Source organism: Xenopus laevis, chromosome 6S (assembly GCF_017654675.1).
Source record: "Xenopus laevis strain J_2021 chromosome 6S, Xenopus_laevis_v10.1, whole genome shotgun sequence".
Taxonomy (NCBI): Eukaryota; Metazoa; Chordata; class Amphibia; order Anura; family Pipidae; genus Xenopus; species Xenopus laevis.
The window spans coordinates 64,999,494-65,576,209 of record NC_054382.1 but is presented as its reverse complement, the minus strand read 5'-3'; the positions used below and the strand labels follow the sequence as shown (position 1 = coordinate 65,576,209).

Here is a 576,716-nt window from a genome sequence, read left to right as displayed (position 1 = left end):
CATTCAATTCATTGGGTGTTTTTTTCTTATGGCGACATTTTCGTCTCAACGACAATGTTGTCTTGGAAACTTTTTTGTCATGACAGTTTCGTGAAAAAATTTGCAGGTGGTGAAGTGTGGAATTTGGTCGTGAATTCAAGCCTGGCAAATAAATTCTCTCATTATTAACATCAAGCATATACAGTAGCTTTGCTTGTAACATCTACAATATTGATATCTTACTGAGATGTCTGGTTGTTAGGGTACATTTTACTATAGCAAGCAGCCTATTTGAATGAGAGAGCGCAATGTGAATTGGAGAGAGTGTTATAGAAGGAAGATGTTGATAATGTTTCAGTAGAAAAGTTAGAACAGCACCAAACTCGACTCTGTATAAAAGCCTTTATTGGTGCATGGATATTACAGCAACGTTTCAGGCCGTGTGGCCTTTTATCAAGCTTGATAAACTCTTAACTCTTCTACGAGGATTGCCAGTGGAAAGTGGCCATTGGAAAACGTGCACCAACAAAAGGAAAAAGGGGATTGTCGTGCTGACTACTTGCTTGCTTATAATGTTTCAATAAACAGCAAAGAGTAATTTTATTTAAGCGGCTTCCGTTTATTGTGACTTACGCTGAAGTGTTGGACCTGGGGTTTTTACACCCAGGTCACAGTCATTACAGGATGAGAAAGGTTTTAGCAAAATAAATTTTGCATGAGCGCTTTTTTGAGTCGTTGATACTTAACACCCGATGAACATTCAATTGTTTAACTAATGTAGGACTGTGCAGCTTTAATTATTTGTTAATTTAAACAGCAAAGAGTACCCTCACATCTTCTCATAAAAATCTATTTTGTGTGGTGAAGACACTAAGAAATATTTAAACGCATATATTGGGCAAATTACACTTGTCTAAAAAATAGACAGGTCCAACAATATAATAACAATGATCCTGATTGAAAATAAAAAGAGTGTACAGTGTGATATAAACCATATCAAATGAAAATTAGCCTGTTGATAGAGGTAGCAGGCACATTTGTAAGATAAACAGCTAATTTTTAATTAACGTACAAGAGAAGTGTCCACAAATAGTGATGAGCGAAATTTTTTGCAGAGTTTCGCCACAAAAATTACTCCAATAAGCTCCAATATGTCGCATTGTGTGACAAAAAAAATTGATGCCCATAGAATTCAATGCATTTTGGAGAATTTTCACCATTTAGCGAATTTTTGGCAAAGTGAAAAGGGTCAGATTCACCCATCACAATCCACAAATGATTTGCTGCTGGACTTGGTTCCCACAATGGCCTGCATCTTTCAGGATGAACAGGAGGATCTTCAGCTTGCTCATCACCTTGAATAGTTTTGGGAAATTGTAGATCCTCCGATAGCTGATTGTCCACTGCAATATTATGTAAAATGCAGGTTGCTAAAATTATATTGCACACTTTACTATGGGAATAATGCAGAACACCCCCTGAATGGTCCAAACAGCAGAAGCACATCTTGAGTAAGCCAACTGCACACTCAAAAACTTGTCTGGCCCTTTGATGAGCTGTATTGTACCTTTCTTCACCAGGTGTGGCTGGATTAGCAATTGGAGTCAGCAGTCAGGGTTGACACCCATAACCAGCATCTCCTATATGCTTAAATAATATAGTAAGTTTTAACATTCTACATAGATTAACCTGAAAAAATTTACACTTTACATTATTGTTTTGACAACTTTAATTCTGTCTCCAATTGCATTTTAGTCTTTGTAGTAGGGAGGGGGGGCAACTGAAGTGAAGAGAAAAAGCTGGGTCTTAAAAACAATGTTGAAACTGAGTTTACCAACTTGCAAATATGAAAAGTTAACCATTATGTGCAAACAATTTGATATGATTAAATGATTTACACACTGGATTAGTGGGATACATTGAAAGGGAAATGATTAAGAATGATTTGTTATGCCAATTGTTGAAAGATATTAAAATGTTTAACTTATATGGATAACTTTGATAACATTTGTCTTAAAGATTTAGAATGTGAGCAATAATCCAGAACACAAAATAAATTGAAGTGTGAGGTTAAACATTCTAGTGTTATTCACAGCTGAATACAAATTGGAGGTTATTTCAGGCCCTTTCCAATACTGGATGTTTACTAGGTTTCCAAAAAAGTTATGTAGTACTAGTCAGGTGTTAAGCACACTTATTTATAAATTAAGACATGAATAAGACAAATAGGTCATATATTTGGAATTAATGTATTTTTTTTTTTAATTGGAACATTTGAAAGTACTTTTGTAAATGAAATATACATTGGTTTACCTGTTAGTGGCTTGAATAGACAAAAAGACAGACTATGTTTTGAAAAGATTTAACTTACTAGGGGCAAGGTGCGCTATGCTGCTCCCGCACAACTATATGTATATTCTATAAGTGCACCCAAGCACAAACTGGCCATCAAGGTTGGGGGCAGGCTGGGTAGATCTGCGTTGGAGATGGGCTGGGACACTGCATGGTTTGGGACAGGTTTGGGCAACCGTAGGTGGTGGCAGGCTGGGGCAATCATGGTCAAGGGCAGGCTTGGGCAATCATGGCTGAGGGTTTACTGGGTCAATCAAAGTTGGAGGAAGGCTGGGGTTTTTGCACTTATCCCCGGTGCTGCCCTGCCCAATGGGTGCAGAGTCCAATCAGCCTAAGGCCGGCCATGTATACAGTATGTACCTAAGTGACTAGTAAGGGTACGTTTTAATAGTAGTGAATTAGTGGGGTTATTAAAATGCATAGGGTTGTTCTATGTTGGACTTTATACAACAACTGTCAGTCTGCTGAACAATATTCAAATGTCTGATTTGGTTTCTGTTTTAGCTGTTAAATCAATATACAGTTCACATTAAAACACTTCTATTCACAAGGAAAATTTTGACTTACAGGTATGGAACCTGTTATCCAGAATGCTTGGGACCTAGGATTTTCTGAATAACAGATCTTTGCATAATTTGGATCTCCATACCCTTACGTCTACTAAAAAATCGTTTAAATATTAAATAAACCCAATTATCTGGTTTTGCTTCCAATAAGGATTCATTATATCTGTGGAACATATACCCAGTACAGTTTTATGATTACAGAGAAAAAGGATATAATTTTTAAACATTTGGATTATTTGATTATAATGGAGCCTATCAGAGACAACCTTTCTGTAATTCAGAGCTTTCTGAATAACAGGTTTCTGGATAACACGTCATACCTGTATAATTTTTTTCAGAATTTTAGTTTTAGCAAGATTATATTTTGCTGACTGTAGACTGTAGATCATACATATTCATTCCTTTTGTTTTAGAATAAAAATTAATTCTTGCAGATAAATATAGCTAATACATTTTATATATTTTTATAATGCCTTGTACAAAAAGTGACCTCAAGGTTATGATAGTAGAGATTTGTAGCAATTGTTACTTGTTGGACACTTCATATAGTTACAGCTGACCTGTCTTTTTCTCCTTTTGATCGTAGAAAGATTCTGCCATCAATAAAATTGGGTTATCTTTCAGTGACAATTTTGTCAACTAGAGACACTAATAATAACACTTGACAAATGGAGGAATAATACTTCTAAGACCTTTTGCTCTTCTCTGTGCTCAATAATTAAGTAATAGAATTCTGCCACTTCACTGACTTTCTGAGCAGAACACCCATTTGTTTTTCCAATTAGGATTGCTGTTCAGAAATTAGAACATGGACCTTTATTTTAGGATACTGAAAATTCAATTATAATGACATTGACACAAAAAAAAGTGCCAAACTGACAATATCAGTGTTATTTGACTTTTTCTATTTTTTTGCAAGTGCTGTATTTTGTCTTTTTGTGGAGTTCTGATTAATTTGATGATATTTTTGAGCTTGTAACCGTCCTTTTGGAGAGACAGTTACTATACTAAAGGTTTTCAAATAAATGTATCAATTGAGGAATTACAGAGTGAAATACATAGTAGCTTCTGTATAACTCCTGCAATCCTCCAGTTAACTAGTTCAGGTGCTGTAGTATTTAGTTACTTAAAACTCAACTTTAATTAGTCTCACTAAAACATTTTTTACCACAAAAACACATCATTGGGAATCCTCCTCAATGAAGCTGGACCATGTCCATAAAAATACACACAACTTAAAAACACATAAGTGGACAAATAGGGGAAATAGTGAGCTGATATACATTCAGCCACTATCTATACAGGTATAGTCAATTGTGGGGTATACATGAATTGCCCCCTTATTCGTGTCTATATATAGACAAATAGTAAGACGCTCAGTATTAGTTCTGATAGTTGTTAATTAACTCTAGAATGCCACAAATCAATGGCTCTACTTAGTAGCAAAAACAATTGTGCCTTATTGTAACCAAACGTGAAGGTTTTACACCAAAGATTACACTACCCAGTAAGTAGTCAGGCCTATAGCTCAGACCGCCCACCCAGACCACCCTTCTGTTAGTTTCCCAGAGTGAATCTGCCTAGCTACGTAGGGAGCAGAAAGGAGCTAGTCCCCCACTGTCCACCTATGCCTCCCAACGCGTTTCACCGGAAAACCGGCTTCTTCAGGGGCATAAGTGGACAGTGGGGGACTAGCTCCTTTTCTGCTCCCTACGTAGCTAGGCAGATTCACTCTTTATTGTGATACAGATACTGGAATTGTTCAAGCAATTAGTGGCTAGTTTTCTGTAAATGCATGTGTAAAATCAGCCCTAATTTATTCTCATGTTTCAGAACATGTATTTGGCCTATGATTTCATCTGTTTTAGTGTAATTCAAAATGCAATAAATAAAAGTAAAATAAAAATCTTTGTAAACCAGTTCAGTTAGATAGTGTTCAAACTGTCCATGATAATATTGCAGATAGGACATGACATTCTGAGATAAAGACACTTTCTTGCCTCCAGAAGTTGCCTTTTGTTCCTAGCTATGACCTGTTTTTGTCATCTTGTTTTCTATTCAGCAGACTTTTTCTGGGGGCATAAAAAAGCAAATCGAGCTAAATAACCCATACACTAATTAGAATTAGAATATTGCCTCTTAGCAAAATTAAACAGAATACTCCTCCCTATAAACCATGTCATGTAAAATACATCATTACTTTAAAGTTCGGTAATTTATTTTACTAATTTAATAATCTTAGTTTAGAAACTGTACCTTTATGGGTACACCAATATCAAATACATTATGCACAATATTTTGTGTTTTTCTTTCATTTTGACTCACTTGTTTCAGGGGGAAAATCTTAGGTAGGGATGTAGCGAACTGTTCGCCCGCGAACTAGTTCGCGCAAACTTCGACCGCTCGCGTCCGCCGAATGTTCGCGAACGTTTGGGAACGTTCGCATTTTGAGTTCGCGTTCGATCGTTCGACCATTCGACCTTTCGAATTCCTTCGACCGCTAAAAATCGAACGATTTCCATTCGTTCGAACGATTGTAAGCATTCGATGGCTTCGATCGTTCGATTCGAATGAAAATCCTTTGATCGAACGATTAAAATCCTTCGATCGTTCGAATCAAACGATTTTAGCGGGTGTTCGAAGTTCGCGAACTGTTCGCGAACGTTCGCACTTTTTGCCGGTGTTCGCGAACGGCGTTCGCCAACACCAAATCGGCAGTTCGCTACATCCCTAATCATAGGCCCTATCTGAATCACACTGAGAATATGTGTTATTGCTGCAAAAGGGGGCGCAAAAAGTGCAATCAAATGGATAGATAAAAAGAATATTTTGTGTTGTTTCATTTTAATTTTTCAGATACTTGTACTTTACATTAGACAGAAAATGAACAAGAAATGTGTAAGATTACTGAAGCTCTACCTATACATATTTCTAAGGTGATGAGCTTAACTCTACAATCTACTTACACTTATAAATGGAAGGCGGACTATATTTCGTATCTCGGCACTAAAATTACTCCTCGGTCTGAAGATCTCTTTAAACAAAATTTTGTCCCACTTGCTCGGGTGATTAAAGGGAACCTACAGAAATGGTCAAATATGGCTATTTCCTGGTTTGGTAAAATAGCCTCAATCAAGATGACTGTACTCCCTAAATTTCTTTATCTTTTTGAAACTTTGCCAATAGACATCCCCATTTCTTTTTTCCGAGATTTGCAAACTGCTTTCCATAAATTTGTATGGGGCGGTAAGTCTCATAGGATTAATAAACATACTTTGGGAACGTCAACGCGCCAGGGAGGGCTAGGTTTGCCTATATTGCAGAAATACTATGAGGCAGCCCAGTTACGACAAGTGTTAGCGTGGACATTCTGGTCCTCGGACCTTATTTGGGTGAAAGTGGGGAGTGCTTTGTTTCAACCATACCATCCCAATGCTTGGTTCTGGGCACCTTTAAAAATTCCGAAACTGGAGATACCGATGCTTAATGCAACACGATTGACGTTAGCAATTTGGAATAGAATGAAGTTGAAATTTAAACTACATGCTAAGCGTAGTGTGACATGTACCAAGCAGAAGGAGAATATCTATAAAATATTGATGCATTGGTACTTAACCCCAGTGCGGTTGCACAAAACATTTCCTGGGGTTTCTAATTTGTGCTGGAGATGTGGCGAAGCCCCGGGAGATGTTTATCATATATTTTGGAACTGTGCACTGATCCAACCGTTTTGGGATGACATCTTAGGCCTTGTGAGACGGTTCACGCATGAGAACATACAGAAGGATGCTTTTACATTTTTGCTGGACAAACCGGTTTTAGGGCTTACTATAGCTCAACAAAAACTGCTCAATCATGTGCTTATGGTAGCTAGGATTTCTATTGCAGCTAAATGGAAAACACCCAATCTTCCTTCCCTACGTGAAATCTGTCAGAAAGTAAATAGTAATAAAGATTTTGAATATAGGATTGCATGCATTAAGAACACGATTCCCAGTTTTCTGAAAATCTGGTCGGCCTGGGTGTTAATTTCCACTGATTGGGTCTAACTGTAGGGTTGCTAAGGGTACTCACATTGATATTGATGACAATGATGCTGCCGTTTTACAGTTAAGGATCTGTATGGTTACGACTATTATTTATTATTTACTATTTTCTTTTGTTTTATTTTCTTTTGCTTTGTTTCGTTTTATTTTATTTTGTTGTTATTGTTCATGGTCACTGCGTTGACCTTACTGGTTGGCTTATTTGTAAGCAATAGTATATAATGTTCTCACTTGTGCCTTCACTCACTACTTCTGATAAACATTTTGGTCGTGACTCTGCCTGCAACGTCATGAATGTTCTTTGCTATTCTTGTTCTGGCACTTGGGCTGAGAAGCTCTTAAATTTCAATTAAGTCCTAATTGGTACATGTTGTTTGGGAGGAGTCACGTGGGGCAAGTAAAGTGCGGCATATATTGTTTGGTGCTCCTTTCATTACAGTATGTCTTATTGACGTTGTATAGATGTATGCTTGCACTTTATCCATTCTTTGACATGTGTCTCCTTCACTGTGATTGTATTTCTTTTTCTTTTGAGAAAATAAATAAAAATATAAGTTACAAAAAAAAAAAGGAATGTGTAAGATTGTTACATACTTATTTTTTTAAGTTTTTAGAATGACAATGAAGAAAGCTTTATGAGGCAGATTTACTAAAGGGGAAAGTGACTAACGCTGGCGAAGATTCACCATTTTCAGGGACTTTGCCAATTTACTTAGGGGCGCAGGCGTCACTTCGCTAGTGAAGGAAATCGATGCTAGAGTTGATTCACACTCTATCGTCAGGCAAATTTTCGCTCTGGCGAATGGACTTGATGTGGATTTTACTGAATGTTACCTCTTTCGCCAGACTTGCCTTCTCCAGCTGTAAGACACGCCAGGAGATTTTGGCATTCTCTTATGCACTTCCAGGCCTTACTTCGTCTTTGATGCGGAGCATCACGGCACCAATCGTTGGGACGTCACAAATAGGTGCCGGATTAGAATTTGGTACCAAATCAGCTTTAAAGGTCCAGTCCTCCATTTTGTGAGTGCCCAAGCTAGGCTTCAGTTCTGTTACTGCTTAAGCATATTTCCTACTCTGATTATCTGGTTTTTGACTCCTGCCTGACTCTCGTTTATGATTCCTGCCACCAGCCCTTGATTCTTCTCCTGTTTGACTACGTCTTTTCTAAATCCTTGCCGGTACCTAGTTTACAGACTTGTTTCTAAAGCCCTTGTTGGTTTTCCGCAGCAGAAAGCCCGGGGCCCCAAAAGGGTGTCGGTGAATCACGGAGACCACAGGGTTAACCTGTGCAACTGAGTGTACCCATCACTGCACTAGGTTCTGATAATGAGATTGTTACACCAGCTCAGACCAGTAGGGATGTAGCGAACTGCCGATTTGGTGTTCGCGAACGCCGTTCGCGAACACCGGCAAAAAATGCGAACGTTCGCGAACAGTTTGCGAACTTCGAACACCCGCTAAAATCGTTCGAATCGAACGATCGAAGGATTTTAATCGTTCGATCGAACGATTTTCATTCGAATCGAACGATCGAAGCATTCGATCGAATGCTTTTCATTCATTCGAATGCTTACAATCGTTCGAACGAATGGAAATCGTTAGATTTTTAGAGGTCGAAGGAATTTGAATGGTCGAATGGTCGAACGATTTGTATTCGAATCGAACGCGAACTCAAAATGCGAACGTCGCGCGACGTTCGCGAACATTCGGTGGACGCGAACGGTCGAAGTTCGCGAGAACAAGTTCGCCGGCGAACAGTTCGCTACATCCCTACAGACCAGGCAAAGCGCACTGTAGTGCATAGATCTTCCTCATTCTTCTGTTACTTACATCATACATTTTCTAACATATGGAACATTAACTAAACAGTGGGCTCATGTGTAGGGCGTTATACCATCTTTATTTTCTTTATTAAGGTTCCCTGGAAATGTGTAATGCAATGTATTTGCTGCAACATATACATCCATCCAACTTTAAATTTCCCCCTGTATGCAAATTAGCTTAAGCAAAGACCGCTAACGAAGTTGCTCTAGGCAGAATTGAACACTAGCGCATCTTCGCTTTGATCTGCTAACATTGCCGAAGTAATGCTAGTGAAAAATCACCAGCATTTGGCACCCTGGAGGCAACTCTGCATTTTAGTAAATTAGCGATGTATGAGCGAATTTTCGCCTGGCGAAGTGTTGCGATGGCTGCGAAGCCGTCGCTGGCAAATTTTTGCCGCTTAGTAAATTTACCCCTATGAGTCTGACCACACTGAGAGGAATTATTCGGCATCGGATGCCTGACCTGAAGGAATGCCAAAAGGGTATCTCAGTCACAATGAACTTGTGCCATGGATCTATACTGTCTTATCTTAGTGGGGGTCCTTAACCAACCTTTTCAATGATATCATCAATATCATTATACAGATGCAGGATAGAATTAACTTTACAAAACTTTTACTGTTACTTTATATTTTTTTGGGCAGAAATCTCAATTAAGTACTCTTTCATTTTGATCTCCAACTTATATCTATTATATCTTATATCTATTCACTTATTGCACTTAAATTTAGTTGTACAAATAGGCTGTTTGCAGTCATCTTAATATATTATGTATGAAAATTTCATGAAATGTTCTAAAGGTAGTCTATTATTCACTCTCGATGTTGACCTCTTTTATTAATTACGCTGTATTCATATGCAAAGATTTGCAGTTTGGATGCTACTTTAAACATTACTGTTTTGTGTGATTGTGTGGGCTAGCGGGCAGATGTGATAAAACTTCTTACTGAAAAAGTTGTTATGTTTGCTCCAAAAGATTGACACCTTCAAGCACTTCTTAAAAGTGAGCAATACAATTATGGGCACATTTACAAAGCTCGAGTGAAGGATTCGACTTAAAAAAACTTCGAATTTCGAAGTGTTTTTTGGGCTACTTCGACCATCGAATGGGCTACTTCGACCTTCGACTACTACTTCGACTTCGAATCGAACGATTCGAACTAAAAATCGTTTGACTATTCGACCATTCGATATTCGAAGTACTGTCTCTTTAAGAAAAACTTCGACCCCCTACTTCGGCAGCTAAAAGCTACCGAAGTCAATGTTAGCCTATGGGGAAGGTCCCCATAGGCTTGCCTGAGATTTTTTGATCGAAGGATATTCCTTCGATCGTTGTATTAAAATCCTTCGAATCGTTCGATTCGAAGGATTTAATCGTTCGATCGAACGAATAATCCTTCGATCGCAGGATTTGCGCTAAATCGTTCGACTTCGATATTCGAAGTCGAACGATTTTAGTTCCTAGTCGAATATCGAGGGTTAATTAACCCTCGATATTCGACCCTATGTAAATCTGCCCCTGTAAATTTGTAATCCCAAAGTAAAATGTGCAATGCAATACGAGTTTCAGGAAGAATATTACATTATGAAATGTGAATTTTCATTCTTATTTGTGCAAATTGTTTTACTATTTGCAACTTTTATTACATTCCCCCACTAGACCATTTGGTCTAATTTCTAGCTTCTATGCTTTTATAACTGTCGCTTTACTTCTTATAGATCATAGTGTTTGTGATGCTTGCAGTCATGTATTTGACTGCCAAGCTCAGCAGATTCAATGTTTCTAGGTTTTAAAATAATTTGTGCATCAGTTACTGTCAGAAAGGCTAGTTGAACTTTTGTTTGAAAACAGCCTATGTGCTGTTTAACTTTTAACAGACATATTAAAGGTTGACACAGGATGCAACTAAAAATTAAGAACATAATATGTGTTCTTAACAAGGTCTAAGCTAGTGACAGGGAAACAAAGTCTAACTCCAATCAATTGTCTAGGCTGGCGTCAGACAAAAAAGGCCATGCTACAGGAAGAAGGTTGGTGAAGGTGGCAGACATGTTGGAATATGAATTCTAGGCTAGGGGTCAAAGTAAGTATATGAGGAACAAGGACAGGGCAGGAATGGGCTTATAGGGACTCAAGGGGCTCAAGCTAGCAAAAATTTGCAATTGGATCCGAATGGCTTCAGGTGTCAACTGGGTAAAAGAGGAAAAAGTTAATAGCATAAACTGCCAGGCCAAAACCACACAAACTAACTGTGGTCCATCCTGGAGGAGCAGTACAAACCAGGTCCCTTATTCTAGATGAGAAAACTAGTGACAGTTGCAGCTGGCAAAAAGTTGAGTGCATTTACTCTAACATATAACAGCCATGCCATACTACCTTAAGATCAGTCAGTTAATTTCAAACAAATATTACAATATTTCCAATTGCCCCAAAACAATTCCAAAATATGTCATTATTCCACATAGTTTGTGGCCAATGAAAAATATAATGAACCACTTCATTGATTGGTGTGGGCTTCACATACTCCTTTCCACTGATGTTAAAGATATTTACTCTTATAAGGTCATTCCAACCTTGACCCAATGATATATTGCATATACAAGCACACTGATGTCATTCTAAGAATGCATGTTTTCTCTTGTGACACCTGTGCTCAAGTCCTTACTTCCAGGTTGTGCCAACTGAGCAGTAGCAGCTCACTCTAACACAGTATTGTCTCTCCTCCTTCAAATAACAAGTTGGTCACTACTGCCTTAAAGCATTTACATGTCTTCTGCCTTTAAAAAAATATACATTCTCGTTATTTGTTAAAAAGCTTGGCAGTAGATGACTACCTGTGGCCCAGACTCAAAGGTGAAGGAGGCTAAGAGTGAGCTCTACGAGCAGACAAAATATTCTGCAGTTTCGCATATTTTTCTTTGAAGCAAAACAGGACAGATTCGCTCATTGCTATGTTCTGTAAATGGGCTGCAGATATTTTCCCTCAGGTTTTGCTACAAAAATCACCCATAGACTCCAGTGGGTGAAAAAATGTGTGTCAAAAAAAAATTATTTAAATATTTGTTTTGCCCATAGACTAAAATGCATTTGACTAATTTTTGGTGCAGTGAAATGGGTCAGATTTGCCCATCACTTGCTGCAGATAGTTACTGATCTTTGACTTTTCTTTTTTGTGAGTTTGTTTGGACATTTAATTGGCAATACTGCCAAACCCTCTAGAAATAAATTTACCTCTTCCATTTTACCTAGGATCACAGGCAATTCAGGGACTTCTATAATAATTTTCAAAGTTATACCTTGTGGTTTCTCTTTAGTCTGGTGAACCTTAGATCTGGGTACATCTTCTCCTTGAGCTACAAAGTACACTTTTGAATGAACCCCAGGCTTCTGTAGAGGCTGTGGCAGTTCTACATGATATTCCAAATAGAACTGATAATGAGGGGGGGTGTGGTTAACCGCCGAGCATGGCAGTCGCATAAGACCGGAGCTCCGCTACACAGACCCGGTGTCTCGCCTGCAGTGGATTTGAATCATGGGCAAACATGGTAAAGCTAAAGACTATGATGGAGAGGAATGCAGGAGCGTTAAAGCGAAAGACTCACAGAGCTTATTGAAACAGTTCTTCACATCGACAGACTCTGAACAGTGTCGTCAGGGATCCAAGATGGCGCCACGGCGTGCTCGCAGTCCCGCTGATGAATCCGACAGCGAATCTGTAAGTTCTGAACAGATTACAATTGCGCATTTAAAATCGCTTCCTACTAAATCGGACTTAGCTAACATGATTACACATTTTAAAAGCACGCTTAAGGAGGAAATAGCTGGCATAAAAACGGAGATGGCCTCTCTACACTCACGTGTTATGGAAATTGAAACTAGAAATGACTGTGTGGAAACCACCGTGGAGGCCCTGACTGCTGCTAATACGCACTATACAAAAGTCATTGCTACAATGCAGAGGAGATTGGATGATTTGGACAATAGAGGGAGACGCAATAATCTCCGTCTCAGGGGAATCCCGGAACAGCCTGAGGGGGAAAACCTTATGGACATTGTGTCGCAACTATTTCGGCAAGTGCTAGACAAACCAACTTCATTTGATATTGATTTGGAGAGAGCACACAGAGCACTCAAACCCAGGGGTACCCCCAAGGATAAACCCAGAGATGTTATCTGTTGTATTACCAGATTTGGTCTGAAGGAGGAAATTCTAGCTAAAGCTAGGAAATTGAGATCCGTTTCGTTCATGAACTCGGAGGTTATTATCCTGCAGGACCTCTCCTGGTACACATTACAGCAACGCAGATCTATCCAACCACTCCTTCTGAAGCTGAAAGACAAGGGGCTTCTATATCGCTGGACATATCCCTTTGGTATACAAGTATCCAATGAAGGAAGAACGGCATCGCTCTCAAATCCTGATGACGTATCCCAATTTTGCAAAATATGTGGCATTGAGGAACCAGACCTGTCAGAATGGGAAAAACTTACATTGACTCCTGCTATCCCGGAACTGCCCGATAAAGAAAGCTGGACTGACGTATCCACACCTAAAAGTAAGAAGAAAAAGAACAAAATGACACCAGAAAAGTGCCACAAACCAGACGGCTGACAAGAACAATGGACATTCTCTATTCTCAGCCACCCTAACCAGGGTTATGGTATTCTTTTTTCATGTCTTTATTTTTTTTTCTGAAAAGTTCCTTATAGTTCATGTGACTGCTATGATATGTGAGTGATTTTACTTAACGTTGAGATTCTTTTACAGTTTTTGCAGCATATTATGGAGACCTGCTTTAGTCATAATCTAGCAGTTCACGTTAGGCCATGCTTACACTTTTTATTGATTTGTACACCGGGTGTGGCGACAGCGAGCCCACACAGCCATGGTTATGGTGCTTACCACCCCCCCCAGGGGTTTCCGACAGACCTTTTCTGTCGATTCCTAGCCACTCGTGTAGAAGGCTACTATTACCCCAATACTATTTTGATTTGTTTACGTTACCTAAGTTTAATAGATGTTTATTTTTCGGTTCTACTACCATTGTACCAAACAGTGCTGCAACGACTAATTTGGTATTTGACTACTTTCAGACCATACTTTTTGCTAGATTGCGGAAACTTTTTTCACATGCTAAGTTTCATACTTACCTGATTACCAATGGCTGAGGTCAATGTAATATCTTTGAATATCAATGGGCTGAACATTCCTGAAAAAAGGAGTAAACTGTTTAGGGAAATGTATAAGCAAAAAGCACACATATTAATGTTACAAGAAACCCATCTTAGAGGACAAGATAATGTATTAGAGAAATTTAGTAATTACTCTCAATGGTTTTTAAGCAACAATCCCGACACTAAAACTAAAGGTGTGGCGATAGGTATACATAAGCATATTACCTACCACAGTACTGCTACTATCAAGGATGAGGAAGGTCGATATGTATTTACTAAGGGCACTTTATTCAATACCAAATGCACATTAGGAAGTGTCTACCTTCCTAATACACACCAGGCTGCTTATTTACTCAAATTGCTACAGACTTTAGAAGCCTTTGCTGAAGGCCTAATTTTGATAGGAGGTGACCTGAACATGGTCTTTAATCCTTTGTTGGATAATTCAAAAGGCATTTCGCCATTACCGTTTGCTATTTTGAACAAGGTAAAGAGAACTCTCAGTTGTGCTAGATTAGTAGATACATGGAGATGCTTTCATGAAAATGAAAAAGATTATACTTTTTTCTCTAATGCTAGACAAACTTATTCTAGGATAGACTATATTCTGATGTCGCAACAGTATCTTGATTGGATTTCCTTCTCAAAAATACATAGCATTATTTGGTCTGACCATGCCGCAGTACAATTAAAATTGCGGATACCCCACAAACCATGTACTCCTTGGAGGTGGAAATTGAATGAATCACTACTGGATGATATAGATTGTATTACGGAACTCCAGGATACTTTATCGACTTATAGAGAAGCCCTACAGACTGATCCAGCATCATTACATTCCAAATGGCAGGCATTAAAGTGCTTGGCAAGGGGAATTTTGATTAAACATGGGTCCAGGTTGAAAAAGGCGAGACAGGAGCAGACACAAAAATTGATGGATCAGATTTTACATTTAGAGGAGAAGCACAAAATTACTCAGTCTACTGATTTACTGCACCAACTGACATTGGCTAGATTAGAATTACATAAATTACTTAATGATCAAATTAAACATGTCCTATCTAGAGTTAGACAAAAAATACTTCGAACATGGCAATAAAACGGGTAGACTCTTGGCTAAAGCACTAAAAAATAAACAAATTCAGGCCAACGTTAGACAGATTAGACACTCGGCAGGGAATTTACAATGGACCCCCAACAAAATAGCAGAAACTTTTAAAGAGTATTATGAACGCCTGTATAATCTCAACACACTCTCCGTAAAAGGGAAGGCTACCTTAAGAGAAACTATTAAAATTTATTTGGATTCAAATGCACTCCCTCGCATACCAGACAACTATAAACTAACCCTTGCAGATCCTATTACGGGACCTGAGATACAGGACGCTATTAAAAAACTGAAACTAAACAAAGCACCTGGTCCAGACGGCTATACTGCTAAATTTTATAAATTATGTGAGTCAAATATTATACCGGTCTTACTCCCTTTTTTTAATGCTGTTTCCAAGGAATCTCCATTGAACTCCGACTTTTTGCTAGCCCATATATCACTTATTCCAAAACCGGATAAAGACCACTCAGTTTGTGGAAACTATAGGCCAATTTCACTCTTAAATTTAGATCTTAAAATTTTTACTAAAACGATTGAAACCGATTCTCCCACACTGCATACACAGAGATCAAGTGGGTTTCGTACAAGGGAGAGAGGCAAAAGAAAATACAATTAGGGTAATTAATGGAATGATTTGGAACAGCAATAAGAAAACGCCATCCTTATTACTCTCTACGGATGCGGAGAAGGCGTTTGACCGTGTTGGTTGGGACTTTTTAGAGCTAGCATTGGAAACACTGGAATTACCTAAATTATTTATAGAAAAATTATGTCTCTTTACACTATACCTTCAGCACAAGTTAGGGTTAATGGAATTTTGTCTGCACCCTTCAATATCTGAAATGGCACCCGCCAAGGATGCCCACTGTCCCCATTGCTTTATGTGATCTGTATGGAGTACTTATTAGTGGCACTACGAAAAAATTTGGATATTTCAGGTTTGCAATCTCCTCTTCAGCATCATAAAGCAGCGGTTTTTGCGGATGACTTGTTGTTATTGGTTTCTAATCCAGTTGTTTCCTTACCTAATATTTTAAAGGAGCTTCATTTATATGGGAGGTTATCCAATTACAAAATCAATATGGGGAAATCTGAAGCTTTATCGATAAATCTCACCCCAGCCCTTCAAAAACAACTTCGAGATTCCTTTCCGTTCAAATGGCAAGACAAAATGATTAAATATCTAGGAGTATACATTTCAGCAGACCCTAAAGATCTTTTTGACTTGAATTATGTACCACTTCTCAAAGAAACTAAACTTACTCTTATGCGATGGGGGAAGAAAAATCTTACTTGGAAGGGCAGAATTAATAGTATTAAAATGAGTGTTCTACCCAAATTTATTTATTTGTTTTCAACTCTTCCTATAGCAGTTTCTAAAACATTTTTTAAAGATTTGAATGGTATGATATTTTCTTATATTTGGCAATCCAATAGGGGGAGACTGAACAGGAGAACCCTATACCAACCTAAACGGAAGGGAGGTCTTGCTGTTCCAGATTTTGAATCCTACTATCAGGCAGCGATCCTTTCTCTAATATTGGAATATACTAAACCAGATTCGCCGATTCAATGGCGTACCATAGACAATGTATGGACAGGCCATACCTTGGCTAGCCTACCATGGATAAGTAAAGATCACAACGCTCCAGCGGCGAAGACGCAAGTTTTTCTTAATAACAGTTTAACAGTTTGGCATAGGCTTAATAGTAAATACCAGCTAGCACCCTACCCTTCCCCTCTGACACCTTTAGCTAATAATGTAGAGTTTCCGCCTGGTTGTTTGGATGCAGGATATGATAATGCTTTTGGCATGTCTAACCCTCTGGTTAAGCATCTCCTGTGCCTCCTAGGTCCAGGTGAGGGAATAAAAGATAACTGGCATAAGAGAGATGAATGGAGATGTTACCAAGTAAAACATTTTCTACAATCGCTTCAATCTAAAGGGTCTTTAATTAGACCTTTAACTGATTTTGAACAATTATGCATAATTTCAGCCCCCCTGAAACATGGGCTATCATTATTGTATCGATTGATTCTTAATAGGAAATACCCAGATTACCCTGTTTTTACCAAGAAATGGGAGGAAGACCTTCATATTACATTGACTGATGGTGAATGGGATAGAATTATTTTGAATGTCAATAAATGCTCCATTAGTAATAGATTGCAAGAATCCTCTTATAAACTACTATCCAGATGGTATAGGACGCCAGTAGCTCTTAAAAAAATGGGCTTGATAGACAATGACTTATGCTGGAGGTGTAAGGTAGAACCTGGTACAATGGAACACTTATGGTTCAAATGTTCTTTACTACATTCGTACTGGAATACTGTATTTGCGGTTTGTTCTAACATTATTGGGGAACCGGTTAACTGGGATGTTCCAGCTATCCTACTTTTTCACAATTTTGAACCTGTGAACTCTTCCAAACGAGATCTATTGAGACAGTTATTAATAGCAGCCAAATCTCAAATACCCTTGTTATGGCGGACTACTACTCTTCCTTGTAAGGATAAATGGTTTCAAATAGTTAATGATATCTGTCTCATGGAGGAGTTGACAGCTTCTTTGAATAATAAATATAATGCTTATATGGCCATTTGGCTTCCTTGGAGAGAGTATATTGCGCAGATAGACTAACAAGCATTAGGCTGACAGGAGGGATATGTCTTTTCAGTTACTTTCATTTGTTCTACAAATGTTCAAATTTACGGTATTATAACTTACCTTTATGGATATGGCTGGATCATGCACCTATTTATGGGGGAAACAACAAAAAGTTGATCTTGCTTGTTTATATGGTTCTGAGGGTGATGTCGATAAAGCAGCATTGAAGGAATGTTTGGTGAAAATCTAGTCAAATACGTACTATCAATGGTTAGTAATTTTTTTTTGATTTGTTGTTATTTGTGATGTATACGAGAACACTATTTGTACACTACTTGATCGTATTTCTTGATTAATGTACTCTGTATGCTTCATCCATGTTATTTTCTACATTTGTTCAATAAACAAACTTTGATTACAAAAAAAAAAAAAAAAGATAAAGCAATAACAAAAAAAAAAAAAAAAGAACTGATAATGAGACATTTGAGCAAAGTTAGACACCTCATCGAGGATTAGGTCACAAAAGTTTTGAAATTTGCAGCTGACATTGCTTTGAGATATCAGTTTTGCATTGGTCCTTTGGGCATGTTCAAAGTCCATGTGGGCATTCCTGACTCAATACCCCCATTAATTTAGTGATACAAATAAATCATTATGTGAGAATGAGACTCTAAGAAAGGTTAGTACAAGAGAGGTCTAGTATGTTTTAGTCTATTTGGCTTCTACCAAAATATCCATATCCAACCATACCTTCTTCTGCACAACTTCTCCTCCTCACTATCTTTAGAAGAATAGCTCAAGAGACCCAATTTGAACCTATGCCTCTTTGGCAAAGCATAGGATTATTTTCTTCACTTTTTCCTAGTTAGTAGTGATGAGCATACTACCCCATTCAACTTCCTAAAACTCAGGAAAACACATGTGGAATTTGAAATGGCAAAATCTTGCAAATCAGCAATAAAATAATAACAACTAATAATCATTTTTCTGGTACAAAAGAACTCTTTTTGAAACAAAATCAATACCAAAACTGTAATACTGCAACTGGTATTTTTAAAAAAACACAGATTTGTGAAAAACTGAAATTCAGGTACCAGTTAGTGCCCCTTTTACTGTACTCCGTAGTGCTGGGGCTATTTAAGGACTGTAAACTTTATTTTTCAGTGCCCTGGAGGAACTCTCAAGGCCCCAGTCTTAACACATGTAGAAGTTTGTGGATGTTTTATAGATCAAGGCTCTGCTTCTTGCCAGCATTTACTTCAAATACATAAATTTAATTTGTTGATAATTAAGCAAGTTTCCCAAGGAACTATACCCCCTTACAATACAGATTAAATTTCAGCCTGAGCTTTTTTTTCTCTGCCTGTAGTTTATTTTCGTGTTTACCCATTAATCCTTGATTTCCCTTAGTTTATTTCCCCCTATCGTTTTGCCAGCATAACTTTATAGACATAAATTTAATCTGTTGATAATTGAGCAAGTTTTCCAAGAAACTATACACCCTTAAAATACAGATTAAATATCATCCTGAGCTTTTTATCTGCCTGTGGTTTCTGTTTCCTGTGTACCCAGTAATCCTTGATTTCCCCAACTTAAATCCCACAATTCACTATTGAGTGGTGTATGTGTCTGATTACCTCTGTATTTTTGTTCTTCTCATCATCTAGCCAGTAAAGATTCAATGTCTTCCACAAGAAGGGATACAAAAAAAATCCTCCTTATTAAATCCACAATTGATCTATTGATCTTCTATCTGGGACAGCCTTTGGAAAAATGTATCAAATCTGAACCTAAACCTTGACTTGCACATGTGCATGCTAAATGAATAAGGTCACAGGATCCTTACATTGGGGACTGGCAACATCCTGTTGTTAAAAAGCTAAACTTTTGATGCCTACATCAAATTCTTACATAAAATTCTTAAGTAAAATGAAATGGTCTCTCCTTTGTTTTTGCCTCCCATTTCTATGATCATTTGGAAAGACTTAATCCGTTAATCTGAACTAATTTGTTTCCAACATATTTCTATTGGTGATTTTAAAAACAATAAAAAATGGTGAAAAAGAATATTTTTTGTAAAGAAGACCAAAAAGAAAAAAAAAATTGAGAAGATACAGTTTAGCAAAACACAGCTCCCTTTGTGTACATTAATCTCGGTTACCAGTGAAAGTTGGATGGTTAGATTTAGAGGATGGTTAATTTGAGAAAACTGAGCGGCACATTGCCTCTTGAAGTAAAAAATACTATTTATTAAACCTATAAAAAGTGAAGTAGCTGAAGTGCATAGGATGCCTAACACGTTTTGGGAACACCCCTTAATCATAGGAGGAAGGGGAGTGTGGGCGAGTCTGTACCCTGTTATCATGCACAATTAGAGGATGGTTAACACAGAGTAGGAAGATAGACATGTAGGAACAATATATCTATTATTATTATTAACATTTATTTATAAAGTGCCAGCATATTTTACCGTGACTATCCAAGCTAACTTGTTAGGTCTACTGTGAGACATCACATTGTATTTGTGCAACTATCATAAACTCAGGGATTCACTTCCATATTGCTCCTAAATCTGTCCCATTTTGCCCCAAAATTTGTGAAACAGTAGTGATGGGCGAATTCGTTTTTGACGCCGGTGCCTGTTTTTGACGCCGGCGCCCGTTTTTTGACGCCGGCGCCCGTTTTTTGACGCCGGCGCCCGTTTTTTGACGTGACGTCTGTTTTAACGAAAAAAAAACATTTGACGCCAGCGAATTTTTGCAGCGAATTTTCACATGCGTTTCGCAAATTTATTCGCGGGCAGCGAATCGCGCAAATTTGCCGCAAATTCGCGCCTGGCGATTAAATTCGCCCATCACTATGAAACAGCAAACATGTGTGAAATGAGCAAAAATGTGTGAAATGCATTGACAGTGGGCAGTTTTTTGCACAACTTTTTCCAAGCCACACATTTTTTTAACAATAAATTGAAGTCTATGGCCAATTTTTGTGGCAAAACCTCACTTGTCACCACTTCTAGTGGATTATGATGTATATTATCCATTCAACTGGACATGGGCATAAATACAGGGGAAGCAGATCCTGCTGTTGCACAGGGGCCCAGTATTGCAAAGGCCCCTGTGAGGCTCTAATTAATTAGCAATTTCAATATAGAAATTTGTTGTTTAATTCCAATATTTTGAGGCCCTAAATTACATTTTCTGTGGAGCCCAGTAACATCTCATTATGCCACTGCACCTGGTGCAACATCTCTTTTCTCACCCAATCACTCCACAGATTTTCTTTCTACATGGCAGATGGCTCTTTATCTATTTGGCACATTCTCCAATGGGCATGCATATTCTTTAATGGACATACTGCCATAACTCTGTATTCCTAGCAAGCAATTATTTTCTTTTTCAAAAATTAAACCATCACTAAAGATTTGGGAACTTGCCTGTATTTAATATTATTTAGACATAATATCCAAGACACAGACTGAGACTCATACAAATACATATGGCAATTTAAAACTACAGTGGGAAAATTGGAGGCTTTAGTGAGCTTGTTTTAAGCAAATTTATGTTAGTTTTCTATTCAAAAGAGCAATGCATATGCTTTTTATTTTGACAGCTCATTAGAACATCTATTTAGCAAAAACTAGGGATGTATGTGTATGAGTTATTTATAATTTGTATTCATATGCCACATGCTTGGGTAAACCTATACATATTATATATAAAACTGTTCAGAGGACCCCAGGTTTCATATTTGTGGTGATTTATCTTCATACCTAAAGTATGTGGGAGATAAGATGCTGCAGGGTGGAAGTTTTGAAGTGATTTTTAAAAATGTCAGCAAAATTGCCAAATTTAGGAAAGGTTTGCGGCTAGGTGCTTTGGAATAGAAAGACATGCATACCTAATTTAAATTCAGGGGAATGTGTAATTTCCAAAAATATATGGTTTTCTGGGATGAACATACTTTTTTGAAATTGATGTAAATGTGTTGATTTTGCAGTATCTGGAATTAAAGAACTTATGACTTGAATGGGGTGTCTACATTTTGAGACCTCTATATGCCACATACTTTGGTAAACATATACATGTTACACATAAAACTGTTCAGCTGACCCCAGGCTTTCATATTTGGGGTGATTTGTCTTGATACCCAATAGTATGTGGGAGATAAGATGCTGCAGGGTGGAAGTTTTGAGGTGATTTTTGGAAATGTGACAAAAATCACCAAATTTAGGAAAGGTTTGTGGCGTGGTGCTTTGAAAAGACATGCATACCCAATTTGGATTCGGGGGAACGTGTACTTTATGAAAATATATAGTCTTCTGGGGTGAACATACTTTTTTGACCTTTGCCTCCCCCCCCCAAATTAATGTAAATGTGTTGATTTTGCAGTGCCTGAAATGACAGACCATGTGAGGGGTCTTTATTTTGGGGCCCCTATATGCCACATGCTTAGGTAAACTTATACATATTGGACACAAACTGCTCAGACGACCCCAGGCTTTCATATTTGGGGTGATGTATCTTGATACCTAATAGTATGAGGGAAATAAGATGCTGCAGGGTGGAAATTTTGAGGTGATTTTTAGAAATGTCACCAAAATCGCCAAATTTAGGAAAGGTTTGCAGCTTGGTGCTTTGGTGTAGAAAAGACATACATACCCAATTTGGATTTGGGGAATGTTTACTTTCCGAAAATATATGGTCTTCTGCGGTAAACTTACTTTTTTTTCTTCCTTTGCCCATCTCAAAAATGATGTAAATGTATTGATTTTGCTATATCTGAAATAACAGAACTGATAGCTCGAATGGGGTGCCTAAATGCCACATGCTAAAGTAAACCTATACATATTGGGCATCAAACTGTTCAGTGGATTCCTAGCAATCATATTTAGGGTGTTTTACATTGGTACCTAATGATGTGTGTGAGATACAATGCTGTAGATTGGAAGCTTTGAGGTACTTTCTCAAAAAATTCACCAATTTCTATAAATAATTATATATTTAGTAAAGAATTGCTACTTGGTAGTTTGGAGTACATAGATATATTTACACATCTTTGATTTGCCTGAATCTGCTCTTTCTTATAATGCGTAGTTTAAATTTTTCGAGATTTATTATGCTCTGAAGCTACTAAAAATTTGAATCCAAAAATAATCCAGCAAAAACCTTTTATAATGTAAAAGTCAAAGGCAGATGGGCCCTTTAAGCTTTGGAACATGCATTTTACCTTCAGGATTCTTAAAGGGATACTGTCATGGGGAAAAAAAATTTTTTCAAAATGAATCAGTTAATATTGCTGCTCCAGCAGAATTATGCGCTGAAATCCATTTCTCAAAAGAGCAAACAGATTTTTTTATATTCAGTTTTGAAATCTGACATGGGGCTAGACATTTTGTCACTTCCCCAGCTGACCCTTGTCATGTGACTTGTGCCTGCACTTTAGGAGAGAAATGCTTTCTGTCAGGCTACTGTTTTTCCTTCTCAATGTAACTGAATGTGTATCAGTGAGACATGGGTGTTTACTATTGAGTGTTGTTCTTAGATCTACCAGGCAGCTGTTATCTTGTGTTAGGGAGCTGCTATCTGGTTACCTTCCCATTGTTCTTTTGTTTAGCTGCTGGGGGGGGGGAAAGGGAGGGGGTGATATCAGTCCAACTTGCAGTACAGCAGTAAAGAGTGATTGAAGTTTATCAGAGCACAAGTCACATGACTTGGGGCAGCTGGGAAATTGACAATATGTCTAGCCCCATGTCAGATTTCAAAATTGAATATAAAAAAATCTGTTTGCTCTTTTGAGAAATGGATTTCAGTGCAGAATTTTGCTGGAGTAGCACTATTATCTGATGTGTTTTGAAAAAAAAACATATTTTCCGATGACAGGATCCCTTTAAGAGTCTCAGGCTGTCTGCACTTGTTTTCATTCAATAATTCGATAAATTCGAGTATTAAATTTGAGTTTAATAAAATAGAGTTTTCAGAGTGTCAATTCTTAAAAGTTGAATTGACACTCTATTTTGTCTCAACATTTTTTGCAGCAAATTTTATTTGCTTTATTAATAAATACAGGGGATTAGGGTTTGGGAGTTTGGTAGAATTTCTTTTTTTGTAAAGCAGTTTTAGTAAATAACCCCCTAGATGTTAGGTATTTGTATTAATGATAGATTACTGTACAGTACTCAAAAATAACAAAAAACATATATTATTTTTCTAAATGTAATTTTGTGTAATTTTTTCATTGCTTTTTTGCACTTGCTTTTCAGAAAAATAAATGCTTCCACTATGATTTCAAAACATTAAAGTGCAATTAACATACAACAGTAATAGCTTTTCTGTATGAATTCATGTGGGGAATAGTTTAAGTGCTGAATATGATGTGAGCATTTATTATGCTGTAATGAAAGCAATAACACAGAAAAGCATGGTAATGTGTTTATAGCCAAAGACTGTGGAAGCAGATCAGGGCTTGCTAGTGTAGTTGTCTGTATTACTTTCTGCAGTTGTCAGCTACATATCACTGAAATCTAATATGGGTAATGGGACATTTAAGGGTCAGGTAATGGCTTATAGCAACACCTTAAGAAGGGAGGAAATAATTTGTTTGATAACTGTTCTCTATTAAGTTCAGAAACTGCAGTAAATGTCAAGGAGATAAACAACCACACACATATGGTTGTATTGCCCATGCTTTTTCCTGAATGCTAGAATATTGCATTGCTGTGCCATCCTTCTGCTTTTTGCGAATTCGCATTGCGAATACATTTTCGCACATTTTTTTTCTTAAAGAGTGCACCCACTGTGCGAAGTAGTTGTGCCAGAAAATTGTGCTGACTTAAATTTGCAATTTGCAAATATTTTCTCCACCACCAAAGTTGTGGCGTAATTCAAACAATTTGCAACTTTTTGCTTTAAAAAAGCTCTCATGGACATTTGCAGTGCGAAAAAAAATTCACAATTCTGTTTGCACACTCTTAATCAGCTTTTTTAAATAAAACCATGTGCAGTGCAGAATATATTCACTGTGTGAACCAATCTGCCCTGCGTGAAGTTTATAAATGAGCCCCACTATGTCTTATAATAAACATACTACTTTGCTAAACAAAATGGCTACAAACAAATAATCCTAAACAATACATACAATGAACAAAGTCTATTACAGTAAATTAAACAGTTAAACACCTACTGTATACTTTGCTTCAGTTAGGAAGGGAAGTTAAAGCAGAAGAGCTACAGTATTTGCAAGAAAGTAGAATCTCAGGGCCCATGGTTTGACCACCTTCTGTAAGGCGTCCTTGGCGCGTCCAAGATGGCGGCGCCCAGAAGAGGCCATGCGGCCGTCAGACGCCAGCGTGACGCAGCGTATTGACGCTGGCGCGTCCTTTAGACGCTGGCGTCCAAAAACGTGCAGATGCTGGCGCATATTCTGGCGCACATCCTGTGACATCATCTAGCGCGTTTTGGGCGAAAATCCACCTATTTAAAGTCGCCAGAAGGTTCTCTCAGTGCCCGAGTATAGGTTCTTCTATCCTGAGTTCCTAGGTGCTTACTATTATTGATTCCTTGATCTTTGACCTTTGCCTGAAACCTCGACTTTGATATCTTGCTGCCTGGACCGACCTCTGCCTGGAATATTGACCACGTTATCTTGCTGCCTGGACCGACCTTTGCCTGAACTGACGATTCTTCTGCCTAAACCCTTTGTACCACGAACTGTATTTGCCTAGTTGCTTCCTCCTTGGTCCGCACTCCAAACTGCGCCTTCGGGCCCTGACACCTTCCATGCAAGATTACTTGTCCAGGCACATCAACGTATTTTGTGAGATTCTCCTGAGCCATCTTGTTCAAGCTCATTTCTTAAGTGTCCTGAACCAATCAAACCACAACCTAAGTGGGCTAACTCCACCAGTACATAGGGATCTGAAAAAACTGATGATCTCTTCCATATTTCCCATACTCCTAGTGAAATTTCCCCACTCAGATAAAGGGAGAAAATTTTCATAAAACAGGTTTGGGTTTGTATACTGCTGTATACTAAATGCCACCATGTTGGGTGTGATGACATCTAGGCCGAGGTCTTTTGTAAATAGCCAGTCAGCCATGAGCTGTTGTCCACTGTTTACTGTAACACACATAGGGGCAAATCTACTTACCTCCGAAGATCCGCCATCGTTGTCTTCGCCACACTTAGGCAGCCGTAGATTCGTCAGGACATCGCAAATTCATGAAGATCCGAAGTTCCGCACAAGTTACCAATCGTTTCCGAATTTGCGCTAGCAAAGTTACGATGAGCGGTCCGAAGTTGCGCTAGCGAAGGCTAATTTACATACGGCGCCAAATTTGAATTTCAATGGATGTGTATGCAGCAGCGCATACAAAACACTACACAAGCCCAGGGAAACTTAATAAAAGTTTTAGGCGTTCTAATGCCCTACACATGTGCCCACAGTATAGTTAAGGTTCCCCAAATGTAGGGGGAAGGTGGGCACCCCAAAAATTTTTTTTGATCTTTATCAGCCTATCACCCAAAAAACGCCAGCGTTTTTTGGGACTTAGAAAAAATTTCAACTATTTTGGGACTTAGAAAAGTTGCAAAATGACTTCACGCTGGCAAACTTTCGCCAGCGTTAGTCACTTCACCCTTTAGTAAATTTGCCCCATAGTCTACTCTCTGTTGATTTTTTAAATTAATCCCTGTATGCTTCTATTTGACTGGTGCTAAAGTATACATTTTTGAGTCTTAATGTGCGTTAAAGCCTTCTTTTGCAGCATTAATTTCATTCCAGAAAATCATATTTCCATTGCACTGCCATAAAATATATCCTTTTTCAATTATTAATAAAAAATATACCATGCTAAATACCTTAACAAACAGAGGGCACATTATAAAATTATGCAAATGTTCTTTAACTCTGTTAGAGCAATGTAATTTAGAAAATTATTATAGTAATCAAAAAAAAAGAGTATGTGCATGATCAGTGGTAAAGCATTTGCTTTTTACATTATTAATGTAGGAAAGTGAAGTATCACATTTTACACATAAAATACAATTTTATATGTAAAACTATACTACAAAGTTCTTCAAATATCTATTATGTATTTAAAAATATTTGATGTTCATTTGTAATAGAGGTATCAGAAAATACAGTAGCTATATTTTTCAAGCCAGAAAAGTTATTTACTATATACAGGTAAGGGACCTGTAATCCATAATGCTTGGGACCTGGGGTTTTCCTGGCGTGAAGTTTTGCCACTTTCCATTAATTTCTATGGGATTTGGAAAGGCATATTTATCAAAGGGTGAATTTTCACTTTCACTTGTTGATAAGTACTCCCATAGAAATAAATGGAGTGGTGGAATTTCACCAGCAGACTGTGGCGATCACTAAGTTCACTCTTTGAAAAATACACCCCAATCTTTGCACAATTGTGGTTAGGTTATTATGTCAGTGCATTACCAAACATTAAGGGGAAAATTCATCAAGGGTCAAATATCGAGGGTTAATTAACCCTCGATATTCGACTGGGAATGAAAATCCTTCAACTTCGAATATCGAAGTCGAAGGATTTTGCGCAAATACTTTGGATCGAACGATCGGACGATTAAATCCTTCGAATTGAACGATTCGGAGGATTTTAATCCAATGATCGAAGGATTATCCTTCGACCAAAAAAACTTAGCCAAGCCTATGGGGACCTTCCCCATAGGCTAACATTGGGTTCGGTAGCTTTTAGGTGGCAAACTAGGGGTCGAAGTTTTTTCTTAAAGAGACAGTACTTCAACTATCGAATGGTTGAATAGTCGAACGATTTTTAGTTCGAATCCTTCGATTCGAAGTCGTAGTTGAAGGTCGAAATAGCCTATTCGATGGTCGAAGTAGCCAAAAAAACACTTCGAAATTCGAAGTATTTTTTCTTCTATCCCTTCACTCGAAGTTAATGAATTGGCCCCTAACAAAAACAATACAGTGAACAAGTCTTTGAGTGGGAGGATCCAGTTGCCTATTCTTATGATAATTTCTTATACAATGGTTTTTCTATCACATGGGAAGTTAATTACTAAAATCTGAAATTTTCTCATTATTTTAGTAAAGTAACTTCTACCAAACTTCCATGCTCAATTTAACCTTTTTTATCAATAAAATAATTAAGAAAAATTCAGTGCAGGAAAAGACTCTATACACTTTCTATAAAGTTGTTCAAAATTTTGAATTGTATGATTTTTTTCAGATTTGACACCCAAAAATTATATTATTGATCGAAAAACCACATATTTTTTGTGTTCCCTTTAAAACTATGACCAGAACAAAATTGGACTTTAGTGAATAACTTTATTAGACAGTGTTTGTCTATTTAAATGTTGCATGATAGTACATAGGTTACTTATATCAAATATCAGGGTTAGTTTTAATGTGTTTTTACATATACAAATTCTGAAAAGCTTTGGGTTTGAACAAGCAGCAGTATAGTAAATATCATCAGTAATTACTGTTTTTGATACATAGACAACTGATCTGACTGAACAGAAAATGAACTATAGTCCTGTTCATGCTAAATCCAAACCAATTTTGTAATTGAAGTATAGCTTACATAAAATATAAAATATTTGAAATTACCTAAATGAAAATGAAAAGGGTTCATTTAATTTAATTTGATTTATAAAAATACTACTTCCAAATAACTATAACTATTGAAAATTATATGTATATTGTAATGTTGGTTAGAATTAATATTCTTTCAGTGTGCAAAAAACTGCTTTTGGGTGGTGTATCCCTTATGCCACAAACTGTATCACTAAATGCCCCAATTTTGTTCTCTAAAGCAGATAAAGGATGTATTAATAATATGGATGTATTCATAGTATTGGGCAATTAGAATACTGCTTAGCAGCACTGTCAGTCATTTTGATGAAATATTTGTGTAATTTTGCCTAATATCGCACGGTAATCACATATCAGAAGGGGATACTTATTGCTATTTCATGGTTTGTTGCCTACATATCAAGTTGCACTTGCAGGAACAAAGAATGCAGATCCAGATTTACATAGATTAGATACAATTCCCATTGGAGGATTCAAAAGTTTTCAAGCGATAGTGATTGAAGAATACAACTTTGGTGTTGCTGGACTACAGCTCCCAGCATGCCTTTACCCTTAATTATGAATGCTCAAATTTATAATTTAGCAACAAATGAGTAAAGAAGGTTAAACAGCAATGTTAAGATGCTATTAAACTGTAATGCAGAAGCCCTGCTTATCTTCACTGCCAGATTCATCTTCATTATTGAAACACATTTAAACTGAATTACATTGATCACTACCATTCAGTATCACTATCTTGCCTTATCTTTTTTATTTGACTTAGGGATTCAGAGAAATGCCCCTACTACACAGGTTATCTATTTCAAGGCTAAAGGGCAGACATGTTTAAAGATTATAAAAGAAATTGTGATAAAGGGCTTAATTCAATTAGCTAACAGTTGGTACAGAAGAATCACTTTGCAAGACATACTGTATTTTACAAGTGTTATGCAAGTGTTTATATTGATGTCAGAGAAAGGGGAACTTTTATTCTCATCTAATAAAAATACAGTACATATGAATACATTGCTGGAGAGAATAAACATGAATCATGTCCGGGACAGTATTTTCACATAATTCAGTTTTGCATCAATATTGACATCAAATTGTCATTTTTAAAGCACCATTTTGAGCATGGAAAAAATGTCCGGTAAAATGTCTGGCTTCCTTACCTCTATATCCTTGGTATAGGTGCATTTACCATTTTAGCAACCTTCAAAAATGCGTGTTTCATTTTATTATAATTTTAATATTAATGTTTTATTAGGTGAATAAAACTTTGAAAGCTTTATATACTATACTTCTTTATACTGCATTCTCTAGGCAAGGCACAATTTAATGTGTTAAATGCTTTCTGAAACAAATCATGTATGATATTACAGCTTTCATGGAACATATTGAGTCATGCCAGGTTTAATCAAGGTCATTTAACTACATTCTTTCTTTGATATCCATTCATACTTTGTTGGATATAATTCACCAGCAATTTTCCACTGGTGGAGAAAAAGCTGATTCAGTCCCATATTATCAGCATTGGCAAAAGTTGTAATTCACCTGTCTGAGCACACAGGGTGGATTTTTGTCAAAAAATGCACTACAATCTGAAACCTGAGCCATACATGGGCTGACTTAAGAGCTACTAACCCGCAAACATGGTACCAAGTAATTTTTTCACTTGACATAGATGAAGCCCAGCCTATTTTGAAAATGACACACATTTTACGCTCTTATTATCAAAGTTATAGAAAAAGTTGTGTTCATCCACATTGCTGGAAATCAAGACTAATGGTAGGGTTGTTTAACATTAAACCATGTTTACTGGTATACTTCCACATAAAACACAAGGATTTGTTAAATGTATTATTTATGGGAGATCTTAAATATAGAAAGCAGATACTAGTATTACAATACAAATAGTAGAAGGTAGAAAAAGTAGCTTAACTGTTCTACTAGCTGATGCCGAGGAACAGGAAATGCATCAAATACATTATGCTGCATTTGTTATCTGTGACACAAATGAAGGCAGCAGTCCAGTAAGAAGGAATTTCATATTTATATGGTAGGCAGCTATAATAGCATGGTATAGGTGGGTCATCTTCTATTGACCTATATAAAGGTAAGATTTGGCCTTTGATGGAAATTATTTTGGAAGCTTATGGTTGCATTTAGAAATTAGAACATACACACACACACACACACATATATATATATACACACATATTGTGGTGGAGTGACTAGGAAAATGAGGGAAAAGGTCACTCTAGCCTTTAATTTCTCCCCATGGAGATATGCTCCAGGAAGGGAGTTGTTAAACAGAGAATCTGTTCTCTGTTTAAAGACATTAGTAGCCAAGTACTCCATTCAACAGATCCAGTCCGTACATTGCAGCTTACTTTCCACAGGTAAGCTGTCCTGTGGAGAAGATATTTAAACTCAATTAGAGTATTGGAGTCAGCAGGGCACAGCAGGTAGGAGATCTGGCTGTGTAAAGAACTTCCAGCGGAGCTGGACGTGCTGCCTGTGTCTGCCTAAAGCAGAAGGTGACCAAGGCCATGAGTTGGTTGAGCTTATGAGTCTGGGCTAGGAGAGTGAGGAAAGCAAGAAAGCTGAACTCTAACAGCAAAGAGTCCTGTGAGTACAGAGGTGAGCTAAACTATATTGTTTGGTCGTCCACAAGAGGCCCAGTCTAGCCAGGGACTGCTTTAAAAGTGTGAAGGTAGTGCCCAGTGGGCAAGGTTTTTATTCTATGATTTATGTTTGTTTGCTACATTGATCACTCCTGTGTATACTGACTGTTTATGTTTAAAAGTAGGCAAATAAACATGTGTTGAGCCTTGTGTGTCAGTCTTCCTGCTCCTTTGTCTTATGCTGCCTGCCTAGCATTGACTAACTCCCCAAAAGTTAAATATACAAGCAGCAAGCTTGTCACAATATATTTACTGACAAGCATGGAATCAGACTGCTACTGCACACATGGGGAGGACTTTTGTGCAGAAACACAAAGGGGCATATTTATCAAGGGTCAAATTGAAAATTTAAATTTTCACTTTTTTATGGTCAAAACTGTCAAATTCGACCAGGGAGTTATTCAAATTTGCTTCCAATTTTTTAAAAAAAGTCAAATTTCGATTTTTGAGATTTATCATACTCTGGCCCTAGAAGAACTCAAATTTGACTATTTCTTTATATCCTACGACAGCACACACATTGGGTAAAACCTCAGGTCCAACCCTGGTAGGACAGAAAGCAACACCCATCAACAAAAAAACACGTACAAATAGAAGCAGGCAGCCCAGGTAGGTGTAAAGATTCAGATGAAAATATCCAGGCTCCTGAAGAGGTAAAGGTAAAGGGAAGTCCCCTTAGGCGGTGTGTGGTATATTCTGGCTCAGTATAAGCCCTGCCGCTGGTGGGGTTCTTTGCCCTTGCTGTCCTGTACTGCATGTGCTGCCAGGTTGCTGGGTATACTGTGGGCTGTTAAAGCTTTGTATAGCCTTTTCCCCCACTGGTCCTTGAAATATATATATATATATATATATATATATATATATATATATATATATATATATATATATATATATATATATATATATATATATATATATATATATATATATATATATATATATATATATATATATATAACAAACAAGGGAAAGTTGTGCTCACCACTAGTTTTTAAAATCATTAGGCGGGGGTGCAGTGAGGGTGTGACCACAAAATACATATAGACAAATACAAGATTCCTCTGCACTCAACCCATTATCAATATATTTAAGACAGAGACATTTTGTGCACACTGCCACTGAAAAATGCCTTACCCTTTAAACAAAACAGGGATTGTTTGTCCATATATTGCAATATATTTAAGATGGCCAACTACGTCAAAGTCATCCCATATCTGGCCAGTCCTATGCTCAATTTTCATTTGATTCATTAAGAATTCTATGGTTTCATTATACATTTTATAAAAGGGACGAATACGTTTTACCTGCAACTTACTAGCTGCTTTCAAAGTAAAACTCCCAAACTTGGCTGCCCTTTTATTAGACACCAGTGGGATCACCTGACTATAGTTGGAGGGGGTGGGAGCTACAACATGGAGCTGGTCACTGCTCTTGTAGAACTATAACAAACAAGGGAAAGTTGTGCTCACCACTAGTTTTTAAAATCATTAGGCGGGGGTGCAATGAGGGTGTGACCACAAAATACATATAGACAAATACAAGATTCCTCTGCACTCAACCCATTATCAATATATTTAAGACAGAGACATTTTGTGCACACTGCCACTGAAAAATGCCTTACCCTTTAAACAAAACAGGGATTGTTTGTCCATATATTGCAATATATTTAAGCTGGCCAACTACGTCAAAGTCATCCCATATCTGGCCAGTCCTATGCTCAATTTTCATTTGATTCATTAAGAATTCTATGGTTTCATTATACATTTTATAAAAGGGACGAATACGTTTTACCTGCAACTTACTAGCTGCTTTCAAAGTAAAACTCCCAAACTTGGCTGCCCTTTTATTAGACACCAGTGGGATCACCTGACTATAGTTGGAGGGGGTGGGAGCTACAACATGGAGCTGGTCACTGCTCTTGTAGAACTATAACAAACAAGGGAAAGTTGTGCTCACCACTAGTTTTTAAAATCATTAGGCGGGGGTGCAATGAGGGTGTGACCACAAAATACATATAGACAAATACAAGATTCCTCTGCACTCAACCCATTATCAATATATTTAAGACAGAGACATTTTGTGCACACTGCCACTGAAAAATGCCTTACCCTTTAAACAAAACAGGGATTGTTTGTCCATATATTGCAATATATTTAAGCTGGCCAACTACGTCAAAGTCATCCCATATCTGGCCAGTCCTATGCTCAATTTTCATTTGATTCATTAAGAATTCTATGGTTTCATTATACATTTTATAAAAGGGACGAATACGTTTTACCTGCAACTTACTAGCTGCTTTCAAAGTAAAACTCCCAAACTTGGCTGCCCTTTTATTAGACACCAGTGGGATCACCTGACTATAGTTGGAGGGGGTGGGAGCTACAACATGGAGCTGGTCACTGCTCTTGTAGAACTATAACAAACAAGGGAAAGTTGTGCTCACCACTAGTTTTTAAAATCATTAGGCGGGGGTGCAATGAGGGTGTGACCACAAAATACATATAGACAAATACAAGATTCCTCTGCACTCAACCCATTATCAATATATTTAAGACAGAGACATTTTGTGCACACTGCCACTGAAAAATGCCTTACCCTTTAAACAAAACAGGGATTGTTTGTCCATATATTGCAATATATTTAAGCTGGCCAACTACGTCAAAGTCATCCCATATCTGGCCAGTCCTATGCTCAATTTTCATTTGATTCATGAATCAAATGAAAATTGAGCATAGGACTGGCCAGATATGGGATGACTTTGACGTAGTTGGCCAGCTTAAATATATTGCAATATATGGACAAACAATCCCTGTTTTGTTTAAAGGGTAAGGCATTTTTCAGTGGCAGTGTGCACAAAATGTCTCTGTCTTAAATATATTGATAATGGGTTGAGTGCAGAGGAATCTTGTATTTGTCTATATATATGAATATATATATATATATGAATATACATTTACTGTGATTGTTCCCTTTTATTCCCAGATGTCCCCATTGGGTAAGCGGAAGAGGAAATCCACACATAATATACTGTATGTTATGGTTGTGACCAGCTTCTGCCCGAAGATATTACGGAATCCTTTTGTGCCTCTTGCTCCCATGATTCGGGTTCATCTAATAACTCTGAAGACTTTATGGTCTGGTTTAGAGATATGTTATCAAAAGCCTCAATGGAGTAAAATCTTCTGCTGTTCTGGGCCCCTCTACTGGTGCTACAACAAAGTTGTAGTGTCTCAACCTCTACCGCCTCTTCATCTCCTCAAAAATCCAAGGAAGAATTATTTTTCTTTCCAGTAGAGAAAATTAATAGATTAATAAATGAGGTTAGGATGGTTATAGCCATTACAAATTCTGCCCCAGCTGCAGAAAAGAAGTCTGCTGAATTTTCTATACATCCATCTGATAAGCATTTGATGGAGTTAGAATGAGAAAGCCCGTGGAAAAATCCAGAAGGTTCAAAACCACGTTTCATCTGGATAAGCAGGAGCTGCAGAAATAGGAAGAGCCTCTGAAGGTTGATATTCCAGTGGCTAGACTAGCTAGGTGCACTATTCCAGTGGAGGAATCGGCAATTAATGATCAGATGGACCACAGGGCAGAGTGTGCCCTAAGTAGGTCATATATTACAGGCTCTAATATTTGTAAACCGTTGGCAGCTGTGTCAGTTTCCAGGTCACTAAAGTTCTGGCTAAACTCGTTGGAGGATGAGATTGATGCTGGTTCTTCTACAGATGATCTGTTGTATATTCTATATCCAGTCAAACTTGGTACAGATTTTCTGTGTGAACTATAGCCTTGTCTACTGCAGGAAGGAGAGCTATGTGGCTAAAAGTGTGGTCTGCAGATCTGACTTCAAAAAATGCACTGATTTCTATGCCCTTTGAGCCAGGCAGATTTTTTGGCTTCACTTTGGACAAGCTGATTGATAGCCTGCTTCTGGGAAAGGGAAGACTCTTCCGCAAGATAAACCAAAAGTTCAGAAGAGACATTTTTTTCATCCCTACATAAGGAAATCTCCTTCTCAGTCCAGCTCTTTCAAATGATCTTTCAGGGACAGGGACTGAGATAGATATAGAGGTTTTAGGAGCGGGAGGTTTGGTGGTAGAATCCCCACTATTGGAAGCAGTCAAAAGAAGGATGTCTCCCTCTCCAAGTTCTGACGCCAGAGGCCAGGAAGAAGTAGGCAGTGTAATGGAAATGGAAGTCACTCAAATCCAAGATGGCGACGGCGTCCAAAATGGCGACCCCTTGCCTCTCCATGTGGATCCTGTTGGTCGCAGCGATATGACGCCAGCGTCTTCCCGCCTGCCGATTGGTCGCCGGCAACGGAATGGTCAACGGCATCAGAACGCGCGCCGGTGCATAAACGCCATCAGAACGTGCGCCGGCGTCTAAACGCCAGCATCAGGACGCCAGCGTCAGCGTCATAACGACATTGCGCCCAAACTTTGGCACCAATCCTGCCCTATATAAAGCCTTCTGGACACTGCAGACATTGCCCAAGTATAGGTTTAACTTCGTGTATTCCTGGGTGTGTTATTATTGATTGACTCCTGTGTACCAACCTTGCCTGTTATTTCGGATTGACCCTTCCCTGCCTGGATTGAACTTTTGCCTGGACTTTGACTATTCTCTTGCCTCATCCTTCTGTTACCACGAACTTTGGTCACTACCTGCCTCCTCCTAGGTCCACACTCCAACTGTGCCTTCGGGCCCTTACATTATACTTGGGCCATGGACCCTTCTGAGGAGGCCTCAGCCCAGCCTGACTTCGGAAGAGCTTTCCGTGGAATAGCCTCACGCATGGAGGCCTATGAAGCTCGGCAGACTCACTTTGGCCAAGCGCTTGAAGCTATTTTGGAAAAATTGTCTGCCCTACGGTCCAGGTTCCTGCCTCTGCTTCGGCCACTATTCCTGTGGCGCCGGTTCATGTTTCCGAGCCTCGTATTCCAGCACCTCCACTCTTCAGTGGTGATTCTGTGGCTTGTAGAGGGTTCATTAACCAATGTGAGATCCAGTTCACACTGCTTCCCCATCAGTATGTCTCGGAACGAGCCAAGGTGGGGTACATCATTACTCGCCTGACTGGTAAAGCCTTGGAATGGGCATCACCTCTGTGGGAGAAAGAGGATCCCTTAATCGATGACTCCAAGGCCTTTATCCGAGATCTGCGCACTGTGTTTGATGCTCCCGGCCGGGCAGCATCCACCTCTTCACACCTGTTCCAGATTCGTCAGGGAACGCGTTCAGTGCCTGAATACGCTATTGAATTCCGCACAATGGTTGCCGAGACTGGCTGGAACAATGACAGCTACCATGCTGCTTTCTACAACGGGCTCTCTATGCGCCTTAAGGATGATCTGGTCTCCCGTGAGTTGCCTACACGCTGGGAGGATCTTATTGCCCTGGCAGTCAAGGTGGATACTCGACAAAGAGAGCATTTTGCCCATGAGTGCCCTGTGAAGTCGGGAAACGCCAATGCCTAGGTAAGTTTGGGGAAACTTACCTGGGTGGAATTGATCATCTTCCCCAATCCTCTGCTCATCGTTTTCTTCTTCCGGTACAGATCCAGCTTGCATCCAAGACCATTTCTACTCAAGCCTTCCTTGACTCCGGCGCAACTGGAAACTTCTTGGACAAAGCATTTGCGGAATGTCATTCCATTCCTCTACAAAGCTTGGCTATACCACTCTGAGTCCAAGCCATAGATGACCGGCCACTTTCTTCTGCCTTCATCTTCAAGTCATCGCAAGAATTATCTTTCAAAGTGGGCACCTTGCATACTGAAAGACTTTCATTTCTGCTGATTGATTGCCCGTCAACTCCAGTAGTCCTAGGACTTCCTTGGTTGCGCATCCATAATCCTGTCATTGACTGGTCAGCAACTCAAATTTCTCGCTGGAGTTTCTTCTGTCAACAGAACTGCCTTCCGGCCCAGCCCCTCGTCAAGATATCTTCCGTTGTTCCTAATCCCTCCATACCTCCTGCCTATCAAGATTTCTCTGATGTCTTCAACAAAAAATCTGCTGAAAATCTTCCTCCTCATCGGTCCTACGATTGCCCTATCGAGCTTCTTCCTGGTACTATGCCTCCTCGAGGACGTACTTATCCGCTCTCTCCATCTGAAACTGCAGCGATGAAAGAGTACATCCAGGAAAATCTCCTAAGAGGCTTCATTCATCCTTCTTCTTCTCCTGCTGGTGCGGGGTTCTTCTTTGTTGAAAAAAAGGATGGCAGTCTACAACCTTGCATCGATTACCGTGGCTTAAACAAAATAACTGTGAAAAACTGCTACCCTCTACCCCTCATTTCCGAGTTATTTGATCAGCTCAAGGGTGCCAGCATTTTCACCAAGCTAGATCTTGGTGGGGCCTATAATCTCATCAGAGAGGGGGATGAATGGAAAACCGCGTTTAATACTTGTGATGGGCACTACGAGTATCTCGTGATGCCTTTTGGACTTTGTAACGCTCCTGCAGTTTTTCAAGAACTAGTTAACGACATCTTCCGGGACTTGCTAGGCCTAAGTGTAGTCGTTTACTTGGACGACATTCTAATTTTTTCCTCAAACCTCATTGAACACCGGATTCAGGTGCGGGAAGTCTTATCTCGTCTGAGGAAGAATAATCTTTTTGCCAAACTGAAAAAATGCTCCTTCGAAGTTTCTTCTATTCCCTTTCTGGGGTATATTATTTCCCAACAAGGCTTCAAGATGGACCCAGCAAAAGTTTTGGCGATCCAGGATTGGCCCCTCCCCACCAGCACCAAAGCTATCCAGAGGTTTATTGGTTTTGCCAATTATTACAGACAGTTCATCAAAGGCTTCTCGTCTAAGATTTCTCCTATCCTGTCCCTCATCCGGAAAGGTGGGAGACCTCAATGCTGGTCCCCTCAAGCTTTAGAAGCCTTCAAAACCCTCAAAGATTTGTTTTCTTCGGCTCCAATCCTTAGACACCCTGACCCTCTTCTACCATTCTTCATTGAGGTGGATGCCTCTGATGTCGGGGCTGGAGCTGTATTGTCCCAAAGGTCATCGAATGATGGGAAATTGCATCCTTGTGCTTTCTTTTCTAAAAAGTTTTCTTCTCCTGAGCAGAACTATGACGTGGGAAACCGTGAGCTGTTGGCTGTCAAATTAGCGCTAGAAGAGTGGAGACATCTGTTGGAAGGTTCCTCTGTGCCCGTGTCTATCTTCACTGATCACAAAAACCTCGAATACATCCAGTCTCTTAAACGCCTTAATCCCAGGCAAGCTAGGTGGGCACTCTTCTTCTCAAAATTCAACTTTATTATCACGTTCCATCCTGGGTCCAGAAACAAGAAGGCAGACGCTCTTTCTAGAAGCTTCATTCCTGAAGATACTTGTTCTGAGGATCCTGAACCCATTGTGCCTCCTATCAAGATTATTGCTGCCTTATTTCCCACCATGGCCTCCCAGTTGCTATCTGCACAATCTTCTGCTCCTGGCGATACTCCTTTGGGAGTCGCATTCGTTCCTCCAGATCTTCGTCACTCCATCCTATCTCAGTCCCATAACTCCAGACAGGCCGGCTATCCTGGAATTAAGAAGACTACCGAACTTCTATCTCACCTGGTGTGGTGGCCTTCACTCCGGAAGGACGTCAAGAACTTTGTTTCTTCTTGTTCCATTTGTGCTGCCTCTAAGTCTGGTCACTCCCCTCCTAAGGGACTGCTTCTGCCTTTACCCATTCCCTCCCGACCATGGACTCATTTGGCGATGGATTTCATTGTGGATTTACCTGTCTCCCTTGGGCATACGGTCATCTGGGTCGTGATTGACAGGTTCAGCAAGATGGCCCATTGCATTCCTCTGCGCAAGTTGCCTTCTGCTCAAGAACTTTCTAAATTGTTTATTCAGCATATCTTTCGCCTTCATGGATTCCCGGCTGAAGTTGTGTCCGACAGAGGTTCCCAATTCGTTTCCAAATTTTCTCTCCAGTTTTCCTCTGCCTACCACCCTCAATCCAATGGAGCTGCAGAGAGAGTCAACCAAGCATTAGAGCAATTTCTTCGTTGCCATGTGTCTTTATGCCAGGATGACTGGGCAGATCTACTCCCCTGGGCTGAATTTGCTCACAACAATGCTATGCACGCTTCTTCCGAGAGGTCCCCATTCTTTTGTGTCTACGGGCAGAATCCTCTAGCGTTCCCTCAAGATCTTCTTCTCACAAACGTTCCAGCTGCCAATGATCAAGCCTCTCACATGCTCGCTATCTGGCTCGCTACTAAAGCCAATTTGGAAAAGAGTTCTCTTTCTCAAAAGAAATTTGCCGACAAGAGAAGAATTTCTTCCCCTCAATATAATCTCAGTGACAAAGTCTGGTTATCTACACAAAACATCCGTCTCAGAGTGCCTACTCCCAAACTCGGTCCCAAATTCATCGGTCCTTTTCCAATTGTTGAGATTATTAATCCAGAAATGCGGGTTCCTAATGTCTTCCATGTGTCTCTTCTCAAGCCTGCAATAAACTCTTCTTCTTCATCATCCTCTCCCACTCCTGTTCTTGTTGATGGGCACCAGGAGTTTGAAGTCAAGAGAATTCTGGACTCCCGGATTTCCAGGGGTGTGTTGCAGTACCTGATTGAGTGGAAGGGGTTCGGTCCCGAGGAGTGCTCCTGGGTGAGAGATTCTGACGTCGATGCTCCCCTTCTTATCCGAAGATTCCACAAACAGTTTCCTTCCAGTCCCAGTCATGGTGGTCCTGAGGCCCCCCCTAAGGAAGGGGGTACTGTAATGGAAATGGAAGTCACTCACATCCAAGATGGCGACGGCGTCCAAAATGGCGACCCCTTGCCTCTCCATGTGGATCCTGTTGGTCGCAGCGATATGACGCCAGCGTCTTATGCGCCGACGTCAGAATGTGCGCCGGCGCATAAACACCAACGGCAGAACGTGCGCCGGCGTCTAAATGCCAGCATCAGGACGCCAGCGTCAGCGTCATGACGCCATTGCGCCCAAACTTTGGCGCCAATCCTGCCCTATATAAAGCCTTCTGGACACTGCAGACATTGCCCAAGTATAGGTTTAACTTTGTGTATTCCTGGGTGTGTTATTATTGATTGATTCCTGTGTACCAACCTTGCCTGTTATTTCGGATTGACCCTTCGCTGCCTGGATTGAACTTTTGCCTGGACTTTGACTATTCTCTTGCCTCATCCTTCTGTTACCACGAACTTTGGTCACTACCTGCCTCCTCCTTGGTCCGCACTCCAACTGTGCCTCCGGGCCCTTACAGGCAGAAGGCTGTCCTTCTGCCTACTTGTGTGGCAAGATACAACAAAAGAATCTTGGGTCTTAAGTATCATAAGAGACAGATAAGAGATTTTGTGTCAACCAAATCCTTCAAACCCCAGTGAAACATAGAGCCTATAGAAGCAGCAATTTTGGAGTTTGTGCAGAAGAAGGTAGTAAAACCAGTTCCCTCTTTGGAGTTTCGGAGGAGTGTCTATTCTCGGATATTTCTAGATCCCTTTGGGATCTCTTTTGCCCCAAGGGTATTTACCAAAGTCATTGTGGTGATATTGGCTTTCCTCAGACAACAGGGACTGTTCATCATCCCATACTTGGACGACTGGCTTCTCAAAGCCCCCTCACTTGCTGTTATGAGTTTGCATCGAGAGCTAGCAATCTCGGCTTTGACGAATCATGGTTGGATTATAAACAGAGAAAAGTCCAATTTGCTTCCTGCTACCTCTGTAAAGTTCTTGGGGCTCAGATTGAATTCAGTGGAGATGAAAGTTTTCCTTCCACAGGAGAAGAAGCCAGCCCTATTAGCAGAGATAAAGAAACTCAAGCAGAGTCAGAGGGTGTCTCTTTGTCAGGCTATGAGGGTCTTGGGTCTGACAACAGCAGCATAGTGGTGCTTCCATGGATGAAGACTCATATGCACCCTCTGAAACAGGATCTCCTTCTTCAGTGGGACAGAGATGTAAACACTTAAAACAAAGTCAAGTCTCCATCAGTCTAAGGAGGAATCTGAACCAATGGTTGCGGCCCCAAGCCCTCTCTCAGGAACTATGTTCTATGGAAGCTTCAGCCTGGGGATGAAGGGCTCATCTGTTAGATCGAGTCATCCAAGGCCAACGGTCTTATTGGGAGAAAAGTCAGTGCTCCAATCTTTGGGAGCTGAGGGCAGTTAATTTGGATCTCATAAAATTCAAGCACTCGTTAAGGAACTGGGAGGGGATGGTAAAGAAGTACAATGTGGCCACAGTAACTTATCTGAACCATCAGGGGGAAGGAATGCCAAAGGATTATGTTCTCAGCAGAGAAAAATCTGCTTCTTTGGAGGGTGGTGCATTTCAAGGGAGTGAACAACACCCTGAAGGATGCTTTGAGCAGGGATTCCTTGGACCAGGGGGAGTTGGAGTTACATCCTCAGGTCTTCAAGCAGTTAGTACAAAGGTGGAGCTTGCTGCAATTAGATTTAATGGCTACCCGTTGGAACAGGAAGGTTCCAAAGTTTTGTTCCCTGAGGAGGTCTGACGCCCCTCTTATCTGGATGTCATGTCGATCCCTTGTTCATTTGCGCTGGGGTACATTTTCCTCCTCTGCCGATGATCCAGAGGGTTTTGCAGAAGGTGAGGTAGGAGAGGGCATCGTGATCATTATTGCTCCATTCTGGCTGAGGAGAAATTGTCTCAGATCTCATGGAATTGTCCTGGGGTCGGTTCTGGAAACTCCCTCTCAGAGAAGATCTTCTCCTTCAGGATCTGTGGAAGTATTTGAATCCATTGCAGTGGAATCTTACAGCCTGGTTACTGACAAGGAATTTTTGATTGGTCAGGGGGTGTCTGTAGAGGTGGTTCAGACGCTTCAGTTCCTACAAGAAGTTTTTGACAAAGGATTAAGTCCTAGTACACTTAAGGTGAATGTTTTATCCTTTTTAGCAATGTTGCACAAAAATGTGTCTTCTCTTCTTTGGTCAGATGTTTTTTCAAAGCTTCTCTGAAGGATAGACCACAAATGTCAGCTCTAGTTTTTCCATGAAATTAGTTTTATTGGTACTCTGTGAATATGCTTTTGAGCCCACATCCTCGATTCCAATTAAATTGTTGTCATGAAAGACCTAATTTTTGGTAGCCATTACATCAGCCAGAAGGGTTAGGTAGATACCGGTTCAAAGTCCTAGTATGCTTAAGGTGAATGTTTTAGCCTTTTTAGCAATGTTGCACAAAATTTTGTCTTCTCTTCTTTGGCCAGATGTTTTTTCAAATCTTCTCTGAAGGATAGACCATGAATGTCAGTTCTAGTTCTTCCATGGAATATGAATACAGTTTTATTGGTACTCTGTTAAGATCCTTTTGAGCCCATATCTTCGATTTCAATTAAATTGTTGTCATGAAAGACCTCATTTTTGGTAGCCATTACATCAGCCAGAAGGGTTAGGGAGTTACCGGCTCTATTGACTCATCCTCTTTATACAATCTTTTTGCGAGAGAATTTTATTATAAATATGTTGCCCTTTTTTTTCTCCAAAAGTACCATCCTGGAAGAATGTGAACTCTCAGATTATACTTCCCACTTTTTGTAAGGCTCCAGGGGATGAGCGGGAACTTTTCACATAGATGTCTCTCTTTGTGCATTAAAAGAACTAAGCCAGTGTGGCAGTCAGAGAACCTCGTTGTGGCATGTGTGGGAAGAGAGAAAGATTAAAGGCATCCAAGGTTACAATAGCAGTTTGGGTGAATAGGGCTGTCTCAATGTCTTATGAGTTAGCTGGGAAGGATCTTCCTCAAGGTTTGAGGGCACACTCTATGAGAACAGTTTCCATCTCTTGGGCAGAGAGCTCTCTGGTGGATGTGGCAGAAATATGCAAAGCAGCTATACGGTCTGACCTCCACACCTTTGCAAGGTGGATGTGTCAGCCTCTCAGAATTCAGCTTTTGGCAGCAGAATCCTGATTCAGCTATTAGGTATAAGTCCCACCCCTTTTTTTGTTTTGGTTGGCATTAGCTAGCTAAATCCCAATGCATGTACTAGAACATAAAGAAAAACAAAAATGTTGTCTTACCTGAAATTTTCATTTTCTTTAGTCCGGAGGCAGTACATGTATTCCCTCCCTAAATAAAATTCTTGAAGCATTATAGGTTCATTGTTTTTTTGGGGGGGGGGTAGCTTGAACAATAGCACAGAGGGGGGGGCAGGCTGCCTGCTTCTATTTGTACGTGTTTTTTTGTTGATGGGTGTTGCTTTCTGTCCTACCAGGGTTGGATCTGAGGTTTTAAACATGTGTGTGCTGCTTCCAGACTAAAGAAAAAAATTTCAGGTAAGACAACATTTTTGTTTTTGCCAACTAAAACCTGCCAAATTGAGAGAAGTCGAGGGGTCAATTTTGAATTGTTTGAAGCCTTCCTAAACTTGCCTTTAGAAAAAAAATTTGAATCAAATTTTTAAAATTGGAATCGAATTCAGGAGAGAGCAGAATCTTTGGTGCTCCTGTGGTCCCTTCAATAAAAAGAAGAAAGGGAAGGTCCCACTGTACTGCACAACACCCACAGAGCAGCCTTATATAACTGGAGAGACCTGCTACACCTGGGCGAGTGAGCCATTGAGCCATTTTTTTCTCTCCCAGCCCAAACTTCACTGCCACACACCATTTAGGGCAAGTTGTCACCACTTCTTTACTAGCTAGTTGAACTGTGGAAACTTCCTGACGCTGCATTAAGAGCAACAGACCTCCTACACTCATACAGGCTGCAAGGTTAATTGGGACCACAGATTGCCTACACTCATACTGACTGTAATCCCACCTGAACTGTGGCAACACAAAATTGATAAGCCAGTGAATGTCCTTTGTGAGATAAGGGGACTCAAGATGGATCTTTGAGCAGTTTTTCCTTCATGAACCATGTTGATATCTTCAGTTTCCCATCCACAGACACCCTAAACTACCACAAACAATGCTGAACCCATTGCCACCCCCCTCTTCCGCAAAGATGGGGAAGCATTCACAGCAGGCACGCTAGATCGGTTCACTAACATGCAACAACAGCCCACAGAAGATGATGTCTCCTCACAACCACCCTCATCTACTCTACAACTTTCCCAACCAGATCCCACACCAGAGCCTTTAACTTTCTCCAATGGACCTGGACACTCCAGAGACCCCTCTGCAAGCACATTTCCTGATTAATCGTCCACTTGGTAAGAGGACCCCGAGAACTTTTAGCAGCTTAGACGCTTTCACATCTGATGTGAAGTGCATTCCCCTCTTTCATTACAGGTCCCTTGGCTCTACCCAACCGGTGGGCCTTGAACCTTGGTGCACACAAGCGTATGTCAAATACTTACTTGGTTTCTATCCCCTTACTCATGAAAAACAAAATGTTTGGTGGGTGGGTAGGGAGGGTATTGGGAAGTTTGGAAAAGTTATTGTTTGACATTTTTCATGCTATTTAAGTACCTGTACATTCCTATATATACAACAGGAATATGTACAGGAGAGCACTCACCCACTCATTCGCTAGGAAACAACCGGAATCCCTGTGCTGATACATGAGCATGCCTGAACCACGCTGACATCTGTAGCAACTTGTAATTGCAGCTTCGGGTAATAAAAGCTTGAGTTTTTTTGTTACATTTTAATAAATCAAACATCCTCAGTAGTAAAACAGGATACAGTCCCACTAACCATCCATAAATAGTGAAAAAACCCCGCCTATTAAAAACATTTAACCCTTAGTACTGATATTGTCAATGTACTAACTTTACAAATAAAAAGGTACTAACTTAACTTCTATACAACAATTATTTTATTGTTACACTAGTATAAAAAGAGAACTCAGTTAAAGGGGTTTCGGGACTTCATCTACAAGAAGACGTTTCGTGAAGAACCTTGCCTGATTGATTTGGCTTTGAGAGTTCACTGTACTTGGCCTGGGTCCCCCAGCTGATGTTCCTCTCAAAAGTCTACCAAGGGATGGATAGATGTTGTATTGTATTCAATCAGTGATGTATTAATTTTCTAACAATATGTTATTCTTATCTAATATTGATCAGTGTGTGTGTGTTTTATGTCTATCCCGGCACGTCATAAGTCTGCCAAGACATGTGGCAAGACATTTTAGCACCAGGAGTGGGGTGAGGAATTAAGACAAAATGTTTAAGAGAAAGAATAATAATATTGTGGGGAAAGCTGTAAATATTGCAGAAATCCCAGTTTGGGATGATACTTCATGTAAAATTATCGTCACTGAGTGGTCTAAAGGTGCAGGGTTGTGTGAGGATTGGGTGCATCAATTGAAAGATGCCAGTCCCATTGATGTTGTAACATCTTTAGAGACAGTACCTTGTGAAAAAGGAAAAAAGGTGTTACAGTTGATTGTTAAAACAGGAAATGATTGGGGTCCCAAGGATACTTTTCGGTTTCAAGCTTATTGATTTAAAAAGGGATCAGGTCCAAATTCAGTAATAGGGCAAACAGAATGTGATTAAATTTACCTGATGGTACATATCAAGTTGATGTTTATGGTTGCAAATATATAAATACTATTGTAGTTGGATAGCTAAAATGCTTCTTGTAAAACTACTTCCAGTTATTAAAATAATCCAATGTGGTCAGCTGGAGAATTTGGAAGCTGAAGAAAATATATCTCATTATTAATAAGTAACAGTAGTACAGCGAGTGGATATATCACATGCAGTATTATCCACAAGCTGCTGGACTAATATAAAGAATGAATGGCTTGCTAAAAGAACAATTAGGGTCATGGGACTTATAAATACTTATTGAAGAGATCATTTAAAGGGTTATTTGCAAATATTAAATAACAGACCAATTGCAGAGAATAAGACTTCTCTAATGCGTATGTTAACTACACATTTGCAAATAAAGCCATTACAAGTTCATGCCATTTTAAGTTATTGGGAAATTAAAGAAGGAGCATTGGCACCTTACAGAGCAAGTTGCAGAGAGGGCTGCAGTACAATGTGCCAAATATAAGTACAAGAAATGGAAGGGGAAAATTAAATCAAGTTCCAAAAATTTAATAGCTCTTTAAAAGGAATACATATTCAGTATGAAATGTACAGTTTGTAACTGTAAATTTGTAAATACTGTTGTAGTTGGACAGTTAAACATGTCTTGCGAGTCAATGTGTGTATTGGCTGTGTTTTTGTATTGGCCGTGTTTTTGTATTGACTTTGTCTTGTCTTGTGCTGTCGCTGGTGTGCTATTTCCATTCTGTGTGCTGTGTATATTTGTGTCATGTCACATCATAATGTAGTGTCAAGTTTGTAGCAGTATTAGGAATTTAGATACCTCCAGAATATTTAAGGTTAGTTTGTGATAGTTCAGGACTAGTAATTTAAGGTATTCAAGTATTGGGAGGAGTTATTGATGCAGATTATCAAGGAGAGATCAAAGTAATTCTATTGAACTCTGGAGAGCATGATTTAATTATATAAGCTGATGATGATCACATTGCTCAAATAGTAACTATGCCAGTGTATTATGGGCAAATAACTAAAAAAAATCCTCCAGCAGTAGTAACTGTAAGAGGTGATACAGGTTTTGGAGCAACAGGGATTCAAAGTGGTGCAAGTGCTGGTGATGAGACCAAAACAGGAAAAATGGGATTATGTCCCAACAGAGAAATGTTATTTGCAAGAATAATGAAATTTGTTTCTTTATAGATCAAACCCCACATGATATGCCTTCTGATAATGTGGTTTGCCGGTGTGAGGATAATGGACTCCTTTTGGATGCATTCACCACTGGAATACTTGTTAACACCATGCTAGGATTGGAAGTGCAATTGGGATGGAAGAGCAGTACAAATAATAGAATGCAAGGCAGTTTTACTTGTGAATCAAATAAACAATGTATGCATACCAACTTTACCATCATTAGGCTTCAGGTGTGGAGAACAGTCCGACGATACCCTCGTATTATGTATTAAAAACTGATAATGATATTTTACTGCAAAATCAAACGGAAATTAAATGTTGTAATTTACCAGTAAGTTTAGTTCATCAAAGAGCCGAAGATTGTTATGATGCATGTCTTAACGATACTAATGATATTTACTCAGAGACTAAGATTTTAACATATAATTGAACAATATTTTGGTGTCAGAATAATACTGAAATTAGTGAAAGAGGTAAATGGGCTGAATATATTTTCTAATTTTCTTTATGTTCTACAGGCAGCACCAAATGAAGGGTTAATAGGCGGACCCTCCCCCTGGTAGGAAACTTATCAAAAACGTATAAATATTTCGCAATTTCCCCACACCCTCAGTGTTTTTTTGTCCTCCCAAGGTAGCCATGAGCCACGGTGTCATAAATGGATGAAGATCCAGACTCTAAGGAGTCTGATGGCCATTGGCTAACTGCTTGAGAGTGGGTTGGTCAGGGGGAAAGAATGTACCCTAGGCAAAGGAAAGGTGGCTTACACTCTGCGGGATGATGCTCGGCAGGTAGAAAATCATTGTGGGTGCAGTGCCACTTCTGCCTTTATTCCAGCGTCTCTCTGGTGCAGTCAGGGAGAGAACACAGATTGATGCTGATGAAATCATTAGGGACACAATGCACAGATCATGCGCAAGACCAGGAAGGAGCACAGCTTTGATTTTTTCTCTGCAAGATGCAAATTGAATGGTATTTAAAGATTTTTTTTGGAGATTTCTGGTGCCTCTGTTTGCTTACATGCTGGCACGCTGCTGGGCTGTAGTCACATTGTTTGGCTGCTAAGGTAAGGGCCTGTAGCTAGCCTACTTCCTCAATCAGGTTATGTAAGTGAGGATATTGTTCTCTTAGTGATTGTTTCTCTTGCAGATGGATTCGTCTGGAAAGAGAAAGAGGAAGACAAAACACCTTGTATGTTCTGAGTGTGACCAATTGCTTCTGGATAACTGGGATGGCAATAAGTGTACTACATGCTCACAATCTCCTGATCCTGGGTCTAATGACACAAGCCAATTTATGCACTGGTTTAAATATTTTAAGGTAAAAGCCATAGATGCATTTAAAGCTTCTCCAATTCCTTTCTAACAGGTTGTCTCTCGAAATAAAGATTCTGGTTCTGATGGGGAATCATTGGGGGAAATTTTATCCAGTTCTTCATATTCCTCTGACCCACATACTTCACAAAAAGAAGATTTGTTTTCTCTTTCCCTTGGAGAAAATGCCCAGACTCATTAAAGAGGTCTGTAAGGTCATATCATATAAGGGTACCAAACAGGTGGTATCTGAAACCCAGGATTTCCCTTTTCTTACTCAAAAAAGGCATCCATTTATACTGTTCACCCTTCTGTTAAAAATATTATTGATCAGGAGTGGAAGGATCCAGGGAAGAAACCAGAATCATCTGTACATTTCAAAATTATGTTTTCTTTTGAGGCTAAGGATGTTGAAGAATGGGAGAATCCTCCTAAAGTAGATATTCCAGTAGCAAGGTTGTCTAAAAGAACAACTATTCCTATGGAAGAAGCAGCCATTAAGGATCAGATGGACCGTAGAGCACAGTGTGCACTGCATAGATCGTATATTGCAGGTGTATCAGTTTGTAAACCATCACTGGCTGTGGTCTCAGTGTCCAGGTCTTTAAAACATTAGATCAACACATTAAAAGAGGATATTGATTCTGGAACCTTTAGGTATACTCTTCTGGCCATGCTATATCCAATTAAGTTGGCAGTGGACTTCTTATGTGATGTGGCAGTAGACATGTTAAAACTTGGAGCCAGGACTATGGCTCCCTTGACAGCTGGTAGAAGAGCCTTATGGCTTAAAGCATGGGCAGCAGACTCAGCAAGTAAAAACAGTCTGATTTATATGCCTTTTAAACCTGGGAGACTTTTTGATCAGCCTTGGATAACTTACTTCCTTTTGTCCATCCTCTAGAATATCTTCCCCCAAGTCCAACACTTTCAGAAGAAATTCTGTCAGAGATGGAAGCAGATATGTTAACAGGGGTTTCAGATCAAGGCCTTTTAGACCTCAGATGTCCAGAAACTCTAATGAAAAGAAAGACCCAGCTTCAAAAAAGAGTTCTGACGCCAGAAGTCAGGGAGTGGTGAGAGCAAGATTATCCCATTTTCTCTCAGTATGGAAAACCCTCAGATGTTTGGGTTCTGAGTAACATAATATCAGGTTATTTCATAAAGTTCCTAAGAAGACCATTTCCAAAATTCTGCATAAACTTAAACAAAGCAGATTTTATGAAAGAATTGGCCATAGAGAGAGCAGTAACAGATTTACTGGGGTCTAGGGGGCTGGCGGGGATGCCCGCCACGCCATCGGCGGGGACACCCACCACGCTGCTCCTCTTCAGTATAATGCCGGTTCCTTAGGGCATCTCCTCCTTTTATTAATGTTGGCATCATGTCATCAGAGCACAATGGAGCGAAGTTCAAATAATATTTAAAGGGACTTGGCGTTTGACTCTTTGCCCATTATAGGTTCTATTCTGTGAGTTCCTAGTGCTAATCATGTACAAATCTGTTCATCTGATTCCTGTTTTGACCCCTGACTGCCTGACTACTCTTACGTCTGTGATCCTGACCCTGGCCTGATATCTGACTATTCTGAACTCTGTTATCTGAACTGTGCCTGTCTGAACCTTCTGATTGATCCTCCGGTTTTGACCTTTGCCTGCCTGACTTCGCTTGAATTCTGCCTGCACTGACCTGGTCTGTTTGACTACGGTCACGTTTGTTCCTTAAACTGTGATCTTCGGCCCAAAAGACTTTACCGTACGTTCGTGCCCCTCTGCTGGTCCATACCCATCGCTTGGCTCCTCTCTTTTTAAGACCTGGAGGCATCCGATTAGCCGAGGGCTCCTCCCTAGGTGAAAGATAGTTGTTAAAGCCGGAAGCAAGAGCCGAGAACAGGGAGCCTAGCATTGATCCTGGATTTTGGGTGCCGATCGTGACAATTTCCTAGAGATGGAAGTCCTGGAACCAGTTCCCCAAGTGGAGAAGGTGAAGGGAATATATTCACAAATGTTTCTTGTTCCCAGGAGAGACAGCAGATTCAGACTTATCATAGATCTAAAGAACCTGAAAAATTCAGAATGGAAACCATAAGATCAGCAATAGGAATTCTTCAGAAAGGAGAGCTGATGGTTACCTTGGATCAGAAGGATGCATATCTTCAAGTTCCGATTCACCTAGCCAGCAGGAAGTTTCTTCGATTAGCGGTTGTTCGGAAGGAGGAAGTTCTCCATCTCTAATTCAGATCTCTTCCATTCGGGATTACCTCTGCTCCAAGAATTTTTACAACTGATCAGAGTCCTGGCAGCCTTTTTAAGACAACAGGAAGTTTTTGTGATTCCCTATCTGGACGACTGGCTGATCAAAGCTTCATCAACATCATATGAATCTGACAATGAAAGTGTTAGAGACACATGGCTGGTTAATAAACAAAGAAATACCAAATCTTCAGCCTTCAACCTCAATCACTTTTCTGGGTCTCCAGGTGGACACTTGCCAAATGAAAGTACTAATTCCAATCGAGAAGATTTAATCCCTCAAAGCTGCAGAAAAATCCCTATTTCTCTTGAGGTCAGTGACTATTCTTCAGGCAATGAGAGTCCTGGGACTCATCACATCATCTCTGGAAGCAGTCCCTTGGGCCAGAGCTCACATGAGGTCACTTCAAGAAGTGATCCACAAGAATTGGGACAGTATTCTTCAAACTTTGGACAAGTATTTTTATGTGAACCTTCAATTGAAGAGAGACCTGAAGTGGTGGTTGTCCATTTACAATCTAACTTCGGGGGAAATCTTTTCAGACACCAGAATATCTTTTTTTAACAAAGTATGCATCAGCATCAGGTTGGGGTGCTCACCTTGGCGAGCAGGTAGTCCAAGGAAAATGGTCTTATTGGGAAAGGATTCAATCTTCCAATTTCAGAGGATTGTGAGCAGTTCATCTGGCACTTCAGGAGTTCAAGAGCAAGCTCAGAAATCATCAAGTCCTTGTTCAATCAGACAACAGTTTCATACATGCACGAGAGCAACCCTATTGATGAGGGAATGCAGAAAACTGATGTTTTGGGCCGAGAATCATCTGAGTCTGATCAGAGCAGTACACATAAGAGGTGAAGAGAATATTTTAGCGGACAGACTCAGCAGGCAATCTCTGAATCAGAGCGAGTGGGAACTCAATTGTTCTCAAGTGTTCCAAGAGATTGTGCTGAAATGGGGCTATCCATCGAAAGATTTGATGGCATCCAGGACCAACAGGAAGGTTCCTCAATTTAGCTCTCTACAAAAGCCTGAATTATCTGGATGCAATGACAATTCCGTGGAAATTTTGTCTTTGTTACATATTTCCTCCTCTCCCTATAATTCCAAAGGTGATTCTGAAAATAAAGAAGGACAGAGCAGTAGTGATATTAATTGTCCATTTTTGGCCGAGGAGAGTCAAGTTTACAGATCTGCTTCACCTGAGCAAGGGGGTTTTCTGGAAATTGCCAGTAAGACCAGATCTTCAAATGCTTCATCTGAATCCAGACAGGTTATCTCTGACAGCCTGGAATTTGATAGGGACAGTTTGAGTGTTCAAGGACTTTTAGAGAAGGTGGTCAAGGAGGATTTCAGGAGGGTTCAGGAGGGTTTTCCAAAGATGGGCTCTGGAGACGAAACTTCTCCCCAAAAAATTTTCAATTCCAGATATTCTACAGTTTCTGCAACATGATTTTGATAAGGGACTTAAACCAAACACCTTGAAAGTACATGTCTTGGCTCTTTCAGCTATGCTTTCAGTAAATTTGGCAAATAATCCTCTAATAAAAAGATTTTTGAAGGCGATATCAAGACTGAGGCCCAGGATTAAAGAAGTTTTAGCTGCATGGGACTTAAACCTTGTATTGTCGTCGCTTGGTCAAAGACCGTTTGAGCCTGTACAAGACAAGTCTTAAACACCTGACATGGAAAATAGCTTTTCTTATTGACGTTACCTCAGCAAGAAGAGTTGGTGAACTGCAAGCATTGGCAGTTGGACCTCCATACACTCAAATTTTTCCTGACAAAGTTATACTAAAAACTCTACCATTTTTCCATCCTAAGGTTTCTTCGTCAAATAATCTAAATTCCCAGATTGTATTACCATCTTTCTCATCAGAGTCAAATTTGCAGATCTTGGATGTACGCAGGTGTCTGTTGTCATACATCGATAAGACAAAAGAATTCAGGAAGTCAGAACATTCATTTATTCTTTTTGCTGGAAAAAGGAAGGGACATAAAGCCTCAAAACCAACAATATCTTCCTCGGTAAAAAATGTTGGGTTCCTATGTATCAGCTGGGAAGGAACCCCCTTCTCAAATAAAAGCTCATTCTACCGGTTCAATCTCTGCTTCTTGGAAAATCCTCCATTGATGTGGAGGAGATCCGCAAAGCGGTCACATGGTCTAACATCCACACATTCACCAGACACTACAGACTTGACTTAGCAGCCAAGCATGACACAGCCTAAAGCAGTTTGGTGTTGGAATCCGAATTTATGAGGCATTAACCCCCCCACCCTAATAAGCTTGCTATATCCTTCATTTGGTGCTGCCTGTAGGACATAAAGCAAAGAGAAAATTTGTGCTTACCTGAAATTTTAATTTTCTTGAGTCCGAAAGGCAGCACATATATCCCTGCCCTAATAAAATATGTTGCATCAGATGTGGTGGTCTCTTATTCTTATTCTTTATAAAACACTGAGGGTGTGGAGGAATCGAGAAGTAGTTATTAGTTTTTGATTGGTTATTCTGTTCTCCTGTCCTAGCAGGGGGAGGGTTGGACTATTAACCCTTCATTTGGTGCTGCATTTCGGACTCAAGAAAATAAAAATTTCAGGTAAGTGCAAATTTTCTCTATTTTTTAGTAATAGACCAAATATTACTAATAAACATGAGAATTCCATCAACATGTCAAAAAGTAGGAACTCAAACTAAAAGAATGGTAATATGATTTTCAGTTAAATTCTTTAGTACAAATAAAAATTGTACAGTCAGGAAAAAATAATAGAGCATGCTATGAGACTGTATTAGGACATGTAGGAACAGGTAGCAGAATATTAAATTGCATTTATTTAGCAGTTATGAAGAATAAATTAGGTTCCATTGAAAAAGATATGAATGATATAGAACATGTTCAAGCAAAATAGTTACCCACTATATACACTCTTCTAGAAATTGGAGCAGGGATACATACTAAGACAATACAAATCAAAGTGTTATTCAGCAATTGCAACTAGGAATTTATGTTTACTAATTGGACCGTGTGTACCTTACTAACAATGTATGAGCAAATGCAAGAAAATAATATGCAGACCTAATTAATGATAGGAAATGAAAATATTTTAAGGCAAATGTTTAACAAAACTATTAATGAGAAACATTGCATATAATTTGAAGTTTCTAAACTTGTGATGACATTTCATGCCAAGGTATATTTGATGTGATGATAGTTCATGTTAAGGTATATTTGTGTTATAAAATTACCCATAGTGAACGAATGTGTAAATTTATCATCTTACCTTTAGTATTCTACTCATCAGCAATATTGGTTTCCAAAGATTCATGGTGAATATATTTATAAAACAAATCACTCTCATTGTCTATCAACTTGTAGTGATACATATAATGGGAAAAATATTTAAGTTAACCTTCAAGGTATATGAAGCATATTTGGCTCAAATACTTTAAATGTATGCAAATGGAGGACGATTATGCTATTAACATATGAAATGTTTATAGAAATATTGACATTATGTTTTGATCTGTAACTTCTCATATACAGTTACCCTTTAGTGGATGTATAACAAATATTACTAATTTTAAATGGTATAATGATACATCTGTATTATATGATGATGTGTATCAAAATATTAGTCAGTTATTGAATTATAATCCTTTAGAGGTATTAGGGAAAGTATTAACCTTTGACGAATTGTACAACATACTGATTCAATCTAATGAAGTGCAAAAGCAATAAAACGTTTACTCAGCATAAGATATATACTGTATGTATACTACCATAGTTAAACATAAAATAGTTAAGTTAGGAAATAAATTGATGTGTTTACGGGATGGTCCCAATCAGCTGAAAAGATGATGAATTGGTTGGTACATCTAATATTGATATTGTTAATTTTCACATGTGTTGTGAAATGGTTGTGAAAAGCTTTGTTATTTAAAAGTTAAAACTGTCTTGGTGGGTTTTTTTTTCGTTGCAAAGAAAAATTTTTTTTAAAAAAAAAAAAATTATGTTACAGATCCTTTAACATTAGCTGGAGAACAGGGAACAGTAGGAGTTGAGGTAATTAACTCATAAACATATAAACGTTTATCAGGAAGGAAGCTTGTATCTTATTCACATGGTTATCATTTTAGGTAAACATGGCCACAGTTCTGGGCATATGGCCATTATTTTGGAATATGTTCACAATTAGGATTTAGACCAAATTCTGTTATTATTGATTATTTTATTGTCACACTAGTATAAAAAGAGAACTCAGTTAAGGGGGCTTTGGGACTTCATCTACAAGCAGATGTGTTGTGTTGAACCTCTGCCAATCGATTTGGCTTTGGGAGTTAGCTGTACTTGGCCCGGCGTCCCACAGCTCAAAAGTCTACCAAGGGATGGATAGACATTACGTTGTATTCAATCGGTGATGTAGTAATTGTCTTACAGTATATTATTTTTATCTAATATTGATCAGTGTGTGTGTGTGTGTGTGTGTTTTATTTTCTATCCCTGCACATGATAAGTCTGCCAAGGCATGTTTGTAAGAAAGACACAAACCATCTGTCCCATGGCTAATCCACCTCTCAAAAGCACCATCACTGTGATCTCCTGGAACATCTGGGGCATTAACTTTAAATATGAACATAACCTCCTGTTAAACGGAAGCCCTGTGACATTCTTATGCTTGAGGAGACCCACTTGACTAGACAACAAGTCCTGGCTTTGCAGAGACCCTGGGTGGGTTGGTCTTACCATTACACCCACTCTCCCCACACCCATGGAGTCTCCCTTTTAGTGAGGGAAAAGTCTCTCTTTTGAACTCACTAATGTGGTGACAGATCAATTTGTACCTACTATATTTATCCAGACATTGACGGGGTTGCCAAGACAGAAAAAGCTAGTAGGTCTTTAAATATGCTGAATATTTCAAGAAAACTAGGAATAACTCTCTTTTGGATCTTGTAATAACTAATAATACTGAACTCATCTCTAGCATTTGTGTGGGTGAGCATTTAGGGAATAGTGATCATAACATGGTCTCCTTTGAGATTCTGTTGCAGAAGCGATTCTATAAGGGAGTAACTAAGACACTGCATTTCAGACGTGCAAACTTTGACAGTATAAGGGCATCTCTGCAACATATAATTAGTAAAAAAAATGAAACAGGAAGGGGTGGGACCTTTTATATCAGAGGGGGCTCAGCTGGCTGATGAAAAAAAAAAAAGGGTCAGATTATAAACTCATATTTTTCGTCTGTCTACACAAATAAGGAACCAGTTAATGAAGGTTTCCTTCTTGATAGTCCCACATCTAGTAATACAATGGTGCATGGTTGACACATGGGGAAATTCAAAAGAGACTAGAACATGTTAAGATAAACAAAGGTCAGGGGCCAGATGGTATTCATCCCAGGATACTTAGCGAGCTTAGCTCTGTTATTGCCAAACCTTAATTTTTCAGGTTTCTTTGAGGTCTGGCATAGTGCCCAGAGACTGGCGAATTGCTAATGTGGTGCTGTTATTCAAAAAGGGATCCCGTTCTCAGCCTCAAAACTTTAGGCCAGTTAGTATGACGTCAGTGGTAGAAAAGCTTTTTAAAGGGTTAATAAAGGATAAGATACTGGACTTCATAGCAAATCATAATACTATGGGACAAAGTGACTAACACTGTTGAAAATTCGCCAGCGTGACGTCATTTCAGAACTTCACCGATTTACTAACAGGCGCTGTCGTAAATTCGCGCTACTTCACACTCTAACGCCAGGCGAATGGTGAATGGACGTAACTATGCAAATTCACTAAGATGCGGATTTTACTGAATGTTACCTCTTGCGCAGACTTGCCTTCATCACCTCTGACCTGGCGAGGTGCAATAGAGTAGATAGGAGTTCTTAAAAAAAAAGTTTTAAATTTTTCTAAGTCCCTAAAAACGCTGGAGTCATTTAATTTTACAGGGTAATAGGCTGAAAAATTTGGCTCCTAAACTATACAGTGGGCACATGTGTAGGGCAATATAACACCTCTATTTTATTTTATTAAGGTTCCCTGGCCTTGTTTAGTGTAATGTAGTTACTGCAACATCCATTGTACTTTAACTTCACGCCGTATGCTAATTAGGCATCGCTAACGTAACTGCGAACTGCGTATCGTATTATCGCTAGCGCAACTTCGCAAGCATTCGGAACCCTGGACGCAACTTTCAATTTTCGTGAATTAGCGTTGTTTTGGCGAATCTACGCCTGGCGAAGTGTTGCAATGTCAGCGAAGCCGTCGCTGGTGCAATTTCAGAGGTAAGTAAATTTGCCCCTATGAGTTTGTGCCAGCATAGTTTTATGCATAATAGATTTTGCCAGACCAATTTAATTTATTTTTATGAGAAGGTAAGTAGGGACCTCGATTCTGGGATGGCAGTGGATGAGATTTACTTAATTTACTTTGCTAAAGCATTTGATACAGTGTCACACAGAAGGTTACTGGTTACATTAAGGAATGTTGGCCTAGAACATAGTATTTGAACCTGGATAGAGAACTAGCTAAAATATAGACTACAAAGAGTGTTGGTAAATGGAACATATTTTAAATGGACCAGTGTAGTTAGTGAAGTACTGCAGAGCTCTGTACTAGGTCCCTTGCTTTTCAACTTATTTATTAATGACCTGGAGGTAGGCATTGAAAGTACTGTTTCTATTTTTACAGATGATACTAAATTGTGCAGAACTTAAATGAGAAAGATCTTGGGGTCTTTGTAGATAACAAGTTGTCTAATTCTGGGCAGTGTCATTCTGTGGCTGCTAAAGCAAAAAAAGTTCTGTCTTGCATAAAAAAGGTCATTAACTCAAGGGATGAAAACATAATTATGCCTCTTTATAGGTCCTTGGTAAGGCCTCATCTGGAGTATGCAGTGCAGTTTTGGACTCCAGTCCTTAAAGGGATACTGTCATGGAAAAACATGTTTTTTACAAAATGTATCAGTTAATAGTGCTACTACAGCAGAATCCTGCATTGAAATCCGTTTTTCAAAACAAGAAATGGATTTTTAATTATTTTAAAATTTGCTATGGGGCTAGACATTTTGACATTTCCCAGCTGCCCTTAGGTCATGTGTCTTGTGCTCTGATAAACTTCAGTCACACTTTACTGCTGCACTGCAAGTTGGAGTGATGTCATTACCCCTACATCTTACAAGCTGCTGTAATGTAAATAGAGCCTTGTCAGCTGAGCCTGTCAATTGAACAATAGGCAGGAATCAAGATAAGCTCTCACTGACACCACTTCAGATGGACTGAAATAAGATAGTCCTGTGATCACTGTCCCCACTTACATTTCAAAAATAAATATTTACATATATATATATATATATATATATATACACACACAATTCATTTTGGGCACTGGAAAAAATATTTTATATAGATAGTTTATTATATTTGTTTACACAAAAATGAATGGCAGAAACACAGGAGTACACTCCCAGGACTGATGACAGGGAATAGAAAAAAAGGATAAAATAAGGACATACTTGAAAACCAGGAAAACTTAGGAGGAAGTCTAGGAAGGGTTAAAATAGCTCAGGAGAAAGGAGGCAGTAAGTAGTTAATGTAAAAAGTATTGCAGGCAGGGATGGGCGAATTTGACGCCTTCTTCAATGTTTGTTCACTCATTGTTCCATTTCTGGACTTCTGAACAGTGTCTGGAACTTGTAAATAGTTGGGTTCATGAGACAAAGACTGCTGAGCCCCCACCACTAACTCTTCTACCTCTAACTACTCACTGAGTAGCACCTTTATTCTTTGCCTTACTACTCCCCAAGTGACTCTCAGAAACTTTGGACACTTGGGTAGGGGGGGGGGTGCTATGGAATAAAGCTTTTGGTTATGGTGGGGTCCTGTAACTCAACTACAATGAAAATGAGTGTACATGTGTGAAAAGAAATCTATGCTAATTTTTCTTTTCAGCCAAGCCTGTGCCTGGACCTCCTGATACACTATGGATGGTTCAAGTGTCGTAAGTTAAGTGCCTGAGTGTTCCTATAAGGACCTCATGAATGTAATAAAGTTATGCAACTGATGTTATTTGCACTGAAACTTATTCAATACAGTATTGCACTTTTGCTTTTTACTGTTCTTTTCTCCACAGTACCCATCGTTACCAGGTATTCCTCAGGAGAGGATTCCAGAAGAGTGATGTTCAATGGTATTGTTGGTTTGCACTTATATATTCACTTTGTTACTATTGTGTCTATATCATTTCACCATTGTCGGGATGAAATGGATTTTTCCCCCGGGTGTAAGTAGGGACCTATAGGATATCCTATCCCTATAGAGTTAATCCCCTATTTTTGTATGTAGTTCTCTTTTCCCTTGTTATTGGGCCAAGCCCTTGTAACTGGTAAAGTGTAACACCCACACCTATTGGACAAAGAGTGTAATGACACTCCCCTGCCACACTGCTATACAGTGCTGTGCAGGGAGTGTCCTCTTCCTCTTTGGCTCCTGGTGCTGCTGCTAGGTGAATCCCCATTGAGCCTGGGATCACCATAGGCCCCAGTAAGCATTTACCCCAGAGGGACCTGACACCTTTGGTGCTAAGTCAGGGACCAGGTAACCCCGTGAACGAGGACCAGCTAAGATAGTAAGATCTTGTTATAGTCTCTCTAGGAGAGAAAGACAGAGAGGTGTAGCAGAAAGAGCAGCTGTCGCTCCAACGAGGATTGTAGGAGGAAGTAGATTCCCACAAGGCCTGTTTGCCTTTAGAGCAGGGAACTCAGTTGATAGGCATCTAGGTGAGCAAAGGACTACCTGTACCCTACTTGATCGATCCCGATCCCCTCACTGTGCAACGTCGGTTGAACTGGGAATTGATGTACACCTATCTACAATATCCTTTGGGAATCGCACCTGTTTGACTGTGAACCTTGTACTGTCCAAAGTGATTCCACCTGCTGTGTCCTCAATATATTTGTAAGTAAACCTGTGGTCATTTGCCTCTGGCATAATAAATCTGTGCTCCTGTTTTACCTTTTTAAAGAACCTCCTGGCGTCCATTATTCTATTTTGCACTTATATGCCTGTGAGTTGTAGTTTAACTACAGTTTAAAGGGGAAGCTTCCATTTGGCGAAGGCTCTGCCCTGGGTGAAGATTCGCAATGTAACCAATGCTCACTACCTAGCTGGTCACCCTTAACTCCTAATTGGCAGAATAGGCCAAGAAAGCGTTACATTAGTATAGATATGGGTATATATAATTTATGTGAAAGTATGGAGGGGTGTGTGTATGGATGCTGGGTTATATTTGTAGGGGTTGAACTTGATGTCTTTTTTCAACCCAATTTAACTATGTAACTATGTACAAGCATTGTCATACCACTCCCCCGTCAAATATCCATCCAATGGCTCCCCCAGGCAACCCATTATATGTTAACACTTTTAACCATTTGAAGCGCATGCCACATTTGTTTTGGTTTAGTTTTGTTTTATTATTAAGACAATAGAGGATCTCTTTTGTCTTTATTTTGCTTTCTAGGACATTTTTAATAAGTGGTCACTTATAAAAATTCACCAACATCACTTATAGTAGTAGTTGCCATATTAAATTGACATAAATGTAAGTAAGTTTCGCTAGGAAGAAACTAGAGAAAATTTGCTAAGCTTTCCAAAGTGAAAATTCTGACCTCAGTAAATTTGCCCCTATGGGAGATGGCCTTTCCATAATTCAGAGCTTTCTGGATAATGCTTTTCCAAATAAGGGAACCCATACCTGTACACACTTTGTTCCTAACTGTGGTTTTACTATGGGGTATCTGACCCCTGTATTGGGCACTATTGCTCTCTCTCTTTTAAAGCATGCTCCACTTCTACACAATTTTTACATCCATGTTCAGAACTACTGATGGTCACTTAGACACAATGGGGCAGATTTATCAAGGTTCAAATTGAAAATTCCAATTTTGAGTTTTTTTATGGTGAAAATTAGACTAGGGAATTGTTAAAATTTGATTTGAGTTTTTTTAGAAATTTAAAGATTTATCATACTCTGCCTCTTTAAGAACTCAAATTCCACTATTTGCCACTTACAACCAGCCAAATTGTTGTTTTAGTCAATGGGTGACATCCTGGGATCAATTTGTTTGCAGCCTTCCTGCTATTTGAGGTTTTTTTTCGAATCGAGTTTTTTTAAATTCAAATCAATTTGATTTGAATTTGAGTTTTCGGGTCAGTCCTATTCACCCGAGTTTAGAAAATTTGATTTTCTTAATACATTTCGATTGGTTGAATTTCGAGTTCATGAGAGCTTTTGGGAGTTTAAAGAAACTCCCATAAATTGTAAATTCAACCATTGATAAATCTTCCCAAATATGTGTCCCTGCTATCTTGTCCTTCGAGGTTTGCTTTATTTTTTATGTTCCACCAACTTTGTTTGATGATGCTTCAATGGATTCCTGACTGAACTGGAGGATACAAACTGAACTTGACACTGAGGGGTCAATTTACTAGACTGGACCTTTTTAATCAATTCAGACTTTTAGAGATTTTCTGATGGGGTTTTTTTTTTACTAATTGCCTGAAAAACTAAAATCTTTAGAGGATAAAAGTTTTTTTTTTAGTGCATTGCTCCACATTTTTTTTATTCCTACATTTTATATTTATATATTTTAATATCTGTAATGGCATTCATGGTTTTAGAGAAATATATTTTAATTGTGTTTTCAAAAATTTCATTTCTTTTTTAGGTTTGTCCAATAATCTTACAGTGTTTTCTTAACTGTTTCAGAGAATGAAGACTGGACTTGACTCAGGGAGCTCTATTTCCCTACAGATTACTAAAAATTTGAAAAAATATAGTACTCACAATTGCAGGTCCATGTTCAGAACTTCTCAATGTCACACTGATATCACACACATTTTATCCCTGTTGTTTTGTGTCTCACTTTGTCCAATGATACTACAGTGCTTTCCTGGCTGTATTGGAGTTTGCAGACTAAGCTTCCTTCTGCTACTTTCTCTGGAGGTACTGGATTGTTAATGATAAGCTCCCCTTATTTGGGTAATTTATTTACAGGGGAGCAACAATATGGGAGGCAGATCATGACACTGCTTGGAGAGATCAGTTATACAGAGAGCTCCATGGGACAATTACTTTTGCAATTTCAATATATATTTATTTATAAAATAGTTTTCAGCTTTCTATAAAGATTTTATTGAGGGGGGAATACATGTGTTGTAAACCACTGCTTGTAGTCCAGAGTAATGGTTAGATTGAAAAATTAATGAATTAATGAAAAAGCATGAAAAATATAAATCTCAACTATATACTCTCTAAATTGATGCAAAGTGGAAACGATCTTTGATAAGCTGCTTCTTTTCAGTAATGTAATAGTCTCTTTGGAACACATTTACACAATTACTTGTAAAATGAAGGATAAGCAGGGTTTATAGTTAATTAAAATTTTATTCTTTGAAGCAGGTGTTTGGCTAATGCAACTAGGCAACCCAGTGGAATGCACAAGGAAGTTAATTGAATGTTGGTTTAAACATAAGAAAATCATCCTATAGCAACAAAATCCCCTATAACCTACCTTTCCAATCCCCCATATGCCATACAAATGATAATGGTGACCATAGTTACAAAATAATCAACTTAATGCAAAACTATGGTAATACCAAAGAGCGTGCATTGTCTAAAATTAAGTAAACAGGGCTTAAGATAAACCTATATTGAACTTGTAATCTCTGTGGTTCACATTATACCCAAGTTCTATAGAAAATCTAATCTTCAAAGTGCAATGATGATACATATGTGCACGCAACAATAAGGAGCAGATTTAAAAATTGAAAATTCAAATTTTTGAGTTTTTTATAGCCAAAACTGTCAAATTCGACTAGGGAGTTATTCAAATTTGATTAGAGTTTTTTTTTAATTATTTTAATTTTTAAAATGTATCTTACCCTGGCCCTTTAAGAACTCAAATTCAACTATTCGTTACCTTAAATCTGCCGAATTGCTGTTTAAGTCAATGGAGAATTTGGAGTAGTTTGCCGCCTTTCTGACATTCTAGTTTTTTTCGAGAAAAAAACTTGAATTGAGTTTTTTAAATTGGAATCAATTTGATTTGAATTCGAGATTTTGGGGTTGATTCTATTCATCCGACTTTTAAAAATTTGATTATATTAATACATTTCATTTGGTCAACTTTCAAGTTTATGGAGTTTTAAGAAAAAAAAAAGAGTATAAAAATTCGACCCTTGATAAATGTACCTCTAAAGGTCAGAAATACACTTTAGAATATTGTTTGAAAATTTGAAGAGTTGCAATTTATCAAAGAAAAAACTTTAGCAGTATAGATGTCAATGGAAAGTGTCTCAAACAACTTTATTTTTCAGTTTCATTTGAGATTTTAAATATCAGTAGCTATTAATGGAACAATTTAATTTAACAAGAGCAAAGACCAAGTAAGTAAAAGCTGGCAAGTTTCTATAGATGTCAATGAGAAGTGTCTCAAACAACTTTAATTTTTAGTTTCATTTCAGATTTTAAATATTGTTGAATATTAATATAATAATTTCATTTTTCCTTGTGTGCAAAATACTACTACTACTATTAGTACTACTACTACTACTACTACTGCTACTACTACTACTACTACTACTACTAATAATAATAATAATAATAATAATAATAATAATAATATTCTGTCACAAATATGTAAATTATGACCTTATTCTTTAAACATGCAGTAGTGGAAATGCGTGCTTTACCACTGAAATACCAGATTTTGTCATGTAAACCAACTGTTAATTTCATGTCATTGAGGTATTCATAATTATGTCCTTCTACTGATAAATGATGCATTTTTCCACTGTGCCATGATTTTCTCTGAGACACACCTATATTATTATTGGAGTCAAATCATTTCCATTGGTTGGGCTGGACCAGTTAGAAGGGTGATGAGGACGTACATTTCTTTCCTGGATATTTTCATCCATTGCCATTTACAACAGTTAGTGGCATATTTATCAAGGGTCGAATTTAGAGTTTATGGGAGTTTATAAAGTTTATCGACCCTTGATAAATCTGCCCCATAATCAAAGGATCCAAAAGAATCAAACATTGCAATGAGTGAGATGATAACATTGATATTGTTAAATTATTATGATCTATCATGATCTATACAATGGAAATATAGTATCATAGATATGGCTTTACCACATTCTTCCTAGCATATTGCCACTACATTTATGAAATGTAGAAACACAGTTGTTTAAATTTCCACTTACAATTCAGTAGTTCAAGATTGCTGTTACTGCAAACTCATTTGTCATTTTTGATGGCTTATAAACTTTGAATAGTTTTTGTATTTTATATTTATATATAAATCCTCATTAAAAAACAATTTTAAGGAATATTGTTTTTCAAGGATTATAGTCAATTTAGGAGCCTGAAGGGAAAATAATGTACTAGAATGTACTACTGCAACACTGGAAAAGATAATTTGACATATAGGAGGCCTAATTTATTGATGGAGGAGGAGCCTTCACACCTATTGCAGACACCTTGAGTGCTGTCCATAGTGGCACAAGAATATGCTGTCATAATAGTAGAAATTAGAACCTGGAAGTATTAAATCTACAGTGCTCGTAACATGGTATCCTTAGGCCATAGATTTTACAATCTATTACATTTATAGAATAAGGAAAGCATTCCCTCGGGTATGGCAAAATGTGAAAGAGAAAGAAAGGAGGAGAAAGGAAAGATAGAGCTGGGTATTAACATTTTGGCAGCCCTTAGTGAATGTCCTTTAAAGGACCAGTAATTTCAACATTTTTTCTGATGACGATCCATCATGCGGTGCTCAATTTCTCCTCCATGCCTTCTATAGGATAAAGCCAGGGAGGAGAAATCGAGTGCCACAACCTGTCGCCTTTTCTGAAGAGGAGCGCAAGCAGAGTTTTGGTAAGTTATTTTTTTTTAAAAAAATTTTGACGTTACTGGTCCTTTAAAGAAGAACTAAAGCTTAACTAAAGCTTAACTGAAGAAATATTGTACTTTATGTTTTGGGCTTCTGTACCAGCCCAAGGCAAGTACATCCCTTTAGCAGTAAAGGTCTGTGCCTCTGAAAATACCCCCAGTAGCTCCCCATCTTCTTTTCTGCTAACCCACTGCATATACTCTGTGCCAATGCAAAATATACAGTACACATAAAGTAAGGGGGAATGTAATATGTTTAGCGCAAAAAAGTTTGCAACTATGTTTGCACAATTTTTGACTGATTAAAGACTTCAACGACTTCTTCGCAAAGTTTGCAACCAAATTGCTTTTGTGAATGTTTGCAGTGTATGTAATTAACAAACCATTTTTTGCAACAAAATATTTAACAAACTGCAGAGAAGGTGTTAAATGTTTGCAATGTGTAGTTAAGATTCTTAATGTAATAAAAACCTAACAGAATATTACATTGAGACAGGCAAATGTTTATTTTCAAAGTTTTACTCTTTGCAAATTATATTACATTTCCCCCATAGAATATTAGGGGGTTATTTATCAAAGTTTGTTTTTATCTCAGCGTTTTCTGCTACAAACTCTGATCAAATTAGATCAGGCTTTTTACGCTTATTTATTATTACATTTCCCAAAAATTTGCTTTGCAGGGAAAAAAATCTGATTTTCACAATTTCTTATGCTTTTTCACCTGAAAACTCAGAAAACTTCGGTGTATTGCACGAAACCCAGCGCACATGAAAAAATTATTGGGACTTCTCCCATTGATATATGCAATCTTAACAGGTTATTTTCTGATTCAGACTTTCCCATCCTCAGGAGTTAATAGATTCTGAAAATTTTGTGATTTTTGAAAAGTCCGATTTTGTAAAGAAAATCACTGATTTTTCGGGATTCTTGCATTTGGAGTTTAGTAAATAATCCCATTCTAAATGTCACAATATAAGGTTGATTAGTAATGAATACAGATAATTACTACATGGCAGCACAGAAAACAGTGAAAATAGTATCGGAATTTAATAATCAGTCTTGTAGCATCAGCTTATATTACTGGCAAACCTTATCTTCTGCTTGATAATTTGTGACAACCCCTAAGCTCAGCTTCTCAGAGCCCATCGAGCATATGACTGTTGCAGAGTCTTTCCAAGATGGTGACACCCTGTGACAAGTCCTGGTTTATTGCTGCTATGGACAGGGGCGATCCTGGCCCCTCCACCGCCTGAAACAGCAGCAGTTGCTGCTGCCCCCCCCTCTCCCGGAAATTTGCTCTTAAAGTACCAGGAGCAGCATTTTTGCTGCCCCTGGTACCTAGTGGGTGCTGCTGCCTGAGGCAACAGCCTCAACTCGCCTCATTGGCGAAGCACCCCTGGCTATGGAGCAGCTAAAACTATGGTGCACTATATTCACTATATATAATATGACATTTTTAGCCATATTCATTTTTAGGGTTTAATTCTCCATTAATGTTTTAAACATTGGATGTAAATTCAGCCTACCCAGAGATGGCAAAGAGAGATTCATGTAATAACTGGCCTACTCAAATAGCATCTAACTAGAGGATTTTAATTTGACACTGGCATTGCATCTTAAAAAAACAAGGAAAGGTTGAACAGTTGAAACATTTGTGTATAATATATATATATATATATATATATCTATTAGAAATCAATATTTATAGAAACAATGTATTTATTTTATTAGATGCATAAAAGGTTATTTATTTTTTACTTGCCAAACATCTTGGTAAAACAATTATGACTGAAAAAAATGAATGTAATGAAGAGGCCCCTTAGAGACTCTCTCTTTGCATGAGCATCACAGTAGCTATTAGGTTTTCCCACGGTACCGCATCAGCAACATCTCCTGCTATGTTCTTGCTTGTTGCATAAAGTTAACATGCATTAGTAATAAATGTAGATATAATGAGGGTATACTGTATCTTCACATTGCTTGATCTTAGTGTCTTCAGGCAATAGTAAATTTCAAACATTTGATGTGTTTTGCTAGAGGCCTTATCAAGGCATAATTTAATTTGTCTTTTCATGTAATAACTTCATTTTATTCCTCTCATTCCTCATTTCTTATTTATCTCAAATTGCTCAGTCCACAATTTAAATCTAAACTTTGCTTTCATTTCAATATACAGTACATGGACATTTACCCACAGTTAATACAATAAATTAAAAAAGAGCTATAAATAATACATAAAATTAAAAAATATGAAGTTAGAAAAGTGGTTTGTTAGCTTACAATATTTATAGAAATAATACATGTGTAATTTCTTCTTTGAGGTTATAGAAGAAATTGTGCTTACATTAAAATGCATAATGCAGTCCAAACAAGATCAAATCAATGCCTTTACATGGGTAATGTGTCATCTGTTCCTTCTCTAGAGCTGCCTGCCATCTTATTGTGGAGCTGAGCTTTGTTTGCCCTGCTATCACCTATAGAACTACTGTATGCTGGCTGGAGCTTAGCTCCTGGTAGGCCACCCTACCCAGGTAGGTTGATCAAATCAATACCTTTACAAGGGTAGTGTGTCATCTGTTTCTTCTCAAAAGCTGCCATCTTATTGTGGTGCTGAGCTTTGTTTGCCCTGCTATCACTTGGAAAACTACTGTATGCTGGCTGGAGGTTAGCTCCTGGATGGTCACCCTAGCTAGGTAGGTTGAAGGGCAGGAGCCAAACCAAAGGAGCCAAGTCAAAGTGCAGCTTTACAAGGGGGAAGATTTTATCAGCAGCTTTAGTAGGCTTTAAAGGCAAATCCCTAGGGTAGATAAAACCCCCAAATCAATGGCTAAAAACGTTGCCAAGAAAAAATGTATTGTACCAAAGCCAACTAATGAGAGATGTCTAACGGAAAATTGGAAACCAAGCAACTTAAAGGAAAATGAGATTGGTTCCTGGCAAAATGAAATATTTTAAGCCACTACAAATCAGGAGCATTAATAAATTTAAATAAGATGAGTACAGCTGCATTACAAGAAATTAATGTTGAGATTCCAACATTATAGATTTGTAATTTGTAGAATTGTAGAATTTGTAATTTATGAAAGAATGTGCACAATAAAAAGCAAGGCCTCAATATTTAATTTAACTTGATCTGTGCACATGCACCAAATGAAGAAGCAAATGATGAAAGCAAAGATTCTTTCTACGAAAAACTTAAATAAACAATTGAAAAAAGCCAATTAATGTTAAAATCCTTTTGAGAGAAATGTTTACATAGATCGACAGTGAACATGAATATATGCAAATAATTGTCACTGAAAGTGTTCATGAAGTAGAAAATGCTAAAGACAATAAACTGATAGATTTTGCAATATGAAAGAATATGAGAGTGAGTAGTACTAATTTTCTCAAATAAATAAAATAAATAAAAATTGATGAACTAACATTAAGATCACCAGGCAACAGAATAGAGAACCAAATCAATCACTTCTTAATAGATAGATGTCATGGAATTGGCATTATTGATGTCAATATTTTCCATGAAGCTGATTTGAATCATTACCTTGTAAGGGTAAAGTATAGACAAAAAATGTGCCCTTGCTAAGAAAAAAGTTGGGGGAAAAAACAGAAGCAAGTGAGGAGACTAGAAATAGATATCAAACCATGATTGAAAACAAACTGGAAAAAGTAGAGGAGAGTCCATCAGAGGATATTAATGAAAAATTTAATTTGCTGAAAAATTATATTTAGTACTGCTGTGAAACTATGAAACATATAAAGGTGGAAAGGAAGATAGAGTGGTGGGATAATGAATGGCAAAATACACTAGAAGAAATTACCAAGCAAGAGCAAAAATTATTCAAATGATTCAGAATAACAAAATATAGCATAAAGAAATATTTAAGCAAAGGAATAGAAGCAAACCAAATACTAAGAAGGAAGAAAGAAGCCCTGGGATAGGAAAGATTGTGGAAGAAATGCAAGAATTGAGTAAAGAAAGCGATAACAGAAATATATATCTAAGAATCAGAGGGTTAAAGAAAGGTTTACAACCAATAACAAGTGCTTGTAAAGACAAAAATGGTATGTAAATTCGAGATGAAAGTAAGATTTTAGAAAGACGAGCTAAATGTTTTGTGGAGCTTCTTAATAGGAATATGGGTAATAGTGATGAGCAAAATTTTTCACCAGGTTTCATTGTGTAAAAAATGCCTATTGTATATTCTCCAATGGGTAAAAAAAATTGCTGCACATCAAAAAAAAATTGTTGTGCGTCAAAAAAATTGTCGCCCATTGACTTGCATTAGGCAAATTTTTCTGGTCAGATTTGCCCATCACTAGTGTATACTGACTGATTGTAGTAACTACAGAGTTATGGCATTATTGAATTTTGCATACAAAGGTTTTTCCAAGGTAGTGGAAATGAAGATGGGAAATTATGTAGAAGTAAATGTTGGAGATAGGGATGGGTGAATTTGACCCGTTTAGTTTTTCCAAAAATTTGCCGTCGTCTAAATGTCGCCAATGCCCATTAAAGTCTATGGGCATCCAAAAATTTTTGACGCAGGTTTTTTTTTTTTTTGATGCTTGACGCCATATAAGTCTATGGGCGTCATTTCCGCAGCAAACAAGGCAAAAAAATTAGCCCATCCCTAGTTGGAGATTATCAAGCTCGGTTTAGAAAAGATGGATCCACCACTTTTCTCATCAAGAATTAAACATTGCACAAGTATAGTATAACTTTTCATAATTTTTTGTAGATTACAAACAGGTCTTTGATAGAGTGGATAGATGGAGTATTAAAATTATTCTGCAAGACTTTTAAATACCGAAACAGTTAAGAGACCTAACAGCTATGATACTACAAGAGACCAAACGTAAAGTATGTATACAAGGACAGCTGTCCAAGGGGATGTTTTGTCAGCAATTTTGTTTATTTTATTATTAGAGTTTGTAGTGAGGAAATATAAATCCAGGTGGACATATCTACAATAGAATGTGACAATTTTTATCTCATTCTGATGACGTTGTTCTAATTGCTAACGATCAAAATGTCTAATAAGGAAAGCTAGAGTCCTTGACTAATAGTACAAAGAATATGGTAAGATTTTGTGAAGACTCACACTAGTGGGCCGGCGGGGACACCCACTGTGGTGATGTCTCCCCTTCTGTGGCGCCTATGGACCGCCTGTAGCACTTCTGGGTTTTTTCGTGTCGCTAGCATCATGACATCATCACATGAACTTTGAATATTTAAAGGGGGCTTTGTGCTGGAAATAATTGCCTGTTGTTAAGTCTAACTTGTTTAGTTTCTGGGAAGTGATTTGTCTGTTTGTATTCCAGTTTTGGTCCCTGCCTGTTTCTTCTGAATTCTGCCAATCCTGACTTTTGCCTGTCTGACCATTCTGTGAACTCTGCCTGTACTGACCTCGGCCTGCCTGACTATTCTTGAACTCTGCCTGTACTGACCCCGGCCTGCCTGACTATTCTTGAACTCTGCCTCTACAGACCCCAGCCTGCCTGACTATGCTTTATCATTTCATTTGTGAGAACCTGCTGTTGCCTTCCATCCTAAACCTTGCCCCTTTGTTCGTTCAGAACACTTGTTTTGCTACTCTCAAAATTAAGACCCGGCGGCATCTGAGTAGCTGAGGGCTCCTCCTGAGGCCAAAGGCGGTGCTACAGGCAGACAGATTTAGTGATGTGGATAAATTGAGTTGTAGTAATAAGGAATTTGAGAGGGTATATGAATTTAAAATATTTAGGAGGAATTTACAATGCAAATCATGAAATACATATTAAAATTAAAAGTAAGGTTAGCTGTAGTTAATAAAAACTATTATGCTTCACTACTACTGCAATTCAGGAAATTAAAGTATGGAGCAGAAAACGGAACATTAACAAAAGAATGAAGAAAACTTCAAAGCTGCAAACCCGGGAAAGAAAAGTTTTATATGGGCTTGTAAATGAAGATGGTATATGGAAAATAAGGACTAATGCTAAGGTCATGAAGCTATATAACATATTGCAAAGGAAGTGAAAATTTGTAGACTTCAGTGGCTAGGACATATAGAAAGGATGGAGAGCAGTAGCAGGACCCTGAAAAAACTAAAACATAGCATACCCACAAGGTAGTAGAAGTGTTGAATGACCAAGAATGTGATGGCTGGATGAAGTAGGAGGCTGATCTGAGGAAACTCAAAGTAAGAAGATTAAGAAACAAGGCACAACAATAATGGGGCAGAATCCTTAAGGAGGCCAAATCTTTTGCACCATTGGGTAACTGTTACATTGTTACCTTTTACCAAAGTCATTTGACAACCTGTTTCTGAGATTCTTATTAACAAATATTCATGTGTTCTAACACCACTATTGGAAATACTCCAATATATTCCCTTTAAATCTTATACAAAATCCAAGACACTTCCCCAGCTTTATAGGTCATCTTGTCCTATCTTAAATCTCTCTGCATTGATGAAGCAATAGGTTTTAGGTATGGTAATTTAAGTCTTAGAGAAAAATTTAAACTCTGGTCTCCCCTTTTTAAAATTATGAAGTTTGAAGATAGAATTTTCATAGAAAAATTTATGTATAATTCAGATGAAAACTCCTCTTCTAAATTGGCTCATTGTCATTCTAAGACTGATTGAAGATGTGATAATTTTTTTTTATATTTGGGTAAATATTTTATGTTTGTTGATAGAGAGGAAGACCTTATTTTATTTTATTTTATTCTATATAATTTTGTTTTGTTTTTGTCATATTTGATGTTTTGTTAACAATGAATTGCTGCACAATATTTCTTTTTAGTATGTAATTGACAATTGTTATGCTAAGCTATTGCTTTGCTGCTCTTTGTTCTTTCTGGTTTTAAATATGCTAATAAAAATAATTGAAAAGAAAATCTTATACAAATTAAGTACAGTACCTTTAAAATATGCTTTACTTTTGTGCTCAGTTCAACAATGTTCGAATTAAGAAATCCTATAGTAGTCAACTGGTATTCATTGCTGCCTGATGCCTTATGTAGAGATATATTGCACCATTTAAAAGATCCTGCTTTATCAATAAAAGGGCAAGGAAACATTTCCAGTTTAAAAACTGTACATTTATCAAGACACCTGAAGGATGCCAGAGTCATAAACTAAACTGTACATGCATAGTTAATGCTGTAGAACACAGTACGGCTAGTGATAAGCAAAAAATTGCCAGGTATTATTTAGTGGTGAATTTCCAAATTTCTTTAGAGGTTGTTTTGAAAAAAATCATATACATCATATTCCACATCAATCAGTGAGATTTGAGCCATCCCACTTTCTGTATAAGGAGGTACACAGACAACCATTTCTTTATGCATTGTAGTTAGTTATTAAAGCAGGAACTAGGAGCATTTGTGACAAACTAGTGACATAATTTTGTCAGAATATTGTATCCTGTGCCACCTAATTATTGCTCAGAAGATTATTTACAGTTGCTGTTTATATGTTTTTCTATCAATTACTGTTGTGACCTTTTTCTATGAAGAACAGTTGTAGTATAATGGAAATGAGCTTATCTAACAAGGTAGCAAAATACCACAAAATCACCCATCACTTAGTATGATATGTAAGGTATTGTATGGTTGCATAAATTACCACAGTGCCTTTGTTTCTTTCACAATAAAAACGTCAAGTTGAATACTGATAATGAATTTAAATAATCTTTGGTAAATATACCTCTGCTTATGTTAGTTATTACTTTAATCTGTTTGAAAGTATATAAAGTAGAAAATATCTATTAGGCTTCCCAACAGAAGAAAACTCTCTTTCAAAATGTAATCTATTCTTACTAATCCTATGTAATCCTATGTACTGTATTTGATCAAATATCAATGAGCAAATGTTTTGAATCTAAATAGCAAATATATGTCATAGGATAGTATGCTTTACAATCTAGAACACTAAATATGACTTACAGAGTGTTATGGATTATTCATACAGATATGTGATCTCACAGATATTTTTATTTTAATATGACCTACCTTGTGCTATCTATCCTTCATTCAAACTTGTAGCACTGGCAAAATTCACTCAAAGTAGAGATAACAAACAGCTGACACTTTAATTTTGTTTCAAAGTGCTTGGTAAGGTCTTCTAGGGTTATCTGTATTACATTTTGAATGAACAAGACACACATATTGTAATGTCTTTTAAGTGGATTACTGTATATATACTTAGTTGAATTGTGTATGGGAATATATTTTATGAAGCCCCTCTTTCTGCTGTTGTATCTTGTTAAAGCGATACTGACATGTTCCTATGAAACTTCTAACACTGCTATGCTGGGGGCTTTTTGGGTATACTTTCTAAAAAGAAATGTGCCAATTCTATATAGTACTGCTGAGCCATTCATAGGAAACTGTCAGTGTTGTTGTTTTTTATTATTTCATGGAGGATCAGTGGTATTTATTTGAGATTCTGGGACCCCTAGGTCCTCCTTAAAATATAATAAAACCATACTCTATATAGATTTGTGTATCATAAGTTCTATAACATTTTTAATGTACAGTATGTAACAGGCATAATTAAACAGTATATTTTGAATTCTTAAGGTGAACAGTGCCTTTATTTATATTGTACTAACATGTTGCACAATGATAATTGACAATAAACCTGCCTGAACTATTTTGTATGTTTTTGGAGCGTGGGAGCTAAGCCCTGAGAGTGTATAAAAAGCATAAAAACAGCTCATACCTATATGCTAGTGTTGCTTGTCAAAATTAAGTTTAATGATGGGCGAATTTGACCAGTTTCGTTTCGCCAAAAATTCGCCGCCATTAAAGTCTATGGGCGTCAAAAATTTTTTTTTTGACGTGGGTCTTTTTATTTTGAAGCACAACACCATACAGGTCTATGGGCATCATTTTTTAGGCGGAAAAAAATCGCCCATCCCTATTTATGACCATTAGTATCTGACCTCTGAAATATCCTAACTCTTGGAGGCCCATTTGTTAAAGGTCGAATTTTAGTGGTTTTGAAAACCCTGGTTAAAAATTATGAATGCCATGAAAGTTATTAAAAAAACAAATATTAAAAGTATGAATGACAACATAAATTAATTGAAAATACACTAAAAGATAGAAAAGTTTTTTGGACAATCACTAGTGAGATTTAGAAAACCTCTAAAAGTCTGAATTGTTTAAACATGGTCCAATAGGTTCAGCACAGCTCCCATTGACTTCTATAGGCCTCTGACAGTTTTTATCTGGCGAATTTAAGTTTCTTGTGGTTTTTATACTTAATAAATCTAACAATTTTAGAGTTTTAATAAAATACAGAAAAAAACTAAAAAAATTTAGAGATTTGTGGAAAAAAATAGAATTTTATTAAATAGGCACAATAGTGCCTATTGTCAATACTTGTACACATTTGACAGTCATGGATAACAATGGAACAATTAACGTAGCAACATGAGAGACATGCAGAGCTATGTAAACCAAATGTCTAGATAAAGTTTACTTCATCAGCAGATTGTTTTGAAGTAGTGTTCTATATGGCAAGTTATAATCCCTTCCTTAACAAGTACAAAAAGTATTATAAGAAAACGAGCAATTACATTGGATGTTTCATAGATTTGCATATGGCACTGAAATAAAAATTAAAGTCTTATAAAACACCACCCACTGTAGATGAAGGAATAGAACAATAAAGCATGACCTTTTTATCAAACAATTTGAAAGACACAGAAGTTATGAAGCTTTGATCATGAATAGGTATAGGTCTAAATGAGGTATTTCACAGTACTAAACTTCAAAGGAACATTTTGGGTTGTGTGAATAACTGTAGTAGAAATACAGATCACTGAATAGGTTTTATAACATAAATTAAGACTTCTTAATGTAGATTTTTAAATGACTATTAAAATGACTATTCAAATTCAGAAAAATAATATGACCAATTAGAACACATCTGCACATTCACATAATATTGGCTGGTATATATTGAACATTTTATAGCACCATAAATAAGGTATTTTAAATGCTCATTTGAATCTATTTGAAGGCATCTGAGATGTGACCTTTTTAGCTGTTTAATTCCTTTCTAATTTCACATCTTTAATTCCTAGTCTATAATATTTCACAAAATGTATATTAAATAGAATATAATTTTACCAAAAAAAAAACTTTATTCACTTTTTTAAACATAGTGCTATTATTTTGATTGCAACTGTACTGCACAGGTTTCCAATTAACCTAGCTGTTGTGTTTTTTAAAAAAAATGGGCATCTAGCTTACTGGACTGCCTGTAATATGCTCTAATGCTCTGCTCTAATATAAGCCACACTGTACTGAAAAGTGAATACATTTGTTGTGTTTTGTAAAGCACCTCAGGATCAGAATAGCTGCAGTTAGAAAGGCAAAAACTGTATGTCTAGTTAGCCTCCGGACAGGAGTTGGATTTTATTTTGTGTTTTATTGTCTTTTTTGTAAGCTTTAAGGATGGGCATGGGCAGCTTGTTGTTTGATATACAATCTGCAATTAAAGGCAAAACTGCACTTTCTGTTGCCAGACCTGCTGTCTGGCTCCTTCACTGCCAATCAGTGACATGTGGTATCAGAAGTGTGGTATGCTGATTGTGCTTGTGATGACTGTGGGGAACCAAGATGCACTTCTGCAATGCGGTGTTTGTGCAGCAAGAAATGAATGCTCAGGCTACCTAGACTAACCGTCTGTTGGCTGTTAAGGTGGGTGCTATTGAGGAAGTGCAAAAGGACGTGCAGAGGAAGTGCAAAAAGCTCCTCACTTGTGTAGTCCAGAGTATCTCTGATAGTAGCAATGGTACATAGTTATATTGTTACATAGTTAACTAGTTAAATCTGGTTGAAAGTCCAACCCCTCCATTTAAAACCCAGAATCCATACATATACACACACACTGACACTGACCCCTCCGTACATTTACATAAACGACTGTATATATACCCATATATCTACTAACTATAGATTTTAGTATCACCTTAGCCTTGGATATTATGCTTGTCCAAGAAATCATCCAAGCCACTCATAAAAATATTAACACAATTGGCCATCACAACATCATTTGGCAATGCATTCTACAACCTCACTGTCCTCACTGTGAAGAACCACCTATACTGCTTCAAATGAAAGTTATTTTCCTTTAGTCTGAAGGGGTGGCCTCTGGTGTGGTGATCCTCTTTAAGGGGTAAAAAGGTCCCATGCTATTTGTCTATAATGTCATCCAATGTACTTGTAAATGTCCCCTCGCAAGCGTCTTTTTTTTTTTCCAGAGAAAACAACCTCAAGTCTTCTATACCTCTAGCCAGTTTTGTTGCACATCGCTGCACTTTCTCCAGCTCATTTATATCCCTCTTAAAGACTGGACCCCAAAACTTTACCTCATACTTCAGGTGAGGCCTTACCAGGGACCTATAAAGGTTTTCATCCCTTGAGAAACTCTGAGAAAGTGCCGAGTACAGAGGCACGAAATGCGTAACTTTTTGCACACCCACTGTCAAATTTTTCTCGTATTGTGTGTTACAATAAAGCCGTATTATTATTAATATTAGCGTCTTCAGTATGTATGTGATGGTCAGCGCTCACTGTGAGTATTTGTTTTTGAACGTGAAGTTGCCAAAATCTCGAGAGAGCAGCGACCGGCCATGAGATGCTACATGCCTGGATGAGCTCCACCATTACCGCTTCTTTACATTTGCCGGGATCCCTGTAGTTTATGCCCTTTTTTATGCAGACAGAACTTTATTTGCTTTAGTCGCCACAAAACGGCACTGCCCGGAATTAGACAACCTGTTATCTACAAAAAACCCTAGATCCTTTTCAGTTAAGAAAACTCCCAATACACTGCCATTTAGTGTATAACTTTATTTATTAGCATTTATATTATTTTTGCCATTAGTGCAGAACCTTGCATTTATCAACACTGAACCTCATTTTCCAGTTTGCTGCCCAGTTTTCCAACTTGGTCAAATCACTCTGCAAAGTGGCAGCATCATTCATGGAACCCAAAGTTCTGCACAACTTTGTATCATCAGCAAAAATAAATATATTTTTAATGCCCTCCTCCATTAATAAAGTTGAAAAGCAAAGGACTAAGAACAGAGCCCTGCAATACTCCACTAACAACACTGTTTCAATTAAAGAAATTTCAATTTACCACCACTCTTTGTAATCTACTTTTAGCCAGTTATCTATGCAAGTACAAATATTATGTATGGGTAGAGCTCATGGGATATACAGATGAAGCCACTTGGATTTGTGAGATAAATGCGTCATGACTCATGGTTAATTGAAGAAACTGCGTTATCTAAAGTCATCTTAACTCATTTAATGCATTTAACCTTTCCATTAGCATACCAAAGCACCATTGTGAACAATGGTGAATGCTTTAATTAGATGGGATGTTGTGACGCAGTTTTCTGTGTTAAATGAGATAAATGGGATATCTGTGTTTAGTTATTCTGTGTCAAACAGACAAACCAAAGTGGCTGCATCTGTAAATGGATCTTACTTAAACTTAAATGAGAACTAAAGCTTATCTAAAGAAGCAGGCTGGTTTCAGCCCAATGCAACCACAGCCCTTTAGCAGTAAAGATCTGTGCCTCTGAAGATGCCCCAGTAGCTCCCTATTTTCTATTCTGCTGATTCACAGCACATGCTCTGTGCTGCTGTGTATTATTGAGCTTAGGGGCCGAATCTTAAGTAAAGGTAGAATATAAATGTCATAATTTGAGGTTGATTTGTAATTAAGGAGTGATGATTCTAAATCTCCTTTCAAACTAATTTCTTATGAACAGGATACAGAAGATAGACATTCAATGATTAAAGGCATGGTTAACAACAAAAAATTAACAATTTCAAAGATATATGCTCCTAATACAGGTCACTTTTCTATGGGAAACTATTACAGAATTAGAATCATTTGCCAAAGGCCTTGGTCTTGTGGGGAGAGACTTCAACCTAGCTCTTAACCCAGTATGGAATTTGTCTAGAAAGAAATTCAACGTCTCATATTAAAGACTTAAATAGGCAAGAGATCTCTTCTTAAACTGCATTTATTAGATACTATTAGGAATTATGAATCCACAAGCAAGAGATTACACCAACTACTCCAAATCTTTTAATAACTACTGTATAATAGAATAGACTATATCTTTATTAACCAAAATTGACTCCACTTGATTACTAAAGCTTATATATGAGAAACAATACTTTCTGATCACTCAAATGACAGTAGAACAAATTCAACAAAGCCAGACTACAATTGGAAACAAAGCAATTATCTACATATGACAAAATAACAAAAGCTCCTAACAACAAAAATAAATTTACATTCCAATGGACCAATGAACCAATAAAGTACCTAAGAGTTCTCATTTCATTTGACTTGTCTAAACTCTACAGAGATAGCTCCAAACCACTTTTGACAAGCATTCTGAAACTGCTGAGCAATTGGAAACACCTTTGCCTATCATGAACTGGAAGAATAAAGGCAATACAAATAATTGCAATCCCAAAATACTATATACCCTTTCATGCCGCCCCATTAAATGTTACTGATGCCTTCTTCAAAAAATTGAAAACGATATTCGCATATGTTATCTTTACCTTATTCATTGCTCAGTCTCCCAAAATCTGAATGTGTTCTCTTAGTTCCTGACACTTACCTTTGCTATAAAGCGATTCATCTCTTATATATAGACTGTAAGTATATGATGTTATGTTATATGGATAATTAAATGCTTACACTCTCTGTTTCCCCTCCTCTTTACCTTTTTATACCTCACCCCCTGTTAAATCAAATACTATAAATAAAGAATTTAAAAAAATGTGCAACTACATGGAGCAGCTTTAGACACAATACTTTTAAAGAATGTTGCCAATTGGCACAACATCTGCACCCACCTTTCTGTGATAAATGCAGTGTGCTTCACATATATAATTTCAACCAGAAATGCAGTCCGTTGCACCATATATGTCATTATTATAAACCTCTGGCCTTCTAAATAAACCAATGAGATTAAAGGCCTTTGAAATGCTCCCGTGTCTAAGGAGATGTTTAATGTGGCATGTTTGTATGGGAACAATTTGTTTCTATGATAGTTGTAGCATAGTGGAAAATCGGTTCTCTGACAATTTAGGATAATGCATATGCCATTGCAGTGCTAAAAATACCTTAACAATGTAATTTTGCCTTCACATTGACTGCAATGCATTTCGGCAAAAAGAAACACTACAGGTTCATATATCACTACCAGTCATGTAACTGTATAAAATTAAAAGCACTCTATATGCTGCAAATGAGCTCTTGTTATGTTGTAATATTTTCATTTAATCATTGGTCACTCCTTGGTCACTTTTAAGCTCTATAACATTTCTTTGTATAGAAACAGAATTTGTCATCAAAGAATGAACTTCATGTTTTAATAGAAATACAACTGGGTTTTGTACAGGTATTTAAATATTAGAAGATTGTACATTCATTTTTTATTTAAACAACATGTTCCACATTAGGTAAAATCCTAAATAATACAGTGAATTGTAAGTATACAACATGGTTTACCTCAGGTGTTATCTGAAGTATGATAAAATATTTGTATTTTACTCTGATTCACAATATAAGTGTGAAGTTATTTCTAAAACTTTCATACACATGAATAAGAAGCTATTTCTCAGAGCTTACCAAAAGTAGGGCAGGAAACTTAATTGGTCTTGCTGTTGGTTAATCTCTTCCATAGAGCTCTATTGATTGCTTTTTTTGGTTCAGGATTCCACAGTTCTTAATTTTTCTTATTAGAAACTGTCAAACTGTAAGTACCTTGTAAAATGCATGTATGTTTAAGACCTTTAAGATTCATTATGAGCTTGGAAAGCTACTTTCCTAAAGCCTTTTATCCTCCTTTTTAATTAGAATATATATTTGGGGGAAAGGGGTTTAATTATTTTAATGGAACACAGGGCTATGAAGCAGCTATGTAGGCTTGACATCTAACTTGTTCATTTGCCAGTTTTACTATTTATTTAAGTAAAGAAATAACCAATGACATTTTCATTCTGCTACAGAAATTATATTCTGTTTAATCAAATTCATTGCTTAAAAAACGAGATACATTGCAAATCAGTGATAAGGTGCAGGGAAATGTATAGCGTTAATTAACACTATTGCAGTACTGCATACACATTGCAATACAGGCATGCACCCCTTACCTTGGTCAGAAAATTATATTTTGATACTGAAGATCAATTCTTTGACTTCTAGAAATAAAGGTTTTTTTCTGTTCATTGCAAGTTTAGTAGTGGTTTTTATTGAGGACTCTTGCTAGCTCTGTAGAGTGATTAAGATGGCTCATACACATAAGTAAATAAACATGGGAAATGTATTGATACTTAGCACAGTCACATACATATAATATTTTGACTAAGCACCCACAAGTGAAAGAGTGCATATACACTTCCCCCATACAGAATGCAAGAAGAATATATTATATCAGTTAGCATACTATGGGCCCAATTCAATGCAATGCTCTAATTGTGCATTAAAGAAAATATGTATTTACCTGTGACAAAGAATGCATTATTGTACCATATTCAATTAATTGCAATATGGAATTTAGTGAATGCGAGAATCCTTCAATTATAAGTTTCCATCTTGAGGGTATATTTATTAAAGAGTGAAGTTAGAGATCATCAGAGTCCACTAGTGTCAAATTCCGCTACTCTCCATTAATTTCTAAGGGATTTTTACAGGCATATTTATCAAATGGTGAACTTTCACTCATTGATAAATACTTGATACATTGATAGTGGCAGAATATCACACTAGTGGACTGTGGTGATCTCTAACTTCACTGTTTGATAAATATACCCCTTGAACTCCCGTTTTCTGCAGAAATAGTAATTGCTTTTTTCTGCAAATCATGCCACAATGAACATGCACATTTGTACCTCCATCTACAATTGCATTAATACAACATATGTCAAGGTCATAACTTTTACATGCAGAAAATAACTTCCTGTTACCCTCTAAAGCTCTACATTGCCTAAGCTTTCTATCAACATCTTCTATTGGATCATCTCAACCAATCAAAGGTTATTACTTCAACACCAAACCCAGACATGAATTGTTGCTGTTCTGGAAAACTAATGGGACTGCCTTTGCCCTCCGTGCTGCAGGTGCTTGCATGATCCAAGTCTGCTATTCTGCTATTGGCCTTGCTAAACATACACCCATGTGCATTCTAACAACCCACAAGCCAACCATGTTCACTACACTGTGTACAAAAACAACTTCAGCCTCACATTTTATTGAAGGACTTTTCAAAATGTAGACTTGCACTGTAAACCATATTTCAAATGTTAACATGAATAAAAACATTGCTCATGATTTGTACCTATATTTAGAATCCTCAGAGAGTTTTTTCTTGAGGACCATTTTTATATCTTGGTATCTTTTATTACAATGCTGCACAGTCACGAGAAATACACCAATACTGTTGACATGGTCAGCTATTTCCTTTGAATATCTACTTTTCCTGGAAGTAGCAGTCACCTCTATCATGCCCAGTCATTCCAAGCCTACCCTGCTAGCATGGTGTTGCATTATTATTATTATTTTGTTTCCGCCACTTTCACCAGAATCAGTACTGCCTCTCCTCTCACTACGTACAGCAAGGGGAGGCTGTGTTGCCAGTAGTGATTGTGCACTTGGTCTCTCTGTATTCTCCATCTTGTGAACAAGATCAGAAATGGTGTTGTGGAAGGTGGTTGAAGTTATGTGACCTGCAACATGTAACAATTATTTGTGTAATACTGCATAATAATGTTTGCTATAAAATAACACGTTACAAAATTGTATGGGTTAAAAAAACCACACCAAAAATCGCATGCTATAAAATACCACACACAGAACACCATAAATTAACGAAAAATAAATTGATTCTTAAGTCAGACAAGAAAACTTTTAGTGAATCGAGCGTTAATTCTAAAAGTATAAGAAGTGATACCATTTTACAGCTTGCTATAAATAACATTCACTTTATTGACCTTTTGTGAATCGGCCCCACATAGATTAACTGCAACATCTACATTATACACATTTTTTGTATATATATGAATATATATCCAAACATATTGGTAGCCACAACTACAACTCGAAACATAAATGAGATTCATTTGATTACTTCATTACTTTGTGTGATCACTATCACTGATCCTTCTTGCATAAAGGCTTCCCACAGTATTTGCTGCCCTTTCTTCCTTCAACTACAATCCCGACATGTCTAGTTCTAAAGCTAGGGGCAACTATATATTTAATGGTAGATGCTCTGGAGAAAGCATGCGGCCCAGCTTGAAACACTCAGTTCCCAAGGAACCGTCATAATAATATAATAATAAGTCTATTTGATATCCAGGTGTCCCATATTCCAGTGTATAGCTCCATCTGGTTATTCAACTGGCATTGTAGTTATTTTCTGTGTATTTTCTTTACCTTTACAAATCAAAAGTGTTTGTGTATTTCATGTGTGGCCCCAGACAATTTTTCTTTTTCCAATGTGGCCCAGGGAAGCCAAAAGGACACCCCTGATTTAGTTTATTAGTAAAATCTGGCCTAAAACTGGATCAGCTGACCAGATCTGACAGTGTTTCTCTAATGTACCCTTAATCTCCCTATTAGCTGTATTAAATCGGGTTACAAATGAAACTAGTCATTTGACTTTTTCTTTGGTTTCACTCTTAAAAAAGAGGCTCTGTCTCTAGTGATGAGTTACATTTTTCACCAGGTTTCGCCATGAAAAAGACACTTATAGGGGCAAATTTACTTAAGGTTGAATATCGAGGGTTAATTACCCCTCGACATTCGACTGTCAAAGTTAAATCCTTCGACTTCGAATATCGAAGTCGAAAGATTTAGCGATATTCGTTCGATCGAACAATTAAATCCAAAAAAAGATAGCCAAGCCTATGGGGACCTTACCCATAGGCTAACATTGACTTCGGTAGCTTTTAGGTGGCGAACTAGGGGGTCGAAGTTTTTTCTTAAAGAGACAGTACTTTGACTATCGAATGGTCGAATAGTTGAACGATTTTTAGTTCGAATCGAAGTCGAAGGTCGAAGTAGCCCATTCGATGGTTGAAGTAGCCAAAAAAAACATTAGAAATTCAAAGTATTTTTCCTCTATTCCTTCACTCGAGCTAAGTAAATGGGCCCCATAGACTCTAATGGGTTAAAAAAATTATTGTGAGTCAAAAAATAGTTTGCCACCCTTAGATTTCAATGAGTTTGGTGAATTTTTGGCAAAGCATATTTGCCCATGACTGTCTCTCTTTATCATTTTTTCATAAGCTGTATTAAGGACTTTTTTTATTGTACCTCTTTTCCTGAAAACTCTCTCAAATTACTGCCGACTGTCTTAAAGGAGCAGTACTACTAAAAATGTTTGTATTAAAAAATCCATTTCCCCCCAATAATAATAGGTATACCCTGCATAAAGTTTATTAAAATCAATGCTTTATTAAAAAAATACTGTTTGAAAACACTACTTCCTGTGTACTGCAAAACGGCAATAGGGCAACTCACTTTGCAGCTCTGCACTCTGCATCTTCCCCATAACCCAACTTCTACCAAAACCGGAAGCTAAGCGCTACAACTGTGACAGCAGCCCATTCTTTTGCACATCATACAAGCCGGATTTTGTGGGTAGTGGCAGTGACCCCTTTTTTTCTCCCAGCTTATCTCGTAGTGGCAGGACTGTGAAACATTGAGCATTGCCCCAGTGCTCTCTCCCATGCTAGCAGGCAGGTAATGACAAGCCCGTGGTACATGAGGAAAATAAGAAGTCAGCACCATGGCCCGCACCCAGAGTCCGCAGCAACTCCTACCCCAGCTCCGACAAGAGCAATCAAAGCCCCTGGCAGCGAAGATCCAGACGAACCTAAAGTCGTGGAGGAACAGAAGACCCGGGATTGCTGGCAACATCGCCTGCTCTTTACAGTTAGAGACACAAAAATACAACAGAGCCTGACGCATCAGAAGAAAAAAGCAGAACCAGAGCCGGCCTTTGCCGCACCACACAACCTGAATAGCCACTGTTCGCGACACTTCAGCATCCTCAGCTGCCCAACATGCTGGAGCAAAGTCGCTCAACAGGCAGTAAAATGGACACTTGCACTTGCACATGGAGGCTGGATCGCAGCTGTGAGTCGCTGCATCCTCTCTGGAGGATGTTGAAGTGTCATGTCTGCGCTGGCTTTGCGAGGTTGTGGCGGTTATGCGGTGCGGAAATGGCCGTATCTGGTTCTGCTTTTTTTCTTTTCCGGTGGGTAAGGGGGGGAGGTGGCACTGTTGAATTATTTGGATTATCGTGCAGAAGATAATGTCTCACTTATCTGGCACTAAAGTGTATAGATCTCTGGCAGGCAACCCAGTGCAGTTTAAGTCACAGTGAAAGAAACTTGGGGTAATCAAAATCCAGATTAAGGATTACTTGACACTTGACTTTCCCAAATGTCCTATACTATATGTATCACCCAAAGTTCATTAAAGTTTAACTTCACCCCCTGGATGCACCATAGTATCGTGCCATGACTCGTTATTACATCCTGTAGGTAAATATTTGGATTCTGTTCTTCAACTAGTGGTGCAGAACATTCTAGCATATTTAAAGGACATTTAAGGATATTTAAAGGACACAAAAACACTGTATCCAAAAGGATGTGAGGATCTCCAAAAATAAAGAAACAAATGTAAAAAGTAGAAAAATGTATTAGGACATGAAGACCTAACGTGTTTCGTGCCTATTGGGGCACTTACTCATAGGCTGTAAGCCTATACAGTGTTTTTAGATACAGTGTTTTTGGTCTTTGCACCTTGGGACTGAGGTGAACTGTGAGTGTATTCTCCTTTATTATTTCTACCATATTTTCGTATTTTTATTTAATACTTATTTGTTGAGTGGTACCATAGATATTTGCTGTCATGTGGCAGTAGCACACACCTAAGCGTTTTCTATTTAAAGGACACTCCACATTAATTTCAATGTGGTTTATTACGGTTATTATGGTGTAAGCTTGCCTAATAAGGAATCAGTTGTAATTGCGAGCATGGATATTGTGAGTCTTTACATTAAAATACCTCATAATAAGGGTATTAACACAGTGAAATGGTCATTGGAGTCAATTGATATCTGCAGAGGCCCCCCTTTTGTTCTGTAACTTTTACAGCTAACTTTTGAGTTTGAATTATATTAATTTTGAATATGATTATTTTTTACAGATATCAGGGACAAAAATGGGGGCAGTCATGGCACTAGCATATTCCAATCTTTACATGCATCAATTTGAATCATGATACCTCCTTATAACATTTTTAGACGTTCCATTGATGATATACTCATTATTTTGCTCGAGACTGTGGGTGAGTTTACTATGATGGTATAATACCTGAACTCTTTACCTCTCCTAGTGAAGTTCACATTCAGTGAACATGAGGAGACTGTGAAATTTCTAAATGTGGAGATTTTTAGGAAAGGTTCCTGTTTGGGTTATACTGTCTCACAATTCTGTATTGTGTTAAATTGGCAAGGGAGAGAGTGAGTTCAAAAGTGAGGACCCCTAAGGTGAAGCCAAATATTATTTTCAGTACTGTGTATAATGACTTTTCTCAAGAGGTTTGTAAAAGTATTACCAAAAATTGAAATATCATAAAAGCATAGGTGTTTAGGTTTGAAGATTAGTGATAAACAATTTTTGTCACCAGGCACGGATTCAAGGCGCAATTCTGAACTTTGCTATCTGTAAATGTTTTTGCAAACCTGCAGAAAAAAATGATCTATGAAAAATTTTGCCGCAACAAAAATGTCACTGTGACAAAATTGTCACCTAGACAAAAAAGTCACCATAAGAAAGAATCCCCATTGACTTTAATGCATTTGGACAAAAAAAGTCGCACAGACCAAAAAGTTGCCACAAGAAAAATGGCCATTGACTTTAATGCATTTGTTGCGCACGTAAAAAATTGTCACGCAGAAAATTGTTTTTCCGCGTGAAACGGCACAGATTCGATCATCACTATTTTAAATTCCTGAACCTTCTTTAATGGGTTTCAAAAGGGGTGCCAGTTGATCCAGAGGAAGGCAAAAAAAAAAAAAAACCCATCTGAAGCCTCTCCAATTTGCCTCAGAGGGGGGGGAAAAGTCCTTCCTGCCTCCAAAATGGCAATCGGACTAGTCCCTGGATCAACTTGTACTATGAGCTATCTTCCATAACCCTGTATTCCTTCACTTGCTAAAAAGCCATCCAACCCCTTCTTAAAGCTATCTAATGTATCAGCCAGTACAACTGATTCAGGGAGAGCATTCCACACCTTCACAGCTCTCACTATAAAAAAAACCCTTCCAAATATTTAGGCGGAACCTCTTTACTTCTAAACGGAATGGGTGACCTTGTGTCAGCTGGAAAGACCTAATTGTAAATAAAGCATTAGATAGATTATTATATGATCCCCTTATATATTTATACATAGTTATCATATCACCCCTTAAGCGCCTCTTCTCCAGCGTGAACATCTCCAATTTGGCCAGTCTTTCCTCATAGCTAAGATTTTCCTACCTTTAACCAGCTTAGTTGCCCTTCTCTGCACCCTCTCTAATACAATAATGTCCTGTTTGAGTGATGGGGACTAGGGATGGGCGAATTTTTTCGCCTCGTTTCGCCGAAAAAATGACGCCCATAGACACGTATGGCAGCGTGCGTAAAAAAAAAAAACAGTTTTGCCGCGCGACAAAAATTTTTTGACGCCCATAGACTTTAATGGGCGTCTGCGACATTTCGCCGGCGGCAAATTTTTGGCGAAGCGAAACGGGTCAAATTCGCCCATCCCTGATGGGGACCAAAACTGTGTGGCATATTCTAGATGGGGCTTTACCAGTGCTATATAAAGTGGAAGAATGACCCCTCCTCCTGTGAATCTATGCCCCTTTTAATACAGCTCAAGACCTTATTTGCCCTTGATGCTGCTGACTGGCATTGATTGCTACAGCCAAGTTTATCATCTATAATGACTCAAAGGTCCGTTTGCATTATGGATTTACCTAGTGCAGTCCCATTAAGTGTATAAGTGGCTTGGATATTTTTACATCACAGGTGCATGACTTTATCAACATTGAATCTAATTTGCCACTTAGCTGCCCAGATTGCCAGTTTGTCAAGATTCTGTTGCAGGAATGACACATTCTGGATGGAATTTATTGGGCTGGATAGTTTTGTGTCATCTGCAAACACTGATACATTACTTACAATACCCTCCCCATAGTCATTAATGAACAAGTTAAAAGTGGACCCAATACTGAGCCCTGAGGGACCCCACTAAGAACATTACTCCAAGCAGAGACTGCAACATTAACAACCACCCTCTGTACCCGATCCTGTAGCCAGTTTCCTATCCATATGCAAACGGATTCATTAAGACCAACAGACCTTATTTTAAAAAGCAGTAGTTTGTGGGGCACGGTATCAAAAGCTTTGGCAAAATCCAAATAGATCACAGAATACATTTAATGTATAAATACCCCCAGACTAATAGCTGAATGGCACAGAATAAATGTGTTGATGTGGTCCCGCAATCCGACCACCCGTATTGCCTCCATTCTGATCCGGTTATTGGGCCCTAGGGCCCACGATCGGATCACCTCAATGTGGGCATATGAGGGAGAGATTCACTCGTTTGGTGACATCGCCAAACAAGAGGATCTCCCTGTGTATGGCCAACTTTAACCAGCATAATTTTACATTGTCATCACAAAAAAGGCCTAATGTATACTGGAGAAGGACATGATGTGGGCACCCTATCTAGGGTCATGTTCTGTGTTGCGGCATCACTGATTTACTGGGCACCCTATAATTTTTTATGCTGGGCAATTTAATTCATTAACCATTTTAATTTAATAATTTAACATTTAATTCAAAACCATTAATTCATTTCACATTTAATTATAAGTCATAAACATAATACAGCCTGATTTAATAAAAGTATATATGTTAAAAATATAGATGTTAAGAAATTATGTTTGCATAAAACATTAGCATTCACCTAACGTATGGAAATAAGACGATGCGGCAATGAGGCTATCTCCACGCTGTTGTACATGCATTACTGTTTACGTTTTGTTGCTTAACGAAGGAGCTTGATGCGGTTCAATCTAATGGGGGAAAAAGCTTTCGGGCATGCACAATATGTGGGACACGCGAGTGGAAGTGACGTCAGTAGCGCAGAAATGATGCCCGCAATATAGTGAAGAAAGGACTTACTTTCAAATCCACATACAGGATAAATAATGCACATTGAGCTGAACCGCTATAGTGGTTTGGGAGGCAGTAAAATGGCAATTATATTATAGGGTTTTTCATTAAAAAAATTGCCTGCAGCTTACAAAACCGAGGGTGGAAATACTGGGGGGGCTATAGACCCTGGCCCCCCGGTTCCGACGCCTATGCTCCTCTATTGTATACACTGAAGAAAAGAACTGATTTAGCACATTTGCCTTTTCTGTATCTGTTACAACCATACTGGTACCATTATTTAATAGAGCAACACTCTTAACCTGCATCTTTTTATTTTTAATATATTTAAAAAACTTCTTGTGGTTAGTCTTAGCCTCTGCCGCAATGCACTCTTCATTTCCTTTCTTTGCCATCCAGATTGCTGATTTACAACATTTATTATAGTGTTTATATTCATTAAATGTAGCTTCTGTCCCAACAGATTTGTAGTTTTTAAATGCCTTTCTCTTCTTTCTTATTAACTTCTATATTAAGCCACATAGGGTGATTCTTAGAACTTCTATTTACTCCATAAGGGAATAAATTGAGAACAGTGATGATCTAATAACACTTTATGCATTTTATTCTAATATTGCAAAGGGCTGCAACTCCGCATTTTGGCATCTCAAATTTTTTTTGTGAATCTGCAGCAAAAATCCGCTGTAAAAAATTTACTCACAACAAAAAGTATCTGCGACAAAATTGTCACAGAGACAAAAAAGTCACCATAAGAAAAATCACTCATTGACTTTAATGCATTTGGAGTGAGAAAAAATGGTTGTGCGGAAAATTTTTTTGATGCCTATTGACTTCAATTTTTTTCACAGTTTTGCAAATTTTCTATCAATTTTGCAAATTTGCAGTGAAGTGAAATGGGACAGATTCGCTCATCACTATTGAAGATTCCTGGTACCCTGAGTACATTGCTATAGACCGCATACCTCCCTGTGAATGGGTGGCGAACGTTCTATACTATTATTACAAACCAGCTATAAGTATCTTGATACTTTTGCCATGTTGTAACTATTTTGTAATTTTAGATGGATAATGTGATACATTGTATTTAATCCTCTGGTATTTCTAAAATGATGGTGAAGGGATTTCCCTCATTTGTAAATTGGAGGGGTGTGTTTCCTATGATGTAATTTTTTCAGAGTGAGGCTGTAAACTGATTGGTGAGCACAAGTTCTATTAAGCTATTGATTGCGATTTTACTATGAGAATGGTCTCTTGATAAAGGACTGAGAAGGGGACCAAAATATTGGCTTGTTTATATTTAATATGATGCAATAAACTATTTTTCAAAGAAATATTTTAATATTTTCTTTGGAAGTCCCAGTGTGCATCTATTTTCTGGATACACATATACAGTATATATGTCTAGTGTTTTTTAAATCATTAATTATAATCACATCTATACATGTATGTACTGTATATCACATTTTTTTAACAATGAAAGGTTCTGATAGTAGAATTTAGAATGTGCTCCTTTTCACAGATCTTCTGCCAGTTTTAGAAAAGTGACAAGAAATGTAATGTATGAGCGAGGGTAAAAAGTAAACTCTTACTTTATGAGGAACTCATGAAACTTTAATGAGATCTTTGGACAGGAAACCAAGAGATCAGGTCTTATAAAAGGTTCTATTTTTGTACTACAATCATGTATTTCTAAAAGTTTTACAGCACAAGATAATGCATTCAGACCTTTTGAAATCAAGAAAAGAGATTTATACTGGATTATCAGCATTAGTTTTCATTAAAGCTTTGAAATATGTTCTGTTAGCTACATATAGCAGTAGCTACCACAGTAGCTAACATATAGCAGTGTTTTTAAAATTTTTCTACAGGGGCCCAGTTTAATTTGGGAAATCAGCTTCCAAGACCTGGGTTAGAATTAGCTATGTAACTAGTTGCTTCTATCTATTGTTGGAAAAAATGTCACTATACATTTTTAAAGGACATCAATGAAATTCTGACTGGGAACCCATTTTTTGGTACAAACCAATAAAGTAAAAGTTCCTGATAAATGAAAATGTCTATATATTTATATATGTATTCATTTATTTTTTTTATTTTTTATTTTTTTTATCAATTCTTTATTTTTGGAATTATCAGTAAAAGAGAGGGAGGAGGGGATACAGAAAAAAAGAAGGGAGGGGGGGAGGGTAACAAAAATTGCACATTAAACTCACATCTTGTACAAGAATTACAAGAAACAACAAGTTCTTACGCACAACAGGTCATATAATCACTCGTATGTACTTATCAACTTTTCACAATAAATCCTAAAGAGGAAAAGTAATGTTTAGTCATTCCGAAATGGTATAGGCATCCTAGAATATGCGTTCATAAGTAAGGCAAAATATCCAACAATACTTCTCACATAGGATGTTATAAGGACTTCAAGAACTCTACCCAGGGGTTCCATATTTTCCAATATTTGGGAGTCTGGTTATGTATTAAACATGTAATTTCTTCCATTTGTCTTACTTCCTCAACCTTAGATAACCATTCCCTCCATGAGGGAGCTTCTATTGACTTCCATTTTAAGGGGATTAATGCCTTAGCAGCTTGTAGAAGATGTAAAGTGAGAGGGTCTTTTATTACATTCCCAGTGTCGAAGTGCCTGTTTAATATGATTGTTTCAGGTTCATTTATTTTTTTTAGATTTACAGTAAAAATGTTTCTGTACAATTGGAAACCCTACTAGCTGTGAATTTATAATGGAAAATGAGCAAAAACATTTGTTTTTTGTGAAAGAGCCCTGTTTTCATTATACGGTAATGATTATTTTCTGGACAACTGCTATTTACAGTATACTTGCATGACAAAGCAGTAACCAGAAGAGGTGTAAAGCTTGTTGATTAGCAAAACAACTATTTTACAAAACTGACATTTTGCTACATTTGCTTTGTGTATTTTTATAAACAAAGCTTATTTCCCTCACTAGTAATCACATCCGTGTTTTATTCAGCCTCCCATTCCACACCTGTTGCCAAAGAGTTTATGACCGTTATGACAGTATGTTGCTAAATAGTTTAAAAGCTCAGAAAAGCTCAAGCGTAAAGTGTCACTAACCTGGAACTGAAAGATCTGTTGATGCCACACATACATGACATCATCCTCTGGACCTCTACAACATGGTTCAGAGGCCTCAGAAATGAACTCCTTAATCTCACTCTTTATATTAAAGGTACAAAAAGAAGGGATACCCTGTACACTAAAATGTAAGAATGAGAGATTTGGGAATGTACGACAAGATGCCGACTTGTACAACATATTTTTAAATAGACTCTTATACAGTCAATATTTATAACAAGGCAATGCTGTGGCTAAAAACTTCATTTAGAACAAAGTGGCACAAACTAAGACAGTTGTTGGCAACTGTACTTTGTATTTATTTGTATTTTTTCTGTATTGACCCCTCTTCTTCTATTAATTCATTATTCTGTTGTACAGTGTTGCATACATAAATAGCCCTGTATAAATAAAAATATACATAAGTACATACATACAACAGTGTCTGCAGCAGGGCTGATTCTTGTTAGTCATAATTTTAACTCAGTAAAAACTATTGTCTTGCACAGCAGGGCTTATTTAGATTGTGCGTGCAAAGTCTTGACAAAAAAAAATTCTCAGAATCCCAGCATCATTGCTGGTGCCCACAAAGTAGTGCCCTCCACAATTTGTGATGGTAATTATGTGTTATCTATGTGTATGTCAATAACATGGATACATGGAAGCTCATTTTGATTTTGGAAACATTACAGGGAATCTCATTAGGGGGAGTAGAACTGTGTCTCACCATTTAAACAAATAACATGTGAATATTCCACAATTAGCAAAATCTCTAACAAAAATCTTTGACAAAAAATGTGATTTGCAGGAGGCATATGGCCAAAATGTATGTATCCTGTTGGTAAGTATTTCAAAATAAAGCAAACTATTATTTTAATATAAGAAGATGAAATTAATTGAGAAAGAGAACAGTGCACTAGAGGGTCTATCTGCAGACATCATGCTGCAAATGGCATACTCGTTAAATTTTTATGTTTACAGAAGATACAACTCTACTGCTCTACATTTCAGAGGGGTGGTGACTCCCTCTCTGCAGTTTAGTGCCTCAGGCAACAACCCTGCCTGCCTTCTTAATCCCTTCTCTCAACGTGTATACAGTAACTTGTCTGCACTGCACTTATAATGTACTGGTATGAGCTACTACTCAGACCTCTAAGCCTCCAGTCTGGCTAAATACATTATATTTTTTTAATGCAAGCTCAGATATGAACACTAGGGTACCATATTGTGCATCTTCTGAATATCCTCTGTTGTCTGTCCTCTCTGAGTCAAAGTACCCTAAAGGTATCCATACATAGACCAACTCATCAAAGTAAAGTGAAAAGAGGCTACATCTTCTTTTTCTTTAGTATCACAAAAAGATTTTCACATTAAAGAGACCAATAATATGCTTTGTAACAAATAGCCCCTTAAAGTGCTATAAAGGCTCAGCCAGTCAGACTGTAAATTTAATCTGCCAAACTGACTTTGATGACATACCTCTCTGATGACTTTAGAAGTGTTTGTGAGCTATACCAATAAGAAACAACATTAGTACTATCACCCTAAGCTAGGAAAACTTGATCTTTATATAAGATGTGTTTGTTAATTATACATATGGCTACAGTAGAATAGGCACAGTGTTTGTTAAATCCCTTTTTTTAATTTAAAATTGTCTACATATTGTTACAATATAATTAATCATGTATCATTTATATAAACCGACAAAATAAAAGGAAACAGAAAAGAAACCTTTTCTAACCTATGTAATGTTGATGTTGCTTTTATTTGATGTCTTACTCCACGCTTTTTACAGATTGATTTGACATTGTTTGGGCCATTAATATTCAACTTATTATTTTGACTGTGCCACTTTTCTTGGTTTTAATGACAATAATTAACACCTTTACTAAATGTACTTTTATTCAGGTTAGCAATGAAAGTATTTGTCACTGCTTCAAACTGATTGTTTCTGTTGACAACAAATAATTTGCCATTGTTTGCTTTTTAGTGGAAATGAAAATGATCACAATTTAACACTGATTGTCTCTATTAGCAACAAAAGTAACTGTCACCCATCTGTGCAAATTTTTTTAGGTGGCAGCTCTTTCATGTAAATGATGGCAGCTCTTAAATGTAGATCTCTTTATACACTGAGCTATTTTTGTATATATTTGAAATTAAAATATTACAAATGACATTTCAACAATGGGGTATGCAGGTTTTCATGTTGTGATTGTAAGGAAATGAACTGATAATCTAGGTTGAAATTTTCTAGGATGCACCATTTTATATGTCTGCATTGGAACTTCAACAGTTTACTTCTGAATGTCATTTTCTTTAGTGTCCAACATTTTTATAAAGAATAAACATTTTAGAGGTATTCTGCATTGTTAGGATCCATTAATGCATGGTGATGTCAGAGAAGCAATTGCAGTCCACTTACCAACATTTTGAATAGAGAGGAGCATAATTTTTGTCTTATATGACAAAAGTCTCAAAGATTAATATGAGAGTATTAAATAGCCCATGTACATTACCTGGAGAGCCACTGTTTTTCTATTATGCTAAATCATTCAGCAAATAAAGCAATGAAAGGCTCTAAATACAATCATTTAAAAATTGTATTTAGTTTGTCAAAGTTCACTGTCTTTTCTCTGTATACCTGTTCTGAGATCCACCCCCTGATGCCTCTGTACAGCTCTGTGTCAGAGTCAAATATAGATCATTGACAGATGTGCCTCTGTTTGATTGGGAGTTGAGCTGTCACTTAAAACTTATGTTGATAGACTGATTTTATATTTTATCTATTTTTCCAGTCTGTCTTCTTCCACCTGCATGAAGAACAGTCCATCTGTCTGCCAAATTGGTTGCCATTATTTAACAGTTGATTAGGCATGTTTATGTACATGAGGTTGATGTGCCAGCCAGTCAGCTTCATAAGGAGGAGAGGGGAGTCAGTGAATTTAGGGCAAGAGCACTCCCATGATGAAATAAGTATCATACCTGGGTCCTCTGACAGGAGCAGGGAATGATTGGCGATCTTTACTTGCAAAGTCAAGGTAATAGGAGGTGATTATAGGATGGGCATTTTCAATTCAAATTCAGTAGCTGAACAGTGTTGGGCTATGCAGAACAAACAGCTATTATAATATGTAAATAGTAAAATATTAATCAGGAAGGGGTGGGACCCTTAATATCAGTGGGGGTCAGTTGGTCAATGATTCTGTTATTTCTGTCTACACAACTGAGGAACCAAATAATGAAGGATTTCTTGTTAATGCTCCCAACACTAGTAATACAACTACATATCCATGGTCCAGGCAAGTGGAAATTCAAAAGAGACTAGAACATGTGAAGATAAACAAAGGTCCAGGCCTGAATGGCATTCATCCCAGGGTACTAAACATGCTTAGCTCTGTGATTGCCAAACCTCTTTACTTAATTGTTCAGTATTTATTGTGGTATGGCATGGTGCTGATAGACTGGTAAATTGCTAATGTGGTGTATTCAAAAATGGATCCCATTCTCAGTTTCAAAACTATAGGCCAGTTAATTTGACTTTAGTGGTAGAAAAACCTTTTGATGCAGTATTAAGTGCAGTATTAAGTTATACGATATTTGATTTAATAGTCCTCCTTTAGACTAGAGGAAAAAAACTTTTATTAAGTAATGTAGGTTGTTCTTCACAATGAAGGCAGTGGAATGCCCTGCTGGATGATGTTGTCATGGCTGATTCTGTTAATGCTTAATGCGGGGCTTGGATTATTTCTTGGCAAGAATCGTATTCAAGATTATAGTGACACCAACATCTACAATTAATATATATATATATATATATATATATATATATATATATATATATATATATATATATATATATATATATACCTGTATATACTGTAGTTTATGTGAGTGTATGGAGGGGTCAGTGAGTATGTATATGCTATAGGTTTCATTTGGAGAAGTTGAACTTGATGGACTTTGGTCTTTTTTTCAACCCAATTTATCCATGTAATTTGTGCAACTTACATATCAAGTATTGGCAGAGTAGTGTGACTGGGCAGGAGGGTAAGTTTAAACTTAGTGCAAACTCCACTGACCCCAGAATGAATTGACTGTCTCATTAGAAATGAATTAATGGAACTATTTATATGAACTATGAACTTAATTATATGAGCTATCACTTACATGTACTTTTTAGCAATGGTACAATAAGTTATTTGGCCCCAAAGTAACTGTAACTGTAAAACAAGGCATTTTACATTAGGATATATTGCAGCTGTTTATCAGTGACAGAAACACTGGGCAAACTAAAGGTGAATTCAGCATTAAAGTAAGCAATGAGTTGTCTGCTTGGATAGCACAGCGCTTGAATAGAACAGTAGAAGCAAGTTTTTGAGTATTCAAACTACTGTAGGTATCAAGTTTAAGTTATGGTAACATCTACAAAGATGGGGTCCACCCCGCTTCACTTGCTGTTGAGTGTCTGGTGAATCTTTCGTCTCAACATCTACAAAGAAACATGTGAGTGTAAGGGCCCAAAGGCTCAAACTGGAGTAGCGGACCAAAGAGGAAGCTGAAGTCCAGCACAGTTGGAGGTACAATAGGATTAGGCAAAAGAATGGTCAAGGTCCAGGCAAATAGGTCAGTTCAGGCGGCAAGAGTTCAATAACGATAAACAGGCAATGGGTCAAGATCAAGAACAGGAATCAATACACACTAACACACCCAGGAACACACGAAGTAGAACCTATAATTGGGCGATGTTTGCAGACCTTTAGGCTCCTTAAATAGGCCTCCTTTGGCGCCAAAAGATGGACATGATGACGTCACTGCGCTGGCGTTATTGTGTAGGCGTTCCGACGCTGGCGTCCATTCAGGCGCTGGCGTCCATTCTGACGCCGGCGAAAATGCGCTGGCGTCACAGCGCCGCGCTCGGGAAGAACCTTGTGGAAGGACTGGGCGCCGCCATCTTGAATAACAGAGCAGCGTTGGCGTGGATGCAGAAGGTAATTCTCCTTACAGTGAGGAACATTAAAGGGTGTTTTGATACAAGAGTATAAAAAGGACCAGAAAATCCAAGTGGCTGAAACCTGCAAATACAAAGAACCAAGCAAGGTGATTATGGCAGGTACTTACTGTACGTTTTAAATCACTTCAATTTTTTTTCAGAGGTTTTCAGGGTTTTTTTTGCTAGAAATTGCCTGAAAAGAAAAAAATTTTTAGGGGTTTTCGAGGTATTCATATTTCTTAGCACATTGTTCAGTATAATTTTATGTTCAGACTTTTTTATTGAGATTTTTTAATACTTGTGGTTTTAGAGTTAGTGAGTTTAGTCATGGTTTCAAAAACCTCTAAAACCACTAAAATCTGACCTTTGATAAATAGGTCTCCAAGTATCAGGTAAGTGATTTGCTGACAATGAAAGAGTGTAGGGATGGGTGAATTTGACCCGTTTCGTTTCTCCAAAAATTCGCCACCAGCGAAATGTTGCCGACGCCCATTAAAGTATATGGGCATCAAAAAAATTTTGACACGCGCAATTTTTTTTTTTTTTTTTCGTGCGCGTCATTTTTTTTTTTTTTGCTGCACAACACCATACAAGTCTATGGCCGTCATTTCTGTGACTAAACAAGGCGAAAAAATGTGCCCATCCCTAGAGACCTGCAGTCTGCAACTTGCTAGATAGAGGGGAAAGGGATGCAGAAGGAATGGCTGAACTACATATCATTACAGGTTTAAAGAAAAATTTTAGTATGTTATAGAATGTCCTATTCCTAGCACTTTTGCAATCAGTCATCAGTATATATAGTTTTTGAATCATTTGCCTTCCTTTTTTACATCTTTCCAGCTTTCAAATGCAGCAGCCAAAAATCTGCTACTCTATGAGGTTGTTATTGTTACTTTTTATTCCTTAACTTTCTATTCAGCCCTTCTCCTATCCATAGTTTAGTGTTGTATTCAGTTTACTGCCTGGTTGCAATGCAAGCCCTTAGCAACCAGATACTGTAGCTGCTGAAATTCCCAAATGGAGAGCTTTTGAACAAAATAGAATTAAATGAAGAACCACAAAAAATAGAAAATAAAAACAGATTACAAATTGTCTCAGAATATTAATGTCTATATCATGTTAACAGTAATTTAAAGGTGAACAACCCTTTTAAGGAAACAGAAATCAGACACGGTATGAGATACAAAATAAAGACAATACCAATGTATTATTCACAGAAAAGGGGTAAACAAGATAGTTGCTAGATAAAAGTAGCACATCTAACAAAAAATGCATTTTTATACTTTCAGCATGCTTTTCTGTATTAAAAAATATGTGTGTGAAAAGCCTAAAGAAGTACAGACCCTAGTGAACATTATAGGGGCCGATTCACTAAGCTCGAGTGAAGGATTCGAATGAAAAAAATTCGAATTTCGAAGTATTTTTTTGGTACTTCGACCATCGAATTGGTTAAATTCGTTCGAATACGAACGAAATCGAACGAATCGAACGAAAAATCGTTCGACTATTCGACCATTCGATAGTCGAAGTACTTTCCCTTTAAAAAAAACTTCGACCCCCTAGTTCGGCAGGTAAAACCTACCGAAGTCAATGTTAGCCTATGGGGAAGGTCCCCATAGGTTTGCTAACCTTTTTTTGATCGAAGGATTTTCCTTCGATCGTTGGATTAAAATCCTTCGAATCGTTCGATTCGAAGGATTTAATCGTTCGATCGAACGAAAAATCCTTCGATCGATCGAATGAACGTTTAGCGCTAAATCCTTCGACTTCGATATTCGAAGTCGAAGGATTTCAATTCGAGGGTCGAATTTCGAAGTATTTTTTACTTCGAAATTCGACCCTTAGTGAATCTGCCCCCAAATATATTATATACACATTGGAACAATTTTCCAGCAAAAACTTTAATTACCTGTGCACTGGTGCAAACTATAAAATGTGCAATCTTTCTTCCATTGTTTGGAGTAGTCACTAAACACTTCCCAATGTTCACAAAAGCTATATTCAATTTCAGAAAGGCATTTTCGAATTGCGGATATTTTTTTCATTGCTGACTTTTAATACTTTCCCCCATAACTGTCTGTAATACTATTTAGTTTTATTTTTAAAAGTAAGCTTTTATATATTTGAGAATATTAATATTTTTAATTTATAAATCCATTTGGATAATTAGATTTTCATGATGGTTCCCCTTTACAGATCTTCTATTTTCACCCAGAATTGTAATAGACATGTTTATGGCTGGATTCTTTTAATTCAAATCTTCTTTAGACTATAGAGGCACATTTCCAGTCCTCTCTTCACAAACTTTTCTTAGCACCAAGGATTATTACAAGAAGCAAACACATTTACTTTTATATTTTTTCAAATCACTGGCAAGGTTCCTACCTTAAACAGAGACAGTAGGTTTTACATTTCAATCATTTATGCACACTTGCAGACATTTTGCTTAAATTGGTGCACTTGCTTTTTCTTATAGTTGATATCTAAGAAATGGTATTCCTAAATAGGGATGTAGCGAACTGTTCGCCCGCGAACTAGTTCGCGCGAACTTCGACCGTTCGCGTCCGCCGAATGTTCGCGAACGTTTGGGAACGTTCGCATTTTGAGTTCGCGTTCGATCGTTCGACCATTCGACCATTCGAATTCCTTCGACCGCTAAAAATCGAACGATTTCCATTCGTTCGAACGATTGTAAGCATTAGTTCGAACGATTGTAAGCATTTGATCGAATGAAAAGCATTCGATCGAATGGCTTCGATCGTTCGATTCGAATGAAAATCCTTCGATCGAACGATTAAAATCCTTCGATCGTTCGAATCGAACGATTTTAGCGGTGTTCGAAGTTCGCGAACTGTTCGCGAACGTTCGCATTTTTTGCCGGTGTTCGCGAACGGCGTTCGCGAACACCAAATCGGCAGTTCGCTACATCCCTATTCCTAAATACTGTATACTAAAATACACTTCTAGAGGAATTGTGAGTTAAAAAGTTTATTACTTGTAAACTAAAACTGACAGAACTACTTTATAGGTCTTTTTATTTATGCACAAAGGGGTGAGAAATGTAAGTTGTATCCAAGGCATAATAATGTGCACTGTTATTGCAATCAATTCTATGATATGATGCAGTTACAGGGCTTAAAGGGTAATTCACCTTTGATATAACTTTTAGTATGTTATAGACATTCTGAGACAATTTACAATTGGTCCTCATTTTCTTATTTTTTTGTGTTATCTGTTATTTAACCTTTTGTTTAGTAGCTCTTAAGTTTGTAATTTTAGCCTAGCAAGTTTGGAGAAGAAAGTGGAACATGAAAAGGAGAGGGACTGAATAGGAATATAACTAATTAAAAAGTCACAATTACAATAAAATTGGGAACGCAACTATTTGAAATCCTGAAGAAAAGAAATGAAATAATTTAAAAACTACAACAAATAAATAATGAAGACCAACTGTAAAGTTGCTGAAATGGGCCATTCTATAACAAACTAAAAGTTAATGTAAAAATGACCCGCCCATTTATATCACATGGAGTTGCATTGGTGTACTTTTCAGTGACCATCAGGAAACAGAACAACTATGTAGCATTTGGGCCCCTTGCTATTTTAATGGCTTAGTGATGACCAAGGAGGAGCCTGAGCACAGTTAACAGGCACCCTTTATCACAGCACAGGCAGGGTTAATCTATTCCCCCAAATGATGTGGAAAAATCAAGCCAGAAAGGAAATGACCCCTCACAAAAGACAACCTATTTCTTAGACTGAGCTGGCAAAGCTATCTGCGTAGAAAAATTCTGACCAACACATCCAACATCATCATCTTGGTGCAGACCAATTTGCAGAGCATCAGAAAACCTCTGATCAGATGAGTGATGCCAATGAAGAGAGGGATTTACAAGCTTACCTGAACAACTTACTTGCTGTAACAAAAAAGGGTTAGGGAGAACCAAAGAATCATGCTGAAATGGGACTCTGTCCTGTACCTGCTGATGTTGTTTTCTGCACCGTGCAACAGGTTTTATATTCATTAAGAGGTACAGATTACAGCCAGACTGGCTGAATCAGCTCATTAAAAATAAAAAATCTTTGCATACTCAGCAACAAGTACAAAATAATTGAAGTGTTGCCTTTCAATATAATATTAATAGAATGTATGTAATATGAATTAATATTTTCAAAACAGGTATACCCCTTCTGTACTTTAAAAGTTACTGGCTTAACAACAGAACCTACTGCCAATCTGGAAATTGATTTTTCCCACAGATGAATGGACAGCAGTTGATACCCCCAAAGAAGACTCCACACACTCCCAAATAAGAGAACTTGAATTCAGAGTGAAAAAAAACTGCAAAATGCCTTTTGCACATTGCTTTTGGGTGTGTGCAAATATCCACAGGCTACATTTGGGTGCAATGTGCCTTGAATAGAAGAGAGGTAGTTTGGGGGAGCCAGGTGGGAAAAGGCACTGCCCCCTACCAGCCCCCTACCAATCCTACCTTGCCATTTATTCAGAGGTACAAGGAATGTAGGGGCAGAATACACACCTCACATGGAGGCACTGTCCTTACCATCTGGTGCTGCTCACTGCACTAAGCACCATATTTTTCATCTGACACAGAGCATAGCAGGCAGGGGTGTGCAAGTGCTCAGCAAATGAGCACTACGGGGTGCTTGTGTCCCTTGTATTTTAAAATACCCCTAAAATATTCTAAACATTGCTTCACATCCAGCCATTATCCTAATAATTAATCTCTGCATAAGAATAAGTCAATGGGACTGTGATGAGTATATTTGTTCTCTGTCAACTGAATTTTACTAAAAACAGCTATGAATAGCAAAGTCTCTTTTTCATACTGGGCATTCCCTCTAATGTGGAATCCTGCTCATCAACCAACCAGCATTCATATGTTATGTTTATATGTTCTGTCTATTTTGATAATTTATTGCCACATAGAATATGAGGAATTGTTCATAATGGTTGGTCTATGCAAAGTAGATAACTAGATTCCTGCAAGCTAAAAAGGTTGCAAAATATGCAAGGGTTTCAATGTTGGAAATATAAATTTCTTCCTTGCAAGGATCAAACATAGAATAGCATGAATTTCCCTGATTGCCCTATTCATCTTAATAAATAATAAACAACATAGATTTCTTGTGATTAAAAATAAGCAAAATGTATGTTCAGCATGAACCCTATTCATTGAACTTATTTAAAAAAAGGGTTATACAGCCCTGTAAATGATTGCTCATCTATGTTGTTTAGAAGTATTTCAAAACAGTGCAGCAGGTATGGAATATTAAATCACTAATTACATTAAGGGTGTTATTTACCAAGATCTACAGGTTCCAAAATCTAAAAGTTACTTGCCGACTTTACAGAAGATTTTTAGCCTGCATTCTTCTCCCCTTTGGTTAGCATTATTTATTTCCCTAAAAGCTGCGAGCAGAAAAGGAGCGAGAGTGAGCGCACTGACTTTGTAGGGGTTTTATTTGGTGTTTGACAGATTTATGGCTGACCTGTCTGCCGCCTTCATTACTCACAGCTCTTAGAAAAATACCAGTCATGCACACTCTCATGCCAAGAATGTAAAAAAAGGGAGACGAAGGCAGGCTGAAAATCATCTGTAAATTCGGCAAGTAACCGCTTTTAAAAAGGAAGTCGGCTAGAAGGAGATTGGAGCGCTCACGTAATCGCCACATTGCCTTTTTTGTAACTTAGATTTTTATTAATAATCACAATGTTACTTGACAGTATAAAATACAAATATACTATTACGTGTGTAGCGTGATACACAAAGTTTACGCCAAGGGCATAATTCAATAGAATCATAGATACATCAAGAAAAAAGTGTAACGATAATAAGTGTAAAAAAAGTAAAGCAATCATGTGGGAGAAAGACAAAAGGCATGTAAAACAAAAAAACAAAACAAATAAACAAAACAAATACAAAGCATTGTTACATTCAATTAAAATCCAGTCATCAGAATTTAATAACACCCAGGGAGACCATATTGCTAAGGATTGGGGAACCTGATTGTGTAATATTGCAATGCCTTGTTCAAATATTTTGTTAGTTTCCACCCTCTTCTTTAACTCTATTAAGGATGGGGGAATAGCAGATTCTCCACATTGCCTTTTAAAACACTGTGCACAACCAGAAGAGAGATGTTATTGCAATTTTTATGTATTAAAAAGTTAACTTTGTCAAGGATTAATGGAGGGGGGAGGAATTGATTTTTTACTTATACATTTTTAGTGTTACTTGCCCTTTAAGCAACCAGTTAATTCAGTTTTTCTTTTTATTCCCAATTCCAGTAATATTACTCTTAATGGGTTATGCAAGAGGGAAATCAAAAGAGACTAGAACGGATAAAGGTAAACAATGGTCAATACCCAGATGGTATTCATTATAGGGTACTAAACAAGCTTAGCTCTATAACTGGCAAACCTTTTACTAAATTTTTAGGATTCATTGAGGTCTAGGGTGGAATGCCCTGCCAGGTGGTGTAATGGCAGATTCTTTTTGTTATGCATTTAAGAGCTATTGTGATGCTAAAATATTGATATATAAAGTTGTATGAGAGTGTGTATGTATGTTCATTTGGAGGGGTTTTTTGAAGGTTTTTTTTTAACCTAACTCAACTGAGTAACTATGAAGACAGTAAATCCAGTAATTCTGGAAGATGTAAATAAAAATAAGATTATTCATATATCTTCCAAACTATAATCTAAAACAAACTATTTTGCTTACCCTGCCACATCTAAAGTTATAGATACTTAGAAAACGACTCTATCAAATACTTTATTTTCCTCCGCCTGTAAGCTAAGGAACACTCTAAATTACAGATCTGGACTCGCAGCACAGATGCTCATTTTTGACATAAATAAAATATATGTATTTCAAAGCAAAATTATGTTAAAATGTTTTTATTGACTAAAAATAGCACAAATGCTATTGTATCATAAATGTTATTGTAATGAAAATATATCTGAGCACTGAGATCAATAATAATGCATTTAGTTTATGTACGATATATCTTGCTGACATTCAGAATCCCAGAATTCAATTTACATGTTTGTAGGGAAGCCAATAAAATCTTTGCAGCTTGGCTAAATGTCATATGCAGAACAGTGATTGTCAAGAAAATGTTTTACAATCAATGGTAAGTAAAGGTGAAATGAAGAATTTTTATCTCACTGCTTTTTCAAATTTAAAAAAGGGCAACTGTGTTGTCAAATGTATGAAATGGTAACAAGTTATGTTACATTTACTTGTTTTAAACTTAAAATACAGTAACTGTCACATTTTTTTAAAGAGAACACATTTCTGGGCATCACTTGATTTATGCAGTAACTCTTTATTTTCAGAGAACTGCAATAAAATAAGCATAAAGAATGTAACCAGCTTTAGCTGAATTTTGGGATAACCTTGATCTTCTTAGGTTGCTCGGGTACTTGTGAGTAACGTTTGTGGAATATTGCCCACCAGGAAGTCAGGGGCATTTCTGGGCTCCATAGCCTTTCTGATGACGCCCCCCCCCTTGCACCCGATGCATACCATTTAGAGCACCAGATTGGGTGTAGGGGGGTGGTACAATTTTGCTCTCTGTGCTAGCAGACCTGAAATTCCAAACAAATTATACAGTGTGACAAAATGGGAGATCTTGATGGCTTTATCTGCACTGGGTCTATTTATTAAACCTCTAATTTTTATAGTTTTTAAAGGGGAAAAATTTTTCAAGATTTATTATGCTCCAAAGCTGCTGATAATCCAAATCCAAAAATACTCCAGCTAAAATGTCATGGCAGATGCCCCTTGAACAATTTGAAGATGTTTCTTGACTTCATCATCTTCAAGGGTTTTGGTAGAGCTTTCTTGTGACAACTCGAAAAAGTCACAGGATTTGAGCATCAAATTGAAAAGAAGTTAATTCAGATTTATTGGTAATCTAAGGGTATTCAGGTTTGGGACTAGTTTTAGTAAATACCCCCCTACGTGTGGATAATAATTTGGCACTGTGACCCGAGTTATTCATACTGAACATATGAATTATATGTTGGCAATGTAAAGACCCAGGACATTGTTGGTAACAATACATACAGGTCAGATCATACATTATATGGAGGATTTATTTGTAAGTTCATCCTTTTTGGAGATTCTGTCCTTTGTGACATTTAAGATGTTTTTTAGTTTATTTACTAAAATGTGAATTTTTATCCCCTTTATTTATCAATAACTTTTCTAAAAACAATCAGTGTGAAATAACATTGTGAAAAAGCCGAGCATCAATTCGAATCGTGAAACTTAAATAATTCAGATTATCGAACAGTAACTAGTACAAACAGGCCAAAACATTTGAGAACCATGAAGGCACAAAACATGTTCCCAAGGTAAAAGGGACCATCTGCGATTGACTTTTACATGATTTCAACAGGTTTTAGCTGGAGTATTTTCGGGTTCAAATTGTTAGCAGCTTTGGGGTATAATAAATCTTAAAAAAAACTATTTTTTTTTCTCTAAAAATTCAAGTTTTTTCCCCTTTAAAACTCGCCTACAAAATTTTTTGTAAATTACCCCCTGATTGTGACATTATAGACTAATAGAATTATAATAGAATCGTATTCCAGCAGTTACCAATATCAAAAAATACAATTTACAAAGGTCATGTGCAAAATAGTTATTTACACATTTTTACAAAAGTTTTAAAAAAATCTGAACATAATTGGATGGATGAATTTAGATTTGTTGGTCATTTTTGAATTTTATTATATTCGTTGGTTCTGTTATCATTTGAATGGTAAAATATGCTCTGTATGGCTGAAGTTAAGTTAAAAGGCACACTCTAGTGGCATATTCATGTGAATTCTTTTTAAGTCAATACAATTTCAATAATCATAGTCATCCATTTGAGACCAAAAAATCAACAAGGTTCAGTCTCTATTTCCATTGGCATGAAGTGGTTTCAAACATGAATCATTTTAAGCCTACTAACTGTAATAAACTCTTTCCTTATTCCATTAACCATCCTGTGATACACATGGGGCCTATTTACTCTTTTTTAAAGAGGAAAATTTCAAATTATTAGAAAAAAAAATTGAATTTTTTTGAGATTTACTATGCTTTGGAGCTGCTTAAAATTAGAAGCCAAAAATATTTCAGCTAAAACCTGTTAAAATCATGTAAAAGTCAATGGCAGATGGTCCCAATAACAAGTGGAACATGTTTCATACCTACAGGATTCCCAATAGTTGCGGGCTGTTTGTGGTAGTTTTTGTTCATTCTGATAAATTCAAGTTTCAGGGCAACAATTTGATAAAGTCTAGGTTACAGAGCGACAATATGTTGTACTGATTTTTTCAAGAAGGTTTATTGGTAAATTAAAGGGATACTGTCATGGAAAAAACATGTTGTTTTCAAGCAAAATTCTGCAGTGAAATCGGTTTAATTTAATTTTGAAATCTGACATGGGGCTAGACATACAGTATTGCCAGTTTCACAGCTGCCCCCAGTCATGTGACTTGTGCTCTGATAAACTTCAGTTACTCTTTACTGCTGTACTGAAAGTTGGAGTGCTATCACCCTCTCCCTTTCCCCCCAGCAGCCTAACAAAAGAGCAATGGGAAGGTAACCAGATAACAGCTCCCTAACACAAGATAACAGCTCCCTGGTAGACCTAAAACCAGCACTCAATAGTAAAAGCCAGGTCCCACTGTGACACATTCAGTTACATTGAGTAGGAGAAACAACAGCCTGCCAGACATCAGTTCCATCCTAAAGTGCTGGCACTTTCTGAAAGCACATGACTGGTCAAAATGAACTGAGATGGCTGCCTACACACCAATATTATAAATTAAAAAATACACTTGTAGAGTGAATTATTTGCAATGTAAACAGTGTCAATTAGAAATAAAAACGACACCCTAAAAATCGTGACAGAATACATTTAATGAGATTTGGGTTAGGGAGTTTGGTTGAATTTAGGAATGGGTGAATTTTTTCGACTTGTTTCACCATGGAAATTATGCCCATAGACTTGTATGGTGTCGTGCGAAAAAAAAAGACGTGCATCAAAACTTTTTTGATGCCCATAGACTTTAATGGGCGTCAGCGACATTTTGCCGGCGGAAAATTTTTGGCGAAAGGAAACAGGTCAAATTCGCCCATCCCTAGTTGAATTTATTTTTAATAAATTGATAAAAGTTGTGTTTTAGTATAAAAAGATGCCCATAGACTCCAATGAGTGAAAAAGATTGTTGCATATCAAAAAGTTTGCCGCATGTGAAAAACAATTGTTATGCCGACAGACCTCAATGCATTTGATGAATTTGCTGTAGCAAATTTTTTGCGGAAAAAGGTCAGATTTGCCCATCACTACTACTAACAGATGCCAGTAGGTTATTTGATCAAAAATACAGGCATAATGGTTGTGAATGTAAGGACACAACATTCCCACACTCTTGAGCCATCAATATGAAGTTTGTGTCAGGTTTGTATTCAAGATGGTGGCACCCACGGAAGTGCATATCATGGCTGGAGGCGGTTTTGTCATCCCACCACATTTCAGCATGACAATTCAAAATAAAAGGAAGCCAAGGACAAGGATTAAATGCCATTCCTGATTCCCTGTTTTGACTATAACCTTGCTACTCTCACCTGCCCTGATCTTTTGCCTGAAAATTGACTACAAACTTGTTTAATCCTTCAGACACCATGAATCAGACTTTTCTATATATAGCTTCCTCCTTGGTCTCTACTCCAACCTTCCTGAGTCATTACGGATGACAGTCTGTGATAAAGCTTGGGATTTTGCTGAGGAAATGTTTGGGGTTTTAAAGGAAATTGCTCAGAAAAGATTCATTAACTTGGTGGCCTGAGGAGGGTTATTATGTTATTGAATTTATTCTCACAGACACAAGATTAAGTGAGTTGTCTAGCATTAGGGAAAATCTGTGTTTCTTTGTTAAAAGTTATATTGTTGTTTTTATGGAAGACAGTTAATAGGGTAGTTAGCTCTATGAAGAGTGCATAAGCTTTACTAGGATAATTTTTATTCTGTGTCAGAATTATTGCAGATTCAAGGACAAGTATTATTTATGGCTTAAGAGTTCTTCAATGGGGTCTGATTCGCCCCTTCATATGCAAATTCACAGGAGGGAGAACACATCTTTAGCTAGGTATCATTCACCAAACACTACTTGGTGTGCTATGTGTTTGTGATATGGAGGGGAGACATTGATTCTCATATGCAGTTTGCACAATAAATTAATGAAGTGCATCCAAATATTTCATATACATTACATATGGATACTGAGTCTATTAAATATTTGGATGTAAAAGTGACTAGACAAAAAGGTGGTTTTGTTACGGAATTATATTATAATCACATAGAGATAAATTGCTACATTACCATTAATCAAACATCAAGAACTCTATCCTTATAAGCCAATTTTCTTGGGTAGAGAGGTTGGTAAGCCAGAAAGACAACAATTGAAGGACATGTATGATAAGTTTTTGGCATCTGGATATCCCAGATATGTTCTAGATAAAGCAAAGGCACGGGTGTGAAGACCTAAATCTAGACATAAGGAAAATGATCCATGTATGCGAGACCACGTTACAGATAAAGACATAGTTCTACTATTAGGAAGGGTAATTTAAACTACATACAAGTCTCAAGACATTTTGTGGAAACAGATAATTCTAATATGGATTTGATGTATCCACCCCTAGGCAAGGAGGTGATAGGGAATTGATATTGAGAAAAGAGAGGTGTGGTGCACACACAACCTAAATACATTGGCCCCATGGCCTTAACAGAGATTATGATTTATATCTGTTTTTATGATAAAGCATTATTTTCACAGTTTTTTCTCTTCTAGCTATTTTGTGGCCCTGTGGTGTCTTCAGTGCTCACCTGTGGCTATATTTGTTGTGAGTATAGTTGTCAGGATGTCACATAGGCTGCTCATGAAAGACACACAGGCTACATTTTAGAAGGTGGATCTGGTAAGATTTAAGTCTTAATAGTTACTGGGTTTTTTTTAATATCGTGGATGGCAGATATGTATCCCCTGTTTTTAGGTTCTGAGCCATCCAGTTAAGAGTGATTTAAGAAACACCAGAGCCATGAGAGGTCACTTTCAAAGGGAAAGATTTTGGAAATTCACTCCCGTTGCCATTTCGTAACCGTTCTCCAACCACTTAAGCAATTCCGTTCCGGAATACAGCAAACTGGACAACCGCACTAGCGTCTGGAAAGACTGATAAGCGCCTTTTATCTGGTTTTATGTGAGTGTAACTTTTAAAAATTTTCTATGTATATTAAAGCGATTTTACACTATTAGAAGCGCATCTCTCCTAGTTAATCTGGAGTGGAATCTGGACAATATTAATTGCTGATATGCTCCAATCTATTTAGAAGTACCCAACTAGTTTTGGTGGCTGATCACAGAAGGATAAAAAACGAGTGTCACTTGCTGAATGAAAGAGCTGGGTATTCACGTGAATGTATAGATAAAGCAATTTCACACAGAAGGGTGGTGAAAAGCAAACTAACCTACTACACTATATTGGAAAACTATTCTTTTTCCTCCATCTCATTTTTCTCTTGCCTATCCCTGAGCTTCTTTGAGAAGCAAAGAGAGGTGTTTAGGGGAGTGAGCAGCAGATGTGAGCAGGAGCTGAATAGGAGAGCTGCCCTGTATTGGTTTTCACCAGCTGAACTTTCAGAGATCTGGGGGGGCTGATAACCCATTGGATATTTTGCGGGTGTTTTTTCCTCAAAGACCAAGCCTGGTTAGTAGTGATGGGCGAATTTATTCGAATAAATTCACAAAACTGCTGCGAACATTCAGCGGCGTCAAAAGAAAAATGGCGCCATTTCACAATTTTTTTGCTGTTTCGCAAATTTTGCGGGAAATTCACTAATTTTTGGCCGCAGCAAAACGCCCCAATTTTGCCCATTACTACTGGTTAGTATTTTGGGGTACTGAAGGCTAAGGCTGAAGTAAGCTATTTTGTTTATTGCTGAACTTTATGTTGCTGACTGAAGCTGCTTTTTGTTTTCAAAATAAACAGACTGTTTTTCCTTTCATGTTAGAGTTGCTTGCATTTATAGTGAAAAATCCCGTTGGGATCCCCCTAAACTTCCCAGTATGATTGTCAGGATGTCACATAGGCTGCTCATGAAAGACAAGTAGGCCATATTTTAGAAGGTGGATTAGGTAGGTCTCAATAGTTAGTTGTTTTTTTTTAATTGGCTTATTGGTCTCCCACTGTAAGACATCAAGATACCCTACCCCTAAATATACAACTACACACATTAGATTACAGATTTGTGTAAACCTATAGTTCTATACAGTCATGCTAGTGCAAGGGTCTTTATAACCAGTACATTTTTTGTTTGGCCAAAGTATTTTCTGCCATAGCTATACCACTTTCCTTATCCAATTTTCCCTTACAATTGCCTGCAAACATGGATGCTCGGGGATTATCTATTATGTTGATTTCAATCTCTTTCAAGAATTGTGCACTTTGCTGGCAACTATTATATGCACTTGACTATGGCAAGGACAATTATCAGCCCTTACCCTTTTCCAAAACTGCCTTAAAAGCTGCTCCCACAACTTTTTAAACTTAACCTAACAGAACTGTTGTTTAATATAAATTAACATCAATATAACTTCTATATATAAAAATACATATAACAATACATAATTTCAAATTGACCAAGAGTCCCTGGCAGTGGCTAATATTATATCTATCATAACCATAACAGGCCACCAGCCATTCTAATTCCTTCAGCATGTTAGGTAGATATGGTTACTGTATGTTATGTATTATGCTATTTTGACCAACTTACCACCTCCTAGACACTTTTCCTCTTACGGTGGTGTTTACATTTATCTACAAATACCAACTGGTTTGCAATCATCTGTCTTGTGTGTGGTCAGTTTAGATGTTTAATTAAATGATTTAAATAAATTATTTCATTGTATTATTATTTGATCCAGATACATACAAATGTAGAAGGGATAATGTCCCCCTGTGTACAGTGTAAGGATATAAAAGTAGGGTGTTTAGTAATCATTAACAGTAAAAGTTATGTTTTTAGTATGCCTGTTGCCATTGCATGATGCAAGTATTAGTACTATCTGAGTGTATTATAAAAATGCAAATAAAAAAGCTCATGTAAAAGGCTTCTGAATCTCTGAAATTGTACCCAACATTTCCCATCTCGATGTTTTCACAATATCCCAAACTACTTGCTACCATTGAATCATGTATGTAAAAGGGCCCTAGGGCCACAATCAAATCAACACAATATCACCCATTCCAGCGTGAGATCTGTTTGTTTCTGATGAGTGGATCTTTGCATCTATGGCCACCTTTACACAGTTCACAGCAGATCTTTGATGTGCATAATTTTATAATGTCTGCAAACTACAAATATTTTTTTTTGTTCCTTTTTTAATTTTATCTTAGATTATAAACATAAAATGTTCTGAATGGAATTATGCTGTCTAAATGCAAAATATATTGATGGCTATATAGGCAGCTATTTTAGATAACTGAGAATGGAAATGTTTACTATATATTCATATAGTCTGTGTGGAGAGTCTTATTTGTGGTCCAGAAATGACATTTCCACAGGTGATGAAGGCTTTCAAGGAGGAACAGCTAGTGCCCCTAATCCAAGGTTCACTGTAGCATAAGGCATCTTTTATGTGCTTCCACCAGCCAGAGAGATAATTGGGTCTACTTATAGTAAAAGCAAGTTCAGCATTTCAGACAGCTCTACTAAGTTTATCTTGACAGACTTGAGGCAGATGAAATGACACAGAATGTGCAAGATCTCACTAAGCACGTTTATAAAAAGGAAAGAGGATTTATTTAGAGAAATATTAAAAAAGAAAAATATAGAAAAAGAAAAAATCAATTACATGCTTTATAGAAAGTTTTGCGGATCATTTTGAAAATGCAGCATTACAAAGCAAGGAAACTAAGAAAAAAAATACGCTAGATACTATATTAAAAAATGAAGTGCGGCATACACTGGTTAGTTGGCATACAAAATTAAAATAAGTAAATAAACTTGTATTGTAATAAATAATTGTATTGACCTTTTATGAAATCTTACAACTTAGTAAAATAACCATGTAGCAATTAAGGCCCTCTGTGGCTACATGCAATGTTGCAATTGCATCAGCTTGACCCCCAAAAAACAGTTCAGCTTATGAACACATTAAGAATGTTAAAATATAAGCTTTAATTTAAATTACTTAAAAGATATGCTGCCCTATAAACATATACTTCACTACAGTCAGCCTTTGTGAGTAGTGTTGGACAATGTCCATAAAAAACACACAGTAAGGGCTCTTACTGACGAGCGGTTGTAGCCCCTGCATTTCATTTTTCTGCATTCAGCCGCTGGGGCTGTACTCACACAGGTGCGTGTAGGTGCCGAACGCAGGTTGAGACGCAACATGCTGCATTTTTTCCTGCGTTCGGCGCCTACACGCGCCTGTGTGAGTACAGCCCCACTGGAAAAAACGTAATGCGTCTATACCTGCGCTCCCCTGCGGCTGAACACAGAAAAATGGAACGCAGGGGAGCGCCGCTGCAACCGCTCGTCAGTAAGAGCCCTCAAAAGCACATAGAGTGGACAGGTGGTGTAATTAGTCTTTAACAGCTAGCCACAATTAAGTTGTTAAAAAGTAGCTAGATAGTAACACTGATTACTGGAGGGTGTTGGACTATAACTCTCCCAGCCGCATGTTCAGTAGTAGTATCTCAACAATGGCTTAGACAGGCAACATAGGAGTAAATAAAGGTTATATTTTAACATACTTAATGTGTTCATAAGCTGAACTGGTTATCTGGGGGTCAATCTGAAACTGATGCATTGGCAACATTGCATGTAGCCACAGAGGGCCTTAATTGCTACATGGTTGTTACATTAACCTGCGGCTTCTGACACAGTAACAGAATTCTTATGCTCTTTTGTTGTTGATTAACATAGTAAAATACTCTTAAATTTGTTTGGCAGTGTAGAATATCCCAGCAGTCTAGAAGCTATGCCCAGTGAGTTGAATGCAGGCACTTAGTTGTGGATTCCAATTGCAGGTAGGGTGCAGTCTGACTTTCAGATGGGACACATCTGGTTTAGCATTCTTGTCTTTCTTTTCTAAATCTGGAGCTATTTATTCCCTATATCAAGTTCATTCTCACGCCTCTTATTCATGATGATTATATCCATGTTCTCTACTGGAAAATGGTCAAACTGCTTCTCAAACTGCTAGTGAAAGAGTTATGGAATTAGTGCAGATTGTGAGCAAATCCACCCGTTTCTGGTCTAATGAATGAGACCCAATATGGTCTCTATTTTGTAAGACATGAGAAGTGCCATTTATGAATGCAGTTGCAAAGGTGTTTCACTCTTATAAAAATTTGTGAAACATCAAAAATTCACAAAATTCATTGAAAATTCATTGAAGTCAGTGAGCGCTTTTTGCAAGACACTACTTGTTAGTTAACTCTCAACTTGGCTTTTACTGTATGTGCTTCAGTTTCTGTTATTGTTATGTAAGGCTTCTGTTTGGGCACTTCTATAATGGTTTGCATCTGCAGGAGGGTAACATTTCACAAACATTTAGTTCAGTTTTCCCCGGACAGTTTTGGCCAGCTAGAGATGGACCTGTATTAAAGTTGGGAGGGGAACTGATCCCAGTGGTAATTCAGTGGCCATGGGGTGTCAGCATTGCAAAGGTTATAAAAAAGGTAATCCTGCATGTAATGGCTCATTCTAGTAGTGAAAGCCAGGATCAGGGTAGTTAGCAGAGCAGCCAGAAGATCCTTAATGGAGATTTGTATTTTGTACCCTGCAGTGAAAAGGGCACCAGTGTAGGGACTCAAGCAATTAGGCTAAGCCAGGAGTGCCAATACTTTTCTAATACCAGGTCTTATTTAAGTGATGTTGTCCCATTATGATCTACATCCGTAAAACATTGTTAACATTCTCTTCCATGGAAAATATGTCTTAAATATTGATTTATGTGAGAAAATATATATATTGCCATATTTAATAAACAGCTATTTCTTATCTAACCTTAATGTATGTATGTTTATGTATGTATAACTTTATTTGTAAAGTGCTGTTAAGGAGCTGCAGTGCTGTACAGTGCATAAAAGTACAATATATATAAAAGTATACATGGAATGTATATATGTCTGAATGAAAAGGATGAAACAGGAGGATGAGATAGACAAGCTGATTGTTGACAGTGTCTTGAAATCAACTAATCACCAAGTTCTACTGATAGATCCCAATCTACCTTTTGGACTTCCCTGGGTTCAGGGATAGAGAGATTCTTGGAGTGTGAGACCACTGTGAGCTTTGCATAGTACTATGGATTGATTCAACAAGACAGTTAGTACTACTGAAGTGTTGTGAACACTACAACTGAAATTATCTGAGTAACAACTGATGTGATAAGTACTGGAAGCATTTACTGATTTATGGTCTTGTAGCATTTAAGTCAGCACCAGCAAGAGTTTGTTTTTAAAGGACCACTGGTGCCCAAGTTACCGAAGAATCTAGTTGATGTGTAGATCCAGTATAGTTAATCCTCAATTAAGGGCTTGTCTGAAAGAGAACAGTCCTAGGTAGCACACACCTACAGCTACAAATTTGCATTAAAATAATTAAACAGTAAGATTGTCACTTCATGAAATCAAGACAAAACTACCTCTGTATTAATGTAGCATAGTCTTACTAAACCTCAACAATAAAAAATTAAATGAAAAATAATTACACAACTTGATTAATACACAATTTTAGACTAGTTCATACTAATAGTTAAATGTGTTTACATGAACTGCTTTCCTTGTTCAGGTTTAGTTCTTTATGACACTTATGTTATGTATATGCTGTATGTTATGCAGAATTGCTTGCTAAGATCCTTACTGTACCTCCTTGATGTTCATTTGTTTTCCCCTCCCATTTTCCTTTCTGTACCCCCTTGATTAACTTACTTTTTCAAAAAAGAAAAGAAAATAAAGGAGACTTTGAATTGAAAAAAATAATTGTTTGCTAAGACAATTTGCTTATTGTGTTCTATTGAAGTGTAATATATATATTTACCTTTTAGGCATAATTGTGGCATTTGTTTTCCTGCTGATCAGCGTCCCTGATACCCTTGGTATTAGGAGTAAAGAAAGTGGTGGTGCTGAAGTAATTTATCTTTATTATTTGTTTAAGATACAACTATTTCTGAAACAATTTCTTCCATACAATTTCTTCCATCCTTCCTCTTTTCTGTTCTTTCTGTACTGTGCTATAACCACGAATACATTAATGTTACATATAACAATTATCTCACTCATATAAGAATGTACAGTGAGGCTGAATTGTTTATTCTAGAATAGAGTGAAATTTAATTTAAAACTGGAAATACCGTTTGTTCGCAACACAAGGTTATCTAGTACCAGACAGGTACAAGTGTTCATTGTGCCAATTAAAGAGGCATCCACATCAATTTGATACTGGGACATCTAATTAAGATTGATTATGCTCTTTGGCACAAGTAATCTTTAAGGAAACCTTGAGTGAGTTTCCTACTTACGCTGGATTTTAAGTTGGCAGCTTTTAGGTTGTTCCAAAACACAGCTTGGGTTAGGAAACTCACATGGGGTTCAAAGAATGCTTGTGCTAAATAAAAAAAACAATCAATAATAAATAGGCCCCTTAATGTTAGCATATTTGGCACAAGATAAGGACACTAGTATATAATTTACAGTGAGACACAATTATTTGCACTTGACATTGGCAAGGTGAATTGAGGGCAAGAATGGAAGTTTTGCATTTATTATTTTTTGTACCTTGCCTTCCCCATCATAAATTAACTTGCTGGGGCTCATTCATAAACACTGGGCAAATTTGAACCTGAGCAATAACCATAACCATAACAACCAATCAGTCATTGCAAGTTGGTTGCCATAGGTTAATGCCCAGGTGCAAATTTGGCCAGTGTTAGTGTGTCTTACAGGTGTAAAAGGGCAGCATACATGTAGGTGGATCGTGTGGTAACTAGCCCTCTCCAGTTCGAACATGCGCAGGTAGAAATGAATGGCTCCCAGTGAAGGGAAAGGGTTGGATGACTGGATATTAATCACTTAAGCATTGCAAACAACAATTGTCCACTATAGCAGTTTGTAAGTTTTGTTAAGGGTATTTCTTGCACCATACCATAGTGGTAGGCATAGTGATGATTCTTTTGAGCCATAGTAAATGGGTGGTTTTAATAGCAAGTAATAAAAAATAAAAGTTAAGTTAAAATGTATGTTTTAATTCTAGCGAATACTAGTCTATAACATGAGGGGTGCAACAATGCAGCATCTGAAAATACTCCAGCTAAAATCTGTTGAAATCATGAAGAAGTCAATGGCAGATCTTTATGGAAGATCTTTCTTTGATTCCTGATTTTAGAGGTTTTTGGATGTTTTCAACGCTGGCTTTTGTGTGACAATACAGAAAAGTCAAAATTATTGTTTGATAAGTCAAACAAGTTGTGGTTTTCATTACTTTTCCACAGTTTTTTTCAATTGTGCTTTTTCAGTTTGGATATTTTAATAAATTGCAGGAGATTCGTGGTTTTGGAGAAAGTGAGTTTCAAAATCCTCTAAAACCAGTAAAATGAGACTGTTGATAAAAAGGTCACTATGTCTTCTAACCTGGCGGTTACTATTGCTATTTATGTATTAATGGTATAAAAGTGAGCACTTTTCACTGGCCCACCCACACTAACAACACCTATACACAAAAATAAAAAAGAAAAAGATTGGGACGTTCACCTCCATTCTCAAGACAGTTTAGAAAAAGTGGAAATGTGTTTAATTGAAAGAATGCAAATGTTTTTATCCTGAAAAAACATCACTGAGAGCATTATTCAAATTCCTAATCCTTTTCAAGACTATTGAACTTTGTTGTATTTCATTTAGGAGAAACATGTATATTGCATGTATTAGGGTAAATAGATCTCCACTAGTGATGGGTGAATTTATTCACCAAGTGAAAATTCGCAGACGTCAAAAAAATGGACACCGGTGCATTTTCGGCAGCGATTTTGCGCCGGCATCAAAAACACAGACACTAGCGTCAAAAAATGGATGCCAGCATCAAAAATGGACGTCTGCGCCGTTTCATGAATTTTTTGACGTTTCGCAAATTTTGGGGGAAATTCAAGAATTTTTCGACGAAACGCCCCAAATTCGCCCATCACTAATCTCCACATTACAACATGTGGCGTTTCAAACTCCTCATGGTATATAATGTGAATCAATCCTGCTGTTATGTTTCATTTGTAATACAACAAATAGAAGATACATACAGGTATGTGATCCATTATCCAGAAACCTGTTATCCAGAAAGCTCTGAATCACATAATATTCATGTCCCATAGACTCCATTTTATCCAAATAATCCAAATTTTTTTGATTTCCATTTTCTCTGTAGCCTCTCTAATTCCATGATGTCCTGTTTGAGTGCTGGAGACCAAAACTGTATGGTATATTCTAGATGGGGCCTTACCAGCGACCAGTGAAAGAATAACTGCCTCCTCCTGTGAATCTATGCCCCTTTTAATACAGCTCAAGACCTTACTTGCACTTGATGCTGCTGACTGGCATTGCTTCCTACAGCCAAGTTCATTATCTACAAGGACTCCAAGGTCCTTTTCCATTATGGATTTGCCTAGTTCAGTCCCATTAAGGGTAAAAGTGGCTTGGATATTTTTTACATCCCAGATGTACTGTAGATCACATCCCCCACTCCCCACTGTCCAGCATCTTACTTAACTCATCATAAAAAGCAATTAAATTTGTCTGACATGACCTATCCTTCATAAAGCCATTCCAATCCATAGGTACAATACCAGATCAAAGTGAATCTGAGAAAATAAGAGATAGAGGCAGGTCTAAAACTGAACTAAGCTCACTTAGAACCTGGGGTGTATGTAGAACCAGGGAGTGTATGCCATCTGGCCCTTGCACCTTGTTCACATTAATTTTCACTAAAGCTTTATGAACCATGTTCTGAGTCAGTCACTGATTGATTGAGCTGAGCCAACAGTGCAGCTATGAGGTGGGTTTGGGATTGGGAACTATGACTCCTCTATTGTGTACATTGAAGAAAATAACTGATTTAGCACATTTGCCTTTTCTGTATCTTTTTTACTAGTAACTTATTAATACTTTTTGAGGTTAGTCTTAGCCTCTGCCACAATGCAATCTTCATTTACTATCTTTGCCTTCCGGATTGCAGTTTTACAACATTTATTATAGTGTTTACTGTATTCATTAAATGGTTTTAAATGCCTTTCTCTTCTTTCCTATTACTTTCTTTACTTTTATATTAAGCCACATTGATTCTTGGTGCTTCTTCATTTAATTCTTAAAGGAATAAATTGAGAACAGTAATAATTTAATATCATTTAAAATGACAATCACTTCTGTTCTGTGTTTTTAGATGAAACCTTACTGCCCCCAATCTATGCATTGAAGGGCGGCTGTTAGCTGTTCTGAAATTCAGGGTTTTTGCTGCCCCAGTATATATTTGTTTTGCCCCAAACATTAAATGATATCACATTATGGTCACTAATACCTAGGGACTTAATTGCTTGCTATTCTGGGTCATTAGAGATCACTTAATCCAGTATAGCTTTTTTCTGGTTGGCTCCTCAACAACTTATGCCATAAAATTGTCATGCAACAAGTTTATAAACCCATTAGCTGTCCTGGTTGTACTGTTGATCCAGTCAATATCTAGGTAATTAAAATCACCCATTAGCATTACATTCCTCAAACTAGCAGCCTTTTCTATTTGCATCAGGAGCTTTGCCTCCTTCTCCTCACTTACATTAGGGGACCTATAGCATACTCCTACAATTAAATTGCTGTACTCTTACATTTAGTGAAGAGCACCACCCATAAGACTTTAGCCCTCGTTTTTCACCTTCTCCTTTGTGTTAACTTTTAAAACCTGCCTAACAAACAGACAAATTCCTCCTCATTTTCTATTTTTTATTGCCTCTGTCCATTCAAATTATTTCAGTGTGAGAACTGTATGCAACCACTGCCAGACCGTAAGGTATAACTGTCTGGGCAAAGGTCCTGTTATTTTAAAGCTTCTTTAATGACCTTTTTATTGAGTTGAGTGTCAAGTTAATGAAACATAAAGTCTTTTATGTATTACCATTTTTAGTCCATCTGTGCTTGTAATTATATAGTTTGCAGAATTGCAAAAAATGAATGTAAATATCAGGGAATGTTATATAGCGATGTATACTTCTTGCTGAAGTTGGAAATACATAATTTTTTGCTGTTTTTTGTAATACTCAATAGACAGTGAATCTGAACATGCCACTTAGCTCTTCTTCTAGGTCACAAAAATAATTAGTGACTTTAAGAATATAGCACTGTGCATGGGAAATCACTTTGTCAGAAATAAGGTCCTTCTGCTCTTTTGAGCTTTTCATTTGTCATATCATTTTGCTGAACTGCAGTAAATATCTAAATGACCTTGTCTTTTGCAGTTTAATTAAATGGCAATGTCAAAGTAAAACATTATTTTATTAGCTTTGTTAGGTGGAAATTCAGTGTATTGTATTGCAGCTGTAACCTTCCTAATCACATAATTAATGACATTCTCATGGTGAACAACCACTCAGGGACCTTTTCTATCTAACTTAATGTTTCGTGATCTATAGTCTGCATTTCCATTGCCATTTTACAAATTATGGCACTTAAAAAACAAAGAATTTTGTCTTTTTCAATCAACCACTGTGATGTATAAAGTGCATATTATATACTTCTAACCTTTTATTTTTTGAATAACACTTGGCATGTTGTTGCTAACTATTACAAGATCAATAATACCTGAGGGTGTATGTAAAATAATTGTTGCAGATTTCAATGAAAGAGCCCATCGAAATTCAGACATTGGAGGTTATTTATATCTGGGAATAATATTTCTGCATTATATTATTTATAAAATTACATCAGATATTATGTTTTTTTTAACATATGTGAACCTTCATGTGATGTACTGCATTCATAGCACCCTTTTCCTCAATAGTATTTCGACTTTACAGATCACCAACTACATAACCAGTGGATGTTTGTTGTGGGTTGGTGTTTACCTCTGCAAAAGATTGCTCTCCTGATGACTGCCAGAAGCTCTTTTAAATACTGCAAGAAACTGCAATTAACTGGGAAGTCTGTAGATAAAATGTAAAATTAATTATAACAGTGAACTAAGGACTTGATCAAATAAATGATGTTCACTGAATCAGAAAACCCTGCAGAATTATCCTATTTAAAACTAGATATCTTTTGGCTGGTGAAGGGATGGGCATATTCGCTAAACCTTTGTACAGTAAATACCAAAATACTTTGTGCTTGCAGATACTTGCAAAAGTGTATTAGGCAATATTAGTGAAGGTATATGTTTATGCTGTTCAGTTCCATAGAACAAAGTAGTTTAGTTGGGCTAACACTTAGCTTGTTGTCACTATTAAATAGCCTGTTTGTCTAAAGTATATGCAGCTGAAAATGTTAGTGTTTCTAAATGATTTATACTTGTGGAGGCCTATACATCAACAATCTCAACTTAGTGGTTTTAGAGGTTTTTGAAACTACAACTAAACTCACTGGGGGTCATTTATAAAGTTTGTGCTATGCATATCTTTTCAGAAATGGTTGTATTGCTAATGTTTTTTCCTGAGCACTAAAATATTGCACTGCTATGCCTGTCTTTCTGTTTTTTTCTGTTCATTTTGATAAATAACCCCCTAAAAGTATTTTGATTCCTTTTTTTTAAGTGTATTGAGATAATTGAGTAATATGTGAACTACAACCCTCTTAACCCCAGACAGTTAATGCCTCATTCTCCCAAGAGTGCAATCAATTTTTTGCACACCTGATTGAGCTCTCAATACTATATTTCCCTTACCTTTAGCAAATACAGTATAAGGAAGTTGGAACCAAATACTGTATACATTTTATCCTGTTCTATGTTCAGATGAGGATACAATGAACACAGCACATGTTATACTGATATTATCATATCAATTCTTTTGAAGATTTTGAGCCTATATCTGCTCAATGTATTTACACATAAGACAACGTCAGGCCTGTAAATGAAGCTATGAGTGGTATATGCGTAAGAGCAGATTCACTTTCCTCCGCTTATATAAAATATGCCTTTAAAGTGGACAACTTTCTGTGTCTTTGGCTAAACATCTCTGAGATATTTGTCTTATCTAAATGCAGTGCAAATAGCATTACCCCATGAAATTCGATGTTACAAAATTAGGCTTCAGAAGGCCAACGTGCCTGTCGGTGCAATGACACGGAGAAGCACAAGGGAGTTCCAGGGCACAGTTTAGAGTGCCATAATCCTAAAGGAAGGTTTTCCACAACCACTCCAAAATTCTTGTCTTCTCCCTTGGAAACTCCTGTACACTGGTATGTATTGCATAGCTAGCGATTGGTCACAGCTGGTATTGCATGTTGGTAACTGCAATAAAAGTGACGAGGCAACTCAAGATATGACACTAACTGCTGCTTATCTACATGTATCATTACAGCCCGTTAAACTCACTAAAGAAAGTGACTCCATCTGTAAGCTTCTAAAAATCCAATTCCAAAAATACTCCAGCTGAAACCTGTTGAAATCATGTTGAAGTCAATGGCAGATGGAACAAGTTTTTAACTGCCATGATTCTCAATCGTTTCGGGCTGTTTGCACTGGTCTTCGTTCAATAATATGAAAAATTTGTGTACATAAAATTGAGTAAACAAAATGAAAAAGTCACACATTTCACATTTCGATTTTTTAACAAGAATAATTATTGGTAAATGAAGGGCATTTGGATTTGGGAGTTTGGTTAAATTATTCTTTTAAAAAAGTGAGAAAAAGTTGAGTTTTAGTAAATAACCCCTATACTGTAAATGAGGGTATGGTGATCCAAATTACTGAAATATCCCTTATCTGGAGAACCCCAGGTCCCAAGCATTCCAGATAATACATTCTATAATTGTACCTACTGTTAATAACAATGTTCATATTGCCTGTAACTTTCAAAATTAATATAGGCATGCTATTTCCATTCTTCTATAAGTTTCCCTATATTTCTGTTGTTTACTTTTCATCCTTACTTTCCTTTTGTTTTTAAGTCTTCATCTAATTCTACTTTTGGTCCTGACTTTTTTTTCCCTTGTATTTCCCTTATAGGGTGTATTGTTCCCCTTGATAGAAAAATAAAGTTAAAAATGCAATTAAAACTATGCAAGAATTAATTAACTCAATATAAGATGCAATAGCTTACAAATAAACTAGAAAAGATTTATTTGTTGCACATAATTGCTTCTACAAAATGGCTCACAATTCGACAATTAGTTGACTCATAAACAGGTTGCAAGCTGAATATACAATTGGTAAATAACATTGGCTGAGGAATATTTGCCATCCGGGCACCATACCAAGAGTTTAATACAAGTCTAAGATTGTGATCAGGGTATTAACAGGAATATTAATATTTAGAATTTTATATTTTTAACGACTACAGTGAAAGTTCTTAATATGTTTTCTTTATAGTCATGAGGTTTGGCATATGTTACAAAAATGTTTTTGCTATAGTAGGTACATAAATGTATTCAAGGTCACACAATATTTTACATTTATTTAGATATGGATATACCTTAATCTTCAAATAAATTGCACAAATCTGAGCAAATTTTTAAGGTGAACCTAATATCTGTGAACATTGAGCACTATCATGTACCTCTTTGAAAGCTATGTGATGGTACAGGATGATACAGGGTACATCTGATATAAATAATTTAAACATTAAATGAAGCCAAAAACATTGTACAAGGTACAGTTTTATAAAAAAAAAAAAAAAAAAAGGGAAAATAACATTAGAATTATTTGCTTGAAATGGACTCTATTGGAGATGATTTTGCTGTACTTTTTGGATAATTAGGCATCTAAATAACATATTCCATACCTATAATGTGCTACAGGTATGGGACCTGTTACTCAGAATGCTCGAATCTTGGGTTTTCCAGATAATGGATCTTTCCATAATTTGGATCTTCATACCTTACTGTAAGTCTACTAGAAAAGCATGTAAACATTAAATAAATCCAATGGGTTGGTTCTGCTTCCAATAAGTTTGCTTCCAATCTCAGTTTGGATCAAGTACAAGGTACCCTTTTATTATTACAGAGAAAAAGGATATTGTATTTAAAAGTTTGTATTATTTGGATAAAGTGGAGTCTATGGGAGATGGTCTTTCCATAATTCAGAGCTTTCTGGATAACGGGTTTCCGGGTAACGGATGCCATACCTGTTCTGACTTTTTTTTATATATCTGTTCTAAAAATCAGGGTTCTACTTTAATCTTTCAGTCACATACACACCCTTTTTCCTGCTTTTAGTCAAGCTGCTACCAGAAAAAGTATGTGATTCAGGAAAGGGAATTAGTATAGCCTGTATTATATGTAAATGCATCTTGGTTGGGTCAGGGCTTTGACAGCAATTATAAATTATGATGAAAGCAGTACTTGCTGTTGTTGTGTATATAACAGCTAATGTGTGGACTAATGTAAAATATTTGTTTTCGCTTAAAGCATTTATGACTAAATAAGTAGAGAGAGTAGATCAGCCTTTTTGTGATTTATAAATCACCACCTTTATATTATGTGTACATAACATTTCTGAACAATAACCAGGTGTTTCAGTATTGTTCTTAAACAAACAACATACCTTTGTGTATGTCATATACTCTGCTCTGCAATAGTTGATCCTTCTTATTTACTCACTTATCCTGCAAATATTGAATCTCACAGTGTAGAATAATGTGTGTTTTATGTAAGAAATGATAAGACATTCGTTATGGAGTTCAGATGGAAACCACCATTTTCTTTTCACCCTGCCTCATACTAAGGACCCACAGGTGCTGCATTTTAGAAAGCAAATACCTGCACTTCTGTATTCATGAGTGAATGGGAGGGCATGAAACATAGCTGGCCCCTTAGATGCACCCTAGTATGTATGCATTCAGAGGCAGAAGCTAAGGAGTGCCAGTGGACACAAGATGCAGTTGGGCCACTTTGTAATTGGCTGGAACTACAGACCTGTATTGTCCACATAGCTATACTTTGTATGTTGTACCACTGTGAAAGTAGTCTTGGTACATACCAGAATTACAGATTCTTAAACAATGAATGATAACAGGGCATTATTGATTCCCCATGATTCATTGGCCCCTAAAGTTGCTTCTGGCTGGTGCAACTATTCTACCACCCTAAATGGAACACAAAGTGCTTTTCCATTTATCCATACTTCCAGCCCTGCATGCATCCTCATGCAAGTCGCTTTCCATTGCTTCTTTCCTTACAAGGAGGAACACAACGAGCAGCGTGCTCTGTGTCTTGAACAAAATTTTCATACCTTTTAAGTTACATATCACAGCTAACACCTCTTTATGAGTGTATCCTCTTCACAGTGAGGACAGTGAGGTTGTGGAATGCTTTGCCGGGTGATGTTGTGATGGCTGATTCTTTTGATGCTTTTAAGAGTGGTTTGGATGTTTTCTTGGACAAGCATAATATTATAGGATATTGTGATACTAAAATATACAATTAGTATTGATATTGGTATGTGCAGTTTATGTGAGTATATTGAGGGTCAGTGTGAGTGTATGTGTGTGTGTGAGTGTAGGTATGGACACTGGGTTTCATTTGGAGGGGTTGAACTTGATGACCTTTAGTCTTTTTTCAATACAACTTAACTATGTAACTATGTATGTGCTTTAAGGGGTGAAATTTAGCACATCTAAATTACACCACTACCCATAATAAAGTAAGCCAATAATCTGTAAGTGCTGTTATCATTTCTACTTATTATATAGTGTTTATTTTAATAAATAAATAAAATGTGAACCTCAAGTTATCTTCTAAAGGTGCAAGCTCAAACTATAGTAGAATTGAGACCTGGCCAGTCTCCCCTAAAATGTGCATTTATAGAGATGACACAGTATAGTAGGCTGAAACAAAATATCCTCATGAATTTATGAGCTCCTGGTCTTTTTAGGCAAAACCATTTATATGAGAAGACATAAAAAGTATAAATATTAGATAAAACACGAAAAAAATTATCAAATTAGATATTTTTTTTATTTTATATTGTAAGCTCTCTTTACCTCCTAGCCTTTGAAAATAATGGGGAACTCACTGCCTAACTAGCAGTGATTTTCCAAACCAAAATGTTCCCAAGTGGTGCCAATCTCTCATTATCACCATTTAAATAATGTAGTCAAGTGCCACATATGCCACATAATTTAGATATTTCCTCTACTCATTTTTGATATTAATTCTGTGTCTTTAAGTTACAGTATCTCTGCCTTGAGATGCCTACACCAAACTCCACATAGCTGATTCTTTAAGGACCAATTTATGAAAATTCATAGACTGTCCCTTTTTTCCAAATCACATTTTTCATAGAAAAAAAACTACATTTTTTTCATAGCTTATCAAGTGTAAAGACTATAAAATCTACAAATACAAAAGTACAGCATGTAAAAGCTGTTGAAGTTGTGTAGATCTTTTCTGGCAAAAATCAGCTTTTCGTTTGTGATTCGTTTTTGAACATAAAAAAGTTCATTGTAGTAGACATTTTTCATTTGTTCATGAAAATTCATGGTTTTCAGATTTTTTCAGTGGCTATTTTTGTTTGTTCTTTTTGTGTTCAGATCTAAATTTCATGGCATTCATAATTTTAGACAAATAGAGTTTAATTGTGATTCGCAGATTGCTTAAGTTTGAGAGGTGCCTGGGTTATAGGTGATTTTGTGTTATAGTTATCATTTATACAAATCACAACACTTCAACTGTTTCACTTACCCTTAAAAAGAGAATACAGCTTGGCATTACACAACCTTTGCTGGCGTTACCAGATTAGGCACAAGCCGATTGGCAAAAGACCTGGGCACTGGTATCACAATACCTTTTTTGATTAAATAGATACCTAGAGTTGCAATAACTCATTCAAAATCTGAAACGATGAGGAAATATATGTCTATCATGAAGCAGCTTGCCCTCCTAGGGCAACAGTGAAACCATTTTTATTTAATTAAGAACCTGATGTATCAAATATTTAACCAGCAGTGATAATCGAATAAATTCGACGGGTGAATTCTCAGCGAATTTCCGCGTTTTGCCGCTTGCGAATTAATTCGGGAAACTCCAGAATAAATTTTTATGCACGTCGGATAAGTTTCTTGTGTCAAAACTGCCACGCGTCAACACTATTCTGACACCCATTGATTTTATTGGCAGAGTCAAAATTGACAAGGGCGTTCATTTCCAAGTTTCGTGAATTTTCTGCCGTTTCGTGAATTTCATGGGAAATTCAAAATTTTTCGGTGAATCGAAATGGGAGAAATCTGCCCATCACTATTAACTAGCATATCATGAAAGATTCCCAGCAGTTTGACATTTTTCAATTTAGCAAAAATGTTCAGCCTGTAGGGAACATGTTTCTGACAATCAGGAAAATGTTCAACAGATACCTGTGTCAGTTTATCCAGAACCGTCTAGTCTAGAACCACAAAAATGCTATTTAATGGCTGCTGCACCTCCTTTGTGAGCCACAGGATGCCTCATGCTTTTGATGCTGCATTCAGAATGAATGACTTTTCCCCCTGTCCATTTTCCCTGACTGACGCCACCAACAGTATGAACCGACTGAAGTCAACAGCCCAATTAAGGGTCTATTTAAGCCTGTCTCTTGATATAACCTATGCTGGGTAATTTCCTGAGTTTCTATTCTGAGTTCCTGAGATCCATCCAATCGTTTCCTTCTCTGCTCTCAATCCTTCATATTCTGGCAATCTGGTTTTTGACCCCTGGTTTTGGATATCAATTTGGATGCTGCCTGCCCTGACCTTGGGCCTGAAATTTAATGATTTGCTTGCTGCCTGCTGAGACCAGTTTTTAATGCAGGTCCAAAATCAAAATTTCAATCTTTGCTTAAACATATAAAATGAGCCTAGCCATGAACAACTATTTTCCCCATTTGTTAATCTCCAATATTTAGGGTTGATTTAGGGCTTATATATGTAAAAGTGCACAAGAGTTACCCATAACTGCCAGATGTGATGTTTGATTTTAATATTCATATTCTAACTTATAACAGACAAACTATTTGATGATATAAACAAATGCAACAGTACCATAAATCAGATAGGTTGATTGAGCTCCATGTTAATTGAGCTCCAAGTGTTTTGCTCAAATTATGGCCTCACTTACATATGGTCATAATACTAATTCAGTAAGCATTAAGCTGTGCCCAGAGCATACATGCAGATGTTAGGAATAGGGTGCCATAGTGCAAACAACTTTGCACCTGTTTTTGCACTTTGCACCCTTTCCTGCACTTCATAAATTACTCCTAAAATGTATTCAATTCACCTAGCATCTGGCTGTTATATGGCCTTTTTAACAGTTAATAATAATTTCAAACACTGACAATTATTCTTATTTTTTTTTACAGGTATATATCCAGAAAGCTGTTATCCAGAATGCTCTGAATTACCAAAGAGGCCATCTTCCACAGACTCCATTTCATCAAAATAATTCAAATTTTGTCTCTGTAATAATAAAACAGTACTTTGTACTTGACCCCAACTAAGAAATAATTTATCTGTATTGGAAGTAAACCCAAGCTATTGGGATTATTTAATGTTTACATGATTTTCTAGTAGACTTAAATTATGAAGATCCAAATTATGGTAAGATCTGCGATCTGGAAAGCCCCATGTTCCAAGCATTCTGGATAACTGGTCCCATATCTGCACATGACATATACAGATCCCATTCAATTAAGTCATTCCTTCTTTCTGCTCAAACTATATCTTCAGCAAGCCTTAAAAGAAAGCATGCAAAATATTGAAATTTAAACGCATTGTATATCTGCATTTTATCTCCTTTCTTGAAGAAGTCATTTATTTATATTGTGTTTTCCCATGATGAATCTATTTAGAATATAAATTCAGTATGACAGTTAGGAGAACTATGTGTGTTTGCATTTTTGGACAACACATTTCTTGTGCAGTACTCATTATTAGAATAAAGCAACAGTTACATGACGTAACTTTAGGCATCATTTCTCCATCAGCAATTCAACCATTAAATAGCACCATTTGACAATGTGTGTCATATAACAATGGATATATGTCAGTTCTGTCTATTCTTCTCAATATCGCCTTTGCCAGAAAATAATTCAAGATGACAGCTAATGCTAGGAGTAGGTCTTCTTGATGTTTACAAGAACAGGCAATTGATGAGCACACAAAAATATTATTTCATTGTACATGAATATAATTTTTTAGACACTTTTATACTATGAATCTAGATAAAATACAAATGTCAGTTAATAATGTGCAAAGACAAATCAGTCCATATATAAACAGCATGTACTGTATTTGTATATTTAAATATATATATTTTGGCACAGTAATTGGAAAAACAATGTAGGAAAGGTATAACTCTAACAGAGGGGCATGGGAGAAAGACAAAAATCAACTTTTTTATTAATCAACTTTATTATTCGACTTTATTAGTGGAGGAAGCACTATGAAAGAGCAGGTTTCTGATGTATTCATGTTGGTTTGCTCTGGTTTCAGGAGAATGAGCTGTTATTTGTTTGTTTGCATATTTTGTGGGTGGCATTGTATGGATGTATATGTAATATATTAAGTACCATTTGTTCACACAGTGCTGTACAGTAGAACATTAACAGAGCAAGAGGGTATATAACCTAATTAAATAAAAAGATGAATGTTACTTATACTTGAATTCATATATTACTGATAATAATAATTAATAAATGCAAATGTTTACTGAAACTAGAAACTGTACCTTTTTGATACAACTGACAGGCATGTTGCACAGTTTCTTCTTATTCTGCCTTTTATGTTGTCTCTTCTTATCATCCAAGTTGAATGTTATATTTATTTATTTTTTTCTTAATTCGTAAGCTTTGTGTATCTCTTAGCAACTAATGACCACATGTTCTAGAAATATATTTATACTTGTGAGAACAAAGGCTGGCCTGTAGCAACATTTATAAATAGGGACAGTTTATTACAGTAATGAGAATCCTTAGGTAAAAATACATTTCTTTATATTCCTATAAATTGGACATACATTGTTGCAATTCACTTATTAAGATTGGCCGTAACCAAGTACCCAATTTATCATAAAATACAATGTTAGTAAGTGGAAAATGGGATAGGTTATTTAGCCACAGGGTTATAGATGATTAGTTTGTATGTCATCCACTAAACTCCTTAAGTGAGGATTAAAGTCTGGCTTTATGGTAAAGCCAGGCATGGATTTGCAGAAAAAAAAATCATAATTTTGTTATTTTTTCAAAGAAGCAAAACGAGAGAGATTTGCTTATCATTACTTTAGGGTAATGCTATCTGAGCAGCAAGATGCATATGAGGGTTTGAACCAAGTAATTTTCGGCTTCTTGATGATCTTTCTTAACAGGAAGGGGACCCTGGAAAATGAAGCCAAAGGGTTAAGTGGAATGGTCATGACTGACGGGACGAATAGGGCCCTGTAGGAGTGGTGTTGGATTATGGGGATTGTAGTAGAAAGTTAGGGTAAAGGTGGGACCAAAAGAAGGGGCAGACATTTTACCTGGAAGGTGGAGACAGCCCCTACCACACACAGCGGTTATGGGGAACAAGGGGATGGAGGGGACATTGATGGTTGTGTTGTCGCAGCAATATTAAGGGTCATGGTGGGCTGCACTATGGGTAGCCAAAAGGGAAAGAAAATGAAAGGGGGGTAGTTCAAGTATGAGAGATAGGTCTTAGGGGCTAGGCCTGGTTAGGTGCCACAGTACAGTATGTGGGTGTGTTGGGAACTAGCCTCAGGTTGGAACTTAGATGTTACATGAAGATGTTACACTTTATGTGGTTATATGCAGCCAGCAATGGTTTATGTATTGGTTTAAGAATATCATTATGGGTGATTAATAATTTGTATGTTTATGAGGGTTGTTTTTCACAGTAAAATGTATAATAAACAAAGCTGTGGCCTTTCCACCCAGATATATTGGTGTCAGTGTTAGTTATTGCGGAAGAAGGAAGGGCCCAGGTATTGAGGATCCACAAGTTATTATCTTCTATAACCATTATTATTATTGTTGAGCTAGAAAGGCAATCATTTGTGTCCTTCTAAATATAGGGTTATAATTGTATTCCCATATATTTATACAAAACCAATATATTCCATAGTAGAAGGATATATACATCAAACATTTATATTACAAACAAACTGACTGATACAGGAGGTAAAGAGGGTCCAGTTATGGGATATGATAACATCCATTAGCCTCCTTAGTCAATTAAGACCAGCCAATCAGGGCTGATATACCACAATTTTAAAAGTCATTAAGGCAACAATATTTTTATAGGCTAAATATATTTAGGGGCCGATTCACTAACTTCGAGTGAAGGATTCGAAGTAAAAAAACTTCAAATTTCGAAGTGTTTGTGGGCTACTTCGACCATCAAATGGGCTACTACGACCTACGACTACGACTTCAAATCGAACTATTCGAACTAAAAATCGTTTGACCATTCAACCATTCGATAGTTGAAGTACTGTCTCTTTAAGAAAAAACTTCGACCCCCTAGTTCGCCATCTAAAAGCTACCGAACTCAATGTTAGCCTATGGGGAAGGTCCCCATAGGCTTTCCTAAAATTATATTCAAAGTCGAAGGATTTTAATTCCCAGTCGAATATCGAGGGTTAATTAACCCTCGATATTCGACCCTTTGTGAATCGGTCCCATAGTGTTTATGCGATGATCATTAAAACTGCCTCATACAACTGGCTTGTCACTTTTGTCATACTATTAGATATACTTACAAGCAATCCAATTACAAGCCTATCTGTCTGCTTCCAGTAATGCAGCAGTCTTGCTGTAACACTTTTTTTGTATGGCTTCCATTTCTGTGGACTCTAAGCAAAAATCATGAAAAATTTGTGAATTTTAAAAAATCATTGAGGATGGAAAGTCCGAATCTAAAAATCCAGCATCTCCGACCTGTCGAGGTTGCATATAAGTTAATGGGAGAAGTCCCAATGATTTTTTGGTGTGCGCTGGGTTTCGTGCAATACCCCAAAGTTTTCAGAGTTTTTGGGTGAAAATTCCGAAAAAAAATTGAAAAACCTGAAATTGAATGAAAAAGTCAGAAAAAAAAAACCTGAAAATTTTCAGGGGAAATGTAATAATAAATAAGCATAACAAACCCGAGCGGATTTGATCTTAATCCTGTGCAGTTTTTTACTTTGCCCACCAAGTCATGCCCAGTACTATAGCTAATGTACCTATACATATGCGGGCTTTAGATTGTGTGTATCTGCCAATACAACTCTTTTCTATGTGCTTAGATATGGTTCAGTACCGTATATACTCGAGTATAAGCCGATCCGAGTATAAGCCGAGGTACCTAATTTTACCTACGAAAACTGGGAAAACTTATTGACTCTAGTATAAGCCTAGACACAACTACAGCCCTGTCTCCCAGCAGCGCACCTTCCGCCAAAGAGACTCCCCCAGCGATCGACCGGACTTCTTTGCAAAGTTGATGGTGAAAGAGAATTGTGCAGAGAGTGCTGTGTGTCATAAAACCATCACTGATCTTTCGTATAACCAACAGATGGCGCTGTGTGATATTGCCATCACTGTTAATCCTTTATTCAACCAACAGATGGCGCTGTGTGATATTGCAGTTACTGTTATTCTTTGATATAACCAACAGAGGGCACTGTGTGATATTGCAGTCACTGTTATTCTTTCATACAACCAACAGATGGTGCTGTGTGATATTGCAGTCACTGTTATTCTTTGATACAACCAACAGATGGCGCTGTGTGATATTGCAGTCACTGTTATTCTTTGATACAACCAACAGATGGCGCTGTGTGATATTGCAGTCACTGTTATTCTTTGATACAACCAACAGATGGCGCTGTGTGATATTGCAGTCACTGTTATTCTTTGATATAACCAACAGAGGGCACACTGTTATTCTTTCATAAAACCAACAGAGGGCATTGTGGGATATTGCAGTCTCTCCCCAAGTGTACTGTTGGTATAGGAATGATTAAAAGTGACTGCAATCTCGGCTATTGCCCGCTGACCCGAGTATAAGCCGAGGTAGACTTTTTCAGCACATTTTGGATGCTGAAAAACTCGGCTTATACTCGAGTATATACGGTATGTTTTTTCTTTGCTGGTTGTCTTGGTGCCTGAAAATATTATTTCAAATTTTAAAAAAAGTTTTTCTGTTTTTAGTTATTTTTCATCTGTTATCCATAGGCCAGTATCCTTGTCAGTGATGAGCATGGACAATCAATTCTTGTAGGCTGAAAAGCAACCAACAAAAGGAACATTTCAGAAATACACAGAAAAACAATATTTTTCAATATGAGGCACTTATTTAAGAACACATGCAAAACTGAACACAGGTGCTAATGCAATTATGGACACCGAAAGTTATACAATTATCTATTATCAGGAATGCTTGGTGCCCAAAGTTTTCTGGATAAGGGATCTGTCAGTATGTTTAATCAACATACCTTAAAAGGGTTGTTCACATTCTTGTTCCTGTGAAAACTTAGGGGAGATTTATCAAAGGTTGAAGTGAACATTTGAATGTTCGAATTTGAATTTAGAATTTTTTTAGTTTTTTTATGGCCAAAACTGTCAAATTCAACTAGCCAATTCAAATTAGATTTTTGAAATTCATCATAAATTTGATTTTGACTGTTTGCCACCTTAAGCATGCCAAATTGCTGTTTTAGCCTATGCAGTATGTCCTGGAATCAATTTGTAGTTGTTTGCAGCCTTGCTGAATTGAGTTTGCAGGTCGATCCTATTCATCCGAGTTCAAAAAATTAGAATTCTTCAATAAATTGCAGTTGGTCGAATTTTCGAGTTCATGGGACCTCGAAACTCGACACTTGATAAACCTGCCCCTTAGTGTCTTTTATTATGTAACCCCTTAAGATACCAGAAACAGGAACATTAAACTTTAAATTCAATTTTGGAAAAACGGTCATTAATAAAATGTGAAAAATAATTGGAAAAATTCTTTATTTCTGTTGCATCTGAAAACAACTGAACTGAAATAAGCGTGACCAACCCTTTTAAATCTGATAAAAAACATCATTCAAAAATGATGCTAATTTGCATCCACATTTGTGAATTTAGTGCTTGGTATAGATTAAGATATGTAGAGGAAACCTGCAGGGAGTCTGGAAATCTAGGGAAAAATGCTGTATTATGTTAAAAACAATAGGTCTGTAAGCACACTTTTACCTTTTTTATATATAAACCTGTTGGTCTTTTCTAATATTAATATCTTTGTAAAGAACAGACATCTACCTACAACATATACTCCAAATCCCAAATCCCCCTATTGTCTACTGTATGTTAATTCTGAAAGACTATCAGTTTTATTTCTGTAATATTTCATCCAATGAATTTAGGTCAGTTATAAATAAATGCCTGGTAGAAGGGATGAAAGTATTCCTTCAGTAAGCAGCCCTGTGGTATGCCTTTTTCATAGATGAAGAGCTTTAAATGGATTGTCTGATTACCTTAATTTATAGCATAAAGCAAATGCCTTCCTTAAAATCCTGCATACATATAAAAACAAATGCAGCATAAAAACGCTACTGTCACGATTGAAAGAAAATAGTGTGTTCTGGTTAAATGAAAACTCCCACACTTGGCAGCCACCTCTGTATTTTATAACGGTTTTCTAAACATTAGCAAGTTATTTCCCAGAGGACAGGAAATATTCAGTATGCATTGTATGTGTATATATAAAATAAAAAGCTGCAATTGCAGTTTTGATGCAGCATTTATTTCCAGCTGAAAGAATTAGAACCAGTCTGCTGACTTCAAAGAGATTTGTCTTTATACATAATTTTGAAAGTTTGCAAACTTTTTTTTGCCACTAAAGCATTATATAAAGCAGAACAGAACACAGAGTATTTCTATAAATACATTTTAAATATGTCTCCCTTTTAAAAAATAACAGTTGTACTTTTCAGCTAGTTTTGTGGACAAGCCACTTTCTTGGCAAAATAATTATAGTTTTTTTTTCTAAACGGAAGTTTTTTAGACACCTATTTTGTATATTTAAAAAAGTGTTATTACTAAGTACTAATGGGGAAAGTCATTGGCTAATGTTTTCAGTTGACACCTTTTCTGGAAATAATCCATACTTTTAGGATTCTTCCCTATTAGTAATGCCCTCTGGCAGCTTCTGTAAAGAGACTTGGAGAATACAGAATGAGGATAGGTGCAAGAAAGTGTATTATATTTTATATATACTCTGTATAAACAGCAGAGAGAAAGATAGAAAGAGTCAACAGAACATCATACTGTACAAATTGCATTCAAGGAAACTTATTATAGTGACATGAAGGGTAATTTACTAAGTACAGATGAAGCCACTTGAATTTGTGAGTTAAATATCTCATGACACAGGATTAACTAAAGAAACTGTTATCTAAAGTCCTCTTAACTCAGTTAATGCATTTAACCTTTTCATTAGCATACCAAAGCACCATTGTTCACAATGGTGAATGCTTTAATTAGAAGGGATGCTGTGATGCAATTTTCTGTGTTAAATGGGATAAGTGGGATATCTGGGTTTAGTTATTCTGTGTCAAAGAAAAGTGGTTTCAGCATATAGAGTACAACATGCAAAACAATCTGCAGTGTTTTTTTATATACTGCAGGTTGAAATGTAGAGCAGATATAATAATAATATAATAATAATAATAATGCAGATACCTGCATGCCAAAGCAGAAACAAGGTACCAAGGAAAAAGGCCATATACGCTAAAGTAGTTTGGTATAAAAATGACACACAATACCGTTTCACCGATTTTTCCATGTTTCGCAAATTTTACCACATTTTTTGGTGAAGCGGAATGGGACAGATTTGCTCTTCACTAGTTGTATACAATCAGGCAAGGAGGACACCTAACATTGAACAAAGAAACAGTAATGTGCATAAACTCTACCTATGTGAGTTTATGAGTTTCAGTTTCATGTATGTTTTGTATTTGCTGCTTCACTGATTCTTAATTGCTATTGGTTTCAGGACTTACACCTGTTACATAAAATGTACATGGAAATTGTAGGATGTGCACATTTTGTCAGGCTCAAACCAGGCATACTGGGCTTGGAGGCATTTAGGCTGGTAAAACACTAAACTAAGGATGGCAGACATGGCAAATAGAGTGGAAATTTACAGTATTACACAGACAGGAATTATTTTGAAACAAGCCTTTATTTGACATAGGGCATGAAGAGGATAGGAAACTGAGCTGGTAAGGGCACATAAAATAACAAAAACTAATTAGTATATTGTGCCAATGCACACTGGTAGGTAACACAAAGATTTGCAGGCACAGAGCAGCACAGCATGGAGGGCTGGCATTGTCACAATATTTGTTGCCACAGTTCCGTGTGAATTGTTATTGTCAAGTAAGTAATTAACACATTTTTGCCTTTAATTAGCAGGAAACAACTCTCTGGCCTGAGAAACACTAAAAAGGAGAATTGGAGCAGCAATAGGAGGAGAGTCACAAACAAGAACAGATCATGGTGAGAGACAATCGGATCATATTAGGATTAGAATTTTCCTGTCAGAAGGTTAGACAAAAGCTACATCAGGAGTAAAACAGAAGAGCTAAAACTCTAACTAAAATCAGTTCAGAAATAGAGGGTGCTTTCTAGGAGGATTGGTTTTAATCTTTAAAATTTGATTGATTTATTATGAACTGATCATGTGATTTACTAATTTCAGCAGTTTCAGAAATAAGAACCATTGCATGTCATGTTATTAATAGATCACAATTTATCAATCAGTACTAATCAATTGTAGACCTCGCCCATATTATTATAAAAGGGCATTAGAAAACTTTAAAATGTATAGTTTTTGTATTTTTTCTTTCAGGTTAAAATGCATATTTTGTTTGTAAGACAAACATGAGCCGGTGGCAAAAATACCCACCAGAGTATAATTTAAACTACAATAGATGAATAAAAGCCAATATATTTTCTAGAATATCATCAGCAGTTTGTTTTTTACTTCACTCTGAACATTTTTTAGTGCTTCAGAACAGATACACTCATTTTTATTATAGAGCACATTTTAAAATTATTTTGCATCAGATAATAGGTATTTCTGAGATCCCTGAACTAATTAAAACACTTCCCAGCATATGTGAAATACCCAGCTATTCTTGTAGTCAGAACAAGACTTTCTTGCATTAATAAACAATGATATGCACATATCAGTATTAAAACACATTCACAAAGGGGGATTCACAAAGTAATTCACTGAGGAGTGCTGTCAGGTGCAGAGAAAGTTTTAGGAAGCATTTAATTAAATAAAAGAATAGAAAACCCCACACAATGTACACCGAGCTGATGTTTTTTTACAGAATAATTTAAATGATATTCACATTGCTTATGAAGGATGTTCTAGAAAACAGACCCTTATTTGCTAAGTAGAGTGTGCTTTGTTTGCTGTATCTTTATTACCCACTGTAATTATTAAAACAATAGAAAGAAGTGCAAACTAAAAGGTCAGCACTTTCATTACATTTCCTGTTAGATCATTCCCCGTCTTTGCTATCTATATATTGACTCATTAAAAATGGATGTTTCTGGGAGATCAAGTTGAATGTAATTTATTCATAACTGTTTTAGTTTATACTCTTTGTGGAAGCATATAGTGTAATTTCATACAGGGTCTGTATTCTATAAATCATTTATATGAGTACAATGACATGATGAAACTACAATCTGAAGCATTAATTTGAATCTTAAATATCATTATGAATATTCATTGTAATCTGCAAGGACACAAGAAAAAAAAAAAACTCAATCTACCATCGGTGCATTGTATTAATTGCCCCTCGACCATTGCATTGGATATCTAAAACTGATCTTAAGGCAGTAACCCCACAAAAAAGTTGTCTTGAGAAATGCCTAAGTGACATTTTTTTGGGATTTTTTTGGATTACAATGTCACAAGAGTCACTTATGCCCTAAGGATACAGTTTAGAAATTGTTTGCAATGATAATTTTCTTGATATTTTACTTGAGATTTACTTGAGATACATATAAAGAGTGGTAATACTTCTAAGTAGTGATGGGCGAATTTATTCGCCAGGTGCGAATTTGCGGCGACTTTGTGCGATTTGCCGCTGGCGAATAAATTCGTGAAACAGCCGCGAAAATTTGCTTGTGAAAGTTCTCTGGTGTCAAAAAAAATTGTTGCGAGAAAAACGGTCGTTGGCGTCAAAAAACGGGCGTCGGCGTCAAAAACGAGACGCTGGTGCAGTTTTGCGAATTATTCGCCGTTTCGCGAATTTCGCAGGAAATTCGCAAATTTTTTGGCAAAGTGAAACGGCGCAAATTCGCCCATCACTACTTCTAAGAATTACAGGTTTGTCAAATGGCACAACTGACAAATTAGACAACATTGTAAACAACATAATTTGTTGTTGATTTAGGTCTTTATAGCATGACATTATTACAAATAGTTAACATTTCTTTCCAGTCTGTTGATTATTTCAGCCAGTTGTCAGTGCAATTTACAAATCCCTGGCAATGCAGCTACATACATTGTGTACACAATCTGGCAAAATAAATATACTGTAGCTATGAACAGTAGTATTTGTACAAATGCAGACACTAATTCTGACATGATAGATGAAAGTGGTGATATAGTGGTATTGGTTTATTTGTAATTGGGTCTGTGTGTTCCTTTAATCTTTCATCTCTTAGAAACATCTTAGAAATTCACTGTTAAGAGGGAATATAAGAGAAGAATTGTCTTTCTCAATTGTTATATAGAATTGTACTTCTGGGCTTTTGGCACAACAGAATTAATTCTTTTTTTAAATCGACTTTATTAATGCTTTTATCACAGTCACTGAGACACAGTACATACTGTAGTTGTGTTCTGTTGCAACTCGAAAGGGGCTTATTTACGGTATTAACATTGTGCATATTTCCCCTTTCAGCTATTTATAGCAGCCAATTAAGTGTCTGCTTTCAGCATTCTACCTTAAAAATTGATCAAAGTTAATTATTGGATAGATGCTATAGGTTACTCTGCCAGGCCATTTTTGGTGTATAAATGATCCCCTGTGCCTTTTCTACATGATACAGAATGGTTAGCAATGTTATTTAACAAAAATTTGTTTAGCATCCAGCGAAAAAGGTTATTAATAATGGCAGTTTGCTGCCTGGTATACTAGCAAAGATTTAAGCTTTTCCTCCATTTTTACTATATATAGTTGTGAGCTAAAAAACAAAAAAAACAAAGGGCATTATTTTATGTAATTTTTTTTCTGTGGGGACATTTTCCTCACAAAATGCTTTGGACGTCTATGGACTATCCTTTCCTTTCAAAATAAATTGTTGCATGTGCGACATGCTCAGTGTTCTTTGAGCAGCTATTGAGAAGCAAAGTTTAAGGTTCATTGTAAATCAACAAGCAAATTATGAAGTTTACCTAAAAAAAGAAAATGGAGGGAACTACAGGGTAATTTCTTGAGGCACAGAGTTTATTGCTAAAGGGCTGTGGTTGCTTTGGGTCAGTGTACAAGCCCAAAAAACAATTGAAAACATTTCTGTTCTACTTTTTTAGTTAAGCATTAGCTTTCCATTAAACAAAACAGAGATGGGTTGTCCATATATTTCAATATATTCAAGCCAGCCGATTATGTCAAAATCATTTTTGGTTTGCCCAGTCCTACACTAACTTTCATCTGATACGTTGAGAATTCCACTGATTCATTATACATTTTACACATGGAAGTTTTACATGCATGTGTTTGCTTTCAAAGTAAACACTCCTAAATGGTTGCTCATTTATTGGCCACACCATGGGGATCACCTGACTGTAGTTGGAAAGGGTGGGAGCAACAACATGGGTCTGGCCACTGGTACAGTATAAACAAAAGTAATAAAGGGACATTGTGTGCAGTAAGCTACTAAAATGCACTCCCAATTTAAACAAAACATGGATTGTTTACCCATACAGTATATTGCAATATATTCAAGCTGGCTAACTATCAACCATTTGAGAGTTTTATCCTTGAAAGACAGTAAGGTAAAACTTAGTCCCTGTATAAAATGAATAATGAAGCAGTACAATTCTTAATGAATTAGGTGAAATTGAGTGTAGGACTGGTCAAACCAGGGATGATTTTGATGTAGTTGGCCATCTTGAACAGTGGTCACTACAAGAGGTGTGGATGAGTGTCAGACTTACCGAACCAGGTGGAACCACAGATGAGGAGGAGCTGGGAACTGGCGTGGTAAGAAGGCAACCCTTACGGCTCCCCCACTAATACACCCTTGGCTGGGGACTAGGGAGACCAATGGGGGTGTAGTATGGGAGCCTGTGGCTTGTGAAGTGGAGAGTCTTGTGCCTGGATGTACTGTGAGCGAAGATGCAGGATACCACAGTACGTTGATAGTGGCACAAGCGATTGAGTGTTAATGCCACAGGAGTTGGTATTTTCCGGCTAGCGAAGTGAAGACAATAGTAGAATTGCCAGCGAGTAATGCAGATTCGATTTGGTCAGATTTAACACAACTTTAGTTATAGGCAGGCAGAGGTTCAAAAACAACAGTCAATCAAGGGTTAACACAGACCGTAATCAGAGACAGGCAAGGGTTTGGCAACAGGAATCCAGTTCAGCGAGGCACCGAGGTTCAAGCAGAGGCGTAGTCAAACGAGGAGCAGAAGTCGGCAACAGGGAGTCAGAAGATCCAGCGAAGTTCCAAGGGTTGTCACAGAAGAGGAGTCGAAAACAGTAGCAGGGTCAAAACCAGTATTTCAAGTAGAATAATTCAAAGGCTTTCTTAACAACAGCTAGAGCGATGTCCGAGCACTGAGAGGAATTCAGTGCGGAAAGAAATACCAGCGCCAGCGTCAGACGCTGCGCACGTTTGGCGCGCTTGCCTGCGTCATTACGCCGCGACGGACGCGCACCCGCGTTGATGCACGTCCTCCATGATGACGCTGGGACGCACGCTGGAACGCAAGGGCTTGCGCAAACGGTAAGGGCCTGACATTGCCCCCCCCCCTTAGGAGCGGCCTCTGGACGTGAACTTGAGAGGGCTTGGCTGGAAATTTTCGATGGAAATCTTTTACAAGGTCAGCAGCATGAAGATGTGAAGCGGGTTCCCATGAATTTTCTTCTAGCCCATACCCTTTCCATTTAATTAGGTATTGAAGCCTCTTGCCTCTAACCCTGGAGTCCAGAATGGATTCAACTTCATATTCCTCGTGATCTGAAATGACAACAGGATCAGGAGCAAAAGATCTTCTCCCCACAAACTGGTTCGGAACCACAGGTTTTAGTAATGCTGTATGAAACACTGGGTGAACCTTTAAGGATTCTGGAAGAGAAAGTTTAAAAGCAACAGCATTAATTTTTTGAATGATCTTGAAAGGCCCAATGAAACGTTGGGCCAGTTTCCTAGAGGGACAACTAATCTTGAGGTTATTAGTTGAAAGCCAAACCTTGTCCCCGACCTTAAATTCTGGATCCGGAGCTCTCTTTTTGTCAGCGAAGAACTTATAGTTTGACTGAGCCTTTTGCAGATTTTGGCGAATGGTCTCAATGTTAGATGATATAAACTGAAGTCTCTCTTGAGCCGCCAGAACTGAAACCGTCTGACAAATCCCAGGAATCATCGTTGGGTGAAACCCAAAATTGGCAAAGAAAGGAGATTGTTTGGTGGAGGAGTGTATGGAATTATTGTAGGCAAATTCTGCTAGAGGAAGGAGTGAGAACCAATCATCCTGAAGAAAAGACGAAAAACATCGCAGGTATTGTTCCAGCGTCTGATTCGTCCTTTCTGTCTGTCCATTCGTTTGGGGATGATAACCAGAAGAAAAGGACAGGTCAATGCGTAAACCTTCACATAATGCTCGCCAAAATCTTGAAGTAAATTGCACCCCTCTATCTGAGACGATGTTCTCCGGAATTCCATGCAAGCGAACGATCTCTTGAATAAACGTTTTGGCTAATACAGAAGCTGAAGGAATGCTAGAGAGAGGAACAAAATGAGCCATCTTGGACAGTCTATCAACGACTACAAATATAACAGAACAACCTTCAGAATGTGGAAGATCCGTGATAAAATCCATTGAAATTGAGCTCCAAGGACGATCTGGCACTGGTAGGGGATGAAGGAGACCTAAAGGTTTGGAGGAGACTCCTTTGCATCTAGCACAGATCTCACAGGAGCGTACAAATCTTGCACAATCGCTTCCCAACGTGGGCCACCAGAAATGACGTCGTGACAAATCAAGAGTTTTACGAAACCCAGAATTTCCTGCAAGTGGAAGATCATGAACCAAACTTAAAGCTTCCACCCTGAGTGTCAATGGCACAAAAAGTCTGTTCTTGAAATAAAAAAAACCATCTTGGGCTATTAATATCGGGTTACTGGGAATAGAATTCGGAGTACAACATTCTCTCACCCTTTGAAGAAAAGAATTCCGCAGTAAAAGAAAAAATTTTGGCTGAAGAACTGGGTCAGCTTCCAAAGACTGGGAGGAATCTTGCGAAAACATCCGAGACAGTGCATCAGCTTTAATGTTCTTTGATCCCGGACGATAAGTTATGTGGAGCTGAAAACGTGAAAAAAAAAGTGCCCAACGAGCTTGCCTAGGTCTGAGTCTTTTGGCGGAGCGTAAGTACTCTAAATTCTTATGGTCGGTAAGAACCAAAACTGGATGCGCCGCACCTTCCAGAAAGTGCCTCCATTCTTCTAAAGCCCACTTGATCGACAATAATTCTCTGTCGGCCACATCATAGTTTTGTTCCGTTCCTGACAATTTCCTCGAAAAGAAGGCTACTGGATGTAACGACCCTTGTGGAATAGATCTTTGAGATAGGACAGCTCCAACTGCTACTTCTGACGCATCCACTTCCACAATGAAAGGAAGAGATGGTTCCGGATGAACGAGAATTGGAGCTGAGGTGAACGCTTCTTTCAGGCGATCAAAGGCTGATTGGGCCGCCACCGACCACTGAAACTTAATCTTTTGTTTGGTAAGGTCAGTAAGAGGTTTGATGATACCAGAAAAATTTCGTATGAACTTACGATAAAAGTTGGAAAACCCAATGAATCTCTGAACTGCTTTGCGATCCTTTGGAATTGGCCAATCCAGGATAGCTGAAACCTTCTTTGCATCCATGACCACACCACCAGTAGAGATGACAAAGCCAAGGAATTCAATTTGTTCTTTCTCAAATACACATTTTACTGCTTTAACCACTAGAGAGTGTGCACGAAGACGAAGAAAAACCTCCCACATATGTCTGCGGTGTTCTTCTAAAGAGGATGAATAAATCAAAATGTCATCTAAATATGCCACAACAAAAGAGTCCAAAATGTCCCGAAAAATGTCATTAATGAAGTGTTGGAACGTTGCGGGCGCGTTACACAACCCAAACGGCATAACCAGATACTCGTAGTGTCCGTATCGAGTTCGGAAAGCAGTCTTCCATTCATCCCCTTCTCTTACACGAATCAAGTTGTAGGCCCCCTTTAAATCTAGCTTCGAAAAAATAGTTGCAGAACGTAATCTATGAAAAAGTTCATGAATAAGGGGAAGCGGGTACCTGTTCTTGATGGTGACCTTATTCAGTTCCCGATAATCGATGCAGGGACGCAACGACTGGTCTTTTTTCTCCACAAAAAAAATTCCTGCCCCAGCTGGAGAAGTAGAGGGTCTGATAAATCCCTTTTCGAGGTTTGCATCAATGTTTTCTTGTAATACCTTAAGCTCAGGTTCTGAAAGGGGAAAAATGCGACCAAATGGAATGGGTGAACCAGGCAGCAAGTCAATAGGGCAATCGTAAGGCCGGTGAGGAGGAAGAATGTCAGCTTGTTCTTCATTAAAAACATCTAGGAATTCATGATAAGCTGCTGGAATCAAAGTTAATATTTCTTGATTATCTTTAGTCACACAAACTAAGGCTTGCTGAGGAGGGGATGACTTCACTTGGACACAATTCTTAAAACAAAAGGAAGAAGATAAAGATAACTTTCCAGAGCCCCAGTCAATAAATGGGTTATGAACCCTTAACCACGGTAACCCAATAATAACTGGAAACAGAGGCGAAGGAACCACGTCAAAACTAATGATTTCATGATGTGACCCGTTTATTGAAACATTTAAAGGTTCAGTCTCTAAAGAAACAGGTCCAGAACTGAGGGGTGAGCCGTCCGCCATCCGAACCATCACTAATCTAGATTTAGGGCGCAAAGGAATGTCATGCGTGCGGGCAAAGGTAGAATCGATAAAGCAACCACTAGCCCCAGAATCAATGATCGCCGAGACTTGCACTCGTCTTCTTGACCACTGCAGAGAGAGCAAAAGAGAGATGTGTGCATTTTTAGACTGAACAGAAACTTTAGTACCACAGTCTGTAGAAAAAATGTTACCATCAGGACGAAGGGGACAAGTCCGCAGCAAATGTCCAGCAGCACCACAATAAAGACACAAATTCAGGCGTCTTCTCTTCAACCTTTCCTCAGGAGTCAAGCTGGGACGAGTCAAACCTAGTTGCATTGGCTCGGCTGCTGAAACAGAGGGAGGAGCAACCGAGGTACCCAGAAGGGGTGCCCTAGGGACCATCCAGGACACAGGGGATACAGGTGAAGGAGACTTCTCAGCACTTCTTTCTCTTAGGCGTCTATCAAGTTGAATGGTGAGTAGAATTAGTTCATCTAAAGCAATCGGGACACCTACTCGAGCCAGCTCATCCTTTAACTGAGTTGAGAGCCCCACTCGGTAATGGTGTCTGAGGGCAGACTCATTCCAAGTCGTGTCGACCGCCCATCTTCGGAATTCAGCAGCATAGTCTTCCACTGGACGTTTCCCCTGTGTAAGGGCATGTAAGGCAGCTTCTGCGGTCTCTGGACGCTGTGGATCATCATATAAGGATGCCATTGTGGCAAAAAAAGTCTCTACATCTTTCAGGAGGGGACTATTCAACTCCAGAAGGCGATGAGCCCAAGTTTGGGGTTCACCTTGCAGAAAAGAAATGACTGCTCCCACCTTGACTTTTTCATCGGGATAGGTTCTAGGTTTCATAGCGAACAACAATTTGCAGCTATTTAAAAAGGACCGAAATTGCTTGCGATCCCCACCAAATCTCTCTGGTAAACAAATCTTCGGCTCCAGACGCCCGGAAGAGGATGCCCCAGCCTCATCAGCAGGAAGATCGGTTAGGCGGGCACGAAGGTCCTGGTAACCACCTTGCAAATCTTGTACAGCTCTGGTCAAAACCGACATCTGCTGGGACAAAGTCTCTAGAATGCCAGCTTCCTCCAGTGGTTCGTGTTGATATGGCTCGGACATACTGTCAGACTTACCGAACCAGGTGGAACCACAGATGAGGAGGAGCTGGGAACTAGCGTGGTAAGAAGGCAACCCTTACGGCTCCCCCACTAATACACCCTTGGCTGGGGACTAGGGAGACCAATGGGGGTGTAGTATGGGAGCCTGTGGCTTGTGAAGTGGAGAGTCTTGTGCCTGGATGTACTGTGAGCGAAGATGCAGGATACCACAGTACGTTGATAGTGGCACAAGCGATTGAGTGTTAATGCCACAGGAGTTGGTATTTTCCGGCTAGCGAAGTGAAGACAATAGTAGAATTGCCAGCGAGTAATGCAGATTCGATTTGGTCAGATTTAACACAACTTTAGTTATAGGCAGGCAGAGGTTCAAAAACAACAGTCAATCAAGGGTTAACACAGACCGTAATCAGAGACAGGCAAGGGTTTGGCAACAGGAATCCAGTTCAGCGAGACACCAAGGTTCAAGCAGAGGCGTAGTCAAACGAGGAGCAGAAGTCGGCAACAGGGAGTCAGAAGATCCAGCGAAGTTCCAAGGGTTGTCACAGAAGAGGAGTCGAAAACAGTAGCAGGGTCAAAACCAGTATTTCAAGTAGAATAATTCAAAGGCTTTCTTAACAACAGCTAGAGCGATGTCCGAGCACTGAGAGGAATTCAGTGCGGAAAGAAATACCAGCGCCAGCGTCAGACACTGCGCACGTTTGGCGCGCTTGCGTCTGCGTCATTACACCGCGACGGACGCACACCCGCGTCGACGCGCGTCCTCCATGATGACGCTGGAACGCACGCTGGAACGCAAGGGCTTGCGCAAACGGTAAGGGCCTGACAATGAGTATTGGCCCAGATTAAATTCATTTGAGAAGAACAGACATGGGGCCGATTCACTAAGCTCGAGTGAAGGATTCGAATGAAAAATACTTCGAATTTCGAAGTATTTTTTGGGTACTTCGACCATCGAATGGGCTACTTCGACCTTCGACTACGACCTTCGACTTCGATTCGAACGATTCGAACGAAAAATCGTTCGACTATTCGACCATTCGATAGTCGAAGTACTTTCCCTTTAAAAAAAAACTTCGACCCCCTACTTCGGCAGATAAAACCTACCGAAGTCAATGTTAGCCTATGGGGAAGGATTTTCCTTCAATCGTTGGATTAAAATCCTTCGAATCGTTCGATTCGAAGGATTTAATCGTTCGATCGAACGAAAAATCCTTCGATCGATCGAACGAACGTTTAGCGCTAAATCCTTCGACTTCGATATTCGAAGTCGAAGGATTTCAATTCGAGGGTCGAATTTCGAAGTATTTTTAACTTCGAAATTCGACCCTTAGTGAATCTGCCCCATGGTGTGGGCAAAAAGCAAGATAATTTGTACGGCCTTAATGTAGAAGAACCCCAAGCTTAGATAGGAGTAGGAGCATTGGCAAACAGACTTTTGAAGCCTGTAAACCTTAGAATGTTTCCAGGTGAAGATCTCACTTCCAAAAGCAGGAAGACAAGACCCTTATTGGAGGAGTAGCAGATAGGATGGTTTTCACTCTGGCCATTTATGAAAACTTATTGCAACTCATCACACACTGAATATGGAGAAGTGCTAATCTTTATTAATTTAAGAATTTTTAGTTTCATTCCATCCCACCCAAAAGCCCTGTACTGTTCACACCTGAGACCCAGACTAAAACTGCCCACATTGTTCACCTGTTCACAGACTGCTGAAGGAGCACCAGCACTGTGTCACTGTATGTAATACATCTTAGAGTGGTCTTTATAGGTTTCTCTGTCTCTTGCTCTGTTCTGTCTGCCCTATGCTCCCTGTGTGTGCCACACTTTGCCTGTCCTACTCTGCTTGTGTGTGCCATACTCTGTCTGTCCCATGATGCCTGTGTTTGCCATACTCTGCCTGACCCATTCTCCCTGTGTGTGCCATACTCTGCCCATTCTATGCTCCCAGGGTATGACATACTGTGCCCACCCTATGCAGTGTGCCATACTCTGCCTGTGTGTGCCATACTCTGGTTTTTATTCTGGGGGTTTGTTAGCATTGGAAAAATATTGTTAGGGGCCCCTAAGGTGTTTACTCGTGGGCTGGGTGATCCTGGGGAGGAGGAGGTATATTGATTTAAGGGTTTGTCTTAATATGAAAACTTTTTTTCACATATGAGTAATAAGTGATATCCATGCAGTGAGCACCAACCATTTGATTTTTTGGTGTGCTACCAATATTAATGTGGACACGGTCTTGTGGTAACATTGGTGTGTTTTAAAGTGGTGTACCACAGAAGTTGGACAGCTCTGATTTAGATTAAAACAGCCATCCCTAAAGAAACTTCTACAATCAGATAAAATTGTGTTATTTACCTCGAGCATGGACACTTTCTGGGACCATATATTAATCAACTGAATAATATATTAATGACTCGTTTTACTCTAAAGAAATTAGATCTTGGTTTTAGACTTTGAGGCTTTTAGGCTTCTTTCTGGTACATCATTTCTAGTTCATGCAGTTGAACTATAATGACTAGTGCTTTGGGATGCAGGATGATCTTTTGATGTGCCTTTAACCATTGAAATCCTTGTAAGTGCACTTTTAGGGGCAAATTCACTAACCTGCGGAGTTGCGCTAGCACAGGCTTTCCTGCGAAGTAGCGCTAGAGTAGGTCCACTTCGCTAGCAAATTTACGCCAGTGCCCGTTAGTAAATTGGCGAAGTAACGAAATGACATGACGCTGGCGAATTTGCGCTAACATTAGGTTCTTTGCGCTTTAGTGAATTTGCCCCTTAGAATCTTGTAAATAAATGTTGAATGGTACTCACCATTGAGATGGTACTCAACTGAATACTTCCACTTTACTCCATTTGACTATATTACAAAGCGGGACCTCCTTCAAAAATACTTGATTCCCCAGATGTAGAAAATAATTACATCCCCCTGGAAAATGCATTCCTCTTTTTTTGTGTTTTGTATCACAGCCCTTAGTTGGCACCCCAGTGACTTTACTCCTGCTTGTGTTGCTCACTAACTATTTTTACAATTGAATTTGGCTCACGGTTAAAAAAAAGGTTGGGGGCCCCTGGCTTATATAGTTTAAATATGTCACAACTACAACACTTCTGGGATGAGATGCATTTTTGTTAAAACAAAAATACCTGTAAAAATGCTTTGCTTTTCTCCTAGGTAAAATCCTAGGTAAAATCAAAATATACTGTAATACAATTGCAATGGCTGTTAGACTGGCTATTGCTGATAAGATAATGTAATTATGTCAGATGTGAAAAAGGGCTTATGGGGCTTATAGCTTATAGAATTTATAGTAGGATCTTAAAAACGTATATCAGTGTTTCTTTTTCAGCAGTGAACCACTAAACACATTCAGTTCAATTAATACCAATAACTTTTTAAGCATTAGATGAAACATTGATTGGTATCTATGGTTATCCTAAGCCAAATCATGACAGCTATTTAATACCTCTTTTAGCAATTAGCTATTTATCTGATATGAATAGCAAGGAGCACATCTTCCTATTACAGAGGCATGAGTTCTAATCATGCTAACCTCTCACTGGAGACAACATTGAATATTGCACTTTTTTTTTTAAACAAAATAATTTTATTATATGATAATATGTGCAATTAACTTGATAGCAGACTACAACTTGAAGAATGTGAGAACATTTTCAGTCCAGCTATTTATAAATCAACGCTTACAATTAGTAAGATTAGCTGCATTAGCTGCATTAGCTATGTAAATTGTGCATCAATATTCAAAGTGTATAAGTGTAAAACACCAAGCAAAGACAAAATGACAATCTGTCAAACAAATTTTCTCCATATTCAAAATGAATAAGTTATTGTGAGGTGCATAATTCAAAAAATGCAAGCAGTGAGTCAGTTTGATATACAAAGATACCAACACAACATAATTATAGAATGTGTCTAAGGAGCCATTGACTTAAAAGAAGGCAGCATGTAAAGATTTTTTGCACTTCGCACAGTGCCTTTTTTATTGGTCCTGAATCTCTGCAGTTGCCCCGATGAAAATAGTAATACCTGTACTAGGCAGTAAAATATTCATGAAGGGCGGGTGGGGCAGGCACATAAGTGTTTTCCTTCTAGCCCCTGACAGTCCCCTAATCTAAGAGTCATTAATAGGTACAACTGAAGGATGGTAGAGGACATTCCTGCCCTATGATATTGCAGTCTGAACTTTCTGCTGGATTTTTTAATCTGAAGTAAGGTGCAGACAGCAGACAGAAGTTATTATTAGTTTACAAGACTTGCCATTAAGTATGCTCCATACCCAGCCTTTAAGTGAAGAGCCTTGCTTGGTGCAAAGAAGCAGGCAGTTGAATGAAAAGAGGCACAGAGACAAATGCATAGCTGCACGAGTAGGGTCTGATGTCAAACTGGAGGACTCTTCCTAGCCTCACTGGAACCAGCAGCATGGGCGAATTTTTTAGGCTTGTTTTATCGAAGAAATTATGCCAATAGACTTGTATGGCGTTGTGCGTCAAAACAAAATGATGCACGCCATAAAAATTTTGCCACGTGACAACAGTTTTTTAGACGCCCGTAGACTTTAATGGGCATCGGCCACATTTTGCTGGTGGCAAATTTTTGGCGGAATTAAACTGGTCAAATTCGCCCATCCCTAGCATCCTGCCGTCTCTCCTCTATTTTCAATTGTCTGTTTAATCAATTTCCATGGAAGGAATGCTTGCAAAGGAGGGCCCAAGATCTTGTGGTGAAATGGGGGCAAGCCAGTGGTGATAATGTTGTTGGAACTCTCCAGGGTTTTTTTTTTTCAGGTTAAAATGTACAGTTATATTTACTTCAAACAGTTAATTTTGTGTTAAAATATTACTTCATTTGTAATAAAGCTGTGGCCCTTTCTATTCCAAAAATCCTAAGTGTTTCTTTAAGGAGTTGCAAAGGGGAAGTGGTCAATATAATTAGAAGGTTGGAGGGTTCACTGGGGGCTTGATGTTGCACCAGGCATGTTAAAATACATAACTCTAATAAAAAAAAAGCCTCACGTATCCCAAAATTACAGCCACTAAAAAATTTCATTTATTATAGGTATGTATGCCTAAACATTGTGCACATTGCGCACATTTGCAGTTGTGAACTGTGAAGCACACTAATACTTATTCTAAGGCAGGAGATCAAATATCATGGGGCACTAAGACTCCTCTCTATGTTTGTATATATTGACTTTTATGCACCCAATAAAAGTTTGTATGTTGCACTTTTGTACTTTATACTGTCCTCTTAACATCTGCTTAAAGAATAGGGCTTGAGTTGAGGGTAAGCTGATAAAGCTAATATCCAGTCTACTGAGAAGCCATCTGAAAATGAGCTGTTAAAAGTCTGCAGCTTAGTAAAGGGAGGGGTTTGCTTGTTCAAAGGCAACTACTCCTCTGTTTATAATGGGAAGGGGGGTAGATGTTCAATCAAATTAGTTCTCTATAATGTCGGACTTTCAAATAAATGAATAATTAATTATAAGCATATTTAGGTTCAATAATAACATAATTGTTTCTATTTTATATAATATAACCTTCTATTATTTTATGTATACATGATTTATATATTATGCATGTTTGATCTATCATGTAGTAATGAGGAATACGTGTTTTATTTTATTTTATACAAATTAATGTTGGATGGTAAAGATCCATGACCAGACTGCTGACCCAGGTATTTCACAACTTTAAGCTTAAGCAAATTTCAAAGGTTGTATAATCCTTGGTGTCTGTTTGAGTATAAGATGGGAACATCTTAAAGAATTTTAAAAGACCAGACCAATTTTGAACTGCTAGTGTGTTCACAAGTATATTGTATGTACCAAAGGTATTAAGGAATCATAAAGCATTGTTCCTGTCTGAGGCAATGTCGACATTAATGTTTAACACCAGACTAAGGAGGTCAAAGGCTATTTTGTATTTTTTGGATATTTTTAGGCCATGATGTTTGAGGCAATAATGCCATCTACAGGTAGTGTAGGACATCACGCCCAGGGGTCAATAATTTACATTTTACAAAATATTTAGATTATTGGTGATAGTTTAACTCTGACTTCAATTCCAGTTGTTTATCTGATTAATCCCAGGGGTTGAGTTTTAGACAGAAATGAGGGATAAATTAGGGGACACTGGAAAAGAGAGAGGAAGGAAGGAAAAGAGAGGGGGCTAAAAAGAAAGAGGAAAGAAGGAAAGACTAAGAAAGGAAAGAACTGAAAAAGAGGACTGGAAAGAGAAAAACAGACTTTTAAACTACAAGCTAAATAAAAGAAAAGGATCAGATGTCTTAAAGATCCAGGAAGAGAGATCAGGGTGACATCACAGCCCAGTGAGAATTTACAACTGGTAAATATAAATTTTAGTTATATTTAATGCCAATTAAGTTGTCTGCTTGTATATTAGTTATTCCTATATATTGTATAGTTATACCCTAAACATCGACTTACCCAGCATTGCAAACTGGGAATAATCTGTTTAATTTGGGTTTATTTTCCCTTTTATTAGTACATATATATTATGATGTCCAAGCTAGTGACTTAATGGGAAAGTAAAAGATTGAGGGTAGAATTCCTTAAACAGACCAGATCAGTCACATATTCCTCCTTTGATTCCAAGTTAGATAATACCTTGTTATTAGTAAAAGTGTATATTGTCTTGTGGATGCTTGCTGTGTTGATGATTTTGGTCTTATCGATTAATATCTGGTGGTAAATTTTAGTTTGAGTTTGTACTGAGTGGATATCAAGAAGTATTTGGTGGATTTTGTAAGAAATAATAATTTGATTTGTTATTATTATATATAAATAAATTAATTATTTTGTTAAATAGTTGTCCTGATTTTTCACCCTTTGTACCAATTGATTGGGAAGTCTCGATATCAAATTCAGAGTTGGGCATATATTATTTAAGACTCCTCCTGTTTATTACTTATAAGGAGCCTTAAATTCTTTTATGTGATTTTATCAAATATAAGTTTAAATAGCCTGACAATAATGGTATAAAAAATAAATGGAAACTTTATTTAATTAAAAGAATAGGCAGAATACATGTCTGATACCATGCCCCACAAAGTTTGATACCGTGCCCCACAAACAACTGCTTTCTAAACTAAGATCTGTTGGACTTAATGAAGTGGTTTGCACATGGATAGGGAACTGGCTACAGGATCGGGTACAGATGATGCTGGTTAATATTACATTCTCTACCTGGAGTAAGTTTCTTAGTAGCAACACATCTAAATTCAGTTTTTGGTGTACCAATATGGCCCCCAAAAAGAGTCAAGGTTGTAACCTTTATCTACACACATTGAAACTGAATAGTGATTGGTATACCTGGGTAAAGTTTTGGGATTGGTTTATTAGTTAACTGGTGTATTGTTTTGATTGGTGCACTTGTGTTTAAATATTTGAGGCATGGCTCTGTAAAGATAGCCTATAACTAAGTCTTTATGACACTAAACGTGTAACAATAAACTCTCTTCACTCTGAACTAATTGCCTGATGGAAGTTTGCCTTCATTGAGTGCCTGCTCCAAAGGTCTTTCGGTTTGTCCACTCCCCGTGCTGAGGGCTCAGGGCAGTGCACCTGGGCCTCTTCCTTTTTGTGGTGAGTTATCACTTTATATTTGGATACCCTAATATTTCAGACTTATCATTAAGTTTCTTAGTAGGGTCCCTCAGGGCTTGGTATTGTATCCACTTTTATTTATCTTGTTCATTAATGTCTTAGGGCAGGATATTATAAGTAATGTATCAGTGTTTGCAGTTGACACAAAACTATTCAGCCCAATTAATTATATCTAGGATGCAGCATTCTTGCAACAGGTTTTTGACAAACTGGCAATCTGGGCAGCTAAGTGGCAAATTAGATTCAATGTTGAAAAATGTAAAGTAATGCACCTGGAATGTAAAAATATCCAAGCCACTTGTACCCTTAATGGGACTTCACTAGGCAAATCCATAATGGAAAAGGACCTTGGAGTACTTGTAGATAATAAACGTGGTTGTAGCACGCAATGCCAGTCAGCAGCATCAAGGGCAAATAAGGTATTGAGCTGTATTAAAAGCTGTATTATATTAATTCATGGGAGGAGGGGGTCATTCTTTCACTGTATAGAGCACTAGTAAGGCCCCATTTAGAATACAGTATGTCATACAGTTTTGGTCTCCAGTGCTCAAATGGGACATTATTGAATTAGAGAGGGTACAGAGAAGGGCAACTAAGCTGGTAAAATGTATGGAAAATCTAAAGACTGGCCAAATTGGGGTTGTTCACACTGGAGAAGAGGTGCTTAAGGAGTGGTATGATAACTACAGATGAAGCCACTTGTATTTGTGAGTTAAATGCGTCATGACTCAGAGTTAATTGAATAAACTGTGTTATCTAAAGTCATCTTAACCCATTTAATGCATTTAACCTTTTCATTAGCATACCAAAGCACCATTGTTCACAATGGTGAATGCTTTAATTAGATGGGATGTTGTGACGCAGTTTTCTGTGTTAAATGAGATAAATGGGATATCTGTGTTTAGTTATTCTGTGTCAAACAGAGAAACCAAAGTGGCTGCATCTGTATGTATACATATATAAGGGGATCATATAATAATCTATATAATGCTTTACCAGTAGGTAAATAATAATGCTTTACCAGTAGCTCTTTCAAGCTGACGTGAGGTCACCCATTCCGATTAGAAGAAAAGAGGTTCGTCCTAAATATTCTGAAGAAGTTTTTTACAGTGAGATCTGTGGAGATGTGGAATTCTCTCCCTGAATCAGTTGTACAGTCTAATACATTGGATAACTTTAAGAAGGGGTTGGATGGCTTTTTAGCAAATGCAGAAATACAGGGTTATGGAAGATACAGTAGCTCATAGTTAAAGTTGATCCAGGGACTAGTCATTTTGGATTCAGGATGGAATTTTTCCCATTATGAGGCAAATTGGAGAGGCTTCCTCTGGATCAAGTAGCAGTAAGGCAGGTTAAAATTGAGTTAAAAGGTTGAACTTTTTTGAACCTAACTTACTGTTACTATGTAACATAAGTTCTATTTATTATGATCTTTCTTAGCAAAGGTGTTTTAGATGTATTACTGTAGGTGTATACTATTCCCTTAAGTTGAAGGATGGCACTTGAAAGAGTAATTAGTGCTGTGTGGTGTTCCAAAATACTTTGGAAATACTACTGGATCAGTTAGTATTGTAGAGAACTTTAATGAGGAGTGAGTTATCTATCAGTTATGAGAAAACTGTTGCAAATAGAATCTTGGCAGTTGCAGAGTCCTGTGAATTAGAAGGAGAAACCTGATCTCTGGAAATGCAGAGAATGCAGGTAATGGCTGTGGAGTAAATCTAAGCAAGGGTCCAGGTCCAAAAACATTCAGATGAACAAAATTTGGGCAGTATAGATACAAGTCAAGACATTCTAGAGATGCAATTGGCAGACAATCCAATGAAATGAAGGCAGGAATGACACTACTGATCTTCTCTCTTCAGCCCAGTCTTCTATTGAAGTACAGTGTGAGTTAATATGTGAATCCATGAGTTCTGAGATGCCCAAACTTTTTTCCATCTTATACATAATAGACTACCTGAATCTTCTTAGATAATGTATTAATGAATGTGTCCTTCACTCAGAGGCAGGCCAGAGCAGCCAGATGCCCTAGGCATCCCAGCCGGTAGAGGTGTTTATGCATAAGCCTTGTCAGGTCAGGTCTAGGGGCAGGCAGAAGACGTACCTGCCCAGCACCCCCCAATTGTTGCGCCCTAGGCAGCTGCCTCATTTTCCTATACCCTAGTTCCAGCCCTGCCTTCAGCTGTACAGGTATGGAACCTATTATCCAGAATGCTTGGGACCAGAGGTTTTTGGAAGAGATATTAGAGTACTTTGGATCTCCATACTTGAAATCTATTAGAAAATAATTTAAACATAAATTAAACCCAATAGGATTGTTTGGCCTCCAAGAATGATTATGTCTTATTTGGGATCAAGTATAAGGTACACTGCTCTTATGGAGTCTATGGGAGATGGCCTTTCTGTAATTCTGGGTTTACGAATACTGGATCCTATACTAGTACACTGTTAAGTATCCCTCTGTTGTTCTATATACCATTTGAATGGCACAAACCACTAGCATCAGATCTAATTCAAATCAAATACAGTATCTGTAGAAAAAAGTTGCTTTTGTAAGCCTGTCAACTAGAGTCTATCGACGTGTTCCAAAATACACATTTGCAGTTGTCTTTTGCATTATTACTTATTTCAAAAGACATCATGGTCTCTGTTTTTTGAATTTCATTAAAATGGATATTTCAGGAGCAATACTGTATATTGTAAAAAGTTATTCGACAGACAGAAAACAAATACATGCCATTAAATTGCATGCTTGTAAGAAGGCTATTAGAGCCATTTGCATCCATACCAATGACAGATCATTTCTTCACTGTTATCACCTGGTCATTGATATATTTTTAGATCTTGCTTTTCCCCTAATAAATACAAATTGTACACATATAAAGCTTTAATTTTTTTCATCTACTCATAAAATTGTGGGACATAAAGTAGCATTTTTGTGCAGAACATTAACTTGACAGATGGGTACAGAAGTACCTTTTTTTTCTCATATTTTTATATATTAATACATTCGAGTCATTTTAGCTAGACATTGCTGTGGTACTTTTTATTGCACACAACTCTATGCAAGATATGTTTCAGAGGGGTGATCAGTCTGAAGGTCACCTGTCTGAAAGAAAATATAGTTTCTATAGGTTACCTTACCTGGTGCTATTTTTCCTGCATAAGCCCAAGATTCTCTGTAGCTTAAATAAATGTTTGGTGTATGAGAAAATTATGGGCATGTAAGTGGTATTCTGCTAGTAGAAAGTCAACAAAAGAGGTACATGCAAGTAAGTCAAAACATGATGTATTTCTCCCTCCAACTTTCTGCAGTTTATATTTGTGCCCATATTCATGCATAATGTACATACAAGAGTGGTAAACAAAAAATACCCTGTTAATCTCTCCAACTGGTGTTTTTAACACCATAGCCTTTAATCATCAAAAAAAGAATTCTTGAAGGTATACCTCTCTTTTATCAGGTTGAATTTGAAGTGTAAACCTAAGGCTAACTCAGTATAGATTCTTCTTGCTCATTATCAGTATAAGCATGTCACCTTGTTTGTAAGTGAACTATTCGGGCATATTATCTCCAAATTAGGGTAGGAGGGAACACTACCTGGACCCAGAACAATATGCAGTGGAAAACTGAGGTTTATATGTCCCTATACAGATAGTCTCCCTAAAAGTCTAGTTTCATTGTTATTTAAGCCAATGGTAAATAGTAATTTATATAAAGTAATGAGTAATTGGGAAAATTATTTGATATCCTATAATTGTTCAGATAGGGTCTCAAAGTATTGTATGCTTAAATATAGGAGTGTGCAGTATATGATAAATATATTTCTGTGTGGTGATAAGAACAGAAGCGCATGCATGTTCATTGGATAGAAATGTGTTTAGAGGAGTATGTTTGCCTAAATCTGGAAATACATGAGAGAGAAACAATATATTTTCTTAGAGTGCCTAATAATACAACTTAAAATATATGAGCTAAATGAGATGTTTTTTTGTTTTAGCAAGGAGAAAGGTGAGTGTATGAACTAGTGTGAGCAAGCAAAGCTGTTTCGTGTCTGAGAAAGAGTTTAAAGAAGATGCATGAAATGATCACAGTTGTCCACTTTTTATGCACATGTATGTTTGAGTGGGGGTCAGTGTTTAAGTATGCATAATTGTGTGGATGTTTCTTTTTAAATGTTAAAACACATAATAAGAGTAATACACCTGACAGTGTTAAAATAATTATATCGTTGAGCCCCAATAACAGGGTAAATTACTGTGTTTATGTGTGCCAGTAAATATTACAGTAAGATTATCATTAAACTGATCATTTAACTGATTATGGACAAAGTATATATATGTAGGTGAAACAATTATAAACCAAAAGAAAAACATTTTTTTGTAAAAACCAAAGAATGTGTCCAAAGTTTCTGGAACTTCCCCTTTAATCCGACCCAAAGACTCATTCTCCTTGAGTATAATATTCAACCAGAAAAAGCACAACAGACTGTAGTGGTCAGCGCTGAAAAGCTAGGGGAAAAAAATATATATAGCAAATAGGGAATATATAGTGTAGTATGTTTTTTGAGAGTTGTAGTTCAACACCTTCACCCACTTGTGTATTGGTGACGCATCTCCTATCTCATTTGCATTCATTCTTTCTTTCATGCGTCCCATAACTATGCGCTTCGCTAAAAGTGTTCCACGTCTCCATATTTAAGATCTTCTGTCATTTCACACACATATACATATATTGGAAAAATCTGAGAGGAATACAGTATGTACAGCATTATGGATTTTTTTATCTTATTTGGAAATTATTTTTTTTTGGAAACATTTTTTGGGGGCTATACTAGAATCAACTTCAAATATTTTTCATTAATATTCTTCCATTAATATTTTTATGTTTTTCAACATACAGTATATGTATCCATTTTATTACGTATATATGTCCATCAGATTTTTCCTATGAGAATATTCACAATTTTTAAACGATTTACTCCCCACAACATGAATTCAAATATCTCATCCTAAAACACATATTAATTGGTCGGATACTGCCAGTAAATGTTTCTTATAGAAAAGACCTCAAGTTAAAATCTATATTCAACCCATTGGTGTGTAATTTTCCCATCTTATAGATCCATCTACTCTCACATCTTAGGGTGTCCTGTATAATGTTTCCCTCTCTGCATTTCTTACTTAGGGTTTCTATCCCCCAAAACAACAAGCCCTTAGAGTTACTACCATGTATTGCCTTGAAATGTTTAGAGACACTATGGGATTCTACACCTTTTTCTATATTTAACAGGTGTTCTCTAATCTTGTCCCGCAGTTTCCTGTTTGTTTTTTCTATGTACTGTAGGTTACAAGGACATTGTATGCAATTAATTACATTTTCAATTGTGCATTTAATACTTTCCTTTATCTTGTGTTTTTCCTTTGTCACTGTTGAGAAAAATGATTTCTTTTTTAGTCCGTATCTACATGCCTTACAGCAGGCACAAGGATGAAAACCTGCCCACTCTTTCACTGGATGCTTCTTTTTTATTCTCTCTGTTTCAATATAGCTATGAGTTAATATTTGCATAAGATTGTTAGCTCGTTTTAACACTATTGTTCGGTGTTGGGGTATTGTTTGCTTTAAATCATCATCATAGCATAGAACGTCCCAATGTTTGTTTATTATTTTCTACACCTCATTTGCTAAGGGGTTGTATGTTGTAGAGAACACTATTGTGTCATTTGTCTCTGGGTTCCTTTTTTTCAGTTCTAACAGTTTTCGTCTTTCTATTTTTTGGACCTTTTTTTGTGACTTTTTTATTAACTCTTCCCTATAGCCTCTAGTTTTAAAATGGTTACTAATAAAATCTATTTGTTTTGAAAAGTCGGCTTCTTCTGTGCAGTTCTTTTTTATCCTACACATTTATTTGAATCCACTTTCTTAAAAAAAGTCTTTACATTAATTTCCATATCTTTTATATATATTTCTAGATCCAGGAATTCAATGGATTTGTTGCTATAGATGAGAGAAAATTCCAAATTTAAGCCATTTTGATTTTCTATAAACTGCAAGAGTTTTTGTACTGGTCCCTTCAATATAATTATAATATTGTCTATGAAGCGCCGCCACAGGGATAGGTCACCACCCAGTTCTGTATGGGGGAGTACATGGTGTTTTTCCCAATAGCCCATATGTAGGTTGGCATAGCTGGGTGCGAACTGAGTCCCCATGGTGGAGCCAGATGTCTGAAGTTAGAACCTATCCTCATACCAGAAGAAGTTATGTTCTGGGATAAATTCTATCCCTTTTAAGATGAACTCTTTTTGTTCATTAGGTATATTCCCATCATTATATAGCCTTTAATCCTTGGTTATGTCTAATGGAAGTATAAAGCAACTTCACGTCTAAAGTCACTAGAATCATGTTCGGTTTAGAATTTAGAAGTACCATTCTGGGTCCCATAGATATAGAACAAAACACTTCCCACAATATATATATATATATATATATATATATATATATATATATATATATATATATATATATATATATATATATATATATATATATATATATATATATATTATATCTATATAATATTGCTTTTCTGGGCCATAGCTCTCATTTTGTCAGGGGCATTTTTTTTTAAAAATAAACTATTGCATATTGATATTGCAACATCAGTGGAAACCAATAGTTGAATTACAATGTTCAATATATTCCTACAACAATGATAAAATATTTTTTATTATATTCAATTTGGTCGCTAATTGGATGCATTATTACATGTTTTTGTTAATTAAGATTATAATTGTATTTTATATGGTTTTATCTAGCAGTTAAGACAGCAATACTTGTAGAGTGATAACTGTATCAAATACTGTATTAAGACTACTATTAAGATCAAGCTAGACTTACTATTACAGCATTTTGACACAAATGGCAAATAGAAATAGAAGTAGCACACTGGCTAGGTTTTATTGAGTTTAGTGTCAGAGGTGAAGGAGAAAAGATTTACAGCAATCTAAATAAAATGCCACTAAATTTGTAACCTTGCAACACTAGGTATTGAAGACTTTCTTATAAACAGTTCAAATTTATTGTGGTGACTTTTTAAAAACAGATAAATTGCAGCACAATCCTTTCTCCTCACATTTCCTTGACATAGACTTCTGGCCCATGCTCTATCACTGCAAAAATGGCCACTGTATTTCCTGTTCCTGTTTGTTTATTCGCCTTTCACTACCAACAACTTTATACTTTACAGTTTAAATTAGAATTCACTGCCACCTAGTGGCCAAACTAATCATACATTTAACAATTCTCATTTTGCACCCTTACAAACTGGCTGCAGTAAATTCGGGAGATTTTATAAATTCTCTTTTCTTGTAATTGTTAAACACACCCAGGCTTCTTACACTGCTTAAGATTGATGGTTCTTTGTCAGCTACTCACTGACATTTTGGGTGAAATTTTTTTAATGTGATGATTCATTTAATCCAGAAAATTATTTTACATGTCAAAATAAGAAATAGGAAAGTGTATGAAAGGAGCCACTGTGGGGTGAATGGGTAATTTGATCCAATTTCTGTATATTTGAGTATATTCTCTAAAAGGCAAGTAATATGCTAGGATGAACCATTCATTATTGTGGAGGAAATTGGAAGTCAGGCAGTCCTGTTTTTATTCTGATAAGTACAATACAGATGTATTAGTTATCTTTGTTAAAAGAGAAAAAACAACTACCAGATTTGCATTTGGAAGTGTGTTCCAAAAGTTTAAAACATAAAAATATGTTTTATCTATAATGCGGCTTGGGGAATAATAAATCACTATATATACCTCAGCTGGATTGGCGATATCTGAAGACTGAAAAATGTTTAACGTGGACTGACTATTTAATGCACAGTTCTTATTTGCTTGAGAGAAATTGTGATCATCTCATGCTACATGGTAAAATGAATGTACAGTGCTGACTGTTAGGAATGTGCCAAAATGTATTGCATATAATTAGCTGAAAATGTTTATTTACTACATTGAAATATATTGCATTCATCTGTCATCCTCCTCAAAATTGTTTTAGTCTGATTCATACTACATACCATTTAGCCTTTAGCCATGTCATTTATTTCTTGCCAGTTCTTGGGTGATTCATTCTGCTTTAATCCATGCTCTCATAATTGTTTCATAAGTCTCTAATTTTGGTGTATATTTTGTATAAATGGTTTGCATTTTTTTTCAATAAATGTTTATTGTGTTTCAATTTCTTTTTTTCAAAGCCTCTTACAAATATCAGTATCGAACTGTAACATATTTCAACCTTGTGGCTGGCATATACATCTGCATTTTGGGTATACTGTTGTGTGTACTGAAATACTAATTTGCATAACAATATGTAATAGTAAACAAATTGTCTCTAACAAAAATCCTTCAATGATAGTAGGGTGGAAGGAAATATATTGCCATCTATAGGTGATCCAGGGTTGCCAAGTTTTCTTGAACTTGGCGTGTTTATCTCTTGGTTTCTCATTTACCATTATACAGTTGACTTTTGTTTAAAGTTTGAAAAACTAATAATCCTTTGTTTCCAGGATTTCGTCAATATCTGACGGGCAGCCAACAATATTAATTTGACAAGTTATAACTGGGTTTTAGTGAGGGTTTCCGGGACTGCTCCAATAGAGCTTCATTTCGGTTCCTCATGTTAAAACCAAATAATCAGGGAGCATGGTGCAGGCAGAGTATGGAACACACAGGGAGCATAGGGCAGGTAGAGTATGGCACACACAAGGTGCATAGGAAAGGCAGCATATGGCACACACAAGGAGCTTAGAGCAGGCAAAGTATGGCACACACAGGGAACATAGGGTAGGTAGAGTATGGCATATACAGGGAGCATAGAACAGGCAAAGTATGGCACACACAGGAAGCATAGGGCAGGCAGAGTATGGCACACCCAAGGAGCAAAGGGCAGGCAGAATATGGCACACACAGGGAGCAAAGGGCAGGCAGAATATGGCTCACAGGGAGCATAGGGCGGGCAGATTATGGCACACACAGGGAGAATAAGTAAGGCAGAACAGAGAAGGACACAGGGAAATCTAGCAGGACCACTCTAAGGGCAGAGACACACGTTGCTATTCCGGGAGATTTGTCATCCAGCGACAAATTGCTTCTTCTTCAGGTGACTAATCCCCCTAAACTGCCTTCCCATCAGCTAGAATGTAAATCGTCATGGCTGAATGTTGCCTCACGAAGAAACTTGGGGCGACTTTGGAAAATGAAGCAATCCAAGTTCCATCCCGCACATACAGTGACACAATGCTGGTGGCCCTTCAGCAGTTTGTATGGGTGTGAACAGGTGAAAATGTGGGCAGTTTCAGTCTAGGATTTAGGTGTGAACAGTGGGGTGTGAACAATAGAGGTGATACAAACATGAACAATGCAGGGGGGATTAAATGTGTGAACAATGCAGGATTTTATAGTTTGAGGTTTAAACAATGCAGGGGCCAGTTAATCTCTGTAGTGATACCTTTTAAATCTTACATATTGCAAACAGAAACAGCATAGACTTTTGCTCAATTTTTTTCTTATCTAGAAGAGGGTTGTCCTCTGCTTTGCCTACACTGGGATCATTCTCTCTTTGAAGTTCTATAAGATTTAAAATGCTACACATTTCTTGAAAGCTATTTCGATTGTTGGTAATACATTTATTTGTCTACTCATTCTCCATATTTGGAGTGACATCAAGTGAAGAAGAAGACGGTGAAAGAGAAATAATAATTTCTATAATAATAATTTTCTTACAAAGCTGTTTACATCAGTGTGTGAAATAACTCAAACGTTTGTGTGTGGCAAAGTGATAAACCTAGCTGTAATAACTTAATTTCAGTGTCAGTTAGTGTCCGTGAAGATAAATTCAATAAAGTCTGCTCCTGTGCCAATCTCTAAGAGTATATTTCTGTATGGGTCTTGTATTGTTGTCCACTTAACCGTCACTCTGCAATCTCCTTTGGTGAAATTTCCTTGTTCTGCAGTGTATGGTTAGTCTTTGTTGTTTTTTGGATCTTTCTTTTTGGTTCATCTCGAGTGAAGACATCAAGGGCTAGTAATTCTCTCGATTGCTGTCGCGAAACAGAAGGAAAAGAGCCAGCTACCATATCCACATCATAATTGTCATCAGATGATTCTAAACTTGTCAAACTAACACGATTCTTCTTAGTTTTTAGAAAATAACATAGGGGTACTACTGAAACTAGATGCAAGAGATGTCTAGGTGGGCCCTTATGGTTATGGCAAGTGGTTCTATTGCCAGATCGAACAAGAGTGGGGAAAGAGAATAGCAGGCCTGGGCCTACTGAAGATCCCACTCGCGTGCGCACAGGGGTTTCTCATCTTTAGGAGCCTGCGCTAGGACTATTGTAGCTACAAACTGCACATACTATTTGTCTACAGTTGGTAGAGATAGACCACAAGGCATGCACCATTCGTAAACCGATAAGATTGGGAAACATATATTCCAGAAACTGTGCACTTGCCCTGTTACCAGAAGTGTATTTTACCATTTATGGAAATCATTGTACCCTTTTTCTTATGGTAAATGCCCTGTCAAAGGTATAAAAGTTTGTACCAATATGTGCGGCTTTGGAAGCCCTTGTGTCATACCACAGTTCCACACTGCTTTTTGTGTTTCTGCGGCAGCTTCCAAGGAAAACTCTTGGCTTATTCTTGTCTAATAAACTACCATCTTTTGGAGTTTTGTTTTGTAATAAGGTTATAGTAAGTAAAGTACCACCAGCATACCACCTTCATACTGATATATAATATAATATATAAGGATGTTGCTTAAAATACTATACTTTTCAGCATATGCATGTACATTTTTTTGAGGGTTTTGTGCTGTCAGTTTCTGTAGCTACCAACTTAAAGCTAAACCAGGGCATCTGTAAAAAAACCTGTGTACTGCACCTAAAATACTAAAGTTTCCAATGAACCCAATGGACTGTGACCTGTGACTTATGTAAATATATATATATATAAATATATATATATATATATATATATATATATATATATATATATATATATATATATATATATATATATATATATATATATATATATATATATATATATATATATATATATATATATATATAGCTCCAAAGGTTGCCAGCACTCTCGAAAAAAGGAATTAAATTGCCTGGGTGCAGAACAACAAATAAAAAATATCTCCAACAACTGTAGAAAGATCCGTATTCACAGGTCTTATAGAGAAAAATAAATAATTTTATTAGTTACACAGGACTGACGTTTCGGCCTACCCAAGGCCTTTCTCAAAGTGCCAAATGATTCACAGTCATGCCTTATATTCACTCACTGGCGGGAAACATCAGCTATAACAAAACTCATATAATCATGGTCGCAGACAAAATCAATTAAATAATTAAATTCATTCACCATATATCAGCAAGGTATAACATATGTTCAAAAATACACAGCAAGTTAAAAACAAGTTACCAAACCCCTAGTTAAAAACAAGACACAATGTAGCATTATATTACTCAATCCATCTAGGCATGCTACATATTGTTATTAATATTACAAATGTGTCGCTTATTGAGAAACAATTCGGTATCAAACACAATAAATATCAATCCCCCATTTTTCCACTGGATTAACCATTTCATATCTTATACTGCTCTGTCGGCGTATGTGCTGATGAGAGTGAATATAAGGCATGACTGTGAATCATTTGGCACTTTGAGAAAGGCCTTGGGTAGGCCAAAACATCAGTCCTGTGTAACTAAAAAATTATATATATCTATATATATATATATATAAACCAAAAGTAAATAAACCGCACTCACAGGACTTGTATCAGTGCAAAATAGTGGTTTTATTCCGACATTTTGGCTCCTACACTTGAGCCTTCTTCAGGAAGTTCACCCACATATAAAGTTGTCAGCTGCCTGGGTGCTGGTTATATAATGATATAAACCAAAAGCAAATAAACCACACTCACAGGAATTGTATTAATGCAAAATAGTGGTTTTATTCCGACGTTTCAGCTCCTACACTCGAACCTTTTTCAGGAAATTCCTGAAGAAGGCTCAGTGGATGCTCCAGATCGAATGTGTTTGTGTATATATATATATATATATATATATATATATATATATATATATATATATATTTATATATATTATAAAAATAAATGTCACAGAGAAAGTAATTTATGTCTAGAACAGGACAAACAAATAAACTAAAAAAATAGATGATTTAACCTTCAGTTAAACATATTTATACATCATCATCATAAAAGTTGCTGCCTTGTGGGTTTATGTAATGTTTGCTACAGATCTATGGCTCAAAAAACCATCACCAATTAGATTTGCACAGTCACTTAAAAGTTGAAAAAAAGTCAAAAGTAAAAATCTGATTGGTTGCAATGTTGCAAATGTCGCCCATAGACTTCAATGCAACTGGTCAGATTTGCCCATCACTAGGCATAGTTTGCATTGGTGACTTAGTGCCAATTTTCAAACAGACAACATTTTAAATTTAGAGATAGGGTGAAGCCGAACAAAAAAGCTAATATATATATTGCAAATATATCCTATAACCTGTAAACTCATTACTTTGAGCAACTGGCATATATCTGCTCCTACTGAAGGTAAAGCTTACAGTATTTGTTATTTCTAAAAACAACCTTTTCCATTAAAATTTTAGGACAACTTTTAACAACATTCTGCTATCTTTCAATTGTCTTCCATGGCAAAATTTATTACATGTCTTTTTATAGAAGTTAATCAAATAAGTTTTGCCTCATTGGTCCTCCATAAAAATCCTCCCACTCCCTATAATGAATTTATTTTGTATAATGAATGCCTGAGTAGCATCACTTAATATACCTTGAGAAGATTCATTTCTGCTTTATGTTAGTCTTGTAGTTCTGACCCTGATAACATTGAATTCAATAACATTAGAAAAAGTCTTCTGTCTTTCCATAAAAAAACTCTTTAGCAATAGTGTATGAGAGTCATTTGGGACAACTTTAACTATGTAAATGAATAAGAGCTACACATTTGATATCAATACCAACCAGCTCTTTTTTTGTTAACATTAGTTTGTTTTGGAGGGAGTCTGTTATGCTTTTTATGGTGTATTTTTATTACTAAATTACACTGTGCGCATTGCAAATAATTCATTCAACCATTCAAAATGTTACTTGTGAATAACTGTATTTAATGTAGTTGGAGCTAAAATTCCCACTAACTGTCACTGTATTTTATATATATATATATATATATATATATATATATATATATATATATATAATTCAATTTAGGAATGAAACATCCCAGGACCAGCACTTCCCTTTGTGAAATTCTTCAACTTTTATTTAAATACAAATATTCGTGTCCAACGTTTCGGTCCTTGTTAGGACCTTTATCAAGGATAACATCAAATAAGCCTTAAATAAAATTCTATATATATATATATATATACAATATCAAACAGAGGGGTTGTGGGAGCACTCTAAAGGCTTTAAAAGTATATATATATAAGTATAATAAATGCTATTGCATATGTACCCAAATAGGGGTTATTTTGTTACAAAGTTATGATCATAAAATTGATAAGCCACCATACCACGTCAAGGTAAACCCCGAATGGCGGTCCCTAACTTGTTTTATTTTTTATGTGCATTCTAGCATTACCTGTAATCAATTGTCCATTGAACGCTGTTTTTTGCACCCCATACCCCCCCTTTAAACTAGTGGTGATCCTATGCTTTTAAAATTGGGCGTTTGTTTTGGGAATATCTCTCCTTTAAAAGCCTGATTGCTGGCTGGGGAGGATTTAGCCCTCAGTGAAAAAACAGCGTTCAATGGACATTGATTTCAGGTAATGCTAGAATGCACATAAAAAATAAAACAAGTTAGGGACCGCCATTCGGGGTTTACCTTGACGTGGTATGGTGGCTTATCAATTTTATGATCATAACTTTGTAACAAAATAACCCCTATTTGGGTACATATGCAATAGCATTTATTATACTTATATATATATACTTTTAAAGCCTTTAGAGTGCTCCCACATCCCCCCTGTTTGATATTGTATATTTAGCCGGAAGCTGTGGCATAGCTTCAGTGGTTGTAGCACCCCATACCCCCCCTTTAAACTAGTGGTGATCCTATGCTTTTAAAATTGGGCGTTTGTTTGGGAATATCTCTCCTTTAAAAGCCTGATTGCTGGCTGGGGAGGATTTAGCCCTCAGTGAAAAAACAGCGTTCAATGGACATTGATTTCAGGTAATGCTAGAATGCACATAAAAAATAAAACAAGTTAGGGACCGCCATTCGGGGTTTACCTTGACATGGTATGGTGGCTTATCAATTTTATGATCATAACTTTGTAACAAAATAACCCCTATTTGGGTACATATGCAATAGCATTTATTATACTTATATATATATACTTTTAAAGCCTTTAGAGTGCTCCCACATCCCCCCTGTTTGATATTGTATATTTAGCCGGAAGCTGTGGCATAGCTTCAGTGGTTGTAGCACCCCATACCCCCCCTTTAAACTAGTGGTGATCCTATGCTTTTAAAATTGGGCGTTTGTTTTGGGAATATCTCTCCTTTAAAAGCCTGATTGCTGGCTGGGGAGGATTTAGCCCTCAGTGAAAAAACAGCGTTCAATGGACATTGATTACAGGTAATGCTAGAATGCACATAAAAAATAAAACAAGTTAGGGACCGCCATTCGGGGTTTACCTTGATGTGGTATGGTGGCTTATCAATTTTATGATCATAACTTTGTAACAAAATAACCCCTATTTGGGTACATATGCAATAGCATTTATTATACTTATATATATATATACTTTTAAAGCCTTTAGAGTGCTCCCACAACCCCCCTGTTTGATATTGTATATATATATATATATATATATATATATATATATATATATATATATATATATATATATATATATATATATACACTCCTCAAAGAAATGGTGCACACCTGGATTTGTTATAGAAAAATTATCATAATTTTATTTAATACATTAAAAAACAGACATGTGTACCTATTGAGGAGTTACAAAGTGGAATACATCATGACATTTGTATCCACTGTGCAGTGCTCCAGTTAACTAGTTCAGGTGCTGTGGTAGTTTAGCAGCATAAAACATAACTTTTATTGATCACACATAAAAAAAATGAATGTTTAACTGTGCACTGTTACTTTGTATTACTTTTCTGTTACTCTAATAGTTAGGGTACATTAAAAAACAGCCAACATTTCAGTCTCCATCTAAGACCTTTATCAAGACCATAATGCTGTTAAAATCACACATTTAAATATGTAAAAGACAAAGCACTCACCCAATTACGTGTATTCACACCGAACATATGACCCTTAGGGGAACCCTGCACCAAGGAAACGGAATCACCTGGGCTATAGAGTATACATATTAAGAAGGAACACATTGATAAAAGCAAGTTACAATGACTTACTGAAACAATGTAGCAAAACATATGGCCATACTACATAAAGTGATACAAAAGTAACAACTTAAATTGGTAATCATATATAATCATCTTTGATTCAGAAAGCATGCATATATTTATATATATATATATATATATATATATATATATATATATATATATATATATAATATATATATATATATATATATATATATATATATATATATATATATATATAGTAAATATGCTGTATGTACCAATATCTGACTAGCTGTATGTCAAGGCTTGAGCCCTTGTCTTTGTGTTATGGACATTTCCCTGCTAAGCCACCAGAAGTTTTTGGAAATGACTGCTGCTTGTAATATACATAACCATATCCTTCTCCCACTGGTGTCTAGGGATGTAGCGAACGGCGGAAAAATGTTGCGAACATATTCGCGAACTTGCGTCAAAAATGCGAACGGTTTGCGAACGTCGCGAACCCCATAGACTTCAATGGGAAGGCGAATTTTAAAAGCTAGAAAAGACATTTCTGGCCAGAAAAATGATTTTAAAGTTGTTTAAAGGGTGCAACGACCTGGACAGTGGCATGCCAGAGGGGGATCAAGGGCAAAAATGTATCTGAAAAATACATTGTTGACACAGCGCTGCGTTTTGTGCTGTAAAGGGCAGAAATCACACTACATTTCTAAACTTGTGTAATAAACTGCTTTAAAACGTCCGGCGTCTACATGCCAATCAAGTCGTGTAAAGGTTACAGCCTGTTCACACGCAAAGACAAAACGCGGCGCTTACTGCAACGCAAAAAAACGCAAAGAGCTTTCATGAATGATACCGTCAAGTGAGCAAATAATAGTTTTTAATTACTAGTTGCTTGTCACCTCCAGGATGTTCGTCCTGTTGGTGGCAATATTTCTGTAGTGGTGTGTTTAGCAGTCACCATGCTTGTTCGCACGTGCACGGTCAGGCAGAGGTAATTCATTGTACAGTGAAGTGAACCAAAAAACACTGATTCTGCAGTGTGGGCCCAGTTTTGGTCTACTTTATTGATCACCTGCGGTGACCATAAAAGATGCGATTTTGCCACTGTTGCAGAACCCTGAAAAATTAGACATGTGTACTTTCCTGAAAAATTATGTTTTTTTTGTCGCAGCCACTGAAGCACAGAGGCCAGAAAAAATATGCAATATGAATGCTAAAAATATAAAAAAAATTTGTCGCAGCCACTGAAGCACAGAGGCCAGAAAAAATATGCCATATGAATGCTAAAAATATAAAAAAATTTTGTCGCAGCCACTGAAGCACAGAGGCCAGAAAAAATATGCCATATAAATGCTGAAAATATGATTTTTTTTTTGTCGCAGCCACTGAAGCACAGAGGCCAGAAAAAATATGCCATATGAATGCTAAAAATATAAAAAAAAATTGTCGCAGCCACTGAAGCACAGAGGCCAGAAAAAATATGCCATATGAATGCTAAAAATATAATTTTTTTTTGTCGCAGCCACTGAAGCACAGAGGCCAGAAAAAATATGCCATATAAATGCTAAAAATATAAAAAAAAATTTGTCACAGCCACTGAAGCACAGAGGCCAGAAAAAATATGCCCTATAAATGCTGAAAATATGATTTTTTTTTTGTCGCAGCCACTGAAGCACAGAGGCCAGAAAAAATATGCCATATGAATGCTAAAAATATAAAAAAAAATTTGTCGCAGCCACTGAAGCACAGAGGCCAGAAAAAATATGCCATATAAATGCTGAAAATATGAATTTTTTTTGTCGCAGCCACTGAAGCACAGAGGCCAGAAAAAATATGCCATATAAATGCTGAAAATATGAAATTTTTTTTGTCGCAGCCACTGAAGCACAGAGGCCAGAAAAAATATGCCATATAAATGCTGAAAATATGATTTTTTTTGTCGCAGCCACTGAAGCACAGAGGCCAGAAAAAATATGCCATATAAATGCTGAAAATATGAATTTTTTTGGTTGCAGCCACTGAAGCACAGAGGCCAGAAAAACTCAGGATTTACCTGTCCAAAAAGTTTTGATTAAAATGAAACCAGTAGGGTTTGCACCCTAGTTTGTAACAGTGGCGGAGGGAGGAGGACGCTAAAGGACAGCTGTGTGTGGAGTCATGCGGCGTGCAGAGAAAGACAGCTGCATGGGGAGTCAGAACAAGTCTTCCGTGCAGTAACCCTCCGAGATCCATGCCTCGTTCATTTTAATAAAGGTCAGGTAATCCACACTTTTGTGACCTAGGCAAGTTCTCTTCTCAGTTACAATCCCTCCTGCTGCACTGAAGGTCCTTTCTGAGAGGACACTTGAGGCGGGGCAAGACAAGAGGTTCATGGCAAATTGTGACAGCTCTGGCCACAGATCAAGCCTGCGCACCCAGTAGTCCAGGGGTTCATCGCTCCTCAGAGTGTCGATATCTGCAGTTAATGCCAGGTAGTCCGCTACCTGCCGGTCGAGGCGTTCTTTGAGGGTGGATCCAGAAGGGTTCTGGCGCTGCCTTGGACTGAAAAACCTTTGCATGTCTGACGTTACAGAGTGGCCAAAGTGCATTGTCCTTGCAGGTGCGCTTGTGGCAGGATTACTGGCACCTCTGCCCCTGGAATGTTGATGAGTTCCTGAAGTGACATCACCCTTAAAGGACCAGTAACATCAAAAAATATTTTTTAAAAATTCGTTAGAAAACAACGAAAAAAAACACCAAGACAAATTAAAATTTCAAAATTGCAAAGCCTTTATTAAGAAATAACTTACTGAAACTCCACTTCCTGTCCTCTTCTGAAACGGCGATATGGCGACCATCCATAGTGCGGTGCTGGATTTGTCCTCCCTGGCTAGCTCCCATAGGCTTCTGACAGCAGGAAGACGGTGCTGGAAAGCAGACGGCTGGATGAAGAGCTGAAGTGCCCGGTGTGCTCCCGGAACATCCTTGTGCAGAGCAGCGCGCCTCTGGGGAGATCTTGCACGGACTCCTACTAATCCAGCCCTGCAGCAGCAGGCGATTCTTAGCGAGTGCCCCAGGCGGGTGGCAGGGCACACAGACATAGCAGACATCCCCTCTGGGCGCATCTATCAGCACAGGAGCGTTACATCGCAGGAGCGTTACAAGCAGTGTGCGGCTGGTGCCGGCCGGTGTCTGTGTGAGGCGCAAGAGTGAGCGCACACTGACAGCCGCACACTTTTTTCACAGGCAGCAGCAGCACTCGGCCATTCTCATGCACGGATTGCATCGTGCCGCTGCTCGGAAGCCTCCTTAGTCCCGCTCTGGAGAGATGCTGCTGGGATTGTACCGGTTCCAAGTCGGAGCGATAGAGGCTGTCAGTGTGCGCTTACTCTTGCGCCTCACACAGACACCGGCCGGCACCAGCCGCACACTGCTTGTAACGCTCCTGCGATGTAACGCTCCTGTGCTGATAGATGCGCCCAGAGGGGATGTCTGCGATGTCTGTGTGCCCTGCCACCCGCCTGGGGCACTCGCTAAGAATCGCCTGCTGCTGCAGGGCTGGATTAGTAGGAGGCTGAGTCCGTGCAAGATCTCCCCAGAGGCGCGCTGCTCTGCACAAGGATGTTCCGGGAGCACACCGGGCACTTCAGCTCTTCATCCAGCCGTCTGCTTTCCAGCACCGTCTTCCTGCTGTCAGAAGCCTATGGGAGCTAGCCAGGGAGGACAAATCCAGCACCGCACTATGGATGGTCGCCATATCGCCGTTTCAGAAGAGGACAGGAAGTGGAGTTTCAGTAAGTTATTTCTTAATAAAGGCTTTGCAATTTTGAAATTTTAATTTGTCTTGGTGTTTTTTTTCGTTGTTTTCTAACGAATTTTTAAAAAATATTTTTTGATGTTACTGGTCCTTTAAAAGCATTGTACAACATGTTTTGCAGGCTGGTTTGTAAATGCAGCATCCTTTCGGACTTGTGGTACGTTGGTAACATTTCTGCCACTTTATGCTTGTACCGAGGGTCTAGTAGCGTTGCGACCCAGTACAGGTCCTTCTCCTTAAGCCTCTTGATACGGGGGTCCTTCAACAGGCATGACAGCATGAAAGACCCCATTCTCACAAGGTTGGATGCAGAGGTATCCATCTCCGCTTCCTCGTTATCAAGGACTATATCATCCACGGTCTCCTCCCCCCAGCCACGTACAAGACCAGGGGTCCCCAAAAGGTCACCACAAGCCCCCTGGGAAGCCTGCTCCTGTTGGTCCTCCTCCTCCACAAAGCCACCTTCCTCCTCTGACTCCACTTCTGACACCTCTCCCTGCGTTGCAGCAGGTGCCTGGGCTCGTTCTGGTGATTCCGACCAGAAATCATGCGCTTCCTGCTCCTCGTCACGCTGGTCTACAGCCTCATCTGTCACTCGTCGCACGGCACGCTCCAGGAAGAAAGCAAAGGGTATTAGGTCGCTGATGGTGCCTTCGGTGCGACTGACCATGTTTGTAACCTCTTCAAAAGGGCGCATGAGCCTGCAGGCATCGCGCATAAGCACCCAGTAACGGGGGAAAAAAATCCCCAGCTCTGCAGATCCAGTCCTACCACCCAGTTCAAACAGGTATTCATTGACGGCTCTTTGTTGTTGCAGCAGACGTTCAAACATGAGGAGCGTTGAATTCCAGCGAGTCTGGCTGTCGCAAATTAAACGCCTGACTGGCATGTTGTACCGCTGCTGAATGTCAGCAAGGCGTGCCATGGCTGTGTAGGAACGTCTGAAATGGGCCGACACCTTCCTGGACTGCCTGAGAATGTCCTGGAATCCTGGGTACTTCGAGACAAAACGTTGGACTATTAAATTCAGAACATGTGCCATGCAGGGCACATGTGTTAAATTGCCCAGTCTCAGTGCTGCCAACAGATTGCTTCCGTTGTCACACACCACTTTTCCGATCTTCAGTTGGTGTGGGGTCAGCCACCGATCGGACTGTGACTGCAGAGATGACAGGAGTACAGATCCGGTATGGTTTCTGCTTTCCAGGCACGTCATCCCCAAGACAGCATGACAACGGCGTACCTGGCACGTCGAATAGCCTAGGGGGAGCTGGGGGTGCACAGGTGTGGAGGAGGAGGACCCAGCAGCAGAGGAGGAGGAAGCAGAGGAAGAAGACGAGGTAGAGAGCGAAGGAGGAGTAGAGGTGGTGGCAGAACCGCGTGCAATCCGTGGCGGTGACACCAACTCCACTGTTGTTGTTGAGCCACGCATTCCCTGCTTCCCAGCCATAAGCAAGTTCACCCAGTGGGCAGTGTAGGTGACATACCTGCCCTGACCATGCTTGGAGGACCATGCGTCAGTAGTCATATGGACCTTTGCCCCAACACTAAGTGACAGAGATGCGGTGACTTGGCTCTGCACATGGTGGTACAGGTGTGGTATTCCCTTCTTGGAAAAAAAATTGCGGCCGGGTACCTTCCACTGCGGTGTCCCAATTGCTACAAATTTGCGGAAGGCCTCAGAGTCCACCAGCTGGTATGGTAAAAGCTGGCGGGCTAAGAGTGCAGACAAGCCAGCTGTCAGACGCCGGGCAAGGGGGTGACTCGCAGACATTAGCTTCTTATGCTCAAACATGGCCCTCACAGAAACTTGGCTGGGGGCAGATGACTGGGAACTGGTGGTCAAGGTGGAAGGCGGAGTGGAGGGTGGTTCAGACGGGTCAAGGACAGCAGAGGTAGAGCAGTAAGATGCTGGACCAGAAGGAGGGTGGCTTTTAGTTTGTCTGCTGCCTTTGAGGTGTTGCTCCCATAGTGCTTTGTGCTTGCCGTTCATGTGCCTTCGCATAGAAGTTGTACCTATGTGGGTGTTGGGCTTCCCAAGACTCAGTTTCTGACTGCACTCATTGCAAATTACAACGCTTTTGTCAGAGGCACACACATTAAAAAAATCCCACACTGCTGACCTATTTGAAGCTGGCAATCTGGCGGTAACAGTAGAAGTTGGCGGCAATGGCGGGTGCGTTGGCCGGCTGACCACAGGTGCCGATACATGTTGTTGCCCTACTGTTCCCTGCGAGCTGTCCTCACTGCTTCTTCTAAGTCTTATTCTCCTCCTGCCTCTCTGACTCTCCGTCTCTCCATCTGAACTATCCTGCTCTTGCTCTCTTCTACTGGGCACCCACAAAACATCAATCTCCTCATCATCATTCTCCTCAGATGCATCAATTTCTTCTAACAGCTCACAGAAGGAAGCAGCAGCGGGGACCTCCTCATCACTCATTATGTCCATCTCTGTTGTGTTGTCTGCCAGAATTATATCTGGTGTAACGTCCTCATCTCCTTCATCTTCTGCCAATAATGGTTGCGCATCACTCAGTTCAAGAAACTCATGTGTAAATAACTCCTCTGACTCCAGTGAAGAAGGGGCGCCGGTGGTGGAGGAAGTGTTACGTGGGGTGCCCATAGCAGAGGAGGATGAGGATGTTGTGGCAAAGTTAGAAACGGTAGAGGATGGGGTGTGCTGTGTAAGCCAGTCAACTACCTCTTCAGCATTTTGGGAGTTCAGGGTAATTGCCTTTGTAAAACTGGGCAATTTCCTAGGGCCACAGGATAGCATAGCAGCACGGCCCCTAGTGCCTCTGCGTGGCGGCCTGCCTTTGCCTGGCATTTTTTTTAAAACAACAACTCAGGTGGTGTTTCTGGAGACGGTATTATTATTGATATTTAGACAGAATGTGAACAAGCTCACACAGCTAGGTGACAGTTGTTTGAAGAACACACTGGGCAAACAATGCCTGCAAGGTCAACGTATACACTACAGCAGTGGATACGGAATATATTATTGCTGCTTGGAAAACGTCACTCAGGTTGTGTTTCTGGAGACGGTATTATTATTGATATTTAGACAGAATGTGAACAAGCTCACACAGCTAGGTGGCAGTTGTTTGAAGAACACACTGGGCAAACAATGCCTGCAAGGTCAACGTATACACTACAGCAGTGGATACAGAATATATTATTGCTGCTTGAAAAACGTCACTCAGGTGGTGTTTCTGGAGACGGTATTATTATTGATATTTAGACAGAATGTGAAAAAGCTCACACAGCTAGGCGGCATTTGTTTGAAGAACACACTGGGCAAACAATGCCTGCAAGGTCAACGTATACACTACAGCAGTGGATACGGAATATATTATTGCTGCTTGGAAAACGTCACTCAGGTGGTGTTTCTGGAGACGGTATTATTATTGATATTTAGACAGAATGTGAACAAGCTCACACAGCTAGGCGGCAGTTGTTTGAAGAACACACTGGGCAAACAATGCCTGCAAGGTCAACGTATACACTACAGCAGTGGATACGGAATATATTATTGCTGCTTGAAAAACGTCACTCAGGTGGTGTTTCTGGAGACGGTATTATTATTGATATTTAGACAGAATGTGAAAAAGCTCACACAGCTAGGCGGCAGTTGTTTGAAGAACACACTGGGCAAACAATGCCTACAAGGTCAACGTATACACTACAGCAGTGGATACGGAATATATTATTGCTGCTTGAAAAACGTCACTCAGGTGGTGTTTCTGGAGACGGTATTATTATTGATATTTAGACAGAATGTGAAAAAGCTCACACAGCTAGGCGGCAGTTGTTTGAAGAACAGACTGGGCAAACAATGCCTGCAAGGTCAACGTATACACTACAGCAGTGGATACGGAATATATTATTGCTGCTTGAAAAACGTCACTCAGGTGGTGTTTCTGGAGACGGTATTATTATTGATATTTAGACAGAATGTGAAAAAGCTCACACAGCTAGGCGGCAGTTGTTTGAAGAACACACTGGGCAAACAATGCCTGCAAGGTCAACGTATACACTACAGCAGTGGATACGGAATATATTATTGCTGCTTGAAAAACGTCACTCAGGTGGTGTTTCTGGAGACGGTATTATTATTGATATTTAGACAGAATGTGAAAAAGCTCACACAGCTAGGCGGCAGTTGTTTGAAGAACAGACTGGGCAAGGTCAACGTATACACTACAGCAGTGGATACGGAATATATTATTGCTGCTTGAAAAACGTCACTCAGGTGGTGTTTCTGGAGACGGTATTATTATTGATATTTAGACAGAATGTGAAAAAGCTCACACAGCTAGGCGGCAGTTGTTTGAAGAACACACTGGGCAAACAATGCCTGCAAGGTCAACGTATACACTACAGCAGTGGATACGGAATATATTATTGCTGCTTGGAAAACGTCACTCAGGTGGTGTTTCTGGAGACGGTATTATTATTGATATTTAGACAGAATGTGAACAAGCTCACACAGCTAGGTGGCAGTTGTTTGAAGAACACACTGGGCAAACAATGCCTGCAAGGTCAACGTATACACTACAGCAGTGGATACGGAATATATTATTGCTGCTTGAAAAACGCCACTCAGGTGGTGTTTCTGGAGACGGTATTATTATTGATATTTAGACAGAATGTGAAAAAGCTCACACAGCTAGGCGGCAGTTGTTTGAAGAACACACTGGGCAAACAATGCCTGCAAGGTCAACGTATACACTACAGCAGTGGATACGGAATATATTATTGCTGCTTGAAAAACGTCACTCAGGTGGTGTTTCTGGAGACGGTATTATTATTGATATTTAGACAGAATGTGAAAAAGCTCACACAGCTAGGCGGCAGTTGTTTGAAGAACAGACTGGGCAAACAATGCCTGCAAGGTCAACGTATACACTACAGCAGTGGATACGGAATATATTATTGCTGCTTGAAAAACGTCACTCAGGTGGTGTTTCTGGAGACGGTATTATTATTGATATTTAGACAGAATGTGAAAAAGCTCACACAGCTAGGCGGCAGTTGTTTGAAGAACACACTGGGCAAACAATGCCTGCAAGGTCAACGTATACACTACAGCAGTGGATACGGAATATATTATTGCTGCTTGAAAAACGTCACTCAGGTGGTGTTTCTGGAGACGGTATTATTATTGATATTTAGACAGAATGTGAAAAAGCTCACACAGCTAGGCGGCAGTTGTTTGAAGAACAGACTGGGCAAGGTCAACGTATACACTACAGCAGTGGATACGGAATATATTATTGCTGCTTGAAAAACGTCACTCAGGTGGTGTTTCTGGAGACGGTATTATTATTGATATTTAGACAGAATGTGAAAAAGCTCACACAGCTAGGCGGCAGTTGTTTGAAGAACACACTGGGCAAACAATGCCTGCAAGGTCAACGTATACACTACAGCAGTGGATACGGAATATATTATTGCTGCTTGGAAAACGTCACTCAGGTGGTGTTTCTGGAGACGGTATTATTATTGATATTTAGACAGAATGTGAACAAGCTCACACAGCTAGGTGGCAGTTGTTTGAAGAACACACTGGGCAAACAATGCCTGCAAGGTCAACGTATACACTACAGCAGTGGATACGGAATATATTATTGCTGCTTGAAAAACGCCACTCAGGTGGTGTTTCTGGAGACGGTATTATTATTGATATTTAGACAGAATGTGAAAAAGCTCACACAGCTAGGCGGCAGTTGTTTGAAGAACACACTGGGCAAACAATGCCTGCAAGGTCAACGTATACACTACAGCAGTGGATACGGAATATATTATTGCTGCTTGAAAAACGTCACTCAGGTGGTGTTTCTGGAGACGGTATTATTATTGATATTTAGACAGAATGTGAAAAAGCTCACACAGCTAGGTGGCAGTTGTTTGAAGAACAGACTGGGCAAACATTGCCTGCAAGGTCAACGTATACACTACAGCAGTGGATACGGAATATATTATTGCTGCTTGAAAAACGTCACTCAGGTGGTGTTTCTGGAGACGGTATTATTATTGATATTTAGACAGAATGTGAAAAAGCTCACACAGCTAGGCGGCATTTGTTTGAAGAACACACTGGGCAAACAATGCCTGCAAGGTCAACGTATACACTACAGCAGTGGATACGGAATATATTATTGCTGCTTGGAAAACGTCACTCAGGTGGTGTTTCTGGAGACGGTATTATTATTGATATTTAGACAGAATGTGAACAAGCTCACACAGCTAGGCGGCAGTTGTTTGAAGAACACACTGGGCAAACAATGCCTGCAAGTGCACTACTATTGGTGCACTACTATGAAGAACAGCAAACAGCACTGGACATGTTAAAGAACAGTAAGATAAGTAAAATAAAAAAATATATATATGTATATTAAAAAAAAAATACTCTGGTTGGTGCTGAACTACTAGGAGCAGCACACCAGTCCCACTCCCCAACACAGCTAGACTAATAGCACTGGGCTCTTATAGTAGCAAAGTAAAAAAACAAAAAAGAAAATAAAAGCAGTCCTTACAAGGACTATTGGGTTACAGGCAGCAGTCAGCAGATGAGAGATCAGCAGCAGGACAGCTGCCCACAGCAGCTACATACAGAGCACTGTAGTAGAAGGTAGATTACTAGCCAGCAAAGCTACCTAACCTAAAATGTCCCTCAAATCCCTGCAGAGTTCTGTCCCTACAATACAGAGCAGTATCAAGTAGATTACTAGCCAGCAAAGTTACTATCAACTGTCCCTCAAATCACTCAACAGCTCTCTCCCTACACTAGCTCTTCCAAGCACACACAGGCAGAATGAAAAAACGCTGCAGGGCTTCAGTTTATATATGCAAGGGGAGTGGTCCAGGGGGTGTGGGGGTGGTCCAGGAGGGAGAGCTTCCTGATTGGCTGCCATGTATCTGCTGGTCTGGGTTGAGAGGTCAAAAATAAGCGCCAGCTAAGGCGAACCCAAACTGGCGAACGTCGCGCGACGTTCGTGAACATTCGGCGGACGCAAACAGTCGATGTTCGCGCGAATTCGTTCGCAGGCGAACAGTCCGCGACATCCCTACTGGTGTCCACCTCCAATTTCATTAAGGCCAGGTGCCAACAATTATGTTATTATTTAATGCAGTCACTTCTTGCTTAGCCTCCTTCTGCCTGATTTCCTGGTAACTTTTTTCCTGCTTGACCTGAGTTCCTGAGTCTCTGCCTTGTACTCAACCAATATTCTTCTATTTAAACTCACTAAATCAATTCTGGTACACAGTTATGTATTCCTGGTTCCTCTCTAACCACCTAACATTACCAAAACACTGCTTTAACAAGTACATAAGCCCCTGCCAGTCTCACACCTATGGTCATACCTGTCACTTTTTTACCTGTCAGATTTTAATATCGCACTCACACTAGCCTTGGATATTATGCTTGTTCTCCAAGCCACTCTCGAAGGCATTAATAGAATATGACGTCACAGAATCACCTGGCAGCACATTCCACAACCTCATTGCCCTCACTGTGAAGAACCAACTACGCTGTTTCAAATGAAAGTTCAGTTCCTCTAAAAGGGTGGTATAATGCACTTGTAAAAATCATGTCTCCTTGCAAGAACATTTCCTCCTGAGAAAACAACCCCAACCATGACATTCTACCCTAATAATTACATTTTCAATCCCCTTTTCCTGTTTATCACATGTTTATGCACTCTCGCTTGTGCAATAACAAGGCCTAATAGTAAGACCTTACCAGGGATCTAAACGAGAGGCAAAATTATATTTTCATCCCTCAAATTACTGTATATGCAAGCCAGTGCTTTATTTTTTTAGGAGCAACTAAATGACACTGCTTTACTGCTTGTACTCTGCTTCTTATCCACAAATATATGAAGTGCCTTTTCAGTTAAAGGCATATCCCAATACCATTTAGGGGCAAATTTATCAAGGGTCAAATTTCAAAGTAATGTTAATTTTTTTCGAACTCCCATAATTTCGAAATTCAAATAAAAAAAGACCAACGAAATTTTTTGCGGGTGAATAGGCTGTATTTGATCGTTCGAATTGAAGTAAGATCGAATTCGATCTAATTTGATTCAAAGTATTTAAAAAAATGCACCGATTTTTCAAAGTCCAACAATTGACTCCAAATAGGTTCTAGGAGGTCCCCCATAGGCTAGAACAGTAATTCAGCAGGTTTTAGAAGGCGAATGGTCAGGGTCAAACTTTCAAAGAGACAATACATGATAAATTTTGATATTCAATTTTTTAAATTTTTTTTCAAATTCGAATCAAATTTGGACTATTCCATAGTGGAAGTACACAAAAATAGCTCAAAATTTGAATTTCTTTAAATCGAATTTTCAATTCGACCCTTGATAAATCTGCCTCTTAGTTTATAGCTTACATTTGTTATTGCTACTAATGTGCATAACCTTGAATCTCGTTTGGCACTTTGCTGAACAGTTTTACAGTTTAGTCAAATTACTCTTCTAAAGCTGCATCCTCCTCAAAACTGAATTCTCAATGCCCACCTCCAAGTCGTTAAACAGGGTAAAAAGCAAAGGGCCACTGACAGACCCTTGTAGTACTCTACTAATAACACTGGTTCATTTAGAAAATTTGCATTAGCCACCACTCTCTGAAAAAAAATACAAATATTATTTTCCAGGCCAATGCTCCCTAATCTAATCAGTAACTTTTTGGTGCATATTTATTATGCTGTGTAACTAATTTGTTCTTAGAGTAACTTCCGCTGGAAGCAATGTAAAATAATGGTGTCAAAAATGCCATTCGCATGGTGTAAAATTATACACACCTTGATAAATTTGCCATGTATTTTACACAGCTTTTTACGTTGTTTTTTCATCGAATTTAATTTAACACAGCATAATAAATATACCCCTTTGTGAGGTACTGTATTATATGCTTTAGCAATATCTAAGTAGATCACATCCTCTTCCATGGCAGAGTCTAGGTTTCTGCTAACCACCTTGTAAAAGGCAATTACAATTTTCTGGCAACATCTATTACGTATACAACAATGCTGGCACAAACGCATTGTATTGTGATTTTAAATATATTCGAATACCTTATCCTTTATTATGCCTTCTAAATTACTACCACTGGTGTCATACTAGCAGGAGAATCTACCATGTATTTAGCGCTCCTTTTAAAAATGTGATATCAGAACCTTTATCTTCCAGAGCATTTTAGAAACTCTGCACAATAATGTGGAGACTGTCTGTATAAAAGCAAGCATAGCACTAGGAATATTTTGTCCAGTCTTAATGAAATAACAAGTACAGCTATTTTTATATAAACACTTTCTGAAGAGTTAAGATGCAGAAAGTATGATAATAACTATTGTGCTAAAAGTCTTATAGAAACCAAAATATAACCCTCTTTTTACTGTATACAATTAATAATCATAAAGCAAAACCAATTAAACAAATTAGAATGTCAGAACCCACTAAAAGAATTAAGATTAAACTAAAAAAAACCACGAATTAATGTGATACAATTAATTGTATGAACTATGAGTGATAAAATTATAACTATGAAGTTGATGAAGTGCAAGTACTAAATAAATTCTTTTTACAGTGGAATAAAGATGTGTAAAGTGCAGTCATTTAAAGACTGACAAAAAAATAATTATATATATAGGGGCAAATTTACTTAAGGTCGAATATTAATATTAATTAACCCTCGATATTCGACTGCCGAATTGAAATCCTTCGACTTCGAATATCGTTCGATTCGAAGGATTTTAATCCATCGATCGAACGATTTTTCTTCAAGCTATAAAAGATAGCAAAGCCTATGGGGACCTTCCCCATAGGCTAACATTGACTTCGGTAGCTTTTAGGTGGCGAACTAGGGGGTCGAAGTTTTTTCTTAAAGAGACAGTACTTTGACTATCGAATAGTCGAACGATTTTTAGTTTGAATTGTTCGATTCGAAGTCGAAGACGTGGTTGAAGGTCGAAGTAACCCATTCGATGTTCAAAGTAACCCATTCGATGGTCGAAGTAGCCAAAAAAACATTCGAAATTCGAAGTTTTTTTTCCTCTATTTCTTCACTCGAGCTAAGTAAATGGGCCCCCACAATGTATATAATATATAATTTAAGTACAATACATCTGCATTACACATGCAAACGTGAATTGGCATGTGATGAAAATACATGATATCACAATATCCACTTGTCATTTAAAATATGTCTGTTAATGTAATTTAGTAACATTTTATGTGAAGAAATTCACCATTTTAAATAAAAAAAATGTAACCTGTGCACAGTGCAATTAACATCAAAACATACAGGTTAGTTGGCCGCTGATACAAAATAAAAATGCTCATAGTGTGTATAAAAGTTATAGGGGCCTTAGATTGTAAACTCCATTGGAACAGGGACTGATGTGAATGATGCATACTCACTTTAAAGCACTGCTGAATATGCCGATGCTATATAAATAACAGGTAACTACAGTATGGTAGATACTGTGATTGACTAGACCTTGGGCAGTGCAGCTTTTCTTTTAACCCAGAAATACTTCAAGTATTCAGAAAAAGAATACCCCAGAGAACTGAAATATATGTACATTTGTGTAAAAAAATCATAAATATTAATGCCACACTGATTGTGTTTTATTCATTGCAAACCTACCCATGGGTATATTCATATTTTAAAAAAACAGATGTTTAAAACATATTTTTCGTTTTACAAATTCCAGAAATAGACAATACTTTTATGAAGACAAATCATCAAATATTTATTTGATTAACTATACTATGTGAACTGTGGAGACCCCCAAAATATAACTAGGCCTTTACATTGTTTTTTTGAATGATGCTTCATTCATCACAAATATTTGTAATAGCAAGGTAAACCTTATTTGACACAATTAAGTCCTCCAATTAAGTCAATCATAGTCTTTTTACCCTAAATGCAAGTTTATACCCAGAATTCCAGCATAAAAGTTGTTATATGTGACAAAACTTTCAAATAATGCAGAATTTAATTGGTATCAGTGTTGGTAAATCATGCAAAGGTTGCAGTAACAATTCAGTTGCATGTGTAGGTGAAACAAGTGAGCCCTAGATGTAATACCTGCTTATGAAAGTTGTTGATTTAAGGGCTCCATTGCATTTGTGAAAGCTGTATTTTTCACTTACTGCAGAATCCATCACAGCAGGCTGAGTGGTCAAATAGTAATACTAGTAAACGAGTATTGTTCAGTGATGGGACATTCCCTCCACCTTAGGGCTTGTGCAGACGAGCGGTTGTGCTGCGCTCCCTTGTATTTAGTTTTAATGTGTTCCACCGCAAGGGGAGTACAGGATGAAATACAGTCAATTAATTTAAACCAGACTGTACTCCCACACATTCAAAGGAAAAGATAATGATTTTGGATATTCACTCCCATTGCCGTTTCGTAACCGTTCTCCAACCGGGAGAAATTTACGAATAAATACAAAAACCTGTGAAACAGCACTTTTCAAAGAAGCTCAGGGATAGACAAGAGAAAAATGAGATGGAGGGAAAAGAATAGTTTTCCAATATAGTGTAGTAGGTTAGTTTGCTTTTCATCACCCTTCTGTGTGAAATTGCTTTTATCTACACATTCATGTGAATAGCCAGCTCTTTCATTCAGCAAGACCCAGTGACACCCGTTTTTTATCCTTCTGTGATCCGCCACCAAAACTAATTGGGTACTTACAGACGTTCTAAATAGATTGGAGAATATCAGCCATTAATATCATCCAGATTCCACTCTGGATTAACTAGGAGAGATGTGCTTCTAATAGTGTAAAATTGCTTTAATATACATAGAATTTTTTTTTTTAAGTTACACTCACATAAAACCAGATAAAAGGTGCTTATCAGTCTTTCCAGACGCTAGTGTGGTTGTCAGGGTCGGACTGGGGGGTCCGGGGCCCACCGGGACTTCTGGTCCAGGGCCCCCCTCCAGCCCCCCTGGCCCCCTACTGTGATGGGCCAAGCTTGGCGTTACTGTGTTAGGGCGCCGCTCAGTGCGCATGCATGAATGGCGCAATGCGCATGTGCGAGCTGCTGCGCTCAGCGCGCATGTGAAAAAAAAATTTCCCCCAAAATTTAGATATCAGGAGAGGGGGTAAGGCCCCTATTTCCTGGTGTCCCGCCTGGCCAGTCCGACACTGGTGGTTGTCCAGTTTGCTTAAGCCGGTATCTCACGATTCACACAGCGTATCTCTTCCTGGATGCACTCTGGATGACGTCACTCCGCCCCGCCTGACGAAACGCGTCAGTGACAAAATGCGTCAGGCAGGGCTATTAGAAGCGCATCTCTCCTAGTTAATCCGGAGTGGAATCTGGATGATATTAATGTCTTATATGCTCCAATCTATTTAGAAAGTCTGTAAGTACCCAACTCGTTTTAGTGGTGGATCACAGAAGGATAAAAAATGAGTGTCACTGGGGGGCACATTTAATTAGCTCGAGTGAAGGATTAGAATAAAAAAAAAATATTATTATTAAGTATTTTTTTGCTACTTCGACCATCGAGTTGGCTACTTCAACCTTCGACTACGACTTCGAATCGAACGAATTGAACTAAAAATCGTAGTACTGTCTCTTTAAAAAAAAACGTCAACCACCTACTTCGCCACCTAAAACCTACCGAACATCAATGTTAGCCTATGGGGAAGGTCCCCATAGGCTTTCTAGCCAATTTGAGATCGAAGGAAAATCGTTCGATCGATGGATTAAAATCCTTCGAATCATTCGATTCTAAGGATTTAATCGTTCGATCAAAAGATTTTTCCTTCGATCACTCGATCGTACTAAATGCGGTAAATCATTTGTAGGATTTTACTTTGATGGTCGAATATCGAGGTTAACCCTCGATATTCGACCCTAAGTAAATGTGCCCCTGGGTCTTGCTGAATGAAAGAGCTGGCTATTCACGTGAATGTATAGATAAAGCAATTCCATACAGAAGGGTGGTGAAAAGCAAACTAACCTACTACACTATATTGGAAAACTATTCTTTTCCCTCCATCTCATTTTTCTCTTGTCTATCCCTGAGCTTTTTGTTTTAGCATTTATTTGTACTCACACATATGTTAGCACTGAACGTAGGTGGAACAAACACAGCAGGTTGCATTCCACCTGCATACATCCATGCTACATCCATAATTTGGATCACCATGCCATAAATCTACAAAAAAAATATTTAAATATTAAACCCAATAGGATTGTTTTACAACCAATATAAATTTAGTTTAGCTATCAGTTTAGTACAGGGCGCTGCTTTATTACAAAAATAATAAACAATATTAAAATGGGAAATTGCCTTCTTGCAATTTACAGCTTTCTGGATATTGTTTTTCTAGATAAGGGATCTCATACATATACAAGGAAGGGAGTTCCCTTAGTGATCTGCGTTAAATAACAAAATTATATCAGGACAAGCATCTCTGTTTATAAGATTGGCCTAGCATCTACCTCAGATGAAAAATAAAAAATAATTGAAAATTCTGTGCTTTAACTAAATTATAAAGCTGTTGAAGTAAAAAGAATGAATTGTCCACACTTTGGTTGGTTTATGAACATCAGAAAAAGGTTTGACTGCATTCAATTTGTCCTCGAAGCAACAAGCACCCTGCCTTTGACTCATTACCTATAGGGTTAACAACTATTTTTGTGGACATATTGAAGTTATATTTTATATTGTGTGTTACTCAGAGGGTTACAGACACTGATCAGTATGCAGGCAAACCTGTCACTGATGTTCCTTACCCTACCAAAGTATGAAAAATTCATTATTTTAACCCAGCAACTCCATAATTTACTCACAGTACAAACATTGATTTACACTGAATTTTCAATTATTTTTTCTTCAGACGCCATTATCTATCTGTTTTTCATCTAAGGCTGATGTTAGACAAATCTTGCAAATGAATATGCTTGCACTATGATTATGATTTTTATTATGATTTTCTGCAATTTGATTTATCCTATGTTTAAAATTTGACATATTTTTCTTGGTACAAAATGAATGTGTATTCATTTACCTAGAAATAGTAGATGGACAGTCTATACAACAGCTGGAAATTTACTGATATTAACATTCTTACTCCGTTATGTTATTTTTCCATTCTCTTTCCAAACAGCATTATTTTGTTGTGATCGCTTAAAATTGCATTAATAGGCAGTCAAGCTGTGAGAATGGTTCATATTCATAACATTTTTTAAACAATGGTAGCATTCTATAGTTTTATGCTGCTTTATGGTTTCTTCCCCCTGCTATTAGAACTGTGCTCTGCAGTAAAGCAATATTATGGAATAGAATCATATAGAATGTTAAGTGTATTTAGTGACACTTGCATTTTATCTGCAATACAATTGATATTACTTGTTTTTAAAGACACAGCTACAACACTATAGTAATTTACATGAAAAGCTTTAATGGGATAGTGCTACTTAGTCCAATCATTTTATGCAGGGTAAAGCCTGTCTTTATTTTCATAAATTAGATATTTTGTGTTATATGTATAACCTTACCTACACTGCTGTAATCATTTAGATTTACACAACTTTCCAACCGAGAAGCATTTATACACTGACTTTTCTGCTCCACTAAGGGGCACATTTACTAAGCTCGAGTGAAAGATTTGAATGAAAAAAATTTAAAATTTCGAAGTATTTTTTTGGGTACCATCGACCATCGAATAGGCTACTACGACCTTCGACTTTGATTCGAACGATTCAAAGTAAAAATCGTTCGACTATTCTACCTTTCGATAGTTGTAGTACTGTCTCTTTAAAAAAAACTTCAACTACATACTTCGGCAGTTTAAACCTACCGAGGTACAATGTTAGCCTATGGGGACCTTGCCCATCACTTTTCTAAGCTTTTTCTGATCTAAGTAAAAATCCTTCGATCGATCGATTTAAATCGTTCGAATCGTTGGATTCAAACGATTTTTACTTTGATCGATCAATCGTAGGATTTGCACTAAATCCTTAGAATTCGATATTCAAATTCAAAGGATTTAAATTTGAGGGTTGAATTTGAGGGTTTATTAACCCTCGATATTCGACCCTTAGTAAATGTGCTCCTAAATTTCAATTTTTTTTCAGTTTTGAACAGTCTTCCAGCTGTTGCAAAACTACTTTTTCCAATGTTAATTTATCCTCCCAGTGATAACAGCTACTTGTGCCACTGCAATGTAATGTATCCCAATACGTATAAGTATACTACATATACAAATACATATATGTGCAATATTATGACAAGCTTAGCATCAAGGCTGAAGGTTCTACCATACTTACATAGCCAAACCAATTGTTTCCCACTTAGCCCTGTAAAGAAAATAAGGAAATATGCGCACCATAAATAACCCAAACCCTGTGAGGCTCAGTTTACTTTCAACAAAAGTAACAGTTTTGTATTAATATGTTTTAATACGGTTTTGTAATAACTAATCATATAAAAATAAAATGTTCAAACCAGGGAATTAATGGTGGACCAAAGGTTGATCTGTGAGTAGTGTGGAGCTGTCAAATATAAGTAAGACGGTATCACAGGTCGAGATAGGAAAGTGATACAGAGTAGATTTCAAACAAGTGTTAGCTACAGTGGTATAACTCTGTCAACCTAAAGGCCAACTACCATTTTATTGGCTTAGATAGCCTAAGAGATACTTACCCATACAGACAACTGGCATGCAGACACATAGGTATTCTTGCTCAGTTTATTTACTGTATCTATGGCATTGAGTGGTTTCTGTAATTTTTAGCCCAAAGGGAGAGGCCCAGCTGAGGGCATTGTAATGAGTCAAAGGCATGGCATATTAGTACTATCTACTTCTAGTCTGTGTATACACTGGCCTCTTAAATTTATGGTCCAAACGGCAGAAATAATCCCACATATACGTTATAATTAGATGACTTCACCACAGGGGTTAGGTCCCCATTATGTCTGCTGTCTTTGAACATACCCGATTTAAGATTAGAAGATACTTAAGAAGATTAGTACATTATAATACCTACTGTTCACTTTTCCCTTTATTGCAATTATAATGTTGTACAAATCATATTTTTACAATACATAAATGTCTAGCCTTTATGTTGAAAAAGCTTCTTATGATCAATGGATAAAAGAATAAAAAGACATTGATATCACTTGAGTATTATTTGAAATAATGAAGTATTTTTGTTCCAACATAGAAAAGCTATACATTAATAATAATAATAATAATAATAATTAACATTTATTTGAACGAAAAGCAATTTTGTTGAATAATGTTTATAGTTACCTTTTTTTGGTTTTGCTTACAGAAATCTATAAACAATTTAAAATCAATTTAAATAATATTAGAACCATATCAACCTCATAATGTTAGTAATGGGTTATGTGTTCCAAATCAAAATGCTGTTAGGGTGCAATTATGTGAATTATTGCACAAAAATGTCACATATTCATATTTACAGTCTCTTTGGTATCATCAAATTATTGAAATTATTTCGAAAGAAAACCATGCATACTAATATACTAATATTTAATTGAAACAATTTGTGCAAATAGCTTTAAATATAATAATTGCTAGGTACTTCAATAATGTGTAATCATGCTGTTAATATACGATAGTGAATGTCACAGATATGTAAATTGCTACATCACGACTAATATCAGAATTTTGGGTATTATGATCACAGCCCTGTTAATTGATGCTAAAGGGGTAAATATTCCCCCACCCCACCACCATACTCACACAAACACAGATATAAAGCACTCAGAATATTCTTGAACTGCAGCTAACTGAGCTGCATTTGAGTTGTAAAGTTACATTGTCTGTGGTGCATGCAGCAAAGGAATTTATTAAATCTGACTTATACGGAATTGTATAGGTTGGAATCAATAAAGGTGTTACTTGTAGTATGGTAACTTCTTGTTACAGATGCCACAACAGATTGAATTGAATCAGGCCCAATGTAAAAAAAAAAAAAACTACATTGAGAGTAATACTGAAGAGCTCAGTATTTAAACTCCCAGGTAATTACCACATTTGGACACACGGATAATGCTCAAACTCAGGAGATAAGATTTATTGAAAGGTGCACCAAACTGCAGATTAACAAAAAAACAATCACACAGGTCCAGGCAGTACCCCTGGCCTTTTTACACGGTGTTATACAATTTTAAACCAAGATAAAAAAACCGTCTGCTTGAATGAAGAATCACCTGCGCTAATGCACTTGCGGTGCTTCGATTTCTGAAGTTGCCCGAAGTTGCCTCACGAGCAAACTTCGGGCAACTTCAGAAATCGAAGCGCAGCGAGTGCATTAGTTAAATCTTCCCGAATCTGCACGTCTGCCCCAACCCTAAAGATATTTAAAAAAACTCAAGAAATTGCAGACATAATACTGTATACTTGAGACACTGAGCTGTTTTCATTTGTGTTTCAATATCCTTGATAGTTTCATGACTTCTTGATAAGAACCACATGCCACAGCAAACACTTTCTGTTCCTATTTCCAAATTAATGCAATACCCTAATTCAGCAGTATTAAGATTTAACTCTATATTAGCATGCATACTCACCGATCCTCGGTTTGGCGCAATGCGTTCCAGTGACGTCACGGTGCACACGTCGTGAAGCCAACGCAGGGGATTCGCTGGGCAACCTTATTTCTTTCAGCACACTGATGACTCCAGTGCTCGGACATCGTTTTTTCCTAGCTACACTGAGTAAGTGATTCTCTACTATAGCTTTACTTTGGTTTTTGACCCTGCTACTGTTTATTTGACTACGCTCCTGTTTAACCCTTTTGGTACTTCGCTTGATATTGACTACCTGTTGCTGAACTCTGCTTGCCTGTCTGATCACGCTACTGTATTTAACCCTTTGGAACTCCGCTTGGTATTGAACTCCTGTTGCCAAAACTCTGCTTGCCTGTCTGATTACGCTTCTGTGTTTAACCCTTTGGAACTCCGCTTGATATTTGACTACCTGTTGCCGAACTTTGCTTGCTTTTGGTTTACGCTTCCCTGCCTTGACCACTGTTACTTGGTTGAACTTCTGATTACTGCTGCCGACCAGTTTTGCCTTTCCTGCTACCTTCATCCTGTGAACAACTACTATCAACTAGACGCTACCTGACCCACCAGTGTTACGGAGTGAAGCGGCTAATTTCATCACCTGCGCTAACCGTCATATCTGCTGATTATTCTTCAAAATCTTCCTGCAGCTGACGCTAAGGTGACTGCCATGCTAGTATCCTGTGACGTCTTCTTTGCCCTCAACTACTTCCACAGCTGACGCCACATCTTCCTGTATTTACAGCCACAAGACCCGCTCCACCACAGGCCGGCGCATCCTGCTAGTAATCACAGGCTCCCATACTACGCCTTCATTAGTATCCCTTGTATCCAGTCGAGGGTGCACTGGTGGGGGAGCTGTAGGGGTTGTCTTCCTCAGCATCCCTGGTTCCTCCCGGTTCGGTATGTCTGACACATAAGCAGCTTGACCTGTCTTTGAGGTCTGTTGCGTACTTTTTTTTTACCTTAACAATACTTATGTGACGATCATGCTGTATCAGTAGCAGAAGAATATAACTGCCACAGAGCATAGTATATCCAAACAGAACATGAGACAGATTGTATTTTTAAAATGAAATTAATTCTTTGCCAAGGTCTCACTATTAAAAATGTAAGTGACAAATTGTCTTTACCTTAAAAAACTTTTGCAAAACAGCCAAAATTAGCAAAATTAATATAAATCAATACGCACTTTTGAATGCATCGTTTTCCAAGCTGCAATTTTTTTTTTTTACATTTTTTACTATGGATTTTTTTTTGTGTGAAACATGGCAAACAAATTTGCTCATGATTAATCAATATGCCATTTCATCAGCATTTATGAAACTGCTTTGAGGAAATGTAAATAAGAGGGTGATTATGCTGTCATGGCAATGGCTAGGGCATTGGCGCATAAAGTCATATGTTGTAGGTTTCCTTGCTGAACTCCTTAGGGGAAGCAAGGCCAAAAACAAGAAGAACTTAAGTCCCTGAGCTTACTGCTTTTCACATAGAGCCCTGGATCAAAAATCTGGCACTCCATGCAAAGAGCAGCACCAGGATGTGTACCACAACCGTGACCAGATTTATTATACCTCGACCCTGGAAGTAACTTGAATTTGATAGGTTGCCACTTAACCTTTGATAAATCTGCCCCTAGAACTCTCCACAGAAAAACTCACACACTTTCTATTCATTTGTATGGGATTTTTAAAACCATATTTATCAAGTAGTGAACTCCATTGATAAATATGATTCTAAAAATCCCATAGGAATGAATGGAAAGTGAGTGAGTTTTTGATACAAGAGATGCAGCCAGTTGGGAGGGGGGGGTTGACAAAGGCATCCACTGGTACACCCCTTCCTTTCAACATATTCATAATGGGAAAAGCGAGAATTCCAGTATATTTAAGGCACACTAGCATAACGTAATGCTTTTTCGGAGAAGGAAGAAAGAAAATGTATTTTTCTATATTAAAAATGTTTTGAATTGAAAATTCAACTCGACCTTTGATAAATCTGCCCCTTTGTAACACGTTATTCTGAAAGCAAAAAAGTAAAATTCACAGCTTTTAGACAATTTTTTTTTAAGTTTTCATATGTGAATTTTTTACCAATATTGTCTTCCCAAATAAATATAAATCTCCAGTAGGAAACATTTTTTTATGTTTTCTAAATTACCTTGCTTGGCGAGCTATATACTTACTGCAGACGAAGGAGATTTATGTGCGATGTACTATTGCTAGCAATTTACTATAGACATTGCCATAGCTTTTCCTTTCTTTTATTAGTATCACTGTGCAAAAAATCTGTCCTTGCTAGATATACCAGCTGTTGTTTATGACCTCTTATTTGTTCATTAGGTGATGCTTGAGCAGGTCTTGTTTATTTTGCATCATAATCTGTTTACACAGCACATTTGTGACAATTTTCTTTTGCAAAGCAGAAAAAACGTATTTGAACAATAACCATATGTTCTACTTTGAATATTTTTTTTCTATTCATCCTCTATTTCTTCCATATTTTTCTGCTAATTTTTCTGAAGGACTTTCTTTTGACACCTTGTAGTTTTGATATAGTATATTATTATTATTGTAAATTCACTCCTGGGGCAATCACTGAATTCTGGGAAAATGATGAAAGATTTAAGTGTTTTTGTCAAATTTAGATTTAGAGCTGAAAAAAGGCCATCATTCTTTATATGCACTCAAACTTCAAGAGATGCATGCTTACACTGTGAGAAAGCACTGGTTGAGCTAAAATGTTTCATAGTAGATAAGGTCAAGGGCACTGGCGAAGAAAAATCAAACTGAAAGGAAAAACAATACCAGGAGACGGATAGAAGAATCCAGTGCCCAGGGTAATGGCCGATACAACTCTGGTCATGTGGTTAACCCAATATAAACATCAAAGGCGCACTTCCAGCCTTCCATCACGGCACAATTCATGAAGACGACTGTATATATTTAAAACGTCCAGTTTATCGAAGCATCAAATTAAAATCAAGACATGAACATACATGGATGATGCAAGCAGGGGGAGCATGGCTTGACGCGTTTTGTGACTATGCTAATCACTTCATCAGAAGTCAAGGGCATTCCCTGGCCAACTTCTTGTCAGTACTGACTGGATAAAACCCCACCAAACTTCCACCAATGAAGGACCCTCCCAAAAGCTTTACAATATTAACCCCACCCCCTAGCCTTTGGAAAGTATTAGGTCTATACAAGTAGATTTGGTTCTCAGGATCTTTAATTATTGTCCCAGTACATTACTTCACTGGCCTGCCTACAAGGCAGCAATGGTGTATGTAGCCTCTGCACCACTATTTGTTGTAACCTAGTTAAAGAATTGTCAGCAGGCCCAATGTAAATTTTAGTGTTTATGTTCAGTTCATGTACTTTTATGTAATTCCTCTGCATATCAAAGTGAAGTTATTTACCATTAATGAACTAATTAATTCATTCATTCATTCACACTACTGTAGTAAGGATATTACTAGATTATAATTAGAAACTTTGGGCCCTATACAAGTTCAAAGCTATTGACGCTTACTGTAATTTTCTGTGAATGGTCTTTTAATAACGACGAAAAACTGAAGAAACATTTGGAAGCTTTTAGGTGCCAATGTTTTTCTTGGCACCTGTAGATAACATTTTGGTCCCAAAACCCCACTTTAGTTAGGAAACGTTTGAAGGTTTTCTTAAAGCCTTTGTTGGTGTAATCAATCTGTTGTACTGTAATTGAAATTGAACTGGGGACCTAGTGTTTCTGTGCAGTCTGCATTACTGCTGCTCTATGTTAGCAGATGGCTAAGGCCCTGGTTCACTCCTATGGCTATGTTTGTAACTGCAAGTAAGCATGGATTGTTGCACCTGTTGCCAATCTGGCCATGGGTGATCTGTGTCATTAGTCTGGCTATAAAACCCCCTTACTCTGCTCTGACTCATTGCCCAAGATAGGTCTATGTTTCACAGTTCCTGGGTGCGTTATCTTGTCTGACCCTGTTATTTGACCCCTGCCTGTCCTTGACCCTTTCTGTTCCACTGCCTGTACCAACCTCTGTCTGTTCTTCTACTGTTCTATTGGATATCATTACTGTACCGCAAATATGTATGGTTTGACCATGGCCTGTGACTACGATTCTGCTTCCTGATTTGGTACTGTATCATCTGTTTGGTATTGACCCGGCCTGTCCCTTTATCCCGCTCCTTGTTTCCCGACCTTTCTGTATATGTTATGGTTCTCTTGCCTGCCCAGAGCTTCCTCCTTGGCCCTCTCACATTAAGTCCTGGTAGCATCTAAGTAGTAGAGGGCTACTCCCGAAGCCAAAAACGACTGCTATAGACAGAAATGTGAGCCAAGACCGGGACTTTGGGATTTGCTCTGGATTTTGGGATACCATACATTACATTATCTTTGGCCAGACATGGATGCTGACAGTGTTCTTCCCAGTCAAAAGTTGACATATATGGCAAGAGGCTGCCCAGGAAAATTTGGGAAGATATGGCATGCCTGGTTGGGGGTGGGCCAGAATGTTTGAAAGGCATCTACTTTTTCTCTACTAAAGGCAACATGGGAAATGTGACCGAGGCCTATCGATATATACAGACAGAAACTGACTTATGCACTTTTGCCCATAGTGGGATGCCTAGTTAAGCATGCCCACATTGGCAACACTTTGAGCCGAACATGGAAGACCCATCCCTTCTTTACTCTTTCCTTTTCCTCGGTTTACCCCGAGGTTCTATCTCTCTTGACTCTTTCTCTTTCTTTTTCTTTGTAACTGGATGTTTAAAATGCAATGAAGAAAATCTGTTAAAAAAAAAAATAAGACATGGATGCTGAGGGAACAGCTGCTTCCCCTGCTAGCAAGAAAGCAACACTGGCAAAACTCCTCCAGCATATTGGGGAACAAGAATCAAAACAAGAACAAGTTGTTCAATGTCACCAACAATTGACTCAAGGCTGGATGTTATTCAGCAGCAACCGGCTTCTTCCACTTCAGCTCCAGGCTCACCAGGCAGATGTCTAACAGAACCTCTGGATAAATATGCTGTGGAACATGAGATTCCATTCACCCAAAAGTTCACGGGGGATTGTAGTAGGTTTTTCAACTTTCAGGAGGCATGCAAACTTTATTTTGGGTTCCAACCCCACTCTTTACCTACTGAGGACTCCCAGGTGAATTTTGTTATCACCCTGGTCCAAGGGGATCTTCAGCTGTGGGCAATCAGTCTGTCCCTAGCCGATTCAGCCCGTCTCTCTCTTTAGGGGCCTTTTTCAAGGCAATAGCGATTATTTATGATGTTCCTGACCATGCTGCTAATGCCGATGCAGCAATTCGTAACCTCAGGCATGGCAAAAGGCGGGTTTAGGATTATTATATGGAGTTCTGCAGTTGGGCAGATCAGAACAGGCTGGAATGATACTGTCTTACGTAGTCAATTCAGAGTGGGGCTTTCATATGCTTTCAAAGATAGCCTAGTTAATGTTCCTTCTTCATCCTCTATTGATTCCCTAAGGCATATTCAAATTGATAGGAAGTATAGGGAGAGGCACCAGGAGAGAACACTCTTTTCTACCACTCATGATAACCCCTTAGAATTAGCACCCATACCTGAAGTCTTAGCCCCTAGGCCTTCAGAAGAATCAATGCAATTGTGCTCTACCCATGTGTCCTCTGCAGCAAAAGGGTTGTAGGTGGGCTAATGGTTGTGCTTATATTGTGATGGTAAGGGGCTTTTCCGTGTTACCTGTGCCTAGAGACTAGGGAACATGGCAAAACCTAATCAGCTCTGGGGAGTTTTGTTTAGGTCCTGCTGTTTCTTTAAAGTACTTTTCCTAGTCATCTTAGAGTGGGATAAGGGTTACATAGAAGGTTCTGCCTTCTTAGATTCTGGGGCAGCAGGGAACTTATTTTTGCTTAAAGACACTGTATATTCACACTACACCTGGTCCCATTGGTCCAAGTATTGGGTACTGATGGAAGCTCTGTGTTAAATGTCAGAGTAAAGGCAATTATAACTGCTACTAAACAATGTTGCCAATCTCAATGAGTGTTAGCAACAATTGTTGTCCTTTTCAAGGACTCAGCCAAGCAGTTCTGTTTTTCCCCCAGCAAATTCAGTCTGCCAAAACCGGGACCTTGGGGTTTGTTCTGGGTTTTGGGATACCATATGTTACAAATACACATTGAAAATGTATACAGATATATGGATCTCCATACCTTGTGGGGCAGATTTATCAAGGGTCGAATTTCAAGGGTCAAAAAACCCTCGAATTCGACCCTCAAAGTAAAATCCTTTGAATTCAAATATCAAATTCGAAGGATTTTAGCCCAAAAGGTTCGATCGAACGATGGAATGAAAATTGTTCGATCGAACGATGGAATCTACAACATTCAACAACATCTAACATTCAATTCGGTAGCTTTGATTTGGCAAAGTATGGAGTTGAAGTATTTTTTAAAGAGTAAGTACTTCGATTATCGAATGGTCGATCGATTTTTACTTCGAATCATTCGAATCATTCGATTCGATCGAAATCAATCGAATTTGACCAATTCGATGGTCGAAGTACCCAAAAAATTACTTCGAAATTCGAATATTTTTGGATTCAAACTATTCACTCTGCCCCTGTGTGTGCTAAAAAAGAATCATTTAAACATTGAATAAACTCAATTAGGATTGTTTTGCCTCTAATAAGGATTAATTATATCTCAGTTGGGATCATGTACAAGTCACTAATTTATTATTACTAAAAAGAAAAATTAAAAAAAAAACATTGATTTATTTCATTAAATGGAACTATGGGACATGGACTACCTATCATTTTTAAGTTTTTTTATTAATGGATCTTATGCTAAACCTGTCATGTTTTGCCAAGAAAATATATTTGTAAACAGTGATAATATAAATAATAATATAAATAACTAACATTGAAAATAAACAGTATGCTGTGGTATATCATTTTTTTAGAGCAATTTGTAGAGTTCTGGAATTGTGTAACTAGACTATACTAAAACATTATACCTTTTATTTACAATTTCTTTGTTTGCTATTATACTGGAAAAAGGGCATGACATTCTATTGCATCTAAGAAATAAGGTCCTAAAAACTGATACAATGTACTATACTGTGCAACACAACATTTATGGTACTGCAGCAAGTCTTACTGTTATGGTGCTTGTTTTCTTAATAAAATTTGATCTGGTGTTCAAAGTTGAAATATATCACAGAATAATAGGTTTAGAAACTGTCCAAAAAATCTTGAGGGTTAAAACTCTTTGAAACATAAACAATAGTTATTATCTTTTGGAAACAACACAACATAAAAGAATAGTCAATACCAGGATATAAAAGTAGGATTCACAAGGAATAAGTACCCAGGAACTAATCAAGTTCGACCTAACAACAGGCAACTAACTAAAATCTGAAAACCCTTTAAACCACCTTTGAATTTCACGCCAAGCACGATGACGTAATACAACATTTACACTGGAATCTATGCTAATAGCTGAAGTATTTTATTGATGTATATAGGAGAAAACAGAAGCAAATCTAGTAAACATGCATAACAACCTTTGTAATTAATAATGTTGTGTTAAAACAACATTGCTTGACATGGGCCATGGAAATGTTTACTTATTGCTTTGCAAATGTTTCTTGCTTAATACATTTCTTGCATTCCGTGCAGGGATATGCTTTGTGAAAAATGACATAGAAAAGTGCACTTCTATGCTGCTCTTTGCACAGTGAAAATATAAATGTCTTAATTCCATCAGACTTTCTCTTAGTTTGGGCTTTCAAGTTATCTTTTAGAGCAGCTTTTAAAGAGAGAGGTTTGCCCTCATTTAGACTCACTCCTAATCACTTCAAATTTTAAACAATAAGGGGCAGATTCACTAAGGGTCGAATTTCGAAGTAAAAAATACTTCGAAATTCGACCCTCGAATTGAAATCCTTCGACTTCGAATATCGAAGTCGAAGGATTTAGCGCTAAACGTTCGTTCGATCGATCGAAGGATTTTTCGGTCGATCGAACGATTAAATCCTTCGAATCGAACGATTCGAAGGATTTTAATCCAACGATCGAAGGAAAATCCTTCTATCAAAAAAAGTTTAGCAAGCCTATGGGGACCTTCCCCATAGGCTAACATTGACTTCGGTAGGTTTTATCTGCCGAAGTAGGGGGTCGAAGTTTTTTTTAAAGGGAAAGTACTTCGACTATCGAATGGTCGAATAGTCGAACGATTTTTCGTTCGAATCGTTCGAATCGAAGTCGAAGGTCGAAGTAGCCCATTCGATGGTCGAAGTACCCAAAAAATACTTCGAAATTCGAAGTATTTTTCATTCGAATCCTTCACTCGACCTTAGTGAATCGGCCCCTTACTGTTCCAAATTGTGTGAAGAAGATGAGAGTGTGAACTTTGGATTGGCAGTTCTAGATAGGGCTGACCAGCCAGGAGGCCAGTTTCTCTAGTAGAGATGGGGAGGAGAGCAGAGCCAGGCCTAAACAGATTGTGGTTGTAGGGGATTCAATTATTAGAAAAATTGATAGGGTAATCTGTCATCCGGATCGATACAAGCGAACAGTTAGCTGTCTTCCTTGTGCCCAGATTTGGCATGTGGTTAATCGGGTAGAAAAATTATTGGGTGGGGCTGTATTAGTACATATTGGTACTAAAGACACAATTAATGGTAGATGGAAGACCTTAAAGGGTGAGTTTAGGGATCTAGGCTCTAAGATGAAGGGAAGGTCTTCCAATGCCATTTTTTCCTGAAATTTTGGCTGTGCCATGTGCAAATTGAGGAAGACAATGGGAGCTTAGAGAGCTAAATGTGTGGCTCAAGTTGGGGGTTATTTATCAAAATCCAATTTTTTTTCGCTATTTTCTGAAAACTGCTCCGACCAAATCCACACTGACTTTTCTCCCTTTTTCATCAATAAATTTTCATGAAAATTTCGTGTGCGGGAAAAGACTTGCAAAAAAAATGTAAAAAATCCAAATTGTACAATTTTTTTGGATTTGTTGCTGAATACTGCAACTTTTTTTTGATTTGATGCCAGAAATCACAAAATCTTTGGATTATTGACCAAACCCCAGTGCAGATCAGAATATTTTCAAATATTTTCAAATAACAGGACCATTGACTTCTACATGAACCTGGTAGGTCTAAGTTGGAGTACTTTTTTTTAACACCATCAGGGTTTACTAAATCTCGAAAAATTTTACCTTTTTTTATCTATGAAAAAATTGTGTTTTTTCCCTTCGAAAAGTCGGACCAGAAAAATCTGACTTTAATAAATAACCCCCTTAGTATAGGAAGGAAGGGTTTGGATTCCTAGAGCACTGGGCTGATTTTTCCTTGTGGTACAACCTATTTAGTAGTGATGGCTTGCACCTCAATGGAAGGTGGTCCACTGTGCTTGAGAAAGAATAGCTAAGAAGTTTCAGGAGTGTTTAAAGTAGGCAAGGAGGGGAGGTGAGATAAAGAATTATGGGGAAGCTAGAGAAAAAAAGGTTAATACTAACTTATGATATAATTCTCCTGTCACATCTGGTAACCCAAAACCCAGAGCAAACCTAAAGGTCCCGGTCTTGGCTCACAGTTCTGCCTTTGGCAGCCGCCTTTGTCTTTGGGAGGAGCCCTCTGCTACGCAGATGCTGCCAGGCCTTAATGTAAGAGGGGAAGCTCTGGGCAGGCAAGGGGACCATAACATATACAGAAAGGATGGAGAACAGGGAGCATGGTCAAGGGACAGGCCAGGTCAAACCAAACATACTATATGGTACCAAATCAGGAAACAAAAGTGTAGTCGGAGTCACAGGCCATGGTCAAATACAGATCAGAAGTGCAGCACCAAATCAGGATCCAAAGAATAGTCAAACAAAGGTAGGGGTCAGTTCAGGCAGCAGAACAGCAAGGGTCAAGGTTAGGCAGTGGCCAATAACAAGATCATTAAAGATATCACACCCAGGAACTATGGAACATAGACCTATACTGGGCAATGAGACAGAGTAGAATAGGGTGTGGCCAAATTGGCAACAGGTGAAACAAGCCATGCTTACTAGCAATTACCAAGCATAGGCATAGGAGTGAGCCAGGGCCTTAGCTGTCTGCTTGCATAGATCGTGTGGTAAATTACCACTGCTCTATCCAAGCAGACAGCTGGTAATACATACAGCACAATAACACCAGGTCTCTGGTTTAACTCCAGGAAGGTTATCATATCTCCATTAAAGGGCATGTAAAGGCAAAAAAAATGCTTCATTACTTTCTTTAAAGGAAAACTATACCCCAAACAATGTAGGTCTCTATAAAAAGATATCACATATATATAAAACCCTGCTTCATGTAAATAAAACATTTTCATAATAATATACGTCACTAGTAGTATGTGCTATTGGGTAATAACATCCATACTAGAAACAGGTGGAAATCTCAGTGAATCAATTAGTATAATTAACCTGATTGGAGGTGTCCACAAAACAATACTATGTACTAATAAACCAAACAAAAAAAAAAAATGGTTACAACATATGGCAACATGGAAAAGTTACATTTTAGTTGACATCATTGTATTCAATTGAACATGATAATATCGCTATTGTGGAAGTTAGACGTCTGGATCATGTGACCAATGGAATAAAACGATGCTACATCCGGTTCTTCGACCTCTTGACAAAGCCACGGTCGGTGGCGAAACAGCTGTCGAGGCTCAGTGTCTGCATGGAGTGAGGTGGGATTCCGCTGTGCATGTGGTGACCTGTGGTACGCAAGCAATCCGTTTGGAAAACACAGTACGATCCGTGTAGAGAGTGTGACAAGACCCGGTGTAAGGATAACAGAACACTGCATATGGTCTGTATGAACAATTTTTTTGGGGTTTGAATGACAACCGGGACCTCAGGACCACTGCTTGGCATTTATTGGTGACTATTGCAAGTTTGCAACTGCCCAAGCGGCTATTATAATTAGTCGCTCCTGTCACTCAAATTGGGCGCTGTACTGCAGTCAACTGGGTCCATACCAGAATCCCGACCCTTTACACACCGGTTCCGCTCTTGGTCCATACCTATAGGACCCACGGCTTTTGTCTATACCTAAGCACAGGATTCACCCACTTCATTCACTGGAATAATTACAAATAGACTTGCGCACACCTGTCCCCTTGATTACCGGACTCCAGGACTTACAGGGTTACATATCGTATGTATAAAGGCTGACGAGCCATTTCATACAAATATATTTTGTTACGACATTGATATCCCGGAGCCTCACAAAATTTGGATATTTAGACGGTAGGGATCCCTACACCCCATGCAGCGCTGCTACTTTAGTATGTTTTAAATGTTTTTAATTGCTTTTGGCGTGGTGGTTAATAAACATTGCCTTTTATCTTAAATAACTTTCTCACATGGTTACATACTTTATCCCAATCTATGGGAGCCTAGTATTGGAGGAGAAGTCCCTTTTTTTTGTTTGGTTTATTAGTACATGCTATTGGGTAATCATAAATAGAAAATTGCCATTTTAAAAAATAGGGGCCGCCCCCTGGGATCGTAGGATTCACGGTGCACACAAACATACCAACAAACCATACTTGTTAGGTCACAAGAGCCAATTAACAGACAGAGTTATGTCTTTTGTTTCAACATTTCTTCCTGTTACAGTTAGAGCTGCAGTATTTCTGGTCAGGTGATCTCTGAGGCAGCACACCATGAGCCACCATCATGAAATGGTGGCTCAAGGCAAGAGATGTAAAAAGGCAAGATTTACTTAAATCTATAGACCAGTTTGGTAAGATTCTTTAATATGCCACTTAATATGATATAAACTATCTGTTGCTTCAGTGTTCATTTCGGGGGTATAGTTTTCCTTTAATGAAAAAGAAATCAATATACATTAATTAAAAAATTGGTACAGTTTTTATAAGAAACCTGTATTGTATGCAGTGAAATTCTCCCTTCGTTTACTGCTGTGGAAAGAAATTGTCAAATGATCCCTAACTGCTGGGCAGGGAAACAATCATACTTATGAGCAGCAGGAGGAGCCCCCGCCTTACTTCCCAGCCATGCAGAACTCAAGCAGCTTTGTTTATGATGATCCCGAAGCAGCCCAGACCACACTGAGCATGTGCACAGTCTTAGTCTTGCAAAGATGTTTAACAAAGTTACAAGATGGTGACCCCCTGTAGCCAACTTTGAAAGCATAAATTATTTGTTTGATTAGGCTTGTGGTGCAGTAAGTTCATGTTTATATTTAGTATACAAAATACAGAATTTCTAGCCTTATTCTATTTTAGACTTTACATGCCCTTTAAGTAATGTAAATTACAAAAGCAAAAGTAGTAACCTCTGCTATATACTGGCAAATGCACAGAGTTTGTCAGGGAAAATGGGAGAGTGATATAATTGGTATCACTGAAACATGTGACTGGGCTGTGAATTGAAATGTTTACACCCTTTTTAGTAGGAACAGAGGCATTAAACAAGGGTGAAGGAGTGTGTTTGTATGTAAAGTCTAAATTAAAACCATGCACAAAAGAAATAACCATTGATAGCGTTGAGGGAGGATGTGGAGTTCTTCTGAGTAGAGATTTCTACTGGGCAAAAAAAAAGAAAATAATCATTGGTATATGCTACAAACGAGAATGAAGCCCAGCTACTTTTACAAATAGAAGCGGCTTTGCAACTAGGTAAAGTTATTATTATGGGTGATTTCAATTGTGCAGAATTAACTGGGCTAATGGGGTTTCCAAGACAGAAAAAGCTTGCAGGTTTGTAAATCTGCTGAATGACAACTTTTTATTTCAATATTTTCATAAACCTACTAGGAATTACTCTCTTTTGGATGCTGTAATAACTAATAATATCAAACTCACTCTAGCATTGGCATATTTAGCATTTGAGTATTTAGGCAAAAGTGATCATAACATTGTCTCCCTTGAGATTATGTCGCAGAGGCAACTTTATAAAGGAGCAACTAAACACTTTTAGATGTGCAAACTTTGACAGTATAAGGGCATCTCTGCAACATATTAAGTGGGAAATGCTTTTCACAGCATTAAACACAGAACAAAAAAACAAAAAAGTCTTTAAAATGCTGCTTAATAAATATACAGGTTAGTATATTCCCTTTGTAAACAAGGAACGTTTTTGCAAAACTAAACCTTTGTGGTTCAATAGAAGTATTGGTGTTTAGGGTGGGTAAGAAAAAACTTGCTATTAAGGATTTCAAGTTAGCTGGGACAGGCAAAATGATTATCAGGTAGAAGGAGGCAGTGTTGGACTGGGATGTGGGAGGCCACCAAAAAACCTTAGACCATGGGCCTGTTTTCCAAACTATTATTCCTTCTCTCCTCACTGAACCTCTTTATTCTCCAAGTCTTTTATATCTACTTACTTTATTCTTCCATTATTAAGCATTTTTCCCCATAAAGAAATAGGGAATGACCATAAAATAGGCTAAATGGTTAGAAGCAAGAGGGCCCACCGACACGTAGGCCCACCGGGGGTATTCCTGGTTTCCCAGTGGGCCAGTCCTACACCAAAAGAAGGCAAATATATCATGCAAAAAAGCTACCATACAAGATAAACCCGATATGGAAAAGGGTATTGCAGCAAGCAGAAATCCCAAAAAAAAATGAATCAGGAAGGTGTGGGTCCCTTAATATCAAGGTCAGCTGGTTGAGGACAAAAGAAAAAAGTAGAGATTCTGAACTGCTATTTTTCATCTACACAAATGAGGAACCAGTTAATGAATATTTCAGTTAATGAATATTTCCTTCTTAATAGTTCCAATTCAAGTAATACATCTAATGATACATGGTTCACGCACATGGAAATTCAAAAGAGACTAGAACATGTTAAGATAAACAAAGGTCCAGGACAGGATGGTATTCATCCAAGGGTATTTAGCAAGCTATGCTCTGTGATTGCCAAACCTCTTTATGAGTATTCAAAAAGGGATCCCTTTCTCAGCCTCAAAACTATAGGCTGGTTAATCTGACATCCGTGCTAGGAAAGCTTTTTATGAGAAGGTGAGCATGGACCTCTGGGATGGCAAGGGATGTGATCTACTTAGACTTTGCTAAAGCATTTGATACAGTGCCACACAGAAGGTTACTGGTTATATTAAGGAATCTTGGCCTGGAACATAGTATTTGTACTTGGATAGAGAACTAGCTAAAAGCTAGATTACGAAGAGTGGTGGTAAATGGAGGCAGTGTTGTTAGTGGAGTACCACAGGGCTCTGTACTTGGTTCTTTGCTTTTCAAATACTTTATTAATGACCTGAAGGTGAGTGTTGAAAGTACTGTTTCTATTTTTGCTTATGATAGAAAATTGTGCAGAACTATAGGTTCTATGCAGGATGCTGCCACTTTGCAGAGTGATTTGACTAAATTGGAAAACTGGGCAGCAAAACTAGAAAATGAGGTTCAATGTTGATAACTGTAAGGTTATGCACTTTGGCAAAAATAATATAAATGCAAGTTATACACTAAATGGCAGTGTGTTGGGAGTTTCCTTAACTGAGATCTAGGTTTTTGTAGATAGCAAGTTGTCTATTTCTTGGCAGTGTCATTCTGTGTCCACTAAAGCAAATAAAGCAATATCTTACATAAAAATGGCATTAACTAAAATTTTGCATCTTCAAAGGTCCCTGGTAAGGCCTCAACTGTAGTATGCACTGCAGTTTTGGGGTTCCAGTTCTTAATATAAATGAGCTGGAGAGAAATGAGCAGAAACGTGCAACTAAACTGGTTAGAGGGGGTGGAAGAGGGTATACTGTCATTTTTGAGGTAGCTTTTTCTGGAAAAAAGACACTTAGAGGACATTATAGACAAAGAGCAGGGGACATTTTTACCCATAAAGAGAGTCACCGCACCAGAGGAAAATAACTTTTGTTTGAAGCAGCGTAGGTGGTACTTCACAATGAGAACAATGAGGCTGTGGATTGGCTTGGATGATTTCTTGAACAAGAATAATATCCAATGCAGTATACATATGGGTGTATATAGTTTATGTGAGTGTATGGAGGGGTTAGTGTGAGTGTGCGCATGTATGGGTGTTGGATGGATGGATGTTTTATTTGGAGGTGTTTAACTTGATGGACTTTGGTCTTTTATCAACCCAATTTAACTATGTAACTATGTAAATTAATGTGTATTTGATTGTGTGGATAGGGGGATTATAGAGTCATTTAAAAACAACAAATTAAGTCATTACAGAGTAAGAGACATGAAAACTGAGAAATATATGCCTTACAGCAGGAAATTTTGCACATTAAATATTTTTCTTATGTCAAATAACTTTGTGTTATACCTTTGGTAGAGAAAGGGGTTTAGTGCCCAGAGCGGTAGAACAGAAAGTGATAACTAGCTAATAGTGATGGGCGAATTTATTCGCCTGGCGAGAATTCGAGGTGAATTTGCGCGATTCACCACCAGCGAATATATTCGCGAAACGCCCGCGAAAATTCGCACGAAAAAAATTTGCCGGCCCCGAAAATTTTTTTCAAAAACGGCCGCCGGCGTCAAAAAAACAGGCGCCGCCGTCAAAAACGGGCGCCGGCATCAAAAACGAGACGCCGGCACGGTTTCGCTAATTTTTCTGTGAAGCGGCGCAAATTCGCCCATCACTACTAGCTACTATATCTTATTCTGGTACACCACCAATTTAATACACAACTACGTATCTCTTGCTTAAACCTTTTGGCCAACCTTTTATCTATACTGCAAAACAAAGTTTGTTAATATGGACCCAACAGCATTTATTACACTTCAGCAACCCAGCATCCCCTAGCCGTTTTTATATGTGTGTGTCATGAAAAGAAAGAGCTAAAGGTAGAAAATGTAGGGAAAAGCAAAAAAATCTACAGAGAAAGTGAAGGAAAATGATTGGGAAAAAATAGAGCAAAATTGAATATTGTACAGTTAGCTGACATCAAGAGTGCACCAAAACAGAAAAAAAGAAACCATTTCTGGTAGAGTTTGTCAAGCTGTATTGCAGACCAGGGATCAGAGAAAAATTACAAAAGAAATATCACACTGTAATTCCATGAGATACCAGTTAATTGAATGTCAGTTAATCGCAGAATAATGTCAGATCAATTGTGATTGGTCTAAGTACAAAATAGAAAATCTAGCTTAGTTGGAACATTAAGACGCAAGGGCATCAAGGGAACAATTGCAGCAAAACAGACTTCATTTTTTCTGTCATATGAATTAAAAGATAATTGAAGTTGAGTTTTACTCTCTCTGGTCACACATGAATATAAATGAAAGAAACATCCATGTTTTTTCAGGGAGTAGTGATTTAATTTCTTATGGAAAAACGTCTATGTCATTGAATTATTATTATTATTATTATTGTTATCAGTAGAAGTAGTAATAATAATAATAATACAACTATAATAATAATAATTCTTGACAAGGGGACTCCTCAATTTGACCCTTCACCTTGAGCTATACCACTGGACCCCATTATTACATACCTTAATGAAACCAGTAGACAGAGATGGGTGTAAAATGGCTACAGCATTTATTCACATTTTATCAAATAAATATGACCTTGCCAGCTTAACCCAAGGAAATATTCTAAAGCCAGAATTTAACAAGAGATAGCTACTATGCTGTGCCTCCAACATGAGAGAAGCTCAGCAGTCTGCTGTCGGACCTGCATGTGCAATGTGTCGATGATAGGAAATCCAAGCAGGATGCCCCCTAGCATAAGCAGTAGTAGCGCCTGTATTAATCAATCCACCGTGCAGTCACAGGAGAGAAACTCCTTTCTCCCTCTTCTAAACTTACCTGTGCAGTACTCTGGCAAGGCCCTACCGCTACAACGAGCTTGCCCCACAGTACCTTAACATTAATTTTTTAATAAATAATATCATAGAAAATGAATTAAAAACACAAATAATCATAAAACATACAAACAATGTTGATTTATCAAACAAACTGTACCACAGGATGGAATAAAATTGGTTAATGGCCTGATATATATATTCTTAATATTCTATGTGCATAAAACAAATAGATTCCTTTTTTAAATACTTTAAATAATAATGACTGTGTGCAACTGCCTGCAAAGCCAGACACCCTCCTTTGGATGTATTTTGCTTAGGCAAGTTAAAGCCATGCAAACTTACTAGTAGGTTGCCTGTCATGCTGGACCACACAGTTCATTGTTAAAGATTTGTAAAAGTATGAAAAGCCAAAGCCACTAAAACATTACACTGGCAAGGAGACTTGACCTAGGAAATTGTAGTATTATCTTGCTACAAATTACCATTTACTCTGCCCCATGTGTTAGACTAGGATGTTTACACAGGCAATTTTATTTCATCCTAGATACCAAATGTACTTTCTTATTAATAATGGAGTGATGGTCAACCTGCCCCACCTGCTCCAGAGGCCCTAAGCTTCATGTGCCCAGCTCAGAGGGTAACGTCACTCAACTACCTTGCCATGTTGCTTCCCTAGAAGTCCCTCCAATAAGTAGTTGCTTCCCCCAGCCACAAGTGTCCAGCACAGAGGGCCCAGCATTAGAGGGTAAGGTCACCCAACCCCTATCCCATGCTACTACCTTAGGCCCTAAGCTGCATGTGCCTAGTTCAGAGGGTAAAGTCATTCAACCACCTTGCCATGCTTCTTCCCTAGAATACCCTCCACTAAGTATTGGTCTCCCCCCAGCCACAAGTGTCCAGTTAAGAGGGCCCAGCTTAGAGGGTAAGGTCTCCCAACCAATTTGCCTAAAGGCTTGATATTATGGTCACTGTAGTGGCAATTAATCATAAAGAATACAGATAACCCTGTCATGACTGGGATGGGGGCTAATAATTTCTCGCTTGCGTGTACTCTTCTTCGCCCCTCATATAACCCGAGCTTTTCCAGTACCCGAGCTTTTTCCAGTATCCAGTACAAAAGGAAGCAGCAATAGCAGGACTGTATGATATAATATTGGGGGCTGGTAATTCTATATACTTGCCCCGATATGTGAAGTTGCCTCTTACCCCCAACTGTTATGTTAGCTGAGTGGAGTGAAACTGCAAGCGAATTTGTGCTAAGTGTACAGTAGTATTATTATTGTTTTTTGCAGGCGCTATTGATTTCATGCAAACTTAACGCATGAAGAGAAACTACCACTTTTCCCAGAGAGAATGCTTGTCAATAATCAAACCAAAATCTGCTGTCCTGGACTACTTGACTCATGCTGGCCACCCAACCGCTAGGGGTAAGATGGGCAAGTGTAACCAAGCAGCCACTTCTCCCTACTACTACAGGACCCCACCCATCAAGAGTCTGTCTCACTACTAGTTGGCTATTCAGCCCAATCAACTCTGGCTGTAGCCCTCCAAGGCAAGCATCCTGGCATTGTTCTAGTTGCAAGCCACAGGCACTGCAAGACCTATTGTATGTTGGAGTTGTCTGCTATTACTATCATACTGTATATGCGCACACCCTTAAATACAGTAATCTACATTTGGTCCATGCTACAATAAGCAGTGGCTGCTCTGAGCACAAGCCGAAATCAGTAACTCAATAAAGCCCAGTATAATAGAGGTCAGAACCTGATTAAAGGCTGCTGACTCATGTAACAATACAGATGCAGCCACTTTGGTTTGTCTGTTTGACACAGAATAACTAAACACAGATATCCCATTTATCTCATTTAACACAGAAAACTGTGTCACAACATCCCATCTAATTAAAGCATTCACCATTGTGAACAATGGTGCTTTGGTATGCTAATGAAAAGGTTAAATGCATTAAATGAGTTAAGATAACTTTAGATAACACAGTTTCTTCAATTAACTCTGAGTCATGACGCATTTAACTCACAAATCCATGTGGCTTCATCTGTATCTATACTGACTAAACCCTACCACCATCTCTGTATACTACAACTACAGCTCTCTGATCCTTTCATTAGTTGCCAAAGCAGCAGGTCAGTGTCACAGCCAGGATTTCTATAAAATACAGAGAGTACCGCGTTTGGGCCCCAGGCTGACTTCCATGCTGCTCGAGTGACTACAGTGTGATTGACTACTGTACAACAGCAAATAACAGTGAATATGTGTATACTGCAGCTAATAACTTTATGTAGAAGTGAGAGCTCTGCCACATGTTCCATGATAAACTTACAGGGGGAACTGTCTGAACACATTAGAACTACTTTGCCCTATGTACCCAGCATGAGTGACATTGTTCAGCCTCTATAGAGTATGATGACAGGGCAGCTGGAATGTTGTCCAAATAAATATATGGCTAGCCTACAGGCTTTAAATTTTATATATATATATATATATATATATATATAGATGATATCTGTAACTTAATAAAGCCCAGTAAAATTAGGTGAGATTCTGCAGACAGACTGCTGAATATTTATAGAAATACAGTGCAATATGCAGACTTTTAATAAAGCAAAGCCCAAAAAAAAAGTCTGTATTCAGGCTGCTCTACTCCCAACTGAGCCCCAACACCCTCTCTATATAGTCCAATTACAGCTCTCTGTATATTTGAATGAGTTGCAGCAGCTCAGTGTCACAGGCTGGATTTCTATATAATACAGAGGGTGCCTGTTGGGCCCAGGCTGACTTCCATGCTGTCTCAGTGACAACAGCGAGATTAACTACTGTTAAACAGCAAATAAACAGCAAGAGACTAACAAAAAGCTGACCAAATAGTTCTACCCCAAAGCCAGTAGTTTACTAAGGAGTTATACTATATACTGCAGTTAATAACATTATATTACAGAGAGAGCTCTGCCTCATGTTTTTACCTGCTCAGAAGATAAGGAAATGAACTGCTTCTTCCCCTGACATCAAATCCCTCTTTTACTCCACCCCTGGGCCTGGACATCTCCTGATTTGACTCATTCCTTCTCACTTAAACACAGCTACATGTGATTCTGCACTTTTTTGACCTAGACCAGTATAATTTGGCTGCTGGTCATTTGGATCCCTTGCCATACAGCCCCTGCGCTTATACTATAGCTCTAGGGCTTTCCTGGAACACAGTTCCACCACAATTAGGAAAAAGGTGATGTGAAGAGGTTAAGGCTGAGCAATCCAAATATTGACTGGGGCAATGCCATTATAGTTAATAAAAAGTTGTTTTTTTTTTGCATGTTTCATACATTACAGTTTTCATGCAACAAAAAACTCAGATTTACTGTGCTTTTGAAAGAAAACCAGCATCAAACTCCCCATATTTGTGAAGGTTAAAAACATCTTCAAATGGTTATAAGCACAGCTGCCATTGATTTTTAGATTAAGACTTTTAGCAGCTACGGGGCATAATAAATCTCAAAACAAATATTTTTTCTCAAAAAATTCGAGTTTTTCCACTCAAAAACGCTCGACTAGAAAAAATTTGTTTTAATAAATAACCATCTTAATGTTTGCTTTGAAAAACAATCACAGGCTGGGGTATCAAAAGCAAGCTTTAGTATATGTGCATTACTTCAATGCATCGATTGGATATAAGGTTTTCAGTGAAAAACACAGAACAGAAATGGTTTTAATTTCAAATGATATGAAATCATTGATGTTTGCAATGTATTCGCTCAAGAAAGAAATTGGCTTAAGATGTAAGGAAGTTAATGAAGAGGAAATAGGTCAGAGTGGACATATGTTTCTAGTAGGGTGTTTGAATACTGCAATGTGTGTTATAAAGCAGAAATCAGCAAAAACAGAAAATTTAAAACCAATGGCTTCACATTCATAGACTAATCCCTTATTTTTTTTTAAATAAATCCTTTGGTTAAAAAGCCACATAAGAAGCAAATATACATAATCAGTTGTTAAGTGTATACAATAGAGTGTATACAATAGAGGAATCAGAGTTTCATGGGTTTATTTATCAAAAATAGAATTTGTGGGATTTGTGAGGTTTTTTTCTACTCACTCATTTATGAAAAAATCCAAATGTAAAAAACTTGACTTAATACAATCTTGAAAAAAAACTTGAATGCCTTTGAATACCTTATAGCTTAAAACTCAAAATTTTAAGTTTACATGTGTTGTTTTTTCAGTTTTTAAAAAAACACGAAAGCCTTTCATGCCAAGTAAAGGTTGTTGTGGTGTTATACAAGTCAATGGGAGGAGTTCTGATCCTACTGCAACATTTTCAAACCAATCAGAATGTTAGAGGTTTTCAGATTTTTTTTCACTACAAATTCTTTCATTTGTACTTTTTTTTATGTGGAACTTCAATAACATTCAATGAAATTCAATGACAATAGTGGTTTTAAATATGGGCGTTGGTTTGGGCAATCTCTCTCTCTCAAAAGCCTTAACTGGCGGGGGAGGATCTAGGCTCCAGAGTGAAACCAATGTTCCACAAACACTGAATACAGGTAATGCTATTATGCAGAGAATTGTCTTTTTATATTATGACCTGAGAATAAACAAGTTAGGGACCGCCATATGGGGTTTACCTTGACGTGGTATGGTGGCTTTTCAACTTTATGATCATAACTTTGTAACTAAAAAACCCCTGTTTTTGTAAACACATGCTCTTGCATTTATATTGAATTACTTATGAGACAGGGGCCCAGGGAAGTGCATTGTAAGTAGCACTTCCATTATACTTAAATATACTTTGATTTAGCCTTAGGAGTGCTTCCACAACCCCCCAATTTTGTAAATAGTGGTTTTAGAGTTTGATTTTAGTCATGGTTTCAAAAACCTCTAAAACTACATTTGACTAGTGATGGGCGAATTTATTCGCCAGGCGCGAATTCGCGGCGAATTTGCGTGTTTCGCCGCCAGCGAATAAATTCGGGAAACGCCCGCGAAAGTTCGCGGCAAAAACGGGCGCCGGCTCCGTTTCGCAAATTTTTCGCCGTTTCGCGAATTCCGCGTGAAATTCGCGAATTTTTCGGCGAAGCGAAACGGCGCAAATTCGCCCATCACTACATTTGACCTTTAATAAATATACCTCTCTGTTTTAAACTGTCTAACAAACAACAATTTATCGTTCAAATCTGCCGTACCAAAGCTTAATGCTTAATTATTTAATAATTAATTATTTAAGTTGGATGCCCCAGCAAAACAAATACAGTAAATATTTTTCAGAGATCTTTAAAAAATATACCATATTGATATGTGCTGACATATCACAGTTACGGATTTTCATTATTAAAAGAGAAGTCGTTTTCATTTAAATACATCATTAAAATTTAACACATGATTATTGTGTAGTAAAGAACTGCAATTTAATTTCAGAAGCTAACTTATTGAACCCGCCAGCTCTTTTCTTATTACAGCAATATGGACCATAAAACATCAACTAATTATTCTTTGTTGTGTTCGTGAAATGGTTTAATGTTTAAAGGGTGTATATGTACAGTATACAGTAATTTATGCAAGTTACAAAATCAACTTAATAAATCAAATAAATCCAAGAAAGTACCACAGACCATGGATTATTTATTACTCTGATATGACAATACACACTCTTTTTGTTTTATGGGAGTGTTCAGGTAAAAAAAAAATACTCATTCCCATGTTACCACAAATAATGCATAACTTATTTTCCAGCTGACCAATTATATATGGAAAACATAAAGTCTTGAAAAATGTTGTATTCTTCATGTTTTTTACCAGGCAACAAGTACAGATCTAGAGCATTCCACTAGGCACAGCAATGTTGGACATTAAGACCGATAATTTTATTTGAAAAAAGCCTTTATTGCACATATGTAGTAATTTAACATTGTCCCAAATACAAAATAGTCATATATTTCTTTTAGAGAATTTGCAAGGTGTAAAAGAAAGAGAAAAGATACAGAACCAAACATAGGCTTATTATGAAAATCATAGCATTCTTTTCATGCGGTATGCATATGTGTGGAGTGTCAGGACATGTATGTGATGATTTTACGGCACAGTGAACATTCCTGCGCATGCACATTGATGTCACTCCAGGAATGCCATTTTGGTCAAGGGCAGAGACACACCAAACAGTACATCCCTTATAAATATTGTGAAGTCCCTTTCACACAAATATTCTTTTTTTTGTTCAGTCACTATTAATTTAATTTACAGAGGAGCATTACGTCACAACATCATTATAATTGCAATAAATGCAATGTTAAAAAACTGTATTCCAGGCACCAAATATTTGTCCAAAATGCTTTTGATTTAATGCAATAGACCCTGTAGAGAAAAGAGACCTTGGATAAAAAGTAATTTTGGGCACTTAAGGGCAATATTGAATACATTTTGTTGTTACAGTGCCATAGATTATGTGTGATAGTTTTTTTGTCTTTTGAATGGCAGCTGCCTCTCATTTGGAATCGTAATCATCTCTGTAGAAGTTACAGTAGAGATTGGATTGAAACACTGCACATACAGAATGTTCCCATCTATATAAGCAGCACAAGTTAACTGGCCATAAATCTTCTGTAACTGATGTGTCCAGAACCTAAAATAAATTGCCAACAACCTGTAGGTTACTTCAGCCAACATTAGTCTCTCTTTCAATACGTGCAAACAGTTCATAGATCCAGTTAAATGTTCAGTGTCAAATCATAATAAGTCACAATCACATTATCCATTAATCCTGTTGTGGTATATCTTAACAACGATTATTCACCATGAGCAAATGTGTCAGCTGTAAAATCAGTACAAGGGTTTTTTCTATAAAAAAAAGATTTGTATAAGAAGAATATTTTTCTGTATCGACATCAGACTTTTTCTGAAATACAGTTATGATATCAAATATTTGGAATACTTGGGTATATGGATTTCTAGATAGGAGTTCTTTCTGTAATATGGACAACTATGACAAGGTAAAACAGAGGTAAAAAAGTAGCATTTTTTAATGATCATCGTGGAAATATTTTAGAAAGCATCAAGTACAACATGTAGTAAACAGTGTTCACAGAAAAAATATTTACAATGCAAACTATTTTTCCTCTGCACAAATAGTTTTTCCTTTGCATACATGACATTTTTATAATTCCCAAATAATTGATTGTTAAAATAAAATACCATGGCCACGTTAATAGAAGAAACATTTTTAGTTCTATTACCATTTAAAGATAATCCAACAAGTGCACTTTGTTAGTTTGGAATATCAATCAAGACAACCATGTCAGAATGTGCAATATATTTTTAGGGATCAACTTATGAAACATAAAACACAGGCAGATGTGGAAGCAAAGAAAAAATATATTGGATTTTTTATGGGGCCAATTTACTTAGTTCGAGTGAAGGAATAGAATAAAAAAAACTTCCAATTTCGAATGTTTTTTTGGCTACTTCGACCATCGAATTGGCTACTTTGACCTTCGACTACGACTTCGAATCAAACTAAAAATCGTTTGAATATTCGACCATTAGATAGTCAAAGTACTGTCTCTTTAAAAAAAACATTGACCCCCTACTTCGCCACCTAAAACCTACCGAAGTTCAATGTTAGCCTATGGTGAAGGTCCCCATAGGCTTTCTAATGTTTTTTTGGTTGAAGAAAAATCGTTTGAACGATGGATTAAAATCCTTCGAAACGAATGATTAGAAGAATTTAATCGTACGATCGAACGATTTTTCATTCGATCATTCGATCTAACTATTTGCGGTAAATCGAAGTCAAAGGATTTACATTCGACAGTCAAATATTGAGGGTTAATTAACCCTCGATATTTGACCCTAGGTAAATCTGCCCCTATATGTTATTTAGTTTTATATTTCTATGCACTGGGTGTCAAATTATTCAGAAGACCCCTGCACTTATTTTTGTTGATTTTTAGAAATATACAGTTTGTTAGTAAGGACTACTTCTGTGCATATATATATATAAGAATGTTGAATTTTTCAGTGTATGATTTTTAAAACATACAATAACGTGACTTTTTTAGATATAAACAAATCGAATGAAACCAACAACAGTTTTTTGTCCTTATTCAGGCACAATGATTTGTTAAATAATTTGGCAAGCATTAAAGTATAGTATCAGCATTATTAAAGATTCAGAGATAGTTAGTTTCTATATACTGCCACTGTGTGTTTCCCCAGGGTGAGGACAGGTCTTGCTTGTGTAACTGTTACGTGGAAGCGGCTACTAACACCAAAGGGAAAGGTACCTTGAGTCAAATAGCGCTACCTGGGGACAGAAGAGCTCTTGGTGAAGGAACATTAAACTGACCCAAGTTATTCTGCATTTATCCACCTGGAGTAGAGTGTGGGACTGTGGCATTGAGAGAGGGGTTGATAGTCCACACAGGTTCCCCAGAGCAAAGTTGTACTGTGTGATTTGCATTTACAGTTATTGCATACAGTTTTACATAAAGTTTATATTTTTTTTAATGCAAACTATTGTTTGGTGAACCACGTGACCAGAGTGGAAAGGCTGCAGACTATGCACATGAGGATCTCTGCTCCCTCCCTCCCTGATCTTCCCTTCGGCGCTTTTGTTTCAATTACTGCAAACGTAGGGGCAGATTTACTAAGCTCAAGTGAATAATTTGAATGCAAAAATATTAGAATTTTGAAGTATTTTTGGGTACTTTGACCATCGAATTGGTCAAATACGATCGAAACGAGTGATTCGAACGATTCAAAGTAAAAATGGTTCGACTATTCGATAATCGAAGTACTGTCTCTTTAAAAAATACTTTGACTTCATACTTTGCCACTTTAAACCTACCGAGGTGCAATGTTCACCTATGGGGACCTTCCCCAGCACTTTTCTAAGTTTTTTAGGTTGAATAAAAATCCTTAGATCGATCACTTAACATCTGTCGATTCGAACGATTTTTATTCGATTGTTCGATCAAAGATTTTGCACTAATATCCTTCGATTTTCGATATTCAAATTCAAAGGATTTTACTTTGAGGGTCGAATTTGAGGGTTTTTTAACCCTCAAAATTTGACCCTTGATAAATCTGCCCCTATGTGTTTTATTTTTCCTAGTGGAAACCCCCCTGAGGCATGCTCCTCAGTGTTCCCTAGGTGGAGGCACTGCACTGTAAATCCCAGTTCCCAGTACTTTTCATATGCAAAAGGGATTCAGGACCCTGGATTGCGAAGGGTTAATTGCTATTTAAAGCGACAGTAACCAAATTAGAATTTTACTTGACAAATGATTCAATACGGAATGTAGAAATGTTTATATAAATATTACTGGTGGCAAGATACAAAGGTATATCTATAATGTGTATATTAATCATGATAGTATCAAAAAGATTTATAGCGCAATACTATTAAAAAAATGTGTAAATAACTGGATTTGTGTTTAGACTTTTAACTATTAACTTCTACCATGTAACTAATAAATGCTTTCCATGAATCACTTAACAAAGATTGAACATTGTGTTTTGCAGTTTGATATTTAGTTCAACATTTAATAGGTATAAAAGTGCATTTTAACTTTAGTTGTTTTCTTGATTATACATGCTATCATTAAAAAGATCTACCTATCAGATAATATCTTCAATGTTTTATAATGAAATGTAAACAATTCTTTTAATGCAGTGCTTAATAACTGATTTATGATGCAAGTGCTACTGAGCAATATCATAAAGTGAAGACTTGCAAGACAAAATTCCATTTATCAGTATTTCATAAGGCAAATACAGGGTATTCTCTCTCTTATATCAAAGTAATTTGATGTAGCATCACATAAAATTTTTACAGCTTTCTTTATTTGGTACATTATTTTTTATGCTGTTATGCAATATTGTAAAGAACAGTATCCTTCAAACTAGCATTTTCATTTGTTTTCAAGCATGAAGTTCAAATGCACAATTATGGCATTTCAGATTTACTTTTAATATTTAATATTTAATAACTATTCTATGTAATTTTGTTTTTCCTTCAGATAGAAAGATAGATAGATAGCTTACTGCAGTCCAAACTAACCCTATAGTTCTGTGAATTTCAGATCACAACAAACATATAACACTTTAAAATAGTTGTGTTTGTCGCAAAACTATAGACATGAGTAATTACTATAAACCTTGAAATACATTGGAAAATGGCCTCATATTGCACAAAACGTGGATTCTTACATATATCTAGTTACATACATTTAGGGGCCCATTTACTTAGTTCAAGAGAAGGAATAGAATAAAAAAACTTCGACCATCGACTACAACTTTGACTTTGAATCGAATGGGGAAGGTCCCCATAGGCTTTGCAATCTTTTTTTGGTCGAAGAAAAATCGTTCGATCGATGGATTAAAATACTTCGAATCGAACGATTTTTCCTTCGATCATCCGATCAAACTATTTGCGGTAAATCCTTTGACTTCGATATTCGAAGTCGAAGGATTTACATTCGACAGTCGAATATCGAGGTTTAATTAACCCTCGATATTCGACCCTAGGTAAATCTGCCCCCTAATCTAATAAATTAGTTATAACAAAAATCTTTCTTTTTTTCCCTCAACAAAGGCCAATAACATATTAAAATAAGTCATACAAAGGTTATATGAGTATTTAAAATGTTACCAATTGCTTCTATTCTATTAATTGTTGTAATAATTTGACAAACAATACTGTAATCTTTAATTTAACTATATTACAGGTATGGAGTCCCTTATCCAAAAAAATCGAAGGAGCATCCCCCTGTCTATTTAAACCTGCACTATTTTTGGCGCCCAACACAGCCTTTGATAAAGCTTGTAATTTGACAAGCGAAACGCGCGTCAGGCGCATCTAATTTTAAAACTGTTAGGCAGGGACGATTACTTGCTGGGACGGGCGGCTCTGTGGAAGGGAGGAAGGGCGGAAGGGCTGGAGAAGGGCACCTTAAATTCGCCGATATCTACTTTAAAGGCAATCTGCCGATCGGCTACTCGCGTCCTAAACCGTGGACTGATCACAAAGGAAGGGTGGTGTGGGAGGATACGAGGGCTCTCGATATCGGAAGTTTGCTTCCGCCTCCAATTGTTTCACTACCTCTTCCATGAGACAAGGGGCGAGGTGCAAGCACCCCCCGCAGTTGACACGGGGACTCTTAGGTGGAAGCTGCCAATTACGGCATCTGAGTTTAATGGGATGGTGCAATGACATGGGACACACTTTTCCTTCTTGTACTTCAATTCTATATGTCATGTGACCCTGCACACCATTAATTTGCTATCTCTCTATCAATGGGAGGTGCTACCTATTACCTTTGCTGCAACTCCTTATCCAGAAAACCATTATCTAGAAAGCTTCAAATTATGGGAAGGCTATTTTAATACAAATCTGAATTTTTAAAAATGTTAAAAAAAAAAATTCTCTGTAATGGTAAAACAGTACCTTCTACTTGATCTTAACTAAACTGCATAAATCCATATTGGTGGCAAAGTAATTCTATTGGGTTTAGTTCATGTTTAAATACATTTTTAGTAAACTTAAAGCATGGTAATTAAAATTATGGAATAACACCTTATTCCAAAAACCCCAGGTTCTGAGCGTTCTGGATAACAGGTTCTAAATAATCACTCTCTGATTCTTATTAGTAATATTACTAAATAATACTTGGTTTTATCTTTTTTAAATTCACCAAAAAATATATTAACAAGTAATTGAGGTTAAAAAGACAAGATTATGTCCATCAACTTGTTCTACCTTTTTTCCCAATTAATATACCTAACTTCCATTTCATCCAGAGGAATATGAAAACCCCCCAATCTGAAGCCTTCTCCAATTCGGCTCACAATGGGTACATTCTTTCCTGAATCTAAAACAACTATTGCACCACTGCATGGATCAGTACTGTATTACCAATAAACTTTAAATCACTGCATTGCCTAAAAAATGTACATATTTTAAGAGATTTAAATATTATTACAAAGTTAATTATGTTAAGCTGCTTGCTTAATTCAACTACTTAGAAATGATATCAAGATAAAGGACAAATTAATACACAATAATAATCAGTTTCAGTACTGATACTTTAATTTCCATATTATACACAAGTTTTTTAAAGGCTTTCCCCTTTACAAAAATCCTGACTAAAAAAAAGTAAGTATACTCTACCTGTAATTTTTTTCCAACAAATTCTGTAACTAGTTTCTTTCTCTTTCATGTATTGCTTCTATAAATGATTCAAATGTAATGTTCGCAAAATGTATTTTCCAGTTAAAAAGTATTAATGTATTTAATCTGAATAATGTTGTAGGATAGTAGGCTTTATATTATGTATATCTTGGAGATTAATCTGTTTTAATTAACAAACCCAATATGTGATTTGACAGCTTAATATAGGCAAAGTGTTCCTTTCATTAAAAAGGATTAGAAATAAATATCCGCAGTCTCGATTTTACCTTTTATTTTTTTATTAATGATTTAATTTGGTCTTGGAAGTTTAAAATGAACAGCTGCTCACTGATCAAAATTTTCATTTCATATGTGTGCTTTATTGCCATGATAAATTTACTTATAGGAGCCAATGTGTAGTCAAGTGTCATTTTTCTAGCTGCTTAAGAGGGTTAAGTTAATTGGGCAGCATGGAAATTTGCACTTGTTCACATCTATAAAAATAATAATAATAATTAGATACTGTAAGCATATTCAGCAAATAATAGTTTAGGGGGCAGATTTACATAGGGTCGAATATCGAGGGTTAATTAACCCTCGATATTCGACTGTTGAAGTTAAATCCTTCAACTTCGAATATCGAAGTCGAAGGATTTAGCGCTATTCGTTTGATCGAAGGATTTTAATCAATCGATCGAACAAACGATTTTTGTTAGACCAAAAAATGCTTAGGAAGCCTATGGGTACCTCAGTAGCTTTTAGGTGGCGAACTAGGGTTCAAAGTTTTTTCTTAAAGAGACAGTACTTCGACTATCGAATCGTTCGAAGTCAAAGGTCGAAGTAGCCCATTCGATGGTCGAAGTAGCCAAAAAAAAACATTTGAAATTCGATGTTTTTTTCCCTCTATTCCTTCAATCGAGCTAAGTAAATGGGCCCCCAAATGTAAGAACAGTTGTATAAAATTACTTTCAGTTTTATAATATTATAATGTATAAAAATAATGCACAAAATATAAGTACATTTTATAGTTGTTTTCAAAGTATGACTTAGATGTTGATGTGTTATTTTTGCAAATTCCATTTTCCTCAATATTTTTTTATGAATGATGCTTATTTTAGGGCATAGATTTTGTGGAGACACTATAAAGTTTGTCATGTGCAAATAGTACTCTTCTTAAGTAAGGTTAACAGCTCAACAAAACTGCCCCTGGAACAATTATTGGATCACATAGGGATCATATGTAGGATCATATGTAGGAAAGGGGCACCTACTGTATACAACCAAATGAGACTCTCACCCAATGGGATGATCAAACCTGTCCAATATGAGCACCAATTAGTTGTTCATCTAGAAGGTCAGCATTTTGATCTCATACATGGATTAGTAGATTACTGGGTTGGTAAGCAGCCACTATCATTAAGACCAGCTTTACTCAATCAGCCTGTAACTGTTTGTCAGTATTCAAAATGGTTAAGACCTAGGATAAAGGCTATTTAGTTGCCTAATGTTTTAGAGCTAAACTACATGGAAATTGTGATCAATTTTTTTGGTCAAACTTTGAGCCATATTTAATTCAGTGAGAAAAAGATTAATTACATGAAAAGTCATGGACAAGATTAAATTTGAGATTTAATTCAGAAAAACATCTCATGGTTTATCGCATGAAAACTCAATTGAAGTCTACAGGAAAAAAATGGGAACTGAATTAGAAGAAAAGTTTTTTCTCCTCAAATTGAATTTCGTCCATATTTCGTTATATGTGATAAACCTTGAGATATATTTCTCCCTTAATTGAATCTGGCCCTTTATCTGACACACAACAACATGAAATTTTGTAGGACATTTAAACACACCGTTGTAAAGTGCTTTGCCCTCAAGGAGCGCTTTACAAATAAAAATATACATACATACATGCATACAAGTTGGGTCAGATAATGTTGGACGGTTGTTACTGCATCTTCATCCAACAGTCAATATACAGTATTTCAATGAGAACAAAGATCAGTCACAAGACACCATCCGATTTTATCTTGCTAAATGCAGGCGCAGGATGCAGTGTTCCCTTGCGACAGGCATGTCATATTGGTGGCAAATATTCCATGTAGTTTACATATAAGATAATAGGATCACTTTCATTATATTTTGACCTGTGCAACTACATCAGACTTGAAGGATGCAATCTGCCAATCTTGTGCCATCCTACAAAATCTCCTGTGCAGTTTAGAAAAAAGTTCAGGATATTGCGTGCTGCAAAAAAACGTCAGCATCAAATCGCATGTGACGAAAATAAGGTAATTAATCGAAATGTTGGATGAAGTTGCAGCGTTGATCTGACACGACGCGACTGTCGGATGCAGACGCAGTGTGCAGTGTCTGCATCCTACAGTCGTGTCGCATTGGATCAACGATGCGACACCATCCGACATTGCATTCACTTACCTTATTTCCGTGGCATGCGATATTTACGCCGGCATTTTGTTGAAGCGCGTCGGATCATGCTGAAAACGTCCATGAAGTCCTACCCTGATACTCTCAAAAACAAGTTTTAAAGGAGTACTTAATTTCCAGAGTTTGATTCAAGCCTTTGTGCTTTTATTGGGTATCTTTATATTGCTTCTGAATAAAATGATACAACAAACACCCATCTTCTACAAGAACCTGTTATACATATATTTGAGTTATCTTTTAAGCTCCAGGTTTCCAATTTTTACCTTCAGTAATGATCTCAATACTTTATTTGCACTAGTTTGGACGAAATGAGGAAAACTGTAGACAATTTCACTGTGATTTCACTGAATGTAGTGATTTATGCAGTATAGTACACTTCAGGCCTTTTTTAAAGAATGTAAATGGTTTCATAAGTATTCTTTATTACTAATATTCTTCCCAAACCTCACAGTATACTATTATTATGATTAAGAACACTAGTGAGTATAACATTGTGGCTTGCAGGAATGTTGATCTATTTGCATAGCTCAGATGTAATGGCCTTTGGTAGTTCGGACCAGCTTGTAGTTTGACTTCCTGTGGATCAAATGATCTATTGCTTGTTTTCTTGCCCACCTGCAGAGACTGTGTGTATTTTTTTATCAGAACATTGAATATCAGCAGCTACAGTAAATTGACTACTAATTTTATCATCTCCACTTCACAGTAACCTTTCCAAAATCTTCTAAGGGGCTGCTTTTTTTTTTTTTTACTAATATAGATTTATATAGTCTGATGATGTGGTTTATTTATCCAGGTATTCATTCTGTTGCAAATACTATGCGCTGTTCTTGATTCTGTAAGTACTACTGGGAAAAATATGAAGCCACTTGACTGAAAAAATTTAATTAAAAATGAATCTTTACAGGCTAGCTTATTTCTTTAATTTTACCTTTTTTTGTGTTGAATCTTTTTAGAAATACTTCGTTTTTATGTGAAAAAAATAAGGTGAAAAAAAATCATTACAATATTGTATGATGATATATATATATATATATATATATATATATATATATATATATATATATATATATATATATATATATATATATATATATATATATATATATATTGGGTGAACTGCTCGTAGCAGTGGGTAGGGGTCAGGCAAAACAGTTCTGACAGGAGGCTCAAGTTGGCAATAAAATTTAACAGGCTCCTGCCTGTGGTTTATTTTCACAGCAAGCCAAAATAAACAAAGCACAAGTTTTGTGCTAAAGCAGTAAACAATAAATCAAAGTCTCACCAGATTGGAGTTTTCAAAAAATAGAAAACAAAAGTCCTCTCTGCCATCACAAGGCAGGCAGTCTTTCTCTGGAGTCCCAGTGTCAGAGAGAGTTTGTTTTAAAATACAGCTTCTCCAGTCTACTGATCCAAGGTCTCAGCCTGGGTGCTCTATACCGGCCATCAAATACACAATTTCCACTGGGAAAAACCTCTTTGTCAGTGTGTGTGTGTGTGAGTGTGTGTGTGTGTGTGAGTGTGAGTGTAAGTGTGTGTGTGTGTGTGTGTGTATATAAAGTGATTGCACTCACAGGATTTGAACAAAAACAGGCAAAAAAGGATAAAAAGAAAAACGGTCTATTCGTCCAACGTTTTGGTCCCATGCAACGTTTAATTTTTACCATAATTAATCCATATTATTAAAATGTATTTCCTTTTTCTCTGTAATGATAAAACAATAAATTGTTCTTGATCCAAACTAAGATATAATTAATCCTTATTGGAAGTAGAACCAGCCTATTGGTTTTATTTAATGTTTTTATGATTTTCTAGAAGTCTTAAGGTATGAAGATCAAAATTATGGAAAGATCTGTTATTTGGAAACGCCAGGTCCCGAGCATTCTGAATGTAAACGAAATGCTATTACAGGTATGGGATACATTATCCGGAAACCCGTTATCCAGAAAGTTCCAAATTACGGAATGACTGCAATTTAAAATTTTTAAAAATTATTCCCTTTTCTCTGTAATAATAAAACAGTACTTTGTACTTGATCCAAACTGAGATATAAATATATAAATAATTATTATTGGAGGCAAAACAAGCTTGCTGGGTTTATTTAATGTTTTCAAAATCTTTTAGTAGACTTAAGGTATGAAGGTCCAAACTACGGAAAAATCCATTATCTGGAAAACCCCAGGTCCCAAGCATTCTGGGTAACAGGTTCCATACCTGTATAAGGGAGATATTAAACTTTAAAAACCAAATGATTGTATATGTTTGCTCATTATTGAAAATATAACTTCACCACAAATGTGCCCACGCACTCTTGTTAATATAGACTAATCATATTAACATTACTTTGCTTTAAATAATGTGCAATATTTTGCAACATTTTCTACGTTTTCAACAATGCAACATCAAATTATTGCATTACAGGTATGGGACCTGTTATCCAGAATGCTTGAGATTTGAGGTTTTCCAGATTAACTGTTTTTTCGTAATTTTCATCTTCATAATTTAAGTCTACTAATAAAATAATTTAAAGATTAATGAAACCCAATAGGATAGCTACGCCTTCAATAATGATTAATTATATATTAGTAAGGCTCAGATACAAGGTGCTGATTTATTATACTAGAGAAAAAGGGAAGTGTTCCAGCACCCATTTTAAGTTCTTAATGGTATACATCGGAAAGCAAAGAAAGGTAGGGATTGAGCTATATTGTAGTTCAGTTTTTCGTCCAAGCAACAATTTGTTTTGCTCAAAATGGCCCTTGCGCTTGATGGCATGGATTCATATGGACTTGTAAGGCTAACCCCCCTATGTATTAAATGGTGTTAGTAGGAAAAATATTCGCATTGCAGATATTTTCTGTTCGTAAATAATTTTTCCGATGCACAGAGCTAAACCATACTTTGCAAACTTAATTACACCAACTTAAAGCTGGTGTTAACAGTTTGCAACACGCAAATACAGTTTGCAGTGTATTCAACTGCATAATAAACATTATTAAGGAAAACATTTTTTTTCTTATTTTGAGACATCTTCAGTTTATACCTTTAGTGTTACACTGCATGTTCTTATACGTTTACACTTTGTTATATTTTTGAGAACGGAGTCTTGTAACCCTAAACATGTGCTGTAATTGAGTGTTATTTTGTTTGATGTGCCCTTCTCCATTACCCCGTGCTTAGAGATATAAACTGAGGATAGGAAAACACAATATATAGACAGGTGTGAATGATAAGGAGAGGATGAGATAGAGGCAAAGGTCAAAGACCAGAGGACTTATAATAGATCCTTCCTATTTCCAAAAGATAGTGCTGATGAAGACCTTAGCCTCAGTAAGAGGTAATTAAGCTGGCAGCAAAAGCCCTTTGAAAAATATGATTTTAACAAAATGATTTATTTGAGGCTATGCTGCACCTATCCTGCTGGATACAGTCAATATTATCTTGACATTTTCAAAGCATTTCATAGTATGGAAAAATAATTCATAGACTGGATGAAGTCTCCCAACAAAACCTGTGACAATTTTCAAAATTATATTCCAAGTCTATATTATTTTGTAAGGAATTGTTCATCAAACTTAACTTTTGTAGGAGCTCATTCCTGCTGTTTCTCTTTACATGTGGCACTTCTTAAAGAATGAAATTCTAAAATATGATAGAAATCTGTACTAATAACAAAAAAAATTAAGTTGCAGTAAATAAAGACAAACATATGTACACACAGTATAAACAGTCGATTAACACTATATATGAGCCATGAATTTATAGTAAAGGTTTAAAGTTTGTTTTATTCATTTTGATTAGCTTACCTATGTAACTGATATTCATTATTTTCAAGTTAGAATATCAAAAAATATTGTCACTTTCTAGAGTTTGAATGCATTTTAAATTCATGGTCCTTTTAATACATAATACTTTCTTTCTACTTAGTTTTTCTTCACTCTCCTTACAGATCTTCTATATTTGGTGACAAGTTGACATATTTTCAGTACGGGTCTAGACCTCTTAAATCTCTCTGTCTAGTGTTCCATGCATTATTTCATTCTGTTGCCATATAAACCGAACAAGTTCAGATGAATGGTTTAACAAGATATCCCATTTTGATTTAAAATCCATGTCATCTAAAATAGGGACAAGGTCTTGTAAACTCGGAACACTTTCTTTTTCTTTTTAAACATTTAATTCCCTAATGTAATATATTTTGAACCCTTATATTCTATTAAACTGTTCCAATTATTATTGTATTGTTGTGTACATTTACACACATTAAGAAGAGTAAAATATTTGTTAATTTTTTTTTTTTGTAAATTCTTTATTTATGAATTTTCTTAGGAGAAGGGGGAGGGATACAGAAAGAAAAAAAGGGTAGCATAAAAAAAACATTTACATAGCAAAACATTTTAACTTCCAGTAATTAATTTATACGTTTTTATCACAAACGCTTAATTAGATCTTCATGGTTCCTTCTCGCTTTAATGATTTATTTTTGTGTATCAGATATGACTTAGAGTTTGAATGCTTCCTTATAGAGTTAAAATGATTGTCTATTGATTAACATTATATACTTTTTTTTTTTTTTTTGCAAATCTTTGTTTATTAATTTTCAGATTTAAAACATTGGAGGGGGTACAGAAGGAAGGGGTGGGTAGGGTATATAGATGCATAACCAGGTACAAAATATGCTTTTCAGGGTTAACAACAAGTTGTTCCTGTACAATAAACATAGTGTAACAAGGTAGTATAAGTTATAAAATTTGTAACGGACATCTTGATACTCGCCTAAACCTTATCATACATATTGAGTTAATTAAGCCAAGGTTTCCAAGTGTGATTGATAGTGGGTTAGGTTATTGTGCAGTAAGCAGTTAATTTCCTCTAGTTTCTTAGTCTCTTCCACTAAGTTTATCCATTCAATTTCTAATGGAGACTTTGGTGATTTCTACCTTTTCGGGAGATGCAGAGTTAGGCTATCAGTCAACATAGAATTACTATTACTGTCAATGTGGAATAGTAAGAGTGGAATGTCTGAGTGGTGGCATTTTCTTCCTGCTATTTTATTGATACCTTGGCAGATTATTGAAGTAATCACCTATAATTGGGCAGGGTTTCAGTGTCCAGGGTGCCCTTTTATTACAAAATCCCAGCACCAGTGATGACGTCATCATGCAGCGACGCAGCACCCATGTGTTCAGCATCCATCTTGGATTTTCATTGCGACTGCCGGGAAGGTAAGTATCGTTGTCGGGTGCTTCTGGCAGTCCTGACAGTGTATCACTGTTATGTGGTGGGAGATCATTGCCCTTGTCAATGAAGTTGAAATATCGTCGCATAAAGGGGGTTAGATCAGCAAAGAATACTTTGTAGTAAAGTGAGTTGTACCCGTCAGGGCCCGGGCTTTTATTGGTTGGTATTGAATTTAAAGTATCCATCGCTGGCGTTGAGCCTGGGTAATGTTAGAGAGGTTAGCCTCCTGAATAAACTTCTCTATCTCTGGTTGCATAGTAGAGGGGGTAGATGAATCACCTAATCCATATAGTAACTGATAAAACTGTTGGAAGCATTGCAGCACTGTGGGGTTGAATAGCATGTTTGTTGTTTTTTCCCTTTAATGGAGGGGATCTTCGAGCTAGGTTGCAATTTCTTTAATATACTAGCGAAATGTTTGGTGCTTTTATACCTTATCTGGTATGTCTTTTGCTTACATCTTAAGTAGGCTCTATAGGAATATTGATCAAATATAGATTTCAATTGGAGCCTTTTTTCTTCCAGCACGGTCAGTGTGTCTGTGGCTATAGTTTGTTTATGGGCTTGATACAGTTTCGCATTTTCTTTTAATAGCGACGGTCTGACTATTCCTTTCCCTTTCTATCTTAATTTTAGAGCACAATGCAATCAACTGACCCCGGATAACACATTTGTGGGATTCCCACAACTTTGCAGGGTTAGTTCCAGTAAAGTTATTATCTAGAAAAAGTTATTTAGCATATTACGTATTTGTTCTTTTGTTATTTAGCAGTAATGTACTATTTAATTTAGAGTTAAATTAAGATTTAGTGGTGTTTGGAAATTTTAAACTGACCACAACTGGTGAGTGGTCAGAGAATGCACTGTGTAATTCTATCATTCTGGCAATGGTATAGCCATTTGTGAGATGTGACTATATAATGTATTCTGGCGTAGCATGTGTGAGTTTTCAAATAATGCAAAAGTCGATGTTATGCATGTTAAGGCATCTCCAGATGTTCACCAGTTGCAGATCAATGAAGTATTTTTTCACATTTTTCAGACCTTTATACGATATATTGCATTTCTTGTTAGATGTATCAGTCAATGGGTTGAGTGGGATATTTAAATCCCACCTAAATATATAATGCCCTCTGCAAACGAAGCTAGAGTGGAAAGGAATTTACACAGGAATTTCACTTGGTCTGAGATAGGGGCGTACACATAGCAATTGTGACTTTGGAGTCTGCCACTTTACCTTTCAATATCAGGAATCTGCCTTCTGTGTCTTTTTTTTGGTCATTTACTATAAAGGGCATATCCTTGTGAAATTCATCACCCCAGTACTTTTTTTGGCTGGATTATTACTTATGGCCACCATTGTATAATACTTGAATTTGAGCTGGGGTAGTTTATTTTCTTTAAAATGAGTTTCTTGGAGTAGGACTATCTTGGCCCCTAATTTCTTGCATTCATTCAATATATGGGATTGTTTAGCTGGTTCATTAATGCCATTGACATTGTATCTTACATTTCTTAGATTCAATTTTGTTTAATGGTATCGTAACCTTGTGATGCAGCACTCCCTATTACGCTTTTCAGGCTGATTCACATTATATCTTTTCAGTTTTAGATAATTTAGCCAGGTTGTCCACATTTGCCAATATTTTGCGCTTGTGTTGTGTATAATTTCTGTAATCTCTTCCATCTTCCTTATTTCTTCTATGTAGCATATTCATTCCTGACATATTGGTGGTGTCCTTAAAACTTTTTTGCCGTTTGTTACATGTACAATAGTAATCTGTTTGTTATTATTTTTTCAGAGTCTTGATCATAGTGCAGTATCAGCTTTGGTAAGAAGTTTACAGCTATTTTACTCTCTTGTAAAATTTTCCATAATCATTGTTTCTTTCCAGAATGTTTCAACTTGCTGCAGTTGTACCAAATGTACTAAATATGTACATTCTTGTTTATTGCATCTCCAACATGTGTTTTGAGCATTAAACATTTTTTTCAGTCTGGATGGAGTATAGTACCATCTTAGTATTAATTTGTAGACACATTCCAGTGACTTGAATGCAGTGAATGATTTATATATTGAAGTTTATATTTGTTTCCATTGGACCTGAGCTGTAAATTCAATTTCTTTACACATTTGATCTGATGAATCGGTTTCAGTGTTTGGTATATAGTGAAGAGAGGTTTAGCCAGTTTGGTATGTGTAGCAATAATAGCTTCCCACCATGTGTATTTTCTTTTTGTATTGTCGATTTGAGCAGTAGCACTATAAAGATGAATTTGGATATAGTTCCATGAATCACGTTGGTCTGTTATGATAAAAACCCCACCTGAAGAACATATTTTTCTTGACTTGGTGGGAAATCCATGTTAAACATTAGGGGGCATATTTATCAAGGGTCGAATTTCGAATTGAAAAAAACTTTGAAATTTGAAATCAAAAAGACCTACCGAAATTAAGTAAGTAGTGATGGCCGAATTTGTGCCATTTCGCTTTGCCGAAAAATTAGCGAATTTTGTGTGAAATTCGTGAAACGGCAAAAAATTTGCGAAACGGTGCCGGCGTTTTGTTATTGACGCCAGCATCCGTTTTTCTGGCGAAAATGCGTCGGCATCCAAAGAATTCGCCGCAAATTCGCGCCTGCCAAATAAATCTGCCCATCACTATAAGTATGTTTTTTTTTTGTCAAATAGGTCAGTTTTCAATCGAATAGGTCTGTATTCGATCGAATTTGATTCGAAGATTTACCAAAAAAAACTTTGATTTTTCAAGGTCCACCAATTGACTCCAAATAGGTTCTAGGAGCTCCCCAATAGGCTAAAACAGCAAATCTCTTTCCTCCAACTAACACCAGTAACATCCCGGAAGTATCCATCTGTAACGGTTGGCACCCAGAACCGATGCCAAGCACCCTGGTCTTGGCTCGTGCTTCTGCCTGTAGCAGCCACCTTTGGCCTCAGGAGGAGCCCTCAGCTACTCAGATGCCGCCAGGTCTTATAACGAGAGGTGCAAGGCAAGGGGTTCTGGGCAAGCAGAGGGGCACAACCGGATAGTCTCTGGGCAGAAGGTCACAGTACAAGGCGTGAAACAGAATCATAGTCAGAACAGGCCGGGTCGGGGCAGGCGGAGTACACAACGTAGTCAGGCAGGCAAAGGTCAAACCGGGTGATCAATCAGAAGGGATTTAGCAGACAAGGTAGTCGGAATTCAGGCAAGGGTCAGGATACAAGAGTTCAGAATAGTCAATAGCAAGGCAGGGGTCAAAACAGGATACAGACCAAGATACAAAATAGCTCAAAGCTCAAAACACCACGAGGTAACAAAACCTATAACAGACAAGAACTGAAAGTCTGAACGAGCCTTTAAAGAGTTAAATTTTCACGCCATTGTGTGCTGGCGTCATCATGCCAGCGCGCCTTTAATTTGCAAAGAGGCGCGCGCCCTAAGGAACTGGCGCTGGCACAGGACAGGAGCGGCGTGGCTGGCGTCCCTGGTGCACAACTGGACCACCAGGGTGAGAAACTTTTATTACACCATTATAGCTAACAATTCCACTAACACCCGCTCTCCCCAGGCCCGGTGCCTTGGGGTTATCCTAGATTCTGCCCTGTCATTTACTCCTCATATCCAGCCGCTTATTAAATCCTGTCACTTCCACCTAAAGAACATATCCAAAATACGATCATTTATCACCCAAGATGCTGCCAAAATTCTTATTCACTCTCTCTTCATATCACGTCTAGACTACTGTAGCTCTCTTTTAATTGGCCTTCCCCTCCAGAGACTGTCACCTCTCCAGTCCATAATGAACACTGCTGCGAGGCTCATAACCTCAGCAACCGCTCCTCCTCTGCCACGCCATTCTGTCAATTCCTGCAATGGCTTCCGATACCTTTCAGAATCAAATTCAAATTAATGACCCTGACATTCAAAGCACTTCATAACTCTGCTCCACCCTACATCTCTGAACTCATCTCTATATACTCACCCAACTGCTTACTACACTCCTCTACTGACCTGCTAATCAACTCTTCTCTCATTACAGCCTCACATGCTGGCATTCAAGACTTTGCAAGGGCTGCAACCCTCCTCTGGAACTCTCTCCCATGGTCTGTCCGACTTTCTCCAAACCTTTCTGCTTTCAAGAAATCTCTTAAAACACACTTCTTTTGAGAAACCTACCCTCACTCTGCTTAACTACCAAATGCAACACCACATACAGAACCACATTTCTCACCCACTTAATTCGAACTTGCCCACTCCCTCACCTTGTGTATTACTCCCTTCCCTTTAGAGTGTATGCTCTTTCTGCATAGGGCCTTCCTCACCTTTGGTACTGGTATTGATTGTGATGTATGTAATTCCGTATGTTCTATGTATGCAATTCATGTGATTTAGTTGTATAATCACAATTACTTTATAGTGCTATGCAATATGTTGGCGCTATATAAAAACATGTTAATAATAATAATAATAATAATGTCAAATTTTTAAAGAGACAGTACATGATAAATTTCGATGTTCGAATTTTCTATTTTTTTTCAAATTCAAATCAAATTTGGACTATGTACTATGAAGTACACAAAAATAGCTTGACATTCAAATGTTTTTTCATTAGAAAATTCACCTCGACCTTTGATAAATAAGTTGCAATAGAAATGGAGAGCTTGCTCGTTATGCTTCTTGAAATTTTTATGTCAAACACTATTTGTGTACCTCAAATTGTAGGATGTAATATATTCTTTGTAATATTCAGTTTGTTTATGCAAATCAAGTTGATCAAAGGTATTTTAGTCACTTATAGTGGTGGGTGAATAAATTTGCCAGACATGAATTTACAGAGAATTTCCACATTTCGCCACAAGTGAATTGATTTGCGAAACTGTGAGGACAATTCGCTGGTGAAAAATCTGCTGCGTCAAAAAAAAAATTGTTGCACGCCAAAATTATTTATTGTTTTTTGACAAAGAGAAATGGCACATATTCGCCCATCACTGGTCACTGATTGTTCTGATTCCAACCAAAGTTTCTCTTATCATTGCAGGTTCCATTGTATTGCTCGTGAAAGATGAATCGCTTTATAACACAGGGAAGTATCAGGGACTGAAAGGCCCCCTTCTCATTTTAGTAGGTTAAGCATAGAATAAGATATTCTGGGATTTTTATTGGCCCAAATAAAGTTTGAGAATATAGTTTTCAGTTTTTTAAAAAAGACTACAGGTATATTTATCGGGAGGCTTAGAAGAAAATATAGTAATTTAGGGAGGGTAATCATTTTGATTACTTGGACTCTACCAGTGATAAGCAAATGTGTTTCCAATTGTTCAGCATTTTTTAATATTTTAATATTTTTTTAATCTAAGGCAAGAAGTAAACATTTCCCAAAACGTTAGACCTTGTCATGAAGCTGATTTACTTTTCACAGACCTGAACATTTCTCTAGGAATATGTTCCCTAAACCTCTTTTGTTTTATACATTAGCCTAAAAGTGGGCACTGTGCAGCCAACACAGAGGGAATAAATGTTGGATTCTGAAATTAAATGTTAGTGGCTGTTTTCCTGACATAATTCTCAGAAACTGGATATTTTCCAGTTTTCTATCAAGTTGTTATGCGTATATTTTCACATAAGCACGTTTTTTGTGTTTTCCCATTATTTTAGTGATATTCTAAAAGATATATTTTAATATATTTCCACTAGCCATATGGGCAAGATCAGGGGTCAGCAAACTGTATATGATGAATGAATGCTGGGGAGAACAAAAATATTTTAATCAATTGTTTAAAGTCGAAAAGATTGGAGGATGTGTGATAGGACATGAATTTTTGAATGCATGTTTGGGACTTTTCTTTAATTCAAAATAAGAAACATTATATTATCAATTGTATTACAGGGGTCCCCAACCTTTTTTACCCGTGAGTCACATTAAAAAATAAAAAGAGTCGGGGAGTAGAGATGTCGCGAACTGTTCGCCGGCGAACTTGTTCGCGCGAACATCGGGTGTTCGCGCTCGCCGGAAGTTCGCGAACGTCGCGCGACGTTCGCCATTTTGGGTTCGCCATTGTTGGCGCTTTTTTTTGCCCTCTCACCCCAGACCAGCAGGTACATGGCAGCCAATCAGGAAGCTCTCCCCTGGACCACTCCCCTTCCCTATAAAAACCGAAGCCCTGCAGCGTTTTTTCACTCTGCCTGTGTGTGCTGAAGAGATAGTGTAGGGAGAGAGCTGCTGCCTGTTAGTGATTTCAGGGACAGTTGAAAGTTTGCTGGCTAGTAATCGTTTTGATACTGCTCTGTTATTGGAGGGACAGAAGTCTGCAGGGGTTTGAGGGACATTTAAGCTTAGGTAGCTTTGCTGGCTAGTAATCTACCTTCTACTGCAGTGCTCTGTATGTAGCTGCAGTGGGCAGCTGTCCTGCTTCTGATCTCATCTGCTGACTGCTGCAATAACAGTAGTCCTTGTAAGGACTGCTTTTATTTATTTTTTTGTTGTTTTACTACTACTACTACTACTACTATAAGAGCCCAGTGCTATTAGTCTAGCAGTGTTGGGGAGTGGGACTGGTGTGCTAATCTGCTGCTCCTAGTAGTTCAGCAGCACCAACTTTAATTTTTTTTTTTTAATATTCATTTTTTTTTATTTTACTTTTTTTTATTTTACTACCGCTGTAGTAGTGTATAAGTTGACCTTTTAGGCATTATTTGCCCTGTAGGCATTATTTGCACACTGTTTTCTTCAACCCGCCATCTAGCTGTGTGACCTTGTTCACATTCTGTCTAAATATCCATAATATTACCGTCTCCAGAAAAAACACCGGAGTGACTTTTTTCAAGCAGCCATAATATATTTTACGTAATCCGTATCCACCGCTGTAGTAGTGTATACGTTGACCTTGTAGGCATTATTTGCACAGTGTTTTCTTCAACCCGCCATCTAGCTGTGTGAGCTTGTTCACATTTTGTCTAAATATTGATAATATTATCGTCTCTAGAAAAACCACTTGAGTTACTTTTTTTCAAGCAGCATTCATATATTTTACGTAATCCGTATCCACCGCTGTAGTAGTGTATACGTTGACCTTGTAGGCATTATTTGCACACTGTTTTCTTCAACCCGCCATCTAGCTGTGTGACCTTGTTCACATTCTGTCTAAATATCCATAATATTACCGTCTCCAGAAAAAACACCGGAGTGACTTTTTTCAAGCAGCCATAATATATTTTACGTAATCCGTATCCACCGCTGTAGTAGTGTATACGTTGACCTTGTAGGCATTATTTGCCCAGTTTTTTTGGCCGCAGCCACTGAAGCACAGAGGCCAGAAAAAATATGCCATATAAATGCTGAAAATAGTAATTTTTTGCCATACGTTGACTCAACGTATATGGCAAAAAATGACTATTTTCAGCATTTATATGGCATATTTTTTCTGGCAACTGTGCTTCAGTGGCTGCGACCAAAAAAACTGGGCAAACAATGCCTACAAGGTCAACGTATGGCAAAAAATGACTATTTTCAGCATTTATATGGCATATTTTTTCTGGCAACTGTGCTTCAGTGGCTGCAACCAAAAAAACTGGGCAAACAATGTCTACAAGGTCAACGTATGGCGAAAAATGACTATTTTCAGCATTTATATGGCATATTTTTTCTGGCAACTGTGCTTCAGTGGCTGCAACCAAAAAAACTGGGCAAACAATGTCTACAAGGTCAACGTATGGCGAAAAATGACTATTTTCAGCATTTATATGGCATATTTTTTATGGCAACTGTGCTTCAGTGGCTGCGTCCAAAAAAACTGGGCAAACAATGCCTACAAGGTCAACGTATGGCAGTTGTTTAAAGAGAACAGTAGATTACTAGCCAGCAAAGCTACCTAAGCTAAAATGTCCCTCAAATCCCTGCAGACTTCTGTCCCTCCAATACAGAGCAGTATCAAGCAGATTACTAGCCAGCAAACTTACTATCATCTGTCCCTGAAATCACTAACAGCTCTCCCCCTACACTATCTCTTCCAAGCACACACAGGCAGATTTTTCAGATACATTTTTGCCCTTGATCCCCCTCTGGCATGCCACTGTCCAGGTCGTTGCACCCTTTAAACAACTTTAAAATCATTTTTCTGGCCAGAAATGTCTTTTCTAGATGTTAAAGTTCGCCTTCCCATTGAAGTCTATGGGGTTCGCGAACCGTTCGCGAACCGCTCGCGTTTTTGCGCAAGTTCGCGAATATGTTCGCGAACTTTTTTTCCGACGTTCGCTACATCCCTATCGGGGAGCAACACAAGCATGCAAAGACTTCCTGATGTTCCAAATAAGGGCATTAATTGGCTACTTGGTGGGCCCTATGTGGACTGACAGCCTACAGGAGGTTCTGTTTGGCAGTACACCTGGTTTTTAATGCAACCAAAACTTGCCTCCTAGCATGGAATTCAAAAATAAGCACCTGCTTTGAGGACACTGGGAGCAACATCCAAGGGGTTGGTGAGCAACATGTTGCTCGCGAGCTACTGGTTGGGGATCACTGTGTTACATCTTGCAAAATTATATTAACCCCCTAAGTGTTATTAATCATAGAAACTAAGGTTAAGTCTGTCTCAGATTATGAGAGAAGCTTCAAATCCAGCTAATGCATGTCCAAGCAAGCTAAATAAAAGAAGTTCACAGTGGTGTAACTATTGCAAGAGCCCGACACATAAAGAGGCATTTTGCAGACCCAAGGGGCAGGACAATGTAATGCAAGCAACTGATGACACAGAGCATACATTTGCCTTCAAAATAGGTGAGGGGCAGTCAAACAGTTTAAAACCAAAGGGACTAATAGTAGATACAGGAGCAACATCACATACAATTACAAACATTAAAACGTTTAAAATATTTAATGAGGCATTCAAGCCAGAGAACCACTACATGCAGTTGGCTGACGGTAAAAAGACTTCTGGTGTAGTGCTGAGGAGAGGTGACGCAGAAGTGTGCCTGACTGACAGCAAGGGGAACAGAGTAAAGACAACATTACTAAATGCACTGTATATCCCCACATATCCACAGGACAAGCAACAATGCATCTGTTAAATTTAAATGTAAAAATTAAAGCAAACTGTTCCATAAGAACGGTACTAAATTCACCATCAACAAATACAGTATAATCGACTTTATTATCTGAACACTGCTACTATGATTCACAACAGGTGTTTTAACAATTGTTTAAGGCAGACCCTATTTAACATGCTAACTGGGAGAATGCCTTATCTATCAAAGATAGAAACTTTTGGGTCATAATGTTTTGCATACCAGTATGACAGAAAGAAACTAGACTAAAAGTGTAAAAGGGGAATTTTTGTAGGATATGACAAAAATAGTCTCTCATTCCTGGTGTATTAGCTAAGCACTGGAAAGGTATTTAAACACAGGCTAGTAACATTCATTACAAAAAGTGTGACTGAGAGACAAACCGATGTGTTAGATGCTGATAACATTTATATGGTAAGGTGTGTACGCCCTATAATAAACCCAAATACAGGGGAGGTCCCAGTATCTAAAGTTGAGAGTGCAGAAGGCAATGATAATGGCCAAATACATGACAGCCAGTGTACAAGATCCCCAAAAGGGACAGAAAAGCCACTCAGTACTTAGATGACTATGTACTAAAGTTAGAGTGTAATGATCAGATACTGAAAAACATTGACTATTGTTACAGAGCACATTATGTACCACAAACTTTTAGAGAAGCCATAAATTCACCCCCGTCACAGATATGGCTTAATGCAATGAAAAATTAAATAGAAAAGAAAATTATATGTTCATACTGACCACTCGACCAGAAGGTAAAAATTCAGTGGGGTGTAGATGGGTCTATGTTATAAAAAACAATGCAGATGGATCTGAAACATACAAAGCAAGATATGTTGCTAAAGGATTCAGTCAAATAAAGGGAATTAATTACATGGAGACTTTGTCTCCACTGTGAATTTTACTTCTATTCGCATTTTGATGCAAATGGAAGTACAGTACGATTTTGTTGTTCATCAAATGGATGTGAAAACATCTTATTTACATGCCCCAATTGATTGTGAGATTTATATGGACCAACCAGAGGGATTAGAGACCAAAACTGAAATAGGTGAAAGGTTAGTTCTCAAACTGAATAAATCATGTTAGGTCTGAAACAATCAGCTAGAAACTGGAACAAAATGCTACACAACTACCTATACAAATATGGATTTGTACAAAATTCAGTACAATTCAGTCAATTGTGTATGCATAAGGCAATATGGAAATGAGAGAGTAATACAATTGATATGGGTTGATGATCTTAGTATTGCTGCCTGTAATATAACACTACTCAATGATGTGAAAACAATGTTTACTACAAGGTTCAAAATCAAAGATCTTGGGAAGCTCAAATATTTTCTAGGCATCAATTTTGAACAAACTGGTTAAGTGATAAAAATAAATCAAAAGACACTAAAAGGTATCGGGAGCTAGTAGGCAGTTTCATTTACATGATGACATGTACAAGACCAGATTTGAGCTGGTTAATAAGTAAACTGTCTCAAGACTGCAGAGCTAAATTAACAACATTGGACTATTGCTAAACATGTGACATGTAATACTTGAAAGGTACAATTGATTTTGATTAAAGCTAAAGAAAATGTAAGGAGAACTTAAAATTTGAGGCATATAGTGATGCTAGTTGGGCCTCAGACCTAAATTACAGAAGAAGCACAACAGGATATTGTTTTCTGTGAGGTTGAATATATAGCATTGGCTGCTACCACACAGGAGAGTTTATACCTTGTGCAGTTAACACTTGTTACAGTGACAGTGAATGTCAATATGAGACAGTAAAATGTTTTGATGATGATCAAGGTGCAATAGCTCTTGCATAGAACCCGGTTTGCTATCAAAGATGTAAACATGTTGATATCAAGTATCAGTTTCTTAGATTTGTACTAAGCGAGGGAAAGATAACTCTTGAGTATTGTTCCACAAACAAAATGGTAGCAAATATTATGACTAAGCCAGTAACAAAGTCTAAACCGGGAGAATTGTTACATTACATATTTGGAGTATAAACCAGAGTATAAACCAGAGTACTACTAACACGGCTTCATGCGACATGATTTTTGTCTGCTACTGCAGAAGTGTTAATAAAGTTATGTCTTCTTGAAGCAAGAGAAGCATGGTGGCTGTGTGCAATTTCTCTTCTGTCTAAAAGAAAGCTGCAGGCTCATGTGAGATTGAGCTACCGGTTATCCAATTTCTTAAGCAGAATGGCAACAGTTTACAGCATCTCTGAGTCAAGGCTTGGGGTATCTCAGTGCCTACTTTTTAGAATATTTTACTACCCACACCAGCCAAGCCTTGGGAAGTGTTCAGAGTTACTTATATTTAAATGTTCTTTATAACATAGGTATTTCTCAAATGAATTTGAAATGTTTTTGACTGACTCCCCAGAAATTTTATAATATAGCATCTTTTCAACAATTTGATCATTCTGATATGTAATCTGAGAACATTTTTTCTTTTCTTTGTATATGCTGACATTGTTAGAAAAGGAGATGGCAAAGTAATTTTCTTTTCATGTAGTATAAAACTACCATAAAATTCAGTTTTATATGAGAAGAATATACAACCAAAAAGCGTTAGTTTCTAAATCTGACTCATACAGTAAAAAGTCATGTTAAAATTATAAATATATTTAGTGACTCTTTGTACAGTGGATTCAACAACCCAACATAATAATTTAAAGCACACAGCATTAAGGGATAATATAGTCCACAATAATCTCATGCACAATATAAATATTGTCTAAAATAAATATCACTTTACCCTGCAGCGATTGTCACTTTGCCAGTCCAAAATAAATGCTTCTGTTTAGTTGAAAGCCTGATACACCTAATTAACAGCTTTACCTTTGATATGCCTCTCTCCAAATCCCTAAATTGGCTTTTGTTATCATTCAGGATAAAATTCACACTAATGACATTTATGCACAAAGAAGTTAACAATTCTGCCCCTCCCTGCATCTCTGAATTTATTTCAAAGTAGTCCCAACATTGCTCACTATGATCTACTCCTCAAAATGCTCAACTTTTTACCAACAGTTCTTTTTAACACAGAATATTACACCCCGCTGCACATATGAAAAAATTAATTCCACGGTTTTATAATTATGGGTGATTTTATATGGGTACTTTAATGGAGCTTTTTGGTATATTTCAGTGCTATTTTTTATTGATAAATATGCCCTAGGAATAAAACATATAATAATCAAAAGAATCAAATGGTAATCATGTTTCCAGTTACCAGAGAGCTAAAAAAAACAATCACATATCATTGCATATGTTGAAATTTTACATTTAGGATCACCCTTAAGTATAGCTGGGGAAATTCTCTTTGAAATTGAATTGTAAATCTTTACTTTTGAAAAATAACTTATAAAAAGAATGTAATGAGTTCTTCTAGGCTGTGCAGCACAACAAACTCATTCATTTTATGACCACTCGACTTAAAGAAGAACATTTTTATTCCATTTGTTTTGAAATGAGTAATGGCTTTTAGCCGATCATTATTTTATGTGTCGATTTCACAAGATCTACAAAAAAATTACTTTCCCTGAAACATTTATTGCGGCAGTCAATTAAGAGGCATGTTCCTTGAGGCAATATAAGATCAATATCTCCAAGGAGTCAGCTGTGTAGAGATAGCTACATCAAACAATTTGTTATATCTATGTGCATCTCATACAAAAAAACAGAAAACATACCCTAGAAGGAGCACATCACCTTTGCTAAAGAGCTCTGTATATAGCCTATGGTGCAAAGTATATACAACAGATATATGTGCTATACACCTGTCGGAGGGAATGACTTTAAAACTTGTTACAGCTGCCCAACTCCAGGGTCCTATATTCCCAATTCCTCTGTGTTATAAGGAATAACTCCAACAGAGAAAGAACTTTAACACCAGTTTTGGATTGGGGATGGGGTCTGGGGCCACCGGGCTGCAGCATCAGTGCCCACACACCCCTACCCTATTTGGCAGTTTGCCACCAACTGTATTTTCATTCAATAAGCACAACACCCAAAATGTACATTTCTAAAAGAGGAGCTAAAATTTATTGTTAATTCTTTATGTTAAAGTGATACTGAAGTTAAGAACTGTACATTTTAGTATATAAACACTCATCATATTCACCATAACACAAACATATCGAAGTGGAGAGTAAATTCAGCCATTTCGTTTATGACAAGTTTGCCACTGGGATAGACTGCCTGTCCTTTCTGCCAACTCTGACTCGCCAGTAGTGATCATACCTGTGGCAGCCCACTTAACAGAAAACCACTTGACCACATCTCATGCACTGGAGAAGATACTATCAGGGAGCATTTCGGGCACATGTAGATGGCCAGCACACGCAGACAGGCCAGCCATCAGTGTAAAGATGACGTGTTCCATGGCTGTGCCGGCCTTGGGGAATCGGACCTGTTGGCTGCTTCTATGTACTAGTGTACTCACTTCATGAACGATGTCTGCTCACTTGTACCAATATCGGAAGAGGACCTAGAATCCTTGGGGCCCACCAAGGCTTGGGTCCACCGAGTTTATAACCGGTCCACTGGCAGGCCAGTCTGGCCCTTTTCTGACAACAATCTCTTGTGAATCAAAAGGCGTAGATGTTTCTGGTCTTTTGACACAGTAAAGAAATCTGGTTTTGAGGAGCTGTTAGTGCTTTCTTTTCTTCTATTTCTTTTATTTTTTGAGTGCCGGTTTCTTCTGTGTTCTTCAGTATATATATATATATATATATATGTTATATAACTGTAATTTACAAGGTTCAGCAGTTGAAGGCTAAGTTCGTTATATAACACATCTATCAAAGTAAATATCATTATATCAATAGGCATACACCCACAAATGAAAGTGTAAAATAAATGTAGAACATATTACTTATGCAAATTGAGCTTTGCGGTTTATGAGTTAGTTGCCCTTGTGACTTATATTGAGGAAATCATTGGACCATTACATTTGAGCTATAACGAACAAAAACAGCATATCAGTAAAGGTCATTATACTTCTTTTCCAAGGAATTTTCTATAAATTTACATTGATATACAGCTTCAAACATATAAATATGCCATTCTTGTACAGCTATATTTTAGAAGGTACATATGGGCCAATATAATAGGCAGGTAGGATGTAGAGGCAAATCTATAAAATTAATAGGAAATACGAATTTAACTAGTAAGACACAGTAGAGATTTTGACAATAATTGATTGAACTAGTTGGGGCACCAGGTCAACTGCATACCATTCAAACACACACAGCCAATACTGTGGGCCAGTGAGAAATGCAGCTAACCTCAGGATACAGTATTGGTATAGTGCAAGACTCTAATGACTCTATGTAATATACCTGCTCTGTGCATCTTACTAAAGACTTGCACTAACTCAAGACAAAAACATGGTGTTGCTAAAAATAGTTAATAGCTAACAATAAGCCGAAATTGTAATTAAAATACTATGCCCTGACTGAACTAAAGGGTTGGAATAATTTATGAAAAGTGTAATAAATACTGCTTATCACCATCATAGGCAGTGATGGGCAAATTTGTCCCGTTTCCTGTGAAATTCGCGAAACAGCGAAAAATTAGCAAAAAAATGTTGATGCCGGTGAATTTTCAAATGTCGAAATTCACAGTGATTTAGAGCCGAAATCATAGGTCATAGGTTTTGTTTAACAACTGTATGTTCTATTGTCCAGTTCAGTGTGCACTTTTTAGTACTAAGCATCCCCCTTCAATATGCCCATATAGACATTCTTCCTTCTAGTACTTTGTTACAATTTTTTTGGGATATTTACAAGCTTCAAATTAAAAATTCACATACATGTCATGTGAGACCAAGAACTGGCATATACACACCCACGCACATGCATGCATACACACAAACACATCACAATTCTGGATCCCCAAATATATCATACTTTGTCATTTAAGTTCCACACAAAATCCACTTACATTTCCTTGATCATTTGATAGGGTTAACAGAATTTCATCAATTACTAGGTTTTTAGATATATATAACTCCCATTCAGTCAATATACTTGAATTATCAAGTATTAACTTACTTATTAATTTTTTATTGTAAAGTTGTGTTTAATTGTAAAAGGTATGGCTTTAATGTCCACTGGAATTAACTCTTCTGTAGTTTAAGCTGCAAAAAAGCAGAAATATATATTTTGTCTTAAAATAGTTTAAAGTAAACACAAGCAAATCTAAAGCCTTTGTTACAAATTTTAGAGTTCAACAAAAATGTGAATGTATTCCTCTAAGGCATTGCTGTCCAACTGGCAAACCCAATTTGTGTGGCTCCCCACACGAAAGTCTGCCTGCTGTAACTTACTGATATTAACTGGCCTCTGCATTGTTTACACCTCAACTTCAGACAGTAGGACCCTGCATTGTTCACATCCCCCCTGTATTGTTCACACCTGTAACACCTCTATTGTGCAATCCCTAAAACCCTGCACTGCTCACACCTCAGATCCAGACTGAAAGTATCCACATTGCTTACATGTTCCCACTTCATACAAACTGCTGAAGGGCCACCAGCATTGTGTCAATGTATATAATACAGTGTGAGCTGTTCATCTTAGATTGGTCCCGGTTTTTCTGTCTCCTGGTTTATTCTGCCATCCCTATGCTCCTTGTGTGTACCATACTCTGAATGCCCTATGCTCCCTGTTTGTGCCATACTCTGCTTGCCTATGCTCCCTGGGTTTGCCATACTCTTCCTGCCCTATGCTCGCTGTGTATACCATAATCGGCCTATGTGTGCCCTTCTCTGCCTGCCCTATGCTACCTATAGGATGTGAGCTTGGTAGGGTTTGTTCTGGGGGTTTGTTAGCATTTGGAAATTTTTGTTTGGGCCCCTAACAAAATCATGTGCTATGTTATCCACAAAGGAGGAGGAGGCATATGTATTTAAGGTTATGTTTTAATATAAATTAAATTTTACACATATGAGTGATGATAGATATCCCTGCAGTGAGCACCAACCATTTGGTTATTTGGTATGCTACAACCATGTGGACATGGTCCTAAACATTCTTGTGGTAACATGGGTGTAATATAAAGTGGGTGTGGCATAAAGGGGAGTGGTCAACACTGGCTTCCATTAATGGCCCTCCACCAAAAAAAAAAATTCCAGCCATCAGTGCCACAGAAGTTGGACATACCACCTGTATGGTTGTGTTCTCACTTAAAACAACTAAAACAACTTACATATTCTTATTTCTTCCCAAACATCCCCATTAGTAGAATTTCCCCATATATTGCACTAGAGAATAAAGCAAATTTTCTATCTTAATTTGAGAAGATATGATTTTACAATACAAGACCTCTTGTATCTTGTTCTAACCATATGAAGTCTTTAAATGTCTTGCTCTATGGCTTTCCTTTTGAGCCTGAAATGTTAAAATACATTTTTTGTGAATCTTGATAATTTAAAGGAGAAGGAAAGCTATGGAGGCATTTTATTGCCAATAGATTAGCTGCAATAGTGCAAGCTAGAATGCTATATTTATTCTGTAGAATATTTTACCATACCTGAGTAAAAAACTCTAGAAACTCTCTGTTTGTTTAGTATAGGAGCTGCAGTATTAAAATGGTGTGACATCACTTCCTGCCTGAGTCTCTCCCTGCTCTGGGCTCAGATTACAGTAGAGAAGGGAGGGGTGGGGGGAGAGGAGCAAACTGAGCATGCTCTTACCCAGGGCAATGAGGTTTAAGCTGAAGGCAGGAAGTCTGATACAGAAGCCCATGAGTACACAATAGAAGGAAAGAAATGCAATGTTTCTTTTGACAGGGGACTCAGAGCAACATTACTTTGGGGGTTTACTGGTATATTTAGATGGACCTTTCTGATAAGGCTTACTTAGTTTTAACCTTTCCTTCTCCTTTAAACAGCTATTTAGAAATATTAGTGATGAGCGGATTTCAGAATAAAATGTGCAAAACCACAGAAAATATTACGAAATTGCAAAAATTTTCACCAAATGCATTGGAGTCAATGGGAAGTCATCATGTTTTTCTGCATTTCTTGCCAGAACAAAACACGTGGTAAAATCATAGCATGGAATTGCAAAACCATGAATTTCTAATTAAAATATAACAATAAGAAATGGCTATAAATATATTTCTTACACCTTTTTAAATATATTTCTTAAACCTTTTATATCTTAAGCTAATTTACAATACCATTCTGTTTAATAATACCCAATTATTGTTCCAGTTAATCTATTTTTATATTTTAAAAATAAGAATATACCATACCTACAATGTATAATGATGATTTTACAAGAAACATTGAAAATATATTTAGATAATAATTACTGATTACTATAGCGAATAAAAATTTGATACAGCGGAAAAAATAATTGCATATATTAGCCAGCTGGCTATCAAAATCATTTATTTCAAACAGCTCCAGACACATTAAGTAAGGATCACCCAGAAAACTGTAGTATCAGGATTCCTAGACAAATATAGCAATAATCACAAAAGTGAAACTCAACTTTATAGAATAGTAATCAGAAACAAATAATTATTATCTAACCTCACATATAGCTTGACAATAATGATGTGAGAAATGTATGATAGTAATCATACAGCCACACAATGCTAGAAAGATATTTGAGCTAGACAGAGGAAATGTAGAATATGATAAAAAAAATGGTTACAAATCACAGTAAAACTACATTAAACCAAAATAATGTGAATAAAATCCCACAATAACATATATCCCAGTGGTAAGAATGCCAACCATATAATGGATTGAACTTGTAACAGTAATATTTTATGACTCATGAGTATTGTATATACAGAGAAATGCAGCGTGATTGTTACATAAATAAACACATGGCAGCTATTTTGCTCTCTTTTATTGCTTTGTGTCAAGCATTATGAGATTATGATATAATTTAAAATATCTTTGTTTTTATTAATTGGATAATATCTCTTTCACTTTTGTTTGTTATTCCGTTGCTTGTTAATAATTTGTTTGATTCAATTTCACTTAGGGCAGTATTGTTCTATATTTTATGGTAATTTAATATTTTCAGTGCATGCCCAATGTGGTGACTCAGTAGTTCTCTAGCTCTTCAGTTACATAGATATTGATTAATTGTAATATATATTTGATGTTTGTATGCCCTGCTCTGTTTCCTCATTTAATAATATATTGTTGATTAGAAATATTTAACCAAAGACATCAAAGACATAAATTAAAATATGGAACAATGCTTACCTAATGGACACATGTAACTCCACACATGCAGTGAATACAATTTCAAGAGCAAAAATTACGTTTAACCTACAATGTCCATCTACCACAATTGCGGGAGGTACGCCAAGATTAAGGCATGGGCTTTGCTGTAAATTGGGCAGCCATTTCCAGTAGTGGAGTAATTTCTGATATTTAGCTTGTGAGTGACATGTGCCCTCTGTTCTTTCCTTGAAATTGAACTATGGCGTTTGACACAGGGCACTGAAGGAACACAGAATGAACAGTAGCTTCATGTTTCCCCTGTATAAATAAAAACTACACTGCTCAATTTGTAATGGAAAGGTAAGAAGGACTGAGCAGTATTGAGTGCAACTATATGGAAGTGCTAGTATGCCCAGCAACATGTCAGCCTAATAAAACATTTTTTGCAATGCTTATATATTACTATTTGGAAATAGTTTCCATTAATGTTTCAAGCTGTACAATAAACATATGATGCAAAAATAAATATGATGGCTGAGTCTTCACAATTAGTGGAAGAAACATCAGCAACACTTTATAAGCTGATGAGTTTATTCTTACAGCTAAACAGGACCTAACTATCTTCAAAAGTATACTGTAGCTTAAGAGATTGTTTGAATATTGAAAGAGAATATAATTCTAAGTAACTTTTTAGTATGCATTAGAAAATAACAATTTTAAAATTTTAATTACTAAAGAGAGCTATGTCTTTACTGTATGTCCTCTGCTATTCCTTGCACTGCAGTTCTCACTGAGGGGTAAATTTATCAAAGAGTGAAGTTCCGCCACTAGAGTGAAATTCCGCAGCTCACATTTCATTTCTATTGGATTTTGAAAGGCATATTTGTCTATGGGTGAAAGTTCACCCTTGATAAATACGCCTTTAAAAATCCCATAGAAATGAATGGAAAGTGGCGGAATTTCACTCTAGCGGTGGAACTTCACTATTAACTTCACTCTTTGATAAATATACCCCTATATGTATTACTGAAACACTTTCAATGCTCCAAAACTCCAGTTCCATAGTCTTATATATTTTGTGATTAACAGACCTGGAAAAATGGTAAATCAAAGATGTGTGCAAGGCAATGTGGAAAAACAATCCTTTACTGGGGACAGCTGTTTTTGCTCCATTGGTTCTCAGCAAAGAACAGGTAAATGCTGCTTTAGAAATCACACACATTGTTGGATTTACATAGCAGCACCCCAAGGTCTGCTGCTGCTCATCATCCCTGTCCCCTCCCCTTCATTCATGCATATGTGCAAATTTTCACCATTGGGTCCTCGGGGGTTTGGCTTGCTTTCATATGTCAGTGCATCCCCAGTGCTTCTGAACCAATGTGGCTGGCCAGCATGCTGCCCCTAAAATCCTACTGCCCTAGCCCAAGGCCTTTGTGACCTTAGGTCTTTCTATTTACATTTGGGAATGCATATACAACTAATTTTAAAAGTATTGTACACATTTATTTAATGTGCATTGTAAAGTTGCTTAGAATTATGCAAAAGAAAATATTATTTTAGCAAATATCCCTTTTAAGGAAAAAAGTGAAATGATTAGATCACTGTTGAATAGGTTGAAAAAAGGAAAGCCATCCAACTTTAGAACTGATGGCAAAGAGATAAAATTGGTACATGGTTTTTGGCTTCCTGAAGAGGTAAATAAAAACAAAGGAGCAAGCTGCCAAGAATTTCAATGAGGACTGGCAGAGCTTCATATACCTGGAAAATATTTTCAAATTTATTGATATGCCGGCAAATAGAAAGACCAGAATTGTGCAGGCTATGATACTTTCTGTAACTGCTTATGGAGGTAAGCTAGACAAGAGATAAAAAGGACAAGAAATGCATTTATGACTTATGAATTGAAATTTGTAGTGGAACAGTAAAGTAACAGTAAATACATGAAATTAAGTATAAATTATTATACTGATATGGGATCTATTATCTGGAAAGCTGGAGTTTTCTGGAAGAGGATTTGGATTAATACCATAAGTCTTTTATAACAATATATTTAAACATCACATAAACCCAACAGAAGAGTATTGCCACTAATATGGATATACAGTATGAAGCTGTGAGGATTCAGCGCACATGAGTGCGCACGCCAAGACGAACGCCAGCACAAACGCATGTGCGTCATCTCGCGTTGCACGGCGAAAGGGACACGGGCGCAAAAACACCCGCTAACGTGAACGTCATTACGTTTGGCGCCAAAATACCTCTTTAAAAGGACGCTCAGGGAAAGGCTCTGTGCTTGATAATTTAACCTGCTCCTGAACTTTTTGGAACTCTGACTTCTTGATTCTGGTTTTTGACTTCGGCTTTGGATATCGACTTTCGACTGAACTCCGCCTGCATCTGACCCCAGCCTGTTTATCCGTTACGACTGAACTCTGCCTGCATCCGACCTCGGCCTGCTTTCCCGATTATGACTGAACTCCGCCTGCACCGACCCCCGCTTGCCTTCCGACTATTCTTCTGCCTACTCCCTCTGATTACTATTGTCTGCCACAGCTTGTGACACTCCTGCTGGACCTCATCTCCTCACATCTGGACTCTGGACAGGTGAGGCCTGACAGTATCAACAAGCCAGCATGGAGTCCAAAGAGGAGAAATCCGTTCTTCAGACCATTTCTCAACAGATTGCTGGTCTGGCTCAAGCTGTTCATGAGTTACAAGGCGGATATCAGGTGATGCAAGATCAGCTACAAGTCTTGCAAGATCCAGCAGTTAATCCTGGTCCTGCTCCTGATCCTTCTCTGCTGTCTCCAGATGATCCGGTGGCCGGGACTTCCGCATTTCCTGAACCGAAGGTGGCCATGCCTGATAAGTTTTCAGGAGACAGAAGCACCTATAGGACTTTTATCAATGGGTGCAAGCTTCTGTTCACTTTAAAGCCCCGGACGTACGCTACTCAACAAGTTCGAGTGGGCGTAATAATTTTGCTCCTTCAAGGGCAGCCTCAAGCTTGGGCTCACCGTCTTATGGAACAAGATAGTCCTATTTTGACGTCTACTGAGACTTTTATTCAAGCTTTAGGTGCTATCTATGATGATCCTCATCGTGTGGACACGGCGGAAATCACCTTAGGTGCGCTTCATCAAAAACAGAGACCGGTGGAGGACTACATTACCGAATTTAGGAGTTGGGCTCCTGACACAGAATGGAATGACAGAGCTCTGAAACCGCAGTTCCGCATTGGACTCTCTGAACTTCTCAGAGATGAGCTGGCTCGAGTGGGAATTCCGGATACCCTAGAGGAATTGTTTCTGTTGGCAGTCCAAATTAACCGAAGATTAAGAGAGAGACAACAAGAGAAAGTCTCAGCTACTTCTTCGTTCTCTTCTCCTTCGTGGGTCATTCCAAAAGCTCCACTCCCAGTTCATCAATCAGTTACCCCTTCAATGTCTTCTGAACCAGAACCTATGCAGATTGGGGTGGCTCGGGAAACTTTATCAGCAGAGGAAAGACTCCGACGTAGACGTCTCAATTTATGTCTTTACTGTGGCCAATTGCGGTACCTTCTCCGTGATTTCCAATTCGTACTAAGGGTAATCCGCTTCCTTACTCATCTTTTGAGAATTTGAAGTGGATGCCATAGTTGACTCTGGGGCCTGTGGCTGCTTTATGAATTAGACTTTTGCATTGTCACATAAAATTCCATTAATTTCTAAGTCTCAGCCACTCAGCATCAAGCTTGCGGATGGCACACTGACGTCTTCTGGTTCTATTTCTTTTGAGACTCTGTTTCTTTTCGCTTCTCATGTCAAGCATTATGAAAGAATAAAATTTGATGTGATGGACTCTCAAAAAACACTCAAAAAATACATTGATGAAAATCTGGAGAAGGGGTTCATCAGGGCTTCCACTTCACCTGCTGGGGCCGGAATTTTCTTTGTTGAAAAGAAAGACCACACATTAAGACCGTGTATCGATTTTAGGGATCTAAACAAGATCACAATCAAAAACCGGTACCCTTTACCACTCATTCCAGAGCTTTTTCAAAGATTGGGTCAAGTGAAGATTTTTTCCAAATTAGATCGCAAAGGGGCTTATAATTTGATAAGAATACACAAAGGAGATGAATGGAAGACAGCTTTTTGTTCTCGTTATGGTCACTTCGAATACACAGTTATGCCGTTTGGTTTTTGCAATGCCCCCGCTACGTTTCAACATTTTGTGAATGATATTTTCCGTGATTTACTTGATCAATTCGTTATTGTGTACCTGGACGATATTTTGATTTTTTCTTTATCTTTGGAACAACATCGAGAACATGTTAAAGAAGTTCTTCACCGTTTGAGAAAACATCATCTTTATGCAAAGGCCTCTAAATGTAAGTTCAAGAAATCCTCTATTGAATTTTTGGGATTTGTTGTTTTTGCTTCGGGATTTCGGATGGATGGAAGCAAGGTGGATGCAATCCTTAAATGGCCTCCTCCTAAGGATCGGAAGGGAGTTCAAAGATTTGTGGGCTTTGCCAATTTCTATAGAAAATTTATAAAGAAAATTTCTTCAATAATCAAACCAATAACGGACTTAACTAGTCTCAAGAGAAAATTCTGTTGGTCTCCTAGTACTCAGGAAGCATTTGAAAAGCTGAAAGTACTTTTCACCTCTGCTCCAATTCTTATTCATCCGGATCCCTCTAGGCCTTTTTTACTCTAAGTGGATGCTTCCGAAGATGCTGTGGGAGCATTTCTTTCCCAGAGAATAGGTGCTAAGGACATTGTCCATCCAGTTGCCTTTTTTTCAAAAAAGCTTAGTGCTACTGAAAGGAATTATGGTGTGGGTGATCGAGAGCTACTAGCTATCAAGTATGCTTTAGAAGAATGGCGGCACTTATTGGAAGGAACACTGCATCCTATCTTAATTTTTACAGATCATAAGAATCTGGAGTACCTAAGATCAGCTAAACAGCTAAATCCCCGTCAAGCCAGATGGACTCTGTTCTTTTCCCGGTTCCAGTTCCATATCACCTATAAGCCCAGTTCAAAGAATGTGAAAGCTGATGCCCTTTCACGTCAATTTTCTGAAACGGAGACGACAATCTTTCCTACGACCATTCTTCATTCAAAGAATTTTTTACTGCTACAGTCTTCTTTTCTCAAAGAGGTAGAAAAGATCCAGCAATCCATTGAGGACTACCCACATTCCTTACAAGTCCTTACATATAGAAGATGAAACTCTGTTTTATGAACAATGAATTGTTGTTCCTTCTTCACTTCAAGGTGAAGCTTTGAGACTTATGAATGATCATCCTTTGGCAGAAAACTTTGAATCTGGTGAGGCGTTTTTTCTGGTGGCCATCTGTGGTGAAAGATTGCATTTCGTATGTACGCTCCTGTGAAAATTGTGCCAGGTCAAAGACATCTCATTTTAAGCCGATGGGTCTCTTAAAACCATTACCACCACCACCATTTCTATGGACTTTATTGTGGAACTTCCTCCTTCTAGTAAGTTCAATACTATTTTTGTTGTGGTAGATCGTCTTACAAAATTGGCCCATTTTATACCACTTCCCCATCTTCCTTCAGCGTCTGAGACTGCAGATGTCTTCATCAAGGAGATAGTTCGTCTTCATGGTCTGCCCCGAGAGATTATTTCCGATACAGGCACTCAATTTACCTCCAAATTCTGGTCTACACTTTGTAAATCTCTGGGAATCTCTCTACTCAAATCCTCTGCTTATCATCCTCAGACCAATGGGCAGACGGAGAGGACAAATCAGACATTGGAACAGTACATCCGGTCTTTTTCGACCTATTTACAGGATAACTGGGCCTCGATTTTTCCCCTGGCTGAATTTTCGTATAATAATTCCATTCATTCTTCCACAAGACATACACCCTTTTTCTCCAATTTTGGATTTCATCCTACGATGTTTCCCGGTATCTTTCCTGAGGTCTCGCTTCCTTCGGTTCAAGACAGATTATCATTTCTGATTCACAAGGCTCAACTCCAGTTTAAAGATTTTGCTGACCGAAAACGAGATGCAGATCACGGTTTTCAAGTAGGAGAGAAGGTTTGGTTAGCTACCACAAACCTTCACCTTCCTTATCCATTGAAGAAGCTGGCTCCTAAATTTGTGGGTCCCTTTTTAATTAAGAGGTGCATTAATTCTGTTACGTTTGAACTAGAACTCCCGGTTTCTATGAAAGTACACCAAGTATTCCATGCTTCCTTACTGAAGAGTTTCCATCCAAGTCCATTTCCCAGTCAACATCCTGTTCCTGCTCCTCCTATCATTTGCCAAGATGGGATTGAATTTGAAGTAGGACAAGTTTTGGATTCTCGGCTCCGTTGGGGGAAATTACAATACCTGATCAAGTAGAAGGGGTTTCCAGATGAGGAGAAGTCCTGGGAACCTATTGGAAATGTCCACGCTCCATGACTTATCAAAACCTTTCACAAGAGTCATCCTGAGAAGCCTTACAAGGGTGTCCGGAGGCCACCCCAAAGGGGGGGGCAATGTGAGGATTCAGCGCTCATGAGCGCGCATGACAGAAGCTTATGTTTGTGTAGGTTCTCATTCATCCAGGTCGTTGTGTATCTATAATAAAAAGTCATATCAACTGGACTTGCTGTGTTTTTTTTAAATACAGCAAGCCCAGTTGATTTGACTTTTTACTATAGATGCAGTATGAAGTTTAGTTACCATCAAAGACAATGTACTAGTTTATTATTAGAGAGGAAGCTGAGTTACTTCAAACAATAGGAAAATTGTTGTCATACTTATCATACTTTTCTTGTCCTGGCCACTATTAATGTCAACATAAAACACTGGGTAATTACCCAGGCAAAACCAGAGAACTCCTCTTCCATCAAAACTTTAAATGTACCCCCCCTCCTGGAACCCCTCCAATGACGTCTTGGCCAATTAGGTGCAATCAAAATTGCTTCCACTTTCTCCTTGTATATCTTCAGAAGTGCTGCGAATATCAGAGGCAGAGGAGGGAAAAGATACACTAGTGGGAAATCCCACCTCTGTAGTAGAGCATCCAATGCTGCCGGCTGTGGATGATAGATCCTCAAGTAGAAAAGAGACAGTTGAGCATTCTTTGGTGTGGCCATAAGATCCACACTTGGCCTCCCCCACCTCTCTACTATCTGATAAAAGATTAGGGGGTTGAGCTGTCACTCATGTTTGCTCACCCAGTTTCTGCTCAGAAAATCTGCTTGGCGATTTAACACCCCTGGAAGGTGAACTGCTGATAGGGCTTTGAGATTCACTTCTGCCCAATTCAAAATTGGAGCCACCTCCAGCAACAACTGAGAGCTTCTTGTGCCTCCGTGTTTCCTGATGTATGCAACTGCTGTCGAGTTGTCTATGTTGATTTTTACTGCTTTCCCTTTCAAGACTGGAGCAAAATGCATCAGAACTCTGTAAACGGCTTTCATCTCCAGAATATTCAATGGAATTTCGGTAGTCTGAAACTCCCATGTTCCCTGAACAAACTGAAAATTCTGAAGGGCTCCCCATCCTTCTAAAGAAACATCAGTGTAGATGATCTCCCAATCCCACTGGTGAAGTGGAAACCCCTTCAACAGATAGGCAGAGACAACCCACCACTGAAGATCTTTCTTTAAAGAAAACAGAAGATGAATCATCTGATACCAATCCTTCTGAAATCTGTTCCACTGTCTCAAGAATACCTGCTGCCATTGAGCCCATCTTGTCACTGGAATAAATGGAAGCCATCAGACCCAATATTGACATAAATTCCTTGGCTGAAATCATTGTTTCTCCCATCATGGCTGAGACCCTCTGTTTTGTCTTCTGAGCTTTGTCTCATGGTAAGGAAACTAAACCCTCTTGAGTACTGAAGAGAGCACCTAGATACCTCATATTCTGTGTTGGAAGAAGCATACTCTTTTCTAAAAACTGGCCTCCATCCTACCATGGCTTTCTTTACTAGGAAAAGGATGAAATAAAAACCCTTTCCTCTTTCCTTTCCTGGGACAGGAAAAATCACTCTTTCGTTTTGTAGATACTTCCACAAAATTTTCCTTTTTTCTGACACCCTTGGAATTGGAGACTTCACAAAATGTACGTGAGTTGGAACTGAAAGAAACTCTATTCGGTATCCCGATCGGATTATTGACAGAACCCAGTCATCTTGACTGAATGCTCCCATTGATCTAGGAATGCTCCAAGTCTGGCTCCCACCTTGGAGTTTCCCAAATAGGGATGTCGCGGACTGTTCGCCGGCGAACTTGTTCGCGCGAACATCGGCTGTTCGCGTCCGCCGCAAGTTCGCGAACGTCGCGCGACGTTCGCCATTTTGGGTTCGCCTTACCTGGCGCTTTTTTTTGACCTCTCACCCCAGACCAGCAGATACATGGCAGCCAATCAGGAAGCTCTCCCTCCTGGACCACCCCCACACCCCCTGGACCACTCCCCTTCCATATATAAACTGAAGCCCTGCAGCGTTTTTTCATTCTGCCTGTGTGTGCTTGGAAGAGCTAGTGTAGGGAGAGAGCTGCTAGTGATTTCACTGATTTGAGGGACAGTTGATAGTAAGTTTGCTGGCTAGTAATCTACTTGATACTGCTCTGTATTGGAGGGACAGAAGTCTGCAGGGATTTGAGGGACATTTTAGGGTAGCTTTGCTGGCTAGTAATCTACCTTCTACTGCAGTGCTCTGTATGTAGCTGCCTGCTGTGGGCACTGATCTCTTCTGATCTCATCTGCTGACTGCTGTAATAACCCAATAGTCCTTGTAAGGACTGCTTTTATTTTCTTTTTTGTTGTTTTACTTTGCTACTTTAACAGCCAAGTGCTATTAGTCTAGCAGTGTTGGGGAGTGGGACTGGTGTGCTACTGTGCTGCTCCTAGTAGTTCAGCAGCACCAACCCGAGAATATTTTTTTTTTTTAATATACATATAATTTTTTTTTTTTATTTTACTTATCTTACTGTTCTTTAAGGTGTCCAGTGCTGTTTGCTGTTCTTCATAGTAGTGCACCAATAGTAGTGCACTTGCAGGCATTATTTGCCCAGTGGCCATCTAGCTGTGTGAGCTTGTTCACATTCTGTCTAAATATCAATAATAATACCGTCTCCAGAAACACCACCTGAGTGACGTTTTTCAAGCAGCAATAATATATTCCGTATCCACCACTGCTGTAGTGTATACGTTGACCTTGTAGGCATTATTTGCCCAGTGTGTTCTTCATTTTCAAACCACTGCCATCTAGCTCTGTGAGCTTGTTCACATTCTGTCTAAATATCAATAATAATACCGTCTCCAGAAACACCACCCGAGTGACGTTTTTCAGGCAGCAATAATATATTCCGTATCCACTGCTGTAGTAGTGTATACGTTGACCTTGTAGGCCTTGTTTGCCCAGTGTGTTCTTCTTCTTCTTCATTTTCAAACAACTCCCATCTAGCTGTGTGAGCTTGTTCACATTTTGTCTAAATATCAATAATAATACCGTCTCTAGAAACACCACCCGAGTGACGTTTTTCAAGCAGCAATAATATATTCCGTATCCACCACTGCTGTAGTGTATACGTTGACCTTGTAGGCATTATTTGCCCAGTGTGTTCTTCATTTTCAAACCACTGCCACTTAGCTGTGTGAGCTTGTTCACATTCTGTCTAAATATCAATAATAATACCGTCTCCAGAAACACCACCTGAGTGACGTTTTTCAAGCAGCAATAATATATTCCGTATCCACCACTGCTGTAGTGTATACGTTGAACTTGTAGGCATTATTTGCCCAGTGTGTTCTTCATTTTCAAACCACTGCCACTTAGCTGTGTGAGCTTTTTCACATTCTGTCTAAATATCAATAATAATACCGTCTCCAGAAACACCACCTGAGTGACGTTTTTCAAGCAGCAATAATATATTCCGTATCCACCACTGCTGTAGTGTATACGTTGACCTTGTAGGCATTATTTGCCCAGTGTGTTCTTCATTTTCAAACCACTCCCATCTAGCTCTGTGAGCTTGTTCACATTCTGTCTAAATATCAATAATAATACCGTCTCCAGAAACACCACCTGAGTTGTTGTTGTTTTTGTTTTAAAAATAATGCCAGGCAAAGGCAGGCCGCCACGCAGAGGCACTAGGGGCCGTGCTGCTATGCTATCCTGTGGCCCTAGGAAATTGCCCAGTTTTAAAAAGGCAATGACCCTGAACTCCCAAAATGCTGAAGAGGTAGTTGACTGGCTTACACAGCACACCCCATCCTCTACCGTTTCTAACTTTACCACAACATCCTCATCCTCCACTGCTATGGGCACCCCACGTAACACTTCCTCCACCACCGGCGCCCCTTCTTCACTGGAGTCAGAGGAGTTATTTTCACATGAGTTTCTTGAACTGAGTGATGCGCAACCATTATTGGCAGAAGAAGATGAAGGAGATGAGGACGTTACACCAGATTTAATTCTGGCAGAGAACACAACAGAGATGGACATAATGAGTGATGACGAGGAGGTCCCCGCTGCTGCTTCCTTCTGTGAGCTGTTAGAAGAAATTGATGCATCTGAGGAGAATGATGATGAGGAGATTGATGTTTTGTGGGTGCCCAGTAGAAGAGAGCAAGAGGAGGATAGTTCAGATGGAGAGACGGAGAGTCAGAGAGGCAGGAGGAGAATAAGACTTAGAAGAAGCAGGGAGGACAGCTCGCAGGGAACAGTAGGGCAACAACATGTATCGGCACCTGTGGTCAGCCGGCCAACGCACCCGCCATTGCCGCCAACGCCGCCGACTTCTACTTTTACCCCCAGATTGCCAGCCTCAAAAAGGTCAGCAGTGTGGGATTTTTTTAATGTGTGTGCCTCTGACAAAAGCGTTGTAATTTGCAATGAGTGCAGTCAGAAACTGAGTCTTAGGAAGCCCAACAGCCACATAGGTACAACTTCTATGCGAAGGCACATGAACGGCAAGCACAAAGCACTTTGGGAGCAACACCTCAAAGGCAACAGGCAAACTAAAAGCCACCCTCCTTCTGGTCCAGCATCTTACTGCTCTACCTCTGCTGTCCTTCACCCGTCTGAACCACCCTCCACTCCGCCTTCCACCTTGACCACCAGTTCCCATTCCCAGTCATCTGCCCCCAGCCAAGTTTCTGTGAGGGCCATGTTTGAGCGTAAGAAGCCAATGTCTGCGAGTCACCCCCTTGCCCGGCGTCTGACAGCTGGCTTGTCTGCACTCTTAGCCCGCCAGCTTTTACCATACCAGCTGGTGGACTCTGAGGCCTTCCGCAAATTTGTAGCAATTGGGACACCGCAGTGGAAGGTACCCAGCCGCAATTTTTTTTCAAAAAAGGGAATACCACACCTGTACCACCATGTGCAGAGCCAAGTCACCGCATCTCTGTCACTTAGTGTTGGGCCAAAGGTCCATATGACTACTGACGCATGGTCCTCCAAGCATGGTCAGGACAGGTATGTCACCTACACTGCCCACTGGGTGAACTTGGTCATGGCTGGGAAGCAGGAAATGTGTGGCTCAACAACGACAGTGGAGTTGGTGTCACCGCCACGGATTGCACGCGGTTCTGCCACCACCTCTACTCCTCCTTCGCTCTCTACCTCGTCTTCTTCCTCTTCTTCGTCCTCTGCTGCTGGGTCCTCCTCCTCCTCCACACCTGTGCACCCCCAGCTCCCCCTAGGCTATTCGACGTGCCAGGTACGCCGTTGTCATGCTGTCTTGGGGATGACGTGCCTGGAAAGCAAAAACCATACCGGATCTGTACTCCTGTCATCTCTGCAGTCACAGGCCGATCGGTGGCTGACCCCACACCAACTGAAGATCGGAAAAGTGGTGTGTGACAATGGAAGCAATCTGTTGGCAGCACTTTAACACATGTGCCCTGCATGGCACATGTTCTGAATTTAATAGTACAACGTTTTGTCTCAAATTACCCAGGATTCCAGGACGTTCTCAGGCAGTCCAGGAAGGTGTCGGCCCATTTCAGACGTTCCTATACAGCCATGGCACGTCTTGCTGACATTCAGCAGCGGTACAACATGCCAGTCAGGCGTTTGATTTGCGACAGCCAGACTCGCTGGAATTCAACGCTCCTCATGTTGGAACGTCTGCTGCAACAACAAAGAGCCGTCAACGAATACCTGTTTGAACTGGGTGGTAGGACTGGATCTGCAGAGCTGGGGATTTTTTTCCCCCATTACTGGGTGCTTATGCGCGATGCCTGCAGGCTCATGTGCCCTTTTGAAGAGGTTACAAATATGGTCAGTCGCACCGAAGGCACCATCAGCGACCTAATACCCTTTGCTTTCTTCCTGGAGCGTGCCGTGCGACGAGTGACAGATGAGGCTGTAGACCAGCGTGACGAGGAGCAGGAAGCGCACGATTTCTGGTCGGAATCACCAGAACGAACCCAGGCACCTGCTGCAACGCAGGGAGAGGTGTCAGAAGTGGAGTCAGAGGAGGAAGGTGGCTTTGTGGAGGAGGAGGACCAACAGGAGCAGGCTTCCCAGGGGGCTGGTGGTGACCTTTTGGGGACCCCTGGTCTTGTACGTGGCTGGGGGGAGGAGACCGTGGATGATGCAGTCCTTGATAACGAGGAAGCGGAGATGGATACCTCTGCATCCAACCTTGTGAGAATGGGGTCTTTCATGCTGTCATGCCTGTTGAAGGACCCCCGTATCAAGAGGCTTAAGGAGAAGGACCTGTACTGGGTCGCGACTCTACTAGACCCTCGGTACAAGCATAAAGTGGCAGAAATGTTACCAACATACCACAAGTCTGAAAGGATGCTGCATTTACAAACCAGCCTGCAAAACATGTTGTACAATGCTTTTAAGGGTGATGTCACTTCAGGAACTCATCAACATTCCAGGGGCAGAGGTGCCAGTAATCCTGCCACGAGCGCACCTGCAAGGACAAAGCACTTTGGCCACTCTGTAACGTCAGACATGCAAATGTTTTTCAGCCCAAGGCAGCGGCAGAACCCTTCGGGATCCACCCTCAAAGAACGCCTCGACCGGCAGGTAGCGGACTACCTGGCATTAACTGCAGATATCGACACTCTGAGGAGCGATGAACCCCTGGACTACTGGGTGCGCAGGCTTGATCTGTGGCCAGAGCTGTCACAATTTGCCATGAACCTCTTGTCTTGCCCCGCCTCAAGTGTCCTCTCAGAAAGGACCTTCAGTGCAGCAGGAGGGATTGTAACTGAGAAGAGAACTCGCCTAGGTCACAAAAGTGTGGATTACCTGACCTTTATTAAAATGAATGAGGGGTGGGATCTGGGAGGGTTACTGCATGCCGGAAGACTTGTTCTGAGTTTCTGATTCTGACTCCCCATGCAGCTGTCCTTCTCTGCACGCCTCATGACTCCACATACAGCTGTCCTTTAGCGTCCTCCTCCCTCCACCACCGTTACAAACTAGGGTGCAAACCCTACTGGTTTAATTTGAATCCAGGTAAATCCTGAGTTTTTCTGGCCTCTGTGCTTCAGTGGCTGCGACCAAAAAAAACAGAATATTTTCAGCATTTATATGGCATATTTTTCCTGGCCTCTGTGCTTCAGTGGCTGCGACCAAAAAAAACAGAATATTTTCAGCATTTATATGGCATATTTTTCCTGGCCTCTGTGCTTCAGTGGCTGCGACCAAAAAAATTGAATATTTTCAGCATTTATATGGCATATTTTTTCTGGCCTCTGTGCTTCAGTGGCTGCGACTAAAAAAAACTGAATATTTTCAGCATTTATATGGCATATTTTTTCTGGCCTCTGTGCTGCAGTGGCTGCGACAAAAAAAAAAATTTATATTGTTTGCATTTATATGGCATATTTTTTCTGGCCTCTGTGCTGCAGTGGCTGCGACCAAAAAAAAACAGAATATTTTCAGCATTTATATGGCATATTTTTTTCTGGCCTCTGTGCTTCAGTGTCTGCGACAAAAAAAATTTATATTGTTAGCATTTATATGGCATATTTTTCCTGGCCTCTGTGCTGCAGTGGCTGCGACAAAAAAAAAAATAATATTGTTTGCATTTATATGGCATATTTTTTCTGGCCTCTGTGCTGCAGTGGCTGCCACAAAAAAAAATTAATATTTTCAGCATTTATATGGCATATTGTTTCTGGACTTCTGGTTCAGTGGCTGCGACAAAAAAAACATAATTTTTCAGGAAAGTACACATGCCTAATTTTTCAGGGTTCTGCAACAGTGGCAAAATCGCATCTTTTATGGTCACCGCAGGTGATCAATAAAGTAGACCAAAACTGGGCCCACACTGCAGAATCAGTGTTTTTTGGTTCGCTTCACTGTACATTGAATTACCTCTGCCTGACCGTGCACGTGCGCACAAGCACGGTGACTGCTAAACACACCACTACAGAAATATTGCCACCAACAGGACGAACATCCTGGAGGTGACAAGCAACTAGTAATTAAAACTATTATTTGCTCACTTGACGGTATCATTCATTAAAGCTCTTTGCGTCTTTTTGCGTTGCAGTAAGCACCGCGTTTCGTCTTTGCGTGTGAACAGGCTGTAACTTTTACACGACTTGATTGGCATGTAGACGCCGGACGTTTTAAAGCATTTTATTACACAGGTTTAGAAATGTAGTGTGATTTCTGCCCTTTACAGCACAAAACGCAGCGCTGTGTCAACAATGGATTTTTTAGAAACATTTTTGCCCTTGATCCCCCTCTGGCATGGCACTGTCCAGGTCGTTGCACCCTTTAAACAACTTTAAAATCATTTTTCTGGCCAGAAATGTCTTTTCTAGCTTTTAAAATTCGCCTTCCCATTGAAGTCTATGGGGTTCGCGACGTTCGCGAACCGTTCGCATTTTTGGCGCAAGTTCGCGAATATGTTCGCGAACTTTTTTTCCGACGTTCGCTACATCCCTATTCCCAAACCTTGATAGTCATGCAGACTTCTTTTGAGGAGTGGAAGTTGACTTGCCTCTTCCTCTGGAGACAGAAAATCCTGCATTAGGCCAGGAATTGAATTTTGAGTTGTCTCTTGAATTGTATCTGGAAGTAGGTCCATAAGATCTTCCTCTACCTATTCCACAAAAAAGATAAGGTCTAAAAGATAGCTTTTTTGGCTTCTTTTTCTCTTGGGGTAGAAATTAACTTTTTCCCTCGAGGACTTAGAGATAATGTCATCCAACTTTGACCAAAAGAGTCTGCCTCCCTCAAAAGGTAAAGTACAAAGATTTAGCTATGAAGGAGTATCCGCTGTCCAGACATGATTCCACAAAGCTCTTCTAGCAGTTACAGAAAGAGCCATGGTACGAACCATAAAATGAGTCAAGTCAACAGATGCCTCAAGAATAAACCCTGCTGCTTGCTTCAGTTCACCAAGGAAATATCCTGTTTGTCTGCTCCTTTCACGGTGTTATCCAAACTATCAATCCATAAGGATAAGGCTTTTGCCACCGAAATAAGGGAAACTGATGGACGGCAAGCTTATCCTGCTACTTGATAAAGTTTCCTTAATTCTGCTTCAACTTTCCCATCCATAGCGTCTTTAAGGACAGAGGAATCATCAATAGGAAGAGTGGTTCTTTTAGCTAAATTAATTACTGCTGGATCGACTGCTGGAGAAGAATCCCAGAATTTAGATTCTTGATCAGAAAATTGGTAAAGCTTGGAGAATTTAGATGAGAGTGAACCAAAAGAAACTCTCTTAGAGACTCTTTGCCGCTCTTAAATTAATTAAATCTGAGAGATCAGAAAATAAGAGAAAAACCTCCTTTGTCTTGGCAGAAGAAGGCAAAACCTTCAATGTATTTATTGATCCAGAGGGTGGCTCTACTCCAAGAATAAGCTTTACAGCCTTAATAAGAGGATTGACCAAGCCCAAGTCAAAACTTGAAGAAGATTCACCTTCTTCCTCCTCCTCTTCTTCTGTGAGTGAGGCATCTGATACATTCTGAAAATTATTGTATGAAAGATCCTCCTCTGAGGAAAATACCTCCTCTCTTGAAACGGTATTATAAAAACCTGAGGCTCTGGAAATATCCTGTGCTACCGAAATATAAGCCAAAAGAGATACAAATGGATCCTACTTGTAACATAGAAGGTGATCATCTTGTTCTACCTTTCTTGCTCTCCAAACTCTTCATCTCTTACTTAGGCCTTCCTGGACTCCCAAAAGGGGCCTTCCTCCCAATCACCTTACAGAAAGATCCTGCAGCTCAGGTGCTTAGTAGGTAGACAACCGTAAAAGCATCACACTGCATCAACAATCACAATCATGAAATGTATTGTTGAATATCCCTGCATGAAGGCTAACAATATTTAGTACTCTTCCAGTATACTGAGAATAAATATATTCAATGAAATGTTAATTCAGTAACCCTGTGAGTTGTTTCATAGTGATTATATGTAAACATAAGCAGATGAGCTGTTAACCTTAAATGGAATCCGGAGCCTATTCAGGACAATGATAAGTGCCAGAGCAATAGCTTTTCTGAAGAAGAATGTTCTTTGCCTCTGATCTGATATTAGTAAGAGACACTTAATTATCCTATTGTGAATACTTCATATGCTGAAAAAAAGAGATACTGCTCTAAATTAGTTTTTCTGCTGAAACATGACACATGGTATTGTTCATGGTGACACACAATACTATTTTAGTGTTTAAAAATAAAAGAAAAAAAAGAAGAAAAATAAATAGATTTTATTTGTGTTACTATTTATGTATTGCACATTACTGCAGACAAGCTATTCCTTTGTCCTTTTGAGTTCCCAGACATTATTCAGTGTTGTTGTAAATGTAAGGTTGTAATTACATAATCACACACTATAGTGTATGTTCTTTTAGCACTCTATTGTTTGTTTAGCTTTCAAGAATACAAAGATAACCAACTTTATAAGTACAAAAGGAAGTGCTTGAAATGAGGGAAAAAGATACTCATTTGGAACGAACACTTTGGGGAGGGTCTAGTATAAATCCACCAAGTCTTTAAGTCAGTTATGCTGTAGAAAGAGTAAAGCCTAATTGGGATTGTTTTCTATAGAGGGGGCTTTTGTGGGACAGTATTTACTCTTTACATGTAACATACATAATAGCATAGCAATTTAAGTTGAAAAAAGACACACGTCCATCAAGTTTAACCGTTTCTATCTATCTATAAAACATGTCTAATTCCTAGTTGGTCCAGAGGAAGGCAAAACACCTTGGAAGCCATTCTAATTTGCCTCTGGGGGGGATCCCTTCCTGACACCAAAATGGACTAGTCCATGGTTCAACTTGTACTAAGAGCTATCATCTATAACTCAGTATTTCCTCACTGCTAACTAAACCCTTTTTGAAGCTATCTAATGAATTCCACAATGTCACAGCTCAAACTGTAAAAAAAACCCTTTCTGAATGTTTAAATGGAACCTTGTTTCTTCTAATCAGAATGGGTGACCTTGTGTAAGCTGAAAGGACCTACTGGTAAATCAAGCATTAGAGAGAATATCCTGATATCCTTGCAGTTGGTCAGTCTTGTTTCGTAACTGAGACTTTCCATACCTTTACCAGCTTAGTTGCCCTTCTCTGGACCATCTGCAATTCAAGAATATCCCATTTGAACACTGGAAAGCAAAACTGCATGGCATATTCTAGGGGGCCTTACCAGTGCTCTGTAAAGTAGAAGATTAACTCCCTCCTTCTGCAAATCTATGCCCTTTTTATACAGTGTAAAACCTTGTTTGCCAGTGCAGCTGAGACTGGCATTGCTTGCTGCATTCAAGTCTATTCTGTACAAGGACTCCATGGTCCTTTTCCATTTTTAGATTTGCCTAGTGCAGTCCCATTAAGGGAATAAGTGGCTTGCATATGTTTATGTCCCTGGTGCATGACTTTACATTTATCTACATTGAATCTTATCTGCCACTTAGCCACCCAGATTGCCAAGATCCTACCACAAGTATGCCACATCCTTGATGGAATTAATTGGGCTGCATACTTTTGTGTTGTCTGCAAAAACTGATACAATACTTTCAGTATCCTCTGCTAAGTCAATAATGAACAAGTTATATAAAACCCTCTGTACCTGATCCTGTAGTCAGTTTCCTATCCATGTACAATCCACTTTACTAAGACCAACAGAACTTAGTTTAGAAAATAGTAATTTGTGGGGCACTGTATCAATTGTTTTGGCTAAATCCAAACAGGTCACATCTACAACCTAATTATCCAACTACCTCATGATAAAATGCAATCACATTTGTCTGACATGACCTACCCTTCATAAAGCCATGCTGATTCCTGCTCATAATTGCATTCTCCAGAATATAGTTTTGAATGTGATGTCTTAAAGTGGACATGTCACCCAGACTCAAAAATCTATATAAGTCCTTTTCAAATTAAACATGAAATCCAATTTCTAATTTTTATTAAAGCATTCATAGCTGTTGTAAACTCATTTAAAAATCTCAGCTGTCAATCAAATAGTGTCTGCCCCTCCTCTATGCCTTAGGCATAGAGGTGGGGCAGACATTTACTTTCACTTTCCATTCAGCACTTCCTAGATGTCACTGCTCTCCACACATTCCCCCGTTCACTTCACCATTTAATTGTGTAGCCAGGGCATGGGGATGAAAATCGGGTCCCCAATTCTGGTGCACAAACAAGATTCTGAGATGATGCAAGGCTTGTCTTAATAACAATGTCCACAAAATGGCTCCTGTCTGCTTGCTATAATTATGAATTCCCAGATTCAAATAATTTATATTGTGTAATTAAAGTTCATTTTGCTTGACTAATGTGATAAAATAGGATTTCGAATAATTTTTTTGGGGTGACGGGTCCCCTTTAACAAGCATTCAAATAACTTACCTACTATGGATGTCAAACTTGCTGGTCTATATTTGCCAGGCAGGGATTGTAATCTCTTTTTAAATATAGGAATTTACTTAATCTTTCTTCCAAGCCATAGGTACCATATCAGAGGAAATCAAATCGGAGAGAATATGAAATAGAGGCTTGTCTAAAACTGAAAACGCTCTCTTAGTACCCGAGGATGTATTTCCATCTGGCCTTGGTGCCTTGTTCACATTATGTGCTCTCTCATTTTCTATCTTTGCCTCTAGATTGTTGCTTTATAACATTTGTTATAGTGTTTATATTCATCAAACTTAGCTTCTGTTCCCTCTGACCTATAATTTTTAAGTGCTTTGCTTTTTTTCCCTATTAACTTCTTTACTTCTGAATTAAGCCCCGTAAGGTGGTCCTTAACACTTCTGCATTTACCCAAAAAAAATATTCAACATCCAATTTTATCACATTAGTCAAGCAAAATTAACTTTAATTACAATATATAAATTATTTGAAACTTATTTCCTTCAGTCTGGAAATTCATAATTATAGCAAGCAGGCAGGAGCCATTTTGTGGACACTGTTATTAAGGCAAGCCATGCATCATCTCAGAATCTTGATTGTGCACCAGAATGGGGGACCCGATGTCTATCCCCATGCACTGGTTAAACGATTAAATGGTGAAGAGAACGGGGGAACACGTGGAGAGCAGTGACATCTAGGAAGTGCTGAATGGAAAGTGAAAGTAATTGTCTGCCCTTCCTCTATGCCTAAAGCATAGAGGAGGGGCAGACAAAATTTTATTAACAGCTGAGATTTTTAAATGAGCTTACAGCAGATATGATTGCTTTAATAAAAAATAGAAATTGGATTTCATTTTTAATTTGAAAAGGGCTTATATTATACAGCTTTTTGTGTCTGGGTAACAGGTCCACTTTAAGGAATGAACTGAGCACAATAATGATTTAATATAATTTTAAATGACAACTATTTCTGTTCTGTTGGTTTTTATACCATTAAGAAAACATAATAAAATTCTTTTCTAAAATTCATTGTTGTGTTGCCCCTGTGTAGCTTGGTTTGTGCCTCATTAAGTAAAGCTGTGGAATATCTTGCCGCTTTAGACTTGACAGAATTTCCACTTGAGCCAGCCATAAGTGAGGGCAGTGAAGTTATGCAGTGCAAAGCTGGAGCAGTACCTGTGCCTGTGTTCTATGTAGTATTGTTCTCTCTTCCAGAAACTTTGCATCTACAGGGTGCTTCTGTGCAGAAATTTGTGATACAAGATTTTAGAAACCCCTATACTGTTTAAGTATTACTGATTAAGGCAAACTTTCCTATAAAAGATTGTAGTAGTGTAAAAAAAAACTGTCAGTATTTTTTCTGCCACCTGTTCCCAAGTTTAGATATATTATACTCTATGGCAGAAATTCCTTAACTGTGGGACTGTTTCCCATGGGAGAGCTTGGAGCCATGGGGAGGGTGGGGGTGCTCAATCTGAAGGACAGTTATGGTTGAGATTAGGAGATGTAGGAAATGTTTATTTGCAGTCCTAGATACACCTAAAAGCTTAAGTAGAATAGTAAATTAGGGAGGTGGCCTCTGTATCTGTTGATGCTAGAGCTACACATGCTTAATTTATGTTGTGTCATGTCATTTGCGTTTGTACTGTAGGTTAAAGGGATACGGTCATGGGAAAAAAAAAATTTTCAAAATGAATCAGTTAATAGTGCTGCTGCAGCAGAATTCTGCACTGAAATCCATTTCTCAAAAGAGCAAACAGATTTTTTTATATTCAATTTTGAAATCTGACATGGGGCTAGACATATTGTTAATTTCCAAGCTGCCCCAAGTCATGTGACTTGTGCTCTGATAAACTTCAATCACTCTTTACTGCTGTACTGCAAGTTGGAGTGATATCACTCCCCTCCCTCCCCCCCCCAGCAGCCAAACAAAAGAACAATGGGAAGGTAACCAGATAGCAGCTCCCTAACACAAGATAACAGCTGCTTGGTAGATCTAAGAACAACAATCAATAGTAAAAACCCATGCCTCACTGAGACACATTCAGTTACATTGAGAAGGAAAAACAGCAGCCTGCCAGAAAGCATTTCTCTCCTAAAATGTAGGCACAAGTCACATGACATGGGGCAGCTGGGAAATTGACAAAATGTCTAGCCCCATGTCAGATTTCAAAATTGAATATAAAAAAAATCTGTTTGCTCTTTTGAGAAATGGATTTCAGTGCAGAATTCTGCTGGAGTAGCACTATTAACTGATGCGTTTTGAAAAAAAACATGTTTTCCGATGACAGGATTCCTTTAAAGAGCAAAGAAGGGTAGCATTATAAATGTGTTCATTATATAGAGATGAGTTAAAATGGTTGTATGGATGCATTGATTTATACATATTTTGGAATTAAGGAGTTTCTAAGGACAAGTAAAAAATATTTTATTATTTTTGTAGCTGATCTTTGCAGTATCAACAGGGAAGGCTGATATAAAAACAAAAAAAAAACTTTGAATTAGCTTCCAAACTAATGTTTACAAATGTACATGATTGCTGCCTAATGTCCCAGACACTGTTTCTACTTCATATGTGAGTTTGATCATAGCATCAGGCTCCTAAAACTACAAATTAGTTCTTGCCAATTCTTCGATACAGGTTGCTGTAGCAAACACAGTTATATAATGATGCTTTTAAAGAGTGCTTTAAAGATGGTGATGATCAACACTGCCAAGCTAATTTGCCTATAAATATAGATGCAAATTGGGAAATTCAAATTAAAATGTAACTTCTATACACTTCACAAGTTATTTTCATTTATTAAAATGAACTTTTGCTGCTGATGTGAAAAGTAAGTAGCAGTTTGTCTAGCTACAGTCTAGCTCTTTCTGAAGGTATTTAAGTTTAAGAAGAAATAAATGTTTTGATAGAAGATGTAAATGGACAGATTTGTCAAGAAAAAAAACGCAAGCAGCGTTATAAGTTTTTTTTCTGGAACACTTATCTTATTGAAGAAGAACTGAAACATTGGTTTATTCATTCTCAATAAGGCTGAAAAGTCAGAATGTATTAGTAATAAAGCTTTATAGTCTATTTCCATTGACTACTCTACAACCTTTACTTAACATTTTTTTTTCTGGTGACTTTTCATGTTTTTTATTACATAAATCCTGACTATTAGAGGTTTCAAAAAATATGCATGAGTTTTCTTTTTCTCCAGTCAAGAAAAAAACACCAACTCAATTTTAAATAAATCTTCCCCCTAGTGTGTCAAGGTAAATCTTTTTATCAAAGTCCCATTGGTTCATTGGGAATTAGAGTGAGAAACTAAAGAGTTAACCAACAGTATTTTAATGTCTTCTATTTAAAGATAAATTAAAGGGCAGTATATCCACTTTTTAACATGAGTGAACTGAAAGGGGTTTATACTGAACATACTTTTTGCCTATTGTTGTTGTAGTTGTTATTTCTTTAGCTAAACAGTGTAATTGTAGCTTCTCCATGTTTGATGCTTGCAAGATAAGATTAATAGAGCTTGAAAATCTCCTTATAATTTATCTGTGCACTGGTAATCTAATTATCTGCCTTGGAAGAACATGGAGTAGCTTCAGTTTCCTGTTTTCCCCTTATGAAATAATAATTAAAAAAAAAATTGAAACCATAGACAATAAGTATTTTCAGTCCTAACTCTATCTTTTGCACTTATATTCAGAGGGGTTATCCTGTCTCTTAAAAGGCACAATTACGTTATCTGTTTCTAAAATGAAGCGAAATACTTGTTTTGGGAGTATTATTAGTTATTTTAGCTTTGTACTAAAAAGATTCAAAGCTCTATACCTCTGCCTGCTTGGTACCTATTCATGATTAAGTAAACCAGTACAAGTTAACCAATTACAAGTCTGTCTGCAATCTGGTTGACCTTTCTCGTCACACTATAATGAGTAGAAATGCTTTTTTTTAGTCAAATGTTTTTTAGAAGACACAAAAAAATCTACCAAAGATTGCATTACATTCTTGCAATCCAAGATAAATTAAAGGAACTTCAATACAACACTGGATGTATTTCTCTCACTTGAATAAATGCAGAAGGGAAACCATGTAGAATCCAATGAAAATATAATCCCAATTAATAATTTCTGTGAATGCTTGAAAAGAACAATCAGAAATTTGAGAAAGCACTACAAGCCAGAACTGGCAGCATTAGCACTAGCATTTCCAATGAATTTATGCAATATGTCTTTATCAATCTTTATTCCAAATATAATGTCTTATCAAAATTATATATTACATTCTTCTAACCTTCTTCCTTTATCCAAAATAGTTAACTTAGTTTACCCAAATTCAACTGCAGAAATCATAAATACTGGAAGAAGAAATGTAAACCAAATACATTTTTTGTATTGTGTTCACTTACTCTGCCAAGTCCTATAGCTTTTAAGACAGCTTGTCTGGGTGTAATTTATTTTGTACCCATGTGTACAGCATTCTAGAATGTTGTCATATAATAATAATAATAATAATAATATTATTATTAATAATAAAAAAAATATAATAATAATAATAATTAAAAAAGGGTAACCCCTGGACGAAGAATAAAAAAGATTGCACTATACTTGTATTTGCTTCTGTATCACTGGTGAGTGCTGTTGGGGCAACACAGGAACATATATTTGTAGCAAGCCATTTATTTAAGTAGGGATCTTACATTTTGAATTGTATTTTTTTAATTTTGGCTTGAATCATCACTAAAAATAATGTATGTGTTGGTCAGTACCCAGTTCTATCAATAGGCTACAGTTAAGCTCTTCTACGACAAATTACTTCCAGCTAAGCAATCAACATCCATAGACTATAGATACATTTAAACCTCTTGCATTTATGTAGCACACCCTTGGGTGCACTTTAGCTGTGGATTCAGTAGGAGATTCAGTCAGACCAGTTTCTTTGCAGTAAATAACTTGTTATTTAACAGGGAACTGATGCAATGGAATAGTTCACATGCACTTAGATGTCCACAGAATAATAATACTGGGATAGTGTTCAACAACAATACTCCCTCCAGGGGATACCAGGCGCTCCCAGGTAGCTGATATACAAGATAGGTAACTTTGTCAGGGCAGCAGCAATAAAATACTCAAAGGATAATTACCACTCTCACTAGGCAATATCCCTCTGGATACACTCTAGGGCTTGGGTTTCTCAGCCTGGGATCTTGTATCTTGGTACCAGACTTGGTCCTCACCTCACCCACTGTATTCAGCCTGGGGTCTCGGGTCTTGGCACCCTATCTGGTCCTCAACTCAACCACTGTAGTCCCTGCTCTAGTGGTTTACATACCACGGGGTCCTAACACCACTACTTCTACTCGTTGGAGAAACAGCTGCTCACTAGCTACCCTGTGCTGACTCTCACTCCTAGAGTAACTATTACCATATTCACTATCCCTTAATAACTCACTTGTGAGGCAAGGTCCAAGGAAAGACCTTGAGCACATGGGTCTAAACCCCTTTATACTGTTAAACAGTGCCACCTAGTGGACAAACTCTGCCTAGAATAATCACAGTGGACCCAGGAAGGGAGACCTAGCTGCCCAGGTATACTAAAGGACCACCTAAGTGTCCAAATACTAAGGGGGAACTGCCTGAGTAAATTACCCCAAAACTCAGGGCCCCTACATTTAGTTTCCCTAATTCAGTTGTATTGTTACCATCATGCCAAAAATATGAGAATGCATAAAAAAACACTGATATTGTACTAGAACACTATTTTTCTTATACTAATTGCTATCATTGGCAGATTTGCAGTTTACATTTTTCCATATTGACCTTCTGCATTTTCTCTCCAAAAGGACATCTGATTACAGCCTTTTGATGTTCTCTTCTTTCTTGTTGCTGCACAAAGGGCAAGCTTAACTTCCCAACAACTTTTGCTGAATCACCTCTCTTATCTCGTTGACCTCAAGCTGCTGACATATCCTGGCTTTAAAACCATTTACTTAAGCTTAACTTTTCAACTGGCCTTAATTAACCAAGAAACAGATCTGTTTTGCTACATTTAAAATATTATATATTAAACATTATTCTTTATTTTTGCACAAAGATTTTTGTAACTATGACAATATTTTCAATGTAGTGCAACATACAATGCAACTCAATGATCAATCTACATACTGGAGGCTTAGTTTTGGATGAAAAACGTGCATTCTATTACTGGATGACTCATAAGAAGCACAAGGCTTGAATACAGTACATGCAGGCAATGAGGCTTAGCTAAGGCACACAAAAGAGAGAGTTTTATAAAAAGAATATACTGTACTTCCCTATTAGATGAAACAGCTATATTGTTTTCAATGGGATTATTAATTATAAAGAACAAAGCCAAAGTACCATAATAGAATTATGCTGTTTTAGCATAATTGTATGAGAAAGATGTGATACATTGTACAGTGCCTTGCAAAGGTCTTCAACCCCCTTGGCATTTTTCATGTTATGTTGCTTCACAACCTGGAATTAAAATGGATTGAAATGGAGAGTTTGCACCATTTCATTTACAGAACACACCTACAACTTTGAAGATTTTTTTTTATTGTAAAACTTGCATTTTTTTTATTGTCAGCTGTTCACACCCCTAAAGTCAGTACTTTGTAGAGCCACCTTTTGCAGCAATTAAAGCTGCAAGTCACTTTGGATAAGTCTCTATGAGCTTGCCACTGGAATTTTTGCCCATTCCTCAAGGCAAACCTGCTCCAGCTCCTTCATGTTGGATTGTTTTTGCTTGTGAACAGCAATCTTCAAGTCTGACCACAGATTCTCAATTGGATTGAGGTCTGGACTTTGACTAGGCCATTCCAGCACATTTAAATGTTTCACCTTATACCACTCGAGTGTTGCTTTAGCAGTATGCTTTGGGTCATTGGCCCTACTGGAAGGTGAACCTCCGTCCCAGTCTCAAATCACAGGCAGACGTCTGACACAGGTTTTGCTCAAGAATATCCCTGTATTTAGAACCAACCATCTTTCCCTCAACTCGGACCAGTTTCTCAATCCCTGCTGATGAAAAACAGCCCCACATCATGATGCTGTCACAGCCATGTTTCACTGTGGCGATAGTGTTCTTGGGTTAATGGGATGTGTTGGGTTTGAACCAGACAAAAAGTTCAATTTTAGTCTCATCTGACCAGAGCACCTTCCTCCATACATTTGGGGAGTTGCCACATGCCTCTTGGCAAACTCTAAATGGGCCTTCTTATTTTTAAAAACATTGGCTTTTTTTCTGGCCACTCTTCCATAAAGCCCAGCTCTATGGATTGTACAGCTTATTTGTGGTCCTATGGACAGATACTCCAGTCTCTGCTGTGGAACTCTGCAAATCCTTCAGGGTTACCTTTGGTCTCTGTGCTGCCTCTCTGATTAATGCCCTCCTTGCCCCATCTGTGAGTTTTGGTGGGAGGCCCTCTCTCAGGTTTGTTGTGGTACCATTGTTGTGGTACCATGTCAGAAAAGGTGTGGTTATACTGACAGATCATGTGACACTTAGATTGCACACAGCTGGACTTCATTTCACTAATTATGTGACTTTTGAAGGTAATTGGTTGCACAAGGATTTTTTAGGGGCTTCATGGCAAAGGGAGTGAATACATATGCACATGCCAATTTTCAGTTTTTTATTTTTTTAATTCTTTTTTTATATACATTTTTCTCATTTCACATCACCAACTTAGACTATTTTGTGCAGATCCATCACATAAAATAAGATTAAGAAACATTTAAATTTCAGGTTGGAATGTAACAAAATAGGTAAAAAGCCAAGGGGCTGAATACTTTTGCAAGGCAGTGTACATGCACTGAGAGACACATGGTATTGTAGGACACTATTGCACATTAGTAAATGCCAAGCCACTTGCATCAGTGTCACAGCCCTCATAGAGGCTGGTAGTTTTTTTGCTAGTTATTGTCCCAAAAACCTCACATTTTTGGTTTTCGTGGTATTCATATTTTTAGCACACCATGTTGTGCTTTTTTAAATTAATTTATGAGTTCTATTATGTACCATACCTAGAAATAATTGAAATGGGTTCTGTTTTTTTGGGGATGTATGTCGACTTATGTCATGATAGCATGCATTGTGACAAAATGTATGATAATGCAGTGTACCAAAGAAATTAGGGGAGCAGTAGGCAAAGTATTGTGAGACTAAAAACATTTGATTTTGTTTATTTAGAACATTTATGTTACTTTCAGTTCTCTGTAATATCCCATATTTTTAAGAAATTACTATAAAAAATCCTCATGGTAAAATCAACATTATTATGTCCTTATTACAATGAATACATGAATGTAAAGCACCTATTTAATTACCTTACAGTTTCATTTTAGAAAAATCAATTATATCACTAATAAAATATAATGCATGTATGTCCCACATGGCAAATTGTGTTTTGCTCATAGAAGAAAGTTAGAAATTGTAACCAAGGCAAAGCATTGTATGTCTTTATTCTGCTTGAGTCTTTGAGTCTATAGAATAAAACATTTGAGATATCAGATGTTATTTGGCCCATAGACAGGCATGCATCCTAAACAGTTATGTAAATAATCGATTATATAGTTTTAAATATTCTTATATTCTTATTCTGGGTTAGGGATGTAGCGAACGTCGGAAAAAAAGTTCGCGAACATATTCGCGAACTTTCGCAAAAATGCGAGCGGTTCGCGAACGGTTCGCGAACCCCATAGACTTCAATGGGAAGGCGAACTTTAACATCTAAAAAAAAAATTTCTGGCCAGAAAAATGATTTTAAAGTTGTTTAAAGGGTGCAACGACCTGGACAGTGGCATGCCAGAGGGGGATCAAGGGCAAAAATGTATCTGAAAAATCTGCCTGTGTGTGCTTGGAAGAGATAGTGTAGGGGGAGAGCTGTTAGTGATTTCAGGGACAGATGATAGTAAATTTGCTGGCTAGTAATCTGCTTGATACTGCTCTGTATTGGAGGGACAGAAGTCTGCAGGGATTTGAGGGACATTTTAGCTTAGGTAGCTTTGCTGGCTAGTAATCTACTGTTCTCTTTAAACAACTGCCATACGTTGACCTTGTAGGCATTGTTTGCCCAGTTTTTTTGGACGCAGCCACTGAAGCACAGTTGCCAGAAAAAATATGCCATATAAATGCTGAAAATAGTAATTTTTCGCCATACGTTGACCTTGTAGACATTGTTTGCCCAGTTTTTTTGGTTGCAGCCACTGAAGCACAGTTGCCAGAAAAAATATGCCATATAAATGCTGAAAATAGTCATTTTTTGCCATATACGTTGAGTCAACGTATGGCAAAAAATGACTATTTTCAGCATTTATATGGCATATTTTTTCTGGCCTCTGTGCTTCAGTGGCTGCGGCCAAAAAAACTGGGCAAACAATGCCTACAAGGTCAACGTATACACTACTACAGCGGTGGATACGGATTACGTAAAATATATTATGGCTGCTTGAAAAAAGTCACTCCGGTATTTTTTCTGGAGACGGTAATATTATGGATATTTAGACAGAATGTGAACAAGGTCACACAGCTAGATGGCGGGTTGAAGAAAACAGTGTGCAAATAAAGTAACCCAATGACACAGGGCACAGCCTAGGGAAGCAGGGGCATGACAGAGCTAGAGGTGGAGAAGCCCCTCCTAGTTGTTTGTAGGGGATTGGGTAGCTAAAGGAGCGGGCAAAAGTGACGTAGGGCAGGATAAAAGGGGGGGGACTGAGGTTGCCGCCCCCCACTCCATTTTGTAGCAGCAAAGGAAAACTCTGCTTACCATGGAGGTGAACCAGGAGCTGGCTGATCTGGTCAGGAGATTCCGAGACGCAGCTTCTCAGCAGGATCCAGGATGGCTACAGCAGCAGCTGCAGGATCTTCTGGGGAGAGGTGAACCCGCACGACCAGCCACCCGCCCAACCCGTCGAACAAGACCCCCAGCACGGCTAAGCCCCCAGGGCACTGGAGGATTGCGGAGTCGAGCCAGGAGGATCAGTGCAAGCCCAAGCAGGGGAGGACTGACGCTCCGATCCACGGTACCTGCTGCCAAGATGAAGCCGACGGCAGCTAACACGCGTCGCAGGGGCCCAGGAAGCAGGCAAGTAACTGAGCCGCCAGATCACGTGACGCAGGCAGCAGTGAGAGGAAGGAGGGGTAGAAAGCCTGCTCCTCCGGCAGCAGCGTCTGCATTAGTTACGGAAGACAGGCAAAGGGCTGTCTCCCCCTCCTCTCCTCCAGCAACAAGTTCAGGCCCATCCATCAGGCGTGTATGCGCCCTCTCACCGCACGCAGCTTCTGCGGTGGAGGGAGGGGGGAGGGGGAAGGAGCCCGCTCCGCACACAGCAGCAGCAAGGGAAGAACAGAGAGTAGGGCTCTCCTCCTCCCCTCATTCATTAACCATCACGGGCACAGGAATTGTAGAGGGATGCGACAGCCCCCAACACATGGCAGGGGGGAGGAGGGGGGAGAAGCACACTCCAAAAACGGCTGCAGCAACAGCATTAAGGGATGAGCAGCATGGAGAGCTTTCCCCCTCCCCTCTTCCAGGAGCAGCCACAGCTGATATAGTCAGCAGCCCCAGAGCATCAGTTCTCATGGACATAGAACGGGGGGAGCAGTCCATTCCATGTTCCCCCACACATTCTAACCCCTCCCAGGCCTGTTCCACTCCCAGCCCTAGCACATCAGCAAGGCGTCGGCTAAGCCGTGTTCGGCCAAGGACTTCACCACCAGTCAGGAAAAATGATTTTACCAGGCCAGGGAGGCCGGCATCCATGTCAACGGCTGGCCAGGCACAGGGTGGCAGAGTAATCACAGCTCAGATACACCACCGGGAGTCAGGAGAACGTAGGGTGGGCACGCCAACAGGGAGGCGAGGTTGGCGTCAGGACCCAACTTCCGCACGTAGAAGCACTGTAAGGGTGTCCAGACAAGGCAGGGATCCCATCACCCCCACAAGGGAAAGGTCACCGGCTCCCCGTAATAGAAGCCGTTCAAGAAGCAGGGATAATAGCAGGAGAGTACGGCGGGAGCATAGCCATAGCTCTGTCAGGAGCAGCAGGAGGGACGTCACGGCTCAAGCATGCTCGCAGACAGCTCGAGTCAGTAGGTGGGAACGCAGTAGTAGGTCTCCCTCTAGGAGTTACTCGCACAGGGAGGGGCACTCTTGCTGTCATTTTTCTTGCAGGAACAGCCCAAGAATGTCTGAAAGGGAAGCATCGCGAGCAAGGAGCGTAACGTCCAAGGATGGGACACGGAGGAGGCGGTCCACCAGCCATGACAGAGTTCAACCAGACACGGTTCAAAAGCAACATCCCCCCAGGAGCAACAGGATGTCGAGCAGCTTGACGGCCCAGGGCGCAGCCACGGCCAGTGGGCCTGGAGGTGAGCAAAGTGTACCGCACAAGTCACACAATCAGGGTACTGAGTCACTATTGCACAGCATTCAGCAGATTTTGTCAAGCTGGGAAAAGGGTAACTCAGGCGGGCCAGCTAGGGCATGGGCACCACTGCACACAAGGGAAGAGTCAGCCGGTCCAACTGTGGGTCAGGCAGGGGTGGAGGTCAGTACGAACACAATAGAAATGGTGGCCACAGGGATACCAGCAAAGGGGTCAGTTGTGGCATTGAATGAGACAGAGGAAGGTAAAAAAGAGAGAGAATCGGAAAGAGATGCCATAGCACACGGGATCCCCGATACAGCCCGGCAGAATGCGTACCTATCGTTCGCAGGCCCACTGGGGGTGCATATTAAGGCAGAGGTCAAGGAAAAGATATGGAAAGGAGAGTTTGTAGAGATTTTCTCCCTCCTTCCACTGGAGGAGATTATCGAGCTAAAAGAGGACGACAAAAAAGATAGTAAAAAAGAAGAAGAAGAGAAACAAAAAAGATATAGAAAGCTCCCCAAAACATTTGGTAACTGGCTCCGAGCCTTTTGTATCCTAGCCAGCATTATCGGGGAAAAAGCTCCTGAAAAATGCTCAGCTCTTTTTTGTTACGTAGATGGTATCTGGGAGGCCTTCCGGGTTTATGGTGGGTTGGCATGGTGGCGCTACGACGAACAATTTCGCCAAAGGCTAGCGGCCAACCCAACCATGAGATGGGACCAGATGGACATTACCCTCTGGCTCAAACTTATGATGGCGCAAAAATCATCTCCCTTTCAGAGGGGGGCCGGGGCACAGCAAGCTGGCACCTCGGCCCCGATCAAATTTGGATACTGCTGGCAGTTTAATGATAGCCAATGCAAGTGGGGGAATTCATGCAGGTTCAAGCATGAGTGCTCCGGTTGTGGGGGCTCACACTCATATAGCAGGTGTTTCAAGCGGGGAAAGGCATCAGGAAAGCAGGTTGAGGCTACCAAAGGGCAAGACACCAGTGAAGTTAGACGTGATGCTGCCTTGGCTAAACCGCTACGGTAAGAGAGGGGACGCAGAGGCCATTGAACAGGGTTTTCGGGAGGGATTCAGGATACCATTCAAGGACAGAGAGGTCTCGGGGGCCCCGCGGAATCTCAAGTCCGCAGAACAATTTCCAGAGATAATCCACCAAAAATTGTTTAAAGAAATTGAGTTGGGCAGGATGGCGGGCCCCTTTTCTAGCCTGCCCCTGCACAACTTGAGAATTTCACCCTTGGGTGTGGTACCAAAAAAGGAGCCGGGTAAATTCCGGCTGATCCATCATCTGTCACATCCCAAGGGTAGCTCAGTTAATGATGACATTGACAAAGACCTAAGCTCTGTGTCATACACATCATTCGATCAAGCAGTAAAATTGGTACAGAGAGCAGGATGGGGAGCCCTTATGGCAAAAGCCGACATTGAGTCGGCTTTCCGATTGCTACCTATACACCCGGATTGTCACCACTTACTGGGTTGTTGGCTTGATGGGGCCTTTTTCGTAGATCTCTGTCTGCCAATGGGATGCTCTATCTCCTGTGCCTATTTTGAAATGTTTAGTTCTTTTCTGGAGTGGGTTGTCAAGTCCACGGCAAGCTGTTACTCCGTTGTGCATTATTTGGATGACTTTCTATGCATCGGCCCAGCCAACAGTGATATGTGCTTTCACCTCTTGCAGACATTACAGGAAATAACAAAGGCATTTGGGGTACCCCTAGCTAGGGATAAGACAGAGGGACCCACTACATCCATTCAGTTCCTGGGAATTCAAATTGATTCGGTAGCAGGGGAATGCAGGCTCCCAACTAACAAAGTTATTGAACTACAACAGGCAGTAGAGTCAATGAAACGGGCAAATCGGGCTACTTTGAGGCAGATTCAATCACTGCTTGGTAAATTGAATTTCGCCTGCAGGATTATTCCAGTGGGCAGAGTCTTCTGCAGGAGGTTGTCTTTAGCTACAGTTGGGGCTCGGGCCCCACATCATCATATACATGTTAATAAGGAGGTTAAGGCAGACCTAGCAGTATGGGGACACTTCCTGAGAGATTTTAATGGGACAGTACTTTTTCAGGCCAAGGAGAAGTCAGCACAGGACATGCAACTTTTTACAGACGCAGCGGGGGGTTTTGGTTTTGGAGCTTACCTGGCGGGACAATGGTGCGCCGCGCCATGGCCATGTGAGTGGAGGGAGTCTGAACTAGGCTCCAACATAGCGTTTTTGGAACTGTTCCCAATTGTAGTGGCTATGTACGTGTGGGAACACATATTAAGAGACTGTAGGATCGTTTTTCATTCGGATAATATGACAGTAGTTCAGGCCATCAATAGTTGGTCCGCATCATCACCCCCAGTTCTGAGATTATTACGGACACTGGTCCTCCGGTGCCTTCAGTTAAATGTACATTGTAGAGCAGTGCACATACCAGGAAAAAAGAATGTCATCGCTGATGCACTGTCTCGCTTTCAGTGGGAGCGTTTTCGGGAGGCAGCGCCGGAAGCAGCACCGCGGCCATGCCAATTTCCACAGCAGCTTTGGCAGCTGGCGAGCGTAGACTGCTGGAGCTTGTAAAGGTTTCCTTAGCCAAGGCAACATGGACTGCTTATGGTAAGGCGTGGGAGGAATGGAATCAACTGACTGGCTGGGCTGGCGGTTTTACTACCAGGGAGGATAGGCGCGCTGGTCTCATTTGGTATGTGGTCTGGCTCACAGAGCAGGGTAAGTCAGCAGCTTTTATTGATAAGCGCATGGCAGGACTGGCGTTCCAGTTCAAACTGCGAGGCGAAGAGGACCTGACAAAAGAATTCATCATCAGGCAAGCGCTAAAAGGGGTTAGAAAAAGTAGACACTCCAAAGATACACGACGGCCCATATCCTTTCAACTGCTGACACGGCTCCAGGGAGTCTTGGATCAATGCTGTTATTCAGGTTATGAGGTGCAATTGTTTAGGGCAGCTTTTGCACTGGCATTCTTCGGAGCCTTCAGGGTAGGCGAGTTGGTCAGTAAAAGCAAAACCTCACAAGGTGGCTTGTTGCTCCAGGATGTAAAAGTGTTTCAAGATAAAATCACAATCCGTTTGAGGCAGTCCAAAACGGATTCATTGGGAAAAGGGAAGGATATTGTGTTGTTCAAAGTTGATGGTGGGGCAACCTGCCCAGTTGGCTGTGTCAGTCGTTTTTTACATTTGCGAGGAGTGTGTGGCAAAGTTTTTCTGCAGCATGAGGATGGGATGCCATTGACCCGTTTTCAGTTTAATAACATCTTAAAAAAATCTTTGGACAGTGTTGGAGTTAACCCAAAAGAGTTTGGGACACATTCATTTCGCATAGGGGCAGCGACTGAAGCAGCCGGTCTCGGTTTAGGAGAGCGGATGGTCATGAAAATTGGGAGATGGGAGTCCAAACGTTTCCTCAGCTATATACGGCCAGGCTTGCTGGTCTAGGAGGCTCTACATGGTTTTTACACAGAGCAAGTCGAATCAAGACACTATATAAAAAAAAAAAAAAAAAAAAAAAAAAAAACAAACATTTGTTGGGTTTTCTGTTCATGTCACTCATGGTTATTTTGTTGTGTTTTCAGGTGGCAAAACCATGGTATGGTTGTTGGGACATTCGTTCATCAGTCGGGCCAGAAGGAGAGCCGCAGTTCTCCAAGGGACCGCATTGCAGCTGGGCTTTCCGGAGGACCGCATCTCAGTCAAATGGTTTGGTTTTCCTGGTCTAAGATGGTCAGGAGTATGGCCTACCCTAGTCAGGTTGGCCAAGGTGGAACAGCGTCCGGATATACTGGTAATACACGTTGGGGGGAATGACCTGGGCTTGGTTGCACAAAGGGATCTAGTCATCATGATGAAGCAGGATGTTGATAGAATTCGGTCACTGTTCCCCGGCATAATATTAGTGTGGTCAGAGATAACCCCCCGGTTGGTATGGAGGTTTGCACGGGACATACCAGCCATAGACAGGAGCAGGGGGAAGGTGAATAAATTACTCTCAATCTTTATACGTAAGTCAGGTGGCATAGTTGTCAGACATAGGGATCTAGAAAACAAAACAAAGAGTTGCTTTTCCACAGATGGGGTACACCTCTCCGATATTGGTATGGCTCTCTTTACTTTGGCCATCGCAGAAGGGATTGAAAGGGCCCTGGAGTTTTGTTTGGCGGTGCGCGGTGCTCTTAAGGTGTCAAGTGCACGCGCGGGTGGCGGGATCATGGAGTCCAGGAACCAATAGGTGTGTGAGCACGGGAGTTGCAGGGTTAATGGGTAGCTGGGAGGCCTGTCACCTCAGGGGTAACAAAACACCACACGAATAGCATTTGGTTGGGTAGCAGATGGGTTACAGGCTACTATGGCAGCTGGCAGCGCTGTTGCGTTGTGCAGTTATAAAGTTCTACTACAATACGTAGGTATTCAGGTTTACTGTTTGTTATACAAATACTATTGTGATCGTATGCTATGTTAATATGTTATCATTTATAGTAGTGTGTTTTGTACTACAATACTACTTGTTATAATAAAATTGTTCTGCGGCCTTTTCATCCAAAAAATGATTTGTTGTATTTTATTAAAGGGGGACTGGAGGAAGGGGGGTTGTTGGTTAGCTGGTAAGGGCTGATACAGGTACCGACCTTGCCTCTGTCAAGTAACCCAATGACACAGGGCACAGCCTAGGGAAGCAGGGGCATGACAGAGCTAGAGGTGGAGAAGCCCCTCCTAGTTGTTTGTAGGGGATTGGGTAGCTAAAGGAGCGGGCAAAAGTGACGTAGGGCAGGATAAAAGGGGGGGGACTGAGGTTGCCGCCCCCCACTCCATTTTGTAGCAGCAAAGGAAAACTCCCACCCACCCTCCCCTATAGATATTTGATTGGATAAGGATACGGCGGGATCATGGAGTCCAGGAACCAATAGGTGTGTGAGCACGGGAGTTGCAGGGTTAATGGGTAGCTGGGAGGCCTGTCACCTCAGGGGTAACAAAACACCACACGAATAGCATTTGGTTGGGTAGCAGATGGGTTACAGGCTACTATGGCAGCTGGCAGCGCTGTTGCGTTGTGCAGTTATAAAGTTCTACTACAATACGTAGGTATTCAGGTTTACTGTTTGTTATACAAATACTATTGTGATCGTATGCTATGTTAATATGTTATCATTTATAGTAGTGTGTTTTGTACTACAATACTACTTGTTATAATAAAATTGTTCTGCGGCCTTTTCATCCAAAAAATGATTTGTTGTATTTTATTAAAGGGGGACTGGAGGAAGGGGGGTTGTTGGTTAGCTGGTAAGGGCTGATACAGGTACCGACCTTGCCTCTGTCATGCCTACAGGGCAAATAATGCCTAAAAGGTCAACTTATACACTACTACAGCGGTAGTAAAATAAAAAAAGTAAAATAAAAAAAAAATGAATATTAAAAAAAAAAATTAAAGTTGGTGCTGCTGAACTACTAGGAGCAGCAGATTAGCACACCAGTCCCACTCCCCAACACTGCTAGACTAATAGCACTGGGCTCTTATAGTAGTAGTAGTAGTAGTAGTAGTAGTAAAACAACAAAAAAATAAATAAAAGCAGTCCTTACAAGGACTACTGTTATTGCAGCAGTCAGCAGATGAGATCAGAAGCAGGACAGCTGCCCACAGCAGCTACATACAGAGCACTGCAGTAGAAGGTAGATTACTAGCCAGCAAAGCTACCTAAGCTTAAATGTCCCTCAAACCCCTGCAGACTTCTGTCCCTCCAATAACAGAGCAGTATCAAAACGATTACTAGCCAGCAAACTTTCAACTGTCCCTGAAATCACTAACAGGCAGCAGCTCTCTCCCTACACTATCTCTTCAGCACACACAGGCAGAGTGAAAAAATGCTGCAGGGCTTCGGTTTTTATAGGGAAGGGGAGTGGTCCAGGGGAGAGCTTCCTGATTGGCTGCCATGTACCTGCTGGTCTGGGGTAAGAGGGCAAAAAAAAAGCGCCAACAATGGCGAACCCAAAATGGCGAACGTCGCGCGACGTTCGCGAACTTCCGGCGAGCGCGAACACCCGATGTTCGCGCGAACAAGTTCGTCGGCGAACAGTTCGCGACATCTCTATTCTGGGTTTATTTCCATTGAAAATAATATACACATATAACTTACTTATTGTCTCCAATTGTATCTTTAATGGAAATGGCAAGATCAAACTGCAACAAGAATATTTTTCAAATAAAATGTCTTTATTGCACACTTAGGGCTTTTCCATCCTCAGGGTTCTTCTTCAGCGTGAACAACCCCAACTTGGCCAGTCTTTCTTCATAGGCTAAGATTTTCCGTACCTTTTACCTGCTTAGTTGCCCTTCTGTGGACCCTCTCTAATTCAATAAAGTCCTGTTTCAGCACTGGAAACTCTGTACAGTGGAAGAATAAACCGTCCTCCCGTGAATCAATGGCCCTTTTAATACAGCTCAGGACCTTATTTTCCCTTGATGCTGCAGAATGGCATTGCCTGCTACAGCCGATTTTTTTTATCTACAAAGACTCCGATGTCCTTTTCCATTACGGATTTGCCTAGTGCAGTCCCAATTAGGGTATAAGTGGCTTGAATATTTGTACATCCCAGTTGCATTACTTTGCATTTATCAACATTAAGGGGCCGATTCACTAACTTCGAGTGAAGGATTCAAAGTAAAAAAACTTCGAATTTCGAAGTGTTTTTTGGGCTACTTCGACCATCGAATGGGCTACTTCAACCTTCGACTACGAATCGAACTATCCGAACTAAAAATCGTTCGACTAATCGACCATTGGATAGTCGAAGTACAGTCTCTTTAAGAAAAAACTTTGACCCCCTAGTTCGCCATCTAAAAGCTACCGAAATCAATGTTAGCCTATGGGGAAGGTCCCCATAGGCTTTCCAAAGTTTTTTTGGTCGAAGGATAATCCTTCGATCGTTGGATTAAAATCCTTCGAATCGTTTGATTCGAAGTATTTTATCGTTCGATCGAAGGAATAATCCTTCAATCGTTCGATCGCACTATTTGCGCTAAAATCCTTCAACTTCGATATTCGAAGTTGAAGGATTTTAATTCCCAGTCGAATATCGAGGGTTAATTAACCCTCGATATTCGACCCTTTGTGAATCGGCCCCTAAATCTCATCTGATTGCCAGATTGTCACAATCCTGCTGCAAGGATGCCACATCCTGGATGGAATTAATTGGACTGGATAGTTTTGGGTCATCTGCAAACACTAATACATTACATATGAATTTACTCTTGGTTAATCTAAGATACTGCTGATACAGCTCAGATATTGTTAAACATTTTGATTTATTGGATCAAACTTGACTTTCAAATTGATCAGAATGCAATTGCTAAAAAATCCTAAAAAGATTGCCTATTTGGGAAAGTGCAGCCTACTAACATCAGCGCATTACCCTTACTTGCAGTACATTAGGATCCCCACATTAACATGAACCCTATACTCTGTAGCTTCACCCTGGGGATACTATCTCATTTTTTATCTGTACAAATGCCCCTATATCTGCTTTTGGACCTTCTGTTTCACTTTTGTAACCTGGGCCCAAACTTAGGGGCTGAGAACCTGATTTCCATAGTAAGAAACTACAATTAACTATGTACAAAGAATATATTTTACTTCATTAAGTAAATGGGCTTGGAGATTTTAAAACCTAACATGACTCTAACCCAAGCCTTTCAAAACTTTCTGTCAGATTCAGAAAACGCACAGTCATTACTAAAAGCCTTTTGTCAATAATTGAAATATCATGATTAACATGTACAATTTGCAGTGTAATGTAAAAGTTACTCATGAAAGTTGCTCTTCATGCCCATCTGTCCCTTACTGAATCAACCAGCCATGGTCTGTAGAGGGAGCTATTTGATATTTGGCACAGACTAATAATGCCCAAAATAGCTCAGTATTATAAATCTCTAAGTTGACCAGTACTGAAAAAATATAAAACATTAATGGGGCAATGTAATAAAAAAATACTTGCAATGCCAAAAGTTTTGTCTTTGTGTGAACAAATTTTCCAGAAACTGTTTAGCGACCTTTTCCGACAGCGAAAGAAAGTTTGCAAATTTTATAGTTTACGCCAGTGCGCAGCAAATGTAATAAAACTTCTTACCAGAAATGTTGTTATGTTTGCTGCAGAAGATTATGACACCATCAAGCACTTCTTAAAAATGGGCAATACGTTCTTAATATTTGCAATGTACAATAAAAATTCGCAAAAATATTACATTGCTAAATGCTAGAAAAAATTACAAATTCATTTTCTCTTTGTAAATTGTATTACATTCCCCCATTATTGTTATTCATTTGTGTCATATTTCAGTTATTTATTAAAGTCTGAATGCAAAAATTTGAAAATTCTAGTTTTTTTTTTTACCATAAAATTCTAGTGGGTTTTATCATACCCCGAGGATGGAAAAAGTCCAAATCCAAAAAATACAACATCTCAGACCTGCTGAGGTTGTATATAATCAAAAGTAGAGGTCCCTATCCTATTTGGAAGTTTCTGTGGTCTGTGCTGGAACTAGCCTGAAAATCTGACTATTTTCGGGAAAAAAGCCTGAAAAAAATCTTACAATTCGGGTTTTCACTCGATTTTATTGAGTTTGTCCCAGATGAAATCATGCTTTTTTAATAATAAATAATGTCCAATCATGCATTCTAGTTTGGTTGGACTTTTTGTATTTAAATACTCCCTAATATAAATAACACATAAATGTCATCTAATTAGAACATAAAATTAAACTTCACTATGCATTATTTTAATTACACTCAAAAGTTGTTTCCCTGATTAGTTCAAAACCAATTTAAACCCTAAATTGCCATTTTAATTAATGAAATAGTTACTTTTTTAACAAATATATATGAATAGGTCCAGGAACGTGGGAGATAAAGTGGTAGAGAAAAACACAACATATATATAGTGTATATATATATATATATATATATATATATATATATATATATATATATATATATATATATATATATATATATATATATACACACACACACACACACACTGTTCCAATGACCAGCAACTCCAGGGTTTCAGTGAAAAAATTGTATTTAAATATGTGCAGTTACAGCCAACGTGACATTTCGGTCCACTCAGGGACCTTTCTCTGAGTGGACCGAAACGTCACGTTGGCTGTAACTGCACATATTTAAATACAATTTTTTCACTGAAACCCTGGAGTTGCTGGTCATTGGAACAGTGTATATATATATTTTTTTACCGTGCACCCGAGTAATTGATGAGAAACAGTGTGCCACCCAGACGAACATGGATATATATATATATATATATACAACACAATCAAGGGGCCATATGTCAGTAAATTCATATGACAAAAAATTTGGTAAATCCTTTCCATCTGGCTTATGGCTGCCATTATGAAGATTATGCAATTTATGTTAGTATCAAATCAGCAATGGAATAATAAGTGTAAAAGCTTCTATTAGTCTTCAAATAAGCACTGAGCTGTGTAAGTCCCAGTGATGATTAAACTAAGCTTTCCTGTTAACAATGTGTGAGAACGGAATTTTAAGTTTATTTTTTAAATGTCAAGGTTAATTATTACTCGCAAGCAGGAGATCGGCAAACTTTAAATTGAAGACCATTATTTATGGGATTTATCTGAGCCTGCTTCAATTACTGGGATGTTAAACTATTTTGACGATTTCTAAAAGTAGAGGATCACATTGAAATGAAATATAATAGAGGATCTCTTTCCTATTAAATCGTTAGTCTTATTATTTCAGAAACATTTTTAATGGAAAGGATTTTTTTGGAAAAAAGTTATGTACTAAATGTTTTATATATTTTACAATTACCTTATACCTCCATTCAACATCAGCTCATTAAATTATTTTATTTGTCTTGAACTTCTTGCAATTATTATATGGACTAGTATTAGTAGACCTGCAAGTAGTTTTAGCTGCTACGTATAAAATTGTAAATGCTTTTAATACATTTTCAAAACCTTTATTTTAATTTTAGAATAAAATGTGTTCCATTCTGTTACAAATATTCAGACATTCCATCAATAATTAGCAAAGTATTTGGTGGTGCACTTCCAAATGACATCAATATTTAGTGAGATCCCCAAGTATCATAAAATAAAGTAGTAGCAGGGCACTTAACTAGGCCTGCATTTTTTGCAGTGCCCCGGACAAAGACCCCCTCTATACGGGGGTCAAACATGTTGGGTTTTGATATGTTAAGTATTGTTTTTCTCTATTTCAGTGCCCTACTACTACCTTATTCCAGTAATAATTATCAGCATACAACAGGGGTTATGTAAAAAAAAGGTACAGAGTTTGCTATAGGTTACCTATAACCACAAATAGCAACCAGTCATAAGAAGTAATTACTGGTGGTTGCCTGTTTAAAAGCAAATATCTTATTGGTTTGTATAGGTTACTGCACTTGGGCAAACTTAGTTAGTACAACTTTATTACATTTATATGTGTCTGCCTTCAAAAACTTTTTTACTTCACTTCTACACTTTTTCATTGATTGGTACATTTAAAGATTTTTTAAATTCTTCAAATATATTTGCACAATATGCACATTTTTGGTTAATTGGCCAGTGGCATTAAAGAAGACAATACACAGATATGTATTCACATCTTCATTACAATCATATAATTTATATTACATATGTATACAAGCATTATCGCTTTGTTTTTTTCTGTGTGGAAATACTAATTCAATGCTTAAAAGAAAATTTCTATGATCGTCATACATGTACATGTGTGTGTGTGTGTGTGTGTGTATAATGATTCCCTTTTTAACTGTAAAATGTAATTTGCAGTCCTTGTTTAATTAATAAAATATAGGAGAAAACCTAATAACGTGACATTTTTACAATACAATATAGACATTTTGATACATATGTGTATAATATTAAAATATTTACACAAAGAAGGGGTAAAAGTTGGTGTATATTCATACAGAGCAATTCATTATTCATTATATTATGCATCATGATCACCTAAAATAACACCATTATTTAACACATTTCTAGGCCAGGTGTAATTAACTAAGGTCAATTGGACAAAGCACTACAATAATTTATTTACCTAACTTATCGACTATTTGCCCCATTCTCTCTGGAGAAAACACCAATTGTGCCACCCGCCTTAAAGGGAAGCTAAACTAAAATGATAATTTAATATCGTGTAGATTCATGTAATGCTGCATCTTTGAAATTTATATTAACCTAAAGTTAAATTTATGTTATTCTTTTCAACTTTGTTTAACGTGTAAATGGGTCTATTAAACTTCTATATACCTGTATAGGTGTACCCTTTACTTTAATTTGGAGAATGGAGAATTTTGCCGCAAATCCATGCTTGGGGAATTAAGTTGATTATCACCACTTAACAAAGTTTTTCTAATGTTATTATTTTCAACATGTGGGGGCAGATTTACATAGGGTCGAATATCGAGGGTTAATTAACACTCGATTTTCGACTGCCGAATTGAAATCCTTTGACTTCGAATATCGAAGTTGAAGGATTTAGCGCTATTCCTACGATCAAAGGAATAATCGTTGGATCTAACGATTAAATCCTTCGAATCGAATGATTCTAAGGATTTTAATCCATCGATCGAAGGATTTTCCTTCGATCAGAAAATTGTTAGGAAGCCTATGGGGACCTTCCCCATAGGCTAACATTGGCCTCGGTAGGTTTTAGGTGGCGAACTAGGGGGTTGAAGTATTTTTTAAAGAGACAGTACTTCAACTATCGAATGGTTGAATAGTCGAACGATTTTTACTCCGAATCGTTCGATTCGAAGTCAAAGTCGTAGTCGAAGTAGCCTATTCGATGGTCAAAGTAGCCATATTCAACCATTTGAAATTCGAAGTATTTTTTCTTCTAATCCTTCACTCGAGCTAAGTAAATGGGCTAAGTGTATTGACATGGCTAATACAACAATACACCAGAACTAAAAAAAAGAGGAGAACCATAGACTATTTATATATGTCATAAACAAGCCTGACAAAGCTTGGATGTTTTCCTATTCAACCCTAATTTAAAGCAACAGTCAAAAAAACATTCTCAAAACATCTTTGCACACACATTAAAACCTATCTTTAGTGTTTTCAAACATTATATTCCTTATACTATTTCATTGTATTGTATTAGCAGCCTTACCTTTGATTTTAGTTTTTTGTATTTCATTGTCACATGACCAGGGGCAGCTGGGAAATTGACAAAATGTCTAGCTCCATGTCAGATTTTAAAATTGAATATAAAAAAATCTGTTTGCTCTTTTGAGAAATGGATTTCAGTGCAGAGTTCTGCTGGAGTAGCACTATTAACTAATTCATTTTGAAAAAAAAAAATTTTTCCCATGACAGTATCCCTTTAATTTTTAAATATCCAAAGTCTCCTTTTTTGTGTGTATTCTAAAGTGAACTCACGGCAGCTCTGTATGCACAGTTTGAAAAAGAAACTCAATAGGCTGTAAGGTGTGGTTAAGAATATTTTAGAAAATAGATTTTGCCAATTAACTTCAAGAAAGGAAATTCCCATGTTGCAAGACCTCTGCAGCACTTTACCAATCCTGAAGGCACTGATAACAGAAGTAAATCTTGGCGGTCCTAGCAACTTCATTATAATGGGGATAAAGTTAATAACAGTTATTACAAAGACAATGTAACTACATTTATACAGTATATTTGCCATGAGACTTCTGAAACAGGGATGGTTAGATTGATATTACATATAATTATTTCATTTGTTTACTCTTAGTCCTTTGCCCCAAAAATATTATTGTCTTTTGGTATGTGTTACATGTAACCACTTGTGGAGAATACATTACTTTTCTGAATTTTTTTTGCTAAAGAAATATGCTTTTGTTGGGTAAAAATCAAAATTGCGATGCAAATAATTGACAAAGGGACTCCTCAATTGGCCCTTCACTTTTAGCCATCCCACTGAACCTCATTGTTACATACTTTAAAGGAGAACTACACCCCTACCAAAAGCCACCCAATCTTGCATGCATTGCCCCTCCCCTCTCCCTCCTTTAGTGCTTTGGTGTTAAAAAACCCTTTTAAAAATTCTGACCCATAAATGCAGAGAAGTGCAGCGGAGCTACCAGTTGCAAATTTTCCGGATCTTCATTTAGTCTTCGGGTCTCTTCGCCATCATGAAGCCTGCCGCTGCATTCGCTGTTGGGCCAAGTCAGGAATCTGCTTCAACTGCACATGAGACCAGAATATTACAGTAAGATCTGGAAGATGGTTATCGGGAGCTTCTGTAAAGGATGCAGTTGCCTGACATCATAGGTCTCTGGTGTTCTGTAGAAATGTAACACTTTTGAGGTCCTCAATGTCCCTGCAGTGTTCTTCTAGCTCAAGGTATGCAAGGAACCTTTTGGAATTAATTGAGTGCCTTCAAGTCTTGTTCAATCTCAGCAATCCTCTGTTTAACAGTTGGAATTTCTCTCTGCAGAAACCCATTATTTAGCAAAAGAATATCGAAGGTGCATTTATTAAGTACTTGCTCATATTTGTGTTTAAAGTCCATATTGTCTGTGAAGACTGTCTGCCAGTTGCAGATTAACCCTTAAGTCTCTGCTGATCCTCTTAAACTGTTTTAACCTGTTTTGTGATCAAAATAAAAGCACTCTTTCACTTTTACAAACTGATGTGCTTTATATTATAGGTTTCATTACCCTCTACCATCATCTCTATTATTTCCTTAAATTTTAGTCTTGCTAAAGCAGTGGAATATTTAAAATGTTTTTTTTTCTAATGCACCTTTTCTTCAGTATAGCATTTACAATTCTTTTCTATTCAGAAAAGATAGTGTTAGAATACTATATTTTACAATGTGGATGTTATGATTCTTTCCAATGAATTGTTTTAAGAATCTAAGAAAAAGAGTTGTCAATGTTCATAAGGGCTAGAAGGATTATGGAACCAGTGATTATATGACATAATTCAGCTCAACCTTTGATAAATCTGCCCCTTAAAGTAAAAACTAGGAGGGAGTAGACTGGCAAGGAGACTAGAAGGATGCTTGCAGTAAGGGAGTTTATTTAGCCAACATAAAGTAAATTAGTAAATGAGCCATAGTATTGAAACAAGCAGGATAAGGAAATTAACAACTTACTGGCTCAGCAGCTCATGGTAAACAAAAGCATTTGCAATTTCCCTGCTTAACGACTCTTTGGGAAATGTCACAAAAGCCATTCATGTATAAAATGTGGGTACATTAAAAATGATTGTTTTGTGTGAAAAATGTTACCTGTTAGAGAACTGAATATAGATTTTTGTAACTACACAAAGTATTCATTGAAGAAGGATTGCAAATGTTATAGGTTGCACCAATTTGCAGTACATGTAATAAGCATTTTTACTAAAAAAAAGTCTTTGTTAATGTGTCACAAAATTGTGCCATAGGCAATAGTGATTAGTGACATTGCCAGGCATGGATTGTGCATTCTGCCATCTGCAAATTTATTTGTATGTAAAATTAGAAGCGAAAAAATTCACCAATACAAATGAGTCGCCGCAAGAATAAGTGCTCATTGACTTTAATGCATTTGGAGTTAGAAAAAAAGTTGCATGCATAAAAAAAACTTGTAATGCATAAAAAAAATTGTTGCCTATTGACTTCAATGTGTTGTTCAAAATTTTCAGCAGTTTTGCAATTTTCACAAATTTTCCAGTGAAGCAAAACAGAACAGATACGCTCATCGCTAACAGGCAATGAATATTTGCAATGTAATATGTCTCAAATGGAGAATATAACATTGCAAAATGAAAATTTAAATTATCTATAATTCACAAAAAATCCAATGACATTTAATATACTTCTTGTGAAGTACATTGTTGGGAATCATCACTGCAAAAATTAGGTTTTAAAATACTTATTAGGACATGTAAATTAATCTAAATGTTGTTTTCATAATGCAGTTAGTCCAGTAGTATTAGCATTTTTATTAAATGGGGTGGTCCCTTTGACATAACTTTTAGTATGATGTAGAGAGTGATATTCTGAGACAATTTGCAATTTGATTTAATGTTGTATTATTGAAGGTTTTTAAGTTAATTAGCTTTTTATTCAGCAACTCTTCAATTTGCAGCTTAAGCAATCTGGTAACTAGGGTCCAAGTTACCCTAGCAGCCTTGCATTGATTTGAATAAGAGGCTGGAATATGAATAGGAGAGGGTCTGAATAGAAGGATCAGTAATAAAAAGTAACAATAACAATACAAATTGTAGCCTATATTTTAGAAGGGAGTGAGCGATGCCCATTTGAAAGCTGCAAAGAGTCAGAAAAAAGGCAAATATAAAACTATAAAAAAATAAATAATGGAAACCAATTGAAAAGTTGATTAGAATTGGCTGTTCTTTAACATAATAAAAGTTACCTTAAAGGTAAACCACCCCTTTAAGGAAAAAGCTTTTTTGAAAACCTGACCACTGAACAAAGGATTTGACGTCTTAACTAAAAGTTGCAAAGTACAGTATATGACAACCGATGGATTTGGCTACATATCAGCATACAAAAACCCTTTTATAAGCTTTGCAAGCATATTGTATTCTACTACAGTATATTTGTTTGTATCAGAAAGCTCTATATTTACTTTTTAATGCATTCTCAAAATTGTTCAATATATCAAAATAAAAAGATAAAATATCTATTTATCCATGAGAGATTTAACTGTATATATAAGCAAAGAACTTGTTTTTTACATAAACATGAATTGTAATTAAACATATTACTGGGAAAATAAATTGGCAATGTAAATGAAACTGTAGCCTCAGCTAGCCAGCGTTTTGGGATTATTTTGCCCATCCATTTTTGGTTGCATTAACTAATTTTTTATGTTTTTTTTTATTTTGTAGTTTTTTTTATTTCCCCCCTTAACTCCTTACAACAACTACAAATATAGACGTTAAAGGTGGAAAACTACAGCAGTGTGTCCATTTTCTAACTTGTAGTAGTCTGATCAATTATCTGATCAAGAAGTTTCTGATTGATTGCTATGGGTAAATACATTGGTGCAATTTAATATTTGCGGAACTGCGAAAATGCGTCAAAATGCATTGAAGTCTATGGGTGACAATTTTCATTTTGATCCGCAATAAAGCTACACATTTTTTTTGACATGCGACAATATTTTTTATGGACAGCATTTTTGCAGAGAAACTTGGAGGAAAATGTCACTCAGCACTAGATAATATCCTACCAATGATTATGTATTAGACATTCAGTCCCAATATATTTTAAAAGGATTTGCCAGGCCGAGGGACAAACATATAACAACTATAACAAACAAGGAAAAGTTGTGCTCACCACTTATTTTTAAAACCATTAGGCGGGGGTGCAATGAGGCTGTGACCACAAGAAAAGGTAAGGTATGCCTGTGGCAATAAAATACGATTGGAGGTTGCATCCAAAAGTCTGCTGCTTGCCTGGTGCTAGGGTTCAGCATGTGGTGGAACGAATGGACAGATTATTGAGAGGGGCTGGGTAAAACCCAGTGGTCTTGGTACACATAGGTACCAATGACAAAGCTAGAGGAGGTGGTGAAATCCTCAAGAACAATTTAAAAAAAACTAGGTGTAAATTTGATGGTGAGGACTTCCAAGGTAATTTTCTTAGAGATATTACCTGTGCCACGAGCAACGTTAAGAAGACAGCAGGAGTTTTGGGAGATTAATGCGTGGCTGAGAGATTAGTGTAGGGAGGAGGGTTTGGAGTTTTTGGAGAACTGGGCTGATTTCTCAGTCAGCTACAGGCTCTTTGCTCAAAATGGGCTGCACCTCAATGATGATTTTGGGGGAGAAGATGGCTAGAGGGTTGGAGGAGATTTTAAACTAGGATTGAGGGGGTCCCAGTAAAGGATTCAGTGGAAGACAGTTTAGATGAGGTAGTGGGCAAAGGAAGGGAAAATCGGGGAGGAGATTTGGTTGGGGGCACTATTAAGGACAGGGAGGGACCACATGTCATATGTTCAATATGGTACCAGTATTAAATGTATATTTGCATATGCAAGGAGGTGAAATGGGAAAGCTGGAGGTGCTGGAGGGAAAATATGTGATTGGTGTGACCAAAACATGGCTGAATGAGTAGCTTGACTGGGCAGTTAATATCAGTGGCTATACTAGAATTTAATTACCCAGATATTGACTGGAGCACCAGTACTGCCAGGTCAGTTAATGGGAACAGGTTTATAAACTTGTTGCATGACAATTTTATAGCACAGGTTGTTGAGGAGCCTACCAGAAAAAATGCTATTCTGGATCTAGTGATCTCTAATAACCTGGAAAGTATAGCGAATGTGCAAGTAATTGAACCTCTGGGTAATAGTGACCATAATGTTATATCATTTAATATCTGGTGCAAAAAACTAATATACACTGGGGCAACAAAAACCATGAATTTCAGAAAAGCTAATTTTAGTGCCTTGAGGGCTGCACTTCAGAGCATAGATTGGGGAAATATTTTTTCAGCTAAAAACACAGAACAGAAATGGTTGTCATTTAAAATGATATTAAATCATTACTGTTCACAAATCGCCCTATGTGGGTTATTATAGAAGTAAAGAAGTTAATAGGAAAGAAGAGAAAGGCATTTAAAAACTACAAGTCTGCTGGGACAGAAGCTGCATTTAATGAATATAAACACTATAATACATGTTAAACAGCAATCAGGAAGGCAAAGAAAGGAAATCAGGAGCGCATTGCAGCTGAGGCTAAGGCTAACCCCAAAACGTCATATAATGATTTCTCTAATGCTTTATTTACCAGTAGGCCTTTCCAGCTGACGTGAGGTCACCCATTCCGATTAGAAGAAAGGAGGTTCTGCCCAAATATTCAGAGGGTTTTTTTTTTACAGTGAGAGCTGTGAAGATGTGGAATTCTCTCCCTGAATCAGTTGTATGGGCTGATACATTGAATAGCTTTAAGTAGGCGTTGGATGTATTTTTAGCAATTGAAAGAATACATGGTTATGGAAGATAGCTCATAGTACAAGTTAATCCAGTGACTAGTCTGATTGCCATTTTGGAGTCAGGAAGGAATTTTTTGCCTTGCTCAGGATCAACAAGCAGTTAGGCAGGTTAAAATATAATATAATGTATTCAAAACAACAAAAAGTATCTTCGCAGTTAAGGACATAACATCTGAATTGAATTTTCCTTGTAGAAATACAGTAAGTAATATTTTGCCAATGAAGAAAAAATGGTATTGAACGCATAACTCCAGTCTGCCACCATTCATTTTAAAACAAAATTGATAAAATATTAAAAATATTGATTTACATTTGAAATAATTATTTTCTTCTCAACTCTGTAACATAGTTGTCATAAGAATCCTAGTTTTCCTTTGACACAGAAGATGTTTAACTGAATAGCAAAAGCTTAATGGTGCTGCTGATAAATAACAGTCTATAGTCTATTTGTTTTTCTTGCCTTTTAAATTTAATCTTTTTTTTTTTCAAATCCACACTGATTAAATATCAGGTTTTGTCATTTGCCTATTAACAGCTTTGAACATCATGACAATTCAATGATGTTCAGTTTGTCTGTGCTTGACAAGTCACATTTCTAAATAGTTTGAAAAGATTTTCAAATCCAAGACATTCTACAAATAATACATTTCACGAAGGCTTGACAAGTAAATGTGTGTTTTTTTCTGAAACATGTAAATATCAATTCACTAAGTTAACTATTTCATCCTATTCAGCTAAGCATTAAAACAGTAATGATACATTTCTATTGATAATTCTGTCTTCTAGAATGTTATTAGTTGCCCTTTTTAATATGTACTTAGTAATTAATGATAATTATATAGTAATAAAATATGTATTGTCTTCTGATGACAATACGTTTAAAAGCTCAGATCCAATACATTTTAATTCTACAGCATGATTTATCAAGACCAGACAAGTCCCCAACTCATATCATACTAAATGATAGCTCCCTCAGTATTGTGTCTTTCCCTTTGAACATTGGTTATATTGCTCTTCTGACAATCTCATGTGCTTGTCTCAACTATATCACTGCTTCTCCAAGTCTTTCTCCTTTTGATTTTGTTCTTCATTGAGATTTGTTTGTCCTCTTCTGTGCTCTCTTCCAGGCAAGCTGCCATTAAACTACTATTTACAGCCTCGCGTGAATGCAATGATAGTCTCAGCAGGGTTCCAAAGTTCCCTAATTACTATAGGTTTGGACAAACCAAGTGGATTAAAGAGATACTGACACTAGAAAACAACCTTTTTTTATATCCATCATACCATTATCTTTGAATGCTATTTATAATTTTGCCATAAAAGTATTTGCCTGATGCTTTTACATTGCCTTACTTACCCCCATGTTCCTCTATGAGTGGGCTGCCTATCTGTCAGTTAGCATTAGAAACTCTAACTGACAGGTTAAGAAGAGAGAGTCAGGTTGGCAAAACAGTCAGATTTAGGAATGTCAAGAAATAATTACTTACAAAAGCAGAACTATCAGCAAAAAATGATCAACATGACTAATTTGTAACTATCAATGTAGGTTAATATTTTAAAAATATATTTTTTTAGTTCCTGTATCACTTTAAGCACTCAAAAACCACTACAAACTGTAAAATATACTATGGCAGATGCTATTGAAGAGTTGTAATTAACTGCAGATGAAGGTTACAAGACCAGTCACAAACAGATCTACAGATGCAGCCACTTTGGTTTGTCTGTTTGACACAGAATAACTAAACACAGATATCCCATTTATCTCATTTAACACAGAAAACTGTGACACAACATCCCATCTAATTAAAGCATTCACCATTGTGAACAATGGTGCTTTGGTATGCTAATGAAAAGGTTAAATGCATTAAATGAGTTAAGATAACTTTAGATAACACAGTTTCTTCAATTAACTCTGAGTCATGACGCATTTAACTCACAAATCCAAGTGGCTTCATCTGTATACATGAAAATACCTGTCAGACAAGAGCCAGGTGGGCAGTAGTTTGATGGACATGGACAGGGTCTAGTAGATGGAAGCAGGTAACATCTTGATTTTTAGAAACTCATTCAAAGTTTGTGTAAACTTTACCTGTCACTTCAATGGTCATGTAAACTCAAACTTTAGGGGATCATATGGATTGCTGTCTAGGCATGTTTTTCCTCTCATAACAGCCACCGGTGGCTTTGTTTCTGGCCCTCAGCTATTAGGATGCCGCCAGGACTTACTGCACAAGATTCTAGTGACTTTCACAGGGTCAGGCAAGGTAACCAAACATGTACTGCAGTGGAGGAGCCAGTAAGGACAGAGCTTGATATAGTTAGACAGGCTGGGTCAAAACCAAATAACAACACTGGAATAATAAGACAAACTCAAAGTCAGGAACAAACTGGAGTTTAAAGTAGGGGATCAGTCCACTGTTTAATCCATGGAGCTACCACCGGAAACTTTGGAGTTAACAACCTGAAGGCAATGTCATTGAGAATAAGTAGTTTATGTACTGTTTCTTTAATGATTGGGATTTTTCTTGCAACTGACTGTTACAGATCGCCACTGCACTCAAATGACCCCAAAAGTATTTTGCATTTAATTTTTATGTGCCCTCTTGCTATATATTTTGTGCTCTCTTGCTTTAGGAGCATCTCCTGTGTGGGATTTTTAGTTTACATGAAACATAATTTTTTTCCCAAAGTGATTTCACTCTGGTAAAAAAGATTTGTTGCAAAAAATGTTAAAAAAAAGTTTTCATGATCCAGAAATACCAGCTATACCAGAAAATATTTTATATTATGCATGAAAATCCAGCTGATTTGGAAAGTCCCATGTCTCTCCGATGTCCTAATAACAGATATATATAGTTTTATGGAGTTTTTGACTTTTGAGCAGTACATAAGCCAATCACCAACATCTGGCACTGGGGACAACAAAATCAAATTAGCGCATACAAATTGTCTTGGAGGTCACTTCAACTACTGAAAAATCAACACTTTTACTAAATTTTATGTGGGGTAAAGCCCATATAAAAAAAATAAAACTTGTATGCCCAAAAACCAAATATTTTTTGGAAAGCACACATTTGGGCAAATCTAAAAATCGGTCAGCATGTCTTTCTATGCCAAACTACTGATTACCAAAGCTTTCCTAGAATTAGCTGTTTTTGTGGTGGGGAATTGAATGCAATTGCTATTAGCACAGTTCAGATTCATCAAGAGCATTGCCCCCTGTTGATCGCAATGGGAAAAAATTCTGGCCAAAAAATGCTGCATTGTGGGGAAAAAAAACATACCAATATGCACTTTGCTCACTGTACTTGTGGATGTACTGTACATGAGCCTGTACTTTCTGCCTAGGGACTCTTGGGCTATTGCCCCCAAGGGCTTGCTCTTTCCCCCCCTTCTGCTCATTGCTTCTGGGGCAACAGTATCCAGACTTGGACATGGGATATACTGAATATTGTTATTGTTCATAGCCAGATGGTTCATAATGCAAAGGGGGGGTTGTGTGAATAATACAATAGGCTTTTCATTAGTCCATGCACGGAAAAAAATGTTAAAGCAAAATATATACAACTTTCCAGCAGAGTTATTCAAGTGTGTTTATAAATGAATAGCTTTACGTAGTGATTGATGTTCTGTCTAAGACTACACAAGTATAATTTGAAACAAACACTTGTTATACAAAATCCTTTATTTGAAGGTTTAATAGTTTTTGCTTACAACAAATTTCTAAAACAAATTTACATTTTAAAATAATTATGTGTCCTTACATGACCATGACAATGTAAATAACCGATTTAAAGCTTCAAGTAAACCGATTCTCAAGTAGAAACAGCAGGAGATTGTTCAACAGAGTGTCCTGAGAGGATCAGGGGGTGAAGCCACAGAATGCAAGTCATAGCCCACTTTACCCTACCAGGATTTTTCTAGTCCCTATCAAAAAAATACACCGGTTTTATTTCTGAAGTAATTTATCATCCAAATTATCACCTCGGTTCAATGCTGTAAACCCTATGCATTACAATTCTAGCATTCTAAAAAAATGTGGAGGTCGATTTATGTGTTCTCTGATACAAATTTTAGTGAATTATTTGTCCAACGTATTTCTTTCCATACTGACATGTTAGACAAAATATTACAGAACTGATATAGCAATTATTATTATCTATTAACAGAGAGAACCAAACAATGTTCTGCATCAATGACGGGCTGTACCTTAAAATGGTGGCTGCCTAGAATTCCAACTGGTTAGTATTTTTAAACACATGGAAGATAACAGAGACTGCCAAACTGTAACCACTGCAGCTGTACCCACATGTTTCAGTGACCAGCAGTAGCAGCGCCCAACACTGGCATCATTCACAGGCAGAACCAGGCAGAAGTACAGACTGGCTACAATTGAAATGATAAGAAAAACCTTTAAATTTGTAGTTGCCATGCTGCAATAAAGCCTCATTTTCTAAAGGAGTTGTGTGTGTTAGTCCTAATCTTTGCCCACATCCTCATATGGCCAGGTGCTGTCACAGGAGGTGCTATTCTCTGTCATATTTTCCTTTTTTCATACTACAATGTTCATACTACAGAACTAGTTTTAAAACCAAATAGTCAAATAAATCCCAGACATCTTATCTTTTTTCCATATTCTTTTATGCTATACAATTTACACTATAAGGAAGATCCCCTCAGGAGGATCTGAGCAGATAAGTTTGTATGTTCTGTTTAGGTCTGCATGGGGTTCCTTCGAACTCCAGTTTTGCTTACACACTCCAAAAACATACAGATGAGTGGCTTCTCATGATACTGCTCCTAGCATGGTAAGGAACTTAGATTGTAAGCTCTATTTGGTTAGGCGCATTGTATAGTTCTGTATAATATTGTATATCATCACTTTGTAACAAACAATACAAAAGACTTAGATAATCCATTCCTCTACAGAAGACACCATTAATCATAATTTCAATATTTTTTAATGCATATACAGGAAGCTAATGTCTCAGTGCTAGACAGTTTAAAAGGTTCCCACAAGACTAGTCCCTGCATAAAATGTATAACGATGCAGTATAATTCTTAATTTATTATATGAAAGTGAGTGTAGGAGTGGCCAGACCAGGGATGACTTTGAAGTAGTTGGCCAGTTTAAATATATTGTAATATATGGGAGGGAATTTTCATTAGCTTACGGCACAAAATGTCTCCATGTCCTTAGAATATAGATAATGGGTTGTGTGTAGGGCTGCTATCAGAAAATTTGAGACCCACACAAGGTATTTATATAGATTTATATGCCCCCAACAAACACAAGTGCACAGTACTTAATATTTTTAAATGCAAGGGGATGCCAGAGAGAGCTTATAAAAGCACCCCTGTTGTAGCATCCAGTCAGATCCAGTGTGTGTGAGACTGTCCAGGAGTGAATATAGCCTGTTGTTTCATGTTGTGCAGTTTTGGTTGAGAGTCTGCATCTCTAGAAAGCCCATCCTGTTTCCTCCTAAGCTGCTAAAGACCCAGGAGGTGAAAAGTGCCACTGTTGAGATTGATCCTGCTGCAAAGCTCCCTGTAATATCCAATGTGGCCACCTCTGAGAGCACCCTATCCAATGTGGCCACCTCTGAGAGCACCCTATCTAATGTGGCCACCTCTGAGAGCATCTTCTCACTTAAAAATATGCTCTGAGAGCATACCCCTTCTGGTATGATTGGGACTGTGATAATAAAAGGACTGTAACACCAAATAGTGAGTTAGGTAGGTCCCCACCTGACCCAAATGAAGGATTCCATTGTGTATTAGATGCCCATTTTTTTTTTCTTCAGTTAAATATAAAGTTTATATTTGTTTTACTGCAACATTGTGTATTCTTTATTCCTGGTGGAATTCCCTGAGGTATAATTCCTTGGTGCCCACTAGGTGGAGGCACTGCACCGTAAAAGATAATTCAAGGTCCTGAATTGCAAATTAAGAGCATGCACCAAAATAGGGTTATAATATGTTCAAGGAAAATTTCTTACTCCCAAAGCTTAGGAGCCCAATGATAACAATCAAGGGAAAGTTGTGCTCTCCAATAATTTTTAAACCATTAAGCAGGGTGCAAAGAAGCGGTGACCACAAAACTGATAGAGACAAATACAAGAGGTCCTCTGCACACAACCCATTATCAATATATTTAAGACATTGAGACAATTTGTGCCTTAGGCTACCATAAAATGCCCTCCCCTTTCAACAAAACAGGATTGTTTGTCCATATATTGCAATATGTTCAAGTTGACCAACGATGTCAAATTCATCCCTGGGCTAGCCAGTCCTACACTCAATTGTCATCTGATTCATTAAGAATTTTACTGCATAGTTATAATACACCGCACATGGCCAGGCTTTACTGTTTAAAAACAGCGTAAAATTTTACATGTTTTTTCTTTTGCCAGGAAGCAATCTAAAATAAAGGTGGAAAATATGACGTTTTCACGGTGTAAATTACACACCATGCAATATTTTGCACAGCTCTTTATGCCCTTTTTTTCGATGGATTTTGTTTTATACAGTATTATAAATATGCCCCTAAAACTCCCAAACATAGCTGCCCTTTTATTGGCCACCACTGGGATCACCTGACTATAGCTGAAAAGAGGGGTAACTACAACATGGAGCCGTCCATTGCTCCTGTGTAAACTATTACAAAAAGCAAAGTTATGCTCACCACTAATTTTTAAATCATTAAGTGTGGATGCTACCAAGAATTGTACTACTTCATTATACATTTTACACAGGGACTAAGTTTGTGTGTGTAGAATTCTTAATGAATCATATGATAATTGAGTGTAGGACTGGCCATACCAGGGATGACTTTGATGTAGTTGGCGAGCATAAATATATTGCAATATACTGTATGGCGAAACATTCCCTGCTTTGTTTAAAGGGGAAGACTATTTTTGGTAGATTAAGGCACAAAATGTCTCAATGTTTTAAATATAGCGATAATGGGTTGATTGCAGGGGCCCAATGATGTTGCTGTTGGGCCCAATAGCCAGTCATCAGTCATTCCACTGCTGAAAAGTTCATGTAAAAGTCACTCATATAATTTAGTAAATAGATCCCATTCTAAACAATTAATGTTATCAATTAGTGATGGGCAAATTTGTCCCATTTTGCTTCGCCGAAAAATTTGCGAATTTTCCTCGAAATTTGCAAAATGGTGAAAAACTTGCCAGCGTCAATTTCTATGCCAGTGACACTTTGATATGCATTTAAGTCAATGGGCATTTGTTTTATCGTCGCTGGCAAATTTTTGCACCAATCTTGCGAATTTATTCACCATCGGCGAGAAGTGGAAATTTGCAGCAAATTCACGCCTGGCGAATACATTTGCCCATTACTAATTATAAGTAGTTCATATAAACACAGTCAAGCAGTTCACTGCAATTTACCCTATACTTCTACTTCTGCTGTCATTGCTTTATTTGTAAGTTGCATGCATTTTTGCATAAATTATGTAAATTGTGTAACTTGTGTGTGCTAATAAATCAGTCAGTTCATGGGGGGGGCAGCAGATTTCGAACTAACTTTAAAGCCATCTGCCCCATCAATCGTTGTTCTATATGTAACTTAGGTAATTTTATTGCAAAGTAAGATATATTTTTTAATATGTTATTGTGTATATGTATGGGGCCCAATGATTTTGAAAAGTTCATATAGAAGATGCTCATATAATTTCATAAATAGATCTAAATATATATGATGTTACTAAATAGTTGAGTAGAGGAAAAAAAACAAAAGTTTTTAGGGAAAACCCCTTCAAATTTTTAGAGATTTATTATGTCCCAAAGCAACAAAAAATCCAAATCCAAAAATGCTACAGTTAAAAATGTCAAAATCAATGGCAGGGGTCCTTTTAACCATTTGAAGATGTTTTTTGCCTTGACGATTTTTGGGTCTTTGAAGCTGGTTTTCACTCGTTTTCACACTGGTTTTAAGTTTGTCAAGTAAAAATCGAAAAAGGCACACGATTGGAGTGTCGGATTTAAAAAGTTCCAAAAATTCGTATTGTTACGCCTTTTGTCACACCTATTTCCTATTAATAATTAATAATTATTGGTAAATAAAGGGGATTCACGTTTGGCAGTTTGGTCAAATTTTTTTTTAATAAAGTGAGAAAAAGTCAAGTTTTAGTAAATAACCCAGATACATATGATTCTGCCAGTGTATTATGCCAGCAGAAAGGCCTGGATGATTAATTTTTAAGTGAGAAGATGCAATCCTCAGTCGGATGGCCTGCATAGCTACAATTATTATCAAATCTTTGGCCTGAGTGCCAAACAATAAGATAACATCAATACTGCCCACCTCAAGGTTGGCAATTTCAGTGAAAGATTTGCTTGTTTGGCAACCTCGACACATGAGCAGATCTTTACCTGTATGGCCATTTTAAAATCTACTCGGGCTAACTCACTATTTTATATATTAAGTTTTTTTTTTCATTATGCATTTTATTTTTTAAGTAAGTTGGCATCCATATAAGCATGTACAATATAAATAGTCTATGTTGTAAGATGTCAAGATTCCTTTTATCCAAAGATAGCTGTCCCAAGGCTTTCTTTTCCATAAAAAATTTCTTTATTTAAATTAGCATTAAAAGCTCAATAACAAACAGACCCCCCAGGCCCACCTTACGCGTTTCGCACCCTCCGGCGCTTAGTCATAGGTGTATCTGTAAACAGCATAGCCTCTGCGGGATTTATACCCTGTTAGTCCCTCCCACTTTTCTTAAAACCAATCAAATTCTTTGAGGGATTAACCCTATTATGTTAATTGCTCATCAAACATGCCTATATGGGGTATTTGCATTCCTTTTCATATGTCACTGTTTCTGAATTCAATTGTTAAATATACATCATAATTTATCTCACAACAAAACAGTGTAGTAACCAAAAATCAATTGCACTCACTTCTTTTGCATTTGTTATTCATAAACCGTCAATAGCTCTCTTTTTTTTATAATCTAGATAGCCCCATAACAATGTTAACCCTTTCACGTATAACAGGTAACATCAAATTCATGATTAAGCCCTAAGGGCAAACGTGTGCCCAGATGGAATATCCAAAATACTTCTCTCCTCTCTAAGAGACTCAACTGATCTCCTCCTCTTTCTCCCAGTCTAACTCTCTCTATCCCCTGAATACTAAAAAATTCCAAGGAGTTTCCATTGCATATATTAAAGTGCCTAGTGACATTGCTCTTTTCGGTCATTCGCGGATTTTTTATCTGGCCCAAATGTTCCCTTGCTCTTTCCTTCAATTTCCTAGTCGTGCAGCCTACATACTGTATATGTTGTAAGATGACAGCTATTCTAATATTAATGGATACACAATGTTAATTAACAGTATTAAACAGATAGTTTACTTGGGAATGTGTCTTACTGACCAAAGGTATTTTGCCTTTGCTGTTTTAGAACTCCTGTGGATGCATGAACTCCAGCTAAACACATCATCTCCCCTCCAGCACATAAACCCTGCATACTTCCATCTTGCCTTTAGATCAAATAGTTTCAGTATAACAACTCAGTGTAAAAGTGCACTGCAGGACTTCCATTTACTAAAAGTTACTAAAAATAATTGGTAAAATAATTGATTTTTAGAGGCAAAGTTTTGCAGTTAAAAAAGAAAAATCTAAAATATATGATATTGCTTTTCTTTGTTTTCTTAGATTGCAGAAAAAAACATTACACATTTAATTACTTTTCCTCATGTGTCATCTGTTGGAGACCATTTTCAAACCCAAAAGGGGCTTCCAACTTCATGGCACCCTGCTCCATGTCAGGAAGTAAAAATAAAACAGTTGCTATTACTCTGCTAAGATCCTAGGTGCTTGATATTCTGTTTTCTGACTTCTGGTTTGTTCTTGACTATTTGTCATCAGTACCTGTTTACACCTTGCCATGAAACTTTGCCTGTTCCTGTTTCCCCAGTAGGACTCTCATTCCTAAATCTTGATAGCCCTGTTGCCCTGACAATATACAATAGGCGGAATGGCAACTAGAAACAATTATATGATACAAAGAAAGAAATCTGCAGCACTTGGTCTAGCCCACTTGAGCATCTGTAGTGAAAGGTAAGTGCTGAAATTATTTTAAATTTATCGCATGATGTAGGACACAAGCTTAAATATTTTGGTCAAAGTGAGGTACTTTTTTGAGATAACTCACACACACATACAGTATTTCTCTTTATTAGGTCATATCTATAGTCAGCATCTTACTTCACTGATAAAGAGGAATGCTTCATCTTTTATGTAAAGTGTAGTAGAGTGCTGATGCAATTACTACAGCTTTTTCAAGTAGACTGTACAACCAAACTCTAATCCACATTTTTACCATATTATACAATAAATTAACTTGAAAAAGAAAAGACTAGATAAAAATGTGAAAAAATCAGAATCGCATGATTTTTTTTTCAGATTTGACGTCCAAAAGCTCATCTTCTTATTGTAAATGGGACATTTGTCATGACTTAATAAATCATGAAAAATGCAATGTTTTTTTTTGTTCTACAAAAATATGGTGTTTTCCCCTTTAAAACTTTGACCAGACAAAAATTGGACTTTAGTAAGTAACCCCTGTAAAAACACAGTTCCAAAGTTTAAGTGGAAATTTCTTTGTTGCCAGTGAATACATTTTTAAAAAGTGAGCTTTATGTGGGTATATGGTCATTTCAGCAGGAATTTAGGGTGGTATTTATTAATGTCCGAACGCCAAAATTTAAAAAAAAAAAAAAAAATGTATTTATTTCTTGCTATAAAATCCAATTTTTTAGTGAAAAAACCTTGAATTTTTTTAAATGTATTATGCCCCGATGACAGAAAAAGTCAGAATCTGAAAATCCAGCATCTCAGACCTACCGAGGTTGTATATAAATCAATGAGAGATGTCCTTATGCTATTTGGAATTTTTTTTCTTTATTCCAAATATTCCTCCTGCTCTGAGAGCAGACCAGCCTGAATCTCTCATGTACTGATAATCAATGCTGTAACTACCGTACAAGTTGCACTGTAGCACTGCAGCATGTTTGGCTGATTTGTACAGATTTATAGCTGTTCAGATATCATTTTAATTTTGCCTCACATGTCATCCATAAAATAAATTTGCGAACCTGTATTTCTGAGCTGCTGACCTCACACATTGACTGTAACAGTTAATTGTTGTTAAATGGCACCTATCATATTAAAATTGTTTCCCTCACTTGAAGTTGTGGTGTTTATACAAATGGCCTGCAGGTGTCACTGTGCACATAAGTTATGCTGTGTATACATAGTACTATCAATACTGCTTGGGTGATAGAGTTGGAATTTATTGTTGTGCAATGGCTGCATGAGTCTGCTAATAAAGCACTGTTATATTCTACTCATCCTCAGCAACCAAAACATAAACAAAGTGCTGGCTTAGGTCTATGCCAAAGGCATAACCATGCAAAAATAAAATCAACCAGAGTGTTAACCCAGTACCTGAAGTGGGGGAAAACAATATCATAGATAGGAAGAGAGCAACATGCATGCGCATAGTGATTGGAACTCTTTTAACCTCCACTTCTGGTGGGGGGGGCAAGTTAACTATGAGAGGTGCACATTAAGTTTTCTGTCAATGAATTGGGTGTACATATTGTCTTTATATTTTCAGCAATACTGAATGACACATCTGCATTGTCTATGTCTAAAATGAACAATTATAAAGTACATTAAACATGGGGTTTCAGAAACCAAACGTATTGTTGCCACTTTTCTCAAGGAACATTGTTTTTTATAATGTAAAATAATGAGCAATGAAAAAAACCACAACCAATGACATTAAAGGATAGATTATGTTTTGATTATCTATATGATCATAAAGTGAAGCAGTACTTAGTCAACATTACTATAGTTATTAAGCCATATGCTTGACTATCCCTGGAGGGTAAAATGAGAAAAAACAGCTGACTCTCAAAATGAGCAAACTAGTATAACATATAATTGAAACCATATGGAAAATATCATATGACAGAAAAGAAATTAGAATTTATTTGCTTCTCAGTTTTGTCCATATACTTTAATTATTTGGATTTGGCATCTATGCTCCCCATGCTGCACTTTTTCTGCTCAACGTGATTATTGCAATAAAAAGCTTACTATTGTTGTTATCTAGCTTGCATGTGGATGTTTTTATTATATTTGTGAAAACATCTTTGCAGAATAAGCATTTCTCTCTACCAGCAACTGTTCAGTATTTTAAAAATTATAAACAGCAAGTAACTATTGCAGGGGTATGTAACTTTCAGAACTCCAGCTATTGTTCAACTACATATTTGTACATCTTACAAAGAAAAGGAGCATTTAGGTCTCAAGATATAGATGCAATTATAGATGCTATAATAGCATCTATAATAGGTCATGAGCCCTAGTGCTATTATAGATGCTATAATAGCAGTAGGGATGCTACTATAGAACCCCCTCATTATATTTGATTTTACTGTAGATAGCATTTCACTGATATTGCCGTCATTTGCAGTCATTTGTTTCAGCATTTGTTTAAATTTTACTTAATAAAACATATAAGGGCACATTTTCTGAAGGAGGAGAAGCATTAAAAAAAACAGCGGGAAAGCACCATGGCATATCAGGAAATTACCACAATGTACCTTGATCTCCTGTATTTGTAACTTCTACAATTAGATATACATGTTTGCACCCTATTTGTGCATTTTTCAAGGAATTGCACCCAAGAGGAAGCAACTGTAAATCCTTGAAATCCTTGCACAGCTTGTACCTGCCCCTGGTGCAGTGCAACAGTGATCTGTGGCTTTGTTCTGGTCTACCTTTGTACACTTATTCACCACAAGGTACAAAGTACAGTACTCAAGGGTACAAAAGAAAAGTGGTAAGTACAGGGCTCTCAATGAACTTACTTTTAGTACTAGTGGAATAAAAAGCTGCATTGTTATTTATGGATACTGTATTTCTCATATTATTATAGTATATATATATATATATATATATATATATATATATATATATATATATATATATATATATATATATATATATATATATATACATATACACACACACACACTTTTATTTATTAACAATTAGGCAACCATTATTTATTAATTAACATTGGGCAAACATAATTTATTAAGTATCTCTATATTTTTGGTTTTCTGTTTAATTATAAAGTTTTTCAGAAATAGCATCTGATTAATAGAATAACAATCAAATCAGTGATGTCCATTGAAATTAAAGGGTAAAAAATGCAAAATTTACAAACAAATATCTTCTTCTTTCATACTTGTATAAACTAGACACAAACCTGGTTTCACAGATGGTTGGGAAAAGCAACACTCCACTTACCCTTGACCCCCACAAGGTATTATGACAACTCTTATCCTTACTCAAATTAGCTTGTTGTTCAACAGTTGTTGTGGCATATGGTCTTAGAATTCCATGCTTTTCCTCACATACAGCTGGGTCCTATAATTTAAAAAAAAAACCTCAGGTGCATTACAACAAGAGAGTACTTTCTGTAAAGCCAACTAAACAAATGAGCAGTGTTATTGTAACAATCCCTGTGGTCGTGTTTGGAAAAGCAAAATTCAAATCATCATTTGAAAATAAAGGTTCATTCTGTTTTAATACTATTGATTCAAAAAAACAGACATCAGATTTTATAAAATGCTCCACATTTAAACGTGGGGTTTTGATCAATGGATCCCTGTTGTCATAGATTTTGATTTTGTAGAAGAGAAAGGAGCTGAAAACGAAGCCTTTCAGAAAACAGTGTGGTCTGACAGATCTTTTTGATTGATTTGAATAAAATTTTGTTCTGAGTGACAATCTACTGTACATATTACGATTAGGATCTATGTACAGAAAAAAAGCACAGTAATTTTTGGGGTTGTTTTACATATTGTGTCTCTAGAGATTCAAGCAAATTATTTTTCTGCTATTGTTAGCCTATCTTTTTCTCTAAATTTGGACTTGTGTAATTATATCTAATGACATAATTTTCTGCTCAATTTACTGTAGTTAAGACTATTTATGCACATACATAATATTATTTTATTTGTAAAATACTGAAATACTCAATGTTCTGAAAGCAGAATTATACTGTACTAGATTACACTGATATACAATATAATATCTTGCAGCAAGAGTGTGTGGCTATGGTTTGATGTAAATATCTTGATCAAGGGGTGATTCAGGGTCCTAAAATGATCTTTAAATAGCAATAATAGCAAGTCTGTCTGCAACTACAGTAGCTACACAGAATGCCAGAGTAACATCAGTGCTTCCCCTGGAATGCCACTACCTGCTACCCTTGTACCATAAGTGGCACACAGTTAAGACCACAGCAGTAGCACAAATAATACGTATTTACGGTAAAATTTAAAAACTTACAGGTACTTTTGGGTTCACAATAAAAGCATGGACTAAAAAATGTAAAAAAAAAATCACTAATATGGTGACTCTTATGGGATGACTGTTATGGTTCATTGGCTATAAACGGAGACCAGTAAACCATTGCATGTTTATTTATTATTTCCACTATACATAGGTCTGTAATATTTGAACCAAATAGAGAAAAAAATCAGTGTGCCATTTCCAAATCTGGCAACCTTGTTTTGCACCGGTCCCAGGCAGATGAACTGTAAATCTGTTAACTTTCATCATGTAGTTTAGTATATGGCTAAATGAATTTACTGAACATTTCACCTGTGTCATATTGCTAAAATGTCAAGCCCTTATATTGTATACATCAATTTTATGTTCATGCACAAATGAAAGTAAGTTTTAAAGCTAAACCAGTCCAGGAAGCTCTTATTAGCATGGGTTATCTGAATAATCATTTGAAGCACATGCAAAATATAGTCTAATTATTCATTGAATATTTTATTGTGTCTTTGAAAAGTCACATTTTTAGTCCCATGATAGATGGCAGACACCTTTGTTTTTTTTTTTTTGATCCAAGACCTTTTTTTTAGAAACCTACTCCTTTAATCCTTTCATGCCTTTTAATAGCAACAATGTTGAAAGGGACATCAAAGAAGTAAGAAGATCATTTGAAAAAGCTGAAGGATTTACCTGTAATTCAATCATCAGGTACAGTACGTGTCACAAATAAATTGATTAAAACTTAAATCATTCATTCTTATTTTCAACAGCAAGAAAACATGTTTCAGTAATAACTGAACTCATTTATATAGCTTTATTTTAATCATGTTATATTCAGTCTACAAAATGTGTTGATAACATAAAGGGGAAGTTAACCAGTTAATGAATTTGTAGTATGATATGCCCAGCAGTCAATATGGGTCTGAAAAGAAAAAAAATGAAACCCTCTCATACGTTTTTAGATGCCAGACTCAATATTATTTTTATTTGCAGATTTTCATTTGGTCTGTCTTTGAATCTTGACCCTTTGCTCTCTGAGCTGACCCCCAGTCTGTTTCCTCTCAGTGGAAAGTGTAGAAGAGGTCTACCTCTGTGCACATCTATACACTCTGACAATACATTTGACTACAGTAGGTCAGTTTAAAGTCAGGTTTAGCTTTTCAAATCTGGGACTACTGTGACATTATAGTGATATTACACTGAACCAAAAGCCTAGTCACTGCTAGCTGCAGATGGGGTGCTTAGCATCTTAGCTGACTTATTCACCAAATTGTGTTTAGGAGGAGAACTAAAGCTTAACTAAAGAAGGAAGTAGGGCAGAAATGTTGTACATTATATTTTGGACTGTTGTACCAGACCAATGGAACCACAGCCCTTTAGCAGTAAAGATCTGTGCTTCCAAATATGCTCCCCTGATTCTTTTTTTCGGATTCAATTAACATTCTCTATGCTCTATTGTCGGCAACTGAGCTTAGTGGTCAGATTTCTAAAAATATTATGGGAATCATGATCATGGGAAAAAATGAGGGGAAAAATGCCAACAAACTTGGGCAGAATTTTTTTTCTGAATGTTTTTTCTGACGACTTTCTTTTTAAAAAAGTCTGACTATTTGAGGTTTCAGAAAATACTTGCATATTTTTTTCCTGCATCCATGTTTTTTCTTCGCATTTTTCTTGAACTGATAAAAAAGCCAATTTAAATTTTTGATAACTCAGACCATAAACATCACACTATAAGGCTGATTATTAAAAAAAATCAGATTATTGGTACATGACATCTCATAAGTCTGCACAATTAGCATAATAATTTAACAATCAGTCCTGTAGAATCAGCTCATTTTCTGCTTGATGCTTTGTGACAACCCCTAAGCTCAGCTTCAATAGCTGCCCAGAGCATTCTGTGCGTTAAGTGTGGCAGAAAACAAAATTCAAGATGCACAATTTATATCCTTAGGTAATGCATATAATTCTATAATCTACTTTTGCTCTTTTTTAAATGAGCTAACATGGTTAATTTTTTTTTACTGCAATGACAATAATAGGATAACGTAGGATTCGTCTGTATTTAACCTTTATGTAATTACAGTGAGTACAAATAATAAAAGAAAACAATACCATGTTCTTCCTTTAGGAAAATTACATCCTCCTCTGAATTTCAATGCACAACATAATATAACCTCCCAATATGTTTTAACCAACCTCTCCTGCTAGATTTAATTATTCCCTCAAGGTGTACAGATGAGAATAAGAACAAATAATAGAAAATACAAAGGGGGGTTGTGGGAGCACTCACATTGCTAAGTAAAAATGTATATAAGTATAAGGGAAGTGCTACCGACATAGCCAAATTGGTCAGTGCACATTCCCTGGGCCCCTGTCTAAGTAATTCAGTAGATATGCAAATGCATGTGTTCACAAAGACAGGGTTTTTTTAGTTACAAAGTTATGATCATAAAGTTGAAAAGCCACCATACCACATCAAGGTAAACCCCACATGGTGGTCCCTAACTTGTTTACCTCTGGTCATAGTTTAGAGGATCCTCTCTGCATAATAGCATTAGTTGAAGTAGAAGTCTGCTGAACCTTGGTTTCAGTCTGAGGGCTAGATCCTCCCCCACTGCTAACTTACAGCTTTTAAAAGAGCTCACATACATGCATTTCTGCAGATAATGTAGTCACTAACAAACAACCAAAACATCAGGCCATGAGGACTCCAAGGGGCACATTTACAAAGCTCGAGTGAAGGATTCGAATTAAAAAAACTTAAAATTTCAAAGTGTTTTTTGGGCTACTTCGACCATCGAATGGGCTACTTCGACCTTCGACTACTACTTCGACTTCTAATCGAACGATTCGAACTAAAAATCGTTCGACTATTCGACCATTCGATAGTCGAAGTACTGTCTCTTTAAGAAAAACTTCGACCCCCTACTTCGGCAGCTAAAAGCTACCGAAGTCAATTTTAGCCTATGGGGAAGGTCCCCATAGGCTTGCCTGAGATTTTTTGATCGAAGGATATTCCTTCGATCGTTGTATTAAAATCCTTCGAATCGTTCGATTCGAAGGATTTAATCGTTCGATCGAACGAATAATCCTTCGATCGTTCGATCGCAGGATTTGCGCTAAATCGTTCGACTTCGATATTCGAAGTCGAACGATTTTAGTTCCTAGTCGAATATCGAGGGTTAATTAACCCTCGATATTCGACCCTTCATACATCTGCCCCCAAGTGTAATCTGCACATTGCTCCCTGGGCTACTCTTTGAATGGATAAAAGGGAATGCAATGTCTGTGTTCAGAAGTACTGAACTTAGAAAGAACATGTTGTGGAAAGCATGTTGTAGCCTATAAAATGCTTCTTACAGCAGTCATTGCCCCAGGCACAATTTCTTTGTGTATGTATGCTATCATTCAAGCATTTGCGTCTTGGGAAAAAGTACATGAACCCTGAATTCAGGAAAGTCTGCCAGCTTCAGAAATAAGGAAAAAGAAGTCAAATTAATAGCTCTATAATATCACTTAAAGCAAGCAGACCAGATCCCCCTCAAGTAAAAGTGGTCCCATGGCCACAGCATGAAGGCCCATGACTAGGCATGAAAATCTTTCCATGCAGGAGTTAAGAGTTGTGATTGATTATATAGATTGAGAAGTGGAACAGCTAATAGGAATCTGAAGTTTGAACTTTTAAAAAAGGATGTCTTTTTTGTGGGAGAGAAAACCAAAAGCAGAGGGATGTTTGTCCTTGGCTTTAGCTGGCTCAATAGGCAAGGCTGACAAATTTCAGTAGATTTTTGTATTATTTGACCTAAGGATCAAGACATTCTACATTTGATGGGATTTTCAAACCTACCTGAAAAATATCTTGGAAGATATTCGTCAAGCTGATTGTCAGGAGAACCCCAAACAAATGCCAATAAACTGCTGACTAACTAGAAAGGCCTAGTCAGCAGCTTTCACTGGCCCATGTATAATAACTTTTGTTAAATATTTTTCTGCAGTTCTTACTTACTGGTGATAGCTAAAGATTTTTGTGGAGGCACAGTATATGCAGTAAAAAGGGTACGGTATGGGCTTAACAAATAAAAATTGGCTGTAATCAACTGCATATACATTGTACATTATGCATTTAATTAGGGACTCTTGCATTGCTTTCCTTTTTACTCATGATTTTTTTACACCCAGTTCCAGTATTCTTGTGTGTGTCCCTTTAAAAGACTACATTAAAGCAGGTCTGTCTTTCCATTTTATTTCTGCACTTTGAATCCTTATTTTGCAATAGCACTTACTTCTTCACAGCCACATGCCTTTTTCATATATTGTAATGTTTATTGGCTTGTCAGAGCTCATAACACCGATTGTTAGCCTAGTTTACTTGCTTTAATATTGCTACTTACCAATGTTGCCAGTTTTTCTATCATCCAAACATCCATAACATCAAACCAAAAACTCAATTGCCTTATCATATCAGCATCTAGTTTACTATTACTTACTTTTCACCATCAATGTCTTCATTTTCCCTCAACTTCAAGGCTGTACTTTAACATTGCTTTTTAAACATACAACAATTAAATACTTTTTTTTTTTTTAACGTTCATACTTTTTTGGGGGGAGATACTTCCTTTTGAGCTTCCTGTCTGCATTATCTTGATTATTACCAGGCTACAGGGTTGGACTGACCAAAAGGATGGCAGAAAATCTATTGGTTATTACTACACTGTGGGACCTATTTATGATGGTGTGTAAAATTAAATTCGCTACTGTGTAAAAAAAACTGTGTAAAAAACAGTGTAAAATAAATTGCGAATTTATCAAGGTGTGTTTTATTTTACGGCATGTGAACACCAAATTTGTTATTTTACACTGCTTTGGGCCTTTGTATGTCAGCTCTGGTGGAAATTGCTCAAAGAAAAGTGCATTAAAAAATGACGCTATTTTAACACCAGTTTTCACACGCTGATGCCAGGCAATGTGGGGCAAATTATGTAGACATTTTATGCACCACATAATTAGTGATGAGCAAATCTGTCCTGTTGTGAACTATTGAAAAATTTGCAAAAATATTTGTGATACGGCAAAAAATTTGTGAAACGCATTAGTCAATGGGCGTCAAAATAATTCTGATGTGCAACAATTTTTACGTGTGACTTTTTTTGTCCAAATGAATTAAAGTCAATGATTAAATAATTTTGACACACTACAATTTTTGTACACGTGACATTTTTTAAACGCTCTACGTTTCGTGTCCAAATGCATTAAAGTCAATGGGCGCCCACATTTTTTTTTACCCCAGACAATTTTTACGTATGCAGGAGTTTCGCACAAAAATTCGCAGGTGGGGAAGTGTGGAAATTCACCACGAATCCATGCCTGTTGAATAAATTTGCCCATCACAACACAATAAATCTGCCCCTGTATGTGATTGGTCTCAGACACCATTTTTTTATAATGTTGCAAAGTTGCTGCATTTACAGGCTTACTGATATTAAGTGAACAGTAAGTAAAGTGATAACTAGTGCAGGTGTAAATACACATTACAGTTTATTAGCATTACCTTGATGAACCTGCAATCGTATAATAACCCCTCCCGCTTCACTTAAGCATACTTTCTATAATAAAAAAATAGAGTCAGAGAGGAGGATCCCCATGAGACTCCAGAGTAACATGAATAAAAAAATCAAGTGAATTATTGCACACTCCGATTCAAAATAAAAATATTTTTTATTACAGAAAAAAGGTTACAAAGAAAAATTATTTCGAAATAAATATCATTAGCCCAGCGCGTTTCGACCAAAAGTGGTCTTCCTTAGGAGCAATTAAATTACAATGAAAAGAAAAAGGCCTTTTTCTTTTCATTTTTAATTTAATCCATGTCTGATGAAAAAAATCGCTCATCACTAGTGCGCAGCTGTCTATAACTTAATATCCTCTTGTTTATCCCATTTGACCATGCCAACATATAGTATTAACTAGCTTTTATTTGATGAGAGTAAAGGTATCCATTTGTTAGGATACAAGTGTTTGGAATCCCAGTGGCTGGGAGCAAGAGAGGCTTAAAGCAGAGAATCCCCCGGAGTTAACAAATACGACTCAACAGCCAGCTATTGCAGCAGCAAGTTTAAATACAATTATTCTTGGGCACACTGCCAGACTAGATTGCTATTAATATAAAAGGAGTTTAGAAGCAGAAGTGCAAGCGGATTATAATTCATGGGCACACTGCCAGACTCAGTTACAATTAATCTAATAGGGGAGTTTAAAATCAGAATATATAACTATACCTTAACTAATAAAGAAATTGACATGTAGTGAATGATAGCATTAAAACTGGTCAGGCCAAGTTAGATTATGTTCAGGAATCATTTATTAGTGAATGAAGAATACTTGGATGTGGACTTTATGTATTAGTGACAACAAGTTTTTTGTTGTTGTTGTCTCAGTGGAGTGAATAAAGCAGAAAACAGTTTACAGGCTATCTTACTGCATGGAGGAATACTTTCTGGATATATGTAATTTCACACTAGCATGTCATGATTTTGTCTTAAAAATAGTACAGATCTTGATAAGTGCACATTACAAATGGGAATGATACCTACATTCAGTGATAGTAAATCAGGTCATAAGACATTATCATAGGGTTGGGCTTATGACTAGTGATGGGCGAATTTATTCGCCAGGCGCGAATTCGCGGCGAATTTGCGCGATTCGCCGCCAGCGAATAAATTCGCGAAACTCCCGCGAAAATTCGCGGCAAAAATTCGCCGGCGTCAAAAAAAAATTTCCGAAAAACGGGCGCCGGCGTCGAAAAAACGGGCGCCGGCGTCGAAAAAACGGGCGCCGGCGTCAAAAACGGGCGCCGGCGTCAAAAACGAGACGCCGGCGCCGTTTCGCGAATTTTTCGCCGTTTCGCGAATTTCGCTCGAAATTCGCGAATTTTTCGGCGAAGCGAAACGGCGCAAATTCGCCCATCACTACTTATGACCTTATTTAAGCACATTGTCTATAATATTAATATATAGCCTGAAATTTGCTTGGACACAATGCCCTATATTATTCACAATTAAATCACTCAGCTGATTTAAGCCTATCCTGTGATTTAGAAGTAAATTTAACATGAGAAAGAAAGTAGAGCAGATACAGAAAATGCAAAATTACTTTGTAGTGCAAAAAATCTGCTCATTTTACTATGAAATACTTGTGGATATACAACTTTATAATGTTGAAAAGAAAGAGAAAAAGAATTGACCTATTGCTTTGCACCTTCCCATCACTCTTAGTATAAAAACAGTCATATGTCTACCCCACAACATGTGTTAATACATAACTTTTAATAAATATCATTAAGAAAGAGAAAGAAGTCCAGATTAACACCATTAAAAATACGTTAGGTACAGGGAGGCGAGATGCCACAGGATAGGGGGTTTAAAACAAATCTCTGCGGCAATATATATGCCGAACAATCCCACAAAATAATATGGTGGCGTGTTGTTGTGTACTGGTATCAGCCTTATATACATAGACAATGGTAATCCACCATGCATAGCATTTTATACATTTAATTTGATATTACTGCAGCATATAACTTCTAAAATATTAATATCATAGCAGACTGCTGCGTTTAGACCGAAAGAGGCACTATCTAGGTGCGACTCTTAGATTTATTGCGGCGGTAGCAGAAGTAGGTTCCGTTTCCCAATCATTTCGAACTAACCCCTTCACCCACAGTATAAACCCTCCCAGGTACTGAAAGAGGTAAAAGTAAGTGCAGCTCTAAGCTTGCTGCAGCGATGAACTTATGATTCCATTTACCCACTGTTGCCAAGCCAACCCCTTCTACCGCAGTGAACACCTTCCTGGTCGTTAAATAGGAGCAAAAAATTTACTCGATGGTAAAAACATTAATTGTGTTGTAGGATATAAAAGAAGCCGGTCCCAACACCACAGCCACAACAACCCCTTCACCCACAGCGTAACAACCTCCCAGTGGTGATAATTATCCCATTTCTTTCAGGTATCTTGCGACGCCCTGCTTAACGAAATTAAAATCGTGAAAGAGTATGCGCCTGACGCGAGTTCGTTCACAACATGTGAACTTTGTCAAAGGCTACAAACCTGCCGACAGTGCACATCTACTTATAGACACGGATCCAACAGTTGTGATTTGAATTCACCAATGACTCCATGCCACATCATAAGGGACGTGGCCGGAGGCAAACAGAGCAGAATCCCTCTACCTTAAATATTGTATTAGAGTGGCCACATTTGTGCATCATGTTTCAGGACAAGTGGATTATAAACACAATGTTGTGGATTATTTGAAACAATCGCATAAAGTAAAATGGTAATGAGGCGCCATACAGTGAAAATCATGTTGTGGCCAGGATTATATCGTTAAGATCTTGATTGTAGTTATTATTATGTTTCCTCATTAACATTCTGTCATTATTATTATGCTAAAACGTTAACTTCACGGGAATACACCACATTCTCATTATGAGGAATTTAAGCCCATATAGCCTATTGTACCCCAGCTGGTATGTATGGGAATATACCCATAGTCAGGGAAGGTGAATCATATGAATACATTCATAATTATACTTTTATTCAAACCAATAGGGTTGAGTGCATTCATAGTGAAAATCCATTCACTTTCTTTGGAAAGGAGTTCCTTTTCAAGATCACTAGAGAGCCCCATGGCTTTAAGACCACTACTGGAATGGTTATGATATTCCAAAAAGTGGCGGCTGACCGGTGGCAGTTTCTTATTAGCCTTAGCTAGATCTGGGGCATTATCAATGCTTTCGACATGCTCTAGCAGTCTTTTCTTAAATGCCCGGTTGGTCTTCCCAATAGATTTATAAAAATAGGGGTGTGGAAGCACTCTAAAGGCTAAGTAATAGTATATTTAAGTATAAAGGAAGTGCTAGTTTTAATGCACATTCCCTGGGCCCCTGTCTCAAAAGTAAGTTTACAAAACAGGGGTTTTTAGTTACAAAGTTGTGATCATAAAGTTGAAAAGCCACCATACCACGTCAAGGTAAACCCCACATGGCGGTCCCTAACTTGTTGGCCTTTCGGCCATAGTATAAAAAGTCTTACTGCATAGTAGCATTCAGTGTAATCAGTGTCTGTTGAACCTTGGTTTCAGTGAAAAGGATCTATCCTCCCCCGCCAGTATGCGGCTTTTAAGGGAGAGGCATTGTCCAACCAACGCCCATTTTTAAAAGTATAGGGCCCCATTAGTTTAAGGGGGGGTATGGGGTGCTATTAAAAACCACATGAAGCTCAGCCACAGCTTCTGGCAACAATACAATGTATAAAAATAGGGGTGTGGAAGCACTCTAAAGGCTAAGTAATAGTATATTTAAGTATAAAGGAAGTGCTAGTTTTAATGCACATTCCCTGGGCCCCTGTCTCAAAAGTAAGTTTACAAAACAGGGGTTTTTAGATAGATCCTTTTCACTGAAACCAAGGTTCAACAGACACTGATTACACTGAATGCTACTATGCAGTAAGACTTTTTATACTATGGCCGAAAGGCAAGCAAGTTAGGGACCGCCATGTGGGGTTTACCTTGACGTGGTATGGTGGCTTTTCAACTTTATGATCATAACTTTGTAACTAAAAACCCCTGTTTTGTAAACTTACTTTTGAGACAGGGGCCCAGGGAATGTGCATTAAAACTAGCACTTCCTTTATACTTAAATATACTATTACTTAGCCTTTAGAGTGCTTCCACACCCCTATTTTTATACATTGTATTGTTGCCAGAAGCTGTGGCTGAGCTTCATGTGGTTTTTAATAGCACCCCATACCCCCCCTTAAACTAATGGGGCCCTATACTTTTAAAAATGGGCGTTGGTTGGACAATGCCTCTCCCTTAAAAGCCGCATACTGGCGGGGGAGGATAGATCCTTTTCACTGAAACCAAGGTTCAACAGACACTGATTACACTGAATGCTACTATGCAGTAAGACTTTTTATACTATGGCCGAAAGGCAAGCAAGTTAGGGACCGCCATGTGGGGTTTACCTTGACGTGGTATGGTGGCTTTTCAACTTTATGATCATAACTTTGTAACTAAAAACCCCTGTTTTGTAAACTTACTTTTGAGACAGGGGCCCAGGGAATGTGCATTAAAACTAGCACTTCCTTTATACTTAAATATACTATTACTTAGCCTTTAGAGTGCTTCCACACCCCTATTTTTATACATTCCCAATAGATTTTGTCACAAGGGCAGATTAGTATATAAACAATGTTAACTGTATTGCACCTAAAACTATGTGTGATTCTGCGAGTTTTCCCAAATCTGTCTATTACTGTATTTCGGTTTTGCATATACAGTATTTGCATGCTTTTCATTTACCACATGTAAAAGTACCTGTAAGTACTGACAGATTTTCTAATTTGGGCAGATGGTTTTTTTACAAGCCTATCCCTAAGGTTAGGTGCCCTTCTACAACAGGTTAGTGGTCGTGGTCCCAGCATTGTAGATAGTACTGAATCTGTTTGTAAAATGTGCCAATGTTTAGACAGAATTGTATTGATGGTAGGCCATTGTATGCAGAAAGTACCTATATATCTGACCGGTTGTTCTTTGTCATATGAGTGTCGCTTTTGTCCCTCCAATAATGTTTCTCTGCGTGTCTTTAGTGCTCTTGAATGGGCCTTATTTATCACATTTTGTGAATAACCCCTTGCGATCAATCTCTCTGTTAGTTCACACGCTGTTGTTTGCTATTTGATGGGAGGTGCTCCCCAATACTCATTACTTATTAACTTTATAATGTCATTGCTCCAGTTTCACACATGTGAGGTAAAGTGGAATATGAGAAGTAACATTTCTTTAGGTTACCATATCTGATAAGTTATGTCGATTTCTTTATACAGCTGCCATTAATATGTAAGGGATGATTTTCTGATGGCAGTTATGAAATAAAAGATAAAATGTTGGTCAGACAGAAGGTAAAATGATTTGCAAAAATAGTGATATCACAGGAGAGAAAAAATACATAGAAGAGACTGTTTACTGTCATAGAGCAAAATAGGTGGTAAAGGAATCTGGAGCTAGCTGAGTTAAGGCTCCTTTGATATGCATCATAAAGTCCATGACAATGAAAAATGAAAGTCAGTAAGAGAATACAAGGATGCCATGAGCAAAATAAAATATTCAGGTTCAATTAAAAATGTTTAATGACCTTCATAAGAAGGAATTATATGCAATAGTAATGCTGGATGTGCTTGATAAGGATTATCTAGTGGGGGAAATGTAAAACATAATGGGGCAAATTCACTAAGCGCCGAAGCGCCGAACGCTAGCGTTACTGCGCAAATTCACTAACGAACGCTGGCGTAGTTTCGCTAGTGTTACTTCGCACCCTTACGCCAGACGAATTTTCGCTAGCGACGTAACTACGCAAATTCACTAACTTGCGCAGTGTACTGAACGCTACCTTTTACGCTAGACTTCCTTCGCCACCTCAGACCTGGCGAAGCACAATAGAGTAGATAGGGATTGGCGTGGCGTGTTTTCTACATTATGGGTGATAGGCTGAAAAAGATCTAAAAAAATTTTTGGGGCTCCCCTCCTTCCCCCCTACATTTCCTGACTCATGGCAACTTACCTAGACAGTGGGCACATGTGTAGGGCAAAATAAAATTTTTATTTGATGATTTGAAGGTTTTCTTGGCATTTGTAGTGCTGATACGTATTCCTCCATTGAAATTTGAATTTGGCGCCGTATGCAAATTAGCCTTCGCTAGCGTAACTTCGCTTTACATAGCGAATCAACGCTAGCGCAACTTCACATCCTTACGCTACCCCTGAGCGCAACTTCGGATTTTAGTGAATTTGCGGAGCGCTGGCGAAACTACGCCTGGCGAAGTGCGGCGAAGTGCGGCGAAGTTGCGCCTGGCGCAACTTCGCATCTTAGTGAATTTGCCCCAATGTCTCTAGAAACATTTTTGATTGCTAGGCCATGGGTGAAATAGGAGTTTATTTATAGAAGTATACTGTAAATGGTGTGTTTGTCACTTTAACACCAGCACTAGTGATGGGTGAATTTATTCACCAGGCATGGATTTGCGGCAAATTTACTCACTTCACCACCTGCAAATTGTTTTGCAAAAATACACCGTGGAACAAAAAAAGTTGTTTGCGTATAAATTGTTGTGTATAAAAAATGTTGATGCCCATTGACTTTAATGCATTTGGACAAAGAGTCAGGTGTGTAAAAATAAAAATTGTCGCTCGTCAAAATTATTGATGATAATGCATTTGGACAAAAAAATTACACATGTAAAAATTGTTGCGTGTCAAAATGATTGTGACGCCCATTGACTTCAATGCGTTTTCACTCATCACTAACCACTACATGCCGTGTACAATCTCACATAACTATAAAAATGCATAATGAGCCTTTGAGATGACATAGCTACAGCTAAGTATAAAAACTGGTGTAAGAACAGGTACTGTATATACATGAGTTCGGGTCACGTTCTGTATAAATTGTCCTATTGGGGTTATGCTCAGCATTTATAAGGTACAAGGAGGCCAATAAATCATGCAAAGAAGCTATAAGGCAAGCTAAAATTGCTATAGAAAAGGATATTGCAGCAAGCAGTAAAAAAAATTATTTTTTAAATATGTTAATAGTAAAAAAATGAAGCAGGAAGGGGTGGGACCCTTACTGTCAGAGGGGGGTCAGCTGGTTGATGAAAACAAAATAAAAGCGCAGATTCTGAACTCGTATTTTTCATTTGTCTACACAAATGAGGAACCAGTAAGTGAAGGTTTCCTTCTTAACAGTCCCAATTCTAGTAATACAACTAATGATGCATGGTTCACACATGAAGAAATTCAAAAGAGACTTGAACATGTTAAGATTAACAAAGGTCCAGGGCCAGATGGTATTCATCCCAGGGTAATTAGCGAGCTTAGCTCTGTGATTGCCAAACCTCTTTACTTAATTTTTCAGGATTCATTGAGATCTGGCATAGTGCCCAGAGACTGGCGAATTGCTAATGTGGTGCCTCTATTCAAAAAAGGATCCCGTTCTCAGCCTCAAAACTATAGGCCAGTTAGTCTGACGTCAGTGGTAGGAAAGCTTTTCGAAGGGTTAATAAAGGATAAGATACTGGACATAGCAAATCATAATACTATGAGTTTGTGCCAGCATGGTTTTATGCGTAATAGATCTTGCCAGACTAACTTAATTTCTTTTTACGAGAATGTAAGTAGAGACCTCGATTCTGGGATGGCAGTGGATGTGATTTACTTAGACTTTGCTAAAGCATTTGATACAGTGCCACACAAAAGGTTACTGGTTAAATTATGGAATGTTGGCCTGGAACATAGTATTTGTACCTGGATAGAGAACTGGCTAAAAGATAGACTACAAAGAGTGGTGGTAAATGGAACATTTTCTAATTGGACCAGTGTTGTTAGTGGAGTACCGCAGGGCTCTGTACTAGGTCCCTTGCTTTTCAACTTGTTTATAAATGACCTGGAGGTGGGCATTGAAAGTACTGTTTCTATTTTGCAGATGATACTAAATTGTGCAGAACTATAGGTTCCATGCAGGATGCTGCCACTTTGCAAAGTGATCTGTCTAAACTGGAAAACTGGGCAGCAAACTGGAAAATGAGGTTCAATGTTGATAAATGCAAGGTTATGCACTTTGGCATAAATAATATAAATGCAATTTATACACTAAATGGCAATGTGTTGGGAGTTTCCTTAAATGAAAAGGATCTAGGGGTCTTTGTAGATAACACGTTGTCTAATTCTGGGCAGTGTCATTCTGTGGCTACTAAAGCAAATAAAGTTCTGTCTTGCATAAAAAAGGGCATTAACTCAAGGGATGAAAACATAATTATGCCTCTTTATAGGTCCCTGGTAAGGCCTCATCTGGACTATGCAGTTCAGTTTTGGACTCCAGTCCTTAAGAGGGATATAAATGAGCTGGAGAGAGTGCAGAGACGTGCAACTAAATTGGTCAGAGGGACGGAAGACTTAAATTATGAGGGTAGACTGTCAAGGTTGGGGTTGTTTTCTCTGGAAAAAAGGCGCTTGCGAGGGGACATGATTACACTTTACAAGTACATCAGAGGACATTATAGACAAATGGCAGGGGACCTTTTTATCCATAAAGAGGATCACCGTACCAGAGGCCACCCCTTTAGACTAGAAGAAAAGAACTTTCATTTGAAGCAACGTAGAGGGTTCTTCACAGTCAGGACAGTGAGGTTGTGGAATGCACTGCCGGGTGATGTTGTGATGGCTGATTCAGTTAATGCCTTTAAGAATGGCTTGGATGATTTTTTGGACATGAATAATATCAAAGGCTATTGTGATACTAAACTCTATAGTTAGTATAGGTATGGGTATATAGAATTTTAATTAAAAGTAGGGAGGGGTGTGTGTATGGATGCTGGGTTTTCATTTGGAGGGGTTGAACTTGATGGACTTTGTCTTTTTTCAACCCAATTTAACTATGTAACTATGTAACTATTAGTGTAGCCTAAAATAAATGACGCCATTATAAATACATTTATTAGACATTTTCAATAGATAAGTTCCATGACAACAGGAATTCATAAAATCACCATGTATTTTACATCATTGGTACAATTTATATGGTTTACATAATTTTGCAAAACTTTATACATTATTCTCATATTCATGAATGGATTGGGCGTGGTAAAGACCATTATTTATTTAGTCAGCGACTAAAACAATTTGAATACATTTGGAGATTGTACCAAATTACATTTCAACCATATTACAGTCTGCTAATAATATTTTCTATGTGCTATATCAATGAGTTATTGCAGCTAGAGCATTATTTATTTGTTTCCTGTTCCCACAGCATGTTGACAAAAGTGTTTATTTCAATAGTGAGTTGAAAGTTTTCAATTGATTGATTTGCTAGTTCATTCTTACAAACTTTTTTATATTGCAGAAAAATAGAAAAGCAATCGATTTTCTGAGCTCATCTTTTATTTTTTTTCTTCCCAAGCCAAGTAGGGAAAAAATAGCAACATTTGAAACATTGCAGACATTTTAACATCGGTTTGCAAAGTATAATGGTCAAGGCACACGCTCAGATTCGGGGAGATTAGTCGCCCAGCGACAACTCTCCTCTTCTTCGTGGCGACTGATCTCTCTGAACTGACTCCCACCAGCTAGAATGTATATCACCGGCGGGATGGCACTCGTTTTGTTTTCCGAAGTCGCCCGGTTACCTTGTGAGGCAGCTTTGGGCAACTTTGGAAAACAAAGTGCTCCAAGTGCCATTCCGTCGGTGATTTACATTCTAGCCATCGGGAGGCAGTTTGGGGAGATTAGTCGCCCTGAAGAAGAGGAGATTTGTCGCCAGGCAAACTGTGCTGAAAAATCCCAATAGACAAATTGGTAATTTCTGCTTTTCTCCGTAAAATGCATATCAGTTGCTTTGCATTTGTTTTCTACGTTATGTTTTGACTGGTACTTAACCCCAACCCCACAACACTCACTGCCAAATGACTTTAACTGGAACGCTGGCCTTTTCATAGCACTACCAGGCAAAAGAGATACAGTATTATTCAATGAGTGACTAAAGAAAAGTGACTATAAAGAAATTCTGGTTTCCAAGGTAATGATGGAAAGAAGGCGAAACTGCTAAAAGCAGCAAGTCATATGGGAATTATGAGGGGCACAAAGCCAATTAGCATATTTATTTCTCTCTTTTAGGTGTTAGCTTAACTTGGAGCTGTTCATAATGTGTTTATTCCATAAAAGTTGAAAAAATTGTCAATAGCTATTTTTTCTATAGAGTGTATGGGAAGGAAAATGAGTTTCCTTTCATGCAACCAACTAATACATATGGATTGACACAGCACTGTTGATTCTGTATCAGACCACAGGTAAATGAAAAAAAATCCGTTTGAGTTTTTTCATTTATCTGTGGTCTGATACAGAATAAACAGTCTCTGTTAAGGGTATTCAAAGCTTAATCGTAAGCATGGGTTCCTTAAATTACTGATCAGCTGCCCAGAATACAGCATACTGTTCATTAAAAAAAGATATACATATACATCTCTCTCTCTCTCTCTTACAAGTGATTGTAATGCACTCCATATATTGGGAGAAAATGGCCCAGGTGCATCCAAAATAATTTGTCCACATGAAAAACTGGAGCACTCATGGGACTTATGAATAAGTGAAAAAAAAGATTTTTGTCAATGTTTTGGTCCTGCTTAGAGGACCTTTCTCATGACATTTTTTCCACTCATTCATAAGTCCCATACATGTGTGTGTGTGTGTGTGTGTGTTATATATATATGTGTGTAACGCTAACTTGGCCTAGGCAGACCAAATGAGGTTGATGTCCAGCTAGAGATTACAGCATGGGTTACATGTGACTTTAACACTTAATGCAGGATCTTCGCTAAGTGGAAGATTCTAGGTGTGGTGTAGTGTTACTATAACTCCCACAGGCTACTGTGCAATAAAATTAGGAAAGATGGGACATCAGGAAGTTCTTGCAGTGAAAACAAAGAGTAACATTTTATTTGTTCAAGACAAATGATCCCAGAGTTACTTACAAAATATGATGCACAGGCAGAATGAAATCAGCAGAATAGGACAGGTGGATGAGACAGCTGAGTAATGTGCCTCCCCTGAGGATTGTAATCAAGTAGTAAGGCAGAACTCCAGGCAGATGTACTGTACCTTTAAGTTGTCCAGATCCCACCCAGCGGAGTGGTCAGGGAGAAGAAGTTAAGCCTGACACCCTATCCACTGTGGTCCCTTTACTGAAGGCAATCTAGGAGCCTTGGGAAGCTACTCCCTGCTACAGATCCTTGATGGAGCACAAAGCTGCTCTTACTGTACTATCTGTACTATCTATCTCACTCTCCTAGAGAGTCTATAACAGATATAATGCTGTCTCTAGCTAACCTCGTTCATGGGGTCCCTGCTCCCCAACTCAGACACTAAAACTGCTATCTCTTCAAGGCAATAGCTTTACTGGGACTTGGTGTGTCCAGGCTTAATGGGCACATCCAGCTGGAAAGGACACTGGAAGCCAAAGAGGAAGATACACCCCTTTCCATACACTATTAAAGTGTGGCAGGAAGTGGTCATTACACCTCTTGGCCAACAACTAAGATATGTAGATTAACACTAGATACATAGGTTTTTGTCCAGCAACGAGGGGAAAGGAGGGAGGGTAGGGAATTTAAGCCATAGGGGCATATTAACCCTTATGGAAACAGTAGTATTGCAGCATTGACCTAAAGTTTATTGGATTAACAGAAAATATGCAATATGCGTCAAAACAAAATTAGACAGGTGCATAAATTTGGGCACCCAAACAGAGATATTACATCAATACTTAATTGATCCTCATTTTGCAAATGTAACAGCCTCTAGACACCTCCTATAGCCTTTGATGAGTGTCTGGATTTTGAATGGCGGTATTTTTGACCATTTGTCCATACAACATCTCTCCAGTTTAGTTAAATTTGATGGACTGGACAGCCTGCTTCAAATCATCCCATAGATTTTTGATGATATTCAAGTTGGAGGGACTGTGAAGGCCATTCCAGAATATTGTACCTATCCATCTGCATAAATGTAGATTTTGAAGTGTGTTTATGTCTTGATGGAATATCCAACCCCTGCTTAACTTTAACTTTGTGACTGATGCTTGAACATTAGCCTGAAGAATTTGTTGATATTGGTTGAATTCATCGGACCCTCAATTTTAAAAAGGGTCCCAGTCTCTGAACTAGCCCCACAGCCCCACAGCATGATGGAACTTCCACCAAATTTGACAGTAGGTAGCAGGTATTTTACTTTGAATTTGATGTTCTTCTTCCGCCATGCAAAGCGCTTTGTGTTATGACCAAATAACTAAATTTTTGTCTCATCAGTCCAAAGCAATTTGTTCCAAAATAACTGTGGCTTTTGTAAATGAGCTTTTGCATACAACAAGCGACTCTGTTAGCGGCATGAGTGCAGAAAGGGCTTCTTTCTCATCCCCCTGCCATACAGTTCTTTGTGCAAATTGCGCTGAATTGTAGAACAATGTACAGATACACCATCTGCAGCAAGATGTTCTTGCAGGTCTTTGGAGGTGATCTGTGTGTTGTCTGTAGGGATGTAGCGAACTGCCGATTTGGTGTTCGCGAACACCGGCAAAAAATGCGAACGTTCGCGAACAGTTCGCGAACTTCGAACACCGCTAAAATCGTTCGGTTCGAACGATCGAAGGATTTTAATCGTTCGATCGAAGGATTTTCATTCTAATCGAACGATCGAAGCCATTCGATCGAATGCTTTTCATTCGATCGAATGCTTACAATCGTTTGAACGAATGGAAATCGTTCGATTTTTAGCGGTCGAAGGAATTCGAATGGTCGAATGGTCGAACGCGAACTCAAAATGCGAACGTTCCCAAACGTTCGCGAACATTCGGCGGACGCGAACGGTCGAAGTTCGCGCAAACTAGTTCGCGGGCGAACAGTTCGCTACATCCCTAGTTGTCTGTATCTCACAATCCTCCGCATATGCCACTTATATATTTTTTTTTTTTGGCCTGCCAGCAACTGGGTATGTGGGCTTCCATTTCCTGATTACATTCCTTACAGTTGAAACTGATAGTTGAAACCTCTGACATTCCTTACAGTTGAAACCTCTGAGAGTTTTTTGTAGCCTTCCCCTAAACGATGATACTGATATATCTTTGTTTTCAGATCTTTTGAGCGTTGCTTTGAGTATCCCATGCTGTCACTCTTAAGAGGAGAGTCAGCAATTGGCCAGCTTAAATATCTTTTTTCACGATTGGATACACCTGTCTATGAAGTTTAAGGGTTAACAAGCTAATCCAACCAGTAATCAGTATTGAGCAGTTACATTCATGCAATCAAATTAGCAAAGTTACAAGGGTACCCAAATTTTTGCACAGCCAGATTTTCACATTTGTTTTAACTTAATACAACTGAATACTGCTTTACTAAAAATCTTTGTTCAGAAAACACCCCAGTACTCAGATGTTCCTGGGAAATGAAAGACATGTCACTGTTATCTTTTTTGCTGAAAGTGGAGTAAATTATTATGCAGGCTGAGTGGGGTTCCCAAACCTTTTCATATATAAATATATATATTTATATACTTTATAAAGCTTGTTCTTCATATATCCAGCAAATTATTAACAAGAATTAAATATGTGTGTTTTTTCTGTCAACCTAGAAAATATAAAAATGAAAATATATATATATATAAAAAATAAATTATATATATATATATATATATATACATATGCAATATACATATGCAATAACACTTTTGCAATAACACTTTTGCAATTTTTTGCAAAACCCTGGTGTTGCTGGTCTTTCTCTCTATATATATATATATATATATATATATATATATATATATATATATATATATATATATATATATATATATATATATATATATATATATATATATATATATATATATATATATATATATATATATATATATATATACACAGACACAGGGAGCGCACACCATAAGCCAGGGAAATAACCTGGGTGCTAATCCGTAGAAAATAATATAACAAAGCAATGTGATAGCACTCCAAGGATTTATGACATAGACATCAGTCAAGCGAAAAGGTTTATTGTATCCGACGTTTCAGTTCCAGTGCGGAACTTTCATCAGGGAAGAGTCTTCCCTGATGAAAGTTCCGCACTGGAACTGAAACGTCGGATACAATAAACCTTTTCGCTTGACTGATGTCTATGTCATAAATCCTTGGAGTGCTATCACATTGCTTTGTTATATATATCTTCCTGAAGACGGCTCATGTGACTGGGCCGAAACGTTGAATAAACGACCAACTTATTTTCTCACTCAAGTCCTGTGTGTGCGGACCCTTTTTGTTACTTCCATACAATGTTCAATTGCTCCAGCACCTAGGCATCCATTTTGTGTTCTGTGTGCACCGACCCTATGGCTTTTATATATATATATATATATATATATATATATAGTTAAGCAGTCCTGCCAAACAACTGCCAGACTATATTAGCTCATTCCAGGTACAATACTATACTTAGACAGCCCAACAATAACTGGATTGCTTCACTCCATATATATTAACAGAAACCTGTAATTCATGAAGGAGTTTTGCATTATGCACCTGATATCTTTTACTGAACCTTCTTTTTGTGTCTCTTTGCCACCCCAAAGTATATGTTTTGAGGCCAACCTGTTATGTAATTACAGTAATGCTAAATTTCAATCACCGCTCATGAAATGCAAATGCACATTTGCACTTTTATAGGGGATTTCCATGTGAATAACAAGTGGCAAGAGTAGAATGGAATATGTCTTTAATCTTACTGTAATTGCATGCTGGCTTCAAAAAAGTAAACAATGTGTAGGTGGCAGAAAGATGCAAAGAGAAAGAGGTGTTGCACGTGAAATCTACTGCTATATAAAATTGTTTTATCTCTCTAGCTCCTGAACGGAATAGCTTTTCTTTTTCTGAAAATAATAATCTATTTCCTCTTGTGCAGAAACAAAATGTTCTTCTGTTCAATTAGGAAATACCAGCTGCATACTGCAGAACTCCTCTTTTGTCTCTTGGATTACAGTATATGGCTGCATTGGAAATGTAACTATGATTCTGTATATGTGGAGACATTGTTTCTTCTAGCTTAAAATGGATAAGTTTATCCCAGTGCTAATACTGTGCAAATTGTTTCTCTACAGGCTTGTGTACATAAAAGCATTGCGAAGAAAAGTCATTTTTATTTTCAGTAATGGACAAAGGTAACCCAGTACAGAACAAATAGCAAACTTGGCTCTACTGAGCTTGTGGAATTTAACAAAATGCAGTATTGTCAGCCATGTTTAACAAGAATACCTGTTACCAGGCAATGCATAAGGCTAAAAAAGAACTAATAGCAATGTATTAAAAACTGTAGACTGAGTCAGCTATTATAATGCATAAAACAGCTCATATGTAAAGCCGTGCTTCATGCAAATAAACAATTTTCATAATAATATACTTTTTTAGTAATACAGTATGTGCCATTAGGTAATCCTAAATACAAATTTCTATTGTTTTTTATTAATTGTTTTTGTAGGGCATTATATTTTTCATTGTAGCTCTTTTCTGCAGTCTATATAATTTGCCCAATTTAATTTTTAAGAATAATTGAAAGTCCAAATTGACTTTCAGATGAAAATATCCAATTGTATGATTTAGGTTGGGGTATTTGCAATTTAATGCAAGCTGAGATTGGGGCATGATCGGAAATATCTATATTAAGCCTCCCACATTCCAAGAAAGTATCTGGAGGTAATTAATTGATTTTTCTGTTGTGATATTTGCCATATTTTTGTTAAGCTTAGGTAAATTTTATCCCACACCCTGCCTGGGGTGATTTTTGGTTAGCAGTTGGGTGTCTTGGAAGATACTGTCTGTCCCAGTGAGCAGACCAGTAGGGATGGGCGAATTTTTTCGCCTTGTTTCACCACAGAAATGACGCCCATAGACCTGTATGGCGTTGTGCGACAGAAAAAAAAAAAGATGTGATTCAAAAAAAAAATTGCAGCGCAACAAAAAAATTTTTTGACGCCCATAGACTTTTAAAGGATCAAATTCGCCCATCCCTACAGACCAGTTCTTCTGGATTTGGTTTCTATAGGGTCTTGGTTTAATAGAGGTATTGTTAGTGTTTTCTAAGAACATTTGAGCTGAAATTAACAGTATTAATAACAACACAATATTAATGAGTTAAATTTAACAATTATGTAAAAGAAAAAGGAGTTAGGTAAATGAGTACCTGAAAACTTGGGGGAGGAAGAGAGAAAAGAATGGGGGGCTGTGGTAAGAGGGGAAGATAGGGAAAAGAAGAGTTATAAAACCAGTAACCACTTCTATTTCTGCTCTGCCTGATAAGCTCAACTTAAGTGATTTAAATGTGCAGTGTATTTTAAGTCCAATGGGTTTTATTTTGAATCCATTCTAATTTCCTCGTTTGTTGAGGTGTATGGTCAGTAGGTCGTAGGAACATAGTCTGTCCTTAGGTATTATTTACAGTTATGTGGAAGTTATCTTCATGTCCCTGTTGACTTTTCTTTGTTATACTCCATAGCTTGTCTGGGATTTTCGAAGAACAAAGGTTTTCCGGTATCTTTGTAAACAGCAAGGAGAATCGGTATCCTGAGGTGAAGAGAGTTGTGCAGATCTGTGAAAATTCTTTCCATCTGGAAGTAAATGAAGCTGAGAAGTCTTGAAAGATTAGTAGGCGGTTGTTGTTGTAATGTACAGTTTTCATTTTCCTGTGTGCTGTTAGGATATTAACTTTGTCGGTGTTTGTTTTATTCATTTCCCTGCAACAAGGCAGACAGGAGTTGTCTGGGTTTTGTAGTTCTATTAGATAGGAATGTTTTTAAACTGTTTCTTTAAGACTGGTTCGTCATAGCATATAAGAAAGTTTAATTGTGATGCAGTTCCGCCCTCTGGAAGTCCTCCAAAATTTCTGTTTTAAGAAATAAGGGCCACCCCCTGGGATCCTAAAATTCACAGTGCACACAAACAAACCATACACGTTTGGGGGCTTATTTATCAAGGGTTGAATTTTGAATTGAAAAAACGTCAACATTCAAATTCAAAAAGACCAACCGAAATGAAGTCTAAGTTTTTGTTTTTGGTCGAATAGGTCAGTTTTCTATCGAAAAGGTCCGTATTCAGCTGAATTTGAATCATACGAATCGAAGGAATAGCGCATTCAATCGAATTAGATTCAACGTTTTTTCTAAGTCCACCAATTGACTCCAAATAGGTTCTAGGAGGTCCCGCATAGGCTAAAACAGCAATTCGGCAGGTTTTAGATGGCGAATGGTCAAAGTTGGATTTTTAAAGAGATAAATTTCGATATTCTAATGTTTGAATTTTTTTCAGATTCAAATCGAATTTGGACTATTCCCTAGTCGAAGTACACAAAAAACAGCTCGAAATTCGAATCTTTTTCATTCGAAAATTCACCTCGACCTTTGATAAACCTGCTCCTAGGTGTTCTGTCTTTTGTTTCCACACTTCTTTCTGTAACAGTTGGAGCTGCAGTATTTCTGGTCAACTGATCTCTGAGGGAGCAGAGATAATATCACAAAATCGGGCTCAAGATAAAATAAGTAAAATGCCAGTATTTACTTAAATATATACTCCAGTTTGGTAACATTCTTTAATATGCCAAAATGAATACTTAAGCAACAGATAGTTAACACAAATATTTAAGATAATTCCAATTACTAGATAGTTCCAACCTGAAACCTTTTTTAAAGGAAATCTATACCCCCAAAATGAATACTTAAGCAACAGATAGTTAACACAATTTTTTTAAGTATTCATTTTGGGGGTATAGTTTTCCTTTAAAAAAGGTTTCAGGTTGGAACTATCTAGTAATTGGAATTATCTTAAATAATATTAATTATTAATATTATTACTGTATATTAGCATGAGCAAAATCTTTCACCCTAAAAAAAACTGATTTTATTATTATTATTATTATTAACTACAACACATACTATAAACAACCTATAAAACCTTAATGTTGATGGTTGTTGCTCTAGGTTACCGAACCCAACATGTTGTTACCAAATCTCAGACATACTTAAATATTCATTATATTGTATAAATGTTAACAGCCAACTTTTGATTGTAACTAAAGCATAAAAAGACGTACTGTATGTAAGATGCTTCCATAATGACACTGTCACTGGCATTACATGGAATACTGTTCAGCAAAGCAATCTTTAATTTGCAGTTTACTAAACATTACTGAGTTTGACGAAGTTTTAAATAATACACATATATTTAAAAGACACACAGTAGAATGGCTTGAAAAAGCAAAAGCAATAATTCAAAGCATGTCCGTATTTAATGAGGCAAGTCATAAACCTAATCAGAATACTTACAATGTGATTTTAAATGGTACAGGATTGGAAATCCTGGAATACCATGACTAATCTCCAGTAGCAAGAGTTAATCATCTGTATCAGTGAAAAAGTACCTAATTAAGAATCACAAACAGAGGCTGACAGTAGGTTCAGGTATTAATTATATCCAATTTCCATGCTACTTATAAATGTCAGGCTGGGTGGATATTGTAGATGGCTGAATTTAAGAAATGCAGTAATTTAGCTTTCTTCCATTCAAGAAACACAACATCTGCATACATGTTGCCTTGGATTATAAAAATGGGCAGAAGAAAATAGATCATCAGTTTAATATAATTAACAGACCAATATAAATATTTTAAGAGAAAAATGCTTTTACAGCAGTTTTCTATTGTGCAGAAATAGGATTGCTTCCATAATCATTGACAAAAGGACAGGGTGATTCAAGAGGACTTATAGTTTAACCAAGTAACTAATGCTAATTCAAAATAGGGGGGGTCCTGGAATCCCAGTTCACATATTATGATAGAGTATATTTTAACATTATTAAGGACATTTTTTTTTTAATATTCTCCCCATGCTTGTGTAGTTCTCTTCAATGAATTCCATTTTCCTTCAAAACGCCATACATACAAATACAGTACATACATTGTGTGTGTGTGTCTATGTGATAGAGACCTCAGGGGCCCATTTATCATGCTGTGTAAAACAATGGAAAAAAACACCACCAATTATGTTGCCCATAGCAACCAAAGCAATAAATCAGATCTTTGCATTTAGAACTTGTATGTTTGAACTTGTAGGTGACTGTTGAAATGTACAATCTAATTGGCTGATTTGTTGCTATGGGCAACAACACTGGTGATGTTTTTTCTTCAGTGTTTTACACAGCATACTAAATATGCCCCATTTTAGTGCAAAGACTGATGTTAATGATGTATAATCTCTGTAGAGTGCTTCACCATATGTAAGCACCATATAAATAAATATAATATATAAATAAAGAATACTAATGTTAATTTAATTGCATAGTTGCTCATCCTTTGTGTATTATTATAAATGTAAATAATTACATAAGCTCTGTGCCAGGGATAGGTGGGGGCACCAGGAGAAAGAGGTAGGAAAGGTGAGACCTAAGTAGGAGTTGTTTGTGCATGCAGGGCACACATAAGAGTGATAAAGGTGTAGAGAAAGGGTTAGGATGATTAAGGACGGAGTGGTCAAAAAGAACTACTGTAGATTCGAACAGAGCAGGTGAAGAACTGGAGTGAGATGGTGTGGCCAAAACAGCAGAATCTGGGAACAGGACTAGAGCAGGGTGGTGTGGCAGAATCATTTACAGAGTGAAGCAGGATGGAGTGGGCTAAGATCAGTGACAGAACAGGACAAAGCAGGCGTAAAACAGATCCAGATGAGAGGTGAGCAGGAGGACTGAAGCAGGAGAACTGGAGCAGGACAGACAGGGCCAGGAACAATACAAAGACAGTACTAGGTGCAGGAACCAGAAAAGCAATGGTAGGAACTTAGGCAAGGCAGGGCAGGACAGATGGGAACCAGAGCCAGAGACATTGCCTCATTGCTCAAGTAAGACCAATGCTTAGGAACCACATTTGAGGAGGGCTGGGATCATATAGGGCAGGGTAAGCCCTGATTAGCTGATCACCAACTGGAGTAAAATAGTTAAACCAGGGACCCAGCTGGCTGCTCTCTTGGCCCAGTGGTTAGGGAGAGCAGCCAGCAACCATGATTTCACAATCTTTGAATGACAGAACAGCAATCACTGGCACTCGAAGGCAGGTGCAAGCAGGGACAAGCCCTTGCGTATTTATTAAGCAGAGAAATTAAATGTTTCGGTCCCCCCTCCATCACCGAGCATCAGGCATCCATTTGTAGGCCAGAGTGTGCGAGCGGACCCTACGTTTTACAATCTTTGAATGGTCACTTTAGAGTGCCTTGTAAGTATGTGCATATATATATATATACAAGGGAAAGTTGTGCTCACCACTCATTTTTAAAACCATTAGGCGGGGGTGCAATGAGGCTGTGACCACAAAATACATACAGACAGATACAAGAGTCATCTGCACTCAACACGAATGAGTGAAAAAAAATGTCATGAGAAAGGTCCTATATATAGTAACATACTTACAATCAAATTGAAAAAGACCAATAACCATCAAGTTCAACCCCTCCAAATTAAACACATTGTTTATACATATACAGACTCACACTAACTATTCTATTCACTCAGATAAACTATAGATTTTAGTATTACAATAGTCTTGGATATTATGCTTGTCCAAGAAAGCAACCAAGCCACTCTTAAAAGCATTAACAGAATCAGTCATCACAAAAACATCCGACAGGGCATTCCACAACCTCACTGTGAAGAACCACCTATGCTGCTTAAAATGAAAGTTATTTTCCTCTAGTCTGAAGAGGGTGGCCTCTGGTGCAGTGATCCTCTTTATGGGTAAAGGCCCCATGCTATTTGTCTATAATGTCCTCTAATGTACTTGTAAAGTGTAATCATATCCCCTCGCAAGTATATATATATATATATTGATCCTCCTGAGTTAGTACTTTGACTGCAACAGCTGTGAACCACTCCAATTTAGTAGTAGTACTTTAAGATAATTGTCTTGATAAAAAATAAGCATTCCCACAAGATTCAAGGTTTTTTTTGCAGACGGAAAAATGTTCAATTGCAGTATTTTATCATCGGTTTTGCACCACCCATTCTTCATTCTATCTGCTGATTAAAACAGCTTAACAGCATGACGCATGATCACTACTTCACTCATTTTAAGGTACAGGTCAACAATGTCAAGAGCTTTGAATGACAAAGTAATTGTTCATTACTTGAAAATAATCATCTTTTGCTATATATAAGTATGAATGAGACCCATCTTCAAGATGGATTACTGTTTTGTGGTCAATTGAGGCCAAGATCATGTTTTTGAGACAAAGTTCAAAGAAATATCTGTGATACAAATTTATCACTCCCACAGCACCAAACCTATTGTGAAGTAAGGTGGCAGTAGTATCATGCAGTGGGACTCCTTTTCATAAGAAAGGTCTAGGCATCCTGTTAAAATAGAAATAAGGAAGAATGATTGGTGCAAAACACCGGTAAAATACAGTCTGATAAAAAAGTAAATATTGGAGGAAAATATAAAGAGCAAAATAGCATTGCAGTGGTTCAAGGATGAAATGGCATGGAATAGCCATGTCAAAGCCCATGTTTCAGATTGTAACTGCTTCAACATGACCAGTAGGAAAATATTGCTGACTACCTATTTTATTACCAAAATGAGTTTTCATCCTTCTGTCAGAATACTGGAGTTATGTCAAGTCTAAATTGGAGCACAAATTTCACCTCATGTACTGTATTTTGGTCAATGTATGAATTTATTATTATTATTAGGGATAGATGAATCTGATCCATTTTGCTTCGCTGAAAATTCATGAAACAGCTAAAAAGTAGTCAAATGCATTGAAGTCAATGGGGCATTTGTAGCACAACATCTTTTTTAAAACCGAGCTACGTTTCATATTTATGAGTAAGGTAATAAATAGTGATGAGCAAAATATTTTGTATATAGCAACTGCAGCAAAATATTTTGCTCATCATTATTTATTACCTGTAAGGTTTACAACGGGGAACCGCTGTAACCGAGGATCGCCACTCCATTGGGAGTGGATATGGTGGGAGCCCAGGGGTGCAGCCATAGGTGATTGGAGGCAAAGACATGATGAAAAAATGGGGAACACAGGAACAAAAGGTACTCACTCAGGAACAAGTACAAGGTATACAAAGACAAGGTTTCCAGGGAACAGGATTCAGATAAAAGGATACAGATAACAAGATTCAGGAACACGATTCAGGAACACGATTCAGGAACACAATTCAGGAACACAATTCAGGAACACGATTCAGGAACGCAGGTCAGGAACAAACAAATTAAATTCAATGGGGCAAATTCACTAAGCCGCAAAGCGTCGAACGCTAGCGTTAATTTGCTAGCGTTTGGCATTTTCGCTACTGCGCAAATTCACTAACGAACGCTGGCGTAATTTCGCTAGTGTTACTTCGCAAACCTTACGCCAGGCGAATCTTCGGCTGATAGGCTGAAAAAGATCGAAAATTTTTTGGGGCTCCCCTTCCTCCCCCCTACATTTCCTGACTCATGGCAACTTACCTAGACAGTGGGCACATGTGTAGGGCAAAATAAAAAATTTTATTTGCTGATTTGAAGGTTTTCTAGGCATTTGTAGTGCAGATACGTGTTCCTCCATTGAAATTTGAATTTCGCGCCGTATGCAAATTAGCCTTCGCTAGCGTAACTTCGCTTTATATAGCGAATCAACGCTAGCGCAACCTTACGCTACCCCTGTGCGCAACTTCAGATTTTAGTGAATTTACGGAGCCCTGGCGAAACTACGCCTGGCGAAGTGCGGCGAAGTGCGGTGAAGTTGCGCCTGGCGCAACTTCGCATCTTAGTGAATTTGCCCCAATGACTCAGCCCTGAGCAAAGCTCAGGGTGGGGTTATAAAGGAAAGGTGATTAGGAATGGGAGACATGTGAGGGTAAACGAGGTGGGTGGAAAACATACTGTGAACAGGCAGATAAAAAGAAAAAACTTTGTATGTTGAAATCCTTCCAATCGTTCGATTTAATCACAGATGGTGGGAGACATCTGTAAACGGCAAACTAGAATCCAATTGTATTATTGGCCAGTGTTTTTCACTGTTTTGTCACACCATATTCTGTAATCGATTAACTTCTGGTTTAATTCCTGTTTTGTCATATTTTCACCTGATCTGCATGCCCTTTCTATTTCACTCTAAAGGAAATCAAGTGTGTAACCCCTGGCAAGAAAATGATCCCGCATTTCAATAGCCTGCTGTTTTGCTACTACCTGTCAGGAGTGCCAATGGCGATCCTGTCTCCGGCACCGCCACATCCAAGATGTTTGATGCCAATTATAGGAATTTCTGACTTGTGTTCGTAAATTCCTATATTGCTGTTTCCTGGATTCCTGACTTCTGCTTTGATCCTGATTCTTGCTGCCTGCCAGTGGCGTAACTAGATGTTGCTGGGCCCCACATCAAATTAATTTTAGGGCCCCCAACATATCCAGTGTTTGTCCTGTTTTACCAATATATGTTCAAATTGCTCATCAATGAGAGCCTCATGGGGCCCCCTGTATCTCCTGGGCCCCCCTGCAGGTGCAGGGTCTGCTTCCTCTGTAGTTACGCCCCTGCTGCCTGCCTTTGAACCTTCACCTGAATTTGACTACGATTTCACCTGACCCCTTTTGGATACCGCTGAACTTGGACTATTACCTGAAGCTTCCTCCTTGGTCCACACTACTCCTGCTGGGAGCAGATAGGCCCCCTGACACTACCAAATCAGTGCTAATCCTGAACACTCTCAGAAAAAGTGTATAGACTTCAGAACAGCAGGGGGGTGGATCTGTGTTCTTACAGAATAAAGTAATTCCAACAGCCCCCTCTGTTCGAAAAAGTCTCACATCAAGAAAATCTATCACATCACTATGACATGTGTAAATTTCACTGGAGTGGGTAAAGCATTAAGATCATTCACAAGCTGTTGAGCCCCAACGTAGTCCCCATGCCAAATCAACAAGATTTTATCTATAAACCTATGGTACAGTAACAAATGATCCCGTACTTAGGGTAGATATATTGACATTCAAAAGCATTCATAAACAAATTAGCATATGATGGGGCAACGTCAGAGCCCATCGCCGTGCCAGTCTTCTTTAAGTGGAAACATAGTTTCACTCGAAAATAATTACTGGTCAAAATTCACTCAAGTAACGAGCACAAGAATTCTACCGGTGTATTTCCTGAGTGTTTCTCAAGCAGTGCTTGTCTCCAAGCTGATATGCCTTCCTCAGTAGGTATTATAGTGTACAAATTACATACATCAATTGTGACAAATACTGTATCAGTATCCACTTGTTTCAATGTTTCAAGTAATGACGCTGTATCAGCAATATAAGATGTCATATCAGCAGCACAAAGGGGCTGCAAAAAACTATCCAAGTAGTAGTGAACCCCATGCGATCCAGTAAAACAACTGTACCTCCCTTATTAGCAGGAAGTATAATGAGCTCATTTTCAGCCCATAATGTCTTAAGGGCATTTCTCTCCACTTTGGTCAAATTTGAATAAAGCTTCCTAGAGGTTTTCAGTGTTTCAGATATTTCACTTTGTATAATTCCACAATATGTCTTAATTAATGTAGCCGTATTAGGGGGGTCAAATGTACTCACAGGGCAAAATCTATCACTTTGTTGTGTATTATGTTCATCCTTATAATAGTCCCTTAATTTTCAATTTCCGTTGAAATCTATACATAACCTCCAGTCCAACTGCATCATTAGTAACCGGCACAAAGGATAAACCTCTTGACAAAAGGAAACTCTCGCCTGAAGTGAGTGCATGATGACTTAGATTGAAAATCACTGTCTCTGCTTCCTCGTTGTCTTCTCGGGGTGTCTAAATCAGAACTGGGTGAATCACCTGAACTATCAACAGTTGAAAAATCCCTTCCCCTTCTGAATCTATACTGGTGATTTCTATCAATTCCAGATTTCCTGATAACCTGATGTCGGTTCCTCATGGATCGAAACGCGTAGACATGTGGTTGGAGGAATAAAGGTCTTCTATTTTTTTTTTCAAAAGTTGTGCCGTACAGTATTTATGGGGTGTGTGGTTCTGGGTCTGTGCACTTGTGCGTTCAGCCACTGGAGGCTTTCACGGCTGCTCCTCACCAGTCTACCTACTCGAGTATTCATTGTGCTCTTTCTGTCTGCTCCATTGTCTCCGCCCACCTCATTCGATACATATGTTCATCATCCCCTAATCAAGACCCTTTATAAACCGGTCCCTGACCATTGCTCCTTGCTTGGTCATTGTGCTTCATAGCCCAGATCTTACCTTTCTGATTCCTGTTTTTAAGATTCCTGTTCCTCCCTCTGCCCATGATTTCCAGCCTTGTTCCTGTGGTCCTGTCCCCTAGCCTGTTTTAATGGATTTCCTGTTGCGACCTCTTGGACTCTGTTTGCCTGCTGCATGACAAAACCTTTTGGCCTGATTACTTGACTGGAGTTTATGCCTGCCAATTCCTCCTGTCTCTGGATTGTATATTTCTTTATATTTTCATTGTGCACCTGTTAAGTTACTTTGTCTCATTAAATCCTGCATTTACTTTACCATGACTTTAAGGGGCCGATTCACTAAATTCGAGTGAAGGATTCGAAGTAAAAAAACTTCGAATTTCAAAGTATTTTTTGGGCTACTTCGACCATCGAATGGGCTACTTCGACCTTCGACTACGACTTCGAATCGAAGGATTCGAAGTAAAAATCGTTCGACTATTCCACCATTCGTTAGTCGAAGTACTGTCTCTTTAAAAAAAATCGACCCCCTAGTTCGGCAGATAAAAGCTACCGAAGTCAATGTTAGCCTATGGGGAAGGTCCCCATAGGCTTGCCTAAGTTTTTTTGATCGAAGGATATTCCTTCGATCGTTGGATTTAAATCCTTAGAATCGTTCGATTCGAAGGATTTAATCGTTCGATCGAAGGAATAATACTTCGATTGTACGATCGCAGAATTCGCGCTAAATCCTTCGACTTCGATATTCGAAGTCGAAGGATTTCAATTCCTAGTCGAATATCGAGGGTTAATTAACCCTCCATATTCGACCCATAGTGAATCAGCCCCTAAGACTCAGTTCTGCCATATACGGGTATACCCCAGGTTCCCCACTATACAGGCTCCCATCTGATTGTTTCCAGGGCCGGGACTAGGGGTAGACAGAAAAGGCACCTGCCTAGAGCGCAACAATGTAGGGGTGCTGGGCAGTTGCCTGTTCAAGGGACTTCTGCCTGCCCCTAGTCTGGCTGCATTACCCTCTGCTGCTCTAGCCTACTACCCAACCCCCCTGCCCTTCTGAATTGCCCTTCCGCATCCCCTTCTGTTCTGCTTCCCCTCTCCTATAGCTGCATTACCCTCTGCTGCTCTCGCTAACTGGCCTACCCTGCCCTCCGCATCCCCTCTCATACGGCGCATGCACGCTTGTGCACACAAGTGGGGGATGAGGTTGCCTAGAGTGCCTTGTCGGTTTGGCCCGACCCTGATTGTTTGACTTCAGTGTCCAATTGATTACTTAAAGTAATATCATCCCTGGCATAGCCTCGGAACAGTGTGGGGAAATGTGGGGAAATTAAACTATGTTTAAATCACCCCTGGCACAGGCAGGCTAAAGTCCATTCAAGCAGTAACATAGAATTTGAAAAGTCAGGCAAGTACTGAAGGCAGCTCCTAATAAGCAAAGTAGCATATCCAGAACAGGAATATTAACACATCATATTCCAAAATAGTATATAATAATAAGAAAAGCAAGTTAGTGGCAAATATATAATGAGCATTGTCACAATGCTTATGTAAATGTTTTGACATACACAATTCAATGCATTAGTACTAAATGTACATTATGCTTCAAAAGATTAAAAAAAAATATATATATATGTGTATATATATATATATATATATATATATATATATATATATATATATATATATACACACTGTATATATGAAGAGAGCTCAATTGGGCACTGGATATAAACTAAATAAATTAACAAATTATACCACAGTCACAGCTCTTAGCTTTAAAATACAAAAGTATTTGTCATATATTCTGTATATATATATATATATATATATATATATATATATATATATATATATATATATATATATATATATATATATATATATATATATATATATATATAGTGAATAAAGTACCCCCTTTTGTAAAATATAGGGATATTATAAGTTACCGAGGAGTTTCATGACCATATAAAAACACGAGGCCGAAGGCCGAGTGTTTTTATACAGGTCATGGAACTCCGAGGTAACTTCTAATATCCTCATATTTTACAACTGGGGGTACTTTATTTATTATAATACACAAATTTCAATGAGTCATGTGACAGAAATGACATCACTACTCACCGTTTATAACTGATGACATCAGAACTCACCGTTTATAAGGATATAATTTACAGGATATTCATGGCTTTTGTGTATTATAACGGCTTCTAGTTCATACAGAAACATTAGCAGCGAGGGCATTGTGACTCGGGGCTCAGAGTGGGTGCATTTATTACATAGATTCTATTTAGCACTTCTTTATATTGCTCCACAAGGGTACACAGAACACAAGATAAAAGCACACACAGCACTTCAATAAACACAAAATAATGTCATTGTGTTATATAGTGAATAAAGAAACCCCTGTTGTAAAATATAAGGATATTATAAGTTACCGAGGAGTTTCATGACCATATAAAAACACGAGGTCGAAGGCCGCATGTTTTTATACAGGTCATGGAACTCCGAGGTTACTTCTAATATCCTCATATTTTGCAACAAGGCTACTTTATTTATTATAATACACAAGTTTCAGTGAGTCATGTGACCGAAATGACATCAGAACTCACCGTTTATAACTGATGACATCAGAACTCACTGTTTATAAGGATATAATTTACAAGATATTCATGGCTTTTGTGTATTATATATATATATACATATATATACACACACACACATACATACATATACACATTTCTGCATAGGAAATTTGGCGTAGATTTATTATTTCAACATGTTGATTGTGTCTAACTAGGTATAATTATTCCTTTTGGTATTTCTGTGCCAGCCAGTGTTTTTGAAAATGCAGTAAATGATAGGGGAATAGGGAGACCAGCTCATTAGATATTGAATTCTCAAGACTTTAAATTGATAGCATGACAGTTTTTTTTAAGATTGGAAATTAAATGTAATCAATGTGTTATTTTTGTGATCTGGCATGACATGATGAAGAACAGTGCATGACTTATTTCTCAGGCAGCTTCTAATGTAACCATTAGATAAAGTAGGCAAAGGTGCATGACTTATGTCTCCGACAATGTTTTTGTTGTAACTAATCAACTCCTTACATTTAAAGACTTCCATTGCTGTCAGCATGAAAATAAGTGATTGAGAAAGGATTACAAAGAGAAAAGTTTAGCAGTATTTTCCTGCTATCAATATTCATTATATTTTAATTTCCTAATCAGTTCATTTTTTCTTTGATTTATAGCTGAGGTACTTTCATTTTCCTGCCTATAAATTCTGTTCATTAGCATAGTTCCCGAAGTGTCAGTTTTATTTAATGTTAGAGATTATTATAACCATGCTATGTCTGTGGTGTTACAGGAGACGGTCATGCCTTGCAAATTTGTTACTGCTCATTTGTTACACTGTCAGTAGAACTCATTTGTTCTGCTGGTAGGACCCGTGACGTATCACATGATCAATGAGACATTAAAAAAGGGCTGATTTTATTGTTAACTACTTTTGACTAATAACATGCAACCATGAATGAAATGTATTATGCTGTTCTATTTTACAAGGTGTTTCTTGTAAATGGATAATGAATTCTATTCAATTAAAAATAATGTACTAGGCTGTATCAATGTGTTCTATATAAGAGATCAAACAAGAATGGCATGTTCTTGTATGTATCATAAAAATGTGCATATAAATTAAAAGATACTTATCAGTAGCAGATTTGTTTTTGTTTACTGTAACGAACTACATTCTATAAATTTATTTTGAACCCCAAGAAAAAACTGTTCATTATTTTGTGCAGTATTGTTTTAAAAGCCCATCTCTCTGTTTGCTGGAATGCAGATCCCTCCATGCTTTCATCCATGCTCCTTTATGTATTTTACTTGGGCCACATCAGACGAACTAATGTGATAGTAGAGTTGTTCTTTGCTTATTCATTAAATATCTTTTGCATATCTTGCCATACAACAGTCTGTATCATGGAACTACCACAGTGGTCATTTCAGTGTTTTTGAAAATATATACACCATTATAGAGATGTATATATTTTACAGATTTATATATAGTTTATACATTGAACATACATACTGTAAGTCTACTAATACGCAATACAAGAGATAAAGAGGGTCATACTCAAACAAACAATCTTAAAGGAAAAGAGATTATAGGAGACCCACAGCATGGTTTTAGACAAGATCAGCAATCATCAAAGTGAAAGATGGGGAATTGAGCTTTGCATTTAGTGTACACTGAAGCTACAGTATGTAGATGAGGGTAACTTGTCTAAAGAATGTGTTTGACGAGAACATTTTAAAAAGTTGGATAAGAAGAAGTTCCAAAGAAGGGTTTTGGTGGTAATGAGTGAGCTGTTAAAGAGTAGATCAGAAAAAAAGTGTAACAAGCAATTTGGTCAGTTCTTGAAGATAAGTTGAGGAAATATAGGGAGAAGCGAGTGGTTAGTGTCTTTGAATGTCATGGTTATTAGTTTGAATTGTATTCTAAAAGGCAGCAGATGTCAGTGTAGAGTTGCTTGGCAGAGGCGAAATGGTTGCTGAGGTGTATGAGACCAGCAGCAGTAGTATTTATTGTGGATTGCAGAGGTTGCTCAGGGGATGGACAATTAAAGAAAGTTACAGTTGTCAATATGTGGTATTATAATATGGTAAATTAAAAATGTGTTGGCATATAAGTAACATAGTAATATAGGTTGAAAACGACCATGTCCATCAAGTTAAACTTTTTGGTCTAACTGTGAGTTGATACAGGAGAAAAAGGCATAAAACACCTTAGGAAATATTTCCAATTTTTATCAGAGAAGGAAACTATTCCTTAATGCAGGATGGCATTCAGGATATCCCCTGGATGAACTTTGTTTTCTCACTCACTAAAAAGCCACCCAGCATTTTTTTTTAACTAGTGTATCTTCCAATGCAACCACTTAAGGGAGACAATTCTGAAAAAGTGTCCCACAGTCTTCATTTACCACTTTACATCATGCCCCACACATAGTAAAGTACCCCTATCCTTTTAATTTATGGCACTCCCTCAATTTTTTTCATTCTTTAGAGCTGAGCATTTTGCCCTTTGGTGCCGATATTGTAATTTATAGAAGTTTTTAGCTTTGCAATAGCATATAAATTGCCCTACTTTGGTAGGCACAAGGCCTCTCTGCTAAGACCTTCATTTTTGTGCTGCATGACCCTACCACCAGGGTAATTTGTTTAAGTGAAATTATTCTTTAGGACATCATTCCTTGCAAATGTGCATTTACTACATAACATGTTTCAGGGACAACCAAGGAAAAACTCCTTTCCACTATGCTACAGCAGTTTTTCATAGAAAATATTAGGGATCCAATGTTGCCAACTTCATACATGGTCTATCTTCCCTTTCTTTGAATAATGGTGATTCCTTTAAAGCAATAATAATAATAATAACTTATGTTTCACATAGCTAGTTCTTCTGCCATTTTGTTAAATATTAAGTATTGTATATAATGGATTTCATAAAAAGGATGACATTTGCTTCCATTTTTTCTATAAAATTCATAAAATATACATTACCAATTTTATTATCAATCTTTGCTTGATAAATTTTCTAAACATTCAGCATTTAACTTTCCTGTTAAAAAGGTATCACTGATGGAATATGCTGTATATTTTGTTCGTCTAACGTGTCTTCTATTAGAAAAAGTGGTTGCTGGTTTTATTATGCAGAAAATTAAAATTGTGAGAAAACTTCAGGAAAGAGGAGAGGAGGTGATGGTATAGCTACACATATGTTGAAATTTAAATACAAATCAGAGCAAATAATAATAATGTGAAATAAAGTGCCACAGGATATGAAAGAAAGATGCATAAACGTATTTTATTACACAATTAAATCAGCCTTTGAGAGCACAGACGCACTAAAATCAGAGGTGTGGGACCAATAAAATCTGTGCTGGTTTCACATCTCTACTGGCATAAGTTTTATTCATGGAAATTTGTCTTTTTATTTTCTGCATGTATAATAAGTTTTGAATAGTCAGAGCACCAGCATATACTACACCCAGAATTTTATCATATTTGATCTCACTTATCTCAAAAACATTTAACGTCAGCATAATTGGTTCTTGATATTAGGGTGAGGTATTCAGCACAGTCATATTTCCCTCCTCTGTCATTGGCAAACTGAATGACGCATTCAGAGCAGTTTAGCTAGAAGCGGTGACTACCCTAGCCAAGTAAAAACAGACATAATTAACTGTTACACTGCACTGGTAAAACTGGTGTGTTTGCTTCAGAAACACAACTATAGTTTATGTAAACAAGATGCTGTGTAGCCATAGGGACAGCCATTCAAAGCTGAAAAAGGAGAAAAGGCACAGGATACACAGCAGATAACAAATAAGCGGTGTAGCATACAGTGGGATTCTTCAGAACTTTTATCTACTATGTGTCCTGTGCTTGAATGGCTGAGCCCCCATGGCTACACCACAGCTTGTTTATATAAATAATAGTTGTTTTTCTATAGCAAACACTCTAATTTTGCTAGTGCAGGGCACCAGTACATTATATTGTCTTAACACCTCCATTTTCTGGTGTTCCTGTATGGAGTTTTTAGCATATACATTGACATCTATTGTTAGAGAAGCTCCTTTCCACTATGTTACAGCTGTTACCCATTTCTTCCAAACAAGGCAAAATCAACATCTGCCACACACAGTGCAACAAACATTTTTGACCATGCCTATTTTGTGGCCACACCCTTAAACACCACATCCATTTTGCAAAAATTGGCAAGTTATGCAAAGTTTGAACACATTTCTGGGAGTTTAGGGCCATGTTTTATGTGTTATTTCAGTTTTGCTATTGAAAGTGAATTGTCCTTTAAAGGGATGGTTCACCTTTTAGGTAACTTTTAGTATTATATAGAATGGCCAATTCTAAGCAACTTTTCAATTGGTCTTCATTATTTATTTTTTATCGTTTTATAGTTATTTGCCTTTTTCTTCTGACTCTTTGCAGGTTTCAAATGGGTGTTGCTGATCTAAAATGCAAATACTCTGTAAGGCTACAAATGTATTGTTAATGCTGCTTTTTAATTACTTCTTTCTATCCAGGCCCTCTCATATTCATATTCCACTTTAATTTTTTGGTGTAACTTTTTTAAATTTTCCAGGCATTCAAAAACTGTTATATGAAGGGCCAGATGTTCGCTCATCACTATCAACCAGATTTAGATTTTGCACTTGGGTCTTCTGTAAGTAGTTTGCACCTCCTGTAGCCATATTCAATTGTTTATTATACCTTTCGTTTAACACAGGGAAGTATTTTTTTTCAGAGAACAAACTGATGCCCATTCTTATACCCTTTGAATCCTTGAAAGTTAAGTTGTTTTAATGTATTTCTGTGATTTAAATTATCCCCAGTTTTACACCAATTCTTGGGGGTCTTGAAAACGTGTTAATTGGGGGTTCTGCAATATGCCCCTAGGTGTAACTGCATTAGCCTTGTTTCTCAATACCATAACATGAGCCATTTTTGTAAAAGTGTATTTGTTTCTTCAGTGAAAATCAGATTTATCATGCTAGCATTTAGTGTACATAAAAAATAAAATAACTTGTATCCAACTGAAACCATGTATTAAAGTATATGTCAGTGTTATAGAACATTTAATCTTTCACATATGATATTGCTCTTTAGAGATCCATGATCTGCTCTTCTATAAATAAGTATGAAGCAACTTACAGTTTTTAATCAGATAAATAAACAATCTGACACAGAAAAATGACGCCACACTTTTTCCCATCCAGGGCTAAGTCAATTAATTTAAACCATACCGTCTTTACAAAAATGCACTCTGGGGAAAGATAAGATATCAATGTAAAAAAATAAAATGTGTCCCAACAGAGTGCTTCATTTATTATTTGAAGTCTGCAAGCCGACCAAGATAAACAATATAAGCAAAGGGGAGAAAAACAACACAAGCAAATGAAATACTTTTCCTGTAGCTCAATAATCTCATTTAATTTCAGATACAGGTAAATGGTATATATTCTAAAAAGAGAGATAAGCGAGTGTGCTGCTGGTTTACTAATTAACACATTGCCATGTGAGCAATTCCATGGGCCATTCTAAAACAAATCATCTTCCAGCCTCCTTTAAAGTCTATAGAGGGCAGTTGTGGACATGCATATTTGTCATTTGTGGTCTACGCCAGTAAACGCAGATCTATAGAATCGGATGCATATTTTATTTTCAAGGCAAGGGGCGAAACTGACAAAATCCAAACAACAAAGATTTTCAGTGCAGCTGCCTGTAATTCTCCTTGAATTGGCATTGCAATTAAATTGCACTGGCTACAAGTACATCAGACACATGACCCTCTTGTGACTGAAATTACCCTGGAAATACTCATAGCAGAATTGCACTTTACACACTGCACTTGCCACTCTTTCCAAATTATAAACCCTGTTTTACATTGCAGATACAGTATTTATATATATTAATAGGCATGCACCGAATCCCAGATTCGATTCTGGATTCGGCAGAATCTGAGCTAATTTTAGGAGGGTTCGGATTCGCCCTGAATCCAAGAGCTGAAACAAATCCAAACTGTATACAATTCACTTTGCACATGCTCCAGTTATTTAGATTTGAATTAATATAATTAATCCATAGCCTGCATTACCCATACCATTTTTCCTGCTACTTCTCATTTATGTTTTAAGATCCAGCTTGAAAGTAAACCCAAAGGTGTAATATATTTATGCCCTGGGCATAAGTGCAAGAGCAACAAGTACGGCAAATTAGTCTTCATTTACAATTTAATTGAATTCAGTGCATGATATTTTTTGCACCTCACTCTAGATGAAAGAGGCAAAATATGTTTTGCTATTACTTTTTATGAGTTATAGTATAGTGATTCCCCTATAATAAGCCCAAGTCTTCAGAAAAATGTTAGATTACAGCATTGCATTTTAAAACCTCTGCTACAGTTTTAGTCTCCTTGAATGCCTTTAAGTTAAGAAGCTTATAGAGAATTGCTTGTTATGAAACAACCTACAAATTGAGTAGACTGTCATATTTACACAGGGGAGTTTAACAAATTAACACAAATTTTGCAGGGTTTGCACCATAAATGCAGACCACTCCAAGGTGAAATGAAAAACAGTCTGTTTAATTTGAAATCAAACAGATTCCAGCAGCAATCAGTGGAAACAGAAAACACAGCTTCACTCAGCAGCAGAAAGTCCAATAATAACAGAAATAGCTTACTTCAGCAGTTTTAGCAGTCAGTACCCCTAAAACACTAACCAGGCTTGGTCTCTTAGGAAATCCTACAGGTGAGTATTCCTGCAGCAAAAAACTTCAACTTGTTATCAGACCCAAAACCCTCTGGTCACAGAAAGTTCAGCCAGTCCAAATACAGGGCAGCTCCTACTCTCTCTACACACCTGCTCCTCACTCCTTTAAAAAAACCTTTGGCTGTCCAGCCCACACCTCTGGCTGTTTAACCCTCTGATGTTTCTTAAAGGAAAACTATACCCCCCAAACAATGTAGCTCTCTATAAAAAGATATTGCATAAAACAGCTCATATGTAAATCCCTGCTTCATGTAAATGAACCATTTTCATAATAATATACTTTTCTAGTAGTATGTGCCATTGGGTAATCATAAATAGAAAACAGCCATTTTAAAAAATAAGGGCCGCCCCCTGGGATCGTAGGATTCACTGTACTGTATGTTAGGTCACATGAGCCAATTAACAGACAGAGTTCTGTCTTTTGCTTCCACACTTCTTCCTGTTACAGTTAGAGTTGAAGTATTTCTGGTCAGGTGATCTCTGAGGCAGCACACAGACCATCATGAAATGGTGGCTCAAGGCAAGAGATGTAAAAGGTCAATATTTACTTAAATATATATTCCAGTTTGGTAAGATTCTTTAATATGCCACTTAATATGATATGAACTATCTGTTGCTTAAGTGTTCATTTTGGGGGTATAGTTTTCCTTTAAAGGGGTCACTTTTAATTGGATGGCTCAGGAAAAACTACAGGATGCTCTTCTCCATTTATGAGCTGTGATAGAACAGCTCCCAGACCCACATCAGAAGCATCTGTCTAAACCAAAAACTCCTTTGAGAAATCTTGTGCCACCAAGATAGGGTGGTGACAAAGTGCAGATTTGAGTGCCCGAAAAGGCTTTCTCAGCATCTATGTTCCACTTAATTGTGACTGACTTTAACCCTTTAGTCAGGTCAGTCAATGGAACCGCTGTGGTGGCAAAATTGGGTACATACCTCCTGCAGTACCCAATCATTCCAAGGAATGTTCGTACCTGCTTTTTGGTTTTAGGGCGGGCCAGTTCTAGACAGCATCTATCTTATTTAACTGAGGTTTTATTAGCCCTCTACCCAAGGTACCTTGCCTCTTCCATACCTATGGCACACTTTTCTGGGTTCACCGTGAATCTGCCCTCTCTCAAGGAGTCAAGAACTGCCTGGACTTTAGGCAAATGGTGCTCCCAGTCCCTACTAAAGATGATAATGGCATCCAGGTAAACAGATGTGTACCTATGATGGGACATCAAAAGCTTGTCCATTGCCCTTTGTAGACCAAAGAGCATTATCCTATATTGAAAATGGCCATCTGGAGTGAATAATGCTGTTTTCTCTTCGCTGCCTGGGTTAGGGGTATTTGTCAATACCTCTTTGTGAGGTCCAAAGTGGTGATATAATGGGCAGGACCTAACCTCTCTGTAAATTCGTCTTCTCAGGGCATGGGATAGGCATCAAATTTAAAAAATTCGTTGAGTTTTCTGAAATCATTGCAGAATAGTGGGGCTCAGGTACCAACATGATGAGGCTTGACCATTCACTCTGCGACTCTTCAATGACTCCTAACTCCAACACTTTTTTTTCCTCCTCTGAAACAGCCTTCCTGCAATCCTCTGGAATGTAGTAAGGCTTGAGACACACCTTTACTCCTGGCTCTGTAATGATGTCATGCTCTATGACATTAGTCATTCCAGGCAAATCAGAAAAAAATATCTTTGTTTCTCTGCAGAAACTCCCTTACTTGCTGGGTCTGGGCTTTTGACAATGCTGTTGCCACCAGGACACTGTCAGCCCCAACCTGAGACTCAAGTCTCCTACTAGCCAGTGCCAAAAGCCCTACCAAATCTATCACAAACATTTAAAAGCATACAACATAAGGTTTTAACAAATTTATGTGATAGATTTGGTAGGGCTTTCTCTTACCTTAACTTTTTTTACAATTTCAAATGGACCCTGCTATTTGGCTAAGAATTTGCTCTCTACCGTGGGAATCAACACTGCCGCTCAATCCTCCACCTGGAATTGCCTCACCTTAGCAGACCGATTGTATACCCATGCTGAGCCTCTTGGGCACTTTGCAGGTGCTCCTTAACCAGTGGCATCACTTCCACAATCTTTTCCCTCATTTGAGAGACATACTCAAAACACTTTTGTGAGTAGCTTCACTCTCCCAAGCCTCCTTTACAATATCAAGCAGTCCCTGGGGCCTGCGTCCTTACACCAACTCAAAGGGGGGTAACCCTGTGGATGTCTGAGGCACCTCCCGAATTGCAAATAAAAGAGTAGGTAATAAACAATCCCAATCCTTACCATCATTTTGTAACACCTGCTTAAAGTTGTTTATAAGGTCTTATTAAAATGTTCAACCAAGCCTTCTGTCTGAGGATGGTAGACAGACATACTGTATGTAACTGCTTTATCTGGAACAATAACCTTTGACATGAATGGGGTACCTTGGTCAGTGAGTATCTTCTTGGCAAACCCTGTCCTTGAAAACATAAGGAACAACTCATGGGCAATTGTTTTCCTTAAAGAGTTACTAACACCAGAGAATAAACTTTTTTAATATCCATTATTACATTATCTTTGAATGCTATTTATAAGTTTGCCATAAAAGTATCTGCCTGATGCTTTTACATTACCTTTCTTATCCCCTTTTTTCCCTATGAGGGGGTTGCCATATCTATGCAACAGTAGTCTGTTAGCATTAGAAACTCTAACTGACAAGTTGAGAATGGACAGTCAGGTTGGCAAAACAGCCAGGTTTAGGAACTTCAAGTAACACTTACTTATAAAAGCAAAACTATCAGCGAAAAAATTATCAACTTGACCTATAGGTAACTTTTCATGTAGTATAATATTTTAGGAAATAATTTTAGGTAATAGCTTCCAGGTATTGGGTGGCATTAAGGATCACCAAGATATACTGATGCCCTGGGGCAGATTTTACCCGGGGACCTGCCAGATCCATGGCTATACATTAGAATGGTACCTCTATAATGGGTAAGGGCACAAAGTGGCTGTGAAAATGAGAAGCTGGAGCTGTTGACTGGCAGGTAGGACAGGACACACAATAGGTTTTTACTTCGGACTTTAAACCTGGCCAGAAAAACTGTCCTGTAATTCTCACTTCGGTCTTCTCTGCCCCCAACTGTCTACCCAGTGCATCATCATGAGCCAGGAGCCAGGTCAAGTACCACTCGTCTGTATGGCCGGGGAAGTACCAGTTGTCCAACAACCTCCTCATGGACCTTGGTGACTCTATAGATTAGATTTACAGAAAAGTGTGGTTATTATCTGCACCTGGTTCTTGAGAAACACCATTTATCACTACCACTTGCTCTCTGGCATTAACTAAGGTGGGATCCTCAATCTGGGCAGTGCTAAAGGCTCCCCTATCCAGATTGGGAGATACAGGGTTTCATGAATCATCCTTATCATCTTCCCCAAGCATTACCTGTAACAGGGAGAAATCCTCCCCTCAGAGGACAGCTCGGTCCCCTGACCAGGCTCTTCAATTACCTTATTACCCTTTTCCAGAGTCTGGGGCTGGGACCCAATATGATTTTGCAAGTGAAACATTATATCATTTTCAGCATCACTTTGGTTTTAGGGACCCAAACCCATCCTCAAGTCAGTGGTTTTCTTCCCCACACTTTCCCATAATTCCCAGAACTTTGCAAAGGCATGTCCCACAATAACAGTGTGTATCAGTTTACTCACCACCCCAACCTCATGCACCACAGATTCACTGGCAATAGTGATGGTCACTGGGACTAGCGGGTTGGACCACATATCTCCGTGGATGCAAACTACCTAGTGTGATTTGGATGCCGGTTCGAATTCTCCAATAACACTGTCCAGTACAAGGGTCACCATGCTACCCGAATCCAGGAGATCCTTGACTGGGACCTGATTGATGTAGACAGTACATACAAACTGCCCCTCAAACAAGTCAAGGCATGCAATATAAACATTCTGTGCATAACAGGAAAGTTGCTGGAGAGCCCCAAACTCCATGGGCTCATCCTTCAATGGGCACTGTGCTCTAGTGTGCCCCCAAGCTTGACACCTCCAGCACTACACGCTGCCCCCTTCTGGGATAAAGAGGTACCAGGTAGTGCTTAACCACTTTTTTCACACTGAGCCCAGGAGTCTGTGGGGAACTTTTCCTGGGTGGCGTAGACTTCTCCCAGCGTACGGTGGGAGCCAGTAGTTCCTCGTGGCCATGTACCTCTCAACTATCTTGAGCAGCTGCTCTGGGGTTTTGGGGTCCCCATGACTCACCCAATGCTGTAGGTTAACAATGAGGAACCAAAGATACTAATCTGTCACGACCCGCTCCACCATGTGGGGTCCAGTCAACCCCTCGAGGGGGTTTCAGCCACTTGGTGACCAAATGAATAAGGTTGTGCATCTGTGACCTAGGCAGTAGATTGGTTTTCATATTTCCACCGGTGCACCCGCTGAGCTCTGACTGTCGTGGTTACCCCTAGGCGGGCCAGAATCTCTGAATTCAGTCAATCATAATTCATGGCGTCATCTGGGTTAAGATCATAATATGCCTTCTGTGGATCACCAGACAGAAATGGAGCTATTACACCAGCCCATTTACCTCGGCGCCACCCTTCTCATTCAGCAGCCCTCTCAAACATGGTAAAAAAGGGAATCGGCTTTTGGAGAAAATTACTTGCCCGGGTGGTTACCATGAGCCATTGTACCAGACTCCCATCCTGGAGCAAGCTGCTGTACTGCCTCAGCCAACAACTTGGCTTGTAAGGCAGTTGCTTGTATGGCAACAGACTCCCACAAAGCAATTAACTGAGCATCTGTAGAGTACTGTTGAGTCACCATGGTGGATAGCTGTGCCTCTGTAGTCTGCTGCTGCACGACCATGCTCTGTTGAAGCTGGACTGTAGCCCGAGCAAGTTGCTGTAATAGTTCCTCCATCTTAGAGCTCAGTTTTTTTTTTCACTTTGGTAGTGCCTGCCAACATCTGAGAACCAGTTTTGAAGGTTAGGGGATCACAGCAGAGTTTGCACCATAAATGCAGGCAACTCCAAGGTGAAAGCAAAAACAGTCCGTTTATTTTGACATCAAACTGCTTCCAGCAGCAATCAATGGCAACAGAAAAGTCAGCTTTACTCAGCAACAGAAAGTCCAACAATAACAGAAATAGCTTACTTCAGCAGTTTTAGGAGTCAGTACCTCAACAGATGAACCAGGCTTGCTGTAGTCTGCAGCAAAATTTCCAACTTGTTATCGGACCCAAACCCTCTGGTCTCAGGTTTAAATACAGGGCAGCTCCCCTGTGCAGCTCATACTCTCTCTAAACACCTGCTCCTCACTTCCTTAAACACCCCCTGGATGTCCAGCCCACACCTCTGGCTGGTTAACACTCTGGTGTTTCTTAAAGGGGTCACTCTTAAATGGATTGCTCAGAACCTAAAGATGATATATCCCCTGTAGCTTGTACACTATCTTCAGTTTTTTTTTCTCTATTTACACAATATTCTTGTCTATCGTTTGTTTCCTGCATGAATAGCTTTCCCATGTGTTGTTTTTCTCTGTACTTTTCCATTACTATTATCTCTCCAAACAAGTTTTTTTTAGGTCATGACATACTGTTTAAGGGCTGCAATCCATGCAGACAACAAGGTCTGACCATTCTTCTTCTTCTTAATAATAATTATAATACTTTTGTTATTATGCACTATAAAGTATTGAACAGCAACAGAGAATACTTTATGCTCACTGTTTTTGTTAAACAATGTGTCGATGTTTAGTCATGTGCAGCTACTTTAGTAATTTGCCTAGAGCAGCTTTTCTCTCTGTAACCAAAGTATCATCAAGAATGAATTAGTCAGGAAATGTATCATAATGCATAATACCTATGTAATAATATACATAAGGCTTAGGGTTATTTCTGCCTTATGAGATAGTTTGTATTCCAGCATTACTTGAATAGTTTTTTTTTTAATAACAAACATGTTGTAAGTTCTGGCATACTGCTTAAGGGCTTTGTTGTAGTTTTCTGGATTTTTAAACATTCTAACATTTCTAAGTAGGAAAAGTAAAAAGGCATAACTATAGCTTTTGAATTCTTTATGGTGGACTCTTTCTTTTTTAAGTGTGGTTAGAGAGGTATGAAAAACTTTTCATACCTGTTCACATTGGATTAATATGCATCCTCAGTTTGCAAAATATTAATAGATACTGTACCCAAACAACTCCTACTCTTTGGGAAATAATTAATGTACAGCCTAGAATTATGCCATCAGGGAGATTAGATATGACTTAATAAGACATCCAAACATTCTAAAATAGATAACAGGAAGAGAATATAGAGCTGCACAACACATGGGATGATAACATTATACAATGCAGGAATAGAAAAAAGAATAGGGAAAACAATAATGGACATACAACTTAGGACATCATGAGGTACTTGTATAGCTAAAAGCAAAAAAAGTTGGTTTTGTTAAGAATTGCTAGATATCCAGTTACACGTAGGAAGTGGCCCACATCAACAGAGCAAAGTAAATCATTTATGTACATGTTAAGCACAGCTTTTAACTCACTGGGGCTCGTTTATCAACACTGGGTAAATTTGCCCATGGGCAGTTACCTATAGCAACCAATCAGCAATAAGCTTTTTAAAGCCAGCTGCAAGTAGAACAATGCATGTAGCAATCTGATTGGTTGCCATGGGTTACTGACAATGGGCAAATTTGCCCAGTGTTGATAAATGACCCCCACTGTATGAACTCAGTTAGTAAAGGCCAGTCACTAATAAGAACAGCCATGTAGGTTTCTACTGTCCTTCTATGATCTACATTGATTTCTTCATCCTTTCCCTTTTTCCTTTCTTAACAGCTTTTTTTATTTCCCCAACTTTTTTCTTCTTTGTTACTCACTTTTTAACAGTAAGCAGGAAAACAGATGTTGCATGAGTTTTGGATATGCTAGATGAGGGATAACATTGGAAATGTCATACTGTATACAATTGTGAATGATTGGTAAGAGGTAAGTGTGAGCAATTTGTAAGTGTCCTTTTATTTTGAATTCTTTTATTTTCATGTATTTAATTGCTTGGTGCTGGAAGAATATATCATCATGTGCATTGTGCTTGTTTTGTTAAAAAGAAGACTACTTTATTTCTCAGCTAACACGTTAAAAGAGAACTAAGCATGGCTGAATGAGTTGCATGACTGGGCAGTTAATATCAGCGGCTATACATTGTTTCGAAGGGACAGAGGCAATAGGAAACTAATGATAATGGGTGAATTTAATTACACAGATATTGACTGGAGCAACAGTACTGCCAGAAAGTACAGCAAATGTGCAACGTAGGAGCACCAAGAACCACCCTATGTTGCTTAATATAAAAGTAAAGAAGTTAATAGAAAAGAAGAGAAAGATATTTAAAAACTAAAAGTCTGTGGCGGCAGAAGCTGCATTTACTGAATATAAACACTATAATAATTGTTGTAAAACCGCAAACCTATTGAAAGTAAAAAGATGCAGGTTGAGAGTGTGGCTCCTTTAAATAATGGTACCAGTATGGTTGTAACAGATAAAAAAAAGGCAATTGTGCTAAATCAGTTCTTTTCTTCAGTGTAAACAATCAAGGAGTCAGAGTTCCCAGGCTCACTTCATAGCTGCACTGATGGATCAGCTCAATCTAGTCAGTGGCTGACTCAGGATATGGTTCATAAAGCTTTAATTAAAATAATTTGAACAAGGGCCAGATGGCATACACCCCTGAGTTCTAAGAGAGCTTAGTTCAGTTCAGTCTATTTCTGATTTTCTCAGATTAATTTTAATCTGGTATGGTACCTAAGGATTGGAGGAAAGCTGATGTCATTCCAATATTTAAAAAGGGATCGCGATCTCAGCCTTGGAATTATAGGTCAGTTACTTTGACATATATGGTGGCCAAATAATTTGAAGGCTATTTAAGGGATCACATTCAAAATTTTCAGAGTGAATGATATTATGAGCAGCAATCAGCATGGCTTTATGAAGGATAGGTCATGTCAGACAAATTGGATTGTTTTTTATGATGCAGTAAGTAAGATGCTGGACAGCAGGGAAGCAGTAGATGTGATCTATTAGGATTTTGCCAAAGCATTTGATACAGTGCCCCACAAATGACTGCTTTCTAAACTAAAGTCTGTTAGGCTTAATGAAGTGGTTTGCACATGGATAGGAAACTGGCTACAGGATCGGGTTCAGAGGGTGGTTGCTATTGGTACATTCTCTACTTTGAGTAAGGTTCTTAGTAGGGTCCATCAGGGCTCAGTATTGGGTCCACTTGTATTTAACTTATTCATTAAAGGAAAACTATACCCCCAAAATTATTACTTAAGCAACAGATAGTTTATATCAAATTGAATGACATATTAAAGAATCTTACCAAACTGGAATATATATTTACATAAATATTGCCCTTTTACATCTCTTGCCTTGAACCACCATTTCATGACTCTATCTGTGCTGCCTCAGAGATCACCTGACCAGAAATACTACAACACTAACTGTAACAGGAAAAAGTGAGGAAGCAAAAGGCAGAACTCTGTCTGTTAATTGGCTCATGTGACCTTACATGTGGTTTGTATGTGTGCACAGTGAATCTTACGATCTCAGGGGGCGGCCCTTATTTTTTAAAATGGCAATTTTCTATTTATGATTACCCAATGCACATACTACTAAAAAAGTATATTATTATTTTAATAATAATGACTTAATTAATGACTTAGGGGAGGGCATTGTAGGTAAAATATCACTGTTTGCAGATTATGCAAACTATGCAGCCCAATTAATTCCATCCAGGATGCAGAATTCTTGCAACTGGATCTTGACAAGCTGGCAATCTGGGCAGCTAAGTGGCAGATGAGATTCAATGTTTATAAATATAGAGAAATGACCCTGGGATGTAAAATATACAAACCACGTACTGTATACCTTTAATGGGACTGCACTAGGCAAATCCATAATGGAAACGAACCTTGGAAATCCTTGTAGATAATAAATGTGGCTGTAGCAAACAATGCCAGTCAGCAGCATCAAAGGCAAATAAGGTCTTGAGCTTTATTAAAAGGGGCATACATTCGCGGAGGAAGGGCTCATTCTTCCACTGTATAGAGCACTGGTAAGGCTCAATCTAGAATATGCCGTACAGTTTTGATCTCCACTGCTCAAACAGGACATTATTGAATTAGAGAGGGTACAGAGATGGGCAAATAAGCTGGTAAAAGGTACTTAGCTATGAGGAAAGACTGGCCAAATTGGGGTTCACGATGAAGAAGAGGAGTTTAAGGGGTGATAATTATGTATAAATATATAAGGGGATCATATAATAATCTCTCTAATGCTTTATTTACCAGTAGGTATTTCCAGCTGACACAAGGTCACAAATTCCAATTGGAAGAGAGGAGGTTCTGTCTAAATATTCAGAGGTTTTTTTTATAGTGAGAGGTGTGTAGATGTGGAATTATCTACTTAAATCAGTTGTACTGGCTGATACATTAGATAGCTTTAAGAAGGGGTTGGATGGCTTTTTAGCAAGGGAAGGAATACAGGGTTATGGAAGATAGCTTGTAGTAAAACTAGCAGTTAGGCAGGTTATATATAGACTTAAAAGGTTGAACTTGATTGACTTGTGTTTTTTTTCAACCTACCTTACTATGTAAACATTTACCCATTTTCAACCCTCTCCACTGCTCCCTAGCTTCCTCCCTGCAAATCTATTTTGTTAAAAAGTTCCCCTGTGTGAAGACCTGCCATAAATCTGCAGAGTCGCACAGTTCAAAGGATATCACTTTTCCCTGTCTTCTGGTCCTCATCTGACATTTCTCCAATATGGATCTTGTGGGAGCATGGGTAGTCAAAGTTGATTCAGTAAGTACATTCAACTGCTTATGCTCCTGCTAGATCAGTGATAGCAGTCTAAGAGAAAATAAATCAGAATTGCTTTAGGTGATATCCTTGCAGCGTTTGTATAAATATGTATCTGCTCTCAACAGGGTATCTGACTCCGTCCAGTCAGGAAATTTCACAGATCAAAGAATAAAGCTTACCCTGGAGAACCTTCAAACAATTGTATTGTTTATTTCAATATACACAACATGTTTCGAGTCCAAGGACTCTTCATCAGGTGCTTATTGCAATAAGCACCTGATGAAGAGTCCTTGGACTCGAAACATGTTGTGTATATAGTGGATAATGTACCCCCTACTGTAATTTATAAAGATATTATAAGTCACAGAGGAGTTATACAGGTCACATAACTCCGAGGTGACTTCTGATATCTTTATAAATTTAGGTAGGGGGTACATTATGCATTATAATCTACAGGATTTTTTGTGTGAAATGTCTCACTTTCATGTATGTTCTTCAAAATGCTACACTGTGTTGTGTTTACTTTTGTGTCTGCTAAACTTGTGTTTGTTCCCTGTGTGTGTTCACATTATTTAATTTTGTTTCTTGAGTTTCCCTATAGTTCTATTTGTACCTTTATTTTTATTGCTTCCAGTTTTGTTCAGCTTCTTGTTCTTATGCCTGCCATTGGTGACGTCATCAGCTGCTACGGAGTTTGGGGAAAGGCACCATAAGGAGTGAGAGAGTGACAAGAGAAGACACGGAGCTTGGGAGGGGCAGCAAAGCATGAGAGGAAGAGAGATTTTCAGTGAGCAAACTTGCCATGGTGGGAGGGGGAGAGAGACTGGAGTGAGATCCTGCGAGACAAGAGACGCATCATGGGGAGGGCGGAGCGAAATTGGAGACGATGGGGCAGGGAGATTGACGTGCAGATAGCTGTGAGGCAGAGAGACACAAGTGCGCCATGTGAAGAAAGATAGCTCCTGTGTCTGAAAGTAAGATGGGAGGGGAGACGAGTGAAAGGAAAGCAGCAGGGAGGGAGCAGCAGCGCAGGTGCTGTCTCTGTCTTATAATCAGCGCGTTCTGACGTAAGAACGCACCGTTTATAAGGATATAATTTACAGTCTGGCCCATAGGGAATTAGCTGGTCTGTAGATTATATAGTGAATAAAGTACCCCCTCTTGTAAAATATAAAAAATATATATATTATGGGTGATAGGCTGAAAAAGATCGAAAAATTTTTTGGGGCTCCCCTCCTTCCCCCCTACATTTCCTAACTCATGGCAACTTAACTATACAGTGGGCACATGTGTAGGGCAAAAAAAAAAATTTATTTGATGTTTTGAAGGTTTCCCAGGCATTTGTAGTGATTCTACGTATTCCTCCATTGAAATTTGAATTTGGCGCCGTATGCAAATTAACCATCGCTAGCGTAACTTCGCTTCGCTTAGCGAATCAACGCTAGCGCAACTTCGCAACCTTATGCTACCCCTGTGCGCAACTTCGGATTTTAGTGAATTTGCGGAGCGCTGGCGAAACTACGCCTGGCGAAGTGCGGCGAAGTTAAGTCTGGCGCAACTACGAATCAGTGAATTTGCCCCATAGTTTCTTAACCTTATGTCTAAGGGGCACTTTTACTAAGCTCGAGTGAAGGATTCGAATGAAAAAAACTTTGAATTTCGAAGTATTTTTATGGGTACTTCGACCATCGAATAGGCTACTACGACCTTTGACTTTGACTACGATTCGAACGATTCGAAGTAAAAATCGAAGGATTTTACTTCAAGGGTCGAATTTGAGGGTTTATTAACCCTTGATATTCGACCCTTAGTAAATGTGCCCCTTAGTGTCAGATTCAAAATTCTCTCTGTGTAATCATACTGTCATGGACAGAGCAGATTACATTGTTCTGGGCAGTGTAATCAAACAACTGGACAGTCTAGTTTCTAAATAAGTAAAGTTGGGCATATAATTTATTATACTGTACATTATATTACCAGTATAGCCTGATAAAAGACGTCATTAAAGGGGACCCGTCACCGAAAAAAATTATTCGAAATCTTATTTTATCACATTAGTCAAGCAAAATGAACTTTAATTACACTATATAAGTTATTTGAATCTTGTTTCCTTCAGTCTGGGAATTCATAATTATAACAAGCAGGCAGGAGCCATTTTGTGAACACTGTTATTAAGACAAGTCTTGTATCATCTCAGAATCTTGTTTGTGCACCAGAATGGGGAACCTGATGTCCATCCCCATGTCCTGGCTACACAATTAAATGGTGAAGAGAACGGGGGAACGTGGGGAGAGCAGTGACATGTAGGAAGTGCTGAATGGAAAGTGAAAGTAATTGTCTGCTCTGCCTCTATGCCTAGGCATAGAGGCGGGGCAGACAATATTTGATTGACAGCTGAATGCTTTAATAAAAAATAGAAATTGGATTTCATGTTTAATTTGAAAAGGCCTTTATTATACAGATTTTTGTGTCTGGGTGACGGGTCCACTTTAATTATGGGTTAACTGTATGAAAACCTTTGCATAATACTCTGAATGTAGGGTGACACAAAATAAACCATTACTCAAAAAGAACTCTGTGAAAGACTTTTATACGCTTATACTTATCATGGTATCTGTCACTTATTATGAAAAGGGAACTTTTTATTGTGATAGCTATTTGTATTTGCTGTTTATCTGTGCTCCCTATAAGCACCCTAACCTTTGCCATTACCTACTAATTTGTAAGACTAATATCGCTTTTAAGGCCACATACAGTAATTAACATGATTTTTTTTATTTCACATGGTTTTAGTTTTTTTTTATTGTTGTAATAAGCATTCAATCTCCAAAATCAATACTTTTTTTTGTCTTTAAAGCTATAACAACTTTACATCTTGGTATGTTTCATCTTTGCATGCCATTCAGAGGTTATCTCCCATTGCTTGAGTTATATTTGTTCCAGGTTGTTTAGGTTTATCAGATTAAATGAACTTCAATTTTCAAACAATGTTATTAAAAGGAAAAGTGAAAGTGTTTTGAAGTTGATTAAGAAATAATACACTGTTGCTCTGCACTGGTAAAACTGTTGTGTTTGATTTAGAAACATTATTATAGTTTATATTATTAAGCTGCATTTTAGCCATGGGGGCAGCCATTCAAATTGAAATAGGGCTAAATGGCACAAGTTCACAGCAGAAAACAGATAAACTCTGCAGTTTGTATACAGAAATCCAAATCCATTGTATTCTACAGAGCTTATCTTTGATATTTTTGCTGTTACTGTTCCTTTAAGTTGGGCTGAGATGAGTGCTTTCACTGGGTCATTGTAGCATTGGCTCTGAGTCTGGGATCAATGTCTTGCAGACAGGTTATTTTTTTAGAATTTCCTTGTATTTAGCACCATTCATTCTGTCTTCTGTTTTTACAAGTTTCCCAGTCATTGTTGTACAGTAGCCTCACACCATAAGGGTACCACCATCATGCCAGGTGTGGTATTTTTGAGGTAAGGGCAGTGTTAAATTAGTACCATACATATTATTTTGAAGATTGGCCTTCATCTTTATCTTGACTTATATGATCACAAAATACTTTTCCTACACTGCAAATAGGTCACTCCTGAGTTCTGGCATCTGTCTCAAAAGGCTATATCAGTGTTGCTTGGCAATCATGTGTTGTTCCATCTATATAATGGCCAATGATATGCCAAATCCCACAATGCTAATACATATTTCAGACTTCTTTATTTTATGATTATCGTACTTTATCAGTTGTATTAGTGGCATGGTTCTGAGTCTATACAATATACAACATCAGTTTATTTTTTTTTTCCCTAAAATGTTTTTATTTTCTTTTGCTTTATAAATGAAATAATATATAACAAATGAAATAAAATTAAATAAACAAAGTTATTGATTAACATTCCTAGATCCTACCAAACAGTTTATAATTTTGTAGGCAGCGTCATGACCATGTGCAGTTTGTAAAATCTATTAGAAATTAGCCAAATAATTTATAATTTTCCTGATGTTCACACTGTGTGTTGTGTCTGGCACTAGGTGGCATTTTTAAAAGTGTTTCATTTTTTTATAAAATTTGCTAGCTATAACTATAAATAATGGAGGTGTGTAGCACTTTATACTGTATTTGTTGAAAGCCATGTTCTGATATCTTGCAATAATGAGCTGTAACAAGCATGATGAAGGCTGTTTCTGGATTTATGAGTCTGAATTTTAAGAATACATCTGATCACAATGTTTTGGGCTTTGCTTTATACTGTTGACTGCACTTTTACTGTGCTAAGGGCACTTGGTTGTTAAGTCAGAAGTGTAAGTATTTAGGGCTTGATGTATGCTGTAACTACAGGTACTAAACACTTTATAGATGCTAGGTGCTATTTATCTACTTGCCAATTCAAGACTAGTAACATTAATAGATTGATATGTTTATTACCTGGATTTGCTGTATTTCATTGAGGGCTTACTTTAGTTCCCAGGTAGAGACTGTTATATATTTACACATGGCCCTTTTTATGTGGAACACAGTGAAATCTGTGGTTTGCAATGCATTGATTTGTGATACATGAATATATATATATATATATATATATATATATATATATATATATATATACAGTATATATCTCTAACCTGGTACATGTGGATGACAAGTCATATGAAGGGGCAGTTTCCATTTACATTAAAATGCAGTGTGTCCTATACTTACCATCCTTTCAGTTGGTCTTATTTTTTATTCTTTAATTATTTTTTTTGTCTCTTTCAAACAGGGGTAACGCCCAAAAAAATATTGCTATTTGAGGATTTACTTTTTGTGTTATTTATTTTTCTACTGAGGACCTGTCTTTTCCATCCAGCTTTTCTGCTAGGGTAACTTGGACCTAGAGTTGCCACCTGTCTGGTTTTGACCCATGCAGATTTTGTAAGGGCTGTCTGGATCAAATCTTCCTGCCTGGTTTTACAAATAAGTAAATGTGGTGTTAATACAAATGGCCAGCGGTTGTCACTGTGCACAGGACTTGTACTGTGCATTTCTGTACAGTTTGAGAGTGTTAAGCATACTGTTGTGTAATGGCTGCATGAGAGCCTGTTAATAAAAGCACTGTTATACTCTACTCATCATCGGCTACCAAAACACAACAGTAAAGCCAGACAGAACTCTCCCTGATTGATTTGGTGATTGTCGGGATGGGCGATTTTTTTCGCCTTGTTTTGCCACAAAAATGACGCCCATAGACTTGTATGGCGGCGTGCGTCAAAAAAAATGTTGCCGTGCGAAAAGCCCATAGAGTTTAATGGGAATTTTTGGCAAAATGAAACGTTTCAAATTTGCCCATCCCTAGTGATTGACTTGTTGCATTTAAAGGTGGCAAACCCTACTTGTACCCTATATTGCTGCTGAACAAAAAGCAAAATGATTACAAAAAACACAAAATCAAAAATTGTCCCAAAATATCACTGACCTCATACAAAGATGTATTTTAAATGGGACCTACCACCCTAAGAAATAATTCCAAATTATTTTCTAATATGCTAGTCAGGCAAAATATACTTTACTTTTACACTATACAAATTATATTTATCTTGTTTGCTTCAGTCTGGTAAAACCCAATCACAGCAAGCAGGCAGCTGTCATTTTGTTAACACTGTTATTAAGATAAGCTTTGCATCATCTCAAAATGTGCCAGAATGGGGGGCCTTATGCCCATGCACTGGATACACAATTATAGATAGTGAAGAGGGAGCGGGGATGTGGGAATGTGAGGAGGGCAGTGACATAGGGGCAGGCAAGGCAAAGTATGAGTGACAGTTGAGATATCTAAATTAGTTTATAACAGGTATGGATGTTGTAACAAAAAAATAATTCAGGTTTCATGTTTAATTTGAGATGATATTTTATTATACAGCTTTTTAGGTATACATCAATACATTTGAATTTATAACAGAGCTAATAAAGTTACGTTTTAATTTTGTTCAGTAGACTACCATAGGGGGATCTCAGTTCTCTAAAATTATAGCTTAAAATGAGACACAATATGACACTTTGCTCATTCTATGCACTTTAATATTGTACATAACAGTACATCATACATGATACTTAATTAAAGGAGACATTTCACATACCTCCAAACTGTCCCGTTTTTAGAGGGACAATCACTTTTTTGACAGCTCAACCCTCAGTCCCTCATTTGTACTGGAAAGTCCTATTTTACTCTGCACTGAACAGCCAGAAAAAGAAACAAAGTTTCTAACTTAATTGGCTTTTGGCAGAGAGCCCAGAACAGCCACAGCTGAATATAAGATACGTTTGTAACAATTTCTAGATAAGCAAATAAGTAATTTTAACAATATAATACAGGTCCCTTGGGAAATGTTAGACTTACATCTTAAAGGGCAATTCACCTTCATTAGCAAAACTGTAATAACTGAAAAAATACACAGAAATATGTTCAAACTTTCATAACCTGCCTAATTTTGTAAAATGAACATGATAATTAGGGGGTGTGGTCACAAAAATGTGCCATGCTACACACGCCTACTTTTTTTTGTCCCTCTTTTTATTTCCAAAATGTTGGGAGGTATGATTTCATATTACCTTCATATTCAAATATATTACTCATCCTTCTGCAAAACATGTAATGATGCAGAAAGAAAAATGTTTTGAAAGCATTTTACCTCCTAAAACAGAGCTGCAAAGAGATCTACAGGTCAGAAGCTAGGCTGAAATGAGGAGTAGGGGTGTCTCTTCAATCTCCCACAGGAAGTGGTCACAGTACTAACTGACAGGCTGAACTCTGAAGCTGTAGCAGCAAACCACTCCCCTTCCACCCTCTGTCCTAGCTCCTAGGTATTCCCAGCCTGCAAAGAGCTGTTTTATGCTGCTGCCTGGTCATTCATTTAAAACAATATACCTTAAAACATAACGCATAACGACATAATGCAATAGATGTGAAGATTAATACAGACTGTAATAGTAATGTAATAGTAATATTTTCTTTTACTTAAAGTACAACAGTATGCTCCTGTGTTCCACAGCACATTATTCACAAATGTATCAGCCCAACTGGACATAATCTATAGTCCATAATGAATTGGTATACACTGTGCAGCTCTCTGCCTCTATTACATTAAAAAAGTTAAACTGTACAAATAGAGTACATTAGTATTAACTAGGGTTGGCACCTGTCCGGTTTTGACCAGGACAGCCCGGTGTTTGAGGGGCTGCCCGAGTCTATACTTCCTGCCCGGTTTTCCAAATATGGAAAACCAGGCGGGATTCCCTTGATTCTGTGTAGAAAATGACTATGGTATTTACACTAACTCCTGATACATATTGTCCCCAGAAAAATAATAAAATACTTTTAGTAGCAGACTATGTTTTATTTATAGAGCACTTTGCTTTTACAGAGAGGAACAAGTAGTGGAGGGAGGTAGTGATGGGCGAATTTGTCCAGTTTCAGCGAAAAATTCGTGAATTTCCAGGGAAACCATGAAACAGGTAAAAATTTGCGAACTGCATTGAAGTCAATAGGCATCAAAATTATTTAGACGTGTCAATTCCGACGCTTGCGGCTATTGTTATATGTGCGCCTAATGCATTGAAGTCAATGGGCGTTTGAATAATTTTGACGGTTGACAATGTTTATGCGTGCAACTATTCTGATGCACCCAAATTTTTTTCGCTGGAGGATTTTTCGATGCAGCAGATTTTTCCTTTTTTAATTTCCATGCCTGCAGGCGGCAGGCAGGAAATTTGCTGAGAATTCGCACGTGGCGAATTTATTTGCCCATCACTTGAGGGAGGATGAAAATGAACAGGGCAGAGAGGGGGTTAAATAAACTCAGGACAGAGAGGGAGAGAGACGAACAGTGCAGGGAATGTTTTTAATGAATGTAAAGAAAAAGAAGGGCACTCAAACAGATCCACAGGACCGGAGAAAATAAGTTAAAACATATTTTTATTTATACAAAGTTAAAATGTATATATCTGCATCTCCATCCGCCCTACACGTTTCACGCCCACTAAGGGCACTTAGTCATGTTTTAAATGAACAGGGCAGAGATGGAGTGAAACTAACAGTGCAAGAAGAAGTTAAATGAACAGGGCAGGGAGGGAGAGAAATGAACACTGCATGGAGGGGCTTAAATTAACAGGGCAGAGAGGGAGAGAAATGAACAGTGCAGGGAGGGGGTTAAATGAACAGGGCAGAGAAGGAGAGAAATAAATAGTGCATGGAGGGTGTTAAATGAACAGCGCAGAGAGGGAGAGAAATGAACAATGCAGGGAGGGAGGGCGAAAGAAACAGGACAGAGAGGGACAGAAAGAAGCAGTTCAGGGAAAGGAAAGGGTGACATGCCCACTTCTCCCTCATTAGCTGCTGCTCTGTAACTTAGGCAGAAGGTGCCGGCAGCTCTAGAGCCTTATACTGGAGACTACTGGACAGGAAGCTTGCAAAGGAGGAGGCTTTGCAAGCTAATATAGACCTTTCTGACCGAAAATGCATTTAACTAAAAACATTTTTTTTAAAAGGTTTGATGCATTGTGAAAATGTATGCTATATGTCCCCTTTAAAGATAAACCATAAATGGTAATTCAATGTAGTCATGACAATACTGTTTTTCATGTATACTTTATCAGTTAACTCTGAGATAAATATACTAAATCTGGTGTTGCATTATGAAAAAGGGGCTATATAATGCATTTTTAAGTAAAAACATAATAATTTTCAGTAGGGTTTAAAATGGCACTAGGTTTAAGAAGTTAGAGAAAATTTTGACATCGCTCGGTATGCCTTTCAAAAATAATTTAAAAAAATGAGGTGTTAGTACCACACTTTGGCCAAAATATGTAAGCTTGTGTGCCACGTCAAGGCCCCTCTTTGTACTTGACTCCTACACTGTTTGTGAGCATTATACGTTTATAGTGCATTTAAAATCAAGTCCTCCAACAACCAGTGACCAGACTAAATAGTAAGGGTATATAGAACTTTATTAAAAGTAGGGAGGGGTGTGTGTATGGATGCTGGGTTTTCATTTGGAGGGGTTGAACTTGATGGACTTTGTCTTTTTTCAACCCAATTTAACTATGTAACTATGCAACTATGTTAATACAGTGAGCTATTTAAGAAAGGGTTAGGAGTTTAAATTTGATGCAAGAATGTTTTGGTAGCCAGTGCAGAGATTTGCACAGATATGATACTGTTGTACAGTAACAGACAATGTCAGAATTGGGAATGTGTGTGGAAATATGATCAGTTCTGTCCAAGTGCATTTTAGAAAATGAGAGGACATCCAAGAGGATATATCAAAGAGAGGGGAAGATCAGGATAAGAGAGGATTTGAGCATTATCAGCATAAGTATGATGCTTCTCATAAGCTCTGGTCTCTGTCCACCAGTAAGAGTTCCCATCAACTAGACTTCTTATCAAGTTGGAGTTTGACAGCTGTCAGACCTTTGCTAATAGGATTCTTGCAGTGTTTTTTGCCTTGCATGTACAGTATGTGCTCCATTGGTTCCAACCGGAATTGTATAAAGCAAATTCTATTTTTTTGTAAGGTATTTTTGAATGTGATTTTTCTAAAGAATTATTTTATTAATTGTTTTCATAATTGTTTTTATTCGATTTATGTAATTTCATCAGGCAGTAACTACAAAAATACATTAAAAGCACAATTAATATGCATAAAGGAGACCTGTGTCCCTAAGAAATAATTCCAAATTATTTTCTATCATGTTAGTTGAGCAAAATAAACTTTACTTACACTATATTTATTATTTAAATGTTGTTTCCTTGAGTCTTGGAATTATACAATCACAGCAAAATAATATAAAAAATCTATTTGTGAAAATGGATTTCAGTGAAGAAGCCTGCTGGAGCAGCCCTATTAACTGCTGCATTTTGAAACAAAAAAGATTCTTTCCCATGATAGTATAGCTTTAAAAACAAAGTATATTGTTTTGTCAAGGTTAAATGCAACCTTAACATGCAACAGCTCTACCCATTCTGATGCCAAAATTTTAACAGGTGACAATATTAATTGTGTTATTGATGAAATCACATTTTAGAATTATGTTGCATGCCTTAACAGTCCAAAAACCTGTGTAATGGAGCTTTACAAAGAACCAACAGTTTTATTTTAGAATAGATATACAGTATATATGTTAAATAATACATACATGGGCTGTGTTTTCACTGAAACCAGCTCCTTCCTGCAGTATTCAGGGCCGGCTTTCCTGGGTGGGCACCTCTAGGTCCTAGTTCCGGCCGCACTACCCAGAGCACTGGGGAGCTGTGCGTACCCAGTGCTCCCCAGAACGCGGCTGAGCAGAATGCCACCCCTAATATTTTGCCCTGGCAGTATTGTTCTACTTATAATGTGCTACCACCTCAGAATTGAAATAAACACAGCGTTTGTATATAGAACAGGACAATGTCTAATGGACTCCCCTTTTTAATATTTATTTGTGGTTTCTGTTATCAATAATGCTCCTACAACTTGTTTGCCAAATGTTCCTATATTTTGTTTGCTAAATGTTCTAAAATATGATAAATAAATCTTTAAAAACTTGTCTACTACAGTATCAAAAAGCTTACATATTTTTATAATTGTTTTTGGAGTTTTTTAAATTGTAATTGTATTTGTATAACTATAGATACAGGTTTAGACGTAAGTTATTTGGAAGCAAAGGCTATGCTCTAACTCTAAGTCTTGTCAGGCATGGGTCAGTGCTACAGGCTGACTAGAGGAGCAGTAGGTTGCACACAAGGTTGTTTGTGTACAGTCTGTTACATTGATCAAGTGGTCATACAAGTCTATTATTTAATATTTCAGAGACATATCAGTAGTGAGCACACATTGAAGAACGTTAGTGGACATGTTGAGTTCAGCAGATTTGGTTAGGTAATATGCCCAGGCCTTGCCACAGTTCTTTTGCTAAATGCTCTTATCCACAGCTGCTCTTTAAAGTCAGGAATACTTGCAGCATCCATCCAAAGTTAACTTTTACAATCTTGCAAAGAAAATGAGTATATTTTAATTTGCATATTGATTAACAATCTATTGTGTCTTTCTAATTTTCTAAATTCCCTCTAATTACAAGCTCCGTTTCTATGGCAACATTTTATATGCTCATTTCATAGTGGATTTCCTGCCATTTATTCTGTTCATTCCATTTATCTGCTTTATTTGCTACATCAATAACACACAAACTTCACGGGATCTTTTCTTTTTTCTTCTGTCTCTTTGAAAAAAAATGAAAAGGATTGATTAAAGTGTTTAGTATGCAGTCAGTTCAATTACTAAGAAATATCATTTTAAACTTCCTTCTTACTATTAATGATGAAGGTCCTTGAAAAAACTGTATGCATGAAATCAGCTTATTTATCCTGGCAACATCCAGTGATATATAAAAAGCAACTATTCAGCATCATCATCACTTTAACTAAAAGCCTATAATGTTTACTACAAACTCTAGCAATAGATCAGAGGAAAATACGACTATAAAATGGAAACCATAGTCCTTGCTGCTGAAAATGTAAATTAACAGTTTAATTACATTTATTAAATTGAAGTTTATTTGCTTTGTGACTCCTCATAAGAAATGTACTTCCCTTCAACTAAGCAGTTAATTTAGTTACTATTATGCAACATTTCAAAAAAGTATTGAATTCCAGTTACACTCTTCGTCTTATTTCCCATATATATGTCTGCCTCTTACTTACAAATACTATGCATTGGTAAATTCTTAAGTGACAGTTCACAGAATAGCTTTTAAAATGGCAAGTACGGTGGAAAAATATGTAAACTGATTACATATAAAGAACATTGTAAGCAGATTCAACTCAATGATGCATAGAAATCTATCATCAAACGATAAGAAAAATAATCCCTTACCAATAAATGCTTTTCCAGAGCGGCAACAATAACATTTAAGGAGAAAAAAGCAAAATAACCATGAAGAGGATATACAGCCTCACCGAAGGAAAATTCATTTTATATGATCTGCTTTTACTTTGAGCCTTAAGTACAGTTGTACTGTGTGGTTTTCTCTTTTTTTATGACTGTTCTATTACTCTCTCTATTGCCAAACTTTTTATTGTGAATTTTGGTTTATTAGTCTTTACTTTTAGTTTGCAAAACATTTGTTTCTGTCTAATGTAAATGCGGAATAGTTGTTTTTTTTTCCCTTCTAAATTGGAGTTGTCTCTTTTAAAAACAGAAATGCTCATAACTATTTACCAGGTAAACCACTTTTGTGGTTATCATACAGGCATCTTTCACAAGACAGTAAACGATTCATAATATTAGTTTTGTTTACTGATATATATTGTTTTTATACATTTCTTTTACCTATATGCTGAAAAATACTGCAACTTGTACTTGTCCGTCATGCATACAAGTAGGTACAGCCATCAGACTGGAGTACAAATAGTCACAAGTCAGTGGTGTCACTATAGAGAGAGCAAATATCAGGGACAGGTGGGCCGATATCATGGGGTCTGCTTCCTCTTTATCCACTCTTCTGCTGGAAAATTTGTCTGCCCACTGCAATCTATTTGCAGCAGGCAGCCACACACAATTAAGGGCACGTTAGCCCCTCCAAAGATTGGGGGGGGGCGTGCCTTGTCATTACACTGTTGGCACAAGTGTTTTAAATATGGCATTAATAAGTTACATTTTAGCATGTTATAGAATGTCCTATTTTGAAGTTGTCAGTTTTGTTTATTATAGTTTTTAATTTTATTTTTATTGTTACATTTTTAGTGCTTAGTTTTCTATTAAGACCTCTCGTTCATCTTACTGTTTCTCATTTAAACAACTGTCTGTTTGCTAGAGCGAATTGGATCCTAGTAATCAGAAAACTGCTGAATTTCCACCCAAAAATTCAGAAGATCCCTGTATAAGTCATATGAAAAGTAATTTTAAAGGTCAAACAACTACCCCTTTAATAGTTACCATTTTTCACTTAGGAATCATGTGGAATCATAATGATCAAAGTCAAAGTAAACTTTATTATCATCTCAGCAGAATACGAATATACAGTGAGACGAGACGACGTGGCTCCAGCTAGTACATATCACAAAAAGGCACTTAAAAACACACAATAAATATGTAAACATGAAATATGCAATATATTGGCAGAAATTGGATATATACATGTCTAAACCTTTAGAATTGTGCAAATAAATTAACAGTTCACAAAGTTAAGTTCACAGTTCAGGTGTGTCTGGAATGTAGTGGGAGGACAGGCAGTGAGTTGAGGAGTCTGATAGCTTGTGGAAAAAAGCTTTTACCCAGCCTGGTTGTTCGGGCTTTAATACTGCGAAAGCGTCTGCCGGATGGGAGCAGCGTGAACAGTCCGTGTGAGGGGTTTGTGGAGTCCAGTGCAATGCAGGAGGCCTTTCTTACACAGCGCTTGTGGAAGATGTCCTGCAGTGATGGAAGCGCTGCTCCAATGATGTTGCCAGCTGCTCTGACAGTCCGCTGTAGACTTTTCCAGTCAGCAGAGCTGGCACTAATGTACCAGATGGAGATGCAGCTAGTCAGCACGCTCTCTATGGTGCCCCATATGGTGATTATATGGGGCTTGAAATTTTTTTCAAAGGGATGTGGTTTCAATCCTCTCAATTTCCAAATGTGATCTTTGCTGGTCCTCAGGAACAAAACAATGGGATAAGTCCACAATTCAGGAAAACAATATAGAGTAATGGAATAAATTGTGGCCATTACATTATCAAAATCACTTTGACTTTGATATTGTGATTGGATGCACAGTTAGCACTTTAATAGTGTCATGTCAGATGTAGATGGTAATAAAATATATTATTGTAGAACAAAAGGGATTAACAGTACACAAATCTGGAAAAAGCTGAAATGTGTTGATTATTTTCCATGATTATTTTAAATTTAGTAAAAAAAAGTAAAAGTATTTCCAAATTTACTGGTCGATTGAATAGTAAAGTCCATTATCATGTGTGAAACCTAGTGAAGCAGAACCTGAATTAAAACATCAGAATTAAACTTTCAAAATTGTGATTTTAGTTTAGAAACATTGACAAAATCTGCAAACTTTCTTACTTACTTTCTTACTTACTGTGTATAAATACAATGGAAAATATTTATTTTATGCCACAGTCAGCAAAAGAAAGTCTCTGGTGGACTTTTATTGTTAAAAAAAAGACAACCCAGACTGACAACACATCATAACTAGCCATTATTGATTGTACATGGCATTTGTAACTGCTATGAAAAGATCTAATATTACAAAGAAAAGGAACACTAAAGATTAAAAAAGAAAAGAATAACTTCAATTTGTCTGTTTTTATTATAACCTACAAATTCAGAAGCCTCTTAAAAATATTGAACATATAAAAATACAATGAATGAAAAGAATAAACTCAGAATTATGTATTTGAACTGAGAATTGCAGGTTTCTTCATGAAATGAAATGACTACAGAGCTGTCACAGAACAAATAACAGTGGAAAAACAGATACATGATTTAGTAACATTACATTTGAAGGTTTGCTTTCAATAAAGAATATTCACTACATGCAATGTATGTGTGAAATTAGATTTCATTTAATTATTTATGATAAAGCATTTCATAAGTCAGAGTGTTCACTTTATTTGATTTACAGTTAGGTCCATAAATATTTTGACAGAGACAACTTTTTTGTAATTTTGGTTCTGTACAATGAATTTTAACTGAAACAGCTCAGATGCAGTTGAACTGCAGACTTCCAGCTTTAACTCAGTGGGTTGAACAAAGAGATTGCATAAAAATGTGAGGAACTAAAGCTTTTTTTAACACAATAACTTCATTTCAGGGGCTTGAAAGCAATTGGACAATTGACTCAAAGGCTATTAAATGGGCAGGTGTGGGTAATTCCTTCATTATGTCACTATCAATGAAGCAGATAAAACCCCCAGAGTTAATTTGAGGAGGGGGGGTGCTGGTATGTGACAGGCGGTCAAAGGAGCTCTCCATGCAGGTGAAACAAACCATTCTTAAGCTGCAAAAACAGAAAAAAACCATCTATAATATTACTACAATATTAGGAGTTGCAAAAGCTACAGTTTGGTATGTCCTGAGAAAGAAAGAAAGCACCGGTGAACTCAGCAACGCAAAAAGACCTGGACGTCCATGGAAGACAATAGTGGTGGATAATGGCAGAATCATTTCCATGGTGAAGAGAAATCCCTTAACAAAAGCCAAACAAGTGAACAACACTCTCCAGGAGGTAGGCGTATCGATATCCAAGTCTACTTTAAAGATAGGACTGCATGAAAGTAAATACAGAGGGTGCACTGCAAGAATAGAAAGGCTAGATAGGACTTTGCTAAAAACACATCTAAAAAAGCCAGCACAGTTCTGGAAAAACATTCTTTGAATAACAAAGATCAACCTCTACCAGAATGATGGCAAGAAAAAAGTTTGTAAAAGGCTTGGAACAGCTCATGATCCAAAGCATACCACATCATCTATAAAACATGGTGGAGGCAGTGTGATGGCTTGGGCATGCATGGCTTCCAGTGCCACTGGGACACTAGTGTTTATCCATGATGTGACACAGGACAGAAGCACCCAAATGAATTCTGAGGTGTTCAGAGACATACTATCTGCTCAAATCCAGCTAAATGCAGTCAAATTGATTAGGAAGCAGAAAGACAGAAAGGCCCACAAACAAACAGCAACTGAAAGTCGCTGCAGTAAAAACCTGGCAGAGCAATAAAAAGGAGAGAACCCAGAATCTGGTGATGTCCATGAGTTTAAAACAGGAGTGTCCAAACTACGGCCCGCAGGCCAACGGCTGGGCTGTGTGGAGACTGGGTGGGTGGGTAGACAGCGTGTCGAGGTCACAAGAGCTGCGCTGTGCTGCCCCGACACGCCCCCCTCTCCACGGCTTCACTCTGGTTGTCTGGAGTCGGACTGTGTGCCTGCCCTCTGTGGAGACTGGGTGGGGACTGGGAAGACAAGAGTGTGGAAGTCGCGGGAGACTCTAACTGCGTGCTGCAGTATGCTGCCACCCATCACGGCTACGAGGTAAACCTCAGTCAGAGTCAGTCTGTGCAGGAATCTTCTCTTCTTCTGTGCTCACACAGCACACTCCTCCACAACTGTCTCTGGCTGTCAGAGTGAGCTACAGAGGGGTGGAGGAGAGAGGCAGACACACACACCATGGAGCATTATGGTTAGGGCAGTGTTATGTAATTGTTCTGCTTAGAGAACACTGTGAGACATAAGCACGTTGCAGACTTTTACTGTTACGGGGTTGACTCTTAGAGAGAAAGAGATGCAGGAAGCTTGTCAGGGCTGATTAGTGTGGTAAATAATTATTTATTATCCCCCTCAAGTATAAGTTGAAACAAACTATTGTACGTTAGAGTTGCCCTGTCCATTTTGGGGCCTCCCATTCTGTTGTACCCCCAGAACAATTAGAATGGTCGGCCCCCACACATTTTCACCTCACCAAATCTGGCCCTCGTTGTAAAAAGTTTGGACACCCCTGGTTTAAAACTTCAAGCTGGCATTGCCAGCAACGGATTTTCAACCAAGTATTAGAAATGAACATATTGTATTTTCAGTTTTTTATTTGTCCAATTACTTTTGAGCCCCCTTAAATGAAGGGTTATGTTAAAAAAGGCGTTAGTCCCTCACATTTTTATGCAATCTTTTTTTCAACCAATTGAATTAAAGCTGAAAGTCAGTTCAACTGCATCTGAGTTGTTTCATTTAAAAATGTACAGAACCAAAATTAGAAAAAAGTTGTCTCTGTCCAAATATTTATGGACCTAACTGTAATTTCTTACATCTGTTTTTGCAGTTACTTATTAAATGTTTATGCTGTCCCTTATATATATCATATTGAAGGGCATTGCAGCAATGGTGCTTATGGACACTTATATTGTCAGGAAAGTTATCTAAAAATATGACAAAGTTTTAAATGTTTCATGGTAAAGCGAACCTAAAAGAAAATACTATACAACCCAATGCAAGTAGCAAACATTATAAAATTAAAATGTTGGAGAAAGTTTAGGTGCCTAGGCCATCAGAACCCCGGGATAACTAGACTCTTATCTAGTTATCTAGCACTCAATTGTCAGCATCATCACAAAAGAGAAACACTGACTACATGAAAGCTTTTTCAGATCTATACAGTTTGTTAAAGGGTATCACTGATGATAGCAAAATTCCACATACACACAAAAACACATGCCACAATTACATAATATTTATTAGACTTCCTAAACAAATAAATATAATAATAATATATACTGTAAGTGGACAATTGAAAAAAAAACAAGGTCGATGATCTTCAAGGCTAATAAAGCATGGTGCATTGCAACATACATATAAGTATATCACATAATAAGTAAGAAGTGATTATTTAATGTAAAACAAATGTTAACACTACAAGACCTTAATAGGATAAATCTATGCATAAAAGGATATAACATATGCATATGCATGCACAAAATAATTTCTGCACCTGGAACATTGAATGTTTGATATAGAATTTATATAGGGTAGCTAACAACTGTTGAACAATAGCTACCACCAGTAGCAGGGACCCTTGAAAAACTTTATTTGAAATTCTTTGAAGAAGTAAATAAATGATGTGCAATTTAATAATTCAGTCTTAAGTAAGTCAAGAAATAGAACATTATCAAGCATATGATTGAAATTATAGAAAAAATAATAATCACAAAATACAAATGCTAGTTGTCACGACCGGCACCCAATACCAGAACAAGTGCCAAGCACCCTGGTCTCGGCTCGGCTTCACCAGTAGTGTGACCACCGTTGGGCTTCGGGAGGAGCCCTCAGCTTACTTGGGTGCCACCTGGACTTAACGAGGGGTGCAAGGTGAGATGTTCTGGCTGAAAGGGGCACGGCTGTTAGCAAAGTCTTTTGGGCTGAAGGTCACGGTACAAAGGATTAGGCAGAAGGATGGTCAGACAGGCTGGGTCGAGGCAGGCGGATATCAGAATCGTCAGGCAGGCAAGGGTCAAACCGGGTTGTCAATCAAGGGGTTACGCTGGAAGAGTTGTCGTAGGCAGGCAAGGGTCAGGATACAGAATGCAGAGTAGTCAGGGAACAGGCAGGAGTCAAAATCAGATAATCAGGACAAACAGGTACAGGATCAGATGCACAAGGCTCAGGAACCACTAGAAACCAAGTTCTATCACGGGCACTGGCTGGGGGTCAGAATGGGCCTTAAATACAGTCAAAGTTCGCGCCAAAACATGCGCCAATGCGCGCTGGCGCAATCACCCCAGCGTGCCTGTACCATTAAGAGGCGCACAGGCGCGCGCCCTAAGAATCAAAGATGGCGTCGGCTCCGGCGCCTAAGAACCACGCAGTGGGCATCCCCGCCGATGGTGTGGCGGGTGACCCCGCCACACAGGTATTTTTATTTCATTACCCCCCCTCTGGGGGGGCCACTGGACCCCCAGGCTTCCCAGGAAATTTTTGATGGAATTTCTTTCTGACTTGATCAGCCTTGATGTCATCGACTGAGACCCAGGAGTTCTCCTCTAGGCCAAAGCCCTTCCACTTAATAAGATACTGGAGCTTACCCCGTACCAAACGAGAATCGAGGAACTCCTGGATCTAAAATTCAGGCTGACCTTCGACTAACACTGGGGGAGGAACAGGAATATGACGGACTTGAGTGGCTGGTTTTAGGAGAGAAACATGAAAAGAATTAGATATTTTAAACTCTGCAGGTAATTGGAGATGAACAGAAGAAGAATTGATTATTTCAGTTATTGGGTATGGACCAATGAACCTGGGCCCCAGTTTGAGAGAGGGGGCCTACAACTTAATATTTTTGGTAGATAGCCAAACAGAATCTCCCACTTTGTATTGAGGAGCCTCTCTACGAGATCTATCTGCAGCTTTCTTTTGAACAGAGGAAGCTGCAGAAAGAGAATGATGAACTTGAGACCAAATTTTAGAAAAATGATTGACAGAGGAATTAGCAGAGGGTACAGAGGAATCTAAACCAGAAAAAGAAAATGCTTTTGGATGTAGCCCATTTACAATAAAGAAAGGAGACTCCCCAGAGGAGGAGTGAGTGGCATTATTGTAGGCAAACTCTGCCCAGGGCAACAATTCAGCCCAAGAGGACTGGTTATCAGACACATAACACCTTAGATATTGCTCAAGGGATTGATTCACTCTTTCAGTTTGTCTGTTGGTTTGGGGATGGTAAGCAGTTGAGAAGGATAAATCAATCCCAATTAAGAGCAGAAAGCTCTCCAAAACTTCGAGACAAACTGAACAGGAAACCCATGTAACCTGAAAATATGAGAGATAAACCGATCGGATAAGGTTTTGGCAAAAGAGAGGTGTGGAAGGGGAACAAAATGGCTCATTTTACTAAACCTATCCACCACCAACCAAATTACAGTTTTACCCTGAGAGGAAGGCAGATCTACAATGAAATCCATCAAAAGATGGGACCATGGCCTCTCAGGGATTGGTAACGGATTTAACAGACCATGTGACAATTGACGAGAGGATTTAGACCTTTGACAAATTGGACAGGAATTTACGAAAACCTTAGCATCCTGTTTAAAAGAAGGCCACCACACATGACGGGTTAACTAGGAAATAGTTTTGTCAATGCCAAGATGCCCAGCCATTTTGGAGTTATGAACCTCTTCCAGAACTTGTTCCCTCAGCTCCTCAGGCACAAACATTCTCCCAGAAGGAGTGTCTCCAGGAGCAGAAGATTGGACAGGGGACAACAAGGTGGAGAGGTCAGAATCCAATGCGGCTAAAATCAACTCCCTAGGAATGATAGTGCACTCACTAGAGTCAGAGGCGGTAGATTCAAAACTCCTAGAGAGTGCATCAGCTTTGGTGTTTTTAGATCCAGGCCTGTATGTTAAAGAGAAGTTAAACCTGGTGAAGAACAATGCCCATCTAGTTTGCCTAGGATTTAGCCGTGTGGCCGATTCTATGTAAAGCAGGTTTTTATGGTCTGTATATACTGTTACCATATGTTTAGCACCTTCAAGTAGATGCCGCCATTCCTCAAAGGCCCACTTGATAGCAAACAATTCCCTGTTTCCAATTTCATTGTTTGCCTCTCCTGGCAAAAACTTCCTTGAGAAAAAGGCGCAGGGATGTAACTTGTTAGTTATCGGGTGCCTTTGGAAAAGGACTGCCCCAGCACCCACTTCAGAGGCATCTACCTCCACAATAGATGGTAAGGCAGTATCTGTATGCTGCAAAATAGGGGCAGAACTGAATTCTTTTTTGAGGCGTTCGAAAGCTTGAACTGCTTCTGGGGGCCAAATACTAGGGTCAGTTGGTGATTGGGGCAACTACCAGGAAAAAATTCTTGATGAATTGGCGGTAATAATTTGCAAAACCGAGGAATCTTTGGGTTGCTTGTAGAGAAAGGGGTTGGGTCCATTCCAGGACGGCTCTCACCTTCCCTGGATCCATCTCAAGACCCCTGTTAGAAATGTTAAACCCCAAATACTCAACAGAGGTAACCTCAAAAGTACACTTCTCAAGTTTTGCATACCGATTTTTTTCTCTAAGTCTACGTAAGACCTCACAAACATGATTCCTGTGTTCACCCAGATTAGAAGAGAAAATAAGAATGTCATCAAGATAGACCACTACAAATATCCCCAGCAGGTCCTGAAAGATGTCATTGACAAATTCCTGGAACACTGCGGGGGCGTTACAAAGACCGAATGGCATCACCATATATTCGTAGTGGCCATCCCTGGTGCTGAATACCGGGACGAATACCCCCATCTTTTTTCCCCACAAAAAAAAAAACCCAGCCCCCACAGGGGAACAGGAAGGCCGAATGAAGCCTCTTTCCAGGTTTTCCCGAATATATTCTTTCATAGCCTGGGCTTCTGGCAATGAAAGAGGGTAGGTTCTCCCACGAGGAGGTGTAGACCCTGGGATGAGATCAATTGGGCAATCGTATGGCCGATGTGGGGGTAAGGTTTCAGCAGCCTTTTTAGAGAAAACATCCTCAAACTCAGCATAAGCTGCAGGTAACCCTTCTAGAGAGGTAGTAGCTACTACCTGAGGAATACAGACCCTCTCACACTCTGAACCCCATTGAACTACCCTCTTTGAAACCCAATCAATTAGAGGGTTATGCCTCTGGAGCCAAGGTAACCCTAAGATGAGAGGAGAAGTAGCACCCTCAATGAGGTACAGCGCTATCTCCTCACCATGCAGATGATTAATAGACATAGAAAGAAAAACAGTTTTCTTAGACACTATACCCGACCCCAAGGGTCTTTTGTCCACTGCCCAAATTTTCAGGGGGGGGGGACTTAGAGGAACCAATGGAATGTTATGTTTGGCTGCAAATGCAGTGTCCAAAAAGTTCCCCTCTGCCCCTGAATCCACAAAAGCGGACACCTTGACAGAGCCCGTATGCCAGGTTAGTTTGACTGGTAACAGAACCTTAGAGGCAGATTGGGGAAAGGAAATTCCTGCACCCAAATGGAGCTCCCCATCTCCATTTAGGCTTCAGAGTTTCCCGGCCTCTTAGAGCATTGGTTTAGAAAATGTCCCTTTTCACCACAGTACATGCAAAGAACCAGGGAACGCCTGCGTGCCTTTTCCTCAGGAGTTAGATGGCATATGCCTAATTGCATAGGCTCCTCCTGAGGTAAAGGCACAGAGGGGTTAGAAGATTTTACATTGGTCACCACATTAGATCTTATATTAGTAACCCCAGAGAAGTTTGTACTCCTCTCACCCCTTCTCTCCCTTTGACTTCTATGTACCTGGATGGCGAGGGACATGAGATCATCCAGGTTAGAAGGTAAGGGGTAATTAACCAGACTATCTTTTACAGAATCAGATAACCCCAGACGGAATTGACTCTGTAGAGCCAAATCGTTCCACCCAGTTTCTACTGCCCACCGGCGGAATTTGGTGCAGTACACCTCCACATCCCCTTTCCCTTGGTGCAACTTACGAATCGCGGTATCGGCAGAAGATGCACGATCCAGGTCATCGTAAAGAATTGCCATGCTGTTAAAGAAAGTATCAAGGGAATAATGAGCAGGGTCAGAGGAAGGCAGCCTGAGGGCCCAAATTTGGGGGTCACCAGAAAGCAGGGTCATGACGAATCTTACTTTCTCCTCACCAGATTGAAAAGAGTGAGGAAAGAAACTAAGGTACAGCTTGCATGCCTCTTTAAAGACAAAAAATTTAATGCGATCCCAACTGAACTTTTCGGGGAACACAATTTTGGGTTCATGGTGTCTGGTTGAACCCACAGGAGGAGGAAGAGGAGCAGGAACAGCAACAGGTTGCTGCTGTGAAGCTTGCGTAGTCTCCAGCTGTCAGGTTAGAAAACCCTGCAGGAGATAATTTTGCTTCTGTTCATGGTCCTCCAAGCGCTGTAACAGAGTGGAAAGAAGCGCTTCGGTGGTAGTTGGAGGAGCAGCAGCAGCAGCAGCTTCATCGTGACTTTCGTCCTCCATGGCCCGTGATAATGTCACAACTGGCACCCAATACTAGAACAAGTGCCAAGCACCCTGATCTCGGCTTGGCTTCACCAGTAGTGTGACCACCGTTGGGCTTCGGGAGGAGCCCTCAGCTTACTTGGGTGCCACATGGACTTAACGAGGGGTGCAAGGCGAGATGTTCTGGCTGGCAAAGGGGCACGGCTGTTAGCAGAGTCTTTTGACCTGAAGGTCACGGTACAAAGGATTAGGCAGAAGGATGGTCAGACAGGCTGGGTCGCGGCAGGCGGATATCAGAATCGTCAGGCAGGCAAGGGTCAAACCGGGTTGTCAATCAAGGGGTTACGCTGGAAGAGTTGTCGTAGGCAGGCAAGGGTAAGGATACAGAATGCAGAGTGGTCAGGGAACAGGCAAGAGTCAAAACCGGATAATCAGGACAAGCAGGTACAGGATCAGATGCACAAGGCTCAGGAACCACTAGAAACCAAGTTCTATCACGCGCACTGGCTGGGGGTCAGAATGGGCCTTAAATACAGTCAAAGTTCGTGCCAAAACGTGCGCCAATACGTGCTGGCGCAATCACAGTGTCCCCGCCGCATAGGTAGTTTTATTACACTAGTACTTAGGTCATAATTCAGGCTTAGAAAATATTACAGTTTTTTAAGCTTTCAGACATAATTGGAGCAAGCTATCTAGATATTTGGCTTAGATGGCTTACCAACTTTCTCCTTCCAAACTGACTAATATTACTAATATTGCTAAATTACATTTTCATTTGCCTGTCAAGTCGTTTCTGAAGTGTGAACTTGTCACTGACTCTTCAGCTTGTTGCTTGTTGTTTTGATTTTAAATTAAAATGCGTTTTCCAGCCATTACATTTTCAGCATCCTAGCCGCTGACAATAAATGTAGCTTTGGTGCATGCCTGAGACTTCAGTACTAAACCTGGAGTTGTAAAAATGTATGTAAATGTAAATCCTTTTCTAGATTTCATGTTACAAGGAATTTTTTGCAATATAATGAACTTAAAAAAACGGTGTCATCTGCTGATAGGAGAAAATTTCAATAAAAGAATAAATGATTCTCATGTTCCTCTGCATAGAAAAGATGAGAGAAAAGTAATTTCTTCCATTTTCTTCTAAGCTGAGCAACATTTTCTAGATTTTTATCAGCTATTTTTGCTTAGACAATAAAATTGAACGGAGACACCTGCCACAGGGAAAAATTTCAGTAGCAGAAGGAAATCTTCTCATGTTCCTCTACTAAAACTAATTTGACATTCCTTCGGGTTTTTTTCTATGCAGAGCAACATTGCAAGAGTTCACAATTCTTCCTCTGAAATGTGCTACTGACTGCCAGGCTGATTAGCAGGTAGAGATGTTATTTGAAATTTCAAAAATAAAAACATTTATGTAAATTGCAGTCAGGGGTGTTTCGCCAATGAGGCAAGTTGAGGCTCTCGCCTCAGGCGGCAGCACCCCACTAGGTACCAGGGGCGGCAAAAATGACGCTCCAGGTACTTTAAAAGCCAAATTTCCGGTTATCAATTAGGAAATTTGGGTCTTCTAGCGCAGAGAGTGCAGTTAGGCTCTCTGTGCTAGCGTACTGGCCCTCTCTGCCGCCCTTGTGGACCCCCCTGGACCCCCTCAGGCGCAAAAAGGTAAGTGCACCGGGGAGGGGGGGGTTTCAGCAACTGCTGCTGCCTCAGGAGGAGGAGGGGCCAGGATCGCCCCTGATTGCAGTGCTGGAAGAGCCCCTTTTAATACAATTTGTATATGTTTCATACAATTGATGTACACTGTATAGTACCAATAAGATGTTTGCTTTTAAACAGGTGACCCGTGAATCCTACCTGCTATGAGTAACTGTTCCTGGGCAAATGTAGTGCCTTTTAGTACATCACCCCCCATTTCTCAGTTCTGTCAGGCATATATAATATGTATTGTTTTCTCTCTCGACTCTACAGCCCTATAGCTGTTTTCCTTCCTTATAAATATGCTTTCCAGTCTGTAATACTCCAGTTGCTGCCTGGTAATGATACTCACTGCCTGTAATGATGCTCACTCTGCCTATGGGAATTATCACAACAAAGAACATTCCCTGACAGGGTCCTTAGTAACCTGTATTGGTTTTCAGCCTTGGGCACTCTACAATTGTTTCTTTTTGTATGGTTATCTGATTCATGAAAACCAGCATGGTGCATAATCATGGAATGCATATAAAAATTTCTGAAAGTTTGCACATGCACTCATTTCCTATCCAAGCAGTCTGACCTTGTAATTTCTATCAAAATTATCCTGTAGGGAGACCATACCGAACACAGAAAACATGGTGGAAATACCTATATACCTAAGTTTATTCCACATAAATGCACAGGTATATTTCACTTTCAATACAGAAACGGCACTCTAAATGGACTTTACTTTCCATATAATGATTTTCAAACAATTTAATTTATGACTACAGAACACCAGAAATGAATCAGTAATTAAAAAATTGAATATGAGGTTTCATGACTAATGGTGCTTATTTTACGGCCTCACATTTTGGCAACTATTATATCCCCTATTGATAAGATTAATAATATGATAGATCAGTCCATGCAAAGGTAATGACCTTTGAAATGGAAACATTTATTAAAAGAACTATTGCAATTTTCCAAGAATTGGGTCTGGTTACATTGTATATCTAATCATTTCCACAGGCAAATAAAATGATTAATATAAATTAAAAAATGGTATTATTTATTTCTTCAACAGAGAAAATATTAGAAGGGGAATTATGTTGGTTTCATTATTAAAGATACAGTGTTCTAGTAAAATTATATTCTTTGGGGCAAATTTTCTAAAGGGTGAAGTGGCCAAAAAGACAATTCACAGGGGCATCGCCTATTTACTAACTGGTGAAGCATTTGCTAGGGAAAGAGTTCAGTGCTAAGAAAGTTTTGCTCCCTTTTGCCAGGTGAATTTTCCAAATTATCATTTCTCCGCAAGTATGAATTTTCCAGTACATTACCCCTTTATACATGACAAACTGATAAGATGAAGCTACATCCTCCACAATCTTATATCAGTGACATCATATCCTGTATGCTGAAAAGTCATAAAAAAAAGTGGGATTATGTTTAAAAGTTATAACCATTTGAAGGACATGCCACATTTGTTTTAGGATGGGCTCATGTGTAGGACAATAGAGGATCTCTTTTATCTTCATTTTGCTTCCTTGGACATTTTTAATAATAAGTGTCCACATATATGTATATGACCTATATGTACCTTCCCTATTCAAATTGACCTAAGCATGTGTGTTAACGAAGTTTCTCTAGGCAGAAATTAACGCTAGAGAAAGGTCTCTATGAAATGCTTATGCCGACGAAGTTGTGCGATGTGTGGCAAAGCCTTCTGAGGCAAACATTTGCCCTTTTTAGTACATTTTCCCCATAGATTGCATACATCTTTAACTTATACTTTCACATGAACTATTTCTGTTTGACCAAGAAGCTGAAAACCTCCAAAAGCAATGACACATTCCTTTGAAGTCTGAAAATTGTTTTGCTGACATTTCAGATATCTCTTTATTTAGAATAAATTAATCTCTCATTTTTTTCTGAAAATATGCCTCTATGTCAGATAGCTTAGTATTAAAGCTTTTCTTATTACAGAAAAAAGGGAAAATGCTGTCATTGTAATGTCACATCACTGCTTATTTCCAAAGTTATTTATCTTTCTTCATGACTGTCGTCATTTCAACCATCTTTAATGGTGTTTTTTCTCAGTTTTTAAATTATTTGCGTCATCTTGGAAGCTCTAATAGCGATGGTTTAATCACTTATTTTATTTGTTAAAAGACTAAAAGTAATACTGGTTGTCTAAAGTACAACATAAAGTGCTGTATAAATCAGTGGAAACCATTAAAAATGCATTCATTTAGTTAAAAATATTTCCCTATTCAGAAGCACTGCAAATAGTGAAACAGTATTACTACTATATATAGTTGGTTGTGTAATCAATTCACATCCCCAAAAAATACATCATAAACAAGTACACATCCAAATGTTCAAATTAAAAAAAGATCTTCATTATCCTGTGGAAGGAAAAGTCTTGCAGGCCCTAGATGGCCCCTCGCATTCCTAAGCCCCCCTCCAAGGTAGACTGAGCAGTTTCAAAGTGCCCATGGGGCCCTTCTATGAACTGTTTCAAGACTACCCAGGAGACAGTGTGCCATCTGAGAAGGTCCTTATCAGTACTATGTTATGTTATCCTTTTGCTTCTAGCAGGTGCCCTGGCCTTGAAGCTCTCCCACTATGTTACTCCCTTCTTGTTCACATAGCTAGCTAACACTAGATAATTGTACACTGAGACACTATGATAGATACTTGGCAATACTCCCTTTTCTCCCTAGAGAGGCCTTTTCCCATTGAAGTTCCTTTCCTGAAGGGTATATAATGTGTGGTCAATCTTTTGTTTCTTAGTTCTGACCTACTTGTGTATCAGAACCCACGGAGCTCGTGTATGTTTATTATATAAATAATAAACTTGGATTATTCCTTTTACCTCGGTGATCTCCGGTCTTTGGATTATTCCCTATCAATCCTCAGCTAAGTAACTAAAACTATTCTTGCACCTTAATCCTTTTTTGTATTCCTGTTGCCTTTACAAGACAAATAATCTAGAAAACACAGAATTTAAATATATTTTTTAACTTATTAGTTGAATTACTGATGCATTTAATTTAAAACTAAACTAGAAAAAAATATAGAAAAACACAAAAACCTTCCACTTTTAAACATGATTCTAACAGCATTAACTGTGGGCATGCTCTCTCTCTAACCACAAAATACCAATATATTTACTATACTTCACCCAACCTCAGGAAATGTAATTTCAATCTGCTATATCAAATCTGCTTTATAAAATAGCTACTAGTCATAGCACTGCATGTCAAAATGAAGCCCAAAATATATGGATAGTTTTTCCCATTTTAATACTTAAGCATCTCTACACAGTAATTTCTGTGTCTTTATCAAATAGGTCTTTTCAGTGAGGTTAACAAACCAAATAGCAAGGTTAATGATATACATATATGTTCAAGCAACCTATTACCACTAACTGTAAAATGTAATAGCTTTAACAAAATGGATTATTTGTTTTTGTTTTTGCATTTAAATCATAATAAGGTGCTAGTTAACCATGCTTTAAATATATACCTTTAATCATAACTGAAATAACATTGAACTGAAATCCATCTGCAAGGGAGCAGATGGATTAATTTGAAGATGAAAAAGCATGTGGCTGTGTGCTTAAAGGAATAGTTCAGTGTGAAAATAAAAACTGGGTAAATAGATAAGCTGTGCAAAATAAAAAAATGTTTCTAATATAGTTAGTTAGCCAAAAATGTTATGTATAAAGGCTGGAGTGAACAGATGTCTAATAAAACAGCCAGAATCCAACTTCCTGCTTTTCAGCTCTATAATTCTGAGTTAGTCAGCGACTTGAAGGGGGGCCACATGGGACATTTCTGTTCAGTGAGTTTGTAATTGATCCTCAGCATTCAGCTCAGATTCAAAAGCAACAGAAATGACCCATGTGGCCCCCCCTCAAGTCTCTGATTGGTTACTGCCTGGTAGCCAGGGTAACCAGTCAGTGTAAACCAAGAGAGCTGAAAAGCAGGAAGTAGTGCTCTGACTGACATGTTATACATGAAATCACTCCAGCCTTTATACATTACATTTTTGGATAACTAACTATATTAGAAACATTTTTTATATTGCACAGCCTATCTATTTACTCAGTTTTTATTTTTACACTGAACAATTCCTTTAAGTTGACCCTGCTCCAAATGTACTTCAATATGTACTCTAGTTTCAGAAGCAAATTAAATGTTAACCTCTAAAGAGAGACATCATTCAACCAAATTCATAACAAATTACGCCACTAATACTGAAAAAATGGATATTGCCTAATGTGTAAGTTAAGAAAAAATTCAGTTTTTGTGAAATATTAAGGCTCAAGTACAGTCACAAGTGTAGTTGTAGTCAAACTAATTGACACAATTCATTATAGGCATTTGTGTTCAAAGTTGCTCGTTGCAACTTCACATGGTTACATTTGGCGTTACATTCTGTCCTGGCGTTGTTTTCAAACTTTGTACTCGGATGCCACCATACTCAAAATGAGAGACCAAAGGTGGGGATTCTGGGCAGGCAAGGGAACCAAACTGAGTGACAGGAGGAATGGGGAACAAGTAAGCATAGTTGTAGAACAGGCAGGGGCCAAAACAAGTCAGTCATCGCAGTACAAAATCTTAGTCCAGAAGGGTCATCAGTAAACAGGCAATGGTGGGTTCAGGCACCAAGTAGGAGTGTATGCAAAAATACGTGTTTATGGGGAGAAGGTATTGGTACTGGAACCTTCCACCGCCAGAATACTGCAAAAAAATTTAGAACGCCAATACCTGTATCAAAAATTGGGTGTTCCCAGGTTTATTGAGGATGGGCAGCTGTTGTCCCCAAACCTTTGATCATAACCTGCCTGTCTTGAGCACTTCAATAAACCTGGGAACACCCCATTTTGATACAGGTATTGGTGTTCTAAATTCTTTTGCAGTATAGAAGGTATTGTCGTTAAGAAGGCAGACAAAGGGGGAGCTATGGTAATTATGGATAAAATCCGATATGTTGCAGAAGCAGAGAAGCAGCTTAGTGATGGTGCATCTTATGAAACACTTGACAATGACTCCACGTGGCAAACTAAAAGAGTAATTGTTGCATTACTGCAGAGCCGGGCCTACCCGGCCAGGCGCCCTAGGCAACCTGGCGGGCACGGCGCCGGCTCAGTGTGCGGGAAACTGCGCATGCGCGAAACTACGCTCCAGCGTGCATGCGCAAAGCTTCGCGCATTTTCGTGAAAGACACTCCGCAGTCTGAGAGAGACGGGACCTGACACGGGGTAGGCGACAGAGCAGGTACGTGCCTCGCGCCCCCCCCCCAGCTTTGCGCCCTAGGCACGTGCCTACTCTGCCTACCCCTAGTTCCGGCCCTGCATTACTGTATGAAGCTCAGTGTGAGGGTGTTATTAATACTGATTTAAAAGATGCCTTAACAGTGGAATTTCCCAGAACACCTCTTTTACCTACTCCCCAAAATACATAAGGACCCTCTTAATCCACCTGGTAGACCGATTGTGTCGGGAAGTGGATCATTATTACAGCCATTTGCCATTTTGGTAGATAACCCATTGTTCTGTCCTCCCTACGTATTACGCTGGGCAGTGTCTAGTTCGACACTAAGCTAAACCTCCACACGCTCCAATAAAGACACTGTAACTGAAGTCTGTAGATTTTACTGGATAGCAAAGGGGAATAGGTGAAACTGTAATGAATAGCAGAAAATAGGGTAAATAGATTGCAATGAACAGTGCAATATAAACATATATGCATATAAATGTAACATCAAAATGCTAGCTGGCATGAAAGTCTATGCAGCAATATCTCTGGGGGTGCTGGCAGCTGTGGAGGTGATTTGGTGCAACTATTTGCTTACCAGCAATTCTACCATGAGGAGAGATGAAACTGTACTTGCTTCTTCGACAGCATGGTCTGTAAAATGGAGTCTTAGCTCCCACAAGGCACTGCTCTGGGTCACATGGTGGGAGTATGGTAGCCTGATTAGTCCAAAAGCAGTTCTGCCATAAGCCATGTGGAGGTTCAGAACAAATACAGGAAGTGACCTTGCGCAATTACAGCAAGTGTCCAGCAGAGGGAGTTAGTCAAAAGGAGCAATGAAATACAACAGCATGATGACATCTTATGCTGGGACATGACACCCATTGTGCTGGGCCTACCAACATGTTTAAAGGATACTACGGATTTTCTCAATAGAGTTAACCATATTTCGATTCCGGAAGCTGAAGAGGTATACCTATGCACAATGGATGTGGCCATTTTGTACACATGCATCCCACATGAGGAGGAATTAGAGAGTGGTCGGCTCCATCTTAACACAAAATATCCTTATGATCCCCAGACAATTTCATTGATATGTATGTAAAAGAAAGAGCTATTTTACAGAATGCTATGTTTTCACAGTATATATACTGGTATTGTCGCTTTGTGGATGACATATTCTTTGTATGGCGAGGGCCACACAGTAAACTCTTACAGTTTATTAAATATATTAACAAGGTGCATCCAACAATTACGTTTGTTTTGCATAATGACACCTCGCGCATTGAATTCCGAGATGTGTCAGTATATCATGAATCCAATGTATTATCCACCATGCTATTTGGAAAACCTGTAGAAAAAAACCAATATGTTACTATATGACAGTTTACATCCACCGGGCACAACAGAAGGTTTACCTTAATGTGATGTAAACAGATCACATCTGATACAAATGTATATGAACAAATGAGCAAAATTGTCATAGATACTTTTAGGGAACGCAGGTATCTTGAGAAGCTGCTGCGTAAGTCCAAGAGTCAGATTGATCAGATTCCTCGAGAGGATTTATTGAAGTGTAACAACACAAAAGAAACCACTAACAGTAGAATTGCCTTTGTGACCACATATGACTGTCACTCAAAGGAGGTACGTAAGGTCATTAGGAAATATTGGCCAAACGTGATGAATGATCCGAGTACCTCCAGGGTATTTACTGAATATCTCCTATCGGCGTGGTAGGAATTTGGGTGATCAGTTAGTACATAGTGATATAAATACAAGTCAACTAAAGAAAACACAAAGGTTCATAGGTAAGCCAGTAACTGGTATGTTTCCCTGTTTATCTTGCCAAAATTGTAATGTTATCATCAAAGGGGCCAATATATCACACCCACATAGGGGGCACAGATTACAATTAAATGATATCACACATGCATGTCCACTAATATTATATACCTATTGAAATGTCAATGTGGGTTGGCCTATGTAGGCAAAACAAATAGGATGGTTAGGGTTAGATTAAATGAACATAGGAGTGCCATAGAAAATGCCAAAACCAAACCCACATCCATAAGCCAACACTGGGCCGATTGTAATCATTCAATTTCTCAATTACGGTGGATGATACTAGAAGAAGTGTTGGCTAGTCAGGCAATGTGGACCAGAAACTCCTTCAGAGGGAAACATACTGGATATGGAAACTTTGGCACCTAGCGGGGCTTAATGAAGCAATTAATTACACCTGTTTTTTATGATTCGATGTCTAATAATTGCCTACCATTTCTTACGGAGAAGGAGAATACGATGAAAAATTATATGAACGAAAGGTACAGTATAAAATAGAATCTATCCTTCTCTGCAGTTAGTAAGTATTATGATCAACTACCTATTGAAAATAATTGATAACATATATATATATATATATATATATATATATATATATATATATATATATATATATATATATATATATATATATATATATATATATTGGATTATAAACCTTATTTGATGGACTCAAGTGAACTGACATTGAATGAACTTTTTTTGAATCTTTTATTGGACATTTTTTGACACTTTAAAAGGATTTTTTTTTTTTTTTGGACTTTATGGTTACACTGGAGTTGTTATGTTACCATTACGGGATTAGTGTATGTTAATTGTATACATTGTATCATTGCTTGCAATATGGTAGTTGCACACTAGATGAAACTAAGGAATTGTGTATAAAAGCAATCATGGGATCTATGGTGGGTTATCACTTGAGTAAGGGCAACTGTTGTAATAAAATGTTTGATAATAACCTGCGTGTCTTGAGCACTTCAATAAACCTGGGAACACCCCACTTTTGATACAGGTATTGGTGTTCTGAATCTTTTTGCAGCAAGCAGAAGTGGTCAAGGACAAGCAAGTGTTAAGGAACAGTAAATCAATCAAGAATTTCACCCACAAACTATCTAGAATATATAGCGTGCAACATATAATTGGATGTGCCACTGAACCCCTAGGCTTATCAAGAAATTTAGCAAGAAACTGTCATATGTATAAGATCAGCCTGAACATCTGAGGCAGAAACATTTGTTAAAATTATAAAATTAATAATTTCTGATACAGAAAATGGACCAAGGAATTTGGGTCCAAGCTTGGCAGAAGGAATTTTCACTGGAATATTCTCGGAAGATAACCAGACCCCATCACCAACCTGATACTCTAAATCAGAGGTTCTATTTGGGCAGCTACAGCTGAAGATAATGCATTTTGAACATTTTGCCAAATCTTATAAAATTGGTCAACCGAAGAGTTGACAGCAGAAACATCAGAGGAAAGACCAGAAAATGAAAACGCTCTAGTCAAGTAAAGAACGGGGACTCTCTTGGTATATTTATGCATATATACTGACATTCATATTTAGGCTTGTTTAATGCTGACATGTTATGAAATGTGGGACATATAATGGCTTGACATGGCTTCTTGGTTTGGTAGTTTGCAGTTGAAATACATGGTTACCTCTTTTAGATTTGATAGATTTGATAGATTTGATAGATGGATGCTTTGACACAATTTTCAGGTATTTAATCAAAACTGACAATTTTGGGAAAGCATTGTGACTCAGAAGCTTGGAGTAGAAAGACATGGTTACACATTTTAGATTTGACTGAATGTGACCTTTCCAAAAATATATGATTTTGGGGGCTAAACTTTTTTTTTGTTTTTTACCCTGCAAAAAATTCAGTAAATGTGTATTGCTTATTCAGTTGTTGAATTGACTTCCAGGACAATTTGTATGCACTAACTTCATTTTGGTCACATTACAAGCCTAATATGTATTGCTTATTCAGTAGTTGATTTAACTTGCAGGACAATTTGTATGCACTAACTTCATTTTGGTCACACTACAAGCCTAATATGTGTTGCTTATTCAGTAGTTGATTTGACTTCCAGGACAATTTGTATGCACTAACTTCATTTTGGGGTCTCTAAATGCCAGAAACATTGGAGATCCTATGTGCAATGGGCTTCAAACTGTCCAGTGGACCCCTGGCATTCATATTTAGGATGTTTTTTCTAGGTACCTAATGCTGTGTGGGAGATACAAACTTGCAAAGTGAAGGTTTTGAGGTTATTTTTAAGAATTTTCATACATTTTTCTAGAAACTGCTAAGTTCAGAAAAGCTTTGATGTTTGATACTTTGGAGTAGAAAGAGATGGTTACCCATTTTAGTTTTAGCAAACCTAATGTTCCAGAATGTTTTGCCTTTTGAATCTAAAGTATGGCATATTATACTGTAGTGATTTCCAAATTAGTTGAATTTTTGTGCATAAAATATTTTTCTGGTATACATCCCTATATCATGAAAATTGCATTTATTTTATTAAGAGCTCTAAATCTTGTTCCAGAAGTGAAAATACACAAAAACTGAAAAAATCATTGTATAGTTTTCCTAGGTAAACTAACCCCCCCCAAGAAAATCCCCCTAAAAATGTCTGGCACTAAGTGCAAATTAAATGCGAACTTGTGCTGGCACTTACAGGGTTAAAAAATTCACAAATACAATTTAATTTCATCAAAACAGTAAATAAATCAATAATTTAGTCCATGAGTATTCACAGCAGGACATAAATAATCAATAACATTCAAAGATGTAGCTAATTGTGTACAATTGTATATAAAACTTATTTTCATAAAAAAGCAAACAATTGGCTACTAATGCATGCAAAAAAAAATTATAATCATACAAATATACAAATAAACAAATCCAAATAATATAATAAAGTAAATTCAATAAATTAAAATATCCAATGGGCATTTAGTGACCATGAGAGTTCTACTCCACAAAGCAATTTAATTCCTATTCTCCTATAAGACCCCTGGTAAAATTGTGCCTATTTTTTATATGATATATATATATATATATATATATATATATATATATATATATATATATATATATATATATATATATTTATTTATTTATTATGGAGTTTTAGTATCACTAGTTGCATTGCATAAGTATCACATTATTTGCCTTTTTAATAAAATATGTTTTATATACAATTATACACTCCATATAAGGAGTTCTGATTGTTGTAGTACCATCCATCTGAGATTCTAACTGCTTTGTTCCAGTTCTTTGATTTTGGAGGATAATGCAGAGGCTCTACGTGTCGTGGCTTTGTCCATTTTCGTTCAAACTACTGTAATTTTCTCCAAGTCACTTGCAGACTGGTCTGATATAGGAGGGCTTGTTTGTATAGATTGGGAGATGGAAGTTTCAGGTCTTCTCCATCTGAATTGTTGGCCGATTGCACAATAAAACCAGTTTGTTTCTCCAGAAAGGTCTCAATCTATTGAGTATTTGCTGGAGGCCTAGGTTTGGTATCTTTTTTTGACTGGCTCAGTCAATTAATTTCCACCACAGGGTGTTGGTTGAATGCGGTAGTCTTTGTTTGTAGGGTTACTAGAGTAAAGGTATTGGCTCTCGGCTCCTCAATTTGAGAGTTTCCAGCATGTAGGGTGTGTTTATTGGTGCTCAGATATTGGGATTAAACCCAGTGGTTAAGTGAGTCAGTCTCCTTAAAAATTAGTATTATTCTTAATATATTCATTATGGTGTGTTCAAGGGTAATAGATGTATTTACATCCCCATTCTTTAAATTATTCCCTTGTTCAAGGAGCTTGGCGTTCAGTTTAAGTCTTTCTAGTAATCATGGGGCCAGGTAATAAACCAGAAAGCATGTAATAGGCAAGTAATAGGCCACTTGCACAGTGATGATGCAGTTAAACAGTCTAGCTGCGTTATATAATCTGGCATCCCTTTTTAACTCACCGTCTGAGTATCGGGGTGTGCAGTCTGGGTGGGCTCAACCAGGTGTTCTAGTGGGGTCGATAGGTTGGCAGAGGGAGTGTTTATCCTACTGCGGATCACTACTGTATTGCCGTCAAGCTGGGTTGCGACATGTGCGCTCAGCTCTGAGGCCGCTGCACACTGTCCTCACTGGTCCACCTTTGTCTGTCCACCTCGGGTTCCCATCAGGTAAATGCAATCAGGGGGGCCAAGTTGACTCCCCCCTTTCTGTCCTTGGTGCACTAAAACACCCACCCTCATCGAATTAGGACCAGAGCTCACAGACTTGCGAATGTCTCGGATGGCAGCCGGACTGGCAATCTGTGGGTTCTGGCAAATGCCAGAGGGGCTGCTATAAGGTGCCATAGAAAGTCACTATTTAGTGGGCTGGTGGGAGCTGTTTGGGCCTCTGTGAGGGCTGATTGGGCCTCTGTGTACCTGAAGTGGCAGGGCCTATTTTAATACTCAGTCCGGACCGCCACACCCCCATTAACTTTTTTACTTCTATATTAAGCCACATGGGGTGATTCTTACTTCATTTACTCCTTGAAGGAATAAATTGAGAGCAGTAACGCTTTAATATCATTTTAAATGGCAACCATTACTGTTCTGTGTTTTTACAAGATATAATGCCCCAATCTATGCTCTGAAAGGCAGCCCTCAAGTCAATAAAATGAGCTGTTCTGAAATTTAGGGTGTTTTGCTGCCCCAGTGTATACTTGTTTTTTGCACCAGACATTAGATGATATCACATTATGGTCACTATTATCCAACAGTTGAATTACTTGCCCAAAAACTCTCAAAAAAAACCCAAAACCCTCCTTTCTACACCAATCTCCATGCATTAATCTCCCTAAGATCCTGCTGTCTTCTTAATAGGAAATATTTCTGAGTAAATTACCTTGGAAATCCTTGCCCTCAACTTTACATCTAGTATTTTAAAATTATTCTTAAGGACGCCATCTCCTCTAACCTTGTCATTGGTACCTATTGTACCAAGACTGCCAGGTCTTCCCCAGCCCACCAAATATTTTGTCCACTCATTCTACCACATGCCAAACCCTAGCACCAGGCAAGCAGCAGACTGTTCAGCATGAAGGGTCCATATTACCCTATCCACCTTTCAAATTACTGAATCCCCTATAAAACCTGCCTTTCCTTCTTTGCACTCCCCCCACTACCGATATTAGCGTCATTGCCTCCCACAGTGTTCTGAGAGTCAGCCTGCTCCATACATGCCAGTTCAGAGCTGTTATCTCCAGCATCTTCAGCCAAAATGACAAATCTGTTGCTTTGGATGAGCTGTGGAAAAGCCCCCCTATCCTTCTGTCCCCTATTTCCCCTCTTGACTGTCACAAACCTTCCTCCTTCATAAGCCTCCACTGCCCCTTCTCTACCCCCACTACACTGGCCCCTGTCAATGGTTGCTCTGTGAGCTTCCTTTCCTTCCCCACTTTTGCCCCTGCCCTCATTTGCTTCCAATTCTCACCCAGTACCATAATTTTTTAAGTGTAAATTTTAGCTGTTGCTCCACTGTGAAATCAGATGACTGGTATTCCTCTTTTATGTCCTTGTGCTGGCAGCTTGCCAGTCTGGCTTCCTTTCCAAAATTCATATCTTCCTGCTACCAGAATACAGCCACCTCAGACTTCATAGGTGCTTGTTCTTAAAAGGTAGAATGGCTAGTTTTACAGCACAAACTACCAGGCCACCAATGATTAGTATATGGGATTCAAATTGGACAGAGCTGCTTTACAGAAAGGTGAACTGTATGTATGGACCAACAGTGTTAAATTGCTCTGTGGCGTGGTCCATCCCCTACTAGACTACTTCCCTTTATTTGTAAGTCCTGATACCTGCATCTATAGTTACATGGGTGGGATAGTTATTATCCTGTTGGCCCTGGGAAGGTACTGTATGGACATTATCTGTTACGTTAATATAGTGACAAAAAGCCCAAGTCTCTTTCTCTTGGCCACCATCTCCTCACCAGGGTGGATGTCTGTAGGGGAGCCTGGGGCAACAAAATACACAAATGAGACAACAGTTTTAGTACTATTCTGAAAATGAGCCTTTTGAGTTTAATATGGCAAAATTTCAAAGCTTTCATTTAAAATTGTTATTTGATAATTTAACTGACGGATACTGTATTTGCAGATGACTGTTATAAAATTCACAAAGTGAGAAAAAAAATCATAAATAAGAGCAAACTTATACATTTTGCAATGTAATATTCTATATTAGATAGAACTGAATTTTAAACTAGCATTCTTAAGATCTACTTGAAAGTAGAAAAAATACACAAAACTATCTGGTGCTGATACAACCAGGTGTTGAGCAGAACAAGGCATTTAACACTATTTAGAGGTGGGTCTGTTTAAAATGATTTAGGTTTCATGTAGTTTAGGTGAAAATGGTTGAGAACCCACATGAATAAAGTCTCCACATTGGTATGTAATATCTGTGTTCACGTCATTAATGCATATTTTTTGATAAGAGTCGATGAGTTGATGTTCTGGTCAGTTTTCCCGACTGAGTATTTATTTTACTACGGTAAACAGAAGTCGATTTCCATTGAATTTCAAAACAAAACATTATGTTTCCTGCACTAGTGCTTTAGTGTGATTTCCTGCTTCACTCATTACTGAAGGAATAAAATAAAATTTACACTGAGGATGTACTTGGTAGTTTTGTGTCATAAAGGCAAGCAGAGCGATCAAGCTCAAAATTGGAAACACGTGTTAAAATTGTTTTTGTTTTGGAGGGTTGATAATGATGGAAGCAAGGTTTGCCATTTATAGTCTAAATCACTTGCAGATGGTGAAGCATATGAACTAGAGAGGAACATCACCACACTAACAGCTAACAGGGGAGTGAGGGTATTTACCAACTGCGCATGTCAATGTAGTCATTGAGCTGGAGGTATAATTGAAAAAAAAAAACCAGTATCTAAGCAAAATTTCTACAATGCAGGGGCATAAGTTAACCTTGAATGTATGATTGTAATAATAAAAATGAATTTTTTATTGAAACATTTTCTATACTTACCAAATGCAGATAGCTAGCTATTCACGCTCTGCTTTGCTATAAGTTTGCTCCATAGTTTCTCATTTGCAGGTTAATTCCAATATATGTCCAAGCTCCAATACTGTATATCTGAAGCTTATCCACCATCACTACTATAGTGTTCCCATCCCTATTTATAATAATGTTAAACTCAAGGATGAGGAAAGACTAGCAAAGAGTGTACAGTTTTTTTAATACTGTGGCACAGTCCTAATATAATGTATTTTAGGGAAACCCATTGGATTTTAAAGGGAAGATGGGGTATAAACATTTTAAAAGAAAAATAGCAACTGACTAACTGAAAAGGTTTCTTGTGCTGGATCTAACATGTAAAGGGTTATTTACTGGACTAAAAATCATGTAACAGTTGTGATTTTTTTTTTATAAAATTAGACTTTTAAAAAAGTCAATAATTTTTTGGAATTTATTAAACCCTGAGGATGGAAAAGTCCGAATCTGAAATTCCGGCATCTCAGACCTGTTGAGGTTGCATAAAAGTCAATGGGAAAAGTCCCAATGATTTTTTGATGTGCACTGGGTTTCGTGCAATACCCCGAAGTTTTCAGAATTTTCGGGTGAAAATTCCAAAAAATCTTGAAAATATTCAGATAAATTCGGACTTTGATAAATTACCCCTGTAATGTCTATTATTAAATGATATATACCACAGTGCTTAATGCATTTCACATTTAGGTTAAAATATGTTTAATTTGATAAATGTAACTCTTCTGACACTTGTTTATGCATCACAGGAACCCAAAATAAATGTACCTGTGCACAGTCACAGGACAGTAGGAGGTAGCTGCTAAAATAAGAAAGATTCAAGAGTAACAGAGCTTCTAGATTTCGGGTCTACCATAGCAAGCCCTGTGCAAAAGGTAATTTTTAGTGCATTATTTTTATATCTAATGAAGACAGGGTTAGATAGGATAGATAGGATAGATAGATAGATAGATGATAGATAGATAGATAGATAGATAGATAGATAGATAGATAGATAGATAGATAGCAATATACATAGTACAGTACTGCTATATATAGTTTTAAAAATGCTGTTTTAATTTAATCCACCTCCCTCTTTGGCCAGGAAATTTAGAAACTCCAGGAACTTACTTGATCAATGATATTAAGTGGAAATAAGTGGAGAGGGTTTCCTACTAGTTTCAGAAAATAGCTGTAACTACAAAGAATAATAAGCTGCTGGCAGGAAAATATGCCTGTAACAATGAAAGTGATCTACAGTAACTGTTTTGCAGAATATAAAAATTTGAGTTAATAGCATTAAATTGGCTATTTTGTAAGTTCTTCTATTCATTAAAATAAAATGTAACACGTTCAAAAGCTTATATCCTTTAGAAAACATTACTTCATTGCTTAGCTGCCATGTAACCAACCCTACCTTACACACTTTTTCTCAGTCTGATACATAATAGCACAGTTATAGATCACAGATAGATGATTGGTTACCTTGGAGAATGTAGCCCTGGATGCTGCTTTGATTGGGCCCCTAATTAGTTTTCTAAAATATGAGGATATTGTTATTCAAAGCAATTTTAAAAGCATACACAAATCAGGTATTGAAGTAGTAGAACTGCAAGGAAGCAAACATCAGATAAAAACTATATAATGTAGTAAGTCAATACAAATTGTGTATATACAAAATGATGTGTGAAAAATACAAATCTCTTGTGGGATCTCTACTCAACCTCAGCCTACTCACCAGATATAGACCAGTACAAAGCACATGGTCATGCAGCAGATCTTTAAAAGCCCCAGCAGTGAAAAAATGTTCCATTGCTCCACAGGTTGGCCAGTAGAACCAGTATATAGTGTAGCAAGTTTTAATAAATGAATAAAACAATAAAACGTGTTGGTTGGTTGGTTTAAACAGATGAATAAAATTGTTTAACATTTGTTTAACTGGTATACATAAATCATGCAATGCCAATGACTTCAACAATCTTAAAAAAAAAAGACTAAGCACCTGTTGTAACTGCTAAGTGCCATGTTTTACAGGATATATATGGCAATGTGTGCATACTCTACATCAGGGATCCCCAACCTTTTTGAACCCGTGAACAACATTCAGAATTAAAAGGAGTTGGGGAGCAACACATGTATGAGAAATGTTCTTGGGCTGCCAAATAAGAGCTGTGATTGGCCATTTGGTAGCCCCTATGTGGATTGTCAATCTACATTGAGGCTCTGTTTGGTAGTGCACCTGGTTTTTATGCAATTAAAACTTGCCTCCAAGCCTGGAATTTAAAAATAAGCACTTGCTTTGAGGCCACTGGGACCAACATCCATGGGGTTGGAAAGCAACATGTTGCTCACGAGCTACTGGTTGGGGATCACTGCTCTACATGCACAAAGATTGAATAAATTATATTAGTTCTGTCTATGCATTTTTAGCAGAAATAGAAATACAACCAACCCAAATCTTGAGTTAGATTCTAAATTGCATCATTGACATGTGGGCTTCTTTATTGTTATATATGGCCTCCAAATAACCAATGGATTTATTTATATAGGCAATAATTGCATTACCATGAAAGCAGAACACTGATGGATTACTTCTACTATAGTTAATCCAATTTGCTCAAGATCTTTACCTCCTCTTAATTAAGCTTGTGACAGTTGGGACTTTATTATTAAGAGTGGTAACTTAAAAAATAGCAGCCACTGATGGGAATGTAGGAAGGGCAAGTGTCCTACATTTACTGTAGATTATGTAATGTTTAAGCACCGAAAGAGTCCCAGAGGGATGCAGGAATGTTAAATCATTCAAGTCCAGTTGTAAAACATGCTAAAGGCTAAAGGCGTTTAATCTTGACATACACTACATAATAATATATAACATAATAATAATATAATATAAGATTACAGAAGTATAAAATAAACTTTTTTATATATAAAAAACAATTTATACATTACTGGGCTTAGAGGAATTTTATTTCTTGCCAATGATTCTTGAGGTATCTACTGGTATGGAATTATGGTAAGGCCACTTCCCACACAACCCCGAAGCTGGTAACAATTATAATCCAAAAAAAACCAGCTAAAACATGTTACAATAATGTAAAATTCAAGTTTAACCTTTGGAACATGCTTTATGCCTTCATGGTTCTCAAACGTTTGGGGCTATTAGAGCTACTTTGATAATGTTTGATTATGTGAATAATTTGAGTTCTACAGTCAACAACTCTAAAAAGTTGTACAATTCAAGCATCAAATCAGGGGGGTTGGTTGAATTCAAATGTTTAATAAAGCGAGAAAAAGTCACATTTTGGGGGCAGATTTACTAAGGTTCGAATGGTAAATTAGAATTTTCAATTTTTCTTTGCTCAAAACTCTTTTTGAATTGAAATTTTGAATTTAAAACCACCAACTCAAATTTGAATTTGAATGTGAGATTTATCACACCTTGACCCTGGAAACAGTTTTAATTCAATACTTCGCCACTGCCGAATTCATGTAGAAGTCAATGGCAGAGGTCCATAAAATAAATACTATACTAGCACAGAGCAATGACACAAAGGGGCCGATTCACTAACTTCGAGTGAAGGATTCGAAGTAAAAAAACTTCGAATTTTTGTGATCCTCGACTATCGAATTGGCGTAAATTCGCCTGAGTAGAATGATTCAAATAGATTGAGCGCAAAAACGCTGCGACTATTCGCCATTCGATAGTCGAAGTACTGGATCGAGCACAAAAACGCTGCGACTATTCGCCCATTCGACAGTCGAAGTACTGTCTATTTTAAAAATACTTTGACTGCCTACTTCGCCACCTAAAACCTACCGAATTGCTTTAAAAGCCTATGGGAAAGTCCCATAGGCTTGTTTTCCAAGTTTTTGATTGAATAAAAAGGCATTCGATCGAATGAAAATCCTTTGAGCGAATATTTGATCGAGCACCTATTCGCCTGGCGAATAGTCGCCAATTCGACTATTCGCCAGAGCGTAAATTCGCCCGAATTGCCTATTCGATTCTATTCGATTCTATTCCCCAGTCGAATTTCGAGGGATTTAACCCCTCAAAATTCGACCCTTGATGAATTTGCCCCAACATGACTCATAAAGCATGCTAATCTTCTTTCTCCATAATAACCCCCCCCCCTTAACCTGAATGAATTTTGTTTCATATTTCAGGTCTTCTAACATTTGCACAACCCTAATATTTTTTTTTGTATGCTTGTGTGTGTCCTACATATAGCTACATTTTTATTCACTGAAGAGCAACCTACTGTAGGTTTTGTACACAAGTCTGTATAATAAATACAAAGCCAAAACCTCTTCCTACTAGGTGAAACTTTAATTAATGAAATATAGAGCGTGATTAAATTTTATGAGCCTGCACTTAAAAAAAGTATGAACTGGAACAAAGCTTGAAACATTGTTCATCTAGCAGCCAGAAAATAACTTTCTATAAAGAAGAAACAGCATTTATTACCAGCATATAATTTTTTTATTCCATAAAAAAATACATAGCATAGTAACTGGGAATTTTAGTTAACTCCTGATGGTTGTTTTAATGTTTATATTCTTTAAATGGTATATTATCCATTGATAAAATTCTATTATGTAAGAAAAATGTAACTCATATTGTATGTGTTTAAAACTGCTTTGCAGTCTAATGGGAAAGCTGAGGAAGCTTGAGATACATCTTTTTAATGTAATTCTATTCCTAATTTATCATAACATATGTGTAGTTTTACTCTTTGGGGCAGATTTATCAAAGGTGGAGGTGAATTTTCAAATGAAAAAAGTTTGAATTTTCGAGCTATTTTTTTGTATACTTCGACTAAGGAATAGTCCAAATTCGATTAGAATTTGTAAAAAATTTGAAAATTTGAATATCGGAATTTATCATGTACTGTCTCTTTAAAAATTAGACTTCGACCATTCACCATCTAAAACCTGCCGAATTGCTGTTTTAGCCTATGGGGGACCTCCTAGAATCAATTTGTGTGAATTGGTGGACTTTGAAAAATCTATGGGATTTTTTTGGAAAAACTTTGTATCGTATTTAATCGAATGCGCTATTCCTTCGATTTGAACGATTCTAATTCAGCCGAATATGGACCTATTCAACCAAAAATGGACCTATTTGTAGTTAGTACCTATGTACACAAATATAAACAATTACCTATGTTCATTAGCTTTTATAATGTGCTCAGTAAAAACTATTCACTGCCACACCGCTGCCTTGCGGGTGACAGGAGGATCCTTTGTTGTGTACTATGTGTTTCTGTCTCCTAATATACTCATGCAGTTTCCTTCCAGTATCCTTGTATTTCTCTAAGGAGAATATGCATGTGTAAAATACTTTATACATAATTGGTTGTAAAATAAAGGTGTTATTTTGAAAACACTTTTGTAGTCCTTAAAGGAAACTAAATCTTAAAAGCAAATATGCCTAGAAATGCTGTATGTTGTATACCAAACCTAATGCACCAGCCCAAAAGTTCAGAATCTCTATAACAGTAATCTAATAGTAACAGTGCACTGAATAGCAGTAATCTAGGTCAAGTTGTCACAGGAGCTTAACATCTTGGATTTTGTTATAAGGCTCAGTGACAATGCACATCAATGTGGTCTGAGCAGATGTTAAGAAGCTATGCTTAGGGGTTGTTGCAAATCATCAAGTAAACAATTAGGCTTGCTTGTCATAGAAGCTGATGCTATAGGTCTGGTAACTAAGTTCTTGTCCGTTTCAGAGCTGCTGCACAGTTTCACCAAATCCAAAATAAGGGCCAAGATTTTGGTCACAGCTCACGCTTCCGCCTCTAACAGCCACCTTTCACTTTAGGAGGAGCCCTCCACTACTCGGATGCCACCATGTTTCAAAGTGAATGAACCAAGGCTTAGATCCTGTGCAGGAAAGGGAACCAGAATGTAAAAAAAAAATGAATGGGGATCAAGCATTGGACAATCAGGGGACAGGTTAGGGTCAATACCATGAGAGCAGCAGAGTAGCAAATCAGAATACAAAATTGTAGTCAGGGACAGGAAACAAGGTCAGGACAAGCAGCAATTATCAGAGTCAGACAGATCAAAATTGCAGGATGGAAGGAGAACCTACTTTGGGGAACAATTACCAGTTTGTAGCCCCTTTAAATATTTGAATTTCACACTGCACTTGTGATGGGCGAATGTGACCTGTTTCACTTAACTGAAAACTTGCGAAAATTTGCCGAAATGCATTGAAGTCTATCGGCAACAACATTTTTTTGGATGCTCGAAAAATTGGCTGGCAAAAGCTGGCATAAGCTGTGCATGACGTCACCTTGATGCATACATCAAAGGATGACCCAAGCATGCCGGAAGTGCACACCTGGGTCCTGTGGACAACCCCTCCAGCGGAACAGCCGGCATACCCAGCCACACTACTAGACCACCAGGTACTATAACAGCCATGTAGTGATGAGTGGACTTCTTTGGCAGGCATGGATTTGCTGTTATATTCTGCATTTCACAATTTTTTTTGCAAAACTGCACAAAAATCCACCGCAAAAAATTTCACTACAACAAAAAAGTTGCCAAGACAAAATTGTACAAAAAAAAATACAAAAAGATCGCCATAAGAAAAAATGCCTATTGACTTAAATTCATTTGGACAAAAAAGTCGCAGAGACATAAAAAGTCGCCACAAGAAAAAACGGCCATTGACTTTAATGCATTTGGAGTGAGAAAAAATGGTCACATTCATAAAAATTTGTCGCTTGTAAAAAAATGTTGACGCCCATTGACTTCAATGCATTCGCACATTTTTTGCAGTTTAGCTCCTAACCCCAAAACATAATATACATAATTTTTACCCTCATCTAAGCATGAATAAATAATATGCATTGCAAACACAGAACAGATGCATTACAAAAAGCTAATTGGAATATTTATAAAAGTGTGCATTTTTATACATAAAGCAGAAAATAATATTATTATTACCTTAGACCTGGGATAGACTGTCAAGGGGTCAGATTTGTTGCTGCTCAGTGATTATTTTCTCATCACTGGCCCTCAAATGTGCTTGTGATTTCTGGCATGGATAGGAATAAAAGAAAAAGAAATAGACATTAAAGGAAAAGGAACGACCTATTTACTTGGTTAGGCACCCCAAGTGATTATATATACTTACCTGAAACCCCAGCCAGTGCTCCTATCAGCAGAAAACTGCACTAGTCCAGGGTTATTCCAGCGAGCACCACAGAGTGATCGCTTCCTTCTTCTTATTTCTTCATGCAGGGTGTGCGTGAGACGTAGTGCAAAAAGCGAAGAAGTCAGCTATTTCTTTTTACTGCACATGTGTTTGCCCCAGCAAATTTGAAGGAAGGAGAAGGAAGCCGATCCCTCCGTGGTGCTTGCTGGCAGAACCCCCGGACCTGTGCGTTTTCTGCTGATAGGAGCACCGGCCCAGGATTTCAGGTAAGTATATACAAACACTTGGGGTGCCTAACTTTTGGCACCCCCAAATTAAATCAGCCTTTCCTTCTCCTTTAAGGAATGTACCACTCCATTATTAATATGGCTGATCACTGGCGTTAATTGTAACACCAGTGAATTAGCCAGGAGGAGTGCCATGGATAAGACAGCAAGAGAAAGAGTGTGCAGAAAAGGTGCAGCTGAAATTGAAGAAAGTAACAGAAAAAAGTGTAATAAGAGGGTAAGTGACACAGAAGAAAACTAATCCAGATGGGTAAATAATAAAGCTACTGTATACACTACCAAGCACTATCTATGTAAAGGAAAATTGACTTTAAGATTTGCCAGAAGGTATTTTACTCCATTGGTATAACAGAGACTGCCACTACACATAGGGGCAAATTCACTAAGATGCGAAGTTGCGCCAGGCGCAACTTCGCCGCACTTCGCCAAGCGTAGTTTCGCCAGCGGTTCGCAAATTCACTAAAATCCGAAGTTGCGCACAGGGGTAACGTACGGTTACGGAGTTGCGCTAGCATTGTTTCACTATATAAAGCGAAGTTGCGCTAGCGAAGGCTAATTTGCATACGGCGCGAAATTCAAATTTCAATGGAGGAACACATATCTGCACTACAAATGCCTAGAAAACCTTCAAATCTGCAAATAAAATTTTTATTTTGCCCTACACATGTGCCCACTGTCTAGGTAAGTTGCCATGAGTCAGGAAATGTAGGGGGGAGGAAGGGGAGCCCCAAAAAATTTTCGATCTTTTTCAGCCTATCAGCCATCATGTAGGAAACACGCCAGCGTTTTTTGGGACTTAGAAAAAATTTTGACTTTTTTTTAAACAATCCCTATCTACTCTATTGCGCTTCGCCAGGTCTGAGGTGGCGAAGGAAGTCTAGCGTAAAAGGTAGCGTTCGCTACACTGCGCAAGTTTGTGAATTTGCGTAGTTTCGTCGCTAGCGAAGATTCGCCTGGCGTAAGGTTGCGAAGTAACACTAGCGAAACTACACCAGCGTTCGTTAGTGAATTTGCGCAGTAGCGAAAATGCCCAACGCTAGCGAATTAACGCTAGCGTTCGGCGCTTCGCGCGTTAGTGAATTTGCCCCATTGTATCTTTATTAGGCTCCTTCATGGTTTGATGTGATAAAGCCAATTAATAGTTCCAGGTAAATATAATGTCTGTGTATTGTATATTTAGAAATCGAGAGCACCTATTTTCAAAGTTAACTCACAGAGAAATAGTTTTTTATGAAATGTATTAAAAGAGAATTATATAGATAAAACTGTATTTTGCCAATTCACAGATAACAGGAGACTTGTGTTAAATCGAGTAGGAATATAATTTTTACAACAAATATGCTTTCCTAATGTTCTGATTTGTCATATTCATTCATTTCAATCAAAATCGGCTATACTGTATTCTTTTGTGGGAAATCATAATTTAGGCTTGCCGTCACAGCAGTTTATTACAAGTGCAATCAAAAATATTCTGGTCTAGTCTGATTTAGGTTAAAATTCTGTGGTGTTATGACACATAATGCAGAATACTCAAAGGTCATAGCACTTTACCACTTCTTGTTGTGCAATTATTCCTTTATCTAAGCCAGATATGTCACACAAAGTATAGAACAATGTTTTGGGGATCTAAACCTCCCTGAAGAAGGGCAAAGTAGTGAAGTTCTATGACTTTCCTTTCAGTATTCTGCTAATATGATGATGTGGCCGTACGTCTATGAATAGCACCGCCGTGTAATTCAGCACCCAAGAAGTGTGAGTAGTGCTCCCCACATGTTTGTATTTATGACACATAACACAGGCTATGTTTGTAATATTTCATAGTTCTACATTACTATACTTGAATAGTGATGGGCAAATCTGTTCCGTTTCGCTTTACTGAGAAATTTGAGAAACTCTGAAAACATTCTCAATGGGCGTCAAAATTATTTTGACCTGCAACAATTTTGACACAAGCGATGTGATTGGTGTGGCCAAAACATGGCTGAATGTTTCATATGACTGGGCAGTTAATATCAGCTGTTTTGGAGGGACAAAAGCAATAAAAACGGAGGAGGGGTATGTCTGTTTGTTAGGCAGGATTTGAAAATGAATATAAGGAGGTGATGTTAGAAAACGAGGGGGGCTGAAGTCTTATGGGTGGCGCTCTTCACTGATTGTGAAGCAAATCCAGCAAATTAATTGTAGGAGTATGCTATAGACCCCCTAATTTAAGTGAGGAAGAGGAGACTAAGCTTGTGATGCAAATAGAAAAAGCTGCAAGATTGGGGGGAAAGATAATGGGAAACTTTAATTACTCAGATATTGACTGGAGCAACCGTACTGCCAGGACAGTTTATGGGAACAAGTTTATAAACTTTTTTTTTTATAAACAATTTTATGGCACAAGTTTTTAGAAGCCAACCAGAAAACATGCTATACTGGATATAGTGATCTCTAATGACAGAACGTATAGCAAATGTGCAAGTGATTGAATCCCTGGGAAATAGTGACCATAATGTTATCTCATTTAGGGGCCGATTCACTAACTTCGAGTGAAGGATTCGAAGTTAAAAAACTTCGAATTTCGAAGTTTTTTTTGGGCTACTTCGACCATCGACTATGACTACGACTTCGAATCGAAGGATTCAAACTAAAAATCGTTCGACTATTCGACCATTCGATAGTCGAAGTACTGTCTCTTTAAAAAAAACTTCGACCCCCTAGTTCGCCATCTAAAAGCTACCAAACTCAATGTTAGCCTATGGGGAAGGTCCCCATAGGCTTGGCTAACTTTTTTTGATCGAAGGATATTCCTTCGATCATTGGATTAAAATCCTTCGAATCGTTCTATCTGTGCTAAATCCTTCGACTTCGATATTCGAAGTCGAAGGATTTTAATTCCTAGTCGAATATCGAGGGTTAATTAACCCTCGATATTTGACCCTTAGTGAATCGGCCCCTTAATGTCTGGTGCAAATAAAAAATATACACTGGAGCAACAAAAACCATGAATTTCAGAACAGCTAATTTTAGTGCCCTTCAGAGCATGGATTGGGGCATTATGTTTTCAGCTAAAAATCAGAACAGAAATGGTAGGCATTTAGAATTATATTAAATTGTTACTGTTCTCAATTTATTCCCTTAAAGGAACAGTAACGTAAAAAAATGAAAGTGTTATAAAGTAATACAAATAAAAGGCAGTGTTGTCCTGCTCTGGTAAAACTGTTATGTTCAGAAACATTACTATTGTTTATATAAATGAGCTGAGTTGTAGCAATGGGGACAGCCATTCAAAGAAGAAAAGGCTCTAGTTACACAGCAGACAGCAGGTAAGCTCTGTAGAACATAATGATGTTATCTGTTTAACTATTTAACCTATTTAGCCTTTTTTCAATTTCTGCCATTGCTACACAGTAGCTTGTATATATGAACTATAGTAGTGTTTCTGAAGCAAATAGATCCATTTTACCAGTGCAGGGCACCAGTATATGATATTTTTATTACTTTAAAACACTTTATTTTTTGGAGGTACTGTAAAAAATGTTTGGCTGATCCAGGACATACTGTACAATAGTTAAAATTCCAGATTGTGGATGCGGTCCCAAGGATGTGAAGGGGTATAATTTCAGTAAATAAGAAATAAGGAGGCAAGGTGGATTCGAAGACTGGATAGTGTGTCTCCTAATGGGTAAAACATGGAATATGATTTATCTTTAGATATTTTATGTGTTCTAGACTTGGTTTTTAATATTTATTTTTTTCACAGCTTGTTTGGGAATACATTTGGCTACTTGTGAATTATGGACTTCTAATTGAAACTGTAACAGATAAGTCAAGTCTTTGTATCACTAATTGATACGTATATTGTATTGTATACTACGCTAGAGTAACACCAGGTGGTGCTGTTTGTTTCCTGTACATTTGTTTGCTGTACATTTGTATGTTAGCTTGATAAAGAGCCGTGACAGGCTCGAAACGTTGCTGTTAATGTTGCCCTGCTACTAAAAAATAAAGGCTTTTTAACTAAACTATGGGTTTCTACAGATGACACAAAACTATGCAGCCCAATTAATTCCATCCAGGATGCGGCATCCTTGCAAGAGGATCTTGACAAACTGGCAATCTGTGTTCTAGCTAATCGTGGTAAACTCAAATTCATGAAGCTCTCCTGGACTGAAAATTATTATCTGAAAACATGGAAATTCTTCTTCTGGCTATTTTTGTGCTGTTATACAGTATGTCAAAAGAACATTGATACCCATGAAGCATAATGGGAAGATGCTTAATGGAGTCACAGCTTTTATTTTGAAAAGTGTATTACAGAACATGTGGAAGCTTATTTATTGTTTATAATAGACCGGAATATAAAAAGTACAAAATAAAAACACGGAACAAATACGTATAGCGAAAAACTCAGTGCAGCTCCTTTTGACTTTTTTAGCACCTCAATAACTTTTAGTTTGCAATGTTTGGTATTAAAGGTTTGTGTTGTTTTTTTACATAACAAATTTTGAATTTTTAGAGCTTTTTGGAAATAGATTCGCAGATTCATGCAAAAATTGCAATTTGATTGTCAGTAAATGGGCCCTGTAGTGTGGTGATTCCTAAACTGTCTGACTGGCCTTCCTGGAGGGCTTAGAACAGTGGAAGGGTTGATAGTTATAGTAACATTTTAGGAGAAATACGTTGTCCCGGCTATAAGGACATTTATGGTGATAGTAGGAGTGAAAAGTATATTTCTTAAAACAAATACAGTATTATTTTACTACCTCTCTAACCTTGTTACAAGCTAAGGGGTACCCTAATTAAAGTAACTTCAAGAGCAGAACTGAAAATGTCTAACAACCACTGCAGTAATAATTTCAAACTGTTGTTTATTGATATTGAAGTTTGTGCCTGCTCCTACCCTACCTTCATTGGTGTCGGAGTTGGGAGTGGGGGGTCAGCTTGAAGGCCAGTCAGGAGAAAATAGGAGGCTGAATATCTACTTCCTTTCTGTGAAATATAACAGGAGGCTCTTTCTCTTCTTTTCTTTTCAATTTCTTTTTATTGAATGATATAATAACCCAGCAATAGCAGGTGGCTCATAATACTTCTATACTACTGCAAATGTGTTAAAGCTAAGAAATGGCATACCAAATGTTTAACTGAGAAGAGAGAATCCTAGGTGAGGTAAAAAAGTTCCAATTGTTAAAAGGACCATCTGCCATTTACTTCTACATGATTTCGACAGGTTTTAGCTGGAGTATTTTCAGATTCCAATTTTTTCCAACAGTTTCAGAGCATAATAAATCTTGAGAAATTCTATTTATTTTCTTTAAAAATTTGAGTTTTTCCCCTTTAAAAACTCAACTATAAAAAAATCAAGGTTTTTTATGGACACCTTTCTTTTAACTAACTCTTTAGATTTTTTCTTTCAAACCTCATATTCATATTCCTTGAACTCTGTTTCCAGCTCTGTTACAAAGGATCAGAGGTTCATTTGGTGCCATAGCTGCATACAGCGTTAATGTAATCTTTCTCCCATTTGAATATATTTCTGCAGCTTTATATTATGACATTGAGGTTAACAGTATATTCCTACTTTTTATCTACCGAAATGAATTTTTCTCTGGTCTAGGTCTTCCTTCAGCCAGTTTTGCTGAGCAATTACTACATGAAATGATTTTGTATTAAACCCGCATTGAAGAATATTCTTTGCAACATTTAATTTAGCTTCTGTTGCATCTTTTAACCACAAAGTTCAAATCACATATTTCCCTCCCATCTGTCTATTCTAACATTTTTACATGTTCTGTACTAAGGCGTTGGAGCCTTTCAATGGATTTCTCGCACATGTTTTTCACTTCTGAAATTGTGTCTGTTCATTTTCATTCATACTAAAGTAAAAGGACTGCCATTCAAGAAACATACACAAAAAATTATTAGCCCTTGGCTGTCTGCTTCTTACAAAAATTATTTTTTATTTGCTGCACTTTGTTCAATACATTTAAATGCATAAGTCAGCAATAGTGGCGAGACAGCTATGCTGTAAAAGGGAGTTCAGAATGCCTGCCTGAAACTGGTCACTGGTCACAGATATATAACATATCATATTCAAATATCCCCTTTGCCATACATAATTTATAGAACCCTGGAGTGGAAACTGCTATTTAAACAGTAGTGGGTGGACAGATTATGGTAGGAATTTTTTTTAAAAAAAGACTCCATTTCAAACCTGCCGAGGTCATGTAAGAGTCAATGGCAGATGTTTACAATTGAAAGATATCATGATCTGCGCTGGGTTTGGTACATTAATCCACATTATTCATGGTTTTCAGACAATAATCGGAAAAAGTTCTCAGGTGTCAAATCTGAAAGGATAATGAGATTCGTATTTTTTCCTGATTTTATCAAGTCTTTTTCCTCAACAGATTTTTTTAGAGTTCATATCAGGCGCTGTGGTAGGTCTGACGAATTAATAGCCTCCCCTATGCCTCTTACTGGAACTCAGAGCCCGAATGGAGACAGGAATAAGTCCAGGTAGAGAGTAACAGAGGTGCCGGTAGTAGGTGTTCAGCAGCACTTGTGTAGAAACCGAGTCGAAGTAGCCGAATAGGGTAAAACGAGGACGTAGTCAAGCCAGGCAAGGTCAGGAAACAGGATCTGCGGTACCGAGGGAGAATCCGAAAGAAGAGTCGATAAACAGGCCAAAATATTCAGGAAACCAATGGATCAGACAGTCAAAAGTTCAGGAACGCTTAGTGTCAAGGCAAGATCACTTCGCAGTGATTTGCAGGCCTCGGCGTCCTTTTACGCGCTGTGCGCATGCGTCAAAAACGGGCGCGCGCCCGCGAACCTTCGTCCGCGCGCGCGCGCGACCAACTCGACGCGGACGCGCCGATGCGCGAAAATGACGCGACCTCTCGCGAGGGCAGACATCAGCACCAGAGGACTGACATTGCCCCCCCTCAAGGCGCGGCCTCAGGACGGGCCCAGGCTTAGCAGGATAGCGTTTGTGAAACAGCTTAATAAGCTGAGGAGCATGAACATTGTTTGTTGGTTCCCAAGACCTCTCTTCAGGAGAATACCCCTTCCAATGTATAAGATATTGTAACTGACCTCTGTGGTACCTGGAATCCAGAATTGCACCTACTTCGAATTCCTCGACCCCTTGGATAGACACTGGCACTGGAGGAGAAGAAGAACGACCAGGAAACGTGTTCTTGACAACTGGCTTGAAAAGAGACACATGAAATACTGGATGGATCTTGAAGGATGCCGGTAACTTCAGCTTGAAAGCCACTTTATTTATTTGTTGAGTGATGATAAATGGGCCAAGAAATTTCTGTCCTAACTTCTTGGAAGGGCAGTCTAATTTAACATGCTGAGTGGACAACCATACTTGATCCCCTACCTTAAATTCTGGACCTCCTCTTCTCTTTCTGTCAGCAAAAAACTTGTACGATCTCTGTGACAAAGTCATAGCTTGCTGGATCTTTTGAAGATTACTTGACAAAAAGGCAAGTCGGTCTTGTAGTAAGGGTACTGTTACTTCTCTGGGTAGGTTGGGTAATACCTGAGGATGAAAGCCGTAATTGGCAAAGAAAGGAGTCTCCTTGGTAGAAGAGTGCACAGAGTTATTGTATGAAAATTCAGCAAATGGAAGAAGTTGATACCAATCATCTTGTAGGAAGGAAGTAAAGCAACGAAGATACTGCTCAAGGGTTTGATTTGTTCTTTCTGTTTGCCCGTTAGTTTCAGGGTGAAAAGCTGTGGAAAAAAGAAGTTTAATCTTCAGGGACTGACAAAGTGCTCTCCAGAATTTGGATGTGAATTGAACTCCCCTGTCGGACACGATCTCATCAGGAACTCCATGTAGTCTGATGATTTCTTTAATGAAGACCTCAGCCGTAGAGGCAGCAGAAGGAATACCCGTGAGGGGAATAAAGTGCGCCATCTTGGATAAACGGTCAACCACAACAAAAATTGTATTAAAACCCTGTGAGGGAGGTAATTCCACAATAAAGTCCACTGAAATAGATCCCCAAAACCTGTCAGGGACTGGTAAAGGATGAAGAAGTCCCATGGGTCGTGAACGAGAGAATTTAAAACGAGCACAGGTCTCACAAGAACGGACAAACAACCTACAATCCTTATTCATCCCTGGCCAAAAAAAAAGTCTTTTAGCTAAGTCAATGGTTTTCTTTGTTCCCAAATGCCCGGACAAAGGATGATTATGAACAAATTGAAGAACCTCCACACGAAGTTTCTCAGGAACAAAAATTCTATTCTTGAAGAAGAGAAAACCATCCTTTGGTTCTAGATCCGGGGCGGTATCAGAGGCAGAAGAAGCTTCTTTGACTCTAGACATAAGTTCAGACTGTAACAAAAGGAAGTTTTGTGGTAAGAGGATGGTATGGGTCTGTTCAGGGCATTCACCTTCTTCGGAAAACATACGGGAAAGGGCATCAGCCTTGCCATTCTTGGCTCCTGGTCTGTAAGTAATGTGAAAATTGAAACGAGAAAAGAACAAGGCCCACCTCGCCTGTCGAGGCTTGAGACGTTTGGCTGTACGCAAGTATTCCAAATTCTTGTGATCCGAGAAAATTAAAACAGGATGTGCAGCTCCTTCCAACAAATGTCTCCACTCTTCAAAGGCAGCCTTAATTGCGAGGAGTTCCCTATCGGAAACATCATAATTCTTCTCAGAGGATGAAAGTTTCTTGGAAAAAAAAGCTACAGGAAAAAGAGAACCTTGGGATCCAAACCTTTGAGAAAGAATAGCCCCTACCGCGACTTCAGAAGCATCTACTTCAAGGACAAAAGGCAAAGCAGGATCTGCATGTTTAAGAATCTGGGCCGAGACAAATAATTCTTTCAATCTTTGAAAGGCAGACTGAGCTTGAGGAGTCCAGAAAAAATGTCTAGAAGAGCTGGTTAAATCTGTAATGGGGGCAATGATTCTAGAAAAGTCTTTAATAAACTTTCTGTAAAAATTGGCGAAACCCACAAATCTTTGAACTGCTTTGCGACTGTCAGGCGTTGGCCACTCAAGAATCGTCGCAACCTTCTTCTTGTCCATACATATTCCTTGATCAGAGATGATGAAGCCTAAGAATTCGATGGAAGTTTTATTAAATTCACACTTTTCCAATTTAGCAAAAAGACCATGGGTCCGGAGTCTGTTGAAAACCCTCTTCATATGTTGAATATGCTCTTCTAACGATGCAGAAAAAATAAGTATGTCATCCAAATAGACAATAACAAATTGATCGAGGATGTCTCTAAAAATATCATTGACGAAGTGCTGAAACGTCGCGGGGGCATTGCAGAGACCAAACGGCATGACAAGGTATTCAAAATGCCCATAGCGAGATCTAAAGGCTGTCTTCCACTCATCGCCCTCCCGAATTCTCACCAAATTGTAGGCCCCTCGTAGGTCGAGCTTTGAGAATATCTTTGCACCTCGAAGATTTTGAAATAGTTCATGAACAAGAGGAAGAGGATAACGATTCTTGACAGTTATATGGTTTAACTGCCTATAGTCAATGCATGGACGTAACGAGTGATCCTTCTTCTCTACGAAAAATATGCCAGCCCCAGCTGGCGAAGTTGACGGACGGATGAATCCTTTCTTTAAATTCTCGTCAATATAATTCTTTAATACCAGTAGTTCAGGTTCTGAAAGAGGGTAGATACGTCCGAAGGGAATAGCCGCTCCGGGAAGAAGATCAATCGGGCAATCATAAACCCGATGAGGGGGAAGCTTGTCAGCCCCCTTCTCATCAAAAACGTCTAGGAATTCATGCAAAAAGGAAGGTATTGTCGTTAGACGAACATCACCGGGTGTATATAGGGCTAGGGAAGTATTTTCACAACTCTTAGTGGCTAAATGAGTGACACCAAACTTTGAGTTGAATTGCAGAACACCAGTGCACCAATTTATTGAAGGATTGTGACGTCTCAACCAGGGTAATCCAAAAATAACGGGGAACAAAGGAGAAAAAATGACATTGAATACAATAGACTCTGAATAGTAGGGAGTAATCAAAACATTCAGGGGAATCGTCTCATGTGTCACAGGCCCGGAAGAAAGTGGTGACCCATCGGCTGTTCTTACAGAAAAGGGATCTTGTTTAAGACGAATGGGAATGTCGTGATTCTTAACAAACTCAGAGTCAAGGAAACAGTCACAAGCCCCAGAGTCAATGATGGCAGAAGCTTTAATTCTTCCTTGGAGCCACTGTAGAGAAATGGGAAGAATTAATGGTGAAACTCCCCTAGATGAGGTGTTAACGGACAAAAAAGACAGTCTTGTTTTACCTGAAGGACGAGTGGGACAATCCTTCAAGAAATGGCCAGACAAACCGCAGTATAGACAGAGATTTAATTGGCGTCTACGAAGTCTTTCTTCAGGTGAAATGGCCGATCTTAAAAGACCAATTTGCATGGGCTCACCCGATTCCACAGCAGATGAAGAAGAAGAAAAACGAGGGAGCAAAGGAGCCTTGGGAAGGAGCCAGGAAGAAGATCTTTCAGCACGTCTTTCTCTTAGGCGTTGATCCATCTGAATCACCAGATCAATAAGGCCTTCCAGATCAGTAGGCATTGCTACACGAGACAATTCGTCTCTTAAGGCATCAGAGAGACCAATACGGAATTGATGTCTTAAAGCTTTATCATTCCATTCCGTGTCTGCAGCGTACCTCCGGAAGTCTGAGATGTACTCTTCCACGGGTCGTCTTTCTTGACGAAGACAACGAATAGCTGCTTCAGCAGACACGTCACGTCTAGGGTCATCATAGATTTGACCCAATGCCTGGAAAAAAGTACTAGAGTCATTCAGGAGTGGACTTTGACTCTCCATGAGACGATGTGCCCAAGCTTGCGGTTCCCCAGACAGTAGAGAAATAATCACTCCCACCTTGACTTGTTCGGAGGCATAGGTCTGTGGCTTTAAGGAGAAGACCAGGCGGCAGCCATGGAAAAAAGCCCGGAAAAGTTTTCTATCTCCAGCGAATTTTTCAGGTAGCGCCACCTTGGGTTCAGAAAATGCAGGAGCAGAAGCGGTAGGTAGAGCTTGAGATGCGGGAGCTGGAGGAGGGTTGTCAGGAGAAGCAAGATCTTGTAGCTGCAGCTGGATCTGTTGATAACCCCCTTGGAGGTCTCGCACCGCCTTGGTGAGAGAAGTGATTTGCTGCACGAGGGCATCAAATGGCTTAGAGGCTTGATCACCGTCAGACTCCATACTTGGCGAAGTGATACTATCAGGCGCTGTGGTAGGTCTGACGAATTAATAGCCTCCCCTATGCCTCTTACTGGAACTCAGAGCCCGAATGGAGACAGGAATAAGTCCAGGTAGAGAGTAACAGAGGTGCCGGTAGTAGGTGTTCAGCAGCACTTGTGTAGAAACCGAGTCGAAGTAGCCGAATAGGGTAAAACGAGGACGTAGTCAAGCCAGGCAAGGTCAGGAAACAGGATCTGCGGTACCGAGGGAGAATCCGAAAGAAGAGTCGATAAACAGGCCAAAATATTCAGGAAACCAATGGATCAGACAGTCAAAAGTTCAGGAACGCTTAGTGTCAAGGCAAGATCACTTCGCAGTGATTTGCAGGCCTCGGTGTCCTTTTACGCGCTGTGCGCATGCGTCAAAAACGGGCGCGCGCCCGCGAACCTTCGTCCACGCGTGCGCGCGACCAACTCGACGCGGACGCGCCGATGCGCGAAAATGACGCGACCTCTCGCGAGGGCAGACATCAGCACCAGAGGACTGACAGTTCATTTATTGATAAAAATTGTCAAGGAAGTTGGGTCAAAGTGGTTTTAACAAAATAGTGAGAAATGTTCAGATTTTAGTAAATAACCCTCTGGGTATTGCTTTAAGTACTGTATATCTTAAATAATATCCTATAATGGGAAAAATGGGAGAAGAGATACATACTATACATGTTTAAAGTCTTTTCCCAGTGGCAGGCTGAACTTTTTAATTTAAAGATGGTTTCAGGTACAGTACAAATTCGGTTTCTTTCTTCTAAAAATCACCCTAGGACCCTGAAAAATGCATACTGAATTGTTTTGAGCAATGGTTCACACTTTGGAAATCTGATTTAACAAACCTATTTAATTTAAATGTAATCACACCAGCCAAAATAAAAAAAATAAGATTTCAAATTGCTATATCTAAATCTTAATGTATATCTATTCTACTACATACACTAGTCTACTGTCCATTTTTTAGCCTTTTGTAGAACATATCACTCCTGTAGCTGGCAAATTATCTTCAAAATGTTCGAAATTAAAATGTACAAAAATGTATGTGGAACTACCTGATGCCGAGTGACTAGTGGATTTTTCAAGAAGAAACCAAATGCTTTTTATTTACTGTTACTGTGTAATTCTACACTATAACTAAACACATAATTAGGTATGTTGAAAAAATTATGAAAAAACATCAGCTATAAAGCATATCATTTTTGTACAGTATGATATAAAAAATATTTTATGGTTAATGTTAGATCCAGATCCCAATGTTTTAATCTTAAAAACTGAGAAGTTTGCTTTTTCAATAATTGCAATTTGTATCCATGCAGTAATTATGCTTGGATGCACTATATTGTAGTTACAGTACAAAAGAAGACTATTTGAAAATTACTCGCACATTTTTATATAAAGTAAAAATGACTCTATAAATTTCCTTCTTTTTTTTACATCTTTCTGAACTACTTGAATTCACTTGCATTTTGCTAGTTGCTTTCAATGCAACTCCTTATACTTCATTTCCCATTTACTGTAATGACCGGTCTTTTCAGTCTTAGAAAATGGAAGAGTGGGTTTGAAAGATGTAAAACTCACAGATTTTTAATTGGTTAAATTGTACATTTATTGCATACTCTCATGTTGTATTGTGAATACCGACTTCCTGTTGAGTTAATATGTGCACAATCTTTGTTTTGGAAAAACGAGTGATCATCACCAGCAAAATACATAATGACCATTTCAGCTGTCACTTAATACATTAGACACATTTGTTTTTTTCTATTTCTCTCAAGATGGAAAAACAATGCTAAAGAACACTTTAAAACACCTTTAATAGTCTACATCCATCTAAAATACATGTCAGTCCTTGCTTATAAACTAATCAAGATTAATGGATTAATTTACCAGGTGGTTGTGTTATTAAAATGCAAATGGATGTTTTCTGTTAATTGTTTAAATATTAAATACAATTAACAAGAAAATGTATGCATTTTTTACATAATTTGTATCGGTGCATAGGAGAAACATATAAAGAATAAACAAATGTTTTCTCTTGTGAGCATTGGTGAAGTACATGGCTGAGAAGATATATTATTATATGAGTGTATAGCGTTATATGTGGTACTTGGTTTACTGTAATGTTAAAGGACTAACATAACTGTATTATAAAGAATTGTGCTTACTCCAGGTAATGCCTTTGTTAACATAATGTTAATGTATATTGTATAAGAAAACTAGCAGCATTGTTCCTGCCATGGGGAGGTCCCTTTACAAATGTCTTTGGTCGGTCACACTCCTAACCATGCCATGTTATGGCAAATATTATATTTCTGATTATCAGTAATAGTAGTAGAATCTATGGGAGAGAGGATAAAATGAAGCTAATTGCTAGCTTGTATGGTATTTAACAATAGCATGAATAGTGGAGAGAGGGTTAATACAAAAATTACTAAAAAGCATAGCACAAATATTATTTTGAAGAAAGGTGCAGAGTTGCCATAAGCAAAATGTTCCAAATGAATTCCCTTTGAGAGGTGTTTTAAAAAAAATTCAATGGAGATTTGAAAAAAAAAAATGTATTCCCTTGGCTAAGGATGAGGTATAGTTATTTTTTCTCCTTCAGGGAGGTAACAGTTTACACTGTTGTACCGTTTAACAAATGATCAACGGTTTATGAGGCAATATTAAGATAAACCAACTCTGTTACCTGTACTCTAATCAAGTTAGCTATAAGAGTATATGGAAATTTCAGATTTATAAATGTACGTGCTGGTTCTTTTCAGTGCTATTGTGATGCAGTACCTTTCTCATACACCATTATTTCATGTGTCACTATGCAGCTAAACTAATAAATTAGTTTTAATGTCTGAACAATCTGTTACAGCTCCAAACAAGGGAGTAATTGGCAATAAATTATGTGATGGTGGAGGGGAAATTATAATAATGGATTTTCATGTTGTTATTGTGATGATTGTGGTGAAATAGTTTCTTTATACAGTATTTATAAACAACAAATGCAAAATTTACTGTGTGTTTTTATGCCTTAAGAATGTACTTTAATTCAGAAAACACCCATTCAATAAATTTTATATTTCCCTTATTTATTTCCCTTATTTATTTAAACTTTAAATTAGTACTGGGACTTTTTCTATAAATAAATGGATCCAGTTTTCAAAAAAGCACATATTTTAATAGGGTTCTATGCAGCTCCATTGAGAGAGGGTTTCCTTGCCCAACACAAGCCTCCTAGCTCATATATTCAGTTGGCAGCTAAGCATTTTGGCACCATATAGGTGTCAATAAATTGTTAACACTGACTCCATAATTCAATTTTTTTTAAGATGATGTCAAAGTCGAAAATTCAGGTGGACATATGTCTATCCAGTTCTTCAGGTATTGAACAAGTACATGTGGAGGGCTATCATTAGCTTTATTTTGCTATATAAAAATTATATATTTTTTATAAAGGAATTACAAAGTACAAGTAGTATACAGGTAAACTTTTTAAATATACAATTACAACAACAAATCCAGTTGGTTACCATGGCCATAAACTGTCTCTTATTTAATAGTTTTATCAGGTCAGCAGCAAAGGAAACTTTTGATCCTACATGTTCCCATTCCTTTGTAATTCAGAGCTTTTGTTTCTTTGGAAAATTCATGTTAGCCTTGAAAAGGATAACAAGTGCAAAAGCATATCTATTCTATATTAAACAAATGCCTTATTTTATCTCTGAAAAAAATTACAGTAATTGCAGATACCTTCCAGCATAACATTCCTATCATCATCAATCACTTCTTAATTTCATGCAAATGGAAGTCATGTTTGAAATGAACACAGTACACTACTACAATTTTACATCCAAGTATTCAATTCCAATTTCAATTATTAAAAAAAAAATAGTTTGCTATGATACAAAAGAAAATTACATAAAGGCACAGAAAAAGTAAATCCATACTGTACACTAGCTATTCTTTATCTGTTGTAAATATAGAAAGTATTTAGCATGCCTATAAAAAAGATTTTTATAATGCCTTAAATTACACAAACAAAACCTTCCATTATGTGTTTACTCACTGCATCAGTGTAAGGGATAATACATACATAGATTCTTAAACCAGTGTCTACATTTCATTTTAAAAACATCAATATACTTTCATACGATTGACATTGCCATTAAATTTGTATAGCCTCAGGGACATAGACATTAAATCACAAATGTAGGACAGGGAGATTTCCCTTGCTTATGAAATACATGCAGCATTCAGGGTGACTATATTTATATTTTATAATTTCATCTTGTCATCTCAGGATTCTACATGTAAATTTAATAGAAAAACATATTGCTAACATGCAGGTAATCTATAAAATCAAAGTACTAAAGAAGAACTAACTGATGATAATGTAATAACCGATGTAAAGATTGCCCCAGTCCGAGTTACTTTTACCAGCCAGTCACAAGATTGCATTTAATTGCCACCGTTCGAAAGCAAACATCTGATTCATTGCTATGGATTACTAGACAGTTTAAAATCTCTGTATGTATGTTTCAGAAAGTCAGCTAAAATATTATAACTTCCCCTCTCTTTGTTAAGATTCATCTAGTTAATGCCTACCACTTTAATTTGAGTTATATTTGGCATTCTATTTTTTAAACCCATTGCATCTTAAACTTTTTTCTATTTTTTAAACCCATTACATTTTAAACTTTTTTCCAAGAATTTAGCTTGGTCTGAAAGTCTTCAACGGTCTTCAAAGTTATTGCAGGCAGTTTATTCTGATCTGTTTGATTCTTTATTTATAGCACTAAATGTTTATTACAATAATAATCATATCAAGAGGAACAAATGAAATATGTCTTACTGACACACATAAATTACATCCTCTGCTATGTCATTGTAAGACTTTTCTTGCATCAGTAAAAAATAAGATCAGTCTTCTGGGATACCCTCAAGCTTGTACTATAAATGAGTAACTGTTTATCTTTCCATTTTATTGAGGATGTATAGATCAATACATGTAACTGTAATATATTAGCAAACCTTGTATGAGATAGAATGTCTTAGGCCATTCTGCTCAGGGAATTATATATACCTTTATGTAGTCATACTGCAAACAACTATTTGTTTGCAGTATGAGTACTGTTATATCCATTTTGATTGCTATAAGCTTTTATTGTACTTGTAATATATTGGGCAAATATTGAAACCATTAATAAAATACTTACATCAGCTATCCCCGTAGAGGGGAGCTGCAACAAAAAATAAAATGCAATATACGCTTCATATCATGTAAATAATCTTCCTGAGTATGCTAAATAATCAGTTAGAGATTGTGTGCCATTTCTAAAATTACTAGGTTTCCATTCACCATACCCCTCTAAGCAATCTCACTTTTTGCAGCTTTCTGTCATGGTCAATTATTTTGTTACAGTTTGCTAAAATACATTGTTTAGGCAAAGAGAACACAAACCAATGTATGTGACCTAAATGTCAATCAAAGTCTGACAATGACTCCTGAATGAAAAGTGACAGATTGCTGAGAGGGGAATACTGAAAAGTAACTTCATTCTTTCAGAAATGGTTCAGAATTGTTAATTGAATATAATTTGTTCTACAGAGTGTAGCAGTCAGGTCATGTATCATGTGTAAAATTCAGCCAGCACTAATATTTTGTACATATCTTGCACTGTACAAGGAATTGTTAAAGACACTTGTATGCTTAATAGTTTTACAATATATAAAAGCAGTCAGGTTTTTTTTTATCTATCTTGTTGGCTAGGTCCAACAGCCAACAGTGCTCCACCTTGCAGCAATCAAAAGTAGAATTATTGGGTAAGAATTCAAACAGCACAGTGAGCAGTGTTTTACAAAATGTAAAGAAATTAAAGAAGTGAAGGTACACACTACAGGGTTATTTATTAAAATCCGAAAAGTTCTCACTATTTTCTGAAAACTACTCTTCCCAAATCTGCACGGACTTTTTCACCCTATTAATCAATGCATTTTCACAAATTTTTCTTGTGCAGGAAGAGTCACGATAAAATCGAAAAAAAAAATTGTGCAATTTTTTGGGGATTTTGCGATTGAAACCTGAGATTTTTTTTGTAAAATCGCCTGAAAGCTACTCAGAAAATCTTCCATGGACTGTTACATGTTCTCAGCAGGCTTGAATTGCAGTACCGTATATACCCGAGTATAAGCCAAGTTTTTCAGCATCCAAAATGTGCTGAAAAAGTCTACCTCGGCTTATACTCGGGTCAGCGGTACCCGACCCGAGTAGCTGAGATTGCAGTCACTTTTAATCATTCCTATACCAACAGTACACTTGGGGAGAGACTGCAATATCCCACAATGCCCTCTGTTGGTTATATGAAAGAATAACAGTGCACCCTCTGTTGGTTATATGAAAGAATAACAGTGACTGCAATATCACACAGCGCCATCTGTTGGTTATATGAAAGAATAACAGTGACTGCAATATCACACAGCGCCATCTGTTGGTTGTATGAAAGAATAACAGTGCGCCCTCTGTTGGTTATATGACAGTGACTGCAATATCACACAGCGCCATCTGTTGGTTGTATGAAAGAATAACAGTGCGCCCTCTGTTGGTTATATTAAAGAATAACAGTGACTGCAATATCACACAGCACCTTCTGTTGGTTATATGAAAGAATAACAGTGACTGCAATATCACACAGCGCCATCTGTTGGTTATATGGAAGAATAACAGTGACTGCAATATCACACAGTGCCCTCTGTTGGTTATATGAAAGATTAACAGTGACTGCAATATCACACAGCACCCTCTGTTGGTTATATGAAAGAATAACAGTGACTGCAATATCCCACAGCGCCCTCTGTTGGTTATATGAAAGATTAACAGTGATGGCAATATCAAACAGCACCCTCTGCACATGGTAGTGGGACAGTGGGGCAATGCACACAGTAAATCGTTTGGCAATTCTCTGTCACCATCAACTTTGCAAAGAAGTCCGGTTGATCGCTGGGGGGGTCGCTTTGGCAGAATGTGCGCTGCTGGGAGACAGGGCTGTAGTTGTGTCTAGGCTTATACTAGAGTCAATAAGTTTTCCCCGTTTTCTGGGGTAAAATTAGGTACCTCGGCTTATACTCGGGTCGGCTTATACTCGAGTATATACGGTACTTTTTTCATCTGACCACCATCGGACTTTAAAAAATCCAAGAAAATTCCAGTTTTTTTCTCCAAAAAAAATTGTATTTTCCCCTAAAAATCCAATCTGACCAGAAATATTCAAAGCTTAATGAATAACCACCTACATGTTTCAGGCTTAACCCTTTATCAAGTGTGGAGTGAACAATATAGTTGCGTGGTAAATCCAAAGTGAATGGGTCTTTCAGTGTGAAACAGAGTCATTAAAAATCCCATAGTGACAACTGTCCAAAGTATGATTTATAATTGGTATATTGTGACATTGCATAGAGTGCAAGCTTGCGGGATCCACAACAGACAGTATTTTCACTTTTAGGCAGTTTCTTTTCATACAGGGGAGACCGTTTCAGCATACAACACATAAATAATAAAAATAAATCCTGCCCCTGAGCGGTACCTTCACACATTTGTTCCCTCACTAAACTGGGCCCCTTGTGGACTACCAGTAACAAAACTCTTGCATTGGTGTCACCCCTGTATCTTCATTGGGGGATTTCTCAGCCTCCTGGCTTTTCTTCATTGTCTAACTCAGACAGACCCTTGGTCATGATCTTCCTCTGCTCTTTGCAATGGCAGGCAGCACCCCCCCGCTCCTCTGGGAATTCACTCACACAAGCAGCTATTCTTCCTGCTCTGTGTCCTGCTCTGATAGAGTTTCTTAGGAGTCTCACTAGAATTAAATACTTTTCCACAGGAAAGCCTTCCTGTGGAAAGTGAGATCCAACACATGAGCAACTACTGGAGTAGAGTATCTGGCTACTAAAGTCTTTAAACAGAGAAACCATTCTCTGTTTATTAACACCTTTCTTGGAGCTTACATCTCCCACTATGGAGAACTTAAAGGAAAAACACACCTTTTCCCACATCACTTTGGTCACTCTACCATAAGTGGTTATCACTGGCTATGAATAGTGATGGGCGAATTTATTCGCCAGGCGCGAATTTGCGGCGAATTTGCGCGTTTCGCCGCCAGCGAATAAATTCGCGAAACGCCCGCGAAAATTCGCGTCAAAAATTCGCCGGCGTCAAAAAAAATTTCCTCGAAAAAACGGACGCTGGCGCCAAAAACGGGCGCCGGCACCAAAAACGGGCGCTGGCGTCGAAAAAACGGGCGCCGGCGTCAAAAACGAGACGCCGGCGCCGTTTCGCGAATTTTTCGCAGTTTCGCGAAATTCGCGAATTTTTCGGCGAAGCGAAACGGCGCAAATTCGCCCATCACTAGCTATGAAGTAACACTTTTTTAGGCATTCCAAAGACCTATTTAGGTCCCCTGGTACATAGGTTCAGTATTATATAACAAAGACTTCACATTGCATATGTAATAAGTTGCCAGCTTTTAAACCATGAATGGTGATGGTCGAATTTCGCTTCGCCACGAAACGGGTAAAAAATTACGCAAAAAAGAAACGTGGATTTTGATGCCGGTGTCAAAATGAGCAAACAGAATATTTATATTTAATTTTGAAGTCTGACATGGGGATAGACATGTTGCTAGTTTCCTAGGTGTCCTCTGCCATGCGATTTGTGCACTGATAAACTTCAGTCATTCTTTACTGCTGCATTACAAGTTGGAGTGATATCATTCCCCCTTTCTTTCCTTCCCAGGAGCCTATCAACAGAACACTGCGACAGTAACAGCTCCCCGAACAGCTGAAAATTCCCCCATGCCCCAGCTAGCTGTAGATATAAGAACAGCACTCAATAGTAAAAATCCAAGTCCAGCTAACTGGAGTTGTGACTCCTTCAGTTACACTGATTAGGAGAAACACCAACCTGTCTGAAAGCAGTTCCATTGTGAAGTGTTGGTTCTTACTGAAAGGATGTGACCAGGCAAATTGACCTGAGATGGCTGCCTACACACCAATATTACAACTAAAAAAAGCACAGATTATTCTAGAATAACATTAAAATGGTAGAATGAATTACTTGCAATGTATGCAGTGTAATTTAGTGAGAATTTAGGGATTTCTCCTTTACAAAGGCTATTATGCCGAAACATTGGGGTTAATTCTCATTGCTGGCAAGTGTATCACTGCTTGTTGTTTCTTTCTGCCTTGATTTCACAAATTGTGTAGTATGTATCTTTATTTGATGATATTGCTGTATATATTTTTTCTGACAGAAAAGTATTGCAATGTATTGACTTATAATATATATAAAGATTTTCTTAAATTCCATACCACTTTGTATCTGCAGTTTTTTGGAGTGTGCAAACCAAATATTCTTATCTGATGGCCATCACAAACAAAAACAAGCTTTTTTCATTACTTCTTGTGTCTACATAATTCTCTATTTGCAGATCTGAAATGCTAAATAATTTAAAAACACATTTTTCAAGAGCAAAATTTAAACATCTTGGATTCTAGGGAATTATTTACTAAAACTCAAATTTTTCTGGTTGGAGCTTTAAAGGGGAAAATACTATTTTTTTTGTGGAAAAAAACTAAAATTTTTCAAGATTTATTATACCCCAAGGCTGCTAAAAGTTAGAATCTGAAAATCTCAAACCAGCCGAGGTCATGAAGAAGTCAATGGCAGATGTTTCTTTTACAATTGGAATATATTTTGTATATAATTTGTTTTAATAAAAGTGTAAAATAATGTTTACTTTATTTTTCCAGATTGTTTAGTTTGGGCTGGGTTTAGTGAAATACTGAGGTGTATCCTAATGATTTGCAGCTGTCAACAGGAATTTGCTTAGCAGGTAACTTCATTTGTTTAAATGAGTTTTCTTTTTTACATTTTCTGTTGTAATCTGATCAGACTTTTATGTACATGTACTTGTAAAATTTGTAATTATTGTTGAAAATAATATGTAATGTTAAAATGTATGATGGGAGTTTTTGGGTATAAAAGCCACTCCCAGTCAGCAAGTTTCAGTCTAATGTTGACACATCCAAATAAATTTATTTCATCTTTTGACATTTTTGTGGTGAATTTTACAGTAGCATGTACTGTATTTGCAGCACTCATTGTCTTCTCAAAAACCTTGATAGATCCAAAACATAAGGATATTATCCACAAAACAGTGATGCTTCTTTATATATTTAAGATAAGGGAAAACCCATTAAGGTGCATTGTAATTACCAATAGTAATTACCATTAAATATGATATTGTTTTTTTTTTTTTAAACAGCTTTGAAGAATCAACCCATTGGGTAATGTTGTATTAAGTACAATATGGAATATAGTGATTGGAATGTATGCAATTACATTATAGATGCTTTTATAATACATTATTTGGGACATAAATACATCAGCATTATAACTGTATAATTTTTCATTTACTGATATTGTACAAGTTGGAGGGGGTATATCCTGGATGACAGATATATATCCCCCCTTCTTTAGGTTTTGAGTCAGCCCTTTAAGGGCCACCAGAGGGTTAACCAGGTAGAGGTGTGGGCTGAACCTCCTAGAAAAAGAGCAGCAGGTGAAAGGGGCGAGAGAGAGTAGGAACTATACGTGGGAGCTGCCTTTTACTTTTACCTGCTGAATTTACTGAGACGAGAGTGTTTGGAGATTTTGCGGCTGTGAAATTCACCTGTGGAGTTCCCTAAGAGACCAGTCTGTTTATTCTCCTTGTGTACTGGACTCTAGAACTGTTGTAGTAAGCTATTTGTTTTATTTTTGGACTTGTGTTGCTGAATTCAAGCCTATTTTTCTGTTGCCACTTTACTACTGTTTAGGGTGATCCCCCGAAACTTCACAATATGTATAATGTCATAAGAAATTCTTTGTTATAAAATGGTTCTTGTTCAACTCACCATTTTTTTAGGTATTGAAATATATTATTAGAACCAAAACAGGTGACATCACCACCGTTTTCACTTTTGTCACGCTATAGAATCATTCTTGTCAGATTAAGATCTTGATTACTAATAAAGAGAGATAAATAGTCTTGAAATGAAAGCAATATTTCAATCACATCAAAGACATGAGACAGATGGTACCTTAGTTTGCACAGATTGTAGACAGCTATTTTATAGAACTAAGGAAAACAACCTCAACCTGTGCTTTAAAAATGACTCTGTAAGACTGTGTTAAAAGGCTGTAATGTTGTGTTAGTACATAATCAGTATGATATATTTATTAAGCGAACATGCTGCATATAGTGAATAGCTGTATCCTTAGACTTTTTCTCTTCTAAGTAAACATCCCAAAATAATACTTTTAAAACGAAAAAAAGCTCGGAAAATAAACAGAAAAATGCGGCATATTCTAACATTCCACGTAAAGGCTCTAAATATTTTAATTATGCGGCCATACAATTTATTTTATAAAAAAGTTCTATGTAGTCTATGTAGACCTCCCTCCCTCCTCCCCCCTAGCCTAGCTGCTTCCCCCCCCGGCAAATGCCCCTATCTTTTTACTTACCCCTTGGTGCAGATGCACCGAAAAGATTTTTCTGAAATTTTTGTGACTTTCGGCGCATGCCCAGTTGTTCGGGATCGTAATATTACCCCAACTGCGCATGCGCCGAAACTCTGCGGTGATTCCGAAGTTTAACAAAGAAAAGAGGATGTTGACCGTGAACTCCTGAGGACAGACTCTGCATCAGGGGTAGACCCAGACATCTACCAGTTTTCTGCCTGCACTGTCCTCTCAGGTAGGTGAGGGGGCCAGAGGTGGGTTGCGCCTGAGGCAGAGGGGGGTTGTGACTGGGGCAAGGTGGGGAGGGGGGGGGAATTGTGGCTGATTTTCATACTTTAAAGGAGAATTCTACCCTTAACATAAAAAAACCCTATCCCCCTACCCTATGTAGACCTCCCTCCCCCCTAGCCTAGCTGCCCCCCCGGGCAAATGCCCTATCTTTTTACTTACCCCTTGGTGCAGATTCAGTCCTCGGAAGTTCAAGTTTTTTTATGTTATGGGTTGAATTCTCCTTTGATTCTATATCTTTTATGGCTGTGTTCTTCCACCTAATTATTACAATTTGTCTGTAAATCAATAGTACCAGTGACCAAGGGTATAAAGACTGTTCAGTGCAGATCTATGATTAAGTAAAACTGTGTTTTGAAAAATTGTTTTATTATTATATTTAGTGGGCACATTTATCAAATATCGAAATCGAAGGATTTAGCGATATTCGTTCGAGTGAACGATCGAAAGAATAATTGTTCGATCGAACGATTTGAAGGATTTTAATCCATCGATCAAATGATTTTCCTCCGATCAGAAATTGCCTAGAAAGTCTATGGGGACCTTCCCCATAGCCTAACATTGATGTTCAGTAGGTTTTAGGTGGCGAAGTAGGGGGTCGAAGTTTTTTAAAGAGACAGTACTTCGACTATCAAATGGTCGAATAGTCGAACGATTTTTAGTTCGAATCGTTCGATTCGAAGTCGAAGGTCGAAGTAGCCAATTTGATGGTCGAAGTAGCCAAAAAAATACTTCGAAATTCGAAGTATTTTTTATTCTATTCCTTCACTAAAGCTAAGTAAATGTGCCCCTTAATGTCTCTACTTCCTGTGTTAATTTTATTTCTTTCAATTCCTGACCACATTTTTTTCAACTCATATCTGCTCTAAATTGGATTTCAGTTAATCTGAAAATCTTTAGACACAACAGTGATATTCATAAGTAAAATTGTAACTATAAGCCTAATACAGGTGTAAATGATTATGACAAGATCTGACAATTATGACAACCTAATCTTTGTTCCAGTTTTACTACCCATGTGCTGGGACAAAACAGGCTCATTCAATATTTTTGCACCAGACAAAAGACTAGATCAGGGCCTGCAGGACACTGGGTAATAACCCCGTGGGCCCTGCCGACCCAGACATGTACCTGTTTTCTGCCTGCACTGTCCTCTCAGGTAGGTGAGGGGGGCCAGACGTGGGTTGCACCTGAGGTAGAGGGGGGTTGTGACTGGGTCAGGGGGGGCAGAGGGGAATTGTGGTTGATTCCAAAGCTGAAGGTTTAGGGCACCTTGGACACTTCTGAATCTTGTGATCTTAATGATTTACATTTAATATCAAATTGTTGTTATATAGTAAATGCAATTTTGCTATGTTGCTTTTTATGCCTTATAGCCAATTTACTCTATAGTGAAATTGTTTATCCCTCACTGAATAGGCATTCTATGAAAGACACATTTACATTTGCCTTTTGGTACATTTAAGTGTGCCCTTCAAGAATATATTGCTGAAGAGTATCTCAAAGCATTAAATGCATCACTTGCCTGATCCAGTTCTTCTGGTGATTGAGATTTATTGTCCTCTCCTCATTTTCTCTCTAATTTATCACATCCCTTAAACAGGTAAAATAGAACCAACAAGAGTACATTTGAAGGCTGCAATATTTCATTTATGGGAAGAATCAATGCAGGTCAAATGTGCTTAGGTAGAAATTTCTTTCTACAGCATACATCTAAACTCAAAAATATTTTTTCTTAGAGCCATACATTATGATTTAAGACTAAATCACACTAATGTGTTCACAATATGGATAACTGTTGTAAAAAAATGGATAAAAGCAAGGGTGTGATAGAATAAAAATATTTGGAGGTTTTTATTAAAAACATCATTGTGTTTCATAATTTCAGTTACTACCTAACAAAAACAATTTTTGTATTAAATAATTTGTTGTTGTGTTGCTTTAGGAGTAACATTTTTATGGAGTTAAATGCACAAACACTTCTTATCTAAACAGCTTAAAGTTCCACAAACATTATTTACTTTACCTACTTGCAATTTAACAAATTTAGCAACATTTTCATTAATAATCAAAATGTATTTTGAATGGGTATCATTTTATTTAGAAACATGCACAAATGCCTCATAAAAAACAGCTTTCATTAAAATTTGTGTTCCCCCTTGGGTCCTCAGCATGTACTGTAGGACTATTTAAGGAGTTGTTCACCTTAAGGTAACTCTTGTGATTTGAACATCACCTTTAAGTAAAAACATTTTTATAAGCCATCTTTATTTTTTAAATAAAATAAATAAATATATATATATATATATATATATATATTTATATTACTAAATTATATCACTAAATGGGGAAGCTGTGGCAATTCAGGTACAAGTACTGGTATGGAAACTGCATCTCACTGATCAAAAATAATTCATGTGTGCTTGCTATACAAAATTGCACATGTTCTATTTTGCACTTATGCAGTGTCAAATTGGGGTACCAAGGTCCCACCAGAGACCACAAGCTGGAGTCTTCTTGCTGAAGAAAACATTGGTTTTGAGAGATTCATTGTTCAAATGTAACCGATTAATATAGCCAAAGAGGCATTGTTATTAATAAAAAAAATATTTTGGCAAAGTCTATGGTTAATATTTTATGCAAAGAAATATCACAGCAATCTGCCAGCTTGAGGCACATGAGGATCTAACTCTGTGTGGACATCTTTACTGTGTGTTTGTCTGTTGCATTGTGCTCTGTTTGTTGCATTGTTGTTAGTACAAGCTGGGTAAGGGCTCAGGACAATGTAGTGGATACAGATTATGTTTGCAGGATGAGTCCCTTTATCCCCATCTGTAACCAACCTTCAATAATTTCAAAACTCCTATTAAAGTGCCTGTGAGCCATTAGGTCAATTCAATAATTTTCTAAACAATAACTCAATTGATTGATGCTTTTAAAAATTCTATATACAGATTAGGGTGCTGATATAAATAACTCTCAATTAATCCAATATCCTTATTAATCCATTGATGTATTCTAAAGTGCAGTGCCTATAAATAAATTTAATCGATTCTCCCTAAGGGATAGTAACTTTTTAAAGTGCATAAGTATATTAACTTGAATTAATCCAATAGCTTCTAGGTAATTAATTTTAGATAAAGTGCAGTGCCAATAATTAAATAGATTCTCGAAATGGATTGTAGTTTGTAAATAGTAAATTAATTGGTGACCATAAATAATTTTACAAGATAAATTAGTTCTCAAGCAATCCATAGAAGATAGATAATGAAATAAGGAGAGGTGAAGTTGTCACTTGTACCTATAATTTTTCTATCACTGGGACACCACAAAGTTGGAGAATGCAGGGTAACCAGGACTGTGGTCTTAGATGTTAGCCAGCCCTGTAAGAAAACTACCTTTGCCTCAAAAACCAAAACTCTTTGGTCCCCTTGGAGTCCCAGTGTGGGATTATAATAAGAAAGAGAGAAGTAGATGGACTGAGCGACAGAGAATCCAAGCGCCACCCCCGCTTGACCAATTCCAATTTAAATAACTAAAAACGCTTTAAGCTAAAAAAACCAAAGCCAAAGCACGTTTTGCAATTTTGCTTTCTCAAGGCGAATGGTGGCTACTCAAAGGATACATGCTTAAATCGCTTCCATGTACCGCATCATGTCTAAAGTCTCACAAGAGCTGCTGCATACTCATGTCCTGCTCTCTCAGGTGAAGCTCTTCAATCATCATGTGCTACGTAGCTCTGTCAAAAGAACCAGCACAATAGGACCTATCAAATTAAACTACGTCATTTAATTCTGTCTACATAGGCTTGGTCTAGGCACATGAGTATGCAGCAGCTCTCCAAAGATTTTAGACATGACACGGTACTTGATTATAAAGTAACAACTTCAAATTGCTGTACTTGACTGTATGTTGTACATACGATTTTTTCGTATTTGACGCATGAAAACTCAATTTTTTCAGATTATCCGAAAACCATGAATTATTTGGATTATTGTACGAAACCCAGTGCAAGTCATGATATCTTCCAATTGTAAATGGGACATCTGCTTTTGACTTCTATCATCTATAATCTCAGCAGGTTTGAGATGGAGTACTTTTTTATTCTGAATTTCAGCAGACTCTGGGTTTAATAAATCACAAAAAATCAGGTTTTTTTCTATGAAAAAATTGTGTTTCCCCTAGAAAGTGGACCTGTCACCCAGACACAAAAAGCTGTATAATAAAAATCCTTTTCAAATTAAACATGAAATAAAATTTCAATTTTTTTTTAAAGCATTCATAGCTGTTGTAAGATAATTTCAAAAATCTCAGCCTTAGGCATAGATGGGGGCAGACAATTACTTTCACTTTTCATTCAGCACTTCCTCAATGTCACTGCTCTACACACTTTCCCCGTTCTCTTTACAGTTTAACTGTGTAACCAGGGCATGGGGATGGACTTGGGGTCCCCCATTATGGTGCACAAACAAGATTCTGAGATGATGCAAGGCTTGCCTTAATAACAGTGGCTCCTGACTGCTTGCTATAATTATGAATTCCCAGACTGAAGGAAACAAGATTCAAATAATTTATATATTGTAATTAAAGTTCAATTTGTTTGACTAATGTGATAAAAATAGGATTTTGAATATTTTTTTTAGGTGATGGGTCCCCATTAAAGTTTGTATCTGGTCATCCAGCACTTACAAATAAACTATTTCTTGGAAACATATGAATGGCAGTTGATCCTTCTGTATGAGTAAGAACTAAACCCATTGTATTCTACAGAGCTTATTGCTTTAATTTTTTGGTGTTATTGTTCCTTTAACTAAAAAGTTGTTTTCCTTTTCAGTTTTTAGCCACTGGTATCCACAGTTCACTTACTGGTTAACCAGGCATACATACAGTAGAAGGCTTAAAATAAAAACCTATTTGTTTAGCATTTACATATGTAGTAATTTCCAGTACCAGGCCAGAGGTTCAGCAACCTTATACCGGCAATGATCAATGTCATCAATCTCTTGTTAGGCCACCTTTTCAATGTCAATAACACTGTATATGCTCAGAATAGTCTGGGCTACTATTGGCAAGCTATGCTTAGGGTGTCTTCAGAAATCAACAATACATTAACAGAATATGAAGTTATGTTTATCTACAGGGATGCGTTATTAACATAAAGCAAAGCCAATGTTAACTTGGTCACCAAGGCCCCCTAGCTGGAGCCCTAAAATGTTTCCATCCTGTTGAGAAAAGCATGGTGTCCCCATATTTGAGAGATTCATTGTTCAAATGTAAATTATTAATATAGCCAAGAAGGCACTAGCTAGTTACTAGTTCAATGAAGTCTATGAGTTGGATTTTATACATAGAGAGTGTAGCAACTTCCATTGTGCTGTTTGTTACATTTTTGTTAGTGTAAGAGAGCAATACAGTGGATACATAGCAATGGTAGACAGGCTGAGTCTTTCTATCCTTTCTATCTCCACAGCAGAGATTACATTATATGTTTTTTTTAAGGAATCTATTAGCACATGCTCTCCGATTTACATTATGCAAATGTCTTTCTTGCTCCTGGGAATACATGGAAAAAAAAACAAACAAAAACTGGAAAAGGTAGAAAAGAATTAATGCTTTTTGCTCCAGTAAGGGAAAATGGCCCACTCAGCCCAGACCGCAAGCAAAAATTCCTGTACCTCAGCAGGCCACTCCAACACTGCACCTATATTCATAAATGACATATTTTTTTACACAAAATTCTCTTTTCAACTTTCGTCCACTTTTCTCATAAAACCACAATATTTTCCCAGCACAAGTAAGAACTTTTGATTATAACAGGATCCAATCAAATGGATATAATATATAGAAGTATTTGCACGCTTTGATGTACTGCTTGTAGTTTTCTTGTAAAGTAAAATGAAAGACTCAAATCCAGTTAATGATGATTCCTAATTAATAAATGCAGATATCTCCTTTCTTGCGTAAGTTAAACCATATTAGAGTCATTAGCAAGATATACATACATTTCAGCTTAGGAGTGCCAATACACCTAAGATGTTATTGATGAAGAACAGAGTGACCTTGAACGAGTTTTGTGAAATTCATACAATACTATTGATTTGATTTCTAGATAAGTTTATAAATAGAGATATTGTGAAACCACTTAGAGGCTACTGTCTCTTTAGAATGATTTAGAGTAAAATAGCTATCAAGAAATAAGTAGAAGCTTTTTGAAATGCATGAGCAGACTTTATTGCTAGTTTATATTAATAGTAATATAACTTTCTGGTTGAAGCCAAACTCAAGGGACATTGTTGACCTCTCTGCATGAAAGGAACAGTCTTCTAAGTTCTGTTTCATTACCGAGGGAGCTGAAACTATTCCAGCTGAGAACAATGGGTCAGATTTAAAACATTAGTGACTTTGTAAATGCAAAAAGAAATAGAACAACTGCATATAGCCATGTTAAAATGTCACAAGACTTTTGTTTTCTTTTTTTTTTGTTATAACCATTATCTGTGATGCTGGCTAATTCTATATAAAATGTGTTAAGCATTCATTTAGCCAGTGAAATGTTCAAGTGCAGAGACTGTTACAGAAAGAAGTATACAAATGTACTGCTGAAACAACAATTAATCCAAATCAATGAATCCAAAGAAAATCATGGTACAGTCACCCTGTTTTCTTTGTTTTCTACATCTGTTCTATAAATTAGGGATAGATGCTTTAAAATAGGACCCTGTTCAGTGCTTACTATATAGGCAGCACAACTTCCACTGGAATGCCATGCTACTGTTGTTCAGGGGTTGTTGTATTGGCTTTCTGCTCACACTATTGATGACAGATTAGGAGGTGAGCATGGGTGAGGCAGAGAAAGAGAAGGGCAAAAGTGTTGGGGATGGGCAGAGGGCCCATGTTGACAGCACATCCCAGTGTCTAAAGCAGTAAGTGTTTTGGTAATATAAAAAATCTCAATAAACGGACTGAAGAAAATCTGTGATCTCAAGTTATTTATGCATTATTACATTTCTTACCTGTTTGTTAATGTGAACTATAAATAAGGTTTCATGGCTGTTATATTCCAGCCATGTTTTTCCACTTTAAGTACTGTGCCTATTATAGAAGCAAGCATTCACTTTATTTTAGAAAATGCAACTTGATGGAATGGTTGGAGAAGAAACAGCATAAAATATCTAGTAATAAGCTTTGATGTCAATTTTAAAATCCATAATTTTGTAAAATTACAGCAGTTTGAAGGACTAATGAAAAATTATTCTCAAAAGGAGGTGGTCTATGTGTCATTAGGTAGAAAAGCTCAAAGTGGGCAGCCATTTATACTGCCCTTGTGTCACATTTGAATTTACGTTTGCTGCAAACCAGATGTTGGTGTCCAAGACACAAACATGCTCAGGTCAGCTAGCACTGATACTCCTGTAGATAAATTGTATATAGACCTAGGAAAAAGCTGTTGCCCAGGCGCCAGTATGTATAGTGTAAGGAAAAAATCAAACAGTGTTTGGGAGCATCCCGGTAATTAGCCAGCTCTTGCGTGAGATCCTGCCCTGGGACTGCATTCAGAAAGTGGCAGTTATACTATGAAACACATCAAGCGTATGTTTTTGAGATATGAATGCAATCCTGAACTGCTTATGTTTGGATAAATAAAGAATGGAGTTTTAATTTTATCATGGTACTCCATGATATATACTTTTCTAATGTGTAAGGAAAAGGCCTAGAATAGCCATAGTTGCGAATATGAATCTAGCTAGGCAGACAATGTAAAATCCTTTAAATGTAACATTATTTGAGAACATTTAATTTTTATGCTAATTATTACATTATTGGAATGCTTATAAACAGTTGGATTTGCAGTATACCTGTCGGCTCGCAGGTAACTGCAGTTGGCTCTTAATTTTTAAAAAAAGATATCATTTAACAGTAATAATAAACCACACCCCGTATCAGTAATAGAAAAGGCACACAACATAAATCAACACAGCATATAGATAAAGCGTTATTTACAGTATGTAAAAACAGAAATACCTGGCCACCACGAGTATGTATTCAATTGAAATCGAAAAATACAACAAACCCTGATAAAAACTACTAAAACACTTTATTTGGACCAATTTTCTATAAAATCAGTTGCATGGGGAACAAAACACATGGACACAGTATAACACTCACGTTATCAGGTACCTTGCACAGTGAAGGATGCCCTCGGATGCACAGGTGGACCCTGTGGATTCCAGTGTTCACCAACACCCTTTTGGGGCCCATCGCTTTCTGCTGAGGAACCGACAAGGATGTGCGTAGTTATAATAAGTCCATAAGCGAGGTACCGGCAAGGAGAAAGAAGAGATGCAATCAGTAGGGGTTCAAGGCAGGCGGCAGGAATCATAAGGGTCAGGGTGGAAGTCAAAAACCAGGAGATCAAAAGTCAACAGGAACAGTAAACTGAAGCCTAGCTTGGGCATCAGCAAAATGGTGGAGTAGGCTTTTAAAAGAACTTTGCCGCCGAAAGCTTCAAATTGGCGCTGGCTAGTGACATGCATCATGACGTCAGCGACAAGGCGCCCAGCGTCGGACACCAGTATCACCTAATCCGGAAGTGCGTGCCAAAAGCAGGAAGAGAGACGTGCCGGGAGGTATGTGCTGGGTTAGATCTCCTGGTGTGTCTTACACACAGCACACAGCAGTTTTGTGAGCTGGGTCTTTTGACACTGGAAACCCTATACAGCATAGTTTTTATCTGTCATTTGTGATATATAACATATTATTTTTCTACACATATTGTAATATTTTTCATTCAATGCTTATTGTTAGCAAGTTTGAGGACCCATAATACATTTATTGCACACTTATGTGAATACATTGATTCTACAATATAACTGTCCTAGCTCTGTGTTTCTCATCACTTGATCACAAACTGAGGTCAAGTGAGCCATTCGTAATCTCACAAGACCACCTGCCAAGTGTTTGTCTTGTTAAATAGCTAGAATAAAAAGAAACTGTATTTGAAAGATTTCTTGTTATAGTCCCTTAAGAAATAAAGAAAGAATTCCTAATCCTTCTAAAGTGTTTTTAAGCCAAGTCGTTAGTCAAGGAAAAAGAGAATATTAAATGCAAATAGAGAGCCCTAACTAATTAATCAGCAGTGGAATCAATACTGCCTTTACCTTGCTTGGTTGGCTTGTAAAGCTCTCAGCCTGGTGTTAATGCAACACGACTTATTAGGCTAATAGTATATCATCCACTACATTTCTTATTTAGACAAGATAAAGACAATTAATGAACTTAAGCCCATGAATTGTAAGGTCAGTAATGTTCATGTAGCCACAGTTAAATTTAAACATTTTAACATAAGAAATTGTGGGCTGAGGGAATGTTAATAAAAAATAATTTATTGTATAATTTATAATCTAAATATATATTTATAGAATGTATTATTCAACCATATGGGTAAATGTGGGCACCATATCCTAGATATTGCTACATGTGTCTGCACCCAATCAAATGCAGTGACTCTGGGTGTAGACACACAAGTGAGTGGATGTCAACGGATCAGCTGATTCTCAGTAAGCACTTAAATGCAGGCTGAGAATCAGTGGTGTGTGGCATTAGCCTTAAGGCTCAATCTGTAAGAAAGTGCCTAAACATTATTTCATTAAAGCTATCAAATAGTTGGTAGTGGTTTACAAGGATGCATCTGAATCAGAATTCATCCTTTTAGCTGAACCCAGTTTTCTAGATACATTACCTAAAATACACTAACTAAAATATTTTAAGGGTTTAAAGTTGGAAAATGTAATTTCTATTCAAAGCATACATTATGGGGCCTTTTTTGCCAAAAATAAAAAGTTTAACTAAAACAGTTTAGTTTGTCTAAAATAAATGGTGACGTTATCAAGGTGTGTTTTATTTGCAAATTTACATGCAAATGCCAGATTTTCTGTTGTTACTTTACACTGCTTAAGACCCTTGTAAGTAGGTTCTGGCTGAAAGAAAAACCGCGTAAAAAAAATGACACCATTTTACACTGAGACACAGCGTTGCCTGGTTAATTATTCCATCCGTTTTTTACACCATATAATAAATCTGTCTGACATGTCTGTCTGTATAACATGGTTATAACAGTGCATCAATTGATTTTTATCAGTGCAAAACTGATATAAATTTTCACTCTTACCCCAAGGAACCATGGGTGACCAGCAGGGAGTGCCTTCTCTTATGAGCCCCCTTGCAGTCACAGTTACACCACTGATGCTTCTGGCTAGCTGTGAATGAAGACCTGAGAAGAGAGAGAGCAGCAGTATGGAAGATTATGATTGTTTCTCCAGAAAATTACAGTCTACCATTGATTGTTATTCTTGAACATAAGGTACTGGGGCTTTTGGTACTTGGTGTTTAGCTGGAACCCCACAATGGCAGTGATTTTGTGTGGTTTGGATTATATCCTATACCCTGTCACAAAGTAATAATGGGTAGGAGACCACTTTCATTTCTCACATTGATATCAAAGGCCTGGCCCATGCATACATTTTAAAATGTTTTTGTACAGTACCTCTTTGCCACACATTTAATTAAATGATAATCTCTGTAAGGGTTTATTAATTAGCTATAGAAAGAAGTCATCCACATCAAGAACATGAATTCCAAACCTGAAACTACTTTTAATTTAATGTCTGTGATTATGGCCATTAGTCCTTTTGGTACTGCCTGGGTCTGATGTATTTGTGCAACTGTTTATTTCTTACTACTGCTCTACCCACAGAGGTGGGAATGGCAACCCACCCTGTGCCTTTAATATATAGCTATTTTTCAATTTTCCACTGACTTCTGCTCCTTACTCACTAGAATATGTTGCATCTTTCTAGTAAATATTAGTTTTCTCTTGGTAGGATATTTTTAATTATCATAAACGTTAGTAATGAGGTTTCCTGAATTTAACACTGTTTTCATATGTTTCTGGATGCTTAGAGCACCATCTGCTGCTGCTATGTGAATAAACCATTTTGTTCATTTGTCAGACATTCAGAGGCTATGGTATTGTCAGTACATACTTGAACACATATACAGGAATTAGAAATATTATGAATTGTGCATAAACTGATTTTCCAGCTTCCACCGGACTTTTAAAATTCAACGTGATGTTAAAATTGGGAGTTACAGTACAGATTTTCAAGTATATTTAGTTTTGATGATGCTTATGTTGATGTGTTCTTGAATACTTGTTTTTATCATAAAACATATTCTGCCTACTATTACAGATGACTCACCCTGGTGGTCTAGTGGGGGTGCAATGGGGACACCCGTCGCACCCTCAGCGGGGAAGCTGGCCGCATCGGTCTCCTTCTGCAACGTTGGTGTAAATGCGCATATCTTCTGGGTTTGCAAATTCAACCTATTTCTGCCTATATCCGAAATTCGAATATTTAAAGGGCTCTCATTGTTAAAATCAATTGCCTGTCCCTGATCTTGTCCAGTCCGCTGCCTGCTCTGATTTTGCTTGTCCCTTGACTATTCTTTGGATTCTGATTTTGTACTGCGTTTTGGTGTTTGATCTGGCTTGTGATCTTCACTCCACTTTGTCTATTGATTTGGTACTGCACTGCCTGATTGGTAATGACCCAGCCTGTACCTTGACCACACTTCTAGTTCTTCACTCCAGTACTACTAACGGTTCCCTCGCATGCCTAGAGCTCTCTCCCTGGTCCTCTCATATTAAGACCTGGCAGCACCCAAGTAGCGAAGGGCTCCCCCCCCAAAGCCAAAGGTGGTTGCTAATGGCTGAAGAGTGAGCCGTGACCTTGGAGTCCCGGTCTGTGGGTTTGGGACTCCGTTTGTACCAGCTATAGTACAAAACCCACTAAACAGGAGTGGATGTTTTATAAATAAACTTCATAGATAGTGGTAATTATTTTGTTTATGTTTTTTAAATATATTTAGTTATTTATTTTTGGGTCCTCTACTCATCTTTTTATTATGGCTGCACAGAAACTGGGTGAGATGTCTAAAAGGAGCCAAAAAGCCCTCCACAATGCAAGACATGAAGCCTTCTAAAAACAGAAAGTATAAATATGCCTCATGGCACACACATAGCACTGCCTTAATACACACAATGGTATTAAAAGTATTGTGGTTTTAACCATTTGGAGTGCGGTTTTATTTTGTTTTTAAAATGTTTTAATAAAATTTTGAGTTTTTAAAAAGTTCTTCTTCAAAGGCTCATGGTGTGCACTCACTTATCCTGGATCTATATATATATATATATATATATATATATATATATATATATATATATATATATACATATATATATATATAATCCAAAAAATAAAACCGCACTCCAAGGTCTTGAAATAGTGGAAATAGTGGAAAATTTATTTCAACGTTTCGGCACACTGACTCGGGCCGTCTTCAGGTCTTCCTGAAGACAGCCCGAGTCAGTGTGCCGAAACGTTGAAATAAATTTTCCACTATTTTCACTATTTCAAGACCTTGGAGTGCGGTTTTATTTTTTGGTTTATTACACTATGCTATAACCAGCACCCAGGTAGTTGCTTGTATCGTGAGTGCACCACTATAGATTCTCTCTCTCTCTATATATATATATTTTTATTTTCTTTATATATATATATATATATATATATATATATATATATATATATATATATATATATATATATATATATATATATATATCCGTGTAAATGATCTGACACATATTTCTAAGCAGATAGATGTGTCAGTCTGGTAGAATGTGTTTGACTAATTTGAGCTGTCAAATTTATTCTGTTCTATATCTATGACAGATATATATATCGATGCAGGGATCAGCACACTCTAGTAAAGGGGAATTAAAGTGTTTTTATTTGTAACACAGCATTGTCCAACGTTTGGTCCCACCTTTATCAAGGATCGTGCACCTCGTCTGCGACAAAGACAGAGTGCGGACACCCAAGCATCTTTTTATATATATATATATATATATATATATATATACAAATATTAACAAACCGCACTCCAGGGTCTTTGTCCTCTGTGCAAAAAGGTGAGACTTTATTTCAACGTTTCGGCTCCATAATTCGGGCCGTCATCAGGAATATATAGCCTTGTTAATAATCTGACACATATTTCAAAGCAGATAGATAGGTAATGGGATTTAGTTGCATTATGTAATAGATACAGCTTTTAGGACCACCTGTGTATCCACAACAGGAGCAATTAGAAGAAAGCAATAGAAAGCCAATATGCTATCTTTAACAAATTGCAAGCATGCCATGTACACAGTGAAATAGGGATGCCTGTAATTTAAATTTCAATTGTTACTGTATAGTCTGTCAAACCTGAATTTCCAAGCAGTGCAGAGATTGTGGATATCTGTTGAGCAACACAGGATATCCACAGGGCCTCACAGAATATCTGAACAGCCTATTATTAATTGAATGTAAAATTTTATGGAAGATGTCCTTGGAGATGCAGAATCTCCCATAATTCATGTCAAATGATTTATCAGTATTTAGTAATTTCATTTCTATTATAAAAAAAGGTACGAATGGAAAAAAGGCCAAGAAACATTGTTTCCTAGAATTTAAAACACCATCATACATCAAACACTTCATACGGTGTTAGAATTTGTAACTTGTTTTGAATAATATATTTAGCAAACACAAATATAGGAGCAAAGGCACTCAAGATACATTAATATTTCCTTACTGGACCAGATCCTGTTTCTTTCCTTGGGGATACCTTGCTACTCTACAATTTAAGAATAACCATGTACTTTCACACAGCTGAATAATTGTATTTCCATATAAATAGAATGTATTCTCAAAAACTGTGTCTTGCTCCAAAGCCCAAAAGAACACCTTTTGAACCAGTGATCTATACTAATTAAAATTCTTATCAATCATGCCTTCAAGACATAACCCCTTTGCACTATGGCATGTTCAGCATAATCAATGATTAAACATAAGAAGGGAAAAAAGAAACATTGAACATGGTTCTAGCCCGTATATAGCTACACTAAGGTTAAAAGTATCATGTATAATTATTAAAAGTAATTTAAAATAATAATGATAAATAATAATTATTGCACTTTTCTTCATATTAAAACAGTCAATGCTGAGAGAGTATAATTTTCTTCTAAAAATGTGACTTTTGCTTAGGGTTGCTATATCATAATTTTTTTCAACATAATTGTGATTAGTGCAGGGGAATAGCTAAATAATCATAGTGTTATGGTAAGTTATGAGAAAATCAGGGGGATTGTACTGGATCTGTTTGAATTAAGTGTTATTACATACACTATTCACAGAAGGAGAACTTTGCATGTATATTTATAGGCACAAAAACATGTGTGAAGTATAAATTGCATGTATATTGGCTAAACCAATATATTATGCATTTAGTACATCCCTAAGGGTATTTTTTCGAAAACCAACTCACACTTAAAATAGACAATTAAATAGACCCCACTTTCATATAACTTATGATTAATATTGTTATATTGGCCAACAACAATCCTCTCCACTGGCTTTATACTGATCTGTATGAAACATGAAAGATGTTTATTATACTAATTTTTACGTTCCATAATGAAGAAAGGCTACATAAACCGTTGTTCTCCTTTTCTTAGTATTTATATATTTAGCAAATATCAACATCCATTTACAGGTACAGGTATAGGATCACTTATCCAGAAACCCGATATCCAGAGAGCTCCGAATTACGGAATGGCTCCCATAGACTCTATTTTATCTAAATAATCAAAATTTTTAAAAATGATTTCCTTTTTCTCTGTAAATATAAAACAGTAGCTTGTACTTGATCCCAACTAAGATATAATTAATCCTTATTGGAAGCAAAACCAGCCTATTGGGTTTATTTAATGTTTAAATGAACTTCTAGCAGACTTAAGGCATGAAGACCCAAATTATGGAAAGATCCATTATCCGGAAAACCCCAGGTCCCGAGCATTCTGGATAACATGTCCCGTACCTGTATTAAGAACATGTTCTTATTGCATACAGTTTGTACTTTAACAAATAGGGGCACATTTACTTAGGGTCGAATATCGAGGGTTAATTAACCCTCGATATTCGACCGTTGAAGTAAAATCCTTAGACTTCGAATATCAAAGTCAAAGGATTTACCGCATTTCCTACGATCGTATGAAAAACGTTTGATCGAAAGATTAAATCCTTCGAATCGAACGATTCAAAGGATTTTAATCCATTGATTGAAAGATTTTCCTTCGATCAGAAAATTGTTAGGAAGCCTATGGGGACTTTCCCCATGGGCTAACATTGATGTTCAGTAGGTTTTAAGTCTGTTTTTTTTAAAGAGACAGTACTTTGAGAATTGAATTGTCGAATAGTTGAACGATTTTTAGTTCGAATCATTCGATTCAAAGTCGTAGTCAAAGGTCGAAGTAGCCAAAAAAAATACTTTGAAATTCAAAGGTTTTTTTCTTCTATTCCTTCACTCAAGCTAAGTAAATGTGCCCTATAGACTGTTATCCACAAAAATTCAAGGTCACGTGAAAAATCAGAAAGGACAGACCACTAAGGTACTGCACTAAAAATGCTGGTTAAATTACTAAGTATTCAATTTGCCACTGTAGATAACAGTGTTTTATATTTAAGTCAATTATTGGTTATTATCAAAGAACAAAGATTATAGAACAAGGCACTGCTACAAAACTGCAGTGTTATAGCATAAGCTCAAGCTTACAGGCCATCCTATTTGCTAGGGTCTTAGAATGTTTACACAGAACTAGGAATACATCTGATGTCTCATGTCACAAGTATTCCTAGTGCAAGGCTAAGAAAGACACATATAGTTTCAAAAATGTACCCACTGCACAGACACCATTCTGGACACTGTGCTAGATCAACAGATTTACTTATTTGACCATTGTGCTGATGTTAGAAATGGATTAACTTAAGAAGGACAGAGAGGTTCCATTATCCTAAACCAAGGTTCATGATTGGATGTCATGGGATCAGCCTTATGGAAGAATAAGTGGGTAAATTGTAATATGCTGTATTGCTAATTGTTCCTTCATGTCCTCAAAAGCTTTCAGGATGTACTGTATGAGCTTTTATTTTATACTCTGTATTTTAATAAGTGTTTATTAAATTTTACTCATTGTGGGCATATATCCCTATTGGAGAATCCTATGGGAAGATGAGCGAGAATATATGAGAATATATATATATATATATATATATATATATATATATATATATATATATATATATATATATATATATATATATATATATATATATATATATATATATATAGTCTCATATATTCTGAATGTAGGATTCATTTGCTTCATTTAGGAAGTCCGGCACTGAACACCACTTCTTGGGTGGTCGTCATCATCATCGTCGTGGTATGCTTCACCATTATAATGCCTACGCCTTTGTTGAGATGGATCAAAATCCATATATATAATCATTTTATCATATATTTGATTATATTATATTATCTATGTTTATATATTTTATAAAAATACGGCAGCCACCACCCTTTATCTATCCTTCAGTCAGTTCTCAGTCCAGGTACAAACATTATGCTCAAGGCCAATATCCCTTAATATAATCAGTAACCTTTTTTGTGTGCTTCTGTATCAAAAGCTTTAGCAAAGTCTAAATAGATCACATTGTCTGCCACCCTGTAGTCTATGCATCTGCTCGCTACCTCCAATCAACTTTATCTGTATATTTGGCAAGATCTATGGCCCATAGAACTATGCTGGCTCAAACTCTCAGTATTGTTATTTGAAATATATTTCAGTATCTAATCCCTTATTAACCCCTCTCAAAGCTTTCCTTTAAGTCAGCACCTTTCTGTAATTTTTTTTTCATTAAAAATATAAGCTCCAAGAAAGACTTATGTCAGTATTCCAAGAACAAAATGTTAAATGCGCACTTTTTCCAGTCAGCAAAAGTCACACAATTGTACAGCAGAATGAAGCTGTTACAAAAGGATAGCAGAAATGCATTTCATAAAAAACTGCTGCTCTCCAAAGCAATCAGATTTAGATAGCATACTCACATCAGTTTAAGACAGACAATACATTCTAACATCTTTGCCTTTACCTACTTGTTCACTCTGATAGCTTCTTTCAAAATCTAACTTTTATGCTGGTCAGGTACTGAATGTATTCATTGAATTCATTAATGTGCACAGCACCTAAATGACAGAATGTTGCTGAACAATGAATGTGCATATCCAATGTCTAATCATAACTCAGTTGTCAGTTATAAAGAATCAAACACAAATACCGTTATGCAAAGTCCTTCATATCCAGGCATGTTTAATAATTCAAAAGATGCTCAATAAATTCTAATACAAAATCTGTTCCTGGCTGCTTTTATGTATGAAGAAAAGTAAACTTCCCCATTCAGTGAAACACTGGTTAATGATAATAATAGAACACAGACACAAAATAAGAGAGAGAAGAATATAATCTCTAGCAGATTGCTCTGGATATCTGGTTTTCTTCTAGAAATAAAGCCCTGCTGAACAGAAAAAAAACCAAAACATGACTTCAATAATTCAAAAAAGGGTCCTTGAGTTATAAAAAATATTCAATATCAAAAAGATTTGCTAAAAATATGTAAAGATGTGTAGTAAAGATATATTGATAAAAAAAAGAATAGGCAGAGTTACTGTATAACATTCAAGGTCACTAACAATATAGAGCTGCTGGAGGAACACTAATGTTTAAATGTCTTAAACTTGCTAGTAACCAGCACAGGTCTAGTAACCCTGAATGACCAACTGGTCAGTTATTTAAAAGCAAATATATAACTGGTTGCTTTGGCTTACTAAACTTGAGCAAGCTTTTTTCCTTTTTATTACATTACCGCATAGGAATTGTTCTGCAACCATCTTTACTGTTATGTATTTTTTCCTCCCCGTATTGTCATGCATTTTGTTTTCCTGTGAAAAATCTCCAGCACTTGAGGAAGAAACTTGAGTAAAAATACCCAGCACCTATGGCATGAGAAAAAAAACCAATGCATTTGGAGTGAGAAAAAATGCCCATTGACTTCAATGCTTTTTTGCAAATGTTTTTGTGGAATTTCTTTGGCAAAGTGAAATGGAACAGTTTTGCACATCACCGCTACTCACTTTGGCATTTAAGTTGGAGTTGCCTACTTTTTGATGTTGATCTTCAAGACTAACACATCATACAATTAAGATCAAAGTGCTCGTTGCCCAGTAAAATATTTTACAACCAAAGTAACCTTCAAAGCTCATACTCTAACTGGGTTTTAGATTTGCTTTGTTTTTACACTGACCTATATGATTTCATAACAATCTTGATTTGACTGGTCCTAATAAATGGCTCATTGCTATTACATTTGTAAGTATTGAATATTTCAGCTTTTCACTTATTTTGATATGACATTTTTCTCCCTTGAGTATAACTACATTTCTTTCCCAGGAAAGGATATCACAAAGAGTAAAATGTCATATACTAATTCAAAGACATTGTTTGTCAGTGTAGGGTACCAATGTTTTTGTACAAAGTTCTAATTAATTAATTGCTGCTAATACACATCCAAGTAACACATATTGGGCCAGATTCAGTTTCAACTTATCTCATGGTTTATCTCATGAAAACTAGAATTCTAGGGATTTGAAATAGGAGATATGTATTTCTCATGGAATTGAATCTGGCCTATTGTCTCTAAGGAGCTGTTCATGTACATGGGGGTTGCTGCTAAATTCAGTATAACATGGGGGAGGAAAGCAAAAACAATGTAATTTCAGAACTCGTGCTCAAGACAAAGTGGAGAAGAAAGTTACAAAGTTTGCTTGTGGCTCCGCATAAAGGATAAAGCATAAGCAAAAGGCTAAAATGACTATAGCAAAATTGTAGTTTCTAAGTATGTAATGTATTTAAAACTTTATTTGTAAAGTGCTGTTAAGGAGCCGTAGCACCGTACAGGCGGCTAGGAATGTACACTGAGGACAGGAGAAGTTTTGAACCTTCAGACTCAGTTATAAGATCAAAATAGTTGAAAAGGGAAAGAGGAGATTTTCGAAAAGTCAGAATATCGAAGAGTGGGAAAATTGCTTGTGGATAGAATCAACTTCGCTTTTAAAGAATTGTATATAGAAAACAAACATTGTGGGTTGGATTTATTGTTATTTATGATTGTACTATAGTATTCTTGATTAACCTGGGATAGGGGAGCACCAAGGCAAGCCATAAGAAATTTATATTGGAGGAAGGCTGCTTTTGTACGGGATTTTCTCCACATGTTCATTTGCATACAGGAACACAGAAATCATGTCTGAGCATTCATCCAGGGATGGGGTTGCAGGCCTCATTGCGATGTGGCTGCAGAGGATCTGAGAGAATGAGACAAAGCAGTTATATGAAAAGCACAGTTGTTACGAACCAGAATTTTTGGCTGAGGGTTAGCAGAGAGGAGAGTGTGCAAAATAGAAAAAATATATAAGATGGTGATCTGAAAAGGATTACTACTGAATGCTGAAAAATTCAGATTTTTAGTAATGATTATGTCTAAGAAGTGAACATCTTATGGGCTGCTGTATTTGTCCACTGCTAGAAATTAAAGGAGGTGGTTAGATGGAGAAATTGTGATGACCACTATTGGAAGGGGTCATTGATATGACAATTGAAGTCACCCAGGATAATTGTTGGGCTGTCAGAGCATAGGAAAAAAGGACAGCCAGGATTCAAAGTAAGAGTGAAATACAGCAGGAGATTTGGCAGAAGGGGGTCTGCAAATAACAGCTATCCCAGCAGTGAGAGGGTAGAACAGTTGAACTGCATGCACCTCAAAAGAAGGAAATAAGAAGAAAGGAGGGTAGAGATTAATTTAAAGTTGCAACGAGGGGAGAGCAGGATGCCTACTCCTCCCATGACCAGTAGTGTGGGGGGTATGAGAGAAGGAGAGACCAAAATAAGAGAGAGCTGCCTCAATAGCATTGTTAGGTCTCAGTTAGGGCAAAGAGCTGAAAAGACTTAGAGCAAAAGACATCATGAATTAAAGTGGATTTGTTATAAACAGAGCGGGTATTAAAAAGTGCAAAAGAGAAGGGGAAACAAGCAGAAGGGAGAGTGGGAATTTGAATAAGGTTAGAAGGTTAGCAGCATTTGTGGGTTTGAAAAGAGGGGGTCCATAATGTGAGCGATGACATATGGCATATGGCAGGAACCCAAATAAGAAGAGATATCGCCTGCAGCAAGTAACAGTAGAAGAGAGAATGAGAGCAGGTGCGAGAAATAGTTGAACTTCCTATGTGAAATGGTAGCTGGAGGTTTTAGATTTTTCAAAAAGTTATGTAAGGTATAGGAGCAGCAGTGTGTGGAATGGAGAAGAGAGGAAGATATTATGATAGAGTAGGGACAGTCAGCAGGAAGGGTGAAGGAAGAAGCTACCTTTGGAAGCACAAAGATGACTGACATCTTTATTGTTATTAGTAACATTCTGCTAGTAGATCTTTAAGTTTTGATTCCAGTTTACTAAACAGGAAGGATGACGAGGAAGGAAGCAGCCAGATAAGATTGTGATTGCTTTCCTTGTGTGCATGTTTAACAATGAATAAGTAGGGACTAGAGAAAGAGAGAAGGCAGAGGTTTAAGGAAGTTTAAATAATCATTGCACAAAAAATCATAGCACAAAAAAAACACATTTTAAAATTAATGCACTAGAATAATGTTCCATTTTGCCAAAAAGGTCTAATAAGATGAATATATAAATAGTTTGCCTTTAGTGCCCTTTAATCATGAATATAGGATATTTGGTTAAATGCCCTGAGCTAGACTTCAAAGCTTACACATTCTCACAAAACACATTTGCAATGTACATATATTTTTTTATATTTGGAAATATTTGCAGTTCTTATTTACTATTTAGGCAAATAAATATAACAATATTGATAGATCAACATTTCAGCAAGCAAAGAGATAGGTTAGCTTTCTGTCAGAGCTGTGTACAGGATCATAGGGGACCAGCCAGAACAATAGAAAATTTAGTGTGTGTGTATATATATATCTGTACAAAACGGAGTGGAGCATTTAACCCATCCTAGACTTAGTCCATATCCATGGACAAATTATATATCAACAAAAAAGTACAGACAGTTTTTACCAAAGATGATAAGATAAGATGAACATGCAAACATGCAACGTTTCGGAGCTCCCGCCCCTTTATCAAGCATCATTCATCACATTGACATCATATCCTATTTAACATGCTCAGTACTCTAGACACACCCATTGGGTTAATCGTACCAATCAAATATATAGTTCTTAGACTATTCTGGTTACATAGTAAATTTTCTGTCTTAACTAGTCTGGACTTTTTTGTTGATATATATATAGTGAGGTTCACTCGCTGGTAGGCTGCAAATGAGGCGACTTTACACACCAGTTTTAGGATCAGTTTTAGGGCTTTGCCCACGTTTATTTTTCAGCGGTTCCATAACTTCCACTCGCGGGGGGAAGGTAACCGAAGAAGAAATAGTTCAACAGAAATATCCAACCTTCTGGTTTTCTCTGCTTTCTCTCCTGAAGCTGAGAACACCAGCAGTTTGCCTCACACACATTCAGCACTGCTACTCAGCATCAGGTGTACTAAATAGGGCCTAAAGCCTCTTGAAAACCTGGCCTACAGATTTGGGAATCCGTCCCACCCTACTCTTGCGGGTTCCCAGTAAGACCAGTCCCGGATCATCAATAACAAAAACCTTGCAGAGAGACATAGGGTCAGAAGAGTCAAAGTGAATTTGAGGGAATTTTCGAAGTAAAAAAATTTGAAATTCAAAGAAATTTTTTGGATACTTTGACCACCGAATAGGATACTACGACTTCGACTTTGAATTCGATAAATAGTAAAATACTTTGAATATTCGATAATCTAAGTTCTGTCTCTTTAAAAAAACTTTGATTTCAATACTTCGCCAAATTAAACCTGCCGAAGTGCTATGTTAGCCTATGGGGACCTTCTAGAGCATTTTTTTAAGTTTTTGGAAGTCGAAGTAAATAATTTGATTGATCGCGAAATCCTTCAAATTGTTCAATTCAAAGGATTTATTTGTTCGATCGATCGAACGATTTTACTTTGAATGCAGGATACCAAAATTTGCTGAAAAAAACTTTGACTTACGCATACTTTGTACAAACTTTGTAACTAAAAGTGTCTTTTTTTACTAGAGTTACAGTTCAGTAAAATTGCAAAATTGTTTTTGCTAAGGGGCTATATATTGGAGTGCTGGGGTGCTGAACGCTGGCGAAGTTTCGCTAATGTAAATTCGTCAGCTCAAGCATTTCATAGTGAACTTTTGCAAACGTTCATTTCTGTGAACTGTAACATCGAAATTACACTTACATGAATATGGCAAGTTTATACAGTATGGTCATTTACATAGAGATGTTGGTACAAATGTTTGAAGTGGCCACTTATTATTAAAAATGTCTAAGAAGCAAAATAAAGGCAAAATACATACTCTAATGTCCTAGACATGAGTCCACCCTAAAACAAATGTGGCATGCCCCTCAAATGGTTAAAACTTTTAAAGGCAATCCCACTTTAAAATATGAAAAAACGCCAGCGTTTTTTTTTTAAAAATTCTATAACTTTTCGGCATACAGGATATGATGTCACTGACATAAGATTGAGGAGGATGTAGCTTCATCTTATCAGTTTGCCAGGTCTAAGCTGGCAAAAGGGGTAACATAATTAAAAATTTGCACTTTAGTGACTTTTTAGTGACATTCGACTGAGCGAAAATGCGCCTGCCAAAAGAGCGAGAAACTTCGCTAGTGATGCTCACTTTTGGCAATGAATTGTCCACTACACCTGTTTCCGCTAGCGACGGCCACTTCGCTCTTTAATAAATTTGCCCCCATGTGAAGGTAAAACAAAGTATGAATGGTGATATGGGAACACAGTAAAACATTATTAAGCAATGTTTACTTCAGTATAAACTCTATTATTTTTTATTAAAAATATAAATGCTTGATGTTAATTTTTTAGACATAGAATACATTGTGCAATCAAGTTAATGTAAATAATGTATCTACATTTGTTGTTAAAATATAATAATATCATACTGGTAAAAGAATTATAGTTTATTTGAAGAACCAACGCAAAAAGGGTGTTTATTATAAGAAAAATATATATTTAATATATTTAGATTTAAACATATCATACTTCACTAAAAGAAATGGGTAAGTGAGAATCTTGCTGGATTTTATGTTTTATTATTCATAGGCCATTCAGCAGGAACAGGCAAGTTTTATTCAAAATTTACGTGCACCTGCATTCAATATAGAATCCAAATTCTCTGCAGACGCTTTGAGTGCTAGTGTTTGAAATATTAATATTTATAGGTATTTTTTTACATGTAATAATACACCAGAAGCACATTTTTATTAAGTATGTCTTTATACAACTAAGACAGTTTAAAGTTCTTTAGTGCTAACACAGAAACAAAAAATGCATTAACAAATATCTGCTATAAAAGTACATTTAAAAATTAATTTAGCACAGAATTTAATCTTGAATGAAAGGGTCAAATTTAGCTGACAATTACTGAATGCTTAGGGGCCCATTTACTAAGGGTCGAAGTGAATTCTAAGTGAATTTACGAATTCAAAAACTTCGAATTTCGAAGTAATTTTTGGGTACTTCAACCATCGAATAGGCCAAAACTAGATTTGAATTGAAAAAATGTTGAATATTCGACCATTCGAAAATCAAAGTACTGTCTCTTTAAAAAACTTCGACTTCAACACTTCACCACCTTAAACCTGTCGAATTGCTATGTTAGCCTATGGGGACCTCCTAGAAAGTTTTTTGGAAGTCGAAGGTTTTTTTTTTTTAAAATCGTTTGATCGTTCGATTAAATTGTTCGAATCATTCAATTCGAACGATTTATGCATTCAATTGAACGATTTGAATTTGATCAAAAACTGATAAATTTAATAAAAAAAAAAACTTTGACTACAGGATTTCTACAATTCGATGGTCAAATTTCGAAGTTTTACCACTTTGAATTTCGACCCTTAGTAAATGTGCCCCTTAGTGTTAAAGAACTTCAACTGGTCTTCTGCCATCCTTACACTAAATATTATGGGGTACATGATTTTATATTATACAAGTATGTGAGAAAGTACAAAGAAAACACTCAAATATAGCAATGCCATTATGAAAATTTCTCAACAAACATGTTTTGGAGTGATATTATTTTTCATTGCAATAGTAAAACAGTACCTATACTTGATGTAAACTAAGTGGGCATAACACTATGATAAAGGTAATACAATCCTTTCTTTTGTTTAAATATTATATTTAAATATTTTCTTATTAGGCTTGAAACAAGGGGCTTCACATTAGAGCCCCCTTTTTTTAAAAAAAATATCAGGTATCAATTATTCAAGATAGCATATGTCACACCAGTATCGATTCTGGAGGAAACTCTTATTCTACACTTGTGGGAGTTTATATAATTTCATCAGCTGAACTGATCACCACGAAGGTCACCACCATTGGAAGCACATCCTCTGAAATGAAAAATGGTATTTCACCATCTAGCAGTTTTACAGGAAAGCCTGGGTTTGGCAAATGCTAGCAGAGCACTGCCTGTCTGAATGCAGAATGGATGTTAATCATTTGGTGAAGGAGAATAATTATATGGGCTGTTTTCTGTAGTTTGGGATAGGTTCAATTGATTCACTGAATATAAACCTTAAGGCTACAGTGTACCATGAAATTCTTGACAATTATGTGCTTTCCTTATCATAACAATAGTTTGAAGAAGTCTTTTTGCTGTTTCAGCAAAATAATGCCCAGGTACCCAAAGTAAGGTATGTATAGAATAGGCTTGCTGAGGAGGAAGAACTTGACTGACCTGCACAGAAACCTAACCATAACCTTGACTGAACACGGTATGAATTGAAATGCTGACTGTAAAGCAGGAATAATCCTCGCTGATTTTGTTTTGGCAGAATGGAAGCAAATCCCACCAATAAAGTTTCAAAAAAACAATGAAAACCCTCCTAGAACAGTACTTCGACCATCGAATAGGACATATTTGACTTCAACTTCAATACTTCGCTATCTTAAACCTGCCAAAGTGCTATATATGGGGACCTTCTACAACATTTTTCTAAGTCTTTGGAAGTCGAAGTATAATCCTTCGAACGATCCCTGAAATCCTTTGAATCGTTCGATTCGAACGATTTAATCGTTCGATCGAACAATTTTACTTCGACTGCAGGATAGGCAAATTCGATCAAAAAACTTTGACTTCGTTGTTCGAAGTTGAAGTATTTAAATACGATGGTCGAATTTCCAAGTATTTTCCACTTCGAAATTCGACCCTTAATAAAACTGCCCCTAGAAGTTGTTATAGAAGCAAATGGTGATCCCACTACATTGCATTGGGACAGAAAGGTTTCCAGATACTTTTGGCTGTATAGTGTATTTGTGCAGTACTGTATCCTCCTGTAAGCACTTGTCTTAGATCTTAAGCTCCACAAATGGTGGGCTGTAGAAAACTCACCCAAATGGTATGCCCCTTGTATCTGACATGCACTTAGGTAAGCTTAACAGTAAAGGGAAAACATGTTCAAAACAAACTGCCTATGGATTGTTATTGATAACTGGCATCGATAACCGCACTGGTGTTTGCACATCATAATTCATTTTCTTCCATTCTGGCAAAAAAAGTTTGCCTTGAATTACCACAGGGATTTTGGATATGCCTTCAAGATCAGAGCAAGGATTTATTACCCTTTTTGGGAAAGGTCTGCTTACTGTTGATGTTGTGCTTCCTACATACTGTAGCTTTGAGTGTTGAAAAGATTTAAAAGCTCAGCCGAGTAAGAGAAAACTATCAAATTTTTTAAATACATCAATTCCTAAAATGTTACATTCCAATAAGGCAAAAATATCAACATCAGAACTATTAAGCACAAATTAGAATTATTGCTAAGAATTATTATTGAATTATTCAAAAAGGGAGAAATACTGTAGTATCCCTTTAATTATAGGGAGAGAAAAAAAACCTTGTAAAATTAGCACATTCTGAAGTCATTTGCTGTATACCATTGCCCATATTTCAGAGCTGCATGTTACAATTCTGTATTTTTTGCTTCTCTATGAAAATCTGTATTTTTCTATCTGATTTACCTCTTTTTAATGAGAAGAACATCATGATGCATTAGCAAATTATTTATCCCCTGTTCCATCCTGTGCATGGTATTTATCGCTGGTGCAATCCATCATGTCATATGCCTGCAGCATAGCTTTAAATTGATGAATGTTGAAAGGATGCATCGTTGAAGTATAGTCATGATTTCTGATTGCAGGTACTATGTGAGTCAGAATAATTAACTACCATACATTTTGTTATATAATAAATGTGTCTAATATCAGTTAGTGTCAATCATCTAAGCTCAAATCTATGCTTGCCTTCTATATTGAATGAAAGTAAATACATGATTTTTGGAGGTTTTATTGCAATAATATATCCTGCAGCTATAGTTGTGTCCTACTAGCAACATATTTTGAGCAATGCGTATACAATAAACAATGGAATGATAAAACTAAATTCCATATGCATACAGTAAAAATAAATTAATATTCATGGAAAATCAGACCAACTGGATGACAGAGTATATTTAAAGATATGCTTTATTATTGATACAGGTTTGTGACTCGATTGTAGGCAAATGTTTTTTTTTTTCGTATTTACTCTCACTCTGAAATATTAAAACAGTACATTGTACTTGGCAAAACATATCTATTTGGTTTATTTAAAGTGGACCTGAGACCCAGACACAGAAAGCTGTATAATAAAAGTCCTTTTCAAATTAAACATGAAACCAAATTTCTATTTTTTATTAAAGCATCCATAGCTGTTGTAATCTCATTTAAAATTCTCAGCTGTCAATCAAATATTGTCTGCCACTCCTCTATGCCTTAGGTATAGAGGTGGGGGCAGACAATTACTTTTTCTTTCCATTTAGTACTTCCTAGATGTCACTGCTCTCTACACATTCTCCCGTTCTCTTCACCATTTAATTGTGTAGCCAGTGCATAAGGATGGACATCGAATCCCCCATTCTGGTGCACAAACAAGATTCTGAGATGATGCAAGGCTTGTCTTAATAACAGCGTCCACAAAATGGCTCCTGTCTGCTTTGAATTCCCAGACTGACGGAAATAAGATTCAAATAATTTTTATAGTGTAATTAAAGTTTATTTTGCATGATTAATGTGATAAAATAGAATTTTGAATAATTTTTTTGGGTGATGGGTCCCCTTTAATGTTCAAATATTTTTAGTAGTAAGGTATGTAGATCCAAATTATGAAAAGATCCCTTATATGGAAAACACCAGGTCCCAGACATTCGGGATAACAGTCCTGACCACATAATTCATACAGGCATTTGTCCCTTTGTCATTATATTAAGAACATTATAAAATACTAAAAAATATATTCAGTATATGGAAGCTGGCTAATGTCAAAGTCATCCCTTTTGTATTTGTGGTCACAATCTCAGCCTAAAGGTTTAACGTTGTTTATTGGTGAGCAGTTGCCAGCTACATGTTTTCAGCTCAATCATTCCCAGCTGCAGTCAGGTGATCCCAGTCATTGGCAATAAAAAGGGTAACCATTTGGGAGTTTTAACCTTGGAAAGCAAGTTACAGGTAAAACTTCTTGTAAAAAAAAAAGTATAATGAAGCAGTAGAATTCTTAATGAATCAAATTAAATTGAGTGTAGGAATGGTCATACCAGGGATGACTTTATCGTAGTGTGCCAGTTTATATATATATATATATATATATATATATATATATATATATATATATATATATATATATATATATATATATATATATATATATATATATATATATATATATTGACAAACAGTTCTTGTTTTGTTTAAAGGCAAGGACAGTTTATAGTAGTTTAGTGCACCATTGGAGGAATGTAATAAAAGTCAGTAACAGAAAAAATATTCACAATGTGAAAAGTTATGTCTCTGTGCGAAAATATTTTCGTGGATTTAATATAGCTTTTGCGAACCAGGAAACTGTTTAGCGACCACTTCCAACAGTGGAAGAAGGTTTTCGAATTTTATAGTTTGCGCCAGTGCGCAGTGAATGTAAAAAAAACTACTTACTTAAAAAGTTGTTACGTTTGCTCCAAAAGATAACAACACCTTCAAGCACTTCTTAAAAGTGGGCAATACGCAATGAAAATTTGCATTGCCCATATATGTCTTCACATATGTCTTAATGTCCATAATAAATTGCAGAGCCAAAATCTCTGTGTACTACCCCCCACTGAGTAAAAAGTAAACTTTTTACCCCAGGATAGTGCAAAATATGTACCAGCATGTGTTAATTTCTTGCACTGCCTTATACCATTTGCCAAACATTGGAAAATCACCCTTTATAAAGCTTTCTATCCACACCGGTTCTCTTTTTGCAGCCTCTTGCTTCCTGGACATTGTTCCTGCAGTAATTGTATACACTGCTGTAACGGTCGGCACGCAACACCAGAACAAACACCAGGCACCCTGGTCTCGGCTCGTGTTTCACCAGTAATGTGACCGCCTTTGGGCCTCAGGAGGAGCCCTCGGCTTACTTGGATGCCACCTGGACTTAAACGAGAGGTGCAAGATGAGGGTTCTGGATAGACAGAGGGGCACGACTGTAGAGCAAAGTCTTTGGACAGAAGGTCGTGGTGCAAGGCGTGAGGCAATAGAGTAGTCAGATCTGGGTCGAGACAGGCAGAAAATCAGCGTAACAATTCAGGCCAGGTCTGGGCAGGCAGCGTACAAAGCGAGGTCAGGCAGGCAAGGATCAAAACCGGGAGATCAATCAGAAAGGATGAGGCAGAATCGGAGTCAAATAACAGGCAAGGGTCAGGTTCCAGAGTTCAGAATAGTAAAACAGCCAGGCAGGGTCAAAAACAGGAATCAAACAGACAAGAAGCTTAACAGCACAAAGTACAAGGCACCAGGAACAAACCTATCACAGGCAACATAAAATTAACCAATACCCCTTTAAATATTTGAAATTGGCGCCATTGCGCGCTGACATCATACGTCAGCGTGCCTGCGCCTTTAAATGGCGAGAATGCATGTGGCGTGCGCACTAGGAAGGAAGCCGGAAAACGGAGCGGCGCGGCGGGCATCCCCGCCGCACCACTAGACCACCAGGGTAAGAGTTCCTGACACTGCTACATACTGTAAATATTAATTGTAATTTATCTTCTGGAGTAATTAAGTGTATGTCTATAAATTGACATATGCCTCTATATAGTTGGAGGGTACAACATATTTGCAGGTTTATGACTAGGTCAGAATGTGGTACTATTACTAAAGCATCAGCATTTTTTACTGATAGCCATGGGCACAGATTCATTACATGAAGTCAAGAAAACTAGCCATGCTAAAGTGCTGTGTGTCTTATTGTTAAATTGGTGTTTGTAAGTGCTGAGGGTATCAATTGTTTTGACTACTATGAATACAAATGTCATTTTGTTTCCAATAAGAGAAGATAAAGGCAGCAATAAGTTAATTCACTTACTTCGAAGCATTGGGAAATCTAAAAAAAAACTTCCTATAGAGAAATGCCAACATATTTTATAGATATGAAAGGAAAAGTCGTTGTGTGTTTAATTGATCCCTGCTGCTGCAAAATTACACTGGAACAGCAATGTTGATTTTCTTTATGTAGTGCTTAATGGCCCTTTATTCGTGGTGGGTGGTTGGTTGTTAATAGCTGTATCCATCTCTTTTCTTGCAAGCAAGAATATCTTCAAGCCCAAACAAAGAAGGCTAAGAGCACTTTGTTTTTAATTCATACCTATATCTGTTGTTTTTTTGTGACTACAATAAAGCACCAGTTCTGTGATGAGATCCCTCTGGCTTACCTATGCAAGGCATGCATAATCATGGATTTGTGGATGAAAAAGCTGAACTTATATATCCTACAGCTTCAAGCTATTTTATGACAGATCGTAGACAGTGAATTTCTTATTCTGTTTTTTAAAAAAAGGAAAACAAGCAACCATTAACCATAACATTTCCAGCAATATAAACATGTATGAATTCTCTGATTTGTATCTGATTAGTTGGTGTGATATAAAGACTTATATTTTTGAGGTTAATTAATTAAAGCTTGTGCAGTGCAATAACTGTCTTGTGAAGAATTTTACAAAGTAGATTACATTTACAGATTCTATGGGGTAAATTTATCAAAGAGTGAAGTTCCGCCACTAGAGTGAAATTCCGCAGCTCACAATTCATTTCTATGGGATTTTGAAAGGCATATTTATCAATCGGTGAAAGTGAAAGTTCACCCTTTGATAAATACGCCTTTAAAAATCCTATAGAAATGAATGGAAAGTGGCGGAATTTCACTCTAGTGGCGGAACTTCACTATTAACTTCACTCTTTGATAAATATACCCCTATGCGTTTCCCCGACAGCAAATATTTTCACAAAACTGCAGCAAGATCTTGCTGCAAAAAACACACTGCCAAAACACCAGTGCTTCTTTGTGTGTAAAAAAGTCGCCACAAATTCCCTATGACTCCAATATATTTTGTGCAATATAAAGTTGCTGCAAAAAAACTCCCATTGACTTCAATTCATTCAGTACAGATATGCTCATCCCTGCTTACACTCTTGAGACCTTCCCTTAACCAAGTAGCCACTTCTCAGTTTGCAAACCCAGAGTTATATTAACCAAACCGTAATGTCTTTTAGTGAATTTTGATACATAAACATTGGTATATGCCTTATTTGTCTGTTCTACCACACGGGAAAATAGGAGTCAACCGTCTTCTCTATGTACCAACAGGAGTTGAAACATGGAACACAGATACAATAGAGCATGCACAGTTGTATCTGTGTTTGCCATTTATTTCTTAATGTGTGATTTTTTTATATTTTTAAATACTAATTTCCATATCGGCAAATTTTAAGGGATTTACGGTAAGGTAAAATAAATAGTAGATAAGATAAACCATATGTATACACAGAGTAAATAGATACAGTGCATATGTTTCTTTTGATAACATAGTAAGTTAGTTTGAAAAAAGACACACGTCCAACAAGTTTAACCTTTTAGGTCAATATATAACCTGCTTAACAGACCCTTTTTGAAGCCTCTCTTATTTGTCTTAGAGAGGGAAAATCGGGGGCAATCGGATCAGTCCCTGGATCAACTTGTACTGTGTTCTATTTCTATTCTATTTTCAATAACTCTGTATTCACTCACTTGCTAAAAAGCCATCCTACCCCTTCTTAATGTACAGTATCAGCCTGTATGACTAATTCAGGGAGAGTGTCATGAAAACGGGACTCTCAACAACATGTGACTCTTGAGCTAGGCTTTAAATCACCTTACACATCGGTACTAACATCAGACACCCCAAAACATACCAATACCCAGAAAATTAATTCACTGTCACCATCTATTATTAACAGGCAATAAAAACTTACTGAGACTATTCCCCTGCCCTCTATAACAGGTAATAACTCACAATGCACCAATGCATCAAACACACTCAGGGTTAGATCTTACTAGTTTAACAAGCAAAGGCAGATATTGATAGCACCTTTACATAGCCCCCCTGCAGAAGTGTCTTATTGAGGGTCTTTTGTGTAGCGCACCCATAGGTGTTGGCAGTAGTATATATGAGTCTGCTTTTCCTAACCCAGTGACACCCCAAGACCCCAGTGACCAGGCACACAAGATGGCAGTGCAGAAGGCACTGCAGCTGTAAGAAAGAATAGGTTAAAAATTAACAATAGCAGGACAATTAGTACTCTGGCTAGCACTACAGTAACTATAAAAATTCACCAAGAACAGCCCCGGGAAACTCATCAAACCCCAGTGTGCACACCTAAGTCCTGCAACACATTGTGTACCGGTGGGCTCCCCCTTACTGGGTTGAAAATACTGGATGGGCTGCAAATGGCACAGCAGCCTAAATGAACAGCAAAGGCAATTTCCACATTAAGTTTCATCTGAACTGGAAAACTGGATTATGTCACAAAAGATGGTGATGTGTCCCTTGGTAAGGGTAGAAAAGGTGGTCCCTCTAGTGCAGTTGGAAGTGTGCAGCAATTCTAACAGCTCTTCTAGCACAATATGTCTCTCCCTCCAATGGACTAGCAGGATAATGTCTGTTTATATAAATTCCAATGTTCATTAAACTGGCAACACAAAGGTTAATAAATTACAGATCAGAAGGAACCTTTCTTCTCTCCACACTGTTGCTTTCTCCTTATTAAGATGGCTGACATGCTGCACTCCTGGATTCCACTGGACCCTTGACAAAAACTTCCTCTATGGAAGTGCAAAACTCTTAGCCGGCTGCACACTACAATGTTTCCCATTGCAGATTAACAGAAGTCTCTGGCAGGCTACTCAACAGATGGGAATATACATTGCCAGTCTCCAAATCTCTCAGCACATCTCTCTCCTGCTGGCTGGTTCCTCCTCCTGTTCCTGGCTGTATCCTCTTCCTGGTTGTAGGGGCAGTACACAGACTGTCTCCTTTATCATCGACTGCAGGTTGAAGCATTAACTAGTTCTTCTATACTGTAGTGGAAGGTACAGGGGACTGCATTACCCAGCAATCTTACAGGTACAAAAATTAAGGGGCCGATTCACTAAGGGTCGAATATCGAGGGTTAATTCACCCTCGATATTCGACTAGGAATTAAAATCCTTCGACTTCGAATATCGAAGTCAAAGGATTTAGCGCAGATAGTTCAATCAAAGGATAATTCCTTCGATCGCACGATAAAATCCTTCGAATCGAACGATTCGAAAGATTTTAATCCAACGATCGAAGGAATATCCTTCGATCAAAAAAAGTTAGGCAAGCCTATGGGGACGTACCCCATAGGCTAACATTGACTTCGGTAGCTTTTAGATGGCGAACTAGGGGGTCGAAGTTTTTTTTAAAGAGACAGTACTTTGACTATCGAATGGTCGAATATTCGAACGATTTTTACTATGAATTCTTCGATTCGTAGTCGTAGTCGAAGGTCGAAGTAGCCCAAAAAAAACTTCAAAATTCACTTGAAGTAAGTGAATCGGCCCCTTAGTGTGCTACATATTTGTTTGCCACCACAGCTGCTGACTGGAATTTGCTTACTAGAGTCAAGTTTATTATCTACAAGGACTCTAAGGTCCTTTTCCATTATGGATGTGCCTAGTGCAGTCCCATTAAGGGTTTAAATGGCTTGAATATTTTTAAATCCCAGGTGCATGACTTTACCTTTATCAACATTGAATCTCATCTGCCACTTAGCTGCCAAGATTGCTAGTTTGTCAAGATCCAGCTGCAAGGATGTCACATCCTGAATGGAATTAATTGGGCTGGATAGTGTTTTGTTATCTGCAAACACTGATACATTACTTACAATACCCTCCCCAAAGTCATTAATAAACAAGTTAAATAAAAGTGGACCGAATACAGATCCCTGATGGACCCCATTAAGAACTTTACTCCAAGTACAGAATGTACCATTAACAACCACCCTCTGTACCAGATGCTGTAGCCAGTTTCCTATCCATGTGCAAACTTCAAGTCCATCAGCCCTTATTTAGGGCTTATTTCCTCCAATCCATACATACAGATGAAAGAGAGTCTGAGAAAATCAAAAATAGAGGCCAGTCTAAAACTGAACTAAGCTCTCTTAGTGGAGGCCCTGGTGCCTTGTTCGCATAAATTTTTAGTAAAGCTTATGAACAGTGATGGGCGAATAAATTCGCCTGGCACAAATTTGCAGAAAATTTCCACGTTTCGCTGCAGGTGAATTTCCTCATTTCGCACATCGTTTACACAATTTTTCTGTGAAAATGTTCGAATTTCAAGATTTTTTGGTGAAAACGTTAGAATTCATGATTTTTTTGTGAAACTGTTGGAATTGCATGATTTTTTCATGAAAACATTAGAATTTCACGATTTGTTTGTGAATACTTTATAATTGCACGATTTTTTCGTGAAAATTTTCGAATTTCACAATATTGTCAAGGACTTTCCAATTTCATGATTTTCCGCGAATTTTGCGGGAAATTCTCAAATTTTTCTGCGAAATGGGAGAAATTCGCCCACCACTACTTATGAACCATACCCTGAGTCAGTCACTGACTAGTTTGAGGTGAGCCAACAGTGCAGCTATGAAGTGGGTCTTAGAACTCTTACTCCTATATTGTATACACTGAAAAATACAACTGATTTAGCACATTTTTCTTACCAGTATCTATTACAACCATACTGGTACCATTATTTAAAGGCTCCACTCTCAACCCACATTTTTAACTAATTAATATACTTAAAAAATTTTGGGGTTAGATGCCTCATTTTATATCTTTTTGCTAATTACTGTTTTAAAACATTTATAATGTTTATATTCATTAAATGCAGCTTCTGTCCCCACAGACCTATAATTTTTTAAATGCCTTTTTCTTCTATACAATTCACTTCTTTGCTATCTATGCCCTTAAGGAACAAAAATTTGTTTTTCAGGGTGTTTGCTGAAATTTCTGTAGTGTATTTGTCCTAGTAGCATTCACCGAAGTCAGGGCTGGCCAAATTGTTTGGCCCCCCACATGAAAGTCTGCCTGCTGTGTAAACTTGAAAAGATATCACTACAGAGATTAACTGGCCCCTGCATTGTTTAAACCTCAAATTCAGACTGTAATCCCCTGTAATGTTCACACATGTAATCCCCCCTTGCATTGTTCACACTTGTGACACCTCTATTGTTTAAAACCTTAAATCCCTGTACTATTCACACGTCAGAACCAGACTGAAACTGTCAAAGTATTTGGATTACTTACATGTGGGTTGGTTTGCAGCTACCCTCGTGGTGGCTTCATGCCGACTGGACTCCGCTACAGACAAAATTACAACGTCCAAAATGATAATAGATGGACGGTAGCCTTTAACAACCACGGGTAGTGTTTGAATAAAAAAAAGTCTTTATTGCCAAGTATCTTTAAAAACATAAACAGGTATCATCTCTGGCACTTCATCAGAGGCACCTCTGATGAAGTGCCAGAGAGAGAGGCACGAAACGCGTCAGGTGACTAGACACGTCATGGTTTAGTTAAAGAGCTCTAGGATGATACCTGTTTATGTTTTTAAAGATACTTGGCAATAAAGACTTTTTTTATTCAAACACTACCTGTGGTTGTTAAAGGCTCCTGTCTATCTATTATCATTCCAGACTGAAACTGCCCACATTGTTCACCTGTTCACACTCATACAAACTGCTGGAGGGGCACCAACATTGTGTCACTGTATGTAGTACATCTTAGAGTAGTCCAAATAGGTTTCCCTGTCCCCTGCTCTATTCTGCCTTTCCTATGTTTTTTCCCCTTTAAGGGGGCTATTTATCAAAATCCTAAAATTCCTAAAAGTTAGGAAAAAAACAGCCTATGAAAAATATGACCGGAGGTAAATAGTTAGGACCACAATAGAGAATAAAGTAATAGAGAATTACTTCAATATGATGTTTACTTCATGGTGGCTAGTCAATTTGATAATATGATAACTTTTTAACTAAAAACCCCCTGTTTTTTTTTAATATACATACACATGCATAGATACTTAATTACTAGTGAAACAGGGGACCAGGGAATGTGTATTGATCAATCGACCTCTCTCCTTTGTTTGCTTGTCGCTAACTTGGCTAGATCAGTTTCACTTCTGTTGTACTAGTATATTTTACTAAGCCTCCCACAACTCCCCTTTTGTTTATCCTAATTTTTTATGCCAGTACAAAAGCACAGGATAATGCTGGAAAAATAGGTGTTGGGTGCTGACTGATGAAGGCTCTTCTTTTCTAAGAATAGGGAAAAGTTATTATATGCAAACATCCTTCTTAAAGAAGAAAGGCAAAGAGAAGAAAGAGGGCAATCACTTTTCAGATCTAGCAAATGCAGGCCACTAGGCCACACATAAAACGAATTTGTTGATTTAAAACCAAAGTGACAACCATGACAATTCATATGCACTACTTCCATTGTGGGGTTCACCACATGTCCTATACTTTCAGAAGACAACTAACATTCACATTTAAGTTGTTTTATCTTGGTTCTAGCTTACTTAATGAATATTGCTAAAAACTGGAATATTTTATTAAAAATAATTTTTTATTGAAGCATTAGTAGTTTGCAATAGAAAGGCATATTTACCCATTTTGGATTTGTCAAAACTATGGTTGGATTTGGTAAACCTACTGTAACTGGATTTTTTGACTTGCAATTAGTGATGAGCTTTTTGCAATCCAGGGCCCTGAATTCTCTTTGCGTATGAAAGCTACTGGAAACTGTGATTTACAGCTTTACCTAGTGGACAGTGAGGAGCAAACATCAGGGGGGATTCCACTAGGAAAATAAAACACACCGTTTGCAGTAAAACCAACTATAACTTTATATAGCCAAGAAATAATAAATGTTAATGCAAGCAGTAATATTATAAATACTACACTGGGGAACATGTGCGGACTACCCAACCCATTGGTACAGTCTTTCAATGCCACAGTCCAACACTCCAGTGGAAAATGCCAATTTGTACAGTTCAGTCCTTGGCAATTTGTCTCCTTCCCCAATAGCTCATATGTCCCCAGGTAGCACTACATTCCCCCAAAGTACTTCTTCCTTAGGACTTAGTGGGTACACGAGCAAAACCTGTCCACAACCTGTGTAATCACAAGTCACACACTTTAATGTGTCTTTTGCCCTTTAGCGAATTGTCTCATAGTTTTCATAGAATTCTTCAGTGACGTGAAACAGGGCAGATTCACTCATCCCTTCTTGCAATTTAAGGTATACTGATTCTTGAAGTGGTTCAATGAAAAGTCAGGATTCTGAACTATACATATTTAGTACTGGCATGCTTAGGAGAATTGGGGATTTTCAAATCAGCTGTATTTCTTTCTATATTTTTCATAAAATACATTTCTAATATGCCTCTTATACTATGCAACAAAGTTATTTTTAAATATGTTCTTCACTATTTAAAATCCAAGATTTGGTTACAGAAGTGCAGTTAGACAAAGGCATATCTAAAAGAGCTTAGGTTCTCCTAGGTTAAAAAATTCCCCCATAAAACACCCCAAAGTGAAAGGGCATAATAAAATACCAGTATATGTAAACAAAGTGCAAATGTTGCTAATTTGGAAGTTAATATACATTTTACATGCCCTGTACAAATAGCATTGAGACATTTCACAAGATCTTAGAATCTGAGTGCTTAAAGTATATGAAATAAGACCTAGCTTTAATCTCTTAAAATGTATTTTGTCTATATATCTATATCCCTTGTTATATATATATATATATATATATATATAAAAAATATATATATAAATATATATATATATATATATATATATATATATATATATATATATATATATATATATATATATATATATATATATATATATATATATATATATATATATTAATATACATCCAGGTTCTCTTAAGATAAAAACTCTGACATCTCTGTCAAAATGCATTTGATCCAAATTCAAGAGATGCTCAGACATAGTAACTTCTATAACTCTGTTTGATAGTAAAGCTCCTCTGTGCACATTAGTTGAAGGATTTTTAATCATGTTCTTGGTTGCCTGGGCTCATGCTATTCTATGCCAGTTCTTCGGCTCTTACGTCCTGCTGCTTTCCTGCTATGATCATTGTTGGTGTGTAATGAACAGTTTCTGCTAAATTCTATTTCAGTCTCTATTCAGTTTCTAGGATACATTTCATTTGCAAAATAAACTTTAAACCATATAACTATATATATAATAACAAATAATAAGAAGGTAAAATGCAGTGTATTTTTATTCCTTTTTTTGTATATTATTTATAGATATTTACTGTCTTTTTTTTATACCAACATGGTTTATTCACTGGAACCTCAGAGAACATAAGATGAATTTTAAACAAAAGCAGAATATTTTAATTTTCACCCACTCAAATACAAAATCCTTTTTGTGGGGCTATCTGCCTGTCCATACCATAGATCTCCCATGGCTCAATAATTATTAATGTGCCCATAGACATAATGATTTTTAAAAGCTTATCCTGAAACAATCATTTAACCGTAAGTTTTGCCAATCAACTAAAGAGACCATTTCAAGTACAAATTGTCTAGTTGAAGCTAGGAAAACTGTGGGTAGCTGCCTGCTTGGCCCTGCAAATAGTTGGACAATGGATAAATTTCACTGTGAACGAGAAAATTTTCTAACGTGACTGATCCATTTTCTGAACAATGTCCAATTCAAAAACGTTAGATGAACGCTCATTTGGTTCACATTAGATGTACGATTGTTCCCATAATATGATGAAATTGTCATAATGCACTAAAATCGGTTGTTAGGGAGAGAGAAAAAGCTTAACGACTATGGTCCCCTTTACTTCATTAAATGCATCTGTCAGTTCTCCGCATTCCCTTACAGCTTTTCTATGTTTATGGATGGTGAACATATCAATAGTTGGAGACTGCAGGCTGAATTCGCCTGATGAAATGTTTTCTGATGCCATCAACTGACATGATTACATTGGACTCATGGTAGGGACAAGGCCCTAATCCGGGCTTCTCTATACCTTGCACGAACTTTTTTGGGTACAATCAAATCAGGGGACTAGGGTGACATTAATGTTTGGGGAGATTACCCATAATTGGCTTTACTTTAAAGAACTAATCATTCTAAATATGTTTATAGCAAACAGTCAAATTGGAAACCAGTACTTCACATGCAGTATCTAGGCATAACCAGCACCAGTAGACACAATGGGGCAAAGGGTGAAGTGGTCGTTGCTAGAGAAAATTTGCCAGAAATCTCAGACATAGACGATAATTCGTTAACGAAAGTGACCGTTGCTATCACAGTTTCATGCCCTTTCGCCAGGCGAATATTTGCTCAGGCGAACGATCGTTACTCCGCAAATTCACTTAAGTGCAAATTTTACAGAAAGTTATCACATTTGTTTTAGGGTGGGCTCATGTCTAGGACAATAGGGGATCTCTTTTGTCTTCAAGCATTTGCACCATCTTCTCTAATAAAGACGTCCATTCGACCTATATGTACCCCCCATATTCAAAGTGACCTAAACGTAAGAGTACTAATGAAGTTTCACTAGGCAGAAATGAACATAAGCGAAAGTTTGCTATGAAATGCTTTTGATGAGGAAACTTCACCAGAATTAAGCTGCCCAGATGTAGCTTTGCATTTTAGTGAATTAGTGTAGTGGTAGCGAATATTTGTCTGGCGAAGTTGCACGAAGTGTCACAGATCATTCGCTGGCAAAAATTCGACTTTAGTGAATTTGCCACAACATATCTGCCCATGGGAAATGGTATTATGTTATATCTTTACCACCCTGGGGTTGTGCAAGTCTTTAAAATATATGTGGGGCAGAGTGTAAAAGTGATGTTTGGAATGCTGATGTTTCTTCTCTCTCAATCACATTTATGTATTATTATTGTATTGTGCACAAATATATCCAGAGAAAATCACTAATGCTGACTGGAACTTTTTCTTTGTGCCTCATTCTGAGCTTTGAGAAGGAGCCAGCACTTCAGGATGGAACTGCTTTGAGGCAGCTATTGTTCCTCCCCTTCTCATTGTACTTCAGTAGAACCCAAGCAGGGGTTTTCCTGCTTGGGTACAATTGCTTTTTTAATGTAAAATAATCAGGTGTCAGGTAGCTGCCCATTGTTCTGTTAATAGCATAAGAAAATCACTGTTGGTTATTAGATGTACTTGTATATTTACAAATTGCTTTAATCCATTTAGACAAATACAAGATTCCTCTGCACTCAACCCATTATCAATATATTTAAGACAGACATTTTGTGCATACTGCTACTGAAAAATGCCTTACCCTTTAAACAAAACAGGGATTGTTTGTCCATATATTGCAATATATTTAAGCTGGCCAACTACGTCAAAGTCATCCCATATCTGGCCAGTCCTATGCTCAATTTTCATTTGATTCATTAAGAATTCTATGGTTTCATTATACATTTTATAAAAGGGACGAATACGTTTTACCTGCAACTTACTAGCTGCTTTCAAAGTAAAACTCCCAAACTTGGCTGCCCTTTTATTAGACACCAGTGGGATCACCTGACTATAGTTGGAGGGGGTGGGAGCTACAACATGGAGCTGGTCACTGCTCTTGTAGAACTATAACAAACAAGGGAAAGTTGTGCTCACCACTAGTTTTTAAAATCATTAGGCGGGGGTGCAATGAGGGTGTGACCACAAAATACATATAGACAAATACAAGATTCCTCTGCACTCAACCCATAATCAATATATTTAAGACAGACATTTTGTGCATACGGCTACTGAACTATAGTCAGGTGATCCCACTGGTGTCTAATAAAAGGGCAGCCAAGTTTGGGAGTTTTACTTTGAAAGCAGCTAGTAAGTTGCAGGTAAAACGTATTCGTCCCTTTTATAAAATGTATAATGAAACCATAGAATTCTTAATGAATCAAATGAAAATTGAGCATAGGACTGGCCAGATATGGGATGACTTTGACGTAGTTGGCCAGCTTAAATATATTGCAATATATGGACAAACAATCCCTGTTTTGTTTAAAGGGTAAGGCATTTTTCAGTAGCAGTATGCACAAAATGTCTGTCTTAAATATATTGATAATGGGTTGAGTGCAGAGGAATCTTGTATTTGTCTATATGTATTTTGTGGTCACACCCTCATTGCACCCCCGCCTAATGATTTTAAAAACTAGTGGTGAGCACAACTTTCCCTTGTTTGTTATAGTTCTACAAGAGCAGTGACCAGCTCCATGTTGTAGCTCCCACCCCCTCCAACTATAGTCAGGTGATCCCACTGGTGTCTAATAAAAGGGCAGCCAAGTTTGGGAGTTTTACTTTGAAAGCAGCTAGTAAGTTGCAGGTAAAACTTATTCGTCCCTTTTATAAAATGTATAATGAAACCATAGAATTCTTAATGAATCAAATGAAAATTGAGCATAGGACTGGCCAGATATGGGATGACTTTGACGTAGTTGGCCAGCTTAAATATATTGCAATATATGGACAAACAATCCCTGTTTTGTTTAAAGGGTAAGGCATTTTTCAGTAGCAGTATGCACAAAATGTCTGTCTTAAATATATTGATAATGGGTTGAGTGCAGAGGAATCTTGTATTTGTCTATATGTATTTTGTGGTCACACCCTCATTGCACCCCCGCCTAATGATTTTAAAAACTAGTGGTGAGCACAACTTTCCCTTGTTTGTTATAGTTCTACAAGAGCAGTGACCAGCTCCATGTTGTAGCTCCCACCCCCTCCAACTATAGTCAGGTGATCCCACTGGTGTCTAATAAAAGGGCAGCCAAGTTTGGGAGTTTTACTTTGAAAGCAGCTAGTAAGTTGCAGGTAAAACGTATTCGTCCCTTTTATAAAATGTATAATGAAACCATAGAATTCTTAATGAATCAAATGAAAATTGAGCATAGGACTGGCCAGATATGGGATGACTTTGACGTAGTTGGCCAGCTTAAATATATTGCAATATATGGACAAACAATCCCTGTTTTGTTTAAAGGGTAAGGCATTATTCAGTAGCAGTATGCACAAAATGTCTGTCTTAAATATATTGATAATGGGTTGAGTGCAGAGGAATCTTGTATTTGTCTATATGTATTTTGTGGTCACACCCTCATTGCACCCCCGCCTAATGATTTTAAAAACTAGTGGTGAGCACAACTTTCCCTTGTTTGTTATAGTTCTACAAGAGCAGTGACCAGCTCCATGTTGTAGCTCCCACCCCCTCCAACTATAGTCAGGTGATCCCACTGGTGTCTAATAAAAGGGCAGCCAAGTTTGGGAGTTTTACTTTGAAAGCAGCTAGTAAGTTGCAGGTAAAACTTATTCGTCCCTTTTATAAAATGTATAATGAAACCATAGAATTCTTAATGAATCAAATGAAAATTGAGCATAGGACTGGCCAGATATGGGATGACTTTGACGTAGTTGGCCAGCTTAAATATATTGCAATATATGGACAAACAATCCCTGTTTTGTTTAAAGGGTAAGGCATTTTTCAGTAGCAGTATGCACAAAATGTCTGTCTTAAATATATTGATAATGGGTTGAGTGCAGAGGAATCTTGTATTTGTCTATATGTATTTTGTGGTCACACCCTCATTGCACCCCTGCCTAATGATTTTAAAAACTAGTGGTGAGCACAACTTTCCCTTGTTTGTTTTAATCCATTTAGAACCAGCAACCAGTCACATACAGCTATTCTGACTCAAATTCCAGAATAGACATACAAAAAAAAAGAAGTAATACAAAGCCAAGGAAATAGTAGAAGCTATTGCACCCTTGCCCCTTGATTTGGTTTCAACTTCAACCTTTTTGGAATCTGTGTATTTAGTATCATAAAAATATGTTGGTCGCGATAAACAGTTATTTCCAAAGCCTTTACTAATGCTCTCATTTACTGTATAACATATTCCATGTTGTTGTCTCTGAGATATTTCAACCTTGCACAGTGTTTGGGATGGGAATCTTTTGATCCACTCAACCAGGCATATTTGCTGTAGTGTATGATCAGCATCCAGCTGGAAGATAAGCTTTGGCCCAAGATAGAGTTTTATACAATCTGAACAGTTTTGTGGATGAAGTAAATTCTCTAGCAGTATCCCCCTGTAATTTGCTCCCTGCTTACTTCTATTTAAACATAAAGCTAATCCCTACTGAAAAAAGCAGCCCCACTTTGAACGTTAACCAAAAGCAAAATAGCCATCTCTGTTTGTTACTGATAGAAAGAATTGGTATATTTAGAGTCTTTAGACGTTTTAAAGTCTTTAGACTTTTAGTAGGCACTCTATTTACACATTATATGATGCAATTAAAATCAAATAGTAATGTTTTGTCACTGTTCTTGGTGCAAATGAAAAACAGGTAATTAAGAATATGTTTTCTTTATACCCAATGGCAAAGACATTACTGTCTTTAGGCTAGACTCTTATCTTATAGCTTATGTGTCACATACAGCGTTAAAGTCTACAAGAATGGCATTTTGGCCATTTGCTTCACGTTTTCTTTCTGCAAAAAAAATGTGGCAATAAAATGTTTTATTTCCATTGACAAAATCTAAGCAGAAAAATGGCAGATATGTTTTCCCACTGTGCATTTACAGACTTTAAAAGCAAAAAGTTCTAACAGATTGATTTTGCTACTTTCAAACGTTTAACAAAAATAGAGATATAGCGCTAACAATATCCTCTAAATTACTCATCCAATTAATCACAGATAAACCATATAAAAATCATTTCCCCGCTAATCAAGAGAAACAGTATCATAAAATTAAATGTTACTTTTCATTGGGGCCTTCAGGCAACAGCTTATAAAATGATCACAAGTGAGACTCAATGGTAAAATCATTTGCCTGTATTTTTGACAGATTTGTAATGACCTTTTGCTCACTCCTTTCCATTTATAAAGTCTTTGCAATTGATAGTCACTTCAGAGGGCTAATGTACAGCATGTCATAAAATGTTTAAGTTCATGGAAAGGGAATGTTCTCTTTCCTTTTCTTTCAGCCAGTTCAATCATTTTCAAACATTTAATTGATGTGCATCCTTCAGTAACCTTGCATATATTTTGTACATGTTCTAGTTTTTCATAGAAATAAAAATGACAGTAACACCAAAAGTTCCTCTTAAATAAATGATCACTTTGTAACATAACCAGATACCACAGACATTACATTAAAGAGATTTTTTTCTGCTATCTTTGAGCTGACTCTGAAAAACCATTTAACTTTTCACTTGTGAGCTGCATGGTTGATCAAATTGTTTTGTGAACGCAAGCATGCTGAGTGTCTAATGCAGTTTATAAGCATGTTAACATCTATTAGGAAAAGCAAGAACTCCTCCAATATACATATCTGTAAACAAGTTAGTTAAGACCAAAGGTGGATCAGCACAGCATAAGAACCAAGATCAATAATATAGTTAAGCTATAGTTAGGGCTAACTACAGAGAAATACCTGCGTCATCATACAAAATATAATATGTTGCATTATTATGATATTCTTTATTAACCATTAAAAAGTTACACATGGTTTTACTTACTATAGTTCCCTATTCATAAGTCCTTTGGAATTGTTATTATGTGGGTGAATAATTGATTGATTTTCATTTCTGCAAAAAGATATGTTTACAGAAATCATGACCCACCTATTAAAAAGGTTCCACATGTTCTGCAGAATATCATTTTAGTGGTATATACCTTTGTAGTTAAAACGGTTTTATAGGTGACAGTTCCTGGGATCCTTGTTTTAAGGAAGTTAAATAGAGTGTGGTGTTGTGCTATAGTTACATTTTGTAATGTTTTTTATGTGCACATAACATGTTTCCTATATAATATAAGATCTAGGTGTTTAAAAATTCTGCAAGTTCGGATTTGGCAGCCAATTCATCAAATGGGTAGGTCTTTTATACCAAAACCCTACGGCACGTATTAATGTCAATAATATGATGTCAGGCAGTTTCCAGCTGAGCCGGGGCACCCGGCAGGGTTGCCCCCTCTCACCACTATTATTTGCACTGGCAATAGAGCCGTTAGCCATCCTAGTACGCACGGCCCACAATATTATGGGAATGCAATTGGGGAGAGTGGAGGAACGTATTTCCCTATATGCGGACGACGTGCTGCTATATTTGAATGATCCTGGGCCCTCCCTACAGGCTGTACTAACAAAAGAATTTGGAAGATACTCAGGATTACAAATAAATTGGGAGAAATCGAATGTTTTCCCAGTAGATGAAAGTTTGGTGCCTGGTGATTATCCACCAACTCCACTGAAGTGGGTAAATGAATTCAAGTACCTGGGTATTAAAATCACAAAGGATAGCTCCAAGTATGAGGAACTAAACCTCACCCCGATCACCGAAAACATGACAACTAAACTGAAGCAATGGTTAAACCTACCCCTAACAATATGGGGCAGAATAAACCTCATAAAGATTGTTTTTCTGCCCAAATATTTATATATACTCCTCAACTCTCCCATATATTTACCCAAAGCAGTATTTACTAAAATAGAGCAGATTCAGACATCTTTCATATGGGGGAACAAGTCACAGAGATTTGCGAAATCCAAGTTGAAAACTCCGATAAATGAAGGAGGACTGGGATTTCCAGATCTACAAGGCTACTTCCTAGCTTCCCAACTTTTCTATATTGGCTGGTGGCTAACACCAGACCCAAACAATCCCAACCTACAGCTACAAGCCACCCTAGCGGGTTCAGTAGAGTCGTTAAGACATATACCATATCGGAAATTGAAGGATCTGCAAGTAAAACACCCAATATTAGCTACTCCCCATAAGGCCTGGACAGCGGTAATGCGAGCTAGCCATCTCAGCAACCCGCTGCTCTCACCTGACTTACCACTATGGGGCAACTCTAAAGACACTTGGAGAGGCAGCACCGGAGGGACAGCTGCTTAATAGAGACCAAATGCTACAGACTAGGCCCGGGATACAAATTAGCCAAATAAACTACTTACAATTCAGACACGCATTTGTAGCGCAATTCTTATCCACTAAAGTGGAAATAGAGGTGCCCCCTGTGCTGGAGACCCTCAAATCCCCAATCCAAAAAAAGATGGTGACTAAAGTGTATGGGAACCTGCTCTCCACATTCCCTTCCCCATTTGCTCAGGCATATACAGTCTGGCAACAAGATATCCCTAGCTTAACCTTGGAAGAATGGGAAGAAGGTACCTCTAAAGCATATCAATATCTAATCGCAACAAGGGACAGACTTATCCAGTTTAAGGTGTTACACCGGTTGCACAAAACACCTCTTAGACTAAGCCGAATGGGAGATATGGAGAGGGCACACTGCCCCAAATGTCAACTGAGGGAGGCGGGATACTTACATATGATGTGGGATTGTCCGAAAATCCATAAGTATTGGGGCAAAATAATGACATATGTACAAGAGAAAACTACTTTCCCCAAAATAATGTCGCCACAGGTGTGCCTCCTAGGTATAATCGATGAGACTATTCCCTTAAATGCAAAAAGGGACTTATGGAGATCCTTGTTATTCTATGCTAGGAAAGCAATACTTATGAAATGGCTGACACCAAACGCCCCATCCCGCCAGTTTTGGCTAGACATAATTAATAAACAACTCCCACTAATACAGATGACCTACCTTGCTAGGGGCTGCCCAGGAAAATATGAGAAAATATGGGACGAGTGGACAGAGGCTACTTCCTGAGACCCATTACAGAAAGTTTGTGTACCCCTGACATTGAGGTTCTTCCTGATAGTTAAGTTACCCAGATGCATTACCAAACAGGGTAAATGAACATAAAGTGTACTGGCTGTGAAGTTTATGTGACAGATATAATGTAATAAATGGTAATTGTCTTTTGAAGATGTACCTGACAACCCCCCCTCCCCCCTCTTTCTTCTGTACCCCCCCCTATTTTTCTTTTGGTTTGGAAATCAATAAAACAAAAACTGTTAAAAAAAAAAAAATTCTGCAAGTAAAATGATAAAAATGTGCTACTATCGATGTAGTGCAATCTGCAATTTTCTTGTACTTTGCCCACTGCATGGGGAATTATGCAAATAGCCATAGGCCTCTGTGCAGAGACTTGCTCCATGAATAGAATGCTGCCTGAGATAGACAGTGCTCCATTCAAGGGGGGCAGACAGGGGAGGTGTATCTCAAACCCAAATCTCAAACTGCCAAAACATGCTTCACTGGGTAAAGACCCACTCTCCCTCCAATATCCAATTTAGGCCCAACTCTATGCAGGCCGCAGCAGGGGATTGTCAACAAGTCTCATCAGTTAATTAGGTCCAATACATATGGCGAGCATTAGGAAATCTTTCCCTTTGTACCTAATAGTTTTACTTGAGTTCCAAAGAATCATATGCTCTGGCATCTAGTGATGTGTGACATGTTTTGCCTGGTTTTGCTGCAAAAAAAAACGCCCATAGACCCCAATGTGTGAAAAAAGTGTTGTGCGTCAAAAAAACTAGTTTGTCGCCTATAAACTTAAATGCATTTGTTTTTCAGTGCATCAAAACTGGTCAGATTCGCCCATCACTACTGGCATCCAAATGGCTAAACTCTTTATTCCGTATGCCCATAAAACATATCTAATTTGCCCTCTCCTGCATTAAACAGGGTATATTAAGAGATAATGTTTAGGGATGTAGCGAACTGCCGTTTATGTGTTCGCGAACGCCGTTCGCGAACACCGGCAAAAAATGCGAACAGTTCGCGAACAGTTCGCGAACTTCGAACATCCGAAAATCGTTCGATTCGAACGATCGAAGGATTTTAATCGTTCGATCGAAGGATTTTCGTTCGAATCGAACGATCGAAGCCATTCGATCGAATGATTTCATTCAATCCAATGGCTTCGATCGTTCGATTCGAACGAAAATCCTTCGACTTTAACGGTCGAAGGAATCGAATGGTCGAACGATTTTTGACGCGAACGCCTATTGGCGAACGTCGCGCGACGTTCGCGAACATTCGGCGGACGCGAACAGTCGAAGTTCGCGCTAACTAGTTCGCCCGCGAACAGTTCGCTACATCCCTAATAATGTTGACTTGCTTTTGTTGGTTCACATTGTTAAAAAATATCAGTAAGATGTTTAATGACTGGTGCATACAATTCATTGGATTATTGTGTCATGGAGAGATATTGCATGCTGTGTAGCACCCATTTTAAATGCAGTGTTTTAATGTAAGATGGACTTTCTTCTATTCTAACAATCAACATGCCTATTATCTCATTCTTTGAAATATTTTTTTATAACAACACATAAGTATATTATTTTTTTTAAGCAAAACATTGTTTTATTTGTCACTAACACTTATCATGTGGGAGAGGGTGGAGTGCCAAATACATTAAAGGTAAAAATAAATGGAAAGCACTGACAAGGCCAGCAGCGCCAAGATTTCATTCAATAATTAACAAAAAAATATTACAAGACAGTTTCTCTTGTCATGTGAAATAGTAATTTATTTTACAATGGTAAATAATTGGTAAATGATTTGTTATGCCTACAGGGTGTTAGAAATACCCCTTGTGACAGACATTACAGATAGTTAACAAGCACTATAGAAACTATGGCTGCCTTTTCTTCTTATGTTTTGCTGAAGCTAAAGGGCAGTCCTGGCAGTGTTTCGCCCTTATACCCAGCTTTTTGACTTTACACAATAAGCAGAGGGCTGCATGTTCCAGACTCCAAAATCAACAGTAATGCAACATGTGCCTAATTTATGGAACTTGCTTTTTTTCTGTCGAATTTGACACCATCAGATGCAAGCTGCTGAAAGTACAGAGCTGCAATATGACTATGAAGATTTTCATTCATCCAGGTCATGGTATATCTAGTATAGGTAAATCTAAAAACAACTGGACTTGCTGAGTAATCAATGAAGACGTTTCACTACTCATCCGAGCAGCTTCTTCAGTTCAACTGACTGGTGTGGGAAATTCTCAACATATAAACTCTTCCACTAATACTATCACAATGGCACATTCTAACTCTTCAAAGAGGTGACATCTGAATTAATTCACAGAGGTGTAGATTTTGTGTAGTTACTGTGATAGGATTATCCAATGTGTCATGCAACTCCTAGATACAGGTGTTACTTGTGAGAGTTGCATGAATGGATGTGTGTCTGAAACCGCCGGGGTACAGATGTTAGAACAGCATTGTATGTAGCAGACAGGTGGGAATGAACGGGTCAGACAGATCAACTTTACCATTGATGCCCTTAAGCAGAAAGTTGAACACCTGAAACTGAGTCTGGCAAAAGAACTGCCTGATGGATCCCTGGAAAGGGTGGTTGTGTTTGTTGAACGTGCACAGATTGCCCAACACATTAAGAGTAAGGAGCGACAAATAAGCAAATTCACCACGTTACTGTCACGAAGCAGCAGTTGGAAAAGGACTGAAGAACTAACCTGGAGGCAGAAAGATGAGACACCAAACACTAACTCAGCTGGAAAAGGACGTGCTAGCCAAGGGGTTAAACTATGCAATGACACCACAACTCATCACAGCCACAAAATCTGCTATCAAAAATAATCACTTGAACAAGGAAGAAGCAGAACAACTCTGGCTAAAAGTGTCAGCTGCTTTGGCAAGTGCCAGAACACCTCCCTCTAACCTTAGTACACAAGAGAGGAGAGCACTCAGTTCTCTTAGTAAGGACCCGGACATCACTATCCTGCCAGCAGATAAAGGGAGATGCACAGTTGTGCTCAACACAACTGACTATGACTGCAAGATAACCACTCTACTCAGTGATAGCAATACATATGAACCCTTAAGGAAAGACCCAACCAGCGGTTACAAGAAAAGGTGATAGGTTGCCTACAACAACTTGAAAAGGAGAAAGCCATTGAATGAGTTTTATACCACCGCCTGTACCCCAGAGAAGCCACACCATGTTTATACGGACTCCCCAAGATACACAAAGAAGGAGCCCCACTAAGACCCATTGTCAGCAGCATAAATTCAGTGACATACAACATTGCAAAATTCTTGGCTAACATCTTAGCCCCGTTGGTAGGCAATACAGTGCATCATATCCAGAATGCCAAAGATTAACTAAGATTCACGGCGTTACACTAGAGGCAGAAGAAACAATGATGTCATATGATGTCACTTCTTTGTTCACATGAATACCTACTACAGAGGCAATTGAGACTGTAAGAAATCGACTCCAACAAGATAACACCCTCAGCAGCAGAACAAAGCTCAGTCCCAACCAAGTATGTTTGTTGCTAGATTGCTAGTTTTAACACCACATACTTCATGTACAAGAACCTTTTTTATAGACAGAAACATGGCTGTGCAATGGGTTCTCCAGTCTCTCCTATTGTAGCAAACCTGTACATGGAGGAAGTGGAAAGGAGGGCCTTACTTACTTTCCAGGGAACTACACCAAGTCACTGGTTCAGGTAAGTGGATGATACTTGGGTTAAAATCAGATCCAATGAAGTGGCTGCCTTTACAGAACACATTAACTCAGTGGACAATAACATCAAGTTCACAAGGGAAGATGTCCACGAGAACAAACTTGCCTTTTTGGACTGTTTGATATGCATCCAAGAGGGGGGTAACTTGAAGACGGAAGTATACAGGAAACCCACTCATATGGATCAATATCTGTTGTTTGATTCCCACCATCCACTGGAACACAAACTGGGTGTCATTAGAACTCTGCACCACAGGGCGGAAGTTGTGGCAACTGATACAGAGTCCAAAGACAAAGAGCAAAAACATCTCAGAGGAGCTTTGAAAGCGCGTGGTTACCCAGACTGGGCCTTTGTCAAAACAGCAGCAACCAAGCCCAACAGGAACACCAATAGAAATAACCGGCCGGAGACACATAGTAGGCTGGAGTGTCTAAGAAACTCAGGAGGATTTTTAACAAACACCACGTCCCTGTGTTTTTCAAACCGAGCAACACACTGAGACAAAAACTGGTACACCCAAAGGATCCAACCCCTAAAGAAAAACAAAGCAATGTGGTATACGGAGTCCAGTGTAGCGAGGAGTGCACAGATCTATACATTGGGGAGACAAAACAACTGCTCACCAAGCGAATGGCTCAGCATAGGAGGGCGTACTCTTCAGGGCAAAACTCAGCTGTCTTTCTACACTTAAAAGACAAGGGACACTCCTTTGAAGATAGCAACGTCCAAATCTTGGATAAAGAAGACTGCTGGTTTGAACGAGGCATGAAAGAGGCGATTCATGTCAAGGTGGAGAAACCATCCCTGAACAGAGGCGGGGGCCTTCAACACCACCTGTCTGCTACATACAATGCTGTTCTAACTTCTGTACCCCGGTGTTTTCAGAACACTTCACACATCCATTCATGCAACTCTCACAAATAACACCTCTTTCTAGGAGTTGCATGACACATTGGATAATCCTATCACAGTAACTACACAGAATCAACACCTCTGTGAATATCTTCAGATGTCACCTCTTTGAAGAGTTACAATGTGCCATTGTGATTGGATTAGTGGAAGAGTTTATATGACGAGAACTTCCCACACCAGTCAGTTGAACTGAAGAAGCTGCTCGGATGAGTAGTGAAAAATCTTCATTGATTACTCAGCAAGTCCAGTTGTTTTTAGATTTACCTATACTAGATATACAGAGCTGCAAGTATGGGGAAAGTTCTGAAAGTTTAGTATATCATCTCTATAGAAATTGATTCTACTGTTTTAGAGGCTGCAAACACTTTCCAGCAAAACCAGTAATATTTGACTCTTTTATGTGCTAATTATTACTTGTGATCTTGCAATTCCTTTTGAATTAAGCATTTCTCACAAATATTAGTCAGAAGTGTTCTACAACACGTTATATATTCAGAGTTTAGGTTTCCCCTTTAAATGTGTCTCCCCTTTGGCATTTTTGCACAGATTCTCTTAGGCTAAGTTTATTCTAGCCTAGACGGAATATATTTTTCTACCATTTATCCACGTATTCTTTATTCTCTTTACAGAGAACATATCAAATCTTCAGGCACTGTTGCATAGGAATCCTTTCTTCTTTCATACATTCAGATAAGTAGTGCTAGATGAAATTAAACTTAGGTTCCTACAGCACACTGTCTATTGTTAATTGTTTGGTAATTGTTCTAAAGAGCAGAAGTTATTTTAAAACAGTGCCAAAACCTTTGGTCCCTCTGCTTCTGTTTTACTCCTGTACAGTATATTTGCAAATGGCATGCTGTACAAATGGCAACAGGCTAAGACTATTGAACAAAAAAAAATAAAATCAATTTATAGGGTCTTACGCAAAGATTTTTTTAGCACTAAATAAACACCCAAAATAATGAATGCTGTTATTCTACGGGGAAAATAATAAGGAATTATTATAATCTCTTATTTATACAGTACAAAAGTTCTACATAAAATATCATTCAAAGTATCATTCACATCAGTCCCTGCCCCAGTAGTAGTAGTTGCACAACAAATACCTGGGCATTTAATGCATTCATACAGTATATTAAAAAATCTGAAATTTATAAGCCACAAACTGAGAAGCTCCCCCTTTATATTTATGTATATACACAGCTTGTGTTTAAAATTGGGCAAACCAAGTGAGATATGCTGGTTTTTTTTGTGTGATATTTTAGGGCATTTGATATAGTCACATGTTCTCAGTGCAATCTATAGCACCTAAGACATTCGGATAACACTGTCAGAGTAGAAGTCTCTTTTTACAGTATTCTAGTCATCCCGTTCCCTTGGAAACTTAATATAATTCCATGACACAGAACGCAGTGAAATCTTGACCTGCCCAAGGTATCATGAAAATGTGTTAGTGGTGGTAGGTAAGGCTCCAGTTCCTCATAAAGGTCTTTAATTGCTGCCCTACAGCTCCTCACTACATCTACATTCCATCTGATGTTGTTTAGTAACGCCTACTCGTATTAAATTTCACAGCATTATTTTATGATTTTATCGCTTAAAAGATGTTAGTGAATAATGTGTTACGATTAATTCTATTCTATAAGTATCAGAGTGCAGAAATGTAGAATTAACGTTTCCGATATGTCTATTAGTGCAATACTTTGATGAATCGTTCCTTAAATAATGCGTCTTAAATAACGCACAAAACAGTGCGTTAAGGAATAACGACCTTTAGTGAATCGGCCCCTATATAACATAACATAAATATTATGCTGAATCTTATTGTGAAGTTAATATCCCCTAAAACACAATAAACTCCTTAAAAGTAACAGCCCGCAAAACATTTTATCCAAATTAACTTGTTTTCTTTAACTTTTATCATCTGATTAGATGTTTTTAAGACATTTACCTCTCCGTTTAGCATGATACTTGCTTCCATATAGGTTTTACAGCCCCATCTGGTGGCTGAGTTCAACATTACATTTAACTGAATTTGTACTGTATTTTAGGGTGTTTACATTAATTCAAGAATGTTGGGTGGAGGGGAAAGGGGTTGTAACATACAGTACATATACAGTACTTTTCTTTTAATTTTTCTCTTCTTCTACAATATTTAAAGTGATACTGACACTAAAACTTTTCTTTTTAAAATATGAATCTACATTAAAAGTTACATATAGGTCACATTGATCATTTTTTGCTGATAGTTCTGCTTTTATAAGTAATTATTACTTTAAGTTCCTAAACCTGACTGTTTTGTCAACCTGATGGTCCAATCTCAGTCTGTCAGTTTGAGTAATGTTAACGGACTACTGCTGCACAAATATGGCAGCCCCCTCATAGAGGAACATGAGGGTAAGAAAGGTAATGTAAAAGCATCAAGCATCAGCCAAACACTTAGCTACAATAGATTAGCTACAATAGTGCAAGCTATAACACTATATTTATTCTGTAGAATACTTTACCATACCAGAGTAAACAGCTCTAGAATTGCTCTGTGTTTGTTTAGGATAGCAGCTGCCATATTAGCTTGGTGTTACATCACTTCCTGCTTGAGTCTCTCCCTCTCCCATTTGCCAAACCCATTGAAGTCAATGGGCATCAAAATTATTTTGAAGCGCCACAATTTTGAAGTGAGCAACAATTTTTATACGCACGATTATTTGTTGGCAGCAAAACGTGGACATTTGCAGCCAATCAATGCCTGCCAAATTTATTCTCCCATCACTACTCATATCAAAACTTTGCCCATACTTACATATTCCTTACTATTTGCACCATTAGAAAATCATGGCTTTGTCACGATGCAGTAGCTTTTTTTTTTATTTAACCTTGGAATGCAGGTTTTAAATTAGGGTTTCTTTATTTCTCTTCCTGCTTTTTCTTATATAATTAGAATCATTAAAGGATGAATTATACTGATCAGATTTTATTTCACTTAATATACCCTTTAGCTATTCATAGAGAAATTATACCGAAATAAAAAGCTGTCATTTTTTTAGAGTTTATCTTATCACTTAATCACTTTGTCATAATTGAAGATTGTTTATTCATAATTCAGCTTTTGCATATAGCTCTTGTACTGATTGTTATACTGTATGATTCATATTTTTTTGCCAATTTTAACACTGTAACTTATTTACTGTATCTTGTTCTCTGTTGCTACATGAGGTAGAAACTAAGCTTTTCGCTGCACAGGATAGATTGTTCATCAGGACAACTGCCAGAATTGAACATATGGTAGTGCTATACAAATATCCCAGCTTACTAAGCCCCATATGTCTTTATTAGAACTACAGTACACCAGTAAAAGTTAATTGCTAATTAGTTGCATATTCCTTGATTAGTCTAATATAGCTTTGCCGTACTGGTAAAATGAGTCTAAGAGTGGCTCACTGAGGAATTGAGATTCCCTTGTTACCCAAAATTTGGCGGCTGCAAAGTTTCATGAGAATAAGAAAAAGAGAATGAGTTAAACATTACGCCTACTTCCTTCTTAATTAAGGATTTAAACTGAATTTACATGAGCAAAAGTAAAGCTCATAGGCACATAAGTTTTAAAACATACAGTTTTATGTTTGTCATTAGATACACAGTAATTGTGTGAAATGAAAAATGATGATCATTATTTGGAACAAACACAGTTACTATAGGCTCATTAAATGCAACTTGATGTGTTCAACCTGGATTTGTCACTTGCCTGCGCTAGAGAGGCACGACTTGTAAACTGGACCCACAACCACAATTTTTGCCCACTTGGAATACCTACCCACCCTGATCTGCAACTGCCTTATCCAAAACACGCTGACCACCATGAAACAGGAAGTGATGATGCTGCGTTCTGACACCAGAAGTGGGTGGGAGCAGAAATTTTTTTTTAAATGTGTAAAGATGTAAAACTTGTTATCCATAGACCCACAATTCAATCCATAACAGGCAATCTGCACCTATATCTATTTATTCACATATGCCTGTGCCTCAGGTATCAAGGCGAGTCTGAAGGTATACGCCTCCCCCACGCTTCCCACTGAGCTGCGCCCTGAGGGTTGGTAAAAGACGGTCCCAAATAAGGAATAGCAGGAGTGCCAATTGAGCCCGCAGAAATAACAGTTTGTGAATAAGGACTCAGCACTTATCTGCAATAGAAGAGACAAAGTCAGGAACAAGCCGGGTCATACACGTGAGACAATCAGGAAGCTGGAGCCGATTTGGGATTAAACGAGCAGAGTAGTCAGGAGAAGCCAAGGTCGAAATCAGGAGTATCAATCACAGAAATCCAGGGATAATCAGAATAATAGTCAGGCCGTAGTCGTAATCAGAAGAATCATCAAAGTCAAAATGCTTAGTGTCAGTAGAGACAATCACCTTGCATTGAGCCTAGGCCTGAGCGTCCTTTTAACCTCAGGATGCATGCTTACGTCAGGACGCGCGCCTGCGTCAGAACGTGTGTGCGCGTCAGAACGTGCACAGGCGTTAGAACGCATGCGCGCATCAGAACACGCACCTGTGTCAACAACAGGCGCTGGCGTAGAGACGCGGCCCGGAGCTGTTCTACTGAGCCCTGACAGAGTGATTGGAAAGAGCGGGCAGCATTTGTTACTGCATTCCCCTCTACTGGAACACATGAAACATCTACAGTACCATAGGGAAACACAGAAAGAAACACCCATGTGTAAGATGCCTTAGAATTTATTGCATAATAACATTATCAGAATATACATTACAACATTTATCTCAATATTCTATATTGGATCTGTTCAACTGAACAATAAACCCATAAAGCATCGTGTGGCCCTCCCGAAAGTCAATTTTTTTTGTTAGCCACTTTAAATATAATCAAGCCCAACAATACAAGTCTCTAGACTAAATGACAGATTTTAAAATGCCAAAATCTAAAGAATTTGAAAGCAAAAGGAAGGAAGCTCCAATGAAAAAGGGCTAGTTGTACCATGGAGGTGTTTTTGAGTAAGAAGCATGAATGAAGCAATTGTAGCTGAGTCTAGATGCTGGTGGTCCTCATCTTGAGTGAATAGAGATAGCTGTACAGTCAGTACTGACTGAAATAATGGAAAATGATGTGCATGTGAATTCCCCTCTCAGAGAATTCAAATGTGTTGTCACAGAGAGTATTGATAACTGTGATCTTTCTGATTTTGCTTGTTTCATTCTGTATTGTTGATTTGAATGGTCCAGATTATTGCAGACAAAGAAATAACAGGAAGCTGCATAGAAGGCAGCCAAAATATCAAAGAAAACATTTTTAAATATTTTATTACATTAGTATATGTGTTCTAGAAATGAATGCAATTCTGCTATGACAAGGTATCTTTGTCTCCAAAAATTTTGAATGTATTTCCTCACGGGAAACAATCTATATACAACAGTAAATACTGGCTTTCTGCCTTTTTCCTTCTGCAAAAGCATTTTTCAAAATACAGTCTGGTAATTGCACATTAATGGGTTCTTTCAGTGAGGCTGTATTCCTTTGCAATTCTAGATAACACAGTCCTTTCTACTTTACCTTTTTAGTAATTACCTTGACATTTCCATAAAGGTAATCTGACATGTCAATGCCTGTAAATTTTGCTTTTTATAATGTAGCTTTTAAAATATCTGAAAACCCAGAAAGGTCCTAAAGTCAGGTCATTGGAGCTTTGTTTGCCTATTTAGTGAGCTGAAAAGCTTGGCCAGACATCAAAATATGCTGCTATGCACCATGGACAATTTAAACTGTTTAACATTTAGAATAATAAATAGGATTATTCTTGTTGTTAGTGTGTTCAATTGAAAAATATAGAATAAGCATAAATCACTGCCCTGGATCATAGAAATATAGTAAGTTAGGTTGAAAAAAGACACATGTCCATCAAGTTCAACCTGCCACACTCCTGTCTAACTGCTAGTTAAACCAGATGAAGGCAAAAAAAAAACCATTTGAGCCTCACCAAGTTGCCCCATAGGGGGAAATCGGACTAGTCCCTGGATCAACTTGTGCTATGAGCTTCCGTAACCATGTATTTCCTCAATTGCAAAAAAGCCATTCTACCCCTTCCTAAAGCTATCTAATGTATCAGGTTATACAACTGCTTCAGGGAGAGAATCCCACATCTTCACAGCTCTCTCACTGTAAAAAACCCCTTCTGAATATTTAAGTGGAACCTCCTTGCTTCTAATCGGAATGGGTGATTTCGTATCAGCTACAAAGACATACTGGTAAATATTAGAGAAATTATTATATGATCCCCTTATATCTTTACACATAGTTATCATACAGGGTAGGACTGTGAAAAAACCCGATGGGCCCAAAACCGCACCCTTGTTTTCTTCCTCTCTGCTAAAAAAGCAGTATGCGTACCAAACAGATCACATCTACTGCTCCCCTGCTGTCCAGCGTCTTACTTACCTCATCATAAAAAGCAATCAACTTTGTCTGACATGACCTATCCTTCATCCATGCTGACTGCTGCTCATCATGCCATTGCCTAGGACAAAATTTTGAATGTGATCCCTTAACAAGCTTTCAAATAATTTGCCCACCACAGATGTCAAACTTTACTGACCTATAATTGCCAGGCTGAGATTGTAATCCCTTTTAAAATATTGGATGACATCAGCTTTCCTCCAATCCATAGGTACAATACCAGATTAATGTGAATCTGAGAAAATAAGAAATAGAGGCCAGTCTAAAACTGAACTAAGCTCTCTTAGAACCCGTGGGTGCATGCCCGCTGGCCCTGGCACCTTGTTCACATGAATTTTTATTAAAGCTTCATGAACCATATCCTGAGTCAACCACATACTAGACTGAGCTGAGCCAACAGTGCAGCTATGAAGTGAGCATGGGAACTCTGACTCCTCCATTGTATACACTGAAGAAAATAACTGATTTAGCACATTTGCCTTTTCTGTGTCTGCTACAATGATACTGGTGCCATTATTTAAAGGAGCAACACTCTCAACTCATATATTTTTACTATTAATATACTTAATGTTTTGGGGTTAGTCTTAGCCTCTGCCGCAATGCACTCCTCATTTCCTATCTTCCAGATTGTGGTTTTAAAACATTTATTATAGTGTTTATATTCATTAAATGCATTTTCTTAAATGCCTTTATCTTCTCCCCTATAAACTTCTTTACTTCTATATTAAGCCACATAGGGTGGTTCTTGGTGCTTCTACATTTACTTCATAAGGGAATAAATTGAGAACAGTAATGATTTAATATAATTTTAAATCATAACCATTGCTGTTCTGTGTTTTTAGCAGAAAAAGTGATGGATCCCCATTCAATTTTTTGTAGCCTCTAGCCCAGACCAAATCTCTACCAAAAAGTAATGCACACCCTCCCCGTGGTAATTAATTTAGTGCATGGCTTCAGTTCTGGCTTTACATTAAGACAAACCATTATTAATCCCTCTGTCCCTTATTAAAGGGGTTTAACCATTTAAATTCACAGCCCAGTCACATTTAATCCCATCGGGTCTCAGTGATACCAATTATATCATAATTTTCAGCACATAACCTCAACCTCAGCTCCGCATTTTACCTGACAAACCCCATGCTGTTGCTGGCAGACAGTGAAGGTTACTATTTTTCCCTTTATTTTTACAGTTGTGTTTAGAATAAAAGCAGTTCAACTCCACTAACCTGATCAATCACTGCTTTTGGTAGAAATTATATTTCTACATGGCAAATCATTTTTTAGTAGGTGTAGTAGAGTTATAGAAAAGCAACATACCCAACAGTCATGACATGCATGCTGCTGATTCTGTATAATTGAATCATTAATTGAGGCTTTTTCAAAATAATAGCAGTGTTCAAAATAATAACAGCATGTTCCAAATAATAGCAGTGTGGAGTTCAATTAGCGAGTTCGTTCATTCTGTGAAAAAACAGGTGTCAATTATGGCCCTTATTTAAAGAATGGAAGGCAAGCTAGTTAAAGTGCATTTCTCTCTGAAAATCTAAGTAAAATGGGTTGTTTCAGACATTGTTCAGAAGAAAAGTATACTTTGATCAAAAAGTTGATTGGAGAGGGGAAACATATAAATAAATGTAGAAAACGAGAGGCTACTCAACTAAAATGATCTCAAATCTTTAAAATGGCAACTGGAAGGCATGGAAGACAAAGGAAAACTACCATTGGAATCTATAGAAGAATAGCCAAAATGGCAAAGACTCAGGCCATGATTAGCTCCAGGAAGATCAAAGAAGGTCTTAGGTTACCTGTGAGTACTGTTACAATTAGAAGATGCCTATGTGAAGCCAAGCTATCGGCAAGAAGAACCCACAAAGTCCCATTATTGAAAAAAGTCATGTGCTGAAGAGATTACAATTTGCCAAAGAACACATTGACTGGCCTAAAGAGAAATGGTGCAACATTTTGTGGACAGATGAAAGCAAAATTGTTCTTTTTGGGTCTAGGGGCCACAGACATTTTCTCAGACAACCCCAAACACTGAATTCAAGCCACAGTACATTGTGAAGACAGTAAAGCATGGTGGCGTAAGCATCATGATATGGGGATGTTTATCATACTATGGTGTTGGACCTATTTATCTCATACCAGGGATCATGGATCAGTTTCAATACATCAACATACTTGAAGATGTCATGTTGTCTTAAGCCAAAGAGGAAATGCCCTTGAAATGGATGTTTCAACAAGACAACAACCCCAAACACATCAGTAAACAAGCAACATCTTGGTTCCAGACCAACAAGATCTACTTTATGGAGTGGCCAGCCCAATCCCTGACCTTAATCCAATAGAAAACTTGTGGGGTGACATCAAAAAGGCTGTTTCAGAAGCAAAACCGATATGTAATGTAATGGGTGCCAGAAGTTGGTCAACACCATGCATCACAGATATGCAGTAGTTCTCAGAAACAGAGGTTATACAATTAAACATTAGTTCAGTGATCCAAAGGAACACAAAATCTTGAAACATTTTTCATTTTATACAGTGAATGTTTGAGTTTGTAAAATAATTGCCATTTTTTTAAATATTCAATTTTCTTTGCTTTCTATAAATGAATAACACAAATTTGAAACATTTTTCTTCATGTTTTGATTTGTAATAGAATGTGCAGTGTTCCCAATGCATTTGCATGTATGGAAATAAAAGCTATTTTAAGGAGTTTGAGCTTCTTCACTTTTTAAATAAACTTCTATTATTCTGAACACAACTGTATATTGTACAATGGAGACTTAGATCTAAGGTCACTGTTCATTGGGATTTCTTCAGCTGGTACAAAATGAGCCCCCCTCACTCTCCCCGATAACCCTTTACCCATCCCACTGCCAAGCCTACACTAGCTTCCCCATACATTATGTCAGTCAATCTCCAGGACCAAATGAGCCAGACCAGATAATTTCCCCATTTTAGTGAAATTATCATGGATGCCTCCATATTTCTGTATGGAGCCTTTGTATTAATGAAATAAAAGTTTGTTATAGATTTAATCCCCTTTCCAATCACTTATTTAACCTTCGCACGGCACCGGAGGCGAGCTGACTGACTGTGGGACGAGAAACAGCAGAGTTTGCGGACGCGCAGCGGGTGAGCAAGGCTGCCTGAACTCAGGGAACGGTGTCTAAACAGCGCCTGGGAAACACGTCGGCATCGAGCGATCTCTTTGCGAGTCTTCCAACGCTCTCTTCTGACGGCAGTCTGGTAAGTCCTTAGGACCCGCAGGGTCTAAGTCGGATCTCTAACGATTCTTCACCATCTGTAGCGTCTCTTTTCCTTCAGAAACATCGCACGCTACAACATCGTATATACCCTGCTTAAAAAGAATACTCTACACGCTCTTGTTTGAGGATCACGATTGTGAGTAGTTCTAACATCAAAGTTATTTCTAGGAAGAGCCGAACGTACTACTCTATGTGTAGTTTCTTTTCATTTTAGGTGCCTGTGTTTAAGGAGTTATAAGGTTAATTAGCGCACCTCTCTTGCTGACTTTTATTACTCACAGTGGAAGTGTGGATCCACTATTTATTGGTGCTGCTTTCCCTGACCCTACTATTCGTGCAACAGCGCAGCCTTCACTCAATTTTCTTTGTACATGGTAGCTACAGCCTATATCCTAATGGAGAGGTACATTGGGGCAAATAGCGCTACCTGAGGAATAAAGAGCTCTGGGGAATGGACATTTCATGTGAGCTTAACTGTGTTGTCTACCCGGAGTAGAGAGAGAAAGTTTCACCAGTGTAGGAATATTATTGCATTGCACTGTTTAACCTATTCTTTCCATTATTATTTATATAACGTTTCTCCTGGTTTAGTGCAAACAGTGTGTTTTATTTTCCTAGTGGAATTCCCCTGAGGTGTGATCCTCAGTGTTCACTAGGTAGAGGCACTGTGTATATCACAATTCCCAGTATCTTTCATCCACAGAACTCAGGGCCCTGGATTGCAAGGGGTTAATAACTATTTAAAAGAGAGTGTAACCAAGATAGGGTTATATCTTCAATAATAAAAAAAAATAGCAAAATCTATTAAAATAACTGACGCACAAATAATGCTTCTAGAGAAACAGGTTTTCTGGAAATGTTTGCTTTAAATGTGAGCATTAATACAGTACATCTAAAAGGAACACCCCTTAAAGGTTGTATTAGACCTGTTCCTGCATGAAAACAGAATGATGTGAATAGTAAAGAGTAACTTGATTATTTCAGAAACAATACATAATCCTGAATTTATTATAATTAGAACATTTTTTATTTTAGTATGATGATGATTACATTACATTTGAATGTTCACAATAGTTCCCCTTTAGGCAAGATAAGCAATAGAGCAGTACTTAAATGAGCTTTTAAAACAAAGTGTAGCCTACCCAAGGGTATGGCTTGATATAGTGATATGACTGTAATGACACCCCAAAGATTCCCAGTAAATACCAACACAAGAAAGTGAACTCAGATTTATTACACATACAGAAAATTGAAATGCGCAAAAATAAAATAATAAAATGCAATGCAATTTAAAATGGTTAAATTCACACTAGTATTTGATTTTAACAATAAAGGTAAATAAGCCATACCTCCCAACCGTCCCATTTTTCGCGGGACAGTCCGATTTTGACAGCTCAACCCGCAGTCCCGGATTGTTACTGAAATGTCTTGACTTTCTCTTTGATCTCCTGGACTGAACAGCCAGAAAAAGATACAATGTTTCTAAAATGTATCCGAATACGTGGCAGGTGCACTAAGATCATTTTGTAACTATTTAAGATAAGCAAAAAAAACAATGGTACCTATTTAAGATAAGCAGGTCTCTTGGGGAAACTGTGACTTGCAGCTTAAAGGGCAATTCACCTTCATTGGCAAAACTGTAATAACACATAAAACCACAGAAATGTGTTCAAACTTTCATAACCTGACAAATTTTGTAAAATGATCATGGTAATTAGGGAGTGTGGCCACAAAAATAGGTGTGGTCAAAATAATCCGCAGGAAAGTCTGATACTTAGCAACTTGCTTATAGGCCACAGATCTCACTCTCAAACACTCAATACTGAGCTGGAGATTTGGAATGGCTCTGGCTGTATTTCAGTCAGCTTCCCAAACTGTGCAGGAGGATTTATTCTGCTCCCTTTTTTTTCTTAATGATTTCCTTTTTTCCACTTCCTCTGATGAGCAGCACCTTCTGGGATCTGTAGTCTTCACATTATTATTTATACTGCTGTAGCTCTCAGAGTAACAGTGAATAATAATTCAGAAACAAAGAAAACCTGCAGGGCTACAAAAGTTATCCAGAGAATGGTACTATTGCCACTTTGAAGTCAGGAAGGAATTTTAACCCCTCTGAGGCAAATGGAGAGACCTAAAATGGGGGTTTTGAATGTTCATCTGGATCAACTTGCAATCAGGCCGGTTTCATTTAGATGAAAATGTTGAATTCAATGAGCGAATTCTTTTTTTCAGCCTAATTATTATGTTACTATATTACCCTGAAAGTGCTTGCCAAGAGTCAAAAACTAAAGGGCCATCTGGAAGCGTTCCTATCAGACCTACAAGCACTCAAGAGAACTAAGTTCCAGACGAACTGCTAGGTTACAGTAATTGCTAAAAAAGCTAAGATCAAAGAGATGCCTGTCACAAGCGATGAGCAAGACATCTGATCCTCAAGCTTCCAAATCTTTTTTATGTATCTTGCACGTCTCCTTGGAGGTAGATTTTAGAGATTCAAACACCATGGGAACCATGGGGATGTTTAAACATGTTACTGATTGTATTCCTAAGGCAGATATCTTTGTTATGAAATAAGTTAACCTATTAAATAAATATTATAAATAAAACCCATTGGAGGATAAATGCCACATGGTTGATATACAGTGCATCTACTTTTCCATAATTTCAATAAAACAGGATAACAAGTGTGGAAAAGGATGTCTCAAAGGAGTAATATTGTGAATAAGGCAGCAGACAAGGGGGGAGGAGTTCTAGTGGTGACAGATAGGTAGTATTATTTGCAAGATTTTAAGATGTTACTACTGTACCTATTTTAAAGGTGTTCTTTGAAAAGACATACAAAAGTAGATTAAAGAAAGAGAAATTGTGAAAACTTGCTCTAGTTCAGACTCAGGGTCGGACTGGGCCAGACCCCCTCTAACGATATTGGGATTTGACGGTGCAGCGCCCCCCGCACATGCGCGGCGAGCGATGTCCTTCATGCATGCGCGCTGAGCAGTAGGGGTGTGGGGGGTCGGAAGGGGGCTCTGGACAACTGTCCCGGTGGGCCCCGGGCCCCCTAGTCTGACCCTGTTCAGACTGTAGCATTGACCAGCTGCTATTTTGTATCGCGCTCAAACTTACCTACACTCTGAAGTTGACCAGCTACTAAAACTGATATAAGGCTTAATTTGCACATGTTAAAAAGGTAAAAACCTCCAACCCTCAAATTCCACCTGTGTGAATCCCTTTAAATACTTCTTACAAAAATTGAGGTGTTGGTATCATATTTTGACCAAAATGTGTAAGCTTGCTTGCCACAGCAAAGTTCCTCATATAACATGAGTCTTACACTGACTACTGTGTATTAAATATAGCAACTGTGTGCATTATGTGTGAATGAGTACTAGTACTAGAACTATGTTTATCTACCCTTTGTACTTCTATAGGAGCATTGCAATGTTTCTACAAAAGTAGATAGCAGGTTGAAGTTGCAGTAACACTTAAGATCGTAGAGCACAGTTGGTATGTTTTTTACAAAAACATCATCTAGTAAAATCATTTCTATCTGTCAGGAGCTTACCAGTGACTCTGGGTCCGGTCGGCTGGTCCAGTGCGTTCCAGCAAAGGCGCGGTGCGTTCCAGTGATGTCACGACGTGGGCGTCATGGCGACACCATTTAGTTTGGCGCAGAGGTTTTCCCAGTGCTCGGACATCCTGGCTACACTTTGAGTAAGTGACTTTCGAATTCTACTGAACTTGGCCTTGACTCTGCTTCTGTCTTTCGACTATTCTGCTGCATTAACCCCTGGAATCCTGCTTGGACTTGATTCACTGTTGCCAACCCTGCTTGCTATCTGACTACTCTGTTTAACCCCTGGTACTTCATATAGACTTTGATTTACTGTTGCCGACTCTGCTTGCCTGACTGACTATGCTCCGAATTAACCCTTGGTATCCAGCCTTCATGTTCTTCTATTGTCAACTGGAACACCTGCCTGACCCCTCTGTGTTAGGGAGATATGTGGCCAACCGTTATCACCAGAGCTGACGCCAAGGCTGTGACTATAGTTTCCTGCTCTATGCTGATTCCACCGCTAATCCCGCATTTCCCTGTACTCCTTCGCAGCCACGTTACCCAGCACCTGAAGCACTTCACAGGCTCCCATACCTCACCTTCACCAGCCTCCCTCCGTACCTAATTGGGGGTTGTTCTTGTGAGGGGGCTGTAAGGGTTGTCTTCCTCAACACCAGTGGTTCTTCCCGGTTCGGTAAGTCTGACACTATCCTTCTTGTCCAATGATAACTAACTGGATGCTGTTCAAAAAAAAGATTATTGCTTAGAAGCTGTTTTTAAAGATCTAGTCTTCCAAAGAATAAGGTCAAATGTATTAGAGGAGGAATTAATTAAAAGTAGATTAGGAGATGTGTCAGAAATTTAGAGACAGGGGTCTCCTGAGTCTGATGTAAAGTCAAATGAGTGAGATTCAGGCCTAGAATGGAGGAGAAATGCTTCAAGTGAATAATAATTTTGTGAAGGAAAAAAATAGTAAGGTTACTTTTGTCTCTAAATGTAGTAAGCAAAGTTAGTTGGCATCAAACCAAATCAAAAAGCTTCACCTTCCTTGCATGGATCTCCCAGACAGGAAACCAGAACAATCCCATAAAGATCCCAGACCTCAACCTTGAGCTCCAAAGAGAATGGACAACAATATAATCACTTCAGCTAACTCCCATACTCCTAAAACTCAGAGAGACAGAAGGAGATCATCTTGACATTGATCTTATATAAGCCTACACTATTCCATTGCAGGTGCAAGGTCAACTCCACAGTAAGAGCTAATCCCGAGAACTTTTTAGAACTATAGAGCCCCAGTAAACTTACCGTGGCCAATGGCTTATAAATCTCTACCTGTTATACACTCTCCCACCCTAGGTTCTACATCTACCTACCACCACCCTCCCCCAGACCTCAACCCTGCTTGCAAGCAGTCAACAAGTGTAAGCAGAAAAAGATTCTCAAGGTTGAACTATAATCCTTAATATTTATTCTACAGTATATCAGGATTGTAATGTATTATACTGTGATAAAATGTGAATGGCATCAATGGGCCAATTAAAAGAGTCCAAATATTCATTGTATGTAAAAGAGCTAATGCAAAAATAATATTTATATATACAAGAGTTCCATTTTAAGGAGGGTCACAGCCCCAAAATAACCCTCAAACATGAACTTCATGTCTTGATGAGCAATGATCCGGCCACTTGGGACGAACTTTGATCCATAAAGATTTACCTTTTTAACCCACCAATACTATCACGGACAAAAAGGGAGGGATCCTGCTTATCAAGGTAAAAATAGAGATAATCTATACCTTAGCCAATGTATATATACCCAACTGTGGTCAAGTAAATTTCAGTGAAGGTTTGCTCATACTAGAAGGCAATTTTAATCTCACTTTAAACTCAAGAGTAGACTCCTCCTATGCTAAAAAGAACATATCTTATAACAGTTTAAAAAAACTTGAAAAAACTGATTACCGATATGCATCTAGTTGATATTTGGATGGTGAGATACCCCAAAAGAAAGGACTATACATATTATTCCAAAAAATATGCACTTTATACAATTATTTATTAATATCCCAAAATTGGTTGCATTTGTTTAAGCAAACAAAAATTGGGCATTGCATTCTTTCTGATCATGATCCAGTACAAACAATGTTTACTATACCCCAAACTTCTAGACCAGAGTTTACATGGAGGCTGAATGAATTGCTTTTACATAAGGTGTACACTCAAGTATTTATCAGGAAATTGATAGTGCAGACCATAACAGCCCAACTCACCAGGACCATGCCTGCAACGTTGTGGGAAACAGTCAAAAGTGATCTGAGGAGAAAACTAATTGACTTAAGTAACAACCTAAAAAAAGAAAAAGAGGTACATTTGTTAATACAGGAAATAAATAACTTAGAGTGATCACATAAAGCATCACCAGCACAAGACACCCTTCTTACAATAGAAAGTAAATGCTTACAATTCAGTCTTCGACCATCAGGTATGTAAAACATGTATGTGGTGTAAATAAAGACATTACAAACTGGGGGACAAGTGTAACAAGAAATATAACCACAGGCTAGTGATGTGTGGGCTGGTCCGGCACCTGCTGGACCCACATTTTGGGAGGGTTCAGGCCGACTTACGCACGCCATCATCGGGCCAGCTTCCTCATCCTTTTATGGACTGAGATTTCTGAGGCATGCTGAGTTAGGGCAAGATGTGGGTAGTGGAGCTGCGGGTTTGGGTGGGGTGCAGGTGGACTTTTTGTCAACTCGCACATCACTACCACAGACTAGAGATGTCGCGAACTGTTCGCCGGCGAACTTGTTCGCGCGAACATCGGGTGTTCGCGCTCGCCGGAAGTTCGCGAACGTCGCGCGACGTTCGCCATTTTGGGTTCGCCATTGTTGGCGCTTTTTTTTGCCCTCTCACCCCAGACCAGCAGGTACATGGCAGCCAATCAGGAAGCTCTCCCCTGGACCACTCCCCTTCCCTATAAAAACCGAAGCCCTGCAGCGTTTTTTCACTCTGCCTGTGTGTGCTGAAGAGATAGTGTAGGGAGAGAGCTGCTGCCTGTTAGTGATTTCAGGGACAGTTGAAAGTTTGCTGGCTAGTAATCGTTTTGATACTGCTCTGTTATTGGAGGGACAGAAGTCTGCAGGGGTTTGAGGGACATTTAAGCTTAGGTAGCTTTGCTGGCTAGTAATCTACCTTCTACTGCAGTGCTCTGTATGTAGCTGCAGTGGGCAGCTGTCCTGCTTCTGATCTCATCTGCTGACTGCTGCAATAACAGTAGTCCTTGTAAGGACTGCTTTTATTTATTTTTTTGTTGTTTTACTACTACTACTACTACTACTACTATAAGAGCCCAGTGCTATTAGTCTAGCAGTGTTGGGGAGTGGGACTGGTGTGCTAATCTGCTGCTCCTAGTAGTTCAGCAGCACCAACTTTAATTTTTTTTTTCATCTGTCCCTGAAATCACTAACAGCTCTCCCCCTACACTATCTCTTCCAAGCACACACAGGCAGATTTTTCAGATACATTTTTGCCCTTGATCCCCCTCTGGCATGCCACTGTCCAGGTCGTTGCACCCTTTAAACAACTTTAAAATCATTTTTCTGGCCAGAAATGTCTTTTCTAGATGTTAAAGTTCGCCTTCCCATTGAAGTCTATGGGGTTCGCGAACCGTTCGCGAACCGCTCGCATTTTTGCGCAAGTTCGCGAATATGTTCGCGAACTTTTTTTCCGACGTTCGCTACATCCCTACCACAGACCCATATTATGTCCATTATCAGGATAACTTCACCCAGTATAATGCAAAAGGAATTGCAGTCTCCTTCCAAGCATATTATCACACTTTGTACAAATTGAAAGAAAGGGAATCCCAGGAACCTCAACTATGCTCGAGTTACAGACCAATCTCTCTAATTAATATAGGTCTCAAACTGTACGCAAAAATATAGGTAATAGAATAACACTTACCTCAGATGGTGTCTAGAGACCAATCCGATTTGTTCCTAAGATAGAAGGAAAGGATAATACAACTAAAGTTATTTCCTTAATCTATCAAAAAAATACCATCTTTACTACCCATGACAGATGCCAAAAAAGATATCAACAGGGTCTCCTGGGAGAATTTAGAATTTTAGATAAAGCCTTAGATGGCTTTAAGCATAGGTCAAATAATTATAGAATACTAGCTCTATACCAGAACCCATCAGGAAGAATTAGAGTCAATGGGACACTTTCTCTGCCAGTTAAATATCTTACAGGACGAGATAAGGGTGCTCCCTCTCTCTAAGTGTTCTTTATCCTAGTCATGGAAACTCTGCTAGCTCATATCAGAAACAACCCAGATATTTCAGGCATTATAGTTAATGTCACTAAGTACAATAGTGCAGCATACGCTGTTTCTTACAAAACCTGCTATATCCATTCCGAATATAATATCCCTCTTAAGAAAAATTGTGAAACTCTCTAATTTTAAAGTGAACTATAGCAAGTCAGAACTTTTCTTTAAATGGACCACCTCAACTATTACATACCTGGTTATTAAGCTCAGAGCAGACTTGCAATAGTAACAGTGTTACCAAGATGTGGGGCAAATTACAAATATCCTGGTTTTAAGATGATGCTCATATCCAAAGTGCTGCATGTATACTCACCTCCTTCATATTTTACTTGAAGCCAATGATCTACATATTTGAATGAGCAGGGAAAAATGTTATAGTATGTATAGGCATTTGATAAAGACCAAGGATAAAGGTGGTCTAGCATTACCGGATACCTACCTCCATATCTTTGTTACAAACATTGGCATGGGTACTCTGGAAAATATATGAAAAACTAGAACAAGCCACCACACCATACCCTCTAGAAAATTATTTGTGGGCTAACCCAGACAAATAAAATCAAAAAATTCAGTCAGCTCCTGTTGATTCAGGCCAAATTACAAGTAGGGGCAAAAAAAAAACCATCTGTATAATCTAACTTACCCCTTTTACATACTGCAACCCCTTATGTATAATATAGATTTTAGTCCTAGTTTAGAACAGGGCTTATTCATGAGAGTAGGAAGGAAAGCTAACAGAAATACCAGAATAAGTGATCTCATGAAAAATAATAAAATGGTCATGTTCGAAGAAAATACAGAACTCTCAGACAACAGATTTATAGGAATACACTTTGTTTGTGTAGGAATACACATAGTTACATAGTTAGTTACATAGTTAAATTGGGTTGAAAAAAGACAAAGTCCATCAAGTTCAACCCCTCCAAATGAAAACCCAGCATCCATACACACACCCCTCCCTACTTTTAATTAAAATTCTATATACCCATACCTATATTAACTATAGAGTTTAGTATCACAATAGCCTTTAATATTATGTCTGTCCAAAAAATCATCCAAGCCATTCTTAAAGGCATTAACTGAATCAGCCATCACAACATCACCCGGCAGTGCATTCCACAACCTCACTGTCCTGACTGTGAAGAACCCTCTACGTTGCTTCAAATGAAAGTTCTTTTCTTCTAGTCTAAAGGGGTGGCCTCTGGTACGGTGATCCACTTTATGGGTAAAAAGGTCCCCTGCCATTTGTCTATAATGTCCTCTAATGTACTTGTAAAGTGTAATCATGTCCCCTCGTAAGCGCCTTTTTTCCAGAGAAAACAACCCCAACCTTGACAGTCTACCCTCATAATTTAAGTCTTCCGTCCCTCTAACCAATTTAGTTGCACGTCTCTGCACTCTCTCCAGCTCATTTATATCCCTCTTAAGGACTGGAGTCCAAAACTGAACTGCATACTCCAGATGAGGCCTTACCAGGGACCTATAAAGAGGCATAATTATGTTTTCATCCCTTGAGTTAATGCCCTTTTTTATGCAAGACAGAACTTTATTTGCTTTAGTAGCCACAGAATGACACTGCCCAGAATTAGACAATGTGTTATCTACAAAGACCCCTAGATCCTTTTCATTTAAGGAAACTCCCAACACATTGCCATTTAGTGTATAACTTGCATTTATATTATTTTTGCCAAAGTGCATAACCTTGCATTTATCAACATTGAACCTCATTTTCCAGTTTGCTGCCCAGTTTTCCAGTTTAGACAGATCACTTTGCAAAGTGGCAGCATCCTGCATGGAACCTATAGTTCTGCACAATTTAGTATCATCTGCAAAAATAGAAACAGTACTTTCAATGCCCACCTCCAGGTCATTAATAAACAAGTTGAAAAGCAAGGGACCTAGTACAGAGCCCTGCGGTACTCCACTAACAACACTGGTCCAATTAGAAAATGTTCCATTTACCACCACTCTTTGTTGTCTATCTTTTAGCCAGTTCGCTATCCAGGTACAAATACTATGTTCCAGGCCAACATTCCTTAATTTAACCAGTAACCTTTTGTGTGGCACTGTATCAAATGCTTTAGCAAAGTCTAAGTAAATCACATCCACTGCCATCCCAGAATCGAGGTCTCTACTTACATTCTCGTAAAAAGAAATTAAGTTAGTCTGGCAAGATCTATTACGCATAAAACCATGCTGGCACAAACTCATAGTATTATGATTTGCTATGAAGTCCAGTATCTTATCCTTTATTAACCCTTCGAAAAGCTTTCCTAATACTGACGTCAGACTAACTGGCCTATAGTTTTGAGGCTGAGAACGGGATCCTTTTTTGAATAGAGGCACCACATTAGCAATTCGCCAGTCTCTTGGCACAATACCAGATCTCAATGAATCCTGAAAAATTAAGTAAAGAGGTTTGGCAATCACAGAGCTAAGCTCGCTAATTACCCTGGGATGAATACCATCTGGCCCTGGACCTTTGTTAATCTTAACCTGTTCAAGTCTCTTTTGAATTTCTTCTTGTGTGAACCATGCATCATTAGTTGTATTACTAGAATTGGGAGTGTTAAGAAGGAAACCTTCACTTACTGGTTCTTCATTTGTGTAAACAGATGTACACAGGCAGTTCAAAGTCACAGATAATGGAGCTACACCCAGACACAGATTAAACACTTTTGAAGAACAACCAAACCCTCCTAAAAGCCATCCAACATAAAATAAAACCCTTCTGTTCTCCATGGGGAAAATTAAGGTAATATTTTACTAACTGAGGAGAAGTGGAACAAGGGCTTTAAACCGATTCATAAAGTGTCTAGACTCTGCTCAAGGACTAATGAAGCTAATTACAAATTGGGCACTAGGTGGCACTACACACCACTAAAACTACATAAGATGTATTTAAACACACAAAACACAAAAACACAGAGGAGGGAAATCACTTTCACATATGGCATGTCCTATACTGAAGCAATATTGGCTTACACAACATGAGATTGTGAAAGGAAACTAATACTCACTAATACTCTCACTAATCTATCCAAAAGAAAAAGACCCTTACCAAACCAATTACCCTCCATCTTCTTTAAGCTAAGCCATTAATCCAAAAGGAATGGAAAGTGACTTCTCCACCTAGTAAAAGAAAACAACAAATGTAAACTATACTGGAAATAATAAATCAATTTCAGGATTTTACTCCAGCCTACAAATACAATCAAGTGTGAAACCTCTAGTGTCCACAATCTTTTAAAATGTCATGATCCAATAAAATTCAAAATAAGTTGCATATAATATGTGAATCCAATACTGATTATATAGGACAGTAATGCATGCCTTACTTTGGTACCCTTCTGTTTACAAGGTATTGTGGAAACATTTTCCTCTCTGGCTCCAATTCCAAATTCAGGAGACAAATCACCCTGGAACTACTCTGTATATGGAGCTTCCACATCTTTAAATCTTACGGTTTCTTGCTGTCTTACTGAATAGGTTTATATAAGAAAGTAAGATTTAAAGATGTGGACGATCGAGATCCAGAGTTGACCCCTGAATAGGCATCGGAAAAATGTTTCCACATTACCACATTAAGCACAGTACCACAATGAGAGTGGCGGGCATCCTACAACAAGTATTTTAACAAAAAAAGAATTTCACTTTTTCAGAGCATCCAAATCACATAATTTGAAATTTGAAATCAAAGAGAAAGATGATGGTAGAAGCCTGTGACTTTATAAAGAAAATGAAATCTTGCAGTAAATTCCAATCAAGTGTATCTGCAATAAAAATGTCTAAGAAGGCAGTGTTGGGGCAAGATGCTAACTCTAAAGGCTGCTCAATTAAATCAATGATTGGGAGTATGGAAGTAATATTTAGAATTTTAAAGCAATGTGTGAAAAGATTTTACAACCAAACCTTAAAAACCAAACTGTGAATTAAATTACAGGTTCAGCTGGGATTTCAAAATAAGTACATTTACATCTTTAGGTAACACCCATCTGTTGTCTGTCTGATGTTCAAATTCTAAATGTATTAAAAATAAACATTTTAAACGGTCATTCAAATACCTGGGCCCATGGTCCCTTATTCCCTTATAGCTCCGATATTTTTACTGGTACAAAATGAGCACAGTAAGCCCATTGGGTGTGTTACTGTTCCTCTCTGTTACTGTTCATCTCGTCTTTTGTGAGTACTGCAGACATGAACATGGAGGACTGTTGGAATTAACAGAACTATTCGAGTTTTTGAGTGAAAAACAGCATCAAACACCTGAAAATCATCAAGGCAAAAAACATCTTCCAACCTCTGCCATTGACTTTTACGTGAATTTAAGTATTTTCAGAATTTTTGCTGCTTTGGGGCATAATAAATCTCTAAATTCAGGAGATTCACACAAAAAAACTCAACCAGACAAGATCAAGCTTTCATAAATAGACCACAAACTGTTGATATTACAATAATATAAATTTTAGCCTGAATCTGTGGTACTGCAAAACAAAAACAAAAAAAGAAACAAATAAATAAAAAAAATAATTACACCAAACAGAGTGTCAACATATGATACTCGATGTAGTATTTGAATTTATACTTTGCATTATTCTTAGGGTCGAGTGTAAAATATAAAGTATGAACAGAGTACAAAATTGTGCTGTGTCTTCATAAGTGGCTTTCCAATAAGCCAGCAATGCAGGTGGCACAGTCAGGGGGGGGGGTATATTATGTTTACTTCTGTTATATATAGAAGTTATATATAAATGGATGCATATTTGTCAGAACTTGCCTCTATTTTGACTTAAAAAAACAGTTTGACTGTGACACCACAAGATGGCAGCAGATTTAAGGGATTTGTGTACATAGTAAAATAATATTCATATAAGTTATATCTGTTTTATGTTGAGTTCAAAATATTTTATCATGTCATTGATTTTAAATCCATTGGGATCAAATATAATTATCAAAAGAATGCAAATACATAAAATAATGTTGTGAACTCCAGTTGATTTGTAGACAATTAAAACACTGGAATTAGACCCCAAGGGCCAACTCTGGCATAACCACATTTTGATTTGTTTCCACTGTAACTGAACAGAATAGCATTAGCTACACAGTCTGTTACCTCCCCTGAGATGCTTGTTGAAACTTCAACACTTCTAATTAGTGTAATTTACCAGGTGCTATCTTGTCAGTGCACAGAACTACGATTGTTTCAGCTCAGCCTCCTAAATGCTAAAATAATCAGGGTATAAAGAAGTACAAAGTGTATTAATATAGCCCAAATATTGCAGTCATTTAACACATAGCAGAAAATATTTTGTTTTCCCATGAAAATTGTCTGCTAAAAGTGCAGTGTTTATCATATGCAAGAAACATTGGTCCCCATAGATTTGCAAGTATATCGTATGTGTTAGACCTGGAAAAGGCTTGAGAGCCCTGGTAAAAGAAAAAAATGCACTTATGCCCAACGCATGTATTATATCGGGAGTAATGTGTGCTATACTGTTAATTATAAGGATATTAAAAGTCAGTAAAGAATTCTGTAACTATATAAAGGCACAAGGCTGCATGCTGGTTATAGGGAGCTCTGGGTAACACTAATGGATTATAAAGATTAATGTACCCCCTACTGTAAATTATAAGGATATCAAAAGTCACCAAGGAGTTGTGTCCATATAAAGGTTCAAGGCTGCAGGCTGTGCTATACAGGGAAATGCTAAGGAGATTTCTAATATCCTCACATTTTACAACAGGTACATTGTTTTTTCAATATACAAGTTTGAGTCTTGCGGCATAAATTACATCACTAAGGATATAATTTACAGAATATTAATGGCTTTTGTGTATTATATGTATATAATACACAAAAGCTATGAATATCTTGTAAATGATATCCTTATAAACGGTGAGTTCTGATGTCATCCATCAGTTATAAACAGTGAGTTCTGATGTCATTTCTGTCACATGACTCACTGGAATTTGTGTATTATAATAAAGTACCCCCATTTGTAAAGTATGAGGACATTAGAAGTTACCTCGGAATTCCATGACCTGTATAAAAAAATATGGTCATGAAACTCTTTGGTAATTCATAATATCCTTATATTTTACAATTGGGGGTACTTTATTCACTATATAAACACTTGGAGGCAAATTCACTAAAGGGCGAAGTGGGCGACGCCAGCGAAAATTTTACTGAACGTTACCTCTTTCGCCAGAGTTTACTTCGCTACCTCAGACCAAGCAAACTGATAAAACAACGCTACGACTTTTCTTTTTTTCAAAGCGGGATTGCCTTCAAAATATTAAATATTTATGTGTGAGGAATTTTTCTAAAACTAATTTGAGGGGCATGCCACATTTGATTAAGGGTGGGCTCATGTCTAGGGCATTAGAGGGCCTCCTTCTTCTTTATTATGGCATACCCCTTTTTGTGTTTATTGTGGGGCAGATTTATCAAGGGTCAAAGTGAATTCGAGAGAATTTTCGAAGTAAAAAAATTTGAAATTCAAAGTAATTTTTTGGATACTTTGACCATCAAATAGGATACTACGACTTCGATTTCGAATTCGATTTGAAGTAAAATAGTTCGAATATTCAACCATTCGATAATCTAAGTACTGTCTCTTTCAAAAAGCTTCGACTTCAATACTTCGCCAAATTAAACCTGCCGAAGTGCTATGTTAGCCTATGGGGACCTTCTAGAGCAGTTTTTTAAGTTTTTTGAAGTCGAAGAAAAATCGTTTGATCGAGCACTGAAATCCTTCGAATTGTTTGATCGAACAATTTTACTTCGACCGCAAATGGCCAAATTCAATGAAAAAAAACTTCGACTTCGATATTCGAAGTCGAAGTAATTCAATTCGATGGTCGAATTTCGAAGTATTTTCAACTTCGAAATTCGACCCTTGATAAATTGCCCCTACGTGTTTGAAAAAGTGGACACTTCAAGAATTTGCACCAACATTACTATTAAAGACATCCATACGACTTTTAGGTACCCACCCTATTCAAATTAACCTAAGCGCAAGAGTGCCAGTGAAGTTTCTCTAGGCAGTAATGAATGTTCTAGTGAAGTTTCTTTAGGCAGTAATGAACGCTAGTGAAAATTCACTATGAAATGCTCGCCCAGTCAAAGTAACGCTAGAGAAAATTTGCTGAGCCGCATATTAGTGAATTAGTGTAGTGGTAACGAATTTGCGCCTGGCGAAGTGGAGCGGATTTCGGTGAATCGGGCGCTGGTGAAAATTCACCCTTTGATCTTTTTTATTTATCTCTGGCCAAATTTGTACAATAATTAGCTTCATTAGTCTAACTGCAGTATACTGATCAAAATGTATTGCTGATTTGTGATGATACTGTCTGTTTCGCATACAATATATATATATGTGTGTGTGTGAAAGATAATATTACTAAACTGTCATTTCACATGACTTTAAAATAACAATTGTGAATATGGCTAGATATGACTTCCTGTTCTAGTTCTTGTAAGGCCAATAATAAAATCAGCAATTAAGCCTTTGGGTTCAGCCAACACAAGATTATTATGACATATTTGCTTTATCAGACAACAGGGGTTCTTTGATATTTCTTATCTATTTGATTTCTTACCATTTCTCCTATTCTTGGGAGATTATTTTACATATTACATGTTGTATCAGGTTTGATGTGAAAAGAAAAGCAGGCTCAACTGTTCTGAATTGGTCACAGGAGAAAGAGAAGCTAAATGTTATGCACCCACAGTGATTATAATCCTTTTCCTGCTTCTTTCTTCTTTGCACTGGCTGGGCACACACTGTAGTGTGAAAAGTTTAACTTATTATAGTATGTGGAGAAAAGAGACCAAGAGAATACAGAGAATGATTGAGAAGGGGAGTAAAAATAGAATGGAGACTGGACCTGAGGTCTTAGATCTACTGGGCCCCCGGCATCCTAGTCCGACATTGTAAAAAGGAAATCAAAACTGGCATATCTGTCCAGTTCAGATATTTATATAGCTGAGACAGCGCTGCTTGCAATCTAATTGTGTATGTGTTACAGTTATTGGCATGAGACAAAGCTCATTCATGTTTGGTTTATTGCTGATTTAGCTTACACTTTAGCTAACATACTGTAGATTTTAAAATCATTTGCAGAATTTTACTGTTAAAACTAGGGACCAAGAACTAAACAAAAACACAATGGGCAGAGGGGGTATTTGACAGAGCTAGGGAGCAAAGCTGCTAGATATGGTTAGATTTGTGAAGCAAACAGGAGGTATCCTCCCCCCTTCCGTTTAACTCCTGGCACTTAATTTCCCGGCATTCTTATAGCAAGAACAAGCAGCATCCCACCCTCCCAAATGCAAATTAGGGGTGGGAAGGGGAAACCATTTTTTACTTCCTTGTTTTCTGACAAAAAGTCACATGATTTCCCTCCCTTCCCTCCCTGCCCCTATTTGCATATGCAAAATAGGATTCGGATTTGGTTCGGCTGGGCAGACGGATTCGGCCGAATCCGAATACTGCTGAAAAAGGCTGAATCCTGGCCGAATCCCAAACCAAATCCTGGATTCGGTGCATCCCTAATGTATTATATACAAAGTGATGAAGGATCAGCACACTGTTTGTTTCTTGTGAATGAAGTGCATGTTGTGTAACAAATAAATAATCTCTAAAAGTGTTGCAGAATGTTTCATATAAATTTGTGATGAGCTAAACTGGCCCCTTTCGAAAGGACGGGGAGTGAAAAATAACACTTTTTGGGCAGATTCACAGAAAATGTGTACATGAAGCTGAACCAGGTGAAAGGTTTGCTCGTATCTAGTCAGAGCTTAATAAATGAAGCACAATATTAATAATATGGCTGAACACAACATTACAGCATTAATTCATAAACTGCAATATGCATTACTGCAACAAGATGGCACTATTCTCTCCGGAATGACATCTCGCCTTAGAATTCATTGGCAGCTTTTCTTGGGTGAGGGGACAAATGTATTTCCTGTTTTTCACAAACCTTGTGCATTGAAGTGCATTGAATCGAAATACGTCCAGCAATTACATTGTGGGGGAGGTTATAATGTGGATGTAACAAGATATATTACTTTGGAGTTTTGAATGGCTGGTCAAAATAAATTATGTGCTTTCTGTATTTTGTTACAGGCCTTGTCAGTTTTAATTCATCTTGTTTTTTTTCCTGTCTTATATTGGTCATTTTGACCCTTACTTGCCTCCTCAAAACCCTAGGCCCACTATGATAAAGCAGGATCTTTATCATAGGTGCCTAGAATATTCTGTTTTCTATCACATGTACAAAAACCTTTATTATACTATAACATTGTGGGCACTTATACAGTTAATCATCAGAAAATCATCAGATTTAAAACTCAGGAGATTTCTTTTCCAAGACTGGTCTTAGCTAATAGTGGTTTATTGATCTAAATTATTCCTATATATTTATTGTCTAAAAAAAATGCCACAGCTGCAATAAGAAAAGATTGCTTTAAAGTTGCTATGGAAACGACCCATGTTGCTAAGGAAGTGACGTTAAACTTCAATAGAAAAAAGACATGTTTCACATCAAGTATTATCAGACCATATTTGGTAATATGCTGCTTGTCTTTCTGATTAAAAGGTACACTCTTTTTTCAGTTTATTAAATATCATAGCTGTAAATCAGCAATGCTTTGAAAAGTGACCTTAATGTGTATTGTATTAAATCTATTGTCAGTTATAATTACAAGAGATGATTGTTTACAGCGTGAATATTGCAATATATAAGGTTTTTTTGGGGAGTGGCATTTAAGGTTTCCAGGCAACAATTGTACGCTGATTCTTTCTTTCACACTATTGCAGTCTTCTTGTCTAAATTTGCTGTTGTGATACATTAGCATGACTATTTAGGGAATTGTTTTCCCTCATCTGATGTGACTTTGCAGTGTGCATATATGACAGCATTTTCATAATTATTTCATAATATTTCTCTGGCCATTAAAATTTGTTATATAGAAAACAATGCAAAGAGAGATAATGTAAGGAGATGCAAAACAGAATACTGATGCTGGAATTATGCTGCATCAACTAGTCACCTCTTTTGTCCCCATTGGGGTTGCCCAATAGGTTAAATTAATATTTGATACCGATCTTAATAGGGAAAAAAGATTATAGAAATAAGAAGGCTTGTATTTTATTCTAGATATGTGGGGACCGCAGGTGAACTACACAAAATGACATATCATATCTGATTACTGAAGCCAATGTCGTATAGGAAATCATTTCTCAAAAATGTGTGGTCTTCCAAGGAAAGATTACTCACCTGACTTCAAAGAACCCTGTTTTATACAGAGTTGTCATCAAAGAATGTTTATCGGTTCTTGAAAACAGTGAGCACTATTTAGGAAACTTGAGAGATTGGCCAATTCATTATGTTACAAATTTGCATAGGGAACTGTAATAAAATGGCTCTGTTTTTTCTTACAAATCTGTAAGTCTGTCATGCTTTAGGTTGAGTCTGTCTCACAGTTTTCTCCCTCCTCATCAGCTGAATTGGATTTTTAATAATGAATGCAAGGTTGTGATTGGTTGCTCTATGTTACTGCACTTTGTTAATTTGCTATACAGATAAGAGATGCTTCCTACTTTAAATACTTAAACTGTGCAGAGCTGCTCTTCAGATTCATGATATTAGCGATGTAAGAATGCTGATATCAGAAGACTAAAGAATATGAAAAATAAAAATATTTTTATCGTTTATACAGGAGCAGTGGCCAGCTCCATGTTGTAGCTCCCACCCTTTCCAGCTACAGTCAGGTGATGCCAGTAGTGGCCAATAAAAGGGCAACCATGTTTGGGATTTTGTGGGTAAAACTGTGTCCCTGTGTAATATGTATAATGAAACAGTAGAATTCCTAATGAATCAGATGAAAGTTGAGTATACTGTAGGACTGGCCAGACCAGGGATGACTGCTGGATCAAATATATTGCAATATATGGACCAAAAATCCATGTTTTGTTTAAAGGGGGACATTTTTTAGTAGCTTAAGGCACAAAATGTCTTAATGTTTTAAATATATTGATAATGGGTGGAATGCAGAGGACCTCTTGTCGTATGTATAAACAGAGGGGTACACTGGGCAATTTTGACATTATGTTTATTTTTGCTTCTCCATTTTGGCTAATGTCAGACTTTTGATTGCCAGAATTTGCTACCTGAAATTGTCCGCTTTCCCATTTGGTACATTTAATCATCTGAAAAATAAACAACCTAAATTGAGCTGTGCCCCGTGTCCAATTAGAAGCCTCACCTATAAAGGTATATCAAGACATCCTCTTTTTTACTGTCAGGCGTAAATTCAGAAGTATAAAAAGGCATACTTTTTTCTGCAATTTCTGAGTTTTTGCCGACAAAAAGCTTTACCAGAAAAAGTTGTGGTTTAATAAATGACATCCCCCCCGCCTTGACCTTTACTGAAAATTGTAAAATATAATAAAGGGAGATAGCAATGTGATTTAGAGATGTCGCGAACTGTTCGCCGGCGAACTTGTTCGCGCGAACATCGGGTGTTCGCGCTCGCCGGAAGTTCGCGAACGTCGCGCGACGTTCGCCATTTTGGGTTCGCCATTGTTGGCGCTTTTTTTTTGCCCTCTCACCCCAGACCAGCAGGTACATGGCAGCCAATCAGGAAGCTCTCCCCTGGACCACTCCCCTTCCCTATAAAAACCGAAGCCCTGCAGCGTTTTTTCACTCTGCCTGTGTGTGCTGAAGAGATAGTGTAGGGAGAGAGCTGCTGCCTGTTAGTGATTTCAGGGACAGTTGAAAGTTTGCTGGCTAGTAATCGTTTTGATACTGCTCTGTTATTGGAGGGACAGAAGTCTGCAGGGGTTTGAGGGACATTTTAGCTTAGGTAGCTTTGCTGGCTAGTAATCTACCTTCTACTGCAGTGCTCTGTATGTAGCTGCAGTGGGCAGCTGTCCTGCTTCTGATCTCATCTGCTGACTGCTGCAATAACAGTAGTCCTTGTAAGGACTGCTTTTATTTATTTTTTTGTTGTTTTACTACTACTACTACTACTACTATAAGAGCCCAGTGCTATTAGTCTAGCAGTGTTGGGGAGTGGGACTGGTGTGCTAATCTGCTGCTCCTAGTAGTTCAGCAGCACCAACTTTAATTTTTTTTTTTAATATTCATTTTTTTTTATTTTACTTTTTTTTATTTTACTACCGCTGTAGTAGTGTATAAGTTGACCTTTTAGGCATTATTTGCCCTGTAGGCATTATTTGCACAGTGTTTTCTTCAACCCGCCATCTAGCTGTGTGACCTTGTTCACATTCTGTCTAAATATCCATAATATTACCGTCTCCAGAAAAAACACCGGAGTGACTTTTTTCAAGCAGCCATAATATATTTTACGTAATCCGTATCCACCGCTGTAGTAGTGTATACGTTGACCTTGTAGGCATTATTTGCACAGTGTTTTCTTCAACCCGCCATCTAGCTGTGTGACCTTGTTCACATTCTGTCTAAATATCCATAATATTACCGTCTCCAGAAAAAACACCGGAGTGACTTTTTTCAAGCAGCCATAATATATTTTACGTAATCCGTATCCACCGCTGTAGTAGTGTATACGTTGACCTTGTAGGCATTATTTGCACAGTGTTTTCTTCAACCCGCCATCTAGCTGTGTGACCTTGTTCACATTCTGTCTAAATATCCATAATATTACCGTCTCCAGAAAAAACACCGGAGTGACTTTTTTCAAGCAGCCATAATATATTTTACGTAATCCGTATCCACCGCTGTAGTAGTGTATACGTTGACCTTGTAGGCATTATTTGCACAGTGTTTTCTTCAACCCGCCATCTAGCTGTGTGACCTTGTTCACATTCTGTCTAAATATCCATAATATTACCGTCTCCAGAAAAAACACCGGAGTGACTTTTTTCAAGCAGCCATAATATATTTTACGTAATCCGTATCCACCGCTGTAGTAGTGTATACGTTGACCTTGTAGGCATTATTTGCACAGTGTTTTCTTCAACCCGCCATCTAGCTGTGTGACCTTGTTCACATTCTGTCTAAATATCCATAATATTACCGTCTCCAGAAAAAACACCGGAGTGACTTTTTTCAAGCAGCCATAATATATTTTACGTAATCCGTATCCACCGCTGTAGTAGTGTATACGTTGACCTTGTAGGCATTATTTGCACAGTGTTTTCTTCAACCCGCCATCTAGCTGTGTGACCTTGTTCACATTCTGTCTAAATATCCATAATATTACCGTCTCCAGAAAAAACACCAGAGTGACTTTTTTCAAGCAGCCATAATATATTTTACGTAATCCGTATCCACCGCTGTAGTAGTGTATACGTTGACCTTGTAGGCATTATTTGCACAGTGTTTTCTTCAACCCGCCATCTAGCTGTGTGACCTTGTTCACATTCTGTCTAAATATCCATAATATTACCGTCTCCAGAAAAAACACCGGAGTGACTTTTTTCAAGCAGCCATAATATATTTTACGTAATCCGTATCCACCGCTGTAGTAGTGTATACGTTGACCTTGTAGGCATTATTTGCACACTGTTTTCTTCAACCCGCCATCTAGCTGTGTGACCTTGTTCACATTCTGTCTAAATATCCATAATATTACCGTCTCCAGAAAAAACACCGGAGTGACTTTTTTCAAGCAGCCATAATATATTTTACGTAATCCGTATCCACCGCTGTAGTAGTGTATACGTTGACCTTGTAGGCATTATTTGCACAGTGTTTTCTTCAACCCGCCATCTAGCTGTGTGTATTATCGTTTCCAGAAAAACCAACTGAGTTTTTGTTGTTGTTGTTGTTTTTTAAAAAATAATGCCAGGCAAAGGCAGGCCGCCACGCAGAGGCCGTGCTAGGGGCCGTGCTGCTATGCAATCCTGTGGCCCTAGCAAATTGCCCAGTTTTAAAAAGCCAATGACCCTGAACTCCCAAAATGCTGAAGAGGTAGTTGACTGGCTTACACAGCACACCCCATCCTCTACCGTTTCTAACTTTACCACAACATCCTCCTCATCCTCCACTGCTATGGCCACCCCACGTAACACTTCCTCCACCACCGGTGCCCCTTCTTCACTGGGGTCAGAGGAGTTATTTTCCCATGAGTTTCTTGAACTGAGTAATGCGCAACCATTATTGCCAGAAGAAGATGAAGGAGATGAGGACCTTACACCAGATTTAATTCTGGCAGAGAACACGACAGAGATGGACATAATGAGTGATGAGGAGGAGGTCCCCGCTGCTGCTTCCTTCTGTGATGTGTCAGAAGAAATTGATGCATCTGAGGAGAATGATGATGAGGAGATTGATGTTTTGTGGGTGCCTAGTAGAAGAGAGCAAGAGGAGGGTAGTTCAGATGGAGAGACGGAGAGTCAGAGAGGCAGTAGGAGAATAAGACTTAGAAGAAGCAGGGAGGACAGCCCGCAGGGATCAGTAGGGCAACAACATGTATCGGCACCTGTGTTCAGACGGCCAACGCACCCGCCATTGCCGCCAATGCCGCCAACTTCTACTGTTACCGCCAGATCGCACACTTCCAAAAAGTCAGCAGTGTGGGATTTTTTTAATGTGTGTGCCTCTGACAAAAGCATTGTAATTTGCAATGAGTGCAGTCAGAAACTGAGCCTTGGTAAGCCCAACAGCCACATAGGTACAACTTCTATGCGAAGGCACATGAGCGGCAAGCACAAAGCACTTTGGGAGCAACACCTCAAAGGCAACAGGCAAACTAAAAGCCACACTCCTTCTGGTCCAGCATCTTACTGCTCTACCTCTGCTCTCCTTGACCCGTCTGAACCACCCTCCACTCCGCCTTCCACCTTGACCACCTGTTCCCATTCCCAGTCATCTGCCACCAGCCAAGTTTCTGTGAAGGCCATGTTTGAGCGTAAGAAGCCAATGTCTGACTGTCACCCCCTTGCCCGGCGTCTGACAGCTGGCTTGTCTGCACTCTTAGCCCGCCAGCTTTTACCATACCAGCTGGTGGACTCTGAGGCCTTCCGCAAATTTGTAGCAATTGGGACACCGCAGTGGAAGGTACCCAGCCGCAATTTTTTTTCTAAAAAGGGAATACCACACCTGTACCAACATGTGCAGAGCCAAGTTACCGCATCTCTGTCACTTAGTGTTGGGCCAAAGGTCCATATGACTACTGACGCATGGTCCTCCAAGCATGGTCAGGGCAGGTATGTCACCTACACTGCCCACTGGGTGAACTTGGTAATGGCTGGGAAGCAGGGAATGGGTAGCTCAACAACAACAGTGGAGTTGGTGTCACCGCCACGGATTGCACGCGGTTCTGCCACCACCTCTACTCCTCCATCGCTCTCTACCTCGTCTTCTTCTTCTTCTTACTCTGCTGCTGGGTCCTCCTTCTCCTCCTCCACACCTGTGCACCCCCAGCTCCCCCTAGGCTATTCGACGTGCCAGGTACGCCGTTGTCACGCTGTCTTGGGGATGACGTGCCTGGAAAGCAAAAACCATACCGGATCTGTACTCCTGTCATCTCTGCAGTCACAGGCCGATCGGTGGCTGACCCCACACCAACTGCAGATCGGAAAAGTGGTGTGTGACAATGGAAGCAATCTGTTGGCAGCGTTGAGACTAGGCAATTTAACACATGTGCCCTGCATGGCACATGTGTTAAATTTAATAGTCCAACGTTTTGTCTCCAAGTACCCAGGATTCCAGGACGTTCTCACCCAGTCCAGAAAGGTGTCGGCCCATTTCAGACGTTCCTACACAGCCATGGCACGCCTTGCTGACATTCAGCAGCGCTACAACATGCCAGTCAGGCGTTTGATTTCTGACAGCCAGACTCGCTGGAATTCAACGCTCCTTATGTTGGAACGTCTGCTGCAACAACAAAGGGCCGTCAACGAGTACCTTTTTGAACTGGGTGGTAGGACTGGATCTGCACAGCTGGGGATTTTTTTCCCCCGTTACTGGGTGCTTATGCGCGATGCCTGCAGGCTCATGCGACCTTTTGAAGAGGTGACAAATATGGTCAGTCGCACCGAAGGCACCATCAGCGACCTAATACCCTTCGCTTTCTTCCTGGAGCGTGCCGTGCGACGAGTGACAGATGAGGCTGTAGACCAGCGTGACGAGGAGCTGGAAGCGCACGATTTCTGGTCGGAATCACCAGAACGAACCCAGGCACCTGCTGCAACGCAGGGAGAGGTGCCAGAAGTGGAGTCAGAGGAGGAAGGTGGCTTTGTGGAGGAGGAGGAGGAGGACCAACAGGAGCAGGCTTCCCAGGGGGCTAGTGGTGACCTTTTGGGGACCCCTGGTCTTGTACGTGGCTGGGGGGAGGAGACCGTGGATGATGCAGTCCTTGATAATGAGGAAGCGGAGATGGATAGCTCTGCATCCAACCTTGTGAGAATGGGGTCTTTCATGCTGTCATGCCTGTTGAAGGACCCCCGTATCAAGAGGCTTAAGGAGAAGGACCTGTACTGGGTCGCAACGCTACTAGACCCTCGGTACAAGCATAAAGTGTCAGAAATGTTACCAACATACCACAAGTCCGAAAAGATGCGGCATTTACAAACCAGCCTGCAAAACATGTTGTACAATGCTTTTAAGGGTGATGTCACTTCAGGAACTCATCAACATTCCAGGGGCAGAGGTGCCAGTAATCCTGCCACGAGCACACCTGCAAGGACAAAGCCCTTTGGCCAGTCTGTAACGTCAGACATGCAAATGTTTTTCTGTCCAAGGCAGCGCCACAACCCTTCTGGATCCACCCTCAAAGAACGCCTCGACCGGCAGGTAGCGGACTACCTGGCATTAACTGCAGATATCGACACTCTGAGGAGCGATGAACCCTGGACTACTGGGTGCGCAGGCTTGATCTGTGGCCAGAGCTGTCACAATTTGCCATGAACCTCTTGTCTTGCCCAGCCTCAAGTGTGCTCTCAGAAAGGACCTTCAGTGCAGCAGGAGGGATTGTAACTGAGAAGAGAACTCGCCTAGGTCACAAAAGTGTCGATTACCTGACCTTTATTAAAATGAATGAGGGGTGGATCTCGGAGGGTTACTGCACGCCGGAAGACTTGTTCTGACTTCTATGCAGCTGTCCTTCTCTTCAAGCCTCATGACTCCACACACAGCTGTCCTTTAGCGTCCTCCTCCTCCCTCCGCCACCGTTACAAACTAGGGTGCAAACCCTACTGGTTTAATTTTTTCTGGCCTCTGTGCTTCAGTGGCTGCAACCAAAAAAACTGGGCAAACAATGTCTACAAGGTCAACGTATGGCAAAAAATGACTATTTTCAGCATTTATATGGCATATTTTTTCTGGCAACTGTGCTTCAGTGGCTGCGTCCAAAAAAATGCATATTTTCTGCATTTATATGGCATAATTTTTCTGGCCTCTGTGCTTCAGTGGCTGCAACCAAAAAAATGCATATTTTCAGCATTTATATGGCATAATTTTTCTGGCCTCTGTGCTTCAGTGGCTGCAACCAAAAAAATTTATATTTTCAGCATTTATATGGCATAATTTTTCTGGCCTCTGTGCTTCAGTGGCTGCAACCAAAAAAATGCATATTTTCAGCATTTATATGGCATAATTTTTCTGGCCTCTGTGCTTCAGTGGCTGCAACCAAAAAAATGCATATTTTCAGCATTTATATGGCATAATTTTTCTGGCAACTGTGCTTCAGTGGCTGCGACCAAAAAAATGACTATTTTCAGCATTTATATGGCATATTTTTTCTGGCCTCTGTGCTTCAGTGGCTGCGGCCAAAAAAACTGGGCAAACAATGCCTACAAGGTCAACGACGTAGGCATTGTTTGCCCAGTTTTTTTGGTCGCAGCCACTGAAGCACAGTTGCCAGAAAAAATATGCCATATAAATGCTGAAAATAGTCATTTTTTGCCATACGTTGACTCAACGTATATGGCAAAAAATGACTATTTTCAGCATTTATATGGCATATTTTTTCTGGCAACTGTGCTTCAGTGGCTGCGACCAAAAAAACTGGGCAAACAATGCCTACAAGGTCAACGTATGGCAAAAAATGACTATTTTCAGCATTTATATGGCATATTTTTTCTGGCAACTGTGCTTCAGTGGCTGCAACCAAAAAAACTGGGCAAACAATGTCTACAAGGTCAACGTATGGCGAAAAATGACTATTTTCAGCATTTATATGGCATATTTTTTCTGGCAACTGTGCTTCAGTGGCTGCAACCAAAAAAACTGGGCAAACAATGTCTACAAGGTCAACGTATGGCGAAAAATGACTATTTTCAGCATTTATATGGCATATTTTTTCTGGCAACTGTGCTTCAGTGGCTGCGACCAAAAAAACTGGGCAAACAATGCCTACAAGGTCAACGTATGGCAGTTGTTTAAAGAGAACAGTAGATTACTAGCCAGCAAAGCTACCTAAGCTAAAATGTCCCTCAAATCCCTGCAGACTTCTGTCCCTCCAATACAGAGCAGTATCAAGCAGATTACTAGCCAGCAAACTTACTATCATCTGTCCCTGAAATCACTAACAGCTCTCCCCCTACACTATCTCTTCCAAGCACACACAGGCAGATTTTTCAGATACATTTTTGCCCTTGATCCCCCTCTGGCATGCCACTGTCCAGGTCGTTGCACCCTTTAAACAACTTTAAAATAATTTTTCTGGCCAGAAATTTTTTTTTTAGATGTTAAAGTTCGCCTTCCCATTGAAGTCTATGGGGTTCGCGAACCGTTCGCGAACCGCACGCGTTTTTGCGCAAGTTCGCGAATATGTTCGCGAACTTTTTTTCCGACGTTCGCTACATCCCTAATGTGATTAAGATAATAATGTGCTAGAAGCTTTATGCACCTTTTATGCACCTTTCGCAAAGGTCAAAGGCAGCCTTTCAACACAGTACAACTTCTGCCATTTAGGGCACTACCCATTTTTATTTAACTCAGTGGCATGACTAGCGCCAGCTGGGTCCAGATTCTTGCTCCCCAGGTCTTCAGACAGGTATATGCCTTCTGTGAGGCATGCAATAAGTCTTATGGCTGCTCTGGCAGTCTCCAAGGGGGTGAGAGCCATGATGAAACCCTGACAGTTACATCACTGTATTAACTAGACACCAAATAAACATTAAAAAGAAACAGGGAACAGCTTGGATGGGGCCTACACAGAGTTCCTCTCATATACTGGCAGGAGAGTCCAATCCTGGGGAACAGAAACACTAGAAAAACTTGGTTCTGCACTGCCAACTACACTATATGCACCCACAAGCACTTTTTAGTTTTCTTAAAAAAAATTATATTGCTCCCCCAAATAAATGATTGCATCTGCATTTTTAAAATCCCTTCACATAAAGTGCTCTTATCTATGGCTCAAACTTTTACAAACTAAACTGTCCAGAGGCCCTATTGTATTTTCTGTCACAACAAATTTTTAATTGTATTCTTTGAAAACCATGAAATGGCTAATGAAGATTAGGAATAAATCTGATGAGATACTGTATAGATTTTTAAATTGTTCCTCTAAAGAGACATGACATAACCATCTATACGTTGCACAGTATCAACTGAGAATTTGTTCAGTTTCTTGTGTCCTTTATGTTCATAGGTTATGAAATCCCTATTAGTGCAATTGTTTACATTGGATTATAAAATGGATAACTGGGATGAAATATTTTCAGACCTTAGACATTCTTTCTACTTTTTGTGCTTAGGACTGATGTTTTACAATAATATAAATTAAATAGTTCTGGGGATACTGATGCCTCCTCTTTCTTATCCTTGGACTTGAAATTTTGGTGAGCTGGATGCTGGAAGCAAGGATTGGGGACAGGCGAGGGTGGAACTACGTTAATAACAAATTTATCAGCAAATAAAATGCCATATTTATATATTGAACTTATTGCGCCAGCCTAAAGTTTCAGCTTTTCAACAGCAGTAATGATCCAGGCCTTCAAACTTTTCACAGGGGGTCACCATCTTGGGAAGTGTCTGTGACACTCACATTCTCAGTGTGCTCTGAGCAGCTGTTGAGAAGTTAAGCTTAGGGGTCATCACAAATTATCAAGCAGAAAATGAGGTTTGCTTGTAATATAAATATAATATTGAATTTTTTAGAATTTAAGAATTTACTGTAAAATTTCAAAGAATTTGGGGATTTCACCTTATCCTGCACATACTATTATTAAAAGATTAAAGGGATACTGTCATGGTAAAAAATTTCCAAAATGAAGCAGTTAATAGTGCTGCTCCAGCAGAATTCTGCACTGAAATCCATTTCTCAAAAGAGCAAACAGATTTTTTTATATTCAATTTTGAAATCTGACATGGGGCTAGACATACAGTATTGTCAATTTCCCAGCTGTCCCAGTCATGTGACTTGTGCTCTGATAAACTTCAATCACTCTTTACTGCTGTACTGCAAGTTGGAGTGATATCACCCTCCTCCCTCCCCCCCCCAGCAGCCAAACAAAAGAACAATGGGAAGGTAACCAGATAGCAGCTCTCTAACACAAGATAACAGCTGCCTGGTAGATCTAAGAACAACACTCAATAGTAAAAACCCATGTCCTACTGAGACACATCCAGATACATTGAGAAGGAAAAACAGCAGCCTGCCAGAAAGCATTTCTCTCCTAAAGTGCAGGCACAAGTCACATGACCAGGGGCAGCTGGGAAATTGACAAAATGTCTAGCCCCATATCAGATTTCAAAATTGAATATAAAAAAATCAGTGCAGAATTTTACTGAAGTAGCACTATTAACTGATGCGTTTTGATAATGACAGGATCCCTTTAAGAAAATCCAGATAAATCTCACTATGCAAGAGACAAGGCTGAAAGTCAATATTGATGGCCGTGATTGTCACGCTCTCAGGTAGCACTATATTAAAAACAGACATAATTATGCAGTGAAAATTACTTCCTAAAACCATTGTGTGCAACACAATTAGTCACAAATGCAAGATAAAACTCTACCATGCAAGCCCAACCATATACTGCACGAGACCTTATTTAACATGATCTGGAAATACTGCCACTTTCTCTGGGTCCAAGCTCATTTAAGATGAACTAAGGGGTGGAAAAGTGTGAAACAGTCAAAGAGATGGAAAGGGTAAGATATTATAATAATACAATAATTCTTTAAATACCATTTCTTTTGAAGTAAATGATATTTATATTTTGATATACATACACATATTTACACACCAAGCACGACATGCTATAATGCTGGACAAAGACACTCATGCAAGCAGGCATAGGCATTCTCTATTGGTGAAGCCAGGGGCTTAAAATTCTGTAAGCAGACCCTGTGACTGCTGAGGTGCCCTGACTGATATAGATTTTAGATAAATCTTTGTATATATAGTACGAAAAATGGCATAAATGAGTATTACCTACGGTGTGCTAAACTCCATAATACACAATATACTTTCACCAAATAAGACTTGTCTATGGAGAGACAGATTTCCATTACTGGATTACGGCATAGACATTACCATCTTAAAACATTTACTTACACCACTTCATTTTTCACCAGGTCAAAATCAAGGAACCCTGAGGGGACAAGAAGAGGTGCAATAGCATAACTATTTTCTACCTCTCTAGATTGCAAGCTCCTATATCATATTCATTTGTCTGTATTCTATTTACTATAGAACAAAAATAACAAACAGCATTAATGATTTAATAACTATGGATAATTGATATTATGGTTACATATAACTGATCTTTTGACAGTAATTTTATTTCCTGAATAAAGCAGCATGCACTATCAGAGAAAGACCTTATTTAGGTATGACTATGTTTTACATATGTTTTCACCATAATATTGAAATAAACATGATATTTATGGTTTAATTCCAAAGCCATGATATAATTTGCATCAAAGCAAGCACTGAATAAAGGTCAGTGGATTTTGCATCTGCAGTTCTATATTTGCCCATGTTGCTAGGCAACTGAAGAAAATCACAGCCTTAAGCTTAAAGATTGCCTTTTCAGACATCCATTATTAAAAAAAAAAAAGAAAATACAGAAAATGAAAAATCTAGCAACATTTTGTAGTAAAAATACAAGATCTTTTCAATTCTAAAATGTTGGCTGTTTTATTTTCTGGTCACCAGGGATCTCCACTTTGACCTGTCTAGATTTTTTCATTTTATAGGCTGCTAAGGATCAAGCTACTGTACTCACAGTAGCAACAGTGCAGTTTTTCCTGTAGATTTATCTCTTACTCCTATATGTACACCAGCCCTGAGTGAGTTAATTCCCCTGGCAAGTCTCACCTAGGGTACTATTAGTAGCTAGATCTGCTAGCTGCCCAGAAAGAGAGGCTGTCCCAGATTTAGCTAGGTGCCGAGAAAGAATCTGTTTTCTGTATAGAGTGCTGTTTTCTTCAAAAGGAAAATTACTTTATAAAGGTACTGTGACTGCAAGTGTGCTTTGGCATGGAATACCATTAGGGGCCGGTGATAGAGAGAGGGGAAATACCCTGTGTATTAGTTAGTGTTGGAATACAACAGGCAGATATTGTTCGAGTTCATGCTACTTAATGCAGAGAGGGTCTACTGTTGCTTAGCAATGTCATATTTGACCTGTAACCCTGAGTGATTTCATTCTTCCTCTTCCTGTGTTTGTTTCTGTTGCAGACATGTTTTGCTGCAGTGTTTATGCTAAGTTCTATAAAGCAACCAATTTACTGTGCACACAGAAGTTGGTGTGTCTGTCCTCACACACATGCAATTCAGCTCTCTGCTAACAGTTAGAGCAGGGATCCCCAACCTTTTTAACCCGTGAGCAACATTCAGATGTAAAAAGAGTTGGGGAGCAACACAAGCATGAAAAATGTTCCTGGGTGGTGCCAAATAAGGGTTGTCAACAGATTTAATGGCAATTGAAATTTCCAATGCAAGCAGCATATTGTTTGGTGTTACTGTTCCTTTAATTCTAGCATAGAAGTTACGACTAAGCAATTGTAGGTGATGCATCAACATTTTTCTGAAAGTTTTCCAAGTTGGGGTGAAGTCATTTCCAGTATTAAGAACAAAAGTTCTGCCTAGTACAGACGTGGTGGTACTTTAGCTCCAGGGTTCCCCTACCTCATTAGGAGCAACTATGGTCAAAGCTGGAGGCGGGAAGGACTGATAGGTGCTGAACACAACTATACTGAAGAGCAAAAAGCACATGTTGACACAAGTACCTTTACTTACACTATCTATCTATGTCAGTTAACCCTATGGTTGGTGACTCTGACTGAGCTTCTGAGCAAAAACTCTACTAATATCTCAGAAACTGCTAAAAAATTAATTAATTTAACTGAAAAAGATGCTCAGAGAAGTAAATCCAGTTTGGGGAATAAATCCCCTTTAAAGCAACTCTGTAGGCAGATAGTCATCAATGTCACAGAGACACAACTGCCCACACAACTGTATCTGCAGGCATGCAGTGGGTGTAAATTTGTATTAAGAATTAGGGAAGATGGAAAGCTAGCAGTCATGACAGGAAAGCATTATTTAAGGCGATAAGGAAAAAATAAAGCCTCACAGTGCTTTATTTTATATTATTTATTTAAAATTAAAAATACTCCGTTAGCTATCAGCAGTACATTTTATGAAAGGATGTTTTTTTTTCATATCGCTCACACATTGTATATTTATAGGAAACTAAATCCAAAATAAATGCAAAGTAGCTAAATACTTGTAAACAGGGTAAGCTTCCTGTTTTTAAAGAATGCCAAAAACAGTTAAAAGAATTACAAATTGTCATTAAATGCCAAATTATTGGCCCCTTGTAGAATGCATGCTTTGAGCTCTGTTTGACAAAAAAAATACATTACCCACCACCCCATCTCATGATATTTGTTTTCAGAAACTTTAAAAGAGAATGACATTTATAAGGATTAGTTTTTTATCCAAGCAGCCAACAGGGACAGTTTTAAATAATTTATAATATAACTGTACATGGTCTTTATTTCTTTCTGTAAGAAGATTGTGTGTGTTTCTAAATCGCTTATTTTCTGTTCGCACATTTTAATTAAGGGTCTTTACAGACAATTGTTTTCTGTTATGAGTGAATATCTGTGCATTATAATAGGATGTTAAAGTTTTATACTAATTAGTTTATCAGCGCTAAAATATTCAATATAGCCGGTAGGCATTTTCATTTTTGCAGATAAACATATCAGAATACCATTAAAATGTGTGTTTTCATTAATAGTATGTGCTATCATCATTACTAAGATACGACCATATTCAAGGAACATTCCTGAAATAGATAATTGACGTAGGTTATAAAGGGGTTGTTCACCTTTGAGATAACTTTTAGTATGATGTACAGAGTGATATTCTGAGACAATTAGCAATTTGTTTTCATTTTTTTTTTTTTATGGTTTTTGAGTTATTTAGCTTTTTATTCAGCAGCTCTTCAATTTGCATCTTAAGCAATCTGGTAACTAGGGTCCAAATTACCCTAGCAACCATGCATTGATTTTAATAAGAGACTGGAATATGAATAGGAGAGGGTATGAATAGAAGGATCAGTAATAAAAAGTAACAATAACAAATATTTGTAGCCTTACAGAGCATTTGTTTCTTAGAAGGGAGTTAGTGACACCCATTTGAAAACTGCAAAGGGTTAAATTTACTTCCCTCTAAAAATATGCTAGCGTTGCTTTCGCTGCACTTCGCCAGGCGTGGATTCGTCAAGGCTTAGCAAATTCAAGAAGATCCGAAGTTGCGCACAGGTTACCGAACACTTGCGAAGTTGCGCAAGCAATAGTAAGATCAGCTGTTAGAAGTTACGATAGCGAAGGCTAATTTGCATACGGCGCCAAATTTAAAAAGGAATGGACGTGTATGCTGCAGCGCACATTAACTACACAATCCCAGGGAAAGTTAATAAAAGTATATAGGGGTGTTCTAATGCCCTACACATGTGCCCACAGTATAGTTAAGGTGCCATATGTTGTAAAATGTAGGGGGGAAGGTGGGCAAACAAAAAAAAAATTCGATCTTTTTTAGACTATCATCCTATAAAAAGTAAAATGCGCCAGTGTTTTTTTGGGACTTTTTTTTTTTCCAAACTCGTATCTACTCTATTGCACTTCGCCTGGTTTAACCAGGCGAAGTCAACTCTGGCAAAAGAGGTAACATTCATAAAAAAAACATAGTAAATTTGCATAATTTCGCCCCTTTGCCAGAGTGCAACTTCGCCAGAGCCACTGTTAGTAAATTGGCAAAGTGGCAAAATGACGTCACGCTGGCTAATTTTCACCAACGTTAGTCACTTCACCGTTTAGTAAATTTGCCCCTGATGCCAAAGCAACTAAACAACTGTAAGAAAAGTTGAAAAGCAACTGTGAGCCAGGCCTTATCCCCAACATTAGCACCCAACCACACTTGTTCTTGTGGCAGAATGGAAGCAAATTCCACCATGTTTCTAAATCATGTAAAAACAACTTCCCAGAAGAGTAGAGGCTTGTGTAGCAGCAAAGACATGGAAATCTCATATTTTTTAATACTCTTGAACAGGCATTGATGTCTTGGGGCAGAGGTTATCAACATTTGTAAAAATAGTTGCTGCAGAACTACAATTGCTAGTATTCCTGGCTGAATGTGTGTAGCTACAGTGAATGTTGTAGCTCCTTTTTTATTTTATTGATTTGCCTCTATATCAGTTGTTATGTACCCTTATGGAGAGAACTTCATAATATGCTGGAGCTTTATAAATGAACATTATAATAAAAACAGGATTGTGTCTTCTAACTCTCTTCCTATCTTCCTCCTGTCCAGTCTCAACTGACTAACAAAATACTGCTTGCTCATTACTAAAGCAAGTGCTTGCTGGAACGTAAGGTCACTTGTGTTGCATATTTTGGCATTTTCATTGGTTATTTTTGCTTTCTAACAGTGTGTATTAGCTGTACCTGCAGCCCTTTACAATTTCCTTGGTCCTTCTTTCAGGTTCTCTTGAAACAGCTACAGTACTTTTCTAGGGCTACCTACATCTCTATTGAAATCTATTATTGAAACCAAATTGAACCAAAAATAACACAAACCTCATCTAATAAACTTTCATGATATTGTAGGGCCCTATAGGGATACAGGCCCTATAGAGTTAATCTTTTCACCATTTCCTTGGGTTATTGGGTAGAATCCCTGTTACAGAATAACCTTTACAGTGATAGGCTGAGAGATTTGATGACACTGCTCTGACTCCACTCCTATATAGTGAATGCAGGGAGTGGCCTCTTCCTCTTTTGCCTCTGGATGTGATTCCAGCTGGATGTGCTCAGGGGGACTGAGTGCAATAGGCCCAGAAGAAGGCATGTGTCCAAGTCGGGGACCAGGAAACCCCGTGAATGAGGAACAGATATACTAGGGCAGACTTGTCATAGTCTCTCTAGGAGAGAAAGGCAGATAGGATAGAGAGAAAGAGCAGCTGAAGCTCCAACAAGGATTTGCAGAAAGGGAGTAGCTTCCCAGAGGCTTTATGTGTTGCCTCCAGTCAGGGACCTCAGTGAGGAGGGACTGTAGGGTAGAAGCTGCTTCCTGACAACTTCCAGGAGGGAAAGGTTGTACTGCATTTGCCTGTGTACTCTCTGTGTGAGCCTGCCTTTGATCTGTGTGAACTCTCAATATGCTGTTTTCCTCAACTCCTGCGTGAGTACTGAAACCTGTGGTCATTTGCCCTTTTTGGCATAATAAACCGTTCCTGATTGTTAAGAACTTCCTGGCGCCCAAGTTGTTTTTGTGTGCACAGTAGCCTGGGGGGAATGTAGTTGCACTACACCATAGAGGGAACACTTCCACTTAGCGAAGGCCCTGCCCTGGGTGTAAGTCGCGTGTAACCCATGCTCTAGTGTTCTAGCTGGTGAATTAACCCCGAGTGGCCCAAATAGGTGTTACAATATGATCTATTAACAATTCTGCATCATCTCTAAAAAACTTGATAAAAACAGTACAATCAATTATAAATTCTGTACCATCTCTGAAATAATAAAATTAATCTTCACTACCCCCTCAGCAATCTATGCAGGCTTTGTGTTGGAGTCATCTTTTTTACATCTCCTAGAGGGGGTTAGTGAAGATTGACTTGATTATTTCAGAGATAGTACAGAATTTATAATTGATTATAGTGCAACTACTGTTTTTATCAAGTTTTTTATTTCCATGCAATAAAGCTTTTATTAAATGTTTGTTTCAAAGATAGTTGCACTTTAATCGTGGGCAATAGCATAGCCACTGTAGCCACCATGGTGATGCCCACCTGGTAGTGCGAGATGGCCAAATGCAGGGGAATTTCAAAGTCAGAAGGGGTAATGGTGAGTATATTATAAGTATTTGTAATACTTTATTGTACCATTTAATGTGTCGGTTTTGTTTCATGCTTGCCTATTTTTATTTTATTTTTACATATCACCCATATATACATATATTTCTTTATCATTTTAAAAGTGGAACCTTTAATTGTATGTGTTTTACAAGACTCAAATTACATTGCACAACTTTAGCAGTCATTTTACAAATATTAGAGAGAGAATTTTTTCCTACTCATTCATATCTGCATTGCAGTAAACAGGTTACTTTACACCAGGGATTGCATTAGCAGAAGCTACATCTGTACATTCTATTCTTATACACACAGCTAAGCAATAAAACACTACAAGAATGAGCTAGGAATGTGACAATATTATTGAAACGACTTTCTACTTTAAGTTGTTCTAATAGTTTAATAGTTTTAATAGAATGCAACTACATCAATTCCACCCTGTTAAAGACACATAGATTAGGGACAACCTTGCACTATGTTTAACAACCACAGCACCAAAATAAATGTTGAAAACTGCCAGACAAAGCAAATCTTTTTTTCCGTTGCTGGTTTTAGAATTGGTTAGTACAGTTTGATTTGCAAAGATTAGTGGAGAAAAATGACATTTAGCCACCACCCTAACCTACATTGTTACCAACCAACTTACCAGTTTCTTCTCCCCCAGCTTTCCGACATAAGTAGCTTCTTATGTAGTTGGGTAATGTGTGGGGAAACACCTAAATCAAGGGATTGCTTTCCTTGAAAACAAATAGCAAAACTATCTGGCAGCCCACCACCTATGGTAATGCATTTCTAGGACTGCGGGGAGGCAGTCGCTTGTGAGCTAACATTTAAATAAAAATAAGACTCAGTTTTCCCTTTTCGTGGGTGGAGGTCAGCCACAGCTTTTATTAAAACCATATTTGCCAAAGACCCATAACCATGCCCTTGCCATGTTATATCAAGCCCAGGTTACCACTGCAGCCGCGGTTAGCATGTAAAGGGGAAAATGTACTGGCTATACCTAAATGGCAAGGATCAAAAACAATTACCCGCCAACAGCTGTGACAATAATATTTGTTATATAACACATTCTTAACAAAATGGAAACCAATCCATTGAAACTTATTAACAAATAAATGTAACAATTTAAGTGTAACAGTGCAACGGGTGGGGGGTGGGATAATCAGCCACCATTAGGGGAGACCAGACGCTTCCAGCCTGCACAGCGCTCCAGGTGCCTGTGACGTCACAAGAGGAGGAGGGTAAGCAGCTTCCCCTTTTTAGAACAGCCCTCCCTTAGTGCTATCAACCAATCCTTCCACCCCATGTAGCCAGTCGCAGGGTTCCCTCTGCTCCCAGTACCTCCCCACAGTCCTGGGCACAATCGTTATCCACTTTGGTGCCTGGTCAGCAACCCCAGCAACCAGGCAGGCTGCAGCAGATTCTGCACAGGAGGCATGTACATGACAAATATTCTTAATTTAGATTGCTTTAAGAAATAGGCTGAAGTTATCTGTAAGTGAGGTGGCCCATGAAGTATTGAACAAAAACATATGACAGTGACATTGGAAGTTGTAAGTTCAATTAATTGCATACATTTCTAGCTGTGTTTGCAGATCAACGTACCTTGCTTTTAATTGCCAAAATCACCTTCCTTACTTTTGAGGCGTAATGTAGGAACAGTAATTCATAATTGGAATCAAGGCCATGCAGCAGTTGTCATAGCAACTGGCCTGTAGCTTTCAGCAAATCTGAAATTATGTATAAGAGCTCACCTGGTATGCTGCATATTCTGTCACTACCAAAGTACTGTAATACACATTACAGGGAAAATGTAAGTCTTTTGTACTATAATTAGCTGGAAGAAGTATACTTTTATTTTATACATTCGCACAATTATTTATGGGTGATGCTTTTAGCATAATAGGGATAGCTGCATTATATGCAGTTTGCACCAAAGGTACAAAAGTAAATGGAATAATAGCATAAAAAGGAACAAAAGCCATGTATAAAAACCCTAGATGAATATGAGGGTGCATTCACTTACCTTGACACAGTGTGCAAAATGCAATTTCAAGTGCAATAGGCATTCTAGCAAATGTCTACCACAATTGTGCCAAAAATAGATGTGACTGCGTAAATGCTCTGAAACAAATTGAACGCACTTGTGCAAAACATTATCAAAGTCAGTCATCATTACAGGTGTTCGTCATGTGATCAATTTTTTTTAGGGGCAATTTAATCCAATGAATCAAAAGTTTTCATATCTTCTCTGTACCCAAAACATAATCTAACATTTTGCACAGGCTGAATAAAATTAGAGCATATTTAATTAATATTTCAATTATATTTTACAAGAATAGAATAAAATATGAAAATAAGAACATCAGAATTACTAAAATATTGTCTTTACAATTTAATAAATGTAAAAACCTTTCTAGATTTGATTTTAATTTTAAGATTAATTTATTCTACAGTCTACAATTCTGACATTTAATAAAATATTCCATTTTGTCAATAGTAGTAAATTCCAAAGCAGCAAGAAACATACATGTAATTTATTTTAAGTCAGTTTCCATAGTAACTAAATTGAGCATTTGCATAGTTTTCTTTGCATCATTCTCTGAACTCTCAGTAGTTGCCAAGACAACATAGCCAATTATACTATAACATGAATTCAGATCACATTGTTTAATCCTGTTTTTAAAGCAGAACTTTTGTAACAATATTTTATGATTAGGTATTATATAAGACAAGTTACTGGATATACATTGTTGATAGTATTTAATAAGCTTGTGTTCTGAAACTTGAATGCATAAAAAACCATGACGGCAGAATTCCAAATACACAATATATTACTAGCAATGTACACAAATCATCTGATTCAAAAGATAAGGGATCTGTATCATTAACACATAAAACAATACTGGCCTGCAGTTTGGTCTGCTACTAAGGTTTTGTATTAGTAAAAATACATGTAAAGAAAGGGAAAATCTGATATTTCTTATAACCAGTTATACACACAAGCATACTAAGGGCATTATTGGGTGGTAGTGAACAGGTCTACATCAACATCCCATGTTATCCAGTTCAGCAGAATTTGGCCTTGGTTTCACTTCTGGGAAACAGTGGTTACCAAGGAGATGATACATAAATGAACTAATTGGGGGAATCCAAGAGATGAGAAGCAAGTTGGTTTACAATAGGGTACCATGGAGATGAGAGACTTCATGGTGTCAATGTTAAGTAAAGAAGGAGGGCCTCTAAGTGTGGCCACTTAAGTATTTGTTTGTCGTTGAAACAAAAGATGTTGTACTGTCAAATAACTAGGGGTCCCTGTTCTCTAATTAGGTATTAACTGTCAGACAAGCTATATACTGTGTTACAGCACTGTCAAGATAATGGGGTTGTGCAGGGGTGAGTACTTGCACATACCGGGTAACAGACAGGCAGTGCAAAAAGTAGTAAAAGGCAAAGCTTAGTAGGGGTTAACAAAGCCACACTTCCAGGCAATAGGTCAAGTCAGGCAGTGTACAGGCAGGTAAGGCAGGCAACAGTCAATAATGGGATAAGTAATAAAAGTGTCCACTGCAGGTATAGTGGCCAACTGGAAGGTAGACCAATGAACTGGCAAGGTATCATAGGTGACAATGGGCCTTTTAAGGTCAATTTTGTGCCACTCAGTGACAACCATGTCAAATGTCCCTGATTTTGTTTTTGTATTGTATTTTGACATGTCTGCAAATTAGCTTGTAGAGTACACATACTGATTATTTTGCCTTTGCTTGTAATTCAACATGATTACATTTATTTTGACCTACAATTATCTTTTACATCTGAAATAGTCCCTTGATGTTAACAGTGAGTATTCACCCCCAAGCCATTTTGCAACATTTTACTACATTAGATACATCTATTCTTCTTTCAATAAATAAACCTGATGTGAAGTACTTATCTCCCACAGGGCCCCGTAAAATATATAAGCCATGCGTTTGTGGCTGGTGAATTTCATATAAGCAGCAAAACACTGTGTAAATCATATAGCTGAGTGGAAATGGTTGCCATAGTAGCAAGATAGACCAATCAGCCACACAGGCTCCCCTGGGACATCCAATTTATGCACTGCTAGAGCAGGTGGTTAGATGAGACCATGCCAGACTGTTTGGAATAATCTCACACATATACTAATGTGTCCTTTTTATTAACAAAAATCTCAGCCTTCAGGCACTTTGATCTCAGCTCATCTCAGTCATCAGCATTGCTTGTCATTTAGGATATATAAAATAAATTCAGGATAAACAAATCCACTATTAAAACAATTAGCTTCTCCCATTGAGACTGAATTATTGACTCATAATCCGTTTCTGAGTATATTATGATGTGGCACAGTCTCGCTCATATTAATCCTGTGTAATTTCCCATAATTTGGTTTCCATATACAGAGGTTAGTATTTTGTGTAGTGCGCAAACATTCTTAATATCTGTTTTTTCAGAGAGTCATTAAATGGTTAATTTGTACAATTAATTAAGCACAGTCACATGAGCAAATCACATGTTAGGCTTTTTTTTTGCAACGGCTGATCATTGTTATCTAAAACTTTATCTGAATACCTTATTGCTAATTAAATTGTGTACTAAGCAGTTTTCTTATATCCAGTATATGAGATAAGTACATATTATGAAGATTCATTTTCCTTTTTATGTTAATATTGCCCCTTATTTGATGTTTTTTTTTACCTTATCACGCTAAGCAGGCAGGGTCTTTAAAAATGGCACACAATATATTTACCCTTTTGTCCTCCTTTTTAAGTTCAAAATTCTAGGACCCATATCACACTCCTTGGTTAGGTTTGTCCTGCTCCGGAGACAAGCATAAGGGATGGAGCAAAACTTGCTGTGGAAAAAAGAAGTGCTTTTAAATTATATGTGAGCCTTTAAGTTTACAATCTGAGGTAAGGTTCTGACACTGTTTTTTAACTTTTATCTGCCCTCAATCCAGCTGGGGCATGTTTCAGCAGACATGCATTTAGGATGGGTCCACGCCTTATTGGTGGAGGGAGGGTGTTGCAGTTGAATTATTATTATTATAAATCTTTGTAGAATAAACTCATTGGGCTCCAGTGGTTCTTGAGCAATAAGCAATGGTTTATTTGCTGCTGAATTGCAGCTTCGACTTTATCGAACTATCAAGAATCCTGAAGGTAAAAACATGTTCCAATTGTTAAAGGGACCATCTGTCATTGACTTCTACAGGATTTGACAGGTTTTAGCTGGACTATATTTAAATTTGAATTTTTAGCAGCTTCAAAGAATACATACATTTCAAAAAATTCAAGTTTTTTTCCCCTTTAAAAATTTAAGTTTATCCCCTTTAAAAACGTAATCAGAAAAATTTGAGGTCTACTAAATAGGCCCATACATGTAACAATGGATTAAAAAAAACAAGTTAATTGAACAAGCTAAACCAACTTTTCAATAGGTGGATTAATAAACATTTTTTATTGGATAGGGTTTCATTTACTTTGGAAGCTAGGTACAAAGTGCAAAAAGCTAGAGAGTTTGTATCTAATTTGACATAATATGTTCATCATAACATGATCATTTTCATGCATACTTAATTTAGGATATTTTATACTGTTATATTTTTATATACATTAATTACATAGAAACATAGTCTGTCAAAATCACTTCTGCTGCAATTTTGCTACCAGTGCCATATATATATGCAATCCACCTACATTTCTTCAATTATCAAGTATATGTTTGATGGTACAATTTCTCATTAGAGTTGTCTACTTTGATCCAGCTATTCTCAGATCCATTGGCTTAGAGAGCTGTGTTTTAAAATTAAATTAAAAGAGAAAATTGTACCTATATATACATATAGTATTGTGACCCTTTGCCATATGATAAACCCATGATAGTTTACTTGGATTATTTGTCCTTATTATAACAGTCCTCTTGCCTCTGCATAAATATATATATATACACATAGAAACTGCACAGATGGGAGGGATGAACAGAAGAGGATACAGAAAAAAGATGGGTTGACGTAAAGCACAGCAGGAGACAGTCAATGAAAGGAGAGAATAACTAAAGGCACTATAATCATTTAGAAGTCAGTGGCAGCTATATATTAAAACAGTACAACCAATAACACAATATTAAATTCATGAGTCAATTTGATTAAAAGGCTGAAGGTCATTAAAAAGTTGCAATATGCAGGGTTTTAACTCACAGTCTAACAGTGCACCATCATTTTCATTGTTACAGACTAAAATGCTGATACATAGTTAGCTAGTAAATTTGTGTTGGAAAAAAAAAAGTCCATCAAGTTGAACCCCTATAACTGAACAACATTAATGTGTATATAGTATATATATATATATATATACACACACACACAAATATACTGTGTGTGTATGTATATAGTTATATATATTTATAAAAAAAACAGAGCACCAAGGAAACTGATGTTCATACATTAAAAGGTCAACTTTATTGAAAAATCATTATAAATAACAACCGCATGCCTACGAAATATCGTAGGCTGCATGCTTTATGCGTTTTGTGGCCACTTCCTCAGAAGCTAATAGCAACATACCGCCATCTTCCTTAAAGGAGAAGAAAAGGCTTGGTGCACTTGGGGGAGCCAAATGTTAGGCACCCCCAGTGATTACATTGACTTACCTGAAACCTCAGGCCAGTGCTTCTATCGACATGGAGTAATCCACTTCCGTCTTATTCTTTCTTCAAATTTGTACAGCACGCATGTACAGTTATATACGAAGTAGCCGTCTTTTTAGTTAACGTTCGGCTCTTCGTTTCGCATGAGCATCCACGTAAAAAAAGAGGATGACTGAGGAGCTCTCCATTGGTGCTCACTGGTATAACCCCAGGCCGGTGATGTTTTCTGCTGAAAGGAGCACTGGCCTGAGGTTTCAGGTAAGTCAATACAATCACTTGGGGTGCCTAACATTTGGCACCCCCAAGTACACCAAGCCTTTCTCCTTTAAGAAGGTACAGCCCCCAACCATAAAACACATTAACCCCTTGCACTCAAACAAATAATATGGACTATATAATCCTTCCTGGACAGGTCAATTCACACCATATTAAAATTACATAACATTGAAATATATAAGACATTGGGTTACCCATTTTAAACATTTATTACCTAAACCCCACTCCCGATGAAGGGATGACACCATATTGCTGAAAGACTGATGCTAACACAGTTCAAGGTGTTAGCATAATAGCAACATTGTAAACCATTCATTTCCATTCTGAGAAAAAAATAGAAATAAAAAGTATCCAACCACTCAATACATTATGGATAAAATGTATTCACAAGTTTAATAGAAGCATAATATCTTCTACTCCCTATTCATACCCAGGGCTGTGGGGTACTGCTTTACCAGTCCCTGGCCTGCAGGGGAAACTTGTCTGCTTGTTTAATAACCACATTTTTATCTTTACTTATACTCAGTAGCACCTTTTGCTCTCCTGTTATTAGATTACCACATCTATTTTTCTTAGAAATGTCCCCTCCCTATATCAGCCTGGACTAGTCTCTGGAACATTGTAATATGGGGACCCTTAGAATTAATAGGGTAAAAATCTGATTTTTACTTCATTCCTGAATGTCTAATTCCAGATTCAGACTCTCCTTTATTCTTGTTTTGTAAATCCTACTGATCATTCATTAGACATAAGTCCCTAAATTCAAACAAATGGATACCCCATTCCTCCATACTGTCCCCTGCCACTATGTCAGTCTGTAAACATTCAATATTATCTATATCAGAATTAAATAAAGACAATTCATCCCCTATATCAAGAATACTACCACTTATATTCTTTGCTGACATCAATGGATACTTGACATAAAACTATCCTTTTGTGATGTAATATTTGGGCTGGTATATCATAGCCCTTTTTTCAGTATTGTTTTAAATTGACAAAAAAAAACTCAATTGCATTGGTAAAAGTTCTTTCGGGCAAGTATTATTCCACAGTTAATTGTATAGAGAAATAATATATTGATTTTTCAGTGCCTCTGTAACTTGCAACTAACAAAAGGCTTTCCCTTCCTCTATAGTTAAGATAGGGTTTTTGTGAGAATGAGATTTCTTGATAACTTTTAGAAAACACTTTGAGCTACCCTAGAATGATACTTCAGCTTCCCAACAGAATGAAAACATATTTAAGCTTCAAATTAGTATGTGCAAAAATATAATTGGAATTAAAAAATGGAATTTAATTTTACTCACTCTTGAGTTACATAGGTTCTGCAAAGTTATTTAAAGAAAAAAGCTTTAATTCCTAAATTATTTCAAAGTTCAATTTGTGCCATAATTTAATTGAATAAAAAACTCCCTCATTACATTGGCCTCTAGGTTTTAAAATAAAACTCCAGGGACCAAAGGTATATTTTTAGACTTTCTTCCATCTACTATTGCTGCCCAAAATAATACACCTCCAACCACCTTCTTCCAAACATGGCAAACTGGACAACTCCATAGACCGGGGGGGGGCTGTGCAGAGCTCCAATTCCATTGATTGATGAGGAAGGCAAGAAGAGCATAATAATTACATCTTTGTTTTTTTCCTAATTCAACAGACCGTGTTTTTTTTTTTTTTTTAAACAGCTTGCAGGTTGAAATTCTATCTCAGATTTGCAAGGTTTTAACACTTGAAGGCCTATTTATTAAAGGTCAGATTTTTGTGGTATTTGAATTTTTTAAACCACGACTAAATTCACAAACTCCAAAACCATGACTCTAATTAAATTTATTAAAAGTTATAAAAAGTACAAACGGAAAAAAAGCACTGAATGATCTGAATAAAAATCCGAATACCACAAAAAGCCCAAATAAATTTAGTTTTTCGGACAATTCGTAACGAAAAAGTATCCAAAAAACTCTAACATTCTGATTGGCTTAAAAATGGTCCATTATGATCACAGCACTCCCCCCAATTGACTTCTACAGCACCTTGACAACTTTTAATTGGCAAAGTGTGGCATGAAAGGCTTTCATGGTTTTTTTCAATTGCTAATTCTTAAATTTAGAGCTTTTTAGAAAAATAGGAAAATCACAATTTTTTTGTGATTCATGGGAAAAAACGTAATTCGATTGTTTTTAAAAGGCCCCCTGTGAGAATGTTACCTGGTGGTCGAGTGGGGTTGCAACTGGGATGTCCGTTGCACCCACCATGTTTCCTTCCTTCAGTGCAATCTAGTTAAGGTGTGCACCATATCTTCTGTTTTTCCAGGTTCACACCGCTCGGGTCTTTCTCGATTTATTTGGTGCGTTTGCATTTGACGTCATCGCACTGTCGCGAAATTCAAATATTTAAAGGCGCATGTGTCTTTTGTGCATTGCCCAAAGTAAGGTCTATTTTCATAGTTCCTGGGTGCATTCTGATCTGTTCCTGACCCTGCCTTTTCCTGATCTTGTCTAGTCTGCTGCCTGTCCTGACCTTTTCCCGTGTATTGACAAGTCTCTCGGATCCTGCTTTGTACTGCAATATTGTTGTGTTTGACTCGGCTTGTCACCTCGACTACTCTCTCGTCTCTTGATCTGTACCATTTCTCCTCCTTGTTCTCTGTTCCAGTAATAATATTTTGTTTCCTTTCCTGACCAGAACTCTCTCCCTGTTCCTCTCACATTAGGACCTGGCAGCTCCTTCTGCTCCTCCAGAACGAAATGTGGTTGTTATAGGCAGAAGAGTGAGCCACGACCGGGACCTTGGCACTAGTTCTGGGTTTGGGACTCCTCTTCGTAGCAACCCCAAAGTGATACCAGACTAGGGGCTTCTCACTTTGTTTAACCTGCCTCTTCTATTTAAATATAAATATTGATATAAAACCTAGAATGCTCATTTTTCTTTTAGTAACAAAAAATCAATCCAACATAATATACTGAGTTAGAAGCTATTTAATTTCTAAAAGAAAATGGCACTTTATATACAACATCTGATGAAGTGGCGGCTGAAAGCATTCCTTTCAGGTCTTATTAGAATTGCAAGCAAAACTCACAGGTAAGGCTAGCCTCAGAATTTTTTTAATAACTACAATGACTTACTTTTCCACTTTGCCCTGAATTCCATCTCCATTTACTCCATTTCCTACATATGGAGTAATATTGCAGTAGATATTCCTTCCCCTCATGTCAATAGGCTACTAAATAAGAGGATGAACAGTAATGGGGATCCATTTTTTTATGTATTATATAGTTAATAAACAGTGAAGAAACCCCTAGGATCAAATAGTACAGTGATTTATAGCAAGAGTAGAGTTACTTTAATTTAAAAACAGGGACTATGGGTCGTACGGGGAAAGAATGCAAGAAGATTCAGCCTTAGATATAAAACAAAATGTAAGAATTTAGGATTATTTGGATTTTGAATAGATGTAACCTCGTTCTGAATTTTGTTGATACACAAAATCATTTGATTAATATGGAAGTCAGAGACTTTGTTGCTATGAAAAGATCAAAATAAACTAATCTCTTCTGCAAATACAAAAACTGAAAGTACACATGTAAGTCTTTTTGTTACAATAAGCTACTAACTCATATAACTAATATTTTTTAATATCTTGTTTTACTTCAATATTAAAGGGGCAGTATAATCCCTTTTCAACTTTAGTTCAAAGAATAGGGTTGGACTGAACATACCTTTTGCCTGTTGTTTAAACTATGATATATATTTATTTACATAGGTCAAAACCTGAAATTGAAAGACAATTCACATTTCGACTTCCAGTTCTACCAGGCACAATCAAAATAAATCATAAGTTAATTGAGAATCTCAGTATAATGAGCTGTTCCTTATATTACAGACTAACAGCCTACAGCTGGAATAAGAGAGGGGCTTCTTTATATAGAGGTCTTCTCAATTATGACCTGGCCAGTGTAAAGAACAGGGTTACTTTTCACCTGTGTATGATGTGTATTGCCAGTCTTTTACATAAATAGTGCAATAGACACATTGAGGCTAGAATTTACAGTTTAATGTATTGTGTTACATAGTAAATTACACCCCAATCTTTTGTGAAAATACAATAAATAAGCATAGCTAGGGCACATTTGACAACTACAGACCAATTATCATGTCAAATACAATAGGCAGAAGAACAACAAATACTGTATATGGCAGCTATGATACGAGTGATGCATAGCATGTCTATTAATTGGCAAGATAAACAATGATAAACACTTCCATTTTCTATGCCTTGTACCAGGTCTGCCATTGAAATAATTAAGGAACTAAGGAAATAATTAATGTTCAAGCATGCTTATATATGGATTTTAAACACATTAAACTGCATTAAAAAAAATATAAGTTAATATTCTTTCAAAGCATAGCATAGGGATTTGCACTTGCAACTGGAATCTGGCTGGTTGGATGTTCCCGGTTACACTGCCTTTTTTAAAAGCACAGCTTTGAGGTCCCTTAAAATCAGGAAATTATACTTCCCTATATTTGCTTGATTTGCTTAATTTGAACCTCTACAATTTCTGCAGTTTACAGAAAACATAATATTTTTATGTGCTATTTGTTACTATTTAATATATAGTTGTTTTTTTATTCAAAATCATAACAATATTATCAAAAGTTGCACATTATCATATGTTAAACCATGTGTAGTATAATAAACCAAGATTTTTAATTTAAAGAAAATATTTTCCCATCTACAAGTTGTAAAAAAAAATTACTGCTGGATCCATTGCAGCATGGTTAGTACAACATGACTAAGTGCATCCCTGACATCGAAATGAGTGACTTCAATGGAGCTTTTGGCACATTGCAACCTACCTCACTATGGCTACACCATTCATTTTTATGGAAATATTTCCAAGTAAATTCATTGATGTCGATTTAAGTGCCAGAATAACATTCCAGCACCTGTTCAAGGGCAACTTATTTCTTTTTTTCAGCAAATTCAGAATTAAAGTACTTTTTATTTGTATTTATATATTAGCCATTTAAATGGTGAAAATGGTGGCCAGACAATGCATGTCTATGGAAATATAAGAACAGGAAAGTTCATATTGCATTAAGGGGCTGATTTACTCAGTAAATTTCTATTTCTATTTTCTATTTCTATTTTTTTCATGATTTCTATTTTTTCTCAAAAAAAAGGGGGGGTTTAATTTCTTTTAAATAAAAGAATTGGGATTTATTAAAGGAATTCTGTTATGATTTTTATGGTTTACTTTAATTTCGAAATTACAATGTTTACATTTACTACCATTTAAAATTTTTCTTCAACCAACAAAATGTATTTTTGTAGCTGTAATACTGGTGTGGAGGCAGCCATCTCAATGCATTTTGCCTGATTGTGAGCTTTGAGAAGGAGCCAATGCTACACAATATAACTGCTCTGAGCAAGGCTATTGTTTCTCCCCTTCTTATTGTACTTCAGTATGACCCAAGCCATGCAATAGCAAAGCAGGGTTTCTCCTGCTTGGGTGCTATTCTCATGTCTAGGGAGCACTTTTAGCAATACAATGACTTCATTGTAATCTCTACAATGTTCAAATATTCTCAAGCTTTTAGGAAACCTGTTATTAGAAATGTAAGGAGGCCCGGGGTCAGAGCTCCTGCCCGACAATAACTCTTAAATGCAAGTACTTTGATTTGTATTTATGAATAAATTACACTGTGGGGCAGATTTATCAAGGGTCGAATTTCGAGGGTTAAAAAAACATTTTTTTTTTTATCAAAGATTTTTATTCGATCAAAAAAAACATAGAAAAGTGCTCTGGAAGGTCCCCCTAGGCTAAAATTGCACTTCAGTAGCTTTAATGCGGCGAAGTATGAAGTCGAAGTTTTTTTTAAAGAGTCAGTACTTCGATTATCGAATGGTCGAACGATTTTTACTTTGAATCGTTCGAATCATTCAATTCGATTGAATTCGATCAAATTTGACCAATTCGATGGTTGAAGTACCCAAAAAAATCCTTCGAAATTCAAATATTTTTGCATTCGAACTATTCACTCGAGCTTAGTAAATCTGCCCCTGTATGTATATACATGTATACAATGATACTATTTAATATTGCTTTCTATTTATATAACTAGTCTTTTATATGGTGATTTTAATTGTGTTTCATAAAAAAAGGAAAACTTGTAAGCAAAGTTTTGCTTTCATTCCTTGATTCATGCTGTTTTGCTTTCAAACAAATGCATATCCTCTTTAATATTGTATTACAATGTATTGGTTAAATTTGTCTAACTCTCAGATCTTAAGGACATTCTCAGAACATAATTAAAATATATCTGTTTGTAATTACAAGCAAGCTAATTAGAGATTAATTCTTTTATACTAGCTTGGCCTATTAAGACCCTTGAGTTCTGGAGAGAGATTCAGCCCCACTGTGGTGCTCAGAGATTGTAAATCAGGCAGTCTAGGGCCTGTGACCTTTTCTTCACTTAATATTCTTCCAAAGTGTCCGAGGTTTACTGAAAACCCATAGGTATTGCTGATATATAGAGTTGATCTGGCACATTGGTAACATTTAGAAAATTTGTGTAATAAAGGCAGTGATGGAATAAGTCCAAAATTAGAAACTAATCATGCCCTCTGTGAAAACATGAAGGGTATTAAGAACTAGACAATTATCCAGTTTGCTAATCACTGTTCATTAGCTAAATTTCTGCTGTTATTAGTTATACACAGAACATATGGTCTAATTTAACAAGTTAAGCACAAATTTCTAAACAAAGCACAAACTAGAAATGGCATTTCATCCCTCTAAATAACGCTTTTCAACAAGCCTCATTATTAGAATGTGTAAATTATTTAGTAAATAATTTATTTAGCAACATATTGTTTCTATTAAATTAGTACTCACTGCAGTTGTTTTATATATATATATATTTTTTAAGATAAACATTAAGAATAATAAATATGTACTATATATATTGTGGTAGAGTGACCAAATTTTAGTGGGAAAAGGTGTGCTTTCCCTTTAAGTTCTCCATAGTGGGAGAGGTAGACTCCAAGAAAGGTGGCAATAAACAGAGAATGAGTTCTCTGTTCAAAGACTTTAGTTATTATGTGGAAAAATGGGCCAAAATCACACCTGAGCAATGCATGTGATTAGTTCCTCCATACAGGAGATGTCTTGATGCTGTCATTACTAACAAATGCTTTTCGACAAAGTATTAAATGAATTTCATTAAGCGTGTTCAATATGTATTCCCTGTGTCATTCCTCTTTACTACACATAACTTAATTTATGAACATATTTGTAAATGTGTGAAAATGTATTGATAAATAGGGAGTGGAAAGTCCGTGTGGATTTGGTCAGAGTGGTTTTCAGAAAATATTGTGAAAATTTGGGATTTTGATAAATAACCCCCTCAATGTATTTTAATGAGAAGAAAAAGTCTGTCAGACACCATGAGATTTTATCTTGTGGGATGAAGATGCAGCATGCAGCTTCCACATCCAACACGCATGTTGGGTTGGATGCCGAATCTTTCATGTAGCTTACGCAGCAGATTTGTGTATCAGGCCTGTTATATTTGACCCATGCAACCACATCCAAATTGTAGGATGTGATCTATTGATCTGACATCATCATACAAAATCTCCCATGTACTGTGGATCTAAGTAATGCACATTTTGAATCTAGACCTGCACCTGTGCCCATTAATATTAATACAAGTGTCCATCCTTATAAAATCCCTCAAGGGAAAGTTGACAATTCCTATTTGAACTGGGTTATGAGTAATACCATTTTTGAATAATCATGTATTACATGAATACAGGCCTTAGCAAATTGATAATTAGTAAAATAGATAGGTTGTAAAGAACAAGATTACCTATAACAATTTATATAACTTTATAATGTCTCTAAAAAGCATGTACTATGCTCCCATAATCTTATTGTAGAGCAATTCCACTGCTCTTCTTTCATATATTCTTCCTTGTCCAAACAGTGAAGTATTTCACTGCCTTTTATATTTAATTTTGACTGCTATTAAAATGCCAACAGGGATATGCCCTTAAGCACAGTGTTCATTAAATGAACAAAGAAATACTGTACACAAATGTAGTGACACACATTGTGAATGACTCAAAAATGGTTTCTCCATCTTGACCCTATCATTTCTTTTATTCCAGGAAAATGCAAAAAGAAAACATTCAATATGAAAGGTGGTTTAAAGAACAATAGAATACAAGAAGAAAGAATGATGCTTATACAACAAGCCCTTTTGTTATCAATAATGACATTTTAAGAAAATCTGTAAGAATGCTTGCAGCACATCTTAAAAAATGATGATGGTTTCTACAGATCTATACAAGCGCTGAAATCCATCATATCAGATTAAATGTGTCCTCCGTGATTTACAATGTCAGTTCTTTTTTTAGTCTGTCCACAAATTGTCTGAACTATACAGATGAGTAGGAAGTGACAAATATATATTTTTTTCTGTTTGATCATTAGAAATGTGTTTCTGTCCCAGAAACTTTGAAACTATGTCATCCCTATCTCAAAAGGGCACAACAATGTTCATGTTTGTAGGCACCCATTTGTCTGAAAATAAAATTCTTTTGCTTTATTCTGACATCATTAGTGGCTGTTTTTGCAAATAAAATAAGCACAACTAGGCCTAAAATTATTTTCCCATGTGAAAGGTGACAATATAGACCACAATAATTGCACCAAGCATCACTTGCATTTTAATAACATGTTTAAACTTCTACTTCCCAATTTGTAACTGTCTAACCATTCATGTTATTAGCCTACAAAGTCCTCTTAAAACTTTTGGATAACAATGCAAAAGTCCCTAGTCATTACAGTACCTCAAGAGTAAATTAGCATACAGTAGCATCAGTTGACAGTGAATTACAATCAGTGAAATATGTCTGGACATTTTAGAGCTTCAAAATTCCCATGGTCCATTTAATGAAAGATATACTGAGACAACAGACCCTTAAAGTCCTGAATGAAAAAATAAGCAGGTCTTGCTCGTGGTATTACACAGTGGTACAATGGGCAGATAATGATTAAAGGTTTGGAGTATTCAAGCTCTCTACCAAAATAAGCTTGGTATTTAAGTGGCCATCATTACCTTTTGCAATTATGATGAAGGTTTTGAAAGGGATAGTTTTGGCATTCTTGAAGAATATACAAAAAGTAATAAATAAGAACAAAATTGTGCTTCTCTCAATAAAAAAGTCTTCATTAAACATTTAGCCTTCAGCTTCCAATATAACTATGGGTGCAGTTTAACTTGCAATAAAAACTGCTTATTAGTTATGTATGTCCTAACAAAGTGTGTTCAGATGATTTTCATACAAGTGTAATGATGACTGGTGGCTAAATGCATATTTGTATTTAATTTTAAAACGGTAGAATTTTCCTTATGATAACTGAGTTACTATTTCAATAAAATAATCTATGGAGCCTGCACCTATAGGGTTAATAAGCTGTCACTACGTTATTTAACAGGGGTCTGTGCCAGCTTTTAATTCCAAATGCAACACATTCACTGAATCCTGTCATTATTCTATGAAAGTTTTAAGAAACCACAGGTGCAGCATTGCACTTACAGTTAGGCCTATAAATCTTTGGACAGAAATAACTTTTTTCTAATTTTGGTTCTGTACATTACCACAATGAATTTTAAATGAAACAACTCAGTTTTAATTCAGTGGGTTGAACAAAAAGATTCCATAAAAATGTGAGGAACTAAAGCCTTTTTTTAACACAATCACTTCATTTCAGGGGCTCAAAAGTAATCGGACAATTGACTAAAAGGCTATTTCATGGGCAGGTGTGGGAAATTTCTTCATTATGTCATTATCAATGAAGCAGATAAAAGCCCTGGAGTTGATTTTAAGGGTTGTGCTTGTGTGTATAAGATTTTGCTTTTTGTGAACAGACAACATGTGGACAAAGGAGCTCTCCATACAGGTGAAACAAGCCATCCTTAAGCTGCAAGAAACTAGATTGCAGGGCAGAAACTAGGGGTAGGCAGAGTAGGCATGTGCCTAGGGCACAAAAGCTATGGGGGCGCCAGGCACATGTCAGGCACGGTCGCCTCTTTCCAACAGTTTCCTCTATTTGGCCTTGTAGTTGTGCTTTCACGCATGAGCGCGAACATCAATTGTCACATGCACACACGAGCATCAATTCACGGATGCGCACAAAAGCGGCAGTTTGCACATGCGCGTGACTAGCAGGCATGGCATGGCCCAGCCTTGCTAGATTGGACTTTGCCTAAAAACATATAAAAAAGCCAGCACAGTTCTGGTTAAAAAAGTTATTGTTAAAAAAGGAGGCTAAGTGGATTAGAAGGCTAGAGACCCTTACCCCCCTTGGTTTAAATAGGGTATACAACTTACAGGCAATTTTTCGTATGTAATTGTTTTTAATGTGTTTTTAATATTTGTGTTTTACAGACTTCATGATTCTTGAACATGTGTGGACTTATAGCAAGATAAGAGATAATCAGAAACTCTGTAACACTGAGTAAGATTGAAACTTTTTTGTTTTAAAATGGTGATAAACATTGTAACAATGTAAATACGCAGATAAGGCCAGTAGATGGCGTAATGCTTTCTGTCTATAAGAGGAAGTAACAACGCAGGAGTTAGTTCGATTGAGAAAGGGCCAAAGAGGGCCTGAAACGTCCCTGTATCCAGATTGTTGCCATGTATATCTAATAAAGGCTTTTTATTCACAATATGGACGGGTGCTGTGCTTCAAGTATCTGGCAGTTTCATAATGACCCAAACATACAGCCAAAGCAACCCAAAAGTTTATTAAAGCAAAGAAGTTGTATATTCTTAAATGGCCACGTCAGTCATCTGATCTGAACCCAATTGAGCATGCATTTCACTTGTTGAAGACTAAACTTCAGACAGAAAGACCAACAAACAAACAGCAACTGAAAGCTGCTGCAGTAAAGGCCAGGCAGAGCATTAAAGGAAAAGTAATGTCAAAAAATTAAAGTGTTTTAAAGTAATGAAAATATAATGCAGTGTTGCCCTGCACTGGTAAAACTGCTGTGTTTGCTTAAGAAACACTACTATTGTTTATATAAATAAGCTGCTTAGTAGCAATGGGAGCAGCCATTCAAAGGAGAAAAAGCTCAAGTTACACAGCAGATAGCAAATACAGTAAGCTCTATCTGTCTAATGGTGTTATCTGTTATCCATTACTTAACCTGTGCCATATAGCCATTTTTCAATTCCCACCATTGCTCCACAGCAGCTTGTTTATATGAACTATAGTAGTGTTTCTGAAGCAAACAGATCAGTTTTACCAGTGCAGGTCAAGAGTACATGATATTTACATTACTTCTTACATTTTTGGTGTTACTGTTCTTTTAAAAAGGAGGAAACCCAGAATGTCCATGAGTTCAAGACTTCAGGCTGTCATTGCCAGCAAAGGTTTTTTAACCAAGTATTAGAAATAAACATTTTATTTTCAGTTTTTTTATTTGTCCAATTGCTTTTGAGCCTCTAAAATGAAGTGACCGTGTTAAAAAAAGACTTTAGTTCCTCACATTTTTATGCTATCTTTTTGTTCAGCCCACTGAATTAAAGCTGAGAGTCTGCAGTTCAACTGCATCTGAGTTGTTTCATTTAAAATTCATTGTGGTAATGTACAGAACCAAAATTAGAAAAAAGTTGTCTCTGTCCAAAGATTTATGGTCCTAACTGTATACAAAGATTTATCAAACTCTGAGTTTGAGAAAAAAACATGAGCACATTTTCACTTCACTAGCTTATTTAAGAAAAAAAATAAACAGAATAGTCGAGTTCACATTTTTTTATGGAAACAAGTCACATACCAGCAAGAATCACATTATTCTAGTTATTTTTAATAAGGCTGAAAAACTTTTTTTTTTTATAATTGAGACTATTCCTAGTGATAGAGCTTTTTATTTCTTAATTTATTATTATTTATTCTTTTATCAACTGCTTAGGTTAGACTAAAACTGCGAGATGAGCTAGAAGATTGGGTAAACAAAGCAAAGCAAACAGAAAACAAACACTTATAATTTGCAGTAGTAAAATTTTTAGGGGAAATAAAAAATGAATAGTACTTTAAGACTGAGTGGAACTATTATTTTGAACTTCAATTTCAACATGACATGCAATGAAATTATTCTTTTATAAAATTATTTCAAATTTAGCATATTAGCATATTATTATGCAAAAAGGAAAGTTTCCCCTTCACTTTTGCTCTCTGTTCCAGTTTTGTACAAAGAGAATTGAGTTTTTTTAGAGAGCGTTTGTAGAGCAGCACTCTTTGTTCCAGCAGTTATTGCAGAATTAGGTGAATAGGTCAAGGAAACCTTACTAGAACACAGCTACACAGCTACAAAGACAGTAATTTGAAGTCACAACAAACAATATGCCATAAGATATTTTAGTTAACTGTTAACTGGCATGAAATAAAGGAGAAGAATCACAATTTATATAGTATAGTGGAAATTATATTATAATTATGTGTTTGAAATGCTCCATAGCATGTTGGAGATACACTACCGATTTAAAATTTAATTAAAATACTAAAATACTGTTACAATTATTATTATTGTTATTATTAATAATAATCTATATACAGGTATGGAATATATTATGCGGAAACTTGGTAGCTGGTGTTCTCATATAAGGTATCTTTCCATAATTTTGACAATCAGTCTAATAAAAAAACATTTAAACATTAAGGGGCACATTTACTAAGGGTCGAATATCGAGGGTTAATTAACCCTCGATATTCGACCAGGAACTAAAATTGTTCGACTTCGAATATCGAACGATTTAGCGCTAATAATCGAACGATTATTCGTTCGATCGAACGATTAAATCCTTCGAATCGAACGATTCGAAGGATTTTAATTCATCGATCGAACGAATATCCTTCGATCCAAAAAACATAGGCAAGCCTATGGGGACCTTCCCCATAGGCTAACATTGAGTTCGGTAGCTTTTAGCTGCCGAACTAGGGGGTCGAAGTTTTTCTTAAAGAGACAGTACTTCGATTATCGAACGATCGAATAGTCGAACGATTTTTAGTTCGAATCGTTCGATTCGAAGTCCTAGTCGAAGGTCGAACTAGCCCATTCGATGGTCGAAGTAGCCAAAAAAACACTTCGAAATTCGAAGTTTTTTTTATTCGAATCCTTCACTCGAGCTTTGTAAATGTGCCCCTAAATAAATCTAAGAGGATCATTTTGCTACCTAAATTAAAAATATGTACAGTCTTATTACAGAAAATCATTTTTAAAATCTTTAATTATTTGCATAAAGGAGAAGGCTAGTCAAAATCATTGGGAGATACCATGTTAGGCACACCCAGTGACTGTAATCACTTACCTGATACCTCATAACCTCAGAAGGGTACAGAGAACTTCTGTAAGTGAGCACCACAGAGCAATTCTCTTTTTCCTCCTTTTCCTTACTTTTCTTTCTTCAGTGGCCCAGGCTGACACATGTGCAGTAGGGTAAAAAAGCCAGCTTTTTTGTTAAAGTTCTGATTTTCATTCTACTTCATATTCTCACCCTGCTTAAAGAACAAAGAGGCAGGTGGATGATTGCTCCATGGTGCTTGCTGAAAAGTACCTATTGCTTTTTTTCTGCTAACAGGAGCACCAGCAAAGGATATCATGTAAGTCATTATAAACATGGGGGAGTCTAAAATTTGTCACTCTCCCCCTAGTGATTTAACCTTTCTTCTCCTTTAAAATGGACTTTTTTAAAGATGGCCTTCCTGTAATTCGGGTCTTGGAGTTTGGGTAGGGATTTATTCCCTGTAAAGGAGAAGGAAAGTAATTTTAACTTGGGGGTGCCAAAAGTTAGGCACTCCCAAGTGGTTGTATTTACTTATCTGACACCCTGGGACGGTGCTCCTATCAGCAGAAAACTGCACCAACCCTAGGTTCTGCCATCAAGCACTTAGGGCTGACTCATGTGCAGTAGAGTGAAATAACCAGGATTTTTGTTAAAGTTCTGCTTATTCACCCCAGAGGATTGATCTGTGGTGCTCGCTGGAAGAACCTGAGTGCTATAGGTCCTATACATTATAATGTCTCAGGGTGCCTTAGCCCAAGATAAAAATTTGTAATGCCTTCATCGGAGGGTACAGTGTTCATGCTGAGCCTACTTCAAGTTTCTTCCAAAATAACCTACACAAGCTCTATTTTATTAATTGGACTATTTGTTCTGATTGAATCCATAAGCCAAGGGACTGACTACTGAGATAAGTATATGATGTGCAGTCTATAGTATTAATGATCATCTCATTCAGCAACTTCTAACTAGTAGCAGAACAACCCAAAATGACTGGTGTGTGGTTGCTATGGATGAGGGCCCTCTATTTCCATTATGCAACCCTTATTTGTCATTGTAAGTCCTAGAGTGTTAAAATATTATTGTAAATGATGATACATAATTAATTAAAAAATATGAATTTATGGATTGTATTTCCTATCTGTGTTTTCTTCTTCTATCCTTTACACCTTATTATTTATTTTTTCTTATGTACTATAGCTTTTTTCTCCACACCTTTTTCCTCTACAGATTCACACTGTAAGAAATAAATTCAATTTTCCATGTTGTCTCGTTTCCACTAGCATTCTCCAATGTGGCAAATATACTACCCAGAACACAGTGATTCAAGTATAAAATATTTTTTGATAAATTTTTTTTGATGCATTTACATAATTTATTTCTGATTTATACTGATTTCTTTTTAAATATATTGTGTCCCTTTGTCTAGATGATTTTAAGTTTACTTTCTTCTTTAGAAAGATATGAAATGCACAGCCCACTGGATTATACAGATAAAAGATGCAGATAATTGGGGATTAAGGAAGGCATAAATGTGTTTTGGGTGTAACTGGTCTCTAATCACCTAAATTGTTGCCCAATGTTGAAGTGTGCACTTGTAAACAGTGCTGTGAGCATGTGAGCTGGAACTAAGTGCATTGCTGAAAGAGATACACCCTCAGTTTATGGTGGCTTGATGTGTAATTAACAAGACTAAATTTAATTTGCTAAACTATATTGTTAGTCTTTATTCCTCCCATGTCAAAGCTGCATGAACATTCCCTTGGCAAAGCTAATAAGCAGTTAAGGTGGAGGAAAACCATTTTTATGCCTATTGAGCAACACCCTTTTCCATGTTAATACAATTTAGGTTGGAATAGTTGCACTGTCACTGTTAATGGTTTTATCTGACTTTAATGGGATAATATTAACTATATACAATTGAAAAATATTTTCCAACATAAAATATATGCAAGCAAACTTTAATTCCATTGTGTAGAGTACGTGAAACAAACTAAGACTAGCACACAGATCTTGCCTAATTATTATGCAGGACTGTTGTTAATATATACAGGATATATTTTGCCTATTGTGAAATTTATTTTGTATTACGCATGTTATCATGAATACTTTGTTAACGAACCAACTTATGTTAGCGGTAATTTTAGTGAGTTGCAAATTTTCTGGCGACAAATTAAATTTTTGCGAATATTTAGGCTATAAAATACCCTTGTTTTATGGTGGTTATTATGGCAATTTTTACTGTGACATTTATGGCCAGAAATGCATCTTCAAAACTCAAAACTACCAGAGTAACACCAATCAAACATGTATGCATCATATAAACCCTTCTGCCAATAGAATCATATGAACAAAAAATCACACCAGTCAATCTCTTTGCTTCATATAAATGCACAGTTTAATGTAGCCAATCACAATGAAACCAAAAAAGCGTGGAGGCTTACGAATACTTGAACTGAGATGCCCACTGCCAATAATACGCCTCTGAGCTGAAACTGCTGCTATTGCAGCAGATAGAAGCAGAAGCCAAAACATCCTATCAGCAATAGCTACAGATCTCTCTCCTGTCAGCAAAGAATGATGGGTAAAAAAAAAGTATTATGGGATATTTCCTGCCCCTTGAGAATTTTCTGGCGAAAAAATACTTTTACGCCACTACATAGGTGGCAGTAAAATTTTGCGAATATTCTTGCATAAATTTTGTCTTTTGCACATTTCACTGTTTAGTAAACCAGCCATTAATGTGTACGTAGCGTTATTTTCATCGAATGCGATAACTGGCAAACACATATTCTTGCACAAGAAAATTTGCAAATTTATATTTACCACAGGTTAGTAAACTGGCGAAAACATATTCAGCGACAAATTTGTCTATATTTTGTGCGCATATTTTTACAGCACTTTAGTAAACGGACCCCTAAATACAATGGGTACAATTAAAAGTTGTTTTTCTGGTTATAAACAGTGTATTCAAAAACACTTGTTTTTCTATTGCCTTCTTTAAGATCATGGCCTATAGTTTGTCAAGCTTCATCATGTCAAACTCTTTTGGTATTATAATATATTGATATGCAGCTCTAACAAGGTCAACAATTCCAAGCAACTCTGTTAGCAGCAAAGCTTGCATGCAAGTAGTGACAGTCAAAACCCAAGGAAAATATTTCTAGATTTAAGAATGAATTATGTTAACAGTCATGAGAAGATTATGTTTTTGCAGTACCCTTTGGTCATAAATTTATACAATAGACTATTTAATTCTGACAAGTTAAAATTAATTGTTTCCACAAATGTATCTAGGATGTATTGCAACCTTTAACTGTAAGATCACTAATCAAAGTAACCACTTTTTCTCAGTCAGGGATTCAATTGTAAGGTAACTAGGTGATGGATAAATTCCCAGGGCCAGGGCCGGATTACCCGCTAGGCGCCCTAGGCACCTGCCTAGGGCCCACTTAGCTCAAGATGGAGAAAAAAAATCACCTGCCCTCCGTCTGCCGCATCTTCCGGGTTCTGGGCCCCTGTGGTGACATCCAGCGCACGCGGCGGCTGACGGCGGTCACAGCGCTATTGCGCGGTCACCAAAGGAAATAAAAAGGCTGTGTTTTTGCCATTTTTTTTTGGGTCTGTGCAGTAAATTTGTGGCAGTGCGCCTGTGCCTACCGCAGGCTGAAAAAAATGTTTTAATTACTTTTTTAATATATTTAATTTTTTGAAGCGTGGTGGTGGGACTGTCTGACTGGCTTGTGAGGGGGTAGGAGGGGGCAGTCAGGCCAGGCTGGCAAGCAGCTGTGGCTGTCCTGTAGCCATTTGAAAGTGATCATATGGGACTGGGGGTAAAATTGGAAAGGGCTGTGGGGCAGCAGGTGTGGTGCTGTTGAACTGTCTGTTGCAGAGAGTGAGTTGGGCAGACCAAACTGTGGGACTGTTCAACTGGTTCTGCAGGGAGTGAGGGAGGGGCCGGGGGCAGTGGCAGCCAGGCAGGTTGCAGGATCAACCAAGGCTACAACTGAGCTGAGTGCAAAATAATTATTCTATTCTGTTCATCTCAGCTGACTATAAAATCATGTAGTCTTCTCATCTATCTGCAAAACAGTTATAATATTCTAGTCTTCTCATCTGGTTGCAAAACAGTTAAAAAACGGGAATGGGACTGTGCAAAACTGTAATAACTGAAAAAAACCACAAAATATTTTCAAACTTTCATAACCTGCCAAATTTTGTAAAATGAACATGGTAATTAGGGGGTGTGGCCAGAAAAATGGGCGTGGGAGGTATGCGCTAACATAGCGCTGCTTCTTTTACAACTGTAACTTTAGGTGGTTCGAGGTGGTGGTGGGGGGGGCAGAAGCACTACCTTGCATAGGGCCCTGTTTAGTCTTAATCCGGCTCTGCCCAGGGCCAAGAATGTTCTTATGGAAGCTTCCCAAGTGTATAGCCTTTACACCCACAAGTTAATTGCTACAGAATATTGAGATAAATGACTGATCATCCATGGTCACTCCTAACAGTAACTTACTGTATGTGCCTGCTTAATTTGAATTCCCTTTTACAATTTGCACATTCTCGTGTCTACAAAACTGTAATGTAAGGTATCCCAAAACATAGAACTAACAATAAGGTCCCAATCGCGGCTCACACTTTCACTTATAACAGCCACCTTTTGATTCGGGAGGAGCCCTTGGCTATTTGGATGCTGCCAAGTCTTAAAGTGAGCGGACCAAGGAGAGAGTTCTGGGCAGACAAGAGAACTGAACGTGTACAGGCGGGATGGGGAACAAGGAGCGTAGTCGTAGAACAGGCAGGGTCAGTAACAATCAATACCAATCAGTGCAGAACAGGATCAGGAATCTAGAGAGTAGTCAGGCCAATTTCAAACCAAACAGACAGTGTGTATGAAATCAGGAGCCAAAGGCGCAGTCGAGGTCAATACCAGGTCAATTCCAGAAACCGAAAAATGGTCAGTAACAGGCAGGGGTCAGTACAGGCAGCATATTAGCAGAAGTCAAGGACAGGTAAGGGTCAAGAACAAAGATCAGAACTATGAGTGTGCCCAGGAATAATAAGAAAATAGATCTAAGTTGGCCAATTTGATTCTGCTTGCAATGCCATCACTGGCAGCTCAGAATTTTAAAAGGATGTTTGCAGTAAACGACAGCTGTGGGTGTCCCCGTACCCACTTTCCCACTAGACCATCGGGTACCCTTACAAAAGCCTTCTAATAAATTTCCCTAGGAGATATTGCCCTGCAATTTGAGGATAAAGGGGATTTTAAAGAAAGTACAATAATAGCATTTAGGTCCAACATAAGGCACATCCAACTTTCAGCAAACCAATTTAATAGTACCTGAGCTTATTGGAACAGGTATGAGAGTAATGGTTTGCATGAAAATACACTACTCACAATTTTCACCTCTCCATTCACTAAATAGCCACATAGTTCCCTATAAGAGTATAAAGCTGTAAAAAAAATGGCATTACAATATAATTTTCTTCATATTGTGGTATTCAATGTTAAGTCCCACATATTCTTGAACATGTAAAGAAATTAATATGACTGTGTAGCTAAATGCAAAGATAATAAAAACTATGGTTTTGGGCCTATGCATTTCCCACAGAAGACCATTTTTTATGCTGTGTAAAATTGGAGGAATACATCATGATGTCCATAGCAACTAGTCAGATCTTTGCTTTTTTTTCTTTCTTGAATGTGACTGTTGAGTGCTATGGGCAACATCACTGGTGATGTTTTCCTCCAGTTTTTACACAACATGATAAATAAGCCCCATATGTTATTCCATTGCTTTAGTGGGACATTAGGCTGTTATAAAAATACTTGCCTTTAAAAATATTGGTAACGTTAGTGCTTTATAAATAATGCCACTGCTTTTTTATATAGTTGCAGGTACAGCTTTAATCAATTTCACATAATGTGCAGTCTGATTTTCCTCTAGTTTTGGAGTCAAAGAATGGACATTAAATTGAAGCTGGTTGACTTGAGACAGACAAGATATGTCATCATGTTACACTAGGATTTGGCAATGCTCCCAGCAAATGTTGGCTGATACACAAAATTGCACATTACAGGCCTCATGATAGCATTACTTGATTGATCTTTACTAAACAATTTCAACAAATACCTATATATATATATATATATATATATATATATATATTTATTTATATATATAACTACAGACTTCTGAAAATAAGACAATATATTTCTAAAATAGTAGACAGAGGCCCCAGAAAAGCCTCATCTCAAAAAATGGATTACACATATATATCCTAAGTGTATAAAATAAGACTATTCTTCATGGGGAAGCACACATTTATTGGCCTGCTTAATAACAACAATAAAGATTAAAATATTAGTATGGCAGGCAGAGAAAAAAAGGTGCATTACCATAATCAAATATAGGTTAAGCGAAAATTTTCAATTCCAAAATATGTTAGTTTGTAATAAGTACATGATAAGGAGATATAATTCAAGAATTAAGAAAATATATCAGCACTTACTGCACTTAATAAAACCTGGCCAGTATAAATGTTATTGTAGGCAAAAAATTACTGTAGCTTGTTAAAGTAAAGGTTAATGTCATTACTAGGGATCAAAGGGTTGACTGAAATATAGGTCAGGGTCTGAAAATAATAGGTCAGGGTTTTACCTAGTATAAGCTTTATTAGAGACTAAAAAAATGAAATAAGATTGTCAGTTCTCTGGAATTAATAGCCTAAGCAAAGTCACAATCAAGGTTTCCTTAACTTGATATGTTTGAATTTTCAAAATTGAAATCAATAGTTGTTCCTGCAGTTTGGCATGACATGCATTACTGTAGTGTATGCCAATCACCACAGTGGCTTATTTATTACTGTGTTCATCCTAAAAGTCTACAAATCAGGAGCACTATACAGTACAGGTAATGGGACCTGTTATCCAGAATGCTCGGGACCTGGGGTTTTCTGGATAATGGATCTTTCTGTAATTTGGGTCATCATGCCTTAAGTCTACTAGAAATTCATTTAAACCTTAAATAAACCCAATAGGCTGTTTTTGCTTTCAATAAGGATTAAATATATTTTAGTTTGGATCAAGTACAAGCTACTGTTTTATTATTACAGAGAAAAAGGAAATCATTTTTAAAAATTTGGATTATTTGGATAAAATGGAGTCTATGGGAGACAGCCATTCCATAATTCGGAGCTTTCTGGATATCGGGTTTCTGGATAAGGGATCCTATACCTGTATTATGTTATGGTACATACTAGTTATGACATTAATGTTAAATGCAACAATAATGCAGTATAAAATCTCAATCTATCATAATGACGTATATTTATAGTTTTCATGACAAGTATTCTCTTGATGCGATAGACTATGTTATATGGTTGCATAGAATAAAAAAAATGTTACCATGCAACAGATCTATTGGCTCTCATCTTGTTTCCTCTACAGGGAATTTGATGTAGTTAAAAATGCAGGTTTGATGTTATGCATATTTTTCTATGGTAGAAGATATCATTATCACTGCTTCTTTATATCAATCCATATAACAGCTGAGATTTTCTTCAATACTCTTATTATTATGCAATTTTTGATTTCATTATAGTGTAAGAGAGGTTTTAAATTAGTTTGAAAGAAAAATAAATTTACCTTATTCTGCCAACTTGCCATGGTGTCTTTTATCTGTGCAGCAGGAAATGAGCAACAAATCCCTGGCTCATTTTAATCCACATCTTCTACACTGAAAGAAAACGTGTAGCTTAATGATGTTCACTTTAACAATAACTTATAGCAAGAATAAGGTAGCTGGAAAAAATATCTACATATAGGGAATCATCAAGCCTTGACAAAGTATTTGTCCACTTTGGCTGCTCTCTTCATTGCCAAAATATTTTTTTAAAAATATTGAGTCCATGAAGTCCATTGACTTCAAGGCAAAGTTTTAGTGAATTTTCGGTGATACAAAACAGGTCAGATTCAACCATCACTAGTGATTTCTGATGGCGACCATGATTACTATCCAAGAAAACACCCAAACTACAGAAAACCCTACCAGGGCAGGCAGGTGGGACATGGTCTGGTAAAACCTGCTACTAAACTAGTGATGAGTGAATCAGACCCATTTTGCTTTGCCAAAAATGTGCAAAACACCTCAGTCAAGTTTTTTCTCACATGACTTTTTCAAAACACATAGTCTATGGACGTTTTTAAGCGATAAACCATGGTTGAAAAATTTTGTTAATCATAACTGACTAACGCTTTGGTTAAGTTACATTCCTTTCCTTACATTCTGAATTATAACTCCCCTTTCTGAATTCCTAGCCTGGTCAATGTCTCCCTTCCTTAAGTTCATCAGCCAGGTAGCTCCAATCTTAGTTAGCCAACAATGGTTTTACAGTTACACTTTTGTTATGTTTCATATCAAATGTTTTACCCTATAGGTGTGCTAGAAATGTCTCAAATATCCTTCAAATGTTATGCAGACTGTATAATTTTATACAAGACCAAATTTCAAGAAGTCAGCAAAAGTGAGTTGATATCACACCAAAACTAGATTTTATTTTGGAATTATTTTGCTCTTTTAGTCACACACAGCTAGTAATAAAGACAAACCTCATATTAGGTGCATGCTTACGTTATGTGTTTTCTATTAAAATATATACAGTACCTTTCACTATTACTGTATTCTATTTGCACATTCATACTTGTCCGTAGCCTGTCCCTCAAATAAATATAAATAGTTCATTGGGGCACCAAGAGGAAATCCCATATACCATAAATCTATGAAGACCAACACAAAAAGTGTAATAGATCTGTTTAAGCAGTAATATTGGGCTGCGAAAACAAATTGTATCATTGCTGGCAATTAGGGATGTCGCGGACTGTTCGCCGGCGAACTTGTTCGCGCGAACATCGACTGTTCGCGCTCGCCGAATGTTCGCGAACGTCGCGCGACGTTCGCCATTTTGGGTTCGCCTTACCTGGCGCTTTTTTTTGCCCTCTCACCCCAGACCAGCAGATACATGGCAGCCAATCAGGAAGCTCTCCCTCCTGGACCAACCCCACACCCCCTGGACCACTCCCCTTCCATATATAAACTGAAGCCCTGCAGCGTTTTTTCATTCTGCCTGTGTGTGCTTGGAAGAGCTAGTGTAGGGAGAGAGCTGTTAGTGATTTGAGGGACAGTTGATAGTAAGTTTGCTGGCTAGTAATCTACTTGATACTGCTCTGTATTGGAGGGACAGAAGTCTGCAGGGATTTGAGGGACATTTTAGGTTAGGTAGCTTTGCTGGCTAGTAATCTACCTTCTACTGCAGTGCTCTGTATGTAGCTGCCTGCTGTGGGCACTGATCTCTTCTGATCTCATCTGCTGACTGCTGTAATAACCCAATAGTCCTTGTAAGGACTGCTTTTATTTTCTTTTTTGTTTTTTTACTTTGCTAGTTGCTACTATAAGAGCCCAGTGCTATTAGTCTAGCAGTGTTGGGGAGTGGGACTGGTGTGCTACTGTGCTGCTCCTAGTAGTTCAGCAGCACCAACCCGAGAATTTTTTTTTTTTTTTAATATACATATAATTTTTTTTTTATTTTACTTATCTTACTGTTCTTTAACGTGTACAGTGCTGTTTGCTGTTCTTCATAGTAGTGCACCAATAGTAGTGCACTTGTAGGCATTATTTGCCCAGTGTGTTCTTCATTTTCAAACAACTGCCATCTAGCTGTGTAAGCTTGTTCACATTCTGTCTAAATATCAATAATAATACCGTCTCCAGAAACACCACCTGAGTGACGTTTTTCAAGCAGCAATAATATATTCCGTATCCACCACTGCTGTAGTGTATACGTTGACCTTGCAGGCATTATTTGCCCAGTGTGTTCTTCAAACCACTGCCACTTAGCTGTGTGAGCTTGTTCACATTCTGTCTAAATATCAATAATAATACCGTCTCCAGAAACACCACCTGAGTGACGTTTTTCAAGCAGCAATAATATATTCCGTATCCACCACTGCTGTAGTGTATACGTTGACCTTGCAGGCATTATTTGCCCAGTGTGTTCTTCAAACCACTGCCACTTAGCTGTGTGAGCTTGTTCACATTCCATCTAAATATCAATAATAATACCGTCTCCAGAAACAGCACCTGAGTTGTTGTTGTTGTTTTTGTTTTAAAAATAATGCCAGGCAAAGGCAGGCCGCCACGCAGAGGCACTAGGGGCCGTGCTGCTATGCTATCCTGTGGCCCTAGGAAATTGCCCAGTTTTAAAAAGGCAATGACCCTGAACTCCCAAAATGCTGAAGAGGTAGTTGACTGGCTTACACAGCACACCCCATCCTCTACCGTTTCTAACTTTACCACAACATCCTCATCCTCCACTGCTATGGCCACCCCACGTAACACTTCCTCCACCACCGGCGCCCCTTCTTCACTGGAGTCAGAGGAGTTATTTTCACATGAGTTTCTTGAACTGAGTGATGCGAAACCATTATTGGCAGAAGAAGATGAAGGAGATGAGGACGTTACACCAGATTTAATTCTGGCAGAGAACACAACAGAGATGGACATAATGAGTGATGAGGAGGTCCCCGCTGCTGCTTCCTTCTGTGAGCTGTCAGAAGAAATTGATGCATCTGAGGAGAATGATGATGAGGAGATTGATGTTTTGTGGGTGCCCAGTAGAAGAGAGCAAGAGGAGGATAGTTCAGATGGAGAGACGGAGAGTCAGAGAGGCAGGAGGAGAATAAGACTTGGAAGAAGCAGGGAGGACAGCTCGCAGGGAACAGTAGGGCAACAACATGTATCGGCACCTGTGGTCAGCCGGCCAACGCACCCGCCATTGCGCCAACGCCGCCAACTTTCTACTGTTACCGCCAGATTGCCAGCTTCAAAAAGGTCAGCAGTGTGGGATTTTTTTAATGTGTGTGCCTCTGACAAAAGCGTTGTAATTTGCAATGAGTGCAGTCAGAAACTGAGTCTTGGAAGCCCAACAGCCACATAGGTACAACTTCTATGCGAAGGCACATGAACGGCAAGCACAAAGCACTTTGGGAGCAACACCTCAAAGGCAACAGGCAAACTAAAAGCCACCCTCCTTCTGGTCCAGCATCTTACTGCTCTACCTCTGCTGTCCTTGACCCGTCTGAACCACCCTCCACTCCGCCTTCCACCTTGACCACCAGTTCCCATTCCCAGTCATCTGCCCCCAGCCAAGTTTCTGTGAGGGCCATGTTTGAGCGTAAGAAGCCAATGTCTGCGAGTCACCCCCTCGCCCGGCGTCTGACAGCTGGCTTGTCTGCACTGTTAGACCGCCAGTTTTTACCATACCAGCTGGTGGACTCTGAGGCCTTCCGCAAATTTGTAGCAGAGCCAAGTCACCGCATCTCTGTCACTTAGTGTTGGGCCAAAGGTCCATATGACTACTGACGCATGGTCCTCCAAGCATGGTCAGGGCAGGTATGTCACCTACACTACCCACTGGGTGAACTTGGTAATGGGAAGCAGGGAATGTGTGGCTCAACAACGACAGTGGAGTTGGTGTCACCGCCACGGATTGCACGCGGTTCTGCCACCACCTCTACTCCTCCTTCGCTCTCTACCTCGTCTTCTTCCTCTTCTTCCTCCTCTGCTGCTGGGTCCTCCTCCTCCACACCTGTGCACCCCCAGCTCCCCCTAGGCTATGCGACGTGGCAGGTACGCCGTTGTCATGCTGTCTTGGGGATGACGTGCCTGGAAAGCAGAAACCATACCGGATCTGTACTCCTGTCATCTCTGCAGTCACAGGCCGATCAGTGGCTAACCCCACACCAACTGAAGATCGGAAAAGTGGTGTGTGACAATGGAAGCAATCTGTTGGCAGCACTGAGACTGGGCAATTTAACACATGTGCCCTGCATGGCACATGTTCTGAATTTAATAGTCCAACGTTTTGTCTCAAAGTAACCAGGATTCCAGGACGTTCTCAGGCAGTCCAGGAAGGTGTGGGCCCATTTCAGACGTTCCTATACAGCCATGGCACGCCTTGCTGACATTCAGCAGCGGTACAACATGCCAGTCAGGCGTTTGATTTGCGACAGCCAGACTCGCTGGAATTCAACGCTACTCATGTTGGAACGTCTGCTGCAACAACAAAGAGCCGTCAACGAATACCTGTTTGAACTGGGTGGTAGGACTGGATCTGCAGAGCTGGGGATTTTTTTCCCCCGTTACTGGGTGCTTATGCGCGATGCCTGCAGGCTCATGCGCCCTTTTGAAGAGGTTACAAACATGGTCAGTCGCACCGAAGGCACCATCAGCGACCTAATACCCTTTGCTTTCTTCCTGGAGCGTGCCGTGCGACGAGTGACAGATGAGGCTGTAGACCAGCGTGACGAGGAGCAGGAAGCGCACGATTTGTGGTCGGAATCACCAGAACGAACCCAGGCACCTGCTGCAACGCAGGGAGAGGTGTCAGAAGTGGAGTCAGAGGAGGAAGGTGGCTTTGTGGAGGAGGAGGACCAACAGGAGCAGGCTTCACAGGGGGCTAGTGGTGACCTTTTGGGGACCCCTGGTCTTGTACGTGGCTGGGGGGAGGAGACCGTGGATGATGCAGTCCTTGATAACGAGGAAGCGGAGATGGATACCTCTGCATCCAACCTTGTGAGAATGGGGTCTTTCATGCTGTCATGCCTGTTGAAGGACCCCCGTATCAAGAGGCTTAAGGAGAAGGACCTGTACTGGGTCGCGACTCTACTAGACCCTCGGTACAAGCATAAAGTGGCAGAAATGTTACCAACATACCACAAGTCTGAAAGGATGCTGCATTTACAAACCAGCCTGCAAAACATGTTGTACAATGCTTTTAAGGGTGATGTCACTTCAGGAACTCATCAACATTCCAGGGGCAGAGGTGCCAGTAATCCTGCCACGAGCGCACCTGCAAGGACAAAGCACTTTGGCCACTCTGTAACGTCAGACATGCAAATGTTTTTTTGTCCAAGGCAGCGCCAGAACCCTTCTGGATCCACCCTCAAAGAACGCCTCAACCGGCAGGTAGCGGACTACCTGGCATTAACTGCAGATATCGACACTCTGAGGAGCGATGAACCCCTGGACTACTGGGTGCGCAGGCTTGATCTGTGGCCAGAGCTGTCACAATTTGCCATGAACCTCTTGTCTTGCCGCGCCTCAAGTGTCCTCTCAGAAAGGACCTTCAGTGCAGCAGAAGGGATTGTAACTGAGAAGAGAACTCGCCTAGGTCACAAAAGTGTGGATTACCTGACCTTTATTAAAATGAATGAGGGGTGGATCTCGGAGGGTTACTGCACGCCGGAAGACTTGTTCTGAGTTTCTGACTCCCCATGCAGCTGTCCTTCTCTGCACGCCTCATGACTCCACACACAGCTGTCCTTTAGCGTCCTCCTCCCTCCACCACCGTTACAAACTAGGGTGCAAACCCTACTGGTTTAATTTGAATCCAGGTAAATCCTGAGTTTTTCTGGCCTCTGTGCTTCAGTGGCTGCGACAAAAAAAAAAGAATATTTTCAGCATTTATATGGCATATTGTTTCTGGCCTCTGTGCTTCAGTGGCTGCCGACAAAAAAATTAATATTTTCAGCATTTATATGGCATATTTTTTCTGGCCTCTGTGCTTCAGTGGCTGTGACAAAAAAAAATGAATATTTTCAGCATTTATGTGGCATATTGTTTCTGGCCTCTGTGCTTCAGTGGCTGCGACAAAAATAAATTAATATTTTCATCATTTGTATGGCATATTTTTTCTGGCCTCTGTGCTGCAGTGGCTGTGACAAAAAAAAATGAATATTTTCAGCATTTATATGGCATATTGTTTCTGGCCTCTGTGCTTCAGTGGCTGCGACAAAAATAAATGAATATTTTCAGCATTTATATGGCATATTTTTTCTGGCCTCTGTGCTTCAGTGGCTGTGACAAAAAAAAAGAATATTTTCAGCATTTATATGGCATATTGTTTCTGGCCTCTGTGCTTCAGTGGCTGCGACAAAAATAAATGAATATTTTCAGCATTTATATGGCATATTTTTCCTGGCCTCTGTGCTGCAGTGGCTGCGACAAAAAAAATGAATATTGTTTGCATTTATATGGCATATTTTTTCTGGCCTCTGTGCTGCAGTGGCTGCGACAAAAAAAAATAATATTGTTTGCATTTATATGGCATATTTTTCCTGGCCTCTGTGCTGCAGTGGCTGCGACAAAAAAAAATTAATATTGTTTGCATTTATATGGCATATTTTTCCTGGCCTCTGTGCTGCAGTGGCTGCGACAAAAAAAAATTAATATTGTTTGCATTTATATGGCATATTTTTTCTGGCCTCTGTGCTGCAGTGGCTGCGACAAAAAAAAATGAATATTTTCAGCATTTATATGGCATATTGTTTCTGGCCTTCTGGTTCAGTGGCTGCGACAAAAAAAACATAATTTTTCAGGAAAGTACACATGCCTAATTTTTCAGGGTTCTGCAACAGTGGCAAAATCGCATCTTTTATGGTCACCGCAGGTGATCAATAAAGTAGACCAAAACTGGGCCCACACTGCAGAATCAGTGTTTTTTGGTTCACTTCACTGTACATTGAATTACCTCTGCCTGACCGTGCACGTGCGCACAAGCACGGTGACTGCTAAACACACCACTACAGAAATATTGCCACCAACAGGACGAACATCCTGGAGGTGACAAGCTCAACTAGTAATTAACAACTATCATTTGCTCACTTGACGGTATCATTCATTAAAGCTCTTTGCGTTTTTTTGCGTTGCAGTAAGCGCCGCGTTTCGTCTTTGCGTGTGAACAGGCTGTAACCTTTACATGTAGACGCCGGACGTTTTAAAGCATTTTATTACACAGGTTTAGAAATGTAGTGTGATTTCTGCCCTTTACAGCACAAAACGCAGCGCTGTGTCAACAATGTATTTTTCCGATACATTTTTGCCCTTGATCCCCCTCTGGCATGCCACTGTCCAGGTCGTTGCACCCTTTAAACAACTTTAAAATCATTTTTCTGGCCAGAAATGTCTTTTCTAGCTTTTAAAATTCGCCTTCCCATTGAAGTCTATGGGGTTCGCGATGTTCGCAAACCGTTCGCATTTTTGACGCAAGTTCGCGAATATGTTCGCGAACTTTTTTTCCGACGTTCGCTACATCCCTACTGGCAATATGCAGTTTTATATTTTTCTTATATCGTTGTACTTCAATATATACCCATACACCGGGCATGTTAAAATGGGCATAAATGTGTGATCCTTTATCCTTTATCCTATATATTTATTATTATATGTTGGTCCCAGAAAGAAATGCAGCAGTTGTGCGTGTGTTTTATAAAACATCTGAAACTCTTTACAGATGTCTGATAAGTTAGTGTAAGAACAGACCAAAAATGTTTCAAATATATTATTCTAATATATATTTAGAATGGAAACAGAAAGATAGCCAATTTTCCGATCACAACTTTTTAATGGAAAAAAGTATATGCACTTACATTTATACTAAATTACTTATAAAACTGGGGACCAGGGAATGTGCATTGATAATTCCTCTCACTTTTGTATGCTTGACGTTAATTTGGCCAGATCAACTGCATTTCCATTTTTCTTCTATATTTTACTTGGACTTAGAATGCTCCCACAACACGCTATTGTGCATTTCAGCACCATAGAATGTATTGCACTTATATAGACTGTAGTCCTTCTCTGATTTTGAGCTTGTTATAACAAAAGGACCTCACTATCCCATATTAATGTAATAAATGTTTAAAGAAATCTTGAATATGATACTAACAGGACAAAAAAACAACTTCTTATGTGGCATTGCTTATTAAATTTGTGTACAAGATATATTAAATTATAACAAAAGGGCTAATAATAGCCTTTAGTCTCTAGGGAGTAGTAAGGCCTATGTAATAAAGGTAGAATTTTTGTGGTTTTAAAGGTTGTTGAATCTTCAACTAAACTCACTTTCTCTAAAACCATGAATGTCAAGGAATTTATTAAACGATTCGAATATAAAATTTGCTGAATGATGCACTAAATATAGAAATACCTCTCCTCTACAAATGTTAGTTGTTTGGTCAATTTCTAGTGTAAAAAAATCTGAAAACATGTAAAAGTCCAAATTGATTAAAAGCAGTGCAATAAGATCAGTGCAACTCCCATTGACTTCTGTAGCACCTAGACAACTTTTACTTGGCAAATTTTTGCGTTAGAGGTTTTCTTAGTTTTTCACTTAATAAATCTCAAGTTTTTGAAACTTTTAAGAAATATAAAAAAACACAAATTTCAAGATTCTTGGAAAAAATAGAAATTTGATTGTTTGTAAATGGGCCCCTTAATGTCTCCTCCATATAATCTATAGTATTGACATGATGTACCAGTGCAGAAGACATACATTCTACTGTAGAGGTTTTCTCTAGTCTATGTCACACCATTGGGCTTGTTTACAATAGCAGATACAAGCGCTGTCACTCAATGAACACAATTGTTCCATGTTGACACTATTCAGCCAATAGCTGACATGCTCCTGCACTTCGGTATATTTGAGCTATTGGCTGTTGCATCTGTCCTACTAACAGGGTAAGATTTAAAACCTTTGCGCCCCTAGGCCAGGCCACACAATCGCGACCGGCCCCCTGGCAACCCTACCACTACTTGCCACAATCACCTACCAGCTCAGGAGCCATGTGTCCTCTTCTCTAAGGACCTGCCCCCGAACCCAACCTGCACATTGCATTACAAAAATAAAGAAATAAGCAGCCATGTTGAGGACAGAATATTTAATAGCTAGTGATTTTCCCAGTGCAACTCCCTAGAAATACGGCAATTGGGCAACATGCCTTCACTAAAACTTCACTGCCCTAGACCTTACCACAAATCTGGGCATGCCTACTAAATCATGTGCAAGAGCACCTATTGGTGCAAGGAAACCATGGAGTTAACTCCACCCTGCGTGTTGTAATAATTTCAGAGTAATGGATGTAGGTTTGATCAATAGACACATCAGACTTGTGCCCAACGAATTATATGCAAACATAATTTTAATTCAGGGTGCAGTAAATTCTACAAATCCCGCTTTTTATTTGCAAATTTCTTTTAATTAAGGAAAAGGAGGGGAACATGCAACTGTGTTGTATTTGACATATTAGGTGCAATTTTCATGGTTGCAAAATCTGCATGATGCTGAGAATAAAAAACATGGCAAGCTGAGTCTTACAGCATATTGTCCTTTGCACACAGCACTACTTGGATTAATGCCACTTACACTGACACTAGATACTCCTAGAGTTTTTCTAGTCACAGTGCAGAGCTCCAATTAAATCTGCCTTGAAAAACAACCTACTTTCTCAGCGGCAGTTTCATGAGATTTATAAATGGATATTCTTTCTAATCTTCCTACTGATTGGGTTGGGACCAACATTTTCCAGCTCTTTTTCTTGCCTATGTAATATCAGCCAGAGTCTGACTTAAACCATAATAAGTGTATTGGTAAATACTTTGGATAATAATGACATAAGGCAGGGACAATTTCTTATATTAGAAATCCTGAATGATATTTAGGTAAATATTAATGTGTATATTCCTAGTTGGATTTTAGTTTTGGAGGGCATGCTTATCAGGAAAGTAAGGTGATAGATGTGCATTGCTTCATCTAATAACACCCATCATGTCACTTGATGCCTTTCTCCTTTCTCTTTACTGTTCTCTCTGTTACTGTTTTTTCTCTGCATTATGATGTTCATTTGTTAATCATGTATTTATTTTATTAAATGCCTCCTGTAGTTAAGATGTTTTCACTATTTGCCACTATTGATCCCTTAGGGTTCATTATACACTTTAATTGCAGTTCTACATTTGTCACTATTCTGTAACCTGTTCTGATTTTTTTTTAAAAAGTACTCATATATATATCATATTAGTTACAGATATGTATACAGTGAAATATCTATTTTATTTTAAACTGAAGACAAGGCTTATTTAAGAATACATAAAATATGTAAGTATAACTATATTCCATTCAGCTACTGCATCATGCTTGATTGTGCAATTGGAATGTACTGTTCATTGTTTAAGGTGCTATGTTTCACAACATGTATCCCCCTCAAGGAAGACAAAAATTAAACAGAAATGGTAGTGGAAATACCTTTCTTTTTAGTATCAAACAATTATACTGTTGTCAATATATATATTAATAATCAAGGTCATTTAAAATGCCTTACCATTGGTGACACTATGATGGGGGCACTAACTGAAAACAAATGTATTTTGAAGTTATTCACAGCCATTAAAATAACATGTACCCCTAAACTGCATATTCCACTTTAAACCAGCCATTTTGGCACAAACTGAGATGTATTCTGGTGTACTCCCTTAAGGAGTGGTCCTGGGGTGCTATAAATATTTTGGTTCAAAGCTTGAAAAGCCCTTAAATTATGTATCTATATAGTTAAAGTCTTAAGATGAATTATATATAATTCAAAGAGTAAAATTCTGAGGTTTACACGTCCCAAAAAAGTCCCTGTAATATTACTAAAGCACACCCACTCTGGCAAAGTCCACAACTTCTAAGAATAGTAACAAATAATAATAGTTTCCCTCCTACACAAGCAATCTGTTAATTCCAGTGACAACATGACAGAAGCTTCACATTAGTGTACCTTCTGTTACTGCCCTGCTAAAACACCCCCAGAAGTTATATTTTGCATCTTAGATATTTAGATGGATCTCAAGGAACATGTGTCAAAATCGGGGATGCTTCTAAAAACTCCAGCTAGAAGAGCTGCCCTGGTTGCATTTATTAAGAGATACTGATACCTGAAAGTAAATTATTTTTAAATATATCTTAACATTATTTTTGCATGAGCTTTATAATTTTACCATAAAAATACTTTCTAAAGTTTTAAAATTCCCTATGAGATCCCCCAAGTTCCTCCTTAAAGGGGTCTGCCATATTTGTGCTACAGTAGTCCATTACCATTAGTAACTAACTGACTGGTTGAAAGGGGACAGTAAGGCGTTGGAAGCTCAGAAAACAATTACTTATGCAAGCAAATTATTTCTGTAAATGATCAACACGATTACCTATAGGTAACTTTTTATGTACATTAAGGGGCAGATGTATCAAGGGTCGAATTTCGAGGGGTTAAATCCCTCGAAATTCAACTGGGGAATAGAATCGAATAGGCAATTCGGGCGAATTTACGTGCCGGCGAATAGTCAAATGGGCGAATATTCGCCCGGCGAATATTCGTACGATCGAATATTCGATCGAAGGATTTTCATTCGATTGAATGATCAATTGAATGCCTTTTTATTCGATCAAAAACTTAGAAAACAAGCCTATGGGACTTTCCCATAGTCTTTTAAAGCAATTCGGTAGGTTTTAGGTGGCGAAGTAGGTAGTCGAAGTATTTTTGAAAGAGACAGTACTTCGACTATCAAATGGGCGAATATTCGCAGCGTTTTTGCACTTGATCTATTCGAATCATTCTACTCAGGTGAATTTACGCCAATTCGATAGTCGAGGAGCACAAAAAACTACTCGAAATTGGAGTATTTTTCCCTCTATTCCTTCACTCGAACTTAGTGAATGGGCCCCATAAAGTCGTTTTTAGTGTCTATCACTTAAGAAGTATCCATGGCTCTGATCTGAAAACCTTAGACTATATCAATGGCTTTTATAGCAGGCCTCATTCCCACAATCATTCTGATTCTAATGCAGTGATCCCCTACCAGTGGCTCAGGAGCAACATGTTGTTCAACAAACCCTTGGACATTGCTTCAAGTGGCCTCAAAGCAGGTGCTTATTTTTTAATTCCTGGCTTGGATGCAAGTTTTGTTTCATAAAAACCAGGTGCAATGCCTAACAGTCTTGCTCCCCAACAGTTTTTCCATTTGAATGTGGCCCATGTATACTGTATAAAAGGTTGGGGATCCCCGCCTAATGGAGTGAAAATAATTGACATGTCAATGAACTAGTAATGCAATTAAGTGTAAAAAAAAAATACAGGTATGGGATCCATTATCTGGAAACCCATTATCCAGAAAGTTCCAAATTACGGAAAGACTGTTTCCCTATATTTCTTATACTTAATTGCATTACTCCATTATAATCAAATAATCCCAATTTTTAAAAATGGTTTCCTTTTTCTCTGTAAGAATAAAACCGTATTGTACTTGATCCAAACTAAGATATAATTAATCCTTATTGGAAGCAAAACCAATGTATTGGGTTTACTTAATGTTTACATGCTTTTCTAGTAAACTTAAGGTATGAAGTTCCAAATTACAGACATGTCTATTATCAGGAAAACCCCAGGTCTGAAGAATTCTGTATAACAGTTCCATACATATATACGGTATATCTTCTTGTGTGAGAATGAACACCTTTGTTTACTATAGAGCTTATCTATTTTCTACTCTGTAAATCTGTACCTTGTTTCAACTTAATTGGCTGGCCCCATGACAAATATAGATTTTCAGGAGTCACCCTATATTAGTATTTCACCTTAATCAATTTCTTATTCTGCCATTGAAAATCATAGAATTTGCACCTGGAAACAGCCAGAGAATGAATCATGATCAGGGACATAGTGGTTGGGGGTGGAGCAGACACAACCTGATGGACCTGGATTTTAAATCTGGGTTGGTGTATCTGCCACAGCTACCCAGTAGCCTATTTATATAAACTACATTCAAGCATCTAAGCAAACACAGAGAACTTTGAATGTCAATATCACATTTTCAGAAAACCCTATTATTTTTTGTTGCTACTGGTCCTTTAACTGTCAGCAACCACAGAGTACAGAGAGCACTACATGCAATAAAACTCTCCTTAAATATACCAATAAGGTTATCATACATGTCAACATACTGTATAATGGAGAATGTGTTTTTGAAAGATAGGTCATTGAATGTTATACATAACATTTAATAGCCTTCAATTTTAATTGATATTTTAGACTGTTTATAGTGTTAAAATATGTTATTTGCTCTTTTATTTGCATATTAAACATATCCAGCTTTTATTGTTTAGATCTATGCAGGCACATCCACCTTATGAATGTGTTGAAGGGATTACTGCATGTTAAGTCGTATTAGAGATAATTCATTTTCAGTGCATGCTGGATGCATTGTTCCCCTGTCAATTCCACCATTGTTCTCACATGTAATCAGAGGTTCTGTTATGTCTTAAGCCGAGAAAAAAAAAGAGAGAAAGAAAACGAAGTGATTAAATTATTCAGAGCAACAATACTCACATTATTCAGTCAGGCCTTCTAGATTATTGATGTGAAAAAAAAACATTGAGTCTAATCTACAAATGAAAGATTTCCTTACATCACAAGTGGATAATTCTTGCAGTATCTGAAACCTATTATCCAGAAAGCATCCCAAATCCTAAACTGCATGAAACCATATTGTTGGCAAAACATTCTATTTGATTTATATAAAATATAAAAGATTTTTAGCATACTTAAGGTATGCTGATCCAAATTATAGAAAGATCCCTTATTAGGAAAACCCCAGGGTCCAAAATTCTGGATAATAGATCCTATAGCTAAACCAGAATTTTCCAGCAAAACTAAATGAAAAGTTTCAATGCTAATGATGTGTTCTACAGTTCTTTCCAAAATTATAAAATGTCAATTCCTGCACAGACGTAGAAAGGGGCAGGGCTATTTAGGGACGAACTTAATTATAATGTTCTCATTTTGCAGGTGGAATCAAGTGCATGATGCAGGTCCAAAGGAATAAATAGGTCATCCATGTTGGAAGCTATGGGGCAAATTTACTAAAGCGAGAAGTGGCTAAGGCTAGAGCAAAATCGCCAGCATGACGTCATTTCGTTACTTCGCCAATTTACTAATTGGTGCTGGGGTAAATTCGCTAGCAAAGTGGACCTACTCTAGCGCTACTTCGCACCCTTACGCCAGGCAAAGTTGCGCTATGGCTATGGGACGTAACTACGCTAATTCACTAACTAGCATTTTACTGAACGTTACCTCTTGCGGCAGACTTGCCTTCGCCACCTCAGACCAGGCGAAGTGCAATAGAGTAGATAGGGATTGCTTCAAAAAAAAGTTTACATTTTTTCTAAGTCCCAAAAAACGCTGGCGTCTTTTACTTTTTTAAGGTGATAGGCTGAAAAAAAAATCTAAATTTTTTTTGGGGGTACCCTCCTTCCCCCCTACATTTCCTAACATATGGCAACTCAACGATACAGTGAGCACATGTGTAGGGCAATTGAACACCTTTTTTTTATTTTTTAAAGGATTCCTGGGCTTCTGTAGTGTAGTTGCTGCAGCATATACATCCATTATATTTTAACTTCGCGCCATATGCAAATTGGGCAATGCTAGCGTAACTTCGCTTTGCCTGACAAAGTAAGGGTAGCACAGCTTCGCTACCGTTCGCCTCCCTGAGCGCAAATTCGCATTTTAGTGAATTTGTGTAGCGGTGGCAAATCTACACCTGGCGAAGTGCGGCGAAACTTCGGATCTTATTGAATTTGCCCCTATGTTGGAAGCCTGATGCTCACATCATCAAGAGCAAGAAGAATCCTAAATTTCCTGATCTGTTCATACCTGACCATCCCAAATGAAGTTGCAGGGTGGCTTGCATGGGGGACAGCAGAATTTTTGTGCTTTTATGTTGTCCAAACAAAGCATTAATGCTAAAAGGGTACATTTTGTGTTATGTATTAAAAAGTTTGGTATTTAAATATGTGAATAAAATAGTTGGAATGTGTGGTCTGCAATATTGATGCATTTGTGTGAGTGGATAGTAAGACTTATAGTTGATAATACATAATGTGTTTCTGATTTGTAGTGTCCTCAGTGTCCACTGGTGAATTGCTAAACACCTGCTATGTCTGTGGGCCCACTTTTGTATATATTTTATTTCTGTTTTGGTTTGCATTTGGGGTTTGAGGTCTGCTTACTGAAGTTGATGACTCTGTATTAGGTTTAACATGGTAGCTGTTGTAAAAACCAGCGATATCCATTGAGTACAATGTCTTTTTAATTCTTTTGCAAAATGGCTCCAGCCTTGTTTTTTGAAAGTGTTTGTCATCATATAAAAGATGATGGCTTATGGAGCAATGTTCTGCCAGATGTGTGTTTAGGATGGAGCTCAATTCATATACCAGCTCTACATTAATTAGGTTAAAGGGATTCTATCACAGGAAAGCTTTTTTTTTTTTTTAAATGCATACTGTATGTTAATATAATAGCACAGCTCCAGTAGACTTCTGCACTGAAATCCGTTTTTCAAAAGAGCAAACAGATTTTCTTTATATTTAATTTTTAAATCTAACATGGGACTAGACATGTTGTTATTTTCAAAGGTGCCCTCAGTCATATGACTTGATAAACTTCAGTCATTCTTTCCAGCTGCACTGCAAGTTGGAGTGATATCATCCCCCTCCCTTTCCCTCTAGCAGCCTATCAACTTAACAATGGGAAAGTAATCAGATATCAGCTCCCTGACACATTCATTGCTAGGTATAGATATGAGAATAATACAGGTCCCACTGCAACTCCTCTAGTAGGAGAACAATAGCTTATCTGAATGACCTGAGATGGCTGCCTTTACACCAATATTACAGCTAAAAAAAAAAGGCAGTTGTTGGTTCAGGAATAACATTTTATACAGCAGAGTTTATTTGCAATTTAAACAGTGACATTTAGAAATAAAAACTGCACCATAAAAATCATGACAGAATCCTTTTAATAACATTCAAACCTTCAAATGCACAGTTTGTAACTTCTACATATTTAGTTGATCAATGGCACCATATATCACCAGTGAACGTCATTAAGTCAGTTGATCTGAACCAGAAGAAACCTATGATTTCAACCTGTGGAAGCACATTACAAGCTAGAAAAAATTACATGCAGTAGATCACAGCTATATTAAGTAAAATTGGTCTGGTAAATCATTAAAGCCATTCAGCAGTTAGCTTTCATTGCTCTGGTAAAATCAAAATAATAAAATAATGTGGTCGCTCTGGGTTCCTGGTTTGTTTGTGCTGGTTGGTAGTTGTTATTGGTGCCAAGGGGTAGAGCTTTATTCTGCCTAGGAGTGTATTGTTGTGGATAACTAGTCTTTGGCTTTATAGCTTTATGTGAATTACAGTATAGTCACTCAGCTTGGTTTGACTACAAGCACTACAACAAATGTCTTTGTCTGTATATTGTTTACCTAAATAATTCTGCCAATTGTTCTTGTTAATGTAAAATTCTTTGAGATTTCCAAGGTTTCCAGAGAGTTTTTTTTCTGTATTTTTTGCAAGAACACAAAGAGCTTTTCTCCAAGCAGCAACAACATCCTGCTGTGACTCTATATTTCACAGCTCTGAGAACTGCAGGCGAACATGGACTATGGATGAAAAATAGACTACTTCTGTATTGTGCAAGGAACAATAAGGACAGTTCTAAAATATGCATAGTGAAAACCTGTTACAAAAGAATGGAAAAAATATATGTAATTCTTTTAAGATGATTGATTAGAAATCCCATGGGAAATGAACACACAAATATGTATTAAAATATTGTACACAGTACTGAAAGGCAGATTTTACAAGAATATTACATGAATGCTGACTTTGACCCATCTGGTAATACACCAATATAGAAATTATTAATTATCTGGTATAGAGCACTTTTAATATCACTTTCCTACTGATTTTTTGATTTAAAGTTTATTTTTGATAATGTAAGTAAGATACAAAGCACTGCATGTTTTATGTGTACTAAATGGAAGTGACAAAGCAGTGTGAATTGTGTACCAGATTTGACCTTACTGAGTTCTAGGGAGTCACATTAGAATGGGCAGCCCTGTGCCAAACACAAGGGTTATAGAGGCAGCCATAGAGAAATGTATCTTTATAGGGTAATCCACATAGTCTTGAAATAATAGTTAATAGTTTCCGTACTCTACTGTTGTGTGTATGTCTCTTTCACAGGCATGACTGAAGAACAACAACATGGTGTGCTTGACACAAGTAGTTCATAGTAGTACTATCATAGAGAAATTATATTGGTAAAAAATGTTTTGCTTAAAATTACTAAGTAGCTTGACTACCCCTAAGGGCAAAGTTCTGGTAGATGCTAGAGGTGCTACAAGTTAACATCTCTATTTTATGGTTGCCTCAGCCTTGAAGTTGGCTGAGAGTGGGAGGCTCCAGTTATCAACCCAGCCTGCTGCTCTGTGTAATTGCATGTTTTATTTCTCTGATAACTGGTCTTAAAACATAACATAATGTTTATGTGCTTTTACATTGTGCCAAGTAGTGATGTTTTTTTCATGTGTCATATTGCAAAAAACTATTACCTAGAATTTCATTCTTAGTAGAAAGATTTATGTAATAATTTCAAGGTATAGCAAACTTTATCCTACAAAATTTATTTTAATAAAAATGATGTACAGTATCTTTAATCACAATGCAATGCAGGAGCAAAAACCCATATAAATCAATCAGAGTTTTGCTTTTAAACAGGTGACCAGTAAATGCTACCTTCTGATTGGTTGCTATAGGTGTCTAGACCTTTATGACATAACCTGATATCTTAAATACTTACACCGACTGCTCCTCTAAAAAAAATGAAAGTGCATGTTATACACATGCTTACATTCATTGCTGTACATAAGAAGCATTGAGATTTGCTCAGGAAGGGAGACAGTGCTTAAAGGGATCCTGTCATTGGAAAACATGTTTTTTTCAAAACGCACCAGTTAATAGTGCTACTCCAGCAGAATTCTGCACTGAAATCCATTTCTCAAAAGAGCAAACAGATTTTTTTATATTCAATTTTGAAATCTGCCATGGGGCTAGACATTTTATCAATTTCCCAGATGCCCCCAGTCATGTGACTTGTGCCTGTACTTTAGGAGAGAAATGCTTTCTGGCAGGCTGCTGTTTTTCCTTCTCAATGTAACTCAATGTGTCTCAGTGGGACATGGGTTTTTACTATTGAGTGCTGTTCTTAGATCTACCAGGCAGCTGTTATCTTGTGTTAGGGAGCTGTTATCTGGTTACCTTCCCATTGTTCTTTTGTTTGGCTGCTGGGGGGAAAAAGGGAGGGGTGATATCACTCTAACTTGCAGTACAGCAGTAAAGAGTGATTGAAGTTTATCAGAGCACAAGTTACATGACTTGGGGCAGCTGGGAAATTTACAATATGTCTAGCCCCGTGTCAGATTTCAAAATTGAATATAAAAAAATCTGTGTGCTCTTTTGAGAAATGGATTTCAGTGCAGAATTCTGCTGAAGCATCACTATTAACTGATTCATTTTGAAAAAAAAATTCTTTCCCATGACAGTATCCCTTTAAATGCATGCCAAAAGTGATAAAATATTTATGCTGTCACAAGGTCCACATGCACATGCAGTGTCACACATCAACAGGAATGACCAGGGGATGTGCCAGGATGTATAACAGTAAACATGATCATAATTTATAGGCCTAAGAAAGGGTACAGGTTGTTCAAGCAATATTCTGAACCCAGTAATTTCTAGTTGCTTTTAAAGGGGTGGATCACCTTTAAGTTATAGTATGGTCAATTCTAAGAAACTTTTCAACTGATCATTATTTATCTTCTATTGTTTTTTAATTGTTAGCAAAGTGATGGTCCCCTAGTACATCGGTCCCCAACATTTTTTGCGCCACGGACCAGCTGGGGGGCGGGCTGATTATGGGTGCATTTCAGGCTTAGCAAAAGACACTGTCCAAACAGTATTTTGGTCCTTGTCACAATCAGTAGAAAGTGTCCTGGGCTTTGCACTGCTTTTGTCATGGTGATGCCACATCAAGGAGCTGAGATTGCAGGTAATTGGGGCCTTTTTAATTGTTTTTGCTGTTATTATAGACTGCAGCCAGGACCAGAGGAGGCCCAGTTCAGCCATGCCCTTGGTTGGAGACCCCTGCCCTAGTATGTCTCTTTGTACAAATATTCATATAAGTTTAATATAGACATATTCCCTTTATCATAGTATAACAAGGAAAATTTACAAATATGTAGTACACCAACCCTCAAGAACCAATTAAAAATCGGATGTCTAACTTTGCGATACAAATTAAACGTAATAGTTTATTAGTTGGTATGAGTTATTGCACTGATCTAGACATGCAGGGCCGCCATTAGAAATCACGGGCCCCGTACAACAACATTTTCGGGGGCCCCCTGGGTTTTCTAAAAAATTGTGGCAGGGGCCTATAGAATATTAAAATAATACATTGGTTGCCAGGGGATTAAAAAAAAAACCACACAAATTGGTGTTCAGTAGAATTGAACTCATGGTTTCAGGACTTAAACTTTGCCTCCTTTCGTGACTTTGGGTCTTCAATTTCGGCTATTTTCATGACTTCGGGTCTTTTTGCCGCTTCGGGACTTCGGCTTCAGCTATTTGCGTGGCTTCAGATCTTTCGACGCTTCGGGATTTCGGCTGTTCGGCTTCTCTGCACTTCCTCATTTTCGGCTGTTCGGCTGGCCGCAAATCTTCGACGCTCGCAAGGGGGGCCTGGCTCTTTTCAAAAGTGCACCCCTTCATGCCCAGGCCCGAGACACTTGTCCCTTCTGGTGGCCCTGTAGACATGTACCACTGTCAATCTGCTAATTATAATCACTCCTAACCTCCCCAACTTGCATTTCTAAATCCTAATGTCCTTTCCTTATATAATTGACCAAAATGTTTTCAAAATCAATTTTCCCAAAAAACTGAACATGGTATCCCTTAGTCTTGTGTATCCACACAACATACAGTAAAAGTGACCAAATCGAATTAAATGAGTTGGCAGAGAACCAAGAGAGTGAATCGATCAGTGCTTTGCTGACTTGCCTTGCTGTCAATGCTCAGCTGCACTTGGGAGACAGTCCATGACTTTCTCTGTGCAAAAACGAATTAGCATTTGGGAAACTGATAAATGCAGTACATCACAAAGTAATTTACAGTGTGTGCTCAAAAGAAGAACTAAAGCTTTAAATATTGTTTTAATTATTACTATTTAAGATAGTGAAGAAGTAAACTTTTGTACATTTGTACTAATGTTGAATATCACCCACCAGCAACCAACTCCTATTAAAACTTTGTATGTAGACATGCACATTGACAGTTATGTCTTTACAATAATGTCTTTACATTGGAGAGTATATAATATGCTATATCTAGAAGCCACTGTGAGCAGAAAATAACCCACAGGACCAAGCAGTAGTAACAGTGCAAAAACTGACAAATATCCTGCAACTCCAGTACAGTATAAAAATGGAAAGTTTATACAAAACATCCGATCAGAACAAAAAATGCATACAGGCCCCATGGTAATCTTCCTTATGCATTTCATGACCTCCAGTAAAAAAAAAAATAATGGGATTCATTGACCAATGCTGGGCAAATTGACAGTCACATAACTGTGGTGTTTATACAAATGGCCTGTAGATGTCACTGTGCCCAGACTTATACTGTGCATACTTCATACAGCTTAAAAGTGAAATTTACTGTTATGTAATGGCTGCATGAGAGTCTGCTAATAAAGCACTGTTTTACTCTACTCATCCACGGCTACCTAAAACATAACAATAACCCATAACGACCACCCTTCAGTTAACTGCAGCAGGTAGAATAAAGAAAAATAATCTTTTACTGGTTACTATGGTTTTTGCCTATTTTTGACTTTTGACTTTGAGCCAGGAATAACTGTCGGGGCAAAGAAAACTGGAGTCAGGCAGAACAGATACACAACTTTGGATCAGTTGACTGTAAATAGCAGTTTAAGGTATGAGCAGGCAGTATCTGCATGGACAATCCATCAAGATCTTCACAGACAGAAATACCATGTCAGTGTTTATTTTGGCCAGTGCTAATATTGGAGGCTTTTTTTATTATTATTTGATAGCAAGAGTTTAACCAGCATTTTCCAGCTATTGTCAGACAATGGACAAACTTGTGATGCAGCAGATTTTTGATGGTATTTGTTCTTTGCTCTTTAAATGAATTGCATCAATAGCATATTTTATGACTTTCTAACAGTGAACACCTAATAAAATCACATGATAGGATTACAGAGTTTTTGACTATGAGCCCTCTACAGTCAGCAAAAGCAGGATCCAAGTTGCTGCTCAGCAAATATACAGAAAACCATGCTGGCAGTATAATAGTTTTATTTAATTAGTTAAAAGTTAAATCTTCCATTTGAGGCAAACAGGCTTTTAGATTGTCCAGATGAATTCCATTATTGTTGCAAACAGAACAAAACAAAACACCAGTGCTATAAATTGTTTGATGTCACATGAAAGAGTATGTTCTATGCCAAAATATAAATATACACATTTTCTTTTCTTTAGCGTATTATTCACTTTTGAAATTTTTTGATTGTTTGTAGTTTCGGTTCTAAGTCTGTTTCACACAAGAGGATAACCCACTAAAATGCAACAGGATCACGTTTGGTGCAGGGTTAATAATAATATAGAGGCAAATTTAGTGCAGTTTTGAGGAGAGGCTGGGATAAGCTTCGTACATTGCTTGGGGTAGCTGTGATCAATGCCTACTATATGTATTTGCTCTTGCACTGAGGGGCTAAAATCATGTGCACGGATGCCCTGTTGCAAGATTTGAAGGAGTATGGTTCCATAAATAGATATTTGGCCTTTTCAAGGCAAGTGCATCCATCGTTCATCTTGGGATATAGGTAGATGATGTACTGCTTCCAATGAAATATAGATCCTCTATGATCTGTAATGGTCAAAAGGGAATCTTTTGAGCAATTATGCCATTTTGTTTTAGAAAATATATGCCTGCAAGACTTTATTTTACCTATGGCTATTCATTGTAGTAGAGCTTAACAAATGGAAAACTGGATGCTTGACAAAGGGAAGTGTCCCCGAAACATTGCACCATGCATTAGATAAAATTGCAAGGACTCGCCCTGCTAAACGCATATCTTGTGTGCCAGTGATATTTCTACACGTTTCCCATTTTAGGATTATAACGAAGGTAAGCTTAATTGTCTGTTGTCAGTTTTATCTTTATCTCGATCCGCATGGAGGATTTTACAAGGGTCATGTTACACTCTGTTTTGTACATAAATGTCTTTGTGTAAGTGTGCAAGTAGCTAAACTCTTTGTAACAATTGCAGCAATATATTCTTTATTTAATCTGAAAGTTCCATACAGACCATACTATGGAGATGTATGGGAAACCGGTTTGATTCATATTCATTCCTCTTCCCAAAAAAATGTATAAGCTCCATAGGACAATGACTCGCTAAGCCTGCCAAATTCTGTCTACTAAAATGCTATATTATATTAACAAAATAATCATGTTAAAGGGATACTGTCATGGGAAAAACATTTTTTTCAAAATTAATCAGTTAATAGTGCTGTTCCAGCAGAATTCTGCATTGAAATCCATTTCTCAAAAGAACAAACAGATTTTTTTATATTCAATTTTGAAATCTGACATGGGGCTAGGCATATTGTGAATTTCCCAGCTGCCCCAAGTCATGTGACTTGTGCTCTGATAAACTCCAATCACTCTTTACTGCTGTACTGCAAGTTGGACTGATATCACCCCCTCCCTTTTCCCCCCAGCAGCCAAACAAAAGAACAATGGGAATGTAACCAGATAACATTTCCCTAACAAAAGATAACAGCTGCCTGGAATATCTAAGAACAACACTCAATAGTAAAAACCCATGTCCCACTGAGACACATTGCGTTACATTGAGAAGGAAAAACAGCAGCCTGCCAGAAAGCATTTCTCTCCTAAAGTGCAGGCACAAGTCACATGACCAGGGGTAGCTGGGAAATTGACAAAATGTCTAGCCCCATGTCAGATTTCAAAATTGAATATAAAAAATCTGTTTGCTCTTTTGAGAAATGGATTTCAGTGCAGAATTCTGCTGGAGTAGCACTGTTAACTGATGCGTTTTGAAAAAAACATGTTTTCCGATGACAGGATCCCTTTAATAACATGTCCTCTCTGAAATATTATCTTTGTATTTGTTTATTAATCATTCCAAGAGAACTGTTTTATGTGTGATGCTCTTGTCGTGTCCAGTTTTAAGGGGTTATTTACTAAAACTCAAATTTTTCTCATATTTCTATCCGAATGAACTCTTTTTTTCTGTGTTTTTTAATTTTCATTATCTTTATCTTATTTATTATTAATCACGATGAAATCGGTTCGTTCATTCAAATTTTTCGTAAGTTTGTTATGAAAATCCCGAATTTTTCAAGTTCAATTATAAGAATAATGCGGGTGGGGTTTCTTGAAAAATTTGAGTTTCCTTGCAGATTTACTCGAAAAAATTGTGGTTTTTGGAAAATTTAATGGTTGTTCCTTTCCATACTTCCTCCTTCAGCCATATTAGGAACACTGGAACACATTTTATTCACTTGCAGTTTGGAAAGAATACAGGAAGGAGATGTTTTTTGGAGGGCTGCCCAAAACCTAAAAACCATGGCCAGAAAGGGCAGGCAAGAGGATTGGTGGGAGGAAGGGGGATGGACTCAGGACTTGTTTAGGGGGGTAGGGTTGCCACCCGGCCGGTAATTTACGAGCCTAGCCGGTAAAACACCTGCCAGGGCCGGGGCCAGTATTACAAATTTACCGGCAATGTAGCTGCCAGTAATTTGTAATACCATTTACAAAAGCCTTTGCCCGCAGGTGAAAATCTACATTTTCTTTGGCTTCAGTCAATGTGGCCCGCCCCTTTTGAGGCACTGCCCAGTGGATCCGCCCCTTTTGCAGCACTACCCCCAGTGGCTCCACCCCCTTTTTGCATCACATTCCGCCCCTTAATTCCCGCCCCCACCACTGCCCGGCAATTTTTTTTTTTTTAAAGGTTGCAACCCTATTAGGGCAGCTCGAGGAGACAGAGCAGGACATCTACTAACTACAAGGGGTAGTTAGTAGATGATCCCAAGGGGGAGGCAGAGGGAGGGTCAGCATTTGGGACAGGAGTAGGGATGCTAGATGGAGACAGTGGAGGGAAAGGGCACCAGACCCTGGGGAGAGGGAAGAGGAGGAGGCCCAACAGGCCCGGGAGAGGGACCAGGAGGGTGGGAAAAGTAAGGGCAGGGGGAGCCAGGGCAGGGGGGTTGGAGAAGGAAGTGTAGGCAAGGTGGCCCAGAGTGGGACTAGGGTTAGGGAGGAGGAGCAGCAGCCCTCCAGTAGTGGAGTCAGAAGGAGGAAGAGGGCCCAACTACCACCCCCCAACACAGCAGAAGGAGGGAAGAGGAGGAGGATGAGGGCCCAAGATCCAATATTGGCCCAGATTTTCCAGTGAGGAGAATTTGGCTCTGGTTGATGAGGTGATCTATCAATGGGACAGTTTGTTTGGTGTCAACTCCTGACCGATCAACGCTGCCAGATGCAAACAGCTCTGGCAGCAAGTTGCGGATGGTGTGAGCGATGTAAGCAATGTAAGTGATGTACGCCATAGCAGTGATACCATGTACAAGTGGATTTGGAACAAGTTTGTGGCACGGAGAGCAACCTGACCTCTGCCTCAAGCCATTTGAGCACAGCCTTCTGGAAGCTGTTGTTGAATAGTAGCGATGGCCAAATTTATTCGGCATGCATGGATTCATGGCGAATTTCCGGATTTCGCTGACTGGGAATTTGCCGTAGGAAAATTTGCTACGACAAAAAAATTGTCGCTCATCAAAATTGTCACATGGCAAAATTATTTGGACACCCATTGACTTCACAAATTTTTTGCTGTTTCGCGTATTTTTTGACAAAGCAAATTGGGACAGTTTCGCCCATCACTAGTGAAGAGGTCTATGGAGGGATGCCAGATGAATATTTGGACATAGATAGGACATGTAAGCTTTTTTCCCTAAAAGTTATAAAAAAAATTGTTTTAGAAATGTCTTATACTGTGAAGGAGGCCCCTATTTGACATTGCTTGAAACTTTGGCTGCAACAGCGCTATAGTAGATGTCATAATGCCAAAATAGCATGGCAATAGACCTGAGTTAGGATTTTGCCCTCAATATCAGACAGTTTAAAAAAAAAATAATTGAAAATCAAAAGCAAGAGTCAGTAACATTCACCTTGACTTCCACATAACAGTCTTACAAGTACCGTCTTGGACTACATGCCACTCAAATAGATTGTGTGAACTGCAGCTTTTAGGCCTCATTTTGGAGGTTGGAGCAGACAACATAATAAATGGTAAGGGCTATCCCTCTAGCTTCTCTTGTTTTGGGATCACTGCAGATTCATGAAAGATATTTGAATGTTTTAATTAGGCTTTGTTCTTTGTTTCTAAACCTTGTTATGCATTATTTTTTATTTTTCCACTTGTAAATGTGTAGCTCAAGTGCAGCAAAAAAGGCCCACAGTCAGGGACAGGCGAGAGGCCCAGCAGTAGACCCCTGCACATGAGTCAGGAGGAGAGAGGCCCCTGAAGCTAGTGGGGCAGATGTGCCTGAGCCCACACAGTCCGCAGGTAAATATAATTTTACTGTTTGTTTAACAAAGCAGTTACTTTAGCATTGTATGTAATGCATTCTTATATTTATGTCCTATTTATATCTTTCAGAACACCTCCACAACTAGTTCATGCACATGCCCCCCTGTGCTGCCACCCACGCGTAAGTATAAACATTCGAATCAAAATGCTTGTAAGCTTGGTCTTAAACTATGGGTTGGTCAAAGAACATATAAAAGCAGGTGGACACTAGCACACTGTACATTGCTTTGTTATTGGAGATCAATGCCCATAGTCTAAGAGCTGGCTCTGGACATGACATCTAAAAATTCACTCTCCGCCTGCTGTTACCACCTAATAGTCTGTCACCATAGGGTCTGCTTAGTGCCAGGAATAAGAAGGACAGTTGTGGGGCTTTTTAACAGAAACAGTTGATTTGTAGATCTTAACACCTATTTTTTATTCTTAACACAGATGCTGCTGCCAGGGTAAGTGGCCAGGGCAGAGAGCAGGGACTGGAACATTCATCTGTGAAGGGTACAAGGAGAACTGCATGGGAGCCTGCTAGAAGCTATGCAGCCTACTTTGTCCTCTCAATGCAGCAACCTTCTCCGTCAAAGGCACTAGATGGCACGTTTTGATGGCCATCTAGCTGACCTGAGGCAGGAAGTTGTTACATTAAGGGAGTCTGTAGAGAAAAGTAGGCTGGATAGAGAGCGCAAGCATCAGGAGAGAATGCTACTAATGCTCTGCTGGCATGTGCATGGGTCTGCTGAAGAGTCAGTTCCTGGGCCCTCTTCTGCACCTCAACCACCACCCACCACTTGCTGCCCAACAGCCTCGGGCAAGGGGCATGGAAGGGACCGAGGAAGGGGGTCCAAACCTGACTGTGGTCCTGCTAAAAAGCACAAGTAGGTCTCCTGCTTGTGTCCCTGCTTTCACTTTGCAGCCTTTCATGGCCAGACCTCGTCACCTAATTGCTCTCTAGCCACAAACCAATGCACCTCTTCAGTACTCACACCATCTGCTACCTGATCCAATGGGTGTGAGCACCAGACAACAAGTCCCATTATTTTAAAAATCCTCATCCACTGTAACATCTATTGGCACCCTCCCCAATAACATCTGGGAAGCACTATTAACATATAAGTGCATTTGCTCTGACATATGTATTGTCCATTTGCCTAATAGCGCTGCGCAATATGTTGTCGCTATAAAAATACATGTTAATCAGTATAAATGTGGCCATGCCTGTGTGGTCTACTGCTACTACACGCACAAGAGAAGCAAATGCTGCATCCATATTTAGAACACACAAAATTCTCTTTGGGGAAATCTGAAACATCTTTCTGTATATGCTGTGAATGTTATGTGCCTGCAGTGTTAACACTGATATAGTGCTGTGCTAAACCACATTTTCCTAAACTGAAGTTTGCTTATCAAATGTTTGCCTATTGTATTAAGGGCAAGTTGTGTGTCATAAGGCACATTTGTGTTGTACTGACATGCCAAAGAAACATGGCTCATTCTCACTAACTGTTCTATGACGGACTTAAAGGGCCATTGACTTTAATTCCTTATCCTCTGCTTTATAATCTAATGTGCATAGCAAACAAAGATCTACTTTGTAATGCCACATGTTTATTATTACTAAGCACTTTAGCCCATGGGTGGTTTATATGGCACCTCCTCCTCCTTCTGGCATACGGTACCAATGGGTAGCTTTCATAGCACCCACTCCTCCTCCTATGCTTTACAAACAGCAACTCCAAGGCCTTAATGGGCAACCAAATGTTGTTCTACTAATATGCACTTGGATAATGGTTGGCTCACAAGGGTGTAAGTCAGCAGCTCAGCACTAACCTCATATATCTGTGGCTGTTATAAAAAAAAAAAATAGGACCAAATATGTTTACAAACGTCATTAAAGTTAACTGTTGTTTGTGATGTTTTATTTTATTGATATAATGTCTATGTTCAGACTGAGCCGCACCTTGTTACCCTCACCTGGCTGTTGGGCTGCATCAAGTCTCACGAAAACTTGGCAGCAACCATTTAACCCTTTCTAAAGCGCTACCCTTTAGCAGTCAAGGTGGCCTATTAAAGGATGTAACGAATGGTCAGACTGGGTTTATGATGTGCCCTAGGCCTAGGGTAACTCTTTCTATTTCTTGTCGAAATGGATGTTTAAAGTATTGTTTACATATACTGTATTTATATATTTCATAAAAAAATACACTTCAAAAATGGTTCAAGTTTTCTTTATTTTTGGTAAAGATTATACATTTTTTTAAAAAATATTTGTGAAAGGCAAGAAGGTGTAAAAGATATTGGTAAAAGATCTTGCATCAGTCAGGAAGTGGCCATTGATTGAAGTAAAATGAGACAATGGGATTTCACACGCGATGGGCAAGAGTCACATGTTTCTGAGTATCAGCAATAAACACCAGTCTCATCAATGTGCAGTCTTCTTCCACTGTAGACCAAGCCGGGAAATCTCCTAAAACATTAAGATTTAAATCAAAATTGTGTATTTTTAATCCCCTCAAAAAATGTTGAGCTAAACACACCCACTTACCCAGAAACCTGACCCTTAGGTCTTGACCCTCCCTCTTAGAAAAGCTCTGTCAGTCCCTGCATGAGAGGTGTGCTACTTCCTAGGGATTAGATAGGCAGCATCTGGGACAGTCTGATTCTGGTGGGGAGTCCAGTTCTAGAGTCAATCACTAAGACTGATTTATTAGGCCAAAAATATAATTAGTTCAAGATGTTTTGATACAAAAACATCAGCAGCATATTGTTTTGGGAAAGCAGAATAATCAGTCACTTGAATGTGGCAGTTAAAAGCAAAGTCTGGAATGTCTGAGACAAACAGCATCTATCAGTTCTGCCCTTTTCCAGAATCCAAACCACAGGTCCTGAGCATTCTGGATAAGAGGTCCCATACCTGTATTGGCATTCT

General features: G+C 37.9%; 1 protein-coding gene and 1 pseudogene across 2 annotated transcripts; both read left to right on the top strand.

The window, feature by feature from the left end:
- The first annotated feature begins 270,900 nt into the window (after window positions 1-270,900).
- LOC121395085 (serine/arginine repetitive matrix protein 2-like) lies at window positions 270,901-277,940 on the top strand. Of its 2 annotated transcripts, none has more exons than XM_041567645.1 (2): window positions 270,901-272,700; window positions 276,296-277,940. In XM_041567645.1, the coding sequence occupies exons 1-2, from the start codon at window positions 271,098-271,100 to the stop codon at window positions 276,946-276,948; spliced, it is 2,256 nt and encodes a 751-aa protein (XP_041423579.1). In that variant the 5' UTR covers window positions 270,901-271,097; the 3' UTR covers window positions 276,949-277,940. The 2 variants fall into 2 exon arrangements, with proteins under 2 accessions (XP_041423579.1, XP_041423578.1); XM_041567644.1 differs by lacking the exon at window positions 276,296-277,940 and adding an exon at window positions 275,185-276,282.
- A 195,203-nt stretch (window positions 277,941-473,143) lies between these two features.
- On the top strand, window positions 473,144-489,818 carry LOC108719710 (annotated as a pseudogene).
- Window positions 489,819-576,716: the final 86,898 nt, after the last annotated feature.

Excerpts from the sequence above, each read along its gene's own strand:
- LOC121395085 (XM_041567644.1), top strand. The coding sequence starts at position 271,098 with ATGGAGGTGAACCAGGAGCTGGCTGATCTGGTCAGGAGATTCCGAGAC. Across the intron at positions 272,701-275,184 it reads CACGGCCAGTGGGCCTGGAG|TGGGAGCGTTTTCGGGAGGC; the intron begins GTGAGCAAAGTG and ends TCTCGCTTTCAG.